The following is a 576,716-nucleotide window of genomic DNA, read 5'->3' as shown; positions in this document are numbered from 1 at the left end:
ATAACTGGGCAGATTTAGGTAGGATTTAGGTGGACAGAGCCAGTAGGGTTTGCTGACGACCTGGATGTGGGGAGTGAGAGCCAGATGGAGTCAAGGGCCACTGGTAGGTTTTTAGCTTAGGCAGTTAGGTACACAGTGCTTCTTCAGCAGTTCTTAGGGGCTGGATTTGGCTCCTGGAATAGCCAGCAGGGAAACATGATGACGACATGATGTCTGCCCTCAATATCTCACATGTAGTGAAATACTCAATAAATGTTCATTGAGGGTCTGGGTAAGATGATTCCCCAGAGCAGGGGCAGTCCTTCCTGGGTCACCTTTTGCCAGTTTATCTGATTAGAGATATCCCTTTCTGGGATCCACTTGTGTAACAGATGTCAGGGGAGAAACTGCCTTGGCATCAAATACTCAGCTAGCTGGGCAACCCTGTAGGTTAGAGATTTGTGGTTTATAATCTCGCTCGAATTGGAAAGAACCAAAGAAATTAGTTGAGAAGAACAAAACAGCATTCCAGATGAACTCTATATAGGCTTGCTAAAATAACTCAGCATCTACAGAACTGATTACAGCTATTATATCATAGGTATGGTATACTCTAGCAGATTATTACTTTTACAGCTATGGGCAACCAGAAGCAGTGTTTTAGTTTTGGTTAACCATCAGTTGCTAGCTGGCAGGAGAGAGGACGGGGATCTCAGATTTTCTTGGCATTATTTCTAGTAGTCAATTATTCCAAGTAATTCAATATCAGATGCAGCCTTCCTACTCCTTGAAAGCTTCAAAAATATTAGCATCAACCTCCAATGCCATGCCATGTGGACGTCTAAATCAAAATTTCTGTGGATTTGCAGGGGAGGAAAGGACTTCTACTGTCAAGGTCAGCACTATGTCCAGACTATCCCTTCCCCTAGTATTGTCTTTGTCTCACACCAAACTGATGACCCGTGAAGCTCATTTCCTTCCTTATCCTTATTTTCTACTGTAACCTGATTATAAGCAAGGGTCCCCTGTGGCACAGTCTTTGAACAGAGTTGTATTCAAGATGCACAGTTCAGCAAACAAAGGTAATTGAAAAGTAGTTCCAATTTTTATTTGTGTCTTTCCAATCAAACTGAAGAGGATCTCAATCAGATCTCATAGTTCCATTTCTCAAGACTCTCTTTTTCTTACTAGTTATCACTCACATTCCCATGTGCTCCTATAATTTTTCACCTGCCCAACCTTTCCATCTTTTCCCAAGTCTTCCTCCTTTCCTTCAGCCTCTATAGTCCCTGTTTCCTTATTTCTGACCATTCTTCAAATTATCACAAAAGAATGTAAAATAACACGCAAAAGACTGAACTTGTATTAGGGAGAGAAAGAGAGAGAGAGAGAGAGAGAGAGAGAGAGAGAGAGAATTAGAATTAGAGGAAAGCTTTATTAATGTTTTTTAGTCCCCATCCTCTCTCCGGAAATCTGCCTACTAAAATACTAAAGATAATTTTCTTTGTCCACTTAACTTCTCCCCTTCTGCCACAGTCATACAAAACAGTCATTAGCATAGAGCACTTCACTGGAGATTTGGTGGCAAAAGGGGAGCTGGGAGAAAGCTAGAGTTTCCATCACAAAAACGCAAATCAATTTAAAATGTACACTAGGCATTTGTGCTCTTAGGGGACTTTTCAGCCACCACCATAGGGGGTTTGCCCCCATTAGCTCATCTCAACCCATTTTAATGGCTTCTTTATATCACTTGTCTACTCTGGTCTCCAGTGTCTCTCCTCTGCTCCTCCCAGGAGCAAACCACAAATTCCATTCCTTGTTTTTGCAAAACAGTTCAGCCTGTGAGCGAAGGGGTTGAGAGCAGGGGCACCAGAGCCAGTCTGCCTGGTTTGAATCTCCCTTCTGTTTACTAGCTGTGTGATGTCGGGAGAGCTTCCTAATTTCTTGTCCTTTAGTTTCTTCACCTGAAAGTGGAACTAATGCTCATATCTTCCTTGTAGGATTGTTAGGAGGATTAACTGGATTAATCGATTTGCAGTACTTGGGGAGGCACCTGGTGCATGGCAGGGGCTCAGGAAGGCTCAGCGCTTACAACTTACTTCTTGGTTCTTGGGCTCATGTGTCACCTTCCAGTGGAGACACTTGTCAAAGTCTTTTCCAAACAAAGGCCATTTCCTTCCCACGAAGGATTTTGCCACCTGTTAATGCTGTTTCACGCTGTTGCTTCTGTAAAGGGTTTGGGTTAAAATTCTAACTCTGCCATTTTCCAGCTCTGTGACTTTAGGCAGATCTATCAACCCCTGGGAAACTCAATATCCTCATCTTTAAAATGGGGATTACAAGGGTACTTATCTCCTGTGATTGTTAGGATTAGAGGAGATTGTATGTGAAGCATCTATGAAAAGAACGGTTTATTGAGTATTGGCTGGGTGCTGGGCACCTTCCCATATACAGGTATCCCCCACTTTTCAAAAGTTCGCTTTACATCACTTCACTTTTATGAAAGATCTGTTTTGTTAACCGAAAGAAATCTGAAGAGGATTTTCATTTTTACGAAGGAAGGTGAAAAGTGAAAATGGCGTCCAATGTTTGTTTTGCAGGGAGCTGTGATAGAGGCGCTGCACGCCCTCAGCAGCAAGAGTGGCCCCACCAAGCCCCTTCCTGGGAACTACAGTCAGCATCACAGCATCAAGCCGCCATAGCTTTGAATTCTGTGAGCATCTGCTTTTCTTGATCTATTTTGTGCATCTGTTAGCAAGATGTGTCCTCAGGTAATTGTTTCTTCACTTTACATCATTTTGGCTTATGGAAGTTTTCATAGAAATGCTCTGCTTTCGGCTAGCAGGGGCCACCTGTAAGTTCTCTGCACGGTGACTGACACCCTGCAAATATTATATCAGCTCGCCCCAAAGAGCTGCGGAATGTGATTCCTTATGAAGGACAGGTGCTCCCAGGTAACATATGGTTAGAGCTGGGATCGAGGAACAAGGTGAGCTCAGGGGGGGCAAGATCCCTGTGGCCTGGGAAGACTTCCCGAGGGAGGGGGATGTGAACAAGGAACATGGGGAAGGATCTTCAGACAAGAGGGGCACCTGAGCAAAGGCTGGGAGGTGAGCCTGTGCTTTGGTGCGAATGCCCCTCCCCCAAAGCACTACACCCTTCTGATGCAGCTAAGTCCACAGGCAGGAAGCAGAGCAGCTGGCCTGGCTGGGCCAGAGGATTCTCATTGGGGGTGGGTGAGTGGCAAGAGCAGAAGAGAGGGCTGTGGAAGGCTCCCTGCCAAGTGGAGGTGTTCCGACTTCACTGTTTTTTTTTTCCTTTTAAAAAGAGTTTTATTGAGATATAATTTGTAATGTTATTATTAGTAATAATAAGAAAGCAATAAGAATGAGCATCATTTTTGCACTTGGAGGTACCCAGCAGGGCACCACAGGGGCTGGATTCTCTTATTCCTGCCATTTTTTCAGATGAATAAACTCACGCTTAGAGGGTAAAGACCACACATCAAATCAATGTCAAGGCCTGGACTGAGTCTCAGGTCCACCTGACCCCAAGGCCAGGCCCTTGGCTGCCATGAAAGTCAGCATCATCCCAGGGTACTCGGCAGCCTCTGTGTATTGGATGGGGTCACTCTTCATGGACAGTCTCTCCCAGCATGGGGGTGGAGTGGGGGACAATCTTGTCCTCTCTCCATTCCCCTCTTTTTCTTTCCCCAACTCCCTCTGCACAAGGTCACAACCACCCGAAGGAGGCTTCAGGCTGTCCTCAGCCCCTCCTTGGTCTGTCACCCATGGAGGTGAGTTTAGTAGCCTTTGTGGGTCCAAGTGTCCCAGCCCCGCCCCTGCCCGCCCCCCCCCCCCAGCTTTCCTTGTCTGGATGGGACCGAGCAAGGTGGGGATGGTGGGGGCAGGAGAGGGAGGAGAGACTCCTCTCCAATGAGAGAGGGGACTGCACCTCCCCAACCCTGCTTTGGCATTTTATGTGCTGGGAATGAGAAACCCAGTGTTGCTATGGAAACTGCCATCCCCTGCTCCCTCTGCCATTCTCTGTGGGCAGTTCCTGTGTGTAAGGTAGGTGTGCAGGGGCACCCCCGCTGCATAGGGCACTGGAAGGCAGGAGGACTGTCTCTGGGGGTGGGGATGCAGGGGTGGATGGGAGCTGGGAGAGGGGCCCCTGGTGGTCCTGCTCTGAGGAGGGGCTTCAGGGCCTCTGACTTGAGGGCAGCCCGAGGGGCAGCCATGGAGCTCAGGTTGCTGCTCTAGAGCGGGGCTGGAAATGGTTATGCACACTTGAAAGGCAAAGAAGAGTTTGCAAAGTGCAGTCAGGTGGGCTGTTTGGAAAGAGCTTGGGCCCTGCGGTTCCTAAGACTCAGGCTTAAATACCAGCATCCCTAACTTCTCCAAGCTTTCATTTCTCCACATCTAAAAGATGTGCAACCTCATAAGTGGTCACATGGGATTGTGACTATGTCCCTGTCCCCTGGCTGGACGATACTTCAAAGGCAGCATCCAGTTAAGGGAGGGATCCCTTCTCTGCCGTTCCCTATCTCGCCTGATCCCACTCAGGTAGGCAGTATGAGCCCACTTTACAGACAAGAAGACTGAGGCCCAGACAGGGGAAGGAAGGGGGTCACAGTCCACAGAGTCAGGGCAGGGCCTGGGACTGAACTGAGAGCCTTGAGCTCTCCGTGCTTCCCGCCAGCCCCTCTCTCACTTTTGGCACTGCTGCCTGGAATTGGCCTTAATTGCCAGGCACGTGACCTGCAGGACTCCCTCCCTCTGAGCCACGTGCTAAGCCCCAATGCCTCTTGATGCTGTCATGGGGGGACAAGGCCTGTGTCAGAAACACCTCTCTTTCGGCTTTTAATATTAAAATAGAATAAAGCACTGTTCCTTCTCTGTGGGAAATGAAAGATGGGGATGGGGAGAAAAACAACCCTCCAGTCCCCAACCTCAACACCCCCGCCAGCACCCCTCTCAGCTTCCAGAAAGGAAATAGTTCCTTCCAGGTGATTTGTTAGCTCTTTCTGGGGCAGAAGAAGGTGGAAAACTAATTTTAACTTCTCAGGGATTTTTTTTCAGCTTTGATGTTTTTCAGAGCAAGGGTAGGTGCCTCCTGGGTCCACTGAGCTGGGGGAAGAATTGAAGCAGGTGGTAATTTTGCCTCCACCAGCCAGGTCCTGCAAATCTCAGTGGGTAGAGATGCCAAGAAGGTCAAGGGCTGGTGGTCCCTCTCCCCAGAAAAGTTCCTGCTCCTCCCTCCCCCAAATCCAAGGAAAGTGTCACCCTGAGAGTTAGGAGACTGAAGCCACATGTGTGAATCTGTGAAACCTGGATTTGCTGTGCGGCCTTGGGCAAGTCACTTCCCCTCTCTGGGCCTCAGTGACCTCATCAGTCACAGGGGGACAATAACTGCTGTCTTGCTCACTTCCCAGGGTGGCTGTGAAGGCTCAAAGCAGTGCTAGGCTGATTTCTTGGCCCCAGTATTTAGAGGGACATAGCAAAACTGGCGAGTGTCCCTCAAGGAGTCATCAGAATAAGGTATGGACCACCTAGTCCACCCGCTGGAATGGGAGAACCAAGAGATCGGGCTCTATCTTGTGCTCAGCCCAGTGCCTGACACATAGAGGGTTGTTAATGCAAATTTATGAATGAGAAATCAATGAGAGTTCCCATTGGGAATGGGGACAAAGGTTAGCCTGGAGAAGAGGTTGATGGGAAATTGGCTAATTGATCTCCAAGCAGCAGCATGGCTGTGACAGGCACAGAGAAGAGATGGTTAGAGACAGGTCCTGGGGACAATGAGTAGACTCTATAAAAGGACAGATTTCAATTACACATGAGGGCAATGAGGTAGGAGTAGGGGAAGTAGGCTTGCATTCAGCATTTGCAATGTGTCTGTGTTCTGAAGATAAACAGCTGAGTTTTATAAAATCCTTGCTGAGAGGCTGTGTAGGTTAGGGTGAGGACCCAGTGTCTGGAGCCAGACAGCCTGCGTTTGAATCTTGGCTCTGCCACTAACCTGCTGTGTGGTCCTGGGAGAGTTACTGCCCATCTCTGCCTCAGTTTCCTCTTCTGTTAACTAGGAACGATAATGTTGTCCAACTCAGGAGTAGCTGTAAAGATTACAGTATATGTATACACAGACATACACACATCAATCCCAGAACAAAGCCTGGCAAATAGTAAGTGTTTAGTAATTGCCGTGTGAGTGTTGGCCAGTGTTATTACTTTCCCGTGGTCCCAAGACACTTGGTTTCATTTAATCTTTGAAAGGTTCCTATAAGAGGTGCTGTTATAATCCGCATTTTCCAGATGGGGAAACTGAGGTCCATGTAGACCCAGCAATGTGCCTGAGGTCACCTATCTTGAAAGTGGCAGTACCAGAACTTGAGCCCAGCTCGGCCCACTTGGAAGCCTGCACCCTAATCACTGCAGTGCTCCTATTGTTTCCTTCCCCCCCACCCCCCCCACAGAGGGGTTCCCCACCAGCCCAGGAGGTGGAGGCCCAGGAGGAGCAAGGTCATGACTCAAAGTCTCAGAGCGGTCCAGAGGCAGAGCTCAGGTTTGGATCCAAACCCCACAGGCTTGCTTTCCACCACGCACACCTTCTAACCACTGGTGCCATTGAGGCCAGAACGGGCTGCCTGGGGAAGAGCAAGTCCCGGCCTATTGCTGGGCTGGCACAGGGAGGATGCCCTGGGATGAGCCCTTCGGGAGGATGCCGAGGTTCAAGATGGCACGTCTGCCCTTTCGCAGCCCTGAGTGTGGATGATCGCACGAGATAAGGAACAATGAAACTCTCCAGAAGGTGGCAATGCGACACACGTGACAGAGGTGAGAAAGCACACAGCCAGCGCGTGCTCTTGCTGTCACTGCCAGCTGGGACCAGGAGAGCCCACATTCCCACTGATGGGGGAACAGGACATCCCACAAGTGTCCAACGTTGTCTGCCTCTGTCTCTGTGTTTCTACCCCACCCCGCCCCATCCCTCTCTCTCCCATCCCCTTTCCCTCCCTCTCGAGAAAATGAATCATGCCCCACTCGCCAGCAGTGCTCAACCAAGATGAGTAATTAATCCTCCATCTTTCTTATCTGGTCCTCTCAGGTTTGGTTACTTTTGGCCGAAGCATATTCAAAGACATATGATATCCAGAGTAAGTTACAGAGTTTCACTGAATTTCTCTGCATGAAAATGTGTAGCGTTCTAAAGGTCACCTTATAAAAGCAATTACTGGATCAGTGCAATGCCACGTCAGCGCGATTGCAGTGTCAACGTAAGAAACTGGGGCAAAAATAGATAATCTGAGAGTTATTTACTCGTCCGTGTCAGGCATAAGCTATTTATCTTTTCTAGAATTGAGTTAAAACTGCTCCCAAGGCATTTCAGACAACGATCCTGATATAAAGGATGGAATAAGAGATAATAATAGGAAGTTGTGCTGGCTTGAGGCTTTCTTAAATAGAGTCGATGCACTGGAGGAGTCTGGAGATATCCGGCTTTCATCGAGACAAATAACACATCTATTCATTCTTTCTTTCTTCCTTTCATTCATTCGGGGTCGAACATTTATTCTACGCCCTGAGAATACAAAGGAGACAGAGATAGACACTGACGGACAACAGGGACAGGTCCCTGTCCTTCCGGAGCTCTGGGTCCAGGGGAGGTAACAAGGCAGGTAAACAGGCAGTTAGGATGGAGCGTGCTGAATGCTATGATGGGGACACTGGGGACCACGGGTGACTACGGAGGGGCTTGTGTGCTGGCAACCAGGAGAAGCACTGGGACGCTGCCCCAGACAGGCTTAGTGACCGATGGCACGTGGGGTTCAGCGGACAAAACCCAACCTTGTGGGTGCGGCTCTCGGAATGGCCCGGAACCAAGGTGGGCTTTATAGATGGGAAGGGGGACCACCTGGGGAGTGGCTGGCAAAGCCATGGAGGTGGGCATGCACACAGCACTTTAAGGGGCTGTAAGAACGCGGGGATGACGCTAGCAGAAGCTCATTTAGGGGAGCGGCAGGAGAAGGGGTTGGGGAGGTGGTGGGGGCTGGGGAGCCTCAGGGGGGCTTCTGAGCCTGGAGCCGCACGGGCAGAGTGGCAGGCTGCCGGGCGTTGCGTGGATCACCGCAGAGGCTGCTTCCAGCTCGGGAAACGTAAGCCTGACCAGGTGGGAGGCTCGCCCCTACCCGCCATCTGTTGAAGAAGGGTCACACACGTGCCACCTGGCTTCCTGGGGCGAGATAGCATCTGGGAGGCAGAGAGCGCTCTTCTGGGGGAAGATGCTTGGTTGGGCGCGGGCATGATTTATTCAGCAGCAACAGACACCTGCAGCCTGGGGCCAGCGCTGGCCTGGGTCGTTCTCCAGGACTCGTTCTGGGTGCGCGTACCTGTCTCTTTAGAAGACCGGGGCGTAGGGGGGGCTGGGAGACAGAGGCCAGCCCAGAGGGAGCAGCCTCCTCCATCTTTAGCTGGGTGGGGGTGGGGATGAGGGTGGGGGTGGGGGAGAGGATGTGTCCGGCTCACCTGGTGGCCAGCACGGCCTGCTCCAAGGGTCCCCGTTCCAGTTCTGTCCGCCAGGAGTTCTTCCAGGCTCACCACGAGATTCACCATTCCTAGTCATCCTAGTAACACCTCCCAGACAGAGCTCACTGCTGCCGACACCCTGCAGACCCCATTCGTGTTGTAGGTGTGTACCCCTCCACGTGTGCATACACGCTTGTGTGGTGTGCTTGCCGCTACAAGTGTGCCGTGTTTTCATAAGTCCAAACTAGTGTTCTGTTAACGTAGGCTGAGTAATGGTAAATCGTCACTAATAAAAACTAGCTAGAGCAGGGGTGGGGGAGTTGGGGGCAATGAACTGGGACATTGGGATTGCCATATATACATTGTTAATAAGAAAAAAATATCAAATTGTACACTTCAAATATATGCCGTTTATTGTATGTCAATTGTATCTCAATAAAAGTTCTTAAAAAAAAAAAAACAGTTAGCATTTTCAGGCCACTCTGTGCTTTTCCAGAACCTGCTTGCACCTGTATTTTCCTCACCAGTCTCACCATAATCCTGAGTGGTAGAGAGGGGAGGTAGTAGGTGGCCCAGAGGAAGGTCACCCAGCTAGTTAATGACTGAACAAGGAGAAGCCGAATCTGCTTGACCCCATGTTCGCCGTGTAGTTTGAAGAGACAAAGGTCTCTCATTACCTGCCCTTAAAGGCATGGCATGTACTTCTCCAGGCCGTCCTAGTAGTTTTTAACACTGCTAATTTAATGACCATTTTTAAAATAAGTTTATTTACTTATTTTATTTATTTTATTTTTGGCTGCATTGGGTCTTCATTGCTAGGTGTGGGCTTTCTCTAGTTGCAGCGAGGCGGGGCTACCCTTCCTTGTGGTGCATGGGCTTCTTGTTGTGGTGGCTTCTCTTGTCATGGAGCATGTGCTCTAGGCGCACGGGCTCAGTAGTTGTGGCACACGGGCTCAGTAGTTGTTGCACCACGGGCTTAGTTGCTCCGTGGCATGTGGGATCTTCCTGGACCAGGAATTGAACCCGTGTCCCCTGCATTGGCAGGAGGATTCTTAACCACTGCACCACCAGGGGAGTCCTTAATGATCATTTTGTTAAAAAAATTGTTTTTATTCAGCTAATGGTTTAATGGTAACCTGGAAACTTAGTAGCCAGTCAGTGTTAAGATTAAGCCTCCCAAAGTTGTCATTAGCCAACGTTTGAATTTTCACCATGCACACCAAAACTTAATGGTATTTCCCTACTACGTCCCACCCTCCTGGGATGTGTGGCCATGAAGGCTGAGGCTGGACACTCAGTTTCCCTAATGACAATAACTTTTTTTTAAAAAGCAGATCCTAAGCTAAGCACTTTGCAGACACTATCTCAATGAATCGAGACAACAAACGTATAGAGTGGGTATCAGTATTGTTCCTATCTTGCCGATGAGGAACCTGAGGTTCAGACAGGCCCAGGGATAGTTACACAGGTCAGGAGTGGGGATGCCGAGAGCCACACCCAGGCTGTCTGTCCCCAGCTTCTGGGAGAGTAACCACTAGGCTCTATTGCCTCCCTCTATTCCAGCTTCTCTGCCACAGCGGGGCCCCTCCTGCACTGCCAGGACCCCAGGTGGGGGGACCATGGAGTTGGGAAGTGGATGGGGAGGGAGGGTGAGCTTTGACTTGCAGTGGTGGCCACCCAAGGCCAGGGCAACGGGGCGATTAACCTACATTAGGCTCCCCATCACGGCTGCTCCCTCCAGCTCCTCGTTACAGTCCTTAATTATGAACTAAGAGTGGTCCCCAAGTGGAGGGAGGGAGGAAGGAGTGGCAGAGCAAGCATCCAGATGGCCCTTCTGGCGAGCGTGGGCTTCATCTGGTCTTTATGTAAGAGTTGCTCCGCTTCCCAGATTGCCTTCGAGGCAGACGTTTAAACACTTGTTTTGTGTTTATGATACAGAGGAAGAAATTAAAAGGCCCCCAGGGGAAAATGAGGAAGAAAAAAACCAGGAGTGATTCTGGGGGCTTGTCAGGCAAGATAGAGAGAGAAACCAGGTCTGGGACCGGTTTCAGTATTACAGCGAGCAGGTGGCTTCCCTGGGCTTAGGCGGCAAGATCTAAGATTCCATGGTCACGAGCAGGGAGGAGGGTGAGCATCCCACTGGTGACACAACAGGACAAGAAACTTGATGATTGAGGGCCTGCTGTGTGCTGAGCACTGCACTAGCCTTGATGTACTCTCTCAAATTCTCTCAGCATCCTCGTTTTACAGATGGGGAAACTGAGGCTTGGGGAATTTCAGTGACTTGGCCAGTGTCAGATATCAGTTGTCTGATAGTCAGACTGCTGGAAGTTCTCCCACCTGGAATGCCTTCACCCATTCAACCCGCCTCCTGCAGAAACCTCCCCAGACAACCCAGCTTCACTGACAAGCCTCTCCTCCCTGGATGTCTTGGCATCACGGCTTCCAAACTGGATGTCTTCCTGCATCTGACCTTCTGTTGCCCTTAGAACTGTTCCTAGGCTCCTGGAATCTGTGGCAAGAGGCCTCAATGGCCATCACTCCAAGTTACCATTGGGCTTTTAGGGTATCTCTAAGGCATCCCCACTTCTGCCTGAACACTTGCCCAAACAGGGAGTGAGCCCACTGCCCTGCTGTGCAGAGTGGGTGGCTGGGCCTTTCTCCTAATGGGCTGCACCAAGGTTTCTCTTTTCTTGTCTACACCCTTCGGGGTGAGCACAGCTGGGCCCCTCAGCTGGCAGAAGCGCCGCATGGGAGATTGCCAGGGTATACAATCACCATCTCTTTTTACAGATGAAACTAAGGTCCGGAATGGTGGTGGAGAGGGGTGTCCAAGGTCACACAGCAAGTTGGGGACTGAACTGGAACCAGAATCAGGCCCAATTCGTAGCCCAGTGGCCCCCTGCCTTGGCCCAGCCTCAGGTCTTGCTCCTCCAGGCAGATTTAGATATTTCCAGGCAACTTGCACAGACCTCTGTGAAAGCTCTAGTGTCCCAAACTGTTTGGGAGTCTGTTTTCACAAGGGCCTAGGGAATTCAGAGGGTGGGGGCTTCTTGCACAGGGCCTGGCTCAGAGAGGGCACCAGGATATGTTGGAGAAAGGCAGGGGGGAGAGGGAGAGGAGAGGGGGGAGGGGAAATGGGGGAACCACAGGAGAAAGCAGGGGGCTGTCACTGTGAGGGCTTCTCCAAGACAGCCTGTCATCATGGTGGAGTCAGAAGAGACTCTTTCCTGGCCACCTTTGAGCAGGAAGTTGTCTGACTGTGGCTTCGTAATAATCATGGCCATACTGGGAGACCACAGATATGGTCTGCTTTATGTAATCCCAAGAGCTTCTTGCATTTGATTCACATGACCAAATAGGCAGGGGCTTGGAGTATTGCAATTTTGTAAAGGAGGGAACCAACATTCAACAAGGTCCCACTGACAACCAGAGACAACACACATCTTCTGGTGTGCAGCCCAAGGTTGCTTCTGCCAGGACATACGCTGCTCACCGATCATTCATTCCTTCATCCTTCCCTTCACTTCCTCACATACTCCTTCACACGCTCACGAGCTTCCTTACTTTTCTGTGGACACACCATGTGCACACCTGCCTCAGAGCATCTGTACTTGCTGTTCCCTCTGCTTGGCATGCACTTCCCACAGAGATCCGCTTAGTTCGCCCCCTTGCCTCATTGTGCAGAAACGTACCTCCCTGAACACCTGTCTATAGTAGCTCCTCATCACTCTGTCACACACCTGGCCCATGTCCATTTTCTTCAGAGCGCTGATCACTATGTCACCTGTTATTATATTAGGTATTTATTATAGTTACCACATTATACCTTATATTATAACTATGAATTATCCCTCTCTTCATTCTACAACGTCAGCTCGTTGACAGCAGGATTTTGCCTGTTTGGTTTTCCGTTCTATACGCAGCAGGTAGATCAGCGCCTGACACACAGTAAATGCTTAGATATATTTGTATTTACTGGATGGATGAGCACCTGTTACCTGCTAGACGCTGCTCTGGATATTGAGAATACATGCGTGATTAATGTTCCCTGCCCTTAGGGAGCTCGTAGTAGAGAAAAAGAGTGGGTCACCAGGATGGAATGGTGGGCCAATGGGGACTCCCCTGGTTCTCTCAGCCATTGTGGCAGGGCCTAGTGGGTGACTCTCTAGTATCAGTTCTCTTTTTTCCCCTTAATAACAGAATCCCAAATTTAGTGGGATACAAGTTCATTCAGAATAAAGTTACCTTTCCCAGCCTCCCTTGCAGCCTGATGTGGCCATGTAACTCAGTTCTGGCCAATTTCCAGGAAATATCCTGAGAGAAAGGGGTCGTGCCTTTCTTCACCCCTTCCTCTGCTTATTAGATTGTGAAGTGATGGCTAGACTTCAGCAGCCATTTTGGACCATGAGGATGAGCTCATACCCCTAACAGTGGTGGAACAGACAACTGGAAGAGGCTTGGATCTCTGGTCCTGTGGAACATCAGCCTCTCACCTCCAGAATTTATTTATCTGAGCAAGAAATAAATTCGCTGGTTTAATCCACTTTTATTTTGGATCTTCTGTGGCTTACAGTTAAATAATCCTCATCTTAATGATACAGCCTTGGATAGAAACAGGAAAAAGTAGGAGAAAGTGTCTAGGAGACTTGCTTTTCTTCAAAGAGTGAGATGGTCCCATGGCCCATCAAAGAGGCAGAAGTTGTAGTTGTAATGTGTCTGGATCTAGGCTGTGGAACGGGACAGGACCTGATGGCTGGTGGATAAATTGGCTATGGTAGCAGTCATTGGATCTCCACTCATTCATTTACCTTTTCATTCATTTACTCAACCATCCCACCATTCTCTCATGAAGTTCATTCACTTATCTATTCGTCCAATAAAATATTCCATGAGGCAGGGACTCCCAGGCTGAAGTTTGAGCTGGGCAGGGAAACACTTTGTAACTAAAGTTTCTCCTGGGGACTAGCAGCAGACCCATCTCTGAGCTCCAGGCCTCTGCCCCAATGGGTGGCATCTCTGAGAAGTAAGTGGTCACATTCCGGATCGCAGGAGCGTGCAGTTCCTCGGGGAAGGGCACAGGGCCCTCCAGTTTCCCGGGTTGTTCCTCGTTCCTCCTGTGGTCGGGTAGAATGTTCTCTCACCCCCTCCTCTATAAGAGAGCAAGGAGAAAGTCTCTTTAAGCACAACTGCACATTCATTACGTCATGCAAGGTGACTGATATTAGCAAGAGAAGGGTTCACATGCCTTGTAGCCTCTGAAAAATCTGTAAGACATAAAGCCTCTGCTTAGAACACAATGCTAAGAATAGTCTAGAAGGCAGCCAGAGCATAAGCTTTGTACATTTTCTCCGAAATTGAGCCAGGATCCCAGGGGAGGGTGGGGTTAAAAAGATCACAGGACTGGGACTTCCCTGGTGGCCCAGTGGTTAAGAATCCGCCTGCCAATACAGAGGACACGGGTTCTAGCCCTGGTCCAGGGAGATCTCACATGCCGCGGAGCAACTAAGCCTGTGTGCCACAACCACTGAGCCTATACTCTAGAGCTCACATGCCACAACTACTGAAGCCCTCGGTCCTAGAGCCCCTGCTCCCCAACAAGAGAAGCCTGAGCACCAGAACAAAGAGTTGCCCCTGCTCACCACAACTAGAGAAAGCCCGCTTGCAGTAGTGAAGACCCAGCACAGCCATAAATAAATAAATAAATAAATAAATAAGATTACAGGACTCGTTGGGGGTGGGAGTGAGTAGGGAGAAGGAACTGAGAAGCAGAAGGTACACATAGGCGCTCTTCTGAGGCATCCTTGATATGAAACAAAGTGACTCGGTGGGAAAAATAAAGATTCACTGGATGCTCGTGGTTGGCTCAGAATGTCAGTTTTCTTTCCTGTGTCTGATGCGCCTGTACGTCCTTGTAGACATTGTGGTCAAAACTGAGGATTAGAAGACAAGCGAATGGATCTATTTCTGTTGTCTTTTGTTATATAACAGACCATCCCAAAAGCCGGGACTTAAAATAACAATGGTTTTATGATTTCTCACGCTTCTCTGGTAGGCCGGACAGGGCTCCTATTTCACATGGACTAGACAACAGAAGTAGCGGGTGCTGGCCAAGAGAGGAAATAGACTGGACACACATGCAGCTGCATTCAGCTTGTGGCTGGAAGGTTCTAGAAGAGCATGTCACATGGCCTCTCATCCTCCACGTGGCTTTTCTCACCCCTGGTCTCTCCTTCCCCAGGACAGCCTGGATTTCCTTACTATGTGGTGGCTGGATTCTGAGAGAGTGAAAGCAGAAGTTTCCAGGCCTCTTGGGGCCCCAGCCTGGAGGTGGCACAGTGTCACTTCAGCCACATTCTACTGGTCAAAGTAAGTCCCACCGTCACACAGTGCCCCAGACTCCAGCTGGGAGGAAATAAACTCCACCTCTTCAGGGGAAGAATTGTGAGTGGCTGTATTTACAGACAAACTTCCACAAGAAGCTGGTAGGGATCATGGAACCCAGATGGAAAATAAGATGTGAATTACACAAATTTGGCTTAGACACAACTTTAGAGAGGCACATTTGGTGTGTAGAGTGAAGCTCACCGTCCATCTGTGTGGGGCTGGAGCTGCGGTTCTGCACAGCTGGCTTGGCCTGTCTTCCACTACCCTGCTTTCCTGTTCTTCAAACAACCCCATCGGCTGGAGACCACTAAAGGAAAGAGAAATACACCAAGGCCACGGTCATTAGCATCCCGGAACACTGGATTTTATTTCTGGCAAATCCGAGCTAGTTGGCAAACCTCTGCCCTCTGCTTCCCAGCTCAGCAGTCGGAAGTAATGAGCCCACTGTATTATGTGGCATTAGCAGAAGTGCCAGGTACCAACCAGGAAGGGAAACAGACTCCCCGCTCTCCACGAGGATCAGCCTGCCCCAGGGGCTTGGGGTTCAGTTCCGGGCTCAAGGGAAGGTAACCCACATTGATTGCCTACTGTGTGCCAAGTGCTGCTTGGCATGTCCACTCCCTGCTCACCTTGTACTATTTTCCCTCTCTCAGCTTTCTGGCCATTCTAGGTGTATTTCTTTCTTTTTTAAAATAATATTTAATATTTATTTATTTGGTTGTGTCAGGTCTTAGTTCTGGCAAGCGTGCTCTTTAGTTGCAGCTGGTGGCCTCCTTAGTCATGGCCAGTGGGCTCCTTAGTTGCGGCTCATGGACTCCTTGGTTGCAGCTCACCAGCTCCTTAGTTGTGGCATGTGAACTCTTAGTGTGGCATGCATGTGGGATCTAGTTTCCTGACCGGGGATCGAACCTGGGCCCCCTGTATTGGGAGCGTGGTCTTAACCACTGTGCCACCAGGAAAGTACCCTGGGTGTATTTCTGTTCTTCCAATGGGCCACTCTTTCTTTTCCTTTGCATGTCCTGTTCCCTCTGCTTGAAGCACTCTTTCTCTGGTCAACTCCAATGTGTTCCGCAAATCACAGTCTCTCTCCCTTCTCTGCTAGACTGTAGGCTCCCAGCCCAGTGTTCTCTGTTTGTTGAATGACTGAATGATGGAATGAATGAGTCCTCACACCAGTTCATTTGACAGATGAGGCAACTGAGGCAGTTGTCATCAAGCAGAGAACTAGCTCATCCAAGGCCAAGATACGGCAAAAGGCAGAGCCAGGATTTGAATCCAAGATTGTTTGGTGGCCAAGCTTGTGCCCTTTCTACCACACCTGGCTCATGAGGGTGAATGTAGGAGTCATTCAACTCTAATTGGTGGAGCTGGGATCCTGAGTCTGTCTGGGACTCTAAAGCCAGTGCTCTCTCTGTCTTAGGAAGTTCCCTCCAGTGTGGCATTCTGACTGCTCCTCTGGGGTAACCCTTTCCGTCACCATTCAATGGTGACGGAAAGGGTGCTGGTGGAAGAAGCAAGAGGCAAGGCACCTCTCTGCCGCATTGCTCACAGAGAGTGATGCCAGAGATGGAGGGGGAAAGCTGGGGCCAGGCTGCAAAGTTGCTCCATGTTTGGCTGAGTCTCTGTGAGCCTGGCCTCCCTTCATCTCTCTTGAATTTAAGGTTTATAGGCACTTCTCTGTAGACAAGAGGTCCTAGGCTACTGGCTCAGCCGGCTGTCAGAATCCACAGGGCCGTGCTAATTCCCAGGGTCCTTGGCACCCTCTGGGACCCAGGGTAAATTCCAGGTCAGAATCAGGATGTGTTACCCCAGAGGAGCAGTCAGAATGCTGCACTGGAGGGAACCTTCCTATGGCAGAGAGCTGGCTTCAGAGTCCCAGACAGACTCAGGATCACAGCCCCACCAATTAGAGCTGAATGACCTTGGCCCAGTTACTTCACCTCTCTGAGCCTCAGCCTCTTTGTCCAGAAAATGGGGATAATAAAGGTTGTTGAGAAAGTTAAAGGAGTTAATTGTGCAGCATGCTTAGGATAGGGCCTGCCTCCCCAGCTTGAGCCTCGCCTAAGGGAAGCAGTTGATAAATATTACACTGGAAGGCCTATTGTTCTTCCACTGCCACTGAACCTCTTCTGCCTCAGCTTTTCTTCCATGTCATGTTCTGTTTTGCATGTTTCCTGGGGCTGTGGGAGGATCAGATGTGATAGAGGATGGAGAAGACATCTGTGGAGTCCTGTCCAAAGGACAAGGCTAAAGGAAGCTGGGTTTTCCTTCTGTCTCCATCTGGACCACACTAAGTCAAGGCCGAGGGGCCCAATAAACATCTGGAGAGGAGCAGAAGTTCTATGAGCTTGAGAGATGATGACGATGGTGATGATGATGATGATGATGATGACAGAGATGATGATGGAGGAGATGATGGAAGTGATGATGATGGAGAAGATGGAGATGATAATGACGGGGATGATGATGGAGGAGATGATGGAAGTGATGATGATGGAGATGATGATAATGGAGATGATGGAGGAGATGATGGAAGTGATGATGATGGAGATGATGATGATGATGATGATGATGATGATGTTGGGTGGATGGGTGAATAAATGAGAGAACATGTTATAGCATGTTCAGGCCAAGCCTTAATAAGGCAATAGGGTATCATAAAAAGATCAAAGGACTAGTTGTTCAAAGACCTAGACATTTACAATCCAGGCTCTGCCTCTTACCAGTTAAATGACTTTCGGCAAGTCACTGCACATCTCTGAGCTTCAATTCTGTCACCTGTAAAATGGGAACAAAACCCCTTCCCTGCTTATTTCACTGGGAGTATGCATGGAGATCACAGCCATGATTGTTTTCATACACACAAGCAGCTGTGATTGTTGCTCTTGCTGCTGCTGACAGCAAATCCCACCCACAGGCAGCCACTGTCATCAAGAAGACTTAGTGCAGTGCAAGATCTGTCACTTCCCTACCCAGGTGTCTTTAAGCCGGGTGAGTCTCTCCCAGCCTCAGTTTCCTCATTTACAAATGAGGATCCTAGTGCCACCCCCACATAGGGCTGTGGCCTGGCAAAATGTGTTCTTATAGTTACAGGGAGGAGTAGGGGCTGCATGAATGGTTCTCGTTATGATTAAAGCCTCTGGTTGTTTCTTTTCTGGTCATATCCTCAGCTTGGTCCAGCCTGGTATAATGATCACACCCGCCTTGTCATCACTGCTCCCTGCAAAACTGTCACAAGGGGCTGACCTGTATGGTTGTGCAAGTTGCTCACTGCTCAAGCGCACTCAGCTAAGGAAATTCAGCTTATGCCTTTCCCTCCCAAAGCTGGGAGCCTCAGAGAGGGGCTGCCTCTGCCTAAAGGAGGTGCCTTTTTCTAATTCTCATCAAAACTACATATTCTAGAAGGCATCTGAGTCACCTTGTAATGGGACTCATTCAGCTTAGATATGTGGAATCAGATGGGGCTTCAGAGAGGATCTGATTCTTGTTGCAAAGAAGAGAAAACTGACCACTATTCACTCAGTCATTCATTTATTGAACTTTTACTGGGCAGCTACTATGTGACAGCTCAGAAGGAGGTGGAAGTGATCAGATGAGGGAAAGGGCACAGGGTGTGGCTGGTTCAACTCTGCTCCTGCAGACCTTCGGCCCAGGGTGCATCCCTACGTCCTTATTCCTCCACCTCCAGGGATGTTTGGCAGGGTCCTGTAATGCCAGGTGTGGTGCCAGTTTACTCCAGCTCGCTGTTCTCTGCACTGGTTGGCACCTGACCCTGTGCCCCTGCACCAGCTGCGCCTGTGCAGCTGGTGACCCACTGTCCTCTGCTGAAGGCTCAAGGCTGATTCAGACGCCCGGGTCTGCTAGGACTGGAGACTCAATTAGGGGCTGCGTGGCCCTGAATGGTGCATTTGAGCAGAAAAGAGTCCTGTGCTAGGAGTCAGGACCTGGGCTCTGGATCTAGCCTGTCATTAACATATGTTGAACTTGGTCAAGCCACAAACCACCTCTTTGTCTGCAAAATAAGAAGTCTGAGCCACATGACTTATAAGGTTTTGCCAACTCTAATCTGGCCAGTGGCTCTCAAATGTTGGCACTGGAATCACTGGGAGGGCTGGTTAAAACCTGTCCTAGAGCTTCAGATTCAATGGGTCTGGGGTGAGGCCTGTATTTCTCACAAGTCCTAGATGCTGTGATGCTGCTGGTCCAGGGACCACACTTTGACAACCACTGCTCTAGCAACTCTGGCTGCGCGTTAGAATCATGTGGGGGAGCTTTAGGCAGCGTGGCTACCAGGTCCAACCCCAGAGCAATTAAATCAGCATCTCTGAGTGGGAGTTTGGGCTTTGTTATCATTTAAAATTTCCCCCGGGTGATTACCAGGGATAGAAAACACTGTTCTAGAAAAGTAGCCGAGGATGTGACAGCACATTGGGTAAATGCCTGATTTCCCTTTGGAGAAATATCTCTGAGATCCCAACTCAGTCCCTCATTAGCTGCCTGGCTTTGAACAGCCTCCCTGAGCCTCAGTTTCCCTTCCTGTAAGTGGTGCCGTAGGACTAAACAGAACTGCCTCCCTGTGTCCGCCCTCCCCTTCCTCTTGTCTCCAAGGAGAGCTTGTGCATTTTTCTGCTCTGAGGCTGTTCAGCTGAGCACAATTCAATAAGCATTTATTAAAAACTCACAGTGTGCAAGATGCTGTCCTTAATGATGTGGGAATTCACAGATGAATCAGGCTCCGTCCCCTCTCCAAGGAGCTCACATGCAAGTAGGGGTGACGAGGCATGTGTCCAAAATGTGAGGCAGGATGTATCACAGGCCATAGAGGAGGTAACCATGACAAAGACCACTGTATGCAAGGCCCCCCATTAGGAGACCCTTTATGGTACATTTTTTAAATTTATTTTTTGTTTATTTATTTATTTATTTATTTATTTATTTATTGGCTGTGTTGGGTCTTTTTTGCTGTGCACAGGCTTTCTTTTTGTTGTGGTGAGTAGGGGTTACTCTTCGTTGTGGTACGCGGGCTCCTCATTGTTGTGGTTTCTCTTGTTGTGGAGTACAGGCTCTAGGTGCATGGGCTTCAGTAGTTGTAGCACATGGGCTCAATAGTTGTGGCTCATGGGCTCTAAAGCGCAGGCTCAATAGTTGTGGCACATGGGCTTAGTTGCTCTGCGGCATGTGGGATCTTCCTGGAGCAGGGATCGAACCCATGTCCCCTGCATTGGCAGGCAGATTCTTAACCACTGCACCACCTAGGAAGCCCCTATGGTACATTTTATAATCTTCCCAACAACTCATGACGTAGCTACTATTATAACACTCACTTTACAGATGAAGAAACTGAGGCTTAAAGGGCTGGTCAGTTACTTACAGTGCAAGAGCCAGGTTTTGTTGCCACAGGAGCCCAGAGGAGGATGAGATTCACACCATTAGAAAGGTGAGGAGGCTTTGTGGGGAGAGGTGTGGATGTTATGCTTTGAAGGATGTGTAGAAGTTCAAAGGGTAGATTGAGAAAAAGTTTTCCCAGATAGAGGGATCGGCATACACTAAAGGACCAGAGGAGGGAAATCCCAGCTTCTCTAGGGACCCACAAGTGGTGTGATTCGCTGAAATGCAGGCTGATGGTGAGGCATGGTAGGAATTAGATTCTGATTGGAGGCCTTGCGTGCTGGGCTAAGGAGTTTAGATTTTATATCTTAAGCAATGGGGAGCCATTGAATATTCTTGAGTGAGGGATGGCATTTTTAGGAAAAGATGAAAGTGGTCATGGGTTATGGGGCGGGGAGGGGATAATAAGGAAGAAATGGCTACAATAAATGGTCCATGTGAGATGGTAGAGCAAACGGAGGGGGTGCAGGGAAGGTTAGGAAAGTGAGCACACGTGGGAGGTGTGCTGTGGCCACACAAAGCTTCTTTGGGCATCGATCCCTTCTGTGCACCTACTTATTGACTGAGCCACTCCGCACTGCGGGGCAGGGGCAGGTGGGTTTCCTGGGGCCTCACAGATCCATATACATTCCCCTCAAGATGGGGACGTGGTCAGCGGAGCATGACCTGCTCAGGATACAGAACTCAGCTGATGAAGCAGGGAATGGGTTCCTAGGCCAGCTCTGAGTTGGCTACCTGCCATGTTTCCCCAGTAGGAGTGGAAGAACCCGCCCAGTGGCCTAAGTCCTCCTGACCCCATCTTTCCAGGTGAAGCGTACCACACTGCCTGCCTCCTGCTGCCAAGTTTACCGCCAGCTCAAGGCTCACAGCCTCTGTGCATCAAGCTAGGCACAAACTCTCCTGGGCTGAAGCCAGTTCCTAGAAGCAAAGCCTAGATGAAGAGAGTGCACTGGGCCGGGATCCTGCCACTTGTCAGCTGGGTGACCTTGGGCACGTCCCCCAAGCCTTTCTGAGGTCTAGATATTCTACATCCTCCGGTTAGGGGACTAATCACAGTCAAGTAGCGTAAGTGCTGAGTCCTCCATCTAGTCCCTCCACCTCCACCTGCCCCATCTTCTCTGGTTAACTTCCCTGGAGAATTCCAAGACCACGCAGGGACAAGCAGAGCAAGCCACTTTCTAAACATAATCAAAGTGCAAGACCATCTTAGCACTTTTGTCACTCTGTGGACCTAGCATAGCATACCCATTGTATAGATGACATAACCAAGGCCTGGGAAATTTCCATGATTTTCTAAGGCCAAATATTTGAGCAGACACAGAGGCAGACTGAACACCCATCTCTCACCCAATGGAGCTGGACTCTCAGCTTGGTGCCCCCCAGATCCCACTGCCTATCATGAGGTGGGAGGATAGGTCTGGGGGCAAATTTGCTGACATCCCCCAGGTCCAGGGTTCTGGAAGTGAGGGACCATTCCCTGGCTGATACAAATGATGGTTAGACAGACTCAGTATTGCATTCCTTCATTGTGCCTGTACCTCATCACACAGTGAGAACATTTTCTCTTCAGCCTCCTGGTAACACTGAAGGAGAATGTTTCTGCTGGGAGCTAAAAGGTCTTTAACACCTCTCCAAAGCTGGCCTACCTCCCTTTCTCACAGAGGGCACATCTCAAGCCTTGGCAGGCCAGTTTCCTGCTAGAATTTAATAACCTTGGTTTGTTTTCCTTGTGCTTATTTTTGCTCTTACCTTCTATTTATGGCAAGTGATACTGGTTTCCCATTTAAGGCAGTGATATAACAATTCTCCAAAAACCGTGTTTGGGGCAGCCGCGAGGAGTGCGTCTTGGGGTTAAAGAAAATACTAAGTAATATTGACTGATGTCTGCCCTGGTTCAAACTGCGGAGAAGGCAAGGGGGAGAGGTGCTGCCCAAGGGCACCCAGTACCTCCCCAGCAGGGCTCTCTCTACGCTGCTCCCCCAGACCTGCGCCACATACACCTCCATTCAGGGTTGCTTAGGCCAAGGTGACTCCGCGGCCCCGCCTGACTGCACGTGCGCGGCCCATGTGTCATCCCGCGGGGTCCCGCGGGCCCCGAGACCTGGGCAGGGAGGCGGAGGCTCGGGGAGGGCAGAATGGGCTCCCGGGAGGGCCCCTGGGGATTCTGGCGAAGGAGGAGGGCGCGGGAGCCGTGGCGCGCGGGGTGCCGCCCGGCCGGGCGCGAGCGGCTGGGGTCCCCGGCCGACCGGCGGCGGAACGGTCGCGGGTCACCTGCGGCTGGGGCGGTGTGCGTGTGAGGGCGCGCACAGACGTCAGCCTCCGAGGCCCGCGCCTCCTTCCGCTCACCGAGCGCGCCCCGCGGCCCCGGCCGCCCCCCCAGCACCCCGGCCCCACGCGCCCCGGCACGCGGAGCGCCAGACTGCGGCGCCCGTGCGGCCGCGGGCGGGGCCGAGGGGCGGGGCCAGGCCGCGGGTCCCGCCGCCATTGGCCGAGCGCAGCACCGGGGGCGGGGCTCCGGGCGAAGGCGGGTGAGCGGGCTCCGGGAGGCAGAGGCCGGCGCCGGGCGGCGGGACGCGCTGCTCGCTGGCGGCCGAGGGGGCGAGTGGGAGCCGCGCGACGGGTCCACGGAGAACCGCTCGCAGGGGCGGCGGAGGGCGCCCGGGCCCGAGCTGGGCTTCTGCCTCTGGGAGCCCCGTCAGGAGCCTGGGCTCCGATCACTGTTTGGAGGGACCACTGACCTCGCCTTGCGGGAGGAAGAGGGGCATCCGCCTCCAGGGAAGGAGGGAGGGGCCAGGGCCCCGCCGAAAGTCCGCCTCCCCTTGGGGCCAGAGGGGGTGAGGTGGGAGGAGGAGCCGGTTTAAGGCTAACTCGGAGCTACCAAACCTTGGGGCGGCGTTCAAGGCCTCCTCCCACACGCGCGCGGAGCCGAGCTCCCTGCTCCTCCTTCAGCTGCTGGCGTCGCCTCGCAGGGAGAAAGGAGCCGTGCTTCGGCGCTGGGGAAGCTGCAGAGCTGCGGGCAGAGGAGGAGGCCGCGGCCGAGCCGGGCAGGCAGCCCCGCACCCGAGCGATCCCCTTTGGGGTGGGCGGAGCAGGTGGCATAGGCTTCCAGGATAGGTTCGCCCACCCGGGACACGCACATACGCACGCACCCGCAATCACTTCCAAAGGACCCTCCAGGAGCCTCTAAGGACCCGGAGTCGCCCCTTCCGCTCTCTTCCCCCAACCCCCGAGCCCCAGGCGGGGACCCCGGGATCGGACGTCTCCACGCCTCCGGGCACCTGGCTCAGCAGGAGTCCCCCGGGTCCGGGCAGGGCAGGGCCGGCGGCGGCGAGCCGGAGCCCGCCCAGCGCCCGGGCCCAGCCGAGCCCTCGGAACCCACTCATGGGGCATCGGGTCCCCGTGTCCCCTCGCCCGGCCGCGCCCAGCCCGGCTCCCCGAGCCGCGCAGAGGAGGAGCCCGGCGCAGTGACCCGGGAGCCGCCGCAGACTCTGGAAGGCTTGACCGCCGGGGAGGAAGGCGGTTCCCCGCACCTCCAGGCGGTTCCAGGCATCCCTCCGAGCCGCTCCAGAGGCCCGGCCCGCCATTCCCAGGTAGGAGGGAGACACCCCAACAGAACTGGGGAAGCGGGGAAGCCGGGAAGAAAGGTTTGAGGCTTGTCGGCGTCGAAGGCTAGGTGACGCTTTACAGGAGCAGGGAAAGTTAAGCTGACTGAGCACCAATTACGTGCCAGGATCACGGGCAACTTCACTTCCCTAGAGAAAAGGAAATTCATTGAGCACCTACTATGTGTCAGGTTGGGGGCTTATCCCAGGAAAGAGAGACTTCCTGAGTTTCTACTAAGTGCCAGATTTGGGGCTAGAAGCTTTCCTTGTAAGAGCTCTGGAGGAGCAGCCTGTTTGAATATAAGGAAACTGAGGCTCAGAGAGGAAGAGGCATTTTCCTTCCCCAAACATTCCCCCTCCCCTTCCTATGCCAGCTGCAGCCTGCAGACCTGGCTAAGGGTGGGGCTGGGATGGAGCTAGTTGGTGGTGGCTTGGCGATCACTTTCTCTGAGGAGGGAAGATTAAGGGAGGACTTCCTTGTTCAGAGTACCTTGAGATTTGGGGGGGATTGGTGCAAAGAGTGAGTTTCCTGGGCCATCCGCCTCCCAAGAAAGGTTTCCTGTGCTTAGCTGACCAGAGGGCCCTCAAGCACCTCTGCGGGACTGTCTCCTCCCCTTGCCCCCAGCCCTGGGAGGATGTTGTTCAGGACCTCATGGGAGGCTGGGAAGGGGCAGCCAGCTCAGGAGCCCATGATTCAGGCTTCCCCTGGCGTCAGAGAGACAAGATGGGGTCCCTCAAGACCTCTGCCTGCGCTTCAGCTCCCCCCCCCCCAACTGACTGCTCCAGGCAGCCCCTTGACTGCCAAGAGGAAGTGTCACAAAGAAAGAATCTGCTTGCTGTGTGTCAGGAGATGTGTGGGTCTCTTGGCTTCTCACTGAGCTCTCAGGGCCACGCTCTGGGTAGCTTGTTTCTACCATTTGACCAGCCCCGCTAGGCCCAGTCATTTGCCCAGGGTGGCTGGGCTGGTGTGAGGCAGATCTGGTCTGCCTGCTTTTTATCAGCCTGAGCTGTCAAGGGTGGTGAGATTGGCTTCGCAAAGCCCCCAGGACTCCCCTCAGTGTGGGCATGGAGGTCAGTGAATATGGGTGTGCCCAGAGAGGCTGGGATGTGCACTAATGGAGGAGGCTTCAGGTGTGTGGGAGGGAGTGAGAGAGGCCTCAGGGTACCACAAGGAGGAGGATGTGGCCAGACTCTCATCCTGCTGTTCTTGCTCCTCTGACCCCTCCATCTTCCAGTCAGGCCCTGGGAGAGGGGCTTGAGAGAGAAGAAGGGGGTGAACTCACAGATGCGTTTGTTGGGAGCTGGCTGGGCAAGGTTTGGGGGAGTCCTGGGCAGGGTGCCTGCCCCCAGCTGTCTGCAGCAACAGAGAGAGGCAATTAGAATAGGCCTTTGGGGCCATTACCCCCGCCTGATGCCAGCTGAGGCTTCCCTGAGTCAGACACTGTTTTGAAAAAGACTGATTTGGGCCAGAGGGTGGGTTTTTATAGAGGTAAGAGCCCAGACGTTGGAGCCGACAGCCTGCTTCTAATCCTGGCCTGGCCAGTCCGCTGTGTGAACTGGGGCAAGTGACCCAGCCTCTCCGACCTCCAGTGTCCCCATCGGTCCAGTGGGCCGATGGGGGTCCCCCCTTCATGGGACTGCTATGAAGTCATTGGAATAAGGCAGGCAAAGTGCCCAGCACGATGGAGGTCTGCCCGGCTGTGGCGACCATTCCTCCAGCACGGCCCCACCATCTCTGCTGCAGGCCCTTCTTCCTCCCCTCATGACCCTGCAGTCACAGAACTTGCCTTTGGGTACCTGTGCTGCCAGCGCCCCCACTCACCACTCTCTGGGCCTCCAGGGGGGAGTCCACATGCTCAAAGGGCCCTTGGAACGCTGACCCCTGCCTGCTCCTCGCTGTAGGGTCAGCCTGGCTGAGGATGGAGAGAGGGGAGCAGGCAGTGGAGGAGGTGATGCGCGGTGCCCACAGCGCTGCCCACAGAGTCTCCTCTCTGGGAGGAGAGGGAGGAAGGATGCGGGGGCGGGAGGGGCTGTCACCTGACGGCCAGGTGTCTGGGTGCTTCACGCAGCCCCACGTGGCTGGGGCCATGTGAAGACGTGCAGTCTTCTCTCAGAGAGGAAAGCCACAGATTTTTTTTTTCTCCTTCTTTGCCCTTTTCTGACTCTCTGCCTCTTTCTTCTGACCCCCTGCCTCCTCTCTGTGACTTCCTCAGGCCCATTCAGTCACTGATGCTAGCATGTCTGTCTGTATCAGGAGCTCTGGGCTAGAGGCCGGGGCAGGTGGTGATGGAGACATACCGTCCCTGGGGGCTGCTGGCCGCCTTCCTTCTCTGGGTAGACAGAGGCGACCACCTCTCTGTGTAGCAGAGTCACACTGCCTGCAGAGTGACTTGGGAAGGGAGCTGTCCTGGTGTGGGGCCTCTTCCCTCGCCCCTCACCCCACCTCTGCTGAAGGCCCCAGGCTGGCTCACCCGACCCGGCAGGAGCCTGAAAAGAGTTCAGTGCTGTTGGCTTGCAGCCCTCTCTCTCTCACTGCCCACCCACGGGTGTGCTCAGGGCACCGGCACCCTCCGCAGCACAGCCCCTGGGCCAGCTAGACAGGGCGGGGGTGGAGGGAGAAGGCCCCAGAAAGAGGCCCTGAAGGAGCGCCAAAGGTAGAGCCATTTGCTTCATTCATTCACAGGTCATTTATTGTGCACTGTGTACATGGCACTGAAATCCTGTGGGATAAATTCAAAGTCGGCTTTAGGCATGAACGGGGTGGGGGATGCAGGGGTCGTAGGCTTGGAGTCACCATCCTGGCTCCCTTATTAACTAAATGGGCCCGTCAGGTAGGCTTTTAAGCATCAGGTCCTTACTTGTGAAACAGGGAAGGGAATACATACTTCATAGGGAGGTGGCGAGGAGACTCACTCCATGGCACAGGGCAGACCACCTGGGGTCCAGTCCCTCCTTGGCTGGTCACTGGCTGTGTACTAAACTTCTCTGTGCTTCAATTTCCTCCTCTGTAAATTGGGGTAACCACCTACCTTCTGGGGTTCCTGAAGGATAAAGCGGGTTACTACACGTTCAACACTTAGAGCGCTCTGCATATATTAACTGCAAAATAAATGTCAGCTGTTATTATTGTTCTATACTTAGCACAGTGCTTGGCACACTGCAGGGCTTGGTTACTGGTGATTGTTGTCTTGGCACCAGGCCTGGGTCAGCGGTGTGCTGAGCCGGCTTACTGTGTGTGTCCTTTTGCAATTCATTTGTTGAGATCATCTTGGTAGCTTGGAATCGGCTATGGTGGGAGAATTACGCCATGGAAATTGACAAATGCTACCAATCAGAGCTTTTACAAAGGTCTCTTTGAGAGCCGCTTTACTGCACGGTGGCTCTCAGTCGCACAAGGCAAGTGCCCTGAACAGGTTGTGTGCCAGAAGACCCACACCCAGGAGGTGTCTCCACCTGAAGTCTCTTAGCCTCATGGGAGATGTAGACGGGGCAGATGGGGCATCCTGGGGTGGGGACAGTCATAGTTAGCACTACAGCCCTCTGTGCAAATCGACAAAAGCTGCCTTCTCTGAGCAGCTGAAATCCAAATAAGACAGCCCCCCACTTTCCCACCCAGCCTGGGGCCTTGTGCAGTGCCCAACCTGCACCACCCTGTGCGGCAGCCTGCAGAGGGCAGAGGAGATGGGTATTTCAGCAGGCCTGTATCCATTTGTAGCTCCTCTTCTCTAGATGAGGGGGATTCCTGCTGGGCGGGGTGGGAGGCAGAGAAACCTTCAGAGAGGAGGTGGCATCGGAGCCAGACCCTGATGAAGGGAAGAGGATGCTCTGGGGGAGGGGCTAGCATGAGCGAGGACTGGAGGCGGGTCCCAGCAGAGCTCAAGCTCACTAGGGGTTCTGGGGGGGATTCTGGTGACTGCTGAGATAGGAAAGGAGGGTGGCTGGACTGTGAATGGCCTTCGAGTGGGCCTGATGGAGGCCCTGGAAGTTACTTATTTCTGGGGTTTGGAACTTGGATCCATTTTGGCCTCTCCCACAAGGCCAAGAGGCTCCTGTAGAAAGTTCTGGGTATGTTTAAACTCTTGGAGCTGTGAGGGCTTGAGTGCCCATGCATTATTCCCCTCACCCACATCCTGTAATCCAGGTCTCTGGGTCTCCTGAAGGTGGGCAACCTCTCAGGGTCTGGGGGGCAAAAATCACCAGGCAGCCTGGGCCCTGGGCGTGGAGGATGTGGTCTGGACCTGGCCTTTCTCTTCTTCCTGGGAAGGCCTAAAAGCTCTGGCACCCCCTTGCTTACGAAATGCTCTCTAGAGCTTTCCCATGTCGTGTCCTGGAATCACAGGCTCCCAGGAAGCCAGAATTGCAAAGGACAGATGGTCCAGGCAGAGAACAGATTCTAACAAGAGTCAGCATCTTTGAGATCTCGCCATGTGCTGAACCCTTTACAACAGCCCTATGAACTGAGTCCACTTTATAGATGAGAAAAGTGATCCTGGGGAAGTGAAGCTCCTTACCCAAAAGTAGTAGCAAATTAGTGGTAAAGCGAGGAGTCAAGACCCAGCAGTTTCGCACTGAGAATAAATAAGGGGTGAATGAATGCACGGGTGAGTGAATGACTGAATGGGTGGCTGAATGAAGGAGGAAGAAAGAAACAAGAGAGGGATGAGTAGGCAGAACTCCAAGGCCTTTTCAGAGACCCCAGTCTAGTGTTCCCGTTGTACAGACAAAACTGAGACCAGACAGGAGGCCTGCAGGGGGAGGCCAAGGTCTCCAGCAAGGGCTGTGGGGCCGGGCCCTGGGCCTCCTGACCGGCTCCCCGCTCTGTGCCGCAGCCCCGAGCCATGATGAAGACTTTGTCCAGCGGGAACTGCACGCTCAGCGTGCCCGCCAAGAACTCGTACCGCATGGTGGTGCTGGGCGCCTCGCGGGTGGGCAAGAGCTCCATCGTCTCTCGCTTCCTCAACGGCCGCTTTGAGGACCAGTACACGCCCACCATCGAGGACTTCCACCGGAAGGTCTACAACATCCGCGGCGACATGTACCAGCTGGACATCCTGGATACGTCCGGCAACCACCCCTTCCCCGCCATGCGCAGGCTCTCCATCCTCACAGGTGGGTGCCGAGGGTGGACACGGGGCGCTTGAGTTTGTGAGCGTGTGTGCTTGGCACTTTACAGTTTGCAAAGCGCTTGCCTATCTGAGATGAAACTCACGAGGCCCCTTGGCACCATGAGGGTCAGAGAGGTGTCGCTGCTTGCCCAGCAAAGGATGGAGCAGGGCCCCAATTCCATGCCGTCTGACTCTGGATCGACTGCTCATGTCTGCCAGTGCTGCCTTCCAGATCAGGAACTTTTCCAGATCAGGAACAGACTCTGCACTGGGGCGTTACCTCCCCTGGGAGCACAGGGGCTGCTGCTTTCCTCCTGCCGGGGTGACCCAGTAGGACTCCGGGGCCCAGGGTCAGTCTGTCAGGCTCAAATCTATTGACACCCCAGGCCTTTGCCGCCTCTCAGAGAGGCAGGGGCAGGACCCAAGCAGTGATCAACTAAAGGGGCTGGTCGGGACTTGACCACACTAGGGACTCGGTAACAATCACAGTTACTGCCATGGCAATAGCTAACACTTATCAAGAGCTGCGTGCCTGTTTCTAGAGCTTGGCATGTATTTATTTAATCGTCACAACTAGCCTAGGAGATAGGTATTTGCCTCCCCATTTTACAGGTGGGGAAACAGGCCCAGAGAGGTTGAGTTACTCCAGGTGATAACACAGCTGCTAAATGGCAGTCTGGCTCTCATGTTTTACCACTAAGCTATCCTGTAGCCTCTCGGCCCAAGTCGGGAGTGGTGGGGAGGGAGGGGATTGTGGGGGACTAAGGGAGAAGGTGGAGACGTGAGACGGGGCCATGACTTTCATCATCTCGAGCAGTTATTTGTGGTAGCTAAGAAGACAGGCTCAGAAACCAGCCTGCCTGGGTCTGAATCCTGGTTCCACTGCTTCCTGGTTTTGTACCTCTGAGCGAGTGACTTTATCTCTGTGCCTTGGTTTTCTCATCTGTAAGTTAGCATCTGTTAGCACCCACCCCAAAGGTCTTTGTGACAATTAAATGAGTTAATATAGGAAAAGTGCTTGGTGAGCGGAAGGTAAGTGCTCAAGAATTATGGGTCTCGACTCCGCATTTGCAGTGTGCCTGCGATGGGCTCTGTAGACTCATTTTCTAAACCTTGACCCTGCCGTTGCTGGGCAGCGATGAAGGGAAGGAATGAGCAAGTAGCCCCCAGCCATCACTAAAACAACCCCACGAATGGAGATACTTCTGCACCAAGAAACCCTTGCCGTGCCCGCCCCTCCCGCCACGGCCCGGCCAAGACTCCTCCCTGAGTGCCCTGAGCAGACAGCTTCCTCTTCAGGGCTGTCCTCAATGACCGTCTGACCCTGATCACACTGGGACCGCCCCACCCCACGTTTTGGAGAGGGAATGTGTGGGCAGAAGGAGCCTGTGCTGGCCTGGGTTCCAGTCCTGGCTCTACCACTTGGCAGCTTAGATGTGTGACTAGAGGTCTGAATCTCAGTCTTCCCAGCTACACAATGGGCATAACCTTGCTTCCTCCCGGGGTGGCTGCGAGGACTGCAGAAAAGTGCGTGGGGGGCACGAGGTGGGGATTGCAGGGATGGCAACTCTGCTTGCCGTGGGGAGGGGACTGGGTTCCCACCGAAAGAAATAAGGCTAGCAGAAGGAGGGAGAGAGGAGAGGTGGAGAGGGACCACATCGTATTTCCAAAGTTAATTTTTAATTACACAGATAACACACAAACACACCCTCCTCTAAACATACAGATAAAGCTAAAAAGCCCCCTCCCTCGCCCCATGCCCCCAACCCCAGGCTCCTGCCCCCTCCCCTGAGGCAGCCACCCCATCAGTCTTCCGGACCCCTCCACCAACACTCTGACATTCACATTTGTGTCCCCATAACAGGGAGAATTTTCGTCTCTTTTTTTCCGTGCACGTATCATTCCGGGCACATCTGCCTCCTGCCCTCTTTTTTCACTCACCAGCTCGTGCCTCGTTTTCCAGCCTGGTACTGGTGCAGAGCAAATCCTGAAAGCCATTAATTCTGCCGCCAGCTCTCCTTCCAGCTGCCAGCCAGGCGTCTCCGAAGCTTGGCATCACAGCCTTGCATTTGAATATGTCAAGGCTGCAGAGTCCTCAGGGGCCCGGGATTAGCCTAACGGGATGGGTTTGGCTGCCCAAGCAGAAATGGTTGCCAGGCCAGCACTGCCTTGCAAGTGCCTTTCTAAATAGCCCACACCGTCCTTCATCCCTTCCCATCCCGTCCACGCAACCAGCTTTACGAACACCCACTGTGTGCCGTGATGAGGTCTCCCTGTGCTCCAGAGTGCGTCATTGGCTGGAACGTGGTCCTGAATATGCCATCTGCTGTTTTGGGGGGACTAATGGTGTGCCCCTGGGGTCCAGAGGAAAGAGGCAGCAGTGCTACCAGAAGCTGGAATTGCTTGAAGCTCTTCTTGAGAACTTGGGCCAGTCCCCAGCGCCTCTGAGCCTTGGTTTCCCGTAAAACAGGGATTTTAACATCTCCCCACAGGTTCTCAAGAGTTTGCCAAAGTACAAAAGGTACTTTGAGTGTGAGATTGTGATGACTGTAGTGAGATGTGGAAATTGGGGTGGAGGCACTGGCCCTCTCTCACCTCCCCCACCTCCCCTGCCACCTCCTCATCATCCCTGTTTCAAAGACCTGCACTGACGGATGCAGCAACTTGTAGCAGGGGTCGCGTGGGCCTCGGAGGCTAGCGTTCACATGTTCATCCATGATTTAGTCAAGAAGCAGAGGACACCTGTGTGTGCTGGGCCCCAGCCAGGTGAGGACAGAATCCAGTCCACGTCTCGGCCTAGCCACACCCAAGCTGTGTGATCTTGGGCCAGTTGCTCACCCTTTCTGAGTCTCAGTTTTCTCACCTCTCACATGAAGGTAATGAAATCTCCCTCACAGAGGTTTCGTGAAGACTCAAGGGGGAACCCAGGTGGCTCTTCCAGGCGCTTGTTCTCCTTTTGAGACCCAAGATCACTGAGCATGCGTCATTCTCCATTTGTTATCTCCTCAAACCTTCAAAAGCATCCTGCGTGGGACAGATGGGGAAACTGAGGTTTAGAGAGGTGGCATGATCCGCTGAAGGCCATGTGACCAGTGAGCGGAGGGGGCAAGAGGTAAACCTAGGCCTGCCTGATGCCAACGGTCTGGGTTCCTACTATGTATTGGGGGCTATTCCAGGCCCTGGGGATGTGCGCTGAACAGCAAGACCCCTGCTCTTGTGAAAATTGTATTTATTATTATTCCAGTGCAGTCCACACAAGCTCACAAAGCTCGCCCTGTCTCCAGCCCTGCAGAGAAATGTAGGGCGGGTTCATTGTGTTTGAACCAGGCCGTGCCACGTATTAGCTCCGTGACAAGGGATTTGACGTTCTGGGCCTCAGTCTTCTGTTCTGGAAAATGGGGGGAATAATAGCAGCTCCCCCACAGAGTCACTGTGAAGGTCAAGTCCGGGAGCAGGGAGGGGGCGGGATGCGGTCAGGAGCCGCCTGTGAACTCACCCCGAGGTTCCTCTCCCTGCAGGTGACGTTTTCATCCTGGTGTTCAGCCTGGACAACCGGGAGTCCTTTGACGAGGTCAAGCGGCTCCAGAAGCAGATCCTGGAGGTCAAGTCCTGCCTGAAGAACAAGACCAAGGAGGCGGCGGAGCTGCCCATGGTCATCTGCGGCAACAAGAACGACCACGGTGAGCTGTGCCGCCAGGTGCCCACCACTGAGGCTGAGCTGCTGGTGTCCGGCGATGGAAACTGCGCCTACTTCGAGGTGTCGGCCAAGAAGAACACCAACGTGGACGAGATGTTCTACGTGCTCTTCAGTATGGCCAAGCTGCCACACGAGATGAGCCCTGCCCTGCACCGCAAGATCTCCGTGCAGTACGGAGAAGCCTTTCACCCCAGGCCCTTCTGCATGCGCCGCGTCAAGGACATGGACGCCTACGGCATGGTCTCACCCTTCGCCCGCCGCCCTAGTGTCAATAGTGACCTCAAATACATCAAGGCCAAGGTCCTCCGGGAGGGCCAGGCCCGCGAGCGGGACAAATGCACCATCCAGTGAGCAGGAGGGTTGCTGGGGTGGGTCTTGGGTGGTGCCTTACTGGGGGGTGGCCCCGGTACCCACTGCCTGCATCTCCCTCATGAGACCCCAACAGCAGTTGCATTCCAAGACCTTTGGCGCCAGACTGGAGGATCCCCGCCTCCAACCTCTGTACAGTCTCCTGCCTTCAACTGCTTCCCTCTGATTTTTCCTTTCTTCTGCTCCCTCTTGGTTTCATCTTCTCCATGGGGGGTGGATCCCTGCAGGACGGGAGGCAAGGTTGGGGCTTAGACCAGGACCCAAGTCAGAGCTTGTGCATCCTTGCAAGAAACGCTGATGCCAGAGGGGCCAGGAACCCTGCATCCGATGGAGACACCTGGAACATCACAGGATGAAAACGATACCCAGAGTCAGCTGCGAGAGGGCTGTGCTCTCCTGGTGTAAGACCCAGCTTGGTTCAGATGGCAGCTGGGAGTCTCTCCCCACCCCATCCTGAAATTCTTACCCTCTGGCTTAGCTGTTTCTATCCTGTGCCCCCCAAGTTGGCCCCTAGCTTTCCCCGACGTTGAGCCAGGGGTGTCTGTGTGTTTGAAGGGGGCGTGGCCATGTCGCCTGGACCACATCCATCTCCTGAACTACCTTCCTCAGCCTCCTCTCCCAGGTTCCTCTTGTCTGTTGGTTGTGCTTTGTTGTTGCAGCTGTTCTGTCGTTTTCCCAGTAGAAAGGGAAATCGTTGTACTGTAAAAGCCTAGTGACCCCTTCTTGGCCAGGATCCGCCCCCCCACCCCCGCCCCCTGTTCAGATCCACTGCCTCCACTGGGGACACCTTCCTCCCCTGCTCCCAGATGGGGTTCCCATGGCCTGTCTGCAGCTAGACATTGCCCTCCTACCGAGCTTCACCGTTTACACTCGCACAGGTGGGGCAGGCAGGCTGGGGCTGCTTCTCCTGACCCTGTTGCACAGAGAAGGTGGCTGAGACTCAGAGGGCAAAGTGACATGCCCCAGCTCTGCCTCCTGGCTCGTTCAGGACAGAGCTTCGCCTGGAACCAGGCTGTCCTCTACTGTGCTTGTTCCTCAAGCATTTATTGAGCACCTGCTGTGTGCTGGATGCGCTGTGTGCTAGGAAACAAAGAGGGTGAGCGATGCATGTTACGCCCCCAAGGCCAAGCCTCCCCGGCTCTGGCCTCTTTCCCTTTCCCCACCTGGCCTCTGCCCGCCCCTGCTGCCCTACTGCCTCTGCACATGCAGCCGTTGGGAGGCGTGGAAGAGCAGCTGGAAGCCAGAGCTGAGCCCAGGGGAAGTAGGTAAGAAGAGCTCTCAGCGGGCCTTTTCCTGGTGCCTGGGATTGGGTTGTGCTGGGTATCGGGCGTGGCGGGATTTGAACCTGTGGACCAAAGGCTCTTGCCATCAGCTCCTAAAAACTACATTTTATGTTTTAAATCTCCTTGAAACTATTGAAGTTTAGGCCACAAGGAACCTTAGTGATCATCTAGTGAATCCGAGGCCCAGAGAGGGTAAGTAAGTTGCCCCAGGTCACACAGCAAGTCTGTGAGTGGCAGAAGCAGGGTTGGGTCTGGGCATTCAGCACACACCATGATGTGCCCCTCTTCTGATGCTGCCTCAGCCCCTGGGGCCTTCAGGGATTTGAGGTGTCGTCTCCCTGACCCTTTCTCTAGGTGGGCCTTCGAGGGCTCCTGTAGAGTCTGTGTACATTGTTCTCACATGTATACATGTACACACACACGAACACACAGATGTACACATGCCCTGGCCTCAGCTCTGCACACCCCACACCTCCACCCTGGCCCCTGCTGCTCAAGGCAGCCGCTCTGACCCTGCTTCTGTGCCCCCAATCTGGCCCCAGCCTGAACCCTCTAAGCAGACCGGGTACCTTGGCCAGGACAGGTGTGTGGCCTGGTCTGACGCGGTCACACCCCTGCTTCCCCATATCTCTGTGTACACTCTCAATTAAAGTGCATTTGTTTCTAAGCCGTGTCCTTGACCACGTGTATTGTATGTATTTCCAAGAAGAGGTGTGGCTCTTCCTCCAACCAAAGCTGGCTTTCCCTCCCCAGATTGCACCTGCCTGGTGCCCTCGCCCTGAATGTCAGCACTGAGTCAGCCTTTGAGGTTAAGTATGTGGGGGGGGGGGGGGGAAGGGGGGGAAGTAAAACCCCATGAGAGGAGGGAATAAAACCACTGGCTCTTCTGGGCCCTCTGAGGGGTGTAGGCTGAGTTGTCCGTGTCCCTCCGGAGGAGTGGTCAGGTCAGATGGGACAGGTCTCCCCCATGAACCATCAGCCCTTTGGGGTCACCATATGTCTGAGTTCTGGGTGGCTCCCAGAACCGCCCAGAGAACATTTGGTGATATCTGGAAACAGTTTTGATTGTCAGGAATGAGGAGGGGGGGGAGTGCTATTAGCATCTGGTGGGTAGAGACCAGGGATGGTGCTGAACACCCTCCAGGGCCCAGGACAGCGCCCCCCATAAAGTGTTACCCCACCCTGAATGTCAGCAGTGGGCAGCCTTCCTCGCTTGGACTGTCAACTCTTGAGATCAAGACACGGCCCATGTCTATGTATGGCTGATACAACGTACAGCTTTTCTGGATGGTACTTAATAAACATTGGACAAGCACAGCGTGCCCTCATGTGAAATGAGACAGGATGTGGGTGGGGATGGCAGGTGGAGGTGGGGGGGAGAACGTCTTGTCCCCGTGAAACCCCGAACATGGTGCCTTGGACTGAGTTCTCCCTGGGCTGGGAAGGGTGAGGGAAGGGAGTTAGCCACACACCTGCTGCATGATTGACAGCCCTCCTCTCGCTCCATCTTCGTATCTTTCAGCCCCATAAGAAACACGCTCCTCGTGTTCACCCCCTCTTGTGGTGGGGAATTAGGCTCGGAGAGCTCAATATCTATCCAAGATGGCACAGTTGGTGAAGTGGCAGATCGGGGACTTGAAACCAGAGCCATGTGGGTGAGGAAAGGATTTTGCAGCTGGGAGAAGGAGACAGGTCTCTGCTTTTGATCAGTCAGCAAATACCACTGAGCAGGGAGGGCCAGGCCTGAAGAGGGAGGTTTAGCAAGAAGGAGGACAAGGTCCCTGCCTGCCAAGGGCTCACGATCCTGCAGGAGAGACCCCTGTGTGGACATTTACAAAGCAACGTGATCCCGGCTATGGTGGAGGAAAACCAGGTGAGCCTGGGAGAGCTCCCAACCTCTGCTTACCTGGGAGCCCAGCTTCCCTCCCATCCTTTGCCCACGCCAGCCAGAGAAGGTCAACGTGGGAGGCAAATCGCTCTGATGCTCCTCCAGTCCTGGTTTTTGCAAATGTGAGATGTGGAGGTGAACATTCCCTTCTGAATTGCAGGTCAGACTGCACCCTAAGAAGGGCTAAACGGGGAGGCAGCTGGGCACATCTATGCAAGACTTCCATGGTGCATTGGAGCCTGGGCATCTCTGCCACGCCCTCCCTCCACGTGGGACTGTGAACAAGTCCTGTCTTCTCCCAGGCTTTAGTTTCTTTATCTGTAAGTGGGAGATGGGGAGGAGGACAGCTGGACCAGACAGCACATGAACAGCCCCTTACAGCCCTATGTCCTCTGCAAAAAGGAATTAATATTCCTGCTACATAACCCACAACATTCCGATTGTTACTAAACAGAACACGTTTGCTCCAGGCCTGGCCCCAGCCCCACTCCATGCATCCCACAGATTCACCCTGGAATGGGGTTAACAAGCAAAAAGCTGTGGTGGAGGAGGAAGACGCCCCCAACAAATATCCCTGGGACAGAGGGTGGAATAAGATTGTAGGAAAATTCCCCTCATGGGGAGACCATTCAGAGATAAGCCCAGGACAGCCAGCTAAATTCCCAACCTAGGAAGGGAGCATTGGGAATCTGATTTCAGAGAATTCTGAGCTGTGAACTCTAAGTACTTGTTCTGTTCCGCATCCCTGAGCCTGTCACTTATTCCAAAGAAAAACTTCAGCCTGCATCCCGGCTTGGTGGGGGCTGATGGGAGGCCAGCTGGAGCTCCGCAGCAGAGGCTGCTGGAAACGGGGAAGGGAAAGGGAGCAGAGCTTTGTTGGAGACCCACTGTGCACCAAGCACCATGCTGGGCCTGCTCCTGCAGGCTCTCATTGCATCCTCTAAGCAGAGCTGTGAGGAAGGATTTTGAATCCCCATACGAGTGAACTGAAGCTCTACGAGGTAAAGGCACATCCCCAAGGTTGCACAGCTGGTAAGTGGCAGAGCTGGGCTAGAAATCACGTCTGATTGCAAAGCATGTTTTCTTTCTAGAGCTTTCATAACTGAGCCAACTAGGGGCTGCTCTCTGGAGGGAAAAGCCAGCAGTTTGGGGTGTGATATCAACACGATTCAGAGAACTTGGGCAGGTGTCGTTTACAGGGTGCCCTGCCACTCATAGCCAAGGGCGCAGCCACTGTAGCTGAAGGAGAACTTGACTTCCCTCTCATGGAGAAGCCCCATGTGAGTGTGCTAGGCCAGAGGATGGCTCTGCTCCACCTGTTCACTCAGGCATCCAGGTCTCTGGCTCCTCTATCTCTAGGACCATGTCAGATCTGCAAGGTCAAAGCCACTGCCACATTCAGGTTCAGCCAGAAAGTTAGGAAAGAAAGTGCAGGCATTGCACATGTGCTGTTTTCAGGGCCCTGGACACACCCCTTCTGCTCACTTTCCACCGGCAAGACTCAGTCATGTTAGCAAACCTACATATGAGAAGGGCTGGGAAACACAGTTCCTTGCTAGGTGGCCCCGTACATGATGGTGACTTGTGGAAGAAGAGGAGGAGCAATTGACCAGCCAGCTAACAATCTCCACCCAGCCACCCTCACGCAGCAGGTCCAGACCTCAGAACTCACATCCAACCTGACTTCCAACAAACTCTGCTCAGTAGACATGATCAGAAAGCAGCTCTGACCTCCCACTACTTGTTTCAAATGGCTCTGGGCTTTGCTTTCCCCATCCCTCCATGAGAACGTGAATGTCCCATGACTTTTCCCATTCATACCAAAGGCACTTTGGGGGGCAATACAGCCTCAATTAAAATTTGTTGGCCATGTGATGATCCACATCTCCATCTTCATTCAAAGGAAAGACCGTCCGTCCTTCCCCCAGCTGAGCCCCGCTGTGCACAGAAAGCTGGAATTTGGGGACGAGAAGGGTGGGCAGGTTCTCCTTTTTTCCCCCACTCTCCATCTTCCCTTTTAGCTAATTCCAGTTTCTCTCTCTTCCATTCTTGGCAGGTGGGTCTGGTGGGCAGAGGGGAGAGGAGTCAGTGGAACAGGGATGTTCTTACTTGCAGGGCACTATGGTATTGTGGTAAGACTGTGTCATGCTCAGAGCTTGGGGGATGTTTAATGATGGTATTAAAATCTCAGGGTAATTTTGTAGATTTTTCAGAGACCATGCTGCCATCACTGGGAATCTCTCACCTGCGGGTGTCTTGATATTGTTCTGCGCATCTCTCTTTGGGGTGCCTGCTTAGTCCTTCTGCAGCCCCTAGGAATGTTCTGGCATCCCTGGATTCCCTGTGCTGAGGCCTCTTGGCCCTCCAAGATGCTCTCTTGGACAGGGCTGACGACATCCCCACACCAGTGTTCTCTCATGGTTATCCCACATCTGCTCCATGTGAAACTCACATCATTTGCCCCAATTAGCTTGAGTATAAGTTGATCTGAGTTCAGTAAGGGTCTTTAGCATCTAACCCGGACAGTCTATCACCCACTAGACTTATCAGGTGAGGACAGTGGTCCACAGAGCCCTCAGCTACAGGGACGTGTGTCAAGCCCTCGAGGCTTAAGATGATGGCAGATACTCTCACAGAACACCACAGCTCTCTCCAAAAATTCTCTCTCCCAAGAAATCCTCTTACTACTGACTCTTTTATATCTTTGATGTAGGTGAGAAGTATGAGTGTCAAGTAGCTGATTCTTGGCCAGCTATGTTGAAAACGTTGACTTTGGTTTGGCATCTTGATTTGGTTTGGCATCTTGATCTGAGATCAATTTTGTTGGGTCTCAACCAACAAAAAGAGGAGAGGGCCAAGATCATCTGCCAGGTAAAAGAGGGTGGAGAATGACACTCAGGAAGGGTCTCCAGCCTCATCCAGGAAACGGAACACTGAACAGAAGATTGAGTCAGAGCCAGCAAGGACTGAACCAGCCCAGGTAACTGGGCACACACCTTAATATGTGTCTCAACAAGGGAGGCAGAGCATTTTAATAGTTAATAACATAGGCTCTGGTCTGAGACTTTCAGCATCCAAATAGCTCTGCTATTTTCCATTTGAGTGTCTTCAAGCAAATTACTTTTCTATTGGTCAGCTCTCACTACAACAATGCTGTGAAACAAGCTACCCCCAAATTCAGTGGTTCACAACAAACATTTCTTCTTATGCTTACCAGACTTCAGGTCAATTGCAGTCTCAGTGATTTAGGCTGGACATTGCTGGTCTTGACCTCAATACTGATCCTGTTTTAATTTAAAATTTTGATATTTTGTTCATTGTGATGTCTTATCCCATTTAGGCTGCTATAACAGAAGTACCATAAGCTGGGTATTAACAACACACCCATATTACAACGTAAATTGGCTTATAAACAAATTCCATATTGATAAGATAGACTGGCTTATAAACAACAAACATATAATTTTTCACAGTTCTGGAGGCTACAAAGCCCAGGATGAAGGCAGCAGCAGCTTCTGTGTCTGGGGAGGGCCTGTTTATTTTTACATAGATGGCCATCTTCTCACTGTGTCCTTATATAGCAGAAGGGGCAAGGGAGCGCTCTGGGGATCTCTTCTCTAAAAGCACTAATCCCATGCATAAGGGCTCCATCCTCATGATCTAACTCCCCAAAACCCTACCTCCAAACACCAGCACACTGGAGGTTAGGTTTTAACAAATGAATTTGGGAGAGGGGGACACAAACATTCAGTCTACAGCAGTGGATGTTTTGCATTACTTTTTATTTTTAAAATATTCCGTTAAATATTATTAGCTTGAACCCTGAATTTATTGGCATCTGCTTAAATTTTTGCACCCGAGACAAGTGCCACCCTCACCTCACCCTGGCTCCGGGCTACCAGATAGTTTCTGCTCTGTTCCACATGTTTGTTCTAGGACCACCCTCCACCCCCCTCACCCCACCCCCCACCCCCAGGCTGAAGAGCCTACAGCTACCCAGGGTATGCACTTCTGCGATGAATCATTGGAATACAAAAGGATGGAAACATGAAATGTTTCCTGAAACCTTGGCCCAGAGCTGACACACTCACTTCTTCCATACTTCATTGGCCAAAGTAAGTCATATAGCCAGCCTACAGCCCATGGGTTGGGGAAACACTCTCTCCACTCTAGGGGAGTCACATGGCAAAGGGCTTCCTTTCTAATACAGGGAAGGCATGAAGGACTGCAACATGACCATCGACCGCACCTATCTTCTCTGAGACTCGCTGCAGGCCCTCCTGGGGTGAGCACACTCCTGGTGTGGTCCCTGCCCTGCAGCATCAGTTCTGGCTATATGCCTCCTATGAACCAGCCTTGGCCACATCACTTCTCTACACCTCTGTTCCTTCATCCCTGAATCTTAGGGAAGACCACACAAAAAGGTGTATGCGAAAGCACTTGGCAATTTGTAAAAGGAGTGCAAACATCCATGTTTGACATGTGTTCATTGGAGGATTTTAAGACACGGCTCCCAGATTCTTTGACACACCTCTCTCCAAGAGGTAGGGTCCCCTCCCCTTCATCTGGGAAGCTTCTGACTGCTTCCACCAGGAGCGTATGCTGGAGTGATGCTATGTGACTCCTAAGGCCAGCTCAGAAAAGGCCATGCCTAGTTATCTTGGAACCTTCTCTTGCTCTCAGGATGCTCCATTTCAGAACCCAGCTGCTGTGCAATGAGAAGCCTGACCTCCGTGGAGAGGCTGTGTGTTGGGCGCTCAGGCACAGTTCCAGCCGAGCCCAGCCCGAAGGCCAGACATGTGCAAACAGGAGCCTTCAGGTGGCTCCCCCCACCAAGCCATCCTAGGCTTCCAGACATAACAGAGCAGAGAGAAGCCATTCCCGCCAAGCTCTGTCCAAATTCCTGACCACAGGATCTGAGAGGAGAAGAAAGTAGTTGTGATTTTGTGCCACTAAACTTGGAGGGGTTTCTTAGCAGCAAACATATTTAAAACATTCATCTAACCCCTCTTCACTGTCCAGGTCTCAGGACACAGAAATGAGTCAGATGTGGTCCCTGCTTTACAGAGAACCAGCAAGCAGCTCGTAGCAGCTACTGCAATGTAGTCTGTTATGTGCTGTGTTAGGGGCTGTGGATGCCCCAACCCTGCCTGGATGAGCTTCTGCACTGGCTTCTCAGAGGGAGACGATGCTGGAGTTGAATATAATGGATTAATAAAAGCTAAGCAGGGGACCTCCCTGGTGGCTCAGTGGTTAAGAATCTGCCTGCCAATGCAGGGAACACGGGTTCGATTCCTGGTCTGGGAAGATCCCACATGCCACGCAGCAACTGAGCCTGTGCGCCACAACTACTGAGCCTGTACTCTAGAGCCCATGAGCCACAACCGTTGAGCCCATGTGCCGCAACTACTGAGGACTGTGCGCCTAGAGCCCGTGCTCTGCAACAAGAGAAGCCACCACAACGAGGAGCCCCCGCACAGCAACTAAGAGTAGCCCCTGCTCACCGCAACTAGAGAAAGCCCGCATGCAGCAATGAAGACCCAATACAGCCAAAAATAAATAAATAAATAAATTTATTTTTTAAAAAAAGCTAAGCAGGAGGACGAGGGAGTGTACAGGGGACTAGAGCTCCATGCAGCTGGGGCACGGAGGGCAAAACCCACTGTTCATTTTTTTTAAAAAAAAGTATTGATTTATTTGGCTGCACCAGGTCTTAGTTGCAGTACGTGGGATCTTCATTGCTGTGTGGGGGATCTTCGTTGCGGCATGCAGAATCTTTAGTTGTGGCATGTAGGAACTAGCTCCTTGACCAGGGATCGAACCCAGGCCCCCTACATCGGGAGCGAGGAGTCTTAACTACTGGACCACCAGGGAAGTCCCAAACCCACTGTTCCTTGAAACACCCTAAATGCTCGGCTGCCACAGGATCTTTGCACTTGCAGTTATCTCTGCCTGGAATGCCCCCCACAGTCCCCACTGGCTCACTTGGTCCCTTCATTCATCTCTCTGCTCAGAGAAGCTTCTCCTGACTTCTTGACCTAAGCTCCCCTCTTAATCCATCACTCTCCATCACTCTTTTCCTGCTTCATCTTTCCTGATAACATTGGTCATCACTTGACTCTTCATCATGTGTTTGTGTATTGTTCGTCTCTTCCGCTGGAGTGGTAACTACGCGAGTCTGATGCACAGGTCCTCCTAGAGTAGCACAGTGTCTGGCACACGGTAGGTCTTCAATAAATATATCAGGAGCGGATGGAGGAATGAAGAGAGAGGTCTGATCAGCTACATATTTGGAAGCCCTCTCGGCCTGCAGGGGATGGATTGGAGGGGCGTGTGAGGGGATGGTGAGGAGAGGGTGGATTCGAGCTGGCAGAACTGGAGACCTGGGATCCCAAGCCAGCTGTGGGGTGTTGCATTGGGTGGAGAGTCAAAGGCAGGTCTCAGGATTGGCATTTGGGCAGCTGGGGAGTTGGTGGTGCCAGTCTCCAAAATGGGGACACCATCAAGACAGGGTGCAGGCTGGAATGCCATGAGCATGGGAAGCAGGATGAGGAGGATGGGTTGAGTTTGAGTATGTGGAGTTTGAGGCACCCGTGGGAACTTCAAGTTCAATGGACCAGCAAGAACCTGGAGGGGAGGGTCTGAAGCTTAGGAGAGAAGTCTGGCCTTGAGCGGTGGACCTGAGGGTCATGTTAGCAGTGGGAGAGTGTGGACTAGATAGATCAGGCAGTGAGAAGAGGACCCGGAGGTACACCAGGGTTTAAGAAAAGACAGAGAGTGGGGGATGACAGAGGGAGAGGGGAAAGGTGGGTGGAAAACCAGAGTGTGGGGCCATAGACACTGAGGACCAGGAAGGTTCAAAAAGGGGTAGATGGGCGCCAGTGTCAAAGCTGCCACGAAGGGGCTGAAGGGCGTCTATGAGACACTGGATGAAGCTGAGCTAAAGGACGTGTTTATTTGGAGGATGTGAATGGAGGGGGTGGCAAGCTAACAGCAAGGATATCTTTTTCTCTTTCTTTTAAATTGTTTAATAAGCATGGCTGGAAAATGGAAGAGAAACTAGAGGGAGACAGGGGTTCCAAAGGGACCACTGTTAGTATTATTACCATTTTTGAAGATGGAGAGGCTGGAACTTGCTGAAATGCTCTTGAGAAAGATTCAGAAAAGAAGGATAATGACGACACATGGGAGGAGGAAGGGTTGATTGCTAGAGAGGGGTCTCTGGAGACACGGAGAGGGTGGGGATCCAGGGTGCAGGCGGAGGCAGTGACTTCAATCAAGAGAGAGGATGGCCATGGAGGAGGGGGTGGGGAGGGGAGCAGAGCCCGTGATGGATGGAGTGAGCCTCCCGAAAGCCTTTTCTTGCCTTCCAGAACAATCAGCATCCTGGTGTGCTGCCTGCTGGGGACGGAGGCCAGTCCTCAAGAGAGAACATTCTCAGCTCTCTAATGTTTTTATAAGAAATTAAACCTCAAGAAGAAAAGCCCAAATCAATTTTATCCAAAACGAGTAACGAGCAGAGAGGATGGCTGCAGTCCATGAGCATGGGGCGTGGAATTCACAGAGACAACTAAAACGAAAAAGCCCATTTGACACTGAATATTCACTCCTCAAGCACGGAGCTCTCTGTATCCCCAGACCGACCCTAGGAGCTGGGGGCAGATGAATAAGGCTTTCAGGGAATCTTGGGGGGTGAGGGGTAATGCAATTCTTTGGAGAAGTAATTGCTGATGAGGGAGGGAAAGGTTTCTCAAAGGAGGCAACAATTATAGCTGCCTCTTAAGGATTTATAGAATTTTACCGGGAAGAACTTCCTGGAGGTGGGGAATCATATTATTCTACTTAATATAAGTGTAATTATATTTAATATCAAAGCTCTTAGCTCAGCACCTGCCATATCATCAGCTTTTGATATAGACAAGCCATTAAAATATTATTACTAATAATTTTCATGCATTTATAAGTTTGACTCCACCCAACTCGCCCCCCCCCCCCAGATTTTTTCTTTTTCTCTTTCTTTTTTTTGATGCTTACATGTACTGTGGGTCCTTGACATTCACAAGAAATAAGATGAGATCTTTAAGAACCCCACACTGGGAAATACTGTCTCCAGCATAAACTGTCCCTCTAAGAAGGAGCGAAGTGTCATTGGAATGTGAAGCTGCTGTCTTGGATGTTTAGTGACTGTGAAGTCAAGGCAGGGACCGTTTCTGCAGTTATTAACGTGCATCCCATCACTCATCAACCTGCCTGGAGCCCTTGCACACTTGAGCTGTTCCCGGAGCTGGCTCAGCGGCTCCCTAGAGAGCAGTCTAGGGTGCGCTCGCCACAGATCTCAGCCAGGGCTGAGTTCCACTCTCCTCTCGTTAATCCACGCCCTGCTTCCATGTTTTCACAGACTAAAAGCCAGGCATATTTCAGCTGTCTTCGTCTTTCTTTCCACGATTAGCACTAACAATTGGAATTCTTTTGAGGCCACTTTCCTGAAAGCAACAGTGTTTATCACCGGGTGGCCAGGCTAGGCTCACTCATTAGCACAGTTCCCTGCTGACATTTTTTTGCCCCATCAAAAATATAAACTATTGCAAGCCATGAACCTTTGGATCACTTGAAATGAGACCAAATTGCACGCTAAACCCTTGAATGTCAAGGACATCTTGGGCTCTCTGATTCCCCTCCCCCTCCCAAATGCAGCCTTTAAATCCCCTAATGTTCCACACCGCCTAGCACACACACACACACACGAACACACGGGCCCGTGCCGCCATGCACACACAGGCATACACGATCACACTTATCCACATGAACACACACGCACACACAGCACACACAGCACATGCTTGCACACACCGGCTCACACGCATGCTTGCACACTCAGACACTTGTATTCACACTCACACATGAACACACATTCACGCATGTGGCACCCTGGCATGCACACATCTCCCGCCCCACATATACGCACACATACAAATGCACACCACACACACACAGGCACACACGTGCATTCACAGCCATGCACACTCACACAAACACAGACACATACAAATGCTCGTATACACGTGTACACACAACCTGTCTGCATGGATACCCCCTCATGCACACACATGCATGCATGCAGATACAGCATGCATGTATGCAAGGCACACTCTTGCACACCCATGCACACCCATAACTTCTTCACACACACGAATGCACACACAGACACAGCAGGCACAGGCATGCCCAACATTCTGCCAAGAGCAAGCGAGGAGGAGGAGGAGGAGAAGGTAGACACATCATTCTTCTCCTTCTAGTTCCGGTGACTTCTTTTCCTTGGCACCAACTTTTGTTTTGATATCTTTTGTTATTTTTTTAGATCACAGAGACACGGGACTGGAACCAAATCCCCAAGTTTTACTGATTGATAGGAGATGCAATTTCTAGCAACAAATTTGCTAGAACAAAATGACATATCAAAAAAAGACTTTGGAGGCATCTTGGGGTATCTGTTATATCTGCAGCACCGCAGTGCCCCCACCTCACTGCAAGGAGGCCACACAGCAGAGGGAAATACACTGGACTAGAAGCTTTGCTTTTGCTTCTGGAAGCCCTGCTACTCTTTTGCTGTGTGCACGTGGGCAGTTTGCTCCCCATCTCTGGTCCTTCCAGCTTTGACATTTGAAGGTTCGGGTATCTCCCTATAACAGGTAGAGGAATGTTCCCAGGGTCACGTACAAAGAACTCAAGTATTGTAGCTTTCATCCCAAGGTCATTACTACGAGGCTTCTCACATTTGAACATGCCCATGAAATCCCCTGGGGATCTTGTTAAAATGCAGACTCTGAGTCAGTAGGTCTGGGGCGGCCCTGAGTGTCTTTCTAACAAGTTCCCTGGTGACACCGATGCCGCTGGCCCACGACTACACCTTTACTAGAAAGGCCTTACACTCATCCACGTTTTTTTAAAGGTGGGATGAGGCTAAATTTTGCACCCCTCTCACTACACCCCAGGCTCCTGGCTGGGACAGGGATGACATCATCTTCTCTCATTTTCTCACTGCCTTTAGCTCTGGGTCCCCCCCATACCACCCACCTCCCTTTCCCAAGCCAGGCTCTCAAATCGCACCCCCACCTTTGGAGCTGCGGGATGCAGAAGGTCTGCATTCCGCCAGCCTCGGAGCTCCTGACCGCCTGGGAGGCAAGTCCCTTCTCTCGGAGCCTCAGTTTCCCCACTTGGAGAAGAAGGAGTTGAACTTGTTCTCATCCCTGGCCACACTTTGGCTCCAGCAGAGCTTTTCCCAAGTACCTTGGCCCCGGCGCCACTCTCCAAGATGTTATTTAATTGGACAGGGGTGAGGCCCAGATGTGGGTATTCTAAAAAGCTGCCCTGGTGCTTGTAACGGATGTCAGGGTTGAGAACCACAGGGCTGGTGCTCATGAAGGGTCAGCCCAGCGCTGACTGGCAGCGTGAGGTCCAGCGGCCAGGTCTGCACACCAACCCCACGCTATCAGAGGCAGAGCTCAGGAACAGCACTGCGAAGCCTCAGAAGAATTTCGGCCCGGCCTTAGACAAGGCCACTCCCCGCCATGGGAAAGAGCTCTTGAAGTGATGCTCAGGATGACGACCCCGCCAGCGAGTTGAACTTTCTTTTCTTCTGACGGGCACATGATGTATTTAATTAAAGACTCAACCCCACACGTCAATCACCTGCAGACCTCCCCCACCAACGCACCTTCCCACGGGAGGACTGGAAACAGCACTTCTGCGTACACGTGGTGGGGAGGAGAGCTGGTCCAAGGCTGCTGCTGCTGAGCACAGGGAGTTAACCTGACGTCCTGGCCAAACAGGGGGCCCAATTAGCTAGAGCCCCGTTGGCTTTCTCACAGCAGAGCCCCGAGTGGAGCCATGAAAAGGTTTCCTTGAAGCCAGTTGGTGGTATGGCTATAGAGTCCCATGGTTTCCATAGCGACCTGTCTCTTCCTAAGGCTGACAATGGACTCTATCACCAGGGGGATGATTTTGGTATTGGAGAAGCCCAGCCCAGAGTGGGTCAGCAGGGCCCCTGTAATCTCAGCTCCGTGAAGCCCGTTGCTGACTCTGGGCACATCCTGGCAGCAAAGGACAGAGACACCAGATGTGCAGCAGCCCTGTCCCCACTGGCCGCCTGGAGGATGGGAAAGCAATCATTAGGATAAGGACAGTCAGTGGCGACCTCTCCACGGTCACTGCCATTGTGGGGTGGTGGTCCAGCACTCACGCTGGAGCCAGACCACCTGGGGTGCACTTCCTGGCTCTGCCACCTAGTGGCTGGGTCGCTGTATGCAAGTTACTTGATAGCTCTGTGCCTCAGTCTCTCCATCTGTGGAATGGGGATAATAATACCACCTTCTTCTGAGACTCTTCTGAGGATTACAAGTTAATTAAGGGAAGTCCTTACAACAGTGTCTGGCACTTTGTAGCCTCTGGGTTGTCTCTCATTATTTATAGCCCCACTGTCCTAGGTAGTGAGACAATCTCCAGTCTCCAGGTTTGAAGGGCTCTGCTGGGGCCCCAGTTTCCTCACTGGGGCTTGGCCTGGGGGACGTTGTGTCTAGTGCATCCCAGGTCTACACCAGAATCTCTGAAGGTGGGACTCAGGCATCAGGTTTTTGGAAAACACTACAGGGAGAGATAATACTCAGCCAAAGTTAAGGACGGGTAGAAACCTGGAAGCATTTGCCCACATAATTTTCTCCAGCCCAGTCCCCAGAAAGTTCATAAAATCAGAGCAGAATCTGGGGACAGGGGGGCAGATGGTTTGCACAGTCTTAGCCCTCTTCTGCTCATTCATTCATTTCACAAACACTGAAACTCCTTCAACCTGCTCACGGCACACACAGAGCCAGGAGTGAGGCAGCGGCCCTGCCTCACTAACTCGTGACTCGTGGGGAGGCAGACACACATCCAGTTGTCATATCTGAGATCCCAAGTGGCCGTGAGGGCTGTGAAGAGTGGCCTAAGTGGTCAGGGAAGGCTTGAAATGTGACTTGAAATCTGAAGAATACAGAGAAGTTAACAAGCAGAAGGCGGCATATTCCAGGTGCAAAAATCCCACACGTGCCACAGACCCTGTGGCCTATCCAACATGACACTTTCAAGACAGCAAAAGACGGGCACTTTGGTTAGACCTGGGAGAGGGAGGGCGAACGAAGGTGAGGGGGGCACTTCGGCTAAGCAGGGCCCGGCCCCGCAGGGGTGTGGCATGGGGAGGGTACAGGCCAGCTGGGCTGGGCGCCTTTATCCGGGCAACGCAGCCACTAATAGGTTTTAAGCAAGGGATGGCATGATCGGATTTGCAATTTAAAAAATCCTTCTGACTGCTGTTGGGAGAACAGATTGTCAACCTCACAATGGTGCTGTCAGCTAAGTCTATTAGGCAAGCGATGAACCTGAGGCCCAGGGGTCTGAGTCACTTGTCAGGGTCACACAGCTAGCAAGCCACGGAGATGGGGCCACAGCCTAGGTCTTCACAGCCACTTCTGGCATTCTTGCCACTGCACACCCCCTCAGGGCTCCCCCTCTGGATCCTATACAGCCCTCTCGTCCCCACGCTCTCATAAACTCCCGGCTCCCTGTGAGGCCAGCCTCTTACTCCACATTGGATTCCCATAGCCACTGATGGGAAATCTTCATTCTTCAGGGATCTATCTGATTTTGAGAAGCAGCCAAAGGCCGTGGCAGCCAAACTTGGCAGGATAAAGTGGGTGATTATATCAGTCAGCTATCACTGTGTAACAAAGTACCCTAAAACCTAGAAGCTTAAAACAGCAATAAACATGTAATATATCACACAGTGTCTGTGGGTCAGGGATCTGGGAGCAGCTCAGCTGAGTTGTTCTGGCTCAGCATCTCTCATGAGGTCAGAGTCAAGATGTCAGGCAGGGCTGCAGTCATCCAAGGGCTGGAAGAATCACTTCCAAGGTGGCACCCTCACGTGGCGGACGCTGATACTGGCCTTTGGCTGGAGGCCTCTCCAGGTGGGACTCTTCACGGCTGCCTGAGCATCCTCACAACATGGTGGCCGGCTTCTCCCAGAGCAAGTAATCCAAGCGAGAGCAAGGGGGAAGCTGCGATGTTTGTTATGGCAGCCTCAGAAGTCACACATCATTTCTGCAATGTCCTATTGGTTGCTCAATGAGGGAGAAAAGTGTGTAACAGTGTGAATCCCAGGAGGCCTTCTTGGAGGTTGCTATCACATGGACCCTCTTGAGGATGTGGTTTGGGTTCTAAAACTACAGAGACAGAGATGGGTTTCTTGGGTTTCAGAAGAAAGTTTCACCTCTTTCTTGAGGACTTGGGGAGTCACACAGAAAATGAGAGAAGTCACTTTTTTTTTTAATTGGGGTATAGTTGCTTTGCAATGTTGTGCTAGCTCCTGCTGCACAGCGAAGTGAGCCAGACATGTGTATACGCATATTCTCTCCTTTTCAGATTTCCTTCCCATTTAGGTCACCACAGAGCACCGAGTGGAGTTCCCTGTGCTATACAGCAGGTTCTCGTTAGTGATCTATTTTATACCTAGTGATGTCTATATGTCAATCCCAATCTCCCAATTCATCCCACCCCCCTTTTCTCCCCCTGGTGTTCACACATTTGTTCTCCACATCTATGTCTCTATTTCTGGAGAGCGGTCACTTTTGATGTAATCCAGATCTGTCAGCATTGATTAGGCACTTACTGTGTGCCAACTCACATTCTTTACTTCATCTCACTTGCAGCAGGCAGTTTGGTTTCCCATATTTTACAAACGAGGAATCTGAGGCCTAACAGGGAAACTGGTCAGGAACCAGGCAGCCTTCTCGGGAGCACAGTGGCCAGCACCACCCAAGCTTGGAACCCATGCTCAGAAAGCAGAGAGAAAGAGATCCCTGGGCACCAGACTATGGGGGAGGAGGCAGGGGAAGCCCCCTACTGTTTTCTCTCTTAACCCTGGGATTGGGTGGTACCCCTTCAGGCGGCTGGGCAGGGACCCATGCAGAGTGTTGTGGGTGCATCAGTGGGGGTCCTGAAGGATGCAGAGGGCACACAAATGGACTGGTGGGGAGCATTTACTATTGACACTTCTGAGGTGAAGACAGGGTTAAGGGAAGTCGAGAAGGGATGGTGGAGCACCCAGGAACCTGGCAACAGGTGGGAGTCACTATCACCCCCAGGACTGGAGGGGCCAGGAGGGGACAGTTCCTGATTCACAGGGAGTTGTCACTATCATTGTCACGTAGGAGAGGACAGACTCACAGGAGCTGTGGCCTTGTGGCCTGTGGCTGAGCGGTTTATACTCATCCACTGGAAAATGATCAAATGAGACCCCCCCAAACCTGAAGTAAGTTCAGAACAAAAACCCAAAGCAACATTGCCCTAAGACCACCACCTGCAAGCGGTGTCAGTGTTACAGACTTATTGGGAATCTGCTTGCAAATTTGCTCTTTGCTTCAGATACTTTGAAACACAGTATCTAAATAAAGAATATGCAAGCAGAACGAGTCAGCAACGGATGGGTGAATAGCAGCCCTTCCCTGCGCCTCGCTGTGACCCGTCCTGGCAAGGGACACCCAAGAATGGGGTCTTCACTATACAGATGTCCAGTAAGCACGTGAGAAGATGCTCAACATCACTGATCACCAGGAAGATGCAAATCAAAACCACAGTGAGATACCACCTCACACCCATTAGGATGGCTACTGTGTAAACAACAGAAAATTACAAGCCTTGGCAAGGATGTGGGGGAAATTGGAACACGTGTGCACTGTTGATGGGAATGTAAAATGGTGCAGCCTCTGTGGAAAACTATAGGGTAGTTCCTCAAAAATTCAAATTAGAATTCCCATATGATCCAGCAATTCCACTTCTGGGAATAGACCCAAGAGAATGGAAAGTAGGGTCTAGAACAGATATTTGTACATCCATGGTCATGGAAGCATTATTCACAATAGCCTAAAGGTGGAAGCAACACAAGTGTCCACTGATGGATAAATGGGTAAGAAAAATGTGCCCCGTCCATAGAGTGGAATATTATTCAGTCTAAAAAAGGAAGGATATTCAGACACATGCTACACCATGGAAGACCCTTGAAGACATTATTCTAAGATAAACCAGACAAACACACAAAAATGCTGTATGATTCTACATATACAAGGTACCTAAAGTAGTCAGATTCACAGAGACCCACAGTATAATGATGGTTGCCAGGGGCTAAGGGGAGGGGAAAAAGGGAACTCTTCTTTATGGGTACAGAATGTCAGTTTTGCAAGATGAGAAATGTCCTGGAGATGGATGGTGGTGACAGTTACACAATATGAATGCACCTCATGCCTCTGAACCGGACACTTAAAAATAGTTTAAATGATTAATTTTATGTTATGTGTATTTTACCACAATAAAAAAAATTGAGGGAAAACCCCCTCCCGCATCAAAAAAAGAAAAGAATGGGTCTTTTGCTCCCTGGTACTCCAATTTCAAGACATCTCCTGGCCATCAGGTCCTGATTCTTGGGTTAGACAGGACTTGAAAACACCTGGAGGCAGGAGACTCGTGTATACACTGAGTTATTGGGACTTGGTGAAGTGGGGAAGACAACGGTGACCCCCTCCCCCACGCCCAGCAAAGCCCCCAAATGAAAGCAAACCCTCGCAGAGCTCATAATCGAGGGGGACAAATGGACATCGGTCAAAGAATCACAGAGGGAAAGAAGACATTGCAACTCCGCGAAGAGCTACTGAAGGGCAGAAGGGTGGGGGAAGCGCTGAGTGCGGGATACTTGGGGAAGGAACGGTTGAACTCAGGCTACGAGGAGGGAAGCTGGCAGGAATAAAATGAAGAGCAGACCCCCCCCCCCCCCCCAAGGACTTCATTTACTTTTTCATGGGAGGAAGGGGGCAGGGAAATTGATGGAAAGGTCAGGAAAGAATGAGGTGGCAGACGCAGCTGGGCGCTGAGCGTGGTCAGAATCACAGACGAGGGGCCCCTGTCATCCTGGGCAGTTTTCCTCACAGGCCGGCACCTGGGAGGCACTCACAACCCAGCCAGCCGCCCAGGGCGGAGTTCCAGCCAACGAGTCACCTCAGAGCCTCGGCCCCTCCGCGGGGGAAACGCGATGTTCCGCCATCCATCACTCCTGGAGGCCGGCCCCGCCCCGCTATCCTTCACTCCTGGAGGCCAGCCCCGCCCCGCTATCCATCACTCCTGGAGGCCGGCCCCGCCCCGCTATCCTTCTCTCCGGGAGGCCGGCCCCGCCCCGCTATCCATCACTCCTGGAGACCGGCCCCGCCCCGCTATCCATCACTCCTGGAGGCTGGCCCCGCCCCCCTCGATGCCTCTAGCCTCCCAGCCTGCTGCACTGACAACCGATGCCCGCTGTCCCGGCTCGCTCCCAGGGCGAAACCTCTGTGAAGTGGGATCAAGGCTGGGACTATCTTGGCCGCACGCTGAACCCAGCCCCCAGCCCCTCTGAGCCGCCAACAGCCCCGCAGACAGTGGCAAGCGCCCCCCACCCCTTCTCAGGTCCCGCCCCCCGCCACGCCCCCCCCCCCCCCCCCACACCTAAGTTCTCCACGTGGTATTTGCCTGGACTACACAGCAGATCAAAACGCTCCTCGGATGCAAACCAAAAGCTCCGCACCTCACTTGGCAAAACCCCAAACTCCTTCGTGGGGCCTTGAGGTTCGAGTCCTCTGGGGCCTCACCTTCTGCCACATTCCCACTCAGGCCTTGTGCTGCGCGTCCTGCACCCCACTCCCCCCCCCAGGTATGCGCCCACCTCAGGGCCTTTGTATCTGCTTTGTCCACTGACTCTTCTTCCAGACAGACGTGTGTCATCTGCCACTCCATCCAGGTCTCTGCTTAAATCTCATCTATTCATAGAGGCCTTCCATGGCAACTCTGTCCAAAATGGCCTCTTTAATACTGCTCTATGCCTTTTTCCTTCATACTACAAATTGTACGTATATAGTTTATTTATTATCGTCTCTCCCCTAGAATGCAAATTCCATGGGATCAGAACATTGGTTTTATTCCCTGCTATATTCTCAGGGCCTATAGAATACTCTGGCGTACAGTAGGCCCACTATATAGAAGATCACACAATTGCAGTTTTCTGAGTAGCCACTTCCTCTTCGGTAAATGCTAGTTGGTGTCTATTCTTCCAAGGCTGCAGAAATGAAAAACAGTGCCTGCCTCCCTGAAATTTAGGATATCACACTCAGAATAGGAAAAGAGTCTGACATGAGTAAACCACCATCAACAACACACACAAAAAGCCCTCTTCATCTCAAATTCAAAAAGCACCCGTCATTTCTAGTTAGCGAGGCTGGATAATTTCTGAAATTGATGGATGCTTGGAGCATACACAAGAAGAGCATCTCTGCAACAACAGAACCTTTTATCTGGCTTACAGGCAGCTAAAAACATCCCCAAACCAGGCTTTTTAGCTCTTTACTGAGGCTAATTTTCACAAACATCATTTTGAAAGAAGGCCAGAGTGGGAAGAGCATGCCTGTGGGTTTCGGCTCATCTTGTGGCCAGGTGTTTTGGGGAAAGTCGTTTCTCCTCTTCAAGCCTCAGTTTCTTTATCTTTGACGTGGCCTTTTGTGAACAAAGGGGGCTGGACCAGATGACCTCTTATTGCTTTAAGACCCTTAGGCTGAACCCAGAATTTCAAGAGCATGTCCTCATCCATGTGCTAAGTCCAAGTGGCTTGTTGCCCTTGAGGGGCAGGGAACTCAGTGGGGTGATCCCAAAGAATGCTCCCTCTCCCCAGCCCAGTGAGGCGAGGCTGGGCCTGGGTGCCTCCTCCCCGGCCCCTCAAGCTCAGGATCCCTAACCAGCTTCTAAATCACCTCCCCCACCTCTACCTTTTCTTCTCTGACCCTATCCACTTCCTCCCACACGCTAAGCTCACTCGGCCCCGTGCCTTCTTCTCAAACATGCCAAGGAGGTTACAGCCTTGGGGCTTTGCACTTTCTGTGCCCTCTGCCCAGAATGCATTTGCCCCAGAAGTCCCTGTGGCCCCCACCTGATTTCCTTCAGGGTCCTGCTCAAATTTCTCTCCCGGAAGAGGCCTTCTCTGACCCTCTACCTAACGAGCATCCCAGACACCCCGCATCTCCATCCTCTGCTTTGTTTTCCTTCACAGTACTAGTCACTACCTGCCAATTGGAGTCTCACTGCCTACACCCCAGAACACCTGCTTCCTCAGGTATGGTCTCGTTCTTGGCTGTAACCCCAGCACCTAGAACGTGGCACATAGTAGATGCCAAAAGGTATTTGTCAGAGGAGTAAGTGAACAGACAAAGATGCAGAGCAGGAGAAGGAAAGGCTCCCGCACCTCCACTCTCCCAGCCCCCGGTCCTGCCCACTAGACCCCCGGCCTTCAGGCTTTGAGACACCCACCCTGGCCACAGGGTGGTCAAGCTAGTGGGGTTCTCGGACACCCAGCGGAACCAAGGGGAGACTGAAGCTTGGAGTGAAGAAGGGGGTTCACTCAGTCAGCCCCATGGTATCACAGAGCAAGTTGTCCTCAGCACTTTTCCTGATGTCAAGAACCTGGGGCATCTTCACCTGCACAGGTCACCCCAACCAGCAGGGGCCGGACCTCCAGCCATTGCCTCAACTGTGACAAAATGCCAAAGGATGTCATTTCCAGTCTCAGACCAGGACCCCCTTTCCACCCTCCAAAAGGAAACAGGGATGGGCAGGAATTGACAGCGTTGAGAGTCTTCTGGGTGCTGAGTATTTTACATAGATGTGTCTTCTCCTGTCACCTGCACCACAACCCAGTGGGGTAGAAGCAATTGTCCCCATTTTACAGATGAGCAGAGTGAGGCCCGGAGAAGTGAAGACGTGTGCCCAGGTCACACTAAGCCAGGAAGTGGCCCTGCAAAACGCAGATCTGTCTGTGAGAAGTCAGAGTCTGTTAAAAGCCATTTGGGGCTAGGGCTGCAGCCCCCGGAGCTCCCTGCCCCAGAGGGAAAGCCGTCAGTCAGCGGGGAGCTCATCCCCTCCTCCCGCCCACTCCACCTGCCAGTGTCACATGTCACCGGAGGGCACGGAGCCTGCGGGGGTGCCTCCCCTGGGAGGCTGTGCAGGGAGCCCTGGGATCTGCACCTTGTGGGTGGCTGGGGCGGGGGGGGGATGTGCACGTGCTCAGGTGCACACACGTGCCCTCTTGCTCTTTCTCTGAATCTTCTCTGGAGGTAGGTCAGCCTGCTGGATCAGCCAGCCCCAGGCTAGGGGCACGCAGGGAGAAGCAGCCAGTGTCAGAAATGGCAGGAAAGCTTGGAGACCAGCCAGGCCAGCCCCTCCACTCTTGTCAGTCTAATCCAGAGCCTTGTATGTCAGACTTGGGGCAGGCATGGTATGAGGTCATGTCCTTCCAAGAACATACATTGAATACATGCGTTCAATGCAAGGGCTCCAGGGTCAGCCCACCTGGATTAGAATCTGGGCTCTTTCCCAGCTGGTTGACCACAGAGAAGTTTCTTGACCTCTCGGAGCCTCCATTTTCTCATCTGCTTTAAGACAGTATTTACTGAGCTCTTGCTTAGTGACAGGCGTGGTTCTAAGCGCTGTCTCTGTGTTTACTCCTCTGAGCAACCCTATGGAGTAAATACTTTTGTCATCTGATTTAGACCTGAGGAAACTGAGGCACAGAGTGGTTAGGTAACTTGCCCTAGGTCACACAGCCAGGAAGGCACTGGAGCCAGGATTTGATCCCAGACATAGGATATGCTTCTATGAATGTTGCATGAATGGGTGGATAGAGCAATAGACAGGCTGACGAATTGGTTGGCAGAACAGTGGGTAGTGGAGTGGGGAGATGGAAGGATGGGAGGAAGGTGGGTGAACAGGTGGATTGGTGGGGAAGTTAGGAAGAGAATAGGTGGATGGATGGATAGGTAGAGCAATGGATAGAAAGAGAGATCGGTTTTTGGGTAAACAGTAGGCGGATGAGAGAGAGTGTAAGATAAATGGATGGATGGATGGACGGGTTGGATGCGTGAGAGGATGGACAAATAGCAATCAGACAGAGACTGTGGCTCTTCAGAGCAGTGGGTGGATGGACGGTTGGAAGGTTGGATGGATGGATGCACGTGTGGGTGAGGTAATTGGTTAGATGAGTGGAAAGATGAATGCATGCACCAATGGGTGGGAAGACAGGTAGATGGATGGAAGATCAGAGAGTGGATAGATGGTGGATTTCCTCCCCCTTGAACTAAAGCTGGTAGTAGCCACTACAGACCTACCGTGGATACCCACAGATGGGGAAGAAAGAGCAGTCAGGGGCGTCTGGCTCCAAGAGGGCATTCCTGGAAGGGGGGCAGTGGGAGGCTGCTTATTGTATTCCCATGTCTGTGCTTGGGATGGAAGCCCTGTGGAGCAAGATGACCAGGAGGAGGGCAGGCACAGGGACTGGACCCTCACGCACATATATTCCTGGATACCGAGTGGGAGGGCTGCCTGAGGAGGGCACGGCCTCTGCCAGACACAGGGGCAGCACCACAGCGTACAGGGGAATCTTAGCTGGAGAGGCCTTTGGCAAAAGCAGACCCAGAATGTGGCTCTGGGGACTCCTTGGATCTGGGCCAGAAGAACAAAATGTCCCGTTTACTGAGCGCTGTGCAGGGGGGTGGGGCGGGGATCTTGCAGCCACCGATGCACTGAGTAGACTCGGACAAGCCCCCTCCCCCCTCCAGCCTCCTTTTCTCACCTGTAATTGGAGTCAAGTTGCCTCCTGGGTTCATTTTAGTGCTGATGTGCTGACATCTCACCACAATCTGATCTGATTCTCAGGTTTCCAAGAGCATTACAGGGAGAGGGCGGGGCCGTGGGTGGGGTCCTGGGTGGAGGAGTGCTCTTTCCACTCCTCAGAGGCTGACCCAGGGTCTGGGACCCGTTTCAGTCCACAAGGACACCCTGTGATGGCTCCTGTTTCACTTAATTGAAGACCCAAGGTCACCCAAACGCCACTACCAGCCCTATCACGGTCCAAGGCTCTGTCCTAAGCTGACCACCTCCGATTTCTCCTGCTGCCACTCCCATCGCTTGCCCCACTGGCCTCTTCCGTGTCGCTTGAACCTGCCAGGTAGCCCCACTCGCTCTGCCCGGAGCCAAGTGGTCACCGCCTCACATCCTATGGGACCCCTTATGCTACGCGCTTGCCCCCTGGTCAGCAGCCCTGCCCCCCTACACTGATTACTTTCTGACACCCTCTCCCAGGCACTCATGCTGCTATTGGCTGTCTTCCTCAGGACCAGAATGTCCCTCCGGGGCAGGGACTGTGTGGTGGGCTCCTGGCACACAGCGCACGGTGGGTGGTATTATTTGCAGTTATTCAGCAGTGCGATTGCGCTGAGGACAGGTGATAACGCTGGGTGCAGGGCTCATGGCTTACTAGGCATGGGGCAAGCATGAGGGAGACAGGTCATTATCTCCTAGTTTACGGAGGATCGCACAGAGGCTCAGAGAGGAAGGCGTTGGCTCAAGTTTTCACAGCAAGCCTGGGACCAGAAGGTGTCAGAGTCAAGTCCAGGGTCATCCCGTGGGAGTCATGGAGTCATCAGAGTCCCAGTGCTGCCATCATGGGACCTTGACCTTGGGCAAGTCCCTTCCTCTCTCTTAGCCTCAGTTTCCCCATCTGTAAAATGGGACAGGGACTTCCCTGGTGGCACAGTAGTTAAGAATCTGCCTCCCAATGCAGGGGACAAGGCTTCAATCCCTGGTCCGGGAAGATCCCACATGCCTCAGAGCAACTAAGCCCATGCAGCACAACTACTGAGCCTGCGCTCTAGAGCCTGCGTGCTGCAACTACTGAGACCACACACCGCAACTACTGAAGCCCACACACCTAGAGCCAATGCTCTGCAACAAGAGAAGCCACTGCACTGAGAAGCCCAAGCACCACAACGAAGAGTAGGCCCTGCTCGCCACAACTAGAGAAAGCCCGTGCGCAGCAATGAAGACCCAATGCAGCCAAAAAAAAAAAAAAAGGGACAGTAGCAGCCTTGTTTTCTCATGGTTGTCGTGAGGATTGAGAATGCTATCGAGTGTGAATGCTTCAAGTAAAGAACTGTGCGTGCTCGTGTCACTGGGTGTTGCAGTGCCACCGTGCTCCCACGTGCCTGGGCAGGGAGATCTGTGGTCCCCAGACAAGCCCAGGGCCCCAGGCTCGGGGTTTAGGCTGATCCAGGATAATGCTGGCTCAGGATCAAGGATCGCGTCCCCCTTTCTAGGCTGCTGTTCCTCCAGCTCCACCAGGCACTGCCTCCAGCTGTGGGGACAGGGCTGGCCAGGAGGGGTGAGGTGGGCGGGGACAGGAAGGCCTCAGAGCTTTCCCAGGCTGAAGGCCACCAAGGAGCTGCTCCTGAATTCCTCCAGCACAGCTGGGCCGCGCCGGACGTGGCTTTCCCAGACCCCGCTGGCCCCTGTCTGCTGGGGATAAACATGCCCCCCCGCCCCCCCACTCTGGAGGGGGTGGGGAGGCCCGGTGAAGAGGAGGACTCCCTGGGGGGCGATGCCACTCTCTGGGGCAATTCCAGGCCTCAGTTTCTTTACCTGGAAAATGGTTCTAGATTAGATGATCGCCCAGGCTGCCCAGTGCTGGAGTCTAGAACAGAGCAAGCAGCCCCAGGACCTGCCCAGCGGACAGCTCCCTCCACCCTGCCCCACCCCCACGAGAAGGGGGCAAGTTGTTTCCTAACTCTGGCTGCAGGCTCCACATCTGTAAAATGGGCTGGTTGAGCTGGGAAGATCTTGGAAGTCGGTTCCCCCTCTGTTATTCTGTTACGGCTGAAAGAGGAAAGAGGGTTACAGCTGGGAACGAAAGAGCACTTAGTGAGCTCCAACTGTATGCCAGGTGCTTTTTGGACATTATCTCATCTTCCTGTGTATTAGTTTCCTATCGCTGCTGTAACAGATTACTGCAAACTCGGTAGCTTGAAACAACATGCATTAATTACCTTACAGTTCTGGAGGTCAGAAGTCCAAAATCAGTCTCACTGGGCAAAAGGTGTCAACAGGGCCGGTTCCTTCTGGAACCTCTAGGGGAGGATCTTCTTCCATGCCTTTTCTAGAATGGATGCTGACTTCATTCCCACATCAAGTGGCCTTTCCTTCCTCTACTTCTCCAGCCTCATTTCCTCACCTGTAAAACAGAGATAATAGCAGAGGATTGTTGGAGATAATTCAGGGAAAGCTCTGAATGCAGCCCTACCATCTGGGTTGAGTATGTGTCCCGTAACCGTGATAGAGAAGAAAATAATAATAATTATAGCAGCTCTCATTTGTTAAGGACTAATTTTGAGCCCCACACTGAGCTGAGTACGAGTTTACGTAGGTGAGAGGAGTAGACAAGATCCTCGCCCTCACAGAAATTACGACAGAGCCAAGAAGACAGACTTAGAACAAATCATCACAAATAATTAGGTAATTGCTGGAGAGGCCCAGAGAGGCCCAAGGTCACACAGCTGGTAAGAGGAGAAATGGGTGGGATTCACACCCAAGTCTGTCTGATTCTCAAGCCCTTATTTTTCCATGACATTCCCAGTCCCTCAAGCCTGGTTGAGGCCAGCAGGGGACCTGAGATGGGAAGGGACTTGCTAACAGCAGACCTAGATCTCTGGGCATCCTGCCCAAGGGTCTTCCCCAGGGGAGATTCTGAGACGTAACATAGTAACGACTAGTGACAGACAGTGCTGGGCCAGAAGGGGGGATGGACATTCTACCAGCCCCGATCTCATTTGGCCTCTGTGATGCTCCAGGAGAAGAGACTTGTTATTTTGCTTCCCAGATGAAGAAACTAAAGTCTCAAGTCATATGGCGTGCCTAGGGTCACTTGGCAAGCTAATTGCCAAGCAAAGCCCAGGACACTCACTAGAGAAGGATCTAGCATAGAACCTCCAAGTTCAAGTTTGCCTGACCCTAAAACCAGTCCCTAACCCCGGCATACCCTGCCTCCTCCAGCTGGCCAGTCTGCAGTGGGAGGATATGGTCCCGCAGTCTTAATCCTGGAGTCGAATTCCTCCTGAAGACAGTCTTTAGGGAGATGGGTGACCCACTAGCGCCACCTAGTGGCCTTATGAAGCTATGCCACGCCCCCCTGGGAGCCTCAAGGACCTGCAGAGGCACTGGGGGAGATGCTAACACAACTTCCTCATCCTCCATCCAGCTGGACCCTTTAGCAAATCGACAAGGCTGAGCCAAACGGGATCAAAGTGACCATGATCATCTTGCAGCTGAGGAAATGGAGGCCCAGACAGGGGAACTACACACCCAGCCAGGCAGGAGCTGACCCAGGTGCCAGGAGGCAGGGCTTGCCCTATGCCTGTCCAGCCTCTGGGAGACGAGAACCAATAAACTTCATGGCTCCTCTGTGTGGAGGACCAGAGCAACGAGGTCTTTCCCTGGGCTCCCACCCAAAGCTAGCGGCTAGGTTGGGACTCCAGGCAGCCTGTCCCCCTGCCCTGTTCCACGCCAGGTCTAGGTGTGGGTAGACGATGGAGGACCAGAGAGGGAGGATGTATGTGCTCCGCTGGATTTGGCCTCGCAGGGCCGACAGCCGAGGGCTAGGAGGAGATGTTCCTGGTAGGAGCTGATTATGGGCTGAGTCCTGGGGATGCGAGAAAGCAGGCTGGAAAGAGAAACAGATTGTCCAGGCTGAAGTGATAAACGAGGCTCCTCCCATAGTGACGTAGGACACACATGGCTGGAGAAATCCCATGGTTCTTAGAGAAACGCGGTCCTTGCCCTCAAGGAGCTTGATCGTGCCTTCATTTATTCAATAATCACTGATCGAAGATGGCGGAGTAGGAGGACTTGCGCTCACTCCCTCTTGCAAGAGCACCAGAATTACAACTAACTACTGAACAATCATTGGCAGGAAGACACTGGAACTCACCAAAAAAGACACCCCACATCCAGAGACAAAGGGGAAGCTGCAATGAGACACTAGGAGGGGCGCAATCGCGTTACAATCAAATCCCATAAATGCTGGGTGGGCGACTCACAAACTGGAGAACAGTTATACTGCAGAAGTCCACCCACTAAAGTGAGGGTTCTGAGCCCCACATCAGGCTTCCCAACTTGGGAGTCCAGCAACGGGAGGAGGAATCCCCAGAGAATCAGATTCTGAAAGCCAGCGGGATTTGATTGCAGGACCTCCACAGGACTTGTGGAAACAGAAACTCCACTCTTGGAGGGCACACAAAAAAATGTGCTCACCAGGACCCAGGGGGAAGGAGCAGTGATCCCATAGGAGACTGAACCAGACCTACCTGCTGGTGTTGGAGGGTTGCCTGCAGAGGTGGGGGGGGGGGCAGCTGTGGCTCACCAAGGAGGCAGGGGCACTGGCAGCAGGGGTTTTGGGAAGTACTTATTGGTGTGAGCCCTCCCAGAGTCTGCCATTAGCCCCACCAAAGAGCCTGTGGGCTCCAGCACTAGGTGGCCTCAGGCCAAACAACCAACAAGGTGTGAACACAGCCCCACCCATTGGCAGACAAGCAGATTAAAGTTTTACTGAGCTCTGCCCACCAAATCAGATTAAAGCTTTACTGAGCTCTGCCCACCCAGCCCTACCCACCATCAGTCCCTCCCATCAGGAAGCACACAGGAGGCTCCTAGATAGCTTTCTCCACAAGAGGGCAGACAGCAGAATCAAGCAGTATCAGCAGTATTTCGTCTTATGGAACTGAAAACCACAGCCACAGAAAGAGAAAATGAAAAAGCAGAGGACTTTGTACCAGATGAAGGGCCAGGAAAAAGCCCCAGAAAAACAACTAAATGAAGAGGAGATAGGCACCCTTACAGAAAAAGAATTCAGAATAATGATAGTGAAGATGATCCAGGACTTTGAAAAAAGACTGGAGGCAAAGATCAAAAAGTTTACCAAAGACCTAGAAGAATTAAAGAGCAAACAAACAGACATATGCAACACAATAATGGAAATGAAAAATACACTAGAAGAAACCAATAGCAGGTTAACTGAGGCAGAAGGGCGAATAAGTGACCTGGAAGACAGAATGGTGATCATCACTGATGCAGAAAAGAATAAAGAAAAAAGAATGAAAAGAACTGAAGACAGCCTAAGATACCTCTGAGACAATGTTAAAGGCACCAACATTCGCATTATAGGGGTCCCAGAAGGAGACGAGAGAGAGAAAGCACCTGAGAAAATATTGGAAGAGAGTATAGTTGAAAACTTCCCTAACATGGGAAAGGAAATAGCTACCCAAGTCTAGGAAGTGCAGAGAGTCCCAGGCAGGATAAATCCAAGGAGAAACATGCAAAGACATATATTAGTCAAGTTGACAAAAATTAAAGACAGAGAAATGTTATTAAAAGCAACAAGGGAAAAACAACAAATAACATACAAGGGAACCCCCATCAGGTTAACAGCTGATTTCTCAGTAGAAACTCTGCATGAATGAAAGGGAATAACCTACAACCAAGAATACTCTACCCAGCAAGGATCTCATTCAGATTCAATGGAGAAATCAAGTGCTTTACAGACAAGCAACAGCTAAGAGAATTCAGCACCACCAAACCAGCCCTACAACAAATGCTAAAGGAACTTCTCTAAGTGGGAAACATAAGAGAAGAAAAGGACCTACAAAAACAACAACGACAAAACAATTAAGAAAATGGTAATAGGAACATACATATCGACAATTATCTTGAATGTAAATGGACTAAATGCACCAACCAGAAGACACAGACTGGCTGAATGGATACAAAAACAAGACCCATATATATGCTGTCTCCAAGAGACCCACCTCAGACCTGGAGACACATACAGACTGAAAGTGAGGGGATGGAAAAAGATTCCATGCAAATAAAAATCAAAGGAAAGCTGGAGTAGCAATACTCATATCAGATAAAACAGACTTTAAAATAAAAAATGTTACAAGAGACAAGAAAGGACATTACATAAAGATCAAGGGATCCATCCAAGAAGAGGAGATAACAATTATAAATATATATGCACCCAATATAGGAGCACCTCAATACATAAGGCAAATGCTAACAACTCTGAAAGAGGAAATGCAAGACAGAAACAGAGACACAGATGTAGAGAACAAACACATGGACACCAAGTGGGGAAAGCGGGGATGGTTGGGGGGGAATGAATTGGGAGATTGGGATACCAAATTGTACACTCTAAATATATGCTGTTTATTGTCTGTTAACTGTATTTCAATAAAAGTTCTTAAAAAAAAAAAAAATCACTGATCACCTACTCTGTGCCTGCCCCGTGAGGGGTGCTGGGGACCCACAGACCAACCACACCTTGTTCCCGCTCTGCAGGATCCCACAGCCCAGTGGGGAAGACAAATAGATGACAGACCGTGAGGACAAGATGAATCGGTGAGGCCTCTCGTGGGCTCTGCAGCCAGGCAGATCTAGCTGATGATGCTAACAAAAATAGTGGCTAACATGTATTGAGTGCCTACCATGTGCCAGGCCCTGGTGTAAACACTTTCCATATATTAGCTAATTTGGTGAAATCCTGACTCTCTCTTACCAGCTGTGTGACTTTGCGCAAATTACTTAACATCTCTGATCCTTGGGATTCTCATTGCAAAATGGGAGCCATGATATCTACCTTGCACGAGTCTTGTGAGTGTTGCATGAGATGGGGTGTGTGTGTGTGTGGTGCCTGGAATACAGCAGGTACTCCATTAATGTTTTCACCATCAACATAAATGCTATAATGGAGGGACACTGGAGGGGCCACACAACCTCTTGCTTGCACTCAGTGTCATCTTAGGGTTGGGGATAGTTGTGTCTGAGGTCGGGAGAGGAAGGGAGGGAGCAGGTAAGGGCAGACCTCCCTGGAAAGGAGGGGAGACTTAGCCAGGGCCTGGGAAGAGGGTCCTGCCTTCTCCTCCTCCTCTTTCTTCTCCTCGACGCCCCCTTCCCCTCTGGGGCTCCCTCTCTGCCCTCCATTCCCACTACCCTGGGCTAGGCCTCACCATCTGCTGCCCTGACCCACATTTCCACTGATTTCACTGCCCGCCTCTCCTCCCCGCAGCCAGAGGGAGCTTCTAGAACACAAATCTGTGTGTTCCTGTCTCTCTCCTGCTAGCTGATCCCCTCCCTACAGGAAAGCGTATTCAAATGTGAGGGTCAAGTCCTCCCTCCCTCCTGGCACTGGCCTGTTGCCACAGCGATCCAGAATTTCAGCCACCTGAAGCTATACAGAGCTACCACCGCTCCATAACAGAGCCCGTGGGCTCCTTCCTGGTGGTGTCCTTTGCCTACAATGTGCTCTCCTCCGCTCTTTGTCCCCCATCTCATCTTTCCAGACTCCTGTGCCACTCCTGGGAGCAGTCGTCCCGTGCGCCCCTCCACCATAGTTTCAGAGACATCGCCCCACCCACCCACACAGACACACACCCACCCACCCACCCACACACCCACACACACACACACACACACACACACCAGCTTTCCTCCCTCCCCCCCTCCCCCAGGCTGTTCCCTGCTTGGCGTATTAGTCCATCTCCTTTACTAGACAATTACCTAATTTTTTCTATTATTATTATTTATTTTATTTTATTTTTTAAGCTCCTTATTGGAATATAATTGCTTTACATTATTGTGCCAGTTTTTGCTGTACAACAGTGAATCAGCTGTATTTATACATATATGTCCATATCCCCTCCCTCCCACGACTCCTTCCCACCTTCCCTGTCCCAGCCCTCTAAGTCGTCACCCTTCATCGAGTTGATCTCCCTGTGCTATGCAGCAGCTTCCCACTAGCTATCTGTTTTACATTTGGCAGTGTATATATGTCAATGCTATTTTTTTTATTATTGAATTATAGTTAATTTACAATGCTGTGCTAGTTTCTGATGTATAGCAAAGTGATTCACAATATATATATTCTTTTTCCATATTCTTTTCCATTACAGTTTATTACAGGATATTGAATAGAGTTTCCTGTGCTATACAGAAGGACTTTGTTGTTTATCTATTTTATATATAGTACTTTATATCTGCTAATCCCAAGATCCTAATTTATCCCTCACTCCTCCCTTTCCCCTTTGGTAACCATAAGTTTGTTTTCTATGTCTGTGGGTCTGTTTCTGTTTTGTAAATAAATTCATTTTTATCATATTTAGATTCCACATATAAGTGATATCATATGATTTTTTTTTCTGATTTACTTCATTTAGTATGATAATCTATAGGTCCATCTATGTTGCTGCAAATGGCATTATTTTATTCTTTTTTATGGCTGAGTAATATTCCATTGTGTATATGTACCACATCTTCTTTATCCATTCATCTGTGATAGACATTTAAGTTGTTTCCATGTCTTGGCCATTGTGAATAGTGCTGCTATGAACATTGGGATGCACCCGTATCTTCTTAGAGTTTTCTGGCTATATGCCCAGGAGTAGCAATGCTGGATCATATGGTAGCTCTATTTTTCATTTTTAAGGGACTCTCCATACTGTTTTCCATAGTGGTTGCACAGTTTACATACCCACAACAGTGTAGTAGGATTCCCTTTTCTCCATACCCTCTCCAGCATTTTTTTAAATAAATTTGTTTATTTTTATTTTTGGCTAGATTGCATCTTTATTGCTGCGCTGGGGCTTTCTCTAGTTGCAGAGAGTGGGGGCTATTCTTTGCTGTGGTGTGCAGGCTTCTCAGTGCGGTGGCTTCTCTTGCTGTGGAGCATGGGCTCTAGGCGCATGGGCTTCAGTAGTTGTGGCACACAGGCTCAGCACTTATGGTTGCGGGCTCCAGAGCACAGGCTCAATAGTTGTGGCACATGGGCTTAGTTGCTCTACAGCATGTAGAATCTTCCTGGACCAGGGATCTAACCCATGTCTCCTACATTGGCAGGTGGTTTCTTAACCAGTGAGCGACCTGGGAAGTCCCCAGCATTTCTTATTTGTAGACACTTTAATGATGGCCATTCTGACCGGTGCGAGGTGGGATCTCATTGTAGTTTTTTCTTTACAAGATAGTTTATTTTTATTTTTTTTTATTTTATACATATTAGTATATATATGTCAATCCCAATCTCCCAATTCATCCCTCGCCACCAGCCCCGCTGCTTCTCCCCTCGGTGTCCATACCTCACTGTAGTTTTGATTTGCATTTCTCTAATAATTAGTGGTGTTGAGTATCTTTTCGTGTGCTTATTGGCCATCTGTGTGTCTTCTTTGGAGAGATTGGATGATTACATTAAATGGAGCAGAAATGGTCAGCTTAGAAGCAGCTCCACCAACATCAGGCATTTCGGTTTCTCACGACTCTCAAGTTCTTACTCAGTGCCAGGCATTCTGTGCTAAGGGCTTCACTCCTAGTAACGTTCCATAGGAGGTAGGAACTATTATTATCCCCTTTTACAGATGAGGAAACTGAGGCCAAAGAGGGAAGCAAATGAGCTCAGAACTAGCTGAGCTGCCGCACAGCCCGTCTCATGGCTCGCAGGCGCTGTTCCCTCTGCCTGGAACACCCTCCCCCGCCTTTCCTATGTTTGTCGTATAAATAGGTGGATAGATGGACCATGAATGATCATAGAGACTCCTGTCCCCGAGCCCTTTCTCTGCGCCAGGCACTGCGCTACCTGCTTGACAGGTATAGATTCATGGTGAGTGGTCACAAGAACCTTCTGGATGAAGAACCAAGTACAGTGAGGTTAAGCAACTCATCCAACATCACAGCAGTAGAGCTGCGACTTGCTCCCTGGCAGCTGGGGACACAAGACTCACTGTACCCCACACTGCCCGGGTGGCTCCTGGCTCAGCCTAGTCCTCCCCCAGCCCTGCCCTTTGCCAACTCACTGGGGCCCAGGAAGGGGTCCCTCCTGCAGACCGTGTGACCCCGGAGCTGAGTGGACACGGGCAGCAGAGCTGGGAATGGCAGAGCTCGTGGCCCAGAGCCGGATCCTCTTGCCTGGTTACTGGGAGCACTGTCCTTCCCCTACCTACGGACGCCAGCTGGACGGGACAGGAGAGGGAGGGCAGCTTCTGCTGAGTCATTCCCTGTGGAACCGAGTCACTGTGCATGGAGGTCAGAGAGCTCAGGTTCCAGCCAACTTGTCATCAACGTGCTTCTTAGCAAATCCGTTAAGGTGACACCTCCCGGGGTGCTGGCTGGGCACACGAGGACCTCGGAGGCTCCCTTGTCTGGATCCTAAACCATATGGCGGGGGCAGAAGTAAAATTAACAATGGGAAACCACCAGCCCCTCCTGCCATCTAAGGAAAGGGGGCTAACAGAGTCTGCGGGCTTCGGGGATCACGGAGCACTCACACCCACATCTCATAGGGGAACCGGGCTGCGCAGAGCCAGCCCCTTGTGAGAGAGGTGAGGTACAAGGGGCCTGGGCGCAGGCAGCCTGGGTCCAGATCGAGTTTCACCCATTACACTCACTGTGTGACCTCAGGCAAGTTGCTTAACCTCTCTGTGCCTCTGAAATATTCATCTGAAAAACTGAGATAATAACAGCAGCTGCTCCCCAAGAGTGAATGGAGCTGGAGTGAGGCACCAAGACCTTCAGCTTACCCCTTGCATGACCTTACAAGGCAGCTGTTGTGACGGCTGTTTACAGATGAAGGAACTGAGGTTAAGGCTCTCTCGGGGGCCACGCAGAGCTAGTGAGAGGCAGAAACAGTCAGGATTCAAACATGAACAATGTCCTTGCCTCTGTGTCACCTTGCTCCTATTTATTTCTGAGCTTTTGGAGCCTGCTACTGCGTGTGGCACCTGTTAGATGCAGTCACTGTTGTCAAGCAAATGGATAGAATGGGTTGGGGGAGGAGTAGTGAGCTCTCTGTCACTCCAGAGGTATGCAAGCACAGGCTGGGGATGGTAGGGGTCGTCAAGCATTGGATTTGGGGTTGAACTCAGTGCTATTTTAGGCTCTTACCTGTCCCATAGGTCGTAGGGTTCATCACTGTCTTCCCCAGAACACAAAGAGGACACAGGGATTATTTGGCTTGTTTTACTGTGGGGGAAACTGAGGCCCAGAGCCAGGATTTGCCCAAGGATACTCAGCCAGCCCACAGTGAATCTGGGCTGGAGCTTCAGTCAAGGCAGATGGTCAGCCGAGCCCACCTCATACCCCACCAGGCACAGGGAGTCAGAAAGGTGGGCTCCTGCCTCCGAGGGCCCAGAGAAGGAGGCTGGGTGGAAAGGAGGACACAGGCCAAAGACGGGCGCTCAGGGTGTGCAGGGCCAGGAAGCAGGTGCAGGCCACCAGAAACGGGGACCTCAGACTCCTTTTGGCCCCTCATTGGACAAAATGAACAAATGCGGACCCAGAGAGGAGATTCTCTTTCCCGGGTCTGTAATTTCGTGCAGGGCACAGGACTGCTGAGAAAGGAAGAGGAGGGGGAGTTAGAGGGATGGGCCTAGCAAAGCCTGATGCTCCAGCAAAGGTGGAAGGGAGTCTTCTGGCCCCACTCAGCCCCCTTCCAGCTCCTCCCTACCACCAACAGTAGAAATGGCTGTTATTTTCCAAGCACGCGGGATTCACAAAGCCCTGTTCACTCTTTGTGTTCTGCATTTATCCTAACACAGCCCTGTGAGGTGAGGACTGGGAATATCATCACCCCCACTTCTTCATAAGAAGAAAGTGCAGCCAGAGAGGTTATGTAACCTGCCCAAGGCCACACAGCCAGTGAGAGGCAGAGCTAAGAGTTAAACTCTGGTGGGTGCTGAGTCCCAGGTCTTTGCCCCATGTCACCCTGGCTCTGGTGGCCTCCTTCTGAGGGTAGAGGTTGCCCCCACTTCTTTCCCTCCAAAGTCAGTTCATCTGACCTTCAGAATGAGGATATCTCAACCTCAGCATCCACCTTCTGGGAAACGACTTGTGCTCTGGCCAAGAAACCACAGCCCTTGCCCAGGATGTGGGGCAGGTGGCAAAGTCACCAACAGGGTCAGCTGTAAGTCTTGGGCACCCACTTGGCCAGCCACCCAATGGGAATATCTTTTTTTTTTTTTTAACCAGCTTTTGGGAGCTAAAACTCACATTCTGTATATTTCACACCATTAAAGTACACAATTTAATGGTTTTAGTCTATTCACAGAGAAACCATCACCACAATCCCTTTTAGAACATTTCCAGCACCCCAAATGAAATCCTGTACCCCTGGGCAGTCACTCCCTCTTTCCCCCGCGCCCCAGGCAACCACTAATCTACTTTCTGTCTCTACGGATTTGCATATTTTGGACATTTCTAGAGATGGAGTCACACAAATTGTGGTCTTTTTTGCAGGCACTTCTTTTTGAAGCCTTATAATCATCTTTTGCAGGAAGACCGTATTCTCTCGATTTTATAGGTGAGGAACCCTGGCTCAGGGTAGTCAAGTGACTTGCCCAAGTTCACTCAGCTCAGGAAGGTGGGTGGATCTGGACTGTCTGTCTGGCTCCAGAGAACCCCAGGCCACCCTCTTAGGCCTTGGGACCAGAGTTACGTGACAGTTTCAGGGGTCTGTGTTTAGGGGTTTGAGCGTGGGAGGAAGGCTGAAAGGCTAGGGGTGTTTGTGGGTGTGGAAGTCAGGGTTGGAGGGGTAGAGGGCCTGAGGGAGGCTCGAGGGCCCACCACCAGGCAGCAGGACCACAGGGAGGAAATGCAATATGCACGGTAGGTGGTGGGGACAGGCAGAGGATGGGGTGGCCAAATTTCTTCTGGGGCGGCAGTCCGCCACCCCACCCCACATCCCACTGATTGGTCCATTCACACCCCCACGTGACTTCACTGCCACCTCCTCCCGCCCTGGAGACAGCTCTCTGCCCTCCTGCTCCCAGACCCTGGCTGGTTAGGATGACTCAGCCTGAGCCCCGGAGCTGGCCATCCTTCTGCCACCTCCTCCTCCCCGCACCTGTCCCTCTCTGGCTGGAGCTCCCAGGAGGCAATTGTCACCAACCCCAGCGTGGCTGTGCCAGGGCTGCCTAGGCCTGCACATCCTCTGGGCCAGGCTCTGCCCTCATGCCCTTCTGGTTCGGGGGGTTCTGCTCACCTTTTACTGGAAACCCCCCGTAGGGTGCATGTAAGAACCTCAGGTCCTCTTGCAATGCTCTTTGTATTTTTTAAAGGATTTCCATATCTTGACCAAAAGAAATCAAATTTTAGAATGCGCTCTTTCAGGCTTCTCTCAGCTTTGGACCCCCAATCTGACCCATCCTGCCAGCCCCCTTGGGAGTCACTGACTTAATAAGTTTCTCCGTTCATGGATGGGGAAACTGAGGCTCAGAGAGGGAAAGGGGCTTCCCCAAGGTCACCTGGCTGCGAAGGGGCAGGCTTAGGGTGTGAATGTGTATCCCAGTTCCCTGGAAATGGAATTCCAAGGGTTTGGTTGTGGGCCTAGCCTGCCAGTGTGGGGAGGGGGACGCTCGATCCTTGGTGGCTTAAGAGTCAAATGACAGCAGCAGCTGTTTATTATGCTCGGGTACCAAACTTTTATTCACTTTTTTACCCACTGATTCTTTTAGAGCCAGGCACCCGGGATTGGAATACCAGTTCCACCAAACTTAGTGCTCTGTGACTTTGAGCAAATTATTAAAGCTCTCTGAGCCCCAGTCTCCTCATCTATAAAATGGATATGATAATAATAGCCCCTGCTTGTAGGGCCATACTGAAGATTGAGTGAATACGTGCACAGTGCTTAGAAAGTGCCCAACACGTGTTGAGTGCTGGATAAATGTGAGCTGTTGTTATTGCTATACCTGGGGAGTGCATTATGTGGGCTGAGCCCAGTGTCCCCCTCCCCTGCCCCCAGCCTCAAGGAGCTCACTGGGAAGTGCGGGAGACTGTCTAGAAAATAGGGCTGCTGTGGTCCAGAGATGTGGGGACTGGGGTGAAGATTGGGGCTGAGCTTGCAGGACCCAGAAAGGGGACCTGGCCCAGCCTGGGGGCCCTTAGGGAGCTCCACGGTGCTGAGGCGGGTGCCAACTGGGAGTCCAGCTCGAGTTCCAGCTCCAGTTCTGCGGCCCACCTGCTCTGTGACCTTGGGCAAGTCACTTGCCCTGCTCTGGGCTGCAGGCTCTTGCCCTGCATGGCGGAGGTGCTGGACTGTCTCTCCAGAGACCTGGGCAGCCAGATATCTGGGAGGACAGCCATGGCTCTCTGGGCTATTTTTACCCAGACTGTGGGCAGTCACACATTCATCTCGGAATCAGAAACCACGGGATGCAAGGGAGCCCCAAGATCACACAGTCCAACCCCTCCTGTGTCTGAGGCTGGGCCAGCTCACTCACCAGCCCCTTTGGGCCCAATTTGGTCCCACCTGTAAAACCCAAAGCTGGGGCATTGCTGGACCCCAGTCTCTCTGCCCACCCACCCCCCCCACCCCCCGCCCCGCCAAAGCACCGCAGCCAAGTGATTACAACCTGACCTCACGTACCTGCCATGCTTGGACACGTTGTTATCGTTATTTTAAGCCATTTAGAAAGTCACAGAAATGTTATGGGATTGAGGATGGGGAGAAAAGCGGGGAGCAGAGACCAGTGACAGAGATGCAGAGACACAGAGATGGGGAGAGAGAACAGAGGGATGGAGATGGAAACGAGCAGACAGACAGAGATAAAGATAGAAATGGAAAGAAAGGTATAAGTCAAACACGAGGAGACAGAGAAAGACAAGTAGAAAAGGATTTAAAGAGAGAGGAAAGACTGGGGGCAGGGGGCGGGGGGGAGACAGTGGGGAGAGAGGACAAGGGAGGAGGTACAGAGACGAGGAGGGGCCAGGCACAGGGTCTGACCAAGCTTTCTCTTCTCTGGGTCTCAGTGGTCTCACCTGTAAAACCACATCTGAGCTAAGGGACCCTCAAGGGCTCCCTGGACGCTGCTGTTCAGACCCTGTGGTGTGAGGCGTCTTGAGAATGGGCTGGGGTGACCCTAACTCTTCTAACTCTTCAGAGTTGGGTCGTGCTTTAATATTCACTCCTCACTGTCGGCTCCATATGACCAGTCCCATCTGGCATGTGGGCAGCTGGGGCTCAGAGAGGGGTAGACATTTTTCTGAGGCCACACAGCTGACTGTGATGGGAAGGGACCTGGGCTGCTGAAGGTGGTGGGCAGGACTTTCTACCTGCCTTCTGCCTCCTCGTGTCTGTGGACCCAGATCTGAGTCTCCCCTGTGGCTATCCCATTGCCTCCCCTGCTTCATCCTCTCTCTGGCCCTCGGTGCTCAGTGGACCAGGGCAGAGGCAACCCAGCCGTATACACACTCTTTCCACACTGGCTGTGGACGCTCTCTGAGCAAAAGGTGAGGAGGGAATACGTGTTCCTCACCCAGGCTCCCTTCTCCCTCTTCCTCAGTGAGACACTGCAGCCTGGGACTGCTTCACTAAGGAAAGAAATACAATTCAGGGAGAAGAAATAAGAAATAAAGCAGGAGCCAGGTTCCTGTTGCTGCAGAGTGACAGCACGCCCTCCCGAGTGGCCCCATATACCAGCCCCGGGCTCAGTGCTTAGTGTGTATCACCTCATTTCACCCTCACAGCTAACACCATTGGTTCCCTGCCCATCAGTCCTCCCCTCAACTCCATCCCACCAGCCACCTTCCTTTCCCTAAGAGTCTAACGTTGGTTTGGGGGTTAACACCTCCCTCAATGGTGCTCAGGGAAGATGCTTCCAGGCTGGTCCCAGAGGTGAGTTACAGTTGCCCTCAGCCTATCATGGTGGTCTTGCCTGTGCCTGGCTTAGGTATGGGCACGTGATTGTGTCCTGGAAAATGGAAGGTGAGAGGGAATCTATCAGAGTAGAGGGAGAGGGCCTTCTAAAAAGTTCTTCCTTATTTTCAAAAGGGGACATGAAGCAGAGACTTGCCTTTTCCTGCCTTTGGATGTTGAATGAGGATGTGATGCCTGGAGCTATGGCAGCCATCTTGTGACCTTGAGGGGAAGGTGAATTGTAGAGAAGCAAACCCAGAGCTGCAAAAGTGACCAAGCACCAGAGCCCCCTTGTTGAGCCCTGTCAAGCCCAAGAGACATGAAAGGCAATAATGAAATACTGAGCTGTTGTATTTTAAACCATTATATTTTGGGGACTTCACTGGTGGTCCAATGGCTAAGACTCTGAGCTCCCAATGTAGGGGGCCCAGGTTCGATCCCTGGTCAGGGAACTAGATTCCACATGCCGCAGATAAGCGTTTGCATGCTGCAATGAAGATCCTACACGCGGCATGGAAGATCCTGTGTACTGCAACTAAGACCTGACACAGCCAAATAAACAACTTTAAAAAAAAAAAACCATTATATTTTGGAGTGATTTCTTATATAGCAAAAGAAATCAGAACAGTTAAGTGTTTCATAGATATTTGGTAAATTAAGGTATTGGGTACATGATTAGGTGGAATTTATTTTTTCTAAGAGAAGTTGCCACGTAAAAGAATCCAAGAGTTTCCATTTAATGGCAGTGACCTCCCCAGAGAGGGTCATCTCTGCTCCAGAGAGTTCCTCAGTGGCCTCTCATTGTCACTCCCATGTAAGGCGAGAGGTGATCTATGAGTGACCGGATCTGGCCAAGCCCACAGCCTTTGGAATCTCACCCACAGCTTAGGATCGTCGCCAGTCCAGCCTGCAGACACTTCGCGGGGATTTGGTCACTTGGCTTCAACTGGCGACTCTTGCCTGGAGAATATCCTCAAATGTCATCGGCTCTGCCTCAGGGTGCCGGCAACATGGAGGGCAGGACTTCGGGACGCAGATCACTGGAAAAGAGAGCGTCAGCCGGCCCAGAAGACATACCAAGATCACAACCATGTGACTTAGTGACAAGGGCAGCACCAGAGGCCGCCACAGGAGGACAGATCAGGGCCTCCAGGCCTCTTCCCACCCACATTTGCAACTGGACTGGCTGCCCTTGGACTGAGTTAGCCCTGGACTCTTGGTCAATTCAGGGAGAAGAAAGGAGGCCCTGGAGAAGGAGAAGCTGGACTTTCTGCCAATTTGAAAGCGGAGGCTCAAGCTGGTTTTACTTTGAAAAATGTGGGATTTGGGGTTTTATCTATCCCTGAGGGGATGAAGCATGTCAGTGCTGCTTATGTAAATCTGGACATCCCCCAAGGCAGGGAGCAGTTAAGAGTGAATATCCTCTTATACGTACAGCAGAAATTAACACGACATTTTAAATCAACTATTTGTCAATAAAATAAGTATAAAAAATCCATCAAAAATCAACATTATGGTGAAAAAAAAAAAAGAGTGAAATCCCTGGGTGAAATCCCAACTCTACTACTTCTCAGTCAGGTGATCTTAGGGAAGTTGCTCACACTCTCTGAGTCTTAGCTTTCCCATCCGTAAAATAAGGATGATTGTTGTACTACTCAGGGTCCTCTAGAGAAACAGAACCAACAGGATGTATATATAGAGAGATTTATTTTAAGGAACTGGCTCACATGATTATGGGGGCTGGCTAGTCTAAGATCTATGGGACAGGCCAGAAGCTTAGACTACCTCATCCTCACTGCCTGCACATTCCACTGTCTAGTACTTAAACCTCTCCTTGACACCCAAGCATCTTAGCCTGGCACAAAAGACCCCCCAGAATTATCTAAAACCACCACTCCTTTCTCCTTCACACTATGTGCTCCAGCTCCACAAATGGGACCTGGTCCATCCCGGCTCTGCACCGTCACACCCACTCTTCCCTCTTGCCTGATTCCTACTCTAAGGATGATAAACTCCTGCCCATCCTTCAAGACCCAGTGTGCCTGATCCCCTGTAGGCAATATTGATTTGCCAGAGGCAACTCCCCTCTCTGCTTCTCACTGTACCCTGCAGACACCTCCTCGCCCCTCTCTCTCTTTCCCTCCTGCTCGCCCATCCCCACCCCCACCGATTGCAAATTCCTAAAGTTGGAGATTTTGTCTTATTCCTCTTTTGGTTTCCCCTTGTCCACCTGGCCCTGTCACAGAGGCATCTGATAAATGTTGCTGAAGGAGTTGAATGGTTTGATTCAGTGGTCATCCCGTCCATTCTTGTTTGTGTCTGATGAGAGGGAGCTCACTTCTTCCCAGGCAGCCTGTTTCATTTTCAGAAACTCTCACACACTGTGATGGCACAAGTATGAATGTGGGGCTTCTACAGACTCTCTGTCTCCTAGACCTGGCTGAAGAGCATCTTTTGATGATTTGTCCATTCTTCACCCTCCTCTTCTTCCTAAAGAGGAAGATCCTTTTTTAATTACTTGACAGAAGCTAACTTTATGTATATAATGAAGTCATGGGGATTGGAGAGGAAGAAGAGAAAAAGTGTTGGCAAGGAGTTTTAAGAAGAGAGGTTCTATACAGCAGACTTGAGGCATGGGGGAAGTACATAAGGAAAGATAATTCTAATAAGTGTTGATGTGGTATATGCATTGGAGGATCTTTAAAGGGCCTTCAAGAAATTTCGCTTTAATTACTTCTTGCTGTTGAACGGTCTAATTTTATTTATTTATTTATTTATTTATTTATTTATTTATTTATTGCCTCATCATGTGGCTTGTGAGATCTTAGTTCCCTGACCAGGGATTGAACCCGGGCCCTCGGCAGTGAGATCGTGGAGTCCTAACCACTGGCCCACCAGGGAATTCCCTGAACAGTCCAATTTAAACAGGACATTGCTCTGAGACTGAGCCACACACATCTCCGAGTTTATTAGGGTTATACCCAGTTAGTGGACATTCATTTGTGCTCAGATACAGGTTTCTCTTTGGTATTGTGACCTTTACTTGTGTGAATGCACAGTCATGTTGATGAGCATGTAGCTTAGAACCAATCCACGCACTTTCTGAAGGTTAATTATTATCTGTGAGGTGGCTTTGATGAATATTCTCCCCACCACCTCCCACCCCAGCCCCGGATGTTATCTGAATACCAGAACAGGAGCCGGCCCATAGCAGAGACCGCTGGATCAGTGATTATCAACACCATCAGGTGATATCCCCCTCTTTATAACAAACATATGGTAACATCCCCTTTACCATCCTAAAATGAAGCCCACTGATAATATAATGTACCACATCAATAATTTTAAAAATTCAATATCATATCCTAACTATAATATGTATAAAGATAAAAAGAAAGTTTTTTAATAATAAAATGCTTTTCAATATTTAAATTCTTGGGCATGATGGCACCAAAGGACACATGGAGCAGTTTGATGTTTGCACCTATTCATAGAATTGCTGCCTATGGAACACTTAACCAGCTGCAGATGTGTTGGGTGGGTGACGGCATAGTCAGGACAGGCTGGGCTATGCTGCAATGACAAATACTCGAAGCATCTCCCAACTCCTCAAGGTGATTTCTCACTCACACTTCACGTGCAGTGTGTGCGGCGGGGTATCTGTTCTTTCCTGAGACTCAGCTGGACCGCAGAGACGCCATCCAGACCTGCACATTCATGGCCGCTGTGAACACGGAGAGATGTGCGGACTTCTCATTGTCTCTTAAAACCTCCACCGGAAATGACTCACATCCCCTCGCATTTCATTGGCTACACAAGCCTGACGGTCATACCTAACTTGAAACATCCTACCATGTGCCTGAAAGGAGGGGGCACCCAGAGTACTTACATCCATAATGATGGCCACAGCTACTGCAATTCCATGGTGGCCCTGCTGTGAGTGGTGCCATTTTCTGAAATGGTGCACAAGACTTGGAAAGTTCCCAATAAAAAAATTTTTTTTCCGGACTTCCTAGGTGGCACATTGGTAAAGAATCTGCCTGCCAATGAAGGGGACACCGGTTCAAGCCCTGCCCTGGGAAGATTCCACATGCCACGGAGCAACTAAGCCCGTGAGCCACAACTATTGAGCCCATGTGCCGCAACTAGGGCCCGTGCTCCACAACAAGAGAAGCCACTACAATGAGGAGCCTGTACACCACAATGAAGAGTAGCCCCCACTTGCAGCAACTAGAGAAAGCCCATGTGAAGCAACGAAGACCCAATGCAGCCAACAAATAAATTAATTAATTAAAAAAATTTTTTTTCCAATTTACACAGTAGTTGTATTCATGGAACATAACGTATTTTTAAATAGTTCAAAGACAATGTATGTATAAGTAAAATTTCTAAGTTCTAGAGTTAGGGTCTAGAACACAGGGTAAATCTTCCTCGTGTGTGTTTTTTTCCTGTGCATTCTAGGACATCCAGCATTCCTCCCTCTCCCCTCCCCCCACTAAATGTCAGTATCCTCTTCACTGCAATGAAACACTCCCACAAATACCCAAAATGCCCCTATAGGGGACCATACGAACCCCACTGAGAGCCGCCAATCTAGGCTAGTGGTTGGGGCAAACCTCTTCCAACAGAATAGCCTTATTTGGCTTATTTCTAATGAAATAGCTCAGAATCTAAATATACACCGTGGTTGAAAGTACCACTGCTCTAGCTGAGGCAGGGATGCCCTTTCTGCTCACCTCTTGCCGTATTTGCCCCCTCCCACATCTGTCAGAAGACCCTGAAGTCCCCAGTGCTCCAAACCTGGGGCTCAAAACAGCCCAGTTTTGTAATTCACTAGACCCAAAAGCTGACCTCTTCTCTGGGGTGAGTGGCGGCCATCCTGCCCTCAGAGTGTTTTGAATCGGGTAATTCATGGGAACACTTTTGATGAGGTGGTTGAAATCTACATTTGCCACGATGGAGGGAAAGGCCGCTATTGAGAATGTGAAACATTTTGTATTGCAGACAAGATATTCATCTTCCTTGAGAAAACAAGATCCTTGGGTGAGGGGAAGTATTTCCAGCAAAGATCCTGTTCTTCTAAATGTGGTAACACAGGTTTAATATTTTGTTTATATTTCTGTGGGAAATGCCAGTGCAGAAAGTGTTTTTATATCTGTGGGTAATGTATATATATACACATTATATATGTATGTGTGTATATATATATAATATATACATGTACATTATATATATATGTGTGTGTGTGTGTGTGTGTGTGTGTGTATATACACACACGATGTGGCTGGACCAAAGCAACAGAATTGATATGGCTCAATAGAGGTGAAGTTTTGTGGCTTAGGTTTTTAAAAGACGTACCTTTCACTTGCTTGGGGGCAAAAAATGAAGCGTGTAGAGTGGGGGAGAGAGAAAGAGAGAGCACACAATGAAAAATAAAATGTAAGATATAATTTAAGTTATGGATAAAATGGCAAATGTGTGTGTGCTGTCTGGTAGGCTTTATGAAGCCTGACCTCTCTCTCTCTTTTTTTTTTGCATCACCTGATACCTCGGTTAAAGGCTTGCCAAGTCAAGAGCTCAAATGAGTCATCATGCACACAGCCCTTCACGATTTATCGCTTAGACTTTCCCAGATCTTACCCAAGCCCTGATTTCTTTTATGTCTTCTCCAACTTCTCAGCCTGGCTCCACCCCAAAATCCACAGTCCAGGGCAGAGACATTAGAGCAGGACTTCAGAGTCCGAAGAGGTCACCTTGGCTGCCCTGGGGCTGTGAGTCCCATGGTCTCAGAGCAGCAGGTAAAATGGACTAAAGGTGGAGATCAGACCCCACAGTGGAGGAGTTAGACGTTCACACGCTCAGACTCACACACACAGCTGCACACACTCCCGGCATCCTCATAGAGACACCCCCCCCGCCCCCCCCCCCCCCAGCTCCCCACGGAGAGAACTCAACCTCAGGAACCGGATACTCAGAACCAGGCTCCATTAATGCCTCCTGAGTCACCTAATGTTTACAATGTTCTACAGTTTACAACATGCCGTCATGTCCAGGAGAGAAATAAGGCTCACTGCTCAGCGCAACTAGAGAAACCCCACGCGCAGCAACAAACCCCCAACGTAGCCTAAACAAACAAACAAACAAACAAACAATACAGTTTAAAAAAAATCTATAGTGAAAATGACTGTACTACCTAAAGCAATTTACAGATTCAATGCAATCCCGATCAAATTAAATGGCATTTTTCACAGAACTAGAGCAAGAAATCTTACGATTTGTATGGAAAGGCAAAAGACCCCAAATAGCCAAAGCAATCTTGAGAAGGAAAAACGGAGTTGGTGGAATCAGGCTTCCTGACTTCAAACTATACTACAAGGCCATAGTGATCAAGACAGTATGGTACTGGCACAAAAATAGAAAGGAAGATCAATGGAATAGAATAGAGAATTCAGAAGTAAGCCCAAACACATATGGGCACCTTATCTTTGACAAAGGAGACACGACTATACAATGGAAAAAAGACAGCCTCTTCAATAAGTGGTGCTGGGAAAATTGGACAGCAACATGTAAAAGAATGAAATGAGAACACTTCCTAACACCATACACAAAAATCAACTCCAAATGGATTAAAGACCTACATGTAAGGCCAGACACTATAAAACTCCTAGAGGAAAACATAGGCAGAACACTCTATGACATCCATCAAAGCAAGATCCTTTTTGACCCACCTCCTAGAATCATGGAAATAAAATCAAGAATAAACAAATGGGACCTCATGAAACTTAAAAGGTTTTGCACAGTGAAAGAAACCATAAACAAGACTAGAAGGCAACTCTCAGAGTGGGAAAAAACAGTTGCCTATGAAACAACGGACAAAGGATTAACCTCCAAAATATACAAGCAGCTCATGCAGCTTAATACCAAAAAAGCAAATAACCCAATCCACAAATGGGCAGAAGACCTAAATAGACATTTCTCCAAAGAAGACATACAGATGGCCAACACACACATGAAAAGATGCTCAACATCACTCATCATCAGAGAAATGCAAGTCAAAGCCACAATGAGGTACCACCTCACACCGATCAGTATGGCCATCATCACAAAATCTGGAAACAACAAATGTTGGAGAGGGTGTGGAGAAAAGGGAACTCTGCTGCACTGTTGGTGGGAATGTAAGTTGGTACAGCCACTATGGAAAACAATTTGGAGGTTCCTTAAAAAACTACAAATAGAACTACCATATGATCCAGTCATCCCACTACTGGGCATATACCCAAAGAAAACCATAATCCCAAAAGAAACATGTACCATAATGTTTATTGCAGCACTATTTACAATAGCCAGGACGTGGAAGCAACCTAAATGCCCATCAGCAAATGAATGGATACAGAAGATGTGGCATATATATATGCAATGGAATATTACTCAGCTATAAAAAGGGATGAGATGGAGCTATATGTAATGAGGTGGATAGACCTAGAGTCTGTCATACAGAGTGAAGTAAGTCAGAAAGAGAAAGACAAATATTGTGTGTTAACTCACATATACGGAATCTAAAAATGGTACTGATGAACTCAGTGACAAGAACAAGGATGCAGATGCAGAGAATGGACTGGAGAACTCGAGGTTTGGGAGGGGGCGGGGAGTGAAGGGGAAGCTGAGACGAAGCGAGAGAGTAGCACAGACATCTATATACTACCAACTGTAAAATAGATAGCCAGTGGGAAGTTGTTGTATAACAAAGGGAGTTCAATGCGAGGATGGAAGATGCTTTAGAGGACTGGGATGGGGAGGGTGGGAGGGACTCGAGGGAGAGTGGGGGGGGAGTCGAGGGAGGGAGGGGATACGGGGATATGTGTATAAAAACAGATGATTGAACTTGGTTTACCCCCCCAAAAATAATAAATATATAAATACAATTAAAATTTAAAAAAAATCTCACGGGGATGCTAGAAGGAGGTAATAGAGTTGATACAGGAAAGGCGACATTCGAAGAGGTGTTTTATATTATATGTAAAAATCCTATGGTGTGTTTCTCTGGAGAACTCTAACTAACTCACCATCTCTGAGACTAGTCCCAATGACTGGACTTGCATCTCCCCAGACTCCCCAGGGTTCAGCCTTCCCAGCTCCATACTCCCAGGGCACGAAGCCCATGAGCTCCCGGAAGATGCGGCCAGGCCTGTGGGCTTCACCAGGGTGCCCCAGAGTGAGGCCAGGGCCTGGCATGTCGCAGCCCTCAGTAGATATTTGCTGACGAATACATTTCCCTGCTGCCCTTGAGGGCTAGCAGAGTCCTTCCTCCTCACTCTCACTCCACAGAAGTTTCACGAAGGGGACTTCCCTGGCAGTCCAGTGGTTAAGACGCCACCCTTCCAATGCAGGGGCCATGGGTTCGATCCCTGGTTGGAACACTAAGATCTCACATGTGGTGTGCTGTGGCCAAAAAAAGAAAAAAATTAAAAAAAAAATTTTTTTTAAGTTAAAAAGAGAGAAAAGGCTTCCCTGGTGGCACAGTGGTTAAGAATCTGCCTGCCAAATGCAGGAGACCTGGGTTTGAGCCCTGGTCCCGGAAGATCCCACATGCCGCAGAGCAACTGAGCCCGTGCGCCACAACTATTGAGCCTGTGCTCTAGAGCCCTCGAGCCACAGCTACTGAAGTCTGCACGCCTAGAGTCCATGCTCTGCAATAAGAGAAGCCACCGCAATGAGAAGCCCGAGCACTGCAATGAAGAGTAGCCCCTGCTCTCTACAACTACAGAAAGCCTGTGTGCAGCAATGAAGACCCAATGCAGTCAATGAATAAAAAAATAAAATAAATTTAAAAAAAGAGAGAGAGAGAGAGATAAAAGGGAATTCCCTGGCGGTCCAGTGGTTAAGACCCTGGGCTTCCACTGTAGGGAGCCTGGGTTGGATTCCTGGTTGGGAAAATGAGATCCCACAAGCTGCACGATTCGGCCCAAAACAAGACAAGACAAAAAATAAATAATAAAAATTTTTTAAAAAGAAGCTTCACAAAGGCAGAGCCCATGTTTGCCTTATTTGAAGCTGGAACCCTTAATTCCAACCTGGGGCCTGGCCGATAATATTTTCTCAAGAAATATTTGTTAGATCGATGCAGAACACATGCCACTGCAGGATCACATTTTAAAAATATTAGCCTACATTTCCCCCTGGAGTTTCCTTTTCTCATTTGTTCTTTTCTTTTGAGACAGCCAGGCATTTCTGTGCCCAAGCCTCAAGAAAGGATGTGACAGCTGGAAGCAAGAAAAACATGTCCCTTGCCTGGATTTGCAGATTCAAAAGCTCAGGCCTGAGAGGACCAGAAAGAACACTCAGAGAGGGCAAAAGATGTGGAGGAAATCATGAGGCATCCCTGCTGCCCAGGTTGGAAAATCGTTTTCTGAACCATCAGAAGGAAAGGAGTTAAAATAATAAGATTGTAGTTGGTGTCGATTTCCGAAGAAAGTGGTTCTGTCTCTGCTGGAGGCCACTGCTAGCTCAGAAAACACCCTTGTGTGCGTGAGGAAAAGGCACCCCTTCTGGGTGCACAGCTTCGCAACTGAAGCCCAGACTGAATCCAGCCTTATCAGCCTTCTGCCGACCCCCAGCCAGGCACCCATGTGCAGTGCACACCCCATACAACTGTACAGGGCAGCCAGGCACAAGCTCTGCTAGTCCCTGCCGCAAGCAGAGAAAACTCTGACAGGCCTGTGGGGTCTGAACAGAGGAAACATGTGCTTCATGTCCCAGGTAGAGCCACATAGGACCAGGGCTGGGGAGGGGCGCTGGGTGGGTGGGTGGGTGGGTGGGAGGTGAGGCGGTCCCTGGACAGAGGTGGCGCCAGGCAGAAGGAGCCTCCGGCAGCCTCAGAATTTCCTTAACTGCCTGATGGGGATAATAACTGAAGACCAGGTGGGGTGCAGTGTCCCTGAAGATACTACTGGGGACAGATGACAGCACTGACCAGATTGCCACCTCCCTGCCCATACACACTACAACCTGGCACATGTGAGCTTCTTGGAATTAATTAGTCAAAACCCCAGGGACATTTGGATGAGGGGAAAAACCTCTGAGACTAAGTAGCTGCCCCCCAGCCACAATGAGGATTCCAAACAAAAATTCAGTTGCGTTGTAGGAGAAAAGAAGTTACCTTTTTTGCACATCAAAGGAATAAACTGAGATTTTCTTATCTGCTGCGCTCCACAAATATTTGTTGAATGAATGCTTAACGTGTGTGACAAATGCCTGGTATTTCTCTTCAAGACCCTGATTTTTATTCTGCTCTGATTTAATTATCAGAGCACATCATCTCCCTGACTAGACTGTCAATTGCTTGAGGGCAGGGACCAGATATTGCACTTTAGATCCTGCACACGTATCCTATACAGAAGTGTTCCTTGCCTGGGCATTCAGTAGTTACTATATAAACGCATGAAATTTTTCTCTAGGCTCCACGATCAAAAACTCCCCTCCTCCTGTCTTCCCCTCCCCTCGTCTCCCAACTTCTCAGATAGCATAAGAGCAGAGCTGGAGGAGGGGGACTTTAATTCTGTCCTCTGATGTTGCAGCATGGGCTGATAAATGAGCCCGTTAGGATTTGAGATGTGTCTATTTCTGAAGATGGGTTCTGGCCTGTTCAGTGGCCATGAACCTTGGCATTGTCTGAGGCTTGGAGCAGGGAGGTCGGGCTCATCACGGAGGTCGGGTTCATCACAGAGGTCAGGCCACTCGAGGGCAGGGAGCACTAGGTTGTCTGCCCTGGGGAGCCCTGGGAGACATATGGGGCCAAGGACTTGGGGCTTCCCACAGATGGCATCTTGGGTGCTCTTCAAGCCCCTCTGAGTCTGGGCACCCGCACTGACCCAGACCACAGACTCCTTTCCGCAGCCTCTGTTCCAGACTGCTTCCTGGCTGCTGTGGTCACATGCCAAGGTTTTATTCTAGGTCCCTACAGTGCAACTTACACACTCTGCCCCTGCACTTGGCCTTCATAGACAAAGATTGTGTCTCTTGGACTGTGTTGGTAAGTTTTTCCCCATGTATCTGTCCTTGTTCTGTGGCCAGAAGGTCAGAGCCTGCCACCAGCTGGCCGCCTAGCTGTCTCCCCCGCTGGAGTCCCTGCCGGCTTCCAGCCCGCACTTTAAACCCAGCTCTGCCACTTACTAACTAGTATCCTTGAGCATATCGCCTAAGTTGTGGTAAGCACAATGACCATCTTCCCCTGATTCTGCCTCTTCTCTCTGGGCTCCCACAGCCCCGGGCTCCTGGCACTGATCGCCTGCCCACTGTCCCCACCAGATGAGGCTCTCCCCTCCATCTCCCTGTGCCCAGAGCTGTCTCTGGCACTGAGTAGTGGCTTTCCCTCCTGCCCCTCCTCCTCCCTGCCTCTTCCTCCCTTCCCTCTCCTCCTCCTCCCCACAAGGCTCTCTGCACACACAATCCCATCATTACCTTTTCTCCCTCAGAAACCCCCTCCTTCACTTGCTCCAGGGGATGAAAAACACCACACAGAGATTGTGAGGTGCCAATCTTTTATTAAACCAAGTGGGTCACTCCATCACTGAGAAAGTATGCTTATGTTCCAGATACCACATCTCCCTGGGGCTGGGTGTGGCTGTCACACCCAGCCCAGACCTTCTCAACGCAAGGGGACACTCTGCTGTCTTCAAGCGGCACGGTGATGAATCAGAGAATTATGGCTGGAGTTTAGGTTTATAGCTTGGATTGGGGATTTAAGGTGAGGCTGGAAGGAATTGGGTTGGAATTGAGGTGAAAGGAGAGTTGAGTCTGACCTAAACTCTGCCGGCCACCGCGAGCAAAGCCAAGCTTCTCCTGGTTGCCAAGCTGATGACCCGCCACAGGAAGCCCGGTCCCCACGTGAAACCACCTGAACATCCCCTCACCCTCCTCCCGGCCCCCAGCCGCTCCGCATCTCCCATCCATCTCTCATAAACAAAGCAGACACTCAAATGCAAACCCTACAGCTACGCGAGATTCAGTCCCCGCCCTCCCTGCCCAGGTGGGTGGGGCGTGGGGCCTCGGGGGTGGGGCTTAGCCCTGGAAGCCCAGCTCCTTGTACTTGGCGGCGATGTCGTTCCGGAACAGTTCCAGGGCCTTGTTCATGGCTCCCTGGGCGTCGGCACCAAAGTCCCCAGGATGCTTGCTCTGCAGAACGTGGATGATGGCTTCCGAGATGAACTGCAAGGACAGGGGCAGAGGGGTGCTGGTCATGGCAGGACAAGTCAGGGGCCAGGCGGGAATCAACCCGAGCCCCATCTTTTCTTAATTCCAGGCCCGTTTATTGAACACTAACTACATATCAGGCACGCTGCTGAACAGCCTCTGTGGGTTAACTCCTTTAACCCCCACAACCCCGTGAGACAAGTACAGAGGGGAAACGGAGGCCCATATCGGTACCGATAAGGAAAGATCAGGCTGCGGAACCACGGTCACATGGCTAGGTGGGCTGGCCCACCCGCTACCCTCCTCCGCGGTGCTCGCACGAGGACCCAACCTCAGAAAGGAAGGGAAACCCTCCTTTCTGTGGTTTTATCCAGAATCTGGCACTCAGAAAATCTAGAAAGAAACTTTCCATTTGTGTGTTTCAATTTTGCATCTAATGGCTTAGAGTGGTGATCGCTTTGAATAGCCTATTTGGGGGTTGGGCGGGGGGTGGGGCGGGGGGTGGGGTGGGTGGGTGGGCAGGAGGTCACAGCATCATATTTTCTGTGCCAGGCACAGAGCTGGTACTCAGAAGAATTGGTGGGAAGGAAGGAGAGAGGGGAAGAGGAAAGGGACTGGGTCTACAGCTCAGCCCCAGGACCCACTATATCCTCCACCAGCCTCACCTTCCTTGTTTGCTTTACCATCCACAGTGTCATTACCAGGAAAACGGAGCTGCTTTAGGGACTGAAAGATCTTGTGTCTGTAAGAAGCTGTTGTGCTTTTTCAACGGTTCAGAAAGAGTTGATGCCAGTCACAACCCTGGCCTGTGGTCAAAGGGTGTCATTTTACAGAGGCCCAGACTGAGGGCACGTAGCAAGCGGTCAGCAGAGCTGGAATCTGCACCCAGGGAATCGTGGACAAACGATGGCCAGAGCCAGGGACAGAGGCAGAGACAACACCGAGGTTGAATTTGCCCATTTTCTCCAGTGCCCGGAGTGCGAGTGGCCAAAACGGGGAGCGGGGGCTGGGGTGGGGGGGAACACATGCTGAGGGCGGCCTCAGAAGCACAAATGTCAACACCTAGTAAACCCTGCTTGGCTCAGAAACAGGGACAGCTCCACAAACACCTACTGCTGGGCATGGATTTGGACACGTGTTTAATTCCCTTTTAATGTCATAGATGCAACAAAGCAAAGCGGGGGGATGGGCTGACGTCAGCAAGCCCTGCCCATGGAGAACTCAGAGACCCAAGTTCCAGGCCCAGCTCCCTGACCTCCATGTGTGACCTCACCTGTAAAACAGGGGCCCGTGAGCCCATTGGGGCCCCCCCCACTCAGCACTGGAAGATTCAGAAAAGATAGTCGCCTTTAGCACTTAATGCCCTCGGTGGCCCCCTCACTCACAGGAGAGAAGGAGAAATTTCTTATGAAGAACACAGATGAAGGTTCCATGGTGAGGGGAAGAACAGACATGGGGCTCTATCTTAATTTTTTGCAGGGATTATGCAGTAAATTAAAACTTGTTTTACGTAGACCCAGGTTCCCGTCTGCTAGCCGGTAGAACTACCTTGACTGCATCATTTTGTCTTTGAGCCCGTCTGCTCGTCCCTAGAGAGGGGATCCGTCATTCAAGCGGTGTTGTGAGCCCCCCACATGCCACTGGGTTCAGATATAGGACAAGCCAGGGTCTGCCCTTGAGAAACTCGTGTCCCAGCCAGGAGACAGCTGGGTAAAGAGATAAATTACAATACAGCCGGGCAGGCGCCTTGGCAGGATGAGGATAAATGCCTTTGCGGGGGCGGGCTGACTGCCTCACGGGCCAAGAGCAGAGGAGCTGGCTTCTGAACTGGGCCTAGGAGGATGAACTGGGATCTGCCAGGAGGAGACGGGGAGGGGACCACCACTCATGCAGAATCTCAGAAGCAGAACCGGCGCCTCATGTCTGTGATGCTGAGATGGGCAGGCAGGATTGTTTGGGTGTGATGTGGGGCAGCAGGAAGGGGAGCAGGGTGGTGAGGCTGAAGAGGGTGGTGGTGGTGGTTGTTCATGGGAGATGTTATGCCACCCGGGACCAAGAGGTTGGATGCCAGAGTACCGTAGGTCTGACCGTACCTCCTGGTTTATAAGCTGTGTGACCTGAGGCAAGCTACTTAACCTCTCTGAGCCTTCAGTTTCCAGATCAGTAAAATGAGGATGAGCAGAGTACCCGTCTGGGGAAGAGAATGCTAATTGCTTGCCCAATGTCCATTTTCTCCATCTTTCTTGTAAGAGAACACTAGTTGTATTTAGAGTGGCAACAGACTACATTTCCCAGCTTTCCACGCAGACAGATGTGGTCTCGTAACTAACGTCTGGCCAATGAGAGGTAAACAACATCTCTCTTGTTGGATGAGATTTCTGGGGCTCCTTAGAAGAGAGCCTGCCTCTCTTCCTCCTGCTCTGTTTGGAATATGGACCAGATGGCTGGAGCTCCAGCAGCTATCTTGGACCATGAGTCAACTTTGAGGGTGGACACCATATGCCAAGGATGGCAACACAGAAAGAGCCTGCATCCCTGGTGACTATGGGGCTCCCACAGCAGCTCTGGGCTCCCTACCTCTGAACGTCTTTTGTGTGAGAGGAAAAGACAACACTGAATGCAGTTCCTAAGCTCATGGGGTAATTGTGAGAATTCCATGCAGTGACCCAGGCAAATGCTTATTACAGCCCATCCTAACTGGGAGCTATCACCATTTTCCTTACCCTCACTGCTGCACCAACCTGCCTGCTGCTCACACCCCTGGGGGTGATATCCACAGGGCCCTTTGTCTCCAAGAAGCCTAGTGCTCCCTCTTGCCACATCCCTCCTCCCATTGTGTCTAGACACAGGACTCGAAGCTCAGGCTTCGAGTTGGGTGAAGCTCCCCAGCCCACCCAACTTCTCAGCCCATCACAGGCAGTTGAAACTAACTGCTTAAGCCTCGGACACCTGAGGCTTTCTCTCTCCATCTGTAAAGATTCTGGAACTAATAATTCCCACTGGAATTGAACCCCAGCTACTGAACTCCTGCCAATGAGACCTGTATGTCTCTGACTCCCAGTGTCACAGCTATGAGGAGCCCGGGTTCTGGAGGAATAGAGACCTAGTCCGAATCCTGGCTCTGCTCTTTGCTGCCTCTGTGGCCAGGGACAAGCTACTTAACCTCCCTGTGCTTCAGTTTCGTCATCTGTCGAGTGGGTGTGTTAATGGTACCTACCTGTGGAGAGAATGCAAGTCGTGCATCCCATATCCAGTTCTTCCTTGGTAACAAGATACTAATTTGGGGGAGAAATGTGTTTACTCTCAATGACCCAGGAGGAAGGGAAACTGGGTGGCAGCCTATACTTTACAGATGAGGAAACTGGGAGGCAAAGAGGAACAGCATAGGTCACCCAGCAAGTTAGCGGCTGAGCTGGGACCTGAACCCAAATCTCATGCCTTCGAGGCCTCTCCTTCCATCCTCCCAGCCATCCCCAGCCCTACCACCCACCTCCAGGTACTTGATGGGGATCTTGTGTTTGGTGGCATGGGAGTGCGCCAGGGGCTTCAGCTCCTCCTCGTGATGCCCCTTCTTCTTGAGGATGCCCCCCAGGGCCGTGAGCACGGTGTTGCCATGCTTCTTCAGGTTCTCACAGGCCCTCATCTCATCCTCTGTCTTCAGGTTCTTGAACTTCTCAAATTTCTCCAGGGTCTCAGGATGACCTGTAAAGAGCCTGTGGGCACAAGGAGGGCTAGAGTCAGACTCAGGGGTCCGGAGGTGGCCAGACCCTAGTTCAAGTCCATGTTCTCCCAGTTCCCAGCTGTATGACCTTGGGCAATGCGCTTCACCTCTCTGTGACTCAGTTTCCTCATCCAAGGAAGGGGTGAGGTGTCTCTCCCTATAGAAGTGTGAGGGTTAAATGAGATGGCATATGCTGAGGGCCACACAGGAAGCATATAAATGCTTGTTGTTATTAAATATTATCATCATCTTCTTCTTCTTCCTTGTTACTGTGAAAGGCAGGAAGGAAGGACATCTCTGCATTGCACCTGGCCTCACCCATATATCCTCTAAGTTGTTGGGAGCATAGATAACTAAACGGCATCATGGTGGAGCAGGGAGAGGGAGGAGCACTGGGGCCGAAGGATTTGCTGAGCACCAGCGGTATGCCAGGCCCGTGCTAGGCTCTGCACCTGTATTTCCCTTTAGGGACATGTTATTCCCATTTTACAGGTGAGAGAACAGAGGCCAAGAAGTGTGAAGTCTTAGTTCAACATCACACGGCCGGGGTGCAGAAGAGCCAGACTGAAATCAGTTCCGAGTGACTCAAAAAGTAGCCCATGCAGGGGACCATCTCTGCAGCGTCCTGCTTGGGGATGGTCCTTCGGCTGCTTAAATACTTCTGGCTCTGGGAGGCTCACTACTATCTGTGAGAGCCATTCCATCCTGAGCAGCTCTCAGGCTCGGAAAGCTCTTGCTTATTTTGTCTGATTTTCTGCACCTCACAGTACCGATGGTGAGGGTCCCTGGCGGGAGCCACCTGCCACAAACCAGATACCTACTCCTGCCAGGGACCCAGTGAGCTGGCCGCAGAGGGACTCTGCCCATGCTCCTAAACAGCCACCTGTCGCCCTGGACCTCAGTCTTTCCTGCTCTGGAAAGGTGAGTGTGAGTTAAAGGGAGTCATCATTTTCCCCATTTCACGCATGGGCAGATGGAAGACCATGGAGGCAGGTGACTTGCCCAGGATTACATGTCTGGTCGGTGGCAGAGCCTAGACCCAAACCCACACGGATGGTTCCATAACTCACACTCTCTCCCTTGTGTCGCACCCTGAAACCTGTGCAGGGGTGACCCTAACTGCCCAGGCTCTCCCTTCTCCTGTCTAATGGATTCAGTTCCTTGAAAGTTTCCTCTTTTGTAGCCTCCTGGCTTTGCAACACCTTTCAACCTAACTGCGGACACACTCCAGTGTGCACAAGTATCTCACACAGCCAAACTCCCACACACACAAACACACACACACACACACACACACACACACACAATGTAGCACAGATAGAGAATGCTCCCTTCCCCCAGGGGCATGTCCTTCTCACTTCCCCAGAACACCCAGGACTGTCCACAGCCCTGCCCAATGTCACCACCTCATCTGGCGCCCCGGCCAAACCTTGTACATCACTGACAGCTCATCCCTGGCACCTTTCACCCAAGGGTCCCTGAACTCCTGACTATTATTATCTGGCGACAATGATCCTTGAACTCTTGCCTGACAGATGCAAGACCCAGAACCCACAGGTGAAGGCCTGAGGTCGGGACACTGGAGGGAGACTGTCTGGGGAAGAAAAGGGCCAAGGACCTGGGACCCAAGGCAGCCAGGGATCTCAGACATTTTGGGAATTCCGGGATGTCTGGAAGAAGGATGACAGCACTGAGAATTATGGAAGCTGAGTTCTGGCCCCAGCTCTGCCTCCGACGTGCTGTGTGACATTAAGAAGTCACGCAGTTTCTCTGGGTCTTGGTGTAACTATCTGTAAACCAAAAGGGTTGGTCTAGCTGATTTCTCAGCCTCCAAGTTCTAAAGCTTGACCCCCGCCCCCCCACTCTTAGCACCTCCCAGCTAGAGAGGGAGCCCTGATTTGCTTTAAACAGGGCAGAAAAACCAGGCTGATGAGTGCCCACTAGATCACCCTGACACCACATAGCCATCGCCCTCCTTTGACCCCAAGTCCTGCAGCAGGAGCCCCCAAGGCAGCCACAGACGGCCATACCTGGATGTTTGTGACAGCGCTAACCCAGAAAATGAGCAGATGGAAGGCCGTCACCCTGTAGAAATGGCTGGAATGCTTTTTCAGAAGAGCTCCCTTGCCTTGCGTTTTCATCTTCACTCCTATCATCAACCTGCCTAGTTTATCACAGGTCTGCCCACAAGTCAGAGGGAAAGGAGGCCATTTCCTGGCTGTCCTCTGAGCTGAGGCCCAATCAGACAACCATACGGAAGACAGAGGACTCTCACAATCCGTCTCTGCTCTAGAACCAAAGAACCAGATGAGGATGGGAACTCATCTCTAGTCGGTCAAGATTGTGGGATGACGTAGCACAGGGGTTGAGAGCAGGTGTGCTGATCCAGGCTGCCTAGATCTGAATTCCAGCTGTGGAACTTCGAGCAAGTTGCTTAACCTCTCTGTTAAATGTGGTGATCATAATATCTACCTCATAAGGTTGTTGTGAGGCATAAATAAATTAATATATGTAAAGCACTTACCACAGGGCCTAGCAATCAGTGTATACTGTATATATAAATATTTGCTGTCCTCATCACCATCTCTAGCACCGTTATCACCATCCCCATCACCATCCCCATCACCATCCCCATCACCATCCCCATCACCATCCCCATCATCATCCCCATCACCATCCCCATCACCATCCCCATCACCATCCCCATCATCATCCCCATCACCATCCCCATCACCATCCCCATCACCATCCCCATCACCATCTCCATCATCATCACCATTGCCATCATCACTATGCACACCACCACCATCATTTCCTCCATCACTGTCACCACCTCCACCATCATTACCATCATCTCCATCATCACTGTCTCCATCATCATCACCATCACTATCATCTCCATCATCATCATCACTATCATCTCCATCATCATCACCATGCCCACCACCATCACCATCATCATTAGGAATGGGAATTTTTGGTTCTGTCTGTAGCTGCCATTGGTTAGCTGAGACTCTTGGGCCATGTTTCCCCCCAGTGACATGAGACGTATTGGCCACGAGCAGTGGCTTTCAAACTTTTCATGGCTTCAAAATCCTTTGTTCAAATGCAAAAATAAATAAAGCAGGAAAGATTTGGGGAAAAGAAGGAAAGGCAGGGGCCTGAAGCCCTCTCAGCAGCCTCCTCCCTCCTGAACTCCCCCACCTTTCCTGAAGCCAGACTCTCCAACTGACCTTCCAGCTGTTATGTTCTAGAACGTAATGATCACGTACTTGTAGTGAAGCCCTCAGCATTTCATTAACAGACTCAGCTGAACAGAATTTGCCCTCTTTTATAATCAGAGGAGTGAGAGAAATGATCTTTTCAAGATGAGTAAGAAAGCCCAGGTTCAGCATCTGGAACAGAACCAAAAAGTCAGCTCTTAAAGGGACACTGTCGGCCCTAGGAGTTAGCATCCCCTTCTTCTTGTCCCCATACCCCAAACAGTAAGAGGGCAGAACCAGCTGGCGTGGTTTCTTCATGTCCTACAGCCTAAGACATGACAGGGCATCGCGTTCTCTGATGCCTGCCAGGGGCCAGCAGTCTATGGCATCACGTCTCATTCCTGGCCCCTGGCCCCTGGCAGTTCTCTCTAATCCACCCTGCGAAGGGAGGAGATGTTTCCCCCCGACACAATACCCCAAGTCTCCTTCAAGACATCCAAGTCACTGACTTAGGGCTGGCAGCCCCCAGATCACCTGGGAAAGACTCCTGCTCGGCAAACTGGTCTCCCACCCCAGTTACAGTGCCTCCTCTCCAAAAATAAGGCAGGATTATGGACTCAGAGAATGCCAGGGCATGAGAGCAGGCAGGGATCTCAGAGACCATGGCAGGCAATCCCTCCACTCAACAAACAGGGAAATGGGACCCAGAGAGGACTAGTGACTTGTCCAAGGTCACACAGCAAATGGATGGCTGAGGAGTTGATGTCAACTTTGCAGGAGCCTTTTGTCCAATCAAACAGGATCTGTTGCAGCCCCAATAGCCAACTGACAGAGACAGGAGAAGAAAGGCATAAAGGAACACCCCAAGATGCCAGTTAGATTCAGCGGAGAACTTGACCATCCTCTCTCAAGTGTTTCTGGCATGGACCACTAAGGGCTCGAACTGCAGATAACAAAGCTAAGGACTGGGTGTTCTCCCCAGATGTGGGAGCAGGAGATGGGTGAAGCCTGAGGGAGGCTGAAAGGGCATCTAAGTGGGAGAGGAAAACTTGCTTTGGCTCATAAAGAAGGAGAAATTCATCCATAAATTAAAGTGTGAAGGACAATCTATTCACTCATGGCAACCGGGGCCCGCCTCCTCCCAGGTGCAAAAATGTTGATGTACATTAGGCTTTGACCTGTGCTGCCCAGACCATGAGAAAGGGCCAGGAGGAGGGGAGAGTCTATCACCATTTGGGGAGGAAGGCAACGGGGATGAGATTCTATTTACAAGCCACAGACCGTTCTCTACTTACAAAACTCAGAATTTTGTGGGGGTTTTGCTTGCTTATTCAGGAACCCCTTGCTAGAGAAGGCGAGATGTGCTTGGAGACTATTCTGAACCCTCAAATTCAAGACACACTCAACATCAAAAGTCACTAATGGCCCTCTGTCTTCTGCTTACTAATTATAATACTTCAAAGGACCCAAGTCTAAGCTACATCTATAATCGTTATTAGCATCTTCTGGAACTCACTATATGCCAGCAATTGTACATCACCTTATTTGATTCTTATTTCCATCCTGTAATGCAGATATAGGATTCTGCCCCATTGCATAGGAGAAGAAATTGAGGCTCAGAGAAGTCATGTACCTTCCCAAAGGTCACACAGCTGCATAGTGGCAGAGCCAGCTCTAGAACTACATATCTCATCTTGAAGGTCATGTCTTAGCCTTGACACTTTACAAACTTCAATGGACTTGAAGGATGACTCTGGGGTCATCCTTCCCTTCGCATGTCCTTTTTCTCCTCACTCATTAGGTGAGGCGGCTGGACAAGATGTCTCAGATCTTATTAATTGTCTATAATTCTAGGATACCCCTTAGTGGGCTCTAGGCACCCGGGATTTGAGCACCAAGCTCTTCCCAGTTGCTGGCATAGGTGTGAGATGATCTCCTTTCCTTTCCTGACTGCAGCCTCTGACATGTAAAAACAAAAGAGAACCCAATAGGGATTTTAACAAAAGCAACGAAAATGCAGCCAACTGGTCAACCCCGGGGCAACTGTTCCACCTTGCAGGCAAACATTCTTGATCTTTGGGAAGTAGGTGATAGGGGCGATGGGATCTCTTCCTTTTACCTGATGAGGACCTCCTGCCCATGGCCTGCGACATCAGCCTCCACCTTTCCCCAGACGTTCAGCACCAACTGCCATTCCCCGTCGCTGAGCCCCATGGCACAGTCTGAAGAAGAGAGAAAGAGCAAGGGCTGGCTGACTGGGTGTCCTGGCTCCGACAGCTGGGGTTTGAGGCCGCCTGGCCCCAAAGGGGTTTTATACCTTCCAGGATGCTTGACAGGGATCACCTGACAGCTCGCTCACTCTCTCTCTCCCTGTCCCCCGCACCCCCCTCTTTCATGTAGGGGTCTAATCTTTTCCTTTCTCTAGCCCTCACATGGAAGCTATTTTAAGGCAGGTGCCATTGTGCGGAGCTGGGACAACTCAGGCCAGGGGTGGGGGGGGGGGGGTGGTGTGTGTGTGTGGAAAGAGTGGGGAGGAGATTGGACCACTGTCTGGAATCTCGGAAGCCAACAGAAAGGGCACGACCAAGGCTGATGCCACTGGCCTGAAACCCAACTCCCCCTGCTGTCAGCCCTCCCAAGCGGACCTGTCATGTTTCTGAGCCAGGGCAGCAGGCATCCTGGCTGGCCCTGGGACTGCCCTGGGCCTTAGCCGTCTCTTCACCCACCTCCTGCCCAATTTGCCAGAATGCTCCTTACCCATCAGCGCGGTGGGAAGGGGCCTCAATGGTTTCCTGCTTATAGCTGGGTGAACCCAGGAGGATCCATAACCTCTTGGAGTCTGCATTTTCACGCTCCACCCAGAAAACTCCTGGCTTCTTGATCTTGCTCAAATATTTCCCTCGGAAAAGTTTTGCTTGACGTACCCCCTCCAGGCACAATTAACTGCTTGCCCTTTCCGTTTATTTGTATGTGTTCCTATTGTACTGCTTACCTCATTGCATCACATTTCTTTGCTTCCATGCTGGCTCCTCCATTAGTATCATAGCAGCCAATACTCACAGAGACTTTGCAGGGTGCCAGGCCCTATTCCAAGCACTTTACATTTGGTAACTCCTTTAGTCCCCCAACAGCCCTATATGGTAAATACGGACATTACCCCCATCTCGTGGAGGGGAAGTTAGGGAAATCTGCCACAGTCCCATGGCTAGCCGGTGGAAGAGTTGGGATTTGAACCCAGGAAGTCAGACCCCCAAGTCCATGCTCCTGAATACCGAACTTTGATTTTCACATGGTCAGGGGCTTTTTTAAATTCATCTGTGTATTTCTTGGATGTTGCACAGTGTTGTGTACCAAAACTGAACTGAATAAATGTTCACTGAATAAAAAGATGGCTGGCCTTGCAAGGAAGGCAAGTAGAGGATGATCGGCCTTTATTTTATATCCATCCATCATCCGCCCACCCATCATCCACCCGTCTGTCCATCATTTATCCACCCACCCATCATCCACTCACCAACCCACCCATCATCCATCACTCATCCATCCACCTACCCATCCATCATCTGTCCATCCATTCATCCAACCATCCATCCATCCATCCATCCATCCATCCATCCATCACCATTCCTTCATCCATCCAACACACAGTTATAGAGTACCTACTGTGTGTCAGAAACTGTGCTACATGCTGAAGACACAAAACCAAGTAAAACACATCCTGGTGTTCAAGAAACTCAGTCTCCTAGGGGAAATAAGTGAGAGGGATAAAATTACAGTACAGTTTATTTAGTGCTATGATCACAGTCTACACAGAATGTTACAATTTATGAAGTGCCTCCTTGGGCAGGATTATATCTAATCATCCCAATGGCCATGCAAGGTAGAGAGCATCATCCCATTTTACAGCTTTGGACCATAAGGCTCAGAAAGGATAAGCAGGTGTCCTGGCCACCCTGGGTCTGTATTGGACATGTCAGTTATGAACACCCCACATATACAGCTCTTTCTAAAGATAACTGCCCTGCCCCAGATCCTGCAGTCGTGTCCTCTCTCCAAACCTGCTGCTAGTCACAGCTGACTGGACCAGGACTGGGACCTAACCCAAGGCAGCCAATGGCAGGGCTCTGCCAAACAGCCAGTGTCTATTAACTACACCAATCAGATCCCCTCTCAAAAATGTGAACAGGGATGTCTGGTGAGAATTGGCTACGTGGTAGGAATTGCAGGGTCAAAGCAGGTTTCATGGCCAACACTGGGTAAGAACCCCAAACTCAAGAGCTTCTCCAGTTCAACCTTGGGTCTCCATTCTGACCACTGTAAAGCCCACTCCAATGGCAATTCAAGGATTACCACCAGCTGCCACTTCCTGTGGGACCCCTGTGTATCCTTGAGGGAGCCCAATTTACTTATGGAGTCAGCTGATTCCTAACAACCAAAAGGGCCAGAGGCACACAGGCCCCTTCCTGACAATGTGCTCCTGGAATTATACGCCAGGCTCCGTGTTAACCCATGACGCAGAGCTGGTCCACCTCCAGGAGGCATCCAGCCTTCACAGTGGAAGGTTCAGTAGCAAAATGAGTAGCTAAAACGCCATCGGGATTTTCTGGGGGGCTCACCTTCATTCATTCGTTCATTCACCAGCCTGGTACCAAGAGCCTACTCTGTGCCTGGCCCAGGATTGAAGGGAAAGGCAACTCTGAGAGAGTCAGCTGAGGGCTCATCTCCTACTTCCGGCCCCATGCTGGAGGGTGAGCTCAGCAGTGTGGGAGGGGCGGGCAGAAGGAAGACAGGGGGCAGCAGCGAGCTGCCCCCCTCCTGGGCAGCTTCTGGGGCCCGTTGGTAACACCCCCGAAAGAATCAGCGTCACTAGGTTCTGATATAAATCCTCAGCCCTGGCAATGCCATTTTCAAACACCCTCCGGCCAGTGTCCTCTTGAGAACCTTGGAGCACCTGTGAGGGGCTGACAGTGCAGGGCTGATTGTCATCCCACCTGGCTGTACGGAAATAAAGGCTTGGAGAGGCTATGCACACCTGAGGCTGATGAGCGGCGGAGCTGCAACCTGAATCCACAGCCCTGTCCTATCTCCAGCCTCCCGAGTTGTCTGAGGACGGCCTGAGTACTTAAAATCTCATCAACTCGTTACCAGCGCTAAAGCGTTCAATATGAATCTGTCACCCCGTTGGCAGGCGCCCCCATTAACTGGCAAGTTCCTGGAAACCTGTGGCTTTGAAGTTGATGAACCTTTTTAAGTTTTACCTTTTAAGCTAATAGGAAGGAACCAACATCTGTTTGTACTTACACATCTCTACAACAGAACTGGCGGTACCTAGCGGTTGCTATGGCTACCTCGAGTTGCCAGCTTTGTTTGGGGGCTATAATTATTCCTGTGACAGCCTTCAAATAGCCAGGGCAGGGAAACTGGAAAGGCACAGGATAGGAAAGCCAGGCTGCATCTGCATGCAAAACTTTCTGCAGCCTCACATGCTCATGTCACGTACATGTACACAGGCGTGCACACGGACAGGTGGGTTAGTCTGACACCCAGTGGGGCAGAACTGGACCCCACTGAGACCTGCCCCCTCCTTTTTTTCCCTTTCATATCACAGAATCCTTTGAATGGAAAAATCTGAAACTTGTAGAATCACCATCAAGTCTTCAGATTCTGGACACGTGAGATCCCATTTACAATTCTAGAGGGCCAAAGTCTTCAACTTTCATCACTCTGAAAACGTGGGTTCTAGATTCCAGAGTCAGAAAGCTAGACAAAGAGAAATCTAGAATGATAGGGCCATGGAATCTTGGAGCTACCTGAGGCCTTCAATGGTGTCCTGTCCAAGTTCCCACTAAATGCAAGAATTCTCCCTACAGATCATCATCTAGCATCCACTTGAATACTCCTAAGAGCAGTGAGCTCACTACTTAAAGCTTTAAAGAGGCTTCTTTATATCAAACCAAAATATGCCTTCTTGTCACGCTCACTCCTTTGTTCTGGCTCTGGTTCTCCTTGGGGATGTAGAGGACCAGCGAGGGAAGCTGCAGGCTCACCTAAGACTTTTCTTGTGCAGACCACACATCTCCAGGGCTTTAACTGAGGACCCTCCACTGGCAAAGTAAGCCAGGAGCCTGTCTGGTGGAAAGAGGCCCGTTCTCCATCTTCGGTATCTGGTGACTGTCACCTCTCGTTGCTCACGTGTGCAGAGAGAACTCTCTAGCAAGGGGCTCCCAGCGCCCCCCCCTGCACGGTTTGAGTCCCCAGGTGACTGTACACCAGGCCCACTCTTTCAAAAGTCACAAGTCTAGTCTGGGTGACCTGGGAATTCGTGAGCCCTTGTGCAGCCAACGACTCCCCCCAGTGAATTGGGGGGGTGGGGTGGGGTGGGGTGGGGTTATACTTTAAGACTCCACCGTGGGGACCAAAGATGGAAAGAAAGAGCACTGGATCTTCAAAGCTGCAGGTCCCCTCAACCTTGGCCGCCTTCCTTCCACCTCCTCCTCCCGGGAGCTGCCCCTTTGGAAGCCAGCCCGGGCAGTGCCTCCCTCCCGCCCCCAGCTCAGCTTGCTCCTTCCTGCTTCCTGGACCAGCACCAGGCCAGACTCAGAGCAGGGCTGGGGCATGGAGCCTGCAGAATCTGCCGAGGTCATCAACGGGGTGGCAGGACCCCCAAGCTGGCCCCCAGACCCGACTTTGGCCCACTGCCCGCTACCCCCAGCCCCCAGCAGCCATTGTACTGACCACGTCTCCCCTTCTGCCCAGCTGTCCTCCTGGAGCCTCCAGCCAAGCAGCCGGCTGGGGGCGGGGAGAGGTGTCTTATAGCAGCTGGGAAGCTGCACAGGGAACTAAAAATACAGTTTATATGGGCAAGGCTCCTCCTCTCCCTGGAGGCCCAGAGGGGCTTATTGGAATAGGGCTGGCAGGGACCCCGGGATCCCAAGATCCCAGTCAACAGGTGTGGCCCAGGGGCACCAGCCTTTCTTCCCCTCCCCCACTCCCCTGCCTCTGAGGCTTGGAGTCAGTCCTCCAGCCCTGCCTTCCACCTGTCACCAGGGCGAGCCCAGGCCCACCTCCACAGCCCCCCGCCCTCGTCAGTCCTCCCCCCCTGGCCCATCTCACAGAAACTGCTGCCCCCTCCAGGAATCCCACCCCACCTCACGCCATCCCTCTCCCAGCAGGTGTGCCCTCTTCCCCCCATCTTGGGCTTCAACATGGATGCAGCCTACTCATCACTCTCTGCTTTGGGGTGCGGCTCCCCATATCTACCCATGAGTTTCCTCAGAGGTAGGGATATAAAAGCCACGGACACACTGCTCTCACTGCCCCCCCAGCAGCCCTTTTCAACAAGACACTTTAAAATAATTTGAAGTATAGCTGATTCACAATGTGTCAGGGTACACAGTTTTATAAGTTATAAATCCCACTTTTCACAAAAGGAGATTGAGGCACAGAGACGTTACGTTGCCCAAGGTCACACAGCTAGGAAAAGGCCAAGCACGACATCCGAAACCAGGCAGTCTGGTTTCAGAGTTTGTGCCTCACAGCTAGGAACTGGTCTAACTTTGGATCCTTCCTCTTCCCCCTCCTCACCTTTCTGCCAGCTCCTAGCAAAGGGCCAGGTCGATAAGCTCTCTGAATTGTTTACATTTTATTGAACTGAGTCCACCCAGGCTCCGGGCTTCCTGGAGGTGAAGGCAAAGACAGTGTGTTGGCAGGCTGACAACGGGGGGGCCCTGCTGCCATCTAGTGGCGGCGAGGAGAAAAGCCTCCACCCCGGCTCCGCCCCTCCCACGGCGTTCCTTTGTTCACCCAGCTGGCCGGCCAGCAGCCAGGCTGGGGTCTTTTTCCATCTCTATATCCATGGCACCGACCAGAGAGAGCTTTCCATGTTATTAAAAGAAGAATAAGCCATGGTCCTTGCTCTCAAGGGACTCAGAGTTGAGTGGAGGAAACATCCCAGAGGGATTGGAATACAACAGAGATTTGAGCAAAGAGCTGTGGGCAAGTGAGAAGGTAGCCCCAGGTCCGCATGGAGAAGACCTGTTGGCAGAGGTGACAGCCGGGCTGGATCTTAACATATGAGGGAACGCCTGCAGGGTCTCCTAAGCAGAAGTAACAAACCGTGTGTGCAAAAGCCCAAGGGATGCCGGGGACGCATGGGGAAAGGAGTACTATGGGGGTCCTGACCCCTGAGGGTCCTCCTGCACCAGAACCAGGATGGGGGGCTTAGAGCTGACAGTTCTCTTCCATGAACACTCATGCTCACCTGGAGCCAGCCTCTGTGCTGCGTCCCAGGGAGGCCAGGGTGAACGTCACACGGTCCTTGAGCTTTAGGGGTGATGAGAGGGAGGGATATGTAAATGGATGATGACAGCACTTTGTGATAAGGACAGGAACAGAGGCAGTTCAGCATAGGCGTACAGGCTTTGGAATCAGACACCTTCATTCGACGCTTGTCTCCACCAGGTATTACTTTTGTGATCCAGGGAAGGTATCATCACTTGTCAGGGCTTTTGTTTTTATATCTGTAAAATGGGAACTTTGAAAATAATTACCTATCTCAAATGTTACCATGAGGATTAAAAGAAGAGCGCATGAATAGGACTCAGGGTGGTGCCTGGCACACAGTAAGTGCTCAATAATTGCTCCCTGTGATATAAGGTGCAAAAGAATCATAAAGGAGGAAATGATTAACTCCACCAAGGAACATGTAGCAGAGAAGGTGATGTCTAGGTAGGAATTTGAAGGATCAGTAGGGGTTGTCTAGGAGCAAAGTGTGGAAAGAGTATTCCAAGCACAAGGACCAAAACATTCAAGGACATGGAAGTTGGTGTGTTAGGACTAGGTTTTGTTGTGGATGGCAGGAAATCCAAAATAGCATGGCTTTATCAAGAGAATAGTCATTTCTCTTCCATAATGAAGTTCAGAGGTAGTGGTCCAGGGCTGGTAGGGCACACAACATGTCAGGAACCCAGCCTCAGTCTACTTTAATGTTCTGCCATATTACACACATGGTCTCCACCTCTTGATCCAAATTAGCTGCTTGAAGCCAGCCATCATATCATCATTCCAACCAGCAGGAAGTCAAAAAAGGTGAAGAAGTTTGTGCCCCTTACTTTTAGGGATACTTTCCAGAAGTTGTGATCAAAACTTCCTCTCCATTGCATGGCCACACTTTTCTGCAAGGGAGGCTGGGAAATGTAGTGTTTCTTTCTATATGCTCATACCCTTGGATAAAAACTGGAACTTCTTTTACTTAGGAAGAAGGGGGAAATGTAAATTGGATGAAAACTAGAAATTTCTGCCACAGGAGTTGTAAAAAGCACGTCAAGATAGAGGAATGTACAAATATTTTAGTGTTTCTGTGGTAGAAAAAGTGAGGGAGAGAGTGATGGAGTATACAACCAGAGAAATAAACAGAGGCCAAGCCCAGATGGCCTCTGGTGCCACAAGAGTTAAGAGTTCTCCCCAGGAGAGAGTCAGGAAGTGTTTTGAGCAGGGAAGGGCCACAGTCTGATTTGGGGGTGGAGGGGGGGTGTCATTGTGGAGGCAGGAGACATTTCTCCTCAACATTTTATTCCGAAAGTTCTCATGCATGTGGCAAAGTTGAATGAATTGTAGAGTGAATACCTACATCGTATCCCTATCACCAGAATTCTACACCGACATTTTACGGTTTGTGTTCTCACGTATCTATCCATCCCTCCATGCATCCAACCTTTCTTAATTTTGTGGCCTTTCAAAGTAAATTGCGGACAGCTGTTCATCCCCTTCCCCCACTTCAGCATGCATGTCATTAAGGATAGCTCAATGTTTACGTTTTTTCTTTTAACCTAAAATTTATATCCAATGAGATGCATGCCTCGGAAGCGGACTCTTGCTGAGTTTTGGTAAATTCGCACACCTGTGTAATCCAAACCCCTATCAGGACACAGAACATTACCATCACCCCCCAAAAGTTCCCATCTGCCCCTTCCCGGTCAGTCCCCGCCCCCACCGCCTCCCAGAGGCAACCGCTGTCCAGATGCTTTGGCTTTTGTAAACCACAGATTGGTTGGGGTAAGGGAGACCTTTAAGAGCCTGCCGTGCAGCGCACCTCGGGGCTGAGGCAGAGGCAGGGCGGAGCGGGAAGGAGGAGGGGACAGGCTCTGCAGGGGAGGCTGGGGCGAGGGGGTGAGCTGGGAGCCCAGCGCTGCGCGGGCAGAGGGAGTGGAGTTCCGGCTGGGTTAGCTGGGCGGATGGTGGCGCTGTTTACTAAGGCGGGCGGGGTACCCGGGAGGAGGGGATGCAGAGTGAGTCTCCCTTGGGACAGCAGCATCTGGAGTGTCTGTGAGACATCTGTCTAGCAGGCGTAGGGATACACATGCGTCCCCGAGGCTTGCCCTGTCGAGGTGCCATCGGAGAAGGGGTGGCCGCGATTCCTCAGCGTCTGCAGGCTTCCCCGGCCCAGCCCCGGCTCACACAAGGCTCCCAGCACCGGGAAAGGCAGAGGGTCCCCCTCCTCCGCCGGTCCCGAAGGCCACACCCCTGCTTTCCCCAAGGCAGTCGTGGGAGGACCCTAGAGAAAACACGGAGGTGCTTACTTCTGGTTGGCGGGACCCAGAAAGGAGCCCTCACTCCCGGGTGGGGGTGGGGGTGGGGGGCCTGGGCGGGGAGCGAGGGAGGGCAGGGCCCACCTGGGCGATCCTCCCCTTTCCCCTCCTTCCTTCCTTTCTCCCCAGCGTCCTGCCGCCTGGAACCTGTCCCTCTCTAGCGACTGCCTCCCATCCAATTCCAAATTCCTCTTCCCGCACCTTTAAAAACTATGAAAGCCCAGGTCTTAGCTACTCAGATCTCCTCCAGAGAGGAGGCCACCCGGTTTGCTTCCCCAGAGAGATCAGTGGACGCAGAAAAACGAAGTGAAACACCGAGCCACACTCCCAGACTGCAGCCGGGTCCCGCTAGTCTACCTAAAATCAAACACAACCCACCCCAGCAAAGAGTAATTTCTTTCTTAAACCCACCGTGGGCAACAGGAGATATTCCTGTCCTTCCCATGAGCATGATGTGGTCTTACTCTTTGGGAATTAATGCCCCGATTCTGCTAAGAGAGGCCTTGCCCCTACTCCCACCCGCTCCTGGAGCTGGAGCACAGAACAGCCTGAATTTATCTGGCCCTTTGGAGAATTGCCCCAAGTACTCATTTTGCCCCCATCAGACACAGGGCCAGAGGGTGAGTAGAAGAGTAGCAGAGATCACCCTAGGAGAGCATGTGAGGGAAGAAGAGAAGGACCCCTAGGAACTGGGACAGGGAAGAGGAGATGGAGAAGGAAACTTCCAAGGATGATGGGGGCCCTGAGAGATGATAGAGAGGGGAGTGACATGGTCAGGTCTGCATATGGAGGGTGGATAGGAAAGAAGCTGCATGGGACGTGAGGATAAATATAAAGGAATCCTTATGCACTAGGCCTGGGTGAGGGCTGAACCATAAATATGGATGCACTCGTGTATTACAGCACCAGCTGCTATAATAAACATCCCCCAAAGCTCCGTGGCTTATACCGGCTCGGCCAAAATGTTCTTTTGATTTTAAGTAAAAATAAAAGACACATTTTTCATTTTCACCAAGAATTTTATTGAACAATGTATTCACTAACTAAACTTTTTGGCCAACCCGATAGATCTTCATAGTGGCTTCATGGGTTTAGTTCTCATTTACCTCATCATCTAGTGCATGTTGGAGAGAGGACTCTGCTCCACACAGTGATTCAGGGACCCAGGCTCTGTCCCCAAGGACTTCAAAGACCTCGGATTTCTCTGTATCCAGCAGCCAAACAACCAGGGTGTGTGTGTGAGAGGTTTTAGAGATCACACCTGAGAGTGAGGCTTATCATTTCCAGCTGTTTTCCATCAGCCGGGTCACAGCCAGGTGGGGGGAATGAAATATCTGTGTGCCCAGGAGGAAGTGAAGTGGGCTTGATGGACACAGGGCATTGTGTCTGCCACAGTCATGGCCTGAGATAATAAAATGTTTTTATAATCCAGTGGAAAGGGACTTCCCTGGTGGTGCAGTGGTTAAGAATCCACCTGCCAATGCAGGGGACATGGGTTCGATCCCTGGTCCGGGAAAATCCCACATGCCGAGGAGCAACTAAGTCTGTGCACCACAACTACTGAGCCCGCGTTCTAGAGCCCGAGAGCCACAACTACTGAGCCCATGTGCCACAACTACTGAAGCCCAAGTGCCTAGAGCCCGTGCTCTGCAGCAAGAGAAGCCACTGCAATGAGAAGCCCGCCCACCGCAATGATGAGTAGCCTCAGCTTGCCACAACTAGAGAAAGCCCGTGCGCAGCAACAAAGACCCAATGCAGCCCTCAAAAAAAAAAGAAAAAAAAAATCTAGTGGAAAAATGAGGAAGAGGAGCTGGGAATGAAACTTTCCTATAAATCATGCCTTAATATCTCACAGAGTAGATGCTCTGGATTTGTTGGAGCCATTCAGGTCTTAACCTTCCAGATGAGTTTTGTCACCACTGATAAAGTATTTGGGCAGTGGGGAGGGTTGTCCAATGGTTAGGACTTGGCGCTTTCACTGCCAGGGCTGGGTTCCATCCCTGGTCGGGGAACTAAGATCCCGCAAGCGTGAGGCCAGAGAGGCAAGGGGCAGGTGAAACGGGCTGGGGAGGGGACTAGGTGATGATGAGAAGGGCATTTTTGAAAAGGGGGCATCTGAATAGGAAGCTGAAAGATGGTCAGAGAGAGTTGGGGAAGCAGGAATGTATATGGAATCTTCAGGAAACCCTGAGAAGACCAGTTTAGCCTGGTGAGAAGTTTCGTGAAGGGGATTGGTCGTGGATGAGGTTGGAATGTGGGCTTGGAGAGGATCGGGAATGACTTTGAACTTGAAGAATTTTGGCGGCTCTTCAGCAGGCCTTGCGGTTGTGGCTTGGGGTGGAGTGGGGTGGGGGTGGGGTGGGGGAGGGGGTTCCCAGCCTTCTGGGATGAATCAGTGGGGCGGGTTAAAATTAGTCACGATGGCCCAGCAGGGAGAAGCCCAGGCTGACAGTTGTGCTGGTGGGCGGGGCAGCCAGGGTTTGTTTCTCTGGGGGGGTCTTTGGGTTGGGGGAGCTCAGAGCTGGAGCAGGTGCTTTGGGCTATCCCGGAACCATGTGGGTTTCTGACCTTGACTGCCAGAAGCAGTGGGGGCAGTGTGGCCCAACTCCCTGGTCGGCCTCTCTCAGCCCATCTTGGAGTGGTCTGGAGTGGTCTTCCCTTCACCTCGCCAGCGTCTCCTTCACGGAGGACTTCCTCACCAATAAGATGGGGTTCTAGACTCTTCGCTTGGCCTAGGTAGCAATAGTCACAATTGCAGTTGTAAACTGGATAACGGTTGTAACATTTTTTTTTAACAATTTTTTAAAATAATTTTTTTGGGGGGGACTGTGTCGGGTCTTAGTTGTGGCACGCAGGATCTTTTTTGTGGTGGTGTGTGGGCTCTTTTTTTTATATATATATATATGCTCTGTGTGTGTGTGTGTTTTGTGTGTGATGAGCAGGTCTGAGAGTTGGGTACTTGATTCCATATATGCTTTTTTTTTTAAATTTTATGTATTTATTTTTGACTGCCTTGGGTCTTCATTGCTGTGCGCAGGCTTTCTCTAGTTGTGGAGAGTGGGGGCTACTCTTCATTGTGGTGTGTGGGCTTCTCTGCGGTGGCTTCTCTTGTTGCAGAGCACGGGCTCTAGGTGTACAGGCTTCAGTAGTTGTGACATGTGGGCTCAGCAGTTGTGACTCACGGGCTTTAGAGTGCAGGCTAAGTAGTTGTGGTGCACGGGCTTAGTTGCTCCATGGCATGTAGGATCTTCCCAGACCAGGGATTGAACCCATGTCCCTTGCTTTGGCAGGTGGATCCTTAACCACTGTGCCACCAAGGGAGTCTGGTGTGTGGGCTCTTAGTTGCAGCGTGTGGGCTTCTCTCTAGTTGTGGCACAGGCTCCAGGGTGCATAGGCTCTGCAGCTGTGGTGTAAGGGCTCCATAGCTGTGGTGCAAGGGTACCAGGGCACATGGGCTCTGTAGTCTGCAGCACGTGGGCTCTCTCATTGGGATGCGTGAACTCAGTAGTTGTGGCGTGCGGGCTTAGTTGCCCCGTACCATACGGGATCTTAGTTCCCTGACAGGGATCAAACTCGAGTCCCCTGCATTAGAAAGCAGATTCTTTACCACTGGAACACTGGGGAAGTCTCAATGGTTGCAAAATTTTGAAATAATGTATTATTCAGCCAATCATCTCCAAGGGCCCATCTCCCCTCTCCTCCCATATACACCCAGGTACCATCTTGGAGGGGAAAAAGTGCAGTGGTGGTTAAAGGAGGGTGTGTGTGTGTGTGTGTGTGTGTGTGTGTGTGTGTAACCAGTGACACAAGCAGGAGGAAAGATTGAGATCCCATTAATTGGCTTATCTAAGTTGCCCCTCCCCCCCCCACACACAAAGCAATGAGGGGTGCTTACAGGCAAGAGGCAATATACTACAGGGGTCAAGGATATAGATTCTGGAGCCAGAAAACTGGGATTGAATTCTGGCTTCACTGCTTGCTTGCTGTGTGACTTCAGGCAAGTTACTTAGCCTCTCTGTGCTTTAGTTTCTTCATCTGCTAAATGGCCATCATAACAGTACCTGCCTCACAGAGTGAAATTTAAGCTAGGTAAAGTACTGAAAACTATGCCTGGCGCAGAACTGAGTAAACACTGCATACAAGTGCAGGCTATGGGTCCTAGTAATAGAGAAACCACCTTTTTTCAAACATCCGAGTTGAAATGGTTAGACTTTTGACTGTGTTATATAATTAGTGAATTAAGGTCCCTCTCCCTGATGGACTGGGGGCCCATGAGAGCATGTCTTGTATTTCCATTGTCTGGTACAAGGCCAAGTTCATGCTGATAATAACAGCTGTACCGCCCCCACTCCTAGCACCACACCACAAGCACATACTGCTGGCCTGCCAGGGCCCAGCATGGCTCCAAATCCTTTATATGCAGAGGCTCATTTAGCCCTCGGGGCCACTGTAAGCAGGAGGCACTTGATAAATATTTGTTGAGTAAAGAAGTGCCTACCACCCAGGATCAGGTAGATAATGAATGGAAGAATGCTTTGCAAACTGTAAAGTATGCAACTTGTGAAGATTTAAACACTTAGGACCTCTTCCTTGAAGGCCTAGGATCCTATTCTACTTTTGGCTTCACTGGAGTGCCTTGGGAACATACAGTGTGTTCTAGAACTTTCCCTCCACTTGCCCTCTATCAAAATGTAATCGTCTCGGGTATCATTTTCCCTTATGACCTGTCTTAAATGGTTACTGGTAAAATTCAACCCCTCCTACCTCCCCACCAAGAGATTTTATTTCAACAAGGCAAGCACAAGCTTGCTCTCTAAACCCAAAGAAAGACTCTTTACTCCCATGCTACCCTAGACTAGTCTCCATGACATTCCTGTATCATGTCTTGTGGACTCATCTGCCCCCGTCTGTGCAAAGCCCATCCTTCTCAACATGGCACTTCCTCCAGGAAGGCCTCCTTGCAGAGCCTCAGCATCATGTAGACACCTCCCTCCAAAACCCCATCCTGTTCTTACCAGTAGAATACTAATTATGCCCTTATTATAGCTCCAGGGAAAGAACAAGTTTGTCTATTGATTGATTTACTCATTCATTCACTCAACAATATTTGTGGAGTACCTCCTCCTTATCAGGTACTGTAACACTTTGAGGGTGTAGAGAATTATCCTGGTTTCTGAAGAAGAAGAGAAGAGTATTAGCTGCAGGGAAGAAGGTGAGCAAAGGCAGAGCAGTGTCAAAACCTGAACTGGGTTTAGGAAGCAGGGAGAGGCTGGATCACAGCATACAGGGTGGTGAGGAATGGGAGGTGAGGCTGGGGAGGTGGGCAGGATCCAGTGGTAGAAAATTCTGACATCGTGGCCAAGTCCTAACTATCATCTAAGGCCTGACTCCAAGGCCACCTCCTCCAGGAAGCCCTCTGTTGTAGACCTTTGTTGTTTTTGTCTCCCTAGCACCCCTCCGTCTTTCCTATTGGGAACTCATTGCGTTTGGCTGACTCCAGCGACTGGATCAGAGATGGGCATGAGATCCAAGCTAAACAAATCTTCCAGCTTCTTGATTCTACTCTGGGATGTTTCTGCCAGACCTCTTGGAGGGACTTTGCCAAGTAAGGAGGATAAAACCCGGGGTAGCAGGTGGCCTCTGGCCTGAAAGGCAAAATCAAACAGAGACAAGAGAACCAAGAGATATAGTGAGGCAAAGCTGGGGGAAATTTTTCTGAGCTTCTGGATCCAACTGTGCCTGAAACCAGTTGTACCCTGAACCTCCCAGTTACACGTACTGTATTTGATCATTTGCTCGTTGAACAAATAGTTACTGAATGCATACTATGTTAGTCAGGATTCTCCAGAGAGACAGAATCAATAGGAGATTACATATATATACACATACACGTATAAGTGTATGAATAAATTTATTGTAAGGAATCAGCTCATGCAATTATGGACACGAAATATCTGGGCCCCCTGTAACCCTGTCAAGTTGATAAAATTAGCCTTCACACCCACTATGTGCAAGGCACAGTTCTAGGTAGTGGAAATATAGCAGTTTAAAAAAAGACATGGGGTTTCCCTGGTAATCCAGTAGTTAAGACTCTGTACCTCCACTGCACAGGGTGGGAGGTTCGATCCCTGGTCAGGGAACTAAGATCCCTCATGCCGCATAGTGTAGCCAAAAAAAAAAAAAAAAAGATGAAAATCCTACCTAGTGGAGCTTACTTGGGAGTGGGAGTGGGGTGCAGGTAGAAAGATTTATAAATAAAATAAATATAATAAGACTATAAATCATTAAAATGGCATGTTAAGTGATAATAAATGATACGGAGAAAAGTAAAGAAACAAAGCAGAGAAGAGTCATAAAGAGTGTTGGGTGGGGAGTGGGGGTGCGTTTTCAAATTTAGTTTCAAAATGTAAATAAAGATTTAATTTAAACTTATTTGATAACAATCTAAAGAGGTAAAGGGGAGAACCAGGGATATATCTTGAGGAAAAGCATTCCAACAGAGGGAGCGGCAAGTGCAAAGGTCCTGAGGTAGGAGCATGTTTTTTTTTAAAGTATTTTTTTAGCATATTTATTAATTTATTTATTTGGCTATGCTGGGTCTTAGTTGCAGCACGCAGAATCTTCCTTGCGGCATGTGGGATCTTTAGCTGCAGCTGTGGGATCTCGCTCCCTGACCAGTGATTGAACCCAGGCCTCCTGCATTGGGAGCACAGAGCCTTAGCCACTGGACCACCAGGGGAGTCCCAGGAGCATGTTTTCTTATTCAGTTAGCAAAGGCTCCCTCTCTTGGCTCCCACTGCCTGTGGCCTGTACCTCTTACCACATTTACTGTCAGTGCTCACCACCTCACATAGCTGCTTTGATTTTAATTCATGTGTTATTCAGAAATACCATCAAATGCCTACCTTTTGCCAAACAGTAATGCTCTCACCCTGGTGTTGATATGATCTCCATTTGTGGATAAGGTCAGGAAAGTTCGGAGAAAAGTAATTTTTTCCAGGGCCACCGTCGTAGGAAAAGGCGGGGCTGGGATTTAAACCCAGGCTTGTCCAACTCCAAGCCCCGGGTTTGTAGCCCTGCCTCCCACGGTCAGTGGTTGAAGACACTGGATACATACTTGGTAAGAACGTTAACTTCTTTGAAACTCATCTAGAATTTAAGCAACTACCTCTGAGGACAGCAATGCCTTGAATAACAAAGCTTCTACCAGATACTCCATCAATCACTCTGTGACTCTTAGCCCGTTTCATTTCATAAACCCCTTGTAATGCAAGGATTGCTGTGTCCATTTTCAGCTGGAGAAAGTGAGGCACCGACCACCCTGCTGAAACCCGCAGGTCAGCCTGGTTGGTCTTTGCTTGGTTTCCGGTTCCCACAGGTCTGTAACTCCCTGCTATGAGGTCTGCAGAGCCCTTTGCCCTGGGCTAGGCTTTGCCATAAGCACTCCTTCTCTGACCTGCGCAGACTGTCACCCCCTGAGCTGAGAACCCTGCATCAAGAAGTCCCTTTGCAGAGCCATTGCAGCTCCTAGAAAAGATGCTGGCCCCTGGGACTTCATCCCTGCTCCCCACCCTAGCAGGAAGCTTTGAGCTCCCTCAAGATGGCCCTACCAGGCCTGACATCCCAGCTGCCCTGCTCTGCGCCCTGCAGTTCCTGGAGGCCAATCCTTCTCCATGGTTTGAATTTCCACCCTCCACTCCCCCTGGCTGGGAGCCCCCACCAGCCTGGGCAGCCTGATTCTATGTACAGAAAGTTTATTAAGATGGCATTTGAGGGCTTCCTAGGTGGCACAGTGGTTGAGAATCTGCCTGCCAATGCAGGGGACAAGGGTTCGATCCCTGGCCCAGGAAGATCCCACACGCTGCGGAGCAACTAAGCCCGTGCGCCACAACTATTGAGCCTGCTCTTTAGAGCCCGTGAGCCACAACTATTGAGCCCACGTGCTGCAACTACTGAAGCCCATGCGCCTAGAACCCGAGCTCTGCAACAAGAAAAGCCACGGCAATGAGGAGCCCACGCACCGCAATGAAGAGTAGTCCCCACTCACTGCAACTGAAAAGAAAGCCCGCGCACAGCAAAAAGAGACCCAACACAGACAATAAAATAATTAATTAATTAATTAATTTTTAAAAAAAGATGGCATTTGAGGGAATTCCCTGGCTGTCCAGTGGTTAGGACTCCGTGCTTCCACTGCAGGGGGTCCAGGTTCGATCCCTGATTGGGGAACTAGGATTCTACAAGCTGTGTAGCATGGCCAAGAAATTTAAAAATTAAAAAAAAAGTAAAGAGGATTGGCATTAAAAAGTAAATAAATAACCACATAATAATAATAATAATAATAATAATAATAATAATAATAATAATAAAAAGATGGCGTTTGAAAGGCAGTAATTTGGTGCAGGTTTTTTTGTTTCTCAACTCAGCTGTGAGCTTCTCAGGGTAGAGGCCAAGTTCCAGTCTCTTCTTTATTCTCTTAAGCCCTGGGAGACTTCCTGGCCCAATCAAATCTCTTGGAGATGGTGTGTTAGTTTCCTAGGGCTGCCGTAACCGATGGCCACAATTTGGTGGCTTAGAACAACAGACACTTATTCTCTCATGGTTCTGGAGGTCACAGGTCCGACATCAAGGTGTTGGCAGGGCTGGTTCCTTCTGGAGGTTCTGAGGGAGAGTGTTCCACGCCTCTCCCAGCTTGTGGTAGCTTCAGTGTTCATTGGTTTGGGGCTGCATCACTCCAATCTCTGCCTCCGTCTTCACATGGCCCTCCTGCTGTGTGTCTCTGTCTTCCCTTTGGTCTCTCTTAAGGATGCTGTCTCATGTAGCTCAATATCAAAAAAACAAACAACCCAATTAAAATATGGATGGAAGACCTAAAAAGGCATTTCTCCAAAGAAGACATACGGATGGCCAAGAGGCACATGAAAAGATGCTCAACATCACTAATCATTAGAGAAATGCAAATCAGAACAACAATGAGGTATCACTCACACCAGTTAGAATGGGCATCATCAAAAAGTCTACAAACAGTAAATGTTGGAGAGGGTGTGGAGAAAAAGGAATGCTCTTGCACAGTTGGTGGGAATGTAAATTGATACAGCCACTATGGAGAACAGTATGGAGGTTCCTTAAAAAACTAAAAATAAAATTACCATATGATCCAGCAATCCTACTACTGGGCATGTACCCAGAGAACACCGTAAACCAAAAAGACACATGCACCCCAATGTTCATTGCAGCACTATTTACAATAGCCAGGACATGGAAGCAACCTAAATGTCCATCAACAGATAAATGGATAAGGAAGATGTGGTACATATATACAGTGGAATGTTACTCAGCCATAAAAAGGAAGAAAATTGGGTCATTTGTAGAGACATGGATGGACCTAGAGACTGTCATACAGAGTGAAGTGAGTCAGAAAGAGAAAAACAAATATCATATATTAACGCATATATGTGGAATCTAGAAAAATGGTACAGATCAACCGGTTTGCAAGGCAGAAAGAGAGACACAGATGTAGAGAACAAACATATGGACACCAAGGAGGGAAAGTGGGGTGGAGGTGGGGGGGGTGAGGGGGGGTTGGGGTGGGATGAATTGGGAGATTGGGATTGCCATATATATATTACTATAAGAAAAAAAATCAAATTGTGTACTTTAAATATATGCAGTTTATTGTATGTAAAAAAAAAAGAAAAAAAGAAAAATGGTACAGATCAACCAGTTTGCGAGGCAGAAATAGAGACACGGATGTAGAGAACAAGCATATGGACACCAAGGGGGGGGAAGCGGGGGTGTAGGGGGAACGAATTGGGAGATTGAGATTGCCATATATACATTAATATGTATAAAATAGATGACTAACAAGAAAAAATATCAAATTGTACATTAAAAAAAAAAAAATAAGGATGCTGTCGTTGCTGTCGTTGGATGTAAGGCCCACCCCAAATCCCGTTTGATCTCATCTTGAGATCCTTAATTACATTGGCAAAGACTCTATTTCCAAATAAGGTCGCATTCACAGGTATTGGGGGTTAGGACATATCTTTGTAGGGTCGCTAGTCGACCCACTGCAGATGGAGAAACACAGGCCCAGAGGAGAAGGGATTTTCTCAGGGTCCCAAGGGCAGCCGAGGGCCTGCCTGCTCCCCCGATGCTGGACTGGAGCACTGTTGCCGCCTGTACTGGCCTGGGTTCCCAAGCCTCTCTGGGAAAGTCTTCAGTGAAAAACCATCTGGAGACTGACTGTCTGGGCTTTGGGGGAGCCTGCCCTTTCCTGCACAGAGTGGCTGAGAATGTGACCGTGGAGGGAGTTTCCTTTCCCTGTTGGCTGTGTGCCCGGGCCTTGGCTGGCGTGCAGGCCCACTCTGGTGGCGTCCCTGTCCCGCCGGCTCTCGCAGCCACTGCTCCCATCCCCTTCTCTCGCAGGCCACTGGCATCCCTGGACACTGTGGGGAGGGGGGAGGGACACGGTCCCCCTGATCTTGGGGTCATTTTCTTTCCAGGAGACGGCTTCCACCCTCTTTGGAGAAAGATGAGAACATTGCATAGCATTTAAACCAATGACCGACTCGGGTTCTTAGAGGCAGTAGAGCATCGTCAGTGGGATTCTGGCCTCAGAACCCAGACTGCCCAGCCCGGGCTCAAGCCCCCACTCTGCCATTTGCTGAACGTATGGCCTTGGACACGTTATTTATTCCTCCAAGCCTCGGTTTCTCCTTGGTAAGACAGGGGCAACAGCAGAAGGACCTCCTGGAGTCACTAAAAGGATGAACGTAACCACGTTAGGCTCTTCTCCCAGAGCCCACAGTGAGATCAGGAGAGGCTGTTGTCACCGTGTGTGATCTGGGGGGTCATTAGAGCTCAGGCTACAAATACAGTCAAATGTCAGCTGTGATCTAAGTCATATGACTTCCAGCCCTCAGCTCTTCCTTGCTGGAAGACTCTCTCTTCTTCCCAGGGTTTTGCTTTTCTGGAAAAATCATAACTCAAGTCCACACCAGTACAGAATGGCCATAGGTCATGTTACGCCAGTCCTGGCTTTAAGAAATTCTAAGAGAGGAAGGTGGAGGGAATCATCCCTGGTCTGGCGTCTTGTGCATTCAGTGCTAGCCAGGACGGTGACCTTAATTTCTTGCTTTAATTAAATAACCTGGGACTTCTCTGGCAGTCCAGTGGTTAAGACTCCACTCTTCCAATGCAGGAGATGCAGGTTCGATCCCTGGTTGGGGAGCTACCCACAAGCCACGTGGTGTGGCCAAAAAATAAAAAATAAAATAACCTAAGAGCAGGCCAAGATGCCTGTCATGGAGACAGAATCCTGTTGACAGACCCCTTCTTCTGATATGTGCTCGCTGCCCCATGGCAGCCTGAGCACAGGTCAGCAGGCCAAATCTGGGGGCCTGGCTGCTGGCCTGGGGGGTGGGGTGGAGCTGGAGTGTCTGTGTCCCCATGAGCAGTATGTCACCGTGCCCATCCATGGCAGGAAGGCGCGAGGGGCCTTCTCCCTCTCTCCCAGAAGACTTCTTGGTCTCCACAAATCTGCCCAAACCCTAGCCAGCAACCCTTGTGCCCGGCACTGGATGGGATGTGAGTCTGCGTTATTCTGTATCAAGCCAAACACTTACCTTCTTTCCTATGGAATTATAGAGTCTGGAACGAGAATCTAGAACCTTAGATGTCAGCATCTAAGGGCATCCCGGCCACCCGGCTCTGGGCCCCACTCTGCTGTTACTTCCTCGAGGCCACATTAGAGAATTCAGACCCACAGACAAAGAGCTGATGGCATCACCTTTCCTGGCCAGGTCACAGGTCACAGGGACCTGGCCCTGACCCATAGAGCCCCATTTGCTACATGTGTTCAACCACAGTTCCATACCAGCAAGTCCTTTCTCTCTGTTCCCTCTGACCTCTCCCCAGCTCCATCCTCCTCCCTTGCCAGGTGCCATGACCTTGCCCTCATGCCTCAAAATATGCTTCCCCCAAGGACTGAGTCTAGTGCTCGGCCCTGCCAGCTTTGCTCATGGAGAACGGGCCAGGAGCTGCTGGGTACTCCATCCTCCATGGAGCTCCCGTGAATAACTTCCTCCATCTCACGAGACTGGAACCACATGGACCGTGAGCTGTGGAATTTAGGTCACTTTGGATCAACAAAGGTTCACTGTGCTAAGAGCTAATTGCCAAGGAGAAAAGATGACACAGACGCAGACCCTGCCCTGGTGTCACCAAGAAATGGGCATAAAAATGGGAGAACTCATTTCCTCTGAAGCTCAGCCCCATGTAAAAGCGTATCCTGCCCTTCGGCAAGGCGGGGGCTTCATGTGAGAGCGAGGGTGAGGCCAAATATATTTTCTGTGGATGGCCTTCTTGAGGTCAAGGGCAGTCTGAAAAAACAAATCTGCAGGACTGGGAAGAGAATAAGACTTGGATCTAAACCAGCAGTCAAGGACACAAAGTAATCGAGGCTCTTCAATTCCTAGGCTCTCAGAATCACAGAATGTTAGATTCTAAGGATCATAGAGTCATAGCCAAGAAAAGAATTCTGGCTCATGCAATGGGATTCCCAATTTTTACAGATGAGGCGGGGACCCGGCAGTTTCAGGGGGAGCCCACCACAGTCCATCCTCATTCCCGAAGGCTAAGGGTCTGCCCTGTGGAAGACACTCCCTGTGGTGATGAGGACACTGGACCCCCCCTGCCAGCTAGAGCCCAACTGCCTGGCTTTGTGGGTAAAGTGACGTTTCCACAGCCACCGCTCAATGGGAGCAGAACTGGGTCTCCAGGTGGGCTCAGGTGGCCTCTGGACTTTCACCTCTGGCCACAGCAATGCTTCCTGAAGCCAACCCCCAGCAGTTCCTTGGAGACATCAACAAAACCTCTGGGTGAGACAACACCACCCCAGCTGAACAAGAGGGCAAGTTCTGGTGCCAGAAAGACCAATTCTCTGATAGGGATGTGAGAAGATGCTCAGTGGGCATCTTTCCCAAATCCCAAGTCTGGAGAGGGTAGCAGACATCCTGAAATGGATTCTTCTGTTGGAGCAGAGTGGGTGGTTCAGCCAGGGTTCTGCAGACCCATGGGGCACCCAGAGCCCATCCTCTCCTCTCTCCACCTTTCAGGATCTGCTGCTTGGGAAACGGGCTACGTTGCAAAACGCTATCCAGGTGGGCTGTGGGCCAAATCGGCAGCGGCCAGCTCTTAGACTCATGACCCCCTCGCAGAGGACAGTCATCAGTTGACTTGTCTGGAAGACCAACCCCCACCCTCCCCCCAGGCTGTAGGGGCCTCATTTGTTCCTCTTTTCAACCTCAGGGCTCTGGTGAAGACTTCTGGAAACAGCACATTGCTTTTCCTATGGGAGAGGGGGTGTGACCCGGGCTGGGGAAACTGAGAACCATATTCCTCTGGCCACAGGGACCAGTAGGAGATGGGACACAGGATAACCCAGAGAGATCTTCCCAAGGAATCTTATTCCTGAATGTGGTGGAGAAAACACTTTTCCATTCGTAATCCAGGAACTATAAAGACATGAATAAGAATAGGTCAGAGGCTGTGTTCTCTCTGCTATGGAAAAAGCCCACCTATAATGGGACAGGTTGGGGTTGGTACCCTGAGAGAAGCTGAGTTTGGGGAAAGGAGAGAGAGCGAGAGAGCACGAGGGCACTATGATGGTTCCTGGTCTCAGGACCTGCAAGTTCCTGGAGCTGCCTGACACCCTGTAGATTTGCCTTTGATTCACGAGCTACATCCGCAGCTCTGAAACATTCTCTCTATGACCCAGTTCACACTGCAATCCAGAACACATACGTACACACACACACACTCACACACATGATTATCATGGTTATATCTATACCATTTTCATGAAACAGTATGCAAGCCCTTATTATGTATGATACGAGGGTAGGTCAAAAATTATCCGCACTCTGGTTGTATTAAAACTTCTGTTGGCAGCACTGTCTTATCAGTGCTTTCCATTCAAGGCTACTGTCTCCCTGGTCACTGCTGTGCAGGTGTTATGTCCGTTCATTTGTAACTGTGGTGTGAGCAAAAATGGATGCCCCACCTGTGATCTGCACGAAAGAAGAGCAATGTGCAGTGATTCGTTTTTTTGTGGTCTGAGGGTGTACCTGGTGCCGTTATTTATCGAAGACTTTGTGAGTGGTATGGAGAAAGTGTTTTGTCACGAAAAAGTGTGTATGAATGGATAGAGAAGTTCAAGCAAGGTCACACAGGTGTTAGCCATCAAGAACGCGCTGGACTCCTGTCTACATCCACGGCTGATGACAACACTGAGTGTACACATGAAATGATTTTGTTTTCTGGGACTCTCAAGGGCCAGTATCGGAACATTATTAGCAAAAATGTTCAACAATCAACAGTGCTCATTACAGTGAGATGCTTATTGAGGAGCTGAAGCCTAAACTTTGGATTAAACGCAGAGGACTGCTATCCAAGGGCGTTGTGCTCTTGCATGACAGTGCACGTCCGCACCCTTCTGCCTACGCTGCCTACACTCTAGACATTCAGCAAAAACTTTGTTTTGAGGTGTTAAAGCATCTTCCCTGCAGTCCTGATCTTGCTCCATCAGGGGACCAGCTTGGTCCGCTGAAAGCAGCCCTATGAGGATGAAGTTTCACTTCTGATGAAGAAATGAAGACAGCAGTGCATTCGTGGCGCACAGCTCAGCCTAAAATATTTTTTAATGAGGGAATATGAAAACTTGTTGACAGATGGACAAAATGTATTGAAAAGCAAGGAGATTATGTTGAAAAATGATGTATTTGTCTTTTCTAAAATTTAATTAAAGTAAATTCTACAGACAGATTGGGGATAATTTTTGACTCACCCTCGTACATTCTGAGACTTTCCATTCTATGCCGTGTCATTTTCTTTTACCACTAGTTGAGACCCACTAAACTGATTTCATGTGACCTGCAGTATAAAAACAACCAAGCTGGATCAAAAGCCTTCCAACAAAACCCTGTTCTTGCCAACGCTAGTTCAAGTTGGGTTTGTTGCTTGCAACCCAAGAAAACGCTAACTCAATTCACCCCCTGCCTGCCCTTTGCTCCTGTTTCGGCCCCGCACACCCCACCCTCACTTCTGGCCAGGCTTCCTCGAGGAGCTCAGCTTGCCAACTCACTTACTCATTCATCCATGGAATAAATCCACCCTGGGTTCTTAGCCCAACCCTAGAGCTTAGCAGTGGCATCAGACCTCAGTAAGGTCCTCCACCCCACCGGCCTCAGTCTGGGCAATGATAAATTAGGCTTGTGTCCCCTGCCTCTTAGAAGGACCATGTGGATCCAATGAGACCCTGCGTGAAATGCTCCCAGACGGGCTCTGAGCGTGAAGGATGCTCTGCGTGTAGCCGTTCCCATCCTTCAAGCCCACGATCACAAGAATCTTCATTTTTAATTTGAGTTCAGAGAACAAGGGGGAAACATCCTTTCAAGAGTCTCTCAAATCTTCCACGAAAGGAGAGTCCCGTGTGTGTGAAAATGGTAACGAAGGTGAGAGTCACTGTTGACAATCCTCCCCATCGTCAAGGTGAACGCATCCGGTCCTTCTAGAACCCTAGGAAGCGGGTGAAATGGTGCTGGAGGATTCTTAGGACAGGCAGCAAGAGCCTGGAACCCAGGGGTCCCGGGGTCAAGTGCAGTGCCCCTCTCTCCCCTGTGACCGCTGGTTTCCTGCCCCTCTGTGAACTGGGCTCGGCCTCCAGGCAAAGCTATGGGGGCACGGATGGTACTTTTGCTACATTTGGCAAAGTGCTCTCAGGCAGCGTTTGCTCAAACTTCCTAAATGCCGTGCCCAGGGAAAAGGGCAGTGATTCCTGGAATCCAAGGATCTCAGGGTCAGAGTGTTCCTTGGGCCCCGTCTCCACCCCTCATGACTGTCATTGCCCGAGCCAGGGGCGATGGAGCTGCCAAAGGATCCCACGATGCCTTTCGGGGCCGTGAACGTGGAGTCGTGGTTTGGGATTATCGTGCCCTTGGGCCTACGTGCCCTGCTCTGAGCTGCCTGGCCGGATTCAGGTTGCTGCCAGTCAGCAGCAGCTGGGCTGAGCCATCTCCCAGCAGCTCGTGGAGGGTAGGTGTTGCAGGAAAGAGAGTGGGGCACCAAAGGACGGTCACGTCCTAGGTCACATCCGAGTCCCTGGGACGGCCGCCGATTGTGGGTTCTTGGCATCGTGCAGGAAAGAGTTCAAGAGTGAGCCATAGGAAAGAGAACGAAGGTTTATTCAGGGAGAAACACACTCTGTAGACAGAATGTGGGCCATCTCGGCAGGTGAGAGAGGCACCAGGGTACAGGGGTTGTCAGTTTTGATAGGGGTGGGTGATTTCATAGGCTAATGAGTGGGAGGAGTATTCCAGCTATTTTGGGGAAGGGGTGGGGATTTCCAGGAATTGGGCCACCACCCACTTTTGACCTTAATATGGTTGGCCTTGGAACTGTTGTCATGGTCCATCTTGAACCTAGTTGGTTCTAATTATGTCATGTCCTCGGGCTATGTCATTCTCTTAAAGGTTGTGCCCTGCCCACTTCCTGACTCAGAGGGCACCCCTGTGTGCAGCTCGGGCCCTCACCTAACAAGGGACCTTGGAGAGCAAAGAGTGGCATGTCCTTTGGTAGAGCCACATAAAATCTACCACCGTCACCATTTCTCAGTGTACAGTTCAGAGGCATTAAGTACATTCAGTTATTGTGCAACATCACCGCCGTCCGCCCAAGGAACCCTTTCCCTCTCGCGAAACTGAAACTCTGTCCCCCATTAAACAGCATGGTTCCCTTCCCGCCTCCCCACCAGCCGCTGGTAATCAGCATTCCACTTCTGTCTTTATGAGCTTGACTACCCTAGGGACCTCTTCTAAGTGGACTCGTGCAGTATCTGTCTTTTTCTGACCCTCATTTCCCTGAGCATATTTCCAAGGCTCATCCGTGTTGCAGCCCATGTCAGAATTCCCTTCCTTTTTAAAGGTTAGATATTTGAATGTATGTATATATTACATTTTTCTCTCCCTGTGTTTTTGAACCCAAGTTCATGTGTCTGACACACAACGAGGCCAAACAAACTGAAATGTTGGGGTTTGGAGCAGGGAGAGGTTTATTGTGGGGCTGAGCAAGGAGAACAGGTGGCTCATGTGCAAAGATCCAAACTTCCCAATGGTTTTTTGGGGAAGAGTTTGTTTTTTAAAATTATTATTCTTTTAAAGTTTTTTTTTTTTTTGACTTTGTTGGGTCTTAGCTGCAGCACGTGGACTTTTCATTGTGGCACGAGGGCTTCTCTCTGGTTGTGGCACACAAAGGCTCCAGAGCACGTGGGCTCTCTAATCAAGGCACGAGAGCTCAATAGTTGTGGCAAATGGGCTTAGTTGCCCCAAGGTATGTGGGATCTTGGTTCCTGGACCAGGGATTGAACCCTTGTCCCTTGCATTGGAAGGCAGATTTTTTACCACTGGACCACTGAACCACTGGAAGTCCCTGGGAGGGGTTTTTAAAGGCAAAACTGGGGGGGGGGGGGGGCTGCAAGGTGTGTGACCTTCTTCTGATTGGTTGGTGAGGAGGTAACAGGGTGGTGCTCCAGGAATCTCAGGCATCAGCCTTCTGGTTCCATCCAGTCTGGGGTCTGTGAGCTTGTATGGACGTGAAGTCACCATCCTCCACCTGGGAGGTGGCCCCAGCTCCTAGAAAAACTCAGAGATTTGTATCAGATTGTTAAGTAAACCCCTTGAGGAGGAACTAGGACTCTGCTTCATTGCTGCACTGTTGTTTCTTGACTGCCTTTCCTTTGTTTCTGGCTTCCCTCCCTTCCTTAATCAGTAACTCTTTAAATCTGCCCTTTGGAACTCAAGGAAGGTCTAGGAGGCTGAAGCCTTTTTCCTACAAACAAGAAATGGGGTACACAGAAAGGCTTTTGTACCCAGAAGGGCTCCATAGGGTCCTGTCTGGTTTCAGTCCCCCTTTTTCTTTGATATTCTTCAATCTTGAGGAGAACAGGTGTGGGATAAGAAAGGGAATGATGTTTTGGATAGAGAGCTTAATCATAAAGTTGGCAGAGGACGTGGCTTTAGGGGGACTTGGTTTCACATGGACACTTGGGTTGCTTCCATCTCTTGGCGGCTGTGAATGGCGCGGCTGTGAATATGGCTGCACAAATACCCCTGCGTTCCCGCTTCCCATTCTTTTGGGTGTATTCCTAAAAGTGGAATTGCTGGGTCAAATGATAATTCTATTGTTAACTTTTTGTGGGTCCTCCATATTGTTTTCCACAGCAGCTGCACCGTTTGACATTCCCATCAGCAATGCACAGTGTTCTAATTTCTTCACAGCCTCGCCAACACTTATTTTCTGAATTTTAAAAATAATAGCCATTCTAAGGGGTGTGCGTTGTTGGCAGGGGTGTGGTGATGGAAAGCCCAGCTCTCCTCCCCTGCTTGACCCCAGGATCTGAGACCTTAGTGACAGCAGCGGCGCGGCAGCTGGGGCTTGGTGGGGCAGGATGCTACTTTGCAACACCCTGTGTGAGCTCTAGTCCACATACCATTTCCCCCAATAACCAGAACGCATGAGCCTGTTACCTGAAAACTGGGTTCACCTCTTGGTGGTTGTCAAGCCAATACATACTACCAAACCAAAGACTGGAAGAAGGAATGATGTATTCTTACTTGCAGCAACTAAAGAGAACACCAGGCGTCTTTCCCAAAGCAGTGTCTTCTCTGATCAGCAAAAATGGGGACGTTTCAAGCCAAGGGTCCTCACATATTCATGCAGGGGCTTGAGCAGAGGTGAATTCAGCATAGAATTGGGGTAAAGGTTGACAGAGTCCATGCTTTAGTAGACTGAGGTCAGGAGGGTCCACATCATCCTTCCATCTTGTACCTGGGTGGAGGCCTTCGTTCCTGCAGAACTCAGAGCTATATTATTATGTATTTTCCTTGAGGAGGAACCAGGACTCAGTTTTATTGATGAGCTATTGTTTCTTGGCTGCTTTTCCTCTGTTCCTGCATTCCCTCACTTCCCTTGACATCATTACTGAGACCTGTTCAAAGGCAAGCATTGCAACCAGGCTTACATCATAAAATGGCTTAGGCCAAAATGGCTTCTCTTATGTCAAGAAAGCTATTCCTGGTTCTCTTCTCCAGGGACCCCCTAACCTATCTGCTTACAATTCCATGACTTAAGGCTCTCCTCATCTAGGAGATTTAGCTTGATATCCCCTCCCTGTGCCCCCCAAACCTTCCACGAGTTCACCCAGTTCACCTAGTAATTGTTACACTGGAAGCTGAAAAGGTGAGCTTGTCTTTAAAAAAACAACACAGCTTTATTGAGATAAATTCACGTACCATACGATTCACTCATAAGATGTACAAGTCGGTGGTTTTTAGCATAGCCACAGAGTTGCAATTATCACACTACCTAATTCTGGAACATTTTCATCGCCCCCCAAAGAAACCCCATACCCAGGAGCATTCTCTCCCCGTTTCTCCCTCCCCCATCCCCTGGCAACCACCAATGCACTTTCTGTGTTTACGCATGTGCCTCTTCTAGACACTTCATATAAATGGAATCACACGAACGTGAGCAAAGGATGAGATGTAGTGAACACCTGTTGCTTTTGTCTGCCCAACATCCTGTCTTGGTCTTTTCTGGGATTGGCACCTTTTCCCTTGGGTAACTGCCTCTCCTCCACCCCATGTGGTTCTGGTGGGTGCGCTAACCAACAAACCTCCCCTTCATGCCCACCACCCTGTTATGGCCTGAATGTTTTCGTGCCTCCCCACCCCAAATTCACATGCTGGAATCCTGCACCCAATGTGAGGTTATTAGGGGGGCGGGGCCTTTGGGAGGTGACTGGGGCATGAGGATTGGAGGTGTCTGAGCACGGGTTGGGAAAGAATTTCCAGACACAAGGCAGTATGTAAGGAAGACAGAGTTTATTAGAGAGAAAGGACGCTTTAAAGACAGCGGGATGACTTCCTGGCATACCAGGGAGAGCTGACCCTCTGGTGGGCTCGCAGGCAACTTTCATAACCCCAAGACAAGGAAAATTCCTGCTAGGAAAATGCCACTAATCGATTGGTCAGTGCACCAAAGGCAACAGGTGTTGTTAGGTGATAGGCTAGGGTCCTATATGGTGAATACCTTCCCTAATACGGGGTCAGGTTAATGGACTAGCCCAAGTCCTGAGTCAAAAATTGCTATGGTTGAGATAACTCTGGAATTTTGTCTTGTGGTTTTGAAGGATGGAGCCCTCAGGAACAGGATTTGTGCCCTTATAAAAGAGATCCCACAGAGCTCTCTGGCCCTTTCCACCATGTGAAGCCACTGTGAAACGTCGGCTTTCACCAGAACCTGACCACACTAGCAGCCTGACCTCAGACTTCGCGCCTCCAGAACTGTGAACAATGAATATTGTGTACAAGCCACTTAGTTTGTGCTATTTTGTTACAGCAGCCCAAAGGGACTAAGACACGCCAAAACACAGGGATGGCGTGTGATCTCAGCTAGCTAATCAGATTCCCTGGTGAGAATGCAAAACTGGAGTAGAGGAGAGGGACAGGCGACTGAGTGATGGAAACAGCCTCGCGTCTTGGCTCTGAGCTCCCAACAAGTCACCAGGCTGCCTGCTTCCTGGTCTCTCCTAGCCCTGATGGTCCAGCTGTAACTTTGAGGCTGGAGCTGCCCCAGAGGCTTTCCAAAAGATTCTTAAGTTTAAATGAGCCCTACTGCACTTTCAGTTCAAATGAGTGATTATGTAATAGTCTAAACCAATTATTCCCAGTGTCCCCTTAAGATTTAGTAAATAAAGGGAAGGAGTCAAGCATAAACGTACATACATACATAAAGAAATAAGCAAGCTTGAGAATCAATCTGTATCGCTTGCAGTTCAAAGGAGTTAATAAAACCGCACATCCAAGCAGGCGTCTGATAATCAGCTATAATTCTTCAGCAACAGTGATCGCAGCCAGGCCCTGGGCCAGGGGAAGGTGGCAAGGAGGCTCTGACTTCCTGCAGTCAGGCTGGTTAAACAGATTGGTTTAATCCTCTCCCTCTCATTTAGCTTACAAGAGTGAAAATGTTGTTTGCTTGTTTGTTAACAGTAGAAATTCTCTAAGCCTTTGACAAGTGTTAACTAGGATATATATGTTTTTAATTTATTTATCTATTTATTTTATTTTTTGGCTGTGTTGGATCTTCTTTGCTGCGCACGAGCTTTCTCTCGTTGCGGCGAGCGGGGGCTACCCTTCCTTGCAGTGCGTGGGCTTCTCATTGCTGTGGCTTCTCTTGTTGCAGAGCACAGGCTCTAGGCTCGTGGGCTTCAGTAGTTGCAGCATGTGGGCTCAGTAGTTGTGGTGCACGGGCTTAGTTGCTCCACAGCATGTGGGATCTTCCCGGCCCAGGGATTGAACCTGTGTCCCTTGCATTGGCAGGTGGATTCTTAACCACTGCGCCACCAGGGAAGTCCCTAACTAGGATTTTTTTGAAATTCCCCCCAAAGTATAGTATTTGTTAATTCCCCTCCCTCCCCCAATCCGGACCCTCTTCACTGGTGACTAAATCAAGGTGCTTAGGAATAAGAACAGAGGACAAGTCCTCAGGGTATGGGAGGGGTGAACATAGGTTTAGGGAGTAGCTTTCCAGGATTGGCAGGGAAACAGGCAGAGCGAGAAGTCACCTGCAGCTTCTCCCCGTCATCATCAAGCTCTGTGGCCGAGTGGTGTAAAACCTCCCCGCAGGAGCAGAAGGCAGCTGAGAGCGGCGAGAATGTGGGCAGGAGCAGGAGAGGCCTCCCAAGAGGTTGTTTAGGTGGAGAGAGGCTGGAACATCTCCTCCCTCCCCTGCCTGAGTCTAGCCCTCCCCTGCCCACCACAGGCGCCCACCCCCGGGGCCTGAGCAAGGCCTGGGAGATGGGCTGAGGGCTGATGGGGAGGGGACTTCACAGAGAGATGGGAGCCTGTTCCCAGGGTGGGCTGGATGCTGGTGGCGGAAAGGCGGACCCCTGCAGCTCCTCAGAGCCAGGCTGGCATCACGGAGCCTGCAGTGAGGCACCAGGGGATGTTTCACCAGAAGGAGGCAGTGACTGCCCAGCGGGAGGGTGGGGCAAAGGAGACCTCTGCACAGGCCAGCCAGACCCCAGAGGGACAACACAGGCACCCCCAGCCAGAGGTCACCTCGGGGCATACAAGAGAGAGAAAAAAACCCTGGTTAAAAGGAAACGGCAGGCCCAAAATGGAGTCACTTATGCTAAACCCACAACAGCAAAGTGAGACTTAGTACCTAACCCAACTGCAGTGTCAACCCCCAGGAAGGCAACCTGTAATCAGTCGCCCTAGTGGTCAGCCTGGTGGGGTGATTCCGGTCCCCAGGGGAGGTGACCTTGCCTGAAACAACACATTCTTTGCTAATAATTTCCTTTTTCTACCCTGTTCTGCCTTTAAAAACCTTTCCTCTTCTACAGCTCAGCAGAGCTCCTTTCTATTTGCTAGATGGGACCCTGCCCAGTTCACAAATCGATAAATAAAGTCAATTTGATCCTGAAATTTAGTCAGTTGAATGTTTGTTTTTTAACACCCCTATGGGAAATTGGGGCCTGATGACTTTGAATCCATTTTCCATAGGATTAAGAAAACTCATCCTGAAACCGTGCCCCACAGGGTTAAAAGACACTGGTGGCTGACAGAAATTCTTGAGCTTGTTATAAAGAACAGCAGGTAAGAACAGCTTGTTAAAAACTCCTCCACTTGTAAACTGCCTTCACTGACCAGGCTGGCTGTGATTATTTTTTTGACTCCCTTAACCCCCGCTTTAGATAACTCTGCCATGTGGGTCACTGTAGTAACAGGGCGATGGATGGGCTTAAGTTGTTTTCCAGGAACTTGGAGTCGGCGCTGTCTGGTTCAAACTGGCTAAGTGTGGTTGGGACCACAGACCCTAAAACTGGGCCTGCGCAAGCATCCAAGGAACAACCTTTTGGCATCAGAGGGCCGACAACTGCGCCCTCAGACCATGCAAAGAGGGTCCATTTGTACACATGCACCCCACGAAGAAGCACGTGACCCAGATCCACCTGCACAGAACCCCGATCACCTCACATTTTCCCCACCTCCAGTCGCCGTTCCCCACGCCTAAGGCCACCCTGCTTCTTCCTCCCGTAAATATCTCAAGCCCCTCGCCTTCGGGGAGGCAGACCTGAGATTTGTTCTGTGTCCTCAGTTGGTTGCCTTGTGAATAAAATTTCTCTGCTGCAAACCTCGCCGTGGTCAGGCAAACGAGCCTGGCTTGGTAGCTTTAGCTGAGTGTGTTGTTGTTGTTGTTTAATTTTTAATACATTTATTTATTTATTTATTTTATTTTTGGCTGCGTTGGGTCTTCGTTGCTGCGAGCGGGCTTTCTCTAGTTACGGTGAGTGGGGGCTACTCTTCATTGCGGTGCGTGGGTTTCTCATGGCGGTGGCTTTTCTTGTTGAGGAGCACAGGATCTAGGCGTGTGGGCTTCAGTAGTTGCGGCTCCCAGGCTCTAGAGCACAGGCTCAGTAGTTGTGGCGCACGGGCTTAGTTGCTCCACGGCATGTGGGGTCTTCCCGGACCAGGGCTTGAACCTGTGTCCCCTGCATTGGCAGGTGGATTCTTAACCACCATGCCACTAGGGAAGCCCAAGAGTGTGTTTTACATGCAAGAGACAGAGATACCTTGAGGCCAGTTGGTTTCTTTCCAGCAGGTTGAGGGCCCTTGAGAAAGGTTAGGTGACTTTTAGGAAATGAAGCAGCTCCACTTTGTGCTCATCTGGGTTTCAGGGCGCACTTTCTGTCTCACTGCGGAAGCAGGTCTCCTGCAGGTGACAGATGACTTGCTCACCTAGCATCTCTTGGGGCTATGGTTTCATAAGAGTCGCTGTTTTAAACACCGCCCCGCCCCCCCAGTTCAATGGCCAGGCAGTCCCTGAGGCTCCCAGGACTGAAAAGAGGCCACAACATCTGGTGTGTTGCCAGGGAAAACAGCAAGATGGTGCAGATGGCCCGGCAGCCTGGGGTTTGCCAACTCCAGCTCCAGGACAGCTTCTGGTCAAAGCGTCCCCAGGTGCAGGAGGCCAAGGCACCAGGGCTGCAAAGGCTCCCATAGGTCCCAGCTCAGGGCCTTCCAGCTTCTCAGTCCTGTTCATAGGGCCAGGGAATAGCAGTCAGCTCCAGCCCTGCAGACTAAGCCTGACTGGGTGGGCACCCCTCCCACAAAGCAAAGCCCCCAGTGTGGCCTCAAGGGGGTCTGGGTAGAGGGCCTGGGACCTCTGGCATAATAATTGTGAACAAACCACATGGCCCCTAGTCCCATCTTGCACACACACACATACACAAAAATCTCAGCCCATGACTGCTCGAGAGGCTATTCCTATAGATACAGGGTCTAGAACTGGGGCTGCCATTTCTTAGCTGTGTGACCATGGGGAAGCCACCCACACTCTTGAGGTCTCAGTTTCCTTATCTGTAAAATGGGAGAGTCAGGACCACAATCCTGTGTCTCCAATCACTGGGGCAAGATGTGTTTCAGAGTTTCCAATTTGGGGGTTTTGGGGAAAATGCAGATATTATATGTCATGTAACATCCTCAGAAGCCCTCTTGTACTGTAAACCTAAAGCTGGGTTTTTATTGTTGTTGTTTGTAATGCAAGTGCCTGACTTAAGCTTTGATTGCTGAGGCATTCACCTCAAAGATGGTGATCTTGAATAAACACATCACCAGCCCCAGGACTAAGTAAAGAACCAGCTGCCTACCCCACTGAAGCTCCTTGGTTTTAGAGATCTTGGTTGATTTCAGTTACTGACCATTTGGGTCACTTTTTTCCGGGCTTTAAATTTCCCCTCTCGTGTTTTAAATTCACCAGTAAAGAGCCCTTGAAAACATAGGATCCCCACCCTTGACCATAGTAAAACAGAACCCCGGGCCCTCTTGCTCTCTCTCCCCCTCTCTCTCTTTCCTCCCTTCTCCACCTCAAACCCTGCCCACTCTCCCACCCCTGTGTGGCCCAGGTATGCTATATCATTTCCAGGCATTAAAGCATTTTCTTTTATCTAATTTCCAGGTTCTATAAGTCATAAACCTTTACTTATTTTTAAGTTTTCTGATCGTTATTGCTGAAGGGCATCTTGCAATCATGAGAACCCCCGGGGGCTGGTCCAACCACAACGTTGGTTATTATAGGCTGAGACCTGTCCCAAACACCCTCCTTAGTCAAGCACTATGTGTATTTCTGCTGGGAAACTGTGACTATTCAAATGAATAGTCAAAACTATACACTTGCACCAGTGCAGGTCAGCTTTTACCACCAAATGCATTATGGAAAAACATTTCTGTTTTCAGAGGCTTTTGCATTTTGCAGCTACAGAAAAGAGGTCTTAGACTTTAAGGTCACTCACCTCGGAGGGCAGATGATGGCACCCGTGGAAGTTAAACTGAGCAGGACCCTGTGGGGCTCCTGGGCACGGAAGCATTTCTGTGTCCCCATTTCTTGTTTGTAGGGAATAGACTCCAGCCTCCACAAACTTCCCTGAGTCCCAAAGGGCAGACTAGAACAGCTGCTAATAGGGAAGAGAGGCGATGCAGAGACAAGGGAGGGGCAGCCAAGAAAGAACAGTGCAGCCTTGCAGCAGGGTCCTGGTTCCGCCTCAAGGGATACACATAGCAATATCTTTGAGCTCTTTGATGAACTAAAACCCCCAGCAAACGGAATATGTTCGCATTCTTCATTCCAGAGACGATCACAGTTTGATAACCTGGAGAAGCTCAGCAGGAGACCACCTGAGGCCAGGTTAAAGGAGTGCAGGCCCTGTGCACACCCTGATCCTTATCAGCTACCCTGCCCTTGAACCATTGCTACAAACTCCTCACCAAATCCTCCCAGGTTGGGACACACAGTTTTGAGGGGCGTGAGCCCACTGTGTCCCCCTTTGCCTGGTAAAGCAATCAAGCTATTCTTTCCTCCTGCACCCAAAGCTCTGTCTCTGAGGTCTGATTCAGCGTCGGTGCACAGAGGCCAAATGTTCAGCACCAGCAGGACTCTTGATGCGTCTGCTGGGTGTTGGTTCCACACTGGACGCTCCCTCACTTGGTCCTGGGCCCCTCATGATAGCTCTCCCCCACAAGTGATCATTTAATAAATACCCATTTCACAGATGGGGAATCGAGGCCAAGGGAGTTGAGGAACCAGCTCACCGTGATAGCCCTCCAGGTGGTCTGCTTGACTTCACAGTCCTTGCCTGACGTAACTACCCTTGTTCTACCCTCAGCACAGCTGGAACCAGGAAAAGAGAGACTCAGGCCTGACCCGGATTCAGCTATCCACTTCATTGCGCCTCTATTAGAGAAAGAAGCAGAAAGGAAAGTAAAAGTGCAAGCCGTTTCTCAATAAGCACCAGGGTCTTCCTGAAAGAGCCGCCTTGGGCATTGGCATTTCTGTGCCTGCCTCATTGAACTTGGACCCAGTTTTGCAATCAGAGCCTCGGGCCTTTCCCCCGGTGAGCAGAACCAGCTGGAGACTCTGCACTTTGTGTTTGTCCTCCTGCAGCCCAGACACTCACAGCCCCCTGCTGGACCAGAGACCCCCAGAGAGGAGAGGACAGAAGGCGCTCGGAACCTGAGGCTACAGTGAGAGCGTCACTGAGAACAGGTGGGGCAGGAGACCCAGGAGGAGGGCTGCTTTGGGGCCTCTGCTTCTAAAGGACAATGTGCCCATGAGGTTGGCCACCTGTGCTTGGTATGGGAGCAAGAGCTGTTGTCAGGAACCGCACACCCCGTCCCCCGCTCCCACCCTGGGCTTCAAATCCCCTTCCAGCCAATTCCTAATGTGAACTTGGGTCTGAAGTTCAGCTTCTTTACTTGATTAATCAGGATAGGAATCTCTCCCTCAGGGGTCATTCGAAGTTTCAATAAAAACGTGATTAAGCTTCTGGTTAGGCCAACCAAGTTGCATCTTCCCCTCTATGGCTGGGGACCCCAGGATCCCAGACAGAGAGAGAGAGCCTGGACTGCTGAACGTAGGAAACCACATGCACCAAGGCGTTTCCCTAGCCATTCTCTACAGGAGTGGTGTAGGGGTGTCATCTTTGCAGAGAAAGATGTTGGATGAGTTGTCTCAAAACTGCAACCTGCAGTGTTTCTTGGCTTGTAGGTTTATTTAGGGTAGTTTGGGGGTAGGGGGAGTTGGGGATAAAGGTTAAGAGGATTATCTCAAAGCTGTGTTTCAGAGTAACCGACTTTTCTGACGTCAATGGTGTGTGTGAGGAAGTTGGTTTGCAGGGGAAGGGACAGAGTATGGTGGGGCTGAAGGCTCCCCAAGCAGCAAAGAAAGACTCACGAATAAAAGCTCTCATACAAAAATAATGTCTCTAATCTTCTCCCATCATTTCCATCCCTCTCCCAACATAACGTCCTCTGACATCCTCTGAGAGAAGGTCAGTAGAGAGGGGATGGGGCCTGATGGGACCAAAGGGCCCCCTGCTGTCACTTTAGCCCTTCATCCGATAGGACTAATATGAAAAATGGGGGGGGGGGGAGGCGGTTTCGGGGTTGTCGGTAAAGAATGGGGCTCCCCCAGGGTTTCTCAGCTTCAGCACCACTGACATTTTGGACTGGACCATTCTTTGCTGTGGGGACCGTCCTGTGCATTGTAGGGTGTTTAGCAGCATCTCTGGCCTCTACCCACTAGACGCCAGTAGCAGCACTGCCCACCAGCCCCGAATGTCTATGGCGTTACCAATATCCCCAGGGAGAAAACTCACCCCTGATTGAGATCTAGTGCTCTAGACCTGGCTGGAATCACATTGGGTTCCCCCACTTTCCAAGTGCGTGATATTTCTTTGCGGTGTATTTCTTTTTTCTCTTTTCTTTCTTTCTTCCTTTCTTTCTTTCTTTCAAGTTTCTTCCACTTTTCTATTGACAGTTTTTTTTTTTTAATATTTATTTATTTGGCAGCCTTGGGTCTTAGTTGCGGTATGCAGAATCTAATTCCCTGACCAGGGATCGAACCTGGGTCCCCTGCATTGGGGGTGCAGAGTCTTAGCCACTGGACCACCAGGGAAGTCCCTGTAGTGTATTTCTACAATGAAATACTACATAGCAATTATTTTTAAAACTACCAAACGTTTTTAAAACCATGACAAAATGAATGAATTTCACAGACATTGTATTGAGTGAAAGAAACCAAACAAATGACTCCATTGACATGAGGTTCAAGACCAGGTAAACGAATCAAAGTTACAGAAATCAGAATAGTGGTTACCTCTGTGGTGGAGGTGTATCGACTGGCAGGGGGTTAAAGGAACCTTCTGTTCTCTATCTTGAACTGGGTGGTGATGACTCAGGTGTGTGATGCCAAAATGTATTGAGCTGAGGACCTCATTTTGTGTATCCTATATAAGCTCCACTTCAACATAAAATGTAAAAACAACAGTTGGCAAATATTTAGTACATTATGTCTTATTTTTAGTTTGATTCCACATCATCTAAAAATCTCTCCACACTTGATTTTCACAAGGTTTTGGGGTCCCTGCAGTAAACCTGTTTTCTGTTTCCACCCAGAAAATCCTTGGACTCGCGGTGACAGCTCTCATTCTCCCACGGGCAAAATGAGCACTGATGTGGTGCCACAGACTCTGCGGAACAACCAGGCAGGGAAGGAATGCAAGGCTGGCGTTGGTTTGCAGAGGTAACCGAGAGCGCTTTGTCCCCGGGGAAAGGGCTACTTCTGCAGCAATGCTTAGGCATCCTCACCACACGCCACAAACGTGTTCCAAGAGCATCAGCCACACAGTGCGCCCTGCCCTCCCACTGGTCTGCATTACGTGTATGCAGATATGTCTCCTGGGGGGGCATACTCCACGGGCTACACTAAATATTTTGGAGCGCAAGTCAGGTTCTTGTCGGGTACGTGACATTGGGCAACAAGACTCCAAGGGCAGAAATCGCCCCCTCGGGCCTCACCTCTGTGAGGTTCACGTATCACCAAAAAAGCCCTTTAGTGTTACCGCATTCGTGAAGTGAAGCCCACGTTCATCAGCAGACGTAGAACCGCCAGTCCAACACAGGCCATCAGCAAATGTCTGCAGAGGGAATTAGGTGAACGAAATGCATCACAGACCCAGATTGCAATTTTTGCTATGTCAGCAGGCATCGCTGCCTAATGCAGGATGCATTCGGTTTCATCAAAAAACACAAGAAGCCATGCTCTCGTTAGCTACCAACCACGCGAAAGACAAAACTTCACAGTGAACGCAAAGAGGCGTGGTCGATCTCTGCAGCTACAAATCTCTCGGTTGTCTCTCCTCATCCCTACAAACCTGAGGCAGCAGAGAGATCAGGGTGGGCTGGAAGGTGACCTGGGGCTTTTCACAGTTGGGTCAGAGGTAACAGAGATGCTAGGAAGATGCAGAGAGAATTTAAAGTCTGGAGGGGCAAAAATATCCAAAAACCACGTGGGCTTGACTAAGAACTTGGCTTTCTCATCTGGGAGGCTGAAAATCTTTATTTCACTCATGCACAGGGATGAGGATGACATTCTTCTGTGTGAAGATGCGAAGCAGCAAGAGAGTGACCTGTTAGCTGAAGAAAGAACATTTTTGGAAGAGTTTCCCATCTTGAAAGGGGAGCTGGAAGTGGGCATCAGAAAGCTCCGTGCCCTTGCAGACCACGTCGACACATCCCACAGAACACTCACCAAGACCGGCGTGGTGGCCAATTCCATCGCTGTGGTCTCAGGAGCCATGAGCATCCTTGGCTTGGCCCTCGCTCCGGCAACAGCATTAGGAAGCCTGGTACTCTACGCTGCTGGTAGAGTTTTGGGGACAGCAGGGGAGGTCACCAGCATCTTGACCAACGTTTTGGAACACTTTCACAGTCAAGAAGCCCGAGCTCAGGTCGGTAGCCTAATGCCCACCGGTGGTCAAGAGGTCAGGAGAGCTGGGGCAGCCTATGTCGTGGCTGCCGGAAAAGTGGTCCAGGATTGTGGAAGCACCATCAAGGATATCCGGAAGAGCATCCGTGCCTTTCAGATAGCCAGGGCCCACCCACGCCTGGCCACTGCCGCCAAGCGTCTCCTGACCACTGGCCAAGTCTCAGCCCGCAGGACCAGGCAGGTGCAACGGGCCTTTGAAGGTACCACACTGGTGATGAAAACAAACGCGCGCTTGCTGGGTAGTGCGATGGCTGGCTTCTCCCTCAGCGTGGACTTGGCCTCCCTCCTGAAGGACTGGAAGCAGCTGAAGGCGGGGGCAAAAACAGAGCTTGCAGAAGAGCTAAGGGCCCAGGCTCGGGAGCTAGAAGGGAAGCTGACAGAACTCACCCAGCGCTATGAGAGCCTGCAGCAGGAGGTGAGGCTGTGGTGTCCCTCGTGGGTGGTGCTGGAGGAGGGCGGGAGCTTTAACTGGGGCTTATGGGCACCAGGGTTTATGGGAAGGGTGATGAGGAAGCCAGTGTGTGTGTGTGGAGTTTCCATGGATGTCCCAAGGACATGGGGCATCCCATGGCCCTGGAGGTCCAAAAGGTGTCAAGTTTATCTTGGAGATAGTGGCACCGGTCCCGGACAGACCTGGTCATGCCTTCTGTTTCTCCCTGGATGCTTCTTGACGTCCATGTGCTGGGAAGAGGGTCTTTCCAGCTGTGCAGAAGAACACATTGAGCCACAGGGAGTGTTATGGACTGAAGCGTGTCCTCCTAATATTTATACGTAGAAGCCCAAGCCTCAATGTGACTTTTTGGAGATGGGGCCTTTGGGAGGTGAGTGGGGTTGAATGAGTTTGTAGGGGTAGGGCCCTAATCCTAGGGGACCAGTGTCCTTATAAGAGGAGGAGGAAACACAGAAGGCTCTCTCTTTCCCTGCCTGTGGGTGAAGCAAGAAGATGGCCGTCTGCAGGCCAGGAGGTGTCCTCGCCGGGAACCCAATCGGCCAGAGTCTGGATCTGGGTCTTGCAGCCTCCAGAACTATGAGAAAATACATTTCCGTTGTTTAAGCTCCCCAGCCTGTGGTGTTCATAAGGGAGTTTATATAACTTGCCAAACGCTCGCAGCTGTGTGGAGAGAGAGTCAGGATGACAGCCGGGAGCCTGACTTCCGCGCCTGGGCCTGGGTCTCTACACCATGCTGTGCAGGAACCTTCTGTAGCTTTCCTCTGATTGGTGTTTGTGGGTTTTTTCCCCAGAAACTCTTGCAAGAAAAAAAGTCTATGAGCTCCTCTTTGGAGGGAACCACGGGGATTGTACCTCTGCCACCAGCCGGGCATGGGGAAGCAGGATCCCAGGTGACAGAAGAGGATGAAGACAATTGAGCCCAGGGGCCCCTGAGTGGAATAAAGGGGACCAGGGAGGGGGCGGGCAAGGTTGGCAGAGGCGATGCCTGGAGACTTACCAGCTGGCAGGTCCAGGAGGGTCCTGAGGGCACGGTCAGCTGGTAAGTGTCACACTGCCAGCTAGTGGAGGTCAGCCTGTCCCCTCCCTCCTTCCTTCAGTGTGTAACTCATTCCCTGGCGTCCTTCCGTGCCCCTCCCCGCCCCCCCTACTCGCGTGCATAGTCAGCCCATGTTAAACCTGCGTTGTTTGACACCAGGCTCTATATTAAGTGCTGACATCAGACAGAAGGGCTCCCTTCTTTTATATCGACTCAGCTTTTGTTGCCTCTCTGTGCCAATCCCCCCCTCCCCCGCTCCACCTGGGCACTAATCACTGGCGAGGATCCCAGGTGTGTACATGAAAGGATCTCACTGGAACCTGCTCAACCTGATTCCCACCCAGAAGCAGCCCCTCCGGCCTCCCCACAACACAAGTTCTTGGAGCTCCTCAGGACACGGGAACCTGTAGGAACTCTCCTGGCTTCCCCATTCACCCATTTTACACCTATTTTTTTCTTCTCTATGTTTCAGCTGCCATCTTAAAAGTAGTGCGTGGATATCCAACACAACGTTCTGAAATCCGGGGAAGTAAAGAATAAGGGGAAACATAATGGCCCAAACAAGGGTGACAAATGCTGGTATTTTGGTGGAGAATTTTCTTCCTGTGCTTCGGGTGTTACTGCCTGCTGGGGACCCTCTCTTAAGGCTGTATTGTAAAATAGATATTTTTTCTGTAACCCACTGAGTTTTCTTTCTCTTTCATTCTCAACTCTCTCATTTGCCTAGAGATCTATAACTTTCCATTTTGCTGTTTTCACTTAGCAATATTTTCTACCTTTCCATGCTTCACCACATTTTTATAGACATTTTTTTTATGTTGTGAAACATTCTCTTGACTGTACATACAATGTTTTAATTAGACATATGTTAGTCTTTACCTTGTTAAGTGGCCAAAGCCAATTCAAACTGGCATACGCAAAAAGAAACGAATTTATTGGCTCATGGAGTTAAAAAGCTTAGGGGAGCAGTGGGCTTCAGGTGTGTGTGGATCCAGAGGATAACAGTGATGTCATCAAGCATCCGTCTTTCCATTTCTCAGACAGGCTTCTGCCAGATTCAGGCACCATGGTCTCAGCACCTCCAGGTGTGCCTGCTGCCAGCTGGACGCTCCCATGTGGAAAGGGGTGGGGCAAAAGCCAGGGACCCACTCTGATTGGTCAAGACTGGGTCATGTGCCTTTGCCCGCACTTGTTGCTAGGATGGGCTATGGAAATTCTCTTATGATCTGTAGGATCTGGGGGTTTTATTTTTTTTATTTTTTATTTTTTTTTATTTTTTATTTTTTGGCACACGGGCTTAGTTGCTCCGCGGCATGTGGGATCTTCCTGGAGCAGGGATTGAACTCATGTCCTCTACATTGGCAGGCGGATTCCCAACCACTGCACCACCTAGGAAGCCCGATCTGGGGGTTTTAAATAGTTGTCATCCCAGGCCATGTGGTTCCGGCCTTTGTTGCTGTCATTCCCTTTTTATAAATTTTTCATGAGCCTAACAGTAAGGAAACAGCTTTTACCCCATTTAATATTGTTCTCTTAGCATGCATGAGCATCCTGAAAGTTTTGAATAAACATTATCAATAATAATACCTGCACAAAATATGTAGTCATGAACCTTGGGGTTTTGTTTGTTTTATGGAAAATTTGAAAGAAAAGAAAAGAAAGCAAGGAATCAGAGAATGGAAATTCAAGACTCACCTCTGACACGTATTTGCCTGGTCCCATTTCTGAGTTTTCGTTTCTTCACCCACAAAAGAAATGTAGCCTGAGTAAAATCCAGGACTCCATCTGGGTGCAGATTTACAGCACCAGGCTCACAGCAACCTGGGAGAAAATACTCTTGACAGAAACTTGAAGAATCCTTACTAATGCTCTGAGCCAGCACCCGAGGGGGCGGGACAGGCTCAGCTTTCCATCTGCTTCTCTGGCTCTCAGATTCTTCCACAGGGGCAGCAGCTTCTGGAAAGAAGACTTTCCTCTTGCCCCCTCTCTCTGGCCCTTACTTCCTGCCTCACAGCCCAAGCAGCTCCTCTGCTCTCTTCCTGAAATGCCTTCAGCCCTCAGCTCCTTCCCTATCAGGGTTTACTTCCCAGAAGCATGCTCTTCTACATCACCTGGAATTCTGGTGAAGAAATGCCTTCCCTCCATGTCATCTCCCCAATAGTTAAGTCTTTGCCCTCCTTGCCAAGAGAAGCCCATCAACTCCCTGCATTACTCAGGGCAACCCCACCCCACCACTGTCCTCCTCTCCCTTCTGGGTTGAGTGGGGTTCTTCATGGGTGCCCCTGAGGTGGTACAAGGCCCTCCATCACAGTCCATCAGGAGTTCTGAAAAACCTGTTTGTTCTGAGATGTAGTCTATATTTTAGTAAGATGAGGAAGATGCACATAAGCACGTATCCCGATGAGAGGGGGCAATCAGCTACTACACGCCCTTGATATCACCCCTGCCCTACAGTGTCCTCCTCCTGCCTCTTGTCTGTGGAAAAACTTTAGCATCCTTGGCCTTCCTGAAGTTCCAAAGAATAAATTAATCAGAGAAGTGAGAAAATGAAGAAAGAAAGGAAAATAGTGAAGCAAGACAATATAATAATAGTTTAGCCATTAAACAAAGTGAAGGATCTTTAGTTCCTCCTCAAGGGCTATAGGTAATATTCTGAACTGTTTCCTTTGAGCTGTTTTGCAGATACTGAAACCTCTACCAGGTGGAAGAAGTTAACCGCGTGCTGACCACAAGCATGGAGACCCCAGACTGGTTGGAACCAGATGGTTTATGATGTTGACTCCTGGTTACCTCACCACCAACCAATCAGAAGAATGTCCACGAGCTGATCATGCACCCCAATATCTCCCTCCCTCACCCTGTCTTTAAAAACCTTTCCCTGAAAGCCATCGGGGAGCTTGGGTCTTTGAGCACTAGCTGCCTGGACTCCTTTCTTGGTGCCTACAATAAATGCTGCACTTTCCTTCACCACAACCTGGTGTCAGTAGATTGGCTTTACTGTGCTCAGGTGATTGGGCCCAAGTTTGGTTATTTCCATTACATCCTAACCTTCTTTTAAAAATTAAAAAAAAATCAAAATCTTTTAAAGTCCAAAAGAATCAAAAACCAAAATCAATTTCTCTTCTAGAGTCCAATGCAATTTTAAAATTTTATTTATTTATTTATTTATTTGGTTGTACTGGTTCATAGTTGTGTCAGGCAGGCTCCTTTGTTGTGGCTTGAGAACTCCTTAATTGTGGCATGCAAACTCTTAGTTGCGGCATGTATGTGGGATCTAGCTCCCTGACCAGGGATTGAACCGGGGCCCCCTGTAATGGAAGCTTGGAGTCTTAACCACTGTGCCACCAGGGAAGTCATCAATGCAGTTTTTTAAATCAAGAAACCATCCTCCTCAACATCTTATTTTTACCAGTTTCAGCTCATGGCATACTTTTTTTTTTTTTTATTTTTTTTTTTGGGGGGTACACCAGGTTCAATCAACTGTTTTTATACACATATCCCCATATTCCCTCCCTTCCTTGATGCCCCCCCCCTCGATTCCCCCCCACCCTCCCTGCCCCAGTCCTCTAAGGCATCTTCCATCCTCGAGTTGGACTCCCTTTGTTATACAACAACTTCCCACTGACTATTTTACAGTTGGTAGTATATATATGTCTGTGCTACTCTCTCGCTTCGTCTCAGTTTCCCCTTCACCCCCCGCCCCCTCCCATACCTCGAGTTCTCCAGTCCATTCTCTGTATCTGCTTCCCTGTTCTTGTCACTGAGTTCATCAGTACCATTTTTAGATTCCGTATATGTGAGTTAGCATACAATATTTGTCTTTCTCTTTCTGACTTACTTCACTCTGTATGACAGATTGTAGTTCTATCCACCTCATTACATATAGCTCCATCTCATCCCTTTTTATAGCTGAGTAATATTCCATTGTATATATATGCCACATCTTCTGTATCCATTCATTTGTTGATGGGCATTTAGGTTGCTTCCATGTCCTGGCTATTGTAAAGAGTGCTGCAATAAACATTATGGTACAAGTTTCTTTTGGGATTATGGTTTTCTTTGGGTATATGCCCAGGAGTGGGATTACTGGATCATATGGTAGTTCTATTTGTAGTTTTTTAAGGAACCTCCAAATTGTTTTCCATAGTGGCTGTACCAACTTACAGTCCCACCAACAGTGCAGGAGAGTTCCCTTTTCTCCACACCCTCTCCAACATTTGTGGTTTCCAGACTTTGTGATGATGGCCATTCTGATTGGTGTGAGGTGATACCTCATTGTGGCTTTGACTTGCATTTCTCTGATGATTAGTGATGTTGAGCATCTTTTCATGTGTTTGTTGGCCATCTGTCATGGCATACTTTTATCTAAATTTTTAGATTTAGGAGAAATTTCAATCATACAGAAGAGTCAAGAATAGTAGAAAGAACTCCTGTACACTTACACCCAGATTCACAACCATTAATATTTTGTCCCTGTGCCAGTTATCAGTTTATTGCCTCTCTGCTCCAAATCCACTCTTGAGTGCACTACCTGTGATCCCGGCACCGGACCCTCTTGATGGTTCTCCATTGCCAGCTGGCTCCATGTTATGCTTTGCCAGTAGAGGGTGCACTGCAGGGGAAAGGGTGTGTGGGCTCATTTCCTTGTCCCTGTGGAGCTCAGTCATCAGGTGGACCACCAGTGAGTTCAACATGAGCCCCAGAGGCAACTTCCTGTGGGTTCCACGGATGCTCCAGCCAGCTTCCCAGCGAAGGCTTTCCCTAAAGGTGGCTTCTGCCCAGTTGGACCCCCAATGAGGTCCACAGCAGCCCCCTCCACCTTGTAAGTTTTTGTCTGCCCCTCAATGGGCAGGAACGAGGTGCCTATCCAAGGTTCTCGTCCATGTTTCTATTGGACTATTCGTTGTATTTATTATGCACTTGGTAGAGTTCTTTAAGTTTTCTGGGTATGGGCCTTTTGATGATCTGGGGACCACGCAGTAGTGAAAGTGGAGGCAAGGGCTGGAAATAGGGGTCACATCAAGTTGACCATAGGAGCCACAGTGAAAAACCTGGACTTGACCTTGAAAGCCAGAGGCATCCCAAGAAGGGTCCTTTGCCATTGAATTTTTTGCAAGTTTTTCGGTCTAGGACTGGCAGCAGCAGTGCTTCCTGGGAGTTTGGTTAGAAATGCAGAATTTCAGTCATCTGAAACCGATTCAGCCATCAGACAAGATCCCTGGGGACTTGTGTGCACATTAAGTCTGAGAGATGCTGCTCTGTGGGGAAGCCGCAGCATCACTGGAGCATCCGTCTCAGTGGCTGAAAGGGAGGAAGGGGGCAGAGTTGTCCCTGGACATGGTGCTCTTTCAACGTAACTGCGTTCTTTTCTCTGACCTGTTCACTATCTGAGCCCTTTTCCTGATGAGAAGGCCAAAATATGTATGCTCCTACCCCAACCTGGTGACAAGCAGCTATTTATTTCCTGAGAGCTCTGTCCCTTGCCCAGGCAGCACTGCAGACAATGGTCAGCTGTGGCCCAGACCCTTGGAAACCCAACTCAAAGCTGCCTCATCACATCTGCCTCGCTTTCCAAAGTTAGAGACATGCCTTCAAGGTCTGTGCTGAGGACCCAGCACAGAAGCAAAAAGTGGACCAACCTGTGTCCATGTGCTGTGCTCACCAGGAGAGATGCCTGGGTGAGTACCTTCCCCACACTAAGCCGGTCTTTTCTTGGCTGTAAGATGCGAGGAACACAAATGCCCTGACCTTACATGTTGTTGGGAGCAACATGGAAGAAAATGAATGTAAAGTCCTTTATTAAATAATATGCCGGTCAAAATACTCATTTGTACAGTGACTATTGTGGGTGGTGGGGGCAAAAGAGATTTGTTTCCTCTCTCTGTTGCTTTTCTGAAGTGTCAGCATCTCTTATAATGAACACGTAAATAGGCTTTGAACACAAAGCTGAAAGATACAACCTTTGTCAGTTTCCAGATGAATTCTAAGAAGTAAATCTAAGCTATCCTGAGTCAAAACATCTTTTCTTCTATAATCCTGAAAACTAATAGCATGCCAAAAGTTATCCTGGAAAATGAAAATCACAAAATTGTCACATGCATACCGACTTGCAGACCCTCTGAAGATTTCTCTCCTTGCAGCTTCTGTAGCTGCTGCTCAGCTGTTCTTGTGTTGAGGGTTATTATGGAAAGGTTTTTTTTTTTTTTTCTTTTCTGCATTTTATCTTTAGATATTTGTTCTGTTCACATTTCTCAGTTTTCTTCTTTGGGGATTCCAATGAGCCTACGTTGGAGTTTTGCCTTTATTTCATATGTTTTTGCCGAACCTTTTTAGCATTTCATCTTCACTTTATTTTGTGCACTTTTCTCATCTCTGTCTTTGGTGTTGCTAACTTTCTTTTTTTTTAAGTAGTGTCTCTTTTCCTTGTATGAATTCCAATAAGGGTTTGCTTTTGTGACAGATTTATTTTTCTCTTCTTTTCTTTCCTAAGCTCTACCAGTTTCCCGTGAATTTCCTCCTGGTGTCTGGCTGTGCTTTCCTTGAACCCTCTGATCTCTGTTTTACAGTCTTGCACAGTAGAGGAAATTTACTTTAAAAAAGTTAATTGCAAAATAATTGTTCGTGATTTACATCAGCTTTTCAGCTTCACTCTTCTGGTGAGTGTTCTTAACCTACTGCTTGTTTTTGTTGTTGTTACAATGTTCTTTTTGTCTTGTAATTTTCTTTATTGTGGTAAAATATGTATCCCATAAAAATGACCATTTCAACCACCAGGGGCGTTAAGCAAATTCACCTTGTTGTGCATCCATCACCACCATCCAGCTTCAGAACCTTTTCGTTTTCTGAAACTGAAACTCTGTCCCCATGAAACACTAGCTCCCATTCTCCCTGCCCCTCAGCCCCTGGTCACCTCCCTTCCTTTATATCTGTATCAATTTGACTTTTTTTTAATTTTATTTATTTTTGGTCACACCACCTGGCTTGCGGGATCTTAATTCCCCAACCAGGGATGGAACCCAGGCCCCTGGCAGTGGAAGCGTGGAGTCCTAACCACTGGACCACTTGGGAAGTCCCCAAATTCGACTATTCTAGGTGCCTTAGATAAATGGAATCATACAATATTTGGCCTTTGTGACTGGCTTATTTCACTTAGTTATGTTGAAATAGCTTCCTAGGCTCAAGTTTGGGGTGCCACAACAGGAAACTTCCTGTCCCTGTAAATGGTCTGCTTGACCAGAAACGCAGTGTGTCCAGTCAGCCGAACCCCAAACCCCAAGCCAACTCTGGGCCTTTTCACCCCAAACAAGGTTGACTCTATGGCCTCAGCCAATCAGATATTTTGTTTTTCTCTTCCTTGTTCTTTGTTCTTTATCCTATAAAAGCTCCTTGCCTTCCACCCCATTTTATACTTCTCCAAAAGGACGCTGTCTGCTTCATGAAGTGTTAAATAAAGTTTATTTGTATCACCCAAATTTTCTTCTTTCATCATTTTTTTAACAGTTAGTATAATGTCTTCAAGCTTTATCCATGTAGTTGCCTTGTCAGAATTTTACTTCTTAAGACTGAATAATATTTCATTGTATGAATATACCACTTTTTAAAAATACATATATGTTTATTTATTTAGGCTGCATTGGGTCTTAGTTGTCACTAGGGGGCTTCTCTCTAGTTGAGGTGCACCGGCTCTAGAGCGCGCAGGCTTAGTTGCTCTGACACATGTGGGATCTTAGTTCCCCAACCAGGGATCGAACCCATGTCCCCTGCATTGGAAAGCAGATTCTCAACCACTGGACCACCAGGGAGGTCCCTGGATACAGCCTTTTTATTCAGCCATTCATCCATTAATGGACATTTGGGTTGTTTCTACCGTTTAGCTATTGTGAATAATGCTGATGTGAACACACATATACAAACATCTGTTCTAGACCATACTTCCAATTCTTTTGGATATATATTTGGAAGTGGAATTCCTGGATCATATAGTAGTTATAATTTTAATTTTTTTTGGTAACTGCCATTGGCAGTGGCTGCACCATTTTATATTCCCACCAGCAATGCACAAGGGTTCCAGTTTCCCCACAGTTTTTTTTTTTTTTTGGCTGTGTTGGATCTTCGTTGCTACAAGCGGGCTTTCTCTTGTTGTCGCTAGCGGAGGTTACTCATTGCAGTGCACGGATTTCTCTTTGCAGTGGCTTCTCTTGTTGCAGAGCACAGGCCCTACGTGCGAGGGCTTCAGTAGTTGTGGCTCGAGGGCTCAGTAGTTGTGGCTCGAGGGCTCTAGAGCACAGGTTCAGTAGTTGTGGCACATGGACTTAGTTGCTCCGCAGCATGTGGGATCTTCCCTGACCAGGGATTGAACCCATGTCCCCCGCATTGGCAGGTGGATTCTTAACCCCTGCACCACCAGGGAAGTCGCGCCAACACTTGTTATTCCCTGGGATTTTTTGTTTTTGTTTTTTATGAGTCATGCTTGTGCTTGCTTCGGCAGCACATATACTAAAATTGGAACAGTACAGAGAAGGATAGCATGGCCCTGGGTAAGGATGACATGCAAATACTTGTGAAGTGTTCCATATTAAAAAAAAAAAAGGAGTCATCCTTAGGAGTGTGAGGTGTTATGTTATTGTGGTTTTAATTCGCATTGCCTTTAATGATTAGTGAGTTGAGCATCTTTTCATGTGCTTATTGGCCATTTGTATATCTTCTTTGGAGAAATGTCTATTCAAGTCCTTCGCCCATTTTTCAAATGGTTTGGTTGTTTTTTGCTGTTCTTGGGTTAATATTTTTTGTGTAGAACTTGTGTTGGTTTTTGTTTTTTTCATGGGCCAGCTTTTTGTGGGAGATTCAAATAGGGAAGAAGCCTGGGCTGTGTTCTAAGCTAGCAGAACTATTCTTTCTGATCTAGAGCCTTCTACATGAGTATTCAGCCTTTATTTCTCCTCAGGCAATGGAATTGGTCAGTTTTCAGACTCTTCACAATGTAGATTCTTTTCTCCTTTCTGTCTCTAGGACAAACTACTTCCTGCAAATATAGCTTATCTTACTATGTTTCCTCATTTAGTCTGCAATGCTTCTCGGAACTAAGCCAGATTTAGTGAAAATCTTATTTTTACTATTTTTAAAAAGGGATTTTGGGGGATTCCCTGGTTGTCCAGTGGTTAAGACACAGCACTCCCACTGCCATGGCCTGGGTTCAATCCCTGGTTGGGGAACTAAGAGCCCATAAGCTGAGGGGTGTAGCCAAAAAAAAAAAAAAAGGAGAGAGAGATTTTAGTTTTAGTTTTGCTCTGTGGGAATGTCCTCCTCTTGAAGAGACAGATTTTTTTTTTCCTGAAATCTGCAGTCATTTCCCACCTTTTTTGACATCTGCAATTATCAGCATCCTTTTCCCTTTTCTCCCCAAACCCTGATCCTTCCCATTGCTTTTGGTATCCTTTTAATCTACTTTACCTATTTTTCCTAATTTCTAATAGATGTTGCCCTTATCATTTCTTTGTTGCTTTGGATAATTGCCAGGAGAAGAGACACCGATCATTTGATCCATTTTTCTTTACACTAGAAGTTCTTGCAAAAATTTCTGAGCAGCATCATGTTAAAATGAAGATAGGGAAGACTCGACATCAGAGGAGATAGACTTTTGGTTTCTTCCCTCTACTTCTCCTGCTTCTTGGGCAACTTCCTCTTAGAGTCTTTAATGGTTCTTTTTGTTCCTCAGTTCCCTTCCCCAGGGTTCCATCCTCAGCTCTCTTCTCCCTTCTAAGCTCACCGTCTTCCATGGGTTTCATGTTTATGAACTCCCAGGCCTGAGTTGCTAGGTCTCAGCTCTGTCTGAAGCCACTGCCTCTCTGAATGACTCTGGGGTCTGTTTTCTCCTTTATGGATTGAAGCTGCATCTCTTCTGGACCAGACCCATTGTCATCTGTAGAGAGAGAAGCGCCCAGGAGCCTTCAGAGGCATGTGACTACAGTCCTGACTGGAATCACCCAGGAAAACCTCCCCTTTCCTTGGCAAATTCTTTTGACCACAGTGCACTGTCTCAACCTACAGCTGGTTACACTGGAGACTGGGGAGTGACACGGGCCCTGGATGTGGGTGGTCCCAGCTCCTAAAGTGAAGGTGAAGGTCTTACGTCCCACTCCTGCCCTGTTTCCGATGAGACCAAGCTCACGGTCCTCCTACAATTACAGATACCTCATCCTGGGTCTCTTAGCTACAGAGACCATATTTTATGAACCCCAAATCAGAATGTATATTCAGAGCAGAATACAACATCTGTGTTACCCCCTCGGGCCCCTGTGACCCTCAGCTGGCAGGCTTTTGTGGTCAGTTTGGAGGTCACCCATCACCTGATTGTGCAGCCAGAGCCCCCAGAAGTACCTGAACTTGGCCTTGGTCCAGCCATGACTCCTTACTCAGTGGTCCTTGACAGAGGTAAGAGCACAAGAGACGATGACAGAGGGAAAGCATAAAGCACATCCTCTTCTCCTGGTTTGGACATGAATCTTCAGAACAGAGTCTCTGGCAAAATGGATTTAATTATGTGGTTTTGGTCCAGGAGAGTCTCTCCTCCACTCTAAACCCAAACCCAGGTCCCAGGAGCGCACTGGCCTCCAGCTGGTGAACAGAGTGGGGAGGGAGGAGAGGTGAGGGTATGAGGCAGAGAAGTTCAGCCAGGGACCACTCCTGTGGATGGAGGAGGAAGCAGCGAGAGATAGGGGTCCCTGCATTTGTGCGTGGGCCTGAGAGGCTGAGGCAGAGGCGAGATGTGGCCCCTCGGTGTCAGGGAATCTAAGCAGAGTATGAGGGCCTTTTCCTGAGAAGTGAGGCAAAGCGAGCTTCTTCCCAGGTAGGGGATATTCTGAGCTTTCCCATCAGAAGATACGTAGTAGCTGCAGAAATGTGATGAAATAGGAAATAGGATGACTCTTGAAACTAGCTGGGAAAGTGGTGAAACACAGTTAGGGTTCTATTTCACCTCTACTCCTATGTACAAATCACAAACGTCTCAGAGAGTGTTTACTAAAACGGGGAGGAAACGGCCCATCTCCTGGAGACCCAGCAGCCCTGCCTCAGTCCCATGGGTCTCCCACCCCCACCATTTGACTTGACTCTGCTTCTTCTCTGCCTTAGTCCTATTCAACCCCTGCTCCCCTTTTTCCCCTAATGAAGTAGAGTTCTCTCCCCAAGATCTATTCTAGGCCAGAACAGGGAAGCAAGTCAATCATGATGCTAAACATAAAAAATGTAGTATCATGAACCAGAAACCCGTACTCTAATATGTCCCCAGTAGATGTCCTTTACCAGGTACATGTAGATAAGAAAGCAGAGGGATTTCCCTGGTTGTGCAGTGGTTAAGAAACCGCCTGCCAATGCAGGGGACATGGGTTCGAGCCCTGGGCCGGGAAGATCCCACATGCCACGAAGCAACTAAGCCCATGTGCCTCAACTACTGAGGCTGCGCTCTAGATCCCGACAGCCACAACTACTGAAGCCCACACTCCTAGAGCCCGTGCTCTGCAACAAGAGAAGCCACCGCAATGAGAAGCCCGTGCAACGCACAAAAGAGTAGCCCCACTCACTGCAACTAGAGAAAGCCCATGCGCAGCAACTAAGATCCAATGCAGCCAAAAAATAAATAAATAAAATTAAAAAATTTAAAAATTAAAAAAAAAAGAAAGCAGAGACATTTCTACTTTCTAGAAGCTGTTCTGGGCAGCCATGATGTAATCTATTCACCGTGCCTGTCTGTGAAGAATAGAAAAAGAGGGCAAAGAAGTAAAGAGCAGAATTCCTAAAATAGGCTGACTTGAATCAAAGTGGAACAATTATGACCATAAATAATAAAAATTACTATTAATAACATTAATAAGTAAAGAGCATCAAACTGGGTGAAAACCAGATTGGAATAATTTTCTGCCTACAAGAGATATCCTGAAATAAAATGCCACAAAAGGCCAAAGTAACAGGTTAGAAAAATGTGTCACATGTACATTTTTAAAAAGAAGACAATATTAATATTTAACAACATTTTATCCAAACTTTGTCTTACTAGGTGCTCAGCAGTGTTCTCTGAACTAAATGCCTCTTATCCAAGTTGGAGATTTTGTAATGATAAAAGACTGAGTCATAAAGATGTCACATTATTGTTTTTACCGTATTGGTTTTTATTATGAAAGCAGCATGTGATTCTTGTAAGAAATTTCAATGAGGCAGATGAGTGAAAGGCACAGGTGTGGGTCTTTCCTCCTCCCACCCTCAACACCTAACCCCCAGGCTGAGCCTACCCAGTAGTATCTCCTTCCAGAATTTTCACCTAGTCTTTTGCCACATATTTAATACTTAAAAAAAAAAATCGAGATATCATATTCTTCAACATTTTTTGTTTTGTTTAATATACCCTGGGTCTCTTTCTAGGCCAGTTCATATAGATTTGCCTTGTTTTTTTCCATGTCTATAAGCCTTTATTTTATTTTATTTTATTTTATTTATTTTTATAAATTTATTTATTTATTGGCTGCATTGGGTCTTTGTTGCTGCGTGCAGGTTTTCTCCTGTTGTGGTGAGTGGGGTCTACTCTTCGTTGTGGTGCACGGGCTTCTCAGTGCAGTGGCTTCTTTTGTTGTGGAGCACAGGCTCCAGGCACGTGGGCTCAGTAGTTGTGGCTCATGGGCTCTAGAGTGCAGGCGCAGTAGTTGTGGCCCACGGGCTTAGTTGCTCTGCAGCATGTGGGATTTTCCGGGACCAGGGCTCGAACCTGTGTCCCCTGCATTAGTAGGCAGATTCTTAACCACTGTGCCACCAGGGAAGTCCGTAACCTTTATTTTATACTGATGTCTTTTAATGTAAACAGCTCCCCTGCATGGATATTTCAGATTGCTTCCGTTCTTTTTACCACTTCAAAGATCTGGTGAACAGCCTTACACATGTTTCTCTATGTACATGCCAGGTGCATGTAGACAAAAAAGCAGAGACATTTCTACCTTCTAGAAGCCGTCCTGGGCAGCCATGCTAAAAAACCACTCACTACATCAGCTGAAATCTATTCACCATACCTGTCTGTGACGAAAAAAAGAAACAAAGAGAAATAAAGAGCAGAATTTCTAGAGGGAGGGTATTGAGTTTCAGGCATAGGGACTTTTTATGTTGTGAGATACTCCACACCATCCTTCCAGACGTTTTATCATTTTATGCTCTAACCAAGGGTCTGAGGCTGGACACTCCCCTCTCTCTTTCTCAGCAACATAGGATGCTTTCATTCTTTTTACTTTTGCCAAAGTGACCAAGGAAATGGTGTCTTGCTGAGGTCTAAATTTGCATTTTTTGACTATGAATGATGTTAAGCATCTTTTCATATATTTGTTGGCCATTGTATTTCAACTTCTGTGAAACACCTTTTCAAAGGACATGAGAAATACCTGTTTACAGAAAATGAGAACCAAGTGCAGTTTGCAATGTCAAGAGTTTTGTTATTACTTCTTAAGTCTTCAAAAGAGAATAGACATGGAGGCAGGGTGGGAGAGCCATTTTTCAGGAGTGGGGAAGAGAAATGGAGTCGTGTTTATGACACACATTAACAACTTGAAAAAATCAAAAGCATCCCATGAAGATATGGCAAACGTAAGGAAGTCTGTAAGTTTCTTTAAGCTTTCAGAAAATAAACAATTTTCATGCTACATAAATTGTCCCAGAAATAGAAAACACAATATGCTACTGAGTTTATTATATGAAGCAAATATAACACTAATAATAAACCTTGATTACAAGGAAAGACAACTACAGCCCATTATCATTTGTGGCTCTAAGATGAACATACTGAACACACTACTCGAAAATATAAATCTACAACATCCAGGTGCAAATTTCTGCAATGACAAAGTTGGGGTTTCCATGAAAGATAAGGATAAGTTGATATATGGAAACTCATGCACATAATATACTATATTAATGGGATAAATAGAAAAGGAAAATTATGATCATCTCATTTGAATCTGAAAATTCAGCATCTAATCCTATTACAAATATTTAAATCCAGGAATAAAACATATTGTCTTTTCATGAAGAAAAGTGCTTTTGGTAAACCAGCTGCCAACAATACCGGAGTCAATTTCATAAAATTAAATAATTTAAGAATTCAAGCTACCCAAGAAGGTGTGGAACCAAAATAAGAAAATAGAAAAGCAGCATTAGGTATTCATGAAATATTCATTTCATAGCTATTACAATTAGGAAAAAGTCAGCAAAACACAAGGGAAGTATTAAAAATGAATAATATTTCTATAGAGTACCAAAACAAGTTAGAAAACACAACGTTATAAGACACTATTCATATTAGCCTCAAAACAATTTAAAGTATCAAGGAAATAATGTTAGCAGGAAATGCAAAGGAACAACAAATTTTACTTAAAAGAAAAATGAAACCAGAAGCCTTGGGAGGCCATACCGTGTCACCAGCTTAATCAGGGTACATCCTGAGACCTTCTCAATGGCCCACGTTTGCAAATACAACAGCAAGTAACCTCCTTCATCAAGTGTAACTAGAAAGATAAGTAGCCCCCCACCCCTTGCATGGGAGCTCCTCCCTGAAGAATTGCATGAAGCCAGAAAGCAGAGAGGGACATGGTCCCCCTCACTGGCCTGGTCACTGGTCAGAACAGAGGCACCAACCAGAACAGTGTCGGTGCCACTGTATGAAGGAGTGATACGGATGACAAAAACATGAAGACCCCAATGTGCCACAATAAGGGAGTGTTTCTATAAACGTGAAGGTCCATCCCCTTTTGATGAAATAGCATAGAGGCATCAAAAATATCCTTATGACAACTGTGTAGCAATATGAAAAATACTTGTCTTATAATACTACATTTTATTTTTTTTAGATTTATTTATTTATTTATTTATTTTAATACTACATTTTAAAAATAAGACACAGGGACTTCCCTAGTGACGCAGTGGTTAAGAATCTACCTGCCAATGCAGGGGACACAGGTTCGAGCCCTGGGCCTGGAAGATCCCACTTGTCATAGAGCAACAAAGCCCATGTGCCACAACTACTGAGCCCATGTGCCACAACTACTGAAGCCCAAGTGCCTAGAGCCCATGATCCACAACAAGAGAAGCCACCGCAATGAGAAGCTCATGCACTGCAACAAAGAGTAGCCCCTGCTCGCAGCAACTAGAGAAAGCCCTGGTGCAGCAATGAAGACCCAATGCAGCCAATTAATTAATTAACAAAAAGAATTTCCATATATTTTAATAAAAAAAAGACACACAATGATAAGTATGTAATAAAAGCCATGTGAAAAAGAATATACATTGGAAAAACAGCTGGAGGTAAGCGAATAAAATCTGGAGCCTTGTGGCGGTATTGGGGCTGGTCTTTGTCAAATCATAATGAAAATATATTTAAAGTGATTTTTGAGCAAGAAAGGAAACTGCAGCAGAAGAAAGAATCTTTAGACAAGGGTAACTGTGCAATGCTGCCTGTGCTGGGAAGGAAAAAATAATTTGCCCTCTACCCTTCTGTGTTCTTGGCTGAGACTCCAGTAGAAAAAGACAGATTAACCAGAGGAAAACAAGTTTATTAACACATATACTTCATGCACACATGAGATACCCAGTGGAAAATGAGTAACTCATCGAGGTGGCTTGGAATTCAGTCTTTTGTTTTTTTTTGTACTCCTTTTAAAATCTTTAAAATATATATATGTATATATATTTACTTATTTATTTTTTACAACTTTTATTGAGATACAATTGACATACAATAAACTGCATATATTTAAATTGTACAATTTGATATTTTTTTCTTATTAGTAATGTATATATGGCAATCCCAATCTCCCAATTCACCCCCCCACCCCCGCTTTCCCCACTTGGTGTCCATATGTTTGTTCTCTATATCTGTGTCTCTATTTCTGCCTTGCAAACTGGTTTATTTGTACCATTTTTCTAGATTCTGTATATATGCGTTAATATACGATATTTGTTTTTCTCTTTCTGACTTACTTCATTCTGTATGACAGACTCTAGGTCCATCCGTGTCTCTACAAATGTCCCAATTTCGTTCCTTTTTAAGGCTGAATAATATTCCATTGTGTAGATGTACCACATCTTTTTTATCCATTCATCTGTTGATGGACATTTAGGTTGCTTCCACAACCTGCCTATTGTAAATAGTGCTGCAATGAACATTGGGGTGCATGTGTCTTTTTGAATTATGGTGTTCTCTGGGTACATGCCCAGTAGTGGGATTGCTGGGTCATATGGTAATCCTATTTTTAGTTTTTCAAGGAACCTCCATACTGTTCTCCATAGAGGCTATATCAATTTATATTCCCACCAACAGTGCAAGAGGGTTCCCATTTCTCCACACCCTCTCCAGCATTTACTGTTTGTCAATTTTCTGATGATGCTCATTCTAACCGGTGTGAGGTGATACCTCATTGTAGTTTTGATTTGCATTTCTCTAATAATTAGTGATGTTGAGCAGCTTTTCATGTGCCTCTTGGCCATCTGTATGTCTTCTTTGGAGAAATGCCTATTTAGGTCTTCCACCCATTTTTTGATTGAGTTGTTTGTTTTTTTGATATTGAGCTGCATGAACTGTTTATATATTTTGGAGATTAATCCTTTGTCTGTTGATTTGTTTGCAAATATTTTCTCCCATTCTGAGGGCTGTCTTTTCGTCTTGCTTACAGTTTCCTTTGCTGTGCAGAAGCTTTGAAGTTTCATTAGGTCCCACTTATTTATTTTTGTTTTTATTTCCATTATTTTAGGAGGTGGGTCAAAAAAGATCTTGCTGTGATTTATGTCAAAGAGTGCTCTTCCTATATTTTCCTCTAGGAGTTTTATAGTGTCTGGCCTTACTATACAGTTATTTATTTATTTATCCCAGTTGTGGCACACCAGATCTTTGTTGTGACATGCATGCAGGATCTAGTTCCCCGACCAGGGATCAAAACTGGGCCCCCTGTGTTGGGAGCTCAGACAGAGTCTTACCCACTGGACCACCTGGGAAGTCCAGAATTCAGTCTTAAATACCATTTTAATAGGGAAAGGGGGTGGGGGAAGTAGACCTCTTGGGGGAGTAAATGATTTTTAGGAAAGGTGAATGGATCCTTAGAAGAATGGGTGGGAGATGTGATAGTTTGTGACAAAGTTTCTCTGGGTGTGGGGTTGCCTTCTCTCCCCTCCTGTGATAAGAGTCAATTTTCCCAGGTTGATGAAACTCCTGGGGAGGCAAATCTATGACAATTGAGTTCCTTTTGGAGGATCTGTCTTTAGGCAGGTAAGGGGAGTTCAGAGAAAGCCTCTCTCTGCATGTATTTATTCACATGCTGGTAGCTCAAAATAATTAATAACCAAATAACCAAAGCAGCATCTTTTGGGGTGTCACATTCTGCTACCCTTCACCTACCTGGTGAAAACAAACAAGTAACCAACTAATGAACTCCACATCTCTAGGAAGGCTTTCTAGAGACTAGACAATCCTGCCAGAAGTACAGATGGTACAGGGCTGGACAGAGTGATTATTCACTTGCTTTCGAGTTTACAGTGTTATAAATGACATGGCCCTGATCATCTTTATACCTGCAGTTAGGTTACTGGATGATTGTCTGAAGGCTTTTGTGACTTAACATCAACATTTCCAAAGTCATTCACTGGGCTTCCTAGGTGGCGCAGTGGTTGAGAATCCGCCTGCTAATGTAGGGGACACAGGTTCGATCCCTGCTCCAGGAAGATCCCACATGCCGTGGAGCAACTAAGCCAGTGCACCACAACTATTGAGCTTGCGCTTTAGAGCCTGTGAGCCACGACTATTGAGCCCATGTGCCACAACTACTGAAGCCCACGCCCCTAGAGCCCGTACTCTGCAACAAGAGAAGCCACGGCAATGAAGAGCCCACGCACCACAACGAAGAGTAGCCCCCACTCACTGCAACTGAAGAAAGCCCGTGCACAGCAAAAAAGACCCAACACAGCCAATAAATTAATTAATTAATTTAAAAAAAAGTCCTTCACCAATCTACTATGCCACCAGTATAGCCTAAGAGATTATCAGTTTTACTACATCCTAGTTGGCATTGAGTATTATCATAGTTTAATCATTTGGATAAAGTACTTAGACAAAAGTAATATTTTTGGGAAGTTAAGATTTTTGATGTATTCTAACCTTGCTTTTATTATTCTCAAATATTATAATTAGATAATCCTCTTTCCCAGAGCATTGTTAAAGCTTTTTGGACTGAGATGACTAGAGAAGAAATACATTGGCTACGCTTTGAGCCACAGGCTTGGGAGGAGATGACAGAGAAAACTGGTTTGGGAAAGTAATGGTAGGAAAGTGATGTCTAGTGGGGAAGGTACCAGAACATGAGTTTTGTGAGGGCAGCGACTGGGCTGATATGCCCACTGCCAAAATCCCAGCATTTAGAACAGTGTCTCACACAGACTTTGAACTTGGTATTGGAAGGAAGGAAGGAAGGAAGGAAGGAAGGAAGGAAGGAAGGAAGGAAATTGGGTTGTTAATACCCACATTTTTGTTGCTATGCTGTCACCATCTTCATAGCATGAAACATACAAATGTGTTCCAGCAAAACTGGCTGAAGAGCCGATCATGCAACCTCATTTGCCTCCATTTGCATTTGAATAGGTGCGCCCCCCCCACCCCCCTCCAAAAAAAGATTCACACATCCTCCTAAAAAAATTCCTTAGGATAAAACTAAAAACCTTTGGTAAGCACATGAACAGGTGCCCAAACACCTGGCCTGTTGGATGATGGATTCCTAGAAGCAGAATTTTCTCCATTTTCCCCAATCATCCAGGACACTCCTTCCCCAGCCTTCTTCCACCCTTGACCAAGCCTTCAGAACGTCTGGGTCTGGCCTTGAGATCCAAACTGCTGGGACTTACTTTTCTCTGGCCTTCAGACTTTCCAATAGCATGAGACTGAAGCTTTTTTCTCCCAATAGACTTTGCAGCCTAACACAGGCTGTACTTCTGATGCTGAAGGGTCCATACGGTTCTGTAAAATGAGTTGCAGGGCTACCCGCACCGCAAACTAGAGTTCGCCTGCCCCTTCAGGACAGATACAATCTATTCTGTGTATCCTTGACCTTGGCCTGGCCTCCTTTTACGCTTGAGGTTCCTCCCCCAATGGCTCCCGTTAATCCTGAGATAGCTTGGAACAAAGTCCTTTCCATTTGACGTTGGCTGATGAGCCCAGCTTTGACTAGAGTTAATCGGGTCACTTCCAATGTGCCCATGCGCATGTTTCTTTACCCTCCTTCGGTGAAGGCAGAGAGATTTTTCTTTTCTCGGGGTAATATTGTCCTCAACCAGCAGAGGAGGCAGACGAGTGGCTCAGGGAAACTGGCCTCTTAGGTTTTTACCCTAATTCCATCATTACGTGGTTTATAATCTAGGGAAAGTCACCCCACCCTTGGGACCAGATTTTTCCTCTGTGAAAGAGGGGGTTAGTTCACTGACAGGGCAAATGTGGCAGATAACCACTTATCTTCTGTGCTGGGCTTTCAGAAAGCATCAGGGGCCAATGGCAACATTGTTCCTCAAAGAGCCTGGATGCAGCATCACAATTCTTCTCATGAAAGTGGTCCAGACACCCTTACCAACAGTGGCAGGGGAGTTTACCCCTTTGTCATCTATGTACAGATGAGCTCCAAGATGTCAGTTGGAAGGGGGCTGAACTCCTAGGTGTACAGAGATACCCCAAATAAAACGCTAACTTAGCCTTTTTTTAAAAAATTGAGGTACAGCTGATGTACAATATTATGTAATTTTCAGGTGTACAATATAGTGATTCACAATTTTTAAAGATTCTATTCCATTTATAGTTATTATAACATATTGGCTATATTTCCTGTATTGTGTAATATACCCTTGTAGGTTATTTATTTTATATGTAGTAGTTTGTACCCTTAATCCCCTCTCCCTATCTTGTCCTGCCCCCTTCCCGCTCCCTTCATTCATTCATTTGTTCAACAGATTTTGAGTGAGGCCTGTGAAAGGGCCAAGGATTTAAGGACATGTTTCCAAACTTATCTGCATGTTGGCATCTCTTGGCAAGGCTTCAAAAAATACTGATAAGCAGGTGGGTCCTATCCTCCAGTGCCAGCGATTTAACTGATCTGGGACATGACCCAGACTTGGGACATTTTCAAGGATCTACAAGTAATTCCTCTGAGTTTGGGAACCACTGCATTAAGGTGTGAGGCACTGTCTTCTGACTCAACTGCATCAATATACTTTTACTCTTTGGGTACATGTTCTAGCTTCTTAATAACCAGGGGCAGATTTGGGGGGGTCAACTGTGAGACACAGGATTCATCTTCCAAAGGGTCTTGCCTGCCTCTTCCCTTGCTTGTCACGGAGCACAAGCTTGGGGCAGGTCCGGCAGGGCACAGAGGACATCGTGGGAAGACCCAGTCATTGCTGTACTGGCACCGGGGGCCCAGCAGGGGGACAGACCCCAGATGAGCCGTTAAAAAAGAGGAGAAGTAAATGGTAGGACACGAGGAGAATGATGAGGGATGGAGTGCTGCGGGAGCCCCTCACAGGGGCACCTTCTCCTGGGATGGGCAGGCTCTGGGGGAAGGGGGCGGGGAGTGCCTGATGGTGCGAAGCTGGTGCCTTGCGATTCTGTTCCCACCACGTGCAATCCTGGGCAACCAAAGCCTTTGCCAATCACCTCAAGGAGCCCTCTCTGCCCATTGCTGGCATGCATTTCCAGCCAGAGAGGCCATTCATCAAGTTATCCGATGCACACATGTTAACTGAGCACCTCTGTGTCGGGCATCACACCAGACCCAGCTGTGAACTAGGCAGACCAGGACGGGGTATGTGAAGGGAGAGAACTACCTCGCCCAGCCCTGCAATACCTGGGCGCTTAGGTGAATCTTCTGGGAGATCCCAAAGATGCTACAGGAGTACACTACTTCCTTCTACTTTTTGCCCTAGTTGTTCAAGCTGTCTCCATGGAACCTTGGTTGGCTAGAGGCACAATGCCAGACTTTAACTAAGAAAACTAGAGAAACTATTGCTTGCAAAGATGCTCCCAACAAAGATGACAGAGGCAGACCTGCTGTGGTTCCTGATTACCCCTGGGGACATCAGAAACACCTGGGATGGAAGAGAAGCTTGTCAGAGACCAGATTTTCTGTGTGTACAGATGGGGTTGGAGACCAAGAAGACCTAAATACTCATGTGAATTTCAATTGACGTCAGGACGCTCAGAACACATGTATTTTCCAAATTGTATATAACTATACAGTACATTTATGATCAAAACGAAAAAAAAAAATCCTTGATTTTAAAATCAATTGCTCTTCGACTCCTTCATGCACCCCCCCCCCTTGCTCTGCCCCCAACCCCATCTCTTATCATGGCCATGCAGTGCTGCTGAGATCTGATCTACATTCCCAGCACCCTGCGAGGAAACGTCAGTGATTTGAGAAAAGCTGTTACTGAGATAGTTACCCCTTTATTGCAGCAGAATTTATAACTGTGAAAAATTGGGCACCATTGAAATGTTCCACCAACACTAGGAGACCTGTTAAATACAAAGTCTTCATCCCCTGGAGAGAACGTTACGCAGTGATCAAGGTGATGTTCGAAAGAGTCAATAATTCGATGAACGTGGAAAATGTTTGTTTTAGCAAGTTAGGTGAACAGAGCAGGATGAAAATCGTATATCCACTTTCTCACTTAGAACCTAACCAGGGGGAATGCATCTCTCAAACCTGGGAGTAGAAAAAAGAAAAGAAAACTCTGCCAGGAAGTAGAGCAAGTTCACACTGCAGCTATGTTATTTAGAGGTAATTTTGGTTACATTTTACTTTTCCTTTGATATGATTCCTATGATGTGAATTACTGTTTATGAATTGGAAAGAATAGATAATATTTCCATCAAAATTAAAGAATTTTTTAAAAAGAGAGGACCAATTCATGGTCTGCTGGTCTTTTTTTTTATTTTATTTTAAAATATTTATTTATTTTGGTGTGCGGGATCTTCATTGTGGCACGTGGGATGTTTTAGTTGCGGCATGCAGGATCTAGTTACCCTACCGGGGATTGAACCTGGGCCCGATGCATTGGTGAGAGTAGAGTCTCAACCACTGGACCACCAGGGAAGTCCCCAGTCTGCTGGTCTTAACTCAGCTTCTTCAATCAGTTGAATGAATACAGTCTCACTCTCACTAGTGAAGGAGGTCACAATGGGAGGAGAATGTGTGTTTTCATGGGAGGCCATGCCCATGATGCTAGCTATGGCTGAAAATCTTGACACCTTAGGCTTTTGGGTTTCTGGACCATTTCCAAGGTGTGTGTGTGTGTGTGTGTGTGTGTGTGCGCACGCATGCATGTGTGTACGCAGGATTCCCCACACCACCAAGCAATTCTGTGACACCAACAGGGAGTGGGCCTGGGGTTGCAGAGCTGTCCTGGGTCAGGAGTGCTGTTGGAATTAGATGCTGGGCTCAGGGAGAACAGTGCAACAGTGAAAAGAGATCAAGAATGTGCACACGCGGGGTGGGATGAATTGGGAGATTGGGACTGACATATATATACTGTTGATACCATGTATAAAATAGATAACTAATAAGAACCTACTGCATAGCACAGGCAACTCTACTCAATGCTCTGTGGTGACAGAAAGGGGAAGGATATCTAAAAAAGAGTGGATATGTGCATAGGTATGACTGAATCGCTTTGCTGTGCAGCAAGAAACTAGTACAACATTGTAAAGCAACTGTACTCTAATAAAAATTAACTAAAAAAAAAAAAGAATCTGCACACACTCAATGTGGGGTACACTTTCTTTTGAGGAAGATTTTTTAACCCCAGTTATTTTCTTTCTTTTCCCTTTAGGATTTTAACATGGTTATCGCCATCTCTTATCCAATTTATTGACCGAGGGGAATTAAGAGATTTGGGTAGAAAGATGGTGTCAGCATCTTGAGTTTCAGGAGCCTTGGGACTGCAGCTGGATGAGACAAGATTATGGAGAGTACTATGGACCCCAGTCATGGCCTTGTGTCATTAGGAAGAAACCTGGTGTCAAGTTTTCAGGGGGACAGGAGACCAATGACCCAGGCAACACCACAGCTTGAGGGATTAGAGGAAGAAGACCCTACAAAAGGGTCAGAGGGGCAGCCAGAGACGGGATGCAGTGCCAGCTCTTGGGTTTCTGCCGGGGTTTCTGCTGGAGAAGCTCTAGAAACACCAGTACTCAGACCTGAAGGGCGCAGACTCCCGAGGCTGGGACCCCAGTTCTGCTGCCTCCTACTCACCGGACAGGTTATTTCCTCTCTCCAGCCTCGGCTCCATCGTCTTTCACGTGGAGTAGCATTACTGGTGGGTCTGGGATTTGATCACTCCCTCTGCAGAAGCGGTTAGCCTGTTGCTGTTTCATGGATTCCGGGTCAGAGACAAAGGACTTTATTGCTCCCGGCCCTGCTGGCAGCACAAGCATCAGCGTGTGGGACGGGATGGGGGGATACGGTGTGGGATGGATGCTGCACCCCCAGGAGGTGTGCGCTGCGGCTGAGGAGCCCTGAGCGAGGGGCAGCCACCTCTTTCAGAGCAGGTAGGAAGCAGACTCGTTCTTCGTCCCAGGGATACACCACCCCCCATTCCTCAAGGTTACTTGCTATAATGCCACCCCAGAAAGCTCCTGGGAAAGTGAGGTCAGGTCTTCGCTTGCCGGGTACACCCAGCGAGAAGCACAGGTGCCGGTACCTGAGGAGGACACCCAGCACCAGCCTCGGGGCTGCTGAGAAGATGATGAAGGTGACGTGGACGCACGTCGGAAGGGCTCTAGGCATCCGGGATCCTCACCAGGGGTGGCCACAGGGGAAGGCGGGGGGTAGGGGTGGGAGCTGTGTTATCACCGTACATCCCAGATTGAAAAAAGTCATTCAACAAGTATTTATTGAATGCTTGCGTGTTGCAGACACTGGGGAAGCAGGTATGAACAAACAAAGCTGCTGATCTCCAGGTGCTTCAGATATAGAACAGGGAGAGGCGCCGAGGATAAACTAGCGGGGGAGCTGGTGCACAGGCCACAGACCCGGATGAGGACCGGGACTGACTCGAGGCCGCCTTGTACGGAAGCACGTCCTGCTCCGCTATTGTAGCGGGTGGCTGTCGAGAGCAGGCGGGGCTGCTGCTGGGGAAGAAGAGGGAGGCCAGGCCAGGAGACCAGGGCAGACCCGCCAGCTCGCGTTGGGGGCAGCAGCGGAGGGTCTCGGGAATGCTCGGCTGCGCGGATGCTTGGAGGTCAGGTCAGCGCCCCGGGGGAGGCGCCATCTGCTGGCATCACGTGGGGCAGCTTCAGGGTCCCGGAGGGAGAGGGTCCAGGGTCCCGCGGGGTGAAAAGCAGGGAACTAGAGTCGGCGACAGAAACTCATTCCAGAAGTTTGTCATGAAGGAGAGCACTGGGATCGTGCAAAATTATTTGCATGCTTCAGTGCCACAGGGACTAGAGGAAGGAAAAGTCCACGTGGGAGGGACGATGAAACAAAGTCCCCGAGAAGGCGGGGAAGGACGGATGGAGCCCAGGTGTGCGGGCAGCTCCTGACCGAAGACGCCTCTCCCGGTAGAACAGGAAGGACGGGGAAGGATGGGTGTGCGTCCGCGTCGATGTCTAGATTCAAGAAGATCCCGTGTGACGGCCTCCATTTCCTCCCGTAAAAGGGGGAAAGAGACGACCTGAGTGATGTTAGGGAGTTGGAGATTTAGGGGGAATTTCAGAGATTTGGGAATTACTGGAAGAAAACCCAATACAGCACAGGGAAGGAGGAAAAGGCCCAGGTCCCAAACGTAAGGAAAAGGCACACGAGCCTGGGTGACCGCCGGAGCCAGGGGAGAGGTGACAGAGGTGGCCAGCAGGGCAGTGCCCCCTGGAAGTTAGTTTCGAGGCAGGTGAGGGCGGCAGCGAGGATGCCAGGAGAGGGCGGGAGGGGAGGAGGTGAAGCGCAAGATTTCGCAGGCAGAAGCAGGAAGGCAGCTCCTGCCAGGACTGGCGGAGCCGGAGGGCAGGTGCCACAGCCGGAGGGCAGGTGCCCCAGCCCCAGCCTCTGCTGCCTTTCCCTCTCCCCTCCCCTCCCCTCATTCAGGGAGCGTTGCATTTGCCGCCTTCTTTTTTCCATCATACAAAGTCAAATCCGAGGTCTATCTTTGCAGCCTCAGGGGAGACAACACAGCTTGTTGAGGATCAACACACACAGGCCAAGGAATGGTGTTTCTCTCTTTTATTTAAAAACAGTGCTTCATTACCATTTGCAAAGGTAGAGGCAATGCTCCTCCTTCGCTTAGAGTTTATAAAAGCCAGCAACATGATCAATAATTTATACACATGGATAGTAATACAAAAAAAATAAGGAATAAAAGCTAAAGATCTAACTACTCCGACCTTCACAATTCCAGCTACTTGATAGTAATAGGAGTAACCCAATGAATACTGTATGGTCTGAAAGCTACTATACAATATGATTCTTAACGAGAAGGGGAGGGAAGTGGAGACTGTCACAAAGCCCTGGGTGCTTCTCTGGAGTTTGCAGGGAAACAGGACCCTGGGCAAGCAGCTCGGGTGTCCTAGGAAGTGATGCTGGGGGTGGGGGGTGGGGGTGGCTAGGGAGGGGGAAGAAAAGGCGAGGTGGTCGATTATACAAGCATCCCATGTGATGCCCCCATGCCCCATAGGTACCTGTTTTGCCATGGCAACGGGAGGGGGCCGGAGAAACTGCAATTGCATGTAGGGATGGATCTGTCCCTGCCACAGGGAGCCGGGACAAGTGGGGAGGTTTGGTGGCGTTTTTTAGCCTTGCAGAGATTTGGACTGAAAAGCTCAGAGACTCAGGTGGGTCAGCCTGTCAGGGACAAGCCACCCTGCCTGGCTCTCTCAGCACTTCGCAGCCCTAGCTTACGTGTGTCAGCCCCAGGTTTGCTCCAGCTATTCACAAGCAGAATTACAACACAAGAAAAAAACAATTCATATCCCTTAGGGGAAAAAAAAAAAAAGAGGATCAATTCATCACTCGATATATAATACAGCCAAAATGAGCTGCCAAAACAAGCACACACACACACAAAATACTGTGAACAGAAAAATACAAGAAAATGACAAAGCTGGGGGTCTGGGTGGGGTATCAACGTTGCTTAAAGCACTTATCAGTCCCCGGAAAAACCAAACCAAAAAATATTTTTAAGAAATTCAAAAACTTATGTACCCCCTGGGAATCTGGCGTTGGTAACAGGGGAGGGTGGGGGTGTGGAGAGAAAAGAGAATCGCTGTTCTCTTTTTGCTGGCTGGTGTGAGCTGAGCCCTCACCACACCGGCGGGCAGGCATGTGTGTCACTGCCAGGTGGAGGGGCCCCTGGCTGGCAGTCCCCTTAAAGGCAAGGTTTGAGTTGTGGCCAATGAGCAGTTCTCTCCGTTACCAAGCCCTGCCAACCAGCACTACCATGGCTGAAGTGATCGACCGTTTTCCTGAGTAAACTGTAACTGGCGACAGTTCCGGTAACGTGGAGAACTCAGCTACTGCGGCCACCCGCCAGACTTGAGGACTCCCCTCTGCCCCTCGGCTCCTTCTTCCTAGTGTATCTGATTTGGGAATTTGAGAACTTGCTGTAGCCTGGTCTGTAAGCCTTACTTTAAAGGCAGGGGCCAAGGACTTGACGGCACTCCCTAAACCAGAGGGCACACGCTGGCTTAGGACACCCAGAGTCTACTTGGGAAGGGCCCTGCTTCACGCCCTAGCTCCTGGATGGCTACTGCCTGGCTGACCAGTCAAGCGAGTATGAAGGAAGAACACAGGGAAGGGGAAAGGGAGGGAAGAGGCTTTCGGACAGTAACGTTTCCAAAAAAAATAGTGTTTTATGCAACAGAGAATCAGGTTTCACTGGTGAATACTACAAATGGCCAAACATTTTCAAGAGCATGACAAAATAAAAACACACAAATTTACGTTGGATGTTCACCTTGCCCACTATTTTTTTCCTATCTTAAGACAGTGCAAACAGGTAACTTATGCTTTTAAAACACCACTACCCCTTCCCCACCCCCCAAAGTCCCTTTCCTCCTATTTTCTGGGGGAAACAAGTCTGCGATTCTGCAAATGTTTCTGTGCTAGGGGGTTGCAAGCAGCAGAGAAGTGGCTGGGCTTGGCGAAAGGGGGCCAATGGCTCCCCCTTCCCCCCTTACAGCGCCCGCCCTCGCCCTCCGGGCTACCCCTCGCTTGGCCTCATCCTCCCTCCAGAGGGAAGGGAGGCTACTCAGCCCTTCCTGCACATCCTTGGCGTTGTTTCCACCCCGAGTTCACATCTCCTTCCTATCTGGAAGCTATGTGACTAGTTATAGGGTGGCGGTGATTCACCGACTTCTCTGCTACAACTCTAGGAAAGTAGAACCTAAACGAAGAGCAGTTCAGCCCCTGAGGAGTCACCCTTTTGAGGAAAAGCTGCTATCATTGATTTCTATTGATAGAGCTCCACTAGCTCCTCTTAAACTAAGAGTTGAACCCCAGTCCCCTTCTTTTTCAAGGAAAAATAACATGTGGCTGCTGGAGACGGATGACGACGGTAGGTTTTATAAAACCTGAGAGCCTTAAGAATGACAAATCGCAACAGCTGATCTGGGCCAGTGGGAGTTGAACTATATAATACAAGGAATTCTGGAAAAGCTCTAAGGACAGCTCTCTGGGCTGAAAGAGGGATATTCTGATAAAGGTTTTCATGAGAGGACTCCTGGAAGGAGCCCAGCTGCTAAAAGTAAGATGCTTCGTATAGCCTCTCCATCGTGACTTACAGTAAAGCTGTCAAAATCATTCATGTATTGTGATTCAGCATCGATAAATTTTCTGGAATTGAATTATCCACCAGTATCCTCTAACAAACTCACGGGATGCCAAACTCTCTTCTGACTCAGCTTCTCAGTCCCGTGGGAATGAGAGTCAGGAATAAACAAGCACTGATGCTTCGAGGAACCTGCCTCTGATGAAGTTGCCTGTATGGAGTCTCAAAGTCAAAAGCTGTTGGGGAGGTTGATAACCATTAAACCGAGGTGCTCTGAGAGCCCCAATTCTCAGTGCTGGCACTGAAAACCAAAGGCCCTTTAATAACAAGCAGGACTCTATTTAGTCTTTCTTAGTAAAGGGAGCTGAAGGAAGCAGTATTGAAACCATCCCTGGAAATGCAGCAGAGGCCACTGGAAAACACAGAGCTCGCCTATGGAGTCCTCAGCCACAACCAGCTGAACTGAAATGCACAAACGCTCAGGCTTCTGCCTCTTTTCAAAGGGCTGGGGAAGCTGCCTTCTCTGCTTTTCCCATCATCCCTCCCTCTTTCTGGAAAAAAGAATAGAAAATTCTTGAACTCACTGCCCTGTTTTCCTCCCCTGCTGCGGATACAACCATTTAGAATTTGGCCCTGTCTCCACTGAATAGTGGCTTGCCATTTGTGAGAACGGCCCTTATTTAAACAGGACACAAAATTTCTCTCAGTTTCTTTAGTCAGTAAAAGCTCTCCCTCAAAACAAAAGCAACAGAAAGAAAGAAAAAAATCCTCCCTGCCCCCATTCCCTAGAACCGTGAAAGCCCCACGTCCCATTACCCACCCCCCAACTAAAATATTTATATACACAAAACAAAAATTGTCTTAACAGCAACAAACCAAACTTTGGCTTGGGGAGGGGAACCCTTAAAAAATGGCCAATGGACCGGGCAGTCTGGCATCCCCTATTCTGTGCATTCCTCCCCAGAATCAATAAGAATTGCATCGAGGCCTCTAGCTTCCTTGAGGTCTCCCCTAGTTTCAGGGAAGCCTCCCTCCTAGTTATCAGGAGAGAGAGGATTCTGAAGGGGGAGAAGATATGTATTGTACACGACAGGCCAGTCCCCCCCCCAAGATAGATCCCTCTGCTCACAAAGAATGCTTGATGCTGTCATATGTCAGTCATTTTAATCCAGGGACATGAATCAGTCAAGAACATGTGTGGAGGCAGGAGTTAAAAACAACAACAACAAACCAAAACAAACCCATAGCAAACCAGAAGCTCCATGTCTCTGAATTACTCCCTTTAGCAGCTATCCCTCGGGTGAAAGGTCACCCTAGTACCAACGTGAATAGACCAGGGAGCCAATTGGACCGTGCTTTTCTATTTTCTAATGGCTTCATTTTGGAAATGCTGCAGGACCCTTGCCTTTAATAGCTAATAGCTAGAAGAGAAACACTCTCTCCCCTACCCCGAAGACAGATATAAAATGGAAGCCGGGTAGTGAAAGCAGTGACTCACTGTGGTGGCCACCACGTGGCTCTTTCTGGCAACATATGAGATCCTGGCCATTTCAGACCCTCCTTCCTGTATAGGAGGGGAGTAGCCTCAGGGGCTTGTTTCACATCCTGTAGTGTTCACGAATACCAAGTGGTCCAGGTGCTCAGCTGGGTGTCTTTGGAGGATAATGAGAAGATGGGTGGATTGGCCACAAGGGCTCCAGACTGTGGACAGAGAAGTGACTTGTAAAGGCTCTGGAAGATGAAAGTCCTATGGCTTTGGAGCTTGTACAAAGTGCCTTTGCCTGCCCTCACATGCCCTACTCACCAAAACCTCCAAGGACAGTTGATCTAGGGCTCAGTGCTTTATTTTTTGCCACCAGAGCCTTGGTTATATGTTTTATACTTTGTACTGACTTTTTGATGCAAGAGAAAGATCGGGAATATCAGGGCGCCTTGCCTGACATGGTCTAACATCACTTTCCTCGCCCTCACCCTCTTCACTGGCGCTCGACAATTTTACTTCTAGCCCTCAAGCTGTGCCCGGACACCTGGGGTAACCGGGCCACTGGCTATTTATTCCTCTGTCCCTGGGTCCTCAATTCCTGAATCTGGAGGGCATGGGAGCAGGGTGTTAGTGAAAGGAGAGATGGGCTAAGCTGTGGTTCAATGGAAGGGGAAGCAGCCCAGCAGGAATGCCAGGGTTTACAGCAAAGGAAAGAGTGATTTTTTTTCATACTCCAGAGTTCCTTTTGAGACCGGTTTCCTAATGAGGTGTTTATTATCCACAGTCTGAGCGCATGTTTGGAAATATTAATACTATAATTCCAAAAACGATGCCAACTCTCTCAGGCCGTGCGTGTAATATGATTGTAAAAAGAATGGAGGAGACAGGAGGGAAGAGGAGAGGAAAGTGTCTGTAATTCTCTTGCCCTGCAAGCACACATTCCTATCATCTATTAGCATGTGGATTCCAGCCACAGCCAGTCAGAATTGCCTGCCAAAGACCAGAAACTCAGAAGACTAGAAGGATATGCTGTTGCAGAGAGATCTCTTCCACTTCTGCTTGCCCCCCAGCCATTCAGCACCAGATACACTTTGGTAATTCTGTCTGCTGACTTCTGACCAGATGCACTTATCAGCTCCTAGTGTCTCTCCGTCCTCATTAACTGCCTCTTCCGTGATTGATAGAATAAGCTAAGCATGGACATACAGACATGGAAATGCATTTTTTTTTTTACCACAGTTTAAAAAAAAAAAGAAGAAAAAAGAAAGAAAAAAATGCACAATCTTTGGAACAAAAGAATTAAAGGCAGAAATTTAAAGGAAAAATACATATTCAAAGAACATAGTGAGGTATAAAAAAGTATTCTCTTTTTTTGTGTTTTTTGTTTGTTTGTTTGTTTTTCCTCTTCATCTTGCTATAGAGTTCCTCTACTAGTAAATATTGCAATAGCCAGGCCTCATGAACTGGGGGGCTGTCCCATTTGCAGGGGTCTCACGTCACTTCAGTAAGGGGCAAATCGGCTGTAGCCACCTCGGTATAAACTCGCCTGCAGTAATTAAAGACACAAAAATGATTAAAAGGTCGATGAGAGAAGCATTACAAAAGAAGACATATGTCCTGATTTGGAAAATCAGCTTCCTTAGAAGCCTCAAAGCAACTGGTTAGATGTTGGCTAGTGCATGAGGTCAGGAAACCAGCTTCTGCCTCTAAGATGCTCAGACCAGAGCCCAAACATTTATTGCTGACCTGATATTCTCAAGGGGAGAGTATGACAATGGTTCACTGCATTATTCACGTAAGTTAGCACAGGAGAGAAACGGAATGAAGTTTAAAACCAAGTCTGTAAAAAGTTCACTTTTTTGAAAGCATGGGTCTTGTTTACCTCGATTACCTCATTACAATCGTGACCTGAAGCAGACTGCTGATTTTACCTCCTCACCTCTTACCTGACAGTGGAGAACATGCTACTTCTGACCACTCTCTCTGTCACAGCACATATGTGAGATGGTGCTGGATTTAAACCTGAGTTAATCTTTCAATAATAAAGTCTATTTCTAAAGTCTGTAATTTATAAAAAATACCAACCAGGTTGTTTCTTGACATATCTGACTGTCATCTTTTATATATATATACACACACATATATATGTAAAACTGGGGTTTTAAGTGGGCTTTTTTCCTTTCTTTAATCATTACCTAGTGAATTATCTTTTTCAACCGAAAGTTCCCTAGGTACATATCACTACTTGGGTCACTCTTTTAGTATAGGACTTATATTACTTGGGCACTAAATAAAACCTCAGGAATTCCCATCACTTTCCTTACACTGTATGTCTCTACCTCAGTTCTGAACACGCTCCCCCCCGGTCCCCGGACCCTGTTACTTCCTCCCGCAGATCTTCATTGATAGAGACTCAGTGTGGGAAGTGGCAGGCTCTCTCACATCCTTTATGTCTTAACTGCGACCCATCATTCTGCCTCCCTCTCAGACACGGTCATCTGTGTTTCCAGGCCGTGGCCCAGTGACACTGTGGTTGGTAGTGAACATCTGGCACAAGGAGGTATCACTGTGGACCGGCCAGTCTCTGCTGAAGGCAGTGAGTCCCAGGCAGTGGACCTGGAGGTGTCCAGGCCAACACAAAAATACTGCAGGGGGGATTTGAGTTTGGTCAGGGGGGTTATTCTAGATGAGCTCTATGGACTTTTTGCATATTTCTAAGAAAATACCATATTTTGCCACAAATGTTAGTAATAAAACATCTTTGTAAGCCACCTGCTTGGTGATTTCTAGTACTATCTGCTGGAAGGCTTAGGAATAGCAGGGACATCCTTTGGCATCTGCATTTGAAGCAGACAGGTTAAGTTTTTTGAAAAGTGTACTGTGAAAACTGGAGAGTTTTATGCCCCAAGTCTTTGCTAATACCTATCAGTTAAACTCTGCCACAGGCACGTGTTCAACATGTGAGCCAATATAAAACAGCAACCTGTTCCCTTCTTTCCTCCCAAGCAATGCTGTTACTTTGGGTTGACTGTCACTGCTCATTCCTTTCTGCTGTCCTTAACCAGGGCAGGGGGCTCACACCAGCACAGAGAAGTGATATGAAACTTCCAGATAGTCCTATTGGTTTTAATACTTTGGCAATGGAAGAAGGGCCGAATTTATTACCTCCCTAGATCTTCTGTAGTCTGTAGGTAAAAGTCAGAAGAAGTAAAACGTTAAAAAAAAAAAAAAAAAAAGGCACATCTACTTACCACAGCGCCAACTCCATAGCTGGCGGCAGGGGCAAGGGCATGGTAGGGGTCAGCTGTGTACACCCTGCCGTAACTGGAAAAAGAAGTCCAATCAGGGAGGCAAAGCAAACACAGTGATCAAAGAGAGAAATACAGAAAATAAGGGGTTTTACTGCACTAAGGACTTGTGAGTAACTTGGTCTTGGACTGTTATTAGGAAACTGGCAGGATGGAAAAAGACTCTCTGTTCTACTCCTAGGCAGTAACTGAAAATTTCTGAAGTACTTCTATAAGATGGAAAAGGAGGGCATTGGTGATGAGGGAGAGGGAACTTGGGGTCAAAGCCAAAAAGACCCGAGAACAAGGTGGGAGGGACGGCGGGGGTGGGGGGAGTGCAAGCTGCTGGGTTTTGGGCAGGAGAGAGTGGAGGCAGAAAGCCAGCTCAGCAGGCAGCCCGCGGGCTAAGCGCCCTGTTGGAAATGGGGCAGGGAGGGAAAGGGGGTGCCGAGGGTTGGCTCGGCGCTCCCTGCCTGCCTCTCGGTACCTACCCGTCGCTGTAAGCGGCTGCAGCAGCGGCAGCGGCGGTGGCTGCGGTTGCAGTAGCAGGCTGTGCGTATCTGTAGGCTGCGTATCCACCCTACAGGAGAGAAGAGAACTGACTTTACAGATACCTCTCCCCCTGGGGGGACAGGTGAACACACACCCGCCCACACGTAGACGGACACAGACACAGACGCAGAGACAGACACGAACACAGACACACACGTGGGGAGAGAATGTTTCAAACTGCATCAGTCTGCATGTTATTCCTTAGTGTAAAATTAAGCTCTGTCCAAGGCAGGGATTTGCTTTGCAATTTGTAATCGTAACAAAAATAAAGTACATTGGAGTACCTGTTCTCAAACTTAAGAAATGAAGATATGATTTAAAACATTTTTTTAATTGAAATATAGTTGATTTACAATGTTGTGTTAGTTTCAGGTGTATAGTAAAGTGATTCAGTTATACATATCTATATATCTATATATCTACTCGTCTTTACATTCTTTTCCATTATAGGTTATTACAAGATACTGAGTATAGTTCCCTGTGCTACACACTAGGACCCTGTTGGTTATCTATTTTAATATATAAGTATATTTTAATTCCAAACTAATTTATTCCCCTCCTCACCACCCCAAGAAATGAAGACATGTTTTTGGATCTTTGTTGGAACTTTCATCAGGGAAAATATTTATAGGAAGTTGGGAGAACTTTATCTGACTGACAGGAAATGTAAATTATAACATTAAATTTATACATGCTCATTTATATGTAAATTAAAACATTAAATTTATATGTGTTAACTTCAGATTCTCTGATGTGTACTCAGATTGATCTGTTGCTAAGAGCCCACAGTATATAAAGAAAGGTCCCAGACAGTGCTATGCTCCATGTGGCCTAGGGCGTTTGCCAAGAGGCTAAGATAACCAGGCGATATTTAGAAGGAAGAACCCGTGTAGATCAGGGCTTGGCAAACCTCCACCTGTGGGCCAATGCAGTTTGCAACCTGTTTTTGAAAGTAGTTGTGATAGAGACCGTATGGCCTACGAAGCAGAAAATCTTTACCACCTGGCCCCCTGTGGAAAAAGTTTGCCAACTCCAATCTATATTTCAGGCTCAGGCAAATCAGAGTACAAAGGGCTGTGGATCCTTGGGCTAGATTCAAACAGTTTAGGAAGCCCTTCCCATCTTCCAAGCAGTAGGCTGCATTGATTTTTCTTCCCTAAAAGGTTTTGGGATTCTTATATCCTAATCTCACAGCAGGTCCTGGAGCTTTTCTTCCGAGGGTTCAAATATCCTCTCAGTCCTAAAGAGTTCCAGACTCCCCTGTCCTGCTATTTTACCTCCGTTTAGGTAAACCAAATACTCAAAAGGTTTTCCCTGTCAGGGTGAAATACTTCATAAAATATTTCCAAGATAATTACAACAACAAATGCACATGAGACAGGCTATTTGAAAAAGTGGCAAGCTCTACTTTTCCTTCTTTTTCTTTACCTTTCTAGAATTTATCTATTTTACCTAAACCTACTTCAGGTGTGTACTTTTATTATCTTTCCCCATCAAATATAGCTAAATACAGCTGTGTCCATTTGGAGGGCACCTCAGCAGAGAGCACAGCATATTTTGTTTCTGTAGATTACTGTGTCCGTTTCTCATGGACATCTGAAGCTTTCTGCTCTGTGCTTTCTACTCTCTATTCCTTCAAATGTTCAATTTTTGCTAAGCCTACAAAAGAAATTTCAAATTTACTTCTCTGTCATTTCTTAGGATTGAAAACAAGCATTTTCTAATGGGACCCTTGGTCTTCTTAGCCATGTGACAAGGCAGCTTCTGGCTTGCTGCTTTTATTTCTGTTCACATCTTATTCTGCAAATACCTGCAATTTCTTCTTAGAGGTTTCTACAGCTTTTTGCTTCTTTCTTATATAATTTATGCGTCCTCTAACTGAAGACTGCACTGTAGGGGAAAACTTACTCCTGCTCTTTAAATTTATACTGCTTAAATTCATCAGAAGCAACTTCAAACGTAGATTAAAAAAAAAAATCCCTGATTGGCTTTCAGTGGTTTTGTATTATTCCTTCTTTGTTCTTCAAGTGAATGACTTGGAAAAGTAAACACTGCTTTCTCAATTATAAATCTTTCCACAGATATTCCTATAAATAAGAAAACTCTAATTAATATTATCAAACACTGGCAATGAGATGGTAATGGATAGGGCTGTGGCAGGAAGCACCCCCAGGGGCTGTGATCCACACACTTCCTCTGAATTCTAGCCAAGTCTGTGGGAACAGGCAAGCCAGACTGATTTGGGCAAAGCCGTACACCCAGGCTGCAATATATATACCGCCATCCATATACACGAGTATATACATTATATATAAACTAACTAAAGTGTCTCTTTACCTTTTTTTTTTAAACTTCTAAAGAAAAAATGAAACAGCAAAAGCAATTGTTAAAACAACATGCTAATCATCATAGTTGAAATTTTAAGCTTTATATGAAACTTGAAGGCTGAGTTTTCTGGTGCCACTAGAGATGGTTCCACTAGTTTCAAATTAAAGTTTGCTAGCGTGAAGTTTACAGCAGGGCCATGAGTAGTAAAACGTCTTTGTAAATGAGGGTAATGTGGTAAAGCTCAGGAGTTCTGTCTTTTTAGCATTCCTTCAAAATCCAAAATAATCTCTAAAAACGGAAAAAGTCAAGGTAATAAAAGCAATTAAAGCCTAATTTATATCTTTCTGAGGAAATATTTAAATACTGAAGTTCTATGCCATGGGGCAGAGGTATACATTCTCATAAAAGTACTAACTAGACTCTCAGTAAGTCTCAGTATATCAGAGATACTGGGGATGTATTAAGTCATTAAATCTGAGCTGTATTGCTCTAATCCTGGAAAAAAAAAAAAAAAGAGATTCTGAATGAGGTTACTGATAGCCATTTGCCCTCAGTTTCCTCAGCCTGCAAGAAGCAGTAGGAACCACAGTGGCTTGGGGGTAGTGTTATTGTTAACCAAGACAATTTTAATGGCTCAGGCTGTGGGAAAGAAGGCTCCTTCCAAGCCAGAAGGAAATGAAGATAATCTATCTGCAGTCCTTTCCATCTGCTATGAGTGAATTCTGACTCTGGAGCTCCAATCTGATTCCAATTCAGGAACACAGGACAGGGATGCAGATATTCTAAGGATAACAAAAGACTCAAGGCTGAAGAAGAACATCAACAGTTTTAAGAAAACTACATTTTTTTTTTTAAAAAGCAAGTCATATTGCCACATGTCTACTCTTCTAATAACTTGATGATAATGGTGCTATAGAGAGGCCCTTTAAAGGGGAAGGGGTCTGTGTTTAGGATGGGCAGGTTAATATCCCAGTAAACTAATTTGGTAATTCATCGACGACTACCCCAAAAGTAGAAAACTTAAATTGTATATCATGGATTTACTCCTCTTAGATGTATTCTTAGTATTTCTGCTGGTGCTTTATTTACTTATTTTCCTCAGATCTTTATTGGAGTATAATTGCTTTACACTGCTGTGCAGTTTCTGCTGTACAACAAAGTGAGTTGGCTGTATTTACACATATATCCCCATATCCACCCCCACCTTGAGCCTCCCTCCACTCCTCCCTATCCCAGCCCTCTAGGTCATCACCAAGCATCGAGCTGATCTCCCTGTGTTATATAGCTGCTTCCCACTAGCTATCTATTTTACATTTGGTAGTGTATATATGTCTATGCTACCCTCTCACTTCGTCCCAGCTTCTTCCCACCCCTCCCCATGTCCTCAAGTCTGCTGGTGCTTTAAATTTGTTAGTCAACAAAATATCTCACCACAATATAAGCCAATGAACATTCAGATGTATTTGTTTCTATTCTGGATTTTGGAATGCATAAAGAATCCAGGCTGAGAAACTGTTTTCTCAACTTTCACTTCTATTAGCAAATCTGAAGTTGTTTATGGAACATGAGAACAAAGTGCAGTTTGAAACACCAAGGGTTTCATTGCTGTTTCTTAAGTTTTTCAAAAAGAACAAGGGTGGGGGAGGGGGTAGGAGAGACAGGGTTCAGGCGTGGGGAGGGGATATGGCGCCACATTTATTAATCACATTAAAAACTAAGCATGCCGACATCTGGAGCTAGAACAACCAGCAAAATCACCACGTTCAGACTCGGATTGGCTAACTCTATCTATCCCAGCATTCTCTTGGGACAGCGGTTTGCCCTAGGCTCTACCACAAGCTCGGTGAAGTACACAGCCTCAATTACTAGAGCGTGCAGCCACAACGACCTGGTATTACGGAAACAGTCAGTCACCACTTGAGTTAACATTCCAGACCCTAACGACGGGCCCCTCCCCAGCCCAGAGAAAGAGTGGATCCTGCCCCCCCTCGCCCTGGCCCACGCCACAATGTTAATCATTATAACAAGCAGTAACCCATCTGTTATATCAGAGAAGGGAACAGAGACTCCACTGAGAGACTGAGAGTGAGATGTTAGCATTTCTTCAGCTGACTGCACAAACGAACAAACAAAAAAAAAAGAGGAGAAATAATTCATTTGGAGATATGAAGTCATGAGATAGCTGATGTGTATTGCTTTTAACCATGCACCGATGCAAAACTGAAGCAACCATTAATAATAAAAATTAAAAAGGACATATGTATTTACACACAATCAGACCTGTTTGATCTGAAGCAGTTTGCAGATTCTATCTGTGTGTGATTTGAAATAAAACAAAAAATGGGGATTAGCATGGCCAAGGCACACCCTAATGTCAGAGGGCACACACGGACAGCTTTTGGGAACCTGACAGCTGGATAAATTTGGCACGGCTAAGCCTGGTCCAAATATTCACATGCCCCTTTAAAAATACTTTCTTATTCCTTCGTAATTCATTCTGAATGATTTCTAGTGCTCCCAGACAGGGACAGCCCAATGCTACATCACTCCCCCATCCAACCTTCCTGATTCAGTTCTGACCCGCAGCGCTCGCCTGTATACTCGCCCTCTGGCCACACCCATACATTCTGATTCAGTGTTCCGCTAAAATGTTTCTTGTGTTTAAGCCTTCTATCCTTTCTCATCTCCGTTAACACATCCCTGCCTTCAACTTCCAGCTTTTTCAAAGGAAAATGCTGTTACCTTTAAGATCCTTTCGTTGCTGTTGTTAGTCTCACTTTTCCATTGCTCAGTGTCACCTCCTAGGAATTTTCTACTCCACTCTGAACCAATTTTACTGTCTAGTGAACTATACAGCGTTGCCACACTGACCACGATTCTCCTGCATAGTTCTGCAGCTGTGTGTTAACTAGAACAAAATGGAAGGGTTCTACGTATTCTCCCTCTGATACCTGACCTTTCACTGCCTACCCAAGTTTAATCTCCCCTTGTCTTGATTTTCACCTGGCCGTTCATTTTATTATTACACTTTGTTTTAGCATTTACATTAAAACAGGACTTTGGTGAGCATGTGATGTCAAGACACCTTCTTTCTACCTGGAAGACAATGACGTCATGTGACACTGAGGAGAAGAATGTGTATTTCAAGACCAGCGGACAAAATGAAGGCTTGTTCCCTACACGTGGTGTATAGATTTATAGAGCACAGGGGGTGGGGGGGGGGGGGGGGCGGTGAGGGTGGGCGGGCAGTGGGGAGAATGGCGGGAGCGATGCTTCAAATCACCACAGCAGAGATCTGGTCCAACAAGCTTGGGTCTAAGGCTGTGCCTCTGGGAATCACTCTGTCTCTATAGGAATCTAATTCCCTCCTTCCCCTCACCTCCTCCCCTCTCCGGCTGAGATCCACTGCTCTCGACTGCACTTGTATGAGGAGGGCTCTTTAGGAGAACAGAGTTCTTTGGTGGCAATATGGCACCTTTGATTAAATGTGAGTAACACAGATGTGAATACGAAATTCGTAATAACGATAATATTGTTACTGCTTTTGACTGAGAGACCTATCTACTTGGAAGAGTGGATATGAAAAATTTTTAAGGAAAATCCTTTAAATTTATCTTATTATTATTAAAATTGGAGTTAAGGAAAGAAATTTTTATGATCAACTTGGTATCTTCCACTTCTTACTTTTATGATAGAGGAGAGATGATCTTTAATTAACTAAACCTTTCAAACACTACTATTCCACAGCTCCCCGAATTAGTTCATTCCCAAAAGCTTGCTGGGTAGCCACATAAATAAACTGCGTTGTGAGACGCTATCTACTCTTTTCTTTATCCTGACATGCAGCTATCAGCAAACCTAACAGTGCATCATTATCCAAATGCACTCACTAATCTAGATTTAAGGTGAAAGGAAAAGAGGGCACGGGAAATGCATGTTTCAATTTTAGACTCCCAATATGTCTAGATTTTTAAGACAACTTCAAACTTACATAGCAGCACAGCCCACTTACTACTGTGCTTTCACGACAGGGCGCAATTCAGGGTTCAGAAGTCCTACTTAGACGGATTCTACCTTCTCCCTTTTCTCATTTCTTTCACAATAGTAAGAGTATGTCCCAAGTTGCTAAGCTCTCCAAATAGAAAAGGCCAGTTTAAACACCATGGATAAATGTGACTGACAAACTGAAAGAGGTGGCAGTGATGGGACAGTGCATATAACACACCTGGCGCAGATGTGTGGCAATGGGACAGGAGCACTGAATTTTGGAGGAAGTGCCCTCGTATAAGGTACTTGAGTGGGTGCACTGCTGAGGTAGCAGGGCTTAGATCACACGCTCACAAGTCTTGATTGTCCAAAAAAGCCTCTGTTCCCATCTCTAACGTGGAGCTGGAATGGTTAGTATAATTCAATTTTATCACTGCAATCCACAATCTGATTGATTGGCAGGTCACACTGGCACTCCTACCTGAGGTATTTTAGCGCTAATGATTGGTTCCTGTAAGACTATTCTATAACAGAACACAGGAAGAGCAGTTCAAAAACACAGCTGTGGAAGGAAAACAATCATACAAAAAAAGCCCACTAAGGGGCCCACCAGCCTTTTCTTTCCTTTGGATGCAAGCATGCTTTTCACAGGAGAGAATCAGGAGCAGTTTGTTACCCCATTAAAAAAGTGGATTAGGGTGAATGATGTCTTTTCTACTGACCCAAAAAAGAGGAGGCCGGCAGACACATATTCTATCTGCTGCACTCCCAAGTCAGCATGGGGAGTCTCTTTACAAATCAGGGGCACAATTGCTAGATCAGTTCTCCAGAGAGGAATGTGTCACAAAAGACACAGCAAGGAAGAAAACGGCTAGCAGGGATGACGGCCTAAGGACAGAACAGGGGAAGAGAGTAAAAGAAAAAACCCAAAACCAAATACCTTACAGTTAATAGCCTAAATTAATACAACTTAAACAAAACCAGCAACTTAAACTCTTTTCACTCATGTTGTCTCTTCAAGCTCAGGTTCAGGGCACTTTTTATATCAGATAAACCCTCCTCTCTTTCTATTTCTAATCTCCTTTTCCGAGGAAACAAGACCTAAACATATACTGATAGATTTCCACAGAAAGGAAAATGTATAGAGAGAAGCAGAGACAAACTCAAGGTAAAATGATAGAGGTTTTTGTTGCTGTCTGTCTGGGGAACAGGGAACATGAAGCTTTAGAAGCTGTATTAAAAGTCACACTAGGCCTTGCTCAACAGATTCCCCCCCTCCGGTATTCTTGGTTCTCATTCGCGGGTTTGGGTATTATTTCAGCACTACTTTTTCCTCCAAGTAACTGCTTTAAAATAAGAACGAAGAAATAAAAATACTGTTACTATTCAGTCTTTTCATCAACAAGGGGCCACTGCTCAAAAAAATGTTTCGGCAAGGTCACTGAATTACTTCTGTTCAGCTTGCTAAGGTGATCCAGTTGGCAGATTAAAAAAAAAAACAACTCAAGAGTCTTTTCTCAACAAGTACAGAAAAACCATCTCTCTCTTAATAAAATCATATGTTGTAAACTAAGGAAGTGAGAGAACTGTAAACAAAAATTTGGTTGATTGGCTTAACAAGGTGGAAGTACACAGATCTTAGTAAGGTGGAAGTAGGCCACACTTAAGAAATCCCCAAATAAGGAAGATATTAGAGGAAAAAAACCCAACAACTTGACTTAAGAAATAACTCATGGGGAAGTGTACTCTAATAGACCAGATTTCGAGAAAACAACTTAAATAACATAAAGATGAGTTGCATGAGACTATGGATACTAATGTATATGGGAGAATGTACATGCTCAGAGCACATGTAAATACGCATATTTAGAAAAGTGCACTTTGGTGTAAAAGTAGGATATAGTTTCCTAACCCGCAAGATCTACTGTGAGCACAAGAAAAAAAGACCTTTCATTACTTCTTGAAAAGCACTGGAGGAAAGATGTGGATTTTAATTAAAGTACTAAGAGAGGTAATGAAATACAGATTATTTGGGTTTTATGCTTGGCTAAACAAATAATTTAGGTAATCTGGGTAGTCACAATCTCTCTAAGAAACATACCTACAAAGTGAGAGGATTGGATCAAATCACGGCTAAGGCTCCTTCAAGCATGTGTTAAATTAATGCGTTCTTCGAGGGCTAGATGGGTACACGCACCCACTGTATCTCAGAGGACTGCTCTATCCTGTCTCTACTTCCTGCAGCACAGAGGGCCTCCAAGCGTGTTCTGAAAGTGCGTTAGTGTTTTTGATAGCTGAGAATCTCTGGCAGACTGTGGAAACAGGTCATTAAAAAGGTACCCTTATTGACTCTGGGGAGGTTAGGGTGGAGAAAGCATTGCCAGATAATTCTACCCTATGCCCAAGGAACCATTTCGTGCTAACAAATTTTTCCTTAGGAAATTGTTTCTTAACAATGTGGGTGGTTAGACCAAGCTTGCATTCAGAAAAAGATCTTTGGAGAGAGGTCCTAATAAAAGACTTGCAAAACTCAAAAACTTGACTCTTTTGTCAGATCACTTTGTCTATATTTTAAATAATATGTGACCACCAATCACGGAGCTTGAGCTATACCTAGACAGTTTAAACAATGAATGGGAATAAAGATGTTACCATGGCTTGTTGAATCAACAAAGCTTGTATGATGGTTAAAGGTTTGCAGAAGAGTTTAGGTTGCTAAGGATGCCCCTTGTTTCCCTCTAGATGGCTCTTAAGGAAAGAGCCCCACTGGTTGTGGACCTTCTGATACAGAGAAGCTTTATGCACTGAGTATTTGGTTTCCTCTCATTCCTACCCACTCTTCACTGGCATCAGTTCCTTATTTCACTTTCACGAGACAATGGTCTCTCAAAGTATATGAAACAGGAAAACACACATTTCAGAAAGCTTCTTGCTATCTACATAAATCAAAGCTCTAATGATCTAAAGAGGGATGTGAAATGAGAAGAAAAGCAGAAAAGGGAAAGAGTTGGTTTCGGGCTAAGCTGGTCCTGTTATTTATGTACATGTACGTGAGACGGCAGTAAGAAAAGACTTTAAACCTGCTGATCATCTCGCAAGTATATTCGTGATACACAGAACATCTGTGGGTGTAGGGAAGGGAAAAGAATATGTCCAGTAGACTGACTCTAGCAATTATCAGGAAACCCAAAGGCTTAGTTTTTGCACCCAGGGGCAAGCGCAGTGGCAGAGAAGCATGCTTGCATTCTTAAGTATATAAATATATATATATCCACAAGGAAAATGAAACTAAAAATTAAATAAATTATATTAAAGAAAAACAAAACAAAAAAAAACCAAACCAAACCAAAGAAACAGAAAAAAAAGGCTGGCTTGTCAGGGGATGGGGTCGAGAAGGCCCCGGTGTGTGTACTTACATAGAGGTCAGCACCGTAAAATCCGTCCTGGTAAACCACACTGCAGAAAATCCACACAAAAACAAAAACAAAAAAACAAAAGAACAGAAACACATTCCGGTTATTGAGGACGGCAGCATGCACATGCGCTCTACATGGGCAGGTGATGTATGAATATGGACCCTGGGCTGGGGCCGGGGCCAGTCAGTCTGGAGGAGCGCAGGGGCACACGCTCCCTCAGCAGCTCTGGGACAGGCAAGGCAGGGGAGGAATGCAACCCTGGAAGCAGCGGCCTGCCAACGTGGTAATTACAGTAGGATGAGAACAATATGGAGCATTCCCAGAGGGCCTAATACAGCTATCGAAAATCTGCTGGATTGGAAACACCAATTTTTCATATCTGGAGTATTTTAAAAAAAATAAGCTTGTCCTAGGAAGAAGTTTTTCTTTAAAGAGCTTCAAAAGGGGGGTGTGTATGTGAGGGTGGGAGCAGGAGTTGTGCAGAGAGGGGTTTAACATGAAAAAAAACCCAAAGAAACCCAAAGAATCCGCTAGGGCAGGACCTGTATGCAAAGTAAGTTTCAAAACTACGTTTAGTATTTCATCATCAGTTTCACAGTAACATGTAAATTTTTTTCTGATATCCATACATCACCTGCTTTTTTTAACCCTGCACATTAGACATGCGATAAGATTTGGCTGATCACACAAGCATGCAAAGTATTATTATTCAGCATTTTAAGAACCAATGCAACACCTCAGAAAAACAAGTCAATCAATTCTGACCAAAGTAAACAGAGAAATGTAATTAAAAAAAAAAAACACAACCAAAAATACCCACAATGCATTGCTTTCACAAGCAGAGAAAATGAGCTAAAGGTTAAGGTGATTGGTCCAAGGTCCAAGAATTGCAAGGTGCAGTGGGATCCCAGATAGTAACAATATAATCCAGAGTGGGAGGAGTAACTGGGAGACTTTAAGGGTTCTTTTTTGACCATAAGAATATTCATGGGATTCTGAAAAATACAATTGATAACTGAGTTTCTGGGCATGACCTGTTTTACTGAAACGAATAAAATCGAGAAGGTAGCTGATTAGGAATAGAAGAGTTTACTTTCCTGTTTAGAAAATGAATTTGTATCGAACAAACAAAATACATGGCCTTTTTTAAAACTAAGCAACACTAAACTATTATAATTAAAATGTAGATTTCAAACCTTTTGAGGTATTTTGTGCATATAGTTTCCCCAAAACATTATTTTGGGACCAAAAGACATGGAACAACAGTAGAGAAAAAAGATAAGACTTTCCTTCTTATTTGTTAAATCAAGATTTGGCTATTTAAAATTAGAAGATCTGTTTAACATTTACTCAACTAAACAAGCTGGAAATTTTTGCCACTACCTTCTGTGCTACAATAAACAAGCTAGCAAGTGAGGTCATCAAATTATATTTTTAACTTGAATATGAAAATAACATTTTTTATAGGTAGCTAGAAAGTTTCTGAATTCAACTTCCAGTGCCATGTTGTTGTATTTACAGGAGAGTACAATTACACTGTGCACCATCCCAAGCATGCTGTGCCTGTGTGCTACACAACAGGCAGATTAAACTCACCTGGGAGATTCAGTTACCTAAATTCTGCCCATTTTCATAGTCTCCAATTGCAGTTAAAAGTCTGATATTAGAAAGTAATCTGCCTCTCAACTGCATTTTAGTAAAAAAAGAGACTTTATATAATGAGAAGGCTGAAAAAAGGCAAAGCACTGATGCCAAGTGGTGATTACCCTTCAACTATTTTAGTTAGGGGATGTAGGCAAAGATTAAAAAATATTTCCTCAATAGAGAAGAGTGGTGGCATTAAAAACATGAATAAATTTTACGCTAAGCTGTATCACTCACTGGGAATATTCACCTAGATTCTGGAAGAATTCCAATATTCCCTATATCAAATGCCACAAGGAGGCTAGAACACAATGATTAATGATGAAATTAGTTTACTAAGCTGAAAAGCAATTTTAGGCCATTCCCCATAAAATACTGGACTTATTCCTTGCCATCTTCCATGTAAACAGGTGGTTTAGTTAATAAAAAAGAAAACATGGGAAATTAGTGTTCAATGTAATGCACAAGAATTGATGTGATTAGACATAAAGGTAAAATATCTTTGAGCAAATATATACCTGACACAGACTTGGTAGAGAATGGGTTCTCAAGTTTGGCCAATGTACTGAAATGACCTATATTGAATAGGAACGAATTCAACCACTTTATAAAGTAACAAAGGAATATTACACAATAAAAAAGTCCCATGTTTCTGGTGAGCAGTATCTCTTTGCAAACATGACGGTAAAACCTCTTGGGTTGAAATGGAAGACGCTTCATGAACAATTTTCCTAGTGTGCAGAACTTCCAAGGTTCAGTTTTATGTTTTACTTGAATATTTCTTGAAGAAACAATACTGCATCTTTATTCACTTCTTTAAAAGGAGATGTCAGAGGTTGAAGGTCAAAGGTCAAGTTGAGAGAAAAAAAGGATAAAATTAAAAGTAAGTAATGGCAGAAGATGGAGATGATGGAATGCATGGGATTTAAACATCTATAGACAGCAAACGAAGTTTATTTTGAATGTAGTTCCCTTCCAGTGGCTTCTGGAGTCTGCCCATTTCAACATGCATATTTGTCTTGTCTGACAAAAATGCTTTAGTTCTCTGTAACTGAGGACTGCAGATGGCATGTCTCTTTGGTCTATGAACGAATGCTAAATTAGTACACCTCGCAGTCAATTTTGCTGTCAGAAAAGGACCTACAAAGGAGGCTCTTTCCCTTTACATTTTAACTAAGGAGCAGGGAATAGGCTCCTCTGCCACTGTTTATTCTTCACTAAGAATATGGGGAAATCTGTCACAGGCAGAGACAAGATGAAGAACACAGACGTCACATCTTTGAAGAAAGAAAGTCCTGATACAACTAACTTATAAAATCCAATCTTTATAAAAATATACATTTTAGGCTGACATGGAGAAACAGCTGAAAACAAAAACCTGCCACCTTCACTCCTTCTCCCCCATTCAGTAACAAAGGATTTATTTGTTGCTATGGAATCATTCCACTGCGTGAGACACCCTCCATACAAAAATCAAAGGGTGAAGGATGCTCAGCTCCATTAGTTGTTTTACCATCATTCAGAAGCCAACTGTAGTTAATTCTTCCTACTTCTCCCTTTCTCCCTTGATTCAATTGGACTTGGTTCATCTTTGAATTAACCTCTTTTAATCCGTTTCCTATAAAGAAAGCAAATCCATTGTGGGTAACTAGCTCTGCTGCTCACCACCCAGGCAGTGAAACCACAAGGGAGGGCACACGTGAGAGCCTTGGCCCCAACAAGGGTGGTGGTGAGGGGGTGAATCCAGCAGAGGCGGTCTAGCACTACAGTCTTGAGCTCCTAGTTTGGTTCTCTGCAGGAGTGTTAATCCAAATTCGTGCGATGCTGAGTGAACTCCATGCCAACACACTGCTAGTGAACACAAGACAGTTCTGGCTACTGTCTTAAGCCACTACTGTGAGGGCTTAAGGTGGCCAAAATGAAGATTTGTATAATGAATTGATATTCTGTTACATTCTGACAATGGTATGGTTCTTGCCATCTAATCCGTTAATTTGCAAATATTCACAGAATCTCTACTATGTGGCACGGCAACACCCCATAAGTTATAAGAGGGCCATGGTACCCTGTTTTCGTCTGGTTGCTTATTTTGGCACCTACTGCTTACCCTGGGTAGGCGGGAATGGCTGTTGGAGGTACCGCTCGGACTGCACCGTATACCGTCCGCCCTCTGCCCCTCAGGTGGGCTCCTCTGAAAGCGGCCGCCGTGGTGGCTGCAGTTGGGTAGGGGAAGCCAGGAACTAAAGGGAGACCCAAAATATGACAGAAATGTCAACTTGCATTCAACAGCACATGTACAATCACAACTTGCTTTGCACCAATTACAGGAAAGATGAAAAGATACCTCTATGTCACATCTTTTCTCAAAAAGAAATGCAAATATGCAATATGCCCAAACTAACTGATTCCACACCTCATTCGTCACAAATCTTTAGTGAGTTTTCTTTGTTCCTTCCCAATTCTGGCCTTACAATGCAAGCTAATGAGAAATGGGTCAAGAAGCTCTGAGAAATACTGCCATAATGGAGATGAGACTTTTAATTTCCACGGGCAGCTTAAGTTGATTGATATAAACTCTTTCACTGTCCAATTATTAATCTTGTTTCCAAACTTTATTACGTGCATATAATAATTATTCTTCCTAAGAATATCCTTTTGTGTTTTGACATGCTGCCACACTCCATGGCACACAATAGTCTTCAGACATTTCATTAGTCAACCTTACTCTTTATCTAAAATGTTTCAATCCAGAAATGTGATATGAGAGGGAAACTACCTCTCCTCGGCAGCCCTGTAATCCTTTAAAGAGGCAGACATTTTCTAAGGGCCTATTTTAAGCATGCTGTCCTCTAGAAAGCACACAGACATTGACTCTGTGTCCACTGAACTCTGTTTAATTATCTCTCTTGCTGGAGCTAACTGGCTCAGGTCAAAATGACTTTAGAGATATCAACAGAGCTGAGACTATCGATAATACTGGAGGGGTTTCTGAGTGATGTTCTACTCAAGTGCCCAAAGCTGACTTGCAGATAACATGTACAACACATTCCACAAATAATTACTTCTTGTTTTCATTATAAAGTGCAGACCACAATTTTCTCTACGTGTTATCATCCCCTTCTACCTTTTCCAACTATTTATGCTTTTTGGCCATCTTAACATTTGGTCAAAAAGATTCTAGCCCAGGCTAAGCAGGACAGGGCATTGTGAGAGTATTTCTCTCTCTTGTGAACGCCTCCTTTTCGGGTATGAATTATATTTGGGGAAAAGAAAGAAGACCAACACATTACTGTTTACTCACTACAGTCAAAATCCATGCCAGGTCAGCATAGGCTACTTACTGATTAAAGGAATGTAAGTGTTGATGCCCCCTCTTCCTGACAGGGGCACTGCTGCATCATTGCCTAGGGACACATCTGCTTGAAAGCTGGATGCTGAGTGCATTAAGAAATGAAAAAGTGCAAAAAGATTACAAAGGAATAGGAAACTGAAAAACAATAGACCTTTAAAATATATACAGACAGCACAAATGGGAAAATTAACTTAAATACTACCTGCATACAATTCGGGGCCATATACAGCTCCAACTACTGGGCTTAATTTCCAACCTGAAATGGAAGAGAGGAGAGTAAGCAACTAAGACTACATGAGGAATACAGGGAAAAGGAGTGATGTGCAAGTTGGCTTCAGACACCTCTGGGTTCATTTTTGTCTGGTACCAGCTTCTCTTTAGAATGTTAGTGGGGGTTTATATGAGACGGTGATGATATTTCTGGACCTGATCATCTTTAAGCAGGACTAGCACAGTGAAGGGAGCATGAAGATTTGCTGGGGGAGTGGTGGGGTAAAGAGCAGGTGAGAAAAAAATTGGGTACAGGTAGGAAGATGGAGAGGGAATGAGAGAAGGCAAAAGAAATATAAATAAATTCTGGGGTTTGGTATACTGTCTCTCATAGAACTGCTTAATGACCTAGTCTTTGTTTAGAAGAAGGAAAAAAAGGCAGAATATACATCATTTTACATCACTCTGTGATGCACCATCTTCTGTGTCATCTTAACACGGTTTACTACTTTAGTCATTTTATAAGGGTATCCTTTGACTGAATTCAAATTTGACCTGGACCTCTGAACTCCATGTTAATTTATACCATGCTAAAGGTATTCTATGTAAACGGAAATCTTTTCACTGGGATTTCCCATTGGATTTCACTGGAGTTAACCAAGTCACCAAGGAAAGACATGCAATAATAAAACTCAAGGTACATTCCCAACTTTGGTGCAAGACTTACGAGATTTTAATTTGCAATAAGCATACTTATGGTTAATCAGACTTTTCAGCTAAAGGATACAAGAACGCTGTTGAACATTAGCTTAAACATTTATAAATTTTAAGTTATTCCCAAACAACATTAGGTTTGATGTCAATTTTATTTCTACATTCCCTTTTGGGAACGCAGTAAAAAAAGAAAGATGTGCTATTGCCCACTGATACAGTAGAATTCCTACTGATGAAAACTTTAATCACTAAATATTTGTTGAATTTTACACATAAATAAGCAGTTTTATTTTTCTGAAAGATTGGCTCTTTGGTTTCTTTTATAACATTGTAACACTGTGTCACTGCTACTCTATAAATATGTGAATGGAAAGAAGAAAAGGCCAATTACCAGATTTCAATGGCTATAAGCAAAGACGTTATTCAAGAGGAAACCCATTCATTCGGAATCAATCCAATCCCCCATTATTTTATGTGCTCATAGACAGGCCTCTTCATTATTCTGCATAAAAATTTCAAAATCTGGATTCAAATCCTACTGGAGTTGTAAAAGCACAAATGTTCTTCAATGTCAGAGAAATCAAGGGACTCAAAGCCAACATGAACTAAAATGCTAAGAATTCACCAGAAGGCACCTAGCACACTTTTTTCAGAATCTCTAACACAGCAGCTGAATGTTTGTAAAGTTTGGCTCTAGCAGGCCTAAAGAATAATATTAAAAAATGAACTTCTCCTTTGCTACCAATGGCACTGTTACTTAAACATTCCCTTTAAATGCATACAATGGCTGCACGTTATAATAATGGTATATGATGGTACACTGTCAACAGTATCTTGAAAACGTTTAGTTTTGTACACTTTACAATGTATTTTCACAGGTGTTTATGTCATTTGACTTTCACAAAACCCAAAGAGAGTGGTGAGATAGGTACTACCTCTGGGACAATGAGTAAGTACTACACTTTCCTGGGCTTCATTTCCTAAATAAAGAGGGTTGGATTTTGATGACTTCTAAAGAAGAGCCTTGGGGTGCTAAAATTCTGTGACTGCCACTGGATAGAGGTGAAAACAGAATCAGACAGGTTAGGAAATTGGCCCACTGTCACAAAGTAAATGAAGAGTCAAACCTAGAAGGAGAATTTCTGTCTTCTCCATTCCAGTCAGCAGCTGTTTCTGCCCCACCATTCTCACTAGATCTGACATACTTTGCCTCTCCTTTTTATTTAGTTTAAATTGGATTTTTACCAAAATTGCAGAAACTTCTGTTTTTGTGATAGCAGTGAAAAGAAGAAAACAAAAGGTAAAGTGGAAGGTGGTAGTATCCCAAGATACACCACTAATAAAGTGAGTAAGGAAAATGCAAATCATGTCGATAAATGCAAATTATGCTGATTTCTATAATCTATTTGAAAAGCTGGGCTACACATATTTATTGAAGACCTCCTGGGATATACACTTCTTCTTGATTTAATATACAATAGAGAATGAGGTCCACCAAAGTAGAGCTGTAGGCCTTAAGACCCAGTCCATTCAATTTCCTTTTTCTCCCCAAGATGGTCCTGTAGAGCACAGTTTGCAAAACCACTGTTGTAGTACAGATTAAAATTATATCCTATCTCACCTAGGGAATATGAGTCTAGACTAAATTTGACAGCTGAAGCAAAAGTTCTGTTTTTGTTAGACAAAATATTCACAGAAAAATTCCTTCTTAATGAGAAACATTTATAAAACTCACTATATAACATGTAGCCATGGAATTGAAAACAGAAAATATGCGCACCCCCCATCCCGTCGCTGTTACCTCTAGAACATTCCTTTAAAAGGAGAACAAGGGGTCAAAAATTATTCCACTCATGTTCAGATAAGTAAGATCCAGGGGTATCCTGAACAAGCCTAACATATTGCAAAGAACTACAGCAGCTAAAAAAGAGGGTGTCCATGTGGGACTTAACTTGGGTTAACAGGTAACCTCAAATGACATGTTCACACTGTGTAAAATGCACTTTATGAGACTATAACACCTTAATAATTTAAAAACCTTAACAAAGTTTATAAAAATTAACTTTCCTAGGTAAAGAATATACCTCAACGTACATGAAACAAACTGAAGACTGAAATCAAGAAAAAGTCTTTGATGTCTGTGAAAGGTTCATATATTTATACAAGAATAAACGACATCTTTCCGAAGATGATTCGTAACCTCTTACCATTTGCATATGGTGTGACCATCTTCTTATTGGTCATTACACGCGCTGTAGCATTATTCACCTATAGATACAAAGTAGAAGAAGGGGCAGGGAAGAAGGAAACCACATTAGAGAATATGGAGGTGCTCTTTCAATAACAAAGCACTCAGTTTAAAATGCAAATTTCAGAGAGAATTGATTTAAATAATTGATATAGCAATATAAAATATTAATATATAGTATTTTAATTAAAGTGTTCATTAAATGAGGCTAACAAGAGTAAAATGAAGTTTCTTGGTCTCCAAATGGAAAACTAGGGCAACTTTACCATCCAGGACTCCAAAGGAAAAGTATATTTGCAAGTTCTTTGGAGATCTTTTAAATAGAGAAGTCTCTGTATTGAGGAAAACATGGAAAAAAGTAATTGGAAACAGCTCTGTTTGCACATGAGCTTTGAAGTTCATTAATAAAACAGAAGCTTGCTACATTGGTCAGGAAATAGATTTATAGGAAGATAGGGGGAAAAAAATCTGTGGATTTTACCGGTACTAATGTTCAGCATTTTTTATATGCTTGTATGAGATTTTACTGTTGAGGTCAGCAAACAAATACAGGAACTTAGACTCCCATGTTGCCAGACTTTAGGACCATTTTTAATTTTCTAGATTACATGGCCTATTCATTTAAGAAGAAAGTTTTCAGAAGGCCTTTAAATCAGGCACTGAAAAGAATTAAAAAAATAAACCTTATGTTTCTTTTGTTATATGGTACTCTCCACCCTCATTACAGAACTGTGTAATTAAAGCATTCTCAGTGCTAAGGTAAGTAGGCGTTACAAAGATGGTGCTGATGAAGAAAACATGAATGGAGCTTAGAAGCAAGGATATTGCAGCCCAGTGTCAGAACCAGCCTCAAAGCTCTTGCAAGGAGGGCAAAGTCTTACCATAGAACTTGGTTATATACTACGTTGTCAGGTACATAAAAACAGGCCAGTTCTTAAAAGAATTATAGAACATACAAAATATAATGTCTTTATTTCACTCTGGGAATTTATATGTTAAATTTGAATAGTGATAAATTTGTTACAAAAAAAAAAAAACCCCACCAATTTTAGGTAGAATTGGAACCAAAATGTTTTAATATGTCTTTTAGGATTTGATAATCTTCCTATGTGAGGAAAAGAGCTTGAAACTCCATTTACTCTAGTTTGACCCACGAAATCATATCAACATTTCACATTTAAAAATAAAGAATGGGAAACAACGATGAGACTGAGAGCATGCAGTTAAAAAACACACACACACAAATAAAAGAAAGAAAAAAACAATCAATTTTGGAAAGACGGGAGAAAGTGAAGAGCGAGGTTCTCACAGACAAGGATTAGAATGGGGCAAGAGCTTCCACTAGCTGCTAGAGCAGAAAGCACCCAAGCACTTAAAGGAAAAAAGGCCAGAACCAATCAGAAACCACCAGTCAGCAAAAGAGACCAATAGCCGCACAGAACAGAGAAGGGGTGGGAAGGACTAGGGCAAAGGGGAGGAAGACAGCTTGGGTAAGGAGAACCAAAAAGCGGCGAAGAGAAGAGAGAAAGTCAGGAAGGCTGTCACGGGCAGGGCAGGAGAGAGAGCTGTCAAGGGCAAAGACAGAACAGTCATAGCTACAAACAGAGGTCTGGGAAAGAGGAAAAGGAGGAAAGGAAGTTGGGGCAGGAAGTGCATTAATAAAACCAGCCAAACTGGAGTTCAGTAACTCTGAGTAAGATGTGCGAGGGGAAAAGAATCACCATGACGTCAGTACTCAAACAGCTCAGACTGCTACAAAACAATATGTACATCCAAAGTCCAGGCGGCATTACTCAACAGCATTGAAAATAAAAGGCGGAGAGGAAAAGGAAGAGGAACAAGTCAAATCACATTCTGTAGTGTGAATGTGAGATGGCAGATGGACTGTTTCTTTCTTATTTGTTTGTAATTACATTTTAAAAAAGCTTCTTCTCTAGTGCTTTTGTTTCACTTACCGCCAACGGGCACCATCGCCAGCATTGTGTATAGTTACCATGGAAAGAGTGAGTCAAGTGAAGGGCCCTAAATGCTAAACCATTGGAAAGGGAGGGGGGAAAAAAAGCAAAATATGCAGACATCTTACTCAAAATGGTGGCTTTTATAGTTCATACTTTTAAAAACTGGGAAAGGGGAAAGGAGCCAGTTAACCTTCACTGCGTTATGCAAAGGGCTGGTGAGCACCAGGTGGCTGACTCAGTCATAGTACTAGTACCTTCTATAGGCAGCCAATCGACCCTGGGGTGGAGGATTTTATCCAGTAACTGCTGAAATTCTTGATATTAAATATATTTAAAAACCACATGAGTTTGGGATTCTTTCCTCCCTGCCCCCCACCTCTACAATCTCGGATCTTGTATTCCTTACTTGTCACACACATGTGGAGGCGAACTGGCCACCCAAGAGAGAGAGGATATTGGCTGGCCCCCTGTTTCATTATAGGACACATTTCTAAATTGGATAGTTTTTAGACGTATTAAAAGTTAGTTTTATTTTGGCCTGATTACAGGAATTCGGAGTCTCGCAAACTGAAGCAAAGGAAAAAAATCAAGAGAGTAGAAGGATGAACATTTTGGAAGAAAAAAGTAAATGAAAAACATACACATACATTCGCACACAGGTAAATCAAAATTAAAACCCCCAAACAACCAAAAATAATGGGGGGGGGAGGAGAGAAGTGTTACTTTTATGCATTTTAATGCAAGAAGGTGAAGGACACAGAGACACAAACACACATACAAACAAGACAGGGTTCCAAATGTGAAATAAATGAGGCAATACATAAAAAGAGAAATAAAAATATAAACCAGAAATTGAATTATTGAAGACATGCACCTCGATTTTACGGCCCTCTACCACGGTGCCGTGTAATTTCTCCCTGGCCCTGTCTGCATCAGCACTATTCTCGAAAGTTACGAACCCGAATCCCTGCATGCAGCGGGAGAAGGGGGGAAAACATGCACATCGTTATATTGAAATACTGATCTCTTGGTAAATAGAAAAAAAATATCACAGTATGAAACTGACATCAGCAACAACTCAGCAATACTCTCCCAAAGTCACATTTTTGGTCCATGCATATTTTGTAAAGGGAAATCAAATCTGATAAAAGAGTAAAGAACTGTAGTAGTAGTGATAATAATAATAATAGTAATAATGTAATTAACAACAATAATAACAATAATAAAATAAAACATAAAGCATGTGAGGCCAGACCAAAATTAAGGTATAGAGTTACTCGGGTCAAACTATTCAACTGAGAACCTGACCATTTAAAAAAATCCTACCTTTCTTATTTCATGCTGTTAACATACATGTCCTTTTATATAATACGGAAAAATAATTCAATCTATTGTTCCCCAGTAACTTTTACAGGAAACTTGATACTTAGGTGCAAGCTTTGTGTAATGAGTTTTTGAGGCGGTCTAATCATCTTCGCCCGGCTTTGCCTGTCGCTCAAGCACCATCGATTCCTCTGGGAAATGGATAATTTAAGATACAGTGTTCATGTTCAATTCCGTGGGTGCCGAGTGTGGAAGAGGACTCGTGCTCGTCTAAGCAAATGAAAACACTACTAAGCAGTGGTCAATTATGAGTTCTCTTCAATGCAAATTTTAAGCAACCAGACTGACAGAGTAAAAATATGTTCAGCTGAATTTCAGAAAATCGCTTATCCAAATTTGCCTAAATTATACATTTGTTGAAGCCTACATCTGCTACTAAATGTATCCGTTTTTTCTATATGCAGAGAGAAAAGGAATAGTCAAAAAGGCAACAGCTGCAAAATTCATTATTCCTATTTAAATTTTTTGGTTTATAAAACTAATGGTAGTTTTTTTTTTTCCCTAGTAATAATTCTTCTGAAATATCATGAATATACACCTTGCAAACCACTATAAAAATTTTAATTTTCTTCACAGAAAAGACTTGTTGAATTTGGCCCCTGCTTTCACATTTGCACAATCTTCTTTTTCTTGCTATCTCTCCATTTCAAATTGTATTAAGGAATAAAAATTCTACTTAATTAGGAATACTTTCCCTCTTGAGTGAAATCTGAATTTAACATTCAGGACATCATACTGCACTAGGTCATGACTCAGTAAATATTTGTTAAATATTGAATAAATGACTGAGGATCAGGTACCTATAACATTAAGTATGGGTGAGTTACTACAAAAGTGAAAACATTTTTTTGGTTGCTGCTATCAAAATTATAGAGTTAAAATAAAGACTACACATTAAAAAACAAAAGAAAAAGGCAATAGGAATGAGGTCTACGTTAGTGACATCAGGTGCATACTATTCAATAGGAAAAGAATACCATAAAACAGCCACACAGTTGCTACTCTGAGTTAGGATTAATTTATTTGTCCATTGTAGATGCTGGAAAACCAACCAACCAACCATGGAGCTTTAATTCATTAAGTAGAAAAAGCAGGAGACCAAGGAGTTAACCCATTTTACTCCTTTGCACACGTTAAATCTGAAAAGACTGTCCGGGTCATAATCATACTATCAATTTCAAGACCAGCAGGATTTACTATATACTATAGGACCATTTCACAAAGCATTACATCAGTTTCATTCTAGGTGCTTTGTCCTTATCTTCCCACTCTGCAACTATAAAATTTTCTCAAGCTATTTACATCTGTAGAGTGGTAACTTCTCAATTTTCTGAGACAGTCCTCATTTCTCAATAGCTTCACTGTCCCTCTAGCATTCTTTGAATATTACATTGTAGGATAACCCGAACCCTTTATTTTTACTGAAGTTCTGCTTTGCTGCTTAATACCATGAGTACTCCTATATATAGAAAACATTTATTTATTTATTGGCTGCACTGGGTCTTCGTTGCTGTGCACAGGCTTTCTCTAGCTGTGGTGAGTGGGGGCTACTCTTCATTGTGTGTGTGGGCTCCTCACTGCGGTGGCTTCTCTTGTTGTGGAGCACAGGCTCTAGGCATGTGGCTTCAGTAGTTGTGGCACATGGGCTCAACAGTTATGGCTCACAGGCTCTAGAGCGCAGGCTCAATAGTTGCGGTGCACGGGCTTAGTTGCTCCGTGGCATGTGGGATCTTCCTGGGGCAGGGCTCGAACCCATGTCCCCTGCATTGGCAGGCAGATTCTTAACCACTATGCCACCTAGGAAGTCCCCGAAAACATACTCTTAACTGAGACGGTAAACAATGTGCATTGCTCAATAAGATTTTATAAAACCAACTCCATCATTCTGAAGGATCTGATTTCTCCGCATCTAAATGACTACACGGTTGGGTGGCAATCCATGGAGGAGTCCCGTGGATTATCTCTACCTTCAATTTGGAAAGCTAGAAAGCGAAATGCTAAGCTGATAGAAATTTTTAAAAATATATGTAGCTTAGGATGGAATACCGTGGGGAATTTTTATAAAAATGTTCCTTAAAAATGTACATGTGTTGAAAATATCATGGGAACACATTTTCAGAAAAATTTTGATATTAGCAAGTTCCAGCCACTTTGACAACTCAAGGTGGACAAGGGCGAGTTACCAATCAATTATTCCATTTGCCATCTACACTAGCATCCGATGAAGACAAGAAGCCAGTTTTCTGATCCTGGAGAATCCTCCAATAGGAAGGCCAAGCCTTTTAAAAAGGTTACAGAGAGTGATGCGTTTTTATATCACATTTTAGAAGCACTATAAGCTGTATTACAACTGACTGTCACAGTCTCATACATTTTATGCCCTGGGTTAAGTTAATAAATTATAAATTAGTAACTGGACAGCAGATTACGCAGAGGCTAATATATAAGTTTTTAATTTTAGCATCAGGACTATCTATATCTACACATCCATATACATACACATATACTTGTCTTTTAAATACATTCATGGAGTAGAAAGGATAAACCTGTTGGTTTCCTTTTGAAGGTAAAGACATTGGGTCAATCTGAGGTTAAGTACTCAAGCATCAACAAGGCCCACAAAACCAACAAGGTCTTCCTCCTTCATGTAGCTTTTTACTACAGCTAATGATGAGAAAATTAGAAATTAAGCTTTGAAACCTAAGTTCAGTATTCTATTTACTAAACTACATTAGTCCTACAATTCTTCTAATTTTCTCTTTCAAATCTAATTTCTAAATGTGTTCTATAACCGTCCTTTCTGTAACGTGTTGACGGACCATCTGTGACACAATGGTTGCATGGTTCTGGAATCTTATAGTCAGCAAAGGACAAAGTTTAACATTAAAGTCTGCTTGTGTAAGGTTTCTTCAATATGACTTTAGTATTCCGGAACAAAATTTCACTTTTAAATGCTTTAAAAGTGTTTTATAAGGAAAGGTGCTTATAAAGTAAAGGAAATGCTAATCAAGATACCAAAGACAAAAATAAAGCAATCTTTGCAGGCATATTTGCTAGCATAAGAGGAGGAAAGCCTTGTTGATACATCGGGACTCCTGATAAGAAACACAGAGGTAAGAGGATTTCTTTCTTTCCTTCAAAGATAAATAGACCTTCGTCAGGGAGGATAATAAACCCCTCAAAGTGGTCCATGTCCTAATCCCCAGAACCTGTGAATATGTTACATTACATGGCAAAATGGATTTTGCAGATGTGATTAAATTAATGATCTTGCGATAGGGAGATTATCCTGGATTACCCCAGGAGAGCCCAATGTAATTGCAAGGGTGCTTAGAAATGAAAGAGGGAAAGAGGAGAGTCAGAATTGGAGTGCAGCAGCCTGAGAAAGGCTGGGCTGGCCACTGCTGGCTTTGAAGATGGAAGGGGGGCTATAGGCCAAGGAATGTGGGCTGCCTCCTGAAGCCAGAAAAGGCACGCAGTAGAGCATCCCTTAGAGCCACCTGAAGGAACGAAGCCCTCTGACACTTTGATTTTAGCCTAGTGACTTTGGACTTCTGGAACTATAAGATAATAAATCTGTGTGGTATTAAGCCACCAAGTTTGTGATAATTTGTTCAGAAGCACTGGGAAATTAGTATATAAGGCCTGTGATTAGGAAGGTCAGAAGCATAACCAGTATTTTTGGAGTATTGTCCTTAAATACTTTTCTCTTGAGTTGAAATTTTAAACAGGTGGTTTTCCATCGATTCAACTTCCTGCTTGCTTATCTGTCACATTTACAGCTTGGTTTTAAGAATATTAACTCAAATAAGTCTTGAAAAAAAATTTAATGTACTGTTTCTTCAATAAAATTTATCATTTTTGAAACTGTGCCAGGAATTGGGCTAAGGATATTCACAGACTTAAAAAGTTACTAATAGGAAAATTTGCTTCCATGAAATTATGTTTAATGTCCTTTTATTCTTGGAAATCTAATTCACATTAGGTCTGGTCATTTGGATCTCTGGCTTTGAAAAAAAATTTAATACAATTATGTCTAAACCTAACACATTTTCCTTAGAAGAGCTTCAAAATGATCATACAATGTATCAAAAAAGGAAAAATAATAAGTCTAAATAGCTACAAAGTCAGACTCTTAACTGGAGTACATATTTCAGGTACATAAGATGATAAAGAATAAACAAAAAGTAAATTTTCATTTTTAATTAAAAAAAAAGATGTTGCAACATTTGTCTATATCAGCACTATACAATAAAAATATAGCATGAGTTACATATATAATTTCAAATTTTATACTAGCTACATTAAAAAAGTAAAAACAGGTGAAATTAATTTCAATAATGTATTTTATTATTTCAACACGGCATCATTATGAAACCATTATTAGTGAGATGTTTAACATTCTTTTTTTGAGCTAAGTCTTTGAAATTGGTGTCTATCTTACACTTAAAGCACATTACAATTTAGACTTGCCACGTTTCACATGGTCGATATGGCCACTGCACTGGACAACGCAGGTCCTCACCTTTATACTCTTACCTAAGGTTCTCTGCTCTCAAAGTTCTTCTATGTTAATAATTTAAACACACCAGTGGTACATTCATGATTTACCAGCTATCTCTGCTGTCTTTTGGAAATTGAAGGATGTTATGTTTTTCAGGAATATGGTTGTGGTTAAAACTTCTATAGAGTGTGACAAAAATTTTATTATCTGCCTTGACATCCATTTGTCATCAAAGGCACACAGGAGCCGAATAACTGTCACCTTTTTAGTCTGGCCTCAGACTGCAATAAATAACAAGCAATAGGATGAGCATTGTAAAATATTTTAAAGTTTGTATAATCTTTGAATTTTTCCATCTCAGAAGAATGAGAAAGAAAATTTACCATGTAACTTTTAAGGGAGAAATCAAAAGCAGACGGTTCTCCTGGGTATGGCCAGAACACAGAAATTAAAAAATAAATAAAACAAAAATAAAACTAAAACCCATAAAATGGTAACAAAAGAAAATAAACTAAGACTTTTAGAAATACATGCACTGTTAATTCAGTTTTAAGTATAATGAGAAACATTTCATCTCAGCGTTACCCATCAAATAGTACTGAAAATTACAAAGGCTTACTTAGTGCAATTTCAAAGACAGTCTTTTGACCATATTTGGAAATAAATAAATAATTTCCCTTTCCATAAAATCAAAAGCCGGGGAAATAGGAGAGAAATTACAGCACATTTCTTGTGTCTGAGGAATGGGAAGAGAGGTTGTCTCTTCCCTAACTCCGGCCTAAACTTAAGCTTAACCCAAACCCAGATTCCCACCATTCCAGAAATCCACCTGAGAGAAGTAATGAGAACACATTAACTAAAAATCTGCTAGAAATCTCAATAATTGTTGCTGTGCTCTATTCTGCAGTCCTTTAGTGGACTTAATAATTGACACTGCCTGAAGAAGAGCTTCTATACATTCAGTATTTATAATACACGTCCCTTCAAAAGTGACAACTACACCTAAAGTATGCTGACAAAACTTTATGGAAAATACAAATGTTAGAATCTGTGTATTTCTATTTAAAATAAGCTTGATAATTATCACAAACAAATTGTTATGGGGCTGGGTGATAGTGAACAGGATGGTGGAAGGTCTGGATTTCAACAATGGAATAAACTTTTGAAAAACAAGTGCTCAGTCACTACAGTGTCTAGCAGACAGTACAAGGTCAACAGCATTGGTTGTTGAACTAGGTGACCACGGTTTAGAGTTCTGTTTAAGATTCTATGTGAGAACATGTGAGAAAAAAGGCTGCAAGGAAACACATGAGAATATTGTGAATATTCTCTTCAATGAACTATGCATGCTTCCCCCCTACTTCTCATGAAACATCATGCTTTCCTTTTATAACAGTTTTTAAAAGGGCACTTTTAAAAAGTTTTTAGTCAAAGGATCTGTGAGGAGAATGACAGTATAATTTATTGTTCAAACTAGGATACTTTGAGGGAGAAAGGGGACATTATTAGTTGCTAAGACAACAAGTACAAACTGGGATTATCCTGGATAAACGAGGATATATGGCCGCTCTCCCTATACACTATCTTCTTATTGTTTGTATTAATACTTTCTCACGACTGGTGAAATCTGGAGAATCAATAAAGGTATGCATAGCTGTTTAATCATTTTCTAGACTCTGAGTACATCAGTTAATTTTTTGGTAGGGGTATCATTTTTCATCATATATCTTAATTGAACATTTTCAAAAGGATGGTCTATTTTTCCTTCAGTTAATCACAGAAAACTAAATACAGCTGATTTTATATTTTTACAAAGGAGTAAGAAGTAAAAAGGTTTTAAAAAATCACATGAAATAATTTAAGTAAATATGTATGTATGTACATGCATGTAAATGAAATAAATTCATTTCAGAAAACCAAATTCGGAATATGAAGGTCAAAGAAGAAAAAAGGAAAACAGTCAACAACAAAGAAACAACTACTTTCTGGAACACAGAAATTCTACTCTCCAGGCAAGGTGAAAAGGTAGACTTTTAGCAGGCAGGAAAGGAATGGGCATAGCAGCAAAACAGTGCTCACTTACATTTTTAAGGGGGGATATTCTCAAACCTGGGGTCAACAGTCTCATAAAAAATAAGACATGGTAATAAAGAGTTGCTTTTTGTTTTGTAGCCATTTGGTTAAATACTGTTTTACATGTAAGTATCACTTATCTCTAAAAACTTGTCAGTTTTTCCATTATTGCTTCAGAAAAAATTCAACAAAGTTAATTTCTGTACAGAAAAGCACTCTGTTAAGACTGAGCAATTCTCAGCTAAACAATAGGACCATAAGTCTCCTTTTCTCTGGTTCCTTTCAAGACATGTAATTTTATAGTCAACCCCAAACACAAAAGAGATGAGAAACTAAACTTAATTTACAAAAAGAAAAGTACTCATTAATTTATCTTAGGTGGATCCCAGAAGAGGCATCTAGGTTTTGACTTCAAAATAAATCTCGATTAGTGAGCCCATTCCAGCAAAGGACTTTAGGTAACAGTTAAGAAGGGCAACAGAATGAAGACAGGTTTTGTATCAGTTCTGGAAGGCAGGTCCAAGGCAATTCCGAATTCTGTGCTTTGTTTTAAAAACATTTTTCCAATTAGTACATAGTCTGTCTACCCTTCAGCAGCCCAAAGGAAAAGGGGCAGTGAGGACACAGCATCAAGCTGAGAGAAGCAGCATATACTTTTAGATTCCCCAAAGAGAAAAGGAAGGCTTGTGTCATTTCAAAATGAAAATTACAGGGGATAAGCAATTGAATTGGGTAAATTAAAAAATTTTTGGTAGTAGGCAAATCCTTGAAGTCAATGAAAGAAGCCTTAGAAAGATCAATTTCCTTTGCTTCACAAGAATGCAATCAAATTTTCTTGGTAAGGAGCAAGTCCTCAATGCCTGACAGAATTTTATTGGGCTTCCGGTTGTTAGTCTAGCTAAGAATATTTTAAGTGCATACATTTACAACTAAAAACACTTAAACTCCTGGTTTAGATAAACAGTGTGGTCAATAATCTTCTCGTATTCATTTCACATTCATGTGTTTCTCATTTCTAAACCATTGTCATTTTTCCACCTTGCATCTAAAAAGTTCACAAAAAGTAACAGCAAACTATACAACAAAGGAATAGAAATCCACTGTGAGGAAATTACAAGTATAAACAGTTTTACTGATTATAGTTTGAGCAGATATCACTTTAAAAATACTTACCAAGTTAAGTGCTGGAGAAAGTTCTGTATAGGCATATTAATCTTTTTTTTGTTTGTTTTAACTGAAAACTGAAAGCTTAGAGTATAATTACCTCTTTAATAATTAACAAATAATTATTATAGTCAGAATTAAACACTTTTAGTGTTGATGCATTCTATAAAGGAAGGGAATAATAGCCAGGAGCATTAGGAGAGCACATACATTCGTATTAGTACAGATGGGGGCAGGAAGTATATGCAACTGTAGATATGGTATCGGTTCCCAAAGTATGGTGAATTTGGAGTAGGATACTGAAGAGAGGTAAATATTAGCTTATTTATTACTTTATTTAACTTTTCTCAAATTACATTCTTAAGAGATTTAATCATAGCCAAAGGCTATTTTCAAAATTCAGTCGAGATGACCAAATGAAAATTAATTTCAAAAATTGGTCTAATCTAAAAATGCAAGAGTAGAACCGAACACAGCAAGGTAACTATGTATAAGCCTGGCCACAGTTCATTTGGTCTGTGGAGTGTATTCCATTTGTTGAGAAGGAAGAAAACTCTCAAATAAAACTTTCTGAAATTCAGTTCATCAAATATTTTTTAACAACACCGTTGTAAGACTTTGCCATTCCCTCACTCCTAAAAGCACTGCTGCTTATTCTAGTGCATAAAAATTCTAGATCACACAGATTGGGAATTTAAAATAGTAAATTATTAGGTAAATTATTATGTTCACCGTCACGTGAAAAAACCCCTAGCTCACTCCATTTGTAATTGAAGTGACTCTCAGTCCTGAAGCTTGCCTACCTGGGTAAAACTTAAAGCAAGAAAAGCCACAGTGAATACTTGAGTCATTAGTCCCTGTTTTTAAGCCTTGTCAAAATTTATTAAACAGAGCAAACCAACTGAATAACTGAAATATTAAATTTGTTTTAAGTATGTCATTTTGAAGTTTGAGTTTTAAAAGCTGAACTGTTCTTGTAGAATTCAGACTAGGATTCTCACAGAATTTCACTTTTTTCAGTTCTCTTTCCCGTCCTTTAAAATAAGAAGCTTAGGCCAAATTTAAATCCGAGAAAAGACTGGCATCTCCTATAGCCTTTCTTCCTTACGGCCACCCTCTCCTCTCAAACCTCTCTCATTTCTACCCCAACACTCTCCCAACTTAATATTTAGGAAAAATTTGGCCACGCGGTGGCTTATGTTTAGAGGTAATCTAATCAAGCTAGATCGTTGGAATACTTTTGTGCAGGCTTGAAGAATAGCTTAAGTTTTCTGACTACTATTTTAAATAAAAAAAAACTAAAAAGAAACCAAGCATACAATACTGAAATGGAGCTTACCTTAGAGCCACGTTCATTAAAGATTATTTCTACATCTAGGATTTTGCCAAACTGCTGCAGAGACAAAAATAAAAACATTTACTCATGTTCAGCTTCTTATCCATACACTTTACTTTCTTCTGAAAGAGGAACAGGTTTTTTTCTTTAAACTATTTATTTAACGTCCACGTTTCTATTTGTTGGTAGGTCCAATAGCAGTTGCTGATGTTTCCTCATCGCTGAGCTGATAATTTCTCCTTTTTTAATTCGCTCACTTGTGCATTATCCACCTCTATATAGTGGAAGCTGTTTTCAGAAGTTATTCACAGCGTCAGCCTATTACATGCTTCTTTACATGGACAAGAACTGGGGTGTTTTCCTAACTACATTTCTAACTTTTGAAATGTCTGTTGTAAGAAGTAAATCCTAAGGAGAAAGATATATGATTGAAGGCTGTTTCTCTTCTCTCTTTTTTTTTTTTTTTGGCCGGCCTCACGGTGTGTAGGATCTTAGTTCCCCCGACCAGGGATCGAACCCATACCCTCTGCAGTGGAAGCTCAGAGTCTTAACCACTGGACCACCAGGGAAGTCTTCACCTTTTTTCTTTTTTTTAATTAATAAAAGTAAACCACATTTACTGGAAAAAAACAGAAAATATAGATAAACAAAAAGGAAAAGGGAAAACAAAAAATGAAGATCATCTGCAATTCCACCATCTTAACGTTTCGGTACATGGACTTCCTGGCTTTTCCTTAGGCGTGCGTGCATGAGTGTGTGTGTGTTTTTACTTTTCTTAAACTTAATATACTGTAAGTTAAGTTCCCAGGTCAATAAATATATGTCTGTGTTCTCTCTACAGGCTCCCTGCTATTTTCCAGCATATCAAACGTTCATGGTCGTTATGGATGGTTCTATAGATATTTATTTGCCACTTTAATATTTCTGCAATAAACATCATCTACAATATTTAAAATAATAAATTTGTCTTGTAATTAGTCAAATATTTTAACATTTGGAAAATCAAACAAAGCTAAAAACACCTAAATAACTTTATTGCTAAACAGCGGAATAGCTAATGAGAGGGGCATACAGAAAACAGTAATTATTTGGAGGAGACGTATAAGGTGACAAAACTATCGGTTTTAACCAATACCTGAGTGAACTGAATTGAGGGAATATGCAGTAAATCTCCAATATTTTTTTGGCTCACATCTCCCTTTGAGAACTGGACTCACCCAATTATCTATTTCACTTGGATTTCAAACTAGACTTTGGGAAATGTGAAAAAAACTAAAAAATGAAAAGAGCAAAACAGAGATCATATTTTCTTATTGGGTTGAATCATTACTATCTTTTTCAAAAAACATGTATTAAGAGCCCAAGTAAGACTTTTGGGCTTGATTCCAGTTTCATCATTTAATAGAAAATTAGAAAAATCAAAGGAAGAGGAAAATGTCACAGGAAGGAGGGCATTTTGTTTTATTTTTATGTCTATCCAAAAAACTGAAATTTGTATGGTATTTTAGAGTTTGTTTTCTTTTACATTTTCTAATTCATCCTTATAACAACCTTCCGGAGTAAGAACTGCCTTCCTTTAATGGCTAAGGAAAATGAGACTGAAAGAAAGTACTCAAGTTTGCAGAGCTAATAAAATGAAAATAAAATGGAACATGGAACCTCTGCTCTTGACCAACGCTACCGTCCTTCTAAGGACTGATAGGTACTAACCACGTGGAAGAAGACAGCAACCAGGTATCTCCTGAAAGGAAAATTTTGGGTTTTTTTGCACTTAGTGTTTTATGGGAAGGGCATCATACATTTCAAAGAAATCCCTGACAACTGGCCTAGGCGGAACTTTAGTGCACACTATTTTTTCTGCTTCAGGAGAGAAAACACTTTCAACAGAGGAGGATGCACTCTATTTTCACAGACCTCCAGAGATTAAGGTTCCATATTACCTCTGATGATTCAGTAGAGAACCTAATAACTCGTACTCCCAGAAAATTTCTTCTTAAATGTAACCTAAATTCTTTATGCTGCCCTTCATATTTTCTGTTGCTCTCTTTTCTGTAGAGATGAAGAACAGCCAGCTACCGTTTCCTGTCGAAAATCTCTTCTAGTACTTGAAGAACATCATTACATCTCAACCCTGGCCTTGCCTGTGGTGTAGAAAACACATCCAGGAAGTCAGCTCTAAGTGACAGAACTCTGCCCCAGGGTCCTGTCACTACCAAGACCTAAAGAAGGGCACCTGCTTTCCTGACAGAGTGCTAGGCTGCTACACAAATTATCAAAAAAAAAAAAAAAAAAAAAAATTAACTCCTAGTTCAAGTTAAGAGTTTGATCAAATTAAAACAGGCAACAACACATTAGCCCAGAAAAAAAAAATTAAGATCCTCAGCAGCCATTCATTTCTGAGTAACTTAAATCTTCGCTACTACACTTCGTTTTCATGACAGTGATTCTGGGAGGAAGTAAACAGCTGGAAGAACATGTCAGGTATCAAACTAACCCTCTATACCTGACTTTAAATCACAGATATTATCTCACTAATTCATAACCCTTTGAAAGGCAGGGACTACTATCTTGTCCTGATTTCAGCACTGAAAGCTCATGTCCCAAGAAACCCCTCAGTCCCAGGCAAACTGGGTTGCGTTGTCACCTTATGTATGTGAGAACTTGCAAGGCTAATGTCTAGAATAGGCCAGGTGATGGGAAAGTTTCTAAAGGCTGATGAAAATACTGACCTACCTCAGGATCTTTCTCAACATATTTGTAGTTTTATCCTAAAGTAGTAATGACTAATATTCCACCTCGTGGGTTAAATTATATTTTTATTGTAAGACCCATAAAAGGACTTCAGAGACTTACCCCAAACATCTGTCGGAGGTCTGGGTCCCGGAAACGGAAAGGAATATTAGAGACATGCAGTCGTTTAGGTGTAGATTTACTCTCTGAACTTTCACTACTTTGCGTCTGTGACTGCTGGCCATCTGTCTGTGCGCCCCCTTCTGTCTGCTAAGTAAAGATATAAACAACATTAAGTGAAAAATAAATATAATTATTTCACAAGAATTACATAAAATAATTAAAGCCCTCCCCCCATCCCAATCATTCTCAAATTGTGTGTCTTTAAGCAAAAATTACAGCTGTCCCTTCAAAGAGAAAAAAAACCAAAGACGTTATCTGTGTTCAAAATGCTACAGTTTACAAAAAAAATTTAGGTCTTTTGCATATTTATAGTACATTAGTAAAGTGAGAAATACTAGGGATACTAAGTGACTTGCTCAGGATCACATGGAGATACATTAGAATAACAAGATATAAAAATAGTACATTGTTCTTAGATTCTCATAGAAGTTTCTATTTTTGAGATCTTTCCATTTTGAAAATAGTCCGTTGCATAATACTTAATTGTGGAGATTCCAGCATTTCTGGTCCATCATTTCAGGATATAAGGGAATATTTTTATATTTCATTCCCTCTACTAGTTCCAGAGTTTATGACTACTGGATTACTGAAGTACTGTAATGTTATTTATGAAGAGGAGACACCTAGTGACAAAGGGGCCTTTGCTCAAAATCTGAAGAAGCTTCTTACTCTGAAACCAATCCGCACTCTCCTCTCTAATTTCTGCAATTCCTGCTACTTTAGCAGAGGGGACCCATCCTTTTGCAGCCCAGAGCAAAGCTGCATTTAGGAAAATCTGTTGGAAAAGTTTTGAAGGGACCCTGACTAATCTACTACACACACAGAAATGCTAGATTTTTATACATCCATTGTGAAAGAATATGGGTGAGGGTGGGTATGCATTTTTAATCATGAATCTCTTTTGCAATGTCCTAGGCATGTGTTAATTTAATTCTTTTTCAATAAGTCCTCAAAAAATTGCTACGTTGAGAAACACTTTTGACAAATAGCTAACAGGTGTGATACATTGTAGGCATTCAAAAAACATTTACCTTGAAGTATTAATCTGACAATTTAAGAACCTTATGTTTTTACTACTTATTTCCTATGAAGCACATGCCAAACTGGATGGCTCATGGAGATGATTAAACCAACACACTTTAAAAACAGGAATGGAACTTGCTGTTCTTACCATCTCAACTGAATGAGAACTGAGTCCCTCTAGCAGATTCTGGGTGACATGGAAAGGATCCCCCCACTCTGACCCAGTGTTCAGCTAACAGAAACTGAACCAGAGATACTTTTGGCTCAGAGATGCTTTGCAACCATGTTGAAATGAAGTTTGAGACCGAAATATAAAGGATAAACAGGAAGAAACTCCAAATGTATGCCAGCTTTCCCAGTGTCACAGATCTCAGGGACGGCAGCTCTCATCTCCTTCCACTCAGGCCTCGCAGATGGCCTCACTGTGCAATGATTCACATGGTACAAAAATAGCAGGAAAGGGAAGAGCTATGAAGCCACGTCTGCGAAAGTGTAAGGCTTTCAATCCTCAATCTGGGCACAATGCAGACTAAACAAAACACATTCCATTCAAAGATGAAACTCCCCAAGTTACCAAAGCAGCATCAGGGACACCAAAGCAGCGAGCATAAGCATCAATCACAGCTGATGCTCATTCGAGCACCTTCCAACGTGCCTCTCACTCTCACAGCTGGAGCACATAAAACTCTTTCTTCGCACTTTAAAACCACCAGATCTGATCTGCAGGTTGACAGTGTATTACTCTGAGAAAAGTTTAAAAAGGCCGATTCTAGTTCCAAACCATAGTTTTATATATAGCTTATATATGTAGTCTATGTAATCTGTAAAAGGGTATGTGAGGTGGGAGGACTAATGAAAACTAACCGTTACTTCAAAGTGTGTTGCCTGAGGTACTTAATTGTTGTTCTTGAGAATATTTTTTATAGTCCGGAAGACACAATTTATGAAGAAGCCAGACTGCTTAATTTTCCAGCCTGTGGTGAACACCTACATTATTTAAAAGTATGAAATCTTTAATTCTTCAGAGACTTAGCAAGCAGAAAAAGTGAACCATTATTTCCAAAATTCTTAAGCCTTCTGATTTTAAATGCATTTGTAAATTGAAGTTTAACATACATAGTTACAAATGCATAAATCGTAAGAATACAGCTGCATGAATTTTCACAAAGAAAATACACTCACGTAACCATCAAATTAGACCATGCCACAGAACTCAAGCAGCACCTGTGGGCCCCACTCCAGTTTCCACTCCCCTGCCAAAGGATCACCACCATCCCGACTTCTAACTCCATAGATTAGTTGTCATTTTTGAACTTAAAAAAAAAAAAAAAAAAAAAAAAAAGGAATCATACCGTGTGTACTTTTTTGTGTCTGGCTTCTTTTACACATTATAATTGTGTAACACACGCAATGTTGTACATTTTATAAACATACAGAATTTACTTGAGCTGCTTCTAGTTTGGGGCTATTAAGAATAATGTTCCCATAAATATTTTTCTTGTACATCTTTGGGTGCACAGGAGCAGGCATTTCTGTTGGGTGAATAGACATCTAGGATTGGATTTATTGGGTCAAGGATATGTCTAAATTCAGCCTTCAAAGATATTATCAGTTTTGCAAAGTGGTTGTACTGACTTACACTCCATCAATGGTGTGTGCAGGTTCTAGCTCTTCTTAGTATCATCATTTGCATTTTAACTATTCGGGTAGGAGTTAGCAGCAGACTATCATGGCTTTAACTTGCTTTCAATCTTAGACCCTTTCTTCTCTCCATTTTTAATTTTTTGAATTTTGTTGGAAAATGAGAATTCCCTGTAAAACAGCAACTATTTCTCTTTTTAAAAAAATTTTTTATTGGAGTATACTTGCTTTACCATGTTGTAAAGCATTAGTTTCCACAGCATAGCAAAGTGAATCAGCTATATGTATACATATATCCCCTATTTTTTGGGTTTCCTTCACATTTAGGTCACCACAGAGCACTGAGCAGAGTTCTCTGTGCTGTACAGTAGGAGCAACTATTTCTTGAGTGCATACTATAAGACGGACCCTTACCTACACCCTTCAATAATAAATAATATTTAGTGATAAGTGTTTGTCACACGCTGGCCTAAGTATTTTACATATGTTAACTGTGATTCTTTCAACAACCGTAACAGTAGGTTTTGCTTTTTTTTTTCAGTTTTGTTGTTGTTTTTGTCTTTTAAAAGCACCGAATGGATTCCCTCCTTTTGACCTTGTGTTCAGCTAAAGGAGTCTGATTCAGAGATACTTTTGGCTCAGAGATGTTAGCACCCATCTTGAGGAGCCTGAGAAGCAGAAAGATTGCCTAAATAATGGAGCAGGGATTTGAATACAGGCAGTCTGGCTCCAGAGTATATGTTCTTAATCACTGTATTAGACTATTATTTTCTTCAATCCTCAGAGTAATCTATGAGACAGGTACTACTATTGTCCTTCAACTGACAAAGGCAGAAACTAAGGCATGGAGAGGTTAAGTTTGTTGCCAAGGTCACATGTTAAGTGGCAGAGCAGGAATTCAAAACCAGGCAGCCCAATTTCATATGCTAAACCACCCGCTTTCTAGCACTGCACCCATGCCCTCTTCTTTTTTTCTCATTAGAGTGGAGAACACGTGTGGATCCCATGCTCCACTTTCTCAGGACCGCACCTGAAGGTGGAGGTGGGCATGGGGTGAGGGACAGGGAAAGCTACACAAGAGGAGGCATGTATTCTATGCCTTGAGGGAACAGGAGCAGGTCAGGCCATGAAGGGGAGGAAAACGAGAGGAAAGAAAACCAGCAAAGGCACACTGACATTTATGAAGAAAAAAAGCCAGAGAACTACTAAACTTATACTTGAAGGGGCTGAGAAGCAGATTTCTGTACAGACTGGAAACAGGAACAGGAAACATACATTGGATGTGGTCAAACGAGATCATATTTCCCATTTGTCATTCTCAACTTTACCTTCCTATAGATTACTGATTGCTGAAATACACAAATCAGAGAGCGAAAGCAAAGAAAAGCTTTTAAGGCTGTATCTTTGTGAAAAGTGGACAGTTAAACTGTTCTGAGGAAAATCTGTCAATACCATGCCGATTTGCTTTATGTTCTATTGTTAACTGCGAAGCAACTTTACTGACTATATAAATAACCTCCCAAGGTTCTGTGTTTTTCCCTCCTGTGGTCATTTTCTGACCTAAGTGATTCACTGGGCAGGGGATGAAACGGAAGAGGATGGAGTTCGTGGACTGTTTACAGTGAGGACTGGCAGTGGTCCTGCTTGATGCAATCGTGTTACTAAAGCCTACACATCCATTCTTCAGACATCCCAACCTCCCCAGTGAGGGCTACTTCATTGAAGTGAAGCCCAGAGCACTTGACACTGAAGAGCAAATCAGATTTTTAAGTCTCAAAACCTAATTCTAGAAATGAGGACTAAAAAAAAAAACTTTTTAAAAGTGACCTGTAAAAATTATTGTAACTGGAAAATGGATTTAGTTTTCTGACTCCCCTACGAAACAATGGAAATATTTTAACTACAGTAAAACCTTGGTTTGCAAGCATAATTTGTTCCGGAAACATGCTTGTAATCCAAAGCACTTGTATACCAAAGCAAATTTCCCCATAAGAAATAATGGAAACTCAGATGATTTGTTCCACAACCCAAAAATATTCATATGATTACAATACAGCAATATAATACAAAATAATAAAGAAAATACAAAATATAAAGAAAAATAAACAAATTAACCTGTACTTACCTTTTAAAACCTTCATGGCTGGTGTGAGGGAGACGAGAGAGAGGAGGGTTATTGTGTAGACCGACTTTCACTATCACTAACGGAATCACTGCTATCTATTGGCTCAGTGGAATCTTTTTCTTTTCATGCAGCTTTAACAAGGAACCTATCCAATGACACTTGCTTTTGCCTCCTTTTGAGGATTTCACAGAAATGTGACATCGCATTGTCATTAAACAGATTCGTCACTTGCACTGCTACAGCCTTATTTGGGTGGTGCTTTTCTACAAAATTTTGCACTGTTTCCCACATGTTATACATCTCCCTAATCTCATTTGAAGTGAGGGATTCCTCCGCCTTTTTCTCCTCCTCCTCTGCAGAAAAGATCTCCTCCATAACCTCTTGCTGGTGCTCGTGATGCAGATCCATCAGTTCGTCGGTGGTCAGCTCCATTGGCTCAGTTGTGATCATGTGAAGTTTGGCATCACGTACTGATCCTATTGCAAGACATCGCTTGTTTATCAAGTTAAAATTTATTAGAAATGTTTGCTCATCTTGTGGAACACTCGCAGAACAAGTTACTCGCAATCCAAGGTTTTACTGTATTTATATATTGTAAACAAATGTTCTGTTATGGTCTGAAAAAGAACCCTGGGCAATACAAGATGAAGTATTACTTTTAAGTCTCTATCATAATAAGACTTAATACATAATCTAAGATACTAGAGAAACTCTTGATTAATTTAGGAATAATATTTTGATTTCTGGATTATCCATTTTCTTCAATATTTATTTTTCCTCTTGTTGTCTGTGAGTGTCTTCACTTCTTATTTTCAAAGGACAAGAGGAAATTAAATTTAGCAAAGTTTTCTTCAGAATCTGATTCATGTCTGAAAACATCTACCATCCCATTTTAATGACAGTTTGACAGTTTGCATATTCACATAAATGTGATAAAGACTCTACAAAGGTTGTGAGTTTTGCTGCAAACTTAAGAAAAAATCATGGACTTTCAGAACTTTACAGATTTTGGAATTGTGAATGAGAGACTGGAGACCTCTATTTCTTCCATCTCATCTTTCAACTCTCCAATGAAGTTTTTTCATTTTGTTGCCATGTTTTTAATTTCAAGGGCTTGTTTTTCTTCTCTGAATGCCCCCCCGCCCCCATTCTCTTCACCTTTTAAACTAGCATTTTGTTGTTTAGTGGATGCAGTATCTTCTCTCATCTCTCTGAGAATACAAATTATTGTTTTGGTAGTTTTTGAGGAGAAAGAGGTTCCTTTTCTTCCAAATTTCTTTTCGTTTGTTAGTTTTTATTCTCTATTTTCCACGTTGTAGGTTTTCCCCAGGTATCTAGTAATCCTTGGTTGTCTTGTTCATAATTAAGAATTGAGGGCGATGGTACAGATCAACCGGTTTGCAAGGCAGAAATAGAGACACAGATGTAGAGAACAAAAATATGGACACCAAGTGGGGAAAGCAGGGAGGGTTGGGGGGGAATGAACTGGGAGATTGGGATACCAAACTGTACACTCTAAATATATGCAGTTTATTGTATGTTAACTGTAGCTCAATAAAAGTTCTAAAAAAACAAAGAACTGAGGGGGGAAGGGTAGATAAAAACTAAATGGAAGTTCTGAGCGGGTGGGATAGAGGGGCTTGATGACTTTGTGATTCACTCTAGGTTCAGTTAGGTAAGCAATTTCTTGGGGAACCCCCTGACTTGTGCATCTTTAAGTCCTTCCTCTTGAGTTAGGTTCTCCAGAGAAGAGTTTCCCAAATCTTCCAATTGGAGCCATGTTTCTGAGAGAACCAGTTTTTTTCTTAAATTTTATTTTTTGGTATTATTATTATTATTATTATTGCCATGCAGCATGTAGGATCTTATTTCCCCAACTAGAGACTGAACCCACACCTCCTGCAATGGAAGGGCAGAGTCTTAACCACTGGACCACCAGGGAAGTTCCTGGCGCCATGTTTCTGAAATTCAAATTTTTGTGGTGTAAATTGAATTATTTCTCGGCTTTCTTTCCCCCACTACTGGCTTAGGGTTAAACTCATTTGGGTTTGCTCAGTTAGTTACTAACTGGCCATCTGCTTTCTAGCTTCCAAAATTATTAATTCTCCTGTTCTTATTTTTCATATTCCTAAAAACATACAGACACAAACAACATTTACTGCATTTTTGGAGGAAGCAAAATTAGACGGATGTATTCAAAAGTAACCTGAAATTAATAAGTGTTTAATAAAATCTTATAGTACTGTATGTACATATTTTAGTGAAGGCAGCAAAACAGGGCAACATAGTCTATATTTGTTTTGAGCTGACTGGTATAAAATATTTCGGGAAACATGGCTTGCTTTCAAAAATAACCTTAGTATCTCAAGAAGGAAGAGCCTGCATTACAGCCCTTCTCCAATGTATACATGAAAGGCTGAGGTAGAACAAGCAGAGACCTCGGATATGAGACATGGTTATCAGCTAACAGCAAATCTATAAATACAAGATTTTTTTCCTTTCTCTGTTCTTTAGAGCCTAGAACTACTTCAGATATAAACTGAGGATGATTAAAATATTTTGGGATAAGGAGACATGACAACTAACTGCAATAAGGGATCCTGGATTGGATTCAGAACAGAAAACTGGCGACTGAATAAGGTCTATATTTTACCTAATAATATCGTACCAACACTTCTTATTGCCTAGTTCTGAAAATTGTACTGTACCTATCTAAGATGTTCACATCACAGGAAGTTAGGTGAAGAGTATGCAGAAACTTTCTGTACTATTTTTGCAACTTTACTATAAGTCTAAAATTATTTAGAAACAAAGAGTCTTAAAAGAGAATTTTAGGATGTCAGATTTTAAACCCTACAGAATATCAGAACACAAAGAATGTTTAGCTGGTTTAATGACTATACACAGGCACAATTGTAGACAAATACTTATGTCTGTATTCAATATGTGGGTCAGATCACTTAAAAAAGTCAGAAATGGGCTGAAAAGTCCATTCGTTTCAAATTATTGGCATGGTGAAAGAAAAAAAAAACATTTAATCTAGTAGTACTATTGTCTATTTCCAAATCAGAAGTAGTTTAATTTGTAAGTCTTTGTTACTTAAAAAAGGCCAGCCACAAAGTTTCATCTCCCGTAGCATTTTCCCTTAAAAGCTCATTGTTTTATGAACAAAATATAAATGAGTCCTAGTTGGTTCAATTTCTTTTGGATGGGGGATTGGTCTTCAGTCAAGGTTTAAGTGAATCCTCCTCATAGGATGAATTAGATATTTTCACAGTGTTATAAAATCAGTCACATATAGTGCAAGGGGCATGGTTCTAAAAACTGCAGTTTAAGACCAAGCTTATCAAAGATAATAGATATTTCTATTAATTGCTAAAAGTAGAGCTACCATACAACTCATACGGCTTTGAAATTAAGCAATTATTAACAGAGTTCTTATTTGGGAAGACTCATATTGGTTTTGTTAAAGGGGCCAAGATGAAGTTGCTCATGCAAAGCCCCATGTCAGCAAACCAAACCTAACTTTCTATGCTCGGCTTTTCCACAAAAAAAAGGTCTAGGTCAACCAATTAACTTGGCTACTCAGCAGAAGTTACCTGACCCAAGACTTCAAGGTTCCAAGACCTTCCTTTGCTCCATATAAAGAAATGCTTTAACCAATCAGCAAATACCCAGTATAACCTCCTTGTTTCTGTTCCCTCTGCCTATAAAATCTTGTTTTGTACAGCTTTTCAGAGCTCCTACCTTCTTTCCTTTTAATTGAAGTTTAGTTAATTTACAATGTTGGGTTAGTTTCTGGTATACAGCAAAGTGATTCAGTCGAGTGTGTGTGTGTGTGTGTGTGTGTGTGTGTAGTTGTCTATATATTTTATATATAGTAGTTTGTATCTTTTAATCCTGAACTCCTAGTTTATCCCCTCCCTTTTCCCCTTTGATAACCATAGATTTGTTTTTTGTCTGTGAGTCTGTTTCTGTTTTGTAAATAAGTTCATTTGTATCCTATTTTAGATTCCATATATAAGTGATATATGATATTTGTCTTTCTCTTTCTGACTTCACTTAGTATGATAATCTCTAGGTCCATCCATGTTGCTGCAAATGGCAGTATTTCATTCTTTTTTATGGCTGAGTAGTACTCCACTGTATACATGTGCCACATCATCTTTTATTCATTCATCTGTTGATGGACATTTAGGTTGCTTCCATGTCTTGGCTATTGTAAATAGTGCTCCCATGAACACCGGGGTGCTGTGAACAATGAATTACAATTTTCTCCAGATACACACCCAGGAGTGGGACGGCTGGATCATATGGCAACGGCTTTTAGTTTTTTAAGGAACCTCTGTAGTGTTATCCATAGTGGCTGCACCGATTTACATTCCCACAAACAATGTAGGAGGTCCCCCTTTTCCCACACCCTCTCCAGCATTTACTATTTGTAGGCTTATTAATGATGGCCATTCTGACTGATGTGGGGTGATACATTTGCATTTCTCTAATAATTAGTAAAGTTGAGAATCTTTTCATGTGTCTATTGGCCATCTGTATGTCTTCTTTGGAGAAATGTCTATTTAGGTCTTCTGCCCATTTTTTTGATTGGGTTGTTTTCTTGTTGAGTTGTATGAGCTGTTTGTGTATTTTGGAAATCAAACCCTTGTCAGTCGCATTGTTTGCAAATATTTTCTCCCAGTCCATAGTTTGTCTTTTCGTTTCGTTTATGGTTTCCTTGGCTGTATAAAACCTTATAAGTTTGCTTAGGTCTCATTCGTTTATTTTTGCTTTTATTTCTATTGCCCTGGGAGACTGACCTAAGAAAACACTGCTACAATTTATGTCAGAGAATGTCTTGCCTATGTTCTCTTTTAGGAGTTTTATAGTGTTATGCCTTACATTTACGTCTTTAAACCATTTTAAGTTTACTTTTGCATAGGGTGTGAGGGAGTGTTCCAACTTCACTGATTTACATGTGGCTGCCAAGCTTTCCCAATAGTACTTGCTGAAGAGACTGTCTTTTTTCATTGTATGTTCTTGCCTCCTTTGTTGAAGATTAATTGTCCATAGTTGTTTGGGTTTATTTCTGGGCTCTCTATTGTGTTCTATTGATCCATATGTCTGCTTTTGTGCCAATACCAGGCTGTTTTGATTACTGTAGCTTTGTAGTACTGTCTGAAGTCTGGGAGGGTTATGCCTCCAGCTTTGTTCTTTTTCCTCAGCATTGCTTTGGCAATTCTCAGTTTTTTTTTTATGGTCCCATATAAATCTGAGGGTTATTTGTTCTAGTTCTGTCAAAAATGTCATGAGTAATTTGATAGGGGTCACATTAAATTCATAGACTGCTTTGGGTAGTATGGCCATTTTAACAATATTAATTCTTCCAATCCAATAGCATGGGATATCTTTCTGTTTCTTTAAATCATCTTCAATTTCCTTTATTAATGTTTTAAAATTCTCAGCATATTCTTTCACCTCTTTGTCAGGTTTATTCCTAAGTATTTTTTGATGTGATTTTTAAAAAATAAATAAAGTTTATTTATTTATTTATTGGCTGTGTTGGGTCTTCGTTGCTGCACACAGGCTTTCTCTAGTTGCAATGAGCGGGGGCTACTCTTCATTGTGGTGCACAGGCTTCTGACTGTGGTGGCTTCTCTTGTTGCAGCGCACAGGCACTAGGCACATGGGCTTCAGCAGTTGTGGCACATGGGCTCAATAGTTGTGACTCGTGGGCTCTAGAGCACAGGCTCAGTAATTGTGGCACACGGGCTTAGATGCTCCACAGCATGTGGGATCTTCCCGGCCCAGGGATCAAACTCGTGTCCCCTTCATTGGCAGGCGGATTCTTAACCAATGCCACCAGGGAAGCCCTTGATGTGATTTTAAAAGGGATTTTTTCTTCTTTACCTTTCCGATACTTCATTATTAGTGTAAAGAAAGAAATGTAACAGATTTCTATATGTTAATCTTGTATCCTGCTACATTGCTGAATTCGTTTATCAGTTCTAGCAGTTTCTGTGTGGAGTCTTTAGGGTTTTCTATATCATGTTATCTAAATATAACGACAATTTTACTCAGAGCTCCTTTGTATCTGCTAGATTAGATGCTACCTAATTCATGAATAAAGCCAATAAGATCTTTGTAATTTACTCAGCTGAATTTTGTTAACAGTTTAAAATCTGCACAACAGTGAAATGTCATTAATTTTTCTGTATCACACATTTAAATCCTGAATAATTCAAAATTGTATTAAATAAGACATGTACTTTATACCCGAGAAAATCTAATGGAAAGGTCATTGCCCAAAATAGCTTTAAGCACATCTAAAGGATATGTGTGTGTGTACATGCTTCAAAAATCATAGAGCAATACTTCCCAAAGGGTAGAATGACAGTTCTGCAGGATGTTAACTGGTATTTTGTAGAAAATGAGTTTCCTGGTAAAATAAATTTGGGAAATACTGGACTAAACAAAGTTAAAAGATTTCCTGTGAATTCTGAAAAGAGAAAACTCACCTTCCTCCCCAAACATATATTATACATATCATTCACTGAGTCACTCATTCATTCATTCATCCATTCATTCATTTCTGTGGAGCAAAATATAAAATTCACTTTGAAAAATACTGCTTTTATCAGAATGACCCGTAGAGCACAAGTTCCTGAGGATATGAGGGGAAAAAAAAAAAACGGCAAAAGAGAAAAGAGATATATAATTGGACAGCTAGTTAATGTGTATTATTTTAAGAACTGCCTATAACACCTTCTTTGAAGTAATTACATACCAACAGAATTATAGCTAATATTTATTGAACATTTATTATGTGCCAGGCATTACACAAAGTACTTGCTATTGATTTTCTCATTTAATCCTAACAACCCTGTGCGTTAAGAACTAGTGTCACAGGTTTCACAGTGAGGAGAATAAACATGAGCTCTAGTCCTCTCACAGTTACACATTTAGCAAGTGGAAGGAGCGGGAGCTAACCCTAACCCAGCCTGGTTTCCTAGCTCAAGCTCCCGAACCACAGTGTTATATATAGAAAGACAGGTTTTAAAACACAGCATTAAAAAAAAAAATTCCATTTCTCCTGATAATATTTTAGAAAGTAAGCTGGGATACTTTTCATTACGTCCTTTTCCGGTGCCTTAAAGAAAAATGTGGTTCTACCATCCATGTTGAGCCATCAAATGGACTCACCAGCATTTAGAATTTAAAGCAATTTCATAAATGTTTATAATGGAGTATATACTGGGTTAAAACTGGTGGAATTAGATCTTATGAATTCTTTCTTAAAGAGTAAAAATCTCCTAAGTTCACGCACCTAGAGCCCGTGCTCTGCAGCAAGAGAAGCCCCGGCAATGAGGAGCCCGCACACCACAAAGAGTAGCCCCCACTTGCTGCAACTAGAGAAAGCCCATGTGCAGCAATGAAGACCCAACACAGCCAATAAATAAATAAATAAATAAATAAATTTATTTAAAAAAATATACACGTAAAATGCACAACTCTTGTAGACAGATTAAGAAAAACCACACCACTAAATTATCATTAGTGCTTCTTTATTCACACCCTAACACATGGGAGAGCAGTAAGGGCCAGCAGAGCAGAGTATCACCATTCCCAGAACTTCTCAGCTTCAGTTTCTTTTTTTGAGGGGTGCAGTGGGGGTGGGATGGGTAATAATAATCAATTAATAAGTAAATAAAAATTAATAAATGAAGGCATGCAAAGGAGAAGAAGCAATAATCATAACTTAACAATATTAACAATTTGCTAAAAGGGTGTCTTGAGTCTTACATGAACCAAAAGGCAATTTTCTCTACTGAAAAATATGCATGCCTGGCTCTGAGTGTGGTTTTCTGCAGCAACTTCTGCATTTCCAACCAGGCTATAGTTTCTTCATCAGCCTGGCTGTGAACCTGCCAAGCGGCTCACAGTCATCAACACTCCCAAGCTGGAGTGTACAAGTAACTACTTTCTAAGGGTAAATTGGTAACAAGGTGGGCAGCTTGTATAGGTCCATCGTCCTCTACTTTGGAGGAAAAGTGTATGCCTGCATGAATGAATCCTGTTGTGTCAGGCCTCTAGCTCTGGCCTGGGGATGGAAGATGCTAACGATCACACCGACACTGCACGCTGAAGGCAACATGGCCCAACAAGACACAACGTGGGAGAAGGATCTGGGCCCCGTTTTTACCATTATATTCCAGAAGTCCTCTTTTGGGCAAATGGACCCACTATTAAGGGCTATAAGTTCTTGGCTACATTTGAGTGGGTCACCAATCCACAAGGCATCTTCAAGTAAGGGTCAGAGGGTAATTCCAAGGGAGGATTGGTTAGACTGATCTTCTGACAGTAGAGAAACGCAAGGAAATCTGGTTTCAACTCGAGAGAAAGGGTGTGCAAAAAAAGGGAAGAAACTGAGGATGATGAACAATATGAGGTCAGAGTCATCTTTATTTGGAGGTGTGCTCAAAGGCCCACCAATGAGGAGGGCTGTAAAACCTACAGTGGATTATTATATAGTAAGGCAGGCCACTCAACTATTCCCTCAAATCTCTGCTTTAGAGGCACCAACAACACTGTTCGAATTCTTCAAACGATGTTACTGACTAGCATCTTACTCTGCCTTTATAAGCTTCTTTTTTCATTCAAAAATGACTTACTAAATGTCCGCTGTATACAATTGGGAGTAATAAGAAGAGGGCAAGTAATAGTTTCTGCCCTCAAGGAAAGAATGATCCAATAGGTTGGCAGAATACGTACACAAATATAAATCTTGTATCTGAAGATCATTCACCAAAGCTCATCTACTTCAAATACTTCAGCTATTTATGCCTGCTGGCATTTGGAAAATATCTAAACATATAGGAACTGAGGTCCTTTCTTCTCTGCAGGCAGGCTCAGTGATAATCAAGCCTCTGCAGACCCAGGTGGGAGACCCCTAACTGCTATCTCTCTTACTAATGCACAGTATGGGACCAAATGACTGTCAAAACAAGCTCTCATCTATGAGCACAAGAAGCATCTAGCCCAATGTTAAAATCAACTTCTAAGATATATTTTGGAAATAAGAATTTCAGATTTCATTGCTTATTTCTCATTTTTATGTCAGAAATCCTTTCTTTTTGTTCTCCCCATCAACAGGAAGGGACTACCCAACATAAACAAGACAAATTAAAATACAGCTGTAGCTTACATAATAAAAAGCACAAATAAATGACATCAACCAGGACAACTAATTTAAAAAGATGGTGAAAGCAATTATCTCAAAGAACTATTTAAACAAGTAATTTCCAAAGCTTTTCTAACTTATCCTCACTACAGTTCTGTCAGGTAGGCATTATTACCTTCACTTGATAGGTGACAAAAGTGAAACTTGGGGGCGGGAGGTGAAATGATTTTATTCAAGATGAGTTACTGAAATAAGGGTGAAAAATCTTTGACTCTGATCTCCTTATTTGACTCATCCAATCAGCTGTCACATTCTGTTTACTCTACCTTCATAATTTCTCTTCAGTTCACTACCTCCTCTATATAATCACTGCAACCCTTAGTCCAGAACTCCATTATCAACTCCAACCACAAGACCCTTTCCTAACTAGTCTTCCTGCTTCTCTACTATCTTGTATACATAAGAGACTAATCTCCTGAAGCACAATTCTGCTTGCTACCATTTCCTGCTCAAATGCCTTTAATAAAGTCACTTTTCAGCCAGGCATTCAAATGTTCTTCCCAATTTGTACTCTCCAGCCACCTTTCTCCCATCTTATTTCCCACTAGTCTCCACTGAGCACCCAAGCTTCAACCAAACAGAAACCCACGTTTTATTCAAAGACATTTTGATCTTTACCATCTCTCCAACTTAGCTTTGAGAAACGACTTTCCTAATTCTTCCCACCACCATCTAATAAGCATGTTCAAATTCTAGTCCCTCATTAATACAAGGCCCAGATCAATGGCATCTCCAAGAAGCCTGAGCTTCTCTCTCCTCAGACCTCTCACGGCACACCTGTAGCCTCTCTCTTTTTTTTTTTTCCCAAGAAATATTTACTGAGCAACTATTGAGTGCCAGGTACCATGATAAGTCAGGGAATGCAAAAAAAAAAAAAAAAAAAAAAAAAAAAGCTTACAATTTAGTTAAGGAGACAGATGTGAATAAAAACATCACACCTTATAAGTTACACAAAAAGTGGTCAGCTCAGGAATCTATCCAAGCCTAAATGAAAGATATGTGAGTTCAGCGTTGCCTAGGAAAGTCAAGCAGGGCTTCCCAGCAGAGCTAACACTTGGACTGAGTGTGAAAAGATGCACAAGGGTCTGCTCAGTGTATATATATACACGATCACTTCCACTGAGCTGGGATGCGGAGTCGGAGTGGCGGAATGGAGAGTAAAGACTATGACTTCCCCAAATGTAAAGACAATAACGCACCACAAAGGGTTATTTTATGAGCCCCAATAAAACAGTGCTTGTAGAAGCAAGTTTTAAACTGAAAAGTGTTACACAAATTTAAGATATCATTTATTCATAAATAACAATGCTTCTTATCTACCTTTTGAATTTAACTGGCTATAGGAATTACCAGACTCTTTTTAAGAAACATGTAAGTAGAAGGTAAAGTTTAACAGAATCATGTATAAAGCTATTAAATCTAGGTTTTATAATATACTGCTCTACTGCTCAATCTCTCTGTCTATATACCCTCCCTTCCCTGAGAAACACACACCCCACACGATTTCCAAAGGTAAAATGGCTTAAGGGCAGTGGATTCACACATTTAAAACGTACACTTAAAAATACGAGAAGTATCTTCAACCAGAGCTTCCTAATAATTTCCCATTTTATTGTTAGCAACTTCCTAAAATGATAGAACCTGTGCTCTGTTTGCAGGCACAACTCAAGGATTTGCCATTTTCTCCTCAGCACCAATAAATTCACAATCTATTCACAAGAATTCCTAATCTTATTTCAATGTATCTTTGAGAACTCAAATTGGTCAATATAATGCAAAATTATACAATTAATAGTTCCTAATATGGATGAGGAGCAGAAGCCTTAACTGTATATATTTACATTAAGGGACAGAGCTCACAGTTAACACTTTCATTAGAAACACGCAATCTGGGAGTCTGAAGCAATGGCAAGCAGTGGCAATAGGGCGAAAAAGAGAAAGAGAAAGGGGCAGGGGTGAGGAGAGGTGCAGTACAAACGACCATGAAGTGATTCAAGGAAGGGACTCCTGGCTCAATGGCATGAACAGGTGAATCCTCGCCTCAAAACAATAAGAAGCCTTGCATTTCAGGGTCCTGGAAATCAACTGAAGGCAGATAATAAATAGAGAAATTTCTTGAAAAGTTGCTAGAGCTTTAGGGTAAGATCCACAGGAATCTACAAACTTACTGCCTGGGGTGACTCCAACCCATTAACCCCAGCCTCTAATCCTCAGCTCAGCTGGGAGAGCTCATCAGGCTAGGGCTGGGCCACGAAAACCTGTAACCTTCCTTCCAGAGGGGGCAGACTCACTTGGGGTACTGGGGTGGGGGCGCAGTAGAAAACCACAGCTTTGTCAGCTAAAGGTGGCAAACTTGGTAGGAACCTAACAGGGGAAATATAGTTCTTCTCGCTTGAGGTTGTGATCTGATTGGGGTGAGTGGTGGATCAGCTAGAAATCTAAGGGGAAGATCCTAGAAATGAGAGAATCTTAGAATAACCAGATGTGCTCTCCTCACATCCCTGGCTGACTGTGAGAATACATGGATGGGGAGGGGGAGACATAAGAGGGCCCGACAGAAAGAAAAAGCAAAGGCGTATTTGAGAAGTGGCTGAACTCTAAATGCACTTCCCAACCTACAAACACATCAACAGAGGGTGGAAGCACAGCTTGCGCCCACATCATTGGCTGACCAGTAGGCTATGGAGACACAGGAGGGACTCCCAGCCAGGCCAAAAAGTAAAAATGAGAATGAAAATCACTAAGCAGACACATTAGTGGCTGAACACCAAGGAGAAGTCACAGTCCACAGTTTAAGTCCAGGCAAACTACTTGAAACACACACATATACACTCAGCTACACCTCTCAAAAACAAAACCAAAAAACTTTAGAGTTGTTAAAATATATCACTGAAATGTTCAATTTACTAAAAAGTTACAAGACATGCAAAGAAACAGGAAAAGCATGGCCCTGACTCAAGAAAACAAGCAGTAACTAGAAACAGGCTCTGAGTAGGCCTAGGTGTTGGAGTTAGCAGATGACTTCAAATTAGCAATTACAAATGTATTCAAAGAATTAAAGGAAATACGATGACAAGTAAGGAATCTCAATAGAGATATAGAAATCCTAAATGAATATTCTGGAGCTGAAAAGTATATTAACTAAAATAAAAATTCACTAGATGGGCTTAATAGCTGACCTGGTATGGCATAACAAAAAAAGAATAAACTGAAACAGAACAGAAATTATCCAATCAAAAACACAGAAAGAAAAAAGACTGAAGAAAAAATGAGTAGAACTTCAGATTCTGTTTAGATTCAGCTTAAAAACAAACAGAATCTGAACCTGTGGGGAACAAGTGTCCCCGTATACTTGTAGCAAAAGTCCCAGGAGGAGAGAAGAAAAAGAAAGAAAAAATTTTTGAAAAAACTATGTTAAAAAACTTCCCAGTTTTGATGGAAAACAATCTACAGACCCCCAAATCTCAATACACTCCAAGCATGATAAAAACAAAGAGATCTATCCTAGACAAATCAGCATCAAACTGCTCAAAGCCAAAGATAAACAAAAAATCTTGAAGACAGCAAGAGAAAAACAACTCATCACATACAGGGGGATAACAACAGGATTAACAACTGACTTCTCATCAGAGGCCAGAGGGCTGAGGAGCTGGGAAGAAAACGTCAACGAAGAATTCCACAGCTATCCTTCAAAAATGAAGATAAAATAAAGGCATTCCTAGATAAATAAAAACAGAAAATTTGTTTCAAGCAGATCTAGTCTACAGAAAATACTAAAAGATGTGCTACCAGCTAAAAGGAAATGACATCGGAAAATAAATCCATAGGAAGTTATGAAAATCACTGGAAATGGTAAATTTCTTTAAAAATAGAAGATTTTTAAAGTAACAACTATAATACTATATTATTGCACTTCATTATATATATATATATATGACAATAACAGTACGAAGCATGGTGAGGGATAGAGCTATATTGGACCAAAGCTGCTAAATTTTACCAGAATAACACACACACACACACACACACAAACACACACACACACGCACACACACAGCCATAGCAGCTTGTGATAACTCACATATGAAAATAACAAAAATAACACAAATACATAACTAATTTAAAAAATCACAAAGGGATTTAAAAAGTAGAGAAAGAATTATTTAACAAATCAGTAAAGAAGGAACAATAAAAGCACATGAGACATACAAAAACAAATGGCAGACATAAATCAACCCACATTAACAACTACATTAAATCTAAACAGACTAAATGCTCTGATAGAAAGGCAGTAATTTTCAGACTGGAATAAGAAGTAAGATCCAGATATATGTTTTTTTTACAACAGACACACCTTAGATTCAGAGTTTGAAACAAAATGAAGGAAGAAGATGTTATGCAAATAGTAATCATAAGACAGTTGAAGTAGTTATATTAATATTAGACAAAACAAACAAGACAAAAAATATTAATAGAGACAAAGAGGGACATTTCCTATTGATAAAAAGCCCAATTGGTTAGGAACATTCTGCGGGATAGACTATCTACTAAGCCATAAAACAGGTCTCATTAAGTTTAAAAAGACTGAAATCATACAAAGTATATTCTCTGAGCACATGGGATTAAAGAAAAAAACTTGGGACATTCCCAAACATTTGGAAATTAAACAACACACTTCTATGTAAACCAGGATCTAAGAAGAAATCATAAGGAAAAATTTAAAAATATCTTGAACTGAATGAAAATGAAAATGCAACATATCACATTTTATGGGATTCAGCTAAAGGGAAACTTAAGGGGAAAGGTAAAGTTTTAAACACATATTAGAAAGGATAAAATTCTAAAATCAATAATCTAAGACTGCAAGTCAAGAAGCTAGGAAAATAAAGACCAAATCAAACCCAAAGCAAGTAGAAGGAAGGAAATAATCAGAATGGATATCAATGACATATAAAACAGAAACAACAGATTTTTAAAAAGGTCAATGAAATCAAAAGCTGGTTTTCTGGAAAAAGCTGCAAAGTCAATAAACCTTAGCTAGACTGACCAAGAAAAAAAGAGAAGACATAATTACCAAAATCAAGAAAGAAAGAGGGGATATCACTACAGATGCTATAGAAATTAAAATAATCAATGGGATTATTATTATGAATAACTTTATACCAACAAAATAGTTAAGATGAAATAGAAAAGTTCCTAAAAAAACACCAATTATCAAAATTGATTTGACAACAGAAAATAGAAAAAAGAAAAGACTGATAAATAGTAAAGAAATACACATAATTAAAATACCTTGACAAAGCCTTTGATTTACATATTTTATTCTTTCTTCTTCCTTCTTTCCCAGTAGTTCTGTTAAGTCTGTGAGTTCATAACCATTTGAAAATGATTTGGAAATGCAGCCAATATAGCAGCCTGTATATTCATGACTGCACAACAGACGCTATGGAAAACCTCATCTGTTACCCATCATGCCTAGACTTTTCAAATAAATTGTCTATTATAGTTCATTACTTATAAAGTATAAAGTTATGTGCTTATATATAATTGATCGACACCGATCAGATAACGTTTTCAAGGAAAGAAAGGATTTTCTTGGTGGCCCAATTTCTAATAAAAGAAAATGGGAAGTATTTGTAGGTGAAATCCATCCTTATGCAACAAAAGCTTCCACTATAAGGCTCTTTATAGGGTAGTAAATCTTATCAAGTGGCTTAAAGGCTGAGTAAAGCTCTCCTTCTGATAACCTGATACAGGAAAGGCAAAAAGAAATCTAAAAACTAGAGACAGATCTTTCTATGTGGAGTATAGAACATTTTATCTTTGGAAATATACCACACAATCCCACAAACAATATGATTTCCTGTATGATGTGATAACATACCTACTGTTAATTTACGACACTTCCTTTACTTGCTTACTAAGTTAGTAGTAAGAGGTGAAGCTAAAGAGGTAGGCTGGAGCCAGGGATTAGTAAACCAAGTACAGAGTTTGGATTTTATTCTAAGTATGTTAGGAAACCACTGGAATCAAGCAGGAAAATAGCATTACTTGCATTAAAAAAATTATCGTGGCTGCTATGTGATAAGTTAGGCAACAGTAATATAGAAAATAAGTGGAGAGGTTTGGACTAGACTGGTAACAATGATGATTAACACCCCACATGAATTAAATTCTTTTAAGTCTCCTAAGAGCCACGTGAAATAGGTGCTGTTGTCTTCATTTTACAGATGAGCAAGCCAAGGCACAGAGCGATTAAATAACTGGCTGAAGGTCATACTGCTAAGTAGGGGCTACATTAGGACGCAGACCTAAAAAATCTGGTGGAAGTGCTGAGCTCTTAATCATGTTCACTATCCAGCTATGGTCTTAAGATGAAGAGGTTGAGGTAAGAAAATGTTCTAGAGCTATGATGACCAAGACTTGCTATGGACTGGATGTGGAGATGAAGGAAATAAAGAAATAATGACTCACAGGTTTTGCTTGAGCAACTAGGTGAATTGAGTAGTATAATAATACAACAGAGAGAGGATACAAAGTAGGAGGGCGAGGGGAACTGGGACTCAGCCCTAGAGTACCACAACATTGAAAAGCTGAACAGAGAAAGAAGAACCAGCAAAAGAGATGGAGAAAGAACTTCTGGCACTTTGGAGGGAAACAGGGAGCGTCGTGAAAGCCAACAACTAAGTATTTCACAGAGGAGGGAGGAGGCAATGTGTAGAATGCTGCTGGCAGATTGTGTACCATGAGGACAGAAAAGGGACTGGGAGATTTTGCAAGATGAAGGTTACCTGTGAAGCTGGAAAGAGCAGCATCCCACTAAGTTAACTCTCCTCATCGCACTTAACTTGTTACACAGTCTGTCCCATCTCTAGACTGTAAGCCCCTGGGCAATGACCGTGAGCTTTATCCTAAATCCTTATCTTCTAATTACAATGCTTGGAGTAGAACTGAAATTACAGAAGTGCTATGTAATGTAATGTAAATGCAAAACTAATTCAAAGGGTTTTCTGGTGTAATGATTAAGAAGAAGATTTCGCGCCTCCTTCCGCTCGCCACCTCATCCCTCACATACCGTCAGAGATCCGTTCTGTGTGCTGGGTGAGTTGCTGCTCTGCTCCCCGTGGGCTTGCGTGCTGCCGTAGAGTGTCAGGTTATGCTCACTGGTCTGGCCGGCATAGTCCTGAGTGTGTGGCACTCCGTATTCTGTGGGAATTCCATTCTGCGGAGGTGGTGGAAACGGGATGGTGGTAAAAGGCTGAACCATGGCGTCAGGAGTTGCTGTTGGCTCCTGGTTACCCTAGAACACACAGAGGAAGAGAAAATGGGAAGAAAAGGTAACTTTAAATTCTCATTGTTATTTTTAAGGTGAGTAAACAAAATTCTCTGAATATTCTCTCACTGCTCAGGTAAAATGGAACACTTATTCCCTCATGATTAGGGGAAATACTGCTATATGTATACATACAGGTGTTAAGTATGGAGATACACAAACACACCCAACTTCGGTCAATCTGTGGTTTTCAGACAGGTCTGTGACCATATCAAAGTTGACTAGATACCAAAGGGCCAAATATTTTCCTTTAAACCCCAAATTTTTAAATGCCAGGAAATTTCTCACAGGAGATAAATTACAAGAGTTGAAATTCATTTGGGCCATTAGTATTTTCTTTAGGACACTCTCTATTCCTTCAGCGACTCAGGGGAAAACAAATCAATTTCACTAAATTACAATTCATAGCAATAGGCAGAATGACAGTATAAATTAAATTCTCAAAACCAAACAATATAGACCTCTAGATTTTAAGAACAGAGTTCAAGAGAATATATTATTAAAAAAACTAATCTTTGGATTTCAAGGTAGAGATTTATTTAAGTCTTGGCTACAAGGTTAATAAAAAACAAACAAAAAAATCCTTTCCTTAAATTAGAAATATTAGAAATAAGACAAAAAACTCTCCAGACAAAAAAACTTGAATTTTTCATAATTACTGCTAGCATTACAAGGCTAGCAAGATACCTCCCCACATGACATCCATTCCCAGATGTCATGGGACGGACTTGGGATCTAGCGTGCTATCTGCAACGTCACTAAAGAACACACAGTAACTACAGGAAATTGCCAGAAGCCATTTTGGCTCCATGCTCCTCTCCTCCAATCTAAGTTCACATACAAAAGAGGAGTTTAAATCTTGCGTAAGAGATTTTGTAAAGCCCTCCCTTCTCAACAGCTGACCTCTTGACCTCCCATTTTACTAAAGAGCCATTATTTTAGTAAAGATATACACGTCTGCAAAGTCTGGGGCCACTCTTCTTTTGGAAATAGTTGGCAGAGAGTCAAATGCTTAAAAATGTTAGCACTTTGATAAGCACCCCCCACACACATATTTTAGACATCAAATCATTAGGGATCAAAGAAAATCTGGATTTATGTCACTTGGATTCCTCCTAGTCACGAGCATCACTTCCTTCAAACAAGGAAGTAATTATTCCTCTTTCTCTCTCAGTACCAGTTATCCTTTTCGCTCCTCAATTTAAGAAGGGATTCTCTACCCACTGAGAGCTGCAGGAAACTACACTTCCAACAGCACTGTCTAAACAGCATCCCAGGTTTTCAACATTAACTTGATGGCCATTAAACTCATACTATTGCAAACAAAACGAATCCAAAACTGGAGAAAGATCTCACTATTTTTAAAGGAAGGTTCAACCATTATAATTGCAGTCTGGATAAAATAAAACAGAACAAATGTACAAAAGCTGTTATAAATAGAGAAATATATGATCATAGGTTGGAAAGCTGAATATTCTTAAGATGACTATGCAACCCAAATCCCACAAATACAATAAAAATCTCAGCAGGTATTTTTGCATAAATTGACAAGTTGTTACTAAAATTTATATAGAAATGCAAAGGACCTAGAATAGTCAAAATGATTTTGAAAAAGAACACAAATTGGAGGACTTACATTACCTGAGTTCAAGACTTACAAAGCAACAGTTATCAAAACAGTGTGGTACTGGCTTAAAGAAAGACAACAGATACATAAGATAAAAAAGAATCCAGAGACAGACATAAACATTTACAGTGAATATTAAGGCATCAAGTCAATTCAATGGGGGAAAGGAAAGACTTTTTAATAAGTGAAAAACTGAATACCCAATGGAAAAAAAATAAACCTCAACTTTCATCCTACATATGCCAAAAAAAAAAAAGGATTAAAACAACTAAAACTATGGAAATATAAGAAATACTGGGAGTATTACGGGGGGGGGGGGGGGGGGGGGGCGGGATTCTTAAGTATGACAAGAAACCTAAAAACCAGAAAGGGAAAAAAAAAAGACAGATTTAGCTATGGAAGTTAGGAAGGAAAGAAGAGAGGATGGGAAGGAGGAGGGGGGGGGGGGGAAGAACTGGATTTTAAAGTCAAAAGAAAAACCAACTGGGGAAAACATCTGCAAAGGTAAGACAGACACAGCAGTTACCACCACTAAGTCAAGAGTAAGTTATTCAAACTGATGAGAAATACACATCAACAGAAAAAGAGGCAAAGAATACAACTGAACAATTCACAGAAGATGAAATACACATGGCTGTATGATAAAAATGCTTAATCTCACTAACAAATTGAATTACATATTAACTGCAAAGTAAGTCCAATTTTTTCATCATCAAATCACAAAAAAATTTAAAACCAGTTTTATTGACATATAATTGATATATACAGTTGGCCTTCTGTATCTATGGGCTCTGCAATGTGGATTCAAATAACCACAGATTGAAAAATATTAGGAAAGGGATTTCCCTGGTGGCGCAGTGGTTAAGAATCCACCTGCCAATGCAGGGGACACAGGTTCGATCCAGGTCGAGGAAGATCCCACATGCCTCGGAGCAAGCAACTAAGCCTGTGCGCCACAACTACTGAGCCCACGTGCTGCAACTACCGAAGCCTGTGCACCTAGAGCCCGAGCTCCGCAACAAGAGAAGCCACTGCAATGAGAAGCCCGTGCACCGCAACAAACAGTAGCCCCCCGCTTGCTGCAACTAGAGAAAGTCCACACACAGCAACAAAGACCCAACACAGCCAAAAAAAATAAAGTTCTTAAGAAAAAAAAAAAAGGAAAAAAAATTCCAGAAAGTAAAACTTGAATTAGCCATAGTCCAGCAATACTTTTTACATTGTATTTACACAGCATTTACATTGTATTAGATATTATAAGTAATCTAGACATGATTTAAAGTATATGGGAAGATGTGCAAAGGTTATACGCAAATACTATGCCATTTTATAGAAAGGACTTGAGCATCCGTGGATTTTGGTATCTGCAGCGGGTACTAGAACCAATCCCCTCTGGATACCGAGGGACAATTCTACAATAAACTACAACTATTTATTCATAGTGTACAATTTGGTAAGTTTTGACATATATATGTATGCTCATGAAATCATCACCACAATCAAAACAGTGAACACATCTATCTGAAATCCCCCAAAGTTTCCTCATGCTCCTAATAAGTATATATTACTTTTGTAACAAAGCCTACAAAGTATTTTTTAATATAAAAGAGAATGATGAAAAATGTATTTAGTAAGAGGAAGCCAATATGCTGAAGAATTGAATTATTGTGCTGTTCTTAAGAAAATGGTTGTGACATTATCTAGAGACAAAAATTCCTGTCTTTCATTTTAAAGTTACATAGTATCAAAATTCAGCTGTCTCTAGTATCTGAGAATCATGTCTACATGGTACTAAGGACTGCTTTCCATAAAAATCCTTCCCTTTATTTAGTTCTTAAAAATTATGCTAGCAAGACCTAAAATTTTTACCCATAATTTTTCAGGGAAAAAAATATCCTTGTCACTCATCACTATATAAGTTCTTTTCATGATCTCAAGGTCAAAGTATTATAAATGATTTCTCCTTAGCTATTCTGGGTGTCCTAAGAAGGAAATAAAATAATTCTTTCCCTTCTCTTTCAGATTATTCAGTGCTATCTACCTATCTACCTACGTACCCACTCACCCACATGAAGCACACTGCTTCAGAGGTCATCACAGGATTTACTGGCCTGAAGACAGGTATGAAAGAGAAAATCCCACTTCAGGTGAGTTGGTGAGTGAAGGTGGATAAAAGCACTAAAGATCTCCATAACCCTGTACCCCAACTCCAGGCATAAACACACTCTCAGAGACGCAGGATAGCTCTACTAAATAACACGCAAAGGCTAAGAGACACAGTTGCCCAGTTATGATGAACACAGCAAAGAGGACTTCTCATGCTCCGACTGGGCTCCTCTCACTCTTCTCTTTCACCGCAGCCTCCATCCTCCACCTCAGCCCTGCTGGGGATGCTGCGCTGCCACACAAAGCACAAGATTAAGTCTCCCACGGAGGCAGTCTTGATAAAGCTGGCTCAGTCAACTCAATCAACATGGCACTTAGCAGTGGGAAATGGCGGAAGAAAGGTCAAGACTTTTTCTAGGATCCACTTGTGGCCTTGGCACTATGTGTTTCAAAGAGATGCAAGACAGGCAGAGGTTGAACTATTTCTCCCCCTCAAAAAGGAAAATGTAAACCTCTATTAGGAGGTCAAGAAGAAATTCTTGGTGGTTTATTTTGTTATATATAGGAATTTTAAAAAAATGTTTAAAAAACACTGTTTATATACTACAGGAATGAAATTCAGATAGGAGTGATTTTTGCATTTTAGCTCATACACTCTGCAATGTCTAAAAATTTCCCCAAGTATATATTATTATAATTTAAAATGTTACATAGTTTTCAGACTTCTATTAAATTTCCAGGCTATATTCCAAAGTTATAAGTTCAAACCTACTGTGTAGCACAGGGAAACTCTACTCAGTGCTCTGTTGGTGACCTAACTGGGAAGGAAATCCAAAAAAGAGGGGATATACATATATGATCCACTTTGCTGTACAGTAGAAACTAACACAACATTGTAAAGCAACTATACTCCAATAAAAATTAATTAAGAAACAAACAAAAAACCCCAAAGTTATAAGTTCAGAAGAGAAGCATTATAGCCAACAGACAAACTGTGAGATAATGGTCCACATGATTACTTCTAGGCAAGAATTTACCTCTAAGTTTATATGAAAATGTTTTAATACCACAGGCTAAGCAGTTTAAGTATATCTCACCTGAGAAAATGAATTTTTTCTTGTAGCCCACAAAACTAGACACAATTTCTCTTTATCCTAATTTAGCGGTCTATAAACTTTCTCGTCCACAAGATTAAAAAACAGACAATAAGGAGTACTATGCAAATAAAATCTCTACCTTGCCTAACAAGAATCTAAAAAAGATTTATCTACAACTCCTTTCTTCCCTAGAATACAAATTAAGATTTTATTTGAAAGATGAGAGGAAAATAAACTACAGTTACCTTCTAGTTCTTATCAGTGCACCTCATTAGAATGAAAGTGCTCTGAAAGCTGAACTACTTTTTATTCTGCCCTGTACCCCTCACGGTGCCCAGGGCAGCCCTGTGCCATGGGCAGCCCTGTGCCACAGATATTCCAGGGTTTGTTGACTTGTACACCTCCCTCACGTCTCTGCTCAAATGTCAAGTCCCCTGACCACTCTATTTAAAACTTCAACCCCTATCTCTCCCTACTCCCTCATAACAATAATACTTTTTTCAATAAAGCAGAACATGTAAGATGGTGCCCCCATCATGTGAAAAGCTAACTGTGAAGGCAGAAGGAGTAGGATGCATCCTACCATCCACATGAACGCACTACAGGGATTGGCAGGAAATTATAAACAAAGAAATTCTTTGGTTAACTGCCTTTGCAGAAGTGACATAATTTATAACTATACTAAAATGTCAGATTTTACAAATTTCAAAAAAACCTACCTACATTTCTAACTCTCTGGTTTAAAAACTAGGAAGACACAAATGAGTGAGAAGACTTTTTCTAAAGTTATTTTTAAATGACTGGGGGAAAAAAAAGCCCTGAAGAGAGCCACAAAAAGCAGACATATCTGGGTTATATTTGCTGTTTCAATAATTATTCAACAAACCAATTCAATAGCCTGCCATCTCACTGTCACTATATTACCTACACAAAAGTTTAAGGAAGGAAATTAAATGTTAAGAGGACAAAACCAGTATTTTATTTCACACAGAATGCAGGCCACTGTGATGCAAAAATTTTAGGGATGCCATCTTTGAGTAAACTGATAACCTCGCAGGAAAGGAATGTGTAAGTTATGAAGACTGATAATAATTTTTGAAAATTATTCACCAATGCAAACAAATTCGGTTATTCCACTACTTACACATTACCTAACGTATTATCAAATCCATCCGAGACCCAACAGATTTTGTGTTTCACAAAGGGCAATGCTGCTGCGTATGGTCAGAACACAATCTGAATCTTAGCTCTGCCGTTTACTACAGCTGTGAACATGTTACTGCCTGCTTTCTCTGTGCTCCAGTTTCCTCATCTGTAAAACAGCAGTGTTAATGCCATTATACTGCTGTGAAGAACTGGTAATATAAAACGTAAAGTGATTAAAACCCTATCCTCTCAATAAAAGTTGTTCTCAACCACTACAAGCACCAGGTAGAATGTGGGACCAAACTCCCACAACTTAGTAAAATATTAAAATCCTTCTGGATGCCAGTACAGTGGAAATCATGTGAAATAAAAACAAAAAATAAAAAACAACAACCCTTAATGACCATATATTTGCGGGAACAATATTTAAGAAAACAAACTGCAGGGACTTCCCTGGCGGTCCAGTGGTTAAGACTCTTTGCTTCCAATGCAGGGGGCACAGGTCCAATCTTTGGTCGGTGAACTAAGATCCCACATGCCGTGCAGCGTGGCCAAAAATAAATAGATAAACAAATTAAAACTTACTACAGTGATAGAGAAACCCACTAGCAAAGAAGAAAAATCCACTGAAGAAGTTTCTAGAATGATCAGCTAGCTGAAAAGGAAATGGGGAAAAATATCTGAAATTCCATTTCAATTCTAAGACATGTGCTGAATCACTACTGTGGGTCCAAAGCTGTTTTAGGCACTGAAGACATGATAACAAAAGTTAAAAATCTGCCTCTCGGGAGTTTACAATCATATTAGGGGGGCTACTGCAAACGTATGCAAAATTTCAATACAACTCAGAGCAATATGTATGGACCACATCAGTGACACAAACCAAGGTTTCGCCTACTAAATACATTCTAAACTTCTCTAGACCTTCTCACCCCTGTATTAGCAGCTTATATTTAATGAATGCTTATGTGTCTGGCAATATTCTAAGCACTTTACATGTATTAGCTCATTTAATTCTCACAATCCTAAAAGGCAGGTATTTACACTATTCTCCTTTTACTGATAAGGAAACTGACATTTTAAAAGGTTAAGTATCTTATCAAAAACCACGTGGCTAATAGCCGGGCACAAGCAGACTCAAATCCAAATCTAAGCCAGTTCTACAGTTGGTGTAGTTGCTACACCTTGTGGCATCTCCAGCCGGGTCCTCATCCATTTTTCCCCAGTCATATTATACACAACTCAAGTATAATTCTGTATTTCAATGAATCTACAATATTCCCTAAATATGGTGTTTTCCCAAATCACAGCCAGACTGCAACAGTAGGGATCAGTGTCCTCACCCATGCTATATCCTCTTTTATACTCATTATATTGAAACTCAAGTGATCCTGTACTTAGCAACTCAAGTAATCCCTTCTCCATGAAACCATAGAGAAGCAGGATGGTGGAAAGCAGAAGTCAGCACACATTTTCTGTGAAGGACCAGACAGAAATGTCCTTGCCAGGTCTTCTGGGCCGTATGGTCTCTGACGCAACTCCTCTGCTGCGACCGCCCGAAAGCAGCCACAGACAACACGTAAATGGTGAGCATGGCTGCGTTCCAGGAAAACCTCCTTCCCGGACATGGGAATAGCATTCCTCTTTTGATTCTTTCTTAACCATTTTAAAATGTGAGAATTTCATGAGCCTTACAAAAGCAGGCAGTGGGCCTGATTTGGCCTGCTTGTCTTGGTTTGTTGACACAAGCGTAAAAGAAAGGGATTACGCTTTAGACCCAAATAAACCTGGGATCAAACCCTGACGCTGTGACTGGTTAGCTGTATGACTTTGGACAAGAAACTAAGCGTCAGTTTCGTCAACTATAAAATGGACATAACAGTAGTCACTGAGAGCTTAAAATGAAATAAAAAAATCAAAAGTAACCTTGTACAGTGTCTAATAATAGCGGACCTTCAGTGAGTGTTTGCATTTGCCCTTTCCAGTTTGAAATAATTCCTTCACTCCTGTATTCTCAGAGCATTGAGCATGCTGTACTGACATGTACAAGACATTTAAATTCAAAGCCTTTTGTTTAACATACCCAGATACGTGTATCACCTCTCCTATTAGATTAAAAGCTTCATTGTAATGAGAGGGGTCAATTTTGTACAATGTAGGAACAAATACGGTGCTTAATAAATATTAAGTGTTAACATTTTTTAAATAAAGGAAGATTAAGATGGAAAGTCACATGTACGCAAACTGCAGCGAACTGCTTTTTTTCACTACAGTAGAGAGCGTCATGGCGGGTAATATATAATGAAACAAATGTTATTTTGGGTTGATATCAAATGGGAGAAGAGTGTTGGGGAAGGAAGAGAGAACTGGCTGAATATCATCAGAAATGAAAGGAATCAACACTTATGTGCTTGCTTTAGGTACATGATTTTGCAAATACAGGAGTTAAGGATGATGTCTTTCTCCTTTAAATCGCGTGCCTTAACAGAGGTGATACACTCTCCACGGTCTTCTGGAGTACAATGTGAAATACATTAAATGTTTTAATTCTAAACTCAAATGTACTATCACAGTAAATAGGTCCCATCAAACAGGAAAAATGTATAACCCAAGGACCAAGACACAACCCTTCTATCAGTCAATCTCCCACAGCAATCCCAGAGCTTCAACAATCACCCGCCTAGGAATGACTTCCAAGTATTTTTTAGGCCCAACCATGCCCTTTCTCCCAAGCTTTCATGGGAGGCAGAGTAAAAAGAAGAAAGAGCATGAGCCTGAAGGACAGATCTTGGTTCAAATACCAACTATACCTCTTACCAGATATGGCTGAATTACTTCAACTCTTTCCAGCCTGTTTCTTCATCTGCAAACTGGGTTATTTATTCAGAGTTGCTGTGAGGACTGTTCACATGAGAACAAGTGAAACTCTTTACCTGGGGCCTGGTTTCCCAGCTGATTAGGTCCAGGTCTTCCAGGTGCACACTGCCTACCCATCTCAGGTCCTTCTGCTCCTGGCATCCCACTAACATTACAAACTCTATGTCGAAAAACTAAATCTGTTACCTTCTTTTTCTTATTTCTGCTGACGAGTTAACCACCTTTCCAGTCAACTAGACTTACTTGGAAGCTCTCCCTTATTCTTTGTGATATTCTGCTCTGAGTACTGAGCACCCCCATACCCAAATTAGTTAGATAGTGATGATTTTAACTACTCCTGATATTTCTTGGCAGTGAAGAACTGCCAAAAGAGGGGAATAACAGAATCAGAGCTCACGTAATGTTAACAGTATGTGGAATGTACTAGAGGGGAGACAGCTAGGAGGCAGAAACAGGAGGCTTTTGTAACATATTGGAGAAGACAGGTGGGCCTAGACAAATGTAGTGGGGCAAAGGAAATGGAATCAAGAGATGCTGCATGGTTGGATCACAAGAATTTGGCAACCAACCAGTTATAGGGCACTTAGGCAGAACACAACAATTTTTTTAAGATTTACAGTTGCAGACTCACTATTCAGGACCTATTAACCCACTCACCTTTACCAATACTTTAAAGAAAAGGGTTTTTTTGTTTGTTTGTTTTCATTATTTACAAGTCAACTGCTTGGGGTAAATAAGTCTGTTTTGCTATTTTTTCTTAAGCATATTCTCTGTTCTTACTGAGTTATTCTGAGTATTATTTGAATCAATTACTTACTGACATTTAAGCATTTATAACATGCTAGTCTTTAACATAGCAGGGAGGGGAGGCAAAAGGGCAAAAATAAGATTTTGCTTTTGTAGGACCAAGTTTATGTGAGAAAGGCACATAAACTAATAATTACATCAATGTTATTGTGCTACAAATAAAGCTAAGCATAAAGTACAAGAAAGGCCCAACATATAACTTCATTTTCCTAGGAAAATTAAAGTCTAGGTAATTTTTTTGTTGTTGTTATTTTTTATTAAGTCTAGGTAATCTTAAAGAGAGAAAGGTATTTTTGTTTGTTTCTATCTTCCCATTTATTTTTCAACTTCATTCTAATTTTTTCAGTTTTGTAATCTTGAGTCCCACTTATATACCTAATCCACTGCTGCATTATAAATCACAGGCTACAAATCCTATTTTAAGAGAAGTTTCCCAATTCCCACATTACATCTATGCTCAGAATGGATCACTATTGATAGAAACAGATCGATATTAATTTTATTCAAGCCATCATAAAAAGAATCACTTAGTTTTTCAGATAGAGCATCTTCTCACCAGTTTATCACTGCCAATGTCACTGATCGTTTTCCTAATGCTGTAGATAAATGAACATTAATTCTCCAGGTTTATAACAGAGAAAAAGTATGTTTGCCTCAAGTATTTTATATTATTTTTATCCCCTGTGATTTGCTCAGACAGGCTCGATTTCAAACTCTACCTGCTGTTGTGAAAAAGTTTAGAAAAAGCTCTCAGTTGAGAATATCTAAGCAAAGGCCTGCCATCTTTCGCAGCTCTTATACTAAAAGACAAGATGTCTGTGACCAAAGGAAAAAAAGAGCTATTAAACTATTAATGCAGAAAGATAAGGACAGAACATTGGATTTAAGATGATCTAGAATCAATTAAAATAATTTTTAACAACTCTATAGAAGAATGATAGACCAAGAAGAAAATCCAGAGAAATAAAATAAATGAATAAACATGTAAAAATACAAAACAATGTCAGTTTACAAGGCATTAAGTGAAATTCATTCTAGATTCTCAATTTACCTACATGCTTAAATTTAATAGTGGCAAAATTAAGTTATATAAAAGTAATGTATTTTCTCTTTTACAGTGAATATAAATTACATCCAGGGCCAGAAGATGTCAGACAATCTGCAGGTAAGTTAGAAATTGGGAGGAAAAACCTATACATGAAGTTTCCATGCAGCCCCCAATTTTTATGTTCAGGTTGAATTCCAAGAGTTCATTTTTCATTTGGTTGTTTGTAGTTTAGTAGATGGCTGGCATCCCGAGGAAACTCACAAAAACAGATTTGATGATTATATGATAATGACTATAGAAACAAGAGGCCAATCACCAACTAAAATATTAATTTTAAGGGAAAGTATTTCTGATTCCAGGAAAGGAGTCCACGGACACATCTATTCCTGCTGCAGTCTCAACAATAAGATCACCAATCCCATGCAGTAGGGACCAAGCCCCTCACATCCACAAACTCATCTTTTACCTGGTTCCTTGACAGCAGAGATTCCCATACAGTACTGTGCATAACAACCACTCTGGGAACATATTTTTAAAAAATCACGATCCTTTCCCCACAGATTATGCTTCAGCGCATTGGAGTAGGGGCCTGATACTACTCCAGTAGGTGGTTTCGGTACCACGCTGAGAAACACTGCTTTAGAGGCTTTGGCTGGGCAGAATGGAAGACAATTATGGTGGCAGCAGGTGCCTCCAGAGACTACCCTGAAACATCTACACCTCTAGAGGAGGGGCAGAGATTAGGGAGGGAGTAGGCTATGAGAAGAAGGTAATAGTGGCCATACATGTAGATTACCTGAAAGTAGAGAATTACCTTACAGAACCCACAGGTAAGAGAATAAACACCAGTTTTTTGTTTTTGTTTTTTAAAAAATGCAAACCTACTGAAGTGCAAGCCTAACAATAGGTCCTTCTTTTAAAGTAGGTATAACTGAGGGGCCAGGACCCAAAGTGTGAGTGCTGCAGATACACGAAGGGGAGATGGAGAGCAGGAGGGGACTGAGAGAAATTCCAGCTCTTGCAAACAGATGTTAAATAACAATAAAACAGGAAATGCAATATACTTTACCTTCCTGCTTAGACTAAAAACCAATGACAGGATCTGGCACTAGTACAATACTAGGGAAGGTATAAGGTTGGCCAACAAGAATATTGCAAACTTGCCACCAAATCACTTGTCTTCGAAATACACGTACACACACACACACTCACTCTCTCTCACACGCATGGGCGCAGGCACACACACACTCACAGACACATTTCAAATCACTCAGAGAGAAAAGCCAGCCTGACCTTTCCCCTGAGGCTGAGTTCTGCCATCTCAAAGCAATAAATATTTAAACAGAAAAATAAATATTTCAGAACAAAGTCGTCCAAACCAACAGTCTATTAGGTTAAAAATGACAAACCCTGTAATAGTCAACGTCTCTAACCTCTTAAGAGCTCTTTCTTCCAGATCTCCTTAAAGCAGTATTTAGAACTTCAAACATCCATGAATCATGTCTTCCACCAGCAACAAAAGACCACACGAGATACTCTGGATCAGCTACCTGCTTCCTTGGAAATAGAAGCCCCTTACACACAATTAAAGGTTGGCTGTCTATTCTATTCAATGTAATTGGTGATTTATACAATGCATGGATGATTATTCTTTTTCTCAACCAAACATTTCTCTACAACATAAATTAATTTACTCTTTATTGCGTCTTCATGGGCAATTAAATTTGCATCTTCTCTATATGTTCAACTGGAATATCCTTGAAAACAGCCGCAACTCAGGTTCAGAATAAAACACTAGCAAGATTTTGTAGTGTGCCCTGAATAATAAAATATTTAATCATTCTTTGTAGATTTTTCCATTGGATACTCTATTATAATCTACTTCTTTACAATGGGTAATTCGGGGACTTCCCTGGTGGAGCAGTGGTTAAGAATTCACCTGCCAATGCAGGGGACACAGGTTCGATCTCTGGTCCGGGAATATCCTACACAACACGGAGCAACTAAGCCCGTGTGCCACAACTACTGAGCCTTCATGATGCATCTTCTGATGCCCTCGTGTCTAGAGACCGTGCTCTGCAACAAGAGAAGCCACCGCAATGATAAACCTGTGCACCACAAGAAGAGTAGCCCCCGCTCACCGCAACTAGAGAAAGCCCGCATGCAGCAACGAAGACCCAACACAGCCAAAAAATAATAAAGTTCTCTTAAAAAAAAAAAGAAAAAAGGAAAACTATAATTAAAGTATAATACACATAGTACCAAAAAACAATATGACAAAGCTGACACCAAACATAATAAAATAAAATGAGTAATTCGTATGAGATATATATATATACACATACACGATATATATATATAGTAACAGACAAAATTTTTCCCTATACCCTTCCCAGGACAAAACTGCATTTTGGCTGCAACCACAGTTAGCATGATAGTTTATATTTCCTCTATTCATTTCACGAGTAAAGCCCCTAAGTAGATCAGGGACTGAATCACATACTTCTTTATCGTAGCTTCCTCACCAAATGATAAACACATCATAATTGATCTTTAGAAAAAACATGCTAAACTGAATTAACCAGGTAGTTGAATATCTGCTTCTAAAGTAGTCTGTAAAAAAGATAGGGACCTTTCTCTCAATAGCTTTAGGAACTTTGCAGGAAGCCCACTGCGATATAACCATTCATAAATATTTACCACAGAAAATGAGTTCTTACAGTTCTATTATATATATATATTTATATTATATATAATTATATAATATAAATACATATTAATTGAAAGGCTATATGTGAGACTCCATGTTATCTACTGTGGGAAATGAAAAGAAAAATGAGAGTCTCTGCTCTCATCAACTCTCATCCAAACTAACCCAAGAATCTTTCTTTTAACAGTTCTCCTTTCTTCTAACTTAACCTCAACCTAATGAATTTTCCAAGCAGCTGCCAAAATGAGCTTTCTAAAATAAAACCTAAATCAGATATTGCTAATTAATTCTCTTCTTAAAATCCTAGATTCCTCAATGCCTACAGCTCAAGTTCAAATACCCCTGTACGGAAGTCATGCCCCTTGCATACTTCATCTATTCGACTCCAATTCTTGCCATCAAATATTTATTGAGTACTTACCATGCATTATTAGCCACTTTGTTTTAGGTGCTGGGGAAATAACAGTTATTAAAAAGACAAAGTTCCTGCCCTATGGAGTTTACATCCTAGTAGGGGCAGATGGATAATAAACAGGAAGGCAAAACAAGACACAGAAGATGTGGTACAAAGAGAAACTAAGCACAAAGCGTGCAGGGGAGCAGATGGAGAGATAGAGGACCCTCTAAACTATTGAGTAGATTTTACCTTTCGATATTTGAAATTCATTTCCCCTCCAAATGCATTTTATAAGAACTTTGACATTTATTTCCAGGGTATTTTGGGTAATTTATTTTCCATTTTTAAAGTTTCTATTTTTATGAAATTAGTACACATACACAATAGCAAACCAAATGGGTACAGAAGAGTTTATGATAGAAAATGGCAGTCTCCTACCTCTCCTTCCCTTAATCCACGCTCTTGGGAGTGGTCCTCTTTTAACAGTTTCTTAAAAGGCAGAGGCTCCAAGGCTGGAAGTGACCTTAGGGGTTACTGACTCCTCTCACCTCTCCAGACTTAGATGTCACGTCAATCTGTAGATCCGTCCATGCACACAGAGTGCAGGACCTGGCCTCCCCATGAGGCCACTGAAAGGGTCAGGTGTGTTAACCATTTGTATGGCAAACTTTGACCAAAAGGAAGAGGAGCAGGAGATGAGAAGAAACCAGCAGATAAAAAACATCTCCACACTCCCTTGGATAGACTGTGGCCAGAGGAGCAAGAGTCTATACAACCTCTCTGAAGACATGGGCTGAAACTAAGTCCTCAGCAACACCTTTTACAAAACTTTGGTCAACGTTTCTTTCTTGTTCTCCCTCCCTTTTCCTCACCTTGCTTTCCTGAGATTGTACTCCCCAATAAAGTATTGTCTGAGGCGCTGTTTTCTAGGGAACATGGGCTAAGGAAATCATCTGAGACTCAGCTCTTGTATTTTCCATCTTCGCGTCTTACAGCTCTGCATTTTGGGAGATATCTTTAACTCTAGTTTCTTTCCTTCTATGGCATGTTTTCTTTTGACTATCACATTCTTTATCTCTCACGCTCTTCTGCATTCTCAAATCATTCCCTTCTCACTACACCCAGTACTGGTTTTATGAATGCATTCTCTTCTTTAATCTCACTACATTAGTTAGAATGCTTCTTTAAATTCTCTTCTGTTCCCTGGATTATCTGTTTCCCCTAGAGTCAGGTTTTCTTTTTGTTTCTTCTCTTCTCTTTTGTGCTGAAAGTTCCTCTCAGATGGCTAAGGATCCTCATGTACTGGTGACCCAGGTGTAAGGACTTGGTTAGCTGGTGTGGGTTTCCTCTGCTATCGTATAAGGAAGTCTGTTCTCTTATTAGGACTCTTCCTGAAATTAAAATTCAAACTAGGAACTTAGTATGAGATAAGGAAGAACATGGCAACAGGTGGGCTTAATTTTAGTGTACGCTACTAAAGGAGAGTGTGGAATGACCCCCTCCTATCCCCCAAATATCAGATTAAAGGAAGGGGTGCCAATATCTAATACAAAAAGAATTACATTTCCCCAAACATTCTGATCAACTTATTTGGAGTCAGACAACTGGGGTTTTTCTTTTTCCTTTTTTTAATGCTGGAGAAAAGAGGCAGCATAGCAAATGCTGGGGCTGGCTACTTCCACTGGGAAGGGGCTGGAAAGGCTATGGCAACGCCAAGTAGTTGAGTCATCCCCTATATAATGCACGTGAAATCCCTGTTTTCCATTCCTTCTTTACTCCCACTCTGAGCCTGAGCCTGGAGCATCTTGGGGTTCCTGCTGGGCAGACTGGCTTCCACACCACTCACAGCCTCCTGGTAGTAATTGGCAAGATTTAGCTTCTCCTCCATTCATCCATCAACTGGTTCCCATTTGCTTTATCTTTTCCAGAAATGTGTTTAACTCTCTTGTTTATTAGTAACATCACTCTTCACTCTTTTCTATTTGATGTTCTTGGTTTATTTCTTTTTGTACTTCTATATTGTTATTTCAGTGGAGTCTTACAAGAGATAGAAGGCAAATAAAACTAGCTATCATCCTGACCCAGAAGTCATAATGTATTTTCTGGAAAAGATTTCAACTGTAAGTAAATTCCAGAATTCCAGGTTCCTTTCTCATTTTGAGAAAGGACATGGGTTAATGAACATCTATGTTTCTTTAAAATAACCCTTCAGCAGCACTAAGATTTATTAAAAACAAATTAGAGAAACTTGAAGATGAAAAATATTTACTACTACTCTAGAAACAGCCCTTGTACTTATGCTTTAGTAAATTAGATACATTTAGATTACAGGAAGTAAAGAAATCCAAAGAAAATCAGAACTAAATGTATACTTCGAATCATAGTCCAAGTGCTGTGTACAAGTACACCCAGAACTATGTGCTAAACATTATTCTAAGTCCTGCCAAACAAAAGACTTTCAAGGGTCTGACCACTCTCAGAAAATAAAACACAACAGAAGTCAAGTATTTACCAATTAGAACGCCTAACTCTTCACCTCCCTCCTTCTTCACAAATGTAATAGTAGCCAAGATCAGAACGCAGTCTAAAGGAAGGAAAACATTTCCCGTCACCTTATTGCTCTCTAACACACAGATCAATAAAGCATGCCACAGACTCTGACCCCTCAGGAATGGCAATGAAACATAAACTAGTGACTGTAATATTTAACCCTTTATTAAAATGAGACAAACCTGGAAAAGAAATTAGAGTCCTATGCTGGGAGACGTCATGAAAAAAGCTATCATAAAGCAACTGTCAACCAGGAAAACCTTTCTCAGAGTAAGCGAGGATACTCAACTTAAGAAAGGCGGCATGGAAATAACCGGGAGTGGAGATCTAAAATCAGTCCCTAAGAGCACCAAAAAGAAGCTGTCTATACTTCAATGGTTGCTTGGTAATGAAAACATTTCCAGATTTCACTCCACATTTCCTATCTTTTCAAGCCAAGTCGAATGCTCAAAAACCAAACAAGAACAGAAAATCTTCAAGCATACTTAAAAAAAAAAAAAAAAATCAAAGGGCATATTTATTTCTTCTTCTTAGTTACAATCCTTCTCACTTAGAACTGCATCATCATTATCGCGTCAACTAGACCCTCCAGGTTCAATCAAGAATAATTCTCCAGCAAAGAATGCCCAAGATGTATGAATTTAACTTTTTACTCATTTTAATATTTTCCCCTTTAGGAATGAGGAGCGTAAGGACTTGATATTTTAGCCTCTACAGACTAAAAATCTTTTATTAAAGGTCTGGACTTTGTAAGATGTTCTGATGGTACAAAGAACACCAGATGGAGAACCAGCTCCAGTTCTGTCATATTCTGCTGTATGACCTCGGACAACTCACTTCCTCTTCGTTCTGTATCCTGATTTGTAAAATAAAGTTCATCACAGCTCTAAGGTTCTGATTCTGTGATAAAGAGGCCTTACCCAAGGGACAGAATATAGTAAAAAAGAAGAAATATTAGGTATATCACCATGTGAAACTGTGCTTTCTTCTGTAATGGTCAACAAAGTGCCATGAAACAGCCTATCTGTTCCTTTGCCCAAAGTGGCTAAGAGCTGCTCAAATGAGCCAATGCTTTGATTTCTCTCTTACCCTGCATAAATGTTCCCATATGAAATATTAAACCATCAAACTGTAAAAGCTCTGTGCTGAGATAAAATTTCAGGAAATGAAACTTATGTATTGAATAGTCAAATTGATCAATTCTGTACTTAGCCTAGAGGAACCTAAAGCTCTAAGAAAATTAGTAGACATTTCTCAAGGTTCCAGCCAAAAGTGAGTTAGAGATTTTTCTTATGTAAAGAAAAAATTAAATAAATATTAAGGCCTATAATGGCTATCATTAAAAAGGGGTAGAAATAGCATAAATTTTGGAATAAGCTAAATGTGGGGTCAAATCCAGGCTTTGTACAGTTGTGTGACTGTGGACAAGTCACTTAACCTCTCAATGCCTCAATATTTTTATTTGTAAAATGAGAAGGATAGCTACCTAATGGGGTATCTACAAGAATTAACTGAGATCACGTATACAAAACTCTTTCCTTTTGGCAAAAAAAGAAAAAAAAAAAAAAAGAAAAAGAAAAAAAGGAAGAGAAAAAGAGTAGTAGAGATAATTAACTACCTATTGTGAAGGAAGAAGAAAAAAGGGGAAAAGTATATATAGTCCACAATATAACCTAATAGTTGAGTTATAACTTTAAAGTTCTTCAAGTTCTAACATCAATACCAACATGGGGGGAGGGGTTCACATTCTTTTTATACCAAAGGCTTTATATAAAACATAGGCTAAGTGAAATTAATCCAAACAAAACACCTACATTTTCAGTTTTTCAAAAATGTCTCCTGGTTCCTCAAGAGAGGAAACCCTGAAGCATATATTTGGCTGAACTTGTTCACCGTTGCTACGCTAGCAAATGACAGGCAACCATTTCAACTTAAGAAAGTTCCAAACAGTGCCACGCCACCCTTTTTCTCTAGTACGTACATGTTTAGTTCTATAGCGCCCTCACCCCACTGAAATGTCGAGATAACCTGAAAACCATTTAAATAGCAATGGTTGAAAGTCTGAATGCTGCTTACTAAAGCCTTTCTAAAGTTTCATAAATTTTAGATCAAAGATCATCATTTTCACAGTCCAAAGTGCTCCTGCCTTCTACACTGTTGAAGTGAGCAAATGGTTCTTTGACTTCTCTCCTTCCCTATTCTGCTAGAACTGCAATGACAGGTAATCCATAGGACAAAAGGATCTTTCTCTTTTTCCACAAGAGAGCACAAATCATGGTCAACTACAAAAACACAGAAACCCTATTTTCCCTGTGATCTTGTCCACGTATTTTTGTTAAATAACTATTTTTGCCTTTGATTAGATCAGCCTTAGACTCTCTGAAATCATTCCCCCACCGGATCTCATTCAACAGCTAAGAATTTGGTTCCAGATCCAGACAATGTCTTGCATCTCTCTCTCTCTCTCTCTCTCTCTCACACACACACAAACACACACACAATGCCATAGTCTTTCCTCTCATTTTTCCCCTTTCTGCCACACTTCCCAAACTAACTCTTTCCTCATCTGATGTTCTTCATGGACATCATATTCATGTAATTTACCATATTCTACCTTGTATTTCAATTACTTATGTATCGTATGCATTCTTCTCCAACACTGCTTGAAATTACTGTTCAGCTGATTTGTTATTCAAAAATTAGGAATACAGTAAATGAAATACCATGTAATTTTCATGTAAAAATAGGTGGTCTCAGGCTTCCTAGGTGGCGCAGTGGTTGAGAATCTGCCTGCCAATGCAGGGGACACAGCTTCGATCCCTGCTGCAGGAAGATCCCACATGCCAAGGAGTAGCTAAGCCTGTGCACCACAACTATTGAGCCTGCGCTTTACAGCCTATAAGCCACAACTATTGAGCCCATATGCTGCAACTACTGAAGCCCATGCACCTAGAGCCCGTGCTCCACAAGAGAAGCCATGGCAATGAGGAGCCCGCACACCATAACAAAGAGTAGCCCCCACTCACCGCAACTAAAAGAAAGCCTGTGCATAGCAAAAAAAGAGACCCAACACAGCCAATAAAATAAATAAATAAATAAATAAATAAATATATAAATAAATTAAAAAAAAATAAAAAATAACAATAAGTGGTCTCATTTCTGCTTCCAATCAGGATGGTGTAACAAGGACCAGATTTATCCTGCCACCTCAAACAACTAAAAAACAGAACAAAATACATGAAATAACAGCCCTCAAGACACTGTACAGCAGGCGTAGAAGGACAGTGATTCCTGAGATGGGAAAAAACCAAGGTGAGTTTTTTAACTACTCATCTTACTGCCTGGAGAAAGTTCCCAGGCTGTGGGGCAGAGAAGCAGCCAGGAAGAGTCTGGTGGTCTTCATGAGTTGAGGAGAAGCCAAGTCCAGGGAAGCCAAGACACCTAGAGGTCACAGGGGAGAGAACACAGCAGGAGAGAGCTGCACAGAGAGAACTCTGAAGATCTAGAGGATTCCCCTCAAGAACTCAGTTAAATGATAAGAATATGTGAGAAACTACTGAAAGAGTTGAAGGGAATAGTGCTAGTAGTTCACACAGTGTTAGGAATAGAGGCTGTTCCCAAAAACAAGAGTGGAAAATCTGATAATTTAAAAAGCAGCAGTTACAGTATTAAGAAAAGGCTTGCCTCAATAGTGAGGAAAAACTAACCAGAGACTAAACACAGCTCTGGTCTTATCTAAGAAAACTTAAAAACAAGTCTTGAAAGAATTAAACTATTTCTAAGAATCTCAGCTGTGCTGCAGACAAAGCTCAAGAATATTTACAGAAAAACAAAACAAAGCACAACCCCCCCCACAAAACAAACAAGCAAACAAGCAAAAATTAAAAAAAAAAAAAAAAAAAAACCAACCAACAAACAAAAACCCCATCTAAGCATCCAACAAGGTAAAATTCACAATGTCTGGCATCTATTCAAAAATTACCAGGCATTCAAAGCAGAAAAATACAACCCATAATGATGAGAAAAATTAATCAGTTGCAACTGATCCAGAATGAATATAGATGTTAGAATTAGCAGACAAGGACATTAAAACATCTGTATTCCATATGTTTCAAAAAAAAGAAACTGTATGTAAAAGAAAAATTGAGCAGGTTAAGAGATATGGGAGATATAAAAAAAGATCTGCATCAAAATTCTAGAGAATGAAAACTATACTGTCTGAGCTTAAAAATAACATTGGATTGGACTAATGACAGATTAGACATTACAGAAGAAAAGATCAGTACACTTAATAAAACCACAATAGAAACTATCCAAAGGAAATACACAGAGAGTAAAAAAAAAAGACTAAGAGCAATGAACAGCAAGCCTTGAAAATGAAATGGAATGGTTATTGTCATATATATATTGGTGTTGACAGCCTTTTAAAAAACTGAAGTATAGTTGATTTACACAATGTTGTGTTAGTTTCAGGTGTACAGCAAAGTGATTCAGTTTTATATATATTTTCAGATTCATTTCCATTATAGATTATTACAAGATATTGAATACAGTTCCCTGTGCTATACAGTAGGTCCTTGTTGTCTCTTTTATATACAGTAGTGTGTATCTGCTAATCCCAAATTACCAATTTATCCCTTTCCTGCCCACCAACCGCATTCCCCATTGCCAACAACTTTTTTTTTTTAGCTCTTTATTGGAATATAATTGCTTTATACTCTTGTACCAGTTTTTGAGGTACACCAAAGTCAATCAGCTGTGTTTATACACATATCCCCATATCCCCTCCCTCCCTCGACTCCCCCCATCCTCCCCGTCCCGGCCCTCTAACGCATCATCCATCATCGAGTTGATCTCCCTTTGTTATACAACAACTTCCCACTGGCTATCTATTTTACAGTTGGTAGTATATATATGTCTATGCTATTCTCTCACTTCGTCCCAGCTTCCCCTTCGCCCCCCGCAACCTCGTGTCCTCCAGTCCATTCTCTGCATCTGCATCCTTATGCTTGTCCTGTCTTGTCACTGGGTTCATCAGTACCTTTTTTTTTTTTTTAAGATTCCATATATATGAGTTAGCATACAATATTTGTTTTTCTCTTTCTGGCTTACTTCACTCTGTATGACAGACTCTAGGTCTACCCACCTCATTACATATAGCTCCATTTCATTCCTTTTTATAGCTGAGTAATATTCCATTGTATGTATATGCCACATCTTCTTTATCCATTCATCTGTTGATGGGCATTTAGGTTGCTTCCATGTCCTGGCTATTGTAAATAGTGCTGCAATGAACATTACAGTACATGTTTCTTTTTGGATTATGATTCTCTGGGTATACGCCCAGTAGTGGGATTACTGAATCATATGGTAGTTCTATTTTTAGTTTTTTAAGGAACCTCCATACTGTTTTCCATAGTGGCTGTACCAACTTACATTCCCACCAACAGTGCAGGCGAGTTCCCTTTTCTCCACACCCTCTCCAACATTGGTTGTTTCTAGATTTTTTGATGATGGCCATTCTGACCGGTGTGAGGTGATACCTCATTGTGGCTTTGACTTGCATTTCTCTGATGATGAGTGATGCTGAGCATCTTTTCTTGTGTTTGTTGGCCATCTGTATGTCTTCTTTGGAGAAATATCTATTTAGGTCTTCTGCCCATTTGTGGATTGGGTTATTTGCTTTTTTGGTATTAAGCTGCATGAGCTGCTTGTATATTTTGGAGATTAATCCTTTGTCCGTTGCTTCATTGTCAAGTATTTTCTCCTGTTCTGAGGGCTGCACCAACAACTTTTTAAAAGAATCTACTCCTGGTCATCTTGAGTGGAAGGAAACGGAGAGAGGGAGATGGCTTGTAGTCAATATACCACATTTGGTATACTTATTATGGGTTGCCAGTCCCTAAAATTTCATTGTCACCTTTTCACTTTCTTTGCCTTTCCACCCTTGTTGGGGTCATACTCTATCTTCTTCCCTCTTTCCTGACTTCTCAGAAGGCCAGGGCTGCTATGCCACTTACCCACATTCTATCTTCTGGGTATATGCAGCTTTCCACTGCAACATCTACAAGAGATTTGTGTGTTCCCCAAATAGATGTTTGCTCCAAAATCCTCCTTTTTTCTAACCAAATAAAGCATCCATTTCCAAAATGACATTATATTTTAAGCATTAACTGATTTAAGTAATAAGCACTAGAATATATGTGACTATCCAATTTAACTCTTCTGATTTTGCCCTTGTCATGAATTAACAAGTTAAATTCATTAATTCAATCAGGAAGTATTATTAGGTTCTAAATTGAACCAGATACAATAATAGACACTGGCAATACAGTCCCAATCCTGAAAGAAACTACAGTCTGATGGAAAAAACAGACAAATGTATTCACAATTACAGTAATACGTACTATGGACTAAGAACAATACATACACAATGTCAAGGAAGCAGAAAAAAGGGACAACTCTATGAGACAGGGTAAGCTTTCTGAAGTAGGTGAAGTCTAAGCAGAACCTTTAAGGCAAGAAATTAATCATGTGGGAGAAAGAGGTATTCTGGCCCAAAGTAATAATACATGAAAAATAATATATGAAGAAATACATGAAAAGCAGGAAGGTACAAAATATGGCATATTTAGGGAATTGCCAAGTGGTTCAGAACTGGGGGTAGAGTGGAGAAAGAAAGCGAGGAAAGGAAAAGAATCTTCAAATTTTCTGGGAGGAAAAATGAGAGAGCAAGTGAGGGTTTCACCCTAATGGGGATCCAAGATGGCTCGTCAAAGCTGCTAGAAACTCTGTGCCTGTCATCAAGCTACATGTGAAAACCTTCCCTCTACTAAAAACCAGGAAGGACTGCATTCCTCTAAGTCAGGGGCTGGCAAACTACGGCTTTGGTGCAAAGCTGGCCCACCACCTGTTTCTGTACAACCTGAAAGCTGTGTGGTTTTCATATTTTCAAATAGTTGAAAAAACTCAAGAGAAGTATATTTTGTGACACATGGAAATAATATGAAATTAAAATGTCAGTGTTTATAAATAAAGTTTAACCAAAACATAGCCACAACCATTCACTTACGTATTGTTGGTGCCTACTTTCATGTGACAACAGCAGAACTGAATGTTGTAACAGAGACAGCATGGCTTGCAAAGCCCAAAGTATTTACTATCTAGCCATTAATGGGAAAAGTTTATGGATTTCTGCGCTACGTTAGGAGTCTTTCAAAATCTCATCTCCTTCAATTAAGTCTCAGCTTATCCGTTAAGAAGTTCTTACAAGAAATCTCATAATATTAGACAAAAGACTAGTTATATTATTTATGGATATAAAAGTATTATTTTCTAATTATTAATTTCCATTTACATATTTTCTTCTTAAATATTCCTTTATATATGAAATATCAAATTTTGCTTGCAGAACTTTATCCTGAAATTCTAAATGAATTAAATATCTCCAGTTACATGATTTCAAATTATAATTTTTAAAACTGTATTTCCTTCTGTTAATAGCAGTCTAGCTATACTTATTTCCTGGGCCATTAATTAAGAAATGTTATTCTAATGTTCTGAAACTGATAGCACTTTGAAAAAATTCAAGGGGAATGCTGAAAAGAATAGTACGCCAAAGTAAGCTAATCTAAGACTACTTCTAAGGCATCTGATTTATAATAAGTATTATTAAATCAGAATATTTTTCAAGGGTTTAATTTATTTTTTGGTTGTGTTTTACTTCTATTCTCAATAGAAAAATAAGATCATGATTTACTGTTGCTACTGATTTAAAAGACTTAATAATTCCCAATTTTGGCTCTTTAACACTCTTTTTTGATACAATTTCAATATCTCAAGGGAGGTGATCAAATTTACTTTTGCTTATTTTTAATATGTCACTTTTGGGTCCAATTGGCATCTTCAAAACAGTATTTCTAAAAAATAAGTTTAAAAAGTAAAAATTTCAGTGTTAGCAACCTCTGAGGGATCTGGGCAAGACCTAGAAGTTAGAAGGCAGGCAGGTTCTTGCCAATCAGTTGCCAGCATGTTTTAAAATGGAGAAGAAAAACAATATTCTACTTAAGAGTTGAGGGTAATATACCCTATTTTTGAAGTTTTAAATTGCTGACAATACTACACAGTCAATAGGCTACGAAAACTGAGTAAACTCAACATGCTGTCAAAAAACAAAACTTATAACAAAGATATGATACTTAACAATACTCATTATTACTTAGTAATTGGATATAAATGATAAATCATTCATATAAATTGTCATAATTAGTCCAGAACAGTAAAGACTCTAGAAACCATATGGTTTCATATCTATGAGGACTAATTCAAGGAAGCAGGTAAGATGACACAGAGAACAGAAGGTGGAAGGGAACTCTCAGCAGTTATTTTCAGATATTTGGGTTTCGTGAAGAAGAGAGATGAAACCACTCTGTGACTCTGGATGACAGAACTAGAAAGAATGAGAAGGCAATAATGAAAACAGGTTTTAGCCTACCATAAGGAAAATGCTTCCATTTTGTAACGACCAGCGATGGCACTCTTCATCTATGAGGCTTGTAGTATCATGGAAGAGTATGCAAATCTGCAATTAAATGGACCTCAAATCTGAAACCTTTCCCTGTCTGTTCCCAGAACCACAAGGTTGCTTAACCTCTTGAATCTCAAAGTATAACGCGGGGAAAAAATGCGAAAAACACCACCTACCTCAAAAAGAGATTAACAAGTGATATACGTTATGAATATAAAAACTGTTATGTATGTAAATGTGATTTGTATATAAAACTGGTACAAAGTAGGTATGCAGAAACAAAAGGTTATTTCAATAACAGTAATTATTAGTGGTGCTTAGGAACAGGAAGCTGGAGCCAGACTCCTTGGGTTTAAATCCTGGTGTTGTCAACCTGGCCAAATTACTTAACCTCCCTGTATTCCTGTTTCCTAATGTGTACAACACGGACGTTAACAGTACTTATAAGGCTGCTGAAAGGAATTATATAAGGTACTGATGAGAGTGCCTAATGCATAATGCATACTCTATAATGTTATCTAATCATTATTATGTAACATCAGACAAACAAATTCATCTTATTCTATAGTGAATTCCTTGTTATTGCAAGTATTCCATCAAAGCCTTGAACATGTCAGAGGTGAAAATTCCAGAACTGAATAAGAGAGTCTCAACTAAATTCCTCCATTCACACAGTCAACAAGTATTGAATGAATATGTAATACCTACATGGGGCACAGTGGTTAAGAGTACAGATTCCCAAGCCAGTCTGTGGATATGAATCCCCACAACATCTCTTAGTAGCTTATAAACTGGGGCAAGTTACCTAACCATGATATGCCTCAGTTTCTTCTTTTGTCCTATGGGGATAATTAAAGGGTTGATAAGAGGATTCAATGAGTTAATGTAGGTAAAGTGCTTAGCACAGTACCTGATAGTAATACATAAAGATTAGCTGATTAGCTATTGAGTGCATGCCAGGCCCAGTTCTAGACACCGGGAATGCAGCAGACTGCTGACAAGGTGCCGGCCTCACAGAACTTACATTCCTTGGAGGGGTGGGTAGCTCTGATAATAAACAAGCAAATAACAGGTAACAACAAACACTAACATCAGTGATAAGTGAAGAAAAAGCAGGTTAAGGGGATAGGGAGTGACTGGGGAATTCAAGTTGAGTCAGGAAGGTCAAGGGAGAGCTTTTGAGAAGCCTGGGGAAGAGCATTTCTAAGAGAAAAACAGAAGGGAAGGTTCTGAGCAGGAGGAGGCAAGGTGTGTTAAAAGAAATAGCAGGGACTCCTTGGTGGTGCAGCGGTTAAGAATCCACCTCCCAATGCAGGGGACATGGGTTTGAGCCCTGGTCTGGGAAGATCCCACCATGCTGCAACTAAGCCCGTGCACCACAGCTACTGAGCCTGCACTCTAGAGCCTGTGAGCCACAACTACTGAGCCCATGTGTCACAACTATTGAAGCCTGCACGTCTACAGCCCATGCTCCACAAGAGAAGCCACCGCACTGAGAAGCCTATGCACCTCAACAAAGAGTAGCCCCCACTTGCAGCAGAAAGCCCGCGCATCAACGAAGACCCAATGCAGCCAATAAATAAATAAATTAATTAAAAAAAAAAAGAAACAGCAAAGAGGCCAGTGTCACTGGAGCAGAATATGGGATGAGAAGGGCAGCAGGAGACAAGGGTGGAGAGACAGCCAGGTTCTCAATCTGTAAGGGCCTTAGAGACCAGAGTGAGGACACTGGATTTTTTTCAGAGTCTGAAGGGAAACAACTGGAAGGTTTAAAGCACAGGGGTGACAAAATTCGACCTGCACTTTAAATGATTCACTCTGGCAATGATCTCTAATGAATTATTTGACTTTAAGGTTTCCTGAATTTAATCATTCTACTAGTAATAGACGGACATGTGTGTATCTGGGAAATGGAAACAATACAACTTGACAGCAGACTGAAGCATCCCCACTGCCTAGAAGCTGAGCATCCAAACCCCATAGTGAAGCCGCTGCATTCAAAAGCATGTACTGCAGGGGAGCTTCCATTTGTGCCTGTCAGGGTTCACATGTGAAGTATTGTTTAGAAACTTCTAAGAAAGATTTGACAGTGGTTTTGGAATGTTGGGGGGGGGGGGCGGTGGGGATAAAGAGTGAGGAATTATGACTCCAGAAGGGAATGCTTGAGAGATCAAGAATGCCAGATTCCAGAGAGGAACTGTACACGAAAGGATGCTCGTGGGCTGCAGGGCTATATCATCACCATGACAATCACATACAGATGCCCAAGAAACAAACCAAGGTAAGGAATTACAAGAAGAGTAGTTAAAATGTGAGTACTCCACAAACCAAAAGTCAAAAGAGAAATGAGATTGTTCCCATATGGCGATCTTTTAGATGTGAGTTTGAAAATTTTCAGGGAAGAACAGAAAACTGGAGGAACACAAGCAGGACTCTAAGCTGCACCACTGAGAGGGATGAGGAGTGTCATTTCTCTTTCAACATGGAAGTGTCCTCGGCAGCAGTAAAATCCCGAATAGCAGTTTGTTGAACACTAGGCTTTCCTAGTCTCAACTGCAAAACTGAGGAGAAAGATAAAGGAAAAAATAAAGGGAGAGAGCCAAAAAATGTATGTAAACGTTTTGAGGACATGGGAGGTGGCCGGGAAGAAAAACCATTTAATAAGTCAAAATTGCTCAGATTTAATCACTTTTATGGAATTCTGGGTCTCTTTTCAAGCAAACTGAGTAATTTTTAGAACAGCAATATTTTTCAAGAGCCAGCCTTGGCCTTGGCAAGGAAATGGTTGTAACTGAAGATACAGAGCAATGTAGGAGAATTCAGAAAGAAACCAAAGCTCTGGAAAAAGTGAGGCTTTTTTTGGTTCATTGTAAAGGAACATAAATTAGTCTCAAACCCACAATCTCCACCTACCCCTCAACTTCCCAGAGTCCTGCGCAGCCCATAGAAAGTGGAAGTGTGCCAAAACCAACAGTGTGGGCTGAAGCTCTGTGGATGAAGCGTGGGATGGGCTTGGGTGGACCTGGCCGGCAACCCAATGGAATCACTTTAAAGCAATGCCACAAAATGGAGACTAAATAATCACTGAGGACATACAAAATACACAGAAAATGGGATACCCTTAGCAAAATCAGAGAATAGATTCCTTACTGCAACTCATTTCAAAAAAACAAAAACAGAAAGGAAAAAAGAAAATGAAACAAAGCAAAACATACCTGCTCTCTTATCTGTCTTTAATTAAAGCATAAAATACCCTCCCCTCTTCTCTCCTCCCAGCCACCCTGGAACGGAATAGGGAACTGGCCGCAGCTCAGGTAAAAGACTTCGGCCTTCCAGCTACAAAGAGGGGAGATAGCAGACAATGGAACTGGTGATTCATTACAAAAGAATACACTCCGGAGCGGTCTGCTGCCACATGGGCTCACTGCACTATTTAAAGGAACAGCAACCCCCTCTCCAACCTCCCTTATTCTTAACACCTTCCCTCCTCTTAGTTCTGATGGAAAACAGATTTTGAAGAAAATGCCAGCAAAGCACTGAGCTGTCCAAGAAAGGGAGGGCTTTGTGTTCCACAGAAACTGGCAGTCATGCTATAGTAGAGAACAAAAATTTTCTTTCACATCCACACTGTAAAATCTTTTCCTCTCTGCTTAGTATATTTTACCTTTCGACAACAAATAGTATAACCTTTTCTTATTAATTTGAGTTGAAGTCATTTACAACTTTCTCTAATTTGACACACATTACGAGAATTTCTCTTCTCCTTCCTTTCATTCCACGTTGTTATTTTCACAGATGTGAGGAGATGCAATAACCTGGTTCACATGCTCTGAAAGAAGAGAGTATCCCAGTGAAAGACTCCTAGAACATATACAGGAATAACAGATAAACCTAAAGTTATTTTTTAAAAAGTCACATGAGCATGTCTGTCTACTATACTAGAATTCTGTAATAAAAGTGCCATTTGCTTTTTATTTTTAAAGCAAAACTCTGATAACTTATTGTAAATAACAGAGCCTTACAAACCAAAAACAGGCCTTATAAACCAGAGCATATATAGTAACAGTGTGTGCACCCCGTGCAGCTATAGATATGGATCTAAACACGTGATGAAAATGTCATCCACTGAAGGCCCTTCACCTTCTTCCACCAAGTGAGCAGTGGGAACCAAGGGATACAGAAATGTTAAGATCAACGATGCAAAGAACCTAAGTGACAAAATGGTGAAAACAATCTAAATACTTTTCTTAATATACTTGTTAAGATGCTAAATACCACAATAAACTGTTTAACTTTGATAACTGAACCTTAAACACTGCAGACATTTTCTATTTAGAAAGCTTATGTGACAGATCATTATCAGATATTGGGATTTGATGTCTGGGTCAAAGAAAACCAATCCCCCCCCAAAACAAACATACACAAACAAAAAACCCCAGAAAAACAAACAAACAAACAAACAAACCCATAGGCCAAATAAACATTTGGCCTATTTGGCTATTTGATTCAATTTTTTTTTTTTCCTGGCGTACTAACAACTATGTATGTTACATTAACATAGTAAGTGTATACAAAAAAACAAACAGGCTGGAATACTGAAAATTCACAAGTCTGACATTCTATACTTTCCATTTGTATAAATTCACGATGGGCAAAAATGAGTTCCTTCTTTCCTTCAGCATTCACACACACTGAGAAAATCATGATTTTCACTTATCTATTAGAATTCTTAATCTCCCCAAACTCCCCCTTTCCAGTTTCTATTTATCTCCTCTGCTTCATTCCTACAATTACAGTTTCCTTAGGTACTGATTATTAAGACCAAGATATTAAGAGTGCAAATGCTTGTGCATTCAAACTTGGGCTTGCTCAGCTCCTCTAGAAACTAAGGGGACAGGCTCCAAGAGGCCAAGGAAAACCTCTGATTATAAGAAGTACTAGTTTAGATAACTCTTTCACTGATTTAAAAAATATATATAATGAAAAGTCAAGTAGTTGAAAAGGCTCCAGTAATAGCCTTTAACCTTGGAGAAAGAAGAGAGCTGGTACCCTCTAACATGGTCAGTTAATGAAATTTGAATGAGGGCTCCAAGGTTAAGAAGTGTCATCTCCCAAGCAACAAAGAGAAGCTAGAAACAAGTTTTCTCTTTTTTAAAAAGTAAAGCATGATTTCAAAAGAGTTAATCAGGCTGATGATGAAGGGATAAAAAATGGAAGAGACAATACTTCAAGGGTTTCTCCACTTTCTAGGAGAGGGAGGGGTTTCTTAATAATCTCAAACTCAGATCTGCTGAAAAATTACTTTGGAAAGACATATTCTTTGAAACTTCCCTTTCCTCTAGGTCACGTTGGGAAAATCTCCCTAACGCTTTACCTCCTTCCAAACAGCACTGCGGGGGCATTATATAACATTTAACGGAACAGGGTTCCAGCTCCTAAAATGATGCCTCTATCCAGATAGCCAGCTGACTCTCTCGCCCTCCGGTGGTGACTTAGAGAGGAAAAGAGATGAGAGAATACAAGAAAAAAAAAAGGGGGGGGGGGGGCGGGGGAACCTCCTTAAAAGGAAAGCACTGTCCAGTGATGAAATTTCCCTACAGAGCATAAAAGCCTGGAGTGAAACTGATCTTAAGTCTGAGACTAAAGGACAGGAACGCTGCACAATGCAAACGATTCTCATTGATAAATCACAGTCTAATCGTTTCCTCTCAACCTATATATAAAGAAAAAAGGGAAAAGGGACATGCAGAAAGGGTGCCAAGAAGAAAAACAGCACTGCCAGGGGAAATCGGGTAAGAGTATTCACCTCTCCATTTGTGAGGAATGACTTGCTAAAATGCAGATATTGCCTGGCATAACCAAAGACAGGGGGAGGGGGAGAGAGGGGGAGAGAGAGGGAGAGAGAGGGAGAGGGAGAGAGGTTTTCAATTTCCTACTCCCTCTCCTTCAGATGTCTTTTAATGTCCGTGTGATTGTCATTTATACATTCAGACTTGCTCCTCTGCCAGCGAGGGCTCTACCTGCCTCTGCTGCACCTGGATGCTTCTATGGTTCTCATGGAAAACATTCTTTGCCAGTAACAAAGACACGAAAATGAAACATATTTTTTCTAGTCTTTATTTTTAATAAGCCATTTAGAGCAAAGGCAGCAAAACTGGAATTCCATTGCCAATTCTGAGAAACCAAAGTGAATCAGGAATCAGATTACCCTATAACACACATTCTTCTGCAATTCTTAAAAGGAAGTCAATCCCTCTCCCCTCTTTTTGGCAGTCTACAAGAACCTCTTCCTACCTCTGCAGTCTCTCTCTCCCTCCCTCTTCTCAGAACCAAGACAAAGAGGTAGACAAATCCCCACAGGGTCTTTCCTGAGCTACAGCTGCACAGTACAGGAAACAGGAATCTGCTATGGAGCTAAGGGAGGAGGGGAGAAAAAAGGATATGGACACACCACACACACGGACTCACAACAGGCACAAACGCTTCCCAGCTGATAACAATTCTGGCCCTTTCTAAAAAGACAATAACAATTGAAACTCTGGTGACTATGCCCCACCCCCATATCTTTATTTGGATCTCAGAAACGAGAAAAGAAACGCAGGCAGGAAACACAGATCTTACCTGAGTTACCATTTTCTTTTTCTCCATAAACCAAAACGGAACAGATGATGAACGCTTCAAAGCGGTCGCGCTGGGGCACACCTTCCACAGCTTGCTTTCCACCCCCCTCCCCCCCCGTCTAGCTCTTAAGGGTGGGTGATTGCTCTCCCTTTACCCCGTTTTCCTTCCTTTTCCTTTCTAGTGTTTCTTCCTTTCTTTTCTCTTCCTCTCTGGCAGTCTCTCCCCCTCCTTCTTTCTCCAGCTCCCTCCCATATCTCAGGCAGATGGCTGAAGGAAGCCCCACCCCTGAATGCCTAAGGTAATTAATCAGAGTGGAGCCCCACCTCTTCCTCCTCCCCCCACCCCCTCCCGGCAGGCTGACATCTCCCAACTCCAGGAACAGGCCTGCTGGAGAATGGCAGTTTGGTGTGTGCTTTGCGCACGCGTGTGTGTGTGTGTGCGTGTGTGTGTGTGTGTGTGTGTGCGCGCGCGCGCGCGTGAGAGAGAGAGGGAGAGAGAGGAGGAGGGAAGGAGAGGGGAGAGAGGGAAGGGCAGGCGCCATGTGCAGGCATATTTTAAGGAGTGAGTTTCTGCGATGGTGGCATTAATTACATGGGCACGGGAAGTATTCACGGCAGCATAGTCAGTACTGATTTAAAATGTTCCATCTAAGAATACCTGATAATAAATAAAAAATGAAACAGAAATTATTAAAGAAAAAATTCCACTGATGTACAGTTTATAGATGCAACGGATTTAATAAAAGATGAGAAAAGCTGCTCAATGACGGGTTGACTGGAAGGTTTTCAAGGAATGGAAATATGCAAGAACCTGCTTGTCCTAAACCAGTCTAAAGACTGCAAAGGACAAAAAGAGAGAAGGGAGGTAATTTTAGGGCTTATTTTTTTCTGCTGTAAAAAACCTGGGGATTCTGAAAAAGGTGCCTACAAACATGACTGCTTACGAAACTTAAGGTGGATACAAATTTCTAGCTTCATTAAAAATTCTGGTTAACTGAGAACTCACCCTTTGTGTTCCCCTGCCTTCTGCATCTCAGGCTCTACTGAAAAACATAAACCCTTTCTTATACACACACTGGACATCTGTGTGATTACTGTAACCAGTCATTGTTACTATAGAGTGCTATAGATAAAAGTTTGGGAGAATGTTTACTGAATTTAAGAGTTTCTTTTAAGTTCTCTTAGTAAAAAGTCATAATGAAAAAAAGCATAAAGGTGTGATTCAATTCAGAAGTCCTGGTCAAAGTCCTAATTCTGCCCTTTACAAGTGATCTTGGAAAAGTCTTTGATATCTAAAAGTAAATGTCATAATCTCCCTACTTTCTATTATTAAATATTCAAATGCAGTAACCTATGTGCATGTTTGATGATTTTATGATGTTTGTCTCATAAAAATAAAGATTTTTTGATTTTTAGCATTCTAATAAATAAGATCCTATTCTCCAGGTTTTACTGTATATTTTAAGTTATACTATATTTATTATGTTATAATCTCTAATAGATTACCTGAAGGGCAAAAAGGTTAATTCCAAAATTAAGATTCCTATTTTTAAAATGAACACATAAAGAAATCAAAATTAAAAATCATAAATCACACCGAGAATACATAAGTTTTTGCTGTCTCAGTGAGGGTTATTTGGTAAAATGTATAACTGGGCTTTAAAAAAATGTACCATATAATGTTGGTTGGCACATTACCAATATAACATCATCATGCTCCCATCCAAATTAAGAATCATTTTAACAATTCTGCAAAGAACACAGGAACTACCAAACAATCTGGAGAACCTGGAGAAACTGGTACAGTCACAGTTATTTACTGAGTACCTACAATATGTCAGGCACTATTCTGGGCATTTTACAGATATCTGTATACTTTCAGTATAACCTGTGAGTGTAAAGAAATACGTACAAAGAATGGGATCTTTAGACCTTAGGAAAAAAATATTAAGAGAAAAGGAATAGATCAGTTCTGGGCTTGTTCTTATTTAACATTTTTAGAAATGATCTGGAAGATAGAACATATTACATTCTCTGAATTTGCAACTGAAAATCCAATTTGGAGATAAAATGCAGTCAAAACATTTTAAAGACAAAGTGAAGAAGCAGAAAAGAAGTAGGTGAGTTTAACTGGAAGCAGGGGCAAAGCAGTGTGCTTTTGGGAAACTCTAAATCATATATATGGGATAATTATTTACGCTTTCAGTACTAATATAAGAAATAAACTGAGAATCACTGTGTACCATTCTCTGAATCCGCTGGTCCACGAGAGTGCTAGGGGCAAAATATCTGGGATACCAAGACAGAGTCCCCCATTCCCCACCACACACACACACACACACACACACACACACACACACACACACACACACACACACACACACACACACACACACGCGCGCGCGCACATGCGCTACCCTTATGAAAGCAGCTGTGGCTGTCTTGAAGCTTGCAAACCTCTATATGTATGGGAAGACAGCAGAGCCTCAAGAAGAGATTTTTTAAATAAAAATGAGGGATTCCTACATGCAAAAAGTCTAGGGCTGGGATAAAGGTTTCCCTAGGCCTGGTATTCACGCCTCTTTCCTACATTTAGGACCACTATTTTATATTGCAAACAATAAACTTATAAAAGTCATTACCACAAGAGTTAGTATGAGCTAAAAGTAAAAAAAAAAAAAAAAAGTTATTAAAGTAATTTTCGTAAACTAACTGATCATAGTGAGCACTGCACAAACTTTAGGATATTTTGACGTGCGTCCCTGACTTTAAAGGCTGGTGTTATAGAGGACAATCTGCTCCCTTGTGCCTAAGTGAGAGAAGAGCAACTGAACAGCCAGATCTGACCCAGCAAAACAACTGGAGTCCCCTGACGGCTGAGTGTGCCCAGTGGTGTACCAAGGAGAAACTCATTTCAGGGCATTTTCTGGGTGGGAGTGAGGGGGTTGGGGAGGTAGGCAGGCAAACAGACAGTAAGAATGTCAGCTAAGGGAGGAGACCACATCTACCCTCGTGGATCAACCCCTGGCTTCCAGCACAGTGCCTGCTATATGGTAGGTACTCAATAAATAGCTGTTAAATAAACAAATGAAGGAACTTCCAGTTGTCTTAATGTCTTCATTGTTTCCTCAGTGTCTCATGTAATCCCCAGAACTCCAGCTTCCTTTCCCCCATAACCCTCAAGGGAAATCGATCTTATTAAAATCACCAAAGACTTCTGATGGCTAAATTCAATAGATGACATGTTACACCTTCTTTGACTTGTCTGTGGCATTTGGCACTCCCTCCTTTTGTAAGCTCTTATTCTCAGTTTCAAATGATACCACTCATTCCTGATTTTCCTCTTTTCTTGTTCACTTGCTTCCCCATCTTACTTTTCCCTCTGCCCATCTTCTATGTTGGTATTGCTTGATGTGCCGTCTTCAGACCTCTTTCTACTGCACACCACAGGTTCTTAACCCAAGGTACATAGTTCCTCACACAGGTACCCCGGTGCAAATTTGGTTTTTTTAATGTGCATTTCTGTGCAGAGAGGATCTACGGTATTCATCGGATTTTCAAAAGGGTACACATCTCAAAAAAAAGTTAAACAATGGTTGTTAGTTCCCAAGGCCTCCTGTTGACCAATATGCTTGCTGGAGGTGACATAATCCATCCCATTGTTTCAATTACCACCCGTTTACCTTGATGACCCCCACATTTCTATGTCCAGTCGGGGTATCTCTCCTGAATTGCAGATCAAAATATCCAAATGCCAAATAATGGTCATTTCCATTTAGGTATTCCACAAATTTCTCTATCTTAAAAGTTCAAAACTAAATTAAATTCTCAAAATCGAATCACTAATTCATTTAGCAAATGTTTAAGTGTCTACTATGTGCCAGGCACTGTTCTAGGCACTGGGGGAAAGCAGTAATGGACAAAGGAGATAAAAATCCCTGTATGTGTGAAGTCTCAGATTCTAGTACTCATTCAAACATGTTTGTTTACTTGGTGAAATGTGGTTAAACTTTGTAACCAGTGAAAGAGGTATCAGTTTTCGAAAACTAACTCCGTGGAGGCTTCCTATCAGGCAACTACATATATTCTTAGCTCATCGCATCCTCAAGACAAGGTATTTTAATCTCTTTTGTAGAGACAAGGGAATTAAGACTAGGTGAGCCTAAGTATCTTGCCCAAAGTCACCCGAACTAGCAAGCTGAAGTGCCCAGATTTAAACCCAAATTTGATGGGAAGTCTGGAGACCTTCCAAGACTACTCCTTCTCACTCAACAGCACACCAAACCAGAAGCAAGTCCATCTTATTTCTCTGAAATCTGCCCTTTCTTTTCATCCCTAGAACCACAAATTCGCTTCTGACCTTATTATTTTGCATTCAACCTCCTACTTACCTCCCTGCCTTCAGTGTACCCCTCTTCCCATGCAAGCTTCTCACCACTGCCAGAGCTTGATCTTTCTAAATGCAAATCTCATCATGCCACTTCCCTGATTAAAATCCTCAACCACTGCCCACAGCGTAACAAGGGGGACAACACTAACCCTAACACACACCACGTGGCTTCAGTTCACCTGTCCAGAGCCCCTGCTTTCCCTCTCCCCACTCACCGCTCTTCTCTGCTCCTACCACACTTCATGACTTGCAGTTAGTTCCTCAACGACATCTCTGTTCTTTTCTGTTTTCTATTCTTTCTCCCCTGAGTATGGCCTTCTATCTGGCTAATTCATCCTTCAAGGCTCACTTCAGGGATCCCCTGCTCCAGGAAGCCTTTGCTGCCCTATCTGCTCCCACACCTGGGTTAGGTACCCCTTATTCTGTGCTTTAAGCGCCTAAGCCATGGTTCATATTGTTTCTGTATAACTTTGACCAGACTGTGAGCAATCTGAGGGTAGGAACTGTGTTTCACAATTCTAACCCAGCTCCTAACCCAACTCCTGAATACCTAGTAGATGAATAAATGTTTGATGAAATCAAACTATGATGCCTTGATTTCTACCTCTAGCCATTTATTTACCATATGTGGGTACCTAAGAACAAAGAGCATCTCTGTGGTTATCAAAATACTATAAAAGCATTCTTTTCTTCCCAAAGAGTACATGGAAATATCTTTAATTTTATAAATTTACTTCAATGTCTTAGAAATTTGAAGGCAAAAGGAAGATGTACAAAATGTGAGAGCAGGAGAAAGGCCTTATTTTTGACTTTATTGAAATACTTCAGATTCTAGGCAAAACAACACTCACTGACTTAAAAAAAAAAAAAGCTCATGACTTAGGTGGTGTTGCTCCTCACAATTTTTTTTTTTTTTTTTATGCTGGCCTCATATAATGAGTTAGGAAGTATCCTCTCCTTTTTAATTTTTTGATGAGTTTGAGAAGGATTGGTGTTAATTCTTCTTTAGACATTTAGTGGAACTCACCAGTTTAACGATCTCGTCTGGAATTTCCTTTATTGGGAGGTTTTTGATTATTGATTCAATGTCTTTTTAAAAATTATTTATTTATTGGCTGTGTTGGGTCTTCGTTGCTGCACACAGGCTTTGTCTAGTTGTGCTGAGCAGGGGCTACTCCTCGTTGTGGTGCACGGGCTCCTCATTGCTATGGCTTCTCTTGTTGTGGAGCACGGGCTCTAGGCACTTGGGCTTCAGTAGTTGTGGCACATGGCCTCAATAGTTGTGGCACACAGGCTTAGTTGCGCTGCAGCATGTGGGATCTTCCTGGAGCAGGGATCGAACCCATGTCCCCTGCATTGGCAGGCGGATTCTTAACCACTGCACCACCTAGGAAGTCCCTGATTCAATGTCTTTACTTGTTATAAGTCCATTCAGATTTTCTGTTTCTTCTTGAGTCAGTTTTGGTAGTTTGTGTGTTTGTAGGAATTTGTCCATTACATCTAGGTTATCTAATTTGTAACAATTGTACAAGAGAATACTATGTACGATTGTTTATAGTATTCTCTTATAATCCTTTTTATTTGTATAAGTTCAGTGGTAATGTCCCCACTTTCATATCTAATTTTAGTAATTTGAGTCTTTTCTCTTGATTCATCTAGCTAAAATTTGTCAATTTTGTTGATCTTTTCAAAGAACCAGGTTTCTATGCATTTAATTCTATTATTTTTCTATTTTCTGCTTCATTTATCTCTGCTCTTACCTTTACTTTTCCTTCCTTATGCTAGTTTTGGGTTTAGTTTCCTCTTATTTTTCTATTGCTTAGGGTGTAAAGTTGATATTCTGCCTAGTTCTATCATTAGAAATGGAGAATTGAAGTCTCCAATGTTATTGTTGAGTTGTCTATTCTCCCTTCATTTCTTGTCAGCTTTTTTTTCTTTTTATGGTTTATTTATTTATTGTTTGGCTGCATTGTGTCTTCATTGCTGCATGCGGGCTTTCTCGCCACTCTTTGTGGTGAATGTGGGCTACTCTTCGTTTCAGTGCATGGGCTCAGGCGTGTGGGCTTCAGTAGTTGTGGCATGTGGGCTCAGTAGTTGTGGTACACAGGCTTAGTTGTTCCATGGCATGTGGGATCTTCCCAGACCAGGGATCGAACCTGTGTCCCCTGCATTGGCAAGTGGATTTTTAACCACTGTGCCACCAGGGAAGTCCCAAACTGGATGTTTTATTTTTTATTTTTTATTTTTTTTTAATTTTTATTTTTTATTTTTTTATTTTTTTTGGGGGGGGGGGGTACATCAGGTTCAATCATCTGTTTTTATACACATATCCCCGTATCCCCTCCCTTCCTTGACTCCCCCCCCTCGAGTCCCCACCACCCTCCCTGCCCCATCCTCACAATTTTAGGGACTCAACCTCCCTACCTTCCACCCACAGACCAGTAATGCTATCAAAGCAGGTCCAAGAGTCCCTGACCAGAAGGCAGAGTTTGCTCATACTTTCCCAGGCTGCCGCTAACACCCAAGTGAAAACCAGCATTAAAGGGACAGCATTTCCTGCAATAATAAAAACTTGTTAGTATAAAAGCTCTTCACAGCACACCCCCCCCCACCCATAACCCTAAGTGTAAATAACAATTTATACCTAATGCATATAAATACCTTCCCAGAAGCATCTCCAAGACAATACTACTTTAATATCCCTTGCCCCAGCATTCCCTTTAATATAAATGAAGCCAAATTATAGATAATCCTGTTATATCATAGCTTATTTTCTCTGGCTTAGGCAGTGTTCAGTTACATATAACCCATTCTAGAAAAAAAAGTGAGAGTAAAATTTGACATCAACTGCTTTAGACCTTATATGCTTATAAAAACCAAATAATCCTCATATTTATTTCCTGTGCCCCCAAATCAAACCTTCAGAACAATATCACAAATAGTATACGCTAAGCCATAGGTGAGGCCAGAGAAATTAGAAAACATCACTTCATAAATTATTAACTACATTTGCATAAAATACTCTTTAAATCTCTCTAAACTATCCCAAACTCTAGACAACTGAGTCATAGATACAATTGTAATTATGTGTGCATTCTCCGTATTCTCTAAGAGACTAAGGAAGAGGTTCTTAGACAAATACTAAAAGGGATGGGACATAAACAAGTTTATGAATAACCAGTTTATCAAGAAAATACATGATTAATCTGTGAAAACTGAAGAGTACTGTTTCTCCAATAATAAAATATGCCATGCCTCTGTCACTAAGTCACTGGAGATTCTGCTGGTTTTTTTCACCATGAGATCCTGTGCCTGGCTTAGTGTCTGGCACACAGTACATACTCAAAACACATTTGGTGAGTGACAACCTAATTCAAAATGAGAAATTAAAGTACATATATATCTCTCTACATCAAGGTAATCTGCCCACAAAGAAGTGGACAGCCTATGGGCTAACCCACACTACAACGTTCTGCAGACCCTAAGGCTACTCCAGGCACACGCATCTTTTAGATAGGTCACTTTCTGTCTCTCAATCTTCCAGATGCCTAATACCCTTAAGGAATGAGATGGAGCTATATGTAATGAGGTGGATAGACCTAGAGTCTGTCATACAGAGTGAAGTTAAGTCAGAAAGAGAAAGACAAATATTATATGCTAACTCATATATATAGAATCTAAAAATGGTACTGATGAACTCAGTGACAAGACAAGAACAAGGACGCAGATGCAGAGAATGGACTGGAGAACTTGGGGTTTGGGGGGGGCGGGGGGTGAAGGGGAAGCTGAGATGAAGTGAGAGAGTAGCATAGACATATATATACTACCAACTGTAAAAGAGATAGCCAGTAGGAAGTTGCTGTATAACAAAGGGAGTTCAACTCGAGGATGGATGATGCCTTAGAGGACTGGGGCGGGGAGGGTGGGGGGGAGTCGAGGGAGGGAGGAAATACAGGAATATGTGTATAAATACAGATGATTGAACTTGATGTACCTCAAAGAAATAAATAAATAAATTAATTAATTAAAAAAAAAAAAAAAGAACTTGGCTCTCCTGAATCCTCAAATCAGGATACACAGCTACACCTCGCAAAATGGAAGACCCTGTTTCTTCTCCCCTCCAACTGGCCCATTCACCTCAAAATGATAATCAGTGCCAATGTGTTTGATGGGTGACAGGTTAAGTAAGATTGCCTCAGGAAAAACTGGGATAATAGATGAACCCTTAACTTGCAACAAGTTGTCACATAACATAAAATTTACCATCTTAGCCATTTATACAGTTCAGTGGTATTAAATACCTCTGAAGAACACAGTTTGAACTGTGCCAAGTCTGCTCACAAGTGGATTTTTTTCACTGAACATGTACACAATCAGCAGCGGCTGGTTGAATCTAAGGATGCAAAACCATGGATATGGAGGGCCGACTGTGAAATTATACATGGATTTCTGATTGTGCAAAGGGTTGGTGCCCCTAACCCCACATTGTTTAAGGGTCAACTATATATTCATAATTTGCTACCATCACCACCGTCCACCTCTGCAACTCTTTTCATCTTGTAAAACTGAAACGCTATACCCATTAAACATAACTCTCCATTCCCCCATTCCCAGAGCCCCTGGCAACCACCATTCTACTTTCTGTCTTTATGAATTTGACTATGCTAGGTACCGCATATAAGTGGAATCACAGTGTTTGTCTTTTTGTGACTGCCTTATTTCATTTAGCATAATATCCTCAAGGTTCATCCACGTTGCTGCTTATGTCAGAACTTCCTCCCTTTTTAAGGCTGAATAAGGTTCCAATGTGTATGTATATATATATATATACATACACATATACACATACCATGTTTTGGTTATGCAATCACCCACTGATGGATACTTGGGTTGTTGCTTCCACTTTTTGGCTACTGTGAATAATGCTACTATGAACGTGGGTGTACAAATATCTTTCTAAGACTCTGCTTTCAATTCTTTTGGGTATATAGCCAAAGTAGAACTGCTGGGTCACATGGTAATTCCACTTTAATTTTTTCAGGAACCCCCATAGAGTTTTCAACAGCAGCTGTACCATTGTACATTCTTATCAACAAGTGCACAGGGGTTCCAATTTCTCCACATCCTGGCCAACACTTGTTATTTTCTGTGTTGTTGTTGTTGTTGTTGTTGTTGTTTTGACAGCAGCCATCCTAACAAGTTATATTTTAACCATCCAGTCAGAGGCGATAAATGTCTAGTTGAAAAGACTAATTTCAAGAACAGTTTCTCAAATATATTTTTTATGGGTAGGGAAACTACACTCAGTGTCCTTTCAATCATATCTAGCAAGCCCCCATCTACTTACTACTCTGCCTGTATTTTAAAATGATGTGGCCCAGATTTGGTTCTGCAAGAATTATAACTAATAAAATAACCAATTTCAATTGCACACTCTTGAGACAGACATGATTTTATTAACTGTAAGAGCAATAAAAGGTCAAGTACCTAAAATACTTCATTGCCCTATGTTGAGAACTTACTTTGTTTCATTATTTCAGCATTAGCAATTCTAGAAATACTTAATTTAAAAAATAGGTGCAAAACCTTTAATTTTTAAAAAAATACAGTTCAGACACATCCTCAATAATGTCCAGTTGCATAATGCATTGGTACAGAACCACAAGTAGTATCAATGAAGAGCTCTGATTAAACTAAGTACAAGAATATAACTGAAGCTAAAAAGAAAACTTTATAACTATAGTTGAGATAAGAGTTTGGGTAGCAAACAACCATCATAAATGCACCATCATTTATAAATGCACTGGAAAAACCTGTTACCCTAACAGAATTAAGAAATAAGACTTGTAAGATAGTTTGGGATCCTTCAATTTAAAATTGCTCTTTCAATCACATTAATTTTCCTGATGTGGTGGAGAGTGTACTCTTAAATTTTAATAACCCATTACTTGCATTTCTAAGCTACCTTAATTGCAGATAGAATAAACCTACTAAATGGAGCAAAGTCAGGAAAGTGTTGTTTCAAATACTGAACACCACATTTATCAGTACTAAATCTTAATGACAAAAGATTTGGGGTGGCAAATTCATTTTATCATACATGAATAAAATTTTACTGCAAAAGAGTATCAAACATGTCATAATTTCTAAACAAGAACCCTTTAATTCACTCCACAACTTTTATCTTTTGGGGGAATGGCCAATTTTCTACATCAAAAATTTTTATACATATTACAATTATTTTTTATATAAATTTCCAACACCTCAATCTTCTTTGGAAACATTTTTACTTTTTCAGTTTTTTTTTATATCACATATTACAGTTATTACGAGTCCTTTACTTTACTAGTTGGGTCTCAGAAATTTACTGTTCACAGATGTTTCTCTTCAAAAGCACATCAATATTTACTTGTAAGAAGCTTTGCATCTAATCTAGTCTCATGACACTTCCAGCCTTAAGCTGTTACACAGACCAATCTACTGTGTTATACCACTAGAGAAATAGCTCACAGATAAATGAGACCCACAAACATATCAAAACCCTGTTATGGAAAATATATGATCGATCTGAATAACTCAAAATCACGGAGAGTTATACAGTTAATATAAAACACGCAGTATAGACCAATGTGCTAGAATACAGTTAAAGAAACATGGCCATATCCCCTCCTAAATGACTTCCATACTGGTAGCTTAAGATGTGAACAAGAGTTGTGAGTTCACTCTAGAGAGCTTACTCAACAGGCCCAATTAAAAATAGCTTGGTTTAGCCTTTAGGCCCAAAATACCTAATAAGATATACCGGTTTGTTTGTCCCTTCTTTAACCCTATGCATTTCTGTCCAACTCACAACTTAGGAGCTAATTATTAGAGAAATGGCTATCTGAAAGAAAAAAATAAAGTGCCATAAAAACAAACTAAATCAAACTGAGAAACCAAGTAGTATCTATAATCCAGAATTAATTGTATTAACCATTTTTATTTTCCCATTCTAGATTTTCAGCACAATTAATATTTCAAAGAATCATGACATATGAAAAATCACCTAGTTCAACCCCTTCATTTTATATACAAGGAAAATAAAGTCAAGAAAAATGAAGCTATTTGAGCATGACTTGGAGGTGTTAATACTATATTCTTGAATCAGAATCCAGAATCCTTAACTTCAACTTCATTCGCTATACTGCTACTAAAGGCAAATAGTTATTCAGGAATATGCTTAATAAAGGCCTAAATTCGCATAATTCTAGATTTCAACAAATTAATAACTAAGATGGCAATAATCCCATCACAGAAAGTCTAAATGTTAAGTGTGGAGAGAGTGCCCTCTACTGTATATTACCTTCCTGAAAAATATAGCAACATTTGGAAACCACAATCTGTGCTTCTCATCTACTCAAAATATATGGTAGCTTAGTTATGTTACATTTATAATGCCAAGCCCCCTATTTAAAACACACACACACACACACACACACACACACACACGTGGGTAACCCCCTTGCAGCTCCCCCTGCTCCAAGCATGAATCTCTGAAGCTTTAGAACTTCTAGGATTGAAAGCAACCACCCCTGCCCAGCCCTCAATACATAAAACTCAAACTTTCTGTTACAGCAAATTAGTAAATAGCTTTGGGAAATCTATGCTCTGAATGGTAGCAGGTTAGAAGACGGAAGCTTATGCGCATTTCATCCCACCATAAAACCCTCATGTCAATCAAGCACTCTCTAGAAAGGAGTCATGGCCCTTAGCTTACCTGGGCCGCAGGGTACTGATAGTCCGTACAGTACACAGCATACATAGCAGATAAAGACGGTACGAAAAGTGTCTAAGCTTTTGCCTCGTTTGATCTGGCTGTCCTGTCCAAAGGAACCTGCTAGCACCAAAAAAATCCTTGGCTGACTTCCAGTCTACGCAGAGAGGGATGTTGGCTCAGATGGTGAAGAAAGAGCGTGGTTCGGCCCAGGCTTCCACCCCAATAAGACTCAACACTGCACAGAAGAAATGTTTGTGGAAAAACAAAAAGCTCCAAAGGAGTTACGAGTTATAGACTGAAAACGACACTAGAGACTTGCTGTTACTGTTGGTTTTAAACTGACAGCTCCTCCAGAAACTCAAGAGGTAGAGAATGACAGCCAAGGAAGGGATTGCGGGCTCCTTAAAGTAGTGCACACACACACACACACAAAAACCGGCAGGAAGCACAAGGTATCCAGGATCCAAAGTGATATATATATTCTAGGCTTTGAGTACGTCAGAGGGAACACTCCCAATCCAGGACGTGGAAAGGCAGATGGGACTGGCGTTATTTCCCTACTCCTTCTTGGGCGGGACTGCGTGCATGCGCATGCACGTATGTGTGTACACACACACACACACACACACGAACACACACACCCTTCTCACTGTCTCCGGCACAGACAGGTGTTAGGATTAACAGTATAAAATCCTTCTGCCATGGAAAGAAATGGGAGAGAAATGAAGTCACACTGTTACATGCAGTAAAAGGAGCTCTTTCATGACACTGTATGTTTTTGTATCATTTAACACCTCCTCCGCCGTGCTTTAACAGAAGCTAGGACAGCTGGCAGGATCAGCACTAGAAAAGAGGAAGGTGGCCCCAGCTCTGAGGCAACATGAGTCCACTGGAGACCTTCAGATATGCCAGAGACTCTCTCAGCTGTTCCAATCAAACATGGAAGGATTAACTTTGGCTGCCTGCAAAAAGGTGGGGGTGGAAAGGTCTTTTCAGAAAAGCCAGTTGCTTTTCCCCTTTTAGCAAGCTGCTATACCCACCCTACCGCTCTATACAAACACACAGGCACACATATTTCTATAACAGATATTAAAGGCAGTAACAAACACAGACAGGTGTTAGGTCAGTCTGACAATGCAGGGAAGGTTAAAGAGTTGGCTTTTAGAGCCTAAAAGGCCCATCTAAAACCAGAGAACTGCCAAGTAATTCTTAGAAAATAGGACTTAGAGTGAGCAGAAAGTAAAGATAATTGCTCAGTAAGAGAGACACACCATTTGTAACTATCGTTCCTGAGAAATCGCCTACTCAGGGCAAACATTCAAAAGTTCAAAATGATAAATAATTCTAAATTAGTTTCAGAGGCTCTGATCTCCCTAATCTCGGAGAGCCAGTAATATTATAACATGTTTTAGTAAGATTAGCCTGTGAGGATTATTTGCAACTGTGAGGCATTTATAAGAGTCTAAGTCTCACCATGTCCACTTCACCCTCAGTGTAATTTTTCTCCTTTTATGGTCATTGCAATTTATTTTAGTACTGTTCAGGAGAAATTGGTTTTTAAGAGTCAAAATGGCCTTAGTACATTTAAGGTAGATCTCGATTAAGCATTTACTACCTTAAACCGGTTCTGAGAGATTAGGTAGACCACTGCAACGTACTAGATTGTCTTCAGATTGCTGGTATGGATTCTATGCGTATTACACATGAGGGACGACAATAAATCAATTAAGTATAGTTTTTAAAATGTATTGATCTATTTTACACAAGGTATTGTGCTGAGCAATGGAGAAATGAATAGACACAGTTCTGTTGTCAAGGAATTTGCAGTTTATGGAAGAATACATCAGCACACAGCTAAAAGCAAAAGGCAAGACAATGCTACAGCCCCAAATTAAACACTGTAAGCAACTTCTCACACAGGGAATAACATTTTTTAAAATCTGCTCTTAATAAACACTTCCATAGTGTCACTTTCTCACCACTAAAACTATAAGACCTTGCTGTGTCAATTCCTAACAGAGACTGTCTGAGCCTTATAATATTTTTGATCTGATACCTTAAGGACCTATAATATACATTCTACTTGTCCCTTATATAGTTATTAAAATGGTAATTAAGAAATAACAAAAGGGATGTTTCTGTAATAAAACCTTATACTAAATTTTCCCTTCTATTCAAATCAAATAACTCTCCAATCCTTCTTCCTCTTGTACACTCTGCCCTTCCACCTTCCCTCTACTTCATTTCATATCCAGCAGTACAGTGGTACTGGTCACACACACACTTGTAAACTAGCATCTTAATCACTGTTTCATCTCTTTGATATGACTGATACCAAGATGCTCTTGATATAAAGACTGGGAAATGATGATACTTACAAACCATACAGGGCCGTGATAATGCACGATGGCTGACAAACTTAACCTTCTTGAGTTAACTCAGTTCAATATCTGATGAAGTAATCACAGAAAAAGGAATTTTCCCAAATTGTGTTGTATTTAAGATGATGGACTATAACTCAAATTCTAGAACAACTGATACAATTTCAGCCTGAAAGTGGTCCCCAAATATGTTACTGAGGGCCTCATCAATCTCTGGAGCTTTAAATTCTTCCTGAGGATCTCTACATACATGGTGAAAAGATGTGACATACGTTATTAAGTGAAAAAAATTATATTGTTGAATAATGGTTAGAGTGTAATTCCATATTTGTAAATGCACATATAGTGTGTATGTTAACCAATAAATTATATGTGTAATTTATAAGCTTTATGTGTCTCACATATAAGCTACATACGTTATATATTTGTACACACACATCTATAACTTATTGGTTGACATGCACACCAACATATGCCACATAGAGCACATATTTATACACACACATAGACACACATACATATTACAGGCATAAGACAAAAAACCAACACCTCTAGGCGGTGGGGTAGTGGTTTTCATTTATTACTTTAGAGAGAAACTTCTAATTCATTCAAATATATTTAAATTATCATTTACTGTTCCTATAATTTATCTTTGTATAAGCTGAAGGGAATCAAAACAGATTTTACTTTGAGAACAAGTACTTCAAAAATTAGTAATACTTTCTCAGTCTCTGTATTATCACATTTGCTTTAACCTAACATGATGGCATAAACATCAACTCTCATTTAATACTGGAGGATTTAGATGATAAACAATCAGTAGCCAGGTCTAGCTTTTAAATAATGAGCCCTTCAGAAAAATGGAAAAATAATTCAATATGTGAATTATAACTCCTTGTACTTCTTCTTGTCTTTTTACTTACCTCTTTCTGTAAATGTTTTGTGTTATAATTTAAGACCAATAATTTAATCAAACTAAAATTCTAAAAAATACTTATAGAAAGAAAGGCAAACTTTTCAACTAAAAGACAGCATACTACAAAAGATCAAATAACAAATGTTAGAGTTAAATGTTAGGCTTCTCCTTTCCTGACATATAGTCTTTTTGCAGCCTAATGTAGCCTTAGTTACCAACAGAGATTCTACACATGGGTCAGAAATTCAACACTGTTTCAATATTTTTCCCCCTTTTCAAAGAGACTGAAAAAATCGCAACAAAAAAATGTGAACATTTTCAACACAAATTACTACTAAGTGATTCCTACCCTCAAAGGGAACAGACTAGGTATTTCCTTTAAGTTTTAAATACTATCATGTTCATCCAAATAAAAATTCCAGAAATAAAAAACCTGATTCTCCACAATAAGCTCAGAGTTACTTGCTGATAATTCCAAATTACACCACTTGAAAAAGTATACATTATGGAATATTATGAATGCTTTTATAGTATTAAAATTTTTGTGTATTGATCAGTTATAAACATGAATATAGAAAATGGTGTTTCATATATTTCTATATATCTCATTAGCAGAGACATGCAGACCATAATTGGCACACCCAGAACGTGTCCGTTAAATAGAATGTAGTGATATCAGAGAGAAAGAGACCCAGTGATATTTAAGAGTGAGATACCTAGCAATTATTTTGAGATTTGTGAAATTTAAGTTTTCCTAACGATAAAGCAGACAATCTACCATATCAGTTTCATGCCAGAGGACACCGATGGTGACACTGTACTATAATTTGTACCATCTACAACCCGAAGGATCTCAAGACTTATCCGGTACTGGATAATCAGAAAATATTTGAGATTCTTCTCTTTTCTACTTCTCATTCTTGTTTCCTTCTCTCTTTTTCTTTCCCTTCTGCCTACGCCACAATCCTACCAAGAGCGTTCAAAGATACTAGTTAGACCTCTGGGTAGAATGCTTTGGCGAAAATTGCAAAGACCTCTGTTCTAAGGTATAATATTTGTTTCAGTAGCAATCTGAAAAGATTCCAAAGATTGCTGTGTACTAGGACAACAAGAAGTTCAAAAAGAGAGAGAGTATGATAAGGGGAAGCTGGGACAAACTGAGAGTGTAGCACAGACATATTTACACTACTAAATGTAAGATAGCTAGCTAGTCGGAAGTGGCTACATAGCACAGGGAGATCAACTTGATGCTTGGTGATGACCTAGAGGAGTGGGACAGGGAGGAGGAGAGGGAGGCTTATGGGGGGGGGGGGGGGGGGGATATGTGTAAACACAGCTGATTCACTTTGTTGTACAGTGGAAACTCCATAACATTGTAAAAAAATTTTACTCCAATAAAGATATGAGGGAAGAAAAAAGAGATAGAGTTTGAGATAGACAGATGAGGATGGAGATGGAGGGGCTGGGAGAAAGAAAGATGTATATGTAGGCAAAATAATGTAGTTAAAAACATGTAAGACTTCTATAGGGATCAGTGTGACCAGTCTACTTGACTGAGGGTGAGTAGTGGCAAATGACAAGAGTAGGTTGGGGTCATTGCGGAGGGCCTAGGCCATCAAGCTACGTATTTTAGATCTTATCTTTAAAGACTGTTTGAGAAGGAAAGTTCCCCAACCAGGGATTGAACCCGTACCCCCTGCAATGGAAAGTCTGGAAGCACTGGGAGCACAGAGTCTTGGACCGCCAGGGAAGTCCCAGAGGTTACTGTTATAATAGCCTACAGCTTACCAATGCAAAAACCACATGTTAACAGTAGGAATAAAGACGGAAGAGATGTAGAAGACATTACAAAGACAGCATCCACAGGAACTGGAGACTGTTCAGACATAGGCTGCAAGAGAGAAGGCAATTAAATATAACACTGAGGTTCTAAGTCTAGTTGACTGGTCAAATAAGGATAACACTGCTAAAATAGGTAAGTCAGAAGCATGAACTGCTTTGAAGTTGTGCCAGGTCCAATAGAAAATGTCTAGCAAGTACTCAGAGTTGTAGATGGCAGCCCCGGAAGAGAGGTCCAGGTTAGAAATGAAGATCTAAGAGGAATTTGGGAAGAACAGTAAGGCTGCAATGATTCAGTCCACAATGTGTACTGAGTATCAGCCACATACTTCAAAAAAGGAAAGGAGGGAGTGGGGAGGAGGGGAAGGAAGGAAAGATGGAGGGAAGAGGGAAAGAAGGAAAGAGACAACAGTTGATACAAGGCAAAGAGCTGAAAATAGAACCTTAAGGAATACTCACTTCTAGAAAGCAGAAATAACAACAAAGGATAAAAAGATTAAGCAGAATTTTGTGTACTATTCAGAAAAGCCAGGACACAGAGGACGTGTTACTTTTCTTCTAGCCTGTGTCCCTTACACTAGGGAAAGTATTTCATAAATTGATACCAGAGATGAGTACAAGACAATGACAAGTAGAGATACAGAAAGATGAAAGAGAATGAGAATTTAGAAAAGATGATTGAATTAGCAATCAGGAGACCAAGAGAAATTCTGAGAGCTGTTATTTTAGTAATATCAGTAAAAAGATGGCAGCAAAATTGATAAATTCATGATCAGAATGAAAAATAGCCATGATGCCTACTTTAACAAAACTTTCTACCTTGGTCTACTTCTTTGTCTTCCAAGTGGCAAGTAAATACAAAAATAATTATTGATACATTCAACTACCCACTGCTGCCTCTATCGAGATGGATTTTTGTTTTGTTTTTTGCTTCTGTGTCTTGATTATATTGTTTTCTTACACATTTCAAAATGTTCACATCTGAAAACAGACCCCTTCAAGGCCTACCTTAAATGCTGTCTGCCCCAAGAAGCACCTTCTGATTACTTCCAGCTAGAAGTAATTTCTCTTTTGTCCAAACTTCAAGATGCTTTATCTGTAGCTGACTTATAGCACTTACTACTTTCTACACATTTTTAGCCATACTTTTTAAATTGGATGATTTCTTTAGGGGTAGGACCTGTTCATTCATCTTGGTATTTCTCTCAAAGAATTAAGCTAGTAACTTTTACACAGATACACCCATCAGTATATGAAAAGGGAGGGTCTGCACTTGAAAATACAAATCAGAGGTAAATGAATTAATCACCATGCATAGACCATCTCTTATTTGTTCATTCAGTTAACCTTCATTCATTCAACCAATATGTCTCCAGCACTGCATGAAGTCCTAGGAATAGAAAAAGCTCTCAAAGAGCTGACAATAGGGGAGAGAAAGCAGAAAAAAATAAATACCAAAATACACGTGATAAATGCCATACCTATCACAATGTGGCTTGGGAGAAAAATAAAGAGGGAACTGCCATTGCAGCCATCACTGCTGCTATCTATTTTCCCAGGGTGGAGGAACCTAGGAATAGCTCACAAGCAGTTAACGTTGGAAATAAATTATGGAAAGCTAGTGAGAGTTTTCCAGATGGATTGGGTGGATGGTGGGGAGCTTTGAGGCAGTGGGACATCATTCCAAATGCATAAACCAGCATGGTATAAGCAAAGCCATACTTAGGGTGCTTACAGAAAGGCAGGCAGGTAAATATATGCAAAAAAGTCAAACGCCTATTCAAAAATATTCAAAAATACTCATATGAATTCCATTGATTCCATCGGTGAGAACTGTTGAATTTTCTACACCAGTGGAAATGCTTTAAATTATATCTACCAGAGAAGAGCAAATCACAGTGAAGTACAGAAACACTCCTTTTGTGTGACACAAAAGGAAGTATGGGTAATAACAGGGGTGCCATGCTACGGCTAAAATGCATTCTTCTATTTGGAGTGACAGACATGGCATACAGTCTGTGAGGCCAGGAGTTAGCATTTTTGTTAGAAGTATCTTTCATTACATTTTTATTCTAAATCAGTACTACTAACAGGTAAAATGTATCCATAAATCATAGGACAACAGACATTCACTTTAAATCTGTAAAGATATATAGTAAACAAAAGATAAGGGTAAAGATATAACCTTTAAAACAGAAAATAATTGTACATATTCTAATACTGTTAGGGAAATATGTCTACAAATGATTCCACATAATTATCTTATATGAGGGTGAGTCAAAAATTATCCACATTCCGGTTATATTAAAACTTCTGTAAATTCTACAGCCAGGGTGTGGATAATTTTTGACTCACTTTCATATAATAGAGACTTTTACCCTCCACAGAAACTTTCATCTCAACTAACTCATAGCTCTGTGGCAGACTACAAAAATGGTCACAATATTTCATAGGCCCCCATGAAGAGGTGAAACTTTCTCTCCACTCCTTGAATTTGGTCTGAGCTTTGTGACTTGCACTGGCCATTGGGACATCAGCAAATGTGACAAAAACAGAGGCTTGACAGGCGCTTGTTCACAGGCGCTGGCCTTCTCCTGCTCCTCTCTGGAACCCTGAGCCAACCATGTGAAGAACTGGGAAGGATGAGAAACCAAGTGAAAGAGGGATGAGCTGTCCCAGTTGCGCCTCCCAACCAATTAATTAGCTTGCCGACTGCCAGACGTGGAAGTGAGGTCACCCTAGACCACTGGGACCCAGCCGCCCCAGACTGGGAGACTCACCCAAATTCCTGACCCACAGAGTTGTGAGCAAATAAATGATCAATACTGTTTAAAGCCATTAAGTTTTAGGCAGGTTGGTTAGGCCACAAAATCTAACAGACACAATCTCACTATATAACATTAAATGGTACATCTTAATATTGGCACCAATACCATACTATCTTAATTACTGTGTTGAAATCAAGTTGTGTTAGTCCTCCAACTCTGTTTATCTTTTTCAAAGTTGTTTTGGCTCTTCTAGGTCCTTGGCATTTCCACATGAATGTTAGAATCAGCTTATTAATTTTTATAAAAGCCTTGCTTGGATTTTGCTTGGGATTACGCTGAATCTATAGATCAGTTTGGGGAGAGTTACTATCCTAAGAATATCGAGTCTTCCAGTCCACGATCACAGTATATTTCTCCACTTCATTCCACTATTCAAAAATGGGTTTTTAAAGATTATGACTTTTTTTTTAGTATGTCCTAAAAGCAAATGCTATATCTGAGGTATAGCATACCTCATTACCACTTTTCTGAAGTCCACTAAATCCCATAATACTCACATTCCCATAAGACAGTGTGGCATTGGTATCAAGACAGAAAAATAGATCAGTGGAACAGAACAGAAGGTCCAAAAATAGATCCACAAGTGCAAAGGCAACTCAGTGGAGAAAGAATAGTCTTTTCAACAAATGGTACCAGAACAACTGGATATCCACATGCAAGAAAAATGAACCTAGATCCATACTTTATGCCATATCAAAATTTAGCTCAAAATGAACCACAGACCAAAAAATGTAAAACATGAAACTATAAAGCTTCAAATAGAAAACCTCTGCAACCCTGGATTAGGCAAAGATCTCTAAGACATGACACCAAAAGCACAATGTATAAAAGAGAAAAATCAGAGACCTTCCTGGCGGTCCAGTGGTTAAGACTTTGCCTTCCAATGTGGGGGTGGGTGTAGAGGGGTGTGGGTTTGATCCCTGGTCAGAGAGCTAAGATCCCACATGCCTCATAGCCAAAAAACCAAAAAAACATAAAACAGAAGCAATATTGTAACAAATTCAATAAAGACTTTAAAAATGGTCCAAAAAAAAAATCTTTAAAAAAGAAAAGAGCAAATTAACAAATTGGACTTCATTAAAGACTCTGATCTTTAGGGACCTTCCTGGTGGCACAATGGTTAAGAACCCACCTGCCAATTCAGGGGACACAGTTTCGATCCCTGGTTCGATCCCTGGTTCGGGTATATCCCACGTGCCACGGAGCAACTAAGGCTGTGCACCACTATTGAGCCTGTGCTCTAGAGGCTGTGCTCCGCAACAAGAGAAGCCACTGCAATGAGAAGTCTGCACACCATAATGAAGAGTAGCCCCTGTTCTCTGCAACTAGAGAAAGCCCGTGCGCAGCAACGAAGACCCAACGCAGCCAACGAATAAATAAATAAATATACTAAAAAAAAAAACCCCCAAAACTCTGCTCTTCAAAAGAGACACTGTGAGGGGTTTCCCTGATGGCACAGTGGTTGAGAATCCACCTGCCAATGCAGGCAACATGGGTTCGAGCCCTGGTCCGGGAAGGTCCCACATGCCGCAGAGCAACTAAGCCTGTGCACTACAACTACTTGAAGCCACTGCAATGAGAAGCCCGCACACCACAACGAAGAGAAGCCCCACTCGCCACAACTAGAGAAAGCCGGTGTGCAGCAACCAAGACCCAACACAGCTAATAAAGAAAGAATTAAAAAAAAAAAAAAACCTAGAGATTAAAAAAAAAAAGAAAGACACCGTGAGGAAAATAAAAAGACAAGCCATAACTGACAGAAAATATTTGCAAAGCATATATCTGATAAAGGATATCCAGAATATATAAGAACTCTCGGGCTTCACTGGTGGCGGAGTGGTTAAGAATCTGCCTGCCAGTGCAGGGGACACGGGTTCGATCTCTGCTCCAGGAAGATCCCACATGCTGTGGAGCAACTAAGCCCGTTTGCCACAACTATTGAGCCTGCGCTTTAGAGCCTGTGAGCCACTACAATTCAGCCCATGTGCCTAGAGCCCGTGCTCTGCAACAAGAGAAGCCACAGCAATAAGGAGCCAGCACAGCACAATGAAGAGCAGCCCCCACTCGCGGCAACTAGAGAAAGCCCACGCGCAGCAATGAAGACCCAACACAGCCAATAAATAAATTAATCAATTAAAAAAAAAAAACTCTCCAAGCTCAACCATAAGAAAACATGTAACCCATTTTTTTTTAAATGGGCAAAAGATTTGGACACTTGACCAGACTAGACACTTGAAAAGATGCTCAATATCACTACTTATTAGGAAATTAAAACCACAGTAATACCACTACCTGTCTATTAGAAAGACTAAGTTTGGAGCTTCCTTAAAACACTAAAAATGGAACTACCATATGACCCAGTAATCTCACTACTGGGCATATACCCAGAGAAAACCATAATCCAAAAAGAAACATGTACCATAATGTTCACTGCAGCATTATTTACAATAGCCAGGACATGGAAGCAACCTAAATGCCCATCAACAGATGAATGCATAAAGAAGATGTGGCACATATATACAATGGAATATTACTCAGCCATAAAGAGGAATGCAATTGAACTATATGTAATGAGGTGGATAGACCTAGAGAATGTCGTACAGAGTGAAGTAAGCCCAGAAAGAGAAAAACAAATACTGTACGCTAACTCATATATATGGAATCTGAAGAAATGGTACTGATGAACCCAGTGACAGGGCAAGAATGGAGATGCAGATGTAGAGAATGGACTTGAGGACACGGGGCTGGGGTGGTGGGTGGGGGGCGAAGGGGAAGCTGGGATGAAGTAAGAGAGTAGCATAGACATAGATACACTACCAAATGTAAAATAGATAGCTGGTGGGAAGTTGCTGTATAACAAAGGGAGATCAACTTGATGATGGGTGATGCTTTAGAGGGCCAGGACAGGGAGGGGGGGAGGGAGTCGCGGGAGGGAGGGGATATGGGGATATATGTATAAATACAGCTGATTCACTTTGGTGTACCTCAAAAACTGGTACAAGAGTGTAAAACAATTATATTCCAATAAAAAGCTTAAAAAAAAAAAAGACTGACAATACCAAGTGTTGACAAGGCTATGGAGGAACAGAAAGTCTCAAATACTGCTGACAGGAATGTGAAATGGTACAACTAATGTGCAAACACTTTAGCAACTTCTTAAAAAGTTAATTATACACCTACCATACGATCGCTGCATTCTACTTCTAAGTATTTACCCAAGAGAAATGAAAACATATATTCAAATAAAGACTTGTTCATGAATACTCAAAACAGCTTTATGTGTCACAGTCTAAAACTGAAGATGACCCAAATGTCCACGAACAGATAAATGATGAACAAACTCTGGTATATCCACAATGGACTATTACTTGGCAATAAAAATAAACAAACCATTGGTATATGAAACAACATGGATGAATCTCAAAATAACTACAATGGGTGAAAAAAGCCAGGTAAAAATGAGTATTTCTTGTATGATTCCATTTTTATAAAATAATAGAAAATGAAAACTAATCTATAGTGTCAGAAAGCAGATCAGTGGTTGCTTGGAAATGTGTGGGGAGTGGGTAGGAATTGGAAGGATTACAAAGGGGCACAAGAAAACTTTTGGATATGATTAATATATTATTATCTTGGTTATGGTGATGATTTCATGGGTATACACTTATGTCAAAACTTAAATTATAAGCTTTACATATTTGCAGTTTATTGTATATCAATTATACTTCAGTAGTTATTTAAAAATTAAATGGGGACTTCCCTGGTGGCACAGTGGTTAAGAATCTGCCTGCCAATGCAGGGGACACTGGTTTGACACCTGGTCTGGGAAGATCCCACATGCTGCAGAGCAACTAATCCTGTGCACCACAACTACTGAGCCTGAGCTCTAGAGCCCATGAGCCACAACTACTGAGCCCACATGCCACAGCTACTGAACCCTGCACACCTAGAGCCCATGCTCCTCAATGATAGAAGCCACACCAACGAGAAGCTTCTGTACTACAACAAAGAGCAGCCCCTGCTCGCTGCAACTAGAGAAAGCCTGTGAGCAGCAATGAAGACCCAACAAAGCCAATAAACAAACAAACAAATAAATAAATAAATACTAGTTCTTCCTGAATTAAAAAAAAAAATTAAACTCCTACCCTACTTACTGCAATGAATTTGCAGAGGGCAAGTTACTTTCTTTCGGGGGCGGGGGGAGGGGGCGAGTTGTGGACTGGTAAGAGGATATAGGGGAAAGTCACCAGTATGCCCTTAAAACATTACAGAAAAAGTCTCGTCAAAAGGAAGATTAGGTGGCAAATTAGGTTATGTGATATAAGCAGAAAGAAAAAGGCAAATTTTTCTGAAAATTACTTCGGATTAGCCTAGGTTAGACCCCTTACCCTCTAACACTTGTACATATCTTTTCCAACTTGTCACACATATAATTTCTGCCTCTCCCATTCCAGGAGGGCAGGCACAATAGAATCTATCTTATTCCTTAAAATACCCCTAATACCCAAAAGAGTGTCTGATTGGTCTATACAAGCAAAACACTGTGTGGTTAAGAGTCCAAGGTTCTGAAGTCAACCACTGGGATTCAAATTGTAGTTCCATTACTTCTAGTTGTGTAACTTTGGAAAAGTTATTTAACATCTCTGCCTCAGGTCCTTCATCTGGAGAAAGAAGATAATAAAAATACCTACCTCATAGGGTGGATGCGGTATTACATCAGTTAACACACGCGTACACCTGGCATGTAGCAAATATTAAACGACAGCTACCGTTATCGTCATCAACCCCATCATCTCCGATAATTTAAGAAGGGCATTTAAAGGAGATTCAGAATTATGTAATTTATGAAGCCAGATCAATATCTGAGGAATAAGTGGCCTCAATAGGAAGCAGAAAGTATGTAAAGAGCTACATAATTGTGTCAGAGGGAGGAAGGGGGAGCGCCTACGCATAGGCAGTGTGGGGCAACACATTTCTGTTGAAGGAACGACTCAAAGTGAGAAGACCATGCTTGATCAAGAAGGGAATATTAGTAAGTAAAGCAGCAGAGAAAGTACAAGTGATTTTATATCCCAAAGCAAATCTCCTCAAGTGCAAGGCAGATAACACGTTCTAACTAGCAGTACCAAAACACAATGACAAACTGTACTCTTGCGTTCAAAACGGAAAGCTAACCAAAAAGGGAGGCCACCAGGTCCTGAACATGTAACTGCCTCTCTCCTTGGATTGTGGTCCTCACGCTCATGCCTGATCGAGAAACTGTCGGGCATCACCTGACGCTCATCCCTGCTGCGGATAGGAACAGGGCTCCGACAGCAGCAATGCAGCCGTGTGGGAATCCTTGGGTCGGCACCAGCCCCTTGCTTGATTCAGACCTATAATCTCTTCTGACTTTGATTTAATACAGCAATTACTGGTAATGTGGTTTGAAGGAGATAAATGCCCAGTGTAGCTGGCTGTCGCTTACTCTGCTTATGACGCAAGAACATTCTTTAATTAAAATTCTCTTTATGATAAAGGAGCTGCTTCGCTGAATGTTTCTGTGCAGCCCTGATATGGAGCTTCCCTCAAAGCAGATCAGAAATCACAGTTGTCCCTCCTCACTTCTGGCAAAGCATCCAGATAATCAGTCCATCACCTAAAGTGAGTTTCTTAACCCCCAATTTTTCCCATTCTTATAATTAGATGCTGGTAACAACTTCTTTCCACTTCTCACAATCACAATGTCAGCATTACAGTATTTCCAGTAAGGAAGACTCATGTCTCGTTTTTGCAAAGATCTTTTAATTTCCTTTTAAATAAACAGCAAAGTAAACATTCATAAACATACATGCATAAAGACTCTGTACCCATTTCATTGAAAAATAAAGTATAGCTGAATATATCAACAGTTTTGAAGTTCAGTTTTATTTTAATTCATAATGCAATAGTTCGCTATACCTTTAACATCTAGGAATCCTTGTAGAATTATCATAAGTAAAATAAGCAGAGAAAGATTAAAAGCGTCTACCAGAGTTTTTTTGCCCATGACCTAAAACCATCATGTTCTAGGAGCTTAAGCCATCAACATTAGGTACTCCAATCGTTAGTTAACGAACAATAGCAACAACCACCCAACAGCTAGAGGGAGAGCAGTAACTACGTGGGACCTCAAGAAAGACCATTTGGTATATGGTAGTTTACTAGTTCCTGAATCAATGAGTAAAACTTTTGATCCAATTATAAAACTTCCCACCCCTAAAAGTAGAGATAAGAAAAAACAAATTACGGTTAGCTAGGATCTATTATTCTGATTGCCTTGGAGTGGACGGTCATTGACAATTATCCTTTAAGAAAGCAAGCAAGCAAGCAAGCAAGCGAGCACAAGGTCTAAATCAGTCATTCTGCAAAGTGGAAGCAAGGAGACCCAAGATCAAACAGGCACTTTCTTCTCCTACGGCACACGGTGCAAGTTCAATGTCAAGGTCGAAACCTAAGAATTGATTTCCTATTCTACTGCAGGGGAATGGTGTCTCAATTACAATCAATCCAACTAATATATCTAAGAGCTGCTAAACTCAAATAATATTCCCTTCCAGGAAAGTGCTATATGCTTCCTCAGGAAAGCCGAGATGAAGACTAGATTCCCTCTCAGGAGGCCTTGCCAAGACCCATTTTCATCTTAGGTATATGAATACAGAACTAATGTCATCTTTGCAATACTAATGCTACTCTGGAGAAATACATGTGGCTCTCTAGTTCTGTGTGAGAAAAGTGATCTTTTTTTTGGGGGGGAGGGGCGGAGGGGCTGGTAGAGAGAGATATCTCTGGAAAAACAACTATATGAATATTTACAATATAGATATTTACCCTAGCCCATGGGAAAATGGCCTGGCATAATTAACAAGATTAAAAAGAGATTTAGGATAAATAAGATGAAAGTTAGTCTGATCCTTAAGGATTAAACTCAAAAATCCTAATATGAATCCAATGATTTTTAAGATCATAAAACCATAAAACAGGATTAAACCAATAGCTGCTTTTGTTTTCATACTGGAAACAATCACAGTTGGTAAATCCAGGCCTAGAGCACCACCTCAGCAGTTAAACAGTGGGGAATTTAGGCCTAAAAATAGCAGCCTTTACTCTAAGTTGGCTCTCTGAGTGCCTATCTCCACAGGGCCAAAATCCCTTACGTGTAAATCCAAAGTCCAAAAAGCTTGGAAAACTATTTCCTTCCTTTTCCTCCCTGCCCGCACCACCTAACTTTGTGGTGGTGTAAGAGGGACTCATTTGGTGATAAAATGGGACCCAAACACCATAACTGGTGTAACTATTAAAATACATTTAGCTGTAAATACACGAATGAGTGTGATTACTAGGTGTTGTCCATGCCCAACTAGGGGTGTTACCCTAACAGAGAGTATATGTACTGTTTTTCCTTTCTAAAATCTAAGATTCCAAATTACAACAGATATCTGACTCCAAGGGTTTCAGATAAAGGACTGTGGAACTATGATAACTTTCTAAATGTGTAGTTCTTTAACTGTAAAAAGGTGACCATGATATGAATAATGGCAAATTCTGGGAAACAAATTAAAACTGCTGATACAATAAGCAACAACGTGCCAAATAATGGCTGTCAAACTGCAGCCAGGGTGTCTAAGATAGACATGCACTGGGGATAAATTAGAAGAGACAGACCCAGTTGGAACCAAATATGTTACAGACTGATAATTACATTATAATAATGGCCAGAAAAACAGTATATTTTGAGAAAATCTTCTCAAAAGTCTAGTTCAGGGGTAACGTTTTTTGTTTGTTCGTTTTTTTGTTTTGTTTTGTTTTTTTAAAACTTGCCCTAGGACTTCCTAGGTGGCACAGCGGTGAGGAATCTGCCTGCCAATGCAGGGGACACGGGTTCGAGCCCTGCCCTGGGAAGATTCCACATGCCGCAGAGCAACTAAGCCCATGCGCCACAGCTATTGAGCCTGTGCTCTAGAGCCCGTGAGCCACAACTACTGAGCCCATGTGCCGCAACTATTGAAGCTCACGCACCTGCTGCCCGTGCTCCACAACAAGAGAGGCCACTACAATGAGAAGCCTGCACACCACAATGAAAAGTAGCCCCGCTCGCAGCAACTAGAGAAAGCCCATGTGCAGCAACGAAGACCCAACACAGCCGATAAATAAATTAAATAAATAAATAAATAAATAAATAAATTTATTAAAGAAAAAAAAACTTGCCCTAAATCAAAGGCAAAATGTTGGGGGTGGGGGTGGGGCATTGTATACCAGAAAAGATACCATGAAGGTTCTATTCAAACAGCATAATTAGATAAATATCTATTTCCTAAAAATCTCTGGAGCCCTCTGATTCCTAAAAGAAATGTAACAGGAAGTTTGGAAGGTAGTACATGTACCTTTTATTTCTCATTTATATTTATATACATGCTTCTCTTTGACAGAAATACTATCATTTAACATAAAAACAAAACTGGCTGGGCTTCCTAGGTGGCGCAGTGGTTGAGAATCCACCTGCCAATGCAGGGGACACGGGTTCGATCCCTGCTCCAGGAAGATCCCACATGCTGCGGAGCAACTAAGCCCGTGCGCCACAACTATTGAGCTTGTGCTTTAGAGCCCCGTGAGCCACAACTATTGAGCCCATGTGCTGCACCTACTGAAGCCCAAGCGCCTAGAGCCCATGCTCCACAACAAGAGAAGCCATGGCAATGAGGAGCCCGCGCACCACAACGAAGAGTAGCCCCCACTCACCGCAACTAAAAAAAGAAAGCCTGCGCACAGCAAAAAAAGACCCAACACAGCCAATAAAATAAATAAATAAATAAATTTATAAAAAACAAAACAAAACTGGCGACTTCTGTTTCCTGGAAGGAATACATACACTTATCCTTATTCCTCCCACTAAGTACAATTTAAGACCCTAGACATTTTATATATTGAACAAACATAAGAAGACTCTTAAAGGTAGAGAGAAGAAAGTAAACTGCATCGGGACCTCAGAACACGGTGGTGAGTTTCCTGGGTTTCCTTTATGCCGTCTACAGCTCAAACTTGGAGCTAAAGAACCTGGAAAAGCCAAGGGTTCAGACAAGAAAGGCCCCAACAAAAGCGTACTCTCTGCAACCAAAGAACATGGAAAGGGCCACCCTAGCAAGACAGAAAGTTTTAGACTGCTCTAGTTCAGCCATACCTCGACCTCATTCCCATGCATGGCAGCAAAGGCCAAGTAGGGAGCTGAGATTTCCACCCTCACCAGGCTATAACCAGGGATCCCAACATCCCTGACCAAGTAATACTAGAGAAGGAGAAGTAGGGAGCCCACATATGCATCTCCACAAAACTATAAAATTAAAAAAAAAAAGAAAGAGGAAAATCTTCAGGACCTAGGGCTAAGCAAAGAGTTCTTAGATTTAACACCAGAAACATGACTCTTAAAAGGAAAAACGGATAAATTCTTCTGTAAAAGAAACAAATGAAAAGACAAGCCATAGGGTGGGAGAAAATATTTGCAAACATGACAAAGGACTAGCATCTAGAATACAGAAGGAACCCTCAAAACTCAACAATAAAGAAACAATCCAATGAGAACATAGGCAAAAGACACTGACACCACCAAAGAGGATAAACAAATAGTAAATAAGCACGTGAAAAGATATTCATCACTAGACATTAGGGAAATGCAAATTACAACTATAATGAGATGCCACTACATATCTATCAGAATAGCTTTAAAAGGAAGTAACAACATCAAATACTAGTGAGGATGCAGAAAAACTGAATAACTCATACATTGCTGGTGGGAATGTAAACCGGTACAGCCACTCTGCAAAAACAGTTTAGCTGTTTCCTAAGAAAGTAAAGATGCAATTACCATAGGATCCAGCAATTACACTCCTGGGCATTTGGTCCAGAGAAATGTTCACACAAAAATCTATGCACAAATGTTTACAGCAACTTTATTTATTATGGGCAAAACTGGAAACAATCCAGATCTCTCTCAATGTGTGAATTTTTAAACAAACTGTGACACATCCAAACCAAAGAATACTACTAAGCAATAAAAAGGTACAGATGATTGCTACATGCAACAACCAGGATGAAACTCCAGGGAATTATTCTTAGTTTTAAAATGCGATCCCCCAAACTCATATGCTGTATGATTCCATTTATATAACATTCTTAAAATGACAAAATTACAGAAATGGAAAACATTAATGGTTGCCAAGAGTTAAGGAGAAGGGGCAGGTGGGAGGCGTCTGTGGCTATAAATAAACAACCAGAAAGGATACTTGTGGTGATGGAAATGTTCAGACTCTTGAGAGTATCACTGTCAACTTCCTGGTTGCGATGTTGTACAAGAGTTTTGCAAGATGTTACCATTGGAGGAAACTGGGTGAAGGGGGTACATGGGATCCCTGTGTACTATTTTTTACAACTCCATGCAAATGTACAATTATCTGAACATAAGTTTAATGAAAAAAATCTATCTGTTGCTATAAAGAACATTATTGGGACAACTGGCAAATTGGAATGTGGCCTACAGATGAGATGATAATATCCATATTAAATGTCCTAGTTTTGATAATGTACTATGGTTCTATAAGAGATACCCTTGTTTTTAGAAAACAAGTATGGAAGTATCTGGGACTAAAGGAACATGATATATACAATACATATAAACACATACACAGACATACATAAAAAATATATATTTTTAAAATTTATTCTCAAAATGTTCAGAAAAAATATAGAAGGAGGAGAGAACAGTAAAGCAAACGTGGCAAAATAAGGAAAAAAACTTTAGGGGTTTACAGATATGTTCATTATCTTGAGTGTGTTCACAGGTGTTTACCTATGTCAAGACCCCATAAAAAATGTGCAATGAACCTATAACTGTCTCAAAATAAAAAGTTTAATTAAAAAAACACAACTGCTTAGCCCTGAAATCCAGAATAATCTGAATACATCTGCCAGCAGTTTTATATTTTGATGTCACCCAGAACACCAGAAAAAGATTATGCCTAATGTTTATAATTATTATACCATATGCTTCTTCCCCTGGAGTTATCAAAATATTTTATGGACTTTACAATGCATTCTTTGTGTTCACTAGACACACAGTTGCCCACATCATAGGACAAGAGCAGTGGACAATGTCTCATGACAACCTTTTGTTTATTACTTCTGTTTCTTAAATATATTAACTAAAGGTTTTTGCTTTGGTAAGCACTACTAGGACTTAAGATGTATAGCACAGGGAACTATACTCAATATTTTGTGATAACCTATAAGGGAAAAGAATCTGAAAAACATAGAAAAGATTCTTCTATATATATGTGTATATATACATATATATATACAACAGTAAAGCAAATGATATATATATGGAACTGAATATATATATTTTTTCACTGAATCATTGTGCTACACACCTGAAACTAATACAATATTGTAAATCAACTACACTTCAATTAAAAAAAATTTTTTTTAAAGAATTTAAGAGATGTTTCCTTGATTAATATGTTTGGTTAACTTTTTTTCCATTAGCATTCTTTGAAAATTATTTGAAGAAAAAATATAAGGATTCACACCTTCCATGTCATCATCAGTTTCTGAGTTAAAATTTTTTGTTCCTTATACCCTCCAGAGTAAGCTCCCTTCAGTCACCTTTGCCAAAACAAAATATGAATAACAGATAAGAAACACAATTTAAGATATTATTTTACCAATGTAATATGCAACACTGTATATCACACCACTTTTTAAAAACTATTTTTATATTACTTATACAAACTATTAAAACTGAAAGGAAGGAAGGAAGGAAGAAGGATTAAGACAGATGTTCTGATTCAAATCAATTAAGGACCAATATGTAGAATCTTTCTAGCAAGTCTGGGTTAATACTATAGTACTCATTACTTCCCACTTAATGGGAAAGGATCTATCACAGATACCTTGCAATCACCTTTTAAAACTAAGACAGCATGTATAAGATTCCCAAAAACCAATATCCAAAAGTATGATATTACTTACCAAATAGAAAGAATCTAGGAAAATTGATCCCTAAGTTCTAAAATATTTGTGAGGGCAGGAAGGAACAGCTGTTTCATTTGCTGTCTCCTTCCTTTCATTTCAGCCAGTATGTCTCACTCCACATTCTGCCAAGCTTTAGGCAAATGAGTTTAGGAACTCATTCTTAGTTTCACCAAAAACATATAAAAGCAGTTCTTTGGTAAGGCAATGGTTTGATTGATTCAGCATCCACATCAAGGCTGCTGCATATTCCCAGCACTGACAGCAGTGCAGGGCCCACAGTACGTTTGCACAATGCATTTGCTGAACAAAAGAAAAATAAATAAATAAATGACGTCCAAAACCTATTTACTAAAGAGGCCTTGAATCCCTAGTGCTCAGGCACCTTACTCAAGAGTTGAATCTCTGAAATACTGCCTGGGCCACGTGCCTCAGCAGGAAAGGTCACCTGCCTGGGCTAGTATCCTCGGATTCCAGACTTCGGATCTTCACACGGATCTTCAATATCATCTGACCTTTCAGTTCCTACCCAGCCCCAGTGAGTAAGCCCACTACAGCTCTGGTTTTCGAACATATATAGGACCTCACTCTAAATCTATCACCTGGATCCAGCCTGCCCTCTCCACCTTAACTACAAGATGCCGTATACAGAAATATTCAATTTCACATTAGCCTCTGTGATCTTGATTCCCTGGCTTGTAGTTCTACAATACCTGTGGTTTTAACGTGGAAGTTACGTGACTTTGAGCAATTCTATATGTGTTTGCAGTATCCTACAATTTAGTTTGCTAGCAGTACCTCTTTACGATATATCCTTTTATACAACAGAATAAATGACCTATTCAGGGTCACAGTGAATGACAAAGCCTGATTGCTGCTGATTTTCCAGTATTTTATGGAAAGATCCAGCACATATACCTCATATTTCAGCTACAATCACTTTCTTTTTTTTTTTTTTTTAAAGTACTAAATAAAGAGACACGAAAAGAAATGAAATTCTTTAAAATCCAGATACTATCATTGTCTGGCACAAAAGTACAGGTCTAAGGCACACATACATTTTTTACCTTGAATTTAATCCATTCTTCATCCACATGCCAGCAACATTAATCATCTTACAGCCTCCAAATACTTCCTGTGCCACCAAGTTCACTATATTTTGGCTAAGTCTGGGCAGTAGCGGCTGAGAGAAGAGTTAATGTATTCTTAATATGGTTGGGCTTCACAGGGCCCATGATCCTCTGAAAACTGTGTGCGAAATGTTATAAAAATGTACATTGTTCTGAGGACCTAGTCCAGAACTTTCATTTGATTCTTAGAGGTTCGAGACCCAAAAATGAAGATTAAGAACCAATAGGCCAGAAAAATTAACAGGGTTATATGGTAATTCCTTCTTTGAGAAGTTGCTCCATTCTAACACTCCGATTTCTTCTTGGTGAACAACTAATATTTCTAATTTAGGTATTTTCCCCAAGCTCACTTCCTAATCCTACCTCTCTGATGTCTCCCTTTGATTAAAGGGTCTTTATTTCATTTCTAACCCTCATGTCCTTTACAAAAACCCCCAAACTCCTTCTCTTCTAAGGTCTGGCTAGAGACCTAAATCCCAGCCCCACTGTAATTCTTTCAAGTCAGGGACCAACTGACAAGAAACATTCCAGCTCCAACATCCCAACTGTCTTACTAAGGGGTACAACAGTAAGAGAGACCTTTGTTTTTGTTTTGTGTGTGTGTGTGTGTGTGTGTGTGTGTGTGTGTGTGTGCATGCGCGCGCGTGTATGTTTTGTTTTGTTTTTTATTAAACAGTTGTTTAAGCCAATCTGGCTTCAAATCCTCAAGGGAAAATCTGGGGTCAAGCATCTATTGCCCCTTTTTGGTCATGCCTGAATTTTCCTCAAACCATCCCACATCCTTTGGTTTAAACAAAGTCTAATGACATACTTTATTTCCAAAGTAGAAATTCTTTTAGTCACTCTAGGAAAATTAGAGACTCTAAACCAAGCATTTCTTACTCACTTTAGAAATCCTCGTATTGCAATATTTATTCACTTTTACCTTCTGAATCCTCCTCCATCAGCCCAGAACAGTACATACAGCCTTACTTTCATGAAATGTTCATTGTGAGGTTTAAATATTCTTTTTTGGACTGTATAGTCTCTCTCACCTCAGCCCTGAGATTCTGATTTATACCTCTTTCTCATTTCTCACTGATATCATGGCTCTAAACACAGAGAATGTAAATATGGACTTTCGTGGCAGGGTCCCTTCAAAAGGTTCAAAATAGTAACCAATATGCAAAAGGATACGAATAACAGAAAAGGGCTTTTCAACAACTTCTGTGCCTTAAGAGAAACAGTAAAGTTGAATAAAAAAAACAACAGGAGTTTCTGCTGAGAACTGTCATATGTGAGAATTGATAAAATAACACAGAACTATACTGAAAATATCTGGATCACGTTATGAACATCAACTACATTACAGAATACGCAGACAGTGCAGGAGACTTGGCTGGATTTACACAGAACATACACTTTTCTGGATAAATGGCTGATAAAAGCAGGTCTCAATTTCCTCTCAAAAGAGTAGGGTACGTTATGTTTTTAGGCACTGACTTCCAGTTATTTGAACTTTCAAGGTTTGTTTGGAGGCAACAAGAGTGTAATGAACTACATTCTTTTGACCTTCTATTCAGAGATGTGCAAAGAAACGACTTAGTCGACTTACCAAGGCAAGGAGGGCCATGGCTACAGAGAAAACAAAAATTAAAGAAAATAACTCGCTGGAGCTCTCCATGTGTTCTGGATCGCCTTTATTATCTTCTAAACAAAATTCTTCCACATTAGAGTCTGCTCCGCTTCCTCTCTCCCCTGGCTTCTCTTGCTTCCATTAGTCCCAGAGTTTTGAAACCCTGTATTTTAAAGATTTCCTCTTCTAGCTCTTACTCTTCATGCCGGTTGGCTCCCACTCAGCAGCATCCTGGGGGAGCCAGTATGTTGCTCCTTCCCTTGAAAGCTAGTCTAAAAGGTCACTATTTTCGTTTATGTTCACTGCCTGGGGAGGTAAGACGAAGGGAAACTGGAGGCGCGTAAACATGTTTCAAGACCCACGCTCTGAACTATAACTGGGCCTCCCTAAGTAACGTGTGTTGTATGGATGGAGGAGAAGGGGACAAAAGAGGTGTGAAGGTTAGAGGAAGGAAGACAAAACAGCAGGAAGCTGTGAAGGCCCAGCACAGAAGGAAGGAGTTCTGAGCAACAGTTAAGAGGGCTTCCGAGCGAGGGTAACATCAGTAGGCAACAATGGAAATACAAGGAAAGGGAGAGTCCTGGGGGCAAGGAATTATTAAGCAGAAATAAAGCAATAAAAATGGGGAGACACTGATATCCTACAGAAAGAGGTCAAGATCCAAATGATTAAGGCCCCTGGCTATATCAAACTAGCCTAATCTGAGCTGTTCTCATTCAAGGGGTGCAGTGAGAGAGGTCCGGCCAATATCTCACTTTTCCTAGTTACACGAGAAGGAATACCATCAAACTCAAAGCAAGAAAAAGGGAATCAGGATCCAATAAATTAAAAAAGGCACTAGTTAAGGGAGTCCTCTGTAAACTGAACTGGGATTTAGTGTTGGGCTCAGGCCCCAAGAAAAACTAGAGCATCACCATGTACCACAACAAAAAGACCAGGCGAGGAGACGAGCCAATCTATTAAGGGGTAATATTTAACCCCTGGCACGTGGGTAATGGGGCGTCAGATTATTTAAAGCCTGTGCTGAGTTGTGGGAAAGTAGCTCCCTAATATAAGGCCAGGCTAAATTCAAGCTTAGAGCAAAGACTTGAACTTGCAAGCTCTCTGTGGCCATGGCTGGGCAGGGCAAGGGTAGGCAGAGACGAACAATTCTAAGCAAGATGGTATGCCAGAGTTCAAGTCAGTTCAACAGCTACCACCAAGTTTCTGAAATACATTCAGCCCTGGGATAAGTGCTGGAACACAGAATTTCATCCCCGACTTTAAAGAGTTCACAGGAAAATCTAGAGTGGACTGTCCGTGGCCACTTACAGGTTGCTGTTAGGATTCAATGTGTTAATGACATAAAATGTTTAGTAGAAAGCCTGGCAAGTAGGACACATTCAAAAATCAGTAGCTGCTGATCAGTATCCTTATAATTATTACCACCATTATTATCAGAATACCTACCACCATGTTGTAGTGTTAACACATTTTTTTTTTCCCTAGAGGAAATAGCTTTAAAAGGTACAGAATTTGTTTTGGAACAATTTGCTTCTTTAGACTCTGCGCATCAGAATAAGGATTTCTACTACAACTAGGGTAAGACCTCTCCCCACTCATGATCCAGTTCTTATTAATAGTCCAGGTGACGCTGTTTCTGGCAAACTTTCTCCATCAGTCATGGGAATGTCAGCACCAACACAGTCTTGCGCCCATGTTACCCACATTTTTTTATATCGTGTGAAGCTGACTTCATAGCTTGCTGCTGATGCTCACAAAAGGAGAGAAGCCACTGAGACCGCAGAACAGCTACCTTCTTCTGTCACAGATCAAAAGGGAGAGATTGGAAGGGATAGCACAGGTCCTTCCTTCCCTCGAGAGTAAAAAGTCCATCTCTGTCATCATCATCAATTCATACTTACTGATCCCCCACAATGAAGCAGATGCTTTAGCAAAAGCATACCTGAAAAACAATATCCCTAGCCTCCCTCGGGCTAAATTCTAAGAAAAATGCTGTGAGGAAACTATAGGAAAACAACCCAAATATGTTCTGAAGTGATTAATTTAGAGTCAATCTACTTTAAAGGTTTGCAGTATAGTTAACAGAAAGAAATATAAGACATTCCATATATTTGCTAAACCTTTAAAGAGTTAATAAATACAGTAAACTTACAAGTTTTTAGAAAATACATCCAATTCACGGAAGGGGTGGATGGAGACAGACGGCAGAAAATGAGCATAAAAAATACGAAGAAACAAAAGGAGAGAAAAAGAAGGGTAAGATCAGAGAGGAAACCTGACACAAAACCCTAAGTGTACCAGAGGAAGAGGAAAATAAGAGGGAAGTGAAAATGGAACTAGTATCAATGGAGTCAGAATGAATTGTGGCTACTGACAGGTTCAACACCTTTGTTTTACAGATAAGCTGTGGCCTAGTGAGGCTGAGTCATTGCTTTGAGTTTACAAAGCTGGACAGTGGCAGGACTGGAAAGGCAGTTACTGCACAGTAAATACTCAAATTTGGGATGAATTAAAAAGACAAGTGTTATGGTCTTTATGTTTGTGAGTCCCTCCTCCCCAAAATTCATGTGGTGAATTCCTAGCCCCCAGTGTGGCTGTGTAAGAAAACAGGGTCTCGGGGTCCCTGGTCTCATAGAATTAGTGTCCTTATCAGAAGAGCCAGCCGCATGCACCCCTGCTTTCCTGCTCTTGCTCTCCCCAGCACATGCATGACGACCAGGTCAAGTGAGCACACGGGGAGATGGCAGCAGCCTACAAGCCAAGAGAAGAGGCCTCAGAACAAAAGCTACCCTTGTGGGTACCTTGATCTGGGACTTCCCAGCCTCCAGAACTGTGAGAGAAATTTCTGTTGTGTAAGCCATCTGTCTGTGGAAATCTGTTACAACAGCCCTAGCAAACTAAGACAACAAGCACTGAAGTCCTTTGGCAAGGTATTCAAAAGGAAAGTTTAACTTATTTATTAAACCTAACCTAAAATATAGACACATCTTACCCCCTTTTCTTTTCTTTTTCCCCCCTTTCTGGTAAAGAACAAGAATGGGGCCACTGGCTAGCTTTAGTTTAAGCAAAAATCCAGGTTACGTTCTGAAAGGCAAACTACAAGATACCTACACAGAGTAGAAACTCAATAAACTTTCAGTCAAATGAGTGGTTAGAACCTGATTCTGTGCTTAGGAAAGTAACATCCTTCACCTAGTCCCCAAACTATGCATCACCAGCTGCAAATAACAAATGCTCAAACTGTGTGTGTCTTTTGCAGCCAACACCATAATGAGGCAGACTGCCCTTTTAAGAATATGGCCAAGCCCCAAACACCCCTTTTCAATTTGCCTACTCTCCTAGCCCCTTCTTATCCCCTGGGAATTTATGCTTTGACATTTAAAACCTTACATTTTATTGGCAAAACAAAACAGAATTTTTCATTATCAAATTTTAAGAAATCTGCCTAATATATTTTGTTTGGTGAGCTAGTAAAAATAAAAGGCTTTATTGCCCAGCTTGAACACAAATTTTTAAAATTTATTTAATTATTTTACTTAAATTATTTAAATTAGTTTATTTCTTGGTGAAAAGAGGTAAATCTTAAGGGTTCAAAGGAAAATAAAAGTTCCGGAAAAAATGCAAATTACCAAAATATAAAAGTAGAAATCTAGCAGTTTTCATTATGCCTTATAGCACTTTTCCAAAACAGTTGCTGCCAATTAGCATGGATGAATGAATGGGCTAAATATATAAAAGAAGAGGAAAAAAGAAAAAAATAGAAAAAAGAATAAGAAGAACCCAGAGTTTACAGATGAATGGAAAGGGGGTGGGGTGGGGGGGGTGGAGATGGGACACTTCTAATTAGCATTTCAATTGTCTTAACTTTGTTTACGAAATGTGCCCAGAAAAACATTATACCAAGAAAAGGGAGCAAAAAGAATATGTTCTCCTCGTAACATGAATTAGGTAATATCACAGCATATCTTACAAATGAAAGCCCCTTAGAGTCTCAAAATAAAACCTCTTTAAATGGATGCCTAAATGGGGCCATCTTGTCTGCTCTGAAAAGAATATTATAGCCAATATACAATCTATCTAAAAGGTACAAAATGGGTCACATTCTAAAAATTCATTTTTATTTCAGAGTTGTTTGGAATTGGTCACATTTTCCCCATTAAAAGAAATACACACACACGTACATATTATAAATGGTGGCTGGGTTTGCAGACCACACCACAAGAGCCCAGTAATGTAATCAGGGAGTGGGGAGGTGGGTGGCTGGGGGAGAACATAGGAGTCCATGGAACCAGTAATGGACCTGAACTACCGTACATCTGAAATAAAAATAAACAGAGGACAAGATAGTTAAAATAGCAGCAAATTACAAATAATGCCAATGTAATTAAATAAGAAATGATGTGGTTTTTTTTCCAAATCATCTTGCATATTGGTTAGAAGTAGAAGACAAATTTAAACCACTAAGGAAGTGGAGACTTCTATGGAGACTTAGAGGAAGAAGTAGGAGTACTTTCAAGTGTTTTAGTGACTGGTGCAAATTTTTTTTTTTCGCGGGGTGGGGTGTGCAACTTTAAAAAATACAGTTTCATTTCCACATCTACATCTTTTCCATTTTCCCTGATACAAACGTAATTCTAGTCAATCAAACATAAGGAGGGTAATCTGTTTATTTTGTAAGTGGGATAAAAAGATGGAGATAAGGAAAAGGAAACATAGCAAGATTTAGAACAGAATGGGGAAGGGAAAGTAAGTGCTTAATAAATACTTGCTGAAAGGAGAGGAGGGAGAAATCTAAAAGAGTGCTGCCAGTGGAAATAACTCAAGTTTAAACAGTAAAAGAGAAAGTCAGAGATAAAAAGGAGAAAGAAGGACCCAGCATACAGCCATATTGTTTCTAAAGGGATAAGAACACAGGTGGTAAGGAGACCCTGAATCAGAGTTCTCATTACTGCCACGTGGGAGGGTCGCTGACTCAGAACAGCTGGGATGGGTCTAGCCCGAGAACAACCACGATTACTAACATAACTTGAACATTTACCATGTACCAAGAACTGTTCTGAGAGCTCTTATAGGCTGAAAGCAACCTTCTGAGATAGCTACTATTTTTTGGTTGTTCTTCAAATTTTATAGATGAGGAAACAGTCATACGCCTGACGTCATTAAGACAGAATGCCAGGGAGCTAGGTTTGAAACCTTGTCAATTTGGTTGCAAAGCCTGCACCACTGAAGCACTACCTACCTCTACAGTAAAACCATCACACACACAGGGACAAGTGGTCCTAGTGAAGGAGAGAAAATGATGGTCACAAACACGAAGAGGGTTTTGCACTGTAAATTCCCAAGTATTCCCTTGTTAGTGAAAAAGTAACAAAACCTCTGGAATTTAGCACCTATTTGACAAATATTTATTGAGCATCATTCACTGTTCTAGACACCACAGATACAGCAATAAACAAACCAGAGAAAAATCTCTATAGGTGAGGAAAGCAGTAAAAACGATGTTTTTACAATATACTAGAAGATGGTAAGGGCTATGGAGAATTTAAAATAAAATGACCAAAAAAACAGCTAAATGAAAAGGTAACATCTGAGCAGAAATGTGAAGGAGCTGCAGCAGTACACATGAGGGTATCTAGAGAAGGGCATGACAAGCAGAGGAAACAGGTCCTGCAAAGCGCAGGACCTGTGGCTGGCAGAGAGTGAGAAACTGGATGAATAGGAGGAGATTCAGGAGCCAGCTCAACCAGAGCCTTGTAGGGACTCTGGCTTTTCCTCTGAGGGAAACACATTAGTGGATTTTTGAGCATGATCAGATTTGTATTTGTACAGATTTAAGTCAGATGGTGTGTTCAGAATAAATTATTTGGAGTCATTGGTGGAAGCAGGGAGACCAGGTAGGAGACCACTGCAATAATACGATACAGGTGAGAGAGGGTGGGGTACTGAACCAGGAGAGTAGTAGCAGAGCTAGTAAAAGGGGATTAGATTTAGGTGATTTTTGAAAGGCAGAGCCTAAAGGATCTGCTAATTAATAAGACTGGCGTGAGGGAGAAAGAAGAGTCCAGGATGACTCCAAGTTTTTTTCTGGCCCAAGCAACAAAAAGATGTCATCTGAGAAGAGGAAAACTGTAGCTGTTCTCACAGGCTTGAGAATGGAAGAAGGCAAGTGGAGACCAGGAGTTCAGCCTGGAAAGTTAAGTTTGAGGTAACTTTTAGGTATGGAAATGTCAAGTAGACAGCTGGATGTGAACTTCCTGGGAGAGATCTGGCCTGTAGGTGTGCATCTGAGAATCATCAGCACGCAGACAGTATGTAACCCCCAGTATATCATCAGAGTCCACTGGACCCAACTTTTCTTTTTTGAATAGTTCTATACGTAAGGATCTATATTTTATGACATTTTTTCTTAGAGGTATTTCCCATCCCCGCCCCCCACCCCCCCCAAAAAAAACCCAAAGAAAATGTTACTTTAAAATTAATACAAACACATTCTATCTTGCAATTAACATATGTGTTCCCTGAATCCTTGATAAATCTAAAAGTGTTTATGAGATTTTAGGGATCTTATTTTCCTATATCTTGAAACATGCTGATTTTTCAATAACTTTTATTCATTAATTATTCCCAATCATGTTTTAAAAAATGACTAAAGTAACAGAATGACAGACCAATGGCATATTCACTTAGAAGAATGATACAATAGTGAAATAAATCACCACTAACACATCGCCCTTCAGTTTTCTTACTGCATAGTGCAAAGTATTTTATCATCTTTCAAGAAGGCATTAAAGATGAGAGATTTTTTTTTACAGTTTACTCAGTTTTCATTGAATACAGTTTTTCACTTGCCACCCAAAATGACAAAGAAAAACTAACCAAGGGAAATGTTTCACAATTGTTAGATGAATCAAAAGATGAGTAGAAACACAGAGAGTAGCAGCACCCTACACTCTAATGATGATGGTGAAATCTGATATATAGAAGCGAAGTCTTGATACTCTTTAGATGATTACATTCTAACCTAGGATATAGTCTTGACCACAGTCAAGAATCAATAAGTAAACAATATACTTCTAAGAACAAAAAGGAACAATGGTATTCTCATCCAGTTCAACAGTAAGAATGTCTTCAAGTAGTATTTTGCAACAAAAATTGGGATCATCCTGTTTCATTAAAAGAACATGTAACAGTATTCTTTCTCCTCTTAGAAGGTGACAAAATGTACTCATAAGTGGCCAAATGCTGAAGGTAGATACATATACAAAGGTAACTAACTGGGAGGAAACAGATGGTATAGAAATGAAAAAAAGTTTTTGGACTGATCATTCTAAATACTGTTTATAAATATAAAAATAAAAGTTTTGCAATTATGGAGTAAAGAAAATCATCTTTTCAACACAATTATGTATTGTCAAAGGATTTCTAAAAAATCTTTATATATTGCATTTAGACCATGTAAGTGCAGGAAGAAGAACCAGAAGCAATGATTAGCTAGGACCTATTAGAGATATATTTGGAATCTGGAATCAGAATTTACAAGACAGATATGTTCCAGGTTAATGAATGACTGTTCATAAGCAATTAAATCACATTCAAAGGAAGCTGCTTTTTGCAGTATATGCTTTCAAAATAGGAAAATAGGGGAAAAATTTGGGACAGTACGTGTCGGTGAAACATCACATATTTGGAAGATTCATATCTACACAGGTAGAGATCTACAAAAGGAGCAGGAGCAGAACAAAGGGTCAAAAACAGTACAAGCACTGACACACAACCTAAAATTCACAGCATAAATATAACGTGACAATTTTAGAACAAGTTTGGGATTGGCTCGAGTACCACTCAGCAAAAAACTTGCTTTAGTTTGTGCTATTAAGAAGAATAGGGTTGAATTTCAATGTATTTTCACAGATGGAAAAGGAAGAGAAATCAAGAGCACATTATTTAGATTTCAAAGAGAGTCAATGATTCTTTCTGTCCTTAGAAAAACTGTTAATGTTCTTCTCAGCTCAATGTAGTCTCAACTATTAATAGATTCAAAAACCTCTGTTAAAAAAAATACCCCAAAAGATCTTGTACTATGAACAAGACTAAAGAAGGGGTAGACACAATGGTAAGAGAATAAAATCTGTACCTGCAAAAGAATGGCTGGAAGATAGCCTACGTCTATTTTCTTCGATATGACTGATATTAGTACAACAAACGCTTTCATTTTATAGGGAAAGCTTCAATTACAAGATTACAAATTAATGAGACAATCCCTCACACAGCTAGAAAATGAACTTGCAGAAATAAATACAGAACCAGGAAAAGAATATCTTTTTTTTTTTTTCCTAGCATGAGTCTCAGAGAATAGGAAGAAAGAAAGAGGATATAAAAAAGGATAGAAAAACAAAGTATTGCAAAAAAGATTAAAAAAACAAAAACAAAAAAACCATGAATAGCATTCAAATGTGACTTGTAGTCACTATAGGAGAGAGGTGTAATCAGATGATGAGTGCATTTCTTCTTATCTCTAATAGTTGTTTTTCACTATCACTTCTTATTTCTTAAATTAGTCGTAAGAGTGAAACAATCCTCCGTTGAAGGACACAGACTGAAGTCATGGACGGTCCAAAAACTGATGCCCAACTCCATTTCACTGGTATCAAAAAATATTTCAGCTCTTACACTTTCACAGGGAGAATGAATTGTGTACTGGCCACGTACCAGGTATTGCTTTGATAGTCTTAAAGTTAAGATCTAAAAAAACTCCGGCTGTGAAAGCAACATAAATGGATTCTAAACTGTATCTCATCTAGTAAGTTTCCATGCCTAAAGAAGCTAACTTCAACTCACCATGTGATTCTCAATTTGTACAATAAATTATGAACCTGGGGAAAAAAAAAAAGAGTTAAGCAAGATAAAAAGATTAGGTCCAGTCCCCGCCCCTCCAGACTTAGTATTTGTTTAACCCAACACTCGGACATTAGTCTGGGGCTTGGACAGTCTTCTATAAACCCCTCTATTGCCGGGACAAGCAACCCCAAAAGTTTGGACTACCATGAGGAAACAAAGAAACACCATGCAGGCAAAGGAGCAGGGAAAAAACCCACAAGACCAAATAAATGAAGAGGAAATAGGAAAAATGCCTGAAAAAGAATTCAGAGTAATGACAGTAAAAATGATACAAAATCTCGATAACAAAATAGAGAAAGTACAAGAAACAGTTCATAAGAACTCAGAAAAACAAACAGCAATGGATAACAAAATAACTGAAATTAAAAATACTCTAGATGGTATAATCAGCAGAATGACAGAGGCAGAAGAACAAATGAGTTGGAAGATAGAATGGGGGAAATAACTGCCACAGAGCAGGAAAAAGAAAAAAGAATAAAAAGAATAGAAGACAGTCTCAGAGACCTCAGTGATAGCTTTAAGTGCACCAACATTCGAATTATAGGCATCCCAGAAGAAGAAGAAAAAAAGAAAGGGTCTGAGAAAATATTTGAAGGGATTATAGTGGAAGATAAAAAGATTAGAGCACCCACTGGGCCCAGCTGATAAATGGTTTTGGCTACTTGTCTTGGTTAACCAAGAGTTAAATCCACGAGACTAGATGAAATCACTAAGTAAAAGAATCAAGAGAAGAGATCCAAAGACTTGGCCCAGAGTATTACAACTTTGAGAAGAAATCACTAATAAGGTACAAAGAAAACCAGGAGAGTGTGATGTCCTGGAAGTCAGGTACCCAAGAAAGTACGTCACAGAGGAGGGAATGATTAGTCACGTTATGTTCTACAGGCAGGTCAGGTTAGATGGGGACTGAGACCCAACCACCAGACTTAGCAGCATGGAGGCTACTGGTAATATTGACAAGAGCCATTTCAGTGGCGTGGTGGCAATAAAAACCTAATTGAGCAAGTTTACAAGGGAATGAGAGAAGAACTGGTATGAGCAAACAGAGACAACTCTACTGAGTTTTGCTCTAAGGGAAAAGTAGCTGACAGAAAAGTGAAGTTAAGAGTATTTTCAGGGCCTTCCTAGGTGGCGCAGTGGTTGAGGGTCCGCCTGCCAATGCAGGAGACACGGGTTTGATCCCTGTTCCAGGAGGATCCCACATGCCGCGGAGCAACTAAGCCCGTGCGCCACAGCTGTTGAGCCTGAGCTTTAGAGCCCATGAGCCACAACTACTGAGCCCATGTGCTGCAACTGCTGAGGCCCATGCGCCTAGAGCCCGTGCTCCGCAGCAAGAGAAGCCACAGCAACGAGGAGCCTGCGCACCGCAGCGAGTAGCCCCCACTCACCGCAACTAAAAAAAAGGAGCCCCGAGCACAGCAAAAAAGACCCAACACAGCCAATAAAATAAAATAAATTAAAAAAAAGAAGAAGAAGAAGAAAGCTGCAGGACTGACACTGACTTCAAAAAAAAAGAGTATTTTCAAGTGGATGAAAGAACAGCTTAATGGTATGTTAATGGGACTACTCTGGTGAAGAGAGAAAACCTGATAATCCCAGAGAGGGGAGAGAGAATTGCTGTGGCCAGGTCCTAACAAACAGGCTAGCAGAGATGGGACCTATTAACACAACTGAGGGGCTGGCCTTATAAGGAAGGCAACTGCTTCATGTACAGTAATGGGAGAGAGGAAAAGTTCACTGCCACTGATGGTACAAGGTGGGTAAAGTGTGGTGGTGGGAAATCTGATTGCTTCAGCTTTTTCACATATACTCTAGTAACTGGAAGATTTGTAAATGAAAGCCAAAAGAAGGGATGATTCAGCAATGGATGTGGCATTCTGGGGAGACTGGCCTAAAATTGCACGGTATCGGGGCACCCTTCTCACCTGCCCTCTTTTGGTTTCTGTTACTCTGAAATCTTTTGTATCTCCAAATGGCATAACTTCTCCAAAGGGGGGTTGGGAGAACAGGAGACACACAAAGGAGTCACTAGTCCATAGTGATTCTGAAATCTCACTGGGCAAATGTTGGGAGTTGCTTGATTAGGCCTCAAGGCTGTGGTAGGAAATCTCTGCGACTCTTGCCTTTGAATCATCCTTCCTTTCTCACAAAAGGTAGCACATGTTAGCAGCTGAGTAATTTTCTCAGCCTGCTTCCTGCCAGAACAATTTTGGGGGTTCAACAGCCTCTTTTCATTTTGAACTGCCTCTTCTCCTTTTCAGCTGTAGCTGCAGTGGACCTCCTGTGACTCTCACTGAGATTCACTGCATTAGACAAAAGCTATACCCACAAATACCTTCAAGATAAGCCCTTCTTTACCTTCTCTCCTGCTAAAACAGCTAGAAGTCCTATTGCTTGATTGAGAGGTCTTCTGTGTGACTCCTAAGGTACTATTTTTGGTTTTTCTCAGGTTTTAACAAAAGGTTTTACAGCCACAGCCTCAGCTTCATCTTTAGACCATCATTCTCCTGGCAGTGCCCTTGAACTGACCTTTGCTAGAAACCTATCTCTTCATTTTACCATCATTTGCCCTGCAGAAAGGCTGAAAAATTTCAAAACCATCAAGTCCTGACTCCTTTTTTGTTTAACAGCCCTTTCCTCAATTTATTTCTCTCTTCTCATACTTTAGGATAAGCAGCAAGAAGAAAGCAGGGGGTGCCTTCAATGTTTTGCTTGGAAATTTACTTAGGGACATCTCCCAGTTCATTAGGCACATTTTCTGCTTTCCACACAACTACAAACAATAGTGTTGCTAAATTTTCTGCTACTACATAACAAGGGTTCCCCTTTCCTCCAGTTTCCTTTCCTTTGAGCCTTCAAGGCAATCTCCTCAAAGTCCCAAATTTTAGAAACAACACGTCCAAGGTACTATGATCTTTCACTAACACTCTCCTCAGAGGCCACTGCCCAGTTCCAAAGTCACTCCCCCATTTTAGATTTCTGCTGTAGAAGCACCCCACTTTGGGTACGAAAATCTATAGTTGTCTATTTCTACATAACAAACCATCCTCAAACAACAGCTTAAAACACCACTTCTTATCTCGCCGTTTGCGTGGATGGGGAAGCCAGGAGAGGCTGAGCTGGGTGCCTCTGGTTCCGGGTCTCTCACAGGGCTGCCATCAAGGTGTTGGCTGGGGCTGCAGTCATTTCAGGACTGGACTGACAAAGATCCCCTGCCGAGCTCACTCACCTGCCTGTGGGCCCTAAACATCATCTCCTGTCACGGGGGCCTCGCCACAGGGCTATTTACAACATGGCAGCTTGCTTCTCACCAGGTAAGTGCTCTGGGAGAGAGAGCTGGAGAGGGCAAGCACCCAGGATGACAGTCACAGTCTCTTCGTCACCACATCTTGGCAGTGACATCCCATCATGTTTGCTAACAGAACACATTCTATTAGCTCAAAGTGAGTCACTAGGTCCAGCTTATACTCAAAGGCAAGAGACTGCGTAAGGGCGTGAATACCAAGAGGTAGGAATCAATGGGTCCATCTTAGAGGCTATCACAGACTAGATAGAAAGCATTACCACAGGCTGGTTACGAGTACTGACTCTGAAGCAAAACTACTGGATTTGACTCTTGCTTCTGTATCACAATATGGAAAAAGGATCATAAAATAAGACAACAGTTGTGAAAGGACCTGACATCAGTCACAGGAGGCACTTGGGAATTCCTGCTTCCTTCTCTCTTCCAATCTGCTTTGTCTATAACCATTCTGAGAACTTCCCTGGCATTAGGTGTAACCTGCAAGCACCCACGGCCAGAGCAACACGGTACTGAGCACCATGCAGAAATCAAACAAGTAAAGAAAAGGATAAAAAGAAAGACCCAGAACTAATGAAACAGAGCAGAGGGGAATTTATACACAACAGCAATTGTCTCCCCCACCCCAATTTGGCAATTTTGCTTTTAAATTGTAATGCCAATCTTGGCAAAAAAATACGATACCACTTTTTATCTAACTGGCAACTAAAAGTACAATAAACAGAATAAATAAATCATCAAGAATGATTTAGATGCTTTTATTTAGATGTCAGTTTATCTGAGGAATACAGCATTCAACAGTAACACTGGGGAGTAATATTATCCCCATTTTATAGATGAGACACAAGAGCATAAACATCATGTGACTTGTTCTAATGACACAGCAGGTTAACAACTAAGTAGGAATAGAACCGCAACTGGCCTAAGATGTAATACACAATGGAGCTATAATCAGTTATTTTTAATTTTCACGGATAGGGTGATCTGGATAAAATAGCCAGTGATTAACTGTTCATCTCACACTCAGGAAAATAACTGACAGTTACTTTAAAGAATGAAAGGCAGGCTTTGATTATTTAACCTCTAAATTAACGGTCTAAATTCAAATAAGCAACAAAAACATTATATGAGTCGATACACAAATAAGGTAGCACAGAACCCACAGATACTAATTACGTGGAATCAAAACCCAATATTTTAGCTGGACACTTTGCTACACAGATAGTTCACTATACTAAGAATACCTAATTAACCTTTTAACTAATATTTGTGGAGTGTCTATTCTATGCTGGCCTTATATCACAGGTACTACATGTTATTTAATAATAGCAAAGCATTTGTGAAGAGGAGCAGAAAGCTCACCTCCAGAGAAGGAACAAGAATGTAGTGCTCCAACCTGCTCACGAGTTTTAAAAGCAGCACATATTTCCAGAACCAAGATGGGAAAAAGGGTGCTAGTGAAGGAAGACTACAACTCCTAAAATGTACTTTACTCACTGCAAAAAGAAATGAAGGAAAATGTGTCTTAGGAGCTATAGGCTCCAATTCCCTCCCCCCCATCCCCGAGCCAGTGTGTGTGCTTTACCACATTGATTTTCTATCCCTTCAAGTATACAAGTAAAATCTTAAAAAAATGAATATTTGCTTAAATGGTTCCAACTTTATTCCCTAATTTATAAATTTTACAACAATAAAATTCCATGTTTTGGTTTGAAAAATGACAAAAGATATTTAAGATTAAATGCCATAGTAAAACAAACACTTAAAACACGTATGTATTAATATAAAGACAGGCAACTTTCTTATACAACTGGAAGCTCATCTCTCAGCATTCATGTATCTGGCTGTCATCTCTACCTAAAAATTATTCTCACTTCCAAACCCTGATCCCAAGGCCTTTAACCTCATACCTGTACAACCCTATTGTTTTTACCCAACAACTACCCAATAGTAATTGATCTCCCTGCTTCTAGTCCCTCCGCAAACTATTCTATCCACAAAACCTAACACCAAAGCACTATTTCAAGGTTAAATATTTCTGTATTGAAAAATTTAAGAATTTCTTATTTTCTATAGAATAGTGAACCAGTATTCAAGATCCTCCAGGTTGGGACTTCCCTGGTGGTGCAGTGATTAAGAATCTGCCTGTCAATGCAGGGGACACGGGTTCAATCCCTGGTCTGGGATAATCCCACATGCCACGGAGCAACTAAGCCCGTGTGCCGCAACTACTGAGCCTGCATGCCACAACTACTGAAGCCTGTGCTCCACAACAAGAGAAGCCACCGCAATGGCTTCAACAATGAGAAGCCCGTGTACCACATGAAGAGTAGCCCCCACTCGCTGCAACAGAGAAAGCTTGCGTGCAGCAATGAAAACCCAACACAGCCAAAATTAATTAATTAAATTTTAAAAAATCCTCCAGGTTATCCATCAAACCATTTCTTTCATTCCTATTCCCCAAACTTTCTTTCCTCCCTTCTTTTCACTACACCAATTCCCAATCAGTGCCTACTCCATGCCAGGCATCTTTCTAGGCACAGAGCATATGCTAGTGCTTTCATGGAGTTTACATTCTGGTTGGAGGAGAAAGGCAATAAAAAAACATACACAACAAGTTAGATGGTGGTAGGTGCTAGGGAGAAAAAGACTGGGAAAGGGAAAGGGAAATGTTGAACAAAGGGGTAGGGAATTACTGTTTATACAGGGTGCTCCTGATAATGTGACAACTGAGTAGAGATTTCACATAAACAAGAGTCAAGCAGACATCCACAGAAAGAGCAAGGAGGTGGGCAAAACCTAAGGCCCTGGGCAAGGGTGTGTTTGAAATGTTCAAAGAATGGGCAGGAGTATAGAAGAACAGGAGGTCAAAGACAGCCAGGGAACAAGTCATTTAGGGCCTTACAGGCCAGTGCAGGGCGTTTGACTTTTACGCTGAGTGAGATATGAAGCCACCGGAGAGTTTGGGCCAGAGGAGCAATATAATGTGACATTTGAAAGACTCACTCTGGCAGCTGTGTTGAGAATAGACTTCGGAGAAAGGACTGGAGAAGAAGAAGAGAAGCAAGGAGGCTAGTTAGAAAATTATGATAATAATATAGGCAAGAGATAGCGGTGGTGTGGCCAGGATGAAAGTAATGGGACTCATGAGTAGTTGTAAGGTTTTATGGTCATTCTTGACACCATATCTCTGCTATGTCAGTTCTCCATCTGGCTTGTATCTATTTAGTCCTCCCAGAATCTAGCTTAAATTACATCTCCTTCAAGAAGCCTTCCCCAACCAATCCCATTTTCAGTGATCACCCATTTTTGCCAGCTCCTGCTGACAACTGCCCCTACCACCTACCGACTGTCATGTCGTCTTTGCTACAATGTATGGTTAATTATCTATTTAACTTCTATGCCCCTATCTGCCCCATTATCCTTGAGAAAGAAAATACTTTACAACTCTCTTTATCCTCGTTTTGCTGCATAAAACAGATTTTCAATAAATGTTCGCTAATAATCAAACTGCATCACCTAGAAATTACTATCCCTCAAAAGAAATGATCACATAGTCACTTTCTCCTTTAACTGCTAAAGTAAAAGAGAGGCCTGACGCAGCTCTACTATCATCCAGGCCACACATCATCTGGAGCTAGAGTCTGCAAGAGCTGCTTACCTAGCCACGACTGGTCTCTCTGGGCCAATGGTTTTCAAAGAGTGGTCTCTGGCCCAGCAGCATCAGCATTACCTGAAAATTTATTAGAAATGTAAACTCCCAGGTCCACTCAGATCTAAGGAATCTAAAACTCTGGAGCTGGGCCCAGCAATCTGTGTATTCTGATGCACCATAAAGTTTGAGAATTATTGCTCTGGCTTAAAGGTTTAAGTAACTACCCTGTTTTTCTAAGAGATTTCTGGGTCAATTCCATCCTGGCTCACATCCTCATTCACCTCAACCATCATCAGAAGTCCAAGCCTTCCAGATGGCTCAGCCCGTACAGCTCTGCACAGCTGCTCTTCTGATCCCATCTCCAGCTCTCCCTCACCCTCCCAAGCCCTCACAGTCATGAGTTACCCTCAGTAAACTCTTCTATATACTCACTCTTTTCTTTGCAACGTTCCCTAAGGGAAACCTGATTGCACCTGACAACACTGATGCTTCTTCAGTAGAAGCTTTCCTCTTTCCATCACATACCTCAGGCAGGGGCAAGCATTCTCCCTACTCCCCATTACCATGTAGTGTTGAACCTCACAGGTATCCTCCTCGCTTTCCAAGACTACTTCTACCCTTCTGTCCAAACTGCAGACCCTTCGAAACAGGTGTTGCCCACCCATCTCCTCAAGTCTTAGCACAGGGCTCCCTGTCTTCACCTCCTTTATTAGTTTTATCATTCTTGACAACCCCAACATCCACATAAATGATTCATTACCTATTCTGGCCTCTTAGTTGTTATTGTTATTGTTCTAATGTGTTAAAGCACCAACTGTATCTTTTCACAACTTCACTGAGGCCACTGACCTAGCACGGTATCCTAGCACTGTCATCACCAATATGGGTACTATCTCCAAAGTCTCAAGCGTTTTAAGCATTCTCCTCTCACACCATCAGGTTTGCCTGCTCCAGGAGTTTTCCCATGCCAGCATTTCTCCAGCCTCCTTCAGATCTCTAATCTATGGGTCAACCCTACCGCTTTTTCACCACTCCTACTCCTCTCCTCCCCATGTTCTTAATTCCCTCCTATGCCAGTTTAGATTCTAGGGTGCAATGCTATACGTAATCCTTTTCAAAAAGTCTTAATTCCCTTGCCCTCTTTTCTTTCAGTCTAACTTACCTAGTAAAATCTCAACTCCTGGTTAAATCCAACTGTTTCTTAACCCTCTCTTGCATCTAAACAACAGAAGATTGCTGGATAAAAATCACACAACGGACTTGCCACCACTCACTCAAGTTTATGACCACAGATTTTAAGTGTCCTATACCTCTCCAGTAAGTTCACTTTCCATTTTAAAAAAAAATTATTTATTTGGCTGCATCAGATCTTCAGTTGCGGCATGAGGGATGTTTTGTTGTGGAATGCGGGCTTAGTTGCCCTGCTGCATGTGGGATCTTAGTTCCCTGACCAGGGATTGAACCCATGTCCCCTGCATTGGAAGACAGATTCTTAACCATTGGACCGCCAGGGAAGTCCCCACTTCCCGTTTGTCCTCTTTCCTCAAATCTTCAACACTTCTTCTCCACTCCCTGCATGAACACATTCAGCTATGTTCACCTTACATGTTATAAAGAAAGCAGACACGTGCAGAGAACTCCCTCTTCTGCCTGAAACCAATGCCACCGGCCCACCTGGCTCTAAACCCAAACACTCTGCCTTCCATTCTATTAAAAAGAAAAAAAAAAAAATTTCTTCTGGCCAATCCTCTTCTGTGTGCTGGATATAATAGACTTTGCTCCTGCAATTAGCCTCTTTCTTTTCAGCACCCTCAATTCTTCCCCTACTGGATCTTTCCTAGTGACGTAAGACATGCCTTAATATCACTTATCTTTTAAAAACTGTCCCTTGGACACACATGCCCATCTAGTAACTGCCCCAATTCTTTGTTCCACTCCACAACTACACAGTATTTCACTGTCTCAACATCTTCACCTACCAGTTAACAACTCAGCCCATTCCAATTGGCTTTTTTATCCCCATTATTCCAATTCAAACAGCTCTTATCGAGTTCACCAATGACTAACATCCTACCAAGGCCAGTGACCAATTACTTGGTCTTAAATAATCCAAACCCAACAACTTCTTTCCCAGAGTCTGTGATACCACATACTTGCCTGTTTCCTTCCTACCTTACCCAATTCTCAGCATCCTTCAGACCTCCAGTGAGATGTCTCAGGGCTTCCACCTCAGCCTTATTCTCCAGTTACATTTTCTTCCAAGGCTTTAAATATGCACTGGTGAATATCAACCTTATGCCTTCAATTCATATCTCTCTTCTGACATCCAGACTCATATCAAATTGCCACTGAACTTCTCCACTTGGATATCTACTAGACATTTCAGACTAAACAAGCCCAAACCATAAATATTGTTTTTCCTGTGTACTCTCTGTTCTGTTGCAAGGAAATGCCCCCTCCATCCTAATTCCTCAAACCAAAAGCTGAACAACCCAGATTCCTCTTTCATCTCGCTACACACACAAGCCATCTTTAATCTTATCAAGTTCCCTCCAGAGTCTAAGCCATCACCCTCTCGCTTCTTGACCTCTCTTATCACTTCTCCTAAAGAAAGTCAACTCTCCTGCTGAAAATCTCCCTGTACCTTCCCATTTTAACCAGAACAAAATTCAAATCTCTAGAACGGGAATGATCTGGCTCTCACCTACCTCTCCAGTCTTATCTTCCTACATTCTTTTTGTTCTCTACGGTCCAACACACCACACCCTTTCTGTCCTTTGAATGCCTCAAACTCGTTCCTGTCTGAGGACTCTGTATTTGCTACTCCTTCTGCTTAAAATGCTTTCCTCCTGCAGTTTGACAAGATGGTGTTTCTTATCATTCAGGCCTTTTCCACCCTAGCTAAAGCATTCAGGATCATATTGCCTTTTCGCTATAGAACTTATTAGTTCCCGAATTTATCTTGTTTGCTTACATGTTTACAACTTTCTTTTTCCAGTTACAAAATACAAACTCTACGGGAAAGAACTTTGTCTTGTTCATGCTCTTTCCCTACCTCTTAGAAAGTGATCAGCACACAGTCGTCATCAATAAATGTGTTAACTGCTTGAGTCTCATTAATATAACCGTTTATTTAAGCCCCTTACAGTTTCCTGAGCTTATAAAATATGCATCAAACCAATTTCATCCAAAGTATAAATATAAATTTTGCAATAACAATAGAAGCCTCTTGTTATCTTTCTATATACAAACCTGATAACAGTTGATCCTGCTTAAAATCCACCAACAGCTCCTTATTGGAATAAATAACCATCTTTATGCAGATAATCTAGCCTCTAAAATTTTTAATTTTCATCCATCACTATTCCACGTACCCCACACATGCAAGCCACATGGAATTATATATGGTTCTCAAACATATACACTATTACCAATCTATTCCTTTTTGGGAAAGCAATGACCCTTCCCACTCCTCACCCACTCAGCTTGTCTATCTCCTCTTCTGTAAAGACTCCTTCGAACTTCTAGATGCTGTAAGCTCTCCTGTCCTCTACCTGCTTTGCCTCCTGTTAAATAATAGAGTTCTTCCTACTCCTAAAGCTAATCCCATCTTCTCAAAGCATAAGAGCAATCCTTTCTCTTCTCTCATATACTCCATTTCTCCTTCTCACATGAATTTGTTCAGCTAGCTTTTAAACATGACTAAGTCTCTTTTATTTAAAATAAAACAAATAAACTTTTCTCTACCCCACACGCTCTTCTAGCTACCCTCTACATCCCTTCAGAGTCAGTCAAATTTTTCCAACAACTGTCTACACTTACTATTTCTACCTCCATTTCCTTCTTTCAACCCTATCGCCCCCCTACCCCACTCCCAGTCATGAACTCCTGAACTGACTCCATTCCCAGACTTCTGCCTTCATGAGTCCATCAAAACAACTCTTGCAAAGGTCATCAATGACTTCCATGTTGCTAAACCCACGAACAAATTATTTCAGTTTTCTCTTCCAGCCACTCTTTTATCTTAGTTTCCTAATGTCCTGGTTTTCCTTCTGAAGAACAAGCTCTCTAGAATCCTGCTCCCTGCCTCCTTTGTGGGTTCATCTCCTCTACCAGGCAGCAAGTTCTCTTCTTGCTCTACATTTTATCCCTTGGCCAGTCTCATCTTAAGCCACTGACTTTCAACATCATCAAACGTGCCCACAGCTTCAATTACTATTGCGTGCAGATTTCTCACAAATTTATAGTTTAAGCCTCTATCTTTCCTTGTATTTCCAGACCTAGGTAGCCAACTATTTAAGCAGTATTTCCCCTTGAACATCTCAAAGTTACCTAAAAGTACTAAATCCAAGATCAAATTCATGATACCCTTTATCTTCCTGCCTACAAAAACACTTGGACCTCTTCCAAATCATGGCACTTATCTTGCGGACTGTACCTTCAGCATCTCTCTCAGGCAGTTCTGCTTTCTCTAGCACATGCTATCAATACCATTCTCTGTCCCTTGGACTATTACTCAGCCATTACCTAACCTCTCTCTGCACTCTTACTCCTCTCTAATCTGTGTAGATATCTTTAAAAAAAAAAACAAATCTAATTATAAGCTCCACTTCAGCCTACTCCCAATCCTACTCAAAATCTTTTAATGGCTTTTCACTGCTAAGTATCTATTCACAGTATCTGGCCTCTAATGTTGGATGAACTGACCTATCTTTACACTTTATGATAACTCAATTTACTATCAATTCTAGTTCTCTAAAAGTGTAAACCAATTAGAATAGCAAAATAGGGATTAAAAAGTAAGCACTTAAAAATCAGCCTGACTACAACCTGAATAACAATACCACCTGAGCAGCTCTGTTATTACCATCATTATCTCATATTTGCTTAGCACAAAATAGCTTCCCAAACAGACTATTTCAACAATCTGTTAGGTATTAGTAGTCCCATTTTAAAGATTAGAAAACCAATGCTGGAAAGGTTACACACTGACAAATGGCACCACTGACATCAAAACTGTGAGTTTTGATTCATATCCATGATTTCCATATTTTATGATAAAGCCACCACTTACTGACTAGTTTGTTTCTAAAATGGCTGATATACATTTTTCTAAGATTACTCTGTTAATGTTCTCAAGAACTATCACATCCTTTACCCACCCTGGAAAATCAAGGTACATACAATTAAGTAACTTGTCTCAAGTAATTAATGGATATGGAAACAGAATTCAGGCTACCTTATTCTCATTTCTCTGCTTCAGCCTGTATTAGGCTGAATGGTAGCAGTGATAAACCTGACACTATTGAACAAATAAAAGATGTTAAGTGTGGTGTAGGAAGCTCTGAGTCCAGACAGACCAGGGTTCAAATCCTACCTCTGCCAATTCTAAATTATGTGACTTTAGCAAGTTACTGAAGTTTCTACTTTCTCCTCTGTAAAATGAATAGCTAATTCTCACATGTGTTGAGAACTGAGGTATGTGTTATCACTCGACAAACAGTTTAAATTAAACAAAATAAAAACATCAGCTTCTCCCAAAAGAAGATAGTGTTTAAAAAAAAAAAAAAAAAAAAAAGAGCCATAGAGTTAAAAAAAATATATGGAATTGAATTTCCAGCCCTGCCATTTACTAACTGTGATGTACTCTTTCTTGGTCTCTTTCCTCGCTCGTATCAATACAATAGAGATAATGATTCTGGGCCCTTAGCACTGCTGTGAGGATGAAGTAAGATGACATACAAAAGCACTTTCTTAATTGAATAGCATCATGCAAAACTCATTATTATCTGTGTACACACTGACTACCACTGTGTTGTAAATTCTTTAAGGGCAATGAGAATCTTTAATCATCTTTGTATTTGTAACAGCTAGTAGCATAGTCCTCTGCCCACTATAAGCATTCATTAAATGCTGCCTGCACTAATTTACTGAGAAGACAGGATTGAATTATGACAAAACGACAGTTCAAAATGAAATCCAGTAGTTCACCCACATAGAATAGGAGTAAGAGAGAGCCTGAGACCAGTCTAGCTAAGAGCAGCTCACACAGGGAGAACACGTCCTGACTTCTGGGAACTTAAATAAGTGGTCTATAATTTTGTTTCCTGGATATAAATTGTATAATTGTCAAACAAGAAAGTTCCCTCAGTACGGGAATCATATGTCTCCCTCCATCTTCCCTGCCTCTGTCTCCCACTCTTTCTCTGCTGCCCTCGCTGTTTTGGACAATGAAGAGGACATGGGTAGAATAAAGGGCACAGCAAGCGCTTAGTAGTACTGCATCCCTCCAAAAAAAAATTTAGAAAAAATAATGGGGATGTTTTCCACCAGGAGGCAACTTTAACAAGGGTTGTCTAGTCGCAATACTTAAAATACTGATTAACGGGAGACGTTTCATATAAAACCAGTTTGTGCTTATCAGGGTTCTCCCTGCATGAATTCAAAGGCATCCTTCACATGCTGGAGAAAATGCTCTGGGGTAGTGTGTGGTCTGCTGGATGGTGAAAGCAAAAACCTGGCTCTCACTGGCTATTTACTGAACATCTACATGTGCTGTACATCATGTTAAGCACATTTCATGGATTATTTCAAATCTTTACAATAATCCCGGGTAACAGGTATTATTTTCCCTACATGACAAATGAAGAAACTGAGGTTAAGTGACGTGTTCATGGCCATACAATTGGAAGTGAGAGGTGGGATTTAGACCTGGTAAAGTCTCTAAAACCCATATTCTTTGCACTGTATCATGCTGCCCCCAATGCTAGCAATTTCACTGTAAAGGAAGGTGACTCAGCAGGGAAGTGGGGAGGAGATCTAACAAAAAGGCAGGTATACAGCACAAGACTGCATTCTATCTCAGAGTTCTAGATGCACAGGAGCAAATAAATGAGCCATGTCCAACTACACAACCCAAAATGCTTGGATGAGCTATAACTTTTACTCTTCAGCTGTGCAGGTTCTAAGAATGTCCACACCGCTCAGAGGTACTAACAACTAAACATAGTTCAGCAATTTTTCTAGAATGTTTAGAACAGTGCCTTTAAGTTACTGCTGGTACCAAACCAATGGAGGTGATACAGGCTTCACAGCTCTCTCATGCTTTCCAGACACTTAACTTTCTTGCACAACTGGGTGTCTTCCTGGCACACAGCGTGGTACACAAAATTCACTTCCCAGAACTTTAGAATTAGCAAAGCTATCTTAAAGATGTGGAAACTGAGGTCAGAAGACTTAAATGGTGTCCAGTATCACCTGGCTGGCTACTGGCCCCGGCAAAATTCTGACCTCCTATTCTCCATCCTGTAAGTTTTCTCCACAGCAGCCCCTCGGTACCTCCCACTTAACACCTGACCACTTAGACTTCCTTCTCTGAGGAAATGACCTGCATGTCACGCAGCCATGGCTCCTTCTGGACATTTTCACTAAACCCAACAAATGTGTGGGGCATTGGGCAAGACGACACAGATCATAAAGAGACAGAGCTGACACACCCTGGCCTCTACAAGGTGCCGCCCCACCTTGTCAGGTGTCATGGTGCACAAAGAAAAGGGCAGTATTTCTATGGCACAAAGTGGCAAACTGGAGTGCACATGGACCAAGTGACCAGGGGAATCCTGGGGCCCTCCTGGCTGCTCCCAGGATGGAGGGGAACATCTGTCTCAACCCAGCACTTGGTATTGTGGCTGAAAAGCTCTGTTCTGGGGCTAACAAGCCAAGGGAATTGAGACAAACTTACAAATAACTAATATAAGCACAAAGGAAGCAACTGAGAAGACGGTCACTGTCTGCTTTCATCAAACATAAATGAGTGGAAATGAGCCTAATTCAACTTGCTTCCTTTCATAACTCCTCTTCCAAACAAATCAAAAGACAGAATAACCCATCCTCTGGTTAACAGATAGTTGATCAGTCCCACTGACAAGGCTGCAAAGACCCTAGACACAGATGCAACGTTCACAGAGATGAAAACTACTTAAAGGACATAAGCGTGCCAGAAAAGTTCTTTGACTTCTTCCAAATACTACAAAAATAAATCAACAGAGGGGAAGAAATTAGATTTCAAGGTCATATTCAAATATGAAGGGGGAAGCAGGAAAAGAACCGCCCCCCCCCCGACACACGCCCCTCTGTGGCCAAGCTCCATCTCCACAAAGCTGGTTAAAGTTCTGCTGTCTGACATTTACAAATTTAGTCTGTCTGAGCCAAGTAGGCTTCTGCAATTCCAGACATCTAGGCTGAAGGGCAAAGGGCAAAGTGAAACTTCCAAAAGCTGGCTAGTTGCCAAGGGCATCACATCTAGGAGGCTCCCTTAGCAACACACAACAACTGTCTGCTCAAGAGAAGACACCGCCATCTTTGCAAGGGACTACAGATGTTCTTGTTTTCACAACTAACAGCAGGGTGTTTTGGGTTTTTTCCCCCTGTATTATTTTCCCTGCCATTCTCCTAAAAGTTACCATATTTCATAATTTAAAAGCCTCTCTAATCCCAGTATGTTTCCCTCCATCCCAAATTACAACAGAATTAACAATAAATTAAAATAATGTATGGTATTAAGTTCCTACCAAATATAAAATGCTTTATAATGTTTGGTTATTAATTACTATTATAGCTGCTACAGACTTGGCTCCTAACTATGGGCAAGTCACTCTTTGTGACTTAATTACTTCCCTCATAAAATTTTAATAACAACAGTGACCTACTTCATAAGACTATTGTGAAGGACAATAAAAATTATTAGATAAAAACTTTCAAACACTTATTCGTAATTAAGAATCATACCACCAACATCTAAAGAGACGCTTTGGCTATCAAGGTCAGTGTCCCCCAAACAAAGCATAGGCAGGCCCTGATCCACCAGGAAGACTGCAGCTCCTGGAGCAACCGGCTCACTTCACCTGCCCCATGTGCCTTCTCCAAACCTCCCTAGCCTGGGGGATAGCACTGCACTGGGAGCTCAGCCCTTGCGCCTCAGTCGAATAAGGTAAACAACATTCTTAAAAACACACACACATACACATACACACACACACACCCCACAACCCAATGTCACAACCACTGCTAGGCTTTCAAGCCCTCACACCTGTGAGGAGAAGGGGCTGAGGCAGCTCGCGCTCCCGTGGGGAAGGCCATTTGTGCAGGAGCAGAATCTCGCAGCTTTCCACTCCTTATATGTGCAAGTGCAAGCCCTCACCCGCAGCACTCTGTACTCACCCAGAGGTACATCATGTCAGACCCGGCTGCTCAAACTCAGCGGCCGGTTGATCCTGGACTGCAAAAAGGCCCTTCAGTGGACTGTAGGAAGGGAGGTGCCAGAATGGGGGGCCGAAGTTTGGGGTGGGGAAACCCCCCCCCTCCAAATCACTTGAGTTTAAAAATCTAAAACCGACTGGTCTCCTCCCCCCTCCTCCCTCCTCTCCAGCTGACTGTTCTGTTGTTCTCTCTCCTCCCTCTCACCCTCCCTCTCTCTCTCCCTCTCTCTCTCTCTCTCTCTCTCTCTGGGAGTTCCCAGCCCCATGTGTCTGAACCCCAGTGTACAGCACACTCGCTCTGTATTTGCCTTCAGGGAATCTCCCTCTGTCATTCTACTTCTAGAAACACCATCATCACTCACAGAGATTATTGCAAAAGGCAGGGATGGGTGGGGTTAGTTACAAACCACCAGTTTCTAGTGGAAGACACATCAACTAGTGTAAGACGGGTTCTTTAAACATGAATGAAGCAATAAAAAAAAAAAAAAAAACTCTGGCCTCCAAGATTAAGGCAAGTGAGCCAAGGCTCCCCTCTGCCCTAGTTCTTCTGGAGCCCCTTACAGAAGCCAAGGGTGAAGAGAGAACCTGCTCAGAGCCTTCATTCCCTCCCTGCCAGGTCAGCCTTATGCCACTATTCTATAATAACTCACTATCATTCTACCAATCATAATTCTGAATCTTAGAAGATTTTAAAACATAGAAAAAATTATATGTAAGTTTGACTAGGTTTTCATCTCTTTTATTACTACCACCCTAGTTCAAATCAACAGAGCCTCCTCTCTAAAGATAGAAAAAACAAGGGGATTAGAGTCAAGTGGATTCTGAGCCCTATCACATTGCAGGTTCTTTACTATGCATGAGGATGGGGCAGGGTACAAAGCCTGGGTTTGAAATCTAGGTCTATGATTACTATCACCATGGCCTAGGGAAAGTTATTTAACCTGTCTAGGCCTCTGTTTCCTCAAGCAAAAACTGGGTACAACACTCCTTTTGGAGTTGCTGCAATTAGATCGAATGATATCACTGTACAAACCATCTGCCCTGTCCCTGGTGACCATCATTTCTAACTTAGTTCAGATCAAACATTCACTAAGTTTCTCCTATATGCCAGGCACATTTTTGTCCATTATGTTCAATGGTGAGCAAGAAGTGTTATCCAATCATCTGTCCTAGTGGCTTTTATTCAGAACACAGCTGACTTCTCCACATGCCCACGCGCACGCTCTTTCCTTACTTCTCCATCCAGTCTTCCACGTTCAAGTCCAAAGCCCGCCCGCGGCCCCTCCCCCTCTGTAAGCCTGGTATCTGAAACGTGGCATTCGCCACTCCTGCCTGTTGCGGTTACGGGTCCTTACCCGAACCTACCGATCTCCCCCTTTATTCCCATTTTTTTCAGGGCAGGGGTCATCTCTTTTGAGCCATGGAGTCTTCTGCACAGTACCCAGCACACAGTAGGTGCACGATACATTCTCACAGGGTTGTGTGTTTTAAGGAATATTTTACTCCTGCAACTTGTTAAAGGAAAAACAAAACAAAACAAAAACTAAACAAGAAGCCTTCCACCTTCCAGCCGCCTCAGGGTGCTGTTCCCCTGAGACATGTTGAAACAGCTCTCTCCCGCTCTAAAATCTCCAAGTAAGGTCCGTCAGTCTCACATTCAAGGCAGGCCCTGAGCAGGTGAGAGGTACCTTCCCTCTCCCTACCTGATACATCCGGCTGTAGAGAGAGCTCCCTCTTAGTTACCTGCTAGGGTGGGGAGTCTTTTCCTCTCAGAGTAGAAGTGAAGTCACTTTTCCTTCTCTTCCACAGTAAAAGTGTGCCTTCTGTAAGAGAACTTAGACCTCTTCTCTCCTCCCACCTCAAACTCTCACTCATTAAAACTCAGAGAGGTGGGGCAAGTATTCTCAGCCTCACCCAAACCTTTTCTTTTTCTTTACGCAGAACTTCTTTGCTTCTTCTGAAGTCAGGATTACCTCAGTTCCAGTACAAGAGAGGAGTAAGAACTTCCAAGTCTAAGACAGAGATAGCCTTTCTTCTAAATTGGGAAAACAAATCTCGGCTTTCTATAAACTGTTACTTAGCATCTGTTATATAATCAATTTTTGCGTGCAACTTTCCCTCTAGTCTCATAGCCCATGCCCTAAATCTTAAGTTACCAGACTTTCCTATACTCCATTCTAAAACTGTATTACAAACCACACTGTGAAGAGATTACAGTCCTTTCAAACTCTCTGAAGACACAAAATTGTATGGTGCCATGTGCCCGGGTCTGATCCCTGGTCGAGGAACGAAGATCCCACAACCTTGCAGCACGGCCAAGGGGGGATAAAAAAGAGACACAAAATTGTTAATACTCATTCATTCTTAACCAAGTATCAAAAAACAAATGCAATAAAATTTCATATATTGTCCCCTGATGGTGTTACCTTTTAATCAAATTTAGGATGGAATAATGATACCCCTGTTCTCCTGGAGCAAAGCAGGAGAAAAATACATAGAGAAACGAGATCCTTGAAATGAAGTTTTAAAAGTTTAAATATGTCACGAAAACTCTGAAAACTATACCTCCAAAACTCCCATGCGTGGAATCATTGTGAACTTCTTTGGAACCACAGGGAGTTCATAAATTCCTACTCTCAGTGCATCGCTTCCTTTTCTGATCATAGTTTTAAGAATTGGGTGGATAGTCTGTTCTACGTGTTTTCCTCACATTAAAAACAAAACACAAAACACCTTCAAAACCCACAGGGAAGCTAAGTGCATCTTTTTAATTCATGCCCTTGCATGTCCACATTTCCCTAACCTTAAAAAAAAGAAAGGAAGAAAAGGAAACAAAGAGGTAGGAAGAAACAAAATTCTTTCAAATCAAGTCAAATGAGGAAGGCTCTGCTTTGTCGCTATGCCGGATCCAGATTAAGAGACACAAAGGTGTAACAACTGCACATGAGGAAGCGCCTCTGAAAGGAGCCCCGTGTTACACACAGAATCAGGACGCACACATGCTTCCTTTCGTAAGGAGAACACTTTATCAGGCTGCATAACGGTTCTCTGAAGCTTATCAGCCTCTATATTAGTTCGGAGGAGGGAATGTGTGAATTGGAGCATCAGAGAAGGAACTCTTCTCCGGAGGGCCCACGGAAGTCTGGCATGCTTGCTTCTGGGAAAGAAAAATCATATTATCTGGGATAGCAATATGGGTGCTCCCAGTAATTCTAACCTGATAATGCATCCTGAATTCCTGCTTCTGAAAGCACTGGATGTTGTAATGTGAAGCGTGTAGTGGGCAGAAAGGGTTGGAAGCCATATTTTTGATTCTCTGCCTCTAACAACTGAAGAGGCTGCATGTTTTATGCCAGTTTCCCTGTGGGTATAAAAGGCTGGTGGGGAAAGTGTGTACATCTGGGGAACCAACACCACTTTCCAAAAATATTCCTGAGAAATTAGGCATTGAAAATTTTTCAAAAGAAATGTGAAGCAACCCTCTCTACCTCATTTCTACTCCTTTCACTTTCAGGGCTGGTAGAGGCAACACAGACTCACCACAGCAATGAGCTACAGAAATGGGCCATAGGAAGTCCAACTGAATTTGACTCAAAAAAAAAAAAAAAAAAAAAGTTGAAAGAATGGGCCTCTTTTAACCTCATTTCCTCTCAGCTTAAAATAGCAAGGATCCCCACAGGGCAGTTCTCTAACAGAATCCTGCTACTCTAAGTGCGACTCACTGACAGCAGCAGCAGCAGCTGGAAGCCTCCTAGATAAGGAGAGTCTCAGGCCCCACCTGAGGCTTACAGAGTTAAAATCCACGCCATGACAAAAGCCACAGATGGGTCATAAGCACACTGAAGTCTGAGAAGCTAGTCTAGATAGAGCACTGTCTTCACGCAGCAGCACAGACTCACGCAAGACAGGGTTGTTGCGGCTGTCACTTTCCAGTTAGGGCATCTATACCACTCTGGAACACTAAGTAGCGAGTGAGCATTTCAAAGTCGCCTGCTGATTTCAATACAACACCACCACCAGCTACTATTTACTAAGAACATACTACGTGCCAGAACTCTGCGTGCATTCTCTCATTGCATCTTCACAACGTCTCCATAAGGTAGGCCCTACTTTATCTTTTTCACACATAGAAGAAAATTGGCACTCAAAGTGGCTAAACACTTTGCCCATGGTCTCAAAGCTAGTGAGTAAAGGAGCCACAAGTTAAACATAAATTTGTAAGACTCCAAGATCGGTCCTACATTACACATTTTCACTGATAAAATCAAATCAATCCTGCCAAGATCAATGGCAAATTTCCCCTGGATATAACCTTGCGCTCTACCTCTGCCCATTACCAAGACTTCAAACAATAAATGACAGAGATGAGGTTTGGAACTCAGTGTACACACACTATACATGAGTTTCCAAAGGCTGTGTGGCTGTGGTCAAGCGCTGCTGCTACGACAGACGTCATTAACAGAATGATTTTGGAAACCTCTTACGAACTGTGGTTACCTTCTATGACGTCTACAGTGGGCTCTAGACGCATACACAGAAAAAAGGTACATCCCAAAGCTCACCTCTCGGAAAAGCTACAGGTAAATAATTTGTTAGAGCCCTGATCCCCAATTTTAGGGAACCCAGAGTGATCATCCCTGAAAGAGGAAAATGTATTATCTTAAGAACTGTGTTCTTCCTCATATGTTTCAATCATATTCTCAAATAACCGCCCATCCTTCTAACTAACTTGCTCTGGTATCCCCTCCGCTACAAACTCTGACCTCATGAACCATTTGTTCACTATCTACCCACCCCAGTCCTGTCTTCCACTCACTTCTTTATCCAACTCTGACTCCACAGTGCATGATTATAATCCCTCCCTTGCAAATAGCCTCAGTCATTTGTTCTCTCCATCACTGGCATTTGGCAAAACTCCAATCCTGGTTAAATACAATTATCTGCCCTCTCTGTGCCTATTCTCAAACCACTAAATGTTGCTGGAGAAAAGCCATGTGACCCAGCTGACTGGCTCCACTACATACTCATGATCACAAACCTCAACTGGGTACTCGGCAACGCCAAGCAGTCCTAACAAAGCTGCCCCCGGAAGCTTTCTCATTCTCCAAAATGACTATTTCTTACCTTTCCCTGAAACCTACTTCATTCTCTCCCCACCACCCAATCATCAGCTGTTGCTCTATCCAAGTACTTCACTTTAAAAGAGAAGCATTCAGACAGTCTCTTCTGTCCACCAAATCCACAATCCTACCTAGAAAAGCACGCACCTCCCCCTCCTTACATTCCGTTACAATGAAGGAAGCATCAAAGGCCCATTTCACTACTGTGCTCACACCCCACCCCCGGCGCCTGTGTAAGGACCATGCTGCTCTGTTCATCGCCGCCGCCGCCCGCCTCATCACTCTCTCCCCCACCACTTGCCACTGTCAGGCCAACAACAAATATATGTCCCTCTTCAGAAAATCTCCCCTCTGCCCTCACACACTGATGGAGAAAGTGTACACTGGTAGCACCACTATGGGAATCTGGCCACATCTATCAAATTCTGAAATGTGCATGGCCTGTGGCTCAGCAATTCTATCTCCAAGGAACCTATCTTAGAAAATGCCCACAAGTGCAGAAGCAAGTTCACTGTAGCAATCTGTAAGAGCAAAAGCTTAGGGCTTCCCTGGTAGTACAGTGGTTAAGAATCCGCCTGCCAATGCAGGGGACGTGGGTTCGATCTCTGGTCCGGGAAGGTCCCACATGCCGCAGAGCAACTAAGCCCGTGCACCACAACTACTGAGCCGGTGCTCTAGAGCCTGCGAGCCACAACTAACGAGCCCACACTCCGCAACTACTGAAGCCCACGCACCTAGAGCCTGTGCTCCGCAACAAGAGAAGCCATTGCAATGAGAAGCCTGCGCACTGCAATGAAGAGTAGCCCCTGCTCTCCACAACTACAGAAAGCCTGCAAGCAGCAACCAAGATCCAACGCAGCCAATATAAATAAATAAATAATTTTTTTAAAAAGGCAAAAACTTAAAAAAACATAAATGTCCAATAATAGGCAAGTGACTAAATGAATCAAGGTTTTAAAAAATCCTCCTTGGACCTGTCACCTCCCTTCAGCCACTCTTTCCACTTCCCAGCTCATTACTTCACAGTAAATCTTCTCAAAAAAAGTATCTATGCTTGTTTCCTCTTCTTCACCTCTCATTTCTTCAATCTACTCAAAATAAAGTTTCCAAGCCCTCCACTCCATTAAACCAACTGGTCAACATCAACTACAGTCATGTTACTCAATCCAATGGACATTCTGCTGTCCTCAACTTATCTGACCTCTTAGCAGGATTCAACAGTTGGCAACCTTCTTAAAACATCCTCTTCATCTAGCTTCTGAGATACTACAATCCTGTTTTTTACCCCTGCATCACTGATTACTTCTTCTCAGTGTCTTCTTCAGCTTTTCCATTAACAGACCTCTAAAAAGCAAGTGTTCCCTGGGGCTCAACCCTGAGTCACCCTTCTCTCTCTGAGTTGTCTCAACCAATCCCACTGCTTCAAATACCATCAGCACGCTAATAATTACCAAATTAGATCCCTATCCTAGCCTCTTCTCATGCTGCAGTGACTACTTAGCTGCCTCCCAAGCATGTCAAACAGAACACACCCCAAACTGGGCTCTTAATTCACCACTACCACCCCCCTTGAAACTGGTATACCCTCGGTGCTCCCTACCTTAGTAAGTGGTACTACCTGGCAATTACGAAAGCCAAAGACCCTCCCCTTATCCCTCACCCCTCACATCAAACCCATCAGCACGTCCTATGTGTCTGACTTGTCTTGATCTCCACTCCACCATCTGAACCAAGCTACCACCACCTCTTTCCTGAACTTCGTACAGTTCCTCCACTTCCACTGCTGCTCCCCTTCAAAACACTCATCACATAGTAGCCAGAGAGACTTACTAATCAGATCATACCACTCCTTTGATTCTATAGCTTCACATTACACTGAAATTTTTTTCTTATCTGAAGTCTTTATAATGGCCTTTAAGGTGCTAAATGATCTATCTGCTAAGTGCACACCTCTCCAACCTCATTTCACAGCATTACATCCCCTTCAATCACTAGGCTCTAAATACACCAATCCTGTGTCACTTCCTCATATACAGCAAGTCCGTACCTCTCCCCAAAACCCTTTCAGCCCTTCCATCTCCTGTTCTTGAAACCCCTCCTCATCCTGCCTTCCTTCTCCACAAGGCTGGCTCCTTATCTTTCAGATCTCAGCTTAAACAACACCTCCTCAAGTGAAGCTCTCCAGATCACTCTATCTAACTGGAGGTCCTTCCCCACAAGCCCTTAGTCTCTGTATTACTGTGCTCTGTTTAGTTTCTTCCTAACAGTTATCAAAATCTATAATGAGTTATATTCCTTTGTTTTCTTATTTGTTATAGATTTCTCCATTAGAAAGTACTATTTTATGTGTATCACATACAACTGAGATCTTCTACTATGGGATATTTTATCCTTTGACTTTTTGCTAGGGAAGGTCAAAGTTATTTGTAGGAGTTTCTGGCACTTAGGCAACTGTTTAACCAAGTCCTATAAATAAAGTCAGAGCGCAACTAATATCACCCTAGTTACCAAAAGGGCTCAAAGTTTTACCATAGCTACAAACCACAAACATATGCCAGCACCAATGGTGTTAGAATGTTACAGTTTGAAATAACCATAATATTAATATGAAAAAGCACTTCCAATTTAATCATTTACTTTAAGCTAATTTGAGTATTACATTCCAAACCACCTTCTTTCCAGTACTATAAATGCATTTTGCTCAGTACAGTAAAATTATAGCATCCCAATCCTAGCTTCATTGTAATTAGCTTGTTGTTAATTATTTACAGTCTAGAACCATACATCCAATGTACTAGCCACAAGTCACGTGTGGCTATTTGAATTTAATTTTAATTAATTAATTAATATTAAAATTTCTGTTCCTCAGTCACACCTGCCACATTTCAAGTGCTCAAGAGCCACATGAGCCTCATGGCTATTACACTGGACAGGGCAGATATAAAACTTGGACCATCATCACAGAAACATCTACTGGACAGAGCTGTTCTACAACATGGTAATAACCAGGAAGCAAAGGCCCTCTAAATACTCAGAATACCTAAATGTTCATGCACTTTCATCAGCAGGAAAGCTCTGCCAGGCCTTCTCATGAATCTATTTATTTTTATTTTAGAAATATTTCTGTCCTGGTTATCTGGTGACTTACTCATCAAAAATTTAAAAAGCAAAAAAGGAAAGGGAGCTATGTAGCAGTGGGGAATTAATACCAGAGGAAAGAGGAATATTATGTGAGAGGCAGGCATATCAGGTGCAAGAGAGACCGAGAGGAAAAAAACATCTAAAAAGCAGAGAAGTTATCAAAAAGCAGACATATCAAAATGGAGCCATTTAGTAAGGCAAAACCTTTCAGGGAGAGCTCCTGAAATATCACTCTTTTTTAGTCCTAAACAATAATTGATGCTGACAACTGTGTTAAAACCATTAAGAAAAGTATAACTGTTAAGAAGAAAATAAACTGTAGAGTTAAATAACATATTTTAGAAGGACTTACTTCCAAAATAAATAAATCTTAAACATCTTATCTTAAAGAAGGGAAAATCCTCTCAGCTAGTTGGAATACTCGACCACTAAAAATAACTCATTCCGAAAATATTCTGCATAGTCAAATTCAATCCAAGAATTCAGTTTAACCAATATGAACGAACACTGCTTACAGAGCAGGTACAGACCTGAGAATAAGACAAGGTGCTTCTGTTAGTGAATTACAGTTCACCCAGAGGATGGAGCAGGATATAGCCTTGGGGGGTGGAGAGCGGATGAGGAAGCTCTTCAAGTGATAAAAGAAAGGTTCAGAACAATGCACAGCACAGTGCCATTGAATTTTTTTTTTTTTTAATGAGGAGTTATACACAAAAAGGAAAGCACTCATTGCTTCAAGGGGAAAGACACTGGGGGACTCAAGACAGGAACTTGGGAGCAACTCTTCACCACATGACCATTTTAAACCTTTTGAATATTGAATCAATTAAATGTATTATTTATCCAAAAAACCCATAAAACCTTAAATTAAAAAAAAAAAAAAAAAAGCAAGTTCTCTATCCCCAAGAAACATATAATCTAATAGCTTATCCAGGCTTCAAAAAACTGAAGGAAAAAATTACACTTTTTCCTTCCCCAATGACTAGACCTAAATAGTTAATACATATTTTATTCTTACTAAAAAGCTCACTCTATACTACTTGAAATTCTAATAAACCGATTTCAAAAAACTCAAAGTTGAACTTAAATGGAAATTGCAATGATCCTTAATATCTTGTATTAACTTTTTAAAAAAGTATTTGGGGAATTCCCTGGTAATCTGGTGGTTAGGACGCCATGCTTCCACTGCCAAGGGTACAGGTTCGATCCCTGGTTGGGGAACTAAGATCTCGCAAATTGCGAGGTGCAGCCCAGAAAAAAAAAAAAAAAAGGTGTTTGTATAAAGGTGTATACATCTCAAAAAAAAAATCATTTTATTGGATAATACAGTAAAGATTGGTTGAAAAGCTCCCAAGGAAGCTGCAAATGGTCTTCTGCACCACGTGGGAGGTGAGGTCAGGTCATTCTGATGGTCCCTGAGGTTGAGAACGCTAGTGGTTTCCCAGTATCCTTTCTTCTTCCTTAGTAGCAAAACCTCAGTTTTCATTCTAGGACATTACTATACACACCCTCCAAGAAAGGACTATATATCCCAACCTCTGTTACTGCTAGGTGTGGCCACAGGCTAAGTTCTGGCCAGTGAGATATTAGTAGAAATGTTATGTAGGACTTCCTGGAAGTCTTCTTAAGTAGGGGAGGGGACCTCTTTTCCTCCTCCAAACCGCTCCATGGAAACACGGGAATGGTAGCCAGAGCTGTAGCAACCATCTGGGCCACATCCTACAGACAGAGAAGCAAAGAGCAGTAAGGATCCTGGATCCTGGGTAACCACTGAGCAGTGCTTCAGCCCTGGACTGCCTACCTCCAGACTTTGTTTTTATGAAAGACAAAGCCTTGTTTAAAGCCACTTTGGGGCAAGGCGGGGGTGGGGTACACGTAGTGAACTTAATCCTAAATGATATTTTCAACAGTCAATTATTTTACTGCAACTTTACAAATCAAAATTCAATGTCACAGAAAGCTCTATACACATAAATAGTGTACAGGCCTCGTGACTAAGACAGAGACTGTCAAAGAATCCTGAAATGTCTAGGCTGGAAGTCTAGGCCGAAAAGTCAACAAGTCTATCCCCCTAATCTGCTGTTCCTGACCATTCCACACCAATATGACAGAAATAAAATTTCAACTTAACAACTCCTGAATTTTAGTAATGAAAAAAGTCATATATACATACTCTCATTTTTGTCATCTGTAAAATGGAAGTAATGACACAGGGATGTCTTCAGACCCAAATACAACAGTGTGTTAGCTATTCTGTAAACAGAGCATGATACACTATCATTACCATTACAATCACCAGTATAACAGCTGATAGGTAAGTGTGAGGCACAAAAGAAAAATTAGGTGAAACCAATTAGACAGAATCTTGGGTCTGAGGCTCAAGGAATTCCATGAACTTGTCAAACCTCTTTTACCAACTTTCTTATCTCTTTATCTATCAAAAAATACTACATCAGGAACTTCAGTTTCCTTCTTTAAAGCACTGGGGAAAAGAAAGGAATTGAGGGGTTGTAAGGGGAGAAAAAAAAACAGCAGTAAAGGGTTTAAAGCAGTTAGTGAATATGATATGGTTTGAAGTACATAACCGTCTTTTTAGCATTTCACTAGCTGTCAATAAGTAGTCCAACCATTCACAAATTGATGTTAGCAACATTTCTTCTGTTCAGTTTATTCATTCAGAAGAAAAATGCTAAACACATGTACACAGTTTCTACTGAGTATTCAACAACCTATCATATAAGAATGAGATGCCATCTTTGAGAAATAAGTATAATATGTGAGGTCCTCCAAACAGCAAGAAGATTTTAACCTGTGCACTAAGGCATAAGCAGTATACTTAAAACAAAAATAGCTTAATCACTTTCATTTTTACACTTAAAAGTGATTTAACTTCTCCAAAACTGGTTTTGAAGTCTGAAAAAAAGCAAATGATTTCACTTTTTGAAGGCATTAACTCAACTTTGAAACCATTTCTGGTGACTAACCCATACACACATTGTATATGAGTCACACTGTGCTCTGTTGTTCACTTCATTAGGTTCTGAAAAGCATTCCATGGTCAAATAACTTTGGGAAACATGCTTTAAGCAATTTCACTATTTGTTGAATTTCAGTTTTTCCTAGTCTTCTAATAGGATACTAAAATTAATAGATGATTCTTACTAATTTCAAATATACTCATAAGAAAAAAATAAGCTATCCAGGGGCATCAGAGATTAGCCGACAGGCAGATACATGCCAAGAATTTGCTGCACAATTTAAAGGGCTACAATCAGGATAAGGAGAGTGTGACAAATAAAGACAGACAGCTTGAAGGTTTTTGTTCCCCAGAAGGGATACCAAGGTATGGCCAATTTACATACCCTTCTGCTCTGAATGGCCATATCCAAGCAGCTGTAATTAAGCAGTAAGATTTCTGAAGAATTAGAACTATTCTACCTCTCCTAGATGATACGTTTATCATCTATTTACTCCCATTTATGAGTTTGAATGTATAACTAGCGGTTACGGGTCTTCCGAACTAGCAGAAGAAAAATGAAATAACATTATCTTCTGAGAAGGCATCTAACTAATCCATGCTATCCTGGACCAGACCATTCTATCCCAGATCTAATATCCCAGATGGCTTCAATATCAAAGTCCTCCCCAGAGTTAGTATGTACCAAACTCTACAAACTTATTTTCAGGCTATAACTACATTTTTAATAACATAAATGAGTTTACTGGGACTTACTTTAATCGCTTCTGAAACAGTTTATTTTTAGTAAATATAATAGTCCCCCACATGGGAAGCTACAACCACGCCAAAAATGTCCTAAGAGGAGATAAAATCCTATTTATAGACCTATCAGTTGCTCCTTGGTTAGGTTGTAACATAGTTTCCACTTTAAGCCTGATATGACCTCCCCTGACTTCTCTGGTCTCTAATGTTCTTTTCATCCTGAAGTTTCTCATATTTATCGTTATCTCCACAGGGTACTTAAATTAAGCTACTATGGAGTGGGGGGAAGGGAGAAGGAAAGAAACTCCTTTCCCTAAACCTTCTCCCTGAGAGTTTTAGGTAAGTTTCAGGAACCTCAAAAGGGGGTAGGAGTTCTTCACTGGGTGGGCTCTGGGAGGGAACCTCATAAACATTCAGCAATCATCAAGGGGACTGCCACCGTGAGCCATGCTCACGGCAAGTGGGCCTACTGCTGTCTTTGTCTGTGTACGATTTAGCTTGAAGTCTTCCATCTTTTAAAAACCCAACAAGAATAATAAATGCCAAGGAATTTCTAATATAGAGAATACTGTACTCAAAAGCTAAGGCAGTACTGGAGGGGGGTGGGGGTGGGGTTAACCAGGAACCAAAAGATAAATATAAGAGATTTAAAATTTTCTTCCTAACAATGTGATTTCCTCGGGGATTAAACTGTTGTTGTTTAACATTAGCTGCTGACACCTTTACACTCCCCACTTAAAATGCTAACTGTGGAATCTTCCTTCCCCAGTCTCTGGCTACAACTCCATCAACAATTCTAGAAGGGTATTTACCTTACCCTAATTCAGTGATGCACTTTCATTGTTTCCTATCACTAGCAGTGGCAACACCCAAACCCCATCTCACCCCAGCCTGGCCCTGCGGCATACCCTGGAGGAAACTGTAAAAGAACCCTGTCCTTACTGCTCTGGCAAATCCTAACCCCTTTCGTCTCGGAACTGCGGTAAAATCTGCCGTCCCTAGGTCACTTATCTTTTTAATGTTCTTAAGCATATACTGCCTTTTGTTATTAATTCTGTGTTTATAGGTCTTGTTTCCTAAATGAGACCGCAAATTCCACTCCATTATGAGCTCCTAAAGGGTAATGGCCATGTCTTATTCATCTCAGAATCATCAGGGTCATGCCAAGCGACTGGCATATAACAGGCACACAAGTCAACATTGTTGAAATATTTGTTAGGCTGATCTGGATGGCGGAGGTTGTGTAGTGAGTATACTTCTCTTATGTGAATCTCTCATTGCACACAGTTAGGAATGCCCCATATCACTGTGGTAGAATAGAATCACATGCAATTCCTGAAAAGGGTTAGGGAGAAGCAAAACGCCATTAAGTAACACCAACCCACTTCCACTGGATTCTCAACATCATCCTCAGGTACTCAAAGAGATGGTAAACACAGGATGTACCAAATGATGAAGCAAATGATAACAGTTCCTTACCCCAAGAAAATTCTATCTGCTTTCCTCCATCTCCAATGAGTTACATACAACTCATTCTCTAAGGTCTACCTCTTCCTGCCCACCCCAAACCACAGTAAAACCCCTAACTCTCTGGAATCTGATGATGAGCAGCCACTAATTTAGCATTTTCACTTATAACAAGGGGATGGATTTAAATTTCAGTAAAAAATAATTCAAACTAAACATTAGTAGAAGTTACCTGATTATAAAAGTTGGCAAAGACCAGAAAATACTTCCCTTAATTTTTTTTCCAACTGTGAAGTTTATCATATAAAATGGTATTTCCCTTTTTAAAAGAAGGGATATGGATTTTCTAGGGTGATCAGAGCTGAGGCACAGGCATGGATGATTAAGTGAACTCTCAAGATCATTTTCCAGAAGCAGCACGGTACTGAAGAAAGAACTTAGGTTTGGAAGTGAATCAAAGTGCCAAATCACTCACTAGCTGTGACCCTGAGCAAGTACTTTGGCCTCTCTTAACTCTGTCTCTTCATCTATAAATGCAGGCTTATCATAAAAATTAGAAATAATGTACATAAAACACCTAGATCAGTGCCTGCTTAATAATTTACAATTATCAGATTTGCTTATTGTCATTTTTCTTAGCCTATAACAAAAAGACAAAATGACTCCTTAATGAATCTGACATTTTAGCCCTACTACTATAATTTATTTTAAATTGGTAGCAATAGAATATCAATAGGAATGCACGTAAAGAAAGCTATTTTCTCTGTGAATTTAAAAGTAAAACTGCAGAAAGAGAAACACAAAGTGTTCCACAGGGCAAGATATCCCTAAACCAGATAGGATAATTTATAAGGGACTGTGGTGAAAAGCCAAGCTCTCAGAAAGAGGGAGCTTCTCACAGAGGGTATAGATATCACAGCGATTCCAGGTAGGGGTAAACCCAATATTGTGGTCTCTAGCTCATAGAAAAGCTTTGAATGAAGGAGATTTTTAAAAATCTCAAAATTCCACCCCTCCCTTAAACCAGAGATACTTACCTGACAATTACAAACAAAAGGCAAAGAGAAAAGGAAGTACGTGCATGAGGAAAGGGGGATGCTGAGGAAGGGAGACGCTGCTTCGAAAGGATGAGAACTGTCCTATGATGCAAAGAGAACACTGATGGCTGCACCATGTTCTTTTGCTGCTTTCAGGAGACGGTGGGAATGTCTAAGTCATTCACCTGCTCTAGTAACAGGGCTGCGAAAAGGAAGACAGTACTCCTTCTACAGGGCAGAACCAGAAGCTATCAAGGAGTTAAAACTTTCAGAGTATTAGAATAAAAATGCTGGAAGGACTATTAGGGCCTTTCTAGCCAACCCAGTGGAATGGAAGAAAGTCTGGGCATTAGAGCCACATGGGCCTTCCTAGCTACTTGACCTTAGGCAAGTTGGACAGCCTCTCTAGCCTTCACTCTTCTCATCTATAAGACTGGGTGAACAGCATTTGCCCTGCAGAGGGCAAACTGTAAAAAGTAAACTGCTTCAGAATAGGCACTCAACACAGCTAAAATGCTTTTCCCCAGACCTAAGGCTAGCCATACATAAAACTAAGAATCTGGCTGGTGATTGGTGCATACAGCTATGTCATAAATGTTCGTTCCGTCCCTCTAACTTAGCAGAAAGGGGATCAAGTTCAAGTAGGGAAAATAATTTTCCCAAGGTCATGCTGCTGGTTACTGGCAGCACTAGGGCTTAAAAATCCAGCTTCTTCAAGCTCAATGCATTGCACTTTGCCTCATTAGGAGCCTTCCCTTAGGGGCAGGACAAGCCTACTTAACGATAGATGGGCTCAGAGAGTCAAGGCAACCAACAGAACAAGCTAAGTGCAATATCAGGCGCTCACTGCGATTCGGACACCCAGGAGTTAAGCACTCTGCCAGCTAAGGCTCGGGAGAACTGCGGTTGGGCACACTCCTTCTGGGAGGAGGCCAGAGAGGCACTGAAATGCATTCCTCGGCGTGACTGGTTGGTTCCCAGAGGGGTGGGGAAGAGGAAAAGGGAGAAGAATGTCACCCGATCCCACGGGTAAACAATAGCAGGAGCATCTGCTCAGGTTTTCAACTAAAACTGTGAAATATTTTTGAACAGTTGACCACCAAACTTGGAAGACTGGGAACTCTAACCTTCAAGCACAAGAAAGTTCTTGTTCTTTAATGACCAGACCCATAGTGATACAATCTGCATGAACAAATGCAAAAAGACAGTTGACGATTTCTCTAGCACAATCTTAGTGCCAAAATCATGCTCTTGGTGCTGGAAATCACCCTGCCACCCTCCCTCCTCCCTGCCTGCCCTTACAGACTGGAACCCAGCCTGCTTCTTGCTATTCAAACTCTAACAATCAGCTTCCCTCCTCTGAATTCTTCTCCTTCCTCTTTAAGAGGAGCCCCCCTCCTTTGTAAAAAGGGTATCTTATTGCAAGATGCAACCTCTCCATAACTGTGTTAACACACATGTGCAGAGCAGAGAGAAGGGAGGGTCTGGGGAGAGAGAAACCTAATGCCTCGCCAAATCCACTGGGACGTCTGCCCGAGTTATCAGGCCAGGACGGAGCCACTTAACTGAATTGGTTGAGGCAATGCCCTTCAATCCTGGCTGCACTCTCCCCTCAAGGGAGAATGCAGGAAGGGCTGTCTCCTCAGAATCGTATTATCCCCCCACAAGTCTTTACTCCTCAGAAGTTTCTCTCTCCCATTTCAAGGATATGCACAAAATGTTTTAAGTTATGAACACAGAATGAGACAGGCAGCCCCTCAACCCCCATATGCTATGGAGACAGGACTGATTACCAAGAGCCGCCAAAAACTGCATTCCCTTTGTTCTTAGGTACAACCACAACTAAATCCTCAAGTCCCAATAACGGATGGCAGGAGGGAGGAGGGGGGTTGCGGTCTCAGGACTAAAGCAAGACTGAAGAGAAAGCCTCCTATTGAATGACTAAAACAGGAGGACCTTGAAGAAACCCAGTCAGTCCAGGGACCAAGTGGAGCCCACCTTCATGTGGCCCCGGGCGTCAGGACTTGGCCCACCCTAAGCAACCTGGAGCTGCTGGGCAGCCCCATCTCTCAGGAACCCTGCAGGCTAGGAACAACCTGAAACCACTGTGGACTCAAAAAGCAAGGATTCCTCAATGCTGGGCCAAAGCAAACCAGCTTCAGGAAGTGGCAGAGGCTCCTTAAGTCTCCCCTTTGTTCCTGCTCTGTAATCCCAAAGCCAAGTCTAATCTCAACTGTGCTATGAATGCCCTTTGCCAACACAGACAACTCATTTATAAAACCCAGGGAGCACAAGTGACTCAGCTCTCGTTTGCAGGCATGTTCAGCAAATTAACTACTCAAGGAGGTTCTGTGTGGTTATTAAAAACAAAGGCTTCGGAGTCAGAGAGGCCTAGGTTTTGATACCTGTTCCACCACTTTTCAGCTCTGTGGCTGAGATGTCTCCAAAGCTCCATTTCTGCATCTGTCAAATATGGCCCCTACCATCTCCTTAAGGGGAGAGCTGCTGAGACGAACGAGGAATTGAGGGTGTGTGTGTACGCGAACACTGAGCACAGTAAGCATTCAATAAATAGTGGCTGTCACCATAACTTATCACCGAGGACTAGGAAACAGCTTCTATGGAGAAGTAACGCTGCCAGCTGTCAGCTGTATTAGCATTCCTGCACCTCAGCCATCCGTCAGAGGGCGGTCAACAGCGAGAGGATGCCAGAGATTATTTTCTGACTATCTGCTGAGCAGCGTGCCAGGTGAAGGGGAGAGAGTGAAGGACACAACCTCTCCTGCGGAGCAGCTCCTGGTGCTGAGAAAGGACCGACAGAGAGGAAGTGACGGCGAGGAAGGGAAAGTTCCGCAGGGGGTCTGGGCATGGACCTTCTGCTCAGCTCCTGCGTTCCACCGTGAAGGGGCTGCTGTTACTTCTGGTCCCAGCAGTCAGGGACCCGCTGATGGTTCTATCAGGGTCCTGGGCAGGGGGTGCTGGGAAGCGAGGCTCCTTGTGCAGTTCCACACCAAGAAGGAGACGAGGAGGGGGGAGTGGGATGAAGGACAGCAGAGGAGAGTTTCTGTCTTCTCTCTTCACATGATACCAGGCAAAAATCATCCCACACGTGGACTTGACAGCCATGAGCCAACATTTCAGGCAGGCACAAGAGGTGTGCTTGCTGGGTTACTGCAGCAGCACAGATATTTTTCTGGCAAATAGACATAGGAATTACAACCGTGTGATAAAAAACACGTACACTCACTGGAGAACGTGCACCGGGGAAGGTCAGGAGGACTGGGTTCTTTGGGTCAGTGGCCCCCAAACTCATTAACCAGTACTCTTGCTCTCTCTTACAGATTTTCACCGTCACAGTCCTCACCTGCGAAGCTCTTGCACACACCAAAGCGTGCGCTGCTGGTGCAGTGGAGCAGGGCTGGACCCCGCCCTGGTCAGGAGAGCACACGGCCCTGGAGAAAAGCACTGAGCTGAGAGTGAAGGCTTATATCACAGATGCAGCTCTGCACTGGCAAGAGCTCTGAGAATACAAGCCTTGGGAAGGTCATCTCACCCCCCTGGGACTCAGTTTCCCCAACTGCAGCACCAGGACAATGTGATGAAATCCCGTCCTGACATGCAAAGGACCTGAGGTCCAAGCTGTTGATCCCTACCCTGGGTTCTTATTTCTGTGTTAGGGCAGACATGCCACAGAAGAGCCAGGGTATTGAGACAAGTGATTACAAGCCACTTTCTAAACTATCCTGAAAGTTCAGACACGGTAAAAAGTCAGCTGCAACTTTTCTGGAATCCAAACTGAAATGTTTTGGAACTTACAGTCCTGGCCCAGACCATTCATTTTATGAAGGTCAGGACTCTCTGTTCCTTGGATAGTAAACCAGGAAAGAAAGCAACAGAAAGTAGTGGGACAACAGTAATGTTACCTGGCACCTGGAAGGGCACATTGTTTGTTTGCTAAAAGGGCCCTCCAAACACTACGCTGAGAAGGACGTACAGGGGACCTTCGGCTAAGCATTCATTCCAAAAATATGGGAATGACGGTTACTATTTCTGGCCAATAGATCAGGACCTGAAAGATGGGTGTAATCTCCACTGAACAAATCGTACAGTCAGAAGTAATCTTGCAACTGCCAGCACTCAACAAACTGGCAGCTCTTTAGAGAGGACTCTCTGGGGACTCAGAGCTGCAGTAACCAAGGGAAATGTATCCAGATTAGATCAGCAAAGTCCTCTCAGTTTCCACACGAGGTATTGTAGGGGGCAATGACACCGGCCAACACACAAGATTTACACAATGAGCTCCCTGAATGCTGCACACGTCCAGGTCAGAAGAGCTGCCGCTGGGCTACAAATGGCTCCTGAAGCAGCAGATGTCAAGTGTCCTATTTACCTTTGCCTTTGGTTACAATTCCTCAAGATGGCCTGAGAGGTTTGCTTTTCACGGTATTGCCTGTTCTGTCTATTTTAAATTCGGAAGAAGAATTCTTACTTGTCTCATTCCCTTTACCTTTCTCTTCCCAACATAAAAACATAAATAAGACGTGGTGTGTCCATACGAGGGAATATTACTTAGTAACAAAAAAGAATGAAGTACTGATGCATGCCACAACATGCAGGAACCCTGGAAACATCATGCTAAGTGGAAGGAGCCAGAAACAAAGGACCACATATTATGTTGAGTCTATTCATAGGAAATATCAAGAACAAGAAAACCTGATGAGACAGAAAGTAGACTAGTGGTTGCTTAGAGTCTGGGGAGCAAGGGAGACAGAGGAACCAGGCAATGATGACTAAGAGGTACATGGCTTTTTGTGGAGTGATGAAAGCTACTAAAAAAGCCTCTGAATTGTATACTTTAAATGAGTGAATGGTAGAGTATCTAATTATATCTCAATAAAGCTGTTAAAGGATGCCTCAAAGGAATTACAACCTCCTTTAGGAAGGGACATTTAATGAGGGCGCTCGGACTCTCCTGATCACCGCTGCTCCTCCCTATCAACGGCTCATTTCGCTAGTCCGTGCCTGCTCGGCTGCAGTATCTGGTGCAGCCTTACACCTTCCCCAAGATAACTGGGTGGGTGGTAGCTTTGCTGGACCTTCAAGTCTACTCCTGCTCTGTTATGATGTCAGTGTTCTTCCTTCTACATCTAGTTTCTCTCTGTCCCTGAAGAGACAGTGAAACTCCCCCCACGCCCCAGCAATGGCTAATGACCTGCCATGACGTGAAAAAAGAATGAAGATAAATACTATAAAAGCACAGGTTTGGGAGTTTGATCAAATCTGCGTTCCAATAGCAGCATTTGAACAAGTTACTTTAAGTCTCAATCTCAGGTTCCACTTCTATAAAATGGGGAGAACATCACCTAATGCATCGAATGCATTTGGTTATTATAAAAATTAAATGATAATGTCTATATAAGTGATTAACATGGTGCCTTGCACACAGAAGGTACTCGATAAATAATAACCATTATTTAGAAAAACCTTATGCCCAGTTTTTTCAAGCTGTCATCCAGCAGACCAGCTTCTATGTCAAAAAGGCAGTAACAAAAGCAGGCCACTGGCACCATCAAAGGGCTTATAATCACTTTTCTGACTATTTGTTTTAACCCATCTCACTCACAGATCCCTAGTCCATTCCTAATACTTCTGTGTTTTTTACTTCAATTTTGTTTTCCTATTCCTGGCCTCAATTTAACTTAAGCATTAGGCTTATTATTGCCTCTCCAGTTCCCCTTTCCCTCCTCAACCTTAATCTGTATTTATCACCTTAATTATAATACTTTAAGCCAATCAGTGTAAACTGTTTACCCAGAGTAGCATAGCACTCAGTATCCTACTCCTCCTAAAAGCCTATCACGCAATCAAAAGAACTTAAGACTTTGGAAAAAATTATGATGGAACCATCAAATGGAATATTAGGCAGCCATGTAAAACAGCGCTATAGAAATATTTAATGACATGAAAAGATATTTACAACAGAGTAGCAAGGAGCTGGAAGCATATTGCAAAAGTCTGTACCATATGATGAGATTTTGTAAGGAATTTTATAATGTGTGTATGACAAAAAGAGCTGCATAGAAACAAGATTAGAACAATAAACAATAAAAAGTTAAGATAAAGTTAATATATTAAGGCAATTTTTATTTTCTTCTTTTGGCCTGCTGTATTTTCTAAATTTTCTTTGATAAATGTATATTATTTCTGAGAAAAATATGAATTTAAACAATACAGAACCTCTTCGCATTTTCTTGGCAGACACTGTAGCACAGCGCTGGAGTCAGAAAGACCAGGACTCAAATCCCTCCTCTACCACTTGCTAGAAGTCTGACTTTGGCAGTCACTGAACCTTTTCGGCTTGGTTTTGTCATCTGGAAAATGAAGATAAACATTCTAGCAAAGTGCCTGGCACCTGGTCTTCAGTACATCTCTGTGCCCTTACTCTTCAGCAGTGGTCCTCAGCTTGAATGCATATCAGAATCACCTGGAGAGCACGCTGAAACACGTGGCTGGGCCCCAGCCCCAGAGTTTCTGATTCAGTAGGTCTGGGGGGAGGGGGATATCATGAATTTGCATAAGTTCCCAGGGGATGCTGATGCTGCCAGTCGGAGAACCACACTTCGTGCTTCGAGGCAATGAACAAAGTCTTCTTACAATATGCTACACAGATATTAAGTGCTCTTTCAGAGCAATACTGCCAGAATACGTGCTCACTGGATACTGAGTTATATAAGAGCGTAATACTGCACATTCACCCAAAAAGCCCAGACTTTATAACATGGGATCATTCACTCCAAGACAGTGAGGGAACTAGGTTTCCACTATAGGGGGAAGCAAATAACAATTAGGACTGCATTTAGAATATCTGACTTCAGCATGGGAGAAAATGTCTGCGAATGTGGACACGGATCAAGCAATATGCAGGAGGGAGACACAGTGCGAATCCACCGCTCACTGCCCTATGCCTGTCTGGGGAGAAGGGCAGTGTCCAGTGTGGCGCAGAGCACTTGCTTTGCTCTGGGTGCCCTCTGTTGACAAAAACCGACATAGCCACTTGCTCCACTGCTCCCTCCCTTTTCTCCTCCCACCCCGGGAGAGCCAAGAAAGAGTCCTCGTGTGACTCAGACTTGAGGAAAGGTTTCCACTTAGGAAATTTTCCTAAGCCCATATGCAGCCAGGATAGGCGTTTTCTTCTTCCAGTTTTCCTAGTCCCCTTCTCTTTGTATCCGCAGCTCATCTCCAAACAGGTTAACTGCTGCAGCATGGCACTGGTCGGAATGGTAAGTGCAATTGAAATCACAGTTGCTAGAAATGGCTAGCATTAGCAGTGGGAAAAAACTGCTGTTGTAGTCTCCAATACACTGTGAAATCCTACTGGTATTTTTGCAAATATACTAACTGGTGAAGTACTTAAGAGTTTCTATAGATGAAAGTTGTTCAGCAGCACCATCCCAGACAACTAAAAGTAGAGTGAGAGAATTTTAGAGCTCACAAAGATCCCTAATACTATCATCTCCAACTTCCTCAATTCTATGAGGAAACTGAAGGGCCCAAAAGTTGAAGTAAGATATATAAAGTCACAAAATTAGTGACAAAGCCAGGTTTCCTGAGTCCCTCATGACTCATGATCTTTCCACTATACTATTCCTTTATTTAGAAACCTGATTCATTTAGTCATTACCAAGACAAGTATAACTGCATTTCAACCACTTCACAGAGGGTGAAGAAACTAATAAACATGTAATGATTCCTGAGAGGTGTGGGAGCAAAAAAATTCTACCTTTTTTAATTGTGAAAACTAAGAGCAATAATTCCTTTTTTGGGGGGGGAGGGGGGCACACCATGTGGCTTGTAGGATCTTAGTTCCTAGATCAGGGATTGAACCCGCGCCCTCTGCAGTGAAAGCATAGGGTCCTAACCACTGGACCACCAGGGAAATCCCTATCAATACTTCTTTAATAGCAATCACTTTAAGTTAAACTCACAGGATCAAAAACTGCACCGAGTACCAACAAGCAATGTCTAAACTGGGCGTCAGCAAACTTTGGACCATGGGCCAAATCCAGCCTGTCGCTTGTTTACATACAACTCACGTATGGTCCACGAGCTCAGATGGTTTTTACACTTTTAATAGTTGAAAAAAATTAAGAGCAATGTTTCGTGATATATGAAAATTATACGAAATTCAAACTTCAGGGCCCACAAATAAAGTTTTATTAGAACACAGCCATGCTCAGTCGTTTCCATATTGCTTCTGTGCTGCAGCAGCAGAACTGAGTAGCTGCAACAGAGGCTAGATGGCCCCAAAGCCTAAGATATTTACTCTCTGATCCTTTGGAGAAAACGTTTGCCCATCCCTGTTCTAAACTATTGATAAAGGTAATGTGTGAGCCTTTGATCAAGTACAAAGTTCTGGGTAATAAGCCCTATGGAGGCGCAGCCTCAGCAGTGAGCTCCCTCCACACACCCCCCACCCCAGGTTTAGCAGAGGGCCTGCACAGGGTGAGTGGCTGACCTGTGCTGCCTGTCTCTGATCTGTCTCTGATCTCCCGATCTCTCCTCCGCAGAAGCCAAGGGCACAGTGCTAGGCTTGGCCTATTTTTTAGTTAATATTTGTTAGCAAACGAAAAGCATACCCATTTTACAATTGAAGAATCAAATCTAAGAGAGGTTAAATATCAGGCCCAAACTACAATTTGAATCCAGATCTGTCTGGCATCAAAATTCTTTGCTCATTCCCCAGTGGTTTTCAAACCGTGTTCTGGTCAGCGGAGGGGCCTCATGGGCACAGGGAGCCCAGAGGATGGGGCCCCAGGCCTTCCACATCTTTTCTACTAGGACAACCCTACTTACATTTTTATATATCGTGTTCATATAATTTGTTTGAAAAAGAGAATTTGCTGCTAAAAAATTTAGTCCGAAGATCAGTGTTTCCCTTCAAAACAAAAACTTATTTTCATGCCACTGATCATTACCACCTTTGGCAAATCTCTCACAAAACTGGAAATCTTAATCTCCTCATGTACCAGTGGTGATTAAAGCCCTGCCCCTGCATGCAGACCACACAGGGTCTCACCACGCACCTATCCATGAGAATGGATACAAAGCAATGTGTAAACTAGAGGACTACAGAAACATAATACAGAACTATCATCCCTTCAGCAGAGCGCAGGGGAGGAAGTAGGGAAATAACATTTACTGATGACCAAACAAAAATCCAATATGCAAGTAAAATGTAAAAAAAAAATAAACATTCAAATAAAAGTAAATAAGTAAAAGATACGTGCAGAGTGGAAATATTATAAACTTTGAAATCTAACACATTTAAAACCCAGCTTCCCTAATTAACAGCTACATAGCCATGGGCAATGTTTTAAATCTTTTTGAGCCTGGGTTTCCTCACCTGCAAATGGGATGAAACAAAATAATACTGAATACTTGCTCAATGCTTTATAGAGCCTGGCACCTAATACACGTTAGTTCTCTTTTCATAGAGACCCCCCACCCCCATTTGTTACTGAGAAATTAAGACCCACCTGCTAGAATTAACAAATGGGTTCCCTGTAACATAAAATAATAGAATTAAGGAGCTAGAAGCATCTTTAGCTTAGATGATTCTATGAGCCACATGACAGCACAAAGCTTGTGTGAGCACAGGCTGAAGGCACTCTAAGGGAACAATGAAAGATACTAATAACAGGAGATACACAGGCAGTTCCTATTGAAATGTTCTACTAATTCAATAAGGGTATTTATTGAGTGCTTTAAGAGCCTCCTATGGCTCCATAAAATGACAGATTTACATTTAATATCCACTTGACCAAACCCATTAAATGTGTAAGAGGCACTCTCTTGCTGAGGATCAGATATCTAGCTTCTTAAGCATTAATTTTTCATATTGCTTTGGCAAGGCAAAGGCAATAAAACCCAGTTAAAATCTGAACAAAGTTTGTTTTTTTTTTCCCCATTGTCCATAGGAAAAAAAAAATCACAACAGAGTAGTTTCTCTATTTCAAGAAGGCTGAAGATGAGTTTACTTTTTATCTTGTCCCTTTACCAAATTTTTACTGGGCACTTCCTTTGTAAAAGGATTCAAGAATATCAAGAGGTAGGACAGGGTACTTGTTCTCACAGCACTGTATGGGTCATCCAACCTGGTCACAACACAACAGGCAGTGGTAACATGCTGTTACAAAGTAGGAAAAATGTGCTTCGGGAGTTCAGTGGGCATTAATTAAGAATCTGTACCCAAATAAGTGCATCAGGCAAGACTTCATGGAGCGGGGAACATCTGAGGTGGGATTTAAAGGATGAACTGTATTTAAACAGAGAGAACATCATAATTTAAAAACTTAGAATTAAAACCTGTATTTGATTTCAAAGCTACATTATCCCACCCCATAATGTAGCTAAAACACAGAATACCTTACACAACACAGAAGGAAAAAGATTGGGGCCAGATCATGGAAGGCCTAGAGTAACCACTAAAGTGTCTTCAGCAGATAAAAGCTAAGCAGAGTATGAGACCCAGTGAAATCAGAGTCATGCCTTTAAATGTGTGATGACACAGAGCTTGCTGAAATTATTTTCTGGTGGCACCAAATTTTCTAACATAAGACCTTAAGTCATCTGTTGTATTCCCCTGCCTCTCTAAAGTCAACCCTAAAAAAGCTCAGTATAATGGTATACAGCTAACGCTACTAAGAAAATAAAAATATTTGATCTGTTACTGCAACGCACAACTATATTGTCCACCAACCACAAGGCCTTCTGCCTTACTAGCTTATACTTAACTAGTTTGTTTCATTCTAAGTCATCTGCCATGGCTGTCTGTTGAAGAACAATGGGTTGAGGAGCTATATCAAGCTTCTTAAAAGTAACTCACCAGATGGTAGCTAGGGCTGGTTGTGGGAAGACCGCCTGCTGCTTGGTGGTACTAACCACCAGAGCAAGAAGATCCTGCAACTATTTGGCTGCCTTAAGCAATTCTAGACAGCTGAATTTCCTAATTTTGAAAATTGCTACTAAAGGAAATTCTATAATTTTCCTTTTATAAATAGTCCCAGTGATTAATAATCTTTAGTCATATAATTCTTTTTGATGGCTACATTAGCTCTCTCATTACAATACAAATCAATTGCCTGTATACACAGTACTAGGTCAATCTACAACAAAGTCAAGCAGTGAAGTTATGATCCATCCACTTACAAAATACTTAATAAGCAACTGGGTCAAGAGTGGACTACAAACTGTTCTAACAGCCCAAAATCACAGCAACCCCAAACTGAGCAAAAAGAGGCAAAGCTGGGGTAAGAAGTCAAACTCTGGCATAAAAGACAGGATGTGCCAGGAAACCAAAGAAGGATGAGGAGGAAAGAGAGCCACACTTTCCTGTCACTCATCTATCCACAGAGCCACAGCACCCCTGCAGATTCAGAGGTGAGAAGTTAAGTGACAGAAGCTCCCATTGTTTCCAGAATGAAGCGTGACACTTCCAAGAACCACAAAATCAAACCCATCACAGCCAAGAGAGCCCTTAAAGGAAACAGAAGAAAGTTGGGCCCAGAGATGAGAAGAGTTTTTCTAGATTACATGGAAAGCTAAAGTAGAGGTTAGTAAACAACATCAACCAATAAGACACTATTGACCTAGGAAGTTTTTAAAAATTTAATCCTTACAACCACCTTATAGAAGCAGGCACTATTATCCTCACTTTCAAAGATGAGAAAACTGAGCCTTAGAGAAGTTAAATAATTTGCTCACAATCTTCATAATACTTCCCAAACTCCCTTGATCAGAACCTCATGGAAATGTTCCTGTAGATGTGTTAAATGAGTTCAAATGATTAGAGGCAATTAGAAAAGATTCTGAAGAGCAGGTTAAGCTGTGGCCATGGATCCTGAAGGATACTCAGGACTCTGCTAGAAAAAAAAGGAACAGTTCAAGCAAAAGGCACTAGGAAGAAGTCAATATCCAGGAGAGATATTTGAAGGGCTGTGAGGAGACATACGGATCAGAAGAAATGTGTGGGTAGGACCACAATGAGCAAGATGGCTTCCGAGAGCCTTGAGTGTATGTTCAGTTTGGACCAGATTCTGTCCAAGTCATAAAAGTCTCAAAAATAACTCCCTCTTTCTATTTACGCTGCCAAGACCCGCAATGAATTAGGTAAATAAACTTACACAGATTTCATTTTCCTCACACAGACATACTTTTCTTGGAAATATGGCAAAGTTATGCTCCTTTGCTAGAAACTTCAAATCTATACATACAACTCATTTCCCATGGTGAATAACTAAGAATCAAAAAGAAAATGAGAAAATAGACAAATCAGAGACTGTGAGAACTAATCATTTCCTTATAAAGCTTCCCTAAGGTTTCTTTCCCATAAAATAAACAAGAAAAATGATTTACTGACCCTAATACATGTCAAGAAATTTACATGTTATCTCTAATCCTACAACAACCTTTCAGAGTAGATACTATTTCTATTTCATAGAAATTGAGGCACAGAGAAGGCTCAAGAAAGAACTTCCCAAAGTCATATAGCCTGCAATGGCAGAGCTGATATTTAAACCAAAAGTCAGGGTGTGGTGTATGTGTGTGTGTGTGGGCACGTGTGCATGCATGTGTGTGTCTACAGAGGAATTTCCATGAAACAACCTGACACAGAAGCTATAGTGTCTTGGTGGAAAAAAAAAAGAAAAAAAAAGCCAATGAACCTGGCTGATCCCTTAGGACATGCGGAAGGCAGCATAATTTCTCTTCACTACCTTAAGGGCTTTCTTGCCCAAACATGCCTGCCACTAAGGATCTGGAGAAGGCTGTATCAGCCAAACACAAAGCCACTCTAAACCTGCCAATCTTCCTCGGAGCAATCACCAGGTCTGAAAAGAGATGATCAAATGCTTGTTTTCACAGTCTCTTTCATATGATAGTTATGCAGCTTTTATCCAAACTTAGCACATAAGGATGAAAACACAGCTTAGTTTTATTGGGGGAAGGAAGATATGTCTTGCAAAATCCCATAACTGAGAAAAAATACTTGCAAATTGTAAATATGACAAAGAACTTGTATCCAGAATATATAAAGACCTCTTACAAAATTCAATAAGAGGACAAACAAAGCAAATATTTGTACAACCAAATAAAACCAAATAAAAAGTGGGCAAAAGACTTGAACAGAATTCTCAACGAAGACATATGAATAGCTAATAAGCACGTGAAAAGGTACACCACATTGTTAACCAACAGGGAAATGCAAATTAAAACCACAATGAAATGCCAATATATATTCAGTATTATCAAAGAGATGGATAAAACCAAGCCACTCTAGAAAATAGTTTGACAGTTTCTTAAAAAGTTAAGCATAATACTTTTTATAATTTCTTCTACCACATTTCTGCATTGAAATTTTTATAAGGTTTAGTCAAATATTTACCTATAGTTTATTTTCCTTTCAAAATGGATTTAACCCTTTAATTTTCTAGGTATTATTTTGATTTATAATAGAAAGATAATGGTTTACTTGAGTAGTTTTCAAAAATAACTTCATTACAATTGTTCAGTGACACCCCCCAAAGTTAAGCACAAATTTACCATAAAACCCAGCAATTCCACTCCTAGAAATCTACCCAAGAGAAATGAAAACATATATCCGTACAAAGCCTTGTGAGTGTTTATAACAGCATTACTCATAATAGCCAAACTGAAAATAATCCAAATACCTACCAGCTGGTAAACAGATTAACAAAATGTGGTACATCACACAACGGAGTACTATTCAGCCATAAAAAGTGATGATATGGTGATATACACTACAACATGGATGAACCTCAAAAACGTTATGATAAATGAAAGGAGTCATACACAAAACACTACATACATATTCTATGGTTCCATTTATGTGAAATGTCCAGAAAAGGTAATTTTATAGAGTCAGAAAGCAGATCAGTGGTTGTCTGGGGCTGAGGTGGGAGTAAGGACTGACTGCAACAGGATTCAAGAGAATTTAGGGGGATGATGAAAATGTTCTAAAACTGGACTGTGGTGATGGTAACACAACTCTATAAATTTAATAAAATCCCTGAACAAGTACACTTACATTGAATGAACTTTATGGTGTGGATGTTATATCTCAATAGTGCTTTTTAAAAACTAATTATTAAATATATATATTTTATATATATATACATATATGTGTATATATATTAATATAAGTAATTATTATATATTTTATATGTATATGCATATATATGTATATATTTAATAATGCCAGGGGAAACAAAGAAGTATATAAGGGAATGTAATCATATTTTATGGTTCATCTATATTCAGCCATAATAATGTATATATTATGTAAACAAATCAATAATGAACACTGATTTAACAACAACAAAAAAGGCTTTTATTAGAAGGAAGGAGAGAGTGTCTATAAAATTGCTAATTTCTCATTTCCAACAGTAAGAAGCCAAAGGATAGAGCCTCAAATTGATAAATCAAGAAATATCAGAATAAGCAAGTTATTTAGGTACATGGCTGTAAGCAGCAAAATAAATAAATAAAATGGTCTTTCCTAGGAGGGAAAAGCTTATGAACTAGCTACAGGATGGAATGATCTAAAATGCAATACGAAGTCTGAAGCTGATGAATGGTTTGAGAAAAGTGTTGATGCTGCAGCATCAACCAGCCCTTCATCCACTAGAGGGTGTAAGGCAACACCACAGAAGGACCTGAGCCACGGATGGGTGACCTGATGTCAGATACTGCAGAGATGCAACCATTTGAATAAATCTTGCATGAAGGCTGAAAGTGGGGTTCTAGATAACCTAGTAGAAAGAAAAGAAAGCGATTTCATACTTTTTGTAATTTTAGTATTTTTAGTTAAAAAAAAAGTGTCAGTAAAAAAAAATTACTATTGATTGTGAGATATAAGAGAGGTATGAAACATTTTACTTCTGAACCTGTTATCTTAATCCAGTCTCCAACTGGGAGAGGGTGGTGGGACAAAATTTCTCATTCAACAATTAAGTACTAGCTAGAACTGATATTAAACACAGCAAATGAGAAAGCTGTTGCCTAGACAGTTCTGAGGTTGCCTTTTGGGGGGGGGGGGGGGGGAGTTCCTAAAAATTCATTCTTTAGAGCAACCACAATGTTGCTTTTAAAAAATATAAAATAGATCATATCACTCCTTGCTTAAAACCTTTCAAAAGCTTCACATTAAACTGAGAATAATTTTCATTTATTCATCCAGCAAACACTTATTGATCTCCTCCTACATGCCAGGCTCTGCTCTAAGCAAAGTCACAAAAACACAGAACTTATATTTTAGTGGGAGAGACAGACAATAAAGCATACACGAGATAATTTCAGATAATGATGAGGAATCTGAAGATCAGACTGAATGGTCAGGTTACATATGTGGGTAACTTTAGATTGGTGTGGTCAAGGAAGGCTTCTCTGAGGAGTAAACTTTGTCCCTGTGATCTGAACCAGAAGGTGAAGATCTCGATCAAGAGCGCTGCAGATCTGAAGGTGGAGGAGACAGTGATTCCACAGACCTGAAGCTGAGATCAAGCTCAACGAGTTCAAAATGGAAAGAATGCCCAACAAGGCTGAAGCTGACGGTAAGTAAGAGAGGAGCAGAGGATGAATTACAGAGGCAGGCAGTAAGCTCACATAAAAATACTCCTAAATCCATACAATGGGATATTATTCCACCAAAAAAAGAAATAAAGTACTGACATGTGCTACAGCACAGATGAACGTTGAAAACATTATGCCAAGTGAAAGAAGCCAGTTGCAAAAGACCAGATGTTATATGATTCTGTTTTTATGACACGTCCAGAATAGGCAAATCCACAGAAACAGAAAGATTACAGGTAGCTTAGGGCTGGGGGGAGGGGGAGATGGTGAAGTGATGGCTAAAGGCTACATATGGGGTTTCTTTTTTTCTTAGACTTTATTCATTCATTTACTTATTTATTTATTTGCTGCATTCAGTCTTCATTGTTGTGCATGGGCTTTCTCTAGTTGTGGACTGTGGGGGCTACCCTTGGTTGTGTGTGTGGGCTTCTCATTGCAGTGGCTTCTCTTGTTGCGGAGCACGGGCTCTAGGCACGTGGGCTTCAGTAGTTGTGGCGCACAGGCTTAGTTGCTAAGCAGCACGTGGAATCTTCCCAGACCAGGGCTCGAACTTGTGCCCCTTGCATTGGCAGGTGGATTCTTAATCACTGCACCACCAGGGAAGTCCCTATATGGGGTTTCTTTAAGATGGCATTTTCAAGGACAACAATTGATAGAATTTTGTTTTTCAAAACTACAGACTGCAATCCATTAGTGGGTTCAGGAAATCAATTTTGGTCAATCAACTGTTGGTCACAATCAACAGTTTTGTTTTGTTTTTTTTAATGGAATGGAATAGAATGGAAAATATCACAGTGCTTAGAACATAGTAAGGATAAGTATTTTAGATACGACTAATTTAACTCTAAGTTATATTCACGTGTGTGTGTGTACTGGGTCATAATGCAAAAGGTATCGCTTACTAGAGGCTTCCATCTTTTTTTAAGCTTGAGAGCACTGAGCTAGAACTTGAACACCCTCACTATGTCCTCCATTCCAAATCTCCCCAAGGAAAGAAAAGCAGCCATCATTTCTCTGCTACTAAAGCAAACGAGTATGACAGAAAACGCATTTGCTATCACCCATGGCTCCCAATCAAAATAAGTAAAAGCCCTAAAAGTTTATTTGTTAAAAACTGGACAAAAATAAAGTCCATTCCAGGGATAAAAAAGATAACTGGTTTAAAAAGGGAAATGAAAAATTCTCAAGAAGAAATACTTCTGGGAAAAAATCTCTTAGGTCATTTCAAATCTACCCTCTAAATTTAAAGTAAGGCTGCCACTCCAAATTTAAATCCCAACTGTCTAAGTCACATCTGTCAACTTATTACCTCCTTTGATATTTCCATTTTGTGGGAATCAGTTGAAAATGTCCATATAAAAGCTTTTCAACAGACTTTTAGAAAACTGAACGAAAAAACTTTTTAAGGAGCCACTGACTAGCATTTAAAAAATCAGAGTCTAACACTGTGACATTAATTTTCTTTATATTAAAAATACAAAATTATAATAGGAAGGTTTATTTCATTTCTCATGGGCATGTTCTTCTTGACACTCCCAGGAAGGCAGTGTTCTCTAAACAGCAAATCATAATCATAGTCCATGGTGTGGCAGGCGAGCAAAAATAAGTAAATTAATAAAATACAAAAAGATAAACTGTAGACCATGAGCTATTTTAGCAAACAAAACAGGAAGAAAACTTGACAGAAATAAGTTATGCAAGGGACCTCCAGTTCGTATGAAGATTTGCCGTGCTGTTATATTCTCCAAAGATTTTATAATACTTTAACTTGCCACACAAGAAAGAGAACATCCCCATTCAAAGATAAGAGAACACTGACAGAAGAACACAAGAGGAAAATACAGGACACGGAGACTGAAAATCCAGGGCTCAAGTCTAATTGTGCCACTAACAATGTGACATGGGGAAATTCATTTAAAAATCTCTGCTTTGGTTTTCTTAGCTACAAAATAGGGATAATAAAGCCTGACCTTCCTAGTAGAGCTATTGTGAAGATCAAAACTGAATATACACGGAAGAACACACTGTAAACTGCACAATTCCTCATCAACATTAGTTTTCATAATTTACTAACATTTCCGGTTCCACAGATGACACATTTGAACCCAACCAAAAGTCTGCTCTCACCTCCAATGTGAATGGCAACACTTCATGCCCGCAGGTCAAGTGTGGGCGATGCACCATGCCATAATCCCAAACCCGATCACCTCACTCTATTTCTTTAATCATAGCTAGGATGACCATACATCCCACTCATCAAGGTTTGCCTGGGACAGTTACAACATTAGCATCCCTTTTCTCTCTCAAAAGTGCCCCAGCTTAAATGATAAACTATATAGTCACTCTAATGACAGCAGACACAAAGTTGTGGCACCAAGAGGTGACAGACAAGGGGCTAGCCTTAGGCAACCCACTGTACTTTCCAGAAGCCCCCTGAAAACCATCCAAATAAACGAACAATATGAGGAGAAACAGTAAGTTTGCTATGCAGAACCAAGGCCCCTTCTAATCAGATTGCTGCTCCCAGGTCCCTCCTGAATAAAAATCCCGGAGCTAATGCACACAAATATTCTCTCATTTAGAGAACATCACAAACCCACAAATATTCCAGCCTCAATCAACACTTGGGAACTCTATCATAAGCACGTGCACATACACATAAATCACAGAGATGGTCAGTTAGGAATCGAAACCACTACATTGTGTCATCAACCTAAAATCCTGCATGGCCTTAGATAAAACATTCAGCCTTTCTGAGCTGGTTTTCACTTCTGTTAATCTGCAACAATGTTTGTCTCTCCACTGGCACAGAGAGACCACATGAGCAAGCACCGCGACGTGCTTGGAGTGCTTCATAAAAGCAACGGATTGCCGTCCATAAAGCCTGTTAACTGATTGGGAAAGAAGGCTGAGGTGACCTTGCATAAAAAAGCAAAATCTCCCAAAAAAATAATAAAAAAAAAAAAAAATTAAAAAAAAAAAAAAAAAAAAAGCAAAACCTCTATAAGGTGACAGGTGGTTTTTTCTCCCTTCCTTTCCTTCACAGGTTTTTAATTCAAATGTGTTACCAGGGGTGTATGTAACAGAGTGAAAAGGGTCACTGTAACAGTGAAATGCTGGCCCACTCAGTGCTGAGGAACTTTGTTGTTAGAATTCTTAACTGGGGTCATGGACTCCTAGATTTATAGTCCAGCATCAAGGGATCTACGAAGCCCCCAAATGATAAATAAAGTGAGCGAGCAGGCAAACTGCACATGACCACATTTTTCCTTATTACTGAATCAATAACCTGCAGTATAGAGGAAAGGACCCTCCACAAATAGAAGACAAACTGCAGTGCATATTCAGCTGCTAACTTGTATTGTTACCTTGGATAGGTCACTTTAATCTCTGTGTGCCTGTTTCCTTATTCTTCCAAAGGAAATACTTGCCTTATCCATTCAAAAGGTGGTGATGAGGATGAGATGAGAAAATATTGATGAAAGCGCTCCACAACAGTCAAAAGACTGTCATTTTTATCTCTTTTAAAATCACCATTAGATGCTGATAGAACCTTGTCTGGGGATGGTTCCTATCTATTCAGAAAGGAAGTGTAAAAGAATAAGGAAAAGCAAATAAAGATTCACACAATTAAAATTCACCTTCACCCCACTCTCTGGTTCCTGGATTTGCTGAGCCAGACCACTCTGGGGAGATGTAAAGATCACAAGTTCAGTTTCTGCCCAGCTTGGGCTGCTCACTGACCAGTGTTTCACACTGATAAATGCCTCCCAAATCTCAGAGCACAAAGTGAGAGTTCACAAGGTTAGGCGCATTAATTAGCAGGGCTCATTTGGATTCTGTATTCATCAAATGCAACAAGCAGCTATTCAATATTTGCCTGTTTGCACTACGCTAAGGTCTCTAATTCAAAGATCCAGACAGAAAAACAAAATAAAGCCCAAGAAAATAAACTAAAATAAACCTGTCACCATCAGTATGTGCCTCAAAGTAAATTAAACAGCTTTACACCACAGCAAAAGGGTCTGTATAGGCCTACAGCAGAGATAGTATGAGTAATAAACGTGCAGGCTACAGAAGTGGGTCCCGGCTGTAAAAGAAAGGAAAAATAAAGTAGTTCCAAGCAGACACTACTTTTTGTGCTTTAACAAATTCCTCTTAATTCCTTTTGCTTAATTCCTTATTGATCTGTAATCCCCACAGGAAGAACACAGCATTATACAGTACATTTTCAGATTCTTTTAAACTCAGTAAGTCTATCCCCACACTTAAGCTCAATTAGTTTTACCTTCCTATATCTATATAATAAGCTTATATCCCAAATAAGCAACATTTTATAAGTAAATATTTGCATTAGTATATAAAACTAGATTCAGAGACTGACCATGATCCCTTATGTTTTAAGGGTCCTAGGTGAGAAATACACGATGAAATATAAAATGTCACTCGTTCTAAAGCAGCGGGTAGGATTGCAGTTTTTGACCTTGGGTACACAAATCACCTGCAGGACTTTCTAAATATCTGAATGGCTAAGCCCAATCTTAGACTCACTTAATTAGAATCACTGGGGGCTGGATCTACAGGCAATAGTACTTTTTCTGATGTATGACCAGGATATAGAACTACTATCAAAAGACATAAATATCACAGCTTATAGAAACTGTAGAGCAGATTCAAATCAGAAAGAGAAAAAGAAAGCCTCTCTACATTCTCTTTAGGTTTGGGGTAAACGACCGTATCTTTCACCAAAAGCTTCCACAGGGACAATCTTCAACTCCGACATGATGATCCTACTGGGAGATGAACACACAGCTGAGTAGCGCTCTCTCTACCCTATTCTCCATACCCTTGCTGGGGCCAATTTGATGCCAACACAGAACCAAAAGTGCAGGAATTGGGCAAATACTTTCAAATCTGGAAGGCCCTCAAATGGGTGACTATTGATTGCAGGGCCATCTTAGTTTTTAAGCTCAGCTTCGAGGTTTTGATGAGATTTAATTAAGTTCTGGAAAGGGGAATTATGTCAACCCTTTGGTTTAGCACTCTGATGACACAAATTCCTTGGACAAGCCTAATAATGGGGGCTTTTTTTGGACAACCCTATAAGGAATGGTGGATAGACATTCAAAGATATAAATGATGGCTAGAAATTGATAGATATTTCTAGGAGTTACCCTTTTGAATCTCCTGAAGAATATCAATATCTCCAAACAGCAAGGAGGCTAGGTGTTTTGAGTCACACCATTTCTCTGAGGCAGCCTAACTTGTTCTACCCTAACTCTGTGTCAGCCTCACCTGCTCCAAATAGCAAAAGGACAGGGAAGGCATTTTACACAGTCACCTAAACCATACCGAGGATGTCCTGGCAGGAAACAGTTTCACTCTAACCCACAATAGTGCCTGGGCTTTTTCCAATCATCCTCCCTATCTTACAAAGAAAGTCAGCAGAAACTTCGCTCGCTCAAGAAAGCCTTCCCTGATTAAAACCATAAGGCTGAATTCCCCCAGGGAGGAGAATGGAATTTTCTTGTTGCAGATTATTGCAGGGACTCAAAAAATCTGTGCAGGCAGAGGCTAAGTGGCCAGGACTAAAGAGACAAGTCCAGCATTTAAAATTATGAGACATCAAGAAAACCAGGTTAAAAAATTATCACATAGCCTGGAGAAGAAAAAACAAAAGCAGTTACAACTGTGCTTGAGTGACTTTCCCCCTATAATATCCACAGTTTCAATAATGTGATTACAATATTTTTAGGGTTAAGAAATATATTTTATTGTATCTCTAAATGTAAATTCATTGCTGAAACAAACCGTATCACTCTCCAAAATAAGTAATTTCAGGAAATGCTCTCTATCCTTAGATCTCTCACACACACACAAACACCCACACACACGTTATCTGAGTTGTAAACAGCTTATACCAACCTGGCTGTCCCGTGCTGGGAATCCATGATAACCTGGGGTCAGAGGCTCGTTCTAAGACACAGAAAAGAAAAAAAACCCATAAGACAAAAGAAAGTGCTGAGAATCATCAAAATCATCCAAAATGATCAAACATAAATCCCTGCACCAGTTGCTAAGGTGTTCCATTGCTTTACTCCACTCTACCTAACTATATATATCTCCCAGCTTGGCAGGTATGATATCAAGAAAACAAAAACAAACCCAAAACAGTATTTGCTGAGGAGCACTATTCATAAGCACTAGTTCCTCCTCATACAGCTAAATCTTTTTCCTTCTCAGTACATCTCAAACAGTGCTACTGGGATTTGGGGCAGATCAATTCCTAACTTCACACTGTGGGACTCTAGTATGCCCGGGACCTAACCTCTAAAAGCCAGTAGCACTCCTGAACACTAGGGCAACCAAAAATTTCCACACATTTCCCAAAGTGCCCTCATTGGGAAGGCGGCAGTATCACCCCTACTGGGAACTGCCTCTTGACCTGGAAAAGTTTTAGTCCCTGCCATCAATCTGCTTTCCTGCAATTCTTTTAAACCTAGATGAAAGTTTACCCCTGTTCCACACTTCCTCTACCATCCCACATCATCCTACGGACTCAAATGACTCCTAATACATATATATGTTAAAATTTACTAGGTTATTTGTAAAATTTATTTTCCATATTATTTGTAATTTAATACACCTTCTTTTTATAAAGGTGTATCATACTGAGTTTCTCATCCTCACATTAACCATTAAATCAAGATCCTTGAGGGCAAGAATGATAGCCAATAAAAGCTATGCAAACCCTAATTTAGCATAAGGTCATACAATATGAGCACTCACGGCTTACTTGACTCATTCATTCATTCAGTCAACATATACTGAATACCTAATATTTTCAAAGTACTGTTTAGATGACTGACAGAGTAAGAAAGATGAATATAACAAGGCTCTTGCCTTCAAGGGAACTTTTAAATAGGAGGAGATACATGTGCACACAAAGGTATAAATGAGAACATAGTGCTTTTGTAGTTTTTTCATGGTGCTCAACACAGCTATCTGAAAGATATGCATCCTACTAGCAGAACAGTAAGTTAAGAAAAATTTTCTTTGACAGGACCTTCGTTTATGACAAGATAGTAAACATTCCACCTAATGGTACATCTGCTTTGATTATATCCATATCTTTGATCATCAAAAGTCCACACTCCTTTCAAAATCATGAAAGCTGGGTGTCAACTTAAGCTCGCTACACAGACCCCATGTCTTGTTCATCATGGTTTCCCTACAAACTAGCATAGTGTCTAACACATGGTGGACATGCAAAAGAATGTGTAAATAAATAAATGAGGCTCAATAACCAGAAATTATTCGGCATTCAGTTACTGACTCAATCAGAGACAATCCAAGTTCTCCTTTTTTATTCCTAAGTCTCTATTTTGGACATTTATAAATTTAGTCTCCCCAAAAGAGTACACCAAAGATAACTGCCTTTAAAAATTATAGGTGCCAAAATGATCATGAGAAAGCACAAAGTGAAGGACTCACATTACAAAGCTACAGTAATCAAGACAGTGTAATACTGCCTAAGAACAGACACAGACCAATGAAGTACAACTAACCGAGAGTCCAGAAATAAACTCTTACAGTTAGGATCAACTGAGTTTTAAAAAGGGTGCCAAGAAAAGCAATGGAAGACAGAACAGCCTTTTCAACAAATGGTGCTGGGACAAATGGATATCCCAGGTCAAAGAATAAAGTTGGAATTCTATCTGATACCATATACAAAATCAACTCAAGATAGAACATAGACCTAAAATCATAAAATTCTTAGAAAACAAATGATTAAATTTTCATGACATTTGGTTAGGCAATGTTTTCTTCAATATGACTACAAAGACACACGTGATAAGGGAAAAGTAGATAAATGGACTTCATCAAAATTTAAAACTTTTGTGCTTAAAAGGACACCATCAATTCTGGGGATCTAATGTACACATAATGAGTATAGTTAACAATTCTGTATGATATACTTAAAAGCCGCTAAGAGAGTAGATTGTAAATGTTCTCACCACAAAAAATAAATAGTAATTATGTGACATGATGCAGGTGTTAGTTAAAGCTACAGAGGTAATCACTTTGCAACATATAAGTGTATCAAACCAACACTGTACTCATTAAATTTACACAATGTTAACGCCAATTATGTCTCAATAAAGCTGGGGAGGTAAAGATACCATTAAGTAAGTGAGAAGACAACTAAGAGAATGGAAGAAAATGTTAGCAAATCCTTTGTCCAATAAGGGACTTGTATTCAGAATATACAAGAACTCTTAGACAAATTATCGCAATTTTTAAATGGGTCAAGTAGTGAACAAGAAGTTCCCCAAAGAGGATATACAAATGGCCAATAAGCACATGGAAAGATACTCAATACTGTTGGTCATTAGGAAAATGCAAATCAAAACCATAATGAGATAACACTTCACACCCACTAGGGTGGCTATAATCAAAAAGTCAGACAATAACAAGTGTTAAGAACGGTATGGAGAAACTGAAATCTCATACATCGCTGCTGGGAATGTAAAATGGTGCAGGCACTTGGGAAACAGTTTGGAGGCCCTCAAATTGTTAAAAAAGAGTTACCATGTGACCCTGCAATTCCACACTAGGTATAACCAAGAAAACTGGAAACATATATCCACACAAAGCCTTAATATACTAATGTTCATAGCAGAATTATTTCATCATACCAAAATGCAGAAATAATCCAAATGTCCATCAACTGATGAATGGATAAGCAATGTATGGTATATCTATAACTGAATATTACTTGGCAATAAAAAGGAATGAAGAACTAACACAACAAACATGAATTTTAAAAACATCATGCTAGGTGAAAAAAGCCAGCGACAAAAGGCCACAAATTATATGATTCCATTTATATGAGATATGCAGAATGGGCAAATCCATGGAGAAAGAAAGTAGATTAGTAGTTCCAGGGACTGAAGGGAGTGACTGCTAATGGGTACTGGGTTTTACTTTTGGCGATGAAAACGTTCTAGAACTAGTGATGATGGCTTCACAACTCTATGATTTTGCTTAAAACCACAAAACACTAAAAACCACTAACAACACTTTAAAAGGGTGAGATTTATGGTCTGTGAATTATAGGTTGATAAACTTGTTATTTAAAAATAATAATAATAATAATAATAATAGGCAATGTTGGCTGGCTATTTTTACACTAATTTTTACAGGGGAGACACATGCAGCTTAGACCATAACAAAAAGAACAGGGCTCCTTCCAAAGTCCCCAAGTGCCTTGTTTGTTCTGGAGTCTATACATTTACTTCCACACCATTCCCTACAGATGTTAACAATGATGGTGATAAAGGTGATGATAACCATGAGGTACTAAGCAACCAATCAGGCATGGTTTCAGGATGGAGGGGAGGAAGAAGAGAAAGTGACAAAGAGGAGATAATAAAGCACAGATAATAGGTGGGAAAGTTCAACTTCAACCCAGGTCTGTTGAACTCCAAAGCCCCTGTTTCTTCCCATTTTATCAAATTCTCTTCTCTAATAGCCATTCTGTATTATTCCTTTACAGTAACTTTCAAGACTGAGAAAGAATTACAGGATTAAGAAAGTCACCAAAAACAACCAAAAGCATCATTAACAAAGATTTGTCACTCCCAGAGACTATGCCACATATAAACTATATTCTTGAGTTCAACAATGCATAAAACTTTTTATAAGGAAAAAAAATCACATTCCTACACCCAAGTACTGTCAAAGACTTTAATAGCAAAGACAAATGTAACAGGTGCACAGAGATGTGCCAGAGGAAACGGACTTCCTCCTTCACCTGCTCAGCAAAGCAGTCCTCCTTTCTTCCCCATCTCTCACCTGAGGCTACCTGGAACTCTCCAGGCCTCAGACACACCCTGCCTCTCTGAAAGTGGCCTATACTTAATGATGAAGGTTTGCTTTCCTTTTTCATTTTGCCACATATATATATCTGTCCCTTCAAAATGCACGAACTTTGCATGTTTTTGAATTTTATAGGAATGAATCCTACTGCATAGCAATTTCCTTTTCCTTAATATTATGAGATTTATCTCCACTTATGCATGTCACTATATTTCACTAATTTTGACTACTGCTTACTATTCTGTCTCATGATTATGTCACATTTATCCCTCTTGTTCTCCTGTCAATAGATATTTAAATTGTTTCCAGTTATATTCACAAACCACTGCTGCCTGTAAACATTCTTTTAGAGTTGAGGTATCACTTTCTACCCAAAGACTGGCAAAAATGAAAATGAAAATATGACAAACCGGCAAGAAGGCAAGTAAATAAGATATCTTCACATCTAATAGCAGGAAGATAAATGTATTGGGACTACTCTTTTGGAAATCAATTTGACAATAATTATTAAAATATTAAATACTCATACTTTCTTATGATTTCATATTTCTGATCTCTTTATCTACTCTAGAGAAAACCTGAACTTGTGCTCAAAGAAGCACATGCGAAGATTTTTCAATGCAGTGCTGTCTGCAACACTGGAAAACTAGAAAGAACCTCAGTAACAGGGAAATAGTGTTAATCAACTTTTGTCATCCTCAGTTGAACCCTGCAAGTTTTTTAAAAGGTAAAATCTCAATGAACTATCTCAAGTCATATTAAATGAAAGCAAAACAGTCAGTGTGCTACTTTTTAAAATCACAATAAAAAAAGAGGTATTTATACATGCATATAAAAAAGTAAATAAATGCATAGAGAAGATCTAGAAGGATATACAACCAACTTCTAACAGTGATTCCCTCTAGGGAGAAGCATAAGATTTGTGGAAGGTCAAGAGGGCATGCTTTATCTGAATTATTTGAATTTTAAAAATGTAAAATTCAGCTCTTTGGTCTCGGCGGCAGAAGCGAGATGATGAAGGGAAGGTCATCATTTGGAAAGCGTCGGAATAAGACACACACGTTGTGCCGCCGCTGTGGCTCTAAGGCCTTACCACCTCCAGAAGTCGACCTGTGGCAAATGTGGCTATCCGGCCAAGCGAAAGATAAAGTATAACTGGAGTGCTAAAGCCAACAGACGAAATGCCACTGGGACTGGTCGAATGAGGCACCTAAAAATTGTATACTGCAGATTCAGGCATGGATTCCGTGAAGGAACAACACCTAAACCCAAGAGCACAGCTGCTGCAGCATCCAGTTCACCTTAAGGATTGCCATGAATTTTAGTCGCGCAATAAGTGTTCTGCTTTAAAAAAAAAAAAAAGGAAAATTCATATATTAGAGTATTAAACAGAACCAAGGAAGTCACTATTACCAGTGTTTCATAATGTTTTATAATGTACAAAACACCTTCACATAATCTTATTTAGTCCTCACAATGCAGAAAATAGGTTTTATAACCCTCATTTTATAGATGACAAAACTGAATTTCAGAAAGATCAAGTGATTTGCTCAAGGCCAATAGCTAATAATAGTGGCTGAGCTGCCTTTAACTCTATGCCCAGTACTTCTGCTACTTCATGACAACTAGTACAAACCAGTACTGGTCCTAGTAGAGATTATGGTGATAGTCTAAAAACATGCAGATCTGAGTATTTAATCAGTATAAAAATAATAACTGAAATTTATTACTTAATATTTCATATTGGAGTACAGGTGATTAACAATGTTGTATTAGTTTCAGATGTACAGCAAAGTGATTCAGTTATACATAAACAACTGAAATTTAAAGCAGAGATGGAATTACAAGGCAACCTAATGGAATAGATGGGACAGAAATCAGATGTGTTAAACTCCAAAGAGGAAAGGCAGCTATACTGCTGTAAGCAAGAGTTATTGACCTAGTTAAGGCTGAAAGACTTAGTAACTGACTGCCAAGGCACAGAAGCTGCTCAAAAATAAAAAGAATATGTAAGAAATACAATACCAACTGTAAGAATTTTACTGCAGAGGTCACCAATTAAGCCTGTTTAGAAGCTTCTGGTGAGTGAATATGTGAAAGAGTAACAGAAGGATCCTTGGGTAACTGGCAGATATAGCAACTGGGATGGAATCGTGCACGTACAACGCACACTGAGAGAAGTGAAGAAAAATCTTACCTGACATTTGTCTTCTTCACTGGCTGCTTAGAAGTCCCACTGCACCCATGTTTGAAAAATCCACTGAAGCAGAAGAATCCTTCATTTATTCAGTAAAAGTAGATTGAACAACTGCTCTATAACAAGCACAGGGCTGGTATCCCTGCCCTTGAGGAGCTCTGAGTTGTAATAATTATAAGATAATGTGATTGATAACACAACTAACATCTGGACTGCAGAAGATCTTTTGGAAAAGTGTGTATGGGAATTGGGGATGGAGGGTTGAGAGGGTAATAGCCTCTAACCTCTTATTGGAGGACAAGACCTCCACACTGTGATGGATTGATACATGCTGAAAAGACACAATGGATTTTAAAGCCACTTTTCTAAATGCATTCTGAAAATCATCAACATCATTTCTAAATGATTATTTAGATATACATAATGGGCCGATATATTTGCCATTCCAAATGAAAATTACCCAGAATACTGCACCTGGGAGGCATAAAAGAACTGCTTCCTTAAGCATTTTAAAAATACAGTTAAAAGAGAGGTACTAAGGAGACTTAACACTGAAAATCAAAAAAGTCCTGCTTTCAGTAAGGAAATGTAGTAGTGATATAACATATTAGCTATAAACCCTAACCAACGATCAATAAAACACTAATGAGGAGGCTAAGGAAGACACCACTCTACCAATCTCCCCTGGTTTCACCTATTTAACAGGTTGTGTTCAGCATACGAGAGTATTTCTTACTGGCTTCTATCAATGATGAGGGTTGTCTAGGAGCAGGTGCAGAAAACGGGAAATGCACAAGGAAGTTACACCAAGCAATTAGAAAAAAATTTTAAGCCATCCTGTTGTCTTTCTTTTGCATCTACCAAAATCAAACCCATTTCACAAAACGGAAGGGGAAGAAAAATACTGAGAATGGAACAAAATAAATTTTCACCACCATGCAATTTGGGGAAAGGAAAGTAGAAGGAAACAAAGGAAAGTAAGAATGAAGCTGTCCTCTAACGAACAAAGCTTGGACAATGGTACAAGGCCAAATTTTTCATTGACTTGCTCCCAATTGAAAATTAATTTCACATTACCTTACATGCATTTAACAATGGAGGGAAAGACTGATTTAGACCATACTGGCTAGGGAAAAAAAAAAAAAGCAAATCGAGTTTCCCAGGGTATTTCACTACCTTGTTCTGCAGCCCAAGTTACTGTTTGTCAAATAGTAAGCCTATTTTGAATTGGGACATGGAAGGGAACACTACAGGGACTGAAGATGTACCTAAGTTCCACATGCTATTATGTACAAAAACCAATCCTAGCAACAAGTACCTTTGGGTCAAGAAAAGAAACTGCTTAGCAAGCATAGGACATCATTCTGTATCCAACCATACAGGGTTTAAGGTACCCAAAGATAAGAGGGCTTATAAGGGATATGAATCTGGCAGTATCCAACAACACAGTCCCAACAGAAGGTCCAACGGCTAACTGGTAGACTAAACTTTCACAATGCAACACAATAAAATAAAACAGAGTAATTCATCCCGCCTCCCCATCAAGAAAACTGACAATACCTCTTTGTTACACTCACCACTTCCACCCCAAATACCCCAACTTTCTTTTAAGAGACAGCTCATTGCAGGGTGGCTTATCTCAGCCCTAGGGATAGTTGCTCTTACAAATTAATTTTATATTAATGATATATTATCATCTATCAATCATATTATTACATTATATCCATTACATTACATCTGCTACTCCTTAGAGTTCTCTTTACTTTTTACAAGCCAATCCCTTACTACTTCAATCTGCTGTTATAGTAAATAATTCTTTATATTAAATTCCTTGTCTAGAATACTTATAGTCTCTTTGTCCTGATTGGACCCAGATTGGTACAGATGAGCTGAAACAAAATGCTAATTGTTACTTACTTCACACAGGACAGACATAATGCTTCATGTTTTCTATATATTATCACTTGGTATTCTCATTAAAACTGTGTAATATATTTCTCAACAGTAAGAAAACTGAGGCTCAAAAATGATGCAATTTGTCTACAAATCCAGGTCGGTTTGATACTGAAGTCCCTGCTGGTTCCCTACTATAGCATTTATTTTTCTTCACAGAACCTAGAAACACTTTTTAAAGAACTAAACATCTGTGTACCAGAAAAGAAGGAACAAAGCAGTCCTGGTTGCTATACTTAGAAAGGGCAGCCTGCAAGGCTGGCCTTGACTGGTGCCTGGGAACTCAGATTTCAGGAGGGTTCTATTTCCAGAACTGGTAAGAGTGGTTCAGTGTGCCTAAATTGTGCAAACAATATGGTTTATGCCGAACACTGCTTTCCTTCTGGGAGTTGAGAATTTGAGCATGTGCTAGACAGAGGGTTCCTATGTGAACAACCCTTCCCACCCGAGCCTCCCCCCCTCCCAGAAAATTTCAGCATGAAGTCTCTAGTGAGCTTCCCTGGTAGACAACACTGCCACCACTAGCTGAAGGAAATAAGCATATCCTGTGCAACCACTGCGAGAGAACTCTTGGAAGCTGGAACCCCATTTCTTCTGGACTTCACCCCATGTACTTTTTCCCTTGGAGATTTTGCTTTGTATCCTTTCACTGTTATAAATCATAGTTGTAAGTATGTCGATACATTGAATTCTGTAAATCCTAGCAAATCACTGGACCTGGGGTAGTCTTGGGGATCCCCCAATACAGCCTATGACATGCCAAGTATTTTACTAACTGCAGAGGACACAAAGATGAATAAGAGCTTTTGCCCTCAAGGAATTTTACAGTCTATTTAAATTTCCCTTCTTTCACTTCTCTGATCTTCACTTCTTAGTCTGTTCACCACTTAAAATAGATTAGATACATTTCCCTGAGCTAAATTTCATTCTTGGTGCTGAAATGATGCTAAATATTTAATAAGTCCATCAGGCAAAATCTGGGATACAAAGCTCTAATAAACTCAAAGGCCACACATATTTTCTCTTTACTTTCCCCATCATATTGTGTTCCTCATTAAAAATAAATTGACAAACCCTTGTACACTGCTGGTAGGGATATAAAATGGTGCAGCTGCTAAAGAAAATAGTTTGGCAGTTCCTCAAAAAGTTAGATATAGAACTACCACATGGCCTAGCAATTCCACTCCTAGGTATATTCCCCAAAGAAAACAAGTACTCATACAAGTACTTGTACACACTATGCAAAACAGCTGAAAGGTGGAAACAATACAAATGTCCATCAATGAACGAATAAATTATTGCATATAAATACAAAGGAATATTATTCAGCTTTAAAAAGGAACAAAGTGCTGATATATGCTACAACATGAATAAACCTTGAAAACATGATGGTACATGAAAGAAGCCAGACACAAAAGGTCTCATATTGTATCATTCCTTTTATATGAAATATCAAGATTAGGTAAATTCATAGCGGCAGAAGGCAGATTGGTGGCTGTCAGAGACTGGCAGGAAGGGGAAATGGAGGGTGACTGCTTAATAGGTATCCGGTTCTTTGGGGGGTTGATAAAAATGGAACTAGAGAGGGGTGGTGTCTGCACATTACTGTGAATGTACCAAATACCACCAAAGTGTTCACTTTTAAAAGGTTAATTTCATGTTATATAAATTTCATCTCAATAAAAAAATTTTTTGAAGAGCAACGCAGTATACAACATGGTAATAATGAAGAAAACCAACCTTCCTGATGTTATCTGAATGGGTACTTGCAGCTTGAAATAAAATCATCAGTGGCTCCAACAGACAGATTCAAAAAAGTGCCATATCTCAACATACCCTGAAAACTATTTGAAGATTCAAAGTGGTTCTGAGCAATGATACAGATAACGATGCAGTAGAGTATGTATAAATTTTCTTCCCCAAACTATAGAAGATAAAATGTTCCTAAATTATTATATAATATTATGTATGATTTGGAATATGCATGCATAAATAAATTAATATTTTAATGACATTCACCTATTTCAGCAACATTCCTAAAAATTTACACATTTAGATTGGCCTGTCCTTTCAATGGAAAAAGAGCTTAAAGCCTTATATTCAGGGTTTCCTCATATTCAGGCATTTACAGCACATATGCATAACTTCTTTTTTCTTAAGTCTAGAAGGATGTATCCCAAAATGTTTAGTGATTATGTGTCTTGGTGTTGAGTATGGGTTTATAGAGTAACATACACTTTTTTTCTTTTGCATATCTGTACTTTCTATTTTTTCAACAATGAATATGCATTTTTTTCATTTAACCATCAAAAGATAGGGATAATAACAGTACCTTCTCAAGGATTGCTGTGAAGATTAAATGAAATAACACACATAAAGCCCTTAACACAGTATTCAGGATATTATAAGTATGCAACAAATGTTAGGTAATAGGGATATTATGTTTCTATTTTTGTAAATATTCCTCAGGATGCACATCTTTCATCACCTATGACAAAAGCATTCACCTTAATTCAGGCTTGGGTCCCCCGAGTCAAGCCTAAATAACTGTAATAATAGTTTCTTAGCTGGTCCAGCAGCCTCCATCCACCTCTTCCCAATTTTCTTACCAGGGTCAGGTTAATTCATCAAACACCACTCATATCACTCCCATGCTAATGGCCCTCCACTGCTTATATGATCAAGTTCCAAACACTCTAAATCTGGCCTCACCTGGTTATTCCCTTTTTCTCCCCATTTGTTTATTCTTTCAGCAAACATTTACTGAGGGACATTCACGTGTCTGGCACTATGGTAGAAACAGAAAGGCAAATAAGTTACTGATTCTTTTCTTAAGGGACTCATAGTCTGGTAAGACAGACAGGCATGTAAACAAGCACAACATGAATCATGCAATAAAATGTAAATATAAGGCCCAGAGGGAACAAGTGTACAAGGTTGATAATGGAGTGAGAAAGGTATGAAGAAATCACAAAGAAAGAAAGTCACAGGAGGCAAGATCTGGATGGGGTTTGAGGGGTGACTGCAAGTAGCTAATTCCCAGATCTAAACTGTACTCAGTTTGCACCGTAGGGTGTTCTCCCACATTGACTCAACATAAGTAAAATCTAGCAAAGTCTTACCTGCCTTCACAATGCAATTCCTGTAACTCTGGCTCAGTATATTTTCAAATTGAGTCGAAACCCATTCATGACTGATTTAATTTAAGAGATCTCAACCATTATTAGAAAAAAAAAAATTAGAGCAGCAGCTCTCAAACTTTTGGGTCTTAGAAACCCTTTACCCTCTTAAAAATTAGTAGAGATCCCAAAGAACCTTTGTTTATGGGAGTTAATATCCCAAAGAACCTTTGTTTATGAGAGTTAATACGGATTAGTATTTGCCTGTTAGAAACTAAAACCGTAAATTTTTAAAATATTTAATTCATTTTAAAATACCAATAATAATCCATTAGGCTAACATAAAACATTTTATGAAAATTAACTATACTTTATAAGGCAAAAAATTTAGTGAGAACAGTGCCAGTCTTACAGTTTTTGCAAACATCTTTCACATCCAACTTAATAGAAGATGGCTAAGATACCTGCTTCTGCATTCAGTCTGTTGTGATATGTTGAGTGAAAGTATGTGAAGAAAATCTGACCTTCCACAGATATGTACTTGGAAAAATAGGAGTATTTTAATAGTCTTTTCACATATCTATGGATACTTTTCCTTAATATTATACCAAAACCTGAAAAGTGACACTTCCTTAAAAGTTAGTTGCAGTGTGGCATTTGAAACTATACAACAAATTTTTTCATAAAATCCATTGGCCTGTTCTGCATTTTGAATGAATTTTTACCTATCATGATTATGTAACATCATGCATTGTTCGTTTATAAAATGCTGGTTCACTAAGCTACAAAAGATCTTCTCACTATTTACACATTTCATTACATAATATCAATGAAACTGGCTTTCCACCCCCTCCTTTAAGTGAAAGAGTGTGGTGGTGAGAAAAATGACTACCAGTACAGTGTGGTGCCAGTGCCTTGATTCATGCTAGGATGACCCATCACTGCTTATGCAACATCAGTGCATATGTCAACATAGTAGGACAGGCAACGAATATCTTAAAGTTATGAAAAGAGTTTTTGACCTTGAAGGCACTCTAAAAGGTTCCTGGGCACCTTCGGAGGGGGGGGCGGGCGGGGGGGTCATCCATGCACCCCACTTTAAGAATCACTATACTGGACTACGATAGAATTTTTAAACAGAAAGAATGAATCAAGTACCTCACGTTTTAATAAGGGTAAGAATTATTCCATGAAACATGTTTTGGTCACATATACACAAACATCTAACTATATACTAGGTTGTCACGTAAAATGGATCTCTTATCATGGGTCATAGTCAAAATCCCAAGGTCAAACAACCCTTGTATTGTGATATTCAGCTGAGACTGTGTTTCACTGAACTGAAGACTTTAAAAAAAAAAAAGATACCTCTTAATTAGCCTCAGAGTATAAAGGAAATACATCCCAAAAGGCTAATTCCGCAACAATCCAAAAATCCCTCTGAGATAGGCTAACATGTTAACTAAAGGGTTAATACAGACAAAAGGGTCGATACAGACAAAATAAATTTTATTTTAACTGGCATATACTAGCTATTTCAATTTAGCTTTTATAACAGTCTCATCACTCACATTGCTATTCAACATGATGTCAAACCAGCTCTGTTACTATTAGCTGAGTGACTTAGGGCAAATTACTCAACCTCTCTGACCTATTATGCCCACACCTTGCAGAGACACTAAGATTAGGTATAACATATACAAAGCACCTAGGAGTGTACCCACCCTATAGAAGAAAGCTATTATAACAATTTTTATTACACACTGAGTTCACAATCCTGCCTTATCCCTCAGTCCCCTAATTTGTATGGCTGAGTGACAATGAGCCTTTCTATTTCCTACTCCTGCTGTTGTTTCCAATGCCCTACTGGCTACAGCTGCCAATCCTCTGACCTAAACTCTCTGCCATCTACTTCTTGCGTCCCCGGAGCAAGTCCCCGAACTTTCTCTTATCATATTAATTCCCTGGTCAGAAAAAAGATACTGCTCATTACAATTCTGATAAATGCCATGTTAACTCTGGCTTTGAAGTCTTAAAGACTTCAAATGAAATCATGTGAAGTCATGGTGGGTTTTTGGTTTTTTTTTTAAAGAGCAATTTTTAAAAAACACTAATTTTCTAAAACATACAGTCAACTACTAAGAATTCATGAAAGGGCTGCCTCTATCAGATCTCATCACAATTTAATTCCTGTACCAGCTCCACTATTCAACTCCTGTAGTTCTTCCAGCCCTCTGAGATAATAGTCTCCATTAAGTAAAAGGCACTTAATAGAAAAAGGTGGCAAAGAAAACTATATGTACAGTTTTCTGTAGTACAATGAGATGCTCGAGAGAGCTGAGAGAAGGGCAAGGGGCAAGGAAAACTACCCAGACAGGATTGTGGTGGGTCTCACCTGGTGGCCCTTTCTGAGGAAACAGAACTACTATATAGATCATCACTGAAAGGGGAAGAGGGATGGGGTGGGGGGGGGGGGTGGGGGGCGGCACTAATTTATGCAGACACTGCAATGTGCTAGATACTTTATACACACCGTTTCATGGTCTAGGTATTATTTCCATTAACAGGTGAGCACACTGAGACTCAGAGAGGTTGAATGACTAGACCAAGGCCAAACAACTAGTAAGTGGTAGAGCCAGAGACACGATTATAACTCTGTTCTTTCCCTTACATGGTACACAGTGACTGCGTCCAGAAAAGCACTTATCCCTAGGCTAAGCAACAGGGAAGGGAAGTGCAGGCTCATCTACACACTGGCTTAGCCTGACTGTTTCTTCTGCCAATGGGAATAACTGAGAGATAATCCATTTTTTAACCTGTAGTTACCACCCAATTACTCCCACTGGTAGAAGAAAAGCAGTGTTTCTTAAATTTTAACATGCATACAGGTCACTGCAGAGTATCTTGTTAAAAATGCAGATTCTGATTCAGTGGGTTTGAGGTGGCACCTGAGATTCTGCATTTCTAGTAAGATTTCAGGAAATGATGATGTTTCTAGTGCTTGGGTCATACTCAAAACAGATTACACACAATGGTTCCCAAACCTGGCTATTCATCATAATCATCTGGGAATCACTTAAAAATTATAGATTCCTAGATCCCTCCCTCCTGGACATTCAGTGGTGTCTGAAACCTTCTACCTCATAATTCTGTAATTCAAAGACATGTATAATTATTAATGACAATAGCCAAAGGAAGCATTAACTGAGAACATACCAAATGTCTAAGTGCTTTCTGTATTAGTTTACTTACCCTCAGCACCACACTGCAAAGTTGGTACTTATAGCACTATCATCCCCATTTTAGACATGAGGAAACCAACGCACCAAGAGACTGCTACTTGTCCAGGGTCAGTCACTGAGTAGCGGAACAGGGGTGCAGACTTGAGCAATCTGGTTCCTCAGTCTGTGCCCTCAGACATACCGCATAATGCTGCTCCCATTACCCAATGGTAATGTCACTGATTTTAACAGACACAGTTGAACGAATAAATCCAAATGGGTCACCTCAGAAGATGGTGCCCTGAGAAGGCTATGCTCTTATTCCTCAGATACTGCCATTATTCTGGTAAACTGGTAAACTACATAATCTAGGAGTTCTTGATCTGAAAATGAAAATGCCTTCAGAACCTAAACCTATGACTTTAAACATCTTTAACTGGGACAAAAGCTCATCATTTGAACACAGATTTGATTTTCCTGACAACCCCAAATCAGGAAAAGCCAATTCAAAGAAACCCAGTGTCTGATCAAGGCATTCTTTTTAAATAAAAAATGCAGTGTTAGATATTAAAAATGTTCTCCTCATCACTCATCTCTGAAGCCAATTCCAAAGGAGAGTTCTTTATGTTTTGCGCAGTGGCTGTATCACCAGAGTCAAAATGATTGTTCTGAAGGACAACACTCATCTGAAAGCACAGACTCTGCTATATTTGTTTTTTAAAATATTAGCCCCTCAGTCATTCCAAAAGAAACACATTTGCCCTTCACTATTGGGACAGACACACACGCATATGTTCAGAACGACTGTCCTGAAGCATGCAGTTCTCCTCTCTGCTGCAAAAGCAACGGCTCTGATTTTCTTTTTTTTTAAAAATAAAAAGTCTGCTTTATTTATACACACCCATCCGTAGAAAAATAAACACAATAATCAGGCATTAATAAAGCATTTAACTCCATGCAGCACCATAAAAGGCATCCTACAAAGGCAATTATATATCCAAAATAGGTGCACAAATACCCTCACGTACAAGGGATAAAGGCACACACAAATACTACAGGGAATTTAACTCTCAAAAGGTATTATATTTCTACATCTAGATTAGCTCCTTTGTTAAATGAATATACCTTTTTTGACAAAGAAGATATTCAGCAAATTCAGAATGATTTACAGATTTTTAAAAAGCAGGCATTAACGCAGATCAGCATGATTCCACATAACCAACCTCTCTGCTTCTACTGGACTCCCCACACCTTACTGCAGCCACAATTCCCCTGCACAAACTCCCATCCACCACCCCCCACGCACACCCAACTCCCCACCAACCTCACAGGGGTTCCTGGGCTGGTCCATGGAATCTGATGACATCACTCTCTCTTCCTTCCTGGAATTCTAAACCCTGCTGCTCGCTCCTTGCACACAGCTACCATCTCCATGGCAACCTCACCTCCTCCTGCTTCCCTATTGGCTTCATGGAGCAGGATACACAAAAAGGTTTTCCGTTCTCCCCTTACCACCCGCCCCCAAAAAATGATGCTTTCAACAGGAACCTGAGCTAAATTTAGCTACTTGGGATTCAGAGTCCTATGACTAAGAAAACACAGAGAAACGTCCTTCTTCCTACATTCCACCCTCCTCTCAACCCCACCCCAAAGTGGCTGCTTCACCTCCTTCTTCTCTGGCCCCCAACCCAAAATAAGTGACAGTATCTGCCGAGCATTAAAAACTTCTGGACTGTCCCACATAAAAGGCTGGCACACAGAAAATTCTCACACCCTCCTCTCCTCTCAACAAGAAATAAAATAAAATAAAATAAAATAAAATAAAATAAAATAAAATAAAATAAATAAAATAAAATAAAATAAAAAAGTAAAATAAAAATATGCACTGGTCAAAAAACCAGTTAGGACATGTCATGGGCTGAGCGTCAGCCTTCTGCTGTCTCCTTCCATCCTATGCCAAGGATCGGAAACTCCGTGCCTAAAGGCAGAATTCCTGAGTCTTCAACCACTTAGAGGACCAGATTCTCTCGCTATTTGCTTGATATTATTTCCTCCGGCAGAGGAAAAAAAGGAGGAGGAAAAGGGGAGAGAAGTGAAGTTGAAAGACCGCACACTCCAGTGGCTAAACATGCTAAGCCTAGAACCACAAATCCTGGGTCAAATTTTCCATCCCAGAGACGGACCTGCTATGTAAACTGGAGCAAGTTCTGACATCCCTCATCTCAAAAGCAGCTCCCAAACAGGGATGTTATAAGAATTACTGATAAAATTAATGCAAAGTAGTTTAAGTTCCTGGGCCAAAGGGACTGAAAAGAGTAAGTTGACATCATTGGTAGTGAAATTCCTGTGGATATTAACAGAAACCAATAGTCCACAGAGGAAGAACATGAACTTCTAGAAAATTATCCTTTCATAATCATAGATACAACACAAAGTAAGCATAATTTCTTGAACCACAGACAGTTCCCCCAAAGGTGTCTACTTCTAGTAAAATCCGGCCGATTTTTGACTAGTTCTCAATTTTGGAGCTGGCCCTACCTTTTTTTTGCTTAGTCCTAACTCTAATTTTGAAACTGCTACTCACTCTCCCTAAATGACTCAATATGGACCAGGGTTTCATTTTCCAGCTTGGCTGCCCATTTCTAGGGAAATAATTTTTTCTCAGAGCCACATTTGATAGCTGAACACTGAATCAACCCAGTAACTAGTTGTATATGACTCTAAAGGACAAAGCATCAGTTGCAAACAAGTAGGAAAGGCTCCAAGCAGGTCAGAGCCTTACAGTATGAAAGGGAGTAGATTAAAATAAGACACACCCAGGAAAACTGTATTTTGGGTTTGCAGGGCAGAGACTCAGCTCCAGGGCATCGACTCTCCAGTGAAAAAATAGACATGAAAGGAAAACGATTTCATACAATAAGAAATAGTCATTTGTCCCAAACAGAATTTAAACAATTTGGAACATTTAGCAAAGTCAAAATGCCCCACTAGTTAACACACAGGCATCCAGAATAAGCTTCAGAACTGCTATCGAACACAGCAAAAGAGGCAGCATTTGCTAATAAACAACTGAAACTTACATGGGGGGGGGGGTCAGGGGAGGGGGAACACAGCATGATTAGCCTGTCTCTGAGATCTGTACTTATCTCACTCCATGGGGACTCCTAACAAGCCACTCCTTGTGTGAAACCTTTGCTGTGTACACCATTGGTCAGATGGTTCCACAGCCTAACTATGATGAACACTTCTAAAAGTTCTCCTTAATACTCTTAAAAACAAACAGGTCAGTCACCTTATTCCACAATGGAAAGACTGAAGCACAGTTTCCCAGACTGCTCGTCTAATCAATTACAGAGCTGGACTTCTATTGGTTATCATTATGAAATCTATCAACAATGGTCTGGACTAAGTGGACTACTGCAAATAAAGCTCTATTTATCTACTCCTTTCACAAAAACATGCATTAAGTGCACTTATTATGTGCCAGGGGTTTTATATGGGTTGTCGGTAATTCTCAAAAATAAAACCAAAAAACTGCAAGTTACATATATTCTTGCCTCTCTTTGCAAATAGAGAAACAAGAGTTCCAGAGATGTCAATGTGACCACGGTTAAATAATTTGTTATTTAATTTTTTAAAAAGCCAAGATTCTAACCCAGATCTGTTTGGACTCCAAAAGTTGTGGCTCACAGGCTCTAGAGTACAGGCTCAGTAGTTGTGGCACATGGGCTTAGCTGCTCTGAGGCATGTGGGATGTTCCCAGGCCAGGGATCAAACCTGTGTCCCCCGCATTGGCAGGCGAATTCTTAACCACTGTGCCACCAGGGAAGTCCCCAGAAATCACTTTGTATTTGTGATTTCTTACGTCGGCAATAAAACACACGTTGCTTGACATCAAGGTCAAAGTTATACTTTTTAGGTATCACTAATTGTTTGTTTGTTTTATTGGCTGTGTTGGGTCTTTTTTGCTGTGCGCGGGCTTTCTTTTAGTTGCGGTGAGTGGGGGTTACTCTTCGTTGTGGTGCGCGGGCTCCTCATTGCTGTGGCTTCTCTTGCTGCAGATCATGGGCTCTAGGTGCGTGGGCTTCAGTAGTTGCAGCACATGAGCTCAACAGTTGTGGCACACAGGCTTAGTTGCTCCACGGCATGTAGGATCTTCCTGGTGCAGGGATCGAACCCGAGTCCCCTGCATTGGCAGGCGGATTCTTAACCACTGAGCCACCAGGGAAGCCCCACTAACAGTTTTAAACCCCAAGCAGGCACTCAATACTTACTAATTTATTAATTTAATCCTATTAGTCTAAACTTCTGGACAAATGGCAACGATTCTATTCAAATCTCTTTAAATTAAAATTGGCTTAAGAAATTACATGCTGTAGTGAAATGATAAAACTTCAGATAACATATTCTGAAATTTAATTTTATAATATTTGAGATGAATAAAATTATCACTGTCACAATGCCTGCCCTGGCCCAGTCATAATGTCTTGATGCCTACAAAGTCTCATCTGCTAATTTTAATCCATAAACCCTGTGCAGTCAAGATCTGTACATTAGATTTATGATTTCTAAATTCTGCATATAGAACAAGAGCATTTCAAAGTATTCCGCCAGGGATTCCCCTAAAATTAAATCAGCTGTTAGAGGACTATGCTAAAGAGGTCAAGGTCACATGTCTGATACGCATGTGAACCAGTTAGCATCACTCTCTCCTCCTGCCTCAACAGTCCCCTGCTGTAAAATATACACGCATGGGTTTACTGAGAGATTAACACAAAGTATCACTTCTTCCGAAAAAAGTTAAAATGTACCTACTAATATCAAATATTATAATTGACTTACAATCCGTAGAAAACAGCTATTGTCTTTAAGAAACTATGCACAATCATCCATCCTTTCTTTCAATATTTACTGAACACCTACCACTTGCCAGTTGATAAGTCTCAAAAGGCTAGCACTGGAGGAGAAGTAAACACGGTTACGTGTGGTATGTGATATGACATATGTATACAGGTAGAGGGAGAGGACAGAAGAGGAATGGCTACGTCTCCAAGGTACTGTGGAGAATGAGCTCCAGGAGTTTACTGAGGTAAATGAGGCAGGTAATGTCCTTCCAGGGAGAGGGAACGAAGATTTACAAAGGTATGGTCAGAAAACAACATGGCAAGCTTAAGAGGACTTTCAAATATTTTACTAAGGCCAGACTGAGAACTGAGAGATATGACCAGTTGAGAGAAGTCAAGGCAACATGATTTTCTACCTCATCCAGGTTAGGTTTTCCTAAACTGCCTTACTTTGAGTTAGATAGAGTAAGGCGGGAAATTTTTTAATGTGAAGAGTTCCTCTCTATAGTTTCCATGGTAAGAATAAACGTCAATAAAAAGTCTCTCCACAGCCAAAAGAAACCACCAACAAAATGAGAAGTCAACCTACTGAATGGGAGAAGATATTTGCAAATCATATATCTGATAAGGAGTTGATACCCAAAATATATAAAGAACCCATACAACTCAACAGCAAAACAACAAACAATCTGATTATAAAATAAGCAGGGAATCTGAATAGACATTTTTCCAAAGAAGACCTGCAGATGGCCAACAGGTAAATGGAAAGGTGTTCAACATCACTAATCATCAGAGAAATGCAAGTCAAAACCACAATGAGATATTGCTTCTCATCTGCTAGAAAGGCTATTATCAAAAAGACAAGAAATAACAAGTGTTGGTGAGGGTGCGGATAAAAAGGATCCACTATGCACTGTTGGCAGGAATGTGAGTTGGTGTAGCCACTATGGAAAACAGTATGGAAGTTCCTCAAAAAGTAAAAACAGAACTACCATATGATCCAGCAACTTCACTTCTGGGTATTTATTCGAAAGAAACAAAAGCACTACAGTAATTCAAAAAGATACCTGCATGCCCATGTTCACTGCAGCATTATTTACAGTAGCCAAGACATGGAAAAAACCTAAATGTCCACTGATGGATGAATGGATAAAGAAAATGTGGTATATATATATATAATGGAATATTAGTCAGCCATGAAAAGAAGGAAACCCTGCTGTCTGCAACAATACAGATGGACCTTGAGGGCACGAGGCTAAGTGAAATAAGTCAGACAGAGAAAGATAAATACTATAAGATCTCACTTATATGAGGAATCTTAAAACAACAACAAAAAACCAAGCAAACAAAAAAACCCCAAACCCTAACAGAGAACAGATTGCTGGTGGCCAGAGGCAAGGATTGGGCAGGGGGTTGGGGGTAGGGGTGGGTGGGTGAAGGTGATCAAAAGTTACAAACTTCCAGTTATAAAATAAATAAGACATGGGATGTAATGCACAGCATGGTAACTACACTGTTAACAACACTGTACTGTATATCTGAAAGCTGCCAAGAGAGTAGATCTTAAAAATTCTTACCATAAGAAAAAAACTTTGTAACTATGTGTGGTGATGCATGTGAACTAGACATATTATGGTGATCATCTGCAATATATACATATATTGAATCATGCTGTATACCTAAGACTAATATAATGTTATATTTCATTTGTATCTTAATTTTTTAAAAAGAATAAAGGTCAAAAGGGGGTGCATTCTTCTGAAAACGAAGCCTTTAGTGACTGAGAACATTTAATGAAGAGGTTCTTCTATCTGTAGAGCAAACTCCAAATTTGCTGGTCTGTGATACAGAGTGAAAGTTTCCTTATTCTTCTCAGAGAACTGGTTTAAAAGTGATCAGTGGAGTTTATTTATCAATTTTCCTTTCCAATGGCTATTTGAAACTCTTAGTGTGTTGACAAGCAAATTTAGATTAATAAAAGCAGCATCTTTGTGCGCCCATACATCTCTAATACATAAACACATAAATGTATACACCCACCCACATCCTACCAGCTTTGACAGGCAAAGGATTAGTATATGCATGAGAGGAAAAGCTATCTATAGGCTGCAGCAACCACAGGACAAAAGTAGAATCTAATTTTTAAGCAAACTTTTTACTGAAGTGACTATATACACAGAAATAGGAAAAAAATCAGAACTATACATCTCAATGAATTTCCACAAAGTGAACCCACTCATGTAAACCAGCCTCTAAGTTAAAAACCAAAAAAACAAAACAACAACAAAAACCCACAAAGAACACTATCAGCACACTGACGCTGGAAGGCCATCTAGGGCATTTGCAAAGTCACTCCTACAAGCTCACAGCAATGACTTTAACACTACAGATCCATTCTGTTCGTTTTTAAACTTCATATATAAATGAAATCCGAGCGTTATGCACTGTACTTTTGTGCTGGCTTCTTTCACTCCACGTTATATTTGAAACTGATTCATTCGTTGAATATGGCAATAGTTCATTCATTGTCATTACTGTAAAGTATTTCATTTTATAAATATAATTTAATGAAAAACATTTCAGTACTGTTGAAAGGCAACTGTGTTATTTCCAGCTTGGGGCTATTACTAAAAATGCTGCTGTGGACATTCTTGCACATGTCTTTTAGGGCACATATGTGCACATTTCTGTTGTGTATACCCAGGAGTGGAATTGCTGGTTATAGGGTACACTTACGTTCAGCTTTGACAGATACTGCCAACTGCTGATTTTCCAACGTTGTACTAACTTACACCCTGCCCCCAAGCAGGCCATCAGGGTTCCTGATGATGAACAACCTCTCTAACACCTGGTAACGTCTGCCTTTTTCATCTCAGTCATTCGGGAGTTAGCGTAGTAGTATTTCACTGTGGTTATTTGCTTTACCGTGATGATTAATGATGTCGACCACTTCGGGGCATTTGGATATCATCTTTTGTGAAGTACCTATTCAAATCCTTTGCTCATTTTTTTTTTCTGGCTTGTTCAAAGATTGATTTATGGGACTTCTTTTATATATTGATTTGAAGGAGTTATTTATGTATTCTGGATCTCAGCCAGATACCTATATTGCAAATATCTTTTCCTACTCTGTGGTATGCCTTTTTATTTTCTTAATGGTGCATTTTAATGAAAAGCTAGCCCTAATTCTAATGTAGTCAATCTATCATTTTTTCCTTTATAGTTATTATTTATGTCCTTGTTCAAGTAAAGAATATCATGAAGATATTCTCATACGTTTTCCTCTAGAAACTTGAATAAAGTAGCATTTTAAATGCATATTTTAAAAATTCCCAGGCACATCATGTATGTGTATATAAAATGCACACGTGAAATTTCCCTCCACAAAATAGATCAACCAACTCAAACAATCTGTGAGTTATACAAGATCACACTAAATTAAGTTCACTGAGCACCTCTTATGAGCCCAGGACTGTGGTAGGTGCTACAAGAGATAAAAGCGATATATACGAGGTGATCCCTGACCTAAATGAATAGTAACCTTAACTAACAGCATAATACGTAAATACTAACTGTGAGGATTTTGACATCAGAGCTCAAAAATAACAACCCTCTACCACTCTCAACTCTCCAAACAAACTTCTACTTCAATAAGGAACAGCAGGACAAAGGTATTACTTTATTACTGGTGCTGCTTCAATATACATATCTAAAAACCATATCATTTATCAATTTTCAAAAGAGCAGACCAAAGACCTTAATAAGGTAACAGCTACAAACTCAGTATTTTATAGCTCAATTACCTAAAAGAAACAGCCGAATCCAGAAGTTACCGAATGTTACCCAGAATAAAAAAAATCTCATTCTAGTTAGAGAAGAATGTGGCAGAGAAGGGGGAAATATCAGTATATGTATGTATGCACAAGCACTCTCATACACCCACACAACCCTACATTTTTTCCCTATATGTTTTCTAATTTTCTTGCCCATAATTACTTAATCTTTTCTCCCTGGTCTTGGGGAGAAAAGTTACTTAAAAAAATAAATAAATAAACCAAGCTTAAGAAAAGGTCCCAGTGAGTTAGGGATCTAATAATATATATGTGACCCCCTTTATAAAGATAAATATAGGGAAGGTCAATTCCAGGATGAGAAGTTAAAGTGGTAAAAAGAAAGACTAGCCATTAAACCAATTTAGATGAGCAGAGAGTTTTTAAACCAGAGTTATTGAGTTTTCCTTATTCTATTTTGTAACAAGCATTAAAATAGAATTGTGCTACTCTTCTAAACATGTAGAACAGGAGGGAAAAGAATAAATCTGCTAATTTTAGAGGTCAGGGTGGACCAGATGCTTCATAGCCTGGGATTCTAGGCCTTAAACACATTTCCGAAATGATGTAAGAATCCATTAGCAGAGCTTAAGTGAGGACCTCAAGTTAAGGTAATTTACTAATTTGTTACAAGAAGAAAAGAAGGGATTAAAACTCTTTTATCCAGAAAATTTTCAAAGTCTCAACTCTGACCCAAAATAATAGGCAAAGGGTTGAGCAACTAAGAATTAAGCTCTTCAACAAGAACCGTAATAGGGCTTCCCTGGCGGTACAGTGGTTAAGAATCTGCCTGCCAATGCAGGGTACACGGGTTCCAGCCCTAGGCCAGGAAGATCCCACGTCACGGAGCAACTAAGCCCGTGCGCCACAACTACTGAGCCTGCATTCTAGAGCCTACAAGCCACAACTGCTGAGCCCAGGTGCCTAGAGCCCGTGCTCCACAACAAGAGATGCCACCACAATAAGCCCGTGGCCTGCAATGAAGAGGAGGCCCCCTCGCTCTCCGCAACTATAGAAAGCTTGTGCACAGCAATGAAGACCCAATGCAACCAATAAATAAATTTTTAAAAAAAGAAAAAAAGGATTAAAATCATACAAAGTATTTAAAAAAAAGAACCATAATTTCCCATGATATTTATTCATTCAACAAGCTTTTATGATATGTACACCAAATAGCCTAGGTACTGTATATACAAGTATGAAAAACAGACACAGTCCCTGCCTTCATGGAGTATAGTCAAATTGGGGAAAAATATTTTACCAAGTAAACAAGCAAATATTAGTTACAAATCACAATAAATGTTAACAAAAAATTGGGGTAAATGTACTTTAGGTTAAAAGAAGGCCTCTTTAGGAAGATGACATCTAAGCTCATGGAACACAATGAAAGGAGTCCTCCTAGTGATCCCAACCAAACATGTCTGGTTGATTCACCCCTATCAACCCCAATTCACCTCTTCCAAAGTCTACGATGTCTCCCCCACAATCTACCCCTACATTCTGAGTGCTGTCTCTGCTCAAGCACATCAGCAAAGTTTCATGGTATGGCCTGCTTGAATTAGGGACTGCAATTGGGTGCTTCTTATGCCAGAGCACTTCTAGCAGTTGACAAGTGCGCACACCAAAGGCAGCCGAGAGCTGCCAAGGTGAGCAGAGGGCTCAAGGGCCCCTCACCCAGTCTTCTTCCATTCTGCCTCAGAAGACGAGGAAAGGTGTCTATCTGCCTCTCAATCAGAACCTCTGCCTTCCTGCCACTGCAAAATCAGCTTTTGTACAACTGCATGGGAATCTACAATTACCCCCATAAAAAGTTCAATTAAAAAAAAAAGCAGCTTTTTAAGACTCAAAGCCTCTCTATGAACAGTAAATAATTGGTTCACCTCCTTTTTCTCTCCAGTGTCAGCTCTTCATATGTCACAGGCATGAAGTTAGCATGCCTAAAAAGGGAAGAGGACGATGATAAAAATAAGTTAAAAATGATCTTTAAAAAAATTGCATCACTGCGTTCCCCTTAGAAAAGAATTTCTGAGAAGAGTTTAGGCCTCATATATAACTCAGAGTGGATGAACACATACCACCTTTGGACCCGAAATACAATGGGTTGAACCTCTCTCTCTGACACTAGCTGTGCAACACTGGGCAAGTGAGGTCTCCTCATCTGCAAACGGAATTAAGGCCATTTCATATTAAATAAGATAATATGAGTCTGATACTTGGCAAATAATAGCCACTCAAAAAACAAACAAGCAAAGAAACACGCCTTAGCTGCCTTCTATTCTTCACACCTAAAGGGGAATTTTAAAAAGTAAAGGTGAGAAAGAAGATCCTACTGGTAAATCGAAAACGTCATTACAAGCAGCTGATGGTTAAAAACCATCAGGTAACTCTCCACTAGTTTCAACGCTATATTGCTAAGACTCACTGACAAGAAGGGTGACCATGCGACCTATTTTAAGAAATCCCAGTTTCAAACACTCTGACCCATTATTCCCACTAACATCAAAATATTCCAGAAATGCAAATATTTCCATTTCCAAACTGTATCTCCCAGATAACCTTGCTACCTAAGAACAGCACAAAATTTTTTCATCAGACAATACAGCCCACATTTAGCTCAAGAAAAAAATGTGATCATCACATCTACAAGAGGACAAAAGGGACACTAGAAGCATGGGCAGGTCAGGGAAACAAACCAATGTTGCTGAGAACTTTATTCCTACACAGAATTTTACATATTCAATCCTAATAAGTTCACATGTGTGCAACAACATGAATAACAGCCAAATGGGTCACGGTGAAACTGCAAGGACCCAGATGAACCCCTGGGCCCACGGAGCTTCTGCAATCATCAGCGAGATCCAGAAAACTGAGATTCAAACACCAAGCATACACCTGAACCAAACGGTCTAAAAGGCATCTGCGCCAAAAGAGAAAATCAAGTTTATACATGAAATAGATCCCTGGTGGGGTCTGGAAGGCCCACAAGAACAATTCATAGTCCCTGCAGCTGAGCATCACCACAAAACCCTCTGTTCACCTATGTAGAGAGCCTGAGATGCACTGGCCAAACTCAAGCCTACATCAGAGCACAGAAGGCATGCTCCCCTGGCAACAACGCTACACGGGATGTGAGCACAAACACCTTTCTATCTCTACTGGGCTTAAGGTCACTGTCAAACTTGCCCTGTGGCACACGGCCAGAAAGTGCCAGTGATACTCAGTTTATAATGTAAACAAACCAAGTATTATTCTCAACGCTTTGGAAAGGATGCTGGGATTGAAGAAATTAAAAAAAAGAGTTGGCTTGGTTTTCCCTGTCTGCTTCACATTCTCATGTTCCCAATACCCACTTTCAGCAAATATCTCCCAGGTCCAGAAAAAAAGCCTTTCAGCATCTGTCTTTAGTTTGGCTGTTCCACCCTCCACCCTCCTCCTCTTTCTCCTTTCCCCTCCTCCTCCTCCTCCTCCTCCTCACTGCTCCCAACCCATAAGGAATATATATGTCCCCGGAAAACAAATGGAGATGAGATTAGAGAGGAAAGGAGACTAGAATGGGGAGATAAACCAGGCAAGAGAAGAGGACAGTTCACAGAATGAGGCACAAAGACAGCCCAAGATGGCTGCTCGTGAGGCCCAGCAGTGAGGGCTGTTTCTGATTAGGTGAGTACAATCGCCGAGCTGCACAGGAAGTGCTCAGGGGGCCCTCTTGGTCTGCCCCATCCCAAACACACTGAAAACCTTTGTACTGGAGCAGGCCCATCTGGAATCAGTTAGGACCAGGCTCCTAGCAGGCGTTTCCTTGAAGAAGGAAAAAAAAAAAAAACTCTCCAAAACCACTAGGCTGAGCTTTCCCGCCTGCAACTTTCTCATCCCTTCCCCCACAAATCACCCTTCAGAAAACATTTCTTCATCTCCCATTCCGGGGTCACCACAAACAAAAGAGGCATATAAGAACATAAAGCATTCAGAGAGCTAGCATCTTCCCCCAGTCCAGACACCCCTAGAAAATTACAGAATTCATGAAACTAAAATCCTTTTTAACACAATTTTGGGATTTTTTTAAATGTTATTTTTAGGAATCCAAAGTGGCCTACTTTTTTCTTTAAACATTTAAATGAAGCATATCCTTTATGCAACTTCTTTCTTTTTGTTCTGTCTTCTAAATCATGTGGAAAGCAGAAAAAGAGAAACTTAGGATAGCTGCAGCATTCAAAAGGGAAAAAGGTTTTGCAGTCACATTCCTAAGTTAAATTGCCAATATTCACTTTTTGCCAGAAATCAGGTTTTAGTGATTCTTTAAAAAAAAAAAAAAAAACAAGCCTTCTCTGGTAATGTGGTCAATGCCTAGAACTAGGACTTGGCAGACCTGGAGAACAGTCTCAACGGCCGATTAATTCATCATGTGGCTAGGAATAAACTACTTAACCTTTCTGGGTCTCTATTTTGTCACTAGTAAAACATGAGGAAGAGTCTCTAAGATTATTTCCAGCATTGCTACCCCCCTGGAATTCCACACACCTAACAAAAATATGAGTACATACACGATTAGCCTGAAGCTTCACCTAGCAATCATACCTGTAAGGCAAAAAAAATTTTTTAATTGTCCCCAAAGGCCACACAGAAAGGAGTAAGGTGTGTGGTGGGGGAGAATGGGCAGAGTTTGTCAGCTGGTCTGAATCTTCTATAAACCTTGTTCCTCATCTTCACGTTGCTTAGTGATAGCATAATCAAGGCGGAGGGGAAAAAGTTTAAGGCCAAGTACCAGGCTTATCATCTGGGCCCAGCAACCTGATCAGAGAAGTATGGCATGAAGACCAGGAGAATTAAATTCACAAATAAACTACTGAATTAGCACTCTGTCCTTTGTGCTTAGTTTAGAAGCTGCTTATTTATTTAATTGATCTCAACAAATATTTATCAAATCCACCAAGAAGGTCAGACTCTCTGGGGAATACAGAACAGAATCAGAAACTACCCTCTCCTCAGGAAATTTATAATCTACAGAAGAGACACAGAGATGTTCAGACGTAATTTTAGTTCCAGACTTGATAACACTGAGGTAATGATAAAGGACTGTGAAAGATCCCCTCCTGCTGCTTCCTCCACAGGCCTCATTCTCTTATTTCTCATCTTCCTCCTTCTGTTCAAATGTGAAGAGGGTTCTAATAAACCCAAAAATTATCAAAATTATCTCACCTTGAAATTTAAAAGCTGGCATTATAAAGTGCCTAAACTTATCACAGGTTCAAAAGTTAAATGTATAAGCAGCTTATACCCATAAAGAGAAGAGCAGACCTACATAAACCATTCCCAAACCCACAGCTGTCACCAGCGCAGGAGCTCTGAAAACTCTCCCAACAGTCATACCCATGGCAATCGGGAACCCATTCTTGACCCTAATCTAGGTTCTAGGGATTAAGAACCAGTAGGGCAAGTACAAGGTTTGCAATTAAAACTGGGACAGGTCTGCAGCCTTGCCCTCAGCCACAACCAGAATGGCGGGAGTCACTGCAGACGTGCCAAAAACATGTAAGGTATTGGGCAAGAGGTGCATACCATGCACTATTACCTGCCTTTATCTCACATCAGGGTGACTGATGTTTCCTCATAACTAAAACTGGTCAAATGAGGGTTTAAGTTAGAGGGCCTATTCTGCCGTTTCACGAAAAGATCCCATAAAACTGTTACTTGTTTCCTTAACCTCATATCCTAAGTAACCTGAAGGATGCGGGCCACTAATCAAGATATCCCATTCTGGGTAAGCTCCCTGAAAACAGACTCCCTTCAGTGAGTTAGTTTGCCCCCTTCCCTAAACTGGCAAGACTTCAAAGGCACTCAGAGAGAAGTAAGAATCTGTGACCTGGGGTTCCAGAAACAGCAGGGTCACATTTCCTCCTGGAACATGGAAAGCTGAACTGCAGGAGGCACATCCGAGGTACCTGGCCCACTCCCTAAACACTAATACATTTCGAATCGGGTGCAGAGAACTTGGCAGCTCAGCTGACTCCCCAACCAGCTCTGAACAAACTGGACTGGCCAACAGCAGTAGAGGGGGCCAATCAAAACTCTTAGACCTGCCAAAAAACTGCAGCCTTTCGCTTAAAGGGAAAACACTTCAAGGTGAGTGTTCATGTGTGTTGTTGTGAAGAAAGAAAATGAGGTTTCAGATTTTCTGAATTCCTACCTTCGGTTAACTTTATTTCTACAAATTCCTCTTCCGGTATTTGTTCTCCTCTACAACACCACCAGCACTGCTGCAGACAGTAGTAAAAGGCAGGTAAGGTAAGGACTCTACAGAAAGGTGGCCACAATCCAAATACTGCATTTACCAAAGGAAACACAGTAGCCACCTTCACCTTAGAAGAGACCTGGGATTCACCCTTCAGCTACTCGAGGGCAGTCTGGAGCCTTCTCCCAGAGTCCCCCCAGACCCTCACCTTCCCCTCCTGCCTCTTCCCCTGGCTACCCACCCCGTCCCCGCTGCCATTCAGAACTCAGAGTCAGCTGAAATGACACAGCAAACTGCCTACTAATGCAAGTATCACGAACAGAGGCAGCACTGACAGTGCAGGGCTTTTCAAACTGACTGCAGCATCCCTTTTCTTTATTTAATTCCCAATCCATCATGGATTGATACTTTTGTAAAATGCAAAAAAATGAACTACTAGAAAAAATGAAATTAAAAAAACCAAAGACATATAAAATACAGCCCAAACGTTTTATTATTAGATTCAACACTCACAAAATTACTCCATCAAAATGCTATAAAAGTTTCTACGTGCTCACCATCAAGTCCTGTATCTATCTTGCAGTGAGTTGGTAATCAACAGTGGCCTAACACCAGTGTTCAAATGACACCATGATCAGCACTGGTATAGTGAAAAGAGAACAAGCCTTGGTGCTACCCAGTCCTAGGGAGGAATCTCACCTACTTACGTACATGACTTTTGACACATCATTTAATTTTTCTCAATCTCAATTTCTGCAAAATAAAAATGTAGTATCACCAAATACTTTGCAGAGTTATGAAAGGATTAGGAAAATATAATGGTGGGACTCCCCTGGTGGGCGCAGTGGTTAAGAATCTGCCTCCCAATGTAGGGTACATGGGTTTGATCCCTTGTCTGGGAAGACCCCACATGCCATGGAGCAACTAAGCCCATGAGCCACAACTACTGAGCCTGCACTGTAGAGCCCATGAGACACAACTACTGAGCCCTCATACCACAGCTACTGAGCCCATGTGAAAGGAAAATGTAATGGCAAGGATTGTGGCACAGTGCCTGAATCAAACTAGGAATCCAATACTATTATTATCAGGCTTTCCCAGATATTTCCTTTGATCATCCTCTTTTAATCCAAAGGCAATTCCAGTTCCAGTAAATCCTAACCTCAGGAGCTAGCTATTTCCATAGCTAATTGTAACTAGCAAAAGCCAAACCTATGATCTCTTGTTGTCTTCAGGATCCTCTTTCCCTTTTGGTGTCAGGAAGAACGAAACATTCTTGTTGTGCAAAAATGCATTCCCATTTGATTTCTAACGTTTTCTGTTTAACCCAAAATATATTCCAGTTTGATTTAAAGTCAAACTCTTACCAGCGCCATCACCAATTCTGCTGTCATTCCAGCTTTGTTATGTTTTACTAAATGCTAAGTAGATACAAGAATATTTATAAATTATGTAAAGGATATAAAGAATAACAAAAACACGTCACCCCAGCTTATTAGCATTCTCATTTTCCCCCTGCCACCCTCAACTCAACATGCTGCCCTTCTTAAAGATCTTAATTTAACGCCTAGTTCTTCAGTAAGTGGCATCCCCTCTCTAAGCCTCTCTCTTACCTACAAAATGAAGCTCCCTGTTTGATTTCATACAGGTTCAACACACTCCATTTTAAGCCCTCTGGCTCCTCTCATGCTCCTTACCCTTCTATTGGAGACCAACAATTCTAACAGCCATCCTCCTACCCCTGAGCTGGCTACAGTGAACTCTCCCACCAACGGCCCTGGCCACCACCAAAACCCCTCTTATTTTTCCCTCAGTTTTTCCTTCCTTTTCAGTTCCTTCCTTCCTCCCCTTCCATCCCTGGCGAGAGGCAATTCCACTTGATCCTCCAAGATCCCCACCTCCCCTTGAAGCCTAGATTCATCCTCTTACATATATTTCTCTTGAGTATTCACAACATGGAAGCTCTACGGAAAGCCCCAAAGAACCCAATCCAAAATTCTGATACACTAAAGGAGCTATGTTTATAACTTAAAATAACAAAAAGGGAGAAAGTATTTGCAAACACATATCTGACAATGGACTGGTAACAGGAATATATAAAGAACTCTCAAAACTCACCAAACAAAACAACCAATGTGATTTTTAAAATGAGCAAAAGATTTAACAGATCCATCGTCAAAGAGGTATGGATGGCAACTATGCAAATGAAGAGCTGCTCAGCACCATAGGAATTTAGGGACGTACCAATTAAAACCACAAAGAGATACCACTACATACCTACTGGAATGACTCAGATTTTTTAAAAAAAACTGACAACATCAAATACTGGAAAGAATGTGGAGCAACTGGAACTCTCTCATACATTCACTGCTGATGGGAATGCAAAAATGGTAAGCCACTCAGGAAAAAGTTCAGCAGTTTCTTATGAAGGTAAACACATACTTTAAGATATGACCCAGCAATCCCATCCCTATGTATTTACACAAGAGAAATGAAGACATACACCCACACAAAAACCTACATACAAATATTTACTGCAGTCTTATTCATAGTTGTCAAAAGCTGGAAACAACCCAAGTGTCCATCAACTGGTGAACGGAAAAATAAACTGTGGTACAGACATAAATAAATAAGTGCTCGACAATAAAAAGGAATGAATTACTAATCCATAAAATAGCATGGATGACTCTCAAAAGAACCCAAAGTGAAAGAAGCCAGACTCAAAACACCACATAGTGAACAGAAATCAGATCAGTGATTGCCAGCAGCTGGGGATGGAAGGAAGCCCTGCCTAGAAAGGGACCCAACGGAACCTTCTGTGGTGATGACAGTACTCTATACCTTGATTGTGGTCATTGCTGCATGACTATATTACACTTGTCAAAACCAATAGAAATGTATACCTCAGAAGGATGAACTTTACTCAATTTTACTTAAATTATACCTCAATAAACAAACAAAAATATATAATCTCCCTCAGAAAATATAATAGCTCACTTCCATCACAGAGGAGTTAGTGCTACAGCTAAGGATACAGGTGGGGTAAGAAGGCAAGGAATTATAGGAAGGCAAAGACCAGCAGGCCCAGAAGCCAAGGATACAGAGTGGCTGGGGGAGGTGGGGAACCACGAGGAAGATGAAGGGAACTGGATTCCAGGCCATGAGGAGTAGGATAGATAAATGGAGGAGACATCCACTGTGGTTGGGAAATTGATTACATTGAGCAAATAAATAAAATGCAATAAGTAAATATACCAAGGACAAGAGGAACCCAAGTTTCTCCCTACTTGGGAATATATTTACAAAAATGGAAAGAGGTTGGCTGGATTTAAGATGCAATTATCAGTATGAACTCTGATTTTATGATATAAAACTCAAGGTTTTATAATATAAAATACATAATATATACACACATATACACATACAAACATCATACATCTGTACATACTACATATAAACATATATGTACATAGAGAAATCTAGACATAGTTACAGGCGTACATGTATGGTTGTGTGTATGTATGCATGTGTGTGTACATATTTACTTACATATATTTTCTAGCTCTGAGAGAGCCTAGAGGAAATGACACCCCAGTAGTAATGTATATACCTAAGCACCCAGATTTTGGTTTCTAATCGCTCTCATCTGCTTAAAAGAACCAGGAGTCCTTGGAAATCGCTGATTCCAGAGCTAGAGCAGGAAAAGAACAAGATAAGCTTGGAAAATCTTTTGTGCCAGAATGTCAAGAGACACCCCATGAAGGATGGAGACAGGTCAACAGAACAAAGAAGGCAGCATAAAGTGCGACCTACTGGTCAAACTGGGAACAGTTTGAGGATTAGAACAATTACAGAAATGGATTACAAACCACACAATAAAACAGGAATCCATGAGTCCACAGTGACAGAAACAAAGAAACAAATAAGGGAAAACTTTTCCTTATAGTAGAATGGTAACTGATAAATACAGACAGACAGAGAGAATCACCATTTGGCAACTACTACAGAAGGGGCTGGTTCAGGATGTCAGGTAGAGCTCTGATGAGGAACAGGCTAGTGGCCTAACCTCAGAATATCTTTCCACAAGATAATCATTAATTGTAAAAGGAAAAATGGTGAACTTAATGTGGAGAAACCTGGCAAACACCAAATACACCAGGCGATCAAGGTTAATACCACTGGTCATGGGATAGGTATACATCATTTGCCTCCAGGTCCGATGCATTGGGAAGAGCAGAGCATATTTCTGTGACATTCCTGCCAAAAGTGACATGCCTGTTGTCATGAAGAACCAAACAGACCCAGAGCAAGAAACTTCAAAAATGTCAAGGACATGAAGGAAAGGCAAAGACTAAGGAACTGTTCCAGATTGAAAGAAGATGAAAGACTGAGGAGACGTGACTAAATGCAACACATATTCCTAGAGAGGATCCTGGGCCAAAAAGGAAAAAGAGACATTACAGGGACATGGCAAAATGTTACTGGGGTCTATGGATGGATGGTAACATACCAGTAGTGACTTCCTGACTTGGAGAGCTGCATACTCGTTATGTAGGAAAGTCCTACTTGGGGGAATACACACTGGAGTGTTTGCTTCCAGACAGTTCAGAAAAGGAATAACGATAAAGGGTATGTGCGCGCGCGCGCGCACACACACACACACACACACACACACACACACACACACGAAGAGAGTGGGAGATGAAGCAAAAGCGATAAAATATTAACAACTGGGGAATCTAAGTAATGGGAATATAGGAATTTTTAGGTTTTTAATTGTTTTGGCAACTTTTCTCTAATTGTGAAATGATTTCAAAATAAACTATTCAGGAAAAAATAATAGCCATTTACTGCCAGGAACTATGCAGGGCGCCATATCTTTTATCTTCACAGCAAAAGCTGATCCTAAAGCTCAGAAGGTTAAAACCTGGCCCAAGATCCTCCAGCTAACAAGTGCTGGACCCATCCTAACTGAGGTCCACAAACTCTAAAGCCTTCAGTCTTCTACCACATCACGCTGCCTCACTCCACAAACAGGTAACCAGTGTTCACTCTGGGACATGCCAACCTCTGTACTGATCCCTGAGGATGCGAAATGAATCACACCATCCCTGCCCTCAAGGTATTCAGTTTAAGAGACACAGACAGACTTGTGAAGTAGTAAAGGTGCTCTGTTTGTCATTACTTTTGCAGGGACTGTTGGCCCTCACTCTACCACAAATGCAGTATGACCCATTAGAGGGTGGAAGGTAACTTTTGAGACATACAGGACAAAGAGACCATGGCCACATGAGGCATGCTTAGGTCATGTAAGTGAGAGGTCCCTGCCTGACCACAACACACACATGCACACACACTCACTCACTCCCTCTCCCTCCCTGCCTCCCTTCCCTCCCTCCAACCTCCAAGGCCTGAACTGCCCTAAAGAAAAAAGTAGGGGAGGGAGCAGCTATCCAAGTATATTTAAGGAGTCTCAAACCATTCTTCCCCTTAGGTTTTCATCATCCCCAGAGGTATTCTGTGTTCTGTTTAAAGGGGTCCTTTTCTAAAAAGTAGCTGCTGTGGGGGACTAGAGCTGTTTGGCCCAATGACGAGACAAGATTACTGCCAAGTCATACCCTTGCTTTCCAGTGGTTTTCTACTCAGAGCAAAAAAACAAACTCTTGTGTATAAAAGAGAGCGAAAGTCTGAATCTCTACCAAAGTACAAGAATCAGGTTCACTAGGCTCTCTGCTTCGGTGACTCAGAAAGCCAAATTTACCCCCAGAGGAAGTGGGTTTTACCATCAATTATGTGCAAATTAAGTGGTTTCCTTTGCTGGTTATAAATCAACTGGGAGGGCATTGGGGGTGGGGGGGGTGGGAATGCTGTGCCTCTCGGGTATTGTCCTGAGTTTTGCAACAGCATGGGTTCAGACCATATGTCATATAAGTCAAGGGAAGGAGGAAGGCACAAGCTGTGCACTGGTAACACAATAGTACACATGACAGTCACTGCCCTCAGAAAACCTACCTGTTTAGCAGAAGAGACAGATAAATTTAAAAAGAATATTATGGAACATCTAGAAAGAACACCTTCTAGATTGGAGCAGGACCAGGACAAGGAAATGCTTCCTTGAAAAGGGAACACCACTGAGATGAGATCTAAGGAACAAAAGAGCATTAACCTAAAATTGCCAGGTCTGTGTGTTTATGTGTTCTATTTGGTGGAGAATTTTCTGAGCAGGCAGGTAAAGAGCAATACGAGAGAAATACGTATAAAAGCAAAAAGGGAAAAGAAATAGCAAGTGATGCCATCTTGCTGGGACATAAATACGAAGGAAGAAGCCTGGGGAAGGTTTTTAGTAGTGGAATAAACATCTGATCATCAAACAATTCTATGGTAGTTATTATTAGTTTCCATTTACTAATGAGAACACTGCAGCTTGAGAAAGGTCAGTTGGACAAGGTCACACAACAAACGAATGGCAGATCGGCCATAAAACCCATCCTCTTTCTCTTCTACCCTCCTGAGAGTTTTACCCAGAATGTGACTAGTTCCCTGGAGTCCCAGACAAATCACCTTTTCCCTGGATATTCAACTCTTAGTGTTTAACACTTTCGAAATCTAAACAGTCACCAAAGTTGATTTTAGCTCCATTTAGAGGTCAATCCCTCAGTAAATACTCCTTTTTATGTTTTCACCAATGTGGATTTCAATACAAAAATAAATAAATAAACATTTTCCCCCTTATGCTGCAGAGGCCTCAAAAGCTTGAGGCAGCAGTAGGAAGACAGCCCACGCAGAATTCATTGTACACTCTGTAATGCACCACACATCAGCATCTATTTTATCTAGCAGCAGGAAGAGATATAAGTTAGGACCCCACAATCATCCCTGTAGAGACGCACAGCAAAGGGAACGCAGGCATAACAGCTACAATAATGGTAACGCAAATAGCCATCTGTACTTATAGCCAGTCACACCAAGAGCTTTTAAACACCCACATCCCTAATGCCTCCCTCTCCCCCATGCAGGTGGGCCAGTTCCTTGCCATTCTTCTCCATCCCACATAATCCCACAGGAAGAGAGAATCTGCTGCCACGAGTGGGAAGCAAAGGAAGCCGAACACAAAAGACTGAAAAGTAAGGGTCCTACCTCCCCACCCTGTGTTCTTCCCATGAAAGCAGGATTTCCCTATTTCTTCTACTGTCTGAAACGCACAGACGTAGCTCCTGTTACAGCCCCCGGGTCCCATTCCCTGAATACCCACCCTGCCCTGGCCAGACTGGGTACCCTCCCCCCACATCAACATTTACTCACCTCTCACTCTGCACTTAGCACATTACAGATCTGCCTGGGATCAGTCTCCCCACTACACTGAGAGCTCCCAAGGACAGGGACTGTCCCTCAATCTGCCTCCCTCCACATTGGAAATAGCCAGCACAGTGCTGGCCATACGGGGGCTGAATTAGGTTCACGGGGTGCATACAAGGACTGCAGAATGAAACAGGAAGTGGGCAGCAGAAAAGGAAATGGTTGAACAATTATTTGAGGTCTGAGAATCCAGGATATCTGAATAGACATCACGGTAGAGGCTCTACGCTGGACTGATACATTGAGTGCAAAATTTACATTAAAAAAATCATCCTTTCATAGTCCCTATAGAGAGCTCTACAACAAAAGATGACACTAAGAGTATCATAAAAAAACAACAACACTAACTAACCATAATTATCAGTGTATGTCCCCTAAAGCAAAACAGCAACAAGAGAGTGTAGCCTACAAAAAACTACCACAGCCCTACCACTCTGCCCCAGTTCCCAGCACAAACAGCTTTCCAGGGTTCCTTTTTTGAGGCCGGGGCGGGGGGCACTTTTTGCCCACCACTTCCTCTTACCTCCTCTACCCTCCCCTCCTCCTACAACCTACCAAAGAAAACAATGAATGTATTGCAATATGCAAGAATCTTCAGAAAGATACATCCCCCTCAATTCTCCTAAGCTTTTCTTGAGGGCTGCTGGCAAGATAAGCAATTTGTTCTCAATTAGAGTAGACTTCATCTGGGTAATGAATGTCGTCAGCAACTCCTCAATAAGGTGCTGGAAACGATGGAAGATCTCAAAACCTGGCTCTGGCAGCACTTTCCCAATCTGCCTGCAGCTCCAGGCTCTTCTTTTGCTCTAATCCATCAGCCACTTCCTCCCCTAAGGACATCTGCTCTCCCATCTTCCTCACCAACTATACTTCTCAAGATCAAGCAGAACCTGCTAGAAAGGTAAGACGGGGAAAGGATCTGATAAGGTCCTGGGATTGTTTCAGTTTAAACCCTGTGGCCATATCTTTTTCTTGGATTTTTTTTTCTATCAAATAAAAATTACAGTAATTACCTTGGAAAGGTGCTGGTTTTTATTAGATTTTACTTAGGAGCATTGTAATAAGATGTCCGAGCTGAAAGCAACCTCAGAAATAATCTCATTGTATCTCCACCTTTCACAGATGGAGAAAGGCTCAGAGAAGTTAAGAACTGCTGAACTAGGGACTTCCCTGGTGGCGCAGTGGTTAAGAATCCGCCTGCCAATGCAAAGGACATGGGTTTGATCCCTGGTCTGGGAAGATCCCTCATGCCACAGAGCAACTACCGAGCCTGCGAGCCACAACTACTGAAGCCTGCACACCTAGAGCCCATGTTCTGCAACAAGTGAAGTTACCACACTGAGAAGTCCGCACGCCGTAAGGAAGAGTAGCCCCCACTCGCCACAACTAGAGAAAGCCCATGCACAGCAACAAAGACCCAACGCAGCCAATAAATAAATAAATAAATGCATTTTTTAAAAAAAGAAAAAGAACTGCTGAATTACAGTTACACAAAGGAATTCCCTAGTATGTCAGATCCTAAATGGCAAGAGTTGTATCTAATTCATCTCCAAGGTCCAACACAGTGCTCAGCACTTGATAAATGGCTGGCGAACTGAACCAAACGAGCACAACTAATTAGTCATTGGACTACGACCTGTGATGTTTTTACTTCAAGTACATGCTTTTGTCATCATATGTGACTGAAAATCTAGGATCTATGGGTGATGATTTATGTGCACAGCACACTCCATGGATTCAGGCTCTCTCCCTCCTCAACCACTAGGTACACTCCCTTTATCCCTGACACCATTTATAAGATTTCCAACCTCTTTATGTTCCAACTGCTCTAAAAATCATACATGTCTAAGCTGATTTCCTAAAATATCTTCCACTCGGATACTCTTTTAATACTTCTCTTCAATTATCTGCTGAATGATTGTCCTCTTTGGAATCCCTCCTATCTCAACTTACCACAACCTATCTCCCTTCCCGTGTCTGGCCCCATAAGCCAACGGTTCTTGACTTTGACTGCATATTGCAATCACCTGGGGAATTTTTTTTTACAAAACTACTCATTCCTGGGTCCCACCCCCAGAGCTCCTGATTTCATTGGTCTGGGTTGGGTATGGTCAAGGAAGGATATTTTTAAAAACTTGCTAGGTGATTCTAATGCACAGCTAGCTAACACTGAGAACCTCTGCCCTATACCCTCAGAAATTTGCTGCCTGGTCCATTATATACTCTAGAAATAACTACTTCCAGTTGTTCTAGACTTGCAAAATATTAGACTGCCCTGTGCCAGGCACGCGTGTTGCTAGACTGAAGGCACATTAGAACCATGCATTTGATTCACACCTGTCATATGATAATGCTTTGGTAAATATGTCGGTAAAGCTCTATAAATCATTAATGATGATGATTGGCCAGATCCTGCTAAAAGACTCGGGCGGGGGTGGGGGGGGCGGTGAAGGCAGCTGTATTGGAGTTTTCTGACTCAGAAACATATTCATCTTCTGATTTTTCACAAAGGACCCATGGCCCTTCAAATCCAGATGGTCTTTCGGTATCAAAAATAGCCTCCTGTGGCCAACCTCAAAGAAGCAGAAGATATGCCATGTATTTTCATGCCTTCATGCTTTGGAACATATCAATACCTGTCTGCTTGGAAAACTATTCATCCTTCAAAGCCTAGTTCAAATGCCTCCTTTAGTCATTCAGTCAACAAATACCGAGAATCTGCTAAGCGTCAGGCATTTTTCTAGGCACTGGAGATACAACGTTGAACAAGACGTAGTCACTGGTCTCACAGTGCTTATATTCTACTTGGGGAGCCAGATAGTAAACAAGGAGACAAAATAATTCTAGATGGTGATTAAGTGATATGAACAAAATAAAACAACATAACATGACAGAGTAATGGGTAGTAACGTTCCCCAAAGGCAGACTCACTGGGTCTCTCAAGACCACATCAAGAACAAGGGGCTTGGGCTTCCTAGGTGGCGCAGTGGTTAAGAATTCGCCTGACAATGCAGAGTTCACGGGTTCGATCCCAGCTCCAGGAAGATCCCACATGCCACGGAGCAACTAAGCCCGTGTGCCAAAAAAAAAAAATATATAAAAAATAAAAATAAAAAAAAAATAAAAAGAACAAGGGGCTTTACCATATTCCTTTTAAACTCCCAGCATTCGCTCTTAGTACATATACAATGAATATTCTGAATGAGTAAAAAACATGAGGGTAAGAAAAGGGTAGAAGTTTGAAAAAAAGTGTCATAATCAACTAAGAGTTAAGAGACATGAATCCTCAGCTAAGTTTCTCCCCACAGCCGACAAGACTTGGGGCAAGTCCCTTCCTCCCTTGTAAAAAAAATGAGTAGACTGGATTAGACTGGGGCCATAATGCTCACCAGAGGTAACAGAAAAGAGAAGTGCGCAGGTAGAGCCCTGTAGTGCTGGGGCTAGCAGGCCGTCCCTAAAGCTCCAACAAAGTGGCCCCCACAGGAATGCAGGCCCAGGGCTTCTGAGAGAAGCCAGAAATCTGGGTTTCATGTGAGCTCTCCCGGTATTTAAATGTTACATCCAAATGTCTTTAAAATACTGTGTTAGCCAAACAAAACCTCTTGTGTAAGGGCCAGATCATAGACCTATAGTTTGCAACCTGTAGACTAGATCGCCTCTGAGTCCTTCCTAGTTCTAACAGTCCACAGCTCTGGAATGAAATATCTTCTTATAGAAAAATACTAAAGAAGAGACAACAGGATTAGAGGACAAAAAGAGAAAAGAACAAGTGTTTCTACTTGTGTTGTACTCAGATCATAGAAAAGCCTTCATAATTCATCTGCCAATAAATCCTTGTTACTTGGAAAGAAAATTCTGTATTCTGGAAAATAAAAAAACCATTTCCAACCTCTCCTTTAGGTTATAAAAGCTACACACATGTGCTTAATAAGTATTCCTATCCTAAGCAGTCAGGAATGCTTAAAGGGGCACAACTCATGTGCACACACACAGACACACACACCCCACAAAGCAAGGAAATCAATTATGCTGAAGACTGGCGAGATGCCCTAAAGACACAGCAGGAATCTGATATGAACAGCGGGATGAGGAAGGTGAATGAATAATTCAGACTCCTTGATTCACTTAACCAAGTGCTGTCAGGCCCAAGCTGAGACCCAGGGCTTATGGGCTGAGCTCTCCCATCTGAAAGCAACATGAGCTCACTGTCTGATGGAAAGCCAACCGTGCCTGCTCAGCAGTGAGAGAGGGAAGACAGGACCAACCTGCACCTAGAGTAAGTCACTCTTTCTTTCTGAACGCCAATTCATCATAAAAGACCAAACTTGAAAGTGAACCATGTTTTCACACTGTCATTAGCAAAGGAAAAGGAACATGCATATTTTATTTATGCCCACCCTCTTTAAGGAGTCCTCCATTAGACCAGAAAGCCAAAGGAAACAAGAAAATGGGGAAGGCAAAGGAAAAAAGGACCAGCCAGAATAGCTGAAAGTATACTACACCTTCCCTACCCCCACTGTTCCACTTCCAAGGGTGAAGAAAGCTCCCAACATTAAGTACCTTTAACTACCAATGATGACTAATTTATGAACTATTCATCAATTGCGTAACCCAAGTCCACATTATTTTTAGAAACAAGCAATTCTGAAAACAGATGCAGATCTATCCTGAGTATTAATCAGTCATCACAAAAATCTCAATTTGTTGGAAACCAGGGCTGCTTTGTATTGTAGACTAAAAAAAAAAAAAAGGTTGCTACAGAAATGACCTAGGGAAGAAAAAAGAAAGCTAAACAACCCAACTTGTTTTCATGTGTCTTAATGACAGGTGTTTTATCTTCCATTTTTGTTTGTTTTTAATGACAGGAATAAAATATTTGTAATCATTCAACATTTAAATCTTTCAGATCTGTGATATTCACTGATGCAAGTAATTCTTTGAGGCTTGCATTGGTGAAATGTTATTGTAAACAATACACCAAGAATGTATAAGGGTGAGTCAAAAATTATCCGCACTCTGGCTGTAGAATTTATTGAAGTTTTGATTAACCGAAGTACGGATAATATTTGACTCACCCACGTATTAACTTCTGAACACCACAGTACTAACATCATGTTGGTATAAAAATCAAGGGAAGAAGACAAATTTGAGGTTCCTCAAATCCTTCTAAGGCTGTGAAGATGCAGAGGCTCTTTGCAATAAATGGTTCTTAATTATAATATTATACTAGTTGAGTAGCAGAAAACAGATTTTATCAAGCGATTACTACCACAAATAAGTGCACTCACAAGTGAGCTCACACTTTTAAAACCCATTTTAAAAATTCACCTGATTCCTCAGAGTTACCAAAAGCAACAACTTCTCCAAAATTCAAACGTTTGAACAGGATGTTTCAGCCCTAAAAGCAAAGATGAAATAGCATTAAAAAAAAAAGTAATTAAATGACAACCTGCTCCTTCTGGTGATAATAACCAAATTTTCCTATTTACATGGGGTCAGCCCCTAGGAATTAGTCTGTAGGGTAGGTGAGTACAGGTGGAAAGAGAAATTTATAAAGGTACCTTCAAGCAGGGGTGCGTGGTCTATGCATGAGTGGACTGAGGGTTTTGGGAGATGAGGTAGGAGCTGGATCACCAATGTCATTTAATGGGACTAAAGGCAACGATACAATGAGAGCTGTCTCAGAAGGATCACTCTCAGAAAGATCCCTGCAATGCAGAGACGTGGGATGGAAGGGGCAAAACTAAAGGCAGAAAGACCACTACGTAAATGGCAGCACTGGTCACTGCCTTACACGAGGGCAGAGTTTTGCAGAAAGAGCAGATGAGGAGAGGTCAGTTTTAGACATGCTGGCTTTGCAGTAATTGTGGGGCACCCGAGCGCAGATGCACACTAAGCAGCTGGAGACAGACATCTGAAGCGCAGGGAGGAGAGGTAGGCTAGAGATAGCAATGTGCACGCTGTCAGCATACAGATGATCGATAAAGCCTGAGCAGTGGACACGCTGGTCCAAAAAGAGCGTGTATAACACAGAGAGAAAAAGGCCTAGAGAGCCCCGAATAATAGCAACTTTTAAGTGGTGGGCTGAGGAAGAGATGAAGAAAGGGGACTGGCAGAGAGAGGCAAACATTTTTTAAGGATGGTGCCAGAGAGGCCAGGGGAAAAGAGGCATTTCAAGGACACAGAAGACAGAAAAGGATATTCACTGGATTTAGCCACAAGGGAGTTATTGGTAACACTGGGGGAAAGAGTTTCATTATCGTGGTTGAGGAAGGAACCAGACTACAGTGGGTTCAGAGGGTATAGACAATTATTTCAAGAAGCTGGTTTGTAGAAGAGAGAAGAATGGAAAGGAGCTGGAGGGTGAAGGAGACTGAAGGACTAAGTAGCTAGATTTTATTTATTTTTCATAAGTATGCAAAGAGTTGATAAGAAAGATAGAAGTGCAGATTTTAAATTCTAAGAAAGAGATTCAAGTAGGATTCACCATGGAAAGAAAGAAAGATACATCTTGCACTACAACAGATGAAGTTTGCAGGTTTGGTGGCAGGAAGTTAAAAGAATTCCGATTTGATAGCTTCTATTCCATCCATAAATTAAGCTGTAAGTGAAGAGAAAGTGAACGTAGGTCAGTAAGGACCATTTGAAACAGCCATCGTGGCAAGTCCCCAAGAGAGGTCACTCAAAAACAGAAAGACTGCCAGACAGGAGTCAAGGGTCCAGGAAAGGTTGGAAATCATGAAGGCAGACATTTGTACTGACCTAGGCCTGGGGTTTTGCTAGGTAGATAAAACACAGTGAAAACAGAGAGGATACCAGCCAAAGAGTTTAAGCAAAGGACCATGAAATCCAAACAAGATAGGGAAGGAAGAAAAGACAGGGGAGTCAACAGACAGTGTGAGAGCAGAGAGAGGGCCAAGGCAGTAGATTTCTCAATGACATTGGAGAAAAGATGCAGTGGGAGTAAATGAATGAGAGAACTGGAAGCATCTTCATGAGAAAATGAGATGCCTGTCTAAATTTTCAGAGATGAAACAGTTCCAAACTAACAACACCCAGAGTGTGTCCTTAGAATAGGTGGTGAAAATGCAACTCAAGGCAGGGGAGCCGATTAATTAAAGAACCAAGAGACAGGAACCGAGAGACAGGGGACTAGCACAGACACTGGAATCTCCTACCATAGTAACATTACTTAAGGTAGGAAGAAAGCCCAAGAGCCAAGTGCCAGTGTAGTTTTCTTTTGTTTTTTAAATGAGGGAAGGACGCAAGCTAATCAATAAAAGACAGCACTGAGCAAGGGAAGAGGGTAGACTATTAGCCAGATTACTAGAGCTTGAACAGGGCAGGGAATTTCACCTAAAGTAGGAGATTAGATAGGATCCTGGAGAGGGGAGAGAGGGAGAGGATACGGAAACCTCCCCCATGTAGGGGCAAAAAAAACCACCCACGAGAAGGGGGATGCGATGTCCTTGGAAAGAAACCACATTTAGTCAAGAGAAAATAACATGAAATAACATGCAGTCAAATGGCTGAGGGTGAAGAAATTTGTTTACTATGCAACAGGGAAAATGGGATAGTCGATGAGGGAATAAGTCACTGGAAGGTCAGGATGGGAGAGAAAAAGCCCCAAGTCAGGCCTGAGATCACAGGAATACACAGATGGCCCTCGCTGCTTACATTCTGGATGCTGACCAAGGAGTGCAGAGTTGAAAGGAATGATCTGTTTGGCTGCTGCAAGATTTCTAAAAAAAAAAAACAAAAAAACAAAAAGAGTCCCAACAATTCCTTAACAGAAAACTGGAGGGTGCAGAAGGACTAGGGCCTTTTGATAGAAGTCAGCATTAGCCAGGTTTCAGTGGCCCAGAGACTTAGGCTGCAGAGCAGAAGAGGGCTCTGAATCCCACGTGACCCACCATGTATTCAAAACAACCGGCAAGTGGGAGAGAGGGGGCGCCCACAGACTCTGCAAGGAGGAACCATGGCCTGGAATATCTCCTTTGCCACAGCAGACAAGAAAACTCTCTAAGTGGAGCCAGTTCTGCTCTGGACCCATGTGGGCTGACAAGGACAGGCACCCCATTCAGGCTTCTGCTACCTCCAATAAATAACATCAAATAACTAATGAGAGGCTCCAGATTCAAGAATTTTGATGCCTCTAACAAAAAAATTAATAAGCTAACCAATTAATTTTTTACATATCTAACATGTAACCACTCCTGTGCTAAGTGCTTTACTTGCAATAGCTCATTAGGCTTCACAAGTCTATGAGGCGGAAACTATTATTAACATTTCACAGATGAAGGAACCGCGCCTCAGAGAAATTAAGAAAGTTGCCCAACAGAAGAGACGCATGTAGAGAATGGACTTGTGGACGGAACGGGGAGGTGGGGAGGGGGAGCAGGGAGGGAAGGGGGGGGTGGGACAAATTGAGAGAGTAGTACTACAGATATACACTACCATGTGTAAAATAGATAGCTACTGGGAAGCGGCTATACAGCACAGGGAGATCAGCTCCGTGCTCTAATATGATGACCTGGAGGGGTGGAATGAGGGCGGGGGTGGGAGGGTGCGAGAGAGGCTCAAGAGGGAGGAGATGTATGTACACCTATAGCTGATTCACTTTGTTATACAGCAGAAATTAACACAACACTGTACAGCAATTATACTCCAATAAAAAAAAACTTGCCCAAGGTTATAAATTTATTACGCAGCACAGCCAATAAGACTTTAAACCCCAAACTCTTAACCATGAGCTCTATGCCTGACTCTCACCACACCAGTGGATGTTGACAATATATCTAAGCACAGAGCCTCTTGAATACACAACTCAAAATAGAGTTATTAGTAGCGAGAGTACAAAGAAATAAAAGGCATGATCCTCAAGAAAATTATGTCTGGTTAGAGAGACAAGAGATAACCACAAAAAAAAAAAAAAAAAGGAAAGCAACAATTCAAAATTACTTAAGTACCAAGATTATGATTATGGTAACAAGGATTTAAAAAATAGCTAAATTCAATAGATTTTAAGTTCTCTGTCCAAGGCAATAAACTTTCTAATAGTCCACTCATATAAGCTTTCAGACTTCTCAGACATTAGATACAATGTTAAATTCCTTAGGAAATACCTGAGTAAATCATATAAAGGCACTAGGGAAAAATGAAGTTTAAGTGGATTGAAATGAATACCTGTTCTACTGAATCTTGAACCCTATCATAATCTAACCATTTTCCGCTAGAATACTTAGTTTTCCAGAGTATACTTCCATACTAAAGCTCTGCTTTGACCCAGAGCAGGAAAACTCGACCTTCACTGATTACCTCTGATGATGGGCCCTTAGGTCTTGCCTCTTGCCTCAATCGAAATTTGAGTAGTTGGAGGCTGAGCCAGAAATGAAACAGCTACCAGGAGGCAAGGCATGGCTGGACCCACCTTTGGAAACTCAGCGGCATGCTCTAAGCACACTCATTTATATAGTATCTTAGCTCCAATACCACGTTTAAGCTACCTGAGAGCACTATCAATGTCTCTGCCTAGTACACCTCTACATCCCTCACAACACATTCACTCAGCCTCACCCGTAAATGAACTCACCTCCATTTCCCTACTTGCAGAATAGAATGGTACTCTGCTTTACGTTCAGACCTCTCAAGAGGTAGAATGAGCCATGGAATGGTTCTTAAGTGCTCTGAATCTTACCTAAGAAAAATGTGATATACAAGTACATAATAACACATTTACCACGTAATATCCAAACAGCCTTACTTCACGACTCAGAATCAACCAAGGCACAGACATAACACACGTGAACATAGGTACAAGACGCCAGTGTTTAAAGCCCAAAGCTAAACTCATCTTTGCTCCCCACCCCCCAAAATGACCAATCTGATTACAGGTCAGAATCTGCATCCTCAAAATAAATAGAATTGTTCCAAGTAATACTGTTGAAGTAGCAGCTGAAGGTAAAATGGACTTTAGCCACTGGACTCTGACCACCATCAGAGGCAGTCAGTGAACTACACGTATGCTACCAGGGGAAAACAGCAGAAAAACAGGTAGGTGGCGTGGTTCCAAAATGTATCCACAAATTCTTTGATACTACTCCCTTCAAGAGGTGGTGCCTAATCCTCCTCCCCTTGGGAGGAACTAGACTTAGACACTTGCTTCTAACAGATGAAGTAAAGCAGAAATGACAGTGTATACCTCAGGGACTAAACCACAGAAGGCACTGCACTTCTTCACCTGCACTCTCTCCCACCTAATCTCCCACTTGATCACTCACTCTGAGGAAGTTGTGCCATGTAAGGAAGACACAGAAGTCCTCAAAGAGCCAAAGGAGATGATCATGTCAGAGGGAACCCATGCCTCCTGCCAATAGCCAGTGAGGGGCTGACAACATGCCAAGAGCCATGAGATGAGCCATCTTGGAAGCAGCTCCTCCAGCCCCAGTCCAGCCTTTGGATGATGGCAGCAGCCCAGCCAACAGCTGGACTAGAACCTCATGAGAAATTCTGAGCCAGAACCACACAGCTAAGTTGCTCCCAAATTTCTCACCCACAGAAATTGTGAGATAATAAACATTTGTTGTTTTAAGTCAGTAAGTATGGGGTAATTTGCTACACAGCAAAAAATAACTAACACAGTAGGCTTGTTGTAGCCCAAAGAGGTAAAAGTAAAAAAATTTTAAATACCTAAAGGATTCTTTTTGTTTTCTCTACTGAGATATCTCATTTGTATAGGTTCCCAACTTAGGGAGTGGCCTTCATGGAAGGAAAGAAGGAGGGGAACGGCAGTATTTACTGTTAAGAAAAGGAAGGACCACTTTAAAAAACTGAAAAGAAACTAATTCCGCCGACAAAACATCAACACCAAGAATCAGGGTGAGGGAGGGACACTCAAGAGGGAGGGGATATGGGGATATATGTACACATATAGCTGATTCATTTTGTTGTACAGCAGAAACTAACACAACACTGTAAAGCAATTCTACTCCAATAAAGATGTGAAAAAAATAAAATAAAATAAAATAAAATAGAAGTAACAACACTGTGAAGCAACTATGCTCCAATAAAAATTAAAAAAAAAAAAAGGAAGAAGAATCAGGGTGAGAACTGAGGACATCATCCCCATTTTTAACTGAAGTTTCCCTCATCATTCATTCATCTGTCCATTACACACGCTATCCTACATCCATCTGAAAGGGAAAGATGCAGTCTGTTCTGAAATGGACGATCTGGAGCGGGGGAGGGGGGCAAAGTAGAAGAACATTTGGCTTTTCCCAAAAACACTTTCTCCAGCTAACACATCTGCCTCCCCTCCACCAGCAGTGTTGCCTTCTAGGATCGCTGCTTTAAAGGAGGACAAATCAAACCCAGAGCCCTCAGCAGACATTAACCTCAACAAGAAAATCTACCCCACTGCAACCAAAGTCACCCTTTTCCTCCTCCCGCTCCTACTTCTTGAGAAGCTAGATTCAGACCATTATGGAAAAAAGCCCAGTTGTGTGAGTCACTGCAGCCATCCCAAGGGGTCTGGACAAAATCCAGAGGACAGCTGGAAACAGCTGTTGTGAGATCAACTGCAACTGGGAGGGAAGGAGGAAAAAGGGTGAATTCAGAGTTTATTACACACAATCCCCTTCTGGCCTCACAAAAGCTGGGTTTTCTTTTCTCTCCCAAAGGAAAGGTTTCTTCTCCCTGCTTACTTAAGATTCTCTTCCTAATGAAGGAAGCAATAGCCCCGAGACAATTATCCAGCGCGGGATACCAACCCCACCACGTGTCTCCCACAATACAGGGTAAACAAGAACCCATCAGGTGATTAGCTGTAAAGGCAAAACACTGTCAGCCTGAACAAAACGTAAAAAAAAAAAAATTCACCAGGAAATATGAGACTGCCGAAATCTGGCAGAGAAACAGCCCCAGGGAAATAGGAGTTCCATTCCCCTCACATGATAATGATGTTATAAACACTGCTGATTAAGGAAAAATGAAAAAGTGCCAGAAGAAGAGTGTTTCTCTGCACAACTAGAAAGCAACCAGCCTCTAGACTTCTAATTCACTTTCCTACTAGCCAAAAGCATGCAGAACTTCTCAGACTTCAATATGTAAGGGAACAAGAGGGATTCACTGGTATCTGACACATTTACACTATCATTAATGGGCTCTGGTCATGAGACACGGAAACTCAAGAGTATCCTCTTCTATCCCGTCTCTGTACACCCAGCCATCCTGCAAAACCCCTGTATCCATGGCTCAAGTGGTTTTGATCAACACACACTCCAGGGTGGTCAGTTTGGGATTCTTCAGTCATTTTAGACATTCACATGGTAGAAGTAGTACATGTCCTCCAAATTCACCAGGCAGACCATCCATGAGAATAGAAGAGCTACTACCTTCAAAAGAGATCTGGAGAAATTTTTAAAAGCCAGTGAAAAGCCCCTTCAATCCTCCTTACCCACCTGCCAGCTGTAACACTGTTTCTAAAGTAAGCTACAAAGACTCAAAGTGTCTCTATATGTTCTCCTCCTGAGGTGTTGTCTTTCACTACAGGACTAGCTATTTCTTCCACAAATATTTTTTTAAGTATTTTCTATATTACATCATGCATAGGACCTCTTGCAACTAATTTCTGAAGCCAGCCATTGGAGAGCCTGTAAATTGTGGAAGGAACTGAGATGGGGAGGGAATACAGAGGAAAGTCTGAATCAGTTTCCAGAACCAAGGGAAACTTTTCCTTGGCCTCCCAGTTTGAAGATTAAGATAATTAATATGACAACCTTGTTTAAAAAATGTAAAAGTCATAAAAACCTTTTTCAGTTGCCATAGCTTACATTCTGGATCCATCTTTATTCTCCTGCATGTTTTATCTTTCCAAGTGTACAGCAAATCCAGAAAAACAACTGTGATACAATGTTCTAATAAATATAGTCTTTCTCACCAACAATTAGCAAGGTATATGACCTTTTACCACATTTGACACCACCAACTTCAACTCTTACTTAATTTTGGCTGAGTTTATACATCACCTACCCAACTGAATCGAAACTCTTTACAGAACACCCCCTGGATCTTCCTCTTCCTGCCCACGCTATCTCCTAAAGAACAGCACCTCAAACAACACCTCTGGAATAGGTTTCATTTTATATAAAATGAGTGCGGGGATGAGACAAAGAGACTGGATCTAAAATGCACAAAATGAGGAAACAACGAAGGTGATTCTTTCCCACTGAAGCCATCCTCCAGAAGTGGAAAAGAAGAAAGCTTTTGATCAAATCTGAAAGATGACATCCAGGCCTCTGCATCTGCCCCACAAAGAGCCAACCTACCAGTAACACAGCCAAGCAGCCAAAGCCACTTACATTTTCATTCCCTTCTCCTTTGGCATGTATTTCTGATCAGCACGATAAGTTCCTTTCCAACTAGCCCACAGTGACAGCCACTGCCATGACAGCCAGCCATGATTTTAATAAATCTAGTCATCTGCTTCCCAGGACAACCTAAAAAAGCCAACAGATAAGCATGTCCCAGGCCAGCTCGGGGCGGGGGTGGGTGGATGCAGGGTGCGGGGTGGGAGTGGTCTGTGAGGCTGAAAAGGTAAGAAGGGGTTTGTGAGAAGATCACCATCAGCTGAAAGGTCAGAGTGTACTCAACTTGAAGGTGTGCATAGTAGTAACCACAGGATTTTTTTTTTTAGGTTTTCCCCCTCCAGTCCCCCCACCCCCAAAGCAACAAGGAAAAAGAATCATACTTAGGGTCTAAGGGCAAAGTACAAATTGATTTTTTAAAAATAATGATGGAAATAACGGAACTTTAGAGGAACTTGTCATACAAGAATTTTGGTTAACTATGCACTGTTGGATGGGTACAATTACCCACACTTAGTGACAGGGAAGAAGTTAAACATCTCAGCTCAAGGTTTCACAGAAGACAGGTGTCCAAAGACAAACTCTATTTCTCAAAGCCATAAATTATGGGGAGAACTTCTTAGACATGAAATATAAAGCATGTGGGAATGCATTATTAATTTTACACATTTAGTATCTGAAAAACAGGATATGCAAAAGTTATAGTTCTTATAACAATGCTAAAACACACACACTATATTTAAACACAGAATTTTAGAGTTCGAAGGGATTGCTAGACAATAAATCAGTATAATAACAATTCCAACAGACAAACTTGTGTCCAAGAAGTTCAAAGCACTTGGCTTTAAATGCTATATATGTGCAGCATGAGTAAGACTCTGAAGCCTTAACTTTTGTACATTATGATTTGTGCTAATTTATAACCTCTGTATTACATTTCTTATTCAAAGAAAAAGAAAGGAAGGAAGGAAAATAGGCAGGGATAGATGGAGGAAGGGGAAAAAAGGAAGGGAGGAAGGGGAAAAAAGGAAGGAAGGAAGGAAGAAGGCTGAGTGAGTGAACAAAAGTGCCCAAAATGTTTTCGACCTCCTGTGATAGGAAAAACACATCCCATTCGGGTTCTCGGTATCTACCTTCCTTGTGTCTCCTTCCTTTGTTATCCTCTCTGGGTTTTTTGCTTGCTTCTCATTAGCATTCCTGGTCTCTCTCCATCCTCTTTTGTACTTCTGCCCATCTTCCTTCCATGTCTGCCTGCCTGCCTCTTTACATCTTTCCCTTTGCCTGCATCCAACTCCACATCCCCACACAACACAAAAGCAAACCCCACTCAAAAGCAAATGAGACATTTTAAGTCTTTACAATGTTACAAATCACCTGATCAAACCCTTCCAGTTTAGGAAACTGAGGCTCTGGGAGATTACGTAATTTGGCCAATGTCACAAAACTAATAAATGATAGAATCAAAACTAAAATCCAGCTTTCCTCATTAAAGTACTAAAAGAAAGCACAGAACATTATTTTAAAATCTCAGTAGGCAAGGTCTTTCTTAGAAAGAAACAAGACCCAAAAGCTTAAAAAGAAATACCTCATATATTTTATTACATTAAAATGTTTTTATCTGGCTCCAAAACACACAAACACACACACATATATTTACATACTATAAACTCAAAAGATAAATGACAAACTGAGAAATTTTGTAACATGAATGACAAGAGCTAATCTCAATTTCTTAAAGTTCTTACCAAAAAAAATTCTTTCAAATCTCAGTTCATGACAAAAAAATACAAATGATTTTTAAACATATTTTTTTAAAAACAGATCCTTTATATGTCAAAAACACAAAAGATCACAGTACCAATTTTCACTTATTAGACTGGTGAAAATCCAAGTATGGTAACATATGGTTTGCCAAGCTGATAGGAAAAAGTCACTCTGTTCATAGAAGCATACAATTTTGGAGGCTGCTTGGCAATACCTATCAAAAGTTTAAATGAACATACCCTTAGATACCCAACAATTCCACTTCTCAGAATCTGTCCCCATATACTTAGCTATATACACAAGAATATATATATAAGCAGCACTGCTTATAGTAACAAAAGACTGGAAACAACCTAAATATCAGCAATAGGAAATGTTTAAACAAATCATGATTTAAAAACTACAACAACAACAACAAAACCTTACTATGGAATACTATGTGGTCATTTCAAAAGAATATGGTTGATCTGTTCAAACTGAAACAAAATGTTCTCCAAGGTGTTCTGTTCAGTGAAAAGCAACAGACTTTAGGTATACAAAGAGATATACATCTATATGTACATACATGCACAGAATTTCCCCGGAACATAACAAACTACTAAGGTTTCCATCACACCAACATTCCAAAAGGAACTTTAGGGCTCTTCTAGTTCTAGGAAGCTCCTACCTTAGTGAGTTTTTCCTGATTGCTAACCTGCAATAACTTTCCTCAGAAGACTCATCCCCAACTACCTCTCCTGGAACTCTTGAACCCTGCATACAACACAGATCTTTGTTCCTTCTCATCCTCTCTTCTTTGCCTTTCAACCAGCTCAACTGGGCCCCTTGGTAGCCCCCCTTTTCACACCTCTACAGCTTTGAATTTTTCTTCACTTCCTCAATACTTCTCCTGCATCCTAACATGAATTCATTTTTCCCGTAAGTATATCTCACAGCCCTCCAAAGCCTAAAGGCCATTGCTAGGAGTTGGCATTCTTTCTGCTCCCCATAGCTGCTTTTCTATCAATTCATTTCATTCATTATTCAGCAAACATTTAGTGGGTGACAACTGTATGCCATGTATAATAATAATAAATCAAAAAGTTCTACCTCACAGCTGGTCCCTGTTTTAAGAAACTTGCAGTCTAGGACAAATGTTCAAAAGTAAACCTCTTGACACAGCATTATATAAGAGGGAAAGAAACTAGATGTAGGGGAGGCAATCTTCCAATGTTCCGCTACACATACCAAACTGAGAGTTCCGGGTACCTCTAGGGAAGGAAGACAGATTGCGGTTGGTGGTCAAAGTGGCCACTGGCTTTACATGTTTGAAGATTTGGGTTTTTTTTATTTGTAAGAATATATTTGTATATTAATTTATAATTAAACATAGACTTTAAAAAGGAGGCAATGTCTAACCAATCTTTATACTCCTAATGCTCACCTAGCACAGTGCCAGGCACATAAATGGAGCTCCATAAACAATCACTAAACAAAGAACAAGGAATGCACAGAGTTCCACAGAGCAGAGTGGAAGGGGAGAGAAACAATCGTATTCTGTTGCCTTACTCAACAAGTCTTCTTTTAAAGTTAATGCAGGGTTTCTCAACTTCAGCGCTATTGACATTTTGGGCCAGATCATCTTTCATTGCAGGGGGCTGCCCCATGCATTTTCAAGTGTTAAAGCAGCATCCCTGGCTTCTACCCACTAGATGCCAGCAGCACCCCCAGTTAGGAGAATCAAAAATGTCTCCAGACATTTACAAACATACCCTGGGGGGCAAAACCTCTCCCAGCCAAGAATTACTGAGTTAATGCTTACATATCTTTCTACTTCCTCAACCTCAAGTTAACAACCTTTCCAAAGCCTCCAAGTTCAACCTCCTTATTTCCAGGGGACTTGACCTCTATCACAATCATCCATTTGGTTACCATTCCTCAGGAATCATCACTAACTAAACTCTTCTAACATCAAGATCTCAAACTCGTGGCACAAGCCGCCTAGACTTTGTCTTCTCCCACCCACTTCCTCCACCTGAACCTATCTGTCCCAGTTTACTGATGCTCAGCCCAGGGCAATGTGCAGTTGGCTACACTTGTGGGCTTCTGAGTACTGTCTGATAAAGTTAAGAAATCACCAAGACCAGCTCAATCCAAGCTGGCACTTAGCTGAGACTTAGAAACTCTTTTATTTTACTTTTTAATAAATACTGATTATACTGGGATACCACCTACCTCTAAAATTTCTCTACCTCCTCAAAGTGTCAACAAGCATCCCTGCCTACAGGTTACTATTCTTCTCTAACTGAAGGAAGACAGAGGTCCTCTGACATAAGTTTGGTCAACTTCCCTTCTTATTACCTCATACACATTAGGTGCTCAATAAATATGTGTTAAATTTAGGAAGGAAAAACATCATGGCTTTATATTGGCTCTCTTTAAAAGAGCAATTTTTATGAGGAAAAAAGCTCTAAATTTTATTCTAAATCAAGACTTTATTCTGTAATACTAAGCAACCTTAAGGGAAGTCAACTTGCCTTCTCAAGGCTACCACCAGTAATCAGTGGTGCAGACTGCTGCTGCAAAGGGACCCTCTGCATAATCACTGAGGCACCCTGAGGGTTTAGAATGAACCATAAACTCCAACAACAACTGATCATACTGCAAATAGAAAGTGCTGCCCATAACTGTGAGTGATTCTTAATTCCACAATTCAGTGAGATGCAGAGAAGTACCTTGACAGGACGACAGAGCATCAATGGCAGGGCCATGTGCCCAGCACTTGGCTCTCTGTGAAGACTGACAAATATTCCCTGAGAGTAAAAACTGCTCTGCAACAGGAGATAAGGGCTTTAAATAATTAATTAGCATAGGTAATTGTACGATATCTTTAGAATTAAGTGTCCCATTTTCACCTAACCCTAATGCTTCCCACAAGTACGAGTTTACTGTCAGAAGAAACGGGCAGCCTACATGTTCCACTTAAAGAACTTCGAGGTCCCCACTGAATCTCAGGAATAACACTTTCCACCAGCTTTTGTCTCCTGAGGCAATTACAGACTGAGAAGCTCGGCTAAAGCTATGGCAAAATATAGCCAATCATTTCTCAAAACGTGTTCTAAACTTTTTTCTTGACCTTCAGCTTATGGTAGCTTAGACAAGTATCTTAAAGGCATTTCTAGTCAGCCATTTTTGGTAACTTGTGAGCAAAATTATTTTTAGCTGAAAAAGTTTATTTCAATCCCTCTCTCATAACTCAGAAGCATCTGACCAGGTTTGGTTCAAGCTTTCCAGAATAATTTGTCTTTGAGAGGATTCAAAGCATAGGAAATTTCAGCTTCAAGGGGGGAACTTTCTTCTTAGGAGGTATGAACAACCAAAACATGCAAATATGCAAGATACGTGAAAAAAAATATCACTTGACTACCTGCCACCTACCCTGCACACTGTGGAGATTAAGCACTTAAACACTCATAAAATGTTTAGAAAGCCTCTGATGAACAAAACATTTTGTTACAGCATTCCATGCTATGAAGAGCAAAATGCATGCCTGCGTGGTAGAAAGTGCTTCACATAAATTTAAATATAATGAAATGGAACATGAAGTTCGAGCTGTTTCCATGCAGCACTCAAACTGTGATTCCAAATACAGGGAAATCTTCTTCTAGGATGAAGACAACTGGGGGGAAAAAAAAAAGTAATTCTGCTAAAAGGCACATCTACATGTATACAGCATAATCAAATACAGGTTTTCTTTGTTCTCTCTTTTTTTTTCTTTTGGTGAACTAAGACAGTGTCTCTACTCCCCTACCACTATGAGGCTATGCTCCAAGAGTGGTAGGATAATCCAATCACCATCACCTACTCAGCTTCCTGAACAAAGGTACATGACTGCAAGGGGATGGCCATCTGTGGAGGGACTAACTACCAAAGACAATTCAGGAAAATCCTCTGCCCTCATGCCCTCCGTTCCAACCCCACAGGCCCAATGATATTCCTCTCCCACCTGATTCTTGGACATTCTGCCTCTCCTGCCCAGATGGCCTGCACCTCCCTCTCTTTTGCCTGCCTAAGCCCTGCTCACTTGCTCAGTACTCACCAATGGCTCCTGCAGAATGCTCTCCCTGCACCCATCCCAGCCTGGCTGAATAAGAATCCCTCTATTATGCTGCCATAGAAACCCTGTACTCATTCCTATCAGGGTACAGAAGCTCCTTTATTTACCCTCAGGTTAGGTCTGGAATGAAAGGCTGCTCCTAAGTCCATTAGTTCATAAAATTCCAACGTGAAAAAAATCCAAGCAACCATGGGTGCACCCCTAGTGAGGGAACATTTCTTAAGAAAGCTAGAGAGGTTTATGGTAGTTGTTCTTTTTTTTTTTTCTGTTTTGATAGTGGTTCTGACTTGTTTTGTTTCTTCTCAACTCTCTTTATGATTTGCACTTGGCCGTTTATGTCATCTGCTGAATGAGTCACCTGTACACACATTCAACATTTATCATTTCCTAACATCACCTCCATTCTTACTCACCTCTACATGTATCCACCTCTTCAGCATTTTCATCATAATCAGGTTTTATCCTTACTGAATAAGACGGTTAGTAATAAATATAGTAAGCCAATAAACCCAATAACACCCAATAAACAGTGCTGCAGACAAAATTAAAATGACCTAGTACCACCACCAGTACTATTTTTTATTTGCTTGTGGTAAGCAGAATTCGCATACTTTTGCTCTAACTTTATTCATTTTTCTATGAAAATTAGCAAGTTCAAGGATCATAAGTAAAATAGCTCCTGTACTTATTCCTATGTAATTCTTTTAAATTGGTTGTGCTGGGTCTTGGTTGAGACTTGTGGGGTCCTTAGTTGTGCCTTGCCATCTCCTTAGTTGTGGCCTGCCACCTCCTTAGTTAAGGCACGCAGGCTCTTAGTTGCAGCATACATGTGGGATATAGTTCCTTAAGCAGGGATGGAACCCGGGCCCCCTGCATTGGGAGCATACAGTCTTTTTTTTTTCAATTTATTTATGTATTTATTTATTTATTGGCTGCGTTGGGTCTTCATTGCTGCACACGGGCTTTCTCTAGTTGCTGAGAGCAGGGGCTACTCTTCATTGTGTGCACGGGCTCCTCACTGTAGTGGTTTCTCTTGTTGTGGAGCACAGGCTCTAGGTGCATGGGCTTCAATAGTTGCGGCACATGGGCCAAACAGTTGTGGCTCACGGGCTCTAGAGCACAGATTCAATAGTTCTGGTGCACGGGCTTAGTTGCTCCGCGGCACGTGGAATCTTCCCAGAGCAGGGCTCGAACCCATGTCCCCTGCATTGGCAGACGGATTCTTAACCAATGCGCCACCAGGGAAGTCCGGGAGCAAGGAATCTTAACCGCTGTGCCACCAGGGAAGTCCTGATTACTATGCAATTTTAATAAACTATTTTATTTTTAAACAATACCTGTATGTAATACAAAATTCAAAAGGCACAGAAAGTATGCAATGAAAACTAAATCTTCACCTATAAGCCATTCCTTCATCACCAAACACCCCTCCCAGGAGGCAACGAATGTTACCAGAATCTTGCATTTCCTGGCAAAGAGAGTCTATGTGTACATGGATATGTACTTTTTTTCATTACTCAAATAGTAACAAACTATACACTTTTCAGCACCTTGGCTTTTTATACTTAATGTATTTTAGTGCCTTCTAAATGCATTTATTAGAGCCACCTAAAATGGCTGCATGATATTCCATTTTTCAAATGTACCTTATTTTAATTCACAGATTCCCTGTCAAAGAGCATTTTGATTTTTTTCAAACTTTCGCTATTTCAAATAATTCTGTACTATATATTCTTACAAATGGACACAAGAGTACCTGTAGTATTAATTTCTAGAGATGGAACTGCTGGGTCAAAAAATATATGCATTTTACATTTTAACAGACATTGCTAAATAGCTCTTTGTGGAAGTTATGCAACTTTTCGCCCCAGGAATATAAGTACCTATTTCTCTACCTACACTCTTATCAATACACTGTGCTACCAAATGTTTCTTCTAATGTATAGTTGTTCCAGAAGCCTCCCCCAATAAGCCTCACAGGTTCCATAAGAACCTCCTTTAACTCCATAATCCTGGTGTCTAGCATGCCGCAAGCATTCAAATGCTGTTAAATGAATGAACGGCTGAGCAAAAGGGTAAGGGCTTTCGCACAACATGAGAAGTTTACTTTTAATATAAAGAACAAGGGAAGTGATTTAAATACTAGCAACTCTTCCCTTGTAGAGAAGGAGGGAGAGAAGAAAGTGAGAAAGGATGGATGGACAGATGGATGGATTCTGATCTAAAATGCCTTCTCCTAGAGGTTTTTAAAAAACAGAAAAGATGCCTACGTGTCTGAAATAGTCAAGTACTGTCCTACCCTAAAGTAAGATACATGACCTATATTCAAAATGTCAAGAAAGCTGAAGGGCCTTCAAAGGAACAGCAAGATCCCTTCTCTGAAACTGCCATGGGATACTGAAGCCTCTCACATCAATATTCCTTTTACACACCTGCCAAATGACTCTCATCATATACTGTACACAGTCACATAGCCAGTTAACATTTCATTCATTTGCTTCCGTGCAGTACGTGGCATAGTCAGCGCTAAAAATCTTTCGGTGAATACAGTAACACTGACTCCTGTACCGCCACTGGTCACGGGTCTGCTCTAGTCTCAGGTGCCCCTGTTTGCTATTGCAACAACTACCGTAACAACAGATGGCACTTATATAGCACTTACCATGGACCAGGTACCCTTCCAAGCATATTACGGTTACTACATTAACTCATCTAGTACTCACAGCAACCTTGTGAGAAACTATTATTATCCTCCTTTTACAGATGAAAAACTGAAACACACAGGAGATAAGTGACTTGCCCAAAGGACACACAGCTAAGTAGGTATAGAGACAGAATTTGAATCTAAGCAGTCTGATACCAGAATGGCACCTCTTACCCCAATATTTTAATACAGTGTGATAAGTGCCCTGATAGAGTTGCACACAGAGTATATGTTACCAGAGCACTAGGCTTTGACATATGCTCAGTGTAAGCCTCTATCAGAGCAATGATCGCATTGTATTAAAATTATCTGTGTATACATCTACTTCCCCACTGCAAGTTCAAGTCTTAGCCATCACTGTGCCCAGCACTACCTGGCTTGATGAACTCTTCAACTGGGTTTTAGGTTAAGAGGTGCAATAATAAAATACCATTTCTAGTCCTCAGGTTTGCATTTCATATTTTCAATGTTGATGCTACTTCTGCTGTGTGCCACCATTTCCTAAGACCCATCTCCTCTAAAGCAAGCTGTACTTCCTAAATTGTGCTACTTTCCCAGAGATGCTGGCCAGACCTCTCAAACTGCCTTTGGGTACATTCTTGGAGTCCTAGAGCACCACAGAGATCCACACCATCACTCCTGCCGGGCAAGGAACTGGCAGTACAGCTCCCACCCTGCCCAGGCGCCACCAGCCTGCATCGGTGGCTCTTATCAGGAACATGAAGTAACTTGAGCCACCTGCCAACCCATCTCTCGACTGCTAAGACAGGCGCTTTCTGCTCTCAGGTTGCACAAATGCCTAGAAACCTTACACCGAGTGTGAAGAAGAAGCAATAGGGGAATCAACACAGCATCCGTTGCCCTGCCTGCTTCCATTCACTGCGTGGGGCCATGGAGACCAAGTAGGTCTAACTCACTCCCTGCAAAGCCTTGCGACCAGAAAGACTGTGTGGTGAGATTAGCATAACCACACAGTGGAGGTCAGCATTCATCTAGAATACAAGACACATCCGCATTGGCCTCATTCTCCAAACAGCTGGAATGCTACCTCCTCCATAATATTTTTGTGGAGACAAAGGTCCACTGCAGAAGCCAATTCTGAAAAGCAGTTTTAGTTCACATCTTTAAATGCAGAAGTGTGTAAAGGTTAACCGAGCTAGAATCAAAGCCTAAGCATGAAATCCTTAATTCTATGTCTGAATCAGAATCCACTACTGTCCAGTAAACAAAAGAAAAATAGTCCCTGTGTGTTGAACCATATCTATTTACTTCCCATCAAGTCTTAGTCACAGAGTGGTCATGTTCCAGGGACGAAGAGCATTCACTCAATCCTGGGCTTTCCACAAACACAAGAGTGACGTGAAACTAGCAGCAATTAAGGCTGCTGAGATGCAAACACCTATTAGGAACCAAACCTTTCTTTCTCATAGTTCAGCACCAAATTTGGTTCACTGAGCAGCCTCCTGAAAGCAATGACATTCAATCAGGATAAACCTGGGCATTTTGGATATGTCTGGTATAGGAGATGTCATACTGAAGAAAATCACACTGCAGTTAGAGCCTACACACAATGACTCAAGGCAGATCTTGAGTATCATTACTAACTCAATGACAAATGGAATATCTGACCCCAGATGGGCCCTACTACCACAAAAAGACAGGACCAGGAGCAGCTGACTGGGGCAGGTAGAGAGCTGAAGATGCCTACCTTGTACTTAAGCATTTTTAAAAGGTATCATTAGTCAGGGATTTATGGGTACTCACATGAAAGAGGAGAGATGCGGATGAGGTCTCTGACCCTGTGATTCCATGATTCCATAAAAACATAGATTCATACTTTGTGAGATCCTGTACTAATCAGACTCATCCTTACTAGAGACATTTAGGTGTAGTTATCTCAGGAGACCTAAAGAGAATAATCCTAATTCCAGAAACCTAACAAATAGAGAAAAAAAGTCTATGAGCTGATATAAAATGATCTCCAAATATTACAGAGAAAAGAAAAGTATATGAATATTAATACTACCATTTGAGTTTTTTAAAGGGGGTGGAGAAAATATTATATAGGTACTATCTCTGGACAGATACCCAAATAACCAACCATACTGGTTACTTCCAAGGAGAGAAACTAGGTAGCTGGGAAAAGGCAGAGACTTTTTACTCTTCAACCTTGGTCATAGTTTGAATCATATACCACACAAATATATATTTAAAAAATAAATGTAAAAGGTAAAAAATAAACAAACAAAAACCAACCAAACCAAAAAACCCCCAAAACTCCATATAAGAAACTCCCAGAGAAATCACACTCAAAAAGTAGAAAAGAGTAAGAAATGAAAGATTCTACTTAGTCCTAAAGCCGAAAGTCTGAGCTTATTGCTTGTTCTCTCATACTTTCTCTGAGCCTGAAATAATTTGTCCATGAAAATGGGCACAGCATCTACTTCACCTGACTGAAGCAGAGAGCTGGTCCAGGTAACTCCAAGATGCCTTCAGCTCTCATGATTTCATACTACCCACCACTACCAATCCATTGATTTAGCTATTATTGACCCATTATTTAATCGATAATAAAATTAGAGACTGATAACTTTAAGGCGAAAAACAGCAATAACAAACTACCATATATACAACAACTAACTAACTCATTTAACTTTCTCCCAAGATGAACTACAGGAAAGTGAGATAAACACATAAAGTCTCTACCACGATGCTTGGCACAAACAAGTACACAATAAATTTTAGCAAAATCCCAACTCAAAACACTGGCTAGATCCAAATTATTGAAGAAAAAACTGGAGTTCAATATTGACTTGAAGTGCTACATGAGTTCACTGTCAGGTAATGGGTAAATGTTTCCAACATTAAACATGTGGCACACAACGAAGCACATATCCCTGGTCAATCATAGCCTTTGGTCTGAGAGGCATGAGGCCCAAAGAAAAAGTCACTGGATAAAAAGCCATAAGATCTGGGTACAAGCATCAGTTTTGCAACTTCCTTATCTGGAGGCTTAGAGATGTATATTTTCACCATCTGAAATATGGGAAGAAGAATCACATATCTTTTGGGCTTGTTATAGGGAATAAGTTAAGACTTGTGTCAAAGCACTTTATAAAACATAATATAAATATAAATTTAATTAATTACTGAGAATTAGGTACACCCAGATATGATGATTACACAAAAAGCAACAACAATTAATTAAGGGCATTTTAAAAAATAGATTGGGGACTTTCCTGGTGGTCCAGTGGTTAAGAATCCACCTTCCGACACAGGCGACGCAGGTTCGATCCCCCTGGTTGGGGGACTAAGATCCCAAATGCCGCAAGGCAACTAAGACTGCACACTGCAACTACTGAGCCCGCATGCCTCAACGAGAGAGAAGCCCACACACCGGTCTTAGCTGCGCCCTCGTGCCGCAGCTAAGACCCGATACAGCCAAAAATAAATTAAAAAATAAAATTAAAAAAAATAGATTGTATAAAGGTTGACTTATTTTTTAACAAACATTTACTGAATTATTATAATATATCCCTGGCACTGATGGAAGAACCAAGGATACAAAGATGCAGAGACTGTTCCTGCCTTTAAGGAAGTCAAAAAGCACTGGGATATAAGAAAACAGGTAATTGCTTGGTAATTATAATAAAAACTGAACACCTACTATGTGTCAGGCTCTGAAATAAGCACATTACATAATCTTTCATTCTTTTTTTTTATAAATTTACTTATTTACTTATTGTTGGCTGCATTGAGTCTTTGTTGCTGCACGCAGGCTTTCTCTAGTTGAGGTGAGTAGAGGCTACTCTTCTTTGTGGTGCACGGGCTAATCGTTGCAGTGGCTTCTCTTGTTGCAGAGCACAGGCTCTAGGCATGTGAGCTTTAGAAGCTGTGGCACACAGATTCAGTACTTGTGGCTCATGGGCTCTAGAGTGCAGGCTCAGTAGTTGTGGTACACGGGCTTAGTTGCTTCCCGGACCAGGGATCGAACCCATGTCCCCTGCGTTGGCAGGGAGGTTTTTAAGCACTGGGCGACCAGGGGAGTCCCTCTTTTAATTCTTACACCAATCCTATAACATATTTTATAAGGGAAGAAGCTGAGCCTTAGAACAGTTAAATAACTTAACCAAGATCACAGCTGTGATGTGGAAAAGCTAGGGCTCCAACTCAGATCTGTCTGTCTGCAAGCCCATTCTGTTTTTTTTAAATCCTGGAATGGGAAAATTTTTTCTAAGCATGATACACACACACACACAAAAACCCCAGAAATCATTAATGAAAATATTAACAGACCCTGTTACATTAAAAAAATTAACCTCTGATACAGTAAATGAAAAAAGTAAGGTGCAAAAAGAATGTGTGGAGTATGATAGTGTCTGTGTAAAAAGAAAGGGGGAGGAATAACAAGAAACTAACAGGGCAGATGGAGAACAAAGAAGAGAGGAAGATACTTCACTAAATATGTTTCTATACATTTAGAGTCACAACACCTGCTTATGAAAAGTAAAACGAGACAGTTTAAATTTTAACTCTATTCCAAAGTTACTTGACTGTGTGTGTGTGTGTATATGTGTGTGAGAGAGAGAGAGAATGACACATATTATCATTTCTCAAGGGGCAATTAATAAAAAACGGCTTAGGATAATATGAATTAGACAATTTCCTTGCTTAAAACAGGATGCTGGACCAAGCAATCTTTTCAGGTTTCTTCAAACTCTGGGATACTGTTAAACCAAAGAAGTATTTACTATTTGCCTAAAACTAACACTGCTGAAAACAATTCATAGTGAAGCTAAAATTCAGTACAGGTAAATGATCCCTACACCAACCTCAAGAAAATCAAATATAAAGGTTTCTTGAAACAGGCTTCCCAGGATTAAAACGCAAAGCCTACTGGGGAACACTTACTCCCAACTACTCCTAGAGAGAAGTGCCAAGTAAGCATACAGGAAAACTGCTCATCTACACAGACACACGGGTATCAATCAATCACAGCATTTTTATACAGCTGACAGAAATCACCAATGGTCTATGATAAACACCTCTCTGAAAGGCTTCTGCTGTGTGGACGCCACACGCCAAAGTTAACCAACTGGTCTCTGACACTGTAAAACACAGCCAGCTCAGAGCCAAAATGCTGCAGCAAAAAGATCTATTTAGTATCACAACAAGTAGCTAAAGACCTATAACACAAATTACGGGGACAAAAGATGTGTCTCTAACGCATAATGAGCGGCAGCTGGGGAGGGGAGGAGGCCATCAACAGAAATACCAACTTCTAAGCCCAACACAGACCTTTTAAACATAACCAGCATCACTTCAAAGTCCAGGATGATACCCAGATTAGCCAAATCAGCTTACTAAAAGTCACGAGTCAGACTATGGCTTCAAGTGTGAATACAACATACAAAACATGCCATAAAATTTGTATGTGGGGATAGCAAACACAGACAAGTAGGAAATGGGCCACTTAATGACACCTGTAGAGCACTACTTTCCATCCTTCAAACAAGGCCACCTCTGCCCCCCTCACAGAGATGTGCAGCCTAAGACCAGAGTCATGCTTTCAAAACAAGTGCTACCAACGCCTCATCAGCTTTGCCAACGCTCCCACTGTGAGAGGCAGCCATTGTAGAGACTTCCTGAAGTGCCAACAAAATCCCCAAGGCCATCGTGCCAGCCACCAACAGCGACAGTGTTGCTGGAAGTTCGTATGAGGTGCAAGCCAATGAGCTCAGCTTTGTGGGTGCTGGGAGCCACCACAAAACATCTTTCAATTTTGCCAGCTCTCGTTTTGAAATCACATGATCCTACTACCCCATCCCCTAGAAACCAAGAAATAGCAGGTGAAAGCTGTCAAAGCCACGTATTCAGACCAATCAGGAGACAAGCCAGTCTGACTAGGGGAGAGCGACCTCATTTGCAGATTCTTTTGCAAAGGATGGGGGTGGGGGAGGGCTGGGCAAGAAAAGGGGGCAGGGTAGGGAGCTAAACAATCCCTGTCTTCTACCTCAAATTATTACCCACCTTCCTCAGAATATTTATGGAGCACTGAACTGCAGAAGGAAAAAGAGGGGGGTGCAAAAAAGGCAAAGAAAACTTAAGACTGTAAATGTGACTATACAAAAATCCCCAAGAGGATGACCTATGAAACTAAGCTCCCTGCAACAAGGGCTGACTATGCAGCTGCTTTTCTAACTTGCCTAACAGTCCAAGATAAATAGAGCAGGCTCACAGAAGCCCACCAACTTCCAGGAAAATGGAACCAAAGTCCTCTTGACTCATGACAAGCCACATACCCCTGAAATAAATCCCTAAGTGAAATCCATACGGGTCTGCTCTGGAAATCATCCTGGCTGACAGCAACGAATGCCCCCTCCTCCAAACAGCTGCCAGTCTGCAGAGGAAAAAGCTGCTCAAAATAAAGCAATTGGAAGAACCTCCCATAAGCCTCGGTTCCAAAAGTGTTCCAACTCAAGCAGTCGCTGTAGCCCACATGCAAACCCTATGGTGCCCTTAAACCACGTGTGCAGTTCCTCTAGTTCCACCAGCGTGGCTCCTGCTCCCCCCACAAACCCCAGAGCTGAGAGAGCCCCACACCTCCCCCCCGCCCATCCCTCACAAGAAATCGTGCTTTGCCGGTGGTATTCACAATTAGGATCAAACAAAATCGATGCAGCCCCAAAGAAAAATAAACAGTATGCCTCCTCAAAAACCACATGCCCGGAATAAAATATCCAATATTCAGTGCAAAATCTTTTTTCCTTGGCAAAGGAGAAACCAGGGAACCAGCCTATATTTGGGAAAAATCCCACATACCAGGGTATTATCTGGGAACTTAGGTCCCTTAAAAACCCAAGTATTATGGTTGAACGCACCCATGTGGAAGTCTAAACTTCAAAGGCTTGGTTTCCACCCTTGGGAAAATAGGTTTTTAAGCAGTTACTCAACCATTATCATTTGGCAATTCAACATTGTCATCTACTTCCTCAGTGGCATTTATCATGAGTGCTGTGCCTTGATTCCTCAGCTGAAATTTCTAGATGCCACGTATGTGCAGAACACGTCAGAAGGAAGTGATATAACTGGTTGCTCTCTCTCTCATTCCCTTTTTAGAACCTGCTTTATTCACTCAGAATTCAAAAAGCCAGAGGCACTATAAAGTATGCCCATTTGCCTTTCAAGAGGCCCCAACTAAACTAGCAAGGGAAGTCTCGAGGCTGGAAAACAGGAGAGGATTATATAGGAGCACAAATCAGAAGCTGAAAGGGAAGGAGGCACGGATAACAAGGGCCAGGGAGAGAAGATTCCTATAAGATACTTCAGTGAATCTGTCTCCAAAGCTAAGGTTTAAAAGAACTGTATCAAGTTTCCTCATTTTCCAACATAGCCAATGAATGATCTGAAAAACAGTATGCACTCTATGAGGTGTCTCGGTTGGGTATTTTTCCTGCATCCATAAAAACAAGCTGTAATAGCTTATGAAATTCATTGGTTGAGAAGGGAAACGCTAAGGTCCATAGTCAATCAAATGGGCTTAGCCCCAAACGGTAGTAAATGCATCTGAACTGCAACACTCCAGAATCTCTCAGCAGCGCTGTAAAAGGTAGATCAACAGACTGCTCCAATGAACTGGAACAGGTTAGCTCTAATTGCCCCTTACTCATGTGGTTCCTCTAGTTTCTTCAGCCACCTCATCACAAAAGCGCTTTTTATACATACACACGTGCTCTCAATTAATATCTGAGCACAGGAAACGAAACATCAGGTTGCCATGCCCACCCGACACATTCGGCAGTTACATTCCACCCCAGCTTCTGTTTTCAAAGACCCTCTCTCTCACCTTTAACCCTGATATCAATGGAAAGATCAGGTACCATTCACAAATCCCACAACACCTAGTTCTTCACAGGAGCTGGAAAGCAGACCAAGGGCCAGACAACCCCCCAAGGGAAAATCTGGAAAAACAATTAAAGCCATCTGCTGGCCCCAAATGAGGAGCAGGAAGACAAAGTTCAATTCAACAAGAATGACAGTTTCTTGACTACTCCAGCTGGGGGAAGTGCTAGATCCTACGGATCCCAAAGGCTCCCCTGATCTCACAGTCTAGGTGGGGGTGGAGGGGCAGACAGCTGAACAAATGTTCATCTAAAAGTCCTAAACAGAGCTCTGGACGTGATGTTTTGGAAAGCAGCAAGAATGTGGGAAGGATGGGAGTAGAGATGAAAGGCATCCAGGAGGAATCAGTATCCCAACTTATTCTTGAAGACTGAGGCTTACAAATGAGAGAGAGACGTGAGGCAGCAATTTCAGGCAGAATGGAAACAAAAGCACAGAGGTATGAACGAGCCTGGGCAGCACAGCATACTCAGGAAGCTACAAGTCCCTCGCCATGGATTTGGAGGTGACTGTAGAAAGAAGCTAGAAAGGCAGGCACAGTCTGGCCAAAAGGACCTGGTAGGCCAAACAAGAGAATGGACTTTACCCACAATTCAAAGATGAGCTATCAAATGATTTTAAGCTCTTTTAGATGCAATGACTCTGTTAGTAGTCAGGAAGGTGGTGGGTCTGAAGAGTTTGGAAAGAGACCACAAGAGATAAAACATATCCCAGCTCAATTTCCACAAATGAAAAGCAGAACAAAACACGCCACCTATCTGATGCAACACATTTAACCAACAAACCTTATAAAATTTGGAGCAAAACGACATTTTCACCACTCCTGCATCCCATGTACCACCAAAACAGCGCCTCTGTCACCCACACTCCCAGGAGAGATCCCAACAGCTTCCTGAAATGTCCACAAGCTCAATGCAGGGACTGTGATACTTCAGGAGTCCTTTTAGCCCTTAGCAAAAAAAATGACTGTCCCCTCTTCCTCTTATTGGATACCACCATGAGCAGGTCCATTCACCTCCTTCACGTGAATGTCAAACCATCTGGATTTCCTGGTTTAACACACTGCTCGGTTCAGGTAGCTCCCAACTCGCACTTAATCAGAAGCACATTAACCATTCCGTGCTGATGGTGCAGGAAGCAGGAACTCGTTGAGTGCTGTGTAGCAGGTTATGAGGGAGGCAAGAAATAAACATTTACTGCTGGGTTCCATGATGGGAACTTTAAATAATCTCAGTTTCTCATTACAGCAGCTCATTAGCATATGCAGTAATTCCCCTCAGCTCACAGATGTGTAAACAGGAGCTCAGATGTTAAATATCTTATCAAAGGTCATTCAGTTGGTTGGTAAGTGGAGGAACCAGAATTCAAATCCCAATATGAGAAATTCTAAATAGTGTTCCTTTCACTACATCATACGTCACGTATGCACGGGTAACAAACGAGATATTAAGGTTGGTAACAATGATAAAAATACCTCCCCTTTAAAAATTGAGAGGGGATGCACATCATAAAGTCTCGGGTGAAGGGATCACTCACAGAAGACACAACTGGGTGATGACAACTGGAATCCTGAGCATTAGTGACCAAAAACTGTTCAGACTCAAATAATCAAAGCAATCTGACTATACTCCAGAGAAAAACATGAAATCCTCCACAAACTTCCCCACAGGGTCCCTAAGACAACATCTGAAAACACTCAGGGCTGACTGCTCGTTCCTGCATGCTCTCTCTCTTAAGTGATTTCCCAAACTACTTTACCACCCAAATGACAGAAATATGTCCAGGATTCACATGGCAGTTCTGATCCGATTTGCCCCAATCCTGGCTCAAGCAGCTTTGCACTACCCTCCTTAACTAGATCAGCGCTAGCCAATGGGTTTATTCAAGCTGATCTGTGATGGATTAGATAATGAAACCTTAGCCATGTAAGCTGCCTGCTTGTACTGGGCTGTAGGGGAGAATAGGAAACTCAATACTCCTAGGGGCCACCTAAAACACCACATGCACTCGCCATCCCTCCTCCATCTGCTTGCTCACACTCCAATTACTGCCATTTCCTTTCCATCATCTAGTGGTTCTTCCCTCCTGTCTTTGAAGGAAGTGCACATTTGCACTAGAAAAGGACATTTACTATGCTTTACAAATGTATATCAAAAAACAATTCAAACAAGTCCACTCACTAAAATGACCAACTTTATTGTTTCCACAAATTGTTAAAGCCTGATATCAAACTGACGGCCTGAGAGATGTGAAACCAGAGATTCACTAGCAACATTCTTGTTTACACCAAGTAGTACATTGAATTTCTTTCCCAGCCCTGTAATCTTGAGGCCTGTCTGCACCAGTCTGCTTTACATCAAAATGAAAGTTAAATCTCTAGTTAGCTTCTGTTGTGTTCACATGTCAGTGTGATAGAAAAAAAAAGGACAAGGTGGCTAGAAAAATGGGAGAGGAAGGAGGAGACAAATTCAACTCAGGCTAATCTCTTGAGTCGCCATGAAGAACTCTACTTTGAATTCAGATTTTTTTCCTTCTCAAAGACCCTCCCAGTTTTACAATCAAGCCTTCCTTGTGAGGCTTGAAAAAAATTAGTAATTTTTACATGATTGTGTCTCAGTTTCTCTAACTACAATACTTGCCACTCTGGTAGTATTATGGGCTGAATGCCTGTGTCTTCTTCCCCCATCAACCACCCCCCACCACCGCCACCCACCCCAAACTAATATGTTGAAGCCCTAACTCACAATGTGATGCTATTTAGAGGTAGGGCCATTGGGAAGTGATTAGGTCATGAGGGAGGGACCCCTATGATGGGATTAGGACCCTTATAAGAAGAGGAAGGGATCTCTCTTCATGTGTCCACTAGTATACATGGAGAAAAGGCCATGTGAGCACACAGCAAGAAGACAGCTGTCTGCAAGCTGGGAAGAGAGCCCTCACCAGACACCAAGTCTGCCAGCACCTTGATCTGGGACTTCCAGCCTCCAGAACTGTGAGAAACAAACTTTTGTCTATGGCATTCTGTTAGGGTGCCTGAGCAGACTTAGACTTGCAGAAGTGAAAAACTCAATAATTTTAGTGAGATACTGTTCACGAAATCACTTGGAAGGAAAGCACATCATTTTTATAACTACTCAAATGCTAGCACCACGTTCAGTTTCAGTACCAAACACTCGAAGTCCAAAGAGACATCCACTTAGGAGGAAAGAAAGCCAGAAACAAGCAAACGGGAAGATAAGCTACTTCAAGAAATACAGTATCTACACAGCAATTACCGGCTACCTGGAAGCCCCTCCCCAAGACCAGAAAGTCTTCCTGCTACTAGTGGCTGATTCACCACTAACATGAACAACCTCTGAACTCCCTTAGCTGCACTGGATTTATGACTCTATGGTCAGAAGAGGTTAGCTAGCCATGTAATAATCACATTCTAACATTTCACTACCACAAAGAATTTTGCTGAAAACTATAAATAATAATTAAGGTGCACCTTGCCTTACGAAGCAGCTAAGTTCCTAGAAAGTTGCACAGAAATTGAATTTTTGCTCATCAAATTGTTTACATTCGCTAGAAGAGCTGACCCAAAGAATTTCCCAGCGTGTTTCGTAAAGCCCAGGTTTCCACATATATCAGACTTGCTTAAAGGGAAACAAACCTCCAATATAAAACTCACTTAACTTTCTACCAGGTTAGAGTACAGTATTTCCAATTACCTTCTTTAACAACTACCTACATTTCTCAAGTGTTTCAGTGCTTCAGTTTCTAGGTTGAATGTGTCTCTTCCCTCCTACTCTACAGTTCAGGGTTCTCTAATTCTAAACTGTTTTCCAGGGCTGTGCCGACTCCTCCATTATCCACATAAAGCTTCTGGATACTGGCCTTGAAAGGAGTGACCCTTCCTCTCACCCCCTAGCATCCTTTCTTAGCATAAGGATTATAGCACAAGCATCACAGACTCTCTCGTGTCCCCAGTGCTCCACTTTGGGAAGTAATGATTTATCCCAAAAGCTTAAGGGGCTGTAACTCAACGGGGTTCAGCTTTGGAATCTGCAGCTTAGAGCCATAGCTCCATTTAGTCTGTAGTCTTGGGAAATTAACCCCAGTAAATGACTTCTGTAAAAAAGAGTTACTCCTTTGACACTCAAAAGATTGGGGAATTTCCTGAAAGTACTCTCACCCCGCAAATTTCATGATTCTTCTTCTATCCCTTAATTATTTAAAAAAGGTAAAATTTCAACTTCAACTTAACAGGCATTGAGCACTTACTATGTACCCAAAACTGTGAGGTATTATAAAGGGTAAACACAAAGAAAATACAATTCCCGTCTTCTAGAAGCTTACAGTAGTACTCGGGAAACAAGAATAAAACAATGAAGGGACAACACAAGACGATGCATAATTAAGCATCCACACAACAGGAGGCAGGGGAGGGCCTGACTGGTGAGAACTAAGCTGTCAGGAAAGGCTTCCCAGAAGGAGCTATGACCTTCAAGAAACTCCATTTGTGTTAAGATAAGAAAAAGGCACGTGCTTTAAGACAAACCCGTACACCAAAAAGCAAGAGACTCTAGATTTTTTAAACGTATATTTACATGGGCCTATAGACATGTCTGTATCACTGATACCATTTCCTAAAACTGCCTCGCCCTGCTCATTCTCCTCCAGCCACAATGGGCTCTTGTTCTCCACCACATCAAGTGCACTTCTCTCTCAATGTCTCTGCACCCACTGTTCCTGTCTGGACACTCTTCCCTCAAATACCTGACTGGCCCATTTCCTCAGGTCATCCAAAGGTCATCTATCACAGAGGTCCGCCCTAACCATCCTCCTCACCACTCTCTGTCCCTTTCCCTGCTTTATTTTTCTTCTTAGCACTTATAACCACCTAATAATAGTTGATTTCTTTACTGTCTGTCTCTTTCAATTAGAAAATTAGTTCCATGAGACCAGAGTCTTTGTTTTGTCTACTACCATATTTCCTAGGCTAAAAAACAGGGCCTGGCACTTAGCAGCTGCTCAATAAACATCAGTTAAACGAATATTAAATATCCTATCATTATCATCAGAATGATAGGAAGTTCCTAAAGATGAAGTTTACCTAGGCTTAAGTCTTACCTTTTCATAAACATTATTTTTCCTTTCCTCCGATTATACCTCAAATTTCAGTCTCCCCATAAAACCTTCCTTGACCATTTTGGCAAGAATGATCGTCTCTTTCTTCTGGCCCCAGTGGCACAAATCCTCTGCATATTTTGGCTCTAAATTCTACAATGCCTTGTGACATGCATCTATCCTGTGGTACCTCTACTCCCGTTCCTCTGGAACTTTCAAAAAAATTCATATATAAATGATATACATACATACATATAAATGATACACATACATACACACACACACTTTTTTCTTTTTTTTAACTTTTCATCCATTTTGGCTCCCCAACTAGAATGCAGACACCAAGTACCTTAAGGTCAGGGAACCTGACATATTTTTTAGAGGTAACTTGGAAATTGTCCTGTACAAACATTGTATTTTACAGCTAAGGAAACAGAGGCCCCCAAAGAAGGGGTTTTCCCAGAACTATACAGGTCGTTGAAGGCAGGGGGCTAAATCAATGATGATCTGAATACCTGTGCGACGTGGTGTACTGGAACTACAACAATGAGAATGCACACAGTGAAAAATAAATAAAGACCCACAAATACACAGAGTGAGAAAGGATTCTCCACAGGGTAGTTCTAAGTTGCCCATTTGTACCCCAAGGACCTAATCCACTGCTTCCTCTGCCTGCTCCAAAGTCCCTATACACTCACCGCTCCCCTTCCAAATACTACTATCCTTGGCCAGGCAACCAGCAAATAATGGGCCCCAGGAGGAAAGGTGGGGAAGGCAGAGGGAGTCTCACTATTAACCATGACTGACAGACACAGATATATGCACACATCAAGCAGAACATGCTCACCAGCACTCAGACAATCTTCTCTTCATCTCCCAATGTTAATCCACCTCACCTGAAGTCTCCCCATACTCCTCTCTATTTTTCCCCATGGCCCTGAGCTTTTAACTTCTCACAAGCCCTCAGCCTGAGGGAGTTCAAATGGAGAACAAAAGCAGGCAAACGAAACAAAAGAATTCAAAAATAAACACCAAGAGGGTCACTTTACCCAAGTCAACACAACTAATAGGGTGGCCTCTGCAAGGGAGACCAAGAAGCACACAGCAAACACGCCAGCCTTAAATGCAGCTCCGTCTCTAACACAGGAAGTCAGACAGAGCCTTGAAAAGCAGAGAGAGCAGAGCACAGGAAGTCTTTTAGCACTGTAGAGATTTCCAAGAGTGCTGTAATGGAGAGAGCACAGGAATAGGAATTAGAAGACTAGGCTTCTAGCTCTAGCTTCACTACCAGCTACCCAGGTGGCCCTAGGCAAGTCACTAGTCTGCTCTGGATTTCTGATTTCCAATCTATACAATGAGGTGGTTAAAATATTTTGGAACTTGAATAAAAAAGATGAAAACTATTGACTTTCTCCCACCAAAGAGTACCCATAAACTATTTTGCATAAGAATCTTCCAAGTCTATCCAGGTTAAGAACCCCAGTCAAAGATGATGTCTCTGGTCCCTTCTGTCTCTAACATTCTATGATTCTAAGAGACTTTGGCAGATGTCTAAACGATTGCTGGTAGGTAAGCCCCACCGTTTCATAGCAAGTATTTTCTGAACAGAGACTAAATCCTAAAGCCTAGGAAGGTTTCACGCTCTTCCTCCAACTACCAAGTCAACTGACATGTCACTACATGAGCAGTCCCTATCCAAATCAACCAGCTTCTCCTTGAGTCCACAACTCAGAATCCAGTCTTCTAACAGCCCTATAAATTTTCTTTTATACCCCAGGACATTAAAGAAAGAGTCAGTCCCCCAGCTATGCAAAATGCAACTGGCCAAGTACAGGAGGGGCAGGTCCTATGTCTCCAGACTCACCAGCACACTCCACAAAGTTAATGAGCTTGAGCACCACGGTGTCCCCACAGCACTTCCCAACTCCTGGTACTTCTCACACTCCTCGTGTAACTGATTTAACCCACAATCTAAGCCACATCCCCTTTGGGCTCTCCAGGAGTTTTCTCGCTTTTCACTCCCCTCCTTTCATATATGCCGCTCCCCTTCTCCATCCCAGCTCTGTGTCCGAGGGCTGCCAAAAGGGTACTCCCTCTTTTGAGAAGGTTTCCCACCATGTCCCCCCGTCCTCGACTGGGTCTCCGGCTCTCTGGACAACAGCTCCAGGATCTCTCGGCTTCCACTCCACCCCAAGGAACTGAGGAAGGATTTGAAGAAATGGAATCCATCTCCAGCACGTTCGAGTTCCTCCCAACACCTATTCCTGCGACCTGCCCCCTCGTCCCCTCACGGATCAGGACCCTCCGGAGCACACCAGGCTCCTCCCGCCCACTTCACCTCCAAGGCCGGGGCTCGCCCCACCTTCCCAAGCAGGCCCCAACCGGCCCCCTCCCACCTCCAGGCCGGGACCCGGGCAGCCCTCCCCCCGCCCCCGAGCGCGGGAGCCCCGCGCCGCCCCCGCGGCCCCCCCGCCGCACCCCCGCGGTTACCGGGCACCCGCCCCACGCGGTCACCTGCATCCCGCCGCCGTCGGCCGCCGCCTCCTCCGTGCGCGGCCGCTTGCTCAGGCCAGGCTCGGCTCCGTCTCCCCCTCCGGGCACCGGCAGCTCCAGCTCCGACTCCCGCTTCATCCCCCGGGCAGCGGCGCCGGGCCCGAGCTGAGGCGGCTGCTGCGGCTGGGCGCCTTCCGCCATCCGCCCGCGCCCCCCTCGCCTCCGGGAGCCGGGCGACCCGCGACAGGCCACCTCCCCCTGGGCCTCAGCCCCGACTGTCGCGACAGGCGGGCGCGCGCCTGCCCCCGCCCCCGCGTGCGTGCGTGCGTGCGCGCGCGCGCGGGCCCAGCGCCCACCTCGGCGGCGGCCGGCGGTCGCCGCTGGTCGCTCGCTGGCCGGCTCTCCGGCGCTCGGCCGCCGGCGGGTCGCGACGGGCACTCGCTCGCAACCCCACGCGCACACCCGACCCCCGGCCCGGCCCGGCCCGCCGCGCACCCCGCCTTCGCGCACTCACGGAGCTGGCCCGCCGGCCTGCACTCACTCCCTCACACTGGCCCTCGCCACACGCCGGGCAGAGGGAGGAAGGGGGCGGTCCGGGCTCCCCAGGCGTGGGGAGGGGTGTTTATTTGGGGGAAGGAGGGGCTCGAGGCCGGAACGAGCTGACTGGCCGGGATCCTCCGACCCGCCACTGTGGCAGCACCGAAGGCGGGGAGAGAGAAAGAAGGAGGGAGGGCCCGGGATCTGGGACTCCAGCCCGCGCGGGAGGCCGAGGCTGCTGGGGAGAGGGGGGCGGCGGCGGCCGAGTTCGCGGAGGGGGCGGGGCCAGCGCCCCTCGGCTATCTCCGGCTCCTCCGCTCCAGGAGCCCGAGGGAGGCCGGGAAGAGGTCGGGAGAGTTCGGGAATCTCCGGCGCGGGCGAGGGATTGTCCTGGAGGCACCGTGCCGGTGGAGTTCCAGGGTGGAGGGGGCGGAGTCTGTGTCACTAAGGGCGGGGCCACAGCCCAGAAAGGGCGGAGCTTGAGAGGCCCCAGGGCCGCGTAGCAACTCCCTCTGGCGGGACTCGCTGTGCAGAGTTGTGCCTAGATGCCATGATCTTTGTTTTATCGATGGTGAACCCAAACCTTGGTTAAGTCCTGCAGATAAAAACTGGCAGATCCAGATCTCAGGAAACCAGATCATATTCTCTCTCTGCACCTTGCTGCCTAACACTTTATTGCATATCAACTTCGTACAATTAGATTTGTGCAGTAGCTTCTCTCTCCTACCAGACTGTAAGGACTAAGACAGCATCTACTTTCTCTGGGTTCCATGTTGCACCCTGACATTGTACATGCACACTGATGTTGGATGAACGACCTGGATTCTGCTAACTAGCTTAAACCAGTTGCTTCAGCTCTTTGGATCCCTCTTCCATCATTTGCAAAATGAGGAGATGGTTTAGATCAGTGATTTGAAACCAGGGACGATTTTGCCCCTTCCCCTCTCCCCCAGGATATTTGTCAACATCTGGAGATATTTTTGGTTGTTACACTTGGGATGGGGTGGAGGTGGGGATGCTGCTGGTAGATAGAGATCAGGAATGACCCGAAATGTTGTCAACAGCCTTCAATGAACAAGACAGTTCCCACAACAGTTATCCAGCCCAAAATGTCAATAGTACTAAGGTTGAGAAACCCTGGGTTAGATGATTTCTAAGGTCATTTCCAGATTGGTCTATGATTTGCCCTTTGTACTTGGGTTTAACCCAAGTTAAAAGTTAGTGCTGGAACACTACAGTGATGAAGATTCCTGCTCTGGAGTCAGACCAACCCAGGTTTGAATCCAGGCTTTACCACCTACTGCCCATGTGATGTTGAACCACTGATGACTTAAGAATTTCTATATTGAAGGGGATTAGGGCCTGCAGACTGATTTCAGGGGAAGACTGGAGGGCTTGTCTTAAAGCTGAGTTTTCATAGCAGGTACATTGTTTTAACTAGACTGTGTTATAGGCCAATAAAAATAGGCAAGTTTTAGCTCTGCCAGTTACAAGTCATGGTGCCTTGTGAAAGCTACTTAGCCTTTCTATGCCTCAGTTTCTTTGTCTGAAAACTGGGATAATTATAGTACCTTCCTGAAAGGATTATTGTGAAGGTTTAAATGAGTCATCACACATTAAGAACTTTAAACAGATTGGCCTATGGGAAGCACTCCATAAATGATAAGAATATATCACTATCATCGGTTTTTAAAATTACATAAGGTGGCTTTGTGAGGCTGCCAGAGATTAAGCTGGGCAGACAAAACTCCACAAGTCAACCCGTAGTACAACCACTGTTGGGCAAATCAAGTATTTTTACCAAGCTTTCAATTCCTTGTTTGTGAGATGAGAATAATAGTCACATTGTTGTTCTAAGGATTAAAGGAGACAAAATAAAGCACTTACCATAGCACCTAACATATAGTAACTGCTTAGTAAGTGGTAAATATTTATCATCTGATTTGTTTAGTGACAGTAAGCTACTGGCTAGGGGCTATGGGGCTGGAAAAAGAAACCTAGGCATCTCTTAATACCGCTATTTGGACCATTGTGTTGGAAGTCCAAGTGCCTGCAAGCTTATTCTTGAGCTGAGTTAGGCCAGCTCCAACCTAAATCCGTCAGTACTCCACAGCATTTGATCCTGTCCAACCAAGCATTATGGATTTGAAGAAAAAATCGGGATGTTTCCTGATGGCCTGTGGAACAACAGTAGCTTTTTTTTTTTTTTTTTTAACCTAGGGACATCAAGTGTTTGATTTTCCAAAAAGTTTACTTTCTAGACTGATATCTTAAGAATTCTTTTCCCCTCCCAACCTACCTTGTCAAAACACTGGAACCTAAATGATGATAGGTCCTTCCTGAGCTGCTCCATGACCCAACAAGAAATAAGACTTGGGATCAGGGCTGCTAGTGACTCAAATTATTGTTATTCAAGTAGCACACATGTGGAGTGGGAATGTTTGAATGACCAGAAAGAACAAAGAGAAATTGGACCCTGCCCTTGTAAACATGCATTAAACATTTAGGGAGGGAGAGAATAGAAGCCTATAAATAGTGGGAGAGGCCAAATGCAGCCAAGGCAGCACAAAGACCAGGATCATTTCTTTCATATGCATCTGCAGCTACCTGTTTGGGAACAGGTGGTTACAAAACATTACAGAGGAAGAGGACAATTGTAAAATATTTTCCTAGAAAGAATTTTGAGCTGCAGAAACTATGGAAATCCTAACATTTGTTCATTTATCCATTCAGCAAACTATGGGCAGGAGTCTGGGACCAAGATGAATAAGGAGATCACAGTCTAGGGAAGAAGGGATGAACAAATAAAAAGACAATTGTAACACATCATGATAAGGAGGTCATATCTCACAGTAGTCAAGAACACGGACTCTGGTGTCAAACAGACATGGGTTTGAAGCTGACGTGGCCATCTATCTGATCTTGAACAAGAAAGATCCTTTGCATCTTTAAGGCCCAGTTTTTTCATTTGTGTGACAAGCACTGATAGCAACCAAATATTCATTCTCCTCTTATTTTTTACTAGCAGAACCTCAATTTTGTTCAGGGCAGAAATCTTCCCAGCTTTAAAAAGAAAAATGAAAAGAGAATTCTTAGGCTCCCGGCAGATAAGGGTAGCCACGTGACACAGTTCTGGCCAGAGAGATGTAGGTAGGGGATAGCATCCCTTCCTGACTAATAAGACAAAACCATAAGAAGAAAAGGCTCGTTGCCCTTCATCTTTTGCTTTTTGTCATTTATCCTTCCTCCCACCTGGCACAAGGATTGGAAAAACAACAGCCCTCTTGTGTCCACGGGAACAAAAACACATGCTAAGAATGGTACCGTGTAAAAAAAAATAAAAATAATTAAAAAAAATAAAAAATAAATAAAAAAGAATGGTACCGTGGAGCCACCCTAGCAGCCCTAGCCCGTCTACCTCTAATTTATCATTATTTGAGCAAAATAAGTTCCCATTTGCTTAAGCCACTGTAGACAGGTTTCTACATGCAGCCAAACTCGACTCCTCACTGATATAATCTGTAAACTGAGGATAATAATAGTATCTCCCTCCAGGGTTCTTTTGAGTATTAAATAATGCATGGAAAACATTTAGCATGACACCGGGCTCTAGACACAATAAGTGGTAACTTAGACCTTTTTACTACTATTATTACTCCTATTATCCTTATTAATATGATAAGTATATGTACTAACAGCTATTGGAGTGTATAGGAAAATGTGACTCCCCCTGCCTTTTGTTTGATCTGAGTCTTTAAAAAAGAGGAAGAGTTTCCCACGATATAGTTTCTGATAAAAAGTGAGCACATTCTTGGGTGTCTGCAAGGGCTCGGGAGCCATTCAGCACTGTTCACCAAGAGAAAACTCTGATAAGGTAATAATAGTGCCAGGATCAGGTCAGATGATGAAAACTGGAGTCAAGGGTCTTCAAACTGAAACAGGGAGAGGTAAGTGGGTGCTGGAGCACCTAGCCACAGAGCCATGGTGGGCCCATAGAGGGTAACAGATCATAGGAAAGATCTATTTAAACACCAGTTGTTGTCAACCCTGTACTCTGGTTACTGACAGCCATCAGATGAGCTGGGGGTGTAAATCTCTGTATTTACAGGCTTTGTGAGAACATGAGTGGATTTTTTTTTGTAAGCTTTTTTTTTAATTTAAAATTTTTCTTTAATTATTATTATTATTTGGCTGTGTTGGGTCTTTGTTGCTGCATGCAGGCTTTCTCTAGTTGTGACGAGTGGGGGCTACTCTTCATTATGGTGCACAGGCTTCTCAGTGGGGTGGCCCCTCTTGTTGCAGAGCCTGTGGCGTGTGGGCCTCAGCAGTTGCAGCAAGCGGGCTTCTGTAATTGTGGCTTGTGGGCTCTAGAGTACAAGCTCAGTAGTTGTGGTGCACGGCCTTAGTTGCTCCCTGGCATGTGGGATCTTCCTGCACCAGAGCTTGAACCCGTGTCCCCTGCATTGAGAGGCAGATTCTTAACCACTGTGCCACCAGGGAAGCCCACATGAATGTTTTCTTAATCCCTTCCTTGATGTCTGTGTCCCTGGCACCAAGCACAGAGCTTGGCACAAAATACGTGGCTATTCCAACAACCCTGAAAATATTCAAAAACACAGACCTACATCTCACACTCCCCTGGAAGACCAGATAAAAACCCAGAGCAGAGCAGGGGCTTTTGGAAATGCTATCTTAACCATGAACTCTTTTAAGCAGAGACAGAGTGCTCGAGGCCTGAAATCCTCCCCCAAAATGTATTATCTCTTTAATCAGAGAGAGAAGAGTAGATATAAATAGAAGAGAGCATTTTCTACTCCAAAGCTTTCTTTTCCCAAAAAAGAAAGGTGGAGAATACCCTTGATAATCCATCAGCCGGATGAGGGGGAAACCACTCCTGCCTTGTGGCTGGCTGATCCTGGAGCAGATACAGAGCCTAATGAGAAACTGAGTTCAGCAAAAGAGGAACATGTGATGTTTAAGCCTCATTAGGACTGTAAAACCAGCCGTCCAGACACAAACCCCACCATTGACTTTGACCTCACTTCCCTACCTCCCTCTGCTCAAGGCATTATTGAACCTGGGTTTTTCCTATAGGCCAGACCTTGCCAACCCTTTTGCCCTTCACATAATGTGTTTGTCTGGTTTCTATTTCTGTAGTTTGATGAAGGATGATAGCAGGGTATTGAGTGCTTGTTTTTCATTTAGCGCCGTCACCGCCCTCACGCTGCCCCCTACCCCCCACCCTCCTCTCAAGTTGGGTTCTCATTGTCTATTTTGTGCCTTGTTCTCGGTTTTTATTGCTTCCTTACAGACTGTGGAAGGCATTTTATTTCATTTTATTTCCTAGGCTCTGGTATACATAGCCTCGTGTATGCATCTTTCCCACAAAGAATTATGGTATTTTGAAATTGGAAAGGACCTCAGAAGGGAAAGGCAGGAAGGTTCAGATATTCACTAAGCCCCTAATATGTGCCAGACCCTGAAGCCTTTTTTGCATTTAATGCTCACGTGTCCACGAAGCAGGTGGTATTACATCTCATTTTACAGATGAGAAAACCGAGATCCAGAGAGGTGAAACGACAAGCTCCAGGTCATACTGAATGGTTACTGATAAAGGAACTCCCGTCCCCGTACTCCAAGCCCATTGCCCCTTCCATGCCTCAGCTCTCCTTGAGAACTTTTTAGGGTGTTTTAAATTGGGAAGATACAAATCTCATAGGAAGAAGGGAGGGAAAAGTGTAACTTTTTGTTTTTCTGAAACAGAACAAAACCATCTTGATCCTGCATTCCACCTGGGGCATAAGCCCCTGGACCTTTATTGCATCAAGACATTGGGTCTTCGTTGTAACCAGCACCTGCTCAAGTATCTTCCTCTGGGTCCCTGTCTGGATGTCAGTATCCAACTGACTGGCCTCCGCTGAGCTGTCCTGTCTGCTCCTCAGTCATTGATCCACCCAGAGAGCAGCTTACCCAGGGCCTCACCAGGAAAGGCTCTGTCCTGTCAGCTTCGCACCTCTGTCAAGGGCATTGGAAAACCCCTGCTGTTCCCATGCCATTCCAGGGCCTTGGGAATCTCTGAGAGGCTGTCTCGGGCCCCTGCTGTGTAGATACAGAGGAAGCATCCCTGCTTCTCATACCCTGCGGAGAAGGTGAGGCAAAGACCTCCTGTCTTTCCAGATACCATAGCGACATGGAGCTCTGTTTCTCCCTGTCTCTTCCCCGAGGCTCCATCTAGGATGAAGCAGGGGTCCTCAGAGACCCACATGAGGCTCCTGCTCTGATCTCCTCTGGGCTCACCTCTCTCTGTCTCCTCAACCCTTGCCACATTTGCCTCTCCTGGGTGAGGGCGAAAGACAGGTCCCGGCTGACTCTGATTCCAGGAAAGAAAAAAAAAAACAACCTCGATTTAGTAGGGTATAGATTTCATAACCAGAGTCATGCAGGATTTAGACTTTAAAAGACCAGGCTTTTAAAACACAGAGATTTTTCTCTCAAGATATATGTTTCAAAAGTCTTTTGAAATTCAAAAACTCAGCCCTTACTCTTCTTTCTCTTTGCCTTTCCACTGTAACAGCTTTATTCCTGAAAGGAAGGGAGAGTGGGAATAGTGGAAAATACCAGGGAGGTGGGGAGAGAGAATATGAGTTAATATTTCTGTGGCAGAGACAATATCTGCACCGTTTCATTGTCTGCTGAACACAGATACAGTTCTCAGCCTCCTTTGCAGTTAGGATGGGGCATATGACAACATTCTGGACAATGGGATGTAGGTAAAAGTTTCAAGCCTGGCCCCTGAAAACACCCCTGTCGATCCTGCAGCCCTCTTTCCCCTCCACAGCAGTGATGGAGACTGTGAGCTAAAGAGAGAGTATCACAAGAGGAAAAGGAGCCTGGTTGCCTGAGTTATCAATTGGAGGAGAGCTGCAGAAGACCATGGTGTGAGCAGAAATGAAATTTAATTGTGTTAAGACACAGGTTTATTGGGGGGGGGGGGTTGTGTTTGTGTGTTTTACAACAGCATACATTACTTACCCTAACAAAATAACTAAATATTGTTCTACTTCCTAATCAATGTGTAAAAAGGGCAGAGATAGAGAATCAGAAGCTTGACCATTTTGATTAAAATCTATGATACTGATGGTACTTAAAATGACACCAATTCTAATAAAATATTAAGTATTATCTTTGGACAATATTCAAAGTTTGACACTGAAGGAGAAGTGATGGGAAAGAACACAAGAATGATAAAATAGATTAGTAACAAGGGCCTACTGTATAGCACTGGGAACGATATTCAATACCTTGTAACAACTTATAATGGAAAAGAATCTGAAAAAGAATATATATTGTATATAACATATTATATACATATTATACATGTGTATGTTATATATAAATTGTATATTATATGTTGCATATAATATATAGTTTATAGCACATATGGTATATAGCATATAATATAGTATATATAATTATTATATATGATAATTATATATTATATAATATGCAATATGTATATTACATACTATATTATATATTTTATATTGTACATACTATATACATTATATTATATATACTGCATATATTATATATGTATAATATATATATAACTGAACCACTTTGCTATACACCAGAAACATTGTAAATCAACTTTACTTCAATAAAAAAATGTTTTTAAATGCCACAGTAAAATAATATCTCAAATCCCATCTTTCAACCAGCCTGGTATAAAACCTGGCATACTGAGATGCTTAATAAGTAATGATTGAGTGAATGAAAAATCCATTAACCTATCAACTCTGTTTAAATCCGGGGCATTTACTATTTTAAGTTTTATAGGGAAAAGCAAAGGAAGTAGAGATAAAGGAAGCAGATGAAGAGGGAAAAAAGTTGGGAATAGTGAGAAGGTGAGGTGGAAGTAATTTTCCACAAAGCAGGCATCCTTCCCCATCCCACTTTTGTGGCTTAAAACAGGCTTATCAGCCAGAACTCCCTGTAATTTTGCCCTCTTTGTGCTCACAAACACAGAAAAGTAAGTTTACAATTTGTGTTTATTATTGACGTTAACATAAAAATGGCAAGTGCCACAGTGAGAGGCAAGCAGAAACCAACATGTTGGGGAAGAAAAAACATTCTATTCCTGAGACTTGGAATCATGCAGAAAGGCTTTTGAGGTTTGAAAGGGCTCAATAAACAGCACTTCTTCCCTATCAAGTCAGGAACTGATTTAGAGAAACACAGAGAGAATCAAAACCTTTATTATTGATAAACACTAGGTTTGAGTGTGCAGCCAAACCTAGGATGTGCTGTGAACCTCCACCCTTGAATTAGACAGACTCAACAACCACGCCACTGGCATAGCTGGAAAGCCACAAGCTGCCCCCAATAGGGGGCATGGCCTGACCCTCCAGACTCAAGTAAGGAAGTTGTTGAGCCAAGCTGTGTCCAGTTCTTCTTCCCAATCACTAATCAGATAAATTACTCCCTCTGTCCAGTCGGCTTTGGCAAGATATGCGGCAGGAACGAACACTTTCAAATTCTCAGTCGTTTAGAACCACAGGATCTCTTGTTTATATATCCACAATGGGTAGGCTATACATATATTGTCTTCAGTCTGGGACCCAGGCTGATGGACTGGTTCATATCCTGGTCATTACTGGTCTGTGGCAGAGGGAAAACGGGGGATGATGGTGGACCACAAGATGGAAGGGACCCACCTATGTTCTCTTCTCCTTCCATTGGCCAAAGCAAGTTACACGGCCACGCCTGCCCACAATGAAGTGGGGATGTCTAATCCTCCCGAAGGGAGAGGCAATGAATATATTTAAATAATACAATCTACTACTCTCCTTCCCCCAGAGGATTCACTTTTCCCAGTCTGCAGGCAAAGGCCAGAGGGAAAGTAGTAGATGCCGTTGTTGCCACACGCATATCCCCTTGGGCTCCCATGGAGGTCACCTTGGGTTCTGCAGACAGTCCCCACACATGCCATGCATGTCACCTGCTTCCTAACTCCGACGCCTACCAGAAGGGCTATCTCTGGCTGCAGGAGCCATGTGGTCCAGGGAGTCAAGAGTTCCAGAAGGACCCCTAGGAGAGTCCCCAGAGGTACCAATTAGCCAAGGAGGGACAGACGTTGCTCTATAAATTCCCCATGTTCCTCATCTCTTGGTAGGACAGCTGGGAGGTATTTCTACACAATCTTCAGAGGATCCACAATGGGCGTGAGCTCCAGTTACCCACAATGGTAACTGGGTCATAAATGGAGCTTTTCCTCTCTTCTCTTCTGACCCTGTCTTCCTCCCCCGCTGTGCTTCCTGGGATCACAACCCAAATTAACCACTGCACCCAAATTCCTGGGTTGAGGTCTGTTTTGAAGAAATGCAACTACAACAAGGATGGAAGTTTTTCCTATCAAAGACCTGTGGCCTCATGACTCATCATTCCCCAGCAGTTCTTCTGCCTACTGAGACTCACAGCACAAAACGGACACGGTGAGAGCAAAATGAATCTTACACAGTAACTAACACCTTCCTTTCGGCAGGAACTGCCATCTTCCAATAATTTACCAAAATCACCAACACAGAGAAAGAGATGGGGCACCTCTGTGTCCTCTAGGCCTTCCTTTTAGAAAATACGGAGCTGCTCCTTGGTCACGTACATGTGAACCTGCAAGAAAGGATGAGCACTGTTCAAAAAGTCCCCCAAATGTTCCCATGGCAAAACGGGAAGAGTCCACCATGTTCCCCAGCACACTGTTGGCACCACAGTCAACAAACGAGTAAGGGCAAGGTTCTTGCCAAGAGAATTACTGTATGTATTGAGCATATAAAGCATTCTAAAAGACGAGATAGCTCCCTGAAACGTGTGGAGAAAAACCATCCAAAAAAAGAAGGACGTCAAAGAGCAAATTATTTGTGTGCAACTGAAGGGCCAGCCTGCTCCACCCAGAGAAATCCATTTTGTGAGGGCCCGAGGAAAGGACCCTGAGCTGCTGGAATCCCTTCCCTGTGAACTCACAGCATAATAATGAAATAGAAATCAATAAAGACCTCTAAAATTTTTATTTATTAAAAAATAAAGTAGCTAACTTTCATATACTAAGCACTTTCCATATTGAACCTCACTATTTAAGTCTCAAATAACCATGTGAGGTTAGTATCATAATCATCCCTACTTTGTGGATGAGGAAACCGAGGCTCAGGGAGGAGGGCCAGCTCCCCCAGCACTCATGGCGAGGCTTCTGGTTGCCTGTCAAACCACCTTGACTTTGCCGCCATCTCGGCTGGTGTCAGCCAGTCTCCGCCTTAGACATCTCAGCGCCTCTCTTTCTTTCCAGCCTGTAATTTAGGATTTCTCAACTGTCCCTATGCAGCTGTCATCATGCCTCAGATACAATTCAGTGGCGGGAGTGTTGTAGGCTCAGGGAATAGGACAGTGAGGGGGACAGACCAGGTCTCTCCTCGCATAGGGCTTATTTTTTGGTGAGGAGAGATGGAAAATAAGCGGTAGAAATGTTAGCTAGTGGTAAATGCTACTTGGAGAATCAGACCAGGCTGATGGGATTGAGGAGGAATGGGTGGCTAGTTTTCCTTGGGAGACCAGAGAAGGCTGCTTTACCGAGAGGGTCACTTTGAAGCCAAGAGGTGTATCACAAGGAGGTGCAAGCCCTGGAAAGATATGGGGAAGAGCATTCCACGCAGTGCGTAGCGCAGTGTAAGAGAAGGCCCTAAAGGGAGTACTGGCTTGAGGAGATATAACCAGGAGGGGGTTAATAAATGATAACACTTGCCCTCAGCGGGTATACATTTATCAGAGGCAAGCCACACTGGAGGCCTGTGCTTTGAAGAATCAACACAGAGGGTGTGGACTCCCAGCTTCATCTCCCTTCCAACCCCTCCTCATTTCCCCATCTGTTTCAGCTTATGCTCTCTCAACACTGCTTGGAGTCTGGAATCTGGTCCCCCTCCCAACTTGGGCGAAATGAACTGCTCCTTCAAGGCTCCGCCAGGTGGGACTTCCCTGGTGGCACAGTGGTAAAGAATCCTCCTGCCAATGCAGGGGACACAGGTTCGATCCCTGGTCTGGGAAGACCCCACATGCTTCGGAGCAACTAAGCCTGTGGGCCACAACCGCTGAGCCTGTGCTCTAGAGCCTGTGAGCCACAACTACTGAGCCCATGTGCTGCAACTACTGAAGCCCACGCACCTAGAGCCTGTGCTCTGCAACAGGAGAATCCCATGCACCACAACGAAAAAAAAAAAGACTCCACTGGGCCACTGGAGCACATGGCTTGGGCAGGGCCCTTGGACTTCTATGCTAGCTCTCTGCCACCCTCCTACATCAGGGGTACTGAGGGAGCTGAAATCCCTCCCTCCCTCTCTCTCCCCATCACTAGCTGATGTGCAGCACACATAGAAAATGTGCTAAGCACTTTGCAACTGTTCCAGTGAGTCTTTAACACATGGTTATTTATTAACCTGTCTAACTTAGCCTCCAGCTGTACGTCAAGGGCGACACGCCCAAACGCCCACAGGGACCAGGCAGAGAAGGGACATGACCATGGAGAGTGAAGGCAACTGGGAGGCAAAGCCACACTCACTTCATGGAATTCTGGAAATTTGGATTCTTTATGTGAAATCCCCAGATATTTACGTGTTGGCAGTTAATTATTTGGAAAAGTTGAATGAGCTCTCGAGTGCATTTAAAAGAAAATGCATTAGAGATGCATTTTATTCATAAGGGTATTCTCAGTATCTCATATAACAGATGACAAATATTATCTGCTCGATAATATTGTTGAATGAATGAATAAATGAAAAAAGATAAACTTTACGGGAATTCATCAGATCAGCTCTTCTCATTGGAGTCCACCTGAGACTTAAACAGTCATCACCTGTCTTAGCCAAAACTAGATTCCAGATGAAATGTAGGGTGGGCTTAGTTTTCTTTGTTATGTATATCACATGATGGGATCCAGTTTGTTTACTTTATTGCTGTACTATCCCAAAAGACTCCAGTGGCCCTGGGGCTTTCTGGGCAGGAGATCAAATGTCTCCAAAGCAGGCTAATTTCCACACTTGGCTCAGCTGGCTTCACACACTAATCAGAGAGACAACTAAGTGCTTAGGATTCAGAAATGTTACGTTGACATTAGTAGAACCATAGCATATTAACACTGGAAGCATCACCTAGGGACTAGCCTCTAGTCACAGAGCCCCCAGGAGCAGAGGAAGAAACTGATTTGGAAAGTGACCCACCCAAGGTCACATGCTTCTTGGGACTGAGTCATCCCTCCTCTCCCTGCTTTCTTTGGCTCTGCTCAAAAGAAACCACATGTATTTATCTCTCCCCCTTTCCCCACAGTGACCAGTCTCTGTGAGAAATACCCATATATGTCATAAAGTCCTCCAGACTGGTTAACAGAGTGGACTGGCTGTAGACTCTTCTTGGACTAAACCCAGGATTGCTGCCCTGAAAGGGTTTCTCGAGAAATACAATTAGGTTGAATGCAAATATTCTACAATCAGAAGCCCAGAAGGCATCTGGGAGATGTGATTCAAGGAGAGGGTTTGGGTCTTTCCTACCTTTGTATCCCCCGTAGCACTTAATGGAGGGTGTTCTGTGTAACAGACACTAAGTACATACTTGAGTAGTGCCTACTCTGTGCTGGGCATTGTGCTAAACAGTGGTTCTCAAAGTAGAGTCCCTGGCACTCCTGGGGGCCCCTGAGGCCCTTTCAGGGGGGTCCTCAAGGTCAAAAATATTTTCATAACAATACCAAATGTAATTTACCTCTGCATTCTCATTTTCTCATGACTGTACAGTGGAGTTTTCCAGAGGCTATATGATGTCTGACAGCTTATAGAATGTGTGCTTGTGATTCTTGGGTTTTGAAAATTTCTCAGTTTTAATTTCAGATATGGTAAATATCAGTTGATACCACCTACCTAAGAGTTTTTTTGCAGTTTTTAATAATATTTAAGAGCATTAAATGGATCTTGGAACCAAAAATTTTGAGATCCACTATTCTAGAGGATGTAAGAAGCTAATAAGTATCAAGAAAAAAGAAAAGAAAAGAAAAAGCAGAGCAGGGTAAGGGGAATTGGAAGAGCCTAAGGATGGAAGGTAGAGGCAGGTAATGGAGGCAGGGAAGGGGTGATGGGTGGGGAGCGGCAGCTTCCAGTTTTAAATGGGGTAATACAAGTTGGCCTAATTGAGAAATAAATCTACAAATCAAACATCTAATACCTGAGTTGTCACTTAAAATCCTTTAATTTATCCTAAATTTAAAAATTTTATTGCGAATTGAATCATAAATATATATGACTATGATTATGTGCGTATCACTTAAAGAAACCCTGGTTAAGGAATAAGAATACTTCCAGTACCTTTAAAATTGAACTATGAGCCCCTCAAAGATCGTATCACTCTCCTCACCAAGGTAAGCCCTGTCCTGATTTTTTTTTTTTCAAATATAATTGATTTACAAGGTTGTGTTAGTTTCTGGTGTACAGCAAAGTGATTCAGTTATACACGTATATATTCTGATTTTTGAATTACGTATTCTTTCGTACTTTTTTGGCAGTGTTACCATCTGCATAAGGATATAGGATATATACAATAAATGATATATTGTTTAATTTTGGAAAACCAAGAAGCAAGCCCAGACCATTGCAAGGAAGGGGCAATATTGCTGCTAATAGATGAAATCTTCCTGGAGCAAATGAACTGCACCCAGCGAGGCATCACAGTGTGGTTCCTGTTGTTTACAAGAGCTGCTTCCAAGGAAGTCTGTGGGTAACATCAGGGCGTCTGCGAGGGCTGTAGGATGAGCCATGCATTGCAGTCTGCCCAGAAATACATTCACAGGGAGAGGGCTATGCCATCTTTTTGTTTTGTTTTGTTTTTGCTTTTCAGCTCCATGACCTAACCCTAGGTCTCGGGAGTGGGTCAAACCTGAACACATGTGGAGTTGAAGCAATTGCAGGGCACCAACAGGAGGGCAGGGACTCCACCAACAACCAGTCAAGGCAAGATCTGGGGAAGAATCAGAGGGACTTCCCTGGTGGTCCGGTGGTAAAGAATCCACCTTCCAATGTAGGGGACGAGGGTTTGATCCCCGGTTGGGGAACTAAGATCCCCCATGCCACGGGGCAACTAAGCTAGCCACTAAGCTGGCACGTCACAATTACTGAGCTCACGCGCCTCAATGAGAGAGCCCTCGTGCCACAATGAAGACCCATTGCAGGGACTTCCCTGGTGGCATAGTGGTTAAGAATCCGCCTGCCAATGCAGGGGACGTGGGTTCCAGCCCTGCTCCAGGAGGATCCCACATGCTGCAGAGCAACTAAGCCCGTGCGCCACAACTATTGAACCTGTACTCTAGAGCCTGTGAGTCACAACTACTGAACCCCGCGTGCCTAGAGCCCGTGCTCCACAACAAGAGAAGCCACCACAATCAGAAGGCGGGGCACTGCAATGAAGAGTAGCTCCCACTTGCCGCAACTAGAGAAAGCCCTCGCGCAGCAATGAAGACCCAACACAGCCGAGAAAGAAAGAAAGAGAGAAAGAACGAAAGAAAGGAAGGAAGAAAGAGAAAAGCAAAAGAAGGAAAGAAAAGAAAAGAAAGAAAGAAAATAAATAAATATTAAAAAAAAAAAAAAAAGAATCAGAGCTCTGCTTCTCTGGGCATTCTCTTCCTCCGGCTTGGATCTTGAGGATGGTGACCCAAACATATCTGTCTATATGCTAAGTCCCAGGACTCCCTCTTAACTGGTTGAACTGGTTGCCCTCTGAGTCTGTGGCACAACCACCACTCAGTAGATCTCTGGTTTACTGAACCCACATCTTTCTATCTAGTGATTTACACTCTATCTTGGTGGAACTTAGCCTCCAGTAGCTTGCTGAGAAAGGCTGCATGGGAAAGTATTTTGGGATCTTGGCTACATGAAAATGTTTTTGTCAAACCATCATATGTGGCTGATACCTTCACTGAGAATAGAATTCTAGACTGAAGATTATTTTCGTTCATACTTCTAAAGGTATGGGGTCATCTTCTAGCCCTCAGTGTTGCTATAAGACTGAAGCTATTTTAATTCTATCCCCCCAACCCAACCCCTGGCAGATCATAGAATCTTCCTTTTTTTAATCTCATTGATCTGAAATTTCAGGACTGTGCCTTGGTTTGAGATTCTTTTTGTCCATGGTAATGAGCACTTGGCCCTTTCAGTCTGGAAATTTGCATTCTGCAGAATTTCTTGAGTATTTCATGAATGGTTTTCTCCCCTCCATTTTCTCTGTTCTCTTCTTCTGGAACTTCCATTATTCTGATGTTGGATCTCTTAGTTGAGATTTCCATTTTTTTTTCCCTTTCCTGTTTTCATCCTGTCTTTTTGTTCTAATTTCTAAGTCGTTTCCTTAACTTGATTTTCCAACTCTTTTATTGATTTTTTAAAAAATATTTCAATGATCATATCTTTAATATCTAAAGCTCTTTCTAAATCTTGGAATGTTTTCTGATGGTATTCTGTTTTTATTTCAGTTCAGGGATGCACAAATGTTTTCTTATCTCTCTGAAAACAAAATATATATTTTTAAAAACTCCCTGCATGGTGTCTGTTTCTTCCAGGTTGCTTTTATCTTGTTTGCTTTGGTCTCTCTCTTCCATGCTAAAGGTTTTCCTCAGCTCTGACGTATTTCTTAGGTCCGTCGTCAATGAAATACTTATTGATTTGGGAGAAATGGGAGATTGGGATGGCCATATATATATTACTAATAAGAAAAAATATCAAATTGTACACTTTAAATATATAGTTTGTTGTATGTTAATTGTATCTCAATAAAAGTTCTTAAAAAAAAGAAAAAAAAAGAAAAAATTCTTTTAAAAAAGTGGAAGCTTTTTTAAAAAAGGGTTTTAAATATTTAAATATCTATTTATTTATTTATTTTGGCTGCGCCAGGTCTCAGTTGCAGCATGCGGGATCTTAGTTGCAGCATGCGAACTCTTTAGTTTTGGCATGCATGTGGGATCTCGTTCCCTGACCATGGATCGAACCCGGGCCCCCTGCATTGGGAGCATGGAGTCTCACCCACTGGACCACCAGGGAAGTCCCCCAAATTGGAAGCTTTGCATGCATGAGGTACTGTCCATTTGGAGCTTCACAGCAGGGTGATCTGGGGGCCTTGGTGTTGGGAAACCCAGTATGTCAGTGTTTTTAAGTCTTTCTTTTATGCTAGACAGCTTCTAATCTCCTCCCTGGGTGGGAAGGGTTTGGTTCCAGAATTCTAGGAACCAAGCTGAGGGGTGAGGGTTGGAGCCGTGGGGGTGCGCTGTTCCCACATTCAGCACAAAAATACATATGGCTCCTTTATCCCTGTTTTCTGTGAAATGCCCATGTCCTCAGCTGTGCCGGGCATCCCCCAATCCAGAGAAGCTGTGCTTTACCATCTCCTGAGAATAATCTTCTAGACTTCTTCCAATGTGGGGGAAAATCAGCTGCAAGGAAGTTGGGGGTGGGGGTAGGAGGAGTGCGGTGTGGGAGGTGGTACCTAGGATCTAACTGCTTCCTAGATACTCCCCCAGTCCTTCCTATTTTAGCCCCACCTCCATCCCCGCCCCCTTCACTCACAGAGAAACCTGGTACAGCCAGTTTCTTTGTCTGGGGCCGAGTCTGCTGTGTGCATGGGTTGTGCTCCACCCTCCCCTTAGCTGCTTTGGACTTGACTTTTCCAGGCCTGCCGGATGAGTTATCACCGTCCTTCTCTTCTTGTGGCTGTGGTTTCTGTTTTCTCAATGTTGTGGGTTTCTTTTTTATTTTTTTCAAAAATCCCTCTTCCGGAAATTCTCGTGGGGTTTCAGGAAGGAGCAAAATTTGAGGCATGTCATTGTAACCTGAACACTACCCTAGAATTCTGAGATCCAATCTGCTCCTTAAAATTCAGTGTGTGAGTTCTGCATAGTTATGGAAAATTCATAAATTCAACTTATTCCGCAGACTTTGCCATGTGTGACCACACACCAGGCACTTTGCTGGAATCTGGGAATACAGATGTGTTTAGGACATGGTACCATTCTCATGGATACCAGTTAACCAGAAGAGACACACTCACAGGAACATAATACTAGTCCACAGTCCTTCACCCCAAACCCTTAGGGATTCAATGGGTCTTGGGTTTCAGAATTTATTAGAATTTAGAAAGATAATATGGGGCATATATTGTTATTCTCGTAGCACCCCAGTGGGGCCTGCAGCAACATCTGGAAATCAAACACATGTATATTGCTGCAGTGAAACGTGCTCATATTTGTATTAAATAGGGTTAAAAAAAAAAAAAGACTATACATAGCCTCACGTCCATCCAGGGCAGGTTTTTTTTTTTTATTTTAGTCTTTTTTTAAAATTTTTTTTATTTTTTGGGGGGTACACCAAGTTCAATCATCTGTTTTTATACACATATCCCCGTATTCCCTCCCTCCCTTGACTCCCCCCCACCCTCCCTTGAGCCCCCCCCACCCTCCCCGTCCCAGTCCTCTAAGGCATCTTCCATCCTCGAGTTGAACTCCCTTTGTTATACAACAACTTCCCACTGGCTATCTATTTTACAGTTGGTAGTATATATATGTCTGTGCTACTCTCTCGCTTCGTCTCAGCTTCCCCTTCACCCCCCGCCTCCTCCCAAACCTCGAGTTCTCCAGTCCATTCTCTGCACCTGCGTCCTTGTTCTTGTCACTGAGTTCATCAGTACCATTTTTAGATTCCGTATATTTGAGTTAGCATACAATATTTGTCTTTCTCTTTCTGACTTACTTCACTCTGTATGACAGACTGTAGGTCTATCCACGTCCATCCAGGGCAGGTTTTAAATCAAATGATTCAACAAACCAAGTCCAATTTTCAGTTTGGGAATTTCTGAATTATTGGTAAGACCCTGTGACCCTCTATAATATATTAAGTTCTATAAATGAAGTGTGTGCAAAGTACTGTGGATACAGGCTGCAGGGAGAGGGGAAGGCTTCACAGAAGAGGTGCTATTTGAGCTGGACCTTGAAGAATGAATAGGAGCTCCCCAGAAAGGAAAGGGACTCTTACACTGCTGGTGGGAATGTAAATTGGTGCAGCCATTATGGAAAACAGTACGGAGGTTCCTCAGAAAACTAAGAATAGAGTTGTCATCCAGCAATCCCACTCCTGGGCATATACTCAGACAAAACTATAACTCAAAAAGATACATGCACCCCTATATTCACAGCAGCACTATTTGCAATAGCCAAGACATGGATGGAAACAACCTAAATGTCCATAGACAGAGGAATGGATAAAGAAGATGTGGTACATGTATACAATGGAATATTACTCAGCCATAAAAAATGAAATAATGCCATTTGCAGCAACATGGATAGACCTAGAGGTTATCATACTAAGTGAAGTAAGTCAGACAGAGAAAGACAAATACCATATGATATCACTTATATGTGGAATCTAAAATATGATACAAATGAACATATCTACGCAACAGAAGCAGACTCACAAAGAGAACAGACCTGTGGTTGCCAAGGGGGAGGGTGTGGGGACGGGAAGGATTGGGACCTTGGGATTAGCAGACGCAAATTATTATATATAGAATAGATAAACAACAAGGTCCTAGTGTACAGCACAGGGAACCATATTCAATATCCTGTGATAAACCAGAATGGAAAAGAATATGAAAAAGCTTACAAATATATATGTATAACTGAGTTACTTTGCTGTACAGCAGAAATGAACACATTTTAAATCAACTATACTTCAATGAAATTAACAAAAAAAAAGGAAAAAGCAAAAAAAAAAAAAAAAAAAGGAAAGGGAGTTCTATGCAGAGAAAGCAGCTCAAGCAGCAGCCCAAAGGTTGGAAGCAGGGGAAAATGTCATTTTGTTTCCTGCTCCAGAAGAAAATCAGCAGCTGGGCAGCTTGGTTTAGGTTCTACAGCCAGGTCTCTTCCCCCAAAGGATGAGCCTTCTTCTTCCTGCTGAAGCGTGCACTTCAGCAGGGATGGAACAGTATGAGATGGGGTTGAGGTTGGCAAGCGCAGATCACGGACAGCTATCTGGGCCACAGCAAGAAGTTCAGCCCTCACCCTGTAGGACAGCATTTCTCAAAGTGCTCTCCAAACCCTTTCAAGATGTCCAAGAGGTCAAAAGTATTATCATAGAAATGCTGACACATGATTTGCCTTAAAAAAACCCACAAAACTTTGTTGACATATGCAATGATGCAAAACAATGTTGAGTAAAAGCTGCTGGCACCTTAGCAGGAATCGAGGTACCAACTGCGCAGGTGTTCATTCTGTGCTTCACTACTAGACACTTACAATTTGAAGAAAAAAAAAAAGATTGCTTTATTTACGAATATCCTTGCTGAAACAGTAAAATTATTATTTTTACTTGGTCAACGCTTGACCCTTGAGAACATGACTTTCTAAATTCTGTATGATGGAATGGGCTATATGCATAAAGCAATTCTGTACCATCAAAGTACCATGGTTGTCTCTAGGAAAAGCACTTACGCAATTGTTTGAGTTGCAGCTGAAACCAGCTGTTTTTCACGGAACACCATTTTTACTTGAAAGAACAACCACCAATTTGGGTATTTGGCAGACATTTTCTTGAAAATGAAGGCAGTGACTCTGTCACTTCAAGGAAAACAAGTGACAGTATGTGTTGCCAATGATAAAATTCAAGCTTTTGAGCAAAGATTAAAATGTTGGAAATTTCACACCATGGATTTGACAGCTTCCCAATATTAAAAGAACTTTCTGATGAGATCAATGGTAATAATATCAGTGGTAATATTAATAATGAGATTTTTCATTATAGTGTAAAGAAACAGGTCAGCGTTTCAAAGATTTGCGTATGTCAATGACCCGATATTTTCCACAGGACTGATGTATGACGTTACAAAATCACGCAAGGATAAAAGATCTATTGAAAATGCAAGATAGATCAGTGGATTTTATTTTATTTGTCAATCAATGGGTTTTAATGTAACAGAGTTAAGAAAAGTTCATTGATATGGTTTCAGATTTTGCATTGCAACTAACCTTTAAGAAACTATCATTTGTGGAATTTTCATGTAGTATTAAAGAAGAATATTCAAAATTAACTGCAAGGACTATTAAAATACTCCTCTTCCCACGTACATAGTTGTGTGAGGCCCGATTTTCTTCTTAAACTTCAACCAAAACAATATATTGCCACAGACTGACTGTGAAAACAAAGACAAGAATCAAGCTGTTTGCTATTTCAACCAGCCAATAAAAAGATTTGCAAAGCTGTAAAATATTGCCACATTGCCCACTGATAATTTTTTTAAACTGACTTTGTAGATTTAGTATATCTTATTTTTACTTTTTAATTTTTTTTCTTTCTTTTTCTTTCTTTTGGCTGCATTGGGTCTTTGTTGCTACAAGCAGACTTTCTCTAGCTGTGGTGAGCGGGGACTACTCTTCGTTGCAGTGAGCAGGCTTCTCAGTGTGGTGACTTCTCTTGTTGCGGAGCATGGGCTCTACACATGTGGGCTTCAGTAGTTGCAGCACGTGGGCTCAGTGGTTGTGGCACATGGGGTTAGTTGCCCCATGGCATGTGGGTCTTCCCAGACCAGGGATCGAACCCGTGTCCCCTGCATTGAAAGGCGAGAAGTCCCTCTTCCTGCCTTCCTTCCCTCCCTCTCTCTTTCTTTTTGGCTGCGTTGGGTCTTTGTTGCTGTGTGTGGGCTTTCTCTAGTTGTGGCAAGCAGGGAATACTCTTCATTGCAGTGCATGGGCTTCTCAGTGCAAGGGTTCTCTTGTTGTAGAGCACGGGCTCTAGGCACATGGACTTCTGTAGTTGCAGCACATGGCCTCAGTAGTTGTGGCTCACTGCCTTAGTTGCTCTGAGGCATGTGGGATCTTCCTGGACCAGGGCTCGAACCCGTGTCCTCTGCATTGGCAGACGGATTCTTAACCACTGTGCCACCAGGGAAGTCCTCAGTGATAATTTTTGTTTGGGGAAATTTAGCTATTTATTTTCCTCAAAAAATATTCATAAGTTATGGGTTTCCTACTTTTATTTTTTAATTAACAAAAAAGTATTTTAAATATTCTCACTTTTAATTTCTAATATGGTAATGGTTACGTCATATAACCCACGTACACAAAAGCTCTTTGGGGTCTAAAAACTGTTAAGACTCCAAAGAGAACCTGGGACCAAAAAGTCTGAGGACATTGCTGCAAGCCAAGAGAAGTCACTGGTAGATTGGAACAAGAGGAGAGACTCTGTTCTAGAAAGATCCTTCTAAAAGCAGCATGGAAGCCAGGCTAGAGTGGAACCAGGTTGCAGGCAGGTGCTCCAGTCAGGGAGTGAGAAGTGATGAGGAGAGAACAGGTGTGGCAGTGAGGATGGGAGAGGAAAGGATTTTTGCAAGGAACATTCCAGAAGTAGACATGTCAAGACGTTGATTATCTGCCCACCCTTGCCCCACCATTGCTCCTAGCTCAGCAAACATCACTTTCATCTACATTCCTTTTAGTCTTGGCTGATGGGTCTAATGGGCATCCACCTTAATGTGCTCCAAAATAGACTCTTGATTTTCCACAGCCCAGACCCATCTTACAGATGAGAAAACTGAAACTCACAGAACTTAAGAATTAACCAGAGTCATCGGTATAAACAGAAACAAGATTCGAGCCCTGGTCTCAGGTCAGCTTATTTCTAAAACTCAAATTCCTTCCCTGACCCTAGCCTGCCTCCCTTCAAGAATAGAGGGTGACTCTGGGGCCTGATTTGCATGGCCGATTCTCATGAACTCATTGAATGGCCCCTAGCGTCAGGCGACAGGGGCTTCCTGTTGACCTCACTGGCAGGTCTGGAGTCTGAGGACACCAGCTTGGTCCAGAGCCCCTGGCTGGGGAGTTGGTAAAGGGGAAAGAATTCTTAACAAAGTCCCAAGAGGTGTCTCTTTTTATCCTGATCCTTTCCTATCCCTCCAGCCTGCTCTGGCCAGTGTCAGTCACTGCCATGTAAATTAAGCCTCATTAGCAGAGAGGCCAGGCTCGGGGACCCCCAGGTAATTTAACATAACAGCAGAGTCCTTTAAACCATCAGACCCTGCGGACTCACAAGGGCTGCTTTCCAATCAGGCATCTCAGAGTGGCCTGTAGAGGCTAAATGAAGCTCCCTCTTACATCAGGAGGGAGACAGGCACAATCACATCTGAAGACGGGCTTTTTCGGGGACTAAAATGAGGGGGGCGGGGGGCAGAGGTCCAACAAGCCTGCCTCCAAGAAACTCACAGCCGGGTTCAGAAACGAGACAGGGTCACGTGACTGGTGTCCCCCGGCCTGGCAGTGCAAATGAAATCATGGCCACAGTAACACCCTGAATCACATGCTCTGCAGGTCCCCACCCATTTCATTACAGGAAATGCAGTGTTTTCCTTGGGTTTTCCAAGAACGCGCAGGGGTGTGGACAAGTGCCCAAGTCCTGGGCCGCGCGCTGCCTGCGAGCCGCGCGCCCCCTAGAGGCGGTCGGCTGCCGGCTCCCTCTCGCTGTGTGCAGATGTGCTGTGGCTTCACCTCTGTTCAGAGAGCGTGGCACCTTCCAAAAGGTATCTTTTATTTATTTATTTTTCTTTCTTTCTTTTTTTTTTAAAGAATTTTTATTGAGATACAGTTAACAGACAATAAACAACATATATTTAGAGTGTACAATTTGGTATCCCAATCTCCCAGTTCATTCCCCCCCCAAACCCTCCCCGCTTTCCCTACTTGGTGTCCATATGTTTGTTCTCTACATCTGTGTCTCTGTTTCTGCCTTGCATTTTCTCTTTCATAGTTGTTAGCATTTGCCTTATGAATTGAGGTGCTCCTATATTGGGTGCATATATAATTATCTCCCTTTCTTGGATGGATCCCTTGATCTTTATGTAGTGTCCTTTCTTGTCTCTTGCAATATTTTTTATTTTAAAGTCTATTTTATCTAATATGAGTATTGCTACTCCAGCTTTCTTTTGATTTCCATTTGCATGGAATATCTTTTTCCATCCCCTCACTTTCAGTCTGTATGTGTCCCTAGGTCTGAAGTGGGTCTCTTGTAGACAGCACATATATGGGTCTTGTTTTGGTATCCATTCAGCCAGTCTGTGTCTTCTGGTTGGGGCATTTAGTCCATTTACATTCAAGGTAATTATTGAGATGTATGTTCCTATTACCATTTTCTTAATTGTTTTGTTTGTCTTTTTGTAGGTCCTTTTCTTCTCTTAAGTTTCCTGCTTAGAGGAGTTCCTTTAGCATTTGTTGTAGGGCTGGTTTGGTGGTGCTGAATTCTCTTAGCTGTTGCTTGTCTGTAAAGCTTGATTTCTCTGTTGAATCTGAATGAGATTCTTGCTGGCTAGAGTGTTCTTGGTTGTAGTTTCTTCCGTTTCATCACTTGAAATATACCGTGCCACTCCCTTCTAGCTTGCAGAGTTTCTGCTGAGAAATCAGCTTATGGGAATTCCCTTGTATGTTATTTGTTGTTTTGCCCTTGTTGCTTTTAATAACTTTTCTCTGTCTTTAATTTTTGTCAACTTGACTACTATGTGTCTTGGTGTGTTTCTCCTGCCTGGGACTCTCTGTGCTTCCTGGACTTGGGTGGCTATTTCCTTTCCCATGTTAGGGAAGTTTCCAACTAGAATCTCTTCTAATATTTTCTCAGGTCCTCTCTCTCTCTTCTCCTTCTGGGACCCCTATAATGTGAATGTTGGTGCATTTAATATTGTCCAGGAGGTCTCTTAGGCTGTCTTCAGTTCTTTTCATTCTTTTTTCTTTATTCTTTTCCGCATCAGTGATTGTCACCATTCTGTCTTCCAGGTCACTAATTAGCCCTTCTGCCTCCGTTAATCTGCTATTGGTTCCTTCTAGTGTATTTTTCATTTCCGTTATTGTGTTGCATATCTCTGTTTGTTTGCTCTTTAATTCTTCCAGGTCTTTGGTAAACTTTTCAATCTTTGCATCCAGTCTTTTTTCAAAGTCCTAGATCATGTTGACCATCATTATTCTGAATTCTTTTTCTGTAAGGGTGCCTATCTCCTCTTCATTTAGTTGTTTTTCTGGGTTTTTATCCTGTCCCTTCGTCTGGTACAAAGTCCTCTGCTTTTTCATTTTCTCTATCTTTCTGTGGCTGTGGTTTTCAGTTCCACAAGACGAAATACTGCTGATACTGCTTGATTCTGCTGTCTGCCCTCTTGTGGAGGAAGCTGTCTAGGAGGCTCATGCTTCCTGATGGGAGGGACTGATGGTGGGTAGGGTTGGGTGGGAGGAGCTCAGTAAGACTTTAATCTGTTTGTCTGCCAATGGGTGGGGCTCTGTTCCCACCCTGTTGGTCGTTTGGCCTGAGGCCACCTAGCACTGGAGCCCACAGGCTCTTTGGTGGGGCTAATGGCGGACTCTGAGAGGGCACACTCCAATGAACACTTCCTAGAACCCCTGCCGCCAGTGCCCATGTCTGCTCGGTGAGCCACAGCTGCCCCCCACCTCTTCAGGCAACCCTCCAACACCAGCAGGTAGGTCTGGTTCAGTCTCCTATGGAGTCACTGCTCCTTCCCCCAGGGTCCTGGTGAGCACACTTTTTTGTGTGCCCTCCAAGAGTGGAGTCTCTGATTCCCCTGGTCCTGTGGAGGTCCTGCAATCAAATCCCGCTGGCTTTCAAAGTCTGATTCTCTAGGAATTCCTTCTCCTGTTGCTGGACTCCCAGGTTGGGAAGCCTAACGTGGGGCTCAGAACCCTCACTTTAGTGGGTGGATTTCTGCGGTTTAACTCTTCTCCAGTATGTGAGTCGCCCACCCAGCATTTATGGGATTTGATTTTAACACGATTGCGCCCCTCCTACCATCTCATTGCAGCTTCTCCTTTGTCTCTGGATGTGGGATGTCTTTTTTGGTGAGTTCCAGTAACTTTCTGTCAATGATTGTTCAGCAGTTAGTTGTAATTCCGGTGCTCTTGCAAGAGGGAGTGAGCACATGTCCTCCTACTCCGCCATCTTGATCCTCCCAAAAGGTATCTTTTAAAGTGAGAGGGAGAAGAAAACGTCTTCCCTTTGTGTTACCCTCTGTCCCACAGCAAAGTGGCCAGGGTCCCAAACGATAGTTTCGCATCAGTTCCCCCTATTTGCCCCCGGGGAGGCGTGTGCTGCCAGGACCTGATTGAGGGTGAGCTGCTCACCTGCTTAACTGTCTCTCCTCCAGGCCTCTAGGCTGACCTTGAGATGTGCTCAGGGCAAGGAAATCTACAGCCTCCTCTTAAGGCTGGAGATCTGAGAGTGGCTGTCTCAACCACGCTGAAAGACCCGAGTTCTTGCATCCAATGTGAGGAGGGGGCAGGAGGAGAGAATATTTACTGAAACTTCGGTGTCCCCCACGCCACTGTTCTAAGTCCTTTTTACAAGTCTTGCCCATTTGATCCTCACAGCAACCATATGAGGCAGGTACTATTATTATGCCCATTTCACAGTCAGGCTGGGGAAGGTGAAGTGACTCACCCAGTGTCGCACAGCTACTGATGGCAGAGGTGGATTCAGACCCAGGCTAGCGGGCGCTGCAGGCCACCCTGTGGTGGGTGGTGAGGAGGCCCGCTGGCCTGAGGCACCCCAGGAGGCTGGCAGGGACGACAGCAAGCTTAGAAAGGATGATGGTGAACGTCAGCCCTTTTGGCTCTCTGAGCAGCACCTTGATGGCCAGCAAGAGCAAGCGCCTTAGGAAAGGCGGTGGAAAGGGAGCCAAGGAGAAAGTGGTTGACTCATTTTCTAAGAACGACTGGTATGAAGTGAAAGGACCAGCTACGTCCAATATAAGAACCATTGGGAAAACACTAGTCACGAGACCTCAAGGAACCAAAGTTGCACCTGATGGCCTCAAGGGTGGTGTTTTTGAAGTGAGCCTTGCTGACCTGCGGGATGATGAAGTTGCGTTCAGAAAAGTCAAACTTATTACTGAGGATGTTCAGGGCAAAAGCTGCCTGACTAACTTCCATGGCGTGGATCTTACCCGTGACAAAACGTGTCCCGTGGTCAAATAATGGCAGACCATGATTGAAGCTCACACTGATGTCAAGACTACCGATGGTTATTTGCTTCGTCTGTTCTGTGTGGGTTTTACTAAAAAACGCAACAATCAGGTTCGGAAGACCTCATATGCCCAGCACCAGTAGGTCCACCAGATCCACAAGAAGATGATGTAAATCATGACCTGAGAGGTGCGGACATATGACTTGAAAGAGGTGGTCCATAAATTGATTCCAGACAGCATAGAAAAGGCCTGCCAATCTGTTTATCCACTCCATGATGTGTTTGTTAGAGAAGTAAAAATGTTGAAGAAGCCCAAGTTTGAATTGGGAAAACTCATGGAGCTACATGGTGAAGGTAGTAGTTCTGGAAAAGCTACTGGGGATGAGACAGGTGCTAAAGTTGGACGAGCTAATGGATATGAGCCACCGATCCAAGAATATGTTTAAACATCAGACTTTTAATGGTGACAAAAAAAGATCTTATTTGTGAAAAAAAAAAAAAAAAAAAAGGATGATGGTGATGATCAGATTTATGTGTCAGTTAGGGGAGGCTATGGTCCCCAGTTAATCAAACACTAGGTGCTGCTGTGAAGCTATTTTGTAGATGTGATTCGTCTATAATCAGTTTACTTTAAGGAAGCGACATTATCCTAGATAATCTGAGTCAGTCTGATTCGATCAATTGAAAACCTTTAAGAGCAGAACGGAAACTCCCTTGAAGAAGAAATTCTACCTGTGGACAGCAGTTTCAGCTCATGCTTGAGAGTTCCAGACTTTCTGACAACCCGCCCTACAGATTTTGGATTTGCCTACCAGCCTCTACAATTGCATAAACCAATTCTTTGCAATAAATCTCACAATATATCCTACTGGTCATGTTTCTCCAGTTGAACCCTGACTGATACAATGAATGAAGACCAGGCAAATGCCTACAAGGGCGGGTGAGGACGCCCCCTCCCTAGGACTTGGTACAGTGTGAGTCCCCTGCAATGGCAGGCTGCCATCCTGGGGAGAGCTGGAAAGTCCCAAAATGAAATGAGATAAGAAATCTAGCTTAGATATTGCAAAATGAAGAAAGAGACATTTTTGCAGTCCCAAGTGTATGGGCTGAGTAGATCCACACCTATTACACCATTTTAACATCCTAGACCTACTTCAGGGTGGGACAGAAGAACAGAGACACAATAATACTAACCAAATCCTAATACTAAGGGTAATAACTACCTTACAGTAAGAGCGTATTGGGTGTCCAGTATTGTGCTTTATTTACGTTATCTAACTTCATGCTGACAACAGTCTTGTGGACTAGGGATGGTTATAGGACCCATTTACAAAGCAGGAACGGAGACCCGAAAAGATGAAATGATCGCCCCAATGTTCCATGGCTGGTGAGGGAGTCAGGATTCAAGACCCTGCCCATTTGCCTCCAAAGTTGTACTTTAACCTCTATGCGCTGCTGGCACAAACAACTGGAATTCCCCCTTCGGAACTACCGTGTCTCCTTCAAAGCTCCCAGAGACTCACCAGTACTCCTCAGCTACCACCAGAGACCCCTTTTTCTACATCCTGGCATCGGTCCTTGTCCTTTGATCACCCCCACTAGGATGCTCCCAGACTCTGCCAGTTTTTCTGCTCTAGGCGGAAGATGCTATTTTTATCATTGCCTAGGGACTGAGTACACAGGACTCCAACAGTCTCACTCTCCCCCCTCCTTCTCTCTGGCTAGCAGCACTATTCACAATAGCCAGAAGCTGAAGGAAACCCAGAGGTCCAGCAGCTGATGAAAGGATGAACAAAAATGTGATCTATCCATATTATTCAACCATAAAAATCCATGAAAGACAGATACACGCGCAGTATGGATAAACCTCAAAAACATGACGCCTGAAAGAAGCCAGACACAAAATGTCACATATTGTACCATTCCAGTTATACGAAATATCCAGATGACACACATCTATAGAGAAAGAATGCAGACTAATCACTGCTAGATACGAGCAGGAGGGGAACATGTGGAGTGATTGCTTAATGGTTACAAGGTCCTTTGGGGGTGATGAAAATGTTTTGGAACTAGATAGAGACGAGGGTTGCACAACATTGTACTAAATGCCACAGAATTGTACATTTTAAAAATGGCTAATTTTCTATTGTGTGAATTTTGCCTCCATAAAAATACATACACACAGAAATAAATAAGTGATGGCAGGTCACCTGTGCATATCCAGTTATACCATTATTTCATCTGACTTACTTTTGTCTTCATGTCAGCCATCCTTGGTACAAGATCCTGGGCTGCAGCTGGCCTAGCAGTGTTGCCCTGGTTGGCCTCAAGTTCCCCTGCTTTCTGGTTGCCACTGTGTCTTTCCTAGCAAGTGGGAAAAACTGCCCCTTCAGGGGACCTCTCCCATCTGGTGCCTGCCATGGGGATTAGAGTACCTATTAGCCTGGGCTCTTCACGGCAAGTGACAGAAACACACACTGGCTGATTAAGCAGAAAAGAAGCATATTAAAAGAATTGATTGAGGGGCTGGTGGACCTGGCTCGAGGCTAAGCTTCCAGGATCGATGCCCTGAAATGGCCATAGAAACAGCTGGATGAACAAAACGCCACCACTGCTGCGGCTCCTCAAGGATATTTCTGCACCCGGATTTGTCTGGAGCCACTCACCACACAAAGCATCCTTCCTCAAGTTCTCAATTCCTCATCCTCATCTCCCCAGGTGAGTCTGATTTGTGGAACCAGGTCACGTGCTGGTGCCTTAGCTGCAAGGAAGTCTGGGAAGCCAACATTTCTGGTTCCCACTATGGGGAGATGGGGCTCCTAAGGTTAGAAATTTCTCAAATATACCAAGATGTTGAACGTGTGGCAGGCGTACAGAAAACGTGACAAACAGCAGACACAACGTTTATTGTTCCTGAACTGTTTGAAGGACCGTGGGACAACCCTAGCTCATTTGACATTGTCTTTCTTTTTTTCTTTCTTTTTTTCAAAGTCTTTATTGAATTTGTTACGATGTTGCTTCTGTTTTATCTTTTGGTTTTTTGACCAGGAGGCATGTGGGATCTTAGTTCCATGGGCAGGCGTCAAATCTGCACCCCCTGCATCGGAAGAAGTCTTAACCACTGGACCACCAGGGAAGTCCCTGACGTTATCTTTCTCATGAGGGAGCTTGGGACTTCTGCAAGCAGAGACACAGCCAGGCCAGCTCTGGTTTTTGACTGTCCAAAAGCTTCATGCACACCCCTTCCCTTCCTCCAGACATATAGGTCTCATGGGGCTGTCAGTCACAAAGACCACCCAACCTACCAACCCCTAGTCATGGGGTAGATAAATAATTCAGACTAGATCAACCATTGTATCCCATTTCCCAACAAGAGTGGTTGGTCCAAGGGGGCCCATGACCAAAGTCCCTGGGATTGTTATGATGATGTATGTGTGGGTGGAGAAGCTTTCTTTTGCCCTGGAGTTGTTAATCTGGGAGGAAATTTATTTATTTCAGCTGGTGGCTATCTTCCCTGGCCATATGAAAAAACTATATGCAGTAGGAGATAATTAGGTCAGCCTAGAGAGAAGCAGAGAATAGAGATGGTGAGACAGCCAGGAAAATATGATTTCATCTCCTGGATCCAGCTGAGCCTGAAGTCATTCCATCTCTGGTTTTTAATTACATGAGCCAATAAGTTCCTTTATACAGCTTCAGCTACTTGGAGTTGGATTTCTATCATAACTGAATCTTTGTAATAAACCACCCAATCCCTAGTGGGAAATTTATTATGAAGTACTTTTCTCTCCATTATCTTATTTGCTAGTGGATTTTAAAGTAAGGAGAAAAGAGCTTTAATAATAATAAAAGAAATAATATATGATAATTCTAGGTATTATCATCTCAATACATAGAAGAAAATTTGAACTCAGAGAGGTTAAGGGACTTGGCTAAGGTGACACAGCTAATTGTGGTCTGACTTGGATTTGAACTCAGTTCTTCCTGCCTTATTGTTCAGCAGTTGTCCTAGAATGTCTATAGTCAAATTTAATTTTCAGAACTAATTCCATTCCTCATAATTTCCTCTAATCCATGGTACACTTGGGCCTTTCAAAGTCAGGTCTCCACTCATGATAACATAGTAAAGCATTGAAAGACCTTATGGAGTTATTCTTCCTGGGGTATTTTCGTTTTCAAAATGTATAAAGGCCAAGGTATAAAGTTTTGAAGGAGAAATTTCAGTCACTGATTGTTGGCGGGAGGGACTCAGAGCCTCTGGAAACTCAATCCCCGTACCTACACTTATGGGAAACCCTGGCCTTTTCCCTAGGACTTTTCCTAGCTTGAACATTTCTTCTGGGAAACGCAGGAATTTCTAGACAGTAGGGGACACAGTGTCTACATGTCTTTGGAGCCTGATGTAATTCATGGGACCCTACACTCACCAAACCAGGTCAGTGCCTGGAGGTTAGTTATTTGGGAAGGAAAGGTGATAGGGAAGGTTCATGGAAACTGATATTCATTGAACACATGCCAAGGATATCAAATAGAGTTCATCTCCACCCTCAGCTTCACTCATGCTTTGACAAGGATACCTCCAGGCTTAATTAGTAATGTCTGCCCTGGGTGCAGGAGAGGATCTGGTAGCCTGGCTGCCAGCAATCTGCCCTTTCTGGCTATGAGCCAGGTTCTTTACATCATTAACCCCAAGTTCTCACAACAGCCTCTGAGCTGGCAGTTACTTATTTTCCAGAGGAGGAAACTGAGGTTTAAAGAGGATGTTACTTACCCCTTGGGAAAGCTGTTAAGTGGGTGAGTCATTAAGAACTCACAAATAAAATAAATCACACACCATCCCAACAAAAACAGCAACATTATGTATCATTTACTGTGTGCTTTCTATGTGTAAGATGCTGCAGTAAGCCTGTGTGTGTATTATCTTAGTTTGCATCCCAAAACACTGGTGCGGTAAGTTGCCATTTGACAGATGCAAACACTGAAAAGCTGAGAATCCAAGTGTCATGTCTGATGTCACCAGCTCATCAGAAGCTGAGCGGAGGTGGAAGCTGGGTGTGCCCAAGTCTCTGGTGCCTGGCTTCACACTCAGTTATTTTCATCATGCATTGCGGTTCGGTCGGGGAGGGGGATTCTGAGAACGTGATGGACTAAAATATGACAATTCTGGCAAAAGCTGGCTCAAGCACTTCTGGAGAGGCTTTCTAATAAACCCCTATGCAATGATGGTTTCCATACATCAGGCTTGTTCAGAACAGGGCTGGCCCATCCCTTGTGACCAGCCACCCATTTTAGGCTTTTTGAGCATCCGACTCCCCACCACGGTGCCCGCAGTCCCGCCTGCCCCAGCCTTTTCCCGTCTGGGTGACTCAGAGGCCTACAGAACTCTCTGCGTGAGGTGGGTGCCTTGGGAAAAACCCTTGGGTGTTTTTATCTAAAACATGAGGCAGCTTGGTACTAGACAGGGGCGTGGCCACTAGTTCTGGCTGGGTGACCTTCAGCCGATGGAGGTTTCCTCATCTGGAAAACAAGAGGGATGGCCTATGTGACACCCAAGTGACTTCATTGCTCTAAACTCTTTGAAAGGCCTGAGCCCATGGACCATCTCTGTGGTCACCCTCAGATCCTGTTCACTCTTGTTCCCTCTCCCTCGGCCCTCCCCCAACACACTGCTAATAATTTTTCCAACATCTTATTAAGAAAAATTTCAAAGAAGCACCAGAATTGAATCCATTTAACAGTGAGCAGTCACAGACCCACCTGCCAGATTCCACCTGCTTCTCTTCAGCTCGTTTCCTTGGTGACCATGGAGGCAGAAAGCTCCCCAAACACACCTCCCTGAGGATGCAGGGTGAGATTCAGTCAGAACCCCCTTCTCCCCCGCACAGTTCGTATCCCTCATGCAACCCCCTTGCCTTTAACTCCTTTCTCTGCCAGTAGCCTCTCTCTAGCCCTACCAATGTCCATGACCTGCTGTAGTGACCCCAGATGAGACCCTCGGTGCCTTTCTCATGGGACATCAGGGAGGGAAGGAGCTTGCTGGGTGGGAGGTGGGGCAGGCCACCCACCTCTCAAGAGGTCATTTTGTGTCCAGCACTTGCCAAATGCTATTATTTGTATAACATTTCTTCCCCAGAGATGCACAAGTAATATGTAATCGAACTAGAAACCTTGGAAAATTCCACAAAAGTCTAATAAAAACCTGAAAACCATCCATGAGCACCGCCTGCAGACAGCAGTACTAGCGTGTCCCTTATCGAGGGCCTACTGTGTGTTGGGTATTGTGTGTGCTACACGTATTTCCTCTGCAACCATATTCAGTAGGTAGATATTTATTCTTATCTCCAATTCTCAGTTGTGGAAACTGAAAGACAGAGAAGTTAGGTGACTGACTCACATCTACACAGTTAGGAAGGGGAGGAACTGGGATTTATATCGGGTCTTGTCCAGTTTGCCTTTCCCTACCTGCCTGCACTGTTTCCCTGAACCTGTTATACGTGGTTTAGGTTGTTTTTTCTGTGCAGTAACGTTTGAGATGCACATGTATATTTATTTTTGATAAAATCAAGATCATGTTATTTATTTATTTTTATTAAAAAAAAATTTGTTTTTGGCTACACTGCGTGGCTTGCGGGATCTTAATTCCCTGACCAGGGATCAAACCCATGTCCATGGCAGTGAAAGCACAGAGTCTTAACCACTGGGACCACCAGGGAAGTCCCTGTGATCATGTTATTTTGTAACCAATTTCTTTCACTTAAAATATTTAACCATTTCTATACATATATTAATCCTCAAAATAACCCTGTCAAGTAGAGAGTGTTGCTCGCATTTACAGATGAGAAAACTAAAGGCGACAGAATTAAAGATGGAAAATGGGAGCTCAGAAAGGGAAAGGACTTGCCCAAGGTAATGGTAAGGCATGTGGTGGGATTCAAACATCGGACTAAAGCTGGTCCATCCCCCTCCACCGCCCCCATGACCAGGGGTGGGGCATAGACTGCATGGGGTCGAGGAAGGTAACTGCAAAGCATTTTCTTCAAACCTCCCTAGATTATTGATAGATCACACTTAGTTGCCAACTAAAGCCTGGTTGCTGCCTTCTCCTCCTCTCTGGAAGCTGGGGCTACTTCGTATGAGGTCTGCAGGCAGACGCCCCCATCCAGAGGGGATACTTGCTTGTCTTTCTGAGATGGTAGATGGATCATTTCTCAGCAGAAAAAAGACAATTACAAGAATTAAATGAAGGAATGTATCCTACAAATTGTAATACTGTAGGTGTGCAGTAAATGATATCCAATCATCATTAGCATCATAATCCTTATCACTGTGGCAATAACAAAACTGGTTATCCAAGGTACCATTTTCCCTGAGGCTGTCTTTATAAACTTCACCACAAGGTGGCAGCTGCTACCACGCTAGGTATTTGCTGCTCTGTGTTGGTGGGAGACAATGATGTGTTTTATAGCAATCTCTACGGGTCATCTTGGAAAGGAGGACCATATGAAAGAATAACCCCACAATCCCTGTACTGGGGTTAAGCTATTACTTCTCCTGGCCTGACTGGCTCCTGCTGGCCCCACTACATGTAGTTCTGAAAGCTTTCCAGTGCCTCGCTGCCTTTGCTTAAGCTTTTTCTCTGCTTCCATTCTACTCTTGTCAGATCTGACATAATTCTAGAAGCCTTACCTGACTCCTCCACCTAGACCCGAGGTAGCATAGCCCCTGTCAGGTAGCATAGACTGTGTCAGATAGCATAGCCTTTGTAGGATAGGTAGCATAGCCTCTGGTAGCATAGCCTCTGTGGCATAGCCTCTATAGCATAGCCTCTGGTAGCATAGCCTCTGTAGCTAGCCTCTAGTAGCATAGCCTCTGTCATCTCTTCTTTCCCCTATCACAGCCCCTGATTCCACCCCCTGTAGACTTCCATCTCCAGTAGGAGACGCCCAGTAGGACTTGGAGACTGACGGTCATTCTGCAAATATTTACTTATTTATTATTATTTTTAAAATATTTATTTATTGGCTGCTTTGGGTCTTAGTTGCTGCATATGGGCTTTCTGTAGTTGGCGACAAGTGGAAGCTACTCTTCACTGTGTTGTGCAGGCTCCTCGTTGAGGTGGCTTCTCTTGTTGTGGAGCATGGGCTGTAGGCACACAGGCTTCAGTAGTTGCGGCACACAGGCTCAACAGTTGTGGTTCATGGGCTCTAGTGCACAGGGTCAATAGTTGTGGTGCACAGGCTTAGTTGCTCCGTGGCATGTGGGATCCTCCGGAAGCAGGGACTGAACCCATGTCCCCTGCATCGGCAGGTGGATTCTTAACCACTGCGCCACCTAGGAAGTCCCTGTAAATATTTATTGCTCTCCCTCTCAGTGCTAAGCATTAGGTGCTAGAGACATGCTGGTGATCTTCCTTTGAATAAAACAAACCAGAGTCCCGAAAAGGAGCCTCTGCCAAGGGAATCATCAGTCCTTGAAAATCAAAAGGACTCTGTCCCTCTCATTTCTTTATAGATGCAATATATGGCATACTAAATACTAAATAATAAATGAAATAATAGGTCCTAAATATTGCATGCATAGGACACATTAATACTAAAAAAGTTGTTGTCTATCTGAAATTCAAGCTTAGCTGGGCATCCTGGGCTTTTGTTGTTCTTGGTTTGGTTTGTTTTTTGATAAATCTGGCAAAAGCCCTTGTTTGCCCAGTGGAAGTACAACATGGTGTGTGATTGTATCTCCATGAAGGGCCCATGAATCACAAGTCCGCTTCTATTGAGAAGGAAATGTATTTTGCAGTTTAATGGGCTATTGTTTTTAAACCAGAAATCCCTCTTTCCAGGTGATTATATGTTTTCTGGCCTTTTTAGTGGACCCCTCCTTAGAATCTAGACTCTCACCCTGGAAACATCTGGTGTGATTTAAGGAAAAAGCTTTGGTCTTAAAGCAGAGTCACCGTAGGAGTGAGGGCAGGAGGAGAGGTGGGGGAGGGGGTTCTTTCTTTCATTACTGTTAGACAGGTTTAACTTCCAGTTGATCATGAAGGTCTTTGATGGAGGCTGGTACCTGATGTTCCTTCCTGGCCGTGAAGGCTGCATCCCAGGCAGATGCTCACTGCCCTGCCAATTCATGTACAAATTGAGCCAATCAGAGGCTCCTCAGAGGATGCACACAAACCTAGCCAAGTGGGCTGTCAGCTGATTCTGGACGCTCTCCAGGGGCACTGCTGTGGAAAGAGCAGCGGACCTGGAGTCCGAGACCTGGATCTGAGTTCTGCCTCTGCTACCTTCCAGCTGGGTGACACTTACTCTGAAGTCATTCACTATCTCAGCTATTAGATTCCATGCTAAGTACTGTGATATCAATAATGCTAATGAGACAGTCCTCTCAAAGTCCCCGAAGTTAACTAATGTTGAGCAACTCACTTTACCTCTTTTTTTTTTTTTTCTCCTAATCTGAGCCTCCATTTCCTAATCTGTAAAGTGGGGAAAATAATATGTACCTGCAACCTTTTATCTAAAGCTCCTGGCACATTAGGAGCCAAGTGTGCTTCTGAATTCAGGATGTTTCAGTTTTTAGGAAGGTAACATTGTGTGCATACATCATGTATTCCATAACAAATAATTACAACATATAGCTAACAAACAAATGACTTCACACTGGGTGGGATGAATTCCTCCCTTCCCTGTACCTGTTTCCTGACTCTCCCTCTAAGAAGTAGGATTTTTTTTCCCCTCCCCTTGAATCTGGGCTGGCCTAAGACTGCTTTGACCATTAGAATATGGCAGAAGTGACAGTGCCTTTAAGAGGACTTGTAGCTCTTCCTTGGTCTCTTGGAGCTTGAGTTACCATGTGGAAGACTCACTACCCTGCTGGAGAGACCACGTGGAGAGGCCCCGAGACCACACAGAGAGGAAACAGGGCTCAGCTGAGCCCAGCCACGCTGACGTCCCTGTCAAGGCACCAGACATGTGAATGAAGGCATCTTAGACTCTCCAGCCCAGTCCAGCCCAGCCAGCAGCTGAATACCACCAAGGGACCACTGTTGATGCCATGTGAAGTGGAAGAATCAGCCGGCTGAGCCCTGCCCAAATTCCTGACCCAAAATGTGAGATATAACAAAATGGTTTTTCCTTTAAGCCAGTAAGTTCCGAGGTAGTTGGCTGCACAGCAATAGAAAACTGGAATTCCCAGTAGAAGAACGACTCTTCATCTGCCTCCTGTACCCTGGAGTCTCCTCTAGAAGCTCTAGAGAGGGGCAGAAACAGAGGAGGTGGAGGGGATTAGTATAAAGAACCAAGGAGGATTACAAAAGTTAAAAAGGAATATGCCCTTTAACCCAGAAATTTCATTTCTAGGAATCCATCCTCCTGAAATACTCCTGCAAGTACCTGCCAGCACGTACAAGCAACAATGTTTATCTTGATATTTGTGACCATAAACGATGGGATGCAACCTAAATGTCTATTAATAGAAGGATTAAGTAAATCAAGTTACAGTTAAACAATGCAACAGTACACAGGTTTTTCTTTTTTCAAATGAGATAGATCTCTGTAGTGATAAGGAAGCAGCATTAGGGTCATCAGACATATATCAATATGTCCTCAATATGTTGTTGAGGGAAACAAAGTAGGTTACAGGATGTTATATTGTAAAATAAAGATACTTCTGTGTATACATACAGATGTACTTATCCTATCTCTGCCTCGGTATCCAGCTCCAACTCTGTCATCTATCATCTATCTACCTATCTATCTATCCATCTATCATCTATCTATCCATCATCTCTCTAAGTAGCTATCTACCTACCTATCAATCACTCATCTATCTACGTGGAAGGACGCTGTAGCCGGTATCTGTTCCTTCTGCTTGTCCAGAGACATTCATTTTGGCTTCTTCTGGAAACGGTATCCAGATCTCCTTTGGGGAACTACTTCTTTCCCCCATTCCCACTGCGTAGTTTCGGTGGGACTTTGTTCCTCCCACCACCCCTGGGATGGAGCTTGAGACAGCCCTGGCCAATCAGAGCACCAACTTTTCTCAGCCACAGTGATTGGTTCCGGCCCACCAAGCTTGTCCAATCACGAGTCAGGCCTCTAGTGGGCAGTGCGGCAGGGACTGAGGAGAAATCCTTAGAGCTGCCTCTTCCAGCAGCGTTGCCCTGGTGAGGATTAGCTTGTGACCTTGGAAATCTAGGGTATCAGAACTGAGCAAACTCACACCCTTCTAGTGAGCACCATAGCTGCTTACAAGCGCTGGTGTCTTTGCTTGAAACCAAAACACCCTGATAGGTACAGAGGCTCGCAATATTTTAACAGTGGCTACTTCTGAAGAGTGAGTGATGAGACTTTTAAGTTATGTTTCTATATTATTTATAATTTATTTAATTAACGTGTACTACTTTTTAAAAAATTTTTTATTTTTTATATTTTACAATAAGCTGCATGTATTTAGAGTGCACAATTGGTATCCCAATCTCCCAATTCATTCCCCCCCAACCCTCCCTGCTTTCCCCACTTGGTGTCCATATGTTTGTTCTCTACATCTGGGTCTCTATTTCTGCCTTGCAAACCGGTTGATTTGTACCATTTTTCTATAATCCACATATATGTGTTAATATAAGATATTTGTTTTTCTCTTTCTGCCTCACTTCACTCTGTATGACAATCTCTAGGTCCACCCATGTCTCTAAAAATGTCCCAGTTTCATTGCTTTTTACAGCTGAGTAATATTCCATTGTATATATGTAACGTGTGCTACTTTTATCATTTAAAAGTACATCGTTAAGGCATTGGACTGGGGATGTCTTTTTCAGCTTATACCAATCCTTTCGTTTCCCATCTTCCTGGTTTCCTTAAATGGGCCTCTTCAGTTGTAAGTCGTGTAAAGCAAATCAAGGTGGGCCATCCATTTTTTACAACAGCCTTATTGAGATATAATTTACATACCATAAAATTCCTTTTAAAATTGTACAGTTCATTGGTTTTTAGTGTAGTCACAGAGCTGTGCAGCTGCCACCACCAACTCCAGAACATTTTCATCATCCCCCAAAGAAACGCAGTACCCTTTAGCAGTCACTCTCCATTTCCCCTTCTCCAGCTCTTGGCAACCATTGATCTGTTTTCTGTATCTATGGATTTGCCTATTTTGGGCCTTTCATATAAATGGAATTATAGAATATATAATCTTTTGTGATTGGCTTCTCTCACTTAGCAGAATGTTCTTAAGGTTCATTTGTGTTGTAGCAGGTACCAGTACTTCATTCCCTTTTTTTTCCCTGCATAATTAAAAAAAAAAAAAAAAACGGTTTTATTGTGGTAAAATGTGCATAAGATTTACCATTTTAACCATTTAAAAATGAATTTATTTATTTATTGGTTGCATTGGGTCTTCATTGTTGCACATGGGCTTTCTCTAGTTGCAGAGATCAGGGGCTACTCTTTACTGTGGTGCGCAGGCTCAGTAGTTGTGATGCACGGGCTTACTTGCTCCATGGCATGTAGCATCTTCCCAGACCAGGGATCGTACTCGTGTCCCCAGCATTGGCAGGCGGATTCTTAACCAGTGTGCCACCAGGGAAGTCCCCATTTTAACCATTTTTAAGTGTACAGTTCAGTAGTGTTAAGCATATTCACATTGCTGTGCAACTGTTACCACTATCCATCCCCAGAACTTTTTCATCATCCCAAACAAACTCTGTATCCATTAAACAGTAACTCCCCATTCATCCCTCCCCCAGTCCTTGGTAACCACCATTCTACTTTCTGGTCTGTGTATTTATACCTCACATAAATTGAATCAGACAATAAATATTGTATATGTTCATATAAGTGGAATAATAAAATAAATATTATATATATATGTCCTCTTGTGCCTGGCTTATCTCACTTAGCATAATGCCCTTGAGGTTCATCCACGTTGTAGCTGTATCAAGATGTTATTACTTTTTTATTTATTTATTTATTTATTTTTTGGGGGTACACCAAGTTCAATCAACTGTTTTTATATACCTATCCCCATATTCCCTCCCTTCCTTGACTTCCCCCCCCTTGAGTCCCCCCAACTCTCACCGCCCCAGTCCTCTAAGGCATCTTCCATCCTCGAGTTGGACTCCCTTTGTTATACAACTTCCCACTGACTATCTATTTTACAGTTGGTAGTATATATATGTCTGTGCTACTCTCTCGCTTCGTCTCAGCTTCCCCTTCACCCCCTGCCCCCTCCCAAACCTCGAGTTCTCCAGTCCATTCTCTGTATCTGCTTCCTTGTTCTTATCATTGAGTTCATCAGTACCATTTTTAGATTCCGTATATGTGAGTTAGCGTACAATATTTGTCTTTCTCTTTCTGACTTACTTCACTCTGTATGACAGACTCTAGGTCTATCCACCTCATTACATATAGCTCCATCTCATCCCTTTTTATAGCTGAGTAATATTCCATTGTATATATATGCCACATCTTCTTTATCCATTCATTTGTTGATGGGCATTTAGGTTGCTTCCATGTCCTGGCTATTGTAAATAATGCTGCAATAAACATTATGGTACATGTTTCTTTTGGGATTATGGTTTTCTTTGGGTATATGCCCAGTAGTGGGATGACTGGATCATATGGTAGTTCTATTTGTAGTTTTTTAAGGAACCTCCAAATTGTTTTCCATAGTGGCTGTACCAACTTACATTCCCACCAACAGTGCAGGAGAGTTCCCTTTTCTCCACACCCTCTCCAACATTGGTTGTTTCCAGATTTTGTGATGATGGCCATTCTGATCGGTGTAAGGTGATACCTCATTGTGGCTTTGACTTGCATTTCTCTAATGATTAGTGATGTTGGGCATCTTTTCATGTGTTTCTTGGTCATCTGTATGTCTTCTTTGGAGAAATGTCTATTTAGGTCTTCTGCCCATTTGTGGATTGGGTTATTTGCTTTTTTGGTATGAAGCTGCATGAGCTGCTTGTATATTTTGGAGGTTAATCCTTTGTCCGTTGTTTCATAGGCAATTATTTTTTCCCATTCTGAGGGTTGCCTTCTAGTCTTGTTTATGGTTTCTTTTGTTGTGCAAAAGCTTTTAAGTTTCATGAGGTCCCATTTGTTTATTCTGGATTTTATTTCCATGATTTTAGGAGATGGGTCAAAAAGGATCTTGCTTTGATGGATGTCATAAAGTGTTCTGCCTATGTTTTCCTCTAGGAGTTTTATAGTGTCTGGCCTTACATGTAGGTCTTTAATCCATTTGGAGTTGATTTTTGTGTATGGTGTTAGGAAGTGTTCTAATTTCATTCTTTTACATGTTGCTGTCCAATTTTCCCAGTGCCACTTATTGAAGAGGCTGTCGTTTTTCCATTGTATATTAGTGCCTCCTTTGTCAAAGATAAGGTGCCCATATGTGTTTGGGCTTACTTCTGAGTTCTCTATTCTATTCCATTGATCTTCCTTTCTATTTTTGTGCCAGTACCATACTGTCTTGATCACTGTGGCCTTGTAGTATAGTTTGAAGTCAGGAAGCCTGATTCCACCAGCTGCATTTTTCCTTCTCAAGATTGCTTTGGCTATTCGGGGTCTTTTGCGTTTCCATACAAATCGTAAGATTTCTTGCTCTAGTTCTGTGAAAAATGCCATTGGTAATTTGATCGGGATTGCATTGAATCTGTAAATTGCTTTGGGTAGTACAGTCATTTTCACAATGTTGATTCTTCCAATCCAGGAACATGGTATGTCCCTCCATCTGTTTGTGTCGTCTTTGATTTCTTTCATCAATGTCTTAAAGTTTTCTGCATACAGATCTTTTGCCTCCTTAGGCAGGTTTATTCCTAGGTATTTTATTCTTTTTGTTGCAATGGTGAATGGGAGAGTTTCCTTAATTTCTCTTTCTGCTCTTCCGTTGTTAGTGTATAGGAATGCAAGAGATGTCTGTGCATTAATTTTGTATCCTGCTACTTTACTAAACACATCAATTAGTGCTAGCAGTTTTCTGGTAGAGTCTTTAGGGTTTTCTATATATAATATCATGTCATCTAAGATGTTATTACTTTTTAAGGCTAAATAATACTTCATTGTATGTATATACTACATTTTATGTATTTGTTCATCAGTTGCTGGACATCTGGATTGTTTCCACTCTTTGGCTGTATGAATAATGGCGCCATGTACATTGATGTGCAAGTTTTTGTGCAGACATATGTTTTCATTTCTCTGGGGTTTATACCTAGGAGTGGAACTGGTGAGTCCTGTGGTAATATATGTTTAACTTTCTGAACAACTGCCAAACTGCTTTCTCTAACAGCTGAATTGTTGCACTTTCCCACCAGAAATATACAGGAATTCCAGTTTCTCCACATCCTCACCAACATTTGTCATTGTTCATTTTTTTCCCTAGTGGGTGTGAAGTGTTATCTCACTGTGGTTTTGATCTGCATCTCCCTAGTGACTAGTGGTGCTGAGCATCATTTCATGTGCTTGTTGGACATTTTCTAGAATATCATTTTAATTCCCTTATTGGTTTTTCATTTGCTATATTTTCAAAGGTTTATTTTTTATTTTATTTTATTTTTTTAGTAGTTCTTTTGAGGATTGTATTTAACATCTTAAAACAATGTAGTTCAGATTACTACTAACTTAGTTTTAATTGTACACAAAACTTTACTTCAGTATAAATCTGTTCTCTCTCTCCTTTGTGGTATCATTGTCATACAAATGACATCTTTTTTTTTCTTTTAAAGATTTATTTATTTATTGGCTGTGTTGGGTCTTTATGGCTGTATGCGGGCTTTCCCTTGTTGTGGCAAGTGGCAGCTACTCTTTGTTGCAGTGCATGGGCTTCTCAGTGCAGTGGTTTCTCTTATCGTGGAGCACGGGCTCTAGGCCCATGGGGCTTCAGTAGTTGTGGCTCACGGGCTCTAGAGCACAGTCTCAGTAGTTGTGGCATACAGGCTTAGTTTCTCCTTGGCATGTGGGATCTTCTTGGACTAGGGATCTAACCCATGTCCCCTGCATTAGCAGGCAGATTCTTAACCAGTGCACCACCAGGGAAGTCCCTCAAATGATATCTTTATGCAGTATAAGTCAATCTGTCAACATAGTTTTATAACTATTGCGTTATGCAGTTGTGTCTTAAGTCAGTTAGAAGAAGAGTGTTCAAACAAAAAATATGTATACTGTCCTTTGTATTTACCAATACAGTTATTTTTACTGGTGCTCTTAGTTTCTCCTGCCTGCTCCAATCTGCTGTTGAGCCCCTCTCATGAAATTTTCATTTCAGTTGTTATAATTTTCAACTCCATAGTCTCTATCTGGTTCTTTCAAAAATACAATTTCTATTTCTTTAGTTGATATTCTTTTTTTTTAACTTGCCATGCTGAATTTTTAAAGTAAAATTTTCATTTATTATTTTTTAAATTTTTATACAATTTTAAAAGGTTACACTCCATTTACAATTATTACAAAATATTGGCTATATTCGCCCATTGTAAAATATTTCCTTGTAGCCTACACCCAATAGTTTAGTTGATATTCTTTATTTGGTGAGACGTCATTCTCGTACTTTGTCTTTGGATGTGCTTTTCTTTTGTTCTTTGAATGTATTTATAATAATATCTGATTTAAAACTGGCAGGTAACTCTAACATCTGGGCTTCCTCAGGGATGGTTTCTACTGATATTTTCTATTGACTGTCTCTTTTCCTGTGTAGGGCTTATACTTTCTTTTTTGCTGCTTTGTTTGTAAGTCTCATAATTGTTTTTGTTGAAAACTGTACATTTAATATAATGCGGTGACTCTGGGAATCTGATACTCTCCCCCTCCCTTTGTCGTTGTTCCTATTTTTGTTGTCATTGTGTTGGTTGCAGTTGCTGCTCTTTATTTAGTGACTTTCCTGGACTACTTCTGTGTAGTCTGTATCATTTGTTACCTGCGTCCACTGAAGTTTCTGCTGAGTAATTAATCTAGTAGCTAGAAGTGGTCGGCTAATGATTAGATAGAGACTTTCTTAAATGCGTTAACCAATAAGGCTCACATCCTCTGCTGAAGGGCTCCCTGCTCTGTATGTCGAGTGTGTCTGCAGTGCTCCAGCGGCTGGAGCATCCTCGGCACCCACTTCCTGGTAGGTCAGCCAGAGGTGACACATGACAGTCTTCTCAGGTCCTTTCCGGGTAGACATAGCTCTGCACATGCCTTTGGCCTTCTAGATTCCCAAGGTCCTGTCAGAGCTTTTCAAAGCCCCCTGTGAACATCGTCTTCCTCCAATTTTCCTTTTAGGTTTTTTGACCAGCTCCTCCTTTATCCCAACTGATATCACCACCTCAGACAGCTGTCCATCCTTGCCTGGCCCTGGGGAGGCAAAGATGAAGAACACCTAGTCCTTGTTCTTGATGATCTTACCATTGACCAGGGAGGCACACGTGCATCTCATGACTGTAATTTGGCCACATGCATGAAGCAGCAGCTTGCAGGGGCCTGTGGGGCCCAAGGAGATGGGGCTGTGCTACCCTACAGGACAGACTCCTGCTGTCCCCTGTGTGGGATCCTGGCTAGCCAGCTTCCTAGAGGTGTAACCTGGCAAAGCATCTGACTTCTTTAGACTGGAATCCCCCTGCTCTTAAATGGGGGCGCCCAGACTAAAGAATGTAATAATACTCACCCTGTAGGCTTGTTGAGAGAAGAAGAGGAACCAAAGGGACAGGGAAGCTGTTCACCACCCAGAGCAGAAAGGGGGACTGGGAGCCTGGGGAGGAAAGGGTTAAGCCAAGAGAAGCACCCCTCCCTCCAGTGGCGGAGAGCCAAGGAAAGGTTTGGAGGGGAGGGGAGGGAGGACAGGCCCAGAGGGTGGGGGATAAGGGTCAGGGCTCCACGTGGATTGGAGAGCCTGTGGACCCGTCTCTGGGTCCAAACTGCCCTCCCACCTCTGTGCAGGCAAGCAGCTCCCCTCCAGGTTGGGAAATTGCTTTGGCCTGGAATTCTTCTGCTGGGAGTGGAGGTCGGGGAATGTTTTTGGAGACAGGGTCAGAATCTCTATTTTCCAACATTCCTGAGACAGACCCAGAGGGACTTAGTCTCCAGTGGGAGGGGAGGAGGAGACAGAGGAGGGGCAGAGGAGGTGGCTGTGTCAGAGGCCCCTTCCCAGCTCCAGAGCCACCCTTGGGGCGCTCCCCTGCAGCCGCTGCCTCTCCTCTCACTGGTACCACTGGTGAGGACGAGGCTAGGGTACATAACAGGCACCCTGAATCCTGGAAGGCCAGGGTTGGGGGAGCATCCTGATGGCCCCACTCACTTTACAGGTGAGGAAGAGAGAGAGGACCACCCAAGGTCCAGCTCTCCACCACGCTCAAGGGTCCCCACCGAGAGCACATCTCACTAGCAATATGAATGGAGGTCCCAAGAACTTCCTGTGACCTGACCTGTCACCTTTGGGGAGTTTGCTAGATTCACAACAGCGCTGACTCTCAGGTTAGGGATTATTAACCTCCCCATTTTCCTGTTGAGGGAATCAAGACTCACAGAGGCTGGGTGACCTCTCCAAGGTCATGACTGTAGTTTATGGGGACCCAGATCGTTTTGCCCCAGGGATCACATCCAGGGAGCCTCTCTGAAGAGTGTCACCATGCTCCAACCTTAGAGATTTTGCTGCCTTTTGAAAGCAGCTGAAATCCCAGCAGGCTGCTGAGGATGTCACTTCTGGGCTGCAGGTGCAGGCATCTGTGTCTTCCTTTGGATTTCTTTTTATGTCCCAGCCTTGCCCCAGTGGATTGATTTGGGTTAAAACCACAGATTTGCATAACTCCTTGTGATGTTGGGAAATGAGCTCCGGCTCCGGCTGCAGATCTGGGTTTGAGTTCTGTCTTTGCCTCTTGCTACTGGGTGACCTTGGTTAGGTCAATTGCAATATACATTTTTGACCAAGGAATAAAAGTCCGTGTTACAAAATTCAAAAGTGTATAAAATGAAAAATAAAGCTATCTCCCAACTGTGCTCCCTGGCCCCCAGTGTCCCTTCCCAGAGACAATGCCTTATCAATTTCTTGTGTCTTCCACAGATGCTCAGTGAGTATTCAGGTGCTGTTGCTCCTCTGTAGGATGAAGGCAAACTTGCTTTAAGGAACAAGGCCCAGTGCACATCTAGGTTTTATGTGTTGTAGGAATAAAGAAACATTGTAACCCCTCAGGTCTATATTCTGTTGCGCCTCCTTACCTTCTGCATCTTGGGATAGCTGGGAAGGAAGGTGTGATGGAGTCTCCGAAGATGCCCACCAACAACTTGCCCCCTCCCTATAGGTGTGTGCTCCTCTTCCCATCAAAAGGCAGAGTTTAGGTCTAGGTCTGGTCATGTGACTTGGTTTGGGCAATCGAACACAGCCCAAGTGTCACTGTTCCACTTTCAGGCCTAACCTTTAAAAGGCCTGGCAGTCTTCTTTTTGTCTTCTTGGACAAAACTGCCCTGCACTAAGGAAGTTCTGGCTATCATAATGGAAAGAGAGACCACATGGAGAATGAATAGAGAGCCCTGGAGGATGAGACACCATGTGGGGGGGGAGGCCATATGGATAAGAAGCAAGACACCTCAGCAACAATGTTCTGGACATGTTGAGAGATGCTTTCTGGGACATTCCAGCCCAGCCCAACCCAACCCCCAGCTGAATGCAACTGTATAAGAGATCCCAGCTGAGCTCTGCTAAATTCCAATCTGTAAAATCAGGAGAAAGTATAAATCATTGGTTGTTTTAAGCCACAAGGTTTGGGGGTGGTTTGTTATGCAGCAATAGCTAACTGATACAGAATTATCTATGGGAGATGCACAGCTATGCTGACCTTGATATATGCTCTGCTACAAATTTGGGCTGAGATATGTTAAAGAAAAAGAAATTCCACAGCTTCATTTTGAGCTAATTCATTTGCCAACTCCCCTTCCCCCAGTATAACCTCATTTTTGTTCAGAAAGCCATGCTCCTTGTAGGGGCTGTGTGATTCAGAGACAATTGGCCCCAACTCCAGCCACAGAGCTAGAAAACCAATTAATCTAAACCTATCATGGTAATGCTCTTTCTGAAGATTAGTAATGATCTTTCCAATGATGCCAGTGAAGGGACAGGTGACCAGATTATGCTAATGAGACAGGAGCCTGCTATGGGCAGTGCTTCTGGGATGGGTTTCTTAGTTTTTAAAGAAAATTCAAGGAAGAGTAACCCCTTTCCTGTCCCTGGACATTGATTGGTCTGTAAGGCTGACAACTGGTGAAATGTCTGCATCCGTCCTGTGACCATGATGGGAATAGCTGACCATGGAAAGATGGTGAGGCTGGCGGGGCAAAAAGGAGGTACTTGGGTCCTTGCTGATGTCACAGTGCTGCTGAACTAACCAGACTGGAGCTACCCTATCTCAAACTTCTCCTTTTGTGAGATAATAAATCCCATAATTGATTAAACCAGTGAAAGTGAGGTTCCTGTTACTTGGCACTGGAGGACATTCTTATACACACACATATTCGTACTTGTTATTTTTTTCCAGCCCTGCATCCATTTCTTCTGCTGCTAAAATAACCTATATTTTCAATGGGGGAATCACCCTGCCTCTACCTCACTCTATTTGGTTAAATTCCTGACTCCAGGCTCCTGAACTGATCCTGGCCAATCAGAGCATTAAATTTCCCTGGCACAGTGAATGATTTGACACAAGACCCAGGTCTAGCCCATCTGCATATTTCACCGCCTCTCCACCCTCACCTCCCAGCTGGAGAGACTGGTTCAGGGATAGACAAATAACCTTCACCCTGTTCCCGACCTGGTACGGGGCAGAGCTGACTAGAAGGATTTCTGTTGGTGGGCGGGCAGACCTAAAGGCAGAAGGGAGTGAGGGGGTGCACGGCAGCTAGAAGTGTCCTTTCCATGATTTCCTCTCCTGGAGAGTGTGTGTTTGGGTAGTGTGTGTTTGTGTATACGTGTGTGTATGCGTGTGCATGCTTGCTCATGGTGGGTGGTGGTGGTGGTGGTGATGGTGTGTGTGTGGGGGCTTTGGGAGATTCTCTTTACAGAAACATGGTGATTAAGTGTTTTCTCTTAGGATTACTAACATGAGCTTTCTTTATTTTTGTTTTCCATTTCACTTATTTCCTTTTTATTTTATTTATTTATTGAAGTATAGTTGATTTATAATATTGTGTTAATTTCAGCTGTACAGCATAGTGACTCAGTTTTGAGGGTTTTTTTTTTTTTTGCAGATTATATTCTATTACAGGTTATTACAAGATGTTGGGTAGAATTCCCTGTGCTATACAGTAAATCCTAGTTGCTTATTTATTTTACGTACAGAATATAGTTTGTATATTAATCCCATGCTCCTAATTTGTCCCTCCCCACCTCCTTCTCCCCTTTGGTAACCAAAAGTCTGCTTTCTATGTCTGTGTGAACTTTCTTACTTAAACATTTTCTAGAAACATTGCAGACAAAAATGTTTATATAATATATATTAATAATTTAGAGAAAAATACAATATACTCCTCTAAACACAACACTAATTTAAGACAGAAAACATTTCAGTATCTTTAAGCATCATCCCATGTGTCTCTCCATGATGGCATTCCTCTCTCCCCATCAGAGGAACAACTACTCTAAATTTTTTGTGAATTACTCCTTGCCTTTCTCTGTTGTATTGCCATTTATGTATGGATCCCTAAATATGTGTTCTGTTTTACCTATTTTCATATTTATGTAATAGAATTGTGCTGAATACACTTCTCCATCATTTTATGTTTTGGCTCAATATTACGGTTTTTGGGCTCGTGTATATTGATGCCTGTTAGCTGTAATCATTCTTTTACCTTGTTGTATACTATTTTATTTTATGGCTATATATTTTAGTCTATTGACCCATTCAATTGATGAGTATTTGGATTGTTTCTAATTTTTTAGTGAACAACTATACTATGAACAGTTCTACGTATTCCCTTACATACATATGAAAGCATTTTCTAGGGTGTTTGGGACTAGGATTGATGGGTCAGAGAGTATGCTCCACTAACTTTACTAGGTTAGTTAGCTCCCACTAACATTACTAGGTAATGCCATATTGTTTTGCAGAATGATTCTAATGACTTACCACCACCAGCTAGGGGAGTTCCCATCATTCCACATTGTGGTCAATGCCAGCTTCTTAATTTTTGCCCGTCTGAGTGAAGTGGATGCATGCTGTGTGTGCCTTGATGCTGTTGGTGGTGGTGTTTGAGGTGCATCAGCCTTTGCTAAATAGACTCCAGGAGGGTGTTCTCTTCCCTGTACCACACTGGAACTGGTTGTCGTGTGCGTTCAGAGGGGGTGTTTATTTACTTGGAAGGGATGGTTTCTCCACTGTCCCTCCAATAGGGTCTTGGAAGATGGCTCTGCTCACTTCCCTGCAGCCATGGTCACTGCTGGTAAGAACCACAGCCAGACATTGGAGGGAGTCCTTGACCTGTGAGAGGGCACTTCCCTTTCCAGCTGAGGATGGCTTGTGGTGGGGGCAGGCTGTTACAGACGCACATACCATGGTCCCTCTGCTAGCATGACTGCCTACTGCTCTTCTCTCCCCGCTAATGGTCAGTTTCTCCTTCAGCGCTTTTTTCATTTTATGAATATACCTTTTAGTCTATTGAATACACATTTTAGTCTATTGAGGGGGCATTTCTCTCCCTGCTAATGGTTAGTTTCCCCTTCAGTGCTCAGGCTGGGAAGCAGTTTGATTACTGCTTTTTGTAGCTGCTGTCAATTGAGGACAGACCAGGTCGGGGTGTTCAGCCTTGAAGGCCTCCCAGGTGTGGAAGGTGGACGTCACATTCATTGTGGGCCGTGCCCCCTTGGACACAAACCCCTGCCAGCACCACCCCTCCCTCCAAAAGGGCTGATGGTGCCACCTACCCCACCCTCTCCCCTCCCCCTTACTCTACCTGTATGCTTAGACCTCATTATACAATGGTTCCTGGTTGTCCTACCCAGGCAGGATTATCTCAGACAACTGTAGCTGAGTCTTCATAATCCTAGACGTAGGGGTCTGGGTGGGAAAGCAAAAGCAAAAGGCTCAATACAGGTATCAAAAGCTGGCTTAGGAGAAACAAAACAACTAAACACAATGTGTGATCCTGGATAGGAGAAAAGGTTGCTCTAAATGACATTAAGACAAACAGCAAAACTCAAATAGGGACTGCACATTAGATAATAATATAAACTTGCCAGGTGAAATACAGGATGCTCACTTAAATGCAGATCTCAGATAAATCAACAAATTTTTTAGTATAAGTATATCCTATGTAATATTTTGGGATATACTTAAATTATTTGTTGTTTATGTGAAATCTGCATTTAACTTTGTGTACATTAAATTTAATTTACTGAATCAAGCAACCCTATAATATTATTACATAATGTAAAATCTCCTGAGTTTAGTAATAGCACTGGAGTTACCCAAGAGAACATCCATTTTCCTAGGAAACACACGTGGAAACATTAAGGGACAAGGGGTCAAAATGCCTGTGATGTACTCTCAAATGATTCAGCAAAAATATTAATGACAATAATAAAATTAATAATAATTAATAACAAAATGTTAACCAATGAAGACAGTAACCCAAGTGTTCATTTTTCCAAATGAAAATTTGGGGGGAGAAACAAGAGCTGACTTAGGAAGCCAGGAAAGCTGAGTCCAGGCAGCAAAGAACAGGAATGGAATAAAAGCCTAAGGAGTTGTGTGACTGCTCAGAGAAGGCACTTCTGCTGCTCATCTCAACGTTCCAGGAAGGCTATGGGGTGTGGACCAGCTCACGCAAGCCAGCCCAGTGCTGAAACTTTTTTTCCGTAAATCCATCTCTAGGTCCCTGACAGCCACCAGGGGGCAGCAGTGAGACAAGACCCAAGCGGTACAGAGTGATATCGTGGTTTTAAGGACCATTTCCCACTTTCCTATGATATTTATTGGCCATTGTCTCTGAATGCCTGTTCATGCCTTTGTTTTAAGGACCATTTCCCACTTTCCAATGATGTTTATTGGCCATTGTCTCTGAATGCCTGTTCATGACTTTTGTCTGTCTTTCCATTAGCCTGTCCTTTTCTTAATGATCCAAGGAATGCCTTATATATTCTAGATATTAATCCTATGTCATTTAGGTGTTGAAAATATCTTCATCTAGTTTGCGATTAGTTTGTTTGTTCTCCCTCCCTTTATGATGGGAAATTCATCTTTTGATGATTTTTTGTGTAGTCAAATTTATTGATCTTTTTTTCTTGACTGACTTGTGCTTTTTACGTCTTCAGAAATCCTTCCCTGCCCCAAGGTCATAGAAATATTATTCAGTATTTTCCTTCCAAAAGTCTTAAAGTTGTGCCTTTCACATTACACCTGGAACTGATTTTATTAGAGTGTGAGGTAGGGGTCTATTTTCATTTTTTCTTTGGGCACTCATGCCATGTTTGCAGACTTGCTGGGAAATAGTCTCACGTTGGAGAAACCAAGCCAGGGCAGGCTGGGACACAGGGCTCCAGTGACGAGCTGTGGGAGGAGAGGTATAAATCATCAGAAGTGGTCCTGATGCAAAGGCTAATGGAGGCATCTTCCCACCACACACAAAGACAGCAGGTTTGACTAAGCCAGGGGTGGTCCTTAGGTGAGGCTGCAGGGAGGGAGGAGGACCTTAGTGAAGAATGGAAGATACACACAGGAGGGAGTATGGTTTAGTAACCATGGTGACCCCATAGTGGCCTCTTAGACACTCAAGATAGTGGTGAATTGAGCTGCTTTCCAAAGGCAGCCAGGAGTCAGGCTGGACAATGCCTGGGGTCTGAGCAGAGACCCCAACCCTTTCTTACCTGCCCCTGTCCTTGCCCCAGCTTAGAACTGCCTGGAGTAATAGGCCCTTGGTCTTTTTTTTTTTTTTAAGCTCTTTATTGGAATATAATTGCTTTACACTGTTGTGCCAGTTTTTGCTGTACAATAAAGTGCATCAGCTGTATTTATACATATATCCCCACAGGCCCTTGGTCTTAACAAGGCCCCCCCACCTTGCCCTGGGTCTGAGCTCATCCATACTGCTTGGAGCTCCTGGCCCTGGGGCAATGCGGCTGGGAGAGAAGGATTTGATCACTGAGAAGGGGCCTTTAGAGGAGGCAGTAGTGGGAAGGGGCTCATCACTTGGTACAGAAGGAAGCCCAGACCTCCCACAGCACACGGACACAGAACCTGGGCTCTGGGCCACACGCCTTGGCCCTCCTGGTCGTATGACCAGGGGGAACCAACTTCATCTCTGGGCTTCACTGTAAATGGGATTCTAATGGCAACCTACCCAAGCAAGTCATTGTAAGGTCTACGGGTAACGAGGCAAGCAGTTGATACTCAACACATGAGTGAAATTTATCACTTGCGTGAAGCTGCACAGCTGATAATCAAGCCCACGGCAAACTCCCCACAACCTGTTTTTGTGGCTGTATTTCATATAACTTTCTCCATTTCAGCTACACTGAGCCACACCCATATGCTGCAAACATCTACTCTTGGGGTCTGGATAGACACATTATGGCCCATCCATAGACTGGGATACCATGTTGCCATCAAAAAGAAGTGGGTACACCTGAACGAGGTGATAAAAAAGATGCCCAGATATGTTGTGAATTGGGTGAGACAAGGTATATAGAACCTGTGTAAAGTAGGATGCTCTAATGCCATAGTTGCAAGGATGTCACTCAACACGCATGGGGGCACACACATACGTGTGCACACGCACGCACACACGTGTGTGCATGCTGGTGTATACATGGGTTATCTCCTTATGGATCCACTGGGAAGCTGCTAACACAGATTCCTTCTGAGGAGAGGGCCCAGTGCAGCAGGTAGGCGTTTGCTGTTCTTACTCTTTCTGTGCACTTGACACCCCCGACAGAAACAACCGACGGCCTCTGATGAATTGTTTCGTTATCTCTAATTCTTATTGTCCATCGGTTTCTTCCATCCCTCCCTGGCCACAGCCTGATGGGAGGCACAGGTGGGAGAAGAATGTGACTTTGGGAGTCAGGGGACCCCCATTCTCACCCCAGCTCTGCATGAACTTCAGGATGACCTTGGCCAGGCCCCTTCCCCTCCCTGCCCTCAGCCTCCATTTGCAGAGCTAGGACAGTGCCGGAGCCGATGACCTCCATGGGTCCTCCTGCTCAAGGATTCTCTGGCTTTCTCTGGTCTATTTTTGCCTGACACCTCTCCCAGGGGCCTGTGGGTCTGAGCTAATTTCCCTGGCTGGCCCGGATCCAGACAGCTCAGGTGGAGAGTGCTGAGCTAATGAGGCCAAGGTCATGGGCCAGTTAGTGGCCCTTGGAGGAACCCGTGGCCGGACTGCAGCTCTCCCACCAGTCGCTGGGCTTGGGCACAGGGGAAGGTGATGAGAGAAAAGCTGCTCTGGAACCCAGGTTGTTACCTTTTGTGACAGCAGCACAGTGTCCCCCAGTCATGTGACAAAGCAGGGAGTATGTGGGGTAGGCGTGGGGAGAAGACCAGATGGTTTAAAAAAGTGCATACCCCTGCCTTCAAGCAGACCTCCCCTGACCAAGCCAGGAAGATGAGAACCAATTTTATTCCTTTAAAGCTAAAGCAAGGGGCTTCCCTGGTGGCACAGTGGTTAAGAATCTGCCTGCCAATGCAGGGGACATGGGTTTGAGCCCTGGTCTGGGAAGGTCCCACATGCCGAGGAGCATCTAAGCCCGTGTGCCACAACTACTGAGCCTGCGCTCTACAGCCCCAGAGCCACAACTACTGAGCTCACGCACTGCAACTACTGAAGCCATCACGCCTAGAGCCCATGCTCCACAACAAGAGAAGCCACTGCTGTAAGAAGCCCGCGCAGTGCAATGAAGAGTGGCCCCCACTCTCCGCAATTACAGAAAGCCTGGGCAGCAACAAAAACCCAATGTAGCCAATAAAAAACAAAAAGCTAAAGCAAGAGGGCACATCCACATTCTCCTGGGTCCACCCATTGTGTGGCTTTTCTCCTTCTTTCTAAGTCACGTCTGTGCCTCCTAAGCTAGGGTGAGGTAGAGAAAGGCTTCCTCTTTTACGTTATTATCTGTCATAAGGACAGGTGTTGTCTCTTTTATTCAATGCCGCATTCTTGGCACCTAGATCAGTGCCTGGCGTGTGTACAGGAGGAGCACAATAAATATTGCTTGAGTGTATCAGCTCACCTTTGTCCAGGGAGAGGCTGTGGACTGCATTCAAAAGGACACGGCATTGCCAATGGGTTCTACTTGATTGTTTTCAAATATTTCTATCTCATGGAGAGTCTGTGGAAACTTGATATTTAGGGAAAAACTCTATGATGGCTCTAGGAAAAAAGAATAATTCCTTTTACAGTATGCCACCACTTCCTAATTTGAACATTCTGCAAGTTTTAAGTTTCTTAGTCCAGGTTTTTCAACTCAGTTCAGTGACAGTTTATTATTAATTAGTGTATTATATTACTAAGTTTTAATTGAGTTCATCTCATCAGCCAGGCTTTGGGTTAAGCACAAAACAAGTATTGATTTATTTAATTTTATTAACTGTGTAAGATGGGCACTACCATTATTCCCATTTTACAGGTAAGAAAACTGAGGCAGACAGAGGTCAAGTAATTTGGTCAAACTGACATGGATGGTGAGTTCTGGAACCAATCAAACTCCAGAGCCCACGCTCCTAATCACAACTAATGCTGCTCTTTGGGACTTACTTTGCATGCAAGTATCTGTCTATAAGATGCGGTGATCTAACAATGAGAGAGGCCTTCAACAAGTGAGAGGTTAAACAAACAATGTTACATCCACACCATGGAATATGACTCAGCAACGAAAGGGAAGGGATGGTTGGTACGTGCAGCAACCTGGGTGACTCTTCAGAGAATTATGCTGAGTGTACAGAGGCAACCCCCTAAAGTCTCATACTGCCTGGTACCATTTATATAACATCCTTGAAAGGACAAAATTATAGACGTGAAAAATAGACTGGTAACGCCAAGGACTAGGGAGAGATGGAGGTGAGACAGAAGTAGGTGTGGCTATATAAGGGCAACATGAGGGATCCTCCAGGTGATGGAAAGACTCTGTATCCTGACTCCATCAATATCAATATCCTGGCTGTGATATCAAAGAGGAGGCAAAATAAGTAACATTTTGTGCATTAAAATACAGTTAATAGCCTTTAGTCCTAAAGTAGAGAACTGGCAGGATGTGTGCTAAATCTCCGTGTGTGTGTGTGTGTGTGTGTGTGTGTGTGTGTTTGCAAATATAGCATTTAAATGTTTATTTGCCAATATTTAAAAATTTTGCAAGATGTTACCATTGAGAGAAACTGGGTAAAGGGTACATAGGATCTCTTTTTAGTATGTTGTACAGATGCAGAATAAAGTGTTTAATTTAAAAAAAAATGAATAGAGACACAGACGTAGAGAACAAACATGTGGACACCAAGTGGGGAAAGTGGGGGATGGGGGTGGGGGTGGGAGAGGTTGAATTGGGGTGAATTGGGAGATTGGGACTGCCATATGTACATTACTAACAAGAAAAAAATATCAGATTGTACACTTTAAATATATGCCGTTTATTGTATGTCAATTATATCTCAATAAAAGTTCTTAAAAAATAAAATAAAATACACCTTAAAAATAAAAAATAAAAAAAATAAAAATAAAAATAAAAATAAAAAAAAAGAACAAGTGTACGCCTGCCTGCAAGGAGCTCCTGTGTCTGAAGTGAGGCCCCACCCCACACGCCCAGGTCACTTCCACACATCATGGTAGGGTGACGTGGTGGGCCAGGGAGGCTTCCAGTGCAGTGACAGTAGAGCTGAGTCCTCAAGCATCAGCAGTTCAGAAGTGAGAGAAAGGTGTCTGAGGCAGGTGTCTGAGGAAGGCGTCTGAGGCCAGGCAGGACAGCAAGAACAAGCAGGGTGCCTGGGTCTTCTTCCCCTTAAGTTCCCCCAGCAGCCCACAAGATCTCAGACCATCCTACTGCAAAAACGCATAATGCGAGCTCTTTCCCGCCTTGTACATGCAAATGTTAAGTGATGGACAAACTTATTGCCTTAAATTTTTTCTTCACCCTTTGGTGCCCTCTGCTGCTTATCCCGGTAGAACCCAATCACAGGAGAAAACGAACGAAGATTCCCTTGTCAAACATCACACGAGAGAGCAAGCGTCTCTGTTCAGCCTGTCAAGATCATCTTTCATGTTCAATTTAGCAAAAAGGTAGATGTTAATGTTTTTCCTGTTAAGAGATAATTTCTTTTTTAAATGCTTTTTTTTTTTTTTCTTGCTAGGCCTAGTTCCACTTTACAATGTAACAGCAGCTGAGTGGTGGAAAGAGGACCCTGTGTTTGAATCTCAGTTCTACCACTTACTGTCTATGGTCTTGACCTTTATTCTGCCTGAGTCTCTGTCCCTTGATCTCTATGATAAGGCTAATTATACTAAATGATCTAGCAATACTGAATCCATAATGAGGATTAATGAGGAAGCATTTGCCAAAGAACCTGGCATAATGCCTGACACATAGTAAGCACTCAATAAATGATGCTCATTATTACTACTTACAATTCTACTTCATGTAGAGAATTAAAGATAGACACCTTTTACGGTGCTCTACAAAGAGTACTATGATTTCCAGGGGTTTTGCTTGTATCAGTCAGCATAGTCAAGGTTATGCTGCAGTAACAAACAACCCCCAAATCTCAGTGGTTTACAGCAACAACATTTATTTCTTGCTCACACTACACATCCACCATGGGTGAAATGCAATTCTGCTCCTATAGTCTGCTCTCCAGGACCTAGGATAAGGGAGCAGCCAGCTGCTGGAACATTACTGGTTGTCATGGTAGAGAAGGGTCTTTTAATCAGCGTTAAATGCTATGGCTTAGAAATGACACGTATCATTTGCATTCAAAACTCATTGGTCAGGGACTTCCCTGGTGGCGCAGTGGTTAAGAATTTGCCTGCCAATGCAGGGGACACGGGTTTGATTCCTGCCCCAGGAAGATACCACATGCTGCAGAGCAACAAAGCCTGTGCACCACAACTATTGAGCCTGTGCTCTAGAGCCCATGTGCCACAACTACTGAAGCCCACATGCCTAGAGCCCATGCTCCGCAACAAGAGAGGCCACTGCAATGAGGAGCCTGCTCACCACAATGAAGAGTAGCCTCTGCTCGCTGCAACTAGAGAAAGCCCGTGTGCAGCAACGAAGACCCAACACAGCCTATAAAATAAATAAATAAATATATTAAAACAACAACAACAAACTCATTGGTCAGAACTGGTTACACATTCCCATGCCACCATAAGGGGGACAGGAAGTATAATCCTACCTTGTATCTGGAAGGCAGGGGGAAATCACAGAAATGTAACCAACAGCCCTACTGACGAGCACAGTGCTTTTGAGAACCACTGTCCTGCGATGGCTGGACAGTGGGAGGGAGGCAGGAACTGGGGGGAAGTAGGAGTACAGAGAGGGGCCCCACATGGGGGACAACCCCAGGTCAATGGGCAGGGCTGAGGCGAGAGGAGCTCTGGGTGCCTTTCTCATCTGGACCCAACCCAAACAGAACCTGGCCCATTCTGATCTGGCAGCAAACAAGCCAGCCCTGCTAGGAGATGTGAGTCCTAAACACTAGCATGGATGGTAAAGCTGTATGTAACCTGTTTCCCTGGTCCTCCAGTTTGTGGGCAAAACAGAGTCACAAAGCAGTATTTCTTTAGTTCCTCCCCTCCTGCTTTGTTGGATCCCAGGACCTACTGATTCTTCTAAGAGTCTGGGGAGCTTCCAGGCAGTGTCTCTGGCATGCCACCATCCTGCCCCTGTGGCTCCTTTCCAGAGCCAGCCCTGGGCCCCTCCCTGCTCTGCCTCTCCTGTAACTGCCTACATCAAAAGCAGATGTTCTGCTGGCTTTGTCCTCCGAGGTCCCCTGGGGTTGCAGACTTCGCGGCTCCAACAGCAGCAATGTTTGTGTCAACAGTGCCACCTCCCGTCCCTTCAGAGCCTACTGGGAATGTCCAGTGCTCACAATATCCCTGATCTCCCACTGCAGCCCTTGCAGAGAGTTCAGCATGAGTCCTGGCACAGGGAAGCAGGAGTGGCCAGCCCAGCAGTCCCATCAGTTTCCTTTCTGACCCATGCTGGCCGTCTTCTAGATTCTGGACCTCAGGTCTTCTTTTGACCTTAGCAGGTCCAGGGCCTCTGCCTTGAAACCTCTTAACACCACTTTCCTCTCCATCTTCCTCAATCTTCAAGTGTGAGCTCAAATGCCACTTCTTTAGGGAAACCTTCTTTGATTTCTCAAACTAAGTGAAGTCCCCCAATATAAGATTTTTCCCTTTAATGTTGGATTGGCAGGTAATAATGGAGGGTCCAAAAGAAGAGACACCCACTGGTCAAAAGCATTTCCATCCAGCAAACAAATTCTCCTTATTCCTCATGAGAATTGATACCTCGCCTGTAGCAAGCTGCTCACATATCCTTTGCCATCCTCAGGGGAGAGATGTAGGCCTGTCAGACGCGTTGGCCTTGGTGAGAAGCCGCTGTGGCTTTCTAGTTTGCCTCCATACGCAGATGTAGGTAAATGGATGTGTTGACCTCAGTGGTTAGGAAAGGAAACTTCTTTGCTCTCTGTTTGCCACGGATGACTCACAGCTTCCTTGTATCAAGGAGAGCAGACGTTTCCTTGCCAATGGGGATCTGGTCCTCCCTGGAGACCAGGGAGGGCAAACCCAATGCTCTGGGCAGGGCAATTTCCCAAGAGGTCCACGGTCTCCCAAAAGCTGATTGTCAATCCTGCATTGTTCCTACTATATTTTTAAAAATTGAGGAAACTCAGTAACATACACATTCAGGTATAGGTAGGTAAATTAGGATTCATCCTCACTAGGGAATACTTGTGCTTGGGCAAAAGCACATCCCCCACAGCTGCTGCCTTATGGGGTCACCTGGCCATGCCCCAAGTGGTCTGGGAACCCCTGCAGAGCCTGGACATTTCTCAGTCCCTCCATCCCCCTTTACCCTTCAGAGGCAAGGGGATGTGGAAAGAGCCGTCAGACGAGGTTTGACTCCAGGCTCTGCTACCTTGGACCAGTTACCTAAACTTCCTGTGCCTCAGATTCTCCATTTGTCAAATGGGGACAATAACCCTGTTTTTTTTTTTAAAAAAACTTTTATTGAGGTACAGTTAACATACAGTAAACTGCATATATTTAGAGTGTACAATTTGGTATCCCAATCTCCCAATCCATTCCCCCCCAACCGTCCCTGCTTTCCCCACTTGGTGTCCATATGTTTGTTCTCTACATCTTTGTCTCTATTTCTGCCTTGCAAACCAGTTGATCTGTACCATTTTTCTATACTCCACATATATGTGTTAGTATACGATATTTGTTTTTCTCTTTCTGACTCACTTCACTCTGTGTGACAGTCTCTGGGTCCATCCATGTCTCTACAAATGTCCCAGTTTCATTGCTTTTTACAGCTGAGTAATATTCCATTGTATGTATGTACCACATCTTTTTTATCCATTCATCTGTTGATGGACATTTAGGTTGCTTCCATGTCCTGGCTATTGTAAATAGTGCTGCCATGAACATTGGAGTGCATGTGTCTTTTTGAATTATGGTGTTCTCTGGGTATATGCCCAGCAGTGGGATGGCTGGGTCATATGGTAACTCTATTTTTAGTTTTGCAAGAAACCTCCATACTGTTCTCCACAATGGCTGTATCAATTTACATTCCCACCAGCAGTGCAAGAGCATTCCCTTTTCTCCACATCCTCTCCAGAATTTACTGTCAATTTTCTGATGATGCCTATTCTAACCCGTGTGAGGTTAGTTTTGTAGTTTTAATTTGCATTTCTCTAATAATTAGTGATGTTGAGCAGCTTTTCATGTGCCTCTTGGCCATCTGTATCTCTTCTTTGGAGAAATGCCCATTTAGGTCTTCTACCCATTTTTTTTTTTTTTTATTGTGGCACACGGGCTTAGTTGCTCCGCAGCATGTGGGATCTTCCCGGAGCAGGGATTGAACCCGTGTCCCCTGCATTGGCAGGCGGATTCTTAACCACTGCACCACCTAGGAAGCCCACTACCCATTTTTTGATTGGGTTGTTTGTTTTTTTGATATTGAGTTGGATGAACTGTTTATATATTTTGGAGATTAATCCTTTGTCTGTTGATTCGTTTGCAAATATTTTCTCCCATTCTGAGGGTTGTCTTTTCGTCTTGCTTATAGTTTCCTTTGCTGTGCAGAAGCTTTGAAGTTTCATTAGGTCCCACTTATTTATTTTTGTTTTTATTTCCATTACTCTGGGGGGGGGGGTCAAAAAAGATCTTGCTGAATAACCCTGTTTTTAAAGGGTTATTTTGAGGATGAGGTGAGAGGAAGGCCATATTCCTCCTCCCCTGTCCCCATATCCCCAGGATCACTGACCAATGAGGCCCAGCTGTTATCACCTCTGTAAATCCCAGTCCCTAATCTGAGGATGTGGGTTACTGAGTTATAACTACACCCTCCCTCCATTATCCAAGCTATGCCCCAAAAAGAAAACTGAGATCACACAGAAGTAAGTCCCCGGGTGCAACCCTCAATGTCAGCCCCACCCGTCAGCTGGGCAACTCAGAGGACAGCTTGGGTCTAGACCCACTGTTCTAACTAGGTTCAAGACTGCAAAGCATTGATGGGCTGTGACACCAGGTACACGTGTTGGTGGAGCTTTAACCAGGGAGGAATTTTTATCAGGATCGTTTTGGTTCTGGTTAGTGAGCTAATTACAAAATTTCATAGGTTTGGAGGGGTCCTTCCCAGCCCATCTTCCTCATAAGCCCTATTAGTTGTGGTGCAGGAACACACACAGGGTGTCAGATCAGAGACAGCTGTGCTGATGGTTGTGCTGAATATTGTTTACCCACCTGAGTGCATCCGGGTGTTTGTTCTTGCCATTCCCTTTTCCAGGAACACTTCTATCACCTGGAAAGACCTAGGTCCTCCTCCAAAGCCCAAAGCAGGCAAAACCTCCTTAAAGAAACCTTCCAGAGTCCTCCCTGACAGGGTTGACTGTCACCAGCTCAGTGTTCCCATGGTGCCCCCGGGGGCTTAAATCTAGCTGCATGCCCTCTTTCCTGGTCTGTCTCCTTCTACTAGACTCTGATGGCTAGACCATGGCTTTCCCAAGTGCATCTATGTTTCCAGTGTCTTGTGCAAGACCTAGGCTCAAGTGCGCAGAGGTGAATTGTGTTTGAAATCATAATAAAAAGTAAAAAGTATGGGTTGGTGGACAATGATGCTTGGATGGACACAGAGGCTGTGGGAGCCGGTCTACGGGAAATCTGAACTTTTCTGTAGCAGCTTATCTCTGCTTGACTACACATCCTTTCTCAGGAAACAGGAAGCTGATGGAGTGGCAAGTATTCAACTCAGAAGGGACTGAGGGGGCTTCCTAGGTGGCGCAGTGGTTGAGAATCCGCCTACCAAAGCAGGGGACACGGGTTCGATCCCTGCTCCAGGAGGATCCCACATGCCGCAGAGTAACTAAGCCCGTGCACCACAACTATTGAGCCTGCGCTTTGGAGCCTGTGAGCCGCAACTATTGAGCCCATGTGCTGCAACTACTGAAGCCCACACACCTAGAGCCTGTGCTTCACAACAAGAGAAGCCACAGCAATGAGGAGCCCGCGCACCACAACGAAGAGTAGCCCCCACTCACCGCAACTAAAGAAAGCCCGCACACAGCAAAAAAGGCCAACCACAGCCAATAAAATGAATAAATAAATAAATAAATAAATAAATAAATTTATAAAAAAAAAAAAAAGAAGGGACTGAGTGAGGAAAGAAAATCCTATTTCCTAAAAAAGAAGGGACTGAGTGAGGAAAGAAAATCCTATTTCCTTCCTGGTAGTTGTGGAGAGCAGAGATTCACTGTTGAAGGCTTGTGATGCTGAGGTGTTTGTTTTTTTTTTTTTTGGCCACTCCGTGCGGCATGCAGGATCTTAGTTCCCTGAACAATGATTTGAGCCTGTGCCCCCTGCATTGGAAGCATGGAGTCTTAACCACTGGACTGCCAGGAAAGTCCCGCTGAGGTCTTTACAAGCAGTTACAAATATAATTTTCATATCCACTCCAGGAGGGAGGTACACAATTTATAAATCAAGGGAACAACTTACTCAAGATCTCAGAGAGATAAAGAAAAATAGAAACCCAGGTCTGATTCCAAAGGTGGTGATCTTAACCATTCTGATTTACCTTCAAGGGGGAGGGGATGGGAACAGGGCTGGAATACAGAGGTCCGGGTTCACCCTCACCATAAGGGCCTTCTTCCCTAGGATAAATGTCGTGGGGCATCCTGGACCCTTGTTAGCCTGTGGAGGGACAGAAAGAGGGATGGGTATGATTCTACCAGAAGAGCACTCTGCAATTTGCAATTCATTTACTTTTTTTAATTAATTAATTTTTTAATTTATTGGCTGTGTTGTGTCTGTTGCTGTGTGCGGGCTTTCTGTACTTGCGGAGAGCAGGGGCTACTCTTCGTTGTGGTGCGAGGGCTTCTTATTGTGGTAGCTTCTCTTGTTGCAAAGCATGGGCTCTAGGTGTGATGGCTTCAGAAGTTACAGTGTGTAGGCTCAGTAGTTGTGGCTCGAAGGCTCTAGAGCGCAGGCTCAGTAGTTGTGGCACACCGGCTTAGTTGCTCCGTGGCATGTGAGACCTTCTCGGACCAGGGCTCGAACCCATGTCCCCTGCATTGGCAGGCAGATTCTTAACCACTGCACCACCAGGGAAGCCCCATTTACTTTTTAACCATATACTTCTCTGCGGAGGTGCAGAATTATTATCTTATCATGTAGGTGGGGAAACAGAGACAAAGGCAGGGATGTGGCTTGTTCAAGATCACAGAGCAAGTCAGCAAAAGAGCTAAGTCTCAAAAATAATTTAAGATAAGCTCCTAACAAACAGACTCTCCTGCACATACAATCACACACTCTGGACAAAGTACAAAACAACCACCTCAGGGCTCAGGAGAAGGAACAGAAGCAGGAAGATTTTGAGGGGAGTGAAAACATGGATTAAATGATGAGCAGAGAATGTTTGCCATTTTCTTTTTTCTTTTCTTTTCTTTTTTCTTTTTTTGCAGCTTTCTCTTGAAGGCAGCTGTAGTTCCGGCACAGACAGAACAGACTGAAACTCTGAAAGAAAGCCCACCACTTTCTTGGCCTGAAAACACCAGAGGACAGAGCCCAGGGCAACTGTGACTGTGGGAGAGAGAGGAGAAATGGTTAAAGGAGAGAGCCAAAGAAGGGAAACTCCAAATTCTGCGCATAATCTTTACCCCATTGTCTGACAGATCCTGAACCATATATGCATTAAATGGACTAGAAGAAGTCTGAAATGAGATGGGAGTTGCCTCTCCTCACAGACAAGACAGATTTGTAATTTAAGTCTAACCAAGTGAATTGCCTGCCAAAAAGGGAAAAATCATTTTTGGAGAAATATATTTTAAAAGAATCCATAGTCTCTTCAACATAACATTCATAATGTCCAGGATATTAAAAAAAATTACTTTAGACTTCCCTGGTGGTGCAGTGGTTAAGAATCTGCCTGCCAATGCAGGAGTCATGGGTTTGATCCCTGATCCGGGAAAATCCCACATGCCACGGAGCAACTAAGCCCATGTACCACAACTACTGAGCCCACGTGCCAAAACTACTGAAGCCTGTGTGCCTAGAACCTGTGCTCTGCAACAAGAGAAGCCACTGCAATGAGAAGCCCATGCACTGAAACGAGGAGTAGCCCTGTTCGCCGCAACTAGAGAAAGCCTGCGTGAAGCAACAAAGACCCAACACAGCCAAAAAATAAATAAATAAATACATAAAATGTCCTAAAAAAATTACTTGATGTAGAGCAGGGAAAATGTAACCCATTCTCAAAAGGAAAGACAATCAACAGAGGTCAACCCTAAATGATCCAGATGTGGAAATTAATAAACAAAAGTTTAAAGGCGGTTATTATAACTATGCTTGATGAGATAAGGAAAAATACATGTGTATGAAAAGATAGAGATCTCAACAGAGGAATAGAAAACACCAAAAAAAAAAAAAAAAGAAGCAAAAGAAAATTTTAGAACTGAAATATACAGTATCTGAAATTTTAAAATGAAATACTTGCACTTAATAGCAGAATGGAGGTGGTAAAGGAAGAGTGAGCTTAAACATAGATTTTTTTTTTTTTAAAGAAAATCTCCAACGTAAGGAAAAAAGAGAAAAAAGCTCAAAACAATAAATTCTCATGGCTCTGTGGGAAAATGTCAAAAGGTCTAAAGGTAATTGGAGAATTGGGATCTCAGGAGGAGAGAAGAGAGGATGGAGTGGGACAAAATAGTTGAAGAATTAATGGCTGAAAGCTTTTCAAGTTTGGTGAAAGAGCTAAATTTACATGTTCCAGAAGTTCTGTGAGGGAATTCCCTGGTGATCCAGTGGTTAGGACTCTGCACTTTCACTGCCAAGGGTGCGGGTTTGATCCCTGGACAGGGAACTAAGATCCTGCAAGCCGTGTGGAGCAGCCCCCACTGCCAAAAAGATTCTGTGTACCCCAAAGGATATAAGACAATCCTTCGCCAGGCAGCCCAATGCCTTCAAAATGGGCTCTGTAACAAAGCGGCTGGGAGGGAGGCTACAGCTACCCACACAGCATGGACTGCCCCTCATCAAGGCTGACTTGATGCCTAGTGAATTTCAGCCCCCAGAAGTGATGAGCTGAAATATCACTGGACTGTCCTGACGGGGGTTCAGCGCCATGTCAGCTGGGAGAAAATACCTTGAGAGGTTGAGTTGTTGTCTCGTGTTATGCTCTGGATCCACACCCAGTATTTAGTGCATTTGCTCCCAAACCATCTTTTATGGATCTAGGAATTAAGAAGTTGAGATGAAGGTGATAGATTTCATGATTATACATAATAGGCCAATTTCAAAATTTTTGTTTTCAATACCCATGAGTCTGGGACCTTCTGGACTAGAGGTTTTAGTACCTAAGAGGGGAATATCTCCCTGAAGGCGGACAAGAAAAACAAACAAACTAACAAACCCGGTTGCGTTGAATTGAAGTATCTGATTCCTCACACGCCTTGATTTGTGGATAACAGTGAGGTTATGCGTTCGATGTGGTCACGGACCTTGATTATCAGGAGAAATTCACATGGTTGCTACACAGGAGGGCAGGGGGAACATGAGGAGAACTCAAGGGATCCCTTCTACTCATGGCCCTCTTGTAGGAATCCTTCTTGGACAACATAACACATAATAAAGGTTAACAGAAAATTCCACAGCCTCATTGAACCAGGACCACCAAAGGGTTCAGGCTCCACAGGAATGAAATTTCCCACAGGAAAGAGGGACACTGAGTGGATCCCCAGTTACAGACTTGTATCAGTGGAGCCATGGTCATGGTGGCCAAGGTCTCTACTGCACCTCCCTGCTGCCTCCACAGGTATAACATACATGCACAATATGGAGAAAGACGCCCCACCGAGCAAGAGAAGCGCTGGTGTCGTGCCGGGCCCCCCACTCCATGTGAGATGCAGCAGGGGCAGGCTCTTTGTGTTTGTCTCCAGCTGGGAGGTGGGGATGCACTTCCTGCTGTGTGTGGGAGGGTTGGGTGCAGAACAGGGTAAGGAGAGTCATCTCTGTTTGTCTGAGAAGCACGTGTGTATCCAGGAAGCACTGCATCTGGTGCCTCTTGACCTGAGACTTTCCCCCCAGGGTTCCTGTCTCTGTTACCCATTCTTCTTCCTCATCCTTCAGCCTGACTTATGGGTCCAAGGATACAGTCCCCCGACCCAAGCTCTTCTGTCTCCTGGGAATCTGACACTGGGATTCCAGCTTTGGAGACCTAAGCCATCTGCTGTCAGGGGCCTTGGGGGACAGACCATAAGCCCCTGGAGTGGGACCTGCCCTGCTTCCTGTCCTTCCTGAACTGTGCATATGTGGCCTTTCTTTCCATTCTCTGACCTGCCCTGGTTCCCTCCCAATGGACCCTCATTTGTGCTCACTTAGCCAGACTCAGTTTCTGTTGCTTAGAAGCAGCACCTGACACAGGGGTCACCATGGAATTTCATCAAAGGTACACTGAGCACAATGGGGTCCAGCTGTAAGGGTTCAGGGGGACACGGGGGTGGATACCTAATGGCTCCATCACTCAGTGCCTGAAACACTGCCCAGGCCAAGTCTGTGCAGGAATGGGAATTCTCCAAGAACTGAGAAAGAATTGATGAAGGAATGAACTCATGATTGCGGGGGTCAGGTAGGTGATGGCTGTGACTGCTGACGTCTTCAGGAAGGAATGGAAGGGCCTGTTGAAGCCTCAGGGAAACACTGGCTGAGAGGGAGTTAGAGGCACTGAGAAAAGTCTTCCGAGGGAGGTTTGTACAAAAGGGCAGAGAAGGCACTGCAGCACTTGGGGAGTGACTTAGGAGATGTCCTGGGCTCATTTCCAGGTCCCGGGTCTCTTGCTTCCTGGCCTGGGCTCCAGGCATGGGAGCCTGTTTGGGGCTCACGTGCTCCACACGTGGAAACACAGAGAGTCAGCGCCCCGTAGAGCAGGCCCGTGGAGGGGAGAGCAAAGCCCAGATGTTCCCCTCTTTCCTCCCTGGAGAGGATGGACCTGAAGCCATTCCTTGGAGGCTCCTCAGAAGGTCCTGGCAGGTGCAGTCCCCCACATGGGTGACCAAGTCAGAGCATGGCCTTGTGTGGACTTTCCCTCCTTCCCTGCCCCCTCCTCCAGCCCCTCAGTCCTGCTCCCAGGGATTGAGTGGACCTGGCCTCCAGCTTTGCTTTTGCGGGATCCCAGGCTCCAGCAGGCTACTTTGGCCTGCATGTGTTACTGGATGCCAGAGAGTGTGCCCAAAGCACAGTGAAGTCAAATGATACCAACTTGTCAGGGTTTGGAACAGAGAAAGGTTTATTGCAGGGCCGTGCGAGGAGATGGGTGGCTCATCCCTTAAAAACCCTGAACGCCCCCAAAACTCTCAGCAAAGCCCTTTTATAGGAAAGGTGAGTGAGGGGTGTGGTTAGTTGTTGCAAAATTCTGGGCGTCAGATCCTTTGTTCTTGAGGTCAGGTCAAGGTCAGGTCATGATGTTCCTGTAAACTTCCAGCAAAACAAATGTTATTCTCTGTTGCGACAAGAAACGGCAAGGTCCCAAGGCTCAACTTTCACCCTCTGAGGCCCAGGTCCTGGCTAAGAGGAGGTGGGGGGGTCCCTGAGCAAACCCGTTACCCTGCCCGGGAGCCTTCATACAGCACCCAGTCTGGGTTCTCCCGCCAGTGCCCAGGCCCCGCTGAGAAGGCAGGTCTCAGCTGGCGGTGCCCTCAGGTCCCCACACCCTGCCCAGCCATCATCACTGAGGGAGCCAGGTGCCCAGGACCCAGCCGGCCTCAGGCTTTTCATTTCACCTGGAGAGAATGATTGTAAAGGGGCCACAGGAATACGCGTTGTAGCAAATACCCGTCAGGTTACTTCCCAGCTCACAGCAACTGCCCTTCTCAGAAAACGGCCCCAACCACAGGGCTGGACCTGAAGCCATGCTGGGCGATGTGCTTGACACTTAACCCTGACCTCCGGCCACCTGCTAGGGGTCGACCACTGATCTAAGCTGCACCAGTTCTTGAATCGTGAACGGAGAGACTGGAGCTGGTTGAAGCTGTTACCCTCGTGGCAGTGTCCACATCCCCCAGCTGTGAGGCCTCCGTGGACTGTGACCCATGGAGACCAATGCCGCCTTCAGGTCGCGGAGGTGGGGACGGGGGAGAGGTTGGCCGCCCCCTCGAGGCCTGGTCCTGGCCAGTGGGCGGCTGTGGGGAGGGCTCTGGGGCCCTACAGGACACAGTCCCCCGCCTGTCCCCGCAGGCCCGAGACCGGAGGGCCTGGAGGGCCCTGGGGAGAAGGCTGGGCTCCCCCATCACCACACTCTCTGTCAGGCTGACCGCTGGTGGGGTCTCCATCCACCTCGCTCCTGCTCTCCTGCCGGGGTCTCCAGGTAACTGTCAGCCCCGCCCCTGCTCCACAGGGAGGCTTTGGGCTTCTGTGCTAAGAGTCATGGGCCGCCGTGGAGGAGCTGGAAGCAGGTGCTGCTGAGATTGATGTTCTTAAGGGTCATTCTAGCCCCGGGTGGGGACTAGACGGGGTGGGGGAGGGGCAGTGCCACAAGGGTAAACACAGAAGACCATCTGGAAGCTCTGGCAGGAGTCCTGGTGAAATGTGAAGGAAGCTTGGGGAGGCTGTTTGCTGTGTGTCTGTCTGTCTCTGCCCCTCTATTTATGGCTCACCCTCTCTCACACCTGCAAACAAGCCCTTCTGATCTCCATCAGCCTTGGGGGCCACGTGTCAGTCCTGGGTCCCAGATGCTGGAGGAGGAACACACCTGTGCTCAGCCCAAGCCAGACGTGCACGGGCTCCCCCGGGGGTCCCCATGGGGCCTGCGGGGCACCAGGGTCTGAGGGAAAGGACTGGATGGGAGAGCTGGGGCCCAGCGGGCAGGCGGGAGGAGCAATGGGGGACCTGCTCCCTGAGCTGCTGGGAGACAGGCTCCTGGGGAAGGGGAGTCAGGCCTCCGGAGCCCAGGTGAGCCCGTCCATCAGCACAAGGAAGCCTCAGTCCATCAGTTCATGTTTATTGAACCAAAGTCTGTAGAACACACGGTGGGGAGAGCCAGGGGGACCTGGAATATCTTGTGCAGCCCCACCCCCAACCGAGGAAGAAACTGAGGCTCAGAGAGGCTGCGTCTGTTGGCCTGAGGCTGGTTCCTTTCCTTCACACACCGCAAAGTTCCTTGACCTGTTGCTGCCAACTGGTTTCATTTTTCTTTTTCTTTTTTTCTTTTCTCTCTCTTTTATTATTATTATTTTTTCCTATTCAACCTCTGTTCAACACAACATTTGAATTTTATGGGAACCTCACTATCTCTTAGTGCATCCTGGTCCCAAAGAGCACCTGTCGACTTGCCTAAGGATCGACCCCCTGTGCTGTCATCACCACTACTGCCACCACCACCATCACCACCAACATCACTGTCTAGAAGTCACTGCCTGAAGACCTACATGGACGTTTCTACAAAGAAGACAGAGAGACGGCCAACAGGCACATGAAAAGATGCTCAACATCATTAATTATTAGAGAGATGCAAATCAAAGCTACAATGAGGTATCACCTCACACTGGTGAGAATGGCCATCATCAAAAAGTCTACAAATCATCAATGCTGGAGAGGGTGTAGAGAAAAGGGAACCCTCCTGCAGTGCTGATGGGAATGTAACTTTGTGCATCCACTATGGAAAACAGCGTGGAGGTTCATTAAAAAACTAAAAATAGAACTACCAGATGATCCAGCAATCCCACTTCTGGGCGTATATCTGGAAAAGATGAAAGCTCTAACAAAAGGAAAAAGGAAGCCTAGTGTTCACAGTGGCACTATTTACAATAGCATGAAAGCAACCTAAGTGTCCAATGATGGATGAATGGAAAAAGACGATGTGGTATATATATACACAATGGAATATTACTCAGACATAAGACAGAATAAAATAATGCCATTTGTAGCAGCTTGGATGCACCTAAAGATTATCATACTAAGTGAAGCAAGTCAAAGACAAATCTTGTATGATATCGCTTATACGTGAAATCTAACAAATAGTAGAAATGAACTTATTTCCGAAACAGAAACAGACTCACAGACATAAAAAACAAACTTTGTTTATGAAAAGGGAAAGAGGGGGGTGGATAAATTAGGAGTATGGGATTAACAGATGCACACTGCCAGACATAAAACAGATAAATAACAAAGATTTACTGTACAGCATGGGGAACAACATTCAATATCTTATAAAAAACTATAATGGAAAAGGATGAAAAAAAGAATATAGATATGTGCCTAAGTGTATGTATACCCAAATCACTTTGCTGTACACCTGAAACTAACACAGTATTGTAAATCAACTACACTTCGCTAAGCAAACAAACAAAAAGAAGTCACTGTCTAATTAAGATAAACCTGCTGGAAGTCAAAGGTGAGTTGATACTGAAAAAGTAGGGCAAGAGACCATCCCCAGGGAGAGGCTCTCTTCTTGCTGGGACATCAGACCCCTAGGAGGGGTGAGAGAGGAGCCCCTGCTCCTTCTCCCAGATCCCAACAACCCCAACCCTTCAGCTTTCTCCCATTTTCAACCCTTTCGTATTCCTGGCCTCTCATTGCTAGTTCCCCCTGCCTCTCCCTTTATTCTGCCCTCAGTGTCTTCTTTAGTCAAAGTAAGCGGTTTCTCCCCTCCCCCAACTCTTGAGTCCCCTCTTCTCCCTCAGTCCAGGCTCCAGGCTCCTTCCTTCTCTCTCCCCCATCTGCCACCTACATCCAATCTTCCCCCGCTGTGCTCAGCTACCGAAATGCCAAATTCCTAACACCCAGCTCCGTCGGTTTTATCTCACCCTCCTTTTCCCTCTAACAAGGTACCTCTGCTCCTTGGCCCCGCGCCTGTCCCTGGTCCCGGCACTGCTCTGGGGGTGGCGGCGTGGGGCCCTCTTGCAAAATCTCATAGATCCGGATAAACAACTCCAACTTTCTTTCCGGCTTTCGGGCCTTCTGCCTCAGCTCTTCAGCCGACTCTGCCTCTGCCCCCTCATGCAAGTGTTTTGCCTCCTTCCCCAGGAAGAACACATCTACCAGGAAGAACACATCCACCAGAAGGAAGACACCGGCAGCAGCCGCACTCGCGATCCGGCTTCTTTGGTCGTTGTGAGAGCCATGGCTCTGAGAGCTTTCTGCACCTGCTGGCTGCATTGGATTGAGATTTTCCCACTGGCCATGAAGAGCTTGGCCTTGGCTGCTAATTGATGGTTGTCTTTGACCAGCTTGAGAGCAAAGCTGTTCTTCCCAATACGTGGCACGCCTTTGAAGAATTTCTTTACTGTGGATTCAATTTGGGGTGTGCTCTTACGGAGAGCCTCCTTCACCGCCTTCTTTTTGCTGCTGTCAGGTGACATCAGGTGGATGGCTTCTTTTTCTGCTGATGACCTGCTGATGAATTCTACGATGCTGGTGGACACACTGGTCACAGAGGCAGCTGCTCCCAGCCCTAACCCAGTGGCCGAGAGTGCCAGGCTGGCCCCCACTGTCACAGGTACCAGAGTCAGGCCAAGGATGATCATGATGCAAGACACAGCGCCGGCAGAGGAGGACACCACGTTGGAGATGGTGCAGTCCCTGTGCACCTTGTCAGCCTTGTCTGAGATCTTGTGGAGCTTCCCTGTGAGCTCATCCAGCTCCTGTTTCACCTGAGGAAACCTCTTCAAAAACCTCTCCCTGCCCAGCTGGCCTTTTGGGAGCATTTCTTGGTCCTTCATGTTCAAGTCTGTTCTCAGCTCCCTCAGCTATTCATGTAGTGCATCTGTATCTTCCCTGTAACAGTGAAGGTCAAAGGATTAGAGCAGCAGTTTGCTTGTTCATAAAAATGATTCGATAAGATCTATTCTGAATAAATCACATAGATAGTACTACAAATCAAATAGAAAACAAGTTGACAAGTGTAAAATTTTTTTTCAGTGTTAAACACGTTGGGTACCTTGTAGATGCACATGCTTATTCAATCATGGAATACATACGCAAAAGTCATCTTAAGATACCCTTAAGATAGGCATTTGATAAAGGTGCCTCAGAGGCAGGTCAACACCATCACTTCCAAAGCGTGTGGAGTGGAAACCACACAGATGAACAAAGACAAGTGGGATTGGAGCAGAAAAGCCTTCATTCAGAGAACCTTGGTGTGGAGTGAGGAGTCAACCTGCTCTTTGCCCTTGGCTACTGGAAAGTGTTCTCCAAGCCCCTAGAATATTCTGGCTGATAGGATTGTCCTTTGGCCACTGGATAGTCGAACAATGTGACTTTGTGATGGGGTCTTTGGGTCACCTGGTATCACTTCTGACCTCTGGAGGAGCTGGACTCTAGGGTATAAGTGTGACCTACAGAGGGGCTGGAGACGACAGGTCAGGATAATTTTTTTGCTTTTTTTTTAAGAACTTTTATTGAGATACAATTCGACGTGCAGGATCATTTATTTTTAAACAGGGTGAGTGTCCCTCATGGGCAGTGCTCTGAGGGTCCTGCCACACACCTAATCCAGGACAGGAATGCGTCCTGAGGACAGTGGAAGCTTCATGTGTGAAGCCCGCCCCGACTCTGCCCTGTGGCTGATGGGAGCCCGCATCCTTCCCTGTAATAAACTGCAACAGGGATGACGACAGCTTTCAGTGAGTTCTATCCATTCTATAGGGAATTCTCAAATCTGAGGGTGGTTGTGGGAACCCCCCAAATTAGCTGTTAGCTTCAAAAGTAAGGAGGGTCCTAGGGACTGTGCCCTCAGACTTTGCAGATTGGTTACCTCTGTGTACTTAGAATTAAAAAAATATATATCAAAACTCAGAGCTAGAAGGGACCTTAACTATCATTTTGCCTGGTGTCTGCTGTCTTCCAAGCCTGATACCCTTGGACTTCCCAGCTGCAGTTCACTGGGTCCATCCACTGCCCTGATTGACTGGGAAGCAGCAGATGTGCTGTTAACCCCGGTTCCCCCTTGGACTCTCCAGCCACCTCACTGACTCCTGACCCATCACCCAGCACCCCCAACCTCTCAGGGGTCACCCGCCTAACTCACCCCTTAGCTGGTGACAGCTTCACATGCTTGCATCCTACAGCCATGTGCAGCTTTAGGGAACCTCTCCAAGATTCAAGAGACTGTAGGAAACCTGCATATGAAGGGCGGAGCCTGAAGAGCCCTGCACGTGCACGAGCTGCTAGGGGAAGTCTTCTCCTCTCTGGTGGGCACTTGTGACTCTCCTCAGAGTTCCGCAAGTTACACAAACTTGGCAGCCACTCATTCTGACGCTGGAGGGCTCACTAAGCCTTACGGCCTTCCCACTGTTCAGGGCCGCTCTACGGAGATTAGAAGAGGGTCCCAGATGGCAGTGCAGAACCCAGGTCACCCTGGACCCTCTACACCCAGCATGAGGGGATCAAGTCAGGGAGGGAAGAAATGTCCCCTCTCCCACTCACGGGGCCTCTGCTAGGGTTGCAGCCCCTTCAGTGTTTTGTCCTAGGAGCCCACTCCCCTCACTCTAGTCCTGGCCCTGCTGCCCAAGCCCTCCTACTAGTCTTCCAACATGGACCCCTGTGCTCCATCCTGACCCCTGGGTCTGACCCTGGTCCAGGCCTCCCTGGGCCTTTGGACCACATGATTGCACTTGTTTCTCCACCTCTGACCCTGCAGTTCCCTCTAAGGCCATCACCACAATCCATCAGATGGAATTGCTATTCCCATCGGACACATGACAAATCTGAGACTCCAGGTCTTCAGCCCAGAGCCCCAGAGCTGGGCAGGGACAGAGCCAGGATCCCACCAGCTCCATCCAACCCCACTCCAGCCTCTCAGCCTTATGGGCCAGCAGGATCCTGCAGTGTTGGTACAGTTCCTGAGATGGGGAATCAAAGGGCTCTAGCCAGAATCCCCAGGAACACAAAGTGATGCTGGTGTCAGGATTTGCTGACTTGTCCCAAAGGAAGTCCCGCTTGGTTCTCATCTCCAGGAAGGAGACCCTTGGCCCCTGTCTCTTCCCAAAAAGCTTTTAAACAGTTTACATTAATTGAGCACCTACTATGTGTCAGCCATCATGTGAAGCCCTTTGCCTGCATGATCTCAGTGTCCTCATGATAAAATTAACAGATGAGGAAACTAAAGCAGAGAGTAGTTCAGTAACTGGTGCGATGTCACATAACCTGCCCCCTCCTTGCAGGTTTCATCTCTTCTCAACCTGAGGCCAGCAAATGACATGGAGAAAATATTCCTCATGGAATCTTGAGAAGGAACATCCTTGACCCCAACCATAGGATCCTGCCTAGAGGAGGTGTGCCTGCCAGGAGGAAACTAGCCTGGGGTGGGGGGATGTGGGTGACATTCCTGGTGCACCTGTACGGGGTACCTGCACAAATCGGCCTCATCCCCCAAACTCTTCAGGACTTCATTCACCAGGAGGTGCATTTCCTCACTGTTCATTACATCTGAGAAACAGTCAATGACATCCTCAGAGAAGCTCTTGATATCTAGATGTAAAGAAAAAAGAATAAGATTAGAAGAAATTGTGGTGGAACATAAATAGTATTGAGTATAAAGTGGTTAAAATTCATCTTTCTGAGCAACGGTCACCTGGGGCACTGTTGATGGAGTCACTTGGTGTTACGGGCAGAAATGTATCCTCAACTCAAAATTCATATGTTGAAGCCCTGACCCCCCAAGTGACTGCATTTGAACATAGAGCCTTTAAGGAGATAATTATGGTTAAATGAGGTCATAAGGGTGGTGCCCTATTCCAATAAGATTGGTGTTCTTATTAAGGAAGGTGAGATACCAGATCTCCACTCCACCCCCTGCCCCCACCACTCTTATTGACTGAAGACGGGCCACGTGAGGACAGAGCGAGAAGGCAGCGCCATTTGCGAGCTGGGAAGAGAGGTCTCAGTGCAAAGCAATCCTCCCAGTACCTTGATCTTGGACTTCCAGCCTCAAGAACGAATTGTCTAACCCTGGGATTTAGATGTGCTTAGAACTTTAAAATTTTTAAACCTTTAAAAAGAGAATGAAGACTGGGCACATGTGGTTTATTCGTTACCACTTCCAGTGGACTCTGGACAGCACCCTATAAAAGAACGTTTTCATGCTTTGATGGTGAAACAAGTGAATATTCACATTAAAGGGAGAAAGAATGTAATGACTATAAATAGCCTCGGGTCAGCACTGGGCCAGGTCTCTGCCCAGATGAGTTACCAAAACCCTGTGTGTGTTTCAGGCATTTGGAGGTGATAGAATTGCTGATAGGAGACTGGAGACCAGTGTACCCACGTGTGTGGCTGGGACATGATGTAAAATGTGTTTCCTGCCATATACACACTAAGAGGCACTATTCTTATTTTCCAGAAGAAGAAAGTGAGATTCAGACAGGATAAGGGACCACCCAAGGCCCGCGAGCAGAAAGCTCAGAGGTTGAATCCAAGTTTAACTGTCAGACGTTTCTCTGACGTTACTTTGAATCCTCCTTACGTTTTAAAAACTCCTGTAATTTCTTCATTCTACCCTATAGCACACCTATGGGGATTCTTTGTAACTTTGCAATTTTTTGGTGATGAGCAGGCAGTAATGTATATAGAAGAAGAAATATAATGTTGTGCACATAAACATATATAATGTTATAAAAAAAGTTACCTCAATTAAAAAAAAAGTTTCAGACCACACAGCATTGAGTAAAACTACCATGTGAAAGGATTCCTCCTGCAAGTCACAGACACTCCAGGATGGGTAGTGGAAAGGGATTTCTGAGATGTGTGAGGGGTGTAACCCTGCGCTCTGATCCTGTGATCAATCCCCATCACCTCTCTCCTCCAGACTGGTTCCAGGGACAGGGCACCTCATCGGCTCCACTGCACCCAAGCTGACCCACTGATAAACAGGAGAGCACCTGGTATCGGAGGGAGAGTGTATCCTCAGGAATCCACCAGCCCAGCCCTCCCTCAAGATCCCAGAGCCTGCTGGGAGCTCCTGGCTTCTAATCTGTTCTCCCTTCCCTCATCCTTCAACATGACTGATATGCTCTATGGGCGACGCCTGGGAGGATGTGATTTGGTTGCCAAGCAATGCAGTGATGGAGGAAGAGCAACCCTGAGAAACAAGACTCAGGAAAAGGCAGTGCTCATGGGGGTGCGTGGTGGTTGTTTTGTTTTTTCTTTTTCCCGCTTCCCTAAGGGAGAAAAGAAACCAGGGCTTACATGGAGGGAACCCACAGCACTAAATCTCTGTATTGATTGATTGGGGTGGGGTTGGGTGGGGGAAATATCTGAGCGCCTGGGTCTCTGCAGGGATATTGAGATCAATAGAGCCAGTATCTGCCTGAGGCAGTCACACCAGGTAAGCAGGTGTTTATAGATGGGGGCACTGGGCAGATGCCCTAACAAAGCATGGGTGGGGTGGGATTCTGGAGGATGGGGGAGGTTTCCACCTGGAACTAAGAAATCCCAGGTAGAAGGGACAGCAACCACACTCAGGCAGGACCTACTGTGTGGCCGGCACTGGCCCAGGCCATGGACACACATTATATTTGATCCTCATAACCACATAGGGAAATATTATTCTCATTTTACAGGTGAGGTCAGGTAAGGCGCCCCAGGTCACACAGGTGGGAGGGGGCAAAGGCCAGACTGGGGCTCAGTTCAGGGTCCACTGAACTGCAGAGCAGCTGGGCTGGCAGCAGGGCGCGAGCTGGTGGAAGCAGCCTCTGTGGTCACGCCCCAGGGTCTGGGGACAGGAGGAGGCTGGACAAAGGGAGAGGTGACGAGAGGCCTCCAGGGATGCTGGCGGACCTCCTCTCCCCGCCCCACCTGGCCTCGGAGACCCCCATCTGCTGTCCCCCCTCCCCATGGGTTGTCCTGGCCTCTCTTCTGAGTCATTTGCTGGACTGCAGAGGGGGAGGAATGAGCTGTGGCTCCTTGAGGAGACGGCCGGGAAGAAGGCTGTGGGGACAGACCCCGGGGTGGGGGTTCCCCTTGACCTCTCTTGGGGGCTCAAGGATGCTTATCCATCCTCTACTTGGGCCTTGATTCCCCTGCAGGTGAACTCAGCCTGGCGGCACCACCCTCCATTCTAGGTCCTGAGTAGGAACCAACCAGAGAAGAGGCAGCTGACTACCTGAGCGGTCCCCGAGGTTTCCTGAGCTCATGGTGGCAGCCGCGGGGTCTCAGAGGCTTCCCTTCAGCTCCCCCGTCTGTGTCAGGTTGGAAGGAGGTGTGGCTTCACCCTTGGGGAAGAGAAAACAGACTGTGGGCTCGATCATGAGGGAGCGGTGGCAGCGGGGAGCAGCGAGGGGCGAGGTCTCCTGCGGTTCCCCTGGGACGGCCACCAGTGCCACCGTGGACTTAACCCAGCGTGTTTCTCTGCCTCCTGGACCACCCGTGCCACCGTGGACTTAACCCCGTGTTTCTCTGCCTCCTGGACCACCCGTGCCACCGTGGACTTAACCCAGCGTGTTTCTCTGCCTCCTGGGCTCTGCTGGCTGCCAGTTAGGGAAAGTGACTCAGCTCCCACTAGCTCCCTCCAAGCCGAGTCAGAGTCCTGCTGTCCTGTTGGGGCACAAGGAGAAGATGATCAGACAGGAGACAGCCATCTACAGAAGCAATAAAGCCAAAGACAGAGGAAAGATAGGAGACACTGGAAATTATGTGAGGTTGGGAACCCTTGTGTTTACTCATTGGTAACAGCTAATACTGATACAGGGTCTGTGATGAGCTGGGCTCCTGAAACTCACCTAAACTTAGATTAGACCAAGGTTTCATACTGGTGCCTGGGCCTAGACTTGAACCCAAGTCTTTCTGATCCAAATCCCACTTAGTTATGACTGTGCTCTACTCCCTTTAATATACAAAAATATTTATTTGTGGATATATGTTTATTGGCAAGCGACTCTTCTCATTTCAAAATGATGTCTTGCACCCTGTGGTCTCATCTCTACCTTGATAATTTTCCTGATGCTACAGCTTCCCAAAGCCCACTCCCTTTTTGCTTCTACAACAGCCTTTATGACACAAGGGCCTGGAGTCCTACCAGCCCCACTCCAATCCCTGAAGCCCTGCTGTGGGTGGCTGAGCCCTCCTGATGGTTCCCAGTCCTCTCTGCTGTCCTCCCCAACTGTTGGACTTTTTAGACTGTTTCTAATTCTTTATGTAAATAATAATCCAAAGAACACTCTTCTTGTATAAAACTTAGCCTGCATTTGAGATGGTTTCCTTAAGCTATTTCTAGAAGTAGAATGACGACATCAGGAGTATAAACACCTAACGTTTTTTTATATCTATAGCCACACTGTTATGCAAACAAATTGTGCTGACCTGCGTTCACACTCATAATATGTGAGAGTGTCCATCCTTTCAATGTCCCCGGTTCTCAGAAGTTTTTAAAAGAGGATTTTAAATAGAGAGATTTTTTTTTTATTCTGTTTGTGATTATCTTGCTTTAGGAGACGAGGAAAGAAATCAAATGTTGATTACGTTTAGGCAGTATTTTAAGAAGGCAAAAGAGCATTTATCAACTACCCTCCTGAGACTGAAATGATAGTAAAGATACTTACAGGTGTAATAACAGCTCTTGATGAGAGTGGCTTGTATTCATGGTCTTTGCTCTGTACTGGTAGTTGCTCTTAAGACGTTACAGATTATAACTTGCATTATGCCAGTAACCTTTGAGGTTTGTATCCCTGTTTCTGCTTTTTTCACAGATGTTACATGACTTGCTCAAGGTCAGAAATCTTGTCCGTGTTAGACTGTGTTGCAACCCACTTACTGGGCTCAAGAAGCCATACCTTGCCTCTCTACACTCTGCTGCCAATAAAAAAAATTGGAATGGGGGCAACAGGAGCCCAGAGTCTTCAACAAAACTTTGAAGACTGATTGGATGGAGAAGTGAGAGCTGAATAAAGAGGAGTGGAGGGAGAGAAGTAGGGAGGGCACTGACAGGGAAGGAGAATGGGCTGCTGGGCAGAGCCCCAGAGAGGGAGCAAGATGAGAGGGAGGCAGAGGAGAGAGCACGGGATACGTTCAATAACCCACATCCCATCCCATATTCACTTAAGTCTGCACCAGAGGGGGAAATCATAAGTGAAAGTCTCTCAAAAAAATATTTCTGTATTCTGGCATGTAGGGGTCCTCATCCAATCACTCTACAGGGAAGCTTGCCAGTCAACCCTTCTCCCCCCTAAAGGTGAATGGGCAGGACTTTGCTGGTGGTCCGGTGGTAAAGAATCTGCCTTCCAATGCAGGGGATGCGGGTTGGAACCCTGGTCGGAGAACTAAGATCCCACATGCCCACATGCTGTGGGGCCACTAAGCCCACGCATCACAACGACTGCACTCTCTCTCAACTAGAGAGCCTCCGTGCCACAAACTACAGAGCCCACGCACTCTGGAGCCTGCACGCCACAACTAGAGATGGAAAACTGGCACTCCACAAGTAGAGAGAAACCTGCCTGCCGCAACGAAAGATCCCGCGTGCCACAACTAAGATCCAACATAGCCGAGTAATAATAATAAGAATAAATAAAAAATGAGAAACATTTCTCTTAAAAAGTATGAATGGACAATCCAGGATCAGACACACGAGAAAAATGAGAACCGGGAAAAGGGGGACTACAATAAACAGATGAAAACAGACACCAGAAGAAACAGATAATTTTGAAAATAGAAAATAGTTTTTAAAAACTCGAATGCATGTCCTCAGGGAGATTAGAAAGGTATTTTATTTATAAAATGAGAACAAGATGCACTGAGAATGGGAAAAACAATGAAACAGACAAAAAAATCTTGGGAATTGGTAAGTGTATACAAAATAACTAAAGAAATGTTGGAAAAGAACGTGAAAGAAAGCTTCCAGAAAATTAAACAAAAAGATGACAGAAGAAATGGAGCTAAATGGGGAATAGAAAAGTTACCACCCACAATCATTTCTTAGAACATTACTTGAGAGTGAGATGCAGGAAAAGAAGTGTGTGTGTGTGTGTGTTTGTATGTGTATCAGATGGCATGAAGGATAACCGAGACAGAGAGATTCCTGGATATGATTTATGAATTAGGAAAATCAACCCAGAGAGAAGAGAATTCAAGAATGACAGCTGGGCACACAGCAGACCTAGAGAGCAACCAATTAAGAATTGCTTAAGAGAAGAGTTCTGTGGGGACAGAGGACTTGATATCATACCTTACATGATGCACAGTTTGAAAGAAGTTGAGGAAGTGTTGGAGAAAAACAGTGCAAGGGGTGAAAACAAAGGCAATTAGAAACATCAGGAAAAACTGAAACTATGCCAAAAAGCATATGCAAAAATATGGTACAAGTTACTCTACAGAAAACATTTAAAACATCAGAAAAATGTAAACCCTCTTGCTTGATTTTTAACATTTAGAACAAAACAGAGCATTTAAATATGAGGACTAATGTACTTGTTGTCAATCAATATAAAAATTAAATTATACTGCTAGAAGTTGGAAGGTGAAGCACTGAAGGGAGGAGGAGGATAAATATCTCATTTTACAAAGTGGGGAGTCAAGAAATATTGGCTGCACACTATTTACAATAGTCGGGTCATGGAAGCAACCTAAGTGCCCATCAACAGATGAATGGATAAAGAAGATGTGGTACATATATACAATGGAATATTACTCAGCCGTAAAAAGGAATGAAATTGGGACATTTGTAGAGACATGGATGGACCTAGAGACTGTCACACAGAGTGAAGTGAGTCAGAAAGAGAAAAACAAATATCATATATTAACACATATATGTGGAATCTAGAAACATGGTACAGATCAACCAGTTTGCAAGGGAGAAACAGAAGCACAGATGTAGAAAACAAACATATGGACACCAAGGGAGAAACGGGGGGTGGGGGTTGGGGTGGGATGAAATGGGAGATTGGGATTGCCATATATACATTATGAATAAGAAAAAAATCAAATTGTACACTTTAAATATATGCAGTTTATTGTATGTCAATTATATCTCAATAAAAATTCTTAAAAAAGAAAAAGGAATATTGGCTGCAGTGGAGGGCCTAGGCAATAAAGGCATAAATAAACTGCTCACAGCTACAAAGTTTTCTAATAGAGGATATAAAATTAGTGATATAGTGATAGTAGGAGAAGGTGGGGAGGGGTATAAGAAAAAAGTATAAAAAAGAGTGAAAGCATTATCTTTCCTCATAAGAGGTAAATAAATAATATCAAAATCAAGAAAAAGAAAAATGCAGATGACTAAGAAAAAAATATCAAATCGTACACTTTAAGTATATGCAGTTTAACGTCAATTATATCTCAATAAAACTCGTTTTAAAAGGAAAAAAAAGAAAAAAAGAAAAATGCAATACCTAATATTTATTAACTATTGTGGTTGATGAACCCCCACGTTGTACCAGGCACCTTTTTAAGTACATTGTATACATTCACTTATTTTTAGTTCTCAGAATGACCGTGTAAGCAAGGAGTATGGAGCCCAGAGAGGTTAAGTAATTTACTCAAAGCACCCAGCTAGTGCCAGAGCCAGAATTCAAATCCTCTCACACTCTCACACCATTCCATCTCCCAACGTAAGAAATTATTGAAGGATATTGATTAATTACCTAAAGAAAAAGCAAACAATTAAAAGTACTTTTCACTAGGGAGGGATGAGGAGAACCTCTGTACAAATTGACTTGTTTTAACCACATGCACTTATTACTTTGGATTGTTTTCACTCTAAGACAGCAGAAGTCACTGTATAGTGGTGAGTAACCCACAAAGTGGGTTTCTTTTAGGCACCAGCACCTTAAAGATGATGGAAGCAACTGACTTAAGTGCCAATAAGAAATAAGCCTGACTCCCGATGTGACACCCGTCAGTGTGGTGGTGATGACACCAAGTTCTCTAAGTAGTGATGAGAACAGGGGTTAAATGAGAATAATCAAGTGAACTGTTACCTTAAACAGACACATTTTCTAGCAGCATCTGCCCACACACATATGTACCCATGGGCTTCTGTCCACTCAAAGGAAGCAAGACTCCATGCAGGGGAGGTGAATCCCACAGGCCGGAATAGCTGCTACTCCAAAGGCAAGGATGCTCTGGAAGATGTTCAGAGCAGTGTTTAGAAGGGGCAGCCACATATGATGATAATAAGAATAAGAATAATAATTACAGGTTGAGTCTGTGAAAGGCCTTGAGATCATAATAATATTCAAATGAGAAGAGATAATGTATGCCCCAAAAAGTAGATATAAAGGTTAAAAAAGGTAGTTGCACTGCAAAGAAGAGTTGTATAATGGGGAATATATTACTGTTACTTGAATTTAACAAGAAGAAGAGTCTTAAATACATGGGTATATTCCTTTCTGTTTCTTTATGTGATGGTTTATAAAGGACTAAGAAAGAAAGAACAGCCCCTGACATCCCGAGGCTGGCCTGGTGTCACAACAAGGCGATGCTCTTCTCCTGTTGGATGTAAAGACTCTCACAGACCTCCAGCCTCAGACAGGGCTCCCCTGAGAGCAGAAGCAAAGGAGGCAGCAAACACTCACCACTGTGCCGCCCACCAACACAACACCCCTCCCTTGGCTGAAGAGCATGACTGCCCCTTCTTTACCAATTGCACCTTCATCCTCACTCTGGTCTCTCCTCTCCATAGATGGCTTTCCTGAGACACCCACTGGTGGAACGGCCCCCTATTCCCTGCAGCACCCAATCTAGAGGGGCCCTATTTCCTTAGAGCCTCCCCCAAATCACCTAGGCTAAGCCCCAATCCTAGAGTCTCTCTTTCTGACACCTTCTTTCTGCGATGCCCAGGGTTCTCCCTCAGGAAGAGGAACAAACAGCTTGTCCACGTGGGGAGCATGCCTGGTGGCCGGGGGCTGGAGGCACTGACCGTGTGGACGGGAGAGAATCCCACAGGCAGGCCCGGCCTCCAAGTGGCCTCCTCTCTCTCCCCGAGCCTCCCTCCTCCACGCACTCCCTGGCTGCCGCATGTCCAGCTGCCGATCTTTGTCCTCAGCCTTGACCTTGACAGCACATGTTCCTGTGGCCTTGGACGCTTTCCCGCTCACCTGCTCTCCTGCACTTCCACCTCCTCCAAAGCCACTCTCCTCCCCCCGACCCTCTGCCTCTCGTCTCAGGGCCTGGACATCAGGTGTGTGTCGCTGGGCCCCTCCGTGGCGAGGGGTGACTGTGTGACCCAGTCCTGGCTAACGAGGCACAGGAGAACTCAGCTGAAGGGGCCCTGGGGGCTCCTTGCTGGGAGGGACAGGTGGGAGAGGAGAGCTGGCTGGTCCCTGCCTCCTTCTCTGCCTCAAATACTGCCCTGGGAGCCAGGGAGCCAGCTGAAATCATGAAACATGAGGACCAAGAGCCAAGGCAGAGGGACTTCCCTGGTGGTGCAGTGGTTAAGTATCTGCCTGCCAATGCAGGGGACACAGGTTCAAACCCTGGTTCGGGAAGATCCCACATGCCTCAGAGCAACTAAGCCTGTGCCTCACAGCTACTGAGGCTGCTTGCCACAACTACTGAAGCCCATGTGCCTAGAGCTCATGTTCCGCAACAAGAGAAGCCATGGCAATGAGAAGCCCACGCACCACAAAGAAGAGTAGCCCCCACTCGCTTCAACTAGAGAAAGCCCATGTGCAGCAACAAAGACCCAATGCAGACAATAAAAAAAACAAATAAAAAGAAAGAAAGAAAGAAAGAAAGAAAGAAAGAAAGAAAGAAAGAAAGAAAGAAAAAGAAAAAAAAGAGCCAAGGCAGAGAGCAGAGGAGTGTGTAGGCAGAAAGGGCTGGATCCTGGCTGACTCCAAACACTTGTAAACGTGGCCTGAACCTCATCCATCTGTCCTTCCCTCCCATTCTTGGCCTGGCCCTGACCTTTGTCTGGGGCCTCAGCGGGGTGTGGATGCTGGATGGTGCTCCCCGCTACTTGGTTACTATACGGGGCGTCCTCCTCTGTTAGCCTCTGGTTGGTCACTTCCCAGAAAGGCTGTTGGTGGGAGAGGGGAAGACCCTGGAGAAGCCTGTCCCTGCCTAACTGCGTGGCCAGATGGGCAGCCCTCCCCTCCCCGTGGGCAGACAGAGATTCTCACCAAAACACCTCCCTCCACGTGGCTGCAGGGCATCCTGCATGGGCAGGTGAAGGGTGGTTAAGACAAAGTCCTTAGCTCAGCCCCAGGCCCTCCTGACTGCTCCAACTCCTGTCTCCCTCACCACTCTCTACCTCCACAGGGCCTGGTCCAGGTGCCTGGAGGATTCCCAGCTGCCTGGAGGACTCCCAGCTGCCTGGCCTCTGATTCCCCCCAAGTTGGCTCAGGCGGTTCCTCCCCTGCAATGCCTGTCCCCAGCTGCTTCACCAGGTGAAAGCGTACTTATCCTTGGAGGCCCAGCTCCAAAGCCTCCTCCCCCTGCTGCCTTCCCCCAGTTCCTCTCCAGGCTCCCCTGGTATGTCCCACTTTCCTGGTTGTGGTTCTATTAGTGTGGAGTTTCTTCAGCTCCGAGACACCATCAGGGGCCCTGACTATTCTCTGCTGCACCTCCGGCTCCAGGGCACCCTCCCCTCTCCCGGGCACAGCCTGGCTCCTGAAATTAGAAAGGGAGGGAGAAGGGAAACAGAAGAGGAAGAGAGGAAACAAAAAGCTTCTAATCAATCATTTCATCCCAAGGAATCTAAATGTGAACCAGAAAGAAAAAACTACAAAACTACTGAAAGAAATGTTAAAAATAATGTTCATTTGAGGAAACTTTCCTAATTAAGACACAAGCTCCACCAGCTCTAAAGGAAATTCTGACTTGACTTCTTGAAAATTAAAAATTGCAAAGGACACCGTAAACTAGGTCAGAAAAAAATGAGAGACCGGGAAACAGGGTTTGCAATGCTTAGAGTAGACAAAGTGAATACCCACATCACACAGCGAGCCTACAGATCCACAGGAAAGGCCTGAAACCAGTGTTTAAAACACGGGTTAGAGATCTGAACAAATAATTCCTGGGGAGATGACTTGCCCAGCGTCACACAGCTCTCGGTAGGCACTATGGGGGCCAATGCCAGGCCTTCTGACACGGGTATGTAAGGGGGGGATGTGATTTTAATAACCCCAAAGTCTCTAGGTTTGTCTCTGCCTATCAAACACATAGATCTAAGCTCACACTCCTCCTGTTATAGTCACATGTGATAAAACAATTTTCACATATTGAGATATAGGGAGGCCATTCTGGATTATACATTAGATAACGAAGTTTATGCTAACTAAAACACTTGCTTCTGGCCTATCAAACTTTCATTGTACATCTGCTTTAATTATTAAGGAAGTAAAGAATGCCCATGTTAAAAATAAAGATGAAATACCCCCCTTCCTGGGAAGCTAAGGCTGGCATCCTTCCATGACAAGACTCCCTTCCCACATGCCAAGGCCATATTGACTCGCTGGGGATGTGCTGACCTGTGTTTTTAAAACTTTGAAAGAATGTCTCCCTGACTCATTGGATGTTCTTTGTTCTGAGAGGACATAAACCTGTGCTGAAAACCATGCTTCTCTGGAGCAGTTCCTCAGAGTTATCCGAGAGGCTGTCTTCTGGGCTAGAATCCTCACTGTGGCTCAAATAAAACACTTTTCTATTCCTGTTATATGTTGTTCATTGATTATTTTTGCTGACACACGTGTACAGTTTGGCTTTTTTAATCTTGATATTGCAGAACAGGTAACGGTGCAGGTCTCTGCAGTGAGCTCATTGCACTTCCTCACGGGGCCATCTTCCGGGCACAGGACCACCCATCACCCACATCCTGAGCTGAGGCCCCAGCGAGCACAGGAAGGCAGCGCCCTACCATCTCCCCACTTGGTCTCCTGTCCCTCTTCTCTCAGGCCTCAGTTGCCCCCCAGGGCCTGGCACTGAGCAGGCACTCAGAGACAGGGTGGGTGAACAAACCTTGATTCCTTGTATCTCAGAAGAAACCCTTTGCCCCCATCAGCCTCAGCACAGCACCCTGGGGGCAGCCTCAAGGTGGCCAGGCCACAAGGAGAAGAGGCTCTGACCACCCTCCCCATACCTGCCCCCCTCCACCCCCTCTGCTTCCTCCAAATTTCCCAAAGGACTGAGAACCCCCAACACCTACTTCCTTCTGGGGTCACCGCTCACGTCTCAGGAGTCCGGATCCCGAGCTGAGCCCACCTGAGCAGGTGTCGCCCTCCCTCTGCACTGTTTAGGGCCCAGGGGGCAGGAGGAAGCGGTCACACACACCTGCCTCCAAACCCAGGCTCTGCCCCTGCTCAACCTGCCGCCTGGGGCCCTTGACCTCATCTCTCTGAGCTTCGATTTCCCTTCTTCTGTAAGTTAGTGACAATCATCCTTTTCTCAGGCAGTTGTCCCGAGGATGGGGAGGTGGGCGGCGGTCCTACCCCGCTGCTTACCCAGGAATCTTCCTCTGGCCGAGTGTGAACAAGATCCAGTTGTTCTCAGCTGTGAATACGCAGCCACCAGCCGTGAGTCTCTGCAATAACCACACACATCTTCTGGGCCCAGACAGAGCCAGAGAACCAAGTGGAAAGTGAAAGCCCTCACTTCTGAGTCGCTCAGTTCAAACAAACACCCTGCCCACCCACCAGGCTCCACCCTGGGCTATTTGCACCCTCCCTGCTGCTCCCCTTAGAGAAATAACTCCAGCCCTGACATTCCAGGTCCATCTCTGCTCAGCACTCAAGGATGGCCTCCTCCCCTGGGAGCACGGTGTCATCCCGACATGAGGGACACAGAGAGCAAGAGTGGGGGCAGGAGCTTTCTTGGTGGGCAAATCTGAGCACAGTCACCTCTCTCTCCTGCTCACTTTAAACCTTAGGCAGAGATCCAGGAAACAGGGGGTCAGAGAAATCCATGTGGTCGTGCCTGGAGGACACCTGACTGCATAGGGTGCCCAGATCACTGCTTCTCAAGTGGCCTGGGCTGTCGGAGAGCTGGAAGGGTCCAAGTGGGGGGTAGGCTGGGCATCCTGGGACTGGGACTCACATTCTGGCCAGGTAGCCCCTGCAGCAGGCCTGGAAACTAATGATGTTATCCGTGACGTTCAGGTCCCGCTCCTCCTCCAGCTGGGCTAGTACGCCGGCTCAGAAGAAGACCTTGCTCTGGCCGAAGCGGTACTGGTTTCTGTCGAGCTCCAGGGCTTTGATTTACAGGAGGAGAGCCGGCTGCTTACCCCATGCCTCCCCCGCTGCCATGGAGACCTGGAGCAAGACCTCGAGCTGGGATCAGTCCTGATGCTCTGCCGGCAGCCTTCTCCAGGTGCAGAGAAAGCGGGGCTGGGGGGACCCTGGGGAGCGGTCAGGTGGGGTCAGCACGGGGCAGGTAATGAGTCAGACTTGGAGAGAAACACAGAACCTCGGCCCTGAAGGGACCTTAACTGCAGGCGACTCTTGCCTTTCTAACAAAGGTGGTAGTGGACCGTCACTCAGTGCCCGAAACACTGCCCAGGCCAAGTCTGTGCAGGAATGGGAATTCTCCAAGAACTGAGGAAGAATTGATGAAGGAATGAGCTCATGATTCCGGGGGGTCAGGGAGGCAGATGGCCATGACGGCTGACGTCTTCAGGAAGGAATGGAAGGGCCCGTTGAAGCCTCAGGGAAACACTGGCTGAGAGGGAGTTAGAGGCACTGAGAAAAGTCTTCCGAGGGAGGTTTGTACAAAAGGGCAGAGAAGGCACTGCAGCACTTGGGGAGTGACTTAGGAGATGTCCTGGGGTCATTTCCAGGTCCCGGGTCTCTTGCTTCCTGCCCTGGGCTCCAGGCATGGGAGCAGGTTTGGGGCTCACGTGCTCCACACATGGAAACACAGAGAGTCAGCGCCCCGTAGAGCAGGCCCATGGGGGACGGGGGGAGCAATGCTCAGATGCTCCCCTCTTCCCTCCCTGGAGAGGATGGACCTGAGGCCATTCCTTGGAGGCTCCTCAGAAGGTCCTGGCAGGTGTAGTCCCCCACATGGGTGATCAAGTCAGAGCATGGCCTTGTGTGGACTTTCCCTCCTTCCCCGCCCCCTCCCCCAGCCCCTCAGTCCTGCTCCCGGGGATGCAGTGAGCCTGGCCTCCAGCTCTGCCTTCAGGGGACCCCAGGCTCCCGCAGGCTGCTTTGGGTTGCAGGGAGGCTTTGGGCTTCTGTGCTAAGAGTCAAGGGCATCCATGGAGGAGCTGGAAGCAGGTGCTGCTGAGATCGATGTTCTTAAGGGTCGTTCTAGCCCCAGGTGGGGAATAGACAGGGTGGGGGCAGGGGCAGTGCCACAAGGGTAAACACAGAAGACCATTCTGGAAGCTCTGGCAGGAGTCCTGGTGAAATGTGAAGGAAGCTTGGGGAGACTGTTTGCTGTGTGTCTGTCTGTCTCTGCCCCTCTATTTACGGCTGACCCTCTCTCACACCTGCAAAAAAGCCCTTCTGATCTCCATCAGCCTTGGGGGCCACATGTCAGTCCTGGGTCCCAGGTGCTGGAGGAGGAACACACCTGTGCTCAGCCCAAGTCACACGTGCATGGGCTCCCCCGGGGGTCCCCGTGGGGCCTGTGGGGCACCAGGGTCTAAGGGAAAGGACTGGATGGGAGAGTGGGGGCCCAGCGCGCAGGCGGGAGGAGCAATGGGGGACCTGCTCCCTGAGCTGCTGGGAGACAGGCTCCTGGGGAAGGGGACTCAGGCCTCCGGAGCCCAGGTGAGCCCATCCATCAGCACAAGGAAGCCTCAGTCAATCAGTTCATGTTTATTGAACCAAAGTCTGTAGAACACAAGGTGGGGAGAGCCAGGGGGACCTGGAATATCTTGTGCAGCCCCACCCGCAACCGAGGAAGAAACTGAGGCTCAGAGAGGCTGTGTCTGTTGACCCCGGGCTGGTTGATCCCTGTGACACACTGCAAAGTTCCTTGACCTGTTTCTTCCATCTGGTTTCATCTCCCTTCCTTTCTTCCTTCCTTCCTTCCTTCCCTCCCTCCTTCCTTTCCTTCTTTCTTCCTTTCTTTCTTCCTTCCTTCCTTCCTTTTCTTTCTTTCTTCCTTCCTTTCTTTCTCTTTCTTTCTTTTTCTTTCTTTCTCTTTCTTTCTTTCATCTTTCTTTCTATCTTTCCTTCTTTCTTTTTTTCTTTCTTCCTTTCTTCTTCCTCTTTTTCTTCCTTCCTTCCTTCATTCCCTTCCGCCCTCAGACCTTCCCTCCCTCTCCCTTCCCTCCCTCCCTTCTTTATTCCTTTCTTTCTTTCTTCTTTCTCTCTCTCCCTTCCTTCTTTCCTTCTTTCCTTCCTTCCTTTCTTTTTTTTTTTGGCAAATCAACCCGTGTTCCAACACAACATTTGGAATGTTATAGGAACATCACTGGTCTCTGAGTGCACCTTGGTCCCAAAGAGCATCTGGCACCTTGTCAAATGTTCGATCCGCTATGTTGTCATCACCACCTTCACCATCATCATAATCACCATCATTATCTAGAAGTCACACCCTGAAGACCTAAATAGACATTTCTTCAAAGTAGACATACAGATGGCCAACAGGCACACGAAAAGATATTCAACATTGCTAATCATTAGAGAAATGCAAATCAAAATTACAATAAGGAATCACCTCACACTGGTCAGAATGGCCATCATCAAAAAGTCTACAAGGGGAAACTGAGACGAAGCGAGAGAGTAGCACAGACATATATGTACTACCAACTGTAAAATAGTCAGTGGGAAGTTGTTGTATAACAAAGGGAGTCCAACTCGAGGATGGAAGATGCCTTAGAGGACTGGGGTGGGGACGGTGGGGGGGACTCGAGGCGGGGGGAGTCAAGGAAGGGAGGGAATATGGGGATATGTGTATAAAAACAGATGATTGAACCTGGTGTACCCCCCAAAAAAAAATTTAAAAAAAAAAAAAGCCTGCAAATTATCAGTACTGGAGAGCATGTAGAGAAAAGGGAACACTCCTACACTGTTGGTGGGAATGTAAATTGGTGCAGTCACTATGGAAATAGCACGGAGGTTCCTTAAAAAACTAAAAATTGAGTCATCATATGAGCCAGCAGTCCAACTTCTGAAAAAAAAAAAAAGCTCTAATTTGAAAAGAAACATGCACTCCAGTGTTCATAGCAGCACTATTTATGATAGCATGAAAGCAACATAAGTGTCGATCAACAGATGAATGGAAAAAGAAGATGTGATCTCTCTCTCTGTCTCTCTATACACACACAATGGAATATTTCCCATCCATAGAAAGAATGAAATAATGCCATTTGTAGCAGCTTGGATGGACCTAGAGATTATCCTACTAAGTGAAGTAAGTCAGACAGAGAAAGACAAATGTTATATGATCTCAGTTACATGGGAAAGCTAAAAAATAGTGCAAATGAATTTATTAGCAAAACAGAAGCAGACTCACAAACACAGAAAACAAGCTATGGTTACAAAGCAAGAAAGGAGAGGGGGATAAATTAGGAGTCTGGGATTAATAGACTCACACTGCCAGGCATAAGCTAGATAAACAGCACGGATATGCTCTACAGCACAGGGAACAGTATTCAATATCTCGTAAAAACCGATAATGGAAAAGAGTCAAAAAAGCATATAGATACGAGGGTGAGTCCAAAATTATCTGCACTCCGGTTATATTAAAACTTTTGTAAATTCTGCAGTCAGAGTGCGGATAATTTTTGATTCACCCTCATACATAGACACATATATAACCAAATCACTTTGCTGTACACCTGAAACGAACACAATGTTGTAAATCAACTATATTTCAATTAAAAAAAACAAACAAAAGAAGTCACTGCCTAATTAAGATAAACCTGCTTGAATTAAAGGTGAGTTGATCATGGAACAGTAGGGCTAGAGACCACCCCCAGGGGGAGACTCTCTTCTTGCTGGGACATCAAACCCTGGGGAGGGGTGAGAGAGGAGCCCCTACTACTTCTCCCAGATCCCAACAATCCTAACCCTTCAGCTTTCTCCCATTTGCAACCCTTTCGTATTCCCGGCCTCTCCTTGATAGTTCCCCCTGCCCCTCCCTTTATTCTGCCCCCAGTGTCTTCTTTAGTCCAAAACAAGTGGTTTCTCCCCTCCCCTCACTCTCTAGTCCCCTCTCCTCCCTCAGTCCAGGCTCCAGGCTCCTTCCTTCTCTCTCCCCATCTGCAACCTGCATCCCTCCCTCCCCTGCTGTGCTCAGCTACAGAAATACCAAATTCCTAACACCCAGCTCCATCAGTTTCATCTCACCCTCATTTTCCCTCTCACAAGGTGCCTCTGCTCTTTGGCCCCACTCATGTCCCTGGTCCCTGCACTGCTCTGGGGGTGGCCGAGTCAGGTTGTACTGCAGACTCTCATCAACCTGGGTGAGCTCCACCAGCTTCCTCTCCAGCTTCTGGGCCTGCTGCCTCAGCCTATCCGCCAACTCTGCTTTTGCCCCTTCATGCAAGTGCATTGCCTCTTTCACCAGGGAGCCCACATCCACCAGAATGGCAAAAACTAAACTGGCTATAAACATGATCGGGACTTTGGTCAATGTCAGAGCCGGGCCTTTTAAAGCTCCTTGTGCCTGCTGGGTACCTGGCATTGCAATTGTCTCACTGCTGCTGATGTTCATATTGGCTGGTAAGCCAGAGCTGTCTGTGACCATCTCCATGGCCTGGATGTTCATTTTAACACGATCCATGGCTTCTGTGAATTTGTTTGTTGTGTCAACAATTTGGGGGTTGCTCTTAAGAACCTCCAGAAGCATCTTCCATTTGTCAATGCCAGGTGACATCAGGCACCTGGCTTTGGTTTCTGCTCTCGACGTGCTGAATAGTTCCACAATGCTGGTGGACACCCTGATCACAGCAGATGCAATTCGCAGCCCTAACGCAGTGGCCAATAGTGGCAGACTGACCCCAGCTTTCACAGGTGCCAGAACCAGGCCAAGGATGGTCAGGATTCCAGACACAGCGCCGATGGAGGCGGCTGCCATGTTGCAGATGGTGCAGTCCTTGTGCACCTTGTCAACCTTGTCTGCAAATGCCTGGAGCTTTCCTATCTGCTCCTCCAGCTCCTGTTTCACCTGAGGACACTTGTTCAAAAACCTCTTCCTGTCCAGCTGGTCTTTTGGGAGCATTTCTTGGTCCTTCATGTTCAAGTCTGTTTTCAGTTTCCTCAGATATTCATGTCCTGCATCTACATTTTCCCTGAAACAATGAAGGTCAAGGGATTGAAAGACAGTTTGCTTGTCCATAAAGTAGGCTCAAAAAGATCTATTCTGTAAATCACAGAGATTATATTGTAAATCAAATAGAAACGAATTGTATAAATGTAAATTTTTCTCTTTTGACTTAAACACATATTTTGTACCTTGTAGATGCTGCATGTAAGTATTCAATCATGGAATAGATAAGCGAAAGTCATCTTAGGATACTCTTAACTTAAGACAGGTATTTGGGGGATTTCCCTGGTGGTCCAGTGGTTAGGACTCCATTTTCCCACAGCAGGGGGCACAGGTCTGGTCTCTGGTTGAGGAACTAGGATCCTGCAAGCTGGGCCGGCTGGACTAAATAAATAAATAAACAAATAAAAGATAGCTATTTGATAAAGATGTCTCAGAGGCAGGTAAAGATCATCACCTGCAAGGAGCTGGGAGAGTGGAAACCCCGCCGCTGAACAAAGAGAGGCGGGATTGGAGTAGAAAAGCCTTCATTCAGAGAACCTAAGCGTGGAGTGAGGAGTCAACCTGCTCTTTGCCCTTGGCTACGAGGAAGTGGCTCCTAACCCCCTAGAATATTCTGGCTGATAGGAGTGTCCTTATCTACTCGGGCCTTTTGGCCACTGAACAGCCTGACAAGGTGACATATGATGGGGCCTTTGGGTCACGTGACCTCTGGAGGGGCTGGACGCTAGGGCATTAGTCTGACCTCCGAGAATGTAGGCCGTGCCGACAGCGTGTGTTTGAGCCCCAATAAAACTCTGTACACTGAGGCTCCGTTTGGAAAAGGTTCTTTTCTTGACCAAACTTTAGTCAGGCTCTTCTGAGCCCTGTTCTCAACCAGGCCTTGACCTTACCTTCTGTGTCCTGTCCTTGATGGTCGGTATCAACCAGGAATCCTGCTAAATCTGTTTAGTGAGAACTCCCTACGGTTGAGATCTTATCACCTTTGATACCTAATGAAATTCCTCATCTCCCACCTTTGATGCATACGTCCTTGACCTGCTTTTAGCAAGAATCCTGTTAGGAAAGTTTAGCAGGAATCTCCTCCCCTTGAGGTCTCCTCTTAGTGACTTTCCATCCCCCACACCCCGACTCTGATCACTGACTACAAATCCCCACTTGTCTCTGCTGTATTTGGACATGAGCCCAGTCTCTCTTCTCTGCTGCAGAGGTCTTCACACTGATCAGGATAGTCCTGAATAGAGTTTTCCTTACTGTTTTAACAAGTGTCAGAATATTTTTGTTTTAAACAAGGTGAACGTGCCTGATGGGCAGTGCTCCAGGTGTCCTGCCACACACTGAATCCAGGACAGTAACCCGTCCTGAGGACAATGGAAGCTTCATGTGTGAAACCTGCCCAGGCTCTGCCCTGTGGCTGATGGGAGCCCGCATCCTTCCCTCTAATAAACAGTAACTGGGGTTGTGACAGCTTTCACTGAGTTCTGTGCATCCTTCTAGGCAACTCTCAAACCTGAGGGTGGTTGTGGGATTCTCCCTAAATTTGCTGCTGGTGTCAAATGTAAGGACAGTCCTGGGGGCTCTGCCCTTGGACTTTGTAGTTTGGCTAACTCTGTGTACAAAAAACTTTTAATAAACCCCAAGACTCAGAGCTAGAAGGGACCTTAACTATCATTTTGCCTGGCATTTGCTCTCTTCCGAGCCTTGTGCTCTTGACCTTCCCAGCTGAAGGTCACTGGGTCCATCCACTGGCCCAACTGACTGGGAAGCAGGAGATGTGCTGTTAACTCCGGTTCCCCTTGGACTCTCCAGCCACCTCACTGACTCCTGACCCATCACCCAGCACCCCCGACCTCTCAGGGGTCACCCCCCTAACTCACACTTTACCTGGTGACAGCTTCACACGCCTGCACCCCATGGCCATGTGCAGCTTTAGGGAACCTCTCCAAGATTCAAGAGACTGTAGGAAACCTCCATATGAAGGGCGGAGCCTGAAGAGCCCTGCACGTGCACGAGCTGCTGGGGGAAGTCTTCTCCTCTCTGGTGGGGACTCGTGAGTCTCCTCAGAGTCTCGCAAATTACACAAAATTGGCAGCCACTCATTCTGACACTGGAGGGCTCACTAAGCCACATGGCCTTCCCACTGGTCAGGGTCCCAGATGGCAGTGGAGAAGCCCAGGTCCCAGGCAGGGTGTGGAGGACACAGTCACCTATGGTCCTATATGCCCAGCATGAGGGGATCAAGTCAGGGAGGGAAGAAATGTCCCCTCTCCCACTCATGGGGCCTCTGCTAGGGTCACAGTCCCTTCAGTTTTGTGTCCTAGGGGCCCACTCGCCTCACTCTAGTCCTGGCCCTGCTGCCCAAGCCCTCCTACTAGTCCTCCAACCTGGACCCCTGTGCTCCATACTGACCCCTGGGTCTGACCCTGGTCCAGGCCTCCCTGGGCCTTTGGACAAGATGATTGCACTTGGTTCCCCGCCTCTGACCCTGCAGTTCCCTCTGAGGCCATCACCACGATCCATCAGATGGAACTGCTATTCCCATCAGACACATGACATATCTGAGACTCCAGGTCTTCAGCCCAGAGCCCCAGAGCTGGGCAGGGCTAGAGCCAGGATCCCACCAGCTCCATCCACTTCCACTCCTGCCTCTCTGCCTTATGGGCCAGCAGGATCCTGCAGTGTTGGTATAATTCCTGAGATGGGGAATCAAAGGTCTCCAGCCAGAATCCCCAGGAACACAAAGTGATGTTGGTGTCAGGATTTGCCGACTTGTCCCAAAGGAAGTCCTGCTTGGTGCTCATCTCCAGGAAGGAGCCCCTGGCCCCTGTCTCTTCCCAACAAGCTTTTAAACAGTTAACTTTAATTGAGCACCTACTATGTGTCAGCCATCATGCGGAGCACTTTGCCTGCATGATCTCAGTAGCATCACAATAAATTGAACAGATGAAGAAACTAAGGCCAAGAGCAGTTCAGTAACTCCTCCAAGGTCATAACATCCCCGTCCTTACAGGTTTAATCTTTTCTCAACCTGAGGCCATTCACTGCCAGCAAATGACATGGAAGAAACGTTCATCATGGAATCTAGAGAAGAAACATCCTTAACCCCAACCATAAGATCCTGTCTGGAGGAGGTGTGCCTGCCAGGAGGAAGCTAGCCTGGGGTGGGGGGATGTGGGTGACATTCCTGGTGCACCTGTACGGGTTACCTGCACAAACTGCCCTCGGCCTCAATTCTCCTCAGGACTTTGGTCAGCAAGTGGAGCAGTTCTTCTCTGCTCATTATGTTCCAGAGACACTCAATGACATCCTCAAAAAATTCCTCAATATCTAGATGGAAAGAAAAGGGAATACGGTTAGAAGAATTTGTGGTGCAACATAAATGGCATTTAGTAGAAAGTGATTAAAATTCACCTTCCTGAGAAGCAGTCACCTGGGGCGCTGTGATGGAGTCACCTATGTAAGGAATGGAACCGTTTCCCCCCCACCCCCCAATTCATATGTTGCAGCCGTGATGCCCCCCCGCCCCAGGTGACTGTATTTGAAGATATGGCCTTTAAGGGGGTAATTACAGTTAAATGAGATCATAAGTGTGGCGCCCTAATCCAGTAAGACTGGTGTCCTGATTAGAACAGGAAGAGACACCAGATTTGCTTCCTCCCACCCTCCCTCCGCCCCACCCCCTGCCCTGATGACAGGCCAGGTGAGGACAGAGGGAGACGGCAGCTGTGATTTGCAAGCCCGGAGGAGACATCTCACCAGAAACCATCCTTTCCGGTACCTTGATCTCAGACTTCCAGCCTCCAGAACTAATCATCTACTCGTGGGACGTAGATGTGTTTAGGAATCTAAAACTTTAAACCTTTAGAAAGAGGGTGAAGCCCGGGCACGTGTGGTTTGTTAGTTACCACTTCTTGCAGGGTCTGGGCAGCGCCTGATAAGCGAGCGCTCCCGTTTTGACAGTGAGACAGTGCGCATGCGCAGGGAGGGGTGACGCGGGCGAGGACTGTAAGCAGCCTCGGGTCAGCGCGGGGCCAGGTCGCTGCCCTAATGCGTGACCAAAGCCCTGCGTGTGTTTCAGGCATTTGGCGGTGACGGAATCGCTGGTAAGGGACTGGCGACTACTGTGCAGGTGTGTGTGGCTGGGACATGATGTAAAATGTGTTTGCCAGTGTATTCACACAAAGACACATTATTCTTATTTACCAGAAGAAAGTGAGACTCAGACAGGATAAGGGACCACCCAAGGCCCGCGAGCAGAAAGCTCAGAGGTTCAATCCAAGGCCAACTGTTAGATGTTTCTCTGACATTACTTTGAATCGTCCTTACTTTTTTTTTTTTTTATGTGGACCATTTCTATAGTCTTTATTGAATTTGTCACAATATTGTTTCTGTTTTCCTTTTTGGTGTTTGGCTGTGAGGCATGTGGAATCTTAGCTCCCCAACCAGGGATCAAACCCGCATTCCTGCATTGGAAGGCAAAGTCTTAACCACTGGACCACCAGGGAAGTCCCTACTCCTTACATTTTAAAAACTTCTGTGATTTCTGTATTCTGCCCTATAGTATACCTATGGGTTTTTTTTGAAACTAAGTTTTGGTGGTGAGCACGCTGTAGTGTATACAGAAGTAGAAATGTAATGTTGTACCCATAAACTTACATAATATTATAAAAAATGTTACTTCAGTTTTAAAAAATTTCAGACTACACACCATCAAGTAAAACTTTTATGTGAGAGGATTCCTCCTGCTAATCACAGACCCTCCAGGATGAGCAGTGGAAGGCGATTCCTTAGGTGGGGGAGGAACAGGACCCCCAGCTCTGATCCTGTGACCAATCCCCATCACCTCTCTCCCCTCCAGGCTGGTCCCAGGGGACCCAGCCCCGCACTGGCTCCACTGGACCCAAGCTGGCCTATTTATAAACAGGAGAGCATCTTGTATCGGAAGGAGAGTGTATCCTCAGGAATCCAGCAGCCCAGCCCTCCCTCAAGGATCCCAGAGCCTGCTGAGGGGCTCCTGGCTTCTAATCTATTCTCCCCTCCCTCATCCTTCACCTTGACTGGTTTGCTCTATGGGTGGCTCCAGGGAGGATGTGATTTTGTTGCCAAGCAACGCAGTGATGGGGAAGAGCAACCCTGAGAAACAAGACTCAGGAAAAGGCAGTGCTCATGGGAGTTCATGGTAGTTGTTTAGTTTTTTTTTTTTCCTGCTTCCCTAAGGGAGAAAGGAGACCAGGACTTGCATGGAGGGAACCCACAGCACTAAATCTGTATATTGATTGATTGGGGGTGGGTGGGAGGGGAAATACCTGAGCACCTGGGCCTCTTGCAGGAGTATTGAGATCAATAGATCCAGTACCTGCCTGAGGCAGCCACACCTGGAAAGCAGGTGCTTCTATACGGAGCACTGGGCAGGGGCCCTACTACAGCATGAGGGAGGGAGTCTCTGGGGCAGGAGGGAGGTTTCCACCTGGAACTAAGAAATCCCAGGTAGAAGGGACAGCAACCACACTCAGGCAGGACCTACTGTGTGGCCGGCACTGGCCCAGGCCACGGACACACATTATATTTGATCCTCATAACAGCATAGGGAAATATTATTCTCATTTTACAGGTGAGGTCAGGTAAGGCGCCCCAGGTCACACAGGTGGGAGGGGGCAAAGGCCAGACTGGGGTTCAGTTCAGGGTCCACTGACCCTCGCAGAGTGGCTAGGCTGGCAGCAGGGTGCAAGCTGGAGGAAATGGCCTCTATGGTCATGCCCCAGGGTCTGGGGGCAGGAGGAGGCTGGACAAAGGGAGAGGTGAGGAGAAGCCTCCAGGGATGCTGGCGGACCTCCTCTCCCCACCCTGCCTGGCCTCAGGGACCCCCATCTGCTGTCCCCCCTCCCCATGGGCTGCTCTGGCCTCACTTCTGAGTCACTTGCTGGATGGAAGTGGGGAGGAAGTGAGCATGTTGGCCGTGGCTCCCTGAGGAGAAGGCGGGGAAGGAGGCTGTGGGGACAGACCCTCGGGTAGGGGCATTCCCCATGGCCCCTCTGGGGGCTCCAGGATGCTTATCCATCCCCTTCTTGGGTCTTGATTCCTCTGCAGGTGAACTCAGCCTGAAGGCACCACCCTCCATTCTAGGTCATGAGTAGGAACCAGCCAGAGAAGAGGCAGCTGACTACCTGAGCGGTCCCCGAGGTTTCCTGAGCTCATGGTGGCAGCCACGGGGTCTCAGAGTCTTTCCTTCAGCTCCTCGTCTGTGTCAGGCTGGAAGGAGGTGTGGCTTCACCCTTGGGGCAGAGAAAACAGACTGTGGGCTCGATCATGAGGGAGTGGTGGCAGCGGGGAGCAGCGAGGGGCGAGGTCTCCTGTGGTTCCCCTGGGACGGCCACCAGTGCCACCGTGGACTTAACCCAGCGTGTTTCTCTGCCTCCTGGACCACCCGTGCCACCGTGGACTTAACCCAGCGTGTTTCTCTGTCTCCTGGACCACCCGTGCCACCGTGGACTTAACCCAGCGTGTTTCTCTGCCTCCTGGACTCTGCTGGCCGCTAGTTAAGGAAAGTCACTCACCTCTGGCCAGCTTCCTCCAAGCCGAGTCAGAGTCCTGCTGTCCTATTGGGGCACAAGGATAAGATAATCAGACAGGAGACAGCCATGTGCGAAGTTACAGAAGCAATAAAGCCAAAGATAGAGGAAAGATAGGAAGGGGGCACTCTGGAAATTACCTGAGGTTGGGAACCCTTGTGTTTACTCATTGGTAACAGCTACTAATAGATCCAGTCTATGACCTGTAGGGCTCCTGAAACTCACCTAAATTTAGGTCAGCCCACGTTATCACACTGGTGCCAGAGCCTGGACTTGAACCCAAGCCTTTCTGATCCAAATCCCTCATTTGTGATGACTGTGCTCTACTCCTTTTAATACACAAAAAATGTAGTTGTGGATATATATTTATTTGTAAATGACTCTTTTCATCTAAAACATCTTGCACCCTGGGCTTGAGTCTCTGCCTTGATGAAATACCTCATGGTACAGCTTCCCAAAGGCCATGTCCTCCTTGCTTCTGTAACAGTCTTTATCTGAAAAGGCCTGGAGTCCCTCCAGGCACTGGCCCAAACCCTGCAGCCCTGCTGCGGGTGGCTGAGGACCCCTTATGGTGCCCAGTTCTCTCTGCAGTCCTCCTCTAACTGATGGAGTTTAGATTGTTTCTAATCATTTATGTAAATAATAGTGCAAAGAACACCCTTCTTGTATAAAAGTGCCTGCATTTGAAATTGTTTCCTTAAGCCATTTCTAGACGTAAAATGACTGGGTCCAAGGGTATTAACACCTAAAATCTTTTCATACCTGGACCCACACTGTTACGCAGACAAACTGTACCAATTTACATTCATATTCGTGACATATAGCGGTGTCCAGCCTTTGAGGCTTGCTTATTCTCAGTAGTCTGTTAAAAAAAAAAATAGCAGATCTTTAGATAGAGAGAATGTCTTTTGGCTTAGGTTGTGACTATCTTGTGTGGGGAGATGAGAAAAGAAAGCTATTGTTAATTATGTTTAGGTACTGAAAAGAGCACTTATTAACTACCCCCTCCTGAGACCTGACTGAAATGATCGTCAAGGTCCTTATAGGGATAACAGGTACTGATGAGAGTGGCTTGTTCACGGTCTTTGCTCTGTGCTGTAGTTGCTCTAAGACTTTATAGGTTATAACACATATTATTCCAATAACCTTGAGGTGTGTACCATTGTATCCCTGTTTAAAAATAAGGAAGGTGAAGCACAGATGTTTTGTGTCTTGCCCAAAGTCAGAAACCTTGTTCATGGTAGGCTGGGTTCCAGCCCACTCTCTGGGCTCAAGAATCCATCCCCTGCCTCTCCTCACTCTGCTGCTAATAAAGCAAAAACAAAACAGGAATGGGGGCAGTAGGAGTCCAGCGTCTGCAGCACGTATTTGAAGACTGACTGGATGGTGATGTGATAGTTGAAGAGAGTTGCAGAGGGAGAGAAACCAGGAGAGTGTGCACAGGCGAGAAGAACGGGCTGCTGGGCAGAGCCCCAGAGAGGCAGCAGGATGAGAGGGAGGCAGAGGGGAGAGCAGGGGGTAGGCTCACCAACCCCACATCCCATCCCACATTCACAGCAGCCTTAAGTCTGCACCAGAGGGCAAATCAGAATTGAAAGACTCCTGAAAAAATATTTCTGGATTCTGGCATTTAGGGGTCTTCATCCAATCAGTTTACAGGGAACCTTACCAGTCAGCCTTCCTCTCTCTTAAATATGAGTGGGCAATGCAGGATCAGACATACGAGAAAAATGAGAACCTGGAAAAGGGTGACTAAGATAAACAGGTGAAAAACGACACCAGAAGAAACAGATAATTTTGAAAATAGAAAACAATTTTTTGGGGACTTCCCTGCTAATCCAGTGGTTAAGAATCTGCCTTGCAATGCAGGGGACACAGGTTCTATCCCTGGTCGGGGAACTAAGATCCCACATGCTGTGAGGCAACTAAGCCTGTGCGCTGTAACTACTGAGTCTGTGCGCTCTAGATCTTACACACCACAACTAGAGAGATGCCCAAACGCCACAACTAGAGAAGTTCGTGCACCACAATGAAAGATCCCGCATGTCGCAACCAAGATCCTGAGTGCTGCAACTAAGACTGAACACAGTGAAATCAATGAATAAAAAAAATAAGAATTTAAAAAAACTTGAACCCATGTCCTCAGGGAGATTAGAAAGATATTTTATTGATAAAATGAGAACAAGATGCATGGAGAAGGGGACTAAATAATGAAACAAAAACAAGAGACCATGGGAATTAATAACTGTTTCCAAAATAACTCTAAGGAAAGTTTGGAAAACAAAGTCAAAGAAAGCTTCCAGAAAATTAAACAAAAAAAAAATGATAGAAGAAATGGAATTAACTGGGGAACAGAAAAGTTACCATCCACAATCATTTCTTCAGTAACTGTCTATTACTTGAGGGTGAGCTGCAGAGGGAATAAAAAAGACATGTGTGTGTGTGTGTGTGTGTGTGTGTGTGTGTGTGTGTGTGGAGTGGGTGAAGGATTATCAAGAGAGAAAAAGATATGGGATCCAGGAATCAGGAGCAACAACCCAGAGAGAAGGGAATCCAAGGATGACAGCTGGGCATGCAGCAGACCTAGAGAGCAACCTATCCAGAATGGGATAAGAAGTCAAGGGTTCTGTGGGGACAGGGGACCTGATATCATACCTCGAATGATGCACAGTTTGTAAGAAACTAAGGACATGTGGATGATAAACAGTGCAAAGGCAATTAGAAACATCAGGAAAAATAAAAACAATGCCAAAAACCATGTGCAACTGCATGGTACAAGTTAGCGCTAACAAAACAGTATTTAAAACATCACAAAAATGAAACTGCTCTTGTTTGATTTTTAACTTTTAGAACAAAGCAGAGCAGCCAAATAGGAGAACTAATGTACTTGTCAATCAATATAAATATTAAAGTACACACTGCTAGAAGTTGGGAGGTGAGGCACTGAGCGGAGGAGGAGGATTCATATCTCATTTTACAAAGTGGGGAGTCAAGAAATACTGGCTGCAGCGGAGGGCCTAAGAAATAAAGGTGTAAGTAAAGTGTTTACAACTACAAAGTTTTCTAGTGGAGGATACAAATCTAGTGACATAATGATATTAGGAGAAGGTGGGGAGGAGTATAAGAAACAGTAGAAAAAATAAGTGAAATCACTATCCGTCCTGGTAGGAAGTAAATAAATAATATCAAAAAATTTTTAATCAAGAAAAAGAAAAATGCAGCAACTCATAGGTATTAGCTATAGTGGTGGATGACCCCTCCCACACTGAACCAAGCCCCATTCTGAGCGCTTGGGGTGCACTCACTCTCTTTTAGTTCTCACAGCAACCCCGTCAGAAAGGAAACAAACTAAGAGGTTAAGTAATTTATCGAAGAACGCAGCTAGTGCAAGAGCCAGAATTCAATCCCAGGTTCCTGTCTCCAGAGCACACACTCTTGCACCCTATTCTGTATCCCAATGTAAGAAATCATTTAAAGACATCAATTAATTGCCTAAAGAAAAAGCAAAAAATTAATGTGCTTTTCATGGGGAAGGGCTGAGCAGAACCCACTGTGTGTATCGATTTTTTTTTCTTTTTTTTAATTATTTTTTGGGGGGTGCACCAAGTTCAATCATCTGTTTTTATACATATGGATTTGTTTTAACCATAGGCAGGTATTACTTTGGATTGTTTTCATTCTAAGACAGCAGAAGCCACTGTATAGTGGTGAGTAACCCACAAGAATGGGGTGGTTTCAGGTGCCACCACTTTAAAGATGAGGGAAGCAGCTGGATCAAGTGCCAACAAGAAATAAGCCTGACTTGTGACGTGACACCTGTCAGTGCAGGAGACGTTCGTGGTGATGAAACCGAGTTCTCTAAGAAACGTAGGGACGATAATAGGGGTTACACCAGAGTAATCAGAGTGAACTGTGACCTTAAACAAACACATTTTCCAGCAGCATCTGCCCACACACATATGCACCCATGGGCTTCTGTCCACTCAAAGGAAGCAAGACTCTGTGCAGGGGAGGTGAATCCCACAGGCCGGTATACCTGCTACTCCAAAGGCAAGGATGCTCTCGAAGATGTTCAGAGCATGTTCAGAAGATGTTTAGAAGGGGCAGCCACATAATAATATAATAATAATAATAATAATAATAATAATAATAATAGTAGTAATAGTAATAGAAGATGAACACTATGATCATATATATATATATATATAATTGGGCCAGGTTGAGTCTGTGAAAGGCCATGAGTTCATAACGATATTAAAATGAGAGGATTTTAGATAAAATATACCCCAAAAAGGAAGGGCATGTACACAGCGCTGTATTTAGAATAGATAACCAACAAGGACCTGCTGTATAGCACAGGGAGCTCTGCTCAATATTCTGTACTAACCTAAATGGGAATAGAATGTGAACAAGAGTAGATACATGTATATGTATAACTGAATCACTTTGCTGCACACCGAAACTGAAACTGACACGACATTGTTAATCAACTAGACTCCAATATAAAATAAAAATTAACAAATATATATACCCCCAAAGGTAGATATTAAAAAAGTACTTTTGCTGCAAATGAGTTAGTATGTTGAGGAATATTTAATTATTAATTGATTTTAATAAGAAGCAGAGTTTAAAATATCTGGCTATTTTCCCTTCTGTTTAATTGTGTGACTATAAAGGATTGAGGGAGAAAACAAGAACAAATTCTGACCTCCCGAGGCTGGCCTGGATCACATCAGGGAGATGCTCTTCTCCTGTTGGATGTAAAGACTCTCACAGACCTCCAGCCTCAGACAGGGCTCCCCTGAGAGCAGGAGGAGAGCAGGCAGCAAACACTCACGGTTGTGCAGCCCACAAACACAACGCCCCTCCCTTGGCTGCAAAGCATGACCGTCCCTTCTTTACCAATTACACCTTCCTCCTCGCTCTGGTCGATAGACGGATTTCCTGAGACACCCATTGGTAGAACGGCCCCGCATTCCCTGCAGCACCGAATCGAGAGCGGCCCCATTTCCTTAGAGCTTCCCCAAATCACCTAAAACATATGTTATACATCTGCTTCAGTTATTAAAGTAAAGGTGCATTGACCAGAAGTAAAGACTGTCCATATGAAAAATAAAGATGAGATGCCTCCCTTCCTGGGAAGCCAAGGCTGCTACCCCTTCCATGACAAGACTCCCTTCCCAGGTGCCGAGGCCATACTGACCCACTGTGTATGTGCTGACCTGCTTTTCCTGAAACCTTGAAGGAAAGTATCCGTGACTCGTTTGATGCTCTTTGTTCTGAGAGGACATAAACCTGCAATGAAAAGCATGCTTCTCCAGAGCGGCTGCTCAGAGTTATCTGAGAGGCTATCTTCTGGGCTGGAGTCCTCGCTTTGGCTCAAAACACTTTTCTATTCCTATTATATGTCGTCTATTGATTAATGTCATCTACATCGTCTACAGTTTGTCTTTTTATCTTAAGATTACAAAGCAGGAAACGTGGTGCAGGGATCTGGAGCTGAGTGTACGCTGCTCTTTTCTACCCAGGCTGGTTTCCACTTGACAACAGATCTTTTTCTCTAGAAATGGAGGGCTTTTGCAGGAAGGCCAGTGTTCTAGCAACTCACAAAAGCCTAAAACAGGAAGCAACCCCTGGTTCCTGTTTTATTCACAAGCAAAGAGCCACCCTGAAAGAGGGGCTGAGTGTGTGCCCTCTTAGCTAAAATCTGAACAATGCCTGAGCCTTGGGCAGGACGTTCCAAAACCTCTCCTTGCGCGGGGTGGCCGGGCCAGGGCGGGCGGTACCAAGCAGAAGAAAGTCACACATCCTGCAGCCCTCACCCCAAATTTTACCTTCCTTTTCTGGGCCCGGTGATGACCATCCTGCTAGGCCTCCCGTTTGGCCCCTGTTTCATCTCCAACAGGCTCCCAGTTTCAGGCTAAATCGTTGTTACTACGAGGGTGAGTGCCTGTTTCGGGCACAGAATAGCTCAGTTTAGATCAGGTGGAGAGAGACCTATTCCATTAGGCAGGACCATGTTCACACTTAGCAGGAAATAGAGAAGAAAGAGACCTCGCCCCAATTCCCAAGAAGTATCTTGAGTATGAAGTCTCTCAGCGGGGAGTTATTAGGGGAAACACTGACTGAATCCTCCTGCCCTGGCCAGGCACGATACCAGCCACCTGCACAAGTTATCTTACAACCGGTGGTCCCAGTAAGGAACGAGGAACTAACAAGCTACGACCAACCAGAATTGAGGAAAGGTCAAAAGGAGAGAGGAGACACCAGTCCATATGTCCTACCAAACTCCCAGAATCCTCCCCACTGGACTCCATCTTGGATGAGCCACCGTGCGCCACCAGCAAGGACCCTGAGTCAGCGTGATTGCCCAGAGACAACCTGGAAACTAACTCCATCCCCTAAACCTGAGACCGCGAGCCACACGGCAGAGCAGGCCTCCTGGGTTCCCTTCCCCTCCTCCTCCCAGGAGCCCCTTCCCAATAAAATCTCCTGCTTTGTCAGCAGGTGCGTCTCCTCAGACAATTCATTTCTGAGTGCTAGAGCAGAGCCCACTCTCGGGCCCTGGAAGGGGTCCCCTTTCCTGCAACAAGCCCTTCCTACTTCCTCCACTGGGCCAGCTTCCCGGAACAGGACCACCCATCACTCACATCCCGACCTGAGGGCCTGATGAGCACAGGAAGACACAGCCCTGCATCTCCCCACTTGGTCTCCTGTCCCTCTTCTCTCAGGCCTCAGTTGCCCCTGAGGGCCTGGCACTGAGCAGACACTCAGAGACAGGGTGGGTGATGAAACCTTGATCCCTTGTATCTCAAAAGAATCCCTTTGCCCCCAGCAGCCTCAGCACAGCACCCTGGGGGCAGCCTCAAGGTGGCCAGGCCACAGGAGGAGAGGCTCTGTCCCCCTGCCCCCCTCCACCCCCTCTGCTTCCTCCAAATTTCCCAAAGGACTGAGCACCCCCAACACCTACTTCCTTCTGGGGTCACTACTCACGTCTCAGGAGTCCGGATCCCGAGCTGAGCCCACCTGAGCAGGTGTCGCCCTCCCTCTGCACTGTTTAGGGGCCCAGGGGGCAGGAGGAAGCGGTCACACACACCTGCCTCCAAACCCAGGCTCTGCCCCTGCTCAACCTGCCGCCTGGGGCCCTTGACCTCATCGCTCTGAGCTTTGATTTCCCTTCTTCTGTAAATTAGCGACAATCATCTTTTTCTCAGGCAGTTGTCCCGAGGATGGGGAGGTGGGCGGCAGTCCTACCCCCCTGCTTACCCAGGAATCTTCCTCTGGCTGAGTGTGAACAAGATCCAGTTGTTCTCAGCTGCGAATATGCAGCCACCAAATGTGTGCCTGCAATAACCACACTCATCCCCTGGCCCAGATACACCAGGGAAAGCAAAAAGGAAAGTGAAAGCCCTCACTTCCCAGTTGCTCTTGTGAAACAAACACCCTGCCCACCCAGCAGACCCCACCCTGGGCTATTCCCACCCTTTCCTTCCTCCCCCCTTTAGAGAAACAAGCCCAGCCCTGACATTCCAGGTCCTTCTCTGCTCAGCACATCTTGCCTCCAGCTCCATGAAGGAAGACCTGCCACCCACACACTGTGAGGCCCTTGGCAAGTGACTTCTCCACCCCACGGGCTTCTTCCCAGCCCCCTCCACCCTCTGCACCCACCCCTACTCCCCAGCCTGCCTACGGCATTCACCTTGGTGCCACCAGCATGTGGCACAGTCCCCAAACATACCAGATGCTCACTGCACACTGGGCATATTGCTGCTACTGAGTGCCACTCCTTGGGGGTTCTAGGCATTTGCTCGCACAGGACCTTCTGCCAGGGACACCTGCTCCCACCATCTGGAAAAATCGTGCTCATCCTGCAAAGCTCAAACCTGGCTTCACCTCCTCTGAGAAGGCCTCCAGGACCCTCCCCTGCAGAGGCCACTGTCCCCTGCTCTGCTCCCATGGTATCTGGGAGAGGGGCCTACGTCCACTGCTCAACCACTCTGTCCCTGCCCTCCACCCCCACCCGTTTTGATCGGGTCCCTCTAGACTTGTCCCTGATGGCAGGGATGGCACCACTGTCTTTGGTCCTAGAGGAGGCCCAGCCTTGGCGGTCAGTGCCATTGCAATGGACGCAGAAGTTTGTGGGAAGGACTGAGAGCACAATGTCCTTTTCTCCCCTGGCTTGTTTCCACTTGGCAACAGATCTTTTTCCTTCCAAATGGAGGCCTTTTACAGGTAGACCAGTGTCCTGGCAACTCAGAAAGTCATGTCAACTTAAAAAAATGCATAACGTAAGAGTTGCAAGTTTAGTTCTATTTGGGACAAAATGAGGACTGCAACCCAGGAGATAGCATCGCAGGTAGCTCTGAGAAACTGTTCCAAAGAGGTAGGGAGGAAGATCAGTTTATATGTGATTTTGATGAAAGGGGAAAACATGTAATCAAGCATAAATTGTTTACAGAAGGTTTCTGCTAGTCTCATGCAGGCTAGTCACAAGGAGCAGTCATCACCATGAAGGATTTTAGTGTTTTTCTAGATATGAGGAGATACAAGAATTGGGCCCATAAAGTTGGCTCCTGAAAATATCTAACGATATAAAGACCTGTTCTGCCAGTTTCTCACAGAGCACAGAGGGCCTCATTTCTACTTTCCACCCTGGACACCTTTCAGGGGAGCACTGACAGTCTGCAGCTGCAGCAGCACATGATTTAATCTTTGTAGAGGTCAATGGCAAATGCCAACGGCAAATGCCAAGTGTAGTTGACAGTCAAAAATAGAAAGCCAGTCTTGTTTCTTCTTTGGTTCCTAAGCAAAGAGCCACTGTGGCTGAACATGTGTCAGGGGCTGTGCTGGTACCGTCCACGCATTTCCTGTTTAAGTTTGACATCTGCTCTGGGAAGTGTTGGCTCCATTTTACAGAGGAAGTAACAGAGAAGTGAAGGTCCCAAAGTCTGAGTGGTGCAGCTAGACAGCTGGTGGAATTTTTGCTTTGCTCCAAAGAGAAGGGGCTGAATTGGGCCTGGACCCCCGACAGAGGCTCACCAGACCTTCCATCAGGGCTGCTTCATCCCAGGAAATGTCCCTGGACCATCATGGCCACCTCCTCCCAGCTTTTGAGGGAGGGACAGAGGCACGATGGGGATTATTCCATGAGGACCACACAATACAATCACGCATAATAAAGGCCAGGAAGATGATCTGATTTTGCAGATATAGAAGCAGAGGGGAGGGGACAGGGAGAGGATTTCTTCCAGGAACTCTGGGGCTTTATTTTGGTAGGAGAACGTCAGCAGCTGATGTCCTGCAAAGGTCCATTTGTCCAAACACCATACACTCACGCTCTGTCCCCCAGCACTCAGAGCTCAGGCCAGAAGAATGCCCCTCAGCACAGACACAGAGGGGCCCAGGGGACAGATGTGCAGCTGCCCCGCCCACTATCCTGCAGCAGGTCAGCCCCTGACCCCACAGGAGCTGCTCCGGACTCAAGGATGGCTCCTTCCCTGGGAGCACGGGGTCCTCTGGGGACAGCCGGCTCAGGTGTCATCCCTACATGAGGGCCATGGTGAGGAAGAGCAGTGGCAGGAGCTTTCCTGGCAGCAAATCCGAGCACAGTCAGCCCTCCCAGCAGGTCCTTTACACCTCAGGCAGAAATCCAGGAAGCAGGGGGGCAGGGAAAGCCACATGGGCTTCCCTGGGTGACACCTGGCTGGCATTAGGGCGTCCAGACCACTGCTTCCTCAGTGCCTCTGGCTACAGGAGAGCTGGGGGGCCTGAACTCAGGGTGGGCTGGGTGGGTGGGTATCCCAGACTCACTTTCTGGCCAGGTAGCCCCTGCAGCAGGCCTGGAAGCCAATGATGACGTCCGTGATCTTCAGGTCCCACTCCTCCTCCAGGTGGGTCAGCATGCCGGCCCTGAGGAAGACCTTGCTCTGGGCTATGTGATACAGGTTGCTGTGGAGCTCCAGGGCTTTGAGCTAGAGGAGGAGAGCCGGCCACTTATCCCATGCCAGTCCCACCACCGTGGAGCCCTGGAGCAAGGCCAAGGCCAGGGAAGAGGCCTGGAGCCGGGGTCAGTCCTGCTGCTCTGTGGGCAGCCTTCTCCCGGTGCAGGGAAAGCGAGGCTGGGGGGACCCTCAGGAGAGGGTAGGTGGGGTCAGCACGGGGCAGATAAGAGTCAGACTTGCAGAGAAACACAGAACCTCAGCCCTGAAGTGAACTTACCTGCGGGCTTCTCTGCCCATATACATGTCTTTTTTCTTTCTTTTTCTTTCTTTTCTTTCTTTCTCTTTCTTTCTTTCTTTCTTTATCTTTCTTTCTTTCTTTCTTTCTTTCTTTCTTTCTTTCTTTCTTTCTTTCTTTCTTTCTTTCTCTTTCTTTCTTTCTTTCTTTCTTTCTCTCTCTCTTTCTTTCTTTCTCTCTCTTTTTCTTTCTTTCTTTCTTTCTTTCTTTCTTTCTTTCTTTCTTTCTTTCTTTCTTTCTTTCTTTCTTTTTTTCTTTCTCTCTCTCTCTCTTTCTTTCTTTCTCTCTCTCTTTCTCTCTCTCTCTCTTTCTCTCTCTCTCTCTTTCTCTCTTTCTCTTTCTTTCTTTCTAAAGCTCTTTATTGGAACATAATTTCTTTACACTGTTGTGCCAGTTTTTGCTGTACAACAAAGTGAATCAGCTCTATTTATACATATATCCCCATATCTCCTCCATCCCGAGACTCCTTTCTACCTTCCCTATCCCAGCCCTCTAAGTCATCACCCATCATCCAGTGATCTCCCTGTGTTATGCAACAGCTTCCCACTAGCTATCTTTTTTTACATTTGGTAGTGTAGATATGTCAATGCTACTCTCTCACTTCCTCCTGATTCCAACCCCCCACCCCCACCCCCGCCCTGTGTTCTCAAGTCCATTCTCTACATCTGCATCTTTATTCTTGCCCTGTTGCTTGGTTCATCTGTACCATTTTTTTTTAGATCCCATATATACGAGTTAGCATACGGTATTTGTTTTTCTCTTTCTGGCTTATTTTGCTCTGCATGACAGACTCTAGATCCATTCACCTCACTACAAAAAACTCAATTTCATTCCTTCTTATGGCTGAGTAATATTCCATTGTATATATATGCCGCATCTTCTTTATCCATTCATCTGTTGATAGGCATTTAGGTTGCTTCCATGTCCTGGCTATTGTAAATAGTGCTGCGATGAACATTATGGTACATGTTTATTTTTGGATTATGGTTTTCTCTGGGTACATGCCCAGCAGTGGAATTGCTGAGTCATATGGTAGTTCTATTTGTAGTTTTTTAAGGAACCTCCATACTGTTTTCAATAGTGGCTGTACCAATTTACATTCCCACCAACAGTGCAGGAGGGTTCCTTTTTCTCTTCACCCTCTCCAGCATTTAACTTCTAGATTTTTTGATGATGGCCATTCTGATTGGTGTGAGGTGATATCTCATTGTGGCTTTGACTTGCATTTCTCTAATGATTAGTGATGTTGAGCATCTTTTCATGTGTTTGTTAACCATCTGCATATCTTCTTTGGAGGAATGTCTATTTAGATCTTCCACGCATTTTTGGATTGGGTGGAAGACCTAAATATTTGCTTTTTTGGTATTAAGCTGCATGAGCTGCTTGTATATTTTGGAGATTAATCCTTTGTCCATTGCTTCATTGGCAAATATCTTCTCCTATTCTGAGGGCTGTCTTCTTGTCTTGTTTATGGTTTCTTTTGCTGTGCAAAAGCTTTTAAGTTTCATTAGGTCCCATTTGTTTATTCTGAATTTTATTTCCATGATTCTAGGAGGTGAGTCAAAAAGGATCTTGCTTTGATGGATGTCATAGAGTGTTCTGCCTATGTTTTCCTCTAGGAGTTTTATAGTGTCTGGCCTTACATGTAGGTCTTTAATCCATTTGGAGTTGGTTTTTGTGTATGGTGTTAGGAAGTGTTCTAATTTCATTCTTTTACATGTTGCTGTCCAATTTTCCCAGCACCACTTATTGAAGAGGCTGTCTTTTTTCCATTGTATATTCTTGCCTCCTTTATCAAAGATAAGGTGCCCATATGTGCGTGGGTTTATCTCTGGGTTCTCTATTCTGTTCCATTGATCTATATTTCTGTTTGTGCCAGTACCATAGTCTCTTGATCACTGTAGCCTTGTAGTATAGTTTGAAGTCAAGGAGTCTGATTCCTCCAGCTCCATCTTTCCTTCTCAGGATTGTTTTGGATATTCAGGGTCTTTGGCATTTCCATACAAATCATAAAATTTCTTCTAGTTCTGTGAAAAATGCCATTGGTTATTTGATAGGGATTGCGTTGAATCTGTAATTTGCTTTGGGTAGTATAGTCATTTTCACAATGTTGATTCTTCCAATCCAAGAACATGGTATGTCCCTCCATCTGTTTGTGTTGTCTTTTATTTCTTTCATCAGTGTCTTATAGTTTTCTGCGTACAGGTCTTTTGCCTCCTTAGGCAGGTTTATTCCTAGGTATTTTATTCTTTTTGTTGCAATGGTAAATGGGAGTGTTTCCTTAATTTCTCTTTCTGCTTTTTCATTGTTAATGTATAGGAATGCAAGAGATTTCTGAGCATTGATTTTGTATCCTGCTACTTTACTAAATTTATCAATTAGTGCTAGCAGTTTTCTGGTAGCATCTTTAGGGTTTTCTATGTATAATATCATGTCATCTGCAAAGAGTGACAATTTTACTTCTTCTTTTCCAACTTGGATTCCTTTTATTTCATTTTCTTCTCTGATTGCTGTGGCTAAAACTTCCAAAACTATGTTGAATAATAGTGGTGAGAGTGGACACCTTTGTCTTATTCCTGTTCTTAGAGGAAATGCTTTCAGTTTTTCACCATTTAGAATGATGTTGGCTGTTGGTTTGTCATATATATAGCTTTTATTATGTTGAGGTAATTTCCTTCTATGCCCATTTTCTGGAGAGTTTTTATCATAAATGGTGTTGAATTTTGTCAAAAGGTTTTTCTGCATCTATTGAGATTATCATATGGCTTTTATCCTTCAATTTGTTGATATGATGTATCACGTTGATTGATTTGCATATATTGAAGAATCCTTGCATCCCAGGGATAAACCCCACTTAATCATGGTGTATGATCTTTTTAATGTCCTGTTGGATTCTGTTTGCTATTATTTTGTTGAGGATTTTTGCATCTAAATTCATCAGTGATATTGGCCTGTAATTTTCTTTTTCTGTGGCATCTTTGCCCGGTTTTGGTATCAGGGTGATGGCTTCGTAGAATGAGTTTGGGAGTATTCCTCCTTCTGCTATATTTTGGAAGAGTTTGAGAAGGATAGGTGTTAGCTCTTCTCTAAATGTTTGATAGAATTCACCTGTGAAGCCATCTGGCCCTGGGCTTTTGTTTACTGGGAGATTTTTAATCACAGTCTCAATTTCAGTACCTGTGATTGATTTGTTCATATTTTCTATTTCTTCCTGGTTCAGTCTTGGAAGATTGTACTTTTCTAAGAATATATCCATTTGTCCCAGGTTATCCAGTTTATTGGCGTATAGTTGCCTGTAGTAATCTCTCATGATCTTTTGTATTTCTGTGGTGTCAGTTGTTACTTCTCTTTTTTCATTTTGAATTCTGTTGATTTGCATCTTCTCCCTTTTTTCCTGGTGAGTCTTTCTAATGGTTTATCAATTTTGTTTATCTTCTCAAAGAACCAGCTTTTAGTTTCATTGATCTTTGCTATTGTTTCCTTCATTTCTTTTTCATTTATTTCTGATCTGATCTTTATGATTTCTTTCCTTCTGCTCACTTTGGGGTTTTTTTGTTCTTCTTTCTCTAGTTGTTTTAGGTGTAAGGTTAGGTTGTTTATTCGATAATTTTTTTGTTTCTTGAGGTAGGATTGTATTGCAATAGACTTCCCTCTTAGAACCCCTTTTGCTGCATCCCATAGGTTTTGGGCTGTGTTTTCGTTGTCATTTATTTCTAGGTATTTTTTGATTTCCTCTTTGATTTCTTCAGTGATTTCTTGGTTGTTTAATAGAGTATTGTTTAGCCTCCATGTGTTTGTAATTTTTACAGTTTTTTTCCTGTAATTGATATCTAATCTCATGGCGTTGTGGTCTGAGAAGATGCTTGATATGATTTCAATTTTCTTGAATTTACCAAAGCTTGATTTGTGACCCAAGATGTGATATATCCTGGAGAATGTTCCATGCGCGCTTGAGAAGAAAGTGTATTCTGTCGTTTTTGGATGGAATGTCCTATAAATATCAATTAAGTCGAGATGGTCTAATGTATCATTTAAAGCTTGTGTTTCCTTATTTATTTTCTGTTTGAATGATCTGTCTATTGGTGTAAGTGGGGTGTTAAAGTCTCCTACTATTATTTTGTTACTGTTGATTTCCCCTTTTACAGCTATTAGCATTTGCCTTATGTATTGAGGTGCTCCTATGTTGGGTGCATAGATATTTACAATTGTTATATGTTTTTCTTGGATTGATCCCTTGATCATTATGTAGTGTCCTTCCTTGTGTCTTGTAATAGTCTTTACTTTAAAGTCTAATTTGTCTGATATGAGTATTGCTACTCTGGCTTTCTTTTGATGTCCATTTGCATGGAATATCTTTCTCCATCCCCTCACTTTCAGTCTGTATGTGTCCCTGGTCTGAAGTGGGTTTCTTATAGATAGCATATGTAAGGTTCTTGTTTTTGTATCCATTCAGCCAGTCTGTGTCTTTTGGTTGGAGCATTTAATCCATTTACATTTAAGGTAATTATTGACATGTATGTTCCTATTACCTTTTTCTTAATTGTTTTGGGTTTATTTTTGTAGGTCTTCTCCTTCTCTTGTGTTTCCTACCTAGAGAAGCTCCTTTAGCAATTGCTGTAAGGCTGGTTTGGTGGTGCTGAATTCTCTTAACTTTTGTTTGTCTGTAAAGCTTTTGATTTCTCTATTGAATCTGAATGAGATTCTTGTTGGGTAGAGTCTTCTTGGCTGTAGGTTTTTTTCTCTCAACACTTTAAGTATATCCTGCCACTCCCTTCTGGCCTGCAGAGTTTCTGCAGAAAGATCAGCTGTTATCCTTATGGGTTTTCCCTTACATGTTATTTGTTGCTTTTCTCTTGCTGCTTTTAATATTTTTTTATTTGTGTTTAATTTTCATTAGTTTGATTAATACATGCCTCAGTGTGTTTCTCCTTGGGTTTATTCTGTATGGGACACTCTGCACTTCTTGGACTTGATTAATTATTTCCTTTCCCATGTTGGGGAAGTTTCCCACTATAACCTCTTCAAATATTTTCTCAGACCCTTTCTTTTTTTCTTCTTCTTCTGGGATGCCTATGATTTGAATGTTGGCATGCTTAATGTTGTCTCCGAGGTCTCTGAGACTGTCTTCCATTTTATTCTTTTTTCTTTTTCCTGCTCTGTGGCAGTTATTTCTACCATTCTGTCTTCCAACTCACTTACTCATTCTTCTGTCTCAGCTATTCTGCTGTTTATACCTTTCAGAGTATTTTTAATTTCAGTTATTGTGTTGTTCATTACTGTTTATTTGCTCCTTAGTTCTTCTAGGTCCTTTTTATATGTTTCTTTTATTTTCTCTATTTTGTTTTTGAGATTTGGGGTCATCTTTACTATCATTACTCTGGATTCTTTTTCAGGCAATTTGCCTATTTCCTCTTCATTTATTTGGTCTTGTGAGTTTTTATCTTGCTCCTTTGCCTGCAAGGTATTTCTTTGTTTTCTCATTTTGTCTAATTTATAGTATTTGCTGTCTCCTTTCCCTATGCTGCTTAGTAGTGATTCCTCTTGTTTCTGCCCTCTGCCTCCTGTGGTGGGGTTGGTCCCGTGTCTTGAGTAGGCTTCCTGGTGGGAGGGTCTGGTGCCTGCTTTCTGGTGTGTGGATCTTAGTCTTTTCCCTCTGACAAGCAGGGCCATGTCAGGTGGTGTGTTTTAGGGTATCTGTGAGCTTAATATGGCTTTAGGTAGTCTGTGTGCTAATGGGTGAGTTTATGTTCCTGTCTTGTTTGTAGTCTGGTGTGAGGTATCCAGCACTGGCAGTTGCAGGCAGTCAGGCGAAGCTGGGACTTAGACTCTGATAGAGGCCTCCATGAAAATTCTCTGCAGTTAATTTTCCCTGTGGCTGAGAACTCTCTAGTAGTCTAGTTTTCTGGACTCAGTTCTCCCTCCCCAGAGCCTCCACTTGACTTCTGGTCAAGGAATCCAGACTGCAGAGGTTGCTTGTCCCAGCAATAAAGGGGATTAAAAAAGACTATCCAAGCCCCAGACTAATGGTAAAAGGTAAAGTCAAACAAACAAATACTGAATCAAGGAAACACATACACACAAAAGAAACACAAAAACAGAACCCAATAGAACATAAAGCACTAGATCAACCTGGCAGAAGAACCCCAGAATGCAATCAGACAACTAAAGAGAAAACCAACAAAAATTAAAAATGAAAACAAACAAAGAAAAAAACCAGGGAAATTGTGAAAACAAGGACCAAATATAACAGGGACCAAATGGAAACAGGGAGCAAATATAACAAAGAGCAAGAGAACAACCAGATAGGTTGAAGATCCCCAAAACAAAATCAAACAATTATAATTAGAACTAAGATAAAGACAAAACCTAATAACAAAAATGAAAGCAGCGTGTAATTTGAAGAATAAAGCAAGGAAACAGAGGAAACTAATAATATTGATTAAAAGTATAATAAGATAAAATAAAATAAAAAGGGATAGAGCACAGAGCAACAGAAGACTGTAGTATGATTGGAAATAAAAAAAGAAAAAGAAAAAAATAAATAGAAATGTATTAAAGATAAGGAAGAAAAGAAGATAGAGGAGATAAACTCAGCACCACAAAAAAGCTAGCTAGAAATAGGAATATATAAAAAGGCTAAAAATAAAAATAAAAGTAAAAAATAGAATTAAAAATATGTTATAAAACGTGAAGATCCCTTAGGACTAAGATCATTAAAAAAAATAAAATAAAAGGCTAGAACTGACCACAGAATGGATCAGATCAATAGATTTAATAACAACTCTGTTTCTTTGGGGGTCTCAGCTATAAGTGTCCTTGTACATGCCTTGAACTTCATGCCAACTTCACCTCCCAAAGAGGCCCTCTTCTGCCTCTGGGTTGGACTCTGGACCTGCTGTGGGTCCTGTGGGGTCCTCTTAGGCTCTGATCTGGCCCGATTCCTGTGTGTGCTTGCTCCCACAGTCCACAGCTGCCAGAGCTAGACCGTTTTCATTTGTGGGAACATTCATTGTCTACTCTGATATTCCGAAGACATAGGGTCTACCTTGCTGATCACCGGCCTTTAGTCTGCAGCGTGTGTATCTGATGGAAAGATTTTAGAGCCTCTTCCTTAGTCCCCCAGTCCCTGGTGTTCAGCTTTGGTTTTGTCCTTGCTTCTGCCTGTCCCACGTGCATTTCTAACAAAGGAGGCAGTGGACATGGGGCCTCAGGTGGCATTGCCTTAGATAACTAGAGAAACAGATTTTTTTAATTTTAATTTTTATTTATTTTTTAATGTGTAGTGTAAAGTCAAGAGTGCCTTCAACATAATTAGGAGCCAGAGGAGCTAAGCACGGGAGGCCAAGCATAGCTGGGACAAGTGCAGGAATGGTGGGCAAGGACCACAGGTGGCTTGGGAGCAGTGCTGTGACAGCACAATGTCTCCTCCCCAGGTGTCACTGACGGGGAGGCTGGGTCCATCCCAGCTTGTCACATACCCGAGTGTAACCAGTTGTTAGATATTCTGTGCAAGCAACACAACCTCCTGAGAAAAACCAGCTTCAGTCTAAGCATGGACCTCTGTAGACTCAGGAACCCCTGTTCAGTCAGGTTCAAGCCCCAGGAACCAGCCAGCTGGGGGATGCGTGCCAGCTTGTGTGAAGGCAGCTCTGTGAACTTCATGGCATTTTTGAGAGATGGGGGCAAGAGCTCTTTAAGCTTCTGGAGTGGGACCTTAAAAGCTGGGAGGAGGTGGCCATGATGGTCCAGGGACATTTCCTGGGATGAAGCAGCCCTGATGGACGGTCAGGCCGGCCTCTGTGGGGGGTCCAGGCCCAATCCAGCCCCTTCTGCTTGGTGCAGAGCAGAAAAGTCCACCAGCAGTTCAGCTGCACAACTCTCAGGCTGTGGGACCTTTTCTTCTCAGTTTCTTTATCTGTAAAATGGAGCCAACAATTCCTAGAGCTGATGTGAGAGTTAAACAGGAAATGCTTGGTGGTGTCAGCACAGCCCCTGGCACACGCTCAGCCTTCCATCCGCAGTGGCTCTTTTCACGGGAACCAAACAGAAAACAGGGGTGGCTTCTGTTGTAGACTTTTCTGAGCTGCCAGGACACTGGTCTTCCTATAAAAGGCCTCCATTTGGAGAAAAAAAGATCTGTGGTCAAGTGCATAAAAGCCAGGGGACAACATAGCAGCGTGCTCTCAGCCCTTCCTACAAACTTCTGCATCCATCCAATGGCATTGACCGCCAAAGCTGGGCCTCCTCATGTGAGTCACTGGGACAAAGCACTGGTGTCATCCCTGCCATCAGGGTCAAGTCTAGAGGGACCCGATCAAAACGGGTGGGGGTGGAGGGCAGGGACAGAGTGGTTGAGCAGTGGACGTAGGCCCCTCTCCCAGATACCATGGGAGCAGAGCAAGGGACAGTGGCCTCTGCAGGGGAGGGTCCTGGAGGCCTTCTCAGAGGAGGTGATGCCAGATTTGGGCTTTGCAGGATGAGGATGATTTTTCCAGGTGGTAGGAGCAGGTGTCCCTGGCAGAAGGTCCTGTGTGAACAAATGCCTAGAACCCCCAAGGAGTGGCACTCAGTAGCAGCAATATGCCCAGCGTGTAGTGAGCATCTGGTATGTTTGGGGACTGTGCCACGTGCTGGTGGCATGAACCTGAATAAGGCAGGCAGGCTGGCGAGTGGGGGTGGGTGCAGAGGGCGGAGGGGACTGGGAAGAAGCCCATGGGTGGGGAGTGAATTGCATAGGGCCTCACAGTGTGTGGGTGGCAGGTCTTCCTTCAAGGAGCCCAAGGCAGGGTTGGCTGGGCCCAAAAGGACCTGGAATGTCAGGGCTGGGCTTGTTTCTCTAAGGGGTCAGCAGGGAGGGTGAGAATAGCCCAGGGTGGGGCCTGGTGTGTGGGCAGGGTGTTTTTTTCCTCAAAAGCAACTGGGAAGTGAGGGCTTTCACTTTCGCTTTTGCTTTTCCTGGTGTATCTGGGCCAGGGGATGTGTGTGGTTATTGCAGACACACAATATTCACAGCTGGGGCCAATTGGGTCTTGTTCACACTCGGCCAGAGGAAGATTCCTGGGTAAGCAGCAGGGTAGGACCCCCGCCCATCTCCCCATCCCTAGGACAACTGCTGGAGAAAAAGATGATTGTCACTAACTTACAGAAGAAGGGAAATCGAAGCTCAGGGCGATGAGGTCAAGGGCCCCAGGCGGCAGGTTGAGCAGGGGCAGAGCCTGGGTTTGGAGGCAGGTGTGTGTGACCGCTTCCTCCTGCCCCCTGGGCCCTAAACAGTGCAGAGGGAGGGTGACACCTGCTCAGGTGGGCTCAGCTCGGGATCCGGACTCCTGAGACGTGAGTAGTGACCCCAGAAGGAAGTAGGTGTTGGGGGTGCTCAGTCCTTTGGGAAATTTGGAGGAAGCAGAGGGGGTGGAGGGGGGCAGGGGGACAGAGCCTCTCCTCCTGTGGCCTGGCCACCTTGAGGCTGCCCCCAGGGTGCTGTGCTGAGGCTGCTGGGGGCAAAGGGATTCTTTTGAGATACAAGGGATCAAGGTTTCATCACCCTCCCTCTCTCTGAGTGTCTGCTCAGTGCCAGGCCCTCAGGGGCAACTGAGGCCTGAGAGAAGAGGGACAGGAGACCAAGTGGGGAGATGCAGGGCTGTGTCTTCCTGTGCTCATCAGGCCCTCAGGTCGGGATGTGAGTGATGGGTGGTCCTGTTCCGGGAAGCTGGCCCAGTGGAGGAAGTAGGAAGGGCTTGTTGCAGGAAAGGGGACCCCTTCCAGGGCCCGAGAGTGGGCTCTGCTCTAGCACTCAGAAATGAATTGTCCGAGGAGACGCACCTGCTGACAAAGCAGGAGATTTTATTGGGAAGGGGCTCCTGGGAGGAGGAGGGGAAGGGAACCCAGGAGGCCTGCTCTGCCGTGTGGCTCGCGGTCTCAGGTTTAGGGGATGGAGTTAGTTTCCAGGTTGTCTCTGGGCAATCACGCTGACTCAGGGTCCTTGCTGGTGGCGCACGGTGGCTCATCCAAGATGGAGTCCAGTGGGGAGGATTCTGGGAGTTTGGTAGGACATATGGACTGGTGTCTCCTCTCTCCTTTTGACCTTTCCTCAATTCTGGTTGGTTGTAGCTTGTTAGTTCCTCGTTCCTCACTGGGACCACCGGTTGTAGGATAACTTGTGCAGGTGGCTGGTATCGTGCCTGGCCAGGGCAGGAGGATTCAGTCAGTGTTTCCCCTAACAACTCCCCCCTGAGAGACTTCATACTCAAGATACTTCTTGGGAATTGGGGCGAGGTCTCTTTCTTCTCTATTTCCTGCTAAGTGTGAACATGGTCCTGCCTAATGGAATAGGTCTCTCTCCACCTGATCTAAACTGAGCTATTCTGTGCCCAAAACAGGCACTCACCCTCGTAGTAACAACGATTTAGCCTGCAACTGTGGGAGTCTGTTGGAGATGAAACAGGGGCCAAACGGGAGGCCTAGCAGGATGGTCATCACCGGGCCCAGAAAAGGAAGGTAAAATTTGGGGTGAGGGCTGCAGGATGTGTGACTTTCTTCTGCTTGGTACCGCCTGCCCTGGCCCGGCCACCCCGCGCAAGGAGAGGTTTTGGAACGTCTTGCCCAAGGCTCAGGCATTGTTCAGATTTTAGCTAAGAGGGCCCACACTCAGCCCGCCAGCCACGGTGGCTCTTTGCTCATGAACAAACAGGAACCAGGGGTTGCTTCCTGTTTTAGGCTCTTGTGAGTTGCCAGAACATTGGCCTTCCTGGAAAAGCCCTCTGCTCGGAAAGAAAAAGATCTGTTGTCAAGTGGAAACGAGCCTGAATGGAGAACAGCAGGGTGTACTCAGCTCCAGATCCCTGCACCATGTTTCCTGTTTTGTAATCTTAAGATAAAAAGACAAACTGTAGACGATGTAGATGACATTAATCAATAGACAACATATAATAGGAATAGAAGAGGTTTTTTCTTTTTTAGAAAAGAGTTTTATTTGCGCCAAAGCGAGGACTCCAGCCCAGAAGACAGCCTCTCAGATAACTCTGAGCAGCCGCTCTGGAGAAGCATGCTTTTCATTGCAGGTTTATGTCCTCTCAGAACAGAGAGCATCAAATGAGTCACGGATACTTTCCTTCAAGGTTTCAGGAAAAGCAGGTCAGCACATACACAGTGGGTCAGTATGGCCTCGGCACCTGGGAAGGGAGTCTTGTCATGGAAGGGGTAGCAGCCTTGGCCTCCCAGGAAGGGAGGCATCTCATCTTTATTTTTCATATGGACATTCTTTACTTCTGGTCAATGCACCCTTTTCTTTAATAATTAAAGCAGATGTATAACATGTTTTAGGTGATTTGGGGGAGGCTCTAAGGAAATGGGGCTGCTCAAGATTCGGTGCTGCAGAGAACGGGGTGGGGGGGCTGTTCTTCTGATGGGTGTCTCAGGAAATCCGTCTATGGAGAGGGGAGACCAGAGCGAGGATGAAGGTGTAATTGGTGAAGAAGAGACAGTCATGCTTTTCAGCCAAGGGAGGGGCGTTGTGTTGGTGGGCGGCACAGTGGTGAGTGTTTGCTGCCTGCTCTCCTCCTGCTCTCAGGGGAGCCCTGTCTGAGCTTGGAGGTCTGTGAGAATCTTTACGTCCAACAGGAGAAGAGCATCTCCCTGTTGTGATCCAGGCCAGCCTCGGGATGTCAGGGGCTGTTCTTGTTTTCTTTCTCAATCCTTTATAGTCACATAAATAAACAGAAGGGAAAATAGCCAGATATTTTAAAACTCTGCTTCTTATTAAAATCAATTAATAATTAAATATGCCCCATTATACTAACTCTTATTTGCAACAAAACTACTTTTTTAATATCTACCTTTGGGGGTATATATATGTTTTTTAGTTTTTATTTTATATTGGAGTCTAGTTGATTAACAACGTTGTGTCAGTTTCAGGTGTACAGCAATGTGATTCAGTAATAAACATACATGTATCTATTCTTGTTCAAATTCTATTCCCATTTAGGTTAGTACAGAATATTGAGCAGAGCTCCCTGTGCTATACAGGGGTCCTTGTTGGTTATCTATTTTAAATATAGCACTGTGTAACTGTCATTCCTTTTGGGGTATATTTTATCTAAAATTTTCTCATCTTATTATTATTATGAACTCATGGCCTTTCACAGACTCAACCTGGCCCAATTATACATCATCATAGTGTTCATTTTCCATTATTATTATTATTGTTTTATTATTATTATTATATGTATGTCATCAGGACTTACCTGTGGTGCCCCTTCTAAACATTGTTCTGATCATTGTTAAGAGCATCTATGACTTTCAGAGTAGGAGATATGCCGGCCTGTGGCAGTCCCCTCCTCCCCTGCACGGAGTCTTGCTTCCTTTGAGTGGACAGAAGCCCATGGGCGCCTATGTGTGTGGGCAGATGCTGCTGGAAAATGTGTCTGTTTAAGATTACAGTTCACTCTGATTACTCTGGTGTAACCCCTGTTATCGTCCCTACTTTTCTTAGAGAACTTGGTTTCATCACCATGAACGTCTCCTACGCTGACAGGTGTCACATCAGAAGTCAGGCTTATTTCTTGTTGGCACTTGATTCAGCTGCTTCCTGGATCTTTAAGGTGGTGGCGCCTGAAACCACCCCATTCTTCTGGGTTACTCACTGCTATACAGTGACTTCTGCTGTCTTAGAGTGAAAACAATCCAAAGTAATACATGCCTATGGTTAAAACAAATCAATTCTTACAGAGGGTTCTGCTCATTCCTTCCCAAGGAAAAACTTTTTCTTTAGGGAGTTAATCAATATCTCTAAATGATATTATTACATTGGGAGACAGAACAGTGTGAGTGTGTGCTCTGGAGGCAGGAACCTGGACTTGAATTCTGGCTCTTGCTCTAGCTGGGCATTTTGAGTAAATTACTTAACCTCTCTGAGCCTCAGTTTCCTTTCGGACGGGGTCGTTGTGAAAACTAAAAGAGAGTGAATGCACACCAAGCACTTGGTGCCTGATGCAAAGTGGGAGGTCATCAACCACACTAGTTAATATTAGTTACTGCATTTTTCTTTGTCTTGATTTTTAATTTTTGATATTATTTATTTCTTGCCAGGAAAGATGATTTCAGTTATATTTTTAACATGGTTATTGCTTTTACTTATTTTATTTTTTTTTTGGTTGCATTCGGTCTTCATTGCTGTGCACGGGCTTTCCCTAGTTGTGGTGCGTGGGGGAGACCCTTCATTGCGGTGCACGGGCTTCTCATTGTGGTGGCTTCTCTTGTGGAGCACAGGCTCTAGGTGCTCGGGCTTCAGTCGTTGTGGCACAGGCTCAGTTGCTCTGCAGCATGTGGGATCAAACCTGTGTCCCCTGCATTGACAGGTAGATTTTTGACTACTGTGCCACCGAGGAAGTCCCTGTACATTTTCTTAATATCATCATATCACAGGTTTTATAATCTCTATTAGAAAGGTTTGTAGTTGTAAGCAGTTTATTTACAGCTTTATTTCTTAGGCCTTCAGCTGCAACCAGTATTTTTTGACTCCCCGATTGGTAAATGAGATATTCACTTTTCTCCTCCCTTCAGGACTTCACCTTCCAACTTCAAGCATGGTACTTTAATATTTATATTGACAACAAGTATATTAGTTCTCATATTTAAACACTCTGTTTTGAGGAATTCCCTGGTGGTCCAGTGGTTAAGACTATACTTTCATTGCTGTGGACCTGAGTTTGATCCCTAATTGGGGAACTAAGATCTCACGAGTTACATGGTGCGGCCAAAAAAAAAAAAAAAAGGTAAGTGCTCTGTTTTGTTCTAAAAGTTAAAACTCAAACAGTAGGGTTTACATTTTTGTGATGTTTTAAATATTTTCTGTAGAGCTAACTTGTGCCATATAGTTGCACATGCCTTTTGGCACAGCTTTAGTTTCTCCTGGTGTTTCTAATTGCCTTTGTTTTAACTCCTTGCACTGTTTTATTGTCAACATGTCCTCAGTTTCTCTCACACTGTGCATCATTTGAGGTATGATATCAAGTCCCCTGTCCCCACAGAACCCTTAACTTCTTATCTCTTTCTGGATTGGCTGCTCTCTAGGTCTGCTGCATGCCCAGCTGTCATCCTTGGATTCCCTTCTCTCTGGGTTGATGCTCCTGATTCCTGGATCCCACATCTTCCTCTCTCTTGGTTATCCTTCACCCACTCCACACACACACACACACACACACACACACACACACACACACACACACACACAATTTCTTTCCCTGCAGCTCGTTCTCAAGTAACTTTCTAAGAAACGATTGTGGATGGTGGCTTTCCTATTCCTGATTCAGCTCCATTTCTTTTGTCATTTTTTTGTTTAATTTTCTGGAAGCTTTCTTTGACTTTCTTTTCCAACCTTTCCTTAGAGTTATTTTGCAAACACTTATTAATTTCCAAGGTCTCTTTCTTTGCTCATTTCATTGTTTATTTCCCTTTTCCATGCATCTTGTTCTCATTTTATGAATAAAATATCTTTCTAATCTACCTGAGACATGGGTTCAAGTTTTAAAAAATTATTTTCTATTTTCAAAATTATCTGTTTCTTCTGGTGTCTTTTTTTTTGTTTGTTTTGGTTTTGTTTTGTTTTTTTTTTTTTGGTGTCGTTTTTCACCTGTTTCTCTTAGTCACCCTTTTTCAGGTTCTCATTTTTCTCGTATGTCTGATCCTGGATTGCCCACTCATATTTCAGAGGGAGAAGGGTTGACAGGCAAGCTTCTGTAGAGTGAGTGGATGAGGATCCCTAAAAGCCAGAATACAGAAATATTTTTTCAGGAGTCTTTCAATTCTGATTTGCCCTCTGGTGTAGACTTAAGGCTGCTGTGAATGTGGGATGGGATGTGGGGTTGGTGAGCTTATCCCCTGCTCTCCCTTCTGCCTCCCTCCCATCTTGCTCCCTCCCTGAGGTCCTGCCCAGCAGCCCATTCGTCTCGCCTATACACACTCTCCCTGTTTCTTTCCCACTGCTCCTCTCTCTTCAACTACCACATCTCTATCCAGTCAGTCTTCAAATATGTGTTAAAGACTCTGGGCTCCTGTTGCCCCCATTTCCATTTTTTTTTGTTTTTTTGTTTTTTTGTTTGTTTTTTAATTAGCAGCAGAGTAAGGAAGGCAGGGTATGGGTTCTTGAGCCCAGAGAGTGGGTTGGAATTGTCTACGATGAACAAGGTTTCTGACCTTGGGCAAATCACAAAACATCTATGCTTCAGCTTCCTTATACGTAAAGGGGAATACAGTGGTACATACCTCAAGGTTATTGGAATAATATGAGTTGTAATGTACAAAGTCTTAGAGCAACTACTGGTGCAGAGCAAAATCAGAAACACAAGCCACTCTCATCATTAGCTGTTACTATACTTATAAGTACTATCATTTCAGTCAGGTCTCAGGAGGGGTAGTTAATAAGTACTCTTTTGCCTCCTTAAAATACTGCCTAAGCATAGTCAATATTTGCTTCATTTCGTCTCCCAACACAAGATAGTCACAACCAGAACCAAAAGAAATTCTCTCTGTATAAAGATCTGCTATTTAAAAAAAACAAAGACAACTGAGAACTGACAAGACAAACAATGGACACCATCATATATCAGAAGTGTGATTGTAAATTGGTGCAGTTTGTTTCATAACAGTGTGGCTCTAGGTATGGAAAGTTGTTAGGTGTTGATACGCTTAGATGCAGTCATTCTACCTCTAGAAATAGCTTAAGAAAACAATGTCAAATGCAGGAAAGGTTTTATGGAAGAAGGATGTTCTTTACATGATTATTTACGTCAATAATTAGAAACAGCCTGAAGTCCAACAGTTACAGGAGGACAGCAGAGAGGACTGGGCACCATCAGGAGGGCTCAGCCACCCACAGCAGGGATTGGGCCAGAGCCTGGCAGGACTCCAGGCCCTTGTGGGATAAAGGTTCTTGCACAAGCAAGGAGGGCGTGGGCTTTGGGAAGCTGTACCACGAGGAAATTTATCAAGGCAGAGACATGAGCACAGGTGGAAAGATATCATTTTGGAATAAAAAGAGGCATTCACCAGTAAACATATAACTATGAATTAATATTTATGTGTGTTAAAAGGCATGGAGCACAGTCATCACAAACCTGAGATTTGGATCAGAAAGACTTGAGTTCAATTCCACTCTCTGGCACCAGTGCGTAAATTTGGGCTGACCTAATTTTAAGTGAGTTTCAGGAGACCTGGATGTTATAGATCCTGGATCAGTATTAGCTGTTACCAATGAGTAAACACAAGGGTTCCCAACCTCACGTGATTTCCAGAGTGTCCCCTTCCTCTCTTTCCTCTGTCTTTGGCTTTATTGCTTCTGTAACTTCGTACATGGCTGTCTCCTGTCTGATTATCTTCTCCTTGTGCCCCAACAGGACAGCAGGACTCTGACTCGGCTTGGAGGGAGCTGGCCAGAGGTGAGTGGCTTTCCTTAACTAGTGGCCAGCAGAGTCCAGGAGACAGAGAAACATGCTGGGTTAAGTCCACGGTGGCACGGGTGGTCCAGGACGCAGAGAAACACGCTGGGTTAAGTCCACGGTGGCACTGGTGGTCCAGGAGACAGAGAAACATGCTGGGTTAAGTCCCCGGTGGCACTGGTGGCCGTCCCAGGGGAACCACAGGAGACCTCGCCCCTCGCTGCTCCCCGCTGCCACCGCTCCCTCATGATCGAGCCCACAGTCTGTTTTCTCTCCCCCAAGGGTGAAGCCACACCTCCTTCCAGCCTGACACAGACGGGGGAGCTGAAGGGAAGCCTCTGAGACCCCGCGGCTGCCACCATGAGCTCAGGAAACCTCGGGGACCGCTCAGGTAGTCAGCTGCCTCTTCTCTGGCTGGTTCCTACTTAGGACCTAGAATGTGATGCCTTCAGGCTGAGTTCACCTGCAGAGGAATCAAGACCCAGGAAGGGGATGGATAAGCATCCTGGAGCCCCCAGAGGGGCCATGGAGAGTACCCCCACCCCGGGGTCTGTCCCCACAGCCTCCTTCCCCGCCCTCTCCTCAGGGAGCCACGGCCAACGTGCTCACTTCCTCCCCACTTCCAACCAGCAAGTGACTCAGAAGTGAGGCCAAGACAGCAGATGGGGGTCCCCGAGGCCAAGCAGGGTGGGGAGAGGAGGTCCACCAACATCCCTGGAGGCTTCTCCTGGCCTCTGCCTTTGTGCAACCCTACTCCTGCCCCCAGACCCTGGGGCCTTACCACAGAGGCCGTTTCCTGCAGCCCAGCTGCTCTGGGAGGGTCCGTGGACCCTGAACTGAACCCCAGTCTGGCCTTTGCCCCCTCCCACCTGTGTGAGCTGGGGCGCCTTACCTGCCCTCACCTGTAAAATGAGAATAACATTTCCCTATGCTGTTATGAGGATCAAATATAATGTGTGTCCGTGGCCTGGGCCAGTGCCGGCCACACAGTAGGTCCTGCCTGAGTGTGGTTGCTGTCCCCTCTACCCGGGATTTGTTAGGTCCGGGTGGAAACCTCCCGCTTCTTCCCAGAATTCTCACACACACACACACACACCGCCACCACCCCCCCTCCCCGGCCCAGCTCTGTCAGGGCACCTGCTTTCCAGGTGTGACTGCCCCAGCCATTTACTGGCTCTATGGATCTCAATATCCTTCAAAGTCCCAGGTGCTCAGGTATTTCCCCCACCCACCCCCACCCACACAATCAATACACAGATTCAGTGCTGTGGGTTCCCTCCATGTAAGCCCTGGTTTCCTTTCACTGTTACTAAAGCAGGAAAAAGAAAAAAAATTACTAACCCTTCAGCACAATGAGGAGGTCACACTAATGCCCTCGTGTCCAGCTCCTCCGGAGGTCAGAACTGTTACCTCATGACATAAAGTTTGCGTCACACGTCAGCTTGTCAGGTTGTCCAGTGGCCAAAGGTCCAGGAAGACAAGGACACTCCTATCAGCCAGAATATTCTAGGGGCCTCAGGACCACTTCCCTGTAGCCAAGGGCAAAGAGCAGGTTGACTCCTCAGTACACGTGGGTCCTCTCAGTGAGGGGGTTTCTGCTCCAATCCCACGTCTCTTCGTTTATCTGTGGAGTCCCCAGGCTACACACACTTTGGAAGGGATGGTGTTGATCTGCCTCCGAGGTGTCTTTCTCAAACACCTGTCTTCAGTTAAGCGGATTCTAAGATGACCTGTGCTTATTTTTTCCATGATTGAATAAGTATATGCAGCATCTACAACGTCCAAACGTGTTTAATGTTGAAAAAAAATTTTACATTCGTGAAATTCTTTTCTATTGGATTTGTAATAAAACCTCTGTGGTTTATGCAGGATAGATCTGATTGAGTCTATTTTACAGACAAGCAAACTGCCTTTCTTAGTCCCTTGATGTTCATTGTTACAGGGAAGAGGCAGATGCACTACGTGGACATCTGAACAAGCTGAAAACAGGGTTGGCCATGGGGGATCAAGACACACGCCAGCAAGACAAGCTGGACAGGAAGAGGTTTTTGGAGGCGTTTCCTCGGGTAAAATGGGAGCTGGAGGAGCTCATAGGAAAGCTCCACGCTCTCGCAGACAAGGTTGACAAGCTGCAGAGGAAGCGTACTGTTTTGTGTATGGCGGCCAGCTCTGCTGCTCTGACTGGCACCCTGGCCACCTGTGGCCTGACTTTGGCACCCATGACAGCCGGGCTCAGTCTGACATTCGTGAGCGCTATGTTAGCACTGGGAGCAACAGTTCTTGTGACCAGTGGGTCCACCAGCATCATGGAACATAGAAGCACGTCGGCAGCTGAAACCACAGCTGGTCACCTTGTGTCAACTGGCATCAACGAAGAGGAGGGTTTTACTGAGGCTCTACATAAGAACACACCCCAGATTGTCTCTCCTAAAAGGAAATTCACCCGAGCTGAGAAAGACACTGGGAAAAACGTCCATGCCATCAAGCCGGTCAAAGCCAACCCTCGCTTAACAGCACGTGCTAAAAGCTTCATGACCACTGGGCAAGTCTTGGTTCAAGGTGACGAAGAGGTGAGGGGAGCTTTTGGAGGCACGGCTCTGGCAGTGACCAAAGGAGCCCGGATCATGGGTGCGGCCGCAGCAGGTGTCTTCCTTCTGATGGACGTGGCCTCCCTGTTGAAAGAGGCAAAGCAGTTGCTGGATGGGGCAAAGACAGTGTCTGCTGAAAGGCTGAGGCTGCAGACCCAGGAGCTGGAGAAGAAGTTGGAGGAGCTCACCCGGATGTGTGAGATTCTGCAGGAGGGTCCTACCCACCACTGCCAGAGCATTGCAGTGTCCAGGGACACGTGAGGAGCCTAGGCACAGAGGCACTTTGTTAGAGGGAAAAGAGGGGGAGATAAAATTGATGGAGCTGGGTGTTAGGAATTTGGCATCTCTGTAGCTGAGCATAGCAGGGCAGGGAGGGATGCAGGTGGCAGATGGGGAGAGGGAAGGAAGGAGCCTGGAGCCTGGACTGAGGGAGGAGAGGGGCCTAGAGAGTGAGGGGAGGGGAGAAACCACTTATTTTGCACTAAAGAAGACACTGGGGGCAGAATAAAGGGAGAGGCAGGGGGAACTAGCAATGAGAGGCCGGGAAAACGAAAGGGTTGAAAATGGGAGAAAGCCAAAAAGTTAGGATTGTTGGGATCCAGGAGAAGGAGCAGGGGCTCCTCTCTCACCCCTCCCCAGGAGTTGATGTCCCAGCAAGAAGAGAGTCTCCCCCTGGGGGTGGTCTCTAGCCCTACTTTTTATCAATTCACCTTTGATCCCAGCAATAGTATCTTAATTAGGCAGTGACTTCTTTGGTTTGTTTGTTTTTTAGTTGAAGTAGAGTTGATTTGCAATTTTGTGTTAGTTTCAGGTATATAACAAAGTGATTGGGTTATACATGTATCTATGTATATATCTATTTTCTTTTTGGATTCTTTTCCATTATAGTTATTGTAAGATTTTGAATACTGTTCCTTATGCAATACAATAGGTCCTTGTTTTTTTTCTTACGTATGGTAGTGTGTTTCTGTTAATCCCATACTTCTAAATTATCCCTCCCCCATTTGGTAACAATAAATTTGTTCTCTACGGCTGCGAGTCTGTTTCTGTTTTCTAAATGCATTCATTTGCACCCTTTTCTTTTTTTTTCTTTTTCTTTTTTTTTTTTGGCTGTGCCAAGCAGCTTGTGGGATCTCAGTTCCCCATCCGGGAAATGAACCTGGGCCAGTACAATGTAAGTGCCAAATCCTAACCCTAGACCACCAGGGAATTCCCTGTACTATTTTTCAGACCACATATGAGTGATATCATATATTTGTCTTTCTCTGTTTGACTTGCCTCACTTAGTATGATCATCTCTAGATTCATACATGTTGCTTCAAATAGCATTATTTCATTCTTTTTTAAGGCTGAGTAGTATTCCATTGTCTACATATACCACATCTTCCCATCCATTCATCTGTCAATGGACATTTAGGTTACTTTCATGACCTGGCTATTGTAAATAGTGCTGCAATGAACATTGGGGTGCATGTGTCTTTTTGAATTGGAGTTTTCATCTTTTGCAGATGTATGCCCTGAGGTGGGATTGCTGGATCATATGGTAGCTCTATTTTTAGTTGTTTATAGTTGTTTAAGGAACTTCCATTCTGTTTTCCATAGTGCCTGCACCAGTTTACACTCCCACTAACAGTCTAGAAGAGTTCCCTTTTCTCTGCACTCTATCCAGCATTGATTACGTATAGAAAGTTTGATGATAGCCATTCTGACCAGTGTGAGGTGATACCTTATTGTAGTTTTGATTTGCATTTCTCTAATAATTAATGATATTGAGCATCTTTTCATGTGCCTATTCGCCATCTGTATGTCTTCTTCAAAGAAATGTCTATTTAGGTTCAGGCAGTGACTCCTAGGTGGTGATGGTGGTGATGATGGTGGCAGTGATGGTGATGACAGCACGGGGGTGGATCCTTTGGCAAGTTACCAGGTGCTCTTTGGGCCCAGGGTGCACTAAGAGACAGTGAAGTTCCCATAAAATTCCAAATGTTGTGTTGGAACACAGGTTGAAATGATTAAAAAAAAAAGAGAGAAGAAAAGAGAAGAAAAAAGAAAGAGACTGAAACCAGATGGCAGCAACAGGGCAAGGAACTTTGCCATGCGTCAAGGATATCAACCCGCCTGGGACCAACAGATGCAGCCTCTCTGAGTCTCAGTTTCTTCCTCAGTTGGGGGTGGGGCTACACAAGATATTCCAGGTCCCTCCGGCTCTCCCCACCTTGTGTTCTACAGACTTTGGTTCAATAAACATGAACTGATGAACTGAGGCTTCCTCGTGTTGATGGACAGGCTCACCTGGGCTCCGGAGGCCTGACGTCCCTTCCCCAGGAGCCTGTCTTCCAGGAGCTCAGGGAGCAGGTCCTCCACTGCTCCTGCCCTGCTTCCTCCACTCCAGGAGCTTATGGTCTGTCCCCTGAGGCCCCTGCCAGCAGGGGGCTTAGGTCCTAACACCTGGAATCCCAGTGTCAGATTCCCAGGAGACAGAAGAGCTTGGGTTGGGGGGACTCTATTTTTGGACCCATAAGTCAGGCTGAAGGATGGGGTAGTAGAATGGTAACAGGGACAGCAAACCTGGGGGAAAAGTCTCAGGTCAAGAGGCACCAGATGCAGTGCTTCCTGGATACACACATGCTTCTCAGACAAGCAGAGATGACTCTCCTTACCCTGTTCTGCACCCAACCCTCCCACACACAGCAGGAAGTGCATCCCCACCTCCCAGCTGGGGACAAACACAGAGAGCCTGCCCCTGCTGCATCTCGCAGCTCTGCCATGGAGTGGGGGTCCCAGCACAACGCCAGCGCTTCTCTTGCTCCGTGGGGCATCTTTCTCAGTATTGTGCATGTATGTTATGCATGTGGAGGCAGCAGGGAGGTGCAGTAGAGACCTCAGCCACCATGACCATGGCTCCACTGATACAAGTCTATAACTGGGGATCCACCCAGGGTCCCTCTTACCCGTGGGGAAACTCACTCCTGTGGAGCCTGGGCTGGGCCATCGCTGTGTTAGCACTGTCACCTGGGCTCCTCACTGGGTCCTCACAGCACCTGGGAGAGCAGGGGGTGTTTCCCCACTGAGAACAGGAGGAAGCTGGGCCCGGGGTCCAGGAACATGGCCGAGGCCCCTGCCTGGGAAGGGCCATCCTCGGGTGGGGCCTCTGGGCTGCCTTGTTCCTCTTCCCTGGAGTCACTGTTGAGCTGATTGGTGGCGAGGATGCAGGGATGTCCTGTTTCAGGAGAAAGTGAAGCAAGCAGGTGGTGTTTCTGTCGCACTACTCACCCTGGTGCCAGGGCGGTGGACCCTCCATCCTTGGAGCCCAGACCACGTGGCCGCCTGTCCCCCACCTGCTGTCCTGTCGCACGTGGGGAGAGCTGGGCAGGGGTCTGTGCCACATGCGTGTGCCCGCCAACCAGGACCTGAGTCCCTCCCAGCAGGGCCTCTGGGTGTGGTTTCTAGTTTCTGTCTTGGCCACAGTGCTGGGCAGTTTTAAGCTGCCACTCCGGTCTCTCAAAATTACTTTGAATTCACATTGACTTGTTCCTTTTTCAGAAGGTGGGGTCTGCCAGGCCTCCTGATGGTTGGTGATGTCTGATTCTGGGCAGAGCCCTCCCTCCAAAGCCAGGAACAGTGTTTTCAAAAGACGGGGGCATGGTTATGACCAACTGCTCATTTCCCTGAGAATGAAATTAAAATGCTGCATGAACACTTAAGATTCAGAAAATACTGAAAAGCCTAGAGAAGGAAAAAAATTGCCCCAGTCCTACCCAACGACAACTACCGGGCAGCTTTTCTTTCTGCAAGGCCTTTTCCTACTTTCTTCCCTTTCTTAAACGTAGTGTCACTTTGGATTTTTATTATGAAACTTCTAGAATATTTCGCAATGACGTACAGAGAATAGTGAAGGGAGCCCATGTGCCCATCACAGAGGCGCCTTCAGGAGTCACGGACTCATGGGCAGTCTTGGCTCCTGGTGAGTCTGGTCGCCCTGCACCCCCGGCTGTGTTATTTGAAGCACATCTCAGACATTTTGTCGTTTCTTCTGTAAATACTTTAGTTTGTCCTCATTATATTAAAAAGTTCTTTGCAAATAGCTAAGTTCACTCTGCCCATATTGTTGGATATTTAGGTTGTTGCCATTTTCTTCATTATAAATAACACAGAGGACTGGACAGAGAAGATGTGGTACATAGATACAATATAATATCACTCAGCCATTAAAAAGAATGAAATCATGCCATTTGCAGCAACATGGATGGACCTAGAGATTGTCATACTGAATGAAGTCAGACAGAGAAAGATAAATATCGTATGATATGGCTTATATAGGATTCTAGAAAAAACGGATACAAATGAACTTATTTACAAAACAGAAGCAGACTCACAGACTTGAGGAGGAACTTATGGTTACCAGGGGGGAGGGGATGGGGGAGGGATAGTTAGGGAGTTTGGGATTGACATGTACACACTGCTATACTTAAAATGGATAACCTACAAGGACCTACTGTATAGCACAGGGAACTCTGCTCAATATTATATAACAAATGGGAAAAGAATTTGAAGAAGAATAGATACATGTATACATATAACCGAATCACTTTGCTGTACACCTGAAACTAATCCAAAATTGTAAATCAACAATATCCCAATAAAAATTTTTAAAAAATAAAATTAAAACAAAAAAGAAATCAGACGTTTTCAAATCATAACCATCATTGAAGAGATGTAATATCATTTACATCCATCTCCACTTCAAAATTCTGCACGTTATTAAGCCCATGGATTGTGCTTCTTAATAAACAATCACCGTGTATTCCTATGTCATGATATTGTGATAATCACATTTCAACATATCTTCTTTCTTTTAGAATCTATTTTATGCATTTAAAAACTCGATGCTGATATAAGGGGCGTCCCCAGACTGCTTGGGAGGTCTGTGGGCCCCAGCAGTGCAACCCCTGCTGCTGGGTGTGGTGAGGGGAGGTCCACTGGGGGTGGCACGAAGGGGCCCCAAAGCGTTCTTCCCAAACACCCATCCCCTTCCTTCCCTGGGGGCTCAGGGACAGCAGGAGGGCAGGTATCTCTCTGACCTTGTCTCCCCACCCCCCGCCGCAGCTGAACGCCTTCAAGCAGCTCTGCATCAGCTACACCAGCGAGAAGCTGCAGCAGCTCTTCAACCACACCAGGTTCCTCCTGGAGCAGGAGGAGCCCCAGTGCCAGGGCATCGAGTGGGCTTCCTAGACTTTGGCCTTGACCCTGCATCGAGCTCATAGAGAAGGCAGTAAGAGCCACACCTGCTGGCCGCACACCTAGCCTATGGCTCTACCCCTCCCCTCTGGGGACCTCCTGCTCCTCACCCCCAGCCCGCGTGGCTTGTGGGGGTCTCATTCCTCTCCTTGTTGGTGCCACCTGGAGGGATAGCCCAGGGCTTAGGTCCAGTGCCCTGGAGCCTTGCCAGGCTGCTGACCAGGTGGGGATGTGGCCAAGTAGCCCGTCTCAGCAGCCACGTGTTGGCGGGGTGGGGGTGGGGGGGCACGGATCGGCAAGCCTTTCTGTGTCTTAAAGAAAAATTCCTGCTTTTCTGTAGCGAGAGCCTCTCCCGGATGCCTGTGCTGCAGCCCGGACTTGTGCGGACCCCGGAGTCGAGGGCTGTTCCTGAAGCTCGGGCCACCCTCGCTGGAAATGAACACAGCCCGGAGCTTCTGTCCTGCAGCCTCGGCTGTGGGCGGACAGCGGAGGCTGGAAAGCCCTTCCCCTTTCCCATCAGTTGACACTGAAAGCTCTTGCCAGGGGCAGTTTGGTCACCTGTTTGGGCTTTAGGTTGTTTCATGGAGTCTGAGCTGCTTCTGTTTCTTTTTTTCTTTTTTTATAAATTTATTTATTTATTGGCTGCGTTGGTTTTTGTTGCTGCGTGTGGGCTTTCCCTAGCTGCGGCGAGTGGGGGCTACTCTTTATTGCGGTGCACAGTCTCCTCATTGCTGTGGCGTCTCTTGTTGCGGAGCACGGGCTCTAGGCGCACGGGCTCTAGGCGCGCGGGCTTCAGTCATTGCAGCACACCGGCTCAGTACTTGTGGCTCCCGGGCTCTAGAGTGCAGGCTCAACAGTGGCGGCGCTCAGGCTTAGTTGCTCTGCGGCATGTGGGATCTTCCTGGACCAGGGATGGATCCCATGTCCCTTGCATTGGCAGGTGGATTCTTAACCACTGCGCCACCAGGGAAAGTCCCTGCTTCTGCTTCTGGGTGATCACTTGTTGAGAGTTAAATACACTGGACTCACGTCCTCCCAGAATCCCGAGCTGCTTGGGATGATGTTCACCAGCTGCACGGAGATGCTAAGTGATCAGAAGGCCCAGGAAGAAATTTGTGCATTTTGAAAGTTCACCTGAGAGGTGATGAGAGTGGGAGTGGGGGTGGAATTGTCCACAAGCCTGATATGAAACGATTTACTTTTCTGATGAGTTTTTTTTAATCACTTCTATTTTCTGAAGAACAAGAACCCATGTGGCTCCCGGGCCTGTCAGCCAGTCCCCACCGTGTCTGAGTCTGCTCTCTCGTCTCTTAAACTCAGTGTACGGGGGGCCCTTGATCCCTGGGGCTTTTTCTCTGTCTCAGGAGGCTTGTCCTAAGTGTCACATCTCTCCCCATAGTTGTGGGGACACGGAGCGTGTGGGGTGGGGTTGGAGAGGGACCCCAGGGCCCGAGGCACCTGTCGAGGGCAGCCTCAGGACGTGGATCGGGGTCTGCATGGCCCACCAAACCACCAGGGGACTTCCAGCGCACTCACTGGAGAACCCTGTGATGGATCATTGGCTTAAGGTGTGTGGGCCTGGACCCCAGGAGATTCTTTTTAAACTGGAACTCTTACATTGAGTGCTTTCAGTAATGCTTTTTTTTTTTTCCTCCTGTGGGGGAAGCACTGCCCACCTTCCTGTGAGATTTTGGAGTTTCTGCAAACCAGGCTTTGCCTTCTTATGAGGGTGAGAATGGGTGGATTTCCAGGTGGAGCTCACCTGTGTGACACTGTGCTCCCTCCAGGCAGGCCCCCTGGCATCCTAGCCCTGCTGGATGAGGAGTCCTGGTTCCCCAAAGCCACGGACAAGAGCTCCATGGAGAAGGTGGTGCAGGAGCAGGGCACCCACCCCAAGTGCCAGAAGCCCAAGCAGCTGAAGGACAAAGCTGATTTCTGCATCACCCACTATGCTGGCAAGGTGAGGAGTGCACACACAGCAAGGTGCCCCCAGACCTTCTTGGGGGACATGGATGTGATTCAAAGAACAGGAGCCCCGAGATGGGGGACAGGGGCGCAGTATTCTGGTCCTATGACTCATCGATAGTATGCCTGGTGGGACATTCAGCATTCACTTGACTCCCCCACCTCCCCAAGCACCTTCACATGCTGCAATTTGTTAAAATCTTACAGCACTCCTGCAAGGTGCTCAGGCTGGCATCATGCTGTGTATTATCATTAGGTGTGTTTTCCTAGTGCAGATGTGAGATTTGTGTTAAAGTAATGGGCTCTGGAGTCTGAATTAGAGCTCTGCCCTGTGTGACTCTGGGCTGGTTACTTCACCTCTCTGAGCCTTGGTTGCCTCACATGGAAAATGGAGGTGACCACGACTGTACTGGGTAATGTGCATTAAATGAGATTGAGAAGTCCAAGGCTGGGCAGTCAGTGCTGTGTATGGGGCCTCTCAGCCCCCACACTCCTGGGTCACGTCAGGGGCGGGGTCAGTCTTGATTGTCGGGACCCGCCTGTGTGCTGTGGGACGTTTAGCAGCATCCCTGGCTGCTCCCCACCAGAGGTCAGTACCACCTCCCTACTTGCCACAACCAGAAGGTCTCCAGACAATCCTACACATCTGCAGGGTGGGGGTGGGATTGAGACACAGGCCCTGGGTGAGGCCACACCTGTGGGTGGTGTTAGCTGTGTGATGGTCAAGGCCACCGGCCATTAAGTGGCAGAGCTGCCTGCACACCAGCTGGCACACACCCTCCAGCTGGCTCGTTTCCGGGGCTTGAACCTGACTGAACAGGGGCGTCCTGAGTCTACAGAGGTCCGTGCTTAGACTGAAGCTGGTTCTTCACAAGAGGTTGTGTTGCTTGCACAGAATATCTAACAACGGGTTGCACTCGGATGTATGACGAGCCAGGCTGGACCCAGCCTCCCATCAGGGACACCTGGTGAAGAGACATGGTGCTGTCACAGCGCTGTTTCCAAGCCACCTGTGGTCCTCGCCCGGCGCTCCTGCATGTGGCCCTGCTCTGCTCAGCCTCCCGTGCTCAGCTCCTCTGGCTCCTAAGGGTGCTGAGGCCACTCCTGACTTTAAACTACCTGTTTTTTTTAAAAAAAATCTGTTTCTCTAGTTACCCCACGTCCACTGGCACCTTTGTTAGAAATGCACGTGGGCAGAGACGCCCACAGGTAGGCTCCTGTCAGGGTGAGGTTCTGGGTTTCTCTGCAAGTCTGACTGGTTACCTGCCCCCTGCTGCCCCCACCTGCCCGCTCCCCAGGGTCCCCCCAGCCCCGCTTTCCCTGCACCTGGAGAAGGCTGCCCACAGAGCAGCAGGACTGCCCCGGCTCCAGGCCCCTCCCCCGGCCTTGGCCTTGCTCCAGGGCTCAGTAGTGGTGGGTTTCTGCCTGAGGTGTAAAGGGACCTACTGGGAGGGGTGACTCTGCTCCGCTTTGCTGTCATGAAAGCTCCTGCCACCGCTCTTCCTCACTGTGGCCCTCGTGTCGGGATGACACCAGAGCTGGCTCTCCCCAGAGGACCCCGTGCTCCCAGGGGAGGAGCCGCCCTTGAGTCCCGAGCAGCTCCTGTGGGGTCAGGGGCTGAGCTGCTGCAGGACAGTGGGCGGGGCAGCTGCACATCTGTCCCCCGAGCCCCTCTGTGTCTGTGCTCATGGGTGTCTGTTCCAGCCTGAGCTCTGAGCGCTGGGGGAAGAAATGGGTGTTTGTAGTGTTTGGACGAATGAAGGAATGAATGTTTGCAGGACATAAGCTGCTGATGTTCTCCTGACAAACAAAAGCCCCTGAGTTGCTGGAAGAAAGCCCCCCCGCCTCTCCCCTCCCCGAGGCTGCCTTATCTGAGAACTCAGATCGGATTCCTGGCCTTCATTATGGGCGATTATAAGGCCAAACTGTAGGGTGCGGTCCTCATGGAATAATACCCACCACTCCTCTCTCCCTCCCTCAAAAGCTGGGGGAAGGTGAGCATGATGGCTCAGGGATTTTCCTGGGATGAAGCAGCCCTGATGGGAGGTAGGTGGGCCTCCGTGGGGGGTCCAGGCCCACTGCAGCCCCTACTCTTGGGGTGAAGCAGAAAACGCCCCCAGCAGTTGAGCTGCACGACTCTCAGGCTGAGGGAAATTTTCTTCTCAGTTTCTTCTGCTGTAAAATGGAGCCAACACTTCTTAGAGCTGAGGTGAGAGTTAAACAGGAAATGCGTGGTTGCTTCCAGCACAGCCCCTGAAACGCAATCAGCCCTCCATCCAAGATGACTCTTTCCTCAAGAACAAAACAGGACATGGTGGCTTTCTGTTTTCACCTTTCTGAGTTAAAAACTAAGACACTGGCCTTCCTGTAAAAGTCCTCCATTTGCAGAGAAATAGATCTGTTGTCCAGTGGAAATATGCCGGCGTGGAAAAGAGCGACGTGCTCTCAGTCCTTCCCACAAACTCTGTATCCATCCAAATGGCATTGACCGCAAAGACTGGGCCTCCTTGTGTGGGTCACTGGGACCAAAGGCACCGGTGCTGGCCAAGTCTAGAGGGACCTGATGGTTTTTTTTTTTTTTGGAGGGGTTTGGGGGCACAGAGTGGCTGAGGGGTAGATTTTGGCCCCTCTCCCAGGTACCACAGGAGCAGAGCAGGGAACACTGGACTCGGCAGGGGAGGGTCCTGGAGGGCTTCTCAGAGGAGGTGATGCCAGGTTTGGGCTTTGCAGGATGAGCATGATTTTTCCAGGTAGTAGGAGCAGGTGTCCCTGGCAGAAGGTCCTGTGTGAGCAAATGCCTAGAACCCGCCTGGGTGAGGGACTCCGGAGCAGCAATATGCCCAGATTGCAGTGAGCAGCTGGTATGTCCTGGGGCTGTGCCAAGTGCTGGGGTCAAGGTGAATAAGGCAGGCAGGCTGGCAAGTGTGGCGGGTGGAGAAGGCAGAGGGGGCTGGGAAGACACCCGTAGGTTGGGGGAGTGGTTTGCCAAGGGCCTCACAGTCTGTGGGTGGCAGGTCTTCCTTCATGGAGCCCAGGGCAGGATGTGCTGATCAGAGAAGGACCTGGAATGTCAGGGCTGGGCTTGTTTCTCTGAGGGGTTTGGCAATAGGGTGGGAATAGCCCAGGGTGAGGCCTGGTGGGTGGGCAGGGTGTTTGACGTGAGCAACTCAGAAATGAGGGCTTTCACTTTCCCTTTTGCTTCTCGGGGTATAGAGACCCAGATGATGTGCGTGGCTATTGCAGAGACGCACAGCTGGCGGCTGCATATTCACAGCTGAGAACAACTGGATCTTGTTCACACTCGGCCAGGGGAAGATTCCTGGGTAAGCAGGGGGGTAGGACCCCCGCCCACCTCCCCATCCTCAGGACAACTCTCTGAGAAAAGCATGATTGTCACTAATTTACACAAGAAGGGAAATCAGAGCTCAGAGAGGTGAAGTCATGGGCCCAAGACTATAGGTTCAGCAGGGGCAGAGGCTGGGTTTGGAGGCAGTCTTCTCTGACTGCTTCCTTCCCCGTCCTGGGCCCCTAAACAGTGCGGATGGAGGGCGACGCCTGCTCAGGTGGGCTCACCTCGGGCTCCGGACTCCTGAGACCTGAGCAGTGACCCCAGAAGGAGGATGGGTGTTGGGGGTTCTCAGTCCTTTGGGAAATTTAGAGGAAGCAGAGGGGGTGGAGGAGGGCGGGAGCATCAGAGCCTCTCCTCCTGTGGCCTGGCCACCTTGAGGCTGCCCCCAAGGTGCTGTGCTGAGGCTGCTGGGGACAAAGTGTTTCTTTTCAGATAGGAGGAATCAAGGTTTGTTCACCCACCCTCTCTCTGAGTGCCCGCTCAGTGCCAGGCCCTGGAGGGCAACTGAGGCCTGAGAGAAGAGGGACAGGAGACCAAGTGGGGAGACTCAGGGCTTTGTCTTCCTGTGCTCGCCAGGCACTCCGCTCAGGATGTGGGTGATGGGCGATCCTGTGCTGGGAAGTCAGCCCAGATGGGGGAGGAGGGAGGGCTCAGGCAGATACGTATGCCTTGTTTCCTTTGTTGCAATCTTAACATAGAAAGTCGAACTGTACGCGTGTATCACCGAAAATTATCAATCAGCAATGTATAATAGGAATATAAAAAGGTTTTATTTGAGCCACAGTGAGGACTCTAGCCCAGAAGACAGCCTCTCAGATAACGCTCAGTAATTACCCTGGAGAAGCATGGATTTCAGCACAGATTTATGTCTTGTCAGAACAAAGAACATCAAAAGTCAGGGAGACATTCCTCTAAAGTTTCAAAAAACCACATACACAGAGAGTCAGTGTGGACTTGCACTTGGCAAGGTGGTCATATCATCGAAGGATACCAGCCTTGGGAAGAATTTCATCTTCAGTTTTAATATGGACATTCTTTAATTGTGCTCATTGTGCCCTCTGTTTTAATACTTAAAGCAGATGTACAATATATGTTTTAGGCCACAGATAGGCTGTTTTAGGTAACATCAAGTTAACTCATGTATAAGCCAGAATGATTTCCCATACCTCAATAAGTGAAAATTTCTCTTATCATTTCCACCTTTGATCATAAATCTTTTGACATCAGGCGTTTGAGTAAAAAAATTGTCCCTCGATGCCGGGGTGGTTGCTGCCTGCCCTGATCTTTCATGTCCCTCCGTGACATGTCTACTTCTTTCCCCCTTCCTTCCTTCCTTCCTTCCTTCTTTCCTTTCTTCTTTTAAAAAATAGTCATACATTTGCCTATTTATCCTTGTTTAGGGGGAATTAATTGAACAGTGGGCAAACACAGTGCTATATGCTGTCAGGGAAGCATTTTACAGGCTACACAAATTATCAGTCATATCGAGTTATCACACAGACTTTGTACATGTGCTTTTAGCAGTAGACGGAGAGCCGTGATGCATGTCATGAGTTGCTTGATAGTCAGGAAAAGAAAGATAATGCATGTTATGAAAACAGTCATCATCTGTGAAACAGGGCAAAACAGCGCTTACTCCCGGAGGGTGCCAACCACACCAGTCACTTAAAAGGGTTAGTTTTTCTTACATCTTGTAACCACCTTGACTTCTGGGAAATTCTTTCTGGGTACATCTCCGCCTCTCCAGAGGTATCGATGTAAGTGCAACAAGTCGTATGAGCAACAGCACAGACGCCTTCTCATCTGGCCAGGAGAAATTCTAAGGCCATCCTGCTATCTAATACTACTCGGGCTGAGGAGCTTAGGGATGTCTGCCGTGCTGCAGTGCTCTTTGCAATCTTTTTGGCTATTTGACCAATGGTGGCTGATAGGTTTCTGACACCTCTTTGTTTACATATACTCTCCCATTAGCAACTGAGATTCCCAATAGATTTTGTCACCAGCTGTCTTGGTGTCTTGGTATCTTGCTAACATGACTCTCTTGACTCTGTCATGAAGAGAGAAAGGAGGTTCCTCTCTTTCCTGATGTATAGACAATGGGGCGACATAATGTTCTAATAAACATAAACCTCCTGTTTGTCAGCTATTAAGACATTTATGAGCACATCCTTGGGAAGGTGAGTCAATTCCAATACCACCTATGAAGACAGAACCCAGGGAGCACAAGTGATCCCTCCCAGAGTGCTCTCATTCACAGCCTCACTAATTGGAAATTTTGTCACACAGTAGTGAACAAAGTATATGGCATTCGATATAAGGGAGCTGCTGGCATGATTTACTTGCCCTTTTCTCTTTATACATTTTTCAATTAAGTAAGGTACCGAGTGAGGGGGGCCCCCGGGTAAGTCCTGTGCTCAGTCTTTAAGAATTGAGGATTGTATCAGACAAGGGGTGGACATATTAATACATTGAAGAATTTGAACCTGAAAGGTTAGGCCAGAGGGAGGTTGATCTGGGTGAGTGGTAACATTAGGAACATCTGAAAAGTCAGGGATACTTATTCTGAGGGGCCTGTCCCAGTAGCTATACTTTGTGACGACTTTACTAAAGAATTTTCTTTCCAGCCTGACTACTGGGGCAACAATATAGGTGGAAATGAAACACTCACTCTCCATTTTGATAGGGAGACAAACATTAGGTGAGCAGTTCCATAGAGCTAGCAGGATGGGTGTCACAGGCCTGGCCTGGGTTCTTGGGTCAGCTGTGGGCAGCTGCTGTCATCATCTTCTCATCCTGACTTGATGGTTGTTTTCAGGTGAGTTTGAGCTTGTCAGTCCTCTCTATAGACCAGTCCCATGCAGAGGCACTTTTGAAGTGAGAATCATGGGTTCAAGAGTTAATTCCCTTTAGCTGCGTTGTGCATGAGCTAGCTGAGTACTCGATAAGGGCCCTTCCATTTTGGTTGGAGGGAGTCCTTTTAATGATGTCTTTCCCTGTGTGAGCAATCTCCTGGGTGCAGGTCATGCAGCATCTGTTCTTCATCCAAAGATAGATGACTGTGATCAGCTTCAGAAACAAGCTTAGAATATCCTTCTAAGAATTCTATTAAACTTTACAATAGTGTGACCTACAACAAAGTGGCATCTTGGATGTAGATAGTAAATCCAAAAGCTCAGTGTATATAAAACCACAAAGATATATTACTGAAACATAATTTTTCTCTCAAAGGTATCCACATTTTTATCAAATCTAGTCAAATTAAGACCATTTTGTTTGCAAGCTAAGTCTGGTTTCAATAAAATTGGCTTGATTATTTTCGTAAGTATAATAGATCATGTAGGCCCTTTTAAATTTGGCTTTGCTGGAACTTTTTGTAAATGTTCTCAAATTGAACTTTTAAAAGGCCTCTCAAGGTCAGGAAAGCCATGCCAATAGATTCCATCCACAATACCTACAGATTTAGGTGGATTCCTCTCTTCTTGAGGAATATTCCAAAATATCTTGAGGTTCCTGCATCTTCGAGGAAGTGGCCTTCCTTATTCACCTGGAAAGGCTGTTGGGAACCTAAGAGTTTCTAATAGTCCTGGACGGATCAGGTAGAGAGAAAAGATAAATGTTTCAGTTCTGTTGAAAAAGGTGTAATTTACCAAGTTGCTGTAAATCATAATTAGCTTAAGGGGAAAGGTTCCCTATAGCCAGAAAATAAAGATTAAAAGCTGGTAAGTAATACGTCAGACCAAAAGTCATAAACTTACATTTCTCAGTTCATTCAATCCCATGAGATTAATTCTTTTTTTGCTTGAGTCCATTTTTTCCATTCGTTTTGTTGACCTTGCCTGATGATTGAGGGTGATAGTGACAGTGCTGATTTCAAGAAGTTTGTGAGGTTTTGTTGTTGTTAAATTATTTTATTTTATTTCATTTCACTTTATATTTATTTTTTGGCCATGCTGCGTGTCTTGTGGGATCCTAACTCCCCCACTAGGGATTGAAACTGCACCCTCAGCAGTGAAACTATGAAGTCCTAACCACTGGATGGCCAGGGAATTCTAGTGAGGTGTTGGTTAAAGCTTGCATGATTTGCTAGTGAACTGGGTGCCTTGATCACTGGAGAGTGTAGAAAGTATAGCCCAAGTGGAAAACACATTTTGTAAACAGTTTCTTTGTCACCATGAGGCATCAGCCTTGAAACACGGGAAGGCTTTAACCCATCAAATAAAAAATGAGGTTTGCCAGGGAGCTGGGAAGAGCCAAGGGGCTGACTTGGGTTTCTTATAGTCCTGACTGTTTAATTCACAGCTGTTGTTTACACATCTTAATTTCCCTGATTTAGGCACAGATTGTTGCCATATATCAGAACATCAGGATGACAAAAGTCTGACAATGAGGGGTTAATTTTTTGTAGAAGCAAAATGGACTTTATCTACATGAGCCATCACCTTGACAGATTCTGTTGTTGTTGCCTTTGCTCGAGAGGGCATTTCCCTAATACTTGGATTCAGTGCCTCTAGTGAAAGCCTCAATTGTGATGGCAGATAACATTTTATGTCAGGACATATAACATTTCCAGGAACTTCACATAACTTCTGGAACACTTACATACTTATATAAGCATAACAGAAAGAAGGCTTAATGTTACCTTTTATATGACAATGCTTCCCATGTAATATAATACACCAAATAGGCATCATTAAATATCTCTCTTTGAGATGCTGCAGGACAATATCACTTCATTTTCCCTTAACAAAATCCATTTCCTTTCTTCATAACTTCTTTTACTAAAAACACACATCTTATTTTCCTTGTGTACTGAACTGTTTCCCTTCTTATTTCTAGTAACTTTAGCTACATCTATATAATAATTTTTAACCCTTAGAAACCTTAATCTCTAGCCAAAACCAAGAAGGGAGTGACTGTGAACTGTTTGACATATTAGCATTTCCTGATTGGCAAGCTTATAAACATATTCCACAACCTCTAGAAATATACATTTTCTCACAGCATAATTTCTTTTATCAATGTGGTACAAGATGTGTGTCCAGTAAACTGAAACATCATTAGTTTTTCTCTAATAAGAAGATAAAGTAGGTAAATGTAGACATGCTCAGCAGTTAATGTTTCAGCATTTTTATCTTAATTGGAAATGATCTGCATATTCAATGAATTCCCATCATTTGATTTATTTTAGCAAAATCTAAAGTTTCAAGTTACCAAAAATCTGGAGAAACTATTTTTAGGTAGGCATACCATAAAGCATAAACATTTTTCAAGAGTTCACCTAAAGACTCTTATCCCGTTTATCTCTATTTCATTACTTATGGAAGTATCATCCTACCAAATTAATTTCCTTGTTCACAATTTTTGTAACAGATAATGTGAACTTACTGAATTTTAGTAAACCTAGGTATAATAAAAGTACTATGCTTAATGTTGATGACCTAAAGACATGCCTGCATTAATTAAACCAACAACTTAAACTGTTTTTATTTATTAAAGATAATCCTCAATCACGTGATCCTTCATAATTTGGGATCATTTACATTTAGAAATATTTCATTTGTAAGCAGCTCACTTTTCAGGAAATTCAAGAGAGCTCTCTTACAAATTCATTTTGCTAATATCTGGAGGTGGAAACATATTTATAACATACTCATAGACATACATACAGGCAGGGGTCTCATAGTTTTCTTATCTGAGATTTCTCTTCCCTACCCTTATTTGTTTGTTTTGTTTTTGTTTTTATTTTAGCTTCTACTATTGAACCCAGGCTGTAGTCTCTGGCAATGTCTGCTGTATTTGCATTTCAAGGGCATGATAGAAGATATAACTTCAAGTTTTCTCCTAGGAGTACTTTTGTTCTCTCGGGGTCAGAATTTTGAAATGACGTTTTCTCAAGCCAGCTTTCTTTAATTGTGCATGCAAAAATCAGTTTCAGAATGTCAGAAAAGCTCCATTCTGGACATTTTAGAGTTATATTAGGACTTGGAATTACTGGACCACAACAGTTGTAGAAGCCAGCCGGCATTCCAGTGCTTGGCTGGCTGGCTGGGAGCTGGGAGGCTTTAGAAGCCCAATTTTCTACTTTCTTTGTTTCATTTTATTATAAAGTACAAATATAAAATGAAATTAAATTTCCAATTTTAAGCCACATTTGAAAAACCATCAGTCAGCCCAGTTCATTCCACATTCCTTCCAGAACTTCCTGCCTAGAAACTGCCCCTAGGTCCTTTGCCTGGGAAGTATACTGGTATCCCCTTAAGACTCCAGATCTTAAGATCATGGCTCAGATAAAAGTCACGGATCATCACTTAGTACAAGGAGATCTGGATATCAGGAAAAACTCACCGAATCACCTGTGGGGCCTGTGAAGCACGAGGGACTCAAGGGGCCCATGCTTGGTACCGAGCGCCGGTCCAATGTAGACCCCAGGTGACCTCAGGTGGGTTTTTCTGATACCTTGCCAACTCCGCCAGGTAATGTCGATGAAAATAATCAATGAACACTGTAGGACAGGAATCAAAGAGGGTTTTATTTTAGCACACCGAGAGCCCTAGCCCAGAAGTCAGCCTCTCCGATAATTCTGAGGAACTTCTCCAGAAAAGCATGCTTTTCAGAGCAGTTTTATGTCTTGTCTGAACAAAGAATATCAACGAAGTCAGGCATGCTTTTCTTTGAGGATTCAAAAAAACAGATCAGCACATACACAGTGCGTCAGTATGGCCTTGGCCCCTGGGAAGGGAGTCTAACATGGAAGGAGCACCCGCATTGGCATCTCAGGAAGGGAGGCCTTTAATCTTTATTTTTAGCACGGACATTCTTTACTTCTGGTCAATGCAACCTCTTCTTTAATGATTAAAGCAAATGTATGCTGTATGTTTGATAAGCCAAAACAAGCTGTTTTCCTTAGCATAAAATTCAAGTTACCTCGTGTATAAGCCAGAATGACCTCACCATACTTGTTTATTTGTTTGGTTTATGGCCTCATTGAGAGGCTTGTGGGATTTTAGTTTCCTGACCAGGGATAAAACTGGCACCAACGGCAATGAGAGCGTGGAGTCTTAACCTCTGGATCACCAGGGAATTCCCTCTTACCTATTTTTAAAAAACTGGTTTCAATCTCTTCACGTGGATTTGTAGACTCTCTGTGTGTTGGGGATAGTCACCTCTCTATACTCTAAGTATTGCAAAGAGTGCCTCCTGGTCTCTTATTGTATTCTGACCTGGTTTACGGTGTCCTTTGCCATTTGTAGTTTTTAAGAGGTCAGACAGATCCGACTCTTCTGTATGGCTTCTGAGATTTGTCTCTTGATTAGAAAGCTTTTCTGAACGCAGTATTATTTTTAACATTTCTTCCTGTATGCTTGTAGTTTTTGTCTTTCTGGTTTACATTTAGGCCTCTTTGGGATTGATTGGTTGATTGATTGATTGATTGATTGATTAGAATCTTTTTGTTTCTTCTTCTTCCTCTTCATCTTCCCCATTCCTCCCCTACCCCTTCCCGCTTCTCCCTCCCCCCCCTCCTCCCTTCCTCCCCGCTTCTCCCTCCCCCTCCTCCTCCCTTCCTCCCTTTCTCCTTCTTCTTCTCCTTCGAGCAGGATCTCTTTCATGAATACCTACCACAGTGAAAAAGGAACACACTCTTTTTTGTGCCTTCAAAGGAGCCTCCAGTGTCTCAAAATCCCAGGCAGCAGTTAAGAAACACGTGGGAAGAGGCTGGAGGGAGTTGGGCCCGACACCCAGGCCTGGCCTGGCCACCCAGGGGGAGGAGAGCTTTTGGAATGTCCTGCTCAAGGCTCAGGCATTATTCAGACTTTAGCTGGAAGCCATGTCTTTCCACAATTATCTCTTCTTCTTTCTCCTCATAAAAAATATCATGGTTAGAATAAGGAGACGTGAGGAAATACAGGTATTTCCTGCTACCTGAAAGTAGAGTGTTGCTCCGAAACCTTTCCTAAAACAAGATGGTGTAGAGGGAGGAGGAGGTGGGCCTTTCACCAGAGTTTATTGACGAAGGGTGATCTTTTGGAAAGTGGGGGTTACCCAGGGGGCACACCTGGGGGGATACCCATGAATGGAAGCGCCCAAAAATCTGCTAGAATTGTCAAAAGTGTATTAAATCAGCGAAGCAATTTGTATGAAATCTGACCTAGTCTTATTTGTCCTGTCAATAAGAACTTTTCATCAAGACAGACAAGGAAAACAAGGAATTACTCGACCACAGGTGGAGCTGGGGTTGTGCTGTGTCATCGGGAAGCTGACAGTTTCATGTCCCAGTAACGGGTCCCACACCTTGTATTGGAGCCAGGCTGTGCCTGGGAGGACAGAGGGTGCCCTGGAGGCCCTGGAGCAGGAGGTGCAGCAGAGAATAGTCAGGGCTTCTGATGGTGTCTCAGAGTTGAACAAATTCCACACAAATAGAACCACAAGCAGGAAAGTGCAACATTCCAGGGGAGCCTGCAGAGGAACTGGGGGAAGACAGCATGGGGAGGAGGCTTTGGAGCTGGGCCTCCAAGGGCAGGTACCCTTTCACCTGGTGAAGCAGGAGGGGACAGGCATTGCAGGGGAGGAACAGTCTGAGCAAAGGCCTGGAGGCTGGTGGAGAATCAGAGGCCAGGCAGCTAGGAGTCCTCCAGGCACCTGGACCAGGCCCATGGAGGCAGGGAGTGGTGAGGAAGGCAGGAGTTGAAGTAGTCAGGAGGGCCTGGGTTAATGACTTTGAACTTGGTCCTGTCTTAACTCCTCCTTTCCCTGACCATGGAGGGTGCCCTGCAGCCAAGTGGAGGGAGGTGTCTGGTGAGAATCTCTGTCTGCCCACGGGGAGGGGAGAGCTGCCCATCTGACCATGCAGTTGGGCAGGGACAGGCTTCTCCAGGATCCTCCCTTCTCCCACCAACAGCCTTTCCGGGAAGTGACCAACCAGAGGCTAACAGAGGAGGACGCCCCGTATAGTAACCAAGTAGCGGGGAGCACCGTCCAGCATCCACACCCTGCTGAGGCCCCAGACGAAGGTCAGGGCCAGGCCAGGAATGGTAGGGAAGGACTGGAAGGTTGAGGTGGAATGTGCAGGCGCATTTACAAGTGTTTGGAGTCATCCCGGATCCAGCCCTTTCTGCCCGTGCCCTCCTCCACTCTCTGCCTGGGCTCCTGGTCCTCCTGTTTCATGATTTCAGGTGGCTCCCTGGCTCCTGGGGTCATGCAGCTTCAAGGCAGAGAAGGAGGCAGGGACCAGCCAGCTCTCCTCTCCCACCTGTCCCTCCCAGCAGGAAGCCCCCCAGGACCCCCTCAGCTGAGTTCCCCTGTGCCTCGTTAGCCAGGACTGGGTCACACAGTCACCTCTCACCACAGAGGGGCCCAGCGACACACACCTGATGTCCAGGCCCTGAGACAAGAGGCAGAGGGTCAGGGGGGAGGAGAGTGGCTTTGGAGGAGGTGGAAGTGCAGGAGAGCAGGTGAGCGGGAAAGCGTCCAAGGCCACAGGAACATGTGCTGTGAAGGTCAAGGCTGAGGACAGAGATCGGCAGCTGGACATGCGGCAGCCAGGGAGTGCACAGAGGGAGGCTCGGGGAGAGAGACGAGGCCGCTTGGAGGCTGGGCCTGCCTGTGGGATTCTCTCCCATCTGCACGGTCAGTGCCTCCAGCCCCCGGCCACCAGGCATGCTCCCCACGTGGACAAGCTGTTTGATGCTCTTCCTGAGGGAGAACCCTGGGGATCGCAGAAAGAAGGTGTCAGAAAGAGAGACTCTAGGATTGGGGCTTAGCCTAGGTGATTTGGGGGAGGCTCTAAGGAAATGGGGCTGCTCTAGGTTGGGCGCTGCAGGGGATGGGGGGCAGTTCTACCAATAGGTAACCTAGTGAATCCATCTATGGAGAGGGGAGACCAGAGTGAGGATGAAGGTGCAATTGGTAAAGAAGGGGCAGTCATGCTTTTCAGCCAAGGGAGGGGGATGGTGTTGTTGGGGACACAGAGACCTCCCGGGCACCATGATGCGTGTCCTGCTCTGTCTCCTTTTCTCCTGCTCTCAGGGGAGCCTGGTGTGAGGCTGATGTTCTCCAAGAGTCTTTACATCCAATAGGAGAAGAGCATCACCCTGCTGTGATATTGGGCCAGCTTCAGGATGTCAGGCGCTATTCTTGTTTTCTTTCTCAATCCTTTATAAACAGTCGCATATATAAAAAGAAGGGAAAATAGCCAGATATTTTAAAACTCTGCTTCTTATTAAAATCAATTAGTGATTGAATTATCCCCATTATACTCCCTTCAATACTTCACCTCCTAGCTTCAAGCACCCTACTTTAATTTTTGTATTGATTAACAATAAATATATTAGTTCCCATATGTAAATGCTCTGTTTTGGGAACTCCCTGGAGGTTCAGTGGAAAAGACTCAGGCTTTCACTGCTGTGGACCCAGGTTCAATTCATGGTAAGGGAACTAAGACCCCACAAGCTGTGCTGTGTGGCCAGAAAAGAAAAAAAAGTAACTGCTCTCTTTTGTCCTAAGTTAAAAATCAAGCAAGAGTGCTTACATTTTTGTGATGATTTACATATTTTCTGCAGAGCTAACTTGTGCCATACAGTTGCACGTGCTTTTTGGCACAGCTTTAGTTTTTCCTGGTGTTTCTAATTGCCTTTGTTTTTACCCCTTGCACTATTTATGTCCAACATGTCCTCGGTGTCTCTCACACTGTGCATCATTTGAGGTATATCAAGCTCCCTGTCCCCACAGAACCCTTAACTTCTTATCCCATTCTGCATTGACTGCTCTCTAGGTCTGCTGCAAGCCCAGCTGTCATCCTTGGATTCCCGTCTCTCTGGGTTGTTGCTCCTGATTCCTGGATCCCACATCTTCCTCTCTCTTGGTTATCCTTTACCCACTCAATAAACGCACACACACACACACATACCCCTTTTCTTTCCCTTCAGCTTACTCTCAAGTGACTTTCTAAGAAATAATTGTCGATGGTAACTTTTCTATTCCCCATTCAGCACCATTTCTTCTGTCATTTTTTTGTTTAATTTTCTGGAAGCTTTCTTTGACTTTTTTTCTCAACTTTTCCTTAGAGTTATTTTGTAAACACATTAATTTTCAAGGTCTCTTTCTTTGTTCATTTCATTATTTATTTCCCTTTTCCATGCATCTTGTTCCCATATTATGAATAAAATATCTTTCTAATCTACCTGAGACATGAGTTCAAGTTTTAAAAAATTATTTTCTATTTTCAAAATTATCTGTTTTCTGCTGTTGTTTTTCACCTGTTTCTCTTAGTCACCCTTTTCCAGGTTCTCATTTTTCTCATATGTCTGATCCTGGATTGCCCACTCATATCTCAGAGGGAGAAGAGTTGACTGGCAAGCTTCTGTAGAGTGAGTGGATGAGGATCCCTAAATGCCAGAATACAGAAATATTTTTTCAGGAGTCTTTCAATTCTGATTTGCCCTCTGGTGTAGACTTAAGGCTGCTGTGAATGTGGGATGGGATGTGGGGTTGGTGAGCTTACCCCCTGCTCTCCCCTCTGCCTCCCTCTCATCCTGCTGCCTCTCTGGGGCTCTGCGCAGCAGCCCATTCTTCTCGCCTGTACACACTCACTCTGTTTATCTCCTTCTGCTCCCCTGTGTGCAACTATCACATTTCCATCCATCAGTCTTCAAATATGTGTGGAAGACTCTGGGCTCCTGTTGCTCCCATTTCCTTTTGTGGTTGCTGTTGTGTCTATTAGCGGTGCCGTGAGGAGAGGCGGAGGGTGGGTTCTTAAGCCCAGAGAGTGGGTTGGAACTCAGTCTACCATGAGCAATGTTTCTGAAACCTTGGGCAAATCACAAAACCTCTATGCTTCAGCTTCCTTATCTGCAAATGCGTATATAGTGGTACACACCTCAAGGTTATTGGAATAATATTAGTTATAATTTCTAAAATCTTAGACCAACTACCAGTGCAAGAGAAAATCAGAAACACAAGCTACTCTCATCATTAACTGTTACTATACTTATAGGTACTATCACTTCAGTCAGGTCTCAGGAGGGGTAGTTGATAAGTGTTCTTTTGCCTTCTGAAAATACTGCCTAAATGGAATCAACATTTGCTTTCTTTCCTCATTTCCTAACACAAGATAGTCACAACCAGAACCAAAAGAAATTCTCTGTATAAAGATCTGCTATTTAAAAAAAAAAAAAAAAAAAGGCAATTAAGAACTCGCAAGACATACGGGGATATGTGTATAAAAACAGATGATTGAGCCGGGCGCGGTGGCACGCGCCTGTAGTCCCAGCTACTCCGGAGGCTGAGGCAGGAGGATCGCTTGAGCCCAGGAGTTCTGGGCTGCAGTGCGCTATGCCGATCGGGTGTCCGTACTAAGTTCGGCATCAATATGGTGACCCCCCGGGAGCGGGGGACCACCAGGTTGCCTAAGGAGGGGTGAACCGGCCCAGGTCGGAGACGGAGCAGGTCAAAACTCCCGTGCTGATCAGTAGTGGGATCGCGCCTGTGAATAGCCACTGCACTCCAGCCTGGGCAACATAGCGAGACCCCGTTTCTAAGGAAAAAAAAACAACAAAAACAGATGATTGAACCTGGTGTACCCCCCCCCCCAAAAAAAAAACAAAAAAAAACACAAAAAACTCACAAGACAAACAATGGACACCATCGTATATCATGAGTATGAATATAAATTGGTGCAGTTTGACTGCATCACAGTGTGGCTCTAAGTATGAAAATTTTTTAGGTGTTGATACCCTCAGACCCAGTCATTCTACTTCTAAACGTAGCTTAAGGAAACAATCTCAAATGCAGGTAAAGTTTTATACAAGAAGGGTGTTCTTTGCATTATTATTTACATAAATAATTAGAAACAGCCTAAAGTCCAACAGTCAAGGGAGGACAGCAGAGAGGACTGGACACCATCAGGAGGGCTCAGCCACCCACAGAGAGCTGCACGGACTGGGCTGGTGGAGCCTGGTGGGACTCTAGTCCCTTGTGGGATACAGGCTTTTTTTTTTACACTCTAAATATAAGCAGTTTATTGTATGTTAACTGTATCTCAATAAAAGTTCTTAAAAAGAAATAAATAAAAGCCAGGAAGGTCCTTAGACTCCATTTCTTCCAGTTCTTTCATTTTACAGATGAGGCCCAGAAGGGTAACTTAAAACCAAGTGTTAGAAGGGACTAATTTAGCGCCTAAGTTTTATAAGTTCTCCAAGGTGAGATGTTCATGGTCCATCATGGGCTGGAAGCAGCATGAGAACCAGGCTGATCTTGAACCCCTTGACAGTGCCTCTTTTCTAAGGGTTCACCCATTTAAAGTTCAACTTCAGCATCAGAATTTAAGGTAGTTTCTTACTTAACCATGTGGTCCACAGAGCACGGGCATGCGTGCAATCCCTTGGGAATATTTGTGCATCTTATATATGAAAAAAGAGGAAGAGGTTGGAGCAGAAGGTGAGGGCAGCGAGAGAGGGGACACTGTCCAGCATCCGGGGTCAACTTTAGTCTCCTTGGCTTAGATATAGTGGTAGGATCTTCATCCCACTTTTGGGGTTTGTGGCTGAGTGGCAGAGCTAAACATATGCCACTAGTTTCTGTCTCTATCCTGCAAATCCAACAGCTAACGTGAGGGACTAAGATGAACCTTAACCAAATTCTTAGTTTTGGTGTGTTTGATGAAGTCTAGGTTACTAAACCTCACATTAGCAAATCCTAACGTAACCACAGAATATTAAGATTTAAAATATATCTTAGAGATCCCATAAATATCCCAAACCCCTTGCCTTCAGGGAAGTGGATCTGAGACTAGTTCTCCCGTCTCCTCAATTGGCTGCCTTGTGAATAAATCCTCTCTTTGCTGCAAACCTCAGCATCTCAGTATTTTGGCTCACTGTGTGTTGGGCAAAACAAACCTGGTCCAGTAATATTACCTCTGCTGGACCTATGGAAGCTCAAAGTGGTTAAGATGTTTAAAAGTATACTAGTAGTAAGTTGTAGAGATTGTGTGTGCAGCCTGATTGGCAGCATTCTACCTGCTGCACTGAGAAAGCCTGAGGTTTGATGGAGAAGAAAAGGAGGCTGCATTGTACAGAATGCTCTCCCATGTGCACGCTCTGAGAGATTTCATGCCAGGCAGAGGACACAAAACACTCCTATAATTACGTATCAAGGGTCGATGAAAGACCGTGGAAATTCACTGAAAGCTGCTAGGACAGGAGAACTATCCAAACATTGTCTTCTCCCCCTGCAGTCTACACAGGAAAGAAAACTCATAGGTCCCAGGGACTATTAACCCATGTGTGGTCTCCCAGAGATCCTCATCACGAGACCAAGACCTGGCTCCACCCAACTGCCTGCAAACTCCAGTGTTGGATGCCTCAGGCCAAACAAACAGCAAGACAGGAACACAGCCCCACTGAAAAAGAATTCAGAGTAATGATAGTAAAGATGACCCCAAGGCTCGGAAATAGAGTGGAGAAAATACAACAAACGTTTAACAAGGACCTAGAAGAGTTGCTGGTGTTGGAGGGTCGACTGCAGAGGTGGAGGGTGGCTGATGCTCACCGCAGGGATGGAGATGAAGGCTCTTGCAGGAGCAAGGAGGACATGGCCTTTGGGAAGCTGTATCACCAGGAATTTATCAAGACAGAGACTTGAGAACAGGGTGCAAGACATCATTTTGGAATGAAAAGAGGCATTCACCAATAAACATATATCCACAAATTAATATTTTTGTGTATTAAAGGGAGTAGAACACAGTCATCACAAACCTGGGATTTATATCAGAAAGACTAGGGTTCAAGTCCAGCCTCTGGCACCGTGTGAAAACTTGGTCTACCTAGGATTAGGTGAGTTTCAGGAGACCTGCATGTCATACACCCTGGATCAATATTAGCTATTACCAATGAGTAAACACAAGGTTCCCAACCTCATTGTGATTTCCAGAGTTTCCTCTTCTTATCTTTCCTCTGTCTTTGGCTTTATGGCTTCTGTAACTTTGTACATGGCTGTCTCCTGTCTGATTATCTTATCCTTGTGCCCCAACAGGACAGCAGGACTCTGACTCGGCTTGGAGGGAGCTGGTGGGAGCTGAGTCACTTTCCTTAACTAGCAGTCGGCAGAGTCCAGGAGACAGAGAAACACGCTGGGTTAAGTCCACGGTGGCACTGGTGGTCCAGGAAACAGAGAAACACGCTGGGTTAAGTCCACGGTGGCACTGGTGGCTGTCCCAGGGGAACCGCAGGAGACCTCGCCCCTCGCTGCTCCCCGCTGCCACCGCTCCCTCATGAGCGAGCCCACAGTCTGTTTTCTCTCCCCCAAGGGTGAAGCCACACCTCCTTCCAGCCTGACACAGACGGGGGAGCTGAAGGGAAGCCTCTGAGACCCCGCGGCTGCCACCATGAGCTCAGGAAACCTCGGGGACCGCTCAGGTAGTCAGCTGCCTCTCCTCTGGCTGGTTCCTACTTGTGACCTAGAATGTGGTGCCTTCAGGCTGAGTTCACCTGCAGAGGAATCAACCCAAGCAGGGGATGGATAAGCATCCTGGAGCCCCCAGAGGGGCCATGGGGAATGCCCCTACCCAAGGGTCTGT

At 44.3% G+C, this 576,716-nt stretch overlaps 7 protein-coding genes, 2 non-coding genes and 3 pseudogenes across 27 annotated transcripts in view; 8 read left to right on the top strand and 4 right to left on the bottom strand.

The window, feature by feature from the left end:
* The first annotated feature begins 28,692 nt into the window (after positions 1-28,692).
* Positions 28,693-35,002, top strand: RASD2 (RASD family member 2). The gene is made up of 2 exons (XM_057742448.1): positions 28,693-28,990; positions 32,505-35,002. The coding sequence occupies exons 1-2, from the start codon at positions 28,720-28,722 to the stop codon at positions 33,032-33,034; spliced, it is 801 nt and encodes a 266-aa protein (XP_057598431.1). The 5' UTR covers positions 28,693-28,719; the 3' UTR covers positions 33,035-35,002.
* A 49,394-nt stretch (positions 35,003-84,396) lies between these two features.
* Positions 84,397-98,776, bottom strand: MB (myoglobin). 3 transcript variants are annotated; one of them, XM_057741686.1, is made up of 6 exons: positions 98,718-98,776; positions 95,646-95,724; positions 94,102-94,204; positions 88,549-88,771; positions 88,276-88,333; positions 84,397-85,073 (listed from the first exon to the last, which is right to left on the bottom strand). In XM_057741686.1, the coding sequence occupies exons 3-6, from the start codon at positions 94,194-94,196 to the stop codon at positions 84,871-84,873; spliced, it is 579 nt and encodes a 192-aa protein (XP_057597669.1). In that variant the 5' UTR covers positions 94,197-94,204; positions 95,646-95,724; positions 98,718-98,776; the 3' UTR covers positions 84,397-84,870. The 3 variants fall into 3 exon arrangements, with proteins under 3 accessions (XP_057597669.1, XP_057597670.1, XP_057597671.1); XM_057741687.1 differs by lacking the exons at positions 95,646-95,724; positions 98,718-98,776 and adding an exon at positions 94,300-94,440; XM_057741688.1 differs by lacking the exons at positions 88,276-88,333; positions 95,646-95,724; positions 98,718-98,776 and having other exon boundaries at positions 94,102-94,284.
* Positions 98,777-130,566: 31,790 nt separating this feature from the next.
* TRNAG-CCC (transfer RNA glycine (anticodon CCC)) lies at positions 130,567-130,639 on the bottom strand. The gene has a single exon. It is a non-coding gene; the product is annotated as a tRNA-Gly (tRNA).
* A 547-nt stretch (positions 130,640-131,186) lies between these two features.
* Positions 131,187-133,879, top strand: LOC130857116 (apolipoprotein L6-like). The gene is made up of 3 exons (XM_057742463.1): positions 131,187-131,266; positions 132,101-132,926; positions 133,754-133,879. Exons 1-3 carry the CDS (start codon positions 131,187-131,189, stop codon positions 133,877-133,879), a joined length of 1,032 nt encoding a protein of 343 aa, XP_057598446.1.
* Positions 133,880-142,470: 8,591 nt separating this feature from the next.
* LOC130857886 (U6 spliceosomal RNA) lies at positions 142,471-142,578 on the top strand. The gene has a single exon (XR_009054888.1). It is a non-coding gene; the product is annotated as a U6 spliceosomal RNA (small nuclear RNA).
* A 16,673-nt stretch (positions 142,579-159,251) lies between these two features.
* RBFOX2 (RNA binding fox-1 homolog 2) lies at positions 159,252-424,200 on the bottom strand. Of its 16 annotated transcripts, none has more exons than XM_057742942.1 (14): positions 423,456-424,193; positions 349,294-349,344; positions 221,457-221,681; positions 200,301-200,447; positions 197,451-197,504; positions 187,862-187,954; positions 184,989-185,049; positions 182,060-182,113; positions 181,847-181,939; positions 180,613-180,745; positions 173,927-173,969; positions 167,070-167,158; positions 166,543-166,615; positions 159,252-164,837 (listed from the first exon to the last, which is right to left on the bottom strand). In XM_057742942.1, the coding sequence occupies exons 1-14, from the start codon at positions 423,633-423,635 to the stop codon at positions 164,793-164,795; spliced, it is 1,341 nt and encodes a 446-aa protein (XP_057598925.1). In that variant the 5' UTR covers positions 423,636-424,193; the 3' UTR covers positions 159,252-164,792. The 16 variants fall into 16 exon arrangements, 15 of the variants coding, with proteins under 15 accessions (XP_057598925.1, XP_057598927.1, XP_057598924.1 ...); XM_057742944.1 differs by lacking the exon at positions 173,927-173,969 and adding an exon at positions 176,862-176,901 and having other exon boundaries at positions 200,301-200,444; XM_057742941.1 differs by lacking the exon at positions 173,927-173,969 and adding an exon at positions 176,862-176,901 and having other exon boundaries at positions 180,613-180,757; positions 423,456-424,191.
* On the top strand, positions 296,728-296,897 carry LOC130857352 (ATP synthase membrane subunit K, mitochondrial-like; annotated as a pseudogene).
* Positions 354,243-354,561, top strand: LOC130857351 (60S ribosomal protein L37-like; annotated as a pseudogene).
* Positions 424,201-449,652: 25,452 nt separating the features above from the next.
* LOC130857584 (40S ribosomal protein S3a-like) lies at positions 449,653-450,171 on the top strand (annotated as a pseudogene).
* Positions 450,172-512,969: 62,798 nt separating this feature from the next.
* LOC130857146 (apolipoprotein L2-like) lies at positions 512,970-528,717 on the bottom strand. Of its 2 annotated transcripts, XM_057742522.1 has the most exons (6): positions 528,609-528,717; positions 522,105-522,204; positions 521,328-521,369; positions 520,938-521,045; positions 517,980-518,100; positions 512,970-514,798 (listed from the first exon to the last, which is right to left on the bottom strand). In XM_057742522.1, the coding sequence occupies exons 4-6, from the start codon at positions 520,966-520,968 to the stop codon at positions 513,805-513,807; spliced, it is 1,146 nt and encodes a 381-aa protein (XP_057598505.1). In that variant the 5' UTR covers positions 520,969-521,045; positions 521,328-521,369; positions 522,105-522,204; positions 528,609-528,717; the 3' UTR covers positions 512,970-513,804. The 2 variants fall into 2 exon arrangements, with proteins under 2 accessions (XP_057598505.1, XP_057598506.1); XM_057742523.1 differs by lacking the exon at positions 522,105-522,204 and having other exon boundaries at positions 528,609-528,711.
* Positions 528,718-543,003: 14,286 nt separating this feature from the next.
* LOC130857583 (apolipoprotein L2-like) lies at positions 543,004-550,857 on the top strand. The gene is made up of 4 exons (XM_057743341.1): positions 543,004-543,043; positions 547,967-548,008; positions 549,157-549,223; positions 549,951-550,857. The coding sequence occupies exons 1-4, from the start codon at positions 543,004-543,006 to the stop codon at positions 550,855-550,857; spliced, it is 1,056 nt and encodes a 351-aa protein (XP_057599324.1).
* A 25,630-nt stretch (positions 550,858-576,487) lies between these two features.
* The window catches only part of LOC130857088 (apolipoprotein L3-like), a 6,094-nt gene continuing 5,865 nt past the window's right edge, over positions 576,488-576,716 (top strand). The window contains exon 1 of the mRNA XM_057742389.1: positions 576,488-576,555. Coding sequence (XP_057598372.1) covers positions 576,525-576,555 — 31 coding nt within the window. The 5' untranslated portion in view covers positions 576,488-576,524. The remainder of the gene's footprint in view (positions 576,556-576,716) is intronic.

Source organism: Hippopotamus amphibius, chromosome 7 (genome assembly GCF_030028045.1).
Source record: "Hippopotamus amphibius kiboko isolate mHipAmp2 chromosome 7, mHipAmp2.hap2, whole genome shotgun sequence".
Classification (NCBI taxonomy): Eukaryota; Metazoa; Chordata; class Mammalia; order Artiodactyla; family Hippopotamidae; genus Hippopotamus; species Hippopotamus amphibius.
The sequence above is the reverse complement of the archived record's forward strand: the minus strand, read 5'-3'. Positions and strand labels throughout refer to the sequence as shown.

Bases quoted from the DNA above. Each gene is read 5' to 3' on its own strand.
- RASD2 (XM_057742448.1), top strand. From the start codon at position 28,720: ATGATGAAGACTTTGTCCAGCGGGAACTGCACGCTCAGCGTGCCCGCC. The intron at 28,991-32,504 runs GTGGGTGCCGAG...CTCTCCCTGCAG, and splicing joins CAGGCTCTCCATCCTCACAG to GTGACGTTTTCATCCTGGTG.
- MB (XM_057741686.1), bottom strand. From the start codon at position 94,196: ATGGGGCTCAGCGACGGGGAATGGCAGTTGGTGCTGAACGTCTGGGGA. The intron at 88,334-88,548 runs GTGGGTGGTAGG...CCCCCAAATTAG, and splicing joins TCCCCATCAAGTACCTGGAG to TATCTTGTTACCAAGGAAGA. The intron at 85,074-88,275 runs GTAGGTACCATT...CTGTCCTTGCAG, and splicing joins GACTTGCATTCTCTCCACAG to TTCATCTCGGAAGCCATCAT.
- LOC130857116 (XM_057742463.1), top strand. From the start codon at position 131,187: ATGAGCACTGATGTGGTGCCACAGACTCTGCGGAACAACCAGGCAGGG. The intron at 131,267-132,100 runs GTAACCGAGAGC...ACTCATGCACAG, and splicing joins GCTGGCGTTGGTTTGCAGAG to GGATGAGGATGACATTCTTC. The intron at 132,927-133,753 runs GTGAGGCTGTGG...TTTTTTCCCCAG, and splicing joins ATGAGAGCCTGCAGCAGGAG to AAACTCTTGCAAGAAAAAAA.
- RBFOX2 (XM_057742941.1), bottom strand. From the start codon at position 423,635: ATGGCGGAAGGCGCCCAGCCGCAGCAGCCGCCTCAGCTCGGGCCCGGC. The intron at 185,050-187,861 runs GTGCATGTCTTC...TTGTATCTATAG, and splicing joins TAGAGGGCCGTAAAATCGAG to GTGAATAATGCTACAGCGCG. The intron at 166,616-167,069 runs GTAGGTACCGAG...TTCTTTTTCCAG, and splicing joins GCAGCCGCTTACAGCGACGG to TTACGGCAGGGTGTACACAG.
- LOC130857146 (XM_057742522.1), bottom strand. From the start codon at position 520,968: ATGAGCTCAGGAAACCTCGGGGACCGCTCAG. The intron at 518,101-520,937 runs GTAGTCAGCTGC...CTTTCCATCTAG, and splicing joins AAACCTCGGGGACCGCTCAG to ATATTGAGGAATTTTTTGAG. The intron at 514,799-517,979 runs GTAACCCGTACA...TCATTGTTTCAG, and splicing joins GCCGAGGGCAGTTTGTGCAG to GGAAAATGTAGATGCAGGAC.
- LOC130857583 (XM_057743341.1), top strand. From the start codon at position 543,004: ATGGAGAGGGGAGACCAGAGCGAGGATGAAGGTGTAATTG. The intron at 548,009-549,156 runs GTGAGTGGCTTT...CCTGCTTTCCAG, and splicing joins TTGGAGGGAGCTGGCCAGAG to GTGTGACTGCCCCAGCCATT. The intron at 549,224-549,950 runs GTATTTCCCCCA...TCATTGTTACAG, and splicing joins TCAAAGTCCCAGGTGCTCAG to GGAAGAGGCAGATGCACTAC.